A 501,949-nucleotide genomic window follows, 5' to 3' on the forward strand; every position below is an offset into this window, starting at 1 on the left:
GCCCGGGTTTTCTTACAGTGAAGTGTGTTTGGGGCCCGCATTTGGGGCCATCCTGGTGGTGCGAGATATGTTTGTCCCATTGGTGTTCTTGGTGAGCTGTGCCTGGGAGGTCAACACGTGGGCCTGTCCTGGGCTAGGGGAGGCTCGCCTGGCCACCTGGGCATCCTCGTCCTTCAGCATCGCTATCAGAACACAGCACACTTGACCCGGCCCTCCTGACCCAGCTCTGGCCCCATGGACATCCTGGGACCCAGGAGGGCAGGAGCGGCAGTTCTGGAAGGACAGTAGGGGGTGGGAGCCGTGCTGGATCCTTGCAAGGGCACAGGGGTTGCAGTCTTGACCTTCCTGTCTTCTTGCTCCACACCCTGCACATCACTTCAGGGCCAGCGTGTGACGGGTCATGACGGTCAAGTAGGGTGCCGCAGGAGGCTCATGGTGTCGCTTGACTGCTCTCCACCTCTGCTTTTTCTAGTGTCTTTGAAGGAAGCCTGCCCTGCTCCAGTGTCACTGTTTTTTTTTTTTTTTTTGAGGAAGATTAGCACTGAGCTAACTGCTGCCAATCCTCCTCTTTTTGCTGAGGAAGACTGGCCCTGAGCTAACATCCATGCCCATCTTCCTCTACTTTATATGTGGGACACCTACCACAGCATGGCGTTTGCCAAGCGGTGCCATGTCCACACCCAGGATCCAAACCGGTGAACCCCAGGCCGCCGAGTAGCGGAACGTGCGCACTTAACTGCTGTGCCACCGGGCCGGCCCCCAGTGTCACTGTTTTTACCCTGGCTTCTCCACGCAGACTAATGTTAACCTGTGACTGGAAAAGCAGTGACATGTAGTAGACGAGGTCACTAAAGCCATGAGCCCAGGCACTCCCCACAACCTGGTATGTGTTGGGCCTAAGATGCGGGCTCGAGAATCCTGTGAGGGTAGGAGGTCGAGGGAGGGGCTCCATTTCATCTGTCTTCTCGTCTCACCCTACTAATAAACAGGCCTAATTTTAGATGAAGTGTCAGCATTAGGAATCAAGCTGGGACTTGTAGCAGGTTCCCAGCTCTGGGATTTGGTCTGGCAGCAGGAGGGGATGGGCCACGTGGACGCTGGGGCCAGGGGAGTGTGCCTCCGCAGTGCAGTCTGGCTCTGGGCACCACATGAGCACCCCCAGGCCTATGGCAGAGACCAGGCAGGGACCCTCCTGCGCCTCTGCCTCCCACTCTGCCCAAGCACAGTCACTGCTGGCCCCAAACCCCAGGGGGCTTCACGGGCAGTGGGGTCTGGCTGTCCCAGATGCCCAGCCCGGCCAGAGGGAGCAGGACCTCTCTGGCCGGCAAGAAAACGTGGCCAGCGTGAAGGGCCTTGTGTGTTTAGTGAGAGACTTGAGCTGTGAAAGGGCTGTTGAGGAGTTTGAAAGGCGTCGCAGGCGTTTAGGTCCCGTTGCTTCCTTTCATTTTCTCCTCTTGGCTTGAAGTTCCCTGTATGTGAAATGACTAGAAGTTCATGGGTATTTATTTTCCTGGCTAAGATGAGCCCCGCTTGGCCGCCTGTGGGCCCACGTCTCTCAGGGCCGTCAGCTCCCAGGGCGGCCACCTGTCTGTCGTGCCTTACCTCTGGGGACCAGGACTGCAGCCTGTGTTTTACGCCGAAGACGCTGCCTCGATTCTCCCCACATGCGTCTTTCTTTCAGAGAAGTCCGTTGTGCCTTCTGCCCGGCTGCTGACACTAATCGTGTTGGGGGAGTCTTGGAACGTCTTCCCTCTGTGCGGAGTTCTGTGAATATGATGGGTTCACATATGAAGAAGAGACTTTGATCGGGGGAGTATATTGATTTGCTACACATGAAATGGGAGTTAAAAAAATCCAAAGACTCTGTAATGAATTGTAAAGACTTAATGATTTGTATTGTATAATGAACTAAATCTCTGTAATTTTGTACCATGTATGCCTTTCCGTCATATGACCAGCAGCTTCTAAATAAAACCAGATGATTTCTTGCCTACGTCTGAAGTCAGTCTTGCTGCTTTCCCCTCCCCACTCTGCTGCAGAAGTGTTTGGCCTCAGTCTAGATTGTCCCACAGGGCAAGGGCTGGCCTGGTTCTGAGTGAGTGAGGTGGGCTTTTCAAGATAGAGGCTTCTAGACTAAGAGGGAGGTTCAGGGGAGCAGCAGGTCCCCCGAGCATACCTGCCCAGCCCTGCGCTCTTTGTGACTTGTACTAGAGAACTGGGGAGGCCCTGTTAGTCCCATGGCCAGTTTTATACTCCTTAGTTGAGACTTCTTACATGAGCCAAAAACCAATAGAAATTTTCTGATCGCCCTAGACCCAAGATCATTGGAGCTTCCAGGCTAACAGGGAGACAGTTGGCCTGGGGTGAAAGGGTGGATGACTTCTCTGGAGCAAGGCTGTCCCAGCTCTAAGGCCATGGCTCCACTGTCGATCTTGACCTGCATGACTGGCCCCACGCCAGAACCCCCGACTGGGGAGTGGAGGACTTCTGCACAGATAGGTTGACCCTCGAAGGTTCTGCAACAAGGTGTTTACAGGAGGAGGATTATAGCTGTGGATGCTGACAGGGCCCGTCACATCCCTGCAGGCTGTGGGGCTCGATGTTATTTGTTGGGCCCTGCTTGCCCATGAGGCCAACATCCTCAAGATGTGGTGCCCAGCTGTGGTCCAGCACAGGTTCGCAACAGCACTGGGGATGGGGGGCCCAGGCCCCCTGACCTGGGAAGATAAGCAGGCCTCCTCATGGTCACAGCAGACAGCCCAGCTCCAGTGAGGGAGGCAGGCAGCCGAGTGCGCTGTGTCCACAAGGGCGCTGACTCGCTGGTGGCCCTGCGTAAAGCTGTTTTCTTCCCTGTGTCAGTGAATCACTCAGCCTTCGTCTGATAGAAGGTGCACTTACCAATGCAGGGCCGCAGCCACTCAGAGGGCTGATTGGAGGTGGCCATCAGTCAGAGCACATCTTAGCAGGACTTGTTTATATTCATAAGTGCCGAAGAGTTGTTCTCAGAGATAAGCACTGCCAAATCATGACAGAAATTTGGCAGCCAGGAGCTGCCCTGCTCTGAGGCGGGAGTCTGAATGTAGAATCGATCTAGCAGCCTCTAGGACACGTCTCATTTCTCGAGCTGCTGCTTACTCTCTTGCAACTCAATGAGATCTTTGTCTGCGTGAAGCTGTGGGGTTTTTACGGTTGCTCAGATCCCAAAATGGGCTCTAGTGGCTCCATCACATTTAGTTCGCTCACTCATTGAGTCAGTGCACATTTGTGTACCTGTCCTGGCTGGGCCTGGTGTGGCGTACACTGCAGACTAGCAGTCCTGATGAGCCACACAATCAGGCGGATCTGGAGCGCGGGGTGCCCGCAGGAGGGGCCCCGGAGGCTTTAGGGGTTGAGGAGCTTCAGGCAAGTGTGTTTGGGAGCCTCAGAGGAGATGAAGGCGGAGGGGGCAGTGTTGCTGGGCAGGCCGGGAAGACTTCTAGGCGGGGCGTGAAGGATGGAACCAGAAAGAGCAATTTTGGCCCAAATAGAGGAGCATGGGCACGGTCCTCGGTATCCCACCCCCCATCTCCTGCCCATCTCCACTCGGCGACTTAGACAGGGTTTAGGGGCAGCTTCAAATTTTGCATAGTCTTCCCTAATTATGTACAATGAGGAGGGGAAAACAGACCATTTACTTCTCAGGTTTTCTCTGAGAACGGGAAAGTCAATCGACCTGAATCTTCTGAGAAGGGAGTTAGGCACCTTGTCCTAGAGTCCTGCTTAAGAATTTGATCCCAAGGATTAGATGACTTAGAGAAACACAAATAATGAAGCTTCGGTGTTCTTTCATTTTGTTTTTCACTGCTAAAGGTGAAGCCCCAAGAAACATGGCTTTTTTAAGAAAATGAGGTAGATGTGGCCTGGAGTGGGAGAGTGAAGGTGCGTGGAGTTTCCACAGTGGTCCTAGTGGTAGAGAAGCTGCCAGGATGTGGCAAGATGGTGGGAGGTGAGAAGGAAAGCTGGTGCCCGCAGTTAAGGGGACCACTGGGTGGGCAAGCTCTCTGGGGTCTAAGAGAATCGGGGGCAGCCCCGAGACAGAGTGCAGGTGGGAATCAGAGTGGATGCATTCTGGGGCTCTCCTGAGCCTGGCACCCCTCTCCGCCATGCACTGGTTCACTGTCACATTGACCCTGTTCAAGGGTCCTCAGTCTCTGGGCACACTAGTCCTTTTTAAAGGACAAAGGGACTGATGTTCAAAACAGAACACACCCCCTCTTTGTGAGTGTCAGGGCACTTCCCAAACGATTGTCCTTACCCAAAGAAATCCGGCCAGTCTTTGTTCAGTTATACATTTTATTCTCTAATAGGTACAATACTAAAATAAACACAAATTAAAAAAAAGTTTTATTAAAACAAAACTGTACAAAAAAGCAGTATACTACATTTTAATTACAGAACAGTCTACTGTCCAAAAGGCACTAATCCAGAATAGGAGATACAATGATACAGGACCCATTTGAACTATTTTAATCAATACGATAGAGCACTTGTTTCTTTGACCATTTACATCTAGAAACAAGGGCTTTTTGCTACAGTCATTACACATTGTTATAAAGATGAGTCCCACAGGTGAAGGTGCAGTATCGCTCTCCCTAGAGAAGGTTCACGTCAAGAGGGGCTGCCTTGGGGCTGAGAGGTGGGTGGGCTTCGGGGCGAGGCCGGGCTGCCAGTGGAAGGGCCCTGCCATGGGCACGTGGAGCAGTCTTCCAGCCTGGCCTCTCAGATGGTTGGTTTCTGGCCATTACTGGCAGCCACTTTACCCCCCTCTTGTGTGTTAGCACCGGGAAAGTGGGTTCTGAGATGCTTCAGGGACCTCGGGCTGGAGGCCTGGGTGATCCGACACCAGCAGCTCAGCAGAGGGGAGGCATTTTGGTAACCTGATCTGACAAAGGCAGCAACTACTCGGAAGAGGGACATGGAGCCCAGGGACAGCCAAGGAGCGAGCGGGGGGCACTCCATACAGCCAGGCAGGGCCCCCTGCTGCTTTCTGGGCAAACTGCTGGCCCAGAGATGAGAGGTCCTGTTCCTCACTTCAGAGAGGTGCTGCGTCCTCTCCCGGTGGAGAGTCTGTGTTAGAGAGATCTGACAATCTTTTGTTTTGGAAGCTGATTTCTAGAAGTGGGATTTTACTTCCCAGAGGCCATGTCCTCCCTCAGTCCCGCCTCAGGACCATGAGTGGCTCCTGGGCAGTACAGGGCGGAGCTTTGTCCGCGTGTCCATGTTTGGCGGCCCAGACAACTCTCTAAACCCCAGATTTCGTTCTCTAATGGACTCTGGACCTAAGGAAGAGAGATACTGCAGCTTTCCAAACAGTGTCATACACATATAAGACGAAGACAGGCATCTGATGTTAACAAAAATAAGTAACAAAGAAATAGGATTAAACCAAATCTCTTCTCACAGCATTCTATACTACATCCTCCTTCTGCTTAGCAGAAAATTGTACGTACACAAAAATACAAATACACAATTTTGTAGAACAGTCTGATTTTAATATATTTATATATATTTATATTTATACGAGTGGCAGGTTAGTTCATTATATAGAGCTTTTTGCACTTTTGGCTCATATGCAACAAGGCTTATAAATTCAGCTTTAGCTTTCATTCAGGTTTTATAGCTTTTGAACAATTGTTTTCACATTTAAAGCAGCATCCAATTTGCACTAGGAGTTTGTGGTGATCACAGGAAAGGGGGTCAGGAGTTTACTGACGGGAAAGGCAGGGCCAGGGCAGATATACATTCCAGTGTGTGTGGCGATGTCAGAAGGACTGCTATGGGACGGAGGTGACCATGATGACCCCTTGAGGTAGACTGAACACCTTACAGCAGACTCAGACACAGGTGCGACTCCCCTCAGGGACACATGGTGCACAAGATGGGGGACAGGGGCCAGGAGACGCCAAAGGGAAACACAAAGACTAAGACACACGACGGCCAAGGCAGGGAGGGCGCTCTGCCCCAAACCCACGTGGGAGGGATCCCACACAGCCTGTCGCAGATACTTGAGTATTTGGTGGATGCTAAAGACTTTTAGGCAGTCCCAAGGCATCTGGTCCCTGGTATCTATCAGATTACGACTGTTGAACTCGCTTTCCAATTTATAACTTGCTGTGCCAGCGAGTTCCCACCCCTATGGTGAACAGTGAGACGAAGCTGCACATGGTTCCGTGGTGGGATTATTGCCCAGCACGCTGCGCCTGCTGGAGGTTCAAGTCCAGTGAAGAGAAAAGCTGGGCCTCTTCCTGTCTCTAACTGTACTGCACGGCTGCTCCCTAGTCCGCTGCACTCTCGCTTACATTCATCTCTTCAGTTACACCCGGGGTAACTGACAAGCTCTTGGTAGAACCTGTAGGAAAGAGCATCTGGAGATTGGAGTGACAGTGCGCTGCCCGAGTCCAGGCTGGCGTAACACGCTCCAGAAAAGCCTGACTTTGATCATCACCATGGCAGTGTTCTCCCCTCATCACTTTCATCAACCCGCCTCCCTTCTCTATCCAAGTCAGAAGACTTATTCTGGCAAATTTGCCCATACGTGTTAAATGTGAATGCCCAGCTTGGGTTATTACACTGTCTGAACAAAAATGCTGGATTATTAATGAAAATAAAGTGCCTGGGTATGGATTGTTCCATTTTGCAAAACCTTCTAATGCACCAGCAAATCATCTGAGCACTGCTTAGTGCTGTGACACAAACAGAGTGCGGTCACAGAATAATCCACTGTACACCCACCACGTAAGGAAGGCCCCAAATTCAGGTCAGACTTAAATTACTTTAAAAAAGAAGCAAACAAATAATCTCACACTCATTTTCAAAGACGCACGTTCGATCTTGCTTCACTCCCTATGGATGATGGCCTTTCTGAGTCCTTGTGAGCAGACACCCTGATCCCACAACTCGAGGAAGAGAGGAAGAGGAGGCAGCCGGGGTTCCAGTGACTAATGACGGCAAATGGATGGTCAGTTCTTAACTATGATTATCCGACTCGGCCCTCTTGGACCTGCATGTACTTTCCAGCTGCTGACAAAGACAGATGGAATTCTGCTCTGAGGCTGTCTTGCTCTCCTGTCTTCTTCACTCAGTAGCTAGACTTCGCTAAGCAGGCTCCATAACATTCTCTGTGAACCAAGACCATAACCCCATCACCAGAAAGACCCCAAGAAAAGCAGCACAGGGGAGTGACCAAGCCAGCCTGCCAGGGCAATGACCATCTTGCCCCATGTGCTTGTCCTTGCAGCTGTTCTGCCTGCAGAACTCGGGGACCCTGGAGAGGGGCAGCCAACCACGCCTGCCCCTGAGGGCTAAGTGCAGAGTGGGGAGAGGAAGGGGGCGGGGCACAGGCTGACTCTCTGGCAGGTTCCAGAGGTCTGTAACTTGCTTAGGCACTTAAAAAACATAAATGGAAATTTATGCTTGGAAGGTACTGCATACCCAACGTGACCATGGCCATGGAAGGGGGGAGCCCATGGGGAATCAGAGAAGGCTGTGGGCTCTTCCAGGGGAGGCAACTATGATGTTCTTGGCATCTTCTGGCAGGGACAGCGTCCCACCTTGCAGCCTGGGTGAATCTCAAGAAACGGGCTGGGCCCAGCAGAGGCCTTTCTCTTTCCGGGTTCTGCAGACCAGGAATGGATGGGGCCGAGAGCAGGTGTGGGGAAAGTCGGGATGGCCTGCTCTAGACTCACAGCGACAGGACTAGGGGGAGGGGCAGGCTGTGCGGACTTGCTTTCTACTATCAGTGTGAGGAAAAGCTACTAGGAAAAGAAGAGGCCCTTCTGAGAGGAGTGTTGTGGCAGAAGCAGTGAGCAATAAAGAGAAGCCTCGCCAGAGCTGCCAATGCTTGAAAAGAGCAGCTCTCCCTGTGCCCTGCCCCCAGTAACTTTGGTTTAGGTTTCATGGTGCCCATTTTCAGAGATGCATGATTAAGGGGTTCACTGCTTCTAACATATTGAAATGTGGTTTTCAAGGCAAATAATAACTAACAATAATGCTCTTGAAAGGAGCCCACAGCTGAGCTCTCTCACCTTCATTCAACCCACCCTACTAATTATGTACTGCCCCCCCCCCCCCACCATGAATGTGGCATAGAATTAAGAGTTCAACGTAATATCGCTACAGTGGCTGCTGTTTACATTAATACAGCACTAATGTCGTCCTGTTTCCCATTTAATACCTTCAATGAATGATGAAGTGGAAAAATGACCCTCACAAGTTTATGCTGGGCTCTTCGTTCCAGTAAAACAGAAAAAGGGAGAGGTTTCTGTGCTCAAAGAAAGCCAGAAAACAACACTGAGATTAAGATTTGATTGAAAGTGATGGGCAGGTGAAAAAGTTATAGAGGCAACACAAGTTCTGTGACTCATCTTGGCCATGCGTACTGGTAAGGAGAGATGGTCACGTGCTCCTTCCTAGGGAGGAGTTAATGTCTCCATTCTGAAATTTCAATGGCACTCAATCGCCACTAGAGATGTGAAATCTGGGTCAATACCCAAATGAAGGCACACATACCTTCTTCCCTTCACAATAAGGGTGGGGTTTCCGGTGGGGAATGGATAATCAAAAACCCCATTACCCAACTAATGAAACAAGGTGCCTATTTCAGGGGCTCTCAATCCTAAGTAGTCAACCTGGTGGACCTTCTCACGGGGCCATGCCACCTGGAGCCTTGCTCCTGGGGTGGCTTCCACTCTCGGCCTCAGGGACGCCTAGAACATGACAGAGCAGATCAGAAGAGACAGTGACAGAGCTGGCCCTTGGAGAACCACTTACTTTTGAGAAGAAAAGAGCTAGAGAGGGAGGGAGGGAGGAACAGAATTTTAGTTAGTTGAGTCCTCAGGTCATCTTGGAGCGCATTTCCCTGACAACGGTCACTGAGCTGCCACTTGAACTCTGAGGCAGCTGGCCCCTTTGCTGGATTGTGGGTATTAGAAAGCTCTTATGCTGAGCCAAAATCTGGATCTGTCTCCATGCCACTGCTGCTTGCTGGCCACTTAAGGCTCATGAGGAGCCACAGAGAGCCCAGGGCAGACACTCACACAGTAGCAGAATTCCAGAGCCTCCACTCTCCACAAGTTCTGGCCTGACACCACTGCCTCTCATGACCGTGGTGGAAGGAACTGCAGAATGAGGTGGAATGGCTTAGCAAAACACTTCTAAACACAAGCTGGATGCATACAAGTAACAGGCACTAAGAATATACTAGAAGAGCTGGACAGAGAGAAAACAGGAAGCATGAGAGATTTTAATATGCTCCACTTCAACTAACTGGAACTAAACCCAAGGAGTGCTAGTAAATTCTAGTTCCTTTCAGAACTCAGACGGCAAGACAGCCATAACATTCTTCCCAGTGAAAGGCAAGACCTTCACATTTGCCTCCCAGAGATGGGGGGCTTGAAACAAGCATCACGGCTGCTGAGCCTCAGAGCATTTCTCTCACCATCACTAACCAAGGAGAAAAGCCAAGGGGAAGGGATGTTGCGGTGTCTAGCTCATCATGGTAACACTGGCCCAGTGTCAGAGGGAATTAAGTGCAGAGAAAGATAAGGGCAATGCAAGTGTGCCAGTGGGGATTACCCAGCACTATCCCATGAGAAAACAGAACAGGTTAAATGCAGTGATTTCCCTCACAGCAGTGCCGGGCAGACTCTGTGGCCCATTCTCCAATTAACATCCGACTAAGATGAAAGAAGTGACTGGAGATTTTACTTGACTCCATTAAGGTAGTTCTGCTCAGAGTAGGGCCTGTGAATCTTCAAGAATAAACGAGACAGTAAAAATACTCAGCACAGTGCCTGGCACACAGTACACACTCAATAAATGTCAGCTGCTATTATCATGAAGTTCGAATGCTCCGGAGGTCTGAATGTCGATCTCTTGTAGTAGTATGATTATTTAGAATGAAATCTTTACTCTAGTTTCTTGTAAGAATAACTTATTTCTGGTGTTTTCTTCCAAAAAACACATATTTCATGGGTAAGCACTGCCTATATTTTCACCGATTTTGGTGAGCTTTCTTTTCTGTTTCTTTTTAGCAGGGGATGCTGGTGATAAAGGAATATATGACATAGGGCTTTTTAAATCACCAAACTGGCCTCTGGAAACATCTGGGAAGGGAAAAGTCTTGCTAACTCCAGTTCTTTTTAAGTAGCACCATCCCTTAAGCAGCACATCTAATACTTTGATCCCTAAAATAGAAGACTGTGTTAGAGGGTTTTAACTGCAATGATAATTCTATTTTCTCTGAATGTAAGGAGATAATCAGAATGTTCTGCTGGCTGTTTTAATGCATATCTCACAAATCAGAGAATTATTCTCATCCAGTCAAGTTCTCAGAATCACTAATCTTAAGACAACTTCTCAATTCTCATGGAGATAGTTATCTTTCAGCAGCTGGGAAGAAAAGGAACAGGATACTCTCCTTTGGGGGGGGGGGCATAAAAATCCACAATCATTCCAACTGTCAGAACATGGATAGGATTCCACAGGAAAGTCGCAATGACTGCACATGTATCCTGCAAGCAGGAGTGCAGGGATGGGGGGCTGAAAGTTACCTTCAGATCTTACAAGAAGAGAACCACTGAGTAAAAACCTTTTATGGCATTATTTTCCCTGATCTAGCCCAACTACTGTACATTTGATTGTAGGTATTTTGAAAGGAACAAAAATAAAAGAACCCTAAGGTAGAACCTTTCCCCAAATTCTCTATGTGTATGTTTTGGGGTAGAGAGAACAGTTACAAAGCAGCAGGCTACTGCAGCATTTTCATGGAACTGAAGTTTAACTAGCATTTGGGTTAGGATTCCTTCTGATATGTGAAGAGGGAAAAAGATTTGTATGAGGGTAAGCAGCAAAACAGGAGCATAAGCAAGAGCTGTGTTTTCTTTAGTGGCTACTAACCAATCCTGAGTGTCCAGGCCTGAAGAAAGAAAGGGCTCCCAGGCAAGGCTCACCAGCACAGCTAGGAGCCTTACATGAATGAAGCAGCTTGTGAAGGGCCCTCGGCACTATGCTGGGTGCTGGTATTCATGCAGACTCATTCCTGATCACATAACTGAAGAAAGACTTATGTAAGTGATCAGAAAAACAAAATGAAGCATATTCTAGAGAAAGACTAGATAGTGACACAGCAGCTCCCATCCAGTTTAAGGCCTCTGGGGGAGAACAGTGGACTGCACCGTCAGGGGACCACGTGAGGTGTCAAGACCATATGATGCTCAATGGGACATAGTGGATGGAAAACAAAGGAAGAGAAATGAGAAGGAGAGAACATGGATTTGGAAGGGCTAGGGAGGCAATCCCACTGACACAGCAGAACGATGGGGAGAACTCAGGATAACAAAAGGCTGCTGACATGGGGAAGTCGGTAATTGCCATGTAAGTGATGTGAGAAAACCAGGGAGAAACTCACATGTGTCCTTTTGCTCCAGTAACTTTAGGACATTGCAAATATCAGTATTTCAATTATGCCCATGGCTGTTTAAAGCCCAAATGTATGTTTATTTATGGGTTAGTGTCATGTTGTCTGTTCTAGATCATATGCTTCAATAAGGAAAACTCTACTTAACTAATGTGTAAGTTCCTGTTTGATAAATACTTTCTGATGGTGATGGTAATAAAAATATCAAGTAACCAAGGAAAAACGTAAAATTCTAGGGAGCTCATTAAGCAGTAAACGTCCTCAAGTCGGGCCAACACAATACTCCAGCTGGCTAGCAAGTGGGACAGGGGAATGTGGAGGCCTTGTCAGTGGCTGACTCAGTTTGGGATTCTCACTGTAGTTTCTGCCAAAGCTGGAGCAGGTTGAAATTGGATATGAGAGAGGTTTCAACTAATTTAGAAGTCAAATGGGGAGCAATAATCAAAGGCTTCCATTTTGAAGCTGAAATAACTCCAAATCCTTCCCTTTCACTTAGGAGGGGACATGAACACCATGTCATTATTTCAGTTTACTGAGTTGCTGTTCCAAATGTTCTTGGGAGCATTAGTGCTAAAAGGGAACAGGGAATGGGAGATCTGCCATTTTCAATCACATAAAGGACAGAAATCCTTTTAATTATGACCATGCCAATCTACATCTTGCTAAAACAGTTAATTACATGTCAGGAGGACATTCAGTCATTCAGAACAATTGTCGTTATATTTTTATATATTCATTCTATGCCACCCCCCTCAATTACCATGGTTACAGTTTGAAAGGATTCAGGCAAACCTTCATTTGATCACAGCACACCAATGTGAATCTGAGAGTTAATTATGGCTGTATAGAGTCACTTTTATTTAAAAGAGAGAGAAAATGAAAATGGAGTTAAGGGAGCCGGCATCACAAGATGTCTGAAGTGCCAGCCAAGCTGTGTGCACACACCCCTCCTCAGAGTAGCATGTGGCAGCCACAGTGCCAGCACATACCTGACTGCTGCCCCGACATGGGCTGCACTGTGGAGCTCAGACACCTGCCAGAGGACAAGATACTGCTGTCCAGACTGGGGCAAATCAACCCCAAAACTTGACAAATAAAAGGGACGTCAGGAGAGAAAGGCACAGCCCCCTGCAGATGTATCCTTCTGTTTGTTGTTAGGGAGGTAGCTAATGAGATAAGGGGTGTGAAACGTGTGTGGTAAACTGTCAGTAGTGTAAAAAAGCTAGTTACATTTCACTTGAATGGAATCAGCTAGATTTAGTTCTGCTCATTGCTTGGCCCAAGTGTCATATGATGAATGCTAAAAATGAAGATGAGGGATACACACATTTGTAATCTCAAGGCGAGGATGTCCCAAGGACATGCTCGAGGTCCTTGGGTGCAGCCAAATTTTCCCTCTCTTCTCTCCTGTATTTCTTCCTCTCTTGATTACAAAAGCAAACCAGTGTTATAGGAAACTGGATTTCTCACATTGTTAGCTTTCTTTTTGCTGCTGTTTCTCATCACCACCAGGAAAGAATAATGAAGCTGATATGGAAACTTCTCAATTTATAAACTTCCAGCTTTTGAATGTACATAGATATGAACAAAATTGCACTTCAGAAATCAGTGAGTCAAGCATCAGCCCTCTAAGATGGCAAGAGCAGTAGCTTATCACTTTTAGCTTATAAATAAAGAGAATTAAGAACAGCCTTTCTGAACATAACCTGTTTGTGAGAGAAGTTTCTGTAATCGGAAAATGGACTTGTAGGCTTGATGTATTTAAAAAGCCTCTCCCACCACCTTAGTATGGTAGTTCTCTTGAGAGTGGTAAGGAAATCTTTCCTCTTAAGTGACAGTCATGTTTTAAAAGGAAGAGCATAAGGAGGAGACTGCAGTACAGAAAAAGAAAGGGCCTCTGCTTTGTATCACACTACCATTAGGGAAATTCCTACTGGATAACCTGGCCATTCATAGTTGCCTCCCGGGGAAAACCTTCCATTCTCATTATGGTGCAATACCTTTAAACTGGATAATTTAGGTATTACTAGGTAATATAAATTAGATAATATGGAAATTAAGAAACAGTAAGAGGGTTTTCAGGGCATGCAGCTCAGTTTGCCAAATTCAATATGGCTGACAATTGATCCCCAAATCCTGAGTAAACATCCTTGCTATTTAGAGAGCGCACAAAAAGGAATGTTTTATGTCATTCCTACCCCTGCCCCACTGATCCCCCCACCCCACACCTATGCCCCAAAGATACCACCAGCAGGAGCTGGTCAACATGCCCAACTTTCACTTGGGAAATCTTGAAAAACAAATCCGGCTCAGTAAAGCTATAAATGGATTTGGCTGGTCTAAATGCAGCCCCAATGAATACAGTAGTAAAACATTACTAATAATCATAACAACAAAATGACAAAATCTATCATCTCTCTGACATAAGATTTAAATCACAGACAGAGATTAACACACAAAATCAACGCACAATGTCAAGGGTCAGGACTGTTCAATGTGGAGTGCTACCAAGCACAAAGTCATCAATAACAAGAAAAATTATTGCCTAAGAATCTCTTGAGACTCATTGAGGAAAAAATACTCTGGTTGTTATCTGAAAAAAAGACAAAAGCAATTTTTAAAAGGCAGAGCCATGAGTTACATGGGAAGACTGCTTCTAACCAAACCCTTCTGAAGACCAAAGAGAGAGTAAGGACTTGAAATTCACATTTTTAGGACAGGGATGAGGGATCATTTATGAAACAGGGATTATTTCCACTGTTGTGGGCAGAGATGTGTAGCTGGTCAGTGGAATATGTAGCTGGTCCAAAAAGATGGGCTGCAAGACAGGAAGGAGTGTTTGTGTGAAGAGGTGGACCACACCCACCTACTGTGCCTGCTGTCAAAGATAAAAACATTCCAGCAAAGAAGTCAGCTCAAGATGAGGCCTTGGTGTTGGAGCCCAGGGGAAAATGGAAGAGGAGTTGTTCACAGACGAGAGGATGTGACTGGAGATTCCTGATCAAATGAGTTATTTACACTTGGTGCCTGATGGCTGGAATCCAAGAGGGAAGTTTGTAAAGCCAGAGGCCAAACAGGGAGAACTGAAACAACTGTATTAGTGAGCTCTTCATGAGTTGTCCCCTTTGAGGTAAAAATATATCTGGATATCTGGCCCCAAGAGAGATACTGCTGATCACTGGACTGCCTGCCACCATCAATCTACCAGGAGCTGGAGGACTGAACTGGCACACTTCAATACTGATGAGCTGCTGCTTCCGCACACATGTCTTTGTAGCTGGTCACCTCTACTGAGCTAGAGTAAAAGGTACTTTAAAGGGGTCTTCCTGTTCCAGCATCTTCTTCCTGTGAAGGAACATGGCACTGTCTGGGGAGAGGCTGTCCCACCAAATGACAAAGGTGTGGGAACTGTACAGACTCCATAGGTAGGTGGAAGGTAACCACACTTACCAACTACTTAAAGGATCAAGACTGTGAAGCACACTGTCATAAGGGGTACTTCAACATTACAAGCTTTACTGAAATAAACCAAGATGTCTATTTGGTACTGACTGGCACTGGAAGGTCTCAGAAAAGAGTGTACTGTATTGCCCTGCCTGGCCTTCATCTGATATCAGGGTTATCAACAGACTGACAGAAATCTCATTAGGATGGTCCATCTTTAAAAGGTCCCTTTGTAAGGCTATTTCAAGGAGGGTAGGAAGTTTACCCATGCGACCATAGTAGTTCAACAAAAATGTCTTAAAAAAATAACAGACAAGTTACATGAACTGCTGGCAAGATTCCTCCACCCCACACTTTTAGTCTTCCTCACCCAGGAAGGAGCAGCCCCTGAAATAGTCCTCTGGGGCCTGAACAAAGTACAGCATGAAGTGAGAGAAGAGGGACGGAACAGCAAAAAAGCACAAAATGGGATTTTTTAAACGAGCCTGGCTATTTTCCCTTCAGGAAGAGAGCAGTTTAGGATTTCTATTTTAACACCATCTTTCAAACATGAAAAAGTTTAAGAAAAAAATTTAATATGCGAAGATATTACAAATTAGACAGTGGCAACTCCATATGCCATTGTAAGAACTAAGGTAGCCCGGGCAAGATAGCGAAATAGAACCTGGTGACAAACAAAACACCAATGGTAAATTTAAATGTAGGCTCCAAAGAACTAAAATTTTACTCTTGGTGAAAAAGCAAAGTTCTATGTAAGGCAGTGGGTCTTAAGAGTAGGCCAGCAGTCTTCTTTAATTACAGGAAGAATTCTGGGTGAAAGATCCCTGCCTCCTGTTCCTGCTGAACTCAATACAATGTTCTCATACATTGGTAGATACGTTCTTTCACTTTTTCCAGATTGCCAGATAGGGCCTGGTACTGCCTTCATGGACACTCACTCTCCTTTATTTTCTGAAGCTTTTTTCCTTCCTTAAAGGTCTTAAAACAATGAAACCTTTTAGCTCTTCTCTAGCAATTACTGTATTTCTTTAGAAACTGCAGCTGTCTTAACAGTTTGAGTCTGTTTCTTTAAAATAAAAGACCAGCAAGAACAAATGATACTAGTAATGATAGCATCATAAAGAAGCTATCAATTATAATAATCTTCTTACAATAAATCATGGATGCAGCTTGTCAGACAGTGTATTTTTCTCTCTCCTTTTCTTTCTGATTCAACCGAGAATAAGCAGAAAAAATTCCATCAAAATGGAAAGATACAATATGTTATATTTCTCCTAAGTAATATAAAAGGAAAGAAAAATAACACAATCTTCCTAATTGAAATAAAAAGTCAAACACACCAAGGAAGAAAATGACCGGGGGGATCATTCCTGAGAATAACAAATGCTACTCTTGAATTTGTTGGTTCAAGTAATAGAGTAAAACAGAAAAGACTACTCCATTTTACTTCAACTCTTGGAAGCTGGAAAAAGTATATACATTTTCCCCCTGCAATCCATGGACAAGAGCAGGCCCAGGTCCTGCCTATCGCTCTTTAAAGTCACAGACCCATATAAGGTAGCATTGTCATGCCTTCTCAAAGGCTTCCTCACACTGATGTAAGCAGGATTAACAGATAAGGAGATGATCTCGTCAGCATGCGCCTTAAGTGGAGTTAGACCAGCTAAAAACTGGAGGATATTCAATATCTCGCTAATGAGAAAGGGAAAAACAAAGAAGGTCAGTAAGTCTCACTCTCTCTCAGTGGTTTTAAGTTGAATACATTTGCTGGGGGAGGAGGGGTAGGGCGAAAAGGAAATGGCACCTTCCTTCTATCTTAGAAATCATTTTCAGGTAATGGACAAAAAGACCGAAGCCCTGCTTAACAGCCAGCCCCGTATTCCCCTTTAAACAAGGCTTCATTGTACGTAGAAAGAAGAGACGGAATGAGGCAGAAAATATACAGCAGTTGTGCCTCTCTCAGACGCACCCTATGCTGCTACATTGAAGGCTGTTTCTTCTTACCCACAGTGACAGTGTGTCATTTAATCGGGATGCCAAGAGATCATTTTCATACAAGGCCAGCAGATGCAATTTCCTTTGATGCATGAATAGTTCATCATTTTGCTACTAGATGACAAGGTGATCACAGGGTGACTTTATAACGCAAGTTCACTGTTTGGTATTTTGAATTCTCAAAATGAAAAAAAGATTTATCAAATATAAATATCTTTAAAAAGTAACAAAAGTGCTACATATGTGATCAAGGAAAAAAATTCCATTAGTTACTGCTGCTTAAAGTAGATTAAACTTTACAAATATTACCACATCCATTATCAATATGGCTTCCAATTATTAAATAAATTGCCTGTAGCAATACAGCTTTTCACACCTCTACAAGGACAGAGTAAAGAGAACACCAAAGCAGTCACATCCCGTTGTATCTCGCGGACCCACCACACAAATGGCAGATGTCCCCTGCTTATTTCTGCTCCTGTTTAGGAAAGTATTTGCATTTGTGATAGTCAGTCAGCATAATCCCACTGTAACATCCTCTATCAACCTCTCATATTGAGGGGGCTTCAGTTAATGGATAGAAAGATTGGAAGTTCAGTCACTCATTTTTGACCTTAGCTCCATCCTTGAAAGACTTTTTTGGTAGCAGGGAAAGGGGACACAGACAGGAGGCAAAGCAGCTTCCGTGATGACCTCCAGCACTTTTCCAGGCAGGCACGTACTGTGCCACGTAACATATAGTGGTTCTGAGAACTGGACTTAACATCCATTAGACATTCAGCTCATGTTTTTTTCCAATGCTCTCAAGCTGGGTTGTTTTTTTTCTTTAATGACTTTCGTTTTTGTCTTTTTTTTTGTCTGTTTTACTCATGGTCCCAAAGGCAGAAGGCAGTATTTTATCTACGAAGACACACAGCTTGTGAGAGGAAAGGATGCCTGTGTCAGGCATGTTAACATCAACCAAAATCTGAGATCGAGTTTACCCACTGACATTCTTAGCACAGCACCCAAAGAAGTATAATCTAGCCACAGTGTGACTATTGTGAGGCACGGCTTATTGCAGCTGGAAATCAATTATTCCCACTCTGAGGTGGGGATTCTAGTGTTCCTTTTACTCTGCGGATACTCCCCACATGGTGTCTGTCAATCCTGGGCCACACTACCTCAGCTTGCATCCTGTCAGTCTTGGGGAAGGAAAAGGAGTACAGACTAGTGTTACAGGAATCTAAAGGTACCCAAGGTTTTACACGTAGCCTAGTATTTGAGAACCAAGGGCTATCTAAATACCTGGAAGCACTTTCTTGGAATGCTAAGACAGAGCAGCAAGATTTTCTAGCCTCAGGGGCTGGGAGAGGGAAGTTTGGTTGGTTGGTTGGTTATTATTTACTGGGAATTAATACTGAGAGAGTATATGCAAAGGCTGAGGGCACCATGCCATCTTCACAGAACAAGACCCTAACGGCTAACTGACATACAAGAAACTGCAAGTTATACTGTAAGAACACATGTTAAGGACCGAGGAAAGTCTGCTAAGGTGCTACGTCTAAACTAAGTTAACTTCTTGTGTTCAACCCTCCCTGATCAGTCGTCATCCAGGGCCTCTGTCTTGATTTCGTTGGCTCCTTGTCGGGCCAATGCCAAGATAGTGTGGTTGACTGCTGCCATTTCCACAGCTAATGAGATGGGGTCTTGGTGGTCACTATGGCTAGTGCTGTCATCCTAGATGTGCAGAAATAAGAAACAAATGTTATTAGTGGATTGGTAAAATTCTCGTGCTCACAGAAAGGCATGCTGGGGCAAGGGAAGGCAGAACATCCATGGGAGGAAAGAGTGGGGGAGGGGCATATGACAGAGTAGAGGTGAAATGTATTTAAGTAGACACTGAATGGATATAGGTCCAGAGACTTCCAGTTGACATTTTTATGATTCAACAAACAAAAAGCACTAAAAATGTTTTCTTGCTGAGAATTTTATTCCTTCTATCAGAAAGAATGCTGGTGATGATAATCAAACCTGGATCATTCCAGGTTTGCAACAAATATAGCACTAGTCATTGAAGGACATAAATTCTGGATTGATACTCTTACAAAGGGATTTTCAGAATTCATGGTATCTCTCTTCTGAACAGAGAAAACTAGACAAAACTACAGATACCAACATCTTACAGATAAAAATGCATTTTTCTAAAAAAAACCCCCCAAACTCTCAATTCAACAGGACATAAGTGTAACTGCCGGAAATGGCTATGGGAGAACACGTGTGGCCCTCTCCTGCTGTAAGTCAGCTGGGCGAGGAAGGGGCAGGTGTCTTATTTAGAGGGAGTGTGAAGCTCTCCTTCCACACACAGCTCGAAGTGTTAAAACAATAAAGCTGTGAAGGAAACTGGCATTGCCGGATGTTCGTCAGGCAGTGAAGATGGTGTTACAAATAAGGGGTAAGTTTCTCACCTGTCACATCTTCAAGGGAACTCTGCATCAAAAAGCTTTGGAAAGGGTAAGTCCCTTCGGAAAAAAAAGGATGGGACGTGCTGCCCTTAGGGCATCTGGAAAAAAAGATGGAAATGATCCATCTACATTGCTGGATTGAAAAATAACAGGAATGTTTCCAATTAGAAAGACTTACAGAACATTCTGTCGAGCAAAGGTTTCCTGCTGGGGTCTAGGAGAAGAGACCATATATTCTCTTCATATTCCAAATGGAAATGAATTTTAAACCCCTTAAAAATTTTAATGAAATCTGTCAACGGATAGGTGGAGGGGAAAGTTCCCACATTCTTAGTTACTGAATTATTCCATCCAGTGGCTACAATTAAATATATTTTTTCCCCCAAGCAATGAAGAGTAAGTCAGGGTGAGGTGAGAAGGCATGCATTTATGAGAGGATGTGTGTGTCAATGTGCCAGAGACTCTGGAAGAACCATCTTGGCACAAGGGTTCCCACTGCAATGGGGCCATAGTGGGTGGGACCTTCCACTGTTTGCTGCACCGGTACATGTTTAGGCATGGATCACAGCTACCCAGTAGCCCCTAGTATTTCTCAAACATTGAGTGTGTGTGTGGTGAATGGTGTAACTTGCTTGTTTGGATCAGATCCTCCTCTCTTCTTCTACCTTCTCTGCTTCTCTGCCTCCCTCTGAACTTCTTCCCTCCTCCTCCTCCCCATTGCGTACTTGCCAAGTATCCTGTTGTATGACAATAAATCCATGTGGGTGAATAACGATTTCTCACAAATTCAGCAGGACAACTGAATCTTACCACATTCCTTTCAAATTACAGGAAAATCTAACTAAACACACGAGCAGAGCGGAGGGACATTAGATCGCCTCCCCTCCCCCACCCAGACAAAACACACCACAAAAGTGAGTTGTCATACTATCCCACCTGCTCTGTAACCAAGAACCTCTGCTCAGCTGCTCACCTGCTCTGAGTAGTCATTTCCGTCGACGTCATCACTGTTGGAATGGCCTCCTGGACTCTGTACATCTATCCCATGACTCTCCAGGATTGCTGCTTCTTCGAAAAAAGCAAATAGATCCCTAAATTATCTGTTACATTATCATAATGGCCTAAATACTGAATTAATTTTTGTGTTGAGGAAATTCAAATGTAATTAAATAAGAACCTAGATGGCTTTACGTTTTGTTTCTTTTAAATTGCAGATGGATGGAATTCAGCTGCACCATTCTGAAGCCCCTGCTGTAGGCAAGCTATGTTTGAGAAGTCGACTGCTAGGTGCTTCATAAATACTTACCAACTAGTTAAACAGCCCTCCTGTCTTGGGGTTCTATAAAGCATTTGAGAATTGTACTGATGAAGAGGGAGTAAGTTTATACATGAAATACACTTTTAGAAGCTCAAAACCCACCTCAGTTCACATTTCTTAAATGCTTTTTTTTAAGTCTCTTTTTGCTCTGTTTTCTATTAAGACTCTTTCAATCCCATTCCATTAGTCAGATGTTTCTTAATATCTAAGTCATAGCCCAGTGATACCATAAGCTTGGGGTATCACACTCCCTTTTCCAAGACCCTACAAGTATCTTTAATGTGCACCACAGGAGCCATTGCTCGGGGGCCAGGTCGAGTTCTAGATTCTACAGCGTTAAGAACACTGAGTTTCAGAAATAACAATACTATTATTATTATAATACAATTAGTGTAGATAACACTAACTATGAGTTATTAAAAATACAATGAAGAAAAACATAAGGGCAATTCTTGTTAGGCTTAAAAGCTAGGATCATTTAGACCCGCAGTTCTAAACTGAAGTCACTCCTAAAATAAACATAATATCCGTAACTACTTCAAAAAAGAAAGCAGCCTCTCTGATACATTACCGATATTGGCTCTCCGCTTGATCTCCTTCCGTCTGTTAGCAAACCAATTATATACTTTCAGAGACGTAACACGTTCCAGATCTGACAGTTTTTTGCCTGTGAAAGCATGCGATAAAATTTAGAGATCTATATCTGAGACCAAAAGGGAAATACTTTTGTTTTTTAAAAGTTCTTTTGATTGCATTTACTGTCAGAATAGCAGATACAGGGAGAATTGTTTTGTTTTGTTTTTTATCATTACCTAGTACTATGTACGCAAATTAATATTGAACAAACACATAAATAAATACACAAATAGCAACTATTTACATAAAAGGCTTCAATTCAGAATGCCACATAATATTAAATACATTATTAAAGAATTCCACAAAGTCAGTCTGCTAGGGTTCAAAGTTCACATGACAGTACATGAAGGCTTCATTTAATTAGCTTCATTCTAGATGAATATGTTATTCTTCATCACGTTTCCAAACAGCTGAAGTTTACTTACATCTTTAACGTCTTACATTAACTAGATTCCTGCTGTCTTAAGACAGAGGATATTGTCCATGTTTTCTTGAAGACTGAAGGTCACTCTGACCAGCCATTATTGTAACTATGCTGGAACACACAGCACAATTCAGGTTGCATTTTAGATTTATTATCTTCTTTGCTGTCAAATATGACTTCTCATGAATAGTACTATGCTTACCAACAAGGACCCACCCGTACCTTTCCCTCCTCCCCGGTTCTTTTCTGTTTCGCTTTTAATCCACAGTGGATGGAGAAATCAGAAAACGGGTTAAGGCCTTGATGATAGAGGGGTAAAGTGTTTTCCGGGGCGAGTTTGAGCTCCTGCACAGCTTTAGAGCTGGGACTTTGGCTTGTGTGAAATAAGGGTATAGATATTATTGGAGCCGAGTTGGTAGAGTCTAGAATGCTAGAAGTCTGGCTTCTAAGAATCCCTGGCTAAGGGAGAATAAATACAGTTTAACTATTTCAAAACATTGATAGATTTGTGTATAGCCTTTAAGGCATTCAAATTAACTAGCCAAATGAAGATCAACAGCATCATCTTAACTGAGAATGGTTTTTGGTAACAAAAACTATAAAACGTGGAATAATATTTTAGCACATAGAAGAAAAGACACATGTTTAAAGTGTTTAAGTGGCTCTGTTGACTTGCATAGGAACAACAAGACTTCAGAAAGAGATTACCCTAAAATTTTCCTAGCTAAACAGAAGTCATCCCAATGTGGGAAGGAGATAGAAGCCAACTCCAAAAAGAATTCTTTCTTCAAACAAGAATACAGAATTACACAATTTACAACAATTATATATACATATAAAAAACCTAACAATATTTTCATTAACAAGCCTTGCTTAAATATTCCAAACTTTAAAATTATTTTGGAATTGATATATTTATGCTATATTTTTGGAAAAAGAAATCTCTATAATATTTAAAAGAACAATTTCAAGGTCTCCTATCCCAAGCAGGAACACTCCTTGGAAACTTTCCCATGTGAAGATTTGATTTGGAGTACCATAATCACATCCCTAAGAAGTAGTGTTTGAACAGGTCAGGGCGGTGACTGTCCACAGGAGGATGGTGCAGATGGAGCTGAGAGCATCCTATAGGGATGAGTCGGAAGAGATTTAAAGTCCTAAATGATGATGTGAAGCCAAGAGCTCCACCACAGAGCAAAGCGGTGCTTGCTGCCTTACCTGGCTTCTGTATAACTGCATTGCAAGCATTTGCAATTTCTTCTCTCTTTGCTTCATCTGGGTATTGGTTCTCATTGAAGTAACTGCAGAGGCAACCGATGAAGACACAAAGTTTGTACATTTTAAAACGTGCTCTCATTAAAACACTAGCACACTGAAAAATATGTTCTTATTTAGGATGTAACATTTGAGTGTCTAGTCCAGACTGTCCAATGGAATTTTCTGTGAGGATGGAAACGGTCTGTCTGTACTGTCCAATAGGGTAGCCACTACTCACGTGTGGCTGCTGAGCACTTTGAAATGAGGCTGATGTGACTGAGAAAGTGAATTTTTAATTTGCTTTAATTTTAGCACATTTATTTTTATTTTATTTTTTTCTGCCTTTTTCTCCCCAAGTCCCCCCACTACATAGTTGTATATTTTAATTGCGGGTCCTTCTAGTTGTGGCATGTGGGACGCCACCTCAGTGTGGCCTGACGAGTGGTGCCATGTCTGCGCCCAGGATCCGAACCAGCGAAACCCTGGGCCGCTGAAGCAGAGCATGCGAACTTAACCACTTGGCCATGGGGCCAGCCCCTAATTTTAGCACATTTAACTTTAAATAGTTACATGCATCTAGTGGCTACTATATTGGATAACACAGGCCTAGCCACTGCTATGCGTCATTAAAAGATGTCCTTGATCTAAGTTACTTGTGATATGTATGGCTGGTTGAAATCACAGGGTTCTGTTACTGAGGCACTGATAACAACAGGACTTTTTTTGTGTGTCATACTGTTTGTAGTAGCAAAAACTGGAAATTACCCAATTGTCCAACAACAGGAGAATGGCAGAACAAATTATGGTACATGTGTATTTATACACAGCTATTTAAAAATGACTAAGAAAAAAATAAGTTAGAGCTACGTCCATTGATCTGGAGAGATGTTTATGACATACTCCTAAGTGGGAAAAACAATCTGCAGAATAATGTGCATGTGAAAATACCATTATGCAATTTGAAAAATTCCTTTCTATGTGTACATAAATTTTCATGGATAAAAGCTGGACGAGAACACATCAGGCTGTAAATATTGATTACTTGATTGTTGGGGAAGAGGGTTAGTGGGAGGAGATTTAAATATTTCTTAAATATTTTTGCCTTTTTCCAAAGCATATATTACTTCTGTAAAATAATACTTAAATAAATTAGGTTTACTGAACCCATCTCTAGCATTATCAGATCCGGAAGACTGCATGTGGAAACAGAATGCTTACTAGTGCTACTTTTTCTGTCATCTATGAGTTTAAAAAAAGAAAAAGAAAATTTTTGTGCTTTGAGCCTGGAAACTTAAGATCAGGAAATACCCCTTGTCAAATTCTAGTACCTCCCCTTTCTTCAGAGGGTTCCCTTCCCCTAGAATGCAGCTTTCCTATTCCCTCACCCACCTGTCTGCATTGGTAGAAATGCCATCCTACTGGGAATAAACACTGGAGGCCCCTATCCCTTCTTGTAAGCCTTCAAACCCAACTTCTGACATCACCACTCCTCTTCCCCTCAGCCCATTCCATGGAGAACATCCTTCACTGCAGTCACAACTCATAGCAGCTGCCATCACCAAATAGTCTTTCCTTTTCTAAAACAAAAGTAACAGAACTATGTCATCCCAGTCTTATCAACTACTATCCCCCACAATGGTCTCCTGTTTTATTCCATGATTTAAGCATCTCTTCCCACATGAGTTTCTGCTATCATTTTTAGGGCTCCAGTGTTCATATTGAGGATTTTTCCAAATCACTGTCCCCATAACTGCTCCACTTCCACATTCCTATTGACATTTATCTTCTGTTATTTACTTGAGCAAAGACACTCTGGATTAGTTCCATGTACCAGCAGCACCAGCATCACCTGGGAGTTTGTCAGAATGGCAGAATCCCAGACCCCACCTCAGACTAAATCAGAATCTGAGTTTTACAAGATCTCCCGGTGATCCAAATGCACATTAACGTTTGAGAAGCACTGGATTAGTTCATTCATTCATTTAAAATTCAGCAACAAAGACAACAAAAGCAAGATTATGTGCTTGCACTATGGGTAAAGAAGAGAATTAGATAGTTTCTGACTTCAAGGAGTTTATAATCTACTGGAGAGAGAGACATATAAATCAATATACTTGTGGTAAAATTCCATAGGCTGTCTGGGCAGAGTAGTGTGGGAGAACAGATGAAGGTGTGCTCCGTACTGTTTGCAGGAGCCTGGAAAGACTTAGCAGAGCAAGTGGCATTTAATTAGGTCTTAAAGATGGGCAGGAGTTTGCAAGGCAGAAGAAAGGCGGAAGAGCATTTCATGCAAAGGGAGCAGCATGTGCAAAGGCAAAAGGTAGATAAAAGCCTTGAGGATTCTGGGCACAGAGAAGAGTTCAGTGTGGTAAGAATATGGGCCTCACAAGAAGAAATAAGATATTAGCCTGGAAAAGTAGGATGGGGTCAGCTTGTGATGAGCTTTGTCTGTTCTGTTAAGTAGTAAAGACTTCATCCTGAAATAGAGGTTTTCAAGCCACACAGAGAGACTCTGATCTGTGTTTTAGAAAGATAATACTTCTTTAAGACGCAATCCCCAGAATTCCATAATCTTAAAGTCTGAAATTCCCCCATCAACTTTCTACTGACCTACTCCTTCTCTTCAAATTAATTTATTCTTTACTTTCTTTATATTTTAATCTTGAATCTTTTTAAAACCACCTCCCTAACTTAAAAAAAAAAAATCTGTTTATCTATTACTCTTCTTCTGGCCTCAACTCTCATTTCTTAGCCTGAACTCCATGGCGAGCCAAATAAACACCATCCCTTAGGAGAAACTGAGATTATTTAGCTTTTCTGTCCTTCCACCATACCTGTCCAGCCAATCTCCTACCCTGCAGAGAAAGTACCTTCCATGTGTTTTCTTCCATCTTTTTCTCAGGGTACCAACTGTTCCTGGACAAAGTCATAAGATAGGGCCAATTGGTTTCTTTATAAGTCTGTGCTTTTCAGCCTTAGCTGAGCCCCTCATTTCTTTTTCAAAGATTTTATTTTTCCTTTTTCTCCCCAAAGCGTCCCAGTACATAGTTGTATATTTTTAGTTGTGGGTCCTTCTAGTTGTGGTATGTGGGACGCTGCCTCAGCATGGCTTGGTAAGCGATGCCATGTCCACACCCAGGATCCAAACTGGCAAAACCCTGGGCCGCCAAAGCAAAGTGCACGAACTTAACCACTTGGCCATGGGGCCGGCCCCTGGGCCCTTCATTTCTGACGGGAATTCTTTTAGTCCTTTCTAACCAACCATCTTTAATATTCCATCTTTCATGCTCCACTCACCTGAAACCTTTTCTCTCTTAAGTCCCAAGCCCTCAAACCCACCACTGTCATTCTTTTTGCAGATGACCTTGCCTCCTCTTTTACCAAGATGGAGATTATTTAATGAGTTTGCTTAATGTTTTTAGCTTCTCAACTTTTAAACTTCTCTGAGTCATTGCTCATTCATTTCTTCCTCTTCAAGATCCACTTCTCCATTTGTATCTTTGATCTCACCTGCCTTCTTTCATTTTCTAAACTGTTTCCTTTCTTTTTTGCATACCCCATCTTTTCACTGTACCCACGCAAATACTCTATTTCACTGATTTTTATAATGCACATTTCTCCATTATTATAATCTCTAAAATCAGGATACATCTTGTAATTGGTGGTCTGAAAATCAACTGGCAATATTTTTCCCCCCTCACTGGTACATAAAATAAAACCGTGTCTTACAATCAAAGCCTTCTTAGATCTTATGGAATACAGTAGTTGCTAAGACCTACAGGTCCTGTTTCAGCAACAGCTCTATGGTCACTACACCTCATTGCATTAATTCTTCTTCCAAATTATTGCAACGCTTGTGACTGATACTCTATCCTCTCTAATGTCTGATTAATATTCCTAATGCATATTTCTAGTCATGCCACTATTCTGTTCAAAGATTTGTAAAGATATTACAGAGGTGTTCAGAGTTCTCCCCAAAACTACCTTTGCATCTTTATCTGCTGCTACTCCCATATATGCATGCTACAGTCTAGGAAAATGGAATAACTCTGTAAACTCACCACATCTCTGTGCCTTTCTCCTGCCAGTATATCTGCTTTTTGCCTTTCCCCCAACCCAAACCTTGTCTGTCTTTTAGGATATAGTTCAAATGTTACCTCCTGGCCAAAGGTAAATATTTTCCTCCCTCCCAAAATCCTACATCACTTCATCTGTTCCTCTCTTACACCTTTTTCATCTTGTATTATAGTTATCACTGCATACAGCTCTCCTACTACAATGAAAGCAAACTGAGGTTAAAGTGCAAATCTGATTCATCCTATTTGCACTCCTCATTGATGATAGTGTTGACAAGAAAATAACGATGAACAAAGTCACCACCAACCCAGTATAGGGACTTCCAAAAGAAATGAGTTATCACTGTAAATATACGGTTAGTAATCAGGGATATAGAGTTATTGCAACAGGGTCTCGAAGGATACATACTAAACTGTTACAAATGATGATTATCTCTTGGAAGCAAGAATGCTGGAGTGGGCAAAAGACAGGGAAATATTGGTGGTAATTAAGATCAATTTTCACAGGTGACATCACCAAGATGGTGATATAGGGTGTTCCTGACTTCACTCTCCCTCACAAGAAGAATAACCAACGAGACGACACCACTGATACAACCCTAGAACATGGGAGACTGAACCACCCGCCTGCACGTCAGAGATCAAGACAGACTGCATTAGAGGGGAAGAGAAGAGGCTACATGTTGACCACCTTGCCCCTCCCCCAGGCCAGCACAGCAAAACACAAAGAGATCTCCCCTGAGCCTCCAGTAGGAAAAGAGAACCCAATGGGGACAACTAACCCACCCTCCCAGCACTGTGGGTCACTTTGTGGGAGCCCCTCCTCTGATCTTGCACCACGGGGACTGCAGGTGTATCTGCAGGGCTCAGTCACTGAGAATCTGACTATGATCGATGGAGAAGGGTGGTGGGGCTTGCAACAAGCAGCACAGGGATCTCAGCAGACTGAGTTCATACCTGTAGTGCTCAAGTAGTAGTCTCAACCAGCAGCTTTGTTCATCTGAAGAACCAATTTGGGGGCGCATTCTGACCAGGGAACTCGGCGGGGTGCAGATCTGCCTGATTTGGATCCTGAAATGAGGCGTTTTCCCAGCCTTACCTGGTTTGCCACACCCAGGCAAGAAGCCGAGTCACAGCCCTACCAGCTGTGGAGTGTACCTTGCAAAGACCTGTCTGACTAGAAGGGCTGGTAACTCCTGGAAGCTGTGTGGCCCAGTGGTACTTGAGCCAAGAGGTGGGTGGGCAGAGTTGATCACCCCCAGAGCAAAGCCAGTATCAGATACAGAAGCTTCCACTGCTATGCACAGGCAGAGATGGAAAAAGTCATTTCAAGCAAATGGTAACCAAAAAAAAAAAAAAGCAGGAGTAGCTGTACTTATATCAGACGAACAGACATTTTAAACTAAAAATGGTAAAAAGAGATAAAGAATGTCATTACATAATGATAAAGGAGTCAGTTCATCAAAAAGATATAACAACTGCAAATGTTTATACTGCCAACATCTGGGTACCTAAAGCACTAAATATATAAAGCAAAAACTAACAGAGCTAAAAGAAATAAACAGTAATGCAGTAAAAGTTAGGGACTTTAATATCCCATATTCAACAACGGATAGTTCATCCACACAGTGACTCAATAAGGAAACAGCAGATTTGAACAACACTATAGACCAAATGGACCTAACAGACATATATAGAACATTCTATCCAACAATAGCAGAACACATATTCTTCTCAAGTGCTCATGAAACATTTTCTAGGATAGACCATATGTTAGGCCGCAAAACAAGTCGTAGTAAATTCAAGAAGACTGAAAAGATACCAAGTATCTTCTCTGACCACAACAGCATGAAACTAGAAATCAATAACAAGAGGAAAATTCATGAACACATGGAAATTAAACAACACTCTCTTCAACAACCAATGCATCAATGAAACAATTAAAGGGGAAATAAAAAGGTTTCTTAAGACAAATGAAAATGGAAATGCAACACACCAAAATTTATGGGATGCAGCAAAAACAGTCTAAGAGGGAAGTTCATAGCAATAAACACCTACATTAAGAAGCAAGAATGATCCCAAATAAACCACCTAACTCTCCACCTTAAGGAACTAGAAAAAGATGAACAAACCAAGCCCAAAGTTGGCATATGAAAGGAAATAAAAAGATTAGAGCAGAAATAGAGAACCAAAAAAAAAAAAAAAAAAAGAAAAGAAAAGAAAAAGAGAAAGAAAAGATTAACCAAACTAAGACTTGATTCTTTGAAAAGATAAACTAAATTGACAAACTCTTAGCTAGACTAACCAAGGAAAAAAGAGAGAGGACCCAAACCAACAAAATTATGAATGGAAAAAAGAAACATTACAATGGATACCACAGAAATACAAAGGATCATAAGAGGATACTACGAATAACTATACACCAACAAACTAGGCAACCTAGAAGACATGAAAAAATTCTTAGAAACATACAACTTACCGAGACTGAATCAAAAAGAAATAGAAAATCTGAATACACCAAATACTAGTAAGGAGATTGAATCACTAATCAAATATCTCCCATCAAAGAAAAGACCAGGACCAGATGGCTTCACTGGTGAATTTTACCAAATATTTTAAGAAGAATTTCTTCCAAAAAATTCAAGAGGAGGGGACACTCCCAAACTCATCTTATGAGGCCAGCATTATCCTGATGCCAAAACCAAAAAAGGATACTACTAGAAAAGAAAACTACAGGCCAATATCCCTGACGAATACAGATGCAAAAATTCTCAAGAAAATACTAGTAAACCAAATTCGGCAGTACATTAAAAGAATTATTAACCATGATCAAGTGGAATTTATCCCTCGGATGCAAGGATGGTTCAACATATGCAAATCAATCAATGTGATGCATCACATTAATAGAATGAAAGAACAGATTTTTTTTTGAGGAAGATTACCCCTCAAATTTCAATTTTAATTTTTATGTTTGAGGAAGATTAGCCCTGAGCTAACAACTGCTGCCAATCTTCCTCTTTTTTTTTTTTTTTTTGCTGAGGAAGACTGGCCCTGAGCTAACATCCATGCCCATCTTCCTTTACTTTATATGTGGGACACTTACCACACCATGGCTTTCCAAGCAGTGCCATGTCTGCACCCAGGATCTGAACTGGCAAACCCTGGGCCACTGAAGCAGAACGTGCGCAATTAACCACTGCACCACCAAGCCGGCCCCGAAAGAACAGAATTATATGATCTTCTCAATAGATGGAGAAAAAACATTTGACAAAATCCAACATCAATTCATGATAAAAACTGTTTAATGAATTAGGCACAGAAGGAACATATATCAACATAATAAGGGCCATATGTGACAGGCCCACATCTAACATCATACTCAATGGTGAAAGGTTGAAAGCTTTTCCTCTAAGATCAGGAGCAAGACAAGCACGCCCACTCTCACCACTCTTATTCAACATAGTACTGGAAGTCCTCGCTAGAGCAATCAGGCAAGAAAAAGAAATGAAAGGTATCTGAACTGGAAAGGAAGAAGTAAAATTGTCTCTATTTGCAGATGACATGATTTTATATATAGAAAATCCTAAAGATTCAGACAAAAAAACTATTAGATCTAATCAATGAATTCAATAAATTTGCAGGACACAAAATCAACATACAAAAATCACTAGTGTTTCTATATACCAACAATGAATTTTCTGCAAAAGAAATCAATCTCATGTACAATAATATCAAAAACAATACAATATTCAGGAATAAATTTAACCAAGGAGGTGAAAGATCTCTACACTGAAAACTGTAAGACATTGATGAAAGAAATTGAAGAAGACACAAATAAATGGAAAGGTATTCCATATTCATGGATTGGGAGAATTTATATTGTTAAAATGTCAATCCTACCAAAAGCCATCTATAGATTCAATGCAATCTCTATCAAGATTCCAATGGCATTTTTCTTTTACAGAAGTAGAAAAAACACTCCTAAAATTTACATGGAACCACAAAATACCCTGAACAGCTGAAGAAATAGTGAAAAAGAAGAACATGGCAGGAAGCATCACAGTCCCTGATTTCAAGCTATACTATAAAGCTATAGTAATCAAAACAATGGGGCCGGCCCGGTTGCACAGTGGTTAGGTCCGAGTGTTCTGCTTTGGTGGTCCAGAGTTCTCAGGTTCAGATCCTGGGCATGGACCTAGCACCACTTATCAGGCCATGCTGTGGCAGCATCCCACATAAAATAGAGTGAGATGGCACAGATGTTAGCTCAGGGCCAATCTTCCTCAAGGAAAAAGAGGAAGATTGGTAACAGATGTTAGCTCAGGGCCAACAGGTACAGGAAAAGATGTTCAACATCACTAGTCATTAGGGAAATGCAAGTCAAAACCACAATGAGATATCACTTCATGCTTGTTAAAACGGCCATCATCAAAAAGACAAAGAGATAACAAATGCTCGTGTGGCTATGGAAAAGAAGAACTCTTGTGCACTATTTGTGGGACTGTAAATCAGTACTGCCACTATGGAAAATAGTATGGAGAATCCTCAAAAAATTAAAAATAGAACTACCATATGATCCAGCAATTCTACTTCTGGTAACATATCCAGAGGAAGTAAAAATACTAGCTCAAAAAGATATCTGCACCCCCTTGTTCACAGCAGCATTATTTATAATAGCCAAGACATGGAAACAACCCGTGTGTCCACTGATGGGTGAATGGATAAAGAAGCTGTGGTATATATATACAATGGAATACTCTTCAGCCATAAAAAACGAGGAAATTCTACCACTTGCAACAACATAGGTGGACCTTGAAGGCATTATGCTAAGTGAAATATGTCAGACAGAGAAAGGCAAATACTGTATGATCTCACTTATATGTGGAATCTAAAAAAAAAAAACAAACAGAGCCAGCCCAGTAGCGCAGTGGTTAAGGTTGTACGTTCTGCTTCAGTGGCCCAGGGTTCGCTGATTCAGATCCCAGGTGCAGACCTACACACTGCTTGTCAAGCCATCCTGTGGCAGGTGTCCCACATATAAAGTAGAGGAAGATGGGCAGGGATGTTAGCTCAGGGCCACTCTTCCTCAGCAAAAAGAGGAGAATTGGCAGTAGATGTTAGCTCAGGGCTAATCTTCCTCAAAAACAAACAAACAAACGCCCCCAAAGTCAAAGAAAAAGCGATCAGACATGTGGTTACCAGAGACAGAAGGTGCAGGGAGGGGAAACTGGGGGAAGGTAGCCAAAAGGTACAAATTTCTAGTTAAAAGATAAGTACTAGGATATAATGTACAACATGATGACTATAGTTAACACTGCTGTACGATATACAGGAAGGTTGTTAAGAGAGTAAATCCTAAGAGTTCTCATCAGAAGGAGAAAATTTTTTTCTTTTCTTTTTTTTTATGGTATCTATATGAGATGATGGATGTTAGGTGCACCTAGTGCAATAATCATTTCACAATATATGTAAATCAAACTATCATGCTGTATGCCTTAAACTTATACAGTGATGTATGTCAATTATTTCTCAATAAAACTGGAAAGAAAAGATTGGTTTTCACATTCTGCTTTATATACTTCTGTGTTGAATTTCTGAAACAAACATACGCTATTTTTATAAATTTCTTTTTTAATAAAAGAACTTTGTGAAAACATTGAAACAATTAAAAACAAGTTTAATGATTAATACAACTCTACAAAATTTATGGTTGGAAAGTGTACTTGGATCACCTAGAAAATATCAGGATTGTGATTGCTATTCTAGTGACTAACTGAATAAAGCTATAGTATTTGGGGAAGCTAAATTAGAATTTTTGGTTATTCATAGCATATATGACGAGTTAAAAAGTTTTAAAACTCATTTGTAATCTGTATTTTTAGGATCTAACTCTGTAAAGTAAAGAAGATAAGAGTAAAAATAAATCAGTAACTTCTTCTAAATCAAAGGCTCAAGAACATAAAAATTCATCCACTATAGTTTTAAATCTTTAAGCCTGGCAATTCTTTCTTTTCTGTTAAAGATCTATTTTTTTCTTTTTAAAGATTGGCACCTGAGCTAGCGACCGTTGCCAAGCTTTTTTTTTTTCTTCTTCCCAAAGCCTCCCAGAACATAGTTGTATATTCTAGTTGTGAGTGCTCTGGTTGTGTCATGTGGGACACAGCCTCAGCATGGCCTGATGAGTGGTGCCATGTCCCCGCCAGGGATCCAAACCTATGAAAACCCAGGCCGCCAAAGCAGAATGTGCGAACTTAACCACTCAGCCACAGGATTGACCCTGAAGACATTATTTTCATAATTAAAAAATGCAGGTCTAGGGCTTAGTCCCATGACAGAGTGGTTAAAGTTCTGCGCACTCTGCTTTGGTGGCCTGGGGTTCACTGGTTCAGATCCCGGATGCAGACTTACAAACTGCTTATCAAGCCATGCTGTGGCGGGCGTCTCACATATAAAATAGAGGAAGACGGGCATGAATGTTAGCTGAGGGCCAATCTTTCTCAGCAAAAAGAGGAGCATTGGCAGCACATGTTAGCTCAGGGCTAATTTTCCTCAAAAAAAACCCCCAAAAACAAAAAACTAATTAATTCAAGATAAATAGTATACCTAAACTGACAAAATGATATATTTTAAGGTACCTCATAGTAAATATTTAAGTTTAAAATGTAATAATTAAAAATTTTAATTTCAATGGTCTTAAAGCTTTTTTTGTGGAGGGGAACAGACCAATAATATTGATGTAAAGTGGAAGACTTTTTAGGAAAGACAAAGGCAGGCATGGAAATAAAATATTCAAAAAATATGTATTACATGAGTATGAATAAGGCAGTATACTTAAAGAGGAGATGTAAGCTCAAAATATAGGCCTCGATAGAACATGTGGTTCAGTTGAAGAAGAAGATATGAACAAGTCAAAACAATAGAAGGAGTCAAAACAACAGTTAAAACAGTAACATAACTGCAACAGAGCAGAATATATCTAGCTGCTAATTAAGTAGATAAAGGATGTGCTAAATAAATTCAGGATAGAGAGATATCTCTATGGACTAGGTTGATCTGGGAAAGCTCAGTGAATTGGGCGGGCTTCTGAAAAACACACAAATTTCAAGCATTGGAGAAGAAAGGGCAAAGTTAACAGTAAAGACAAAGATACAAAGGCATAATAACCTAAGATGTGCTTGGAAAACAGAAGACAATGAATGAGTAATGCAATCTGATTAGACTATAGGGGTTATGTATAGGGTGATCATATATTTTGGTTTGCTGCTGTTATCTGGGATTATTAACAGATTTCACCACCTCCCCCCCAAAGTATCCTACTTTGGACAGAAAATTATATAGTCACCTTAGGACCACATCACGTTATAGTCAAGTGTTGCTTAATGACAGAAATGTGTTCTGAGAAATGCGTTGTTTTGATTTCGTTGTTGTGCAAATTGTAGAGTGTACTTACATAAACTTAGGTGGTATAGCCTACTACACATCTAGGCTATATGGTATTAATCTTACGGGACTACCATCACATATGTGGTCCATTATTGACCAAAATGTAGTTATGTGGCACATGACTGTGTTGACCTATCTGAATTTAATGTCAACTAAAATCCTCTAAGTCGTTTTCACATGTGCTCTGTGAAAGAGGACATGGCAATTGCTCAGCAAAAAAGGAAGCATAAAAGAAGACAATAACTACAGTTTCTATCTAGTTACTCACAAGAGGAGCTATCTAAGCCCAAGGAGTTTGCTTGGCAAGTAAAAGACACTCAATAAGTAACTGCTTGATTAATAGATGGTTGAATAAATGAATACATGAAGAAATAAATGAATGAAAGAAGGAAATAAAGGTGAAAACATAGAAAATAGTGGTTTCAGTTAAGGCTTTTAGTGAAACCAAGAATATCTCTTTCAGGAGAAAACCAGTTGGGATCTCACCATATTGTACACTACCTTGTCTAGGTACATTCAGGGGTTTTAGACTAAGACATAGCTAAATACAGTTACATTAGTATAGTGTTTATTTTTGAACTATATATAACCAACGACTATTAAAGAAGTTGGGAAATAGGTCTAATGACTTTGATTTTGGACATAATTAATTAAGCATTCATTTAATCACCCAAAAGTATTGATTGAGTCCTAGCTTATACCAGGCAATTGGCTAAATAGTGGCAAAGATGAACCAGACAAAGCTTCCCAGTGCATTCCCAGTTCACTGGGAGATGTATTTATATAACAAAACACATTATAAAATATTGTAAAATGGACTATATTAGTGATATGAAAATAATATACAGGAGCAGAGAGAAATCAACATTTATGCAGGGTCTTTAAGAAAGAGCAGAGAGCGGGTAAAGTGAAATAATATGAGGCAGAGGAAGCAACACGTACAAAGAAAGGGACTCATGCAAGAGCTTAAAATGTTCTGAGAATGGGAAGGAGTTCAGTGTGGCTGGAATATGCTGTACATGAGATGGTGTAGTTGGGGATCAAAGTGAAGAAAAACATTGGGTTCATATTTTAAAGGATATGACAGAGATTGCAGTTAACTTCTTAGGCAACTGGGAGTGAAGGTTTTTAAACAGGAGTATTATATGATCAAAATTACTTTTGTAGGGCAATATCCCTGGTGATACTAGAGGCAGAAGCCAGTTAGGCAGCTGTGGCAATAGCTGAGGAAAGGGTCTGAAGTAGGTTCAGGCATGGAAATAGAAAGGAAACGTGAGATTCAAGAGACATTTCAGAATGCTAATAAAAATTCAACACAGCCTAACTTCTCAGGTTTAGGCACTCCCGACCCCACTAAAAAAGATAGCCTTAGGACTAGTATACACTAATTGTTATTCACCTTCAAGCATTTTAACCTTTAGATTATTTAGAAAGAATAGATATTTCTACAGTTATCAGGTGGATAAGTTGTAGGAGAACTTGGCTCTAAGACTGTAAAAGGGACCTGTTTCTGAACTGGAATTGTGGAGTTCGAAATATACTTCTATCCCATATAAGAATCTTTATAGCTCTAGACATTTTCTAAGACAAAAAAGGGAAAGCAATGTAAACAGAAATCTACAGACAGCAATAAAAAAGTGATAAAATAAATCCTAAGGGCACTCCACTTTTATAGACAAAGGACATTGTCAGTTGAGTTATCAGTAAATGTCTTCACTGAGAGAAATCAACAATCATTTTGCCAGATAACGACAGCAAAAAATTAAACTGAAAAGTGGCAAAATAATTTACATGAGATGAGAAACCATAAGCTAGTAACAAATGGAAATGTCCTTGAAGCACTTTCATTTCAATAACACCGAAGTCTATAAAAATTGCAGCCAGAAAATTCCTCCTTTTGTGTCTGGGTGAGCGTATAGAGAAGATGGAGACCGAGTCTCTAAGCAAGGGATAATGCTATGTAAATGAACAGTTGTTGTTTTTGTCCTGTGCCCTTATGTAATTCTCTCTCCTGAAGAGATGTTTAAATCTCACCATTTTAGTAATTCAAAATAAGGTTTCAGGATTGTCAGACACTGCCCACTATCTACAATCGAGTGTGCATTTCTTCATCACTAAGTAAAATTACTGGGCAGTGGGCAGGAAAGAGAATAACATTAAACTAAAACACTTTGGAATCTGATTGTCCCATTTCCTATTTGAGACCATCTATGTGTTAAATGATCATCAGCAACAAACAAAATAATTAAAAAATTTTGTTCTACTTTTTTTTTGGTTTGTTTTTAAATAAGAGAGTGAAGGCAGAGAAGAAAGAAATGGGGAAACCTCCTCTAAGTACCACAACTATCTTTTGTTAATCCATAAAGGCCTGAGGAATACTACCCTCAGATCACTTACAGACAAGGATAGTGATTTTCTATATTTTATCCAAAGATGCCAAAGCCCTCTGATACTAATCATACCTTAAAATACCCCTGAGAAGCAATCAGGGGCCAGAGAGAAACAAAAGGAACAGAGCTAGAAATCAGCTATGCCTATGACTCTTCATTTAATGTGGACTTTCAGACAATTAGGGACCTTGAAAGATTATTCACTGATCAACCTCCTCACTTGAGAAATGGGGACAATGACAAAGTCACAGATGAGAAACTTCCCCAGATTTAGGATCAGAGCCAAGCCTCTTGACTTCCAGGCCCATGCTCTTTCCACTACTACTTGTTAAGGAAGTTGCTGAGTGTAGTGGGTTGAAAATTCATGTCCACCAGGAACCTCAGAAAGGGATCTTATTTGGAAATTTACATCTTTGCAGATGTAAACATGGTAAGGATCGAGATGAGGTCACACTGGCCCTAAATTCAGTGAGAGTGCCCTTATAAGAAACAGAAAAGAACAGAAACACAGAGAAGACAACGTGGAAATGGAAGCACACATTGGTGTGATATATCCGCAAGTCAAGGAATGCCAAGGATTGCTGGCAACTGCCAGAAGCCAGAAGAGAGGTGTGGGAGGGTTTCTCCCTTAGGGCCTCCCGAGGGAATCGACTCTGCTGACACCCTGATTTCAGATTCTGGCTCTAGAACTGTGAGAGAATACACTGTTGTTTTAAGTCACCCAGTTTGTGGAAATTTATGTCAGCCCTAGGATACGAATACGCTGGGTAAATCAAGTCAGTACAAAAAGAATGGGATGGTCTTAAGAGATAAGGTGATTCAACTATCATATCTTGTTATACTTTATTTCAGTATAGAAATACATCTAGAAAGTAGATTGGAATAAGCAGCTATTTCTGTAAGTAAGTAGTCTGTCAGCTGAATGAGGCATTCTCTTCTCTAGAAAGTCTAGTCAAATACTAAAAAATTCTAACTTTCATTATTTTTCCTTTTGTAATCTAAGTTGGACTGCTACCCTTCTTCTTCTTTTTTTTTTTTTTAAACTACCTCCTGTAAGGATTTTGGGAGGTTTTTTGTTTTTTGGTGAGGAAGATTGACCCTGAGCTAACATCTGCTGCAATCTTCCTCTTTTTTTTCCTCTTCTCCCCAAAGCTCCAATATAGCTGTATATCCTAGTCGTAAGTCTTTCTAGTTCTTCTATGTGAGATGCTGCCACAGCATGGCCTGATGAGCAGTGTGTAGGTTCACACCCAGGATCCAAACCCGCAAACCTCAGGCCATGGAAGCAGAGTGTACGAACTTAACCACTTGAACACAGGGCTGGCCCCATAGACTACTACCCTTCTTGTGATGCTTAACATTGTCCTTCATTTGAACAGTTTTCATAATAAGCCCCATTTCAAATCTGTATTGAAATTTTTTAGGTTGGTTAATACTTGATAACAAATGGGACTAAGAGATTGCCATATCTTCATTTGTAACTTCAGCAATTAGTGCACTGTTGATCTTTTTAAATCTTGGAACACCAAGTCAAGATAAACATTTCTGTAATACAACAGAAAGTATTGATATTAAAAAATCTGGGACCAGCCCCGTGGCCAAGTGGTTAAGTTCACAGCGGCCCAGGGTTTTGCCGGTTCGAATCCTGGGCGTGGACATGGCACCGCTCATCAAGCCATGCTGAAGCAGCATCCCACATGCCACAACTAGAGGGACCCACAACTAAAACTATACAACTATGTACCAGAGGCTTTGGGGAGAAAAAGGATAAAAAAATCTTTGGAAAAAAAATCTGCTAAGAGATGAATAATAAAAAAGTACAGTAAAATGTTAACGGTAGAATCTAGGTGGTAATTGTAAAATTCAACTTTACCGTATGCTTGAAAATTTTCACAATAAAATATTGTGAAAATGATAACTGGTACATTAATAATAAAATGATAAAATGCTAGCAGCATCCCCATTAAATCAGAAACAAGGCAATAGAGCCCACTATCCACAATACAATTTCTTTTTTTTTTTGAGGAAGATTAGTCTTGAGCTAACATCTGTGCCCATCCTCCTCTGCTTTATATGTGGGATGCCTGCCACAACATGGCATGCCAAGCGGTGCCATGTCCACACCCAGGATCCAAACCGGTGAACCCTAGGTCGCTGAAGCAGAACGCGTGCACTTCACCACTGCACCACCCGGCTGGCCCCCAATACAATTTCTTCTCTTGCTACAATTTAACATTTTTCTGAAAGTCTTAGTCAGTACAATAAGACATGAAACAGAATTAAAGAATAAATTGGGAAGGAGAGCCATAAAATTATCACTTGCATAATGGTGAAATCAATAAATTCTACCTCCTAGGGTTGCTGTGAGGAAAAAAATAATTATCATTTGCATATTATACTATACCAAGAAAACCAAGGGATAAATTGAAAATGTTTCAGAAATAATCAATCAGATGGTTTGGGTACTAAATAGACAATCAAAAATATCAAAACTTTCAAGTATCGGTAATAACCAGTTTAACAACTTAATAGAAATTAAATAAATTGTAAGAGAAAAACGTCACCTATTCATGAGAGCAAGAAAAATGAGGATTAAGGGGCTGGCCCTGTGGCCAAGTGGTTAAGTTCGCACGCTCCGCTGCAGGCGGCCCAGTGTTTCGTCGGTTCGAATCCTGGGTGTGGACATGGCACTGCTCATCGGGCCACGCTGAGGCAGCGTCCCACATGCCACGACTAGAAGGACCCACAACGAAGAATGTACAACTATGTACTGGGGGACTTTGGGGAGAAAAAGGAAAAAAATAAAATCTTTAAAAAAAAAAAAAATGAGGATTAAAAATAAAAGCACCTAAAGAAAAATATAGAAACCATATATCAAAAAATTTTACTCAATTTGCAGATGGGTATAAAAAAGATATAAGAAATGGAGAGGCATATAACACATTCCTAGATAAGAATGAAGAATATGACAGTGTCATTTCTCCCCAAATGAATTTTTAGGTTTAATGCACTTCAATCAAATAAAAACACACACATTTTTGGGGCCAGCCCAGTGGTGTAGTAGTTAGGTTCATGTGCTCTGCTTTGGCGGCCTGGAGTTTACAGGTTCAGATCCTGGGATGCAGACCATGCTGTGGCGGCATCCCACATAAAATAGAGGAAGATTGGCACAGATGTTAGCTCAGTGACAACCCTCCTCAAGCAAAAAGAGGAAGACTGGCAACAGATGTTAGCACAGGGCCAATCTTCCTCACAAAAACAAACAAAAAAACCCATTTTTTTCTTCTCTCTTTTTCTCTCAGTGGGAGTGGTATGAGTGAACAATATGATTTTAATGGTCATTTAGAAAAAGAGATTAAAATGGTTAAGATCATTTTGAAAATAAGTAGTAATGAATGGGCCTCATCTTGTCAAATATTATGAAATTATAAATTAATCAAAACTGTGGTTCAAGAACTGATGATGAGATTAATAGAACAAACAAATACAATAACTTTAAGTGCAAGAAAGAAAGTATCTTAAATCTAAGGAGGAAGGGAAAATTGGCTAGCTGGGAAATAAGACCAAATTAGATCCTCACCTTATGAACCCAATATATTAAGGTTAAATATAAAAACGATAACCATAAAAAAAAACACTAGAAGAAAACATCTGAATGAGGAAGCATAACTAATCAAGGCAGTCACACAAGAATAAAGCACTGGGTTTATGTACATTCAAATGAAAAGTAAAATAAATTTCAAATAAATGCAGAAAGCGTTAATGATTTCATTCTCTAAAAAGTTAATATACGAGTTAATAAGAAAATATGAATATACAATAGAAAAATGGGTAAATGAAAAGAACAAACACCAGAAGATGAAATATGAATGATTAATAAACTTATAAAAATGTTCAGCCTCAGTAGTAATCAGAGAAGTTTAAATGTACACAAAAATAAAACACTGCTTTTCACCTACCAAAGAGGCAAAACAAAGCAGATTTTCACTCATTAAAAAGACGATGACAGTACACATGGAAGGCAGGCTGTGGTGCCAGGAGCAGTGTACACTCAAGGCCACTATGATGTGGATGTGGATAAATTCAGCTTTTTGGAGGAAGGTAGTGGGAATCTGGCCAAACCTATCATTATTCTTACGACAAAAGGTAAGTACAAGTGTGTTCACGTCAGTACTATTTAACAGGGCAAAATTGGGAAGAATTTAAATGTCTAATAAATTAATACTGGTTATATAAATTATGGTATAGCCATTTGAAGAAGAAGGAGCCATTAAAAAAAATCATGCTTTCAAAGAGTATTTAATGACATGGGAAAATGTCAGTGAAAAAAAGCAGGTTACAAAATCATTGGTGAGTTATTCTAATTATGTTTAAAATAGATAGATAGAGGGAAACACTAAATGTAAATGTACCAAAGTATTTCCAGTAGTTATGTATGAATGGAAATGTTAATTTCTTCTTTATACATCACATTTTCTAAATAGTTTATGTTTACCATTAAGATTTTCTCATAAAAAAATGCTGCCCCAAATAAAAATAAATTGGGTTACATAATATTACAAAAATCTACCTCTGACTAATTTTATAACTGCTTTTCAAAATACTTTTCTCTCTTTCAACATCCCTGTATCTATCTACAAACAGGCAACATAATCAATTATGAAGTTAGGACCTGAACTAGATACAGTTGTCAACCTAACTGTCTAACTGTAGAGGACTGCGTAATAAATTATAGTATATTCTTAAAACGGATTTAGTCATTAAAAATCATGTTTTCAAAGAGCGCATTTGCTATTGTTAGAGCTGTCCAGTCAATTTTCACTCCAAGCAACTCAGTGTACATCAGAACACAATCCTGCCCAGTCTTTTGGCACCATCCTCTCACCTTTCAGTGCTATATCAGACAATGCTCCATTGCTATTTGTAGGAGAGGAAGACATTTCCTCTACCCACTGTGGGTTCTTCTGGCCAGAGAAGGAATTAAATTCACATGAGACAGAATAACAGGAGAAAATTAAAGAAAGCTTTATAACATGTAGACATGGGAGAGGCTCAGGCAAACTGAGAAACTCACCAAAATGGCTGAAGCCACCACATTAAATATCATCCTCAGCTAAAGACAAAGGAGGATGTTGGGGGTGAGGGGAGGCAGTTACAGGAGGTTACCAGATCATGCAGATTTAAGTCCTTGCCTTAGACATTGATTTATCAAGTGTTTCTAGAGATAAGGTCATCCACCCTTCTTCCTGGTACAGAGAGGGAGACACCTTTACAGATGGAGATTTCCTTTACAATGTAAATGTCTCTTAACAAAGGGTAAGTAAATTCTACTTTTCAGAGTTGCTTTCCTGTTTACAGTTTATTAAAAGTAACCAGCCCCAAATAATCCTCATGCCAAAGAGACATATCTTGGGGTGGCCAATTCCAGTCCCCCACATATTCATAGAGTTTTCATGGCCAATTTTTTTGGAAGTGGGCGGCCAAGTCCTTCTTCCTAGTCTGTCTTAGTCTGGAAGCTCTGCTGAAACCTGTCCACTATGGGTGACCCTGCTGGTTTGAAATACCAGTGGCATAGCTTTTAGCATCAGAGCAACACAGTCGCCACAGTATGACAACCAACAGACAGGTGGTGTGGTTCCCTGACAGGAAAACAAATCCAAACTGTAGCAGTGTGAGTGCCGAATCTTAGCCATTAGATCACTAGGGCTGGCTAAAGAGCATATAAATGATATTACATATAAAACTATATATATGGTATAACCTTCTTTTGTTTAAAAAGATATATAGATATATATAACACACAAAAATGACTGAAAAGAAACACACCGAAATGCTCTGGATGGTGGTGGTAAGGGGTACTTTAATATTCTTCTTTATATTTTCTTGCATTTCCCCATATTTTCTATAATAAGTATGCACTAATTTTGTAATTAAAAAAGCATTATTTGAAAATAAAGTTTGCTATCTCAAAGCATGAGCAAGATAAAATTGCATAAGATTGTTTTTAAATAATATATTTTCCTTAGTTATCTTAACGTCTTTTGGCAACAAATTTATACTTTAAAAGTTTGTTTTGGGGGCTGGCCTGGTGGCATAGTGGTTAGGTTTGCGCGCTCCACTTCAGACGCCTAGAGTTCACAGGTTCAGATCCCAGGCCTGTGCACTGCTCATCAGGCCATGCTGTGGCAGCGTCCCACATGCAAAGTAGAGGAGGATTGGCACAGATGTTAGCTCAGGGCTGATCTTCCTCACACACACACACAGCAAGTTTGTTTTGCAAAGACACTATAGTACAACAAACAAAATATGTTCTACACTAATGTATTTTTTATAAATAAGAGTTCATTTTTAATTCTACAGATTTAATAAAGGTTCTCTTCAAATCAGGCTTTTGGAAGCTTCATGTGACTATAAGAGAAAGCTAAAATATAAATGAATCCTTTTATAGAAGATGATGTACGTTTGTTTTCATGGCTTTGCAGCTTCTTAAAGTTTTAGAATAGAAAAGCCTGGGAAAAGAGAAGACTTTTAAGTGGAAAAATTAGTATTGGCTTATGAACAGATTTAAGGATTCAAATATGAGAAGTTGAATTTTGGAATCTTAATTCATAAATGCAATAGAATCCCCTAACATAACTCATTGCACATGGATTTAGATATACTACAGAGTAGATCCTGACAAAGAATCAAAGAACTTTAAGACGGAAGGAAATATTACAAAAGTCACCCTCATTATTTTGCATATCAGGAGCCAGAGAGGAGACCTGATCTGCTCAAGGTCACACAACCTAGAACTCAGGTTTCCTGACTCAGTTCATTGGCTCAAAGGCCACAGGAATGGTCATTATGCAGCTACGAAATGGCATTGTTTCAGACATCCTTTAAGATGCAAAGAATCATCTAAACTAAACTTCTTTGGTAAATTTCACAAGAGTTCTCAGAAGCAAAGATGTGACAGCATCATTAAGAAACCTATAACAGCCCCAGGACCACAACTACATCTCACCTAGGGGCTTTTTCCTCTGGGGAAAGGAAATCTAATTGCTCCAGAGACGACCATAACACTGACCTACCTTTTTTCCCTTGGGAGAACAACATAATACACATTTAAACTCTATGTATAGAGTGGAGTCAATCTATTGTGGAAGAATTAGTAGTACCTCCTCAGACACTAGTGATGAGGATCAAGGCTGCCCCAGGGAGAAAAGCCCAAGGCTCCTGCCCTACATACCAATCTATATCAGGAAGTCCTGTCCTGATCCGATCTGATTCTTGTCTAAAGTTATAGGACCACTCAGTAACCAGACCTCACCCTCACTGATACCATTTTAATGACTTTTTTACATAATCTTTCCTTTGTCTTGTAAAGTGATAACTCACACACCTATGCCTTAAATTTAGCCCTACCCTCAACCCATGCCTGCAGCTCTTCACTGCCCATGGGTCCTGTCCCCATGCTACTCCATGCTATTCTCTGAATAAAGGAGCACTACTGCCAGACCTTGAGAGTCCAAGAAATCTTTCTTTCGACTCCTCAGTTCGCCGAGCCTGCATCACTAGCGCACACACAAAAAGCTCCCAAGTCCTTACTGGGATAGTGAGATGCCTGTCTTTACCACTTTAAAAAAGGAAAATCCATACCTGACAGAATTATGGATACCACGTATGAAATGTGCCTTAACATAAAATTTTCATCTCCCAAGGTCCTTTATTGCAAAGATTCTATGCTTAAATATTTAACTTACTTGCTGCACGCTAATTGCCACTAGACTCTACTTATTATTTAATAAACAAGTTTCCAAGGTAACAATGAATTTAGGAGCTGAGTTTCTAGCACACTTTATCCTATCACTAAGCCTTAAAAACAACACAGGATTATCACTTGTCCAGTAGCATGCAGCCCTAAATGAAGTCCTACTATAGTAGAGATTTGGTGTGACTTCTATTACTACGTGACAATTGTAGAACAAAGATATGTAACATCTTTTAGTCACAAGTCTTTTTATGAAGGCCATGAAAAGAAGAATGGAAACAATTTTCTGGAGCTGTCGGGCAAAAACAGTGAGACTAACAACCTCAATGAAAAACAACTGAGAATGGCATTTCTCTTCAACATGTCTCTTGACTGAATACCACTGAATTCACTAAATGTTTGTTCAACCCTCCATTTTATTTTAATAAGGAAGAAAAAGAACATGCACAAGAGGGCAGTGTTTGGTTTTACTGGTCCATGGATTTACTAGTTTCCTAATGAAACTTTAACTGTGAGTGATAATAATGTGAAGTTCATACCAGTGGAAACTGTGGTACCTGGAGAGTGAACCACGTCTACCAGATAGCACACTGTCAAGGCATGGAAGCTGGTGTGCCCCTTGCTGCATTTACTTCACCTCTGGCTGGGTAGCAGCTGTATCTTCCTCTTTCTATGCTGTCAGCCTTTCCTGGTAGGATGTAGGTTTACAAAACAGATTTGTAAGGTGATCAGGAATTGTTAAGTTTTCTAACAGTTGGTATACAAGTTGTCCTGAGGCAGGGAGCCTATCTTTAAATATAACCACTGAATTATAAACTGAGTTATAAACTGGCCACTTACCAGTCTGACACTACTGAACAACAATTTACTATAATGTGAAGATCAACAGAACAGGATTGGTAAAACAAATCCAGTGTCTCCTGCATGGTTTTTCTTATGATCAATACTATGGTTCTGAAAAAAGACTAGCTCTTGCTAAAAGGATATAGTCTGTATCTAAAATGAGAACTTTCCTCCCAGGGGGAGGTCTCAACAAATAGCAAGTCAACTAGAGACAAGAGTATAGCTTCTTCAGAGAATCAGAGGTGCATTTGGTTGGGGATTATCCTGATATCTCCTTGAAGAGAGAGAAACACGATACCTTGTGCTAAGGGGTACTTACTACTTTTTCTTAAACCTAGCTTTTTGCTTTCTGCTTCTTGGGTTTGTTGATGTTTTTTAGTGGCAGTCAATCAAACTACCCAGGATATAGATAAATGACTCTGTAATTGCCTTAAGAAAAGCCAAATTAATTCTGATAACATTTGACAAAAAACATGCTACTTACATTAATATTGTCAGAGCTGAAAGGTTATCTTACCAATTGTATACAAGTTAAATAAATTATTCACAGTGACTCTAAAGAGGAAATTTGGGGTATAGTTATGTTGTGAGGAAGGTATTTTGATGACAAACTAAGGTTTCTATTCCCAGAAAGATGAACTTATAGGATAGTTTCAAAATGGTTAGAACTATAAGTTGGTCTGGGCTTTTAGTGGATGACATGTCAAAGTAGGGACCAATAAAATAGAATATTTGGATGAGGCACTATTATGATTGGTATTTCTATGGTACACAAGTTTTCAAAGTATAAAGACCATTTTTAGATGTTTTCTATCACTGAAATTACACAGTCCATTCAGGCTTCCTCAACCAAAAGGCAGCTAAAACAGAAGTAAAGTATTTACCCACAAGTTCATATTCTACTAATTCGAGATCTTCAAATGTCAAACACATATGCAAACCTTGGCACATGCTGTGAATGTTTAGTCTATCAATAATGATTTCCTAATGCACTAGTATAAGGGCCAGGGTCACATTTGTCTTGTTAATTACTGTATCCCCCTGTATCTATCACAATGATTGGTACAAAGTAAAAGCTCAATAAATATTCATTGAGTTTAAAAAAGAAACAGCTCACTAGTTTTCTGTGAAGATTTTTCAGTAAGTCCATAAGTTGGTCTGCATCAGTATTAATGTTTATATGATGTTTATAATTCTGCTTCTGAGATGAATCATATCTTTACTGGTGACTCATTATGTACAACACCAATATTTACGAAACTATACTTCACTTCTTTGTAAACTGTGGCCACAGAACAGTATGAGAAACATGGGGTCTTTTGCCCTGCTTAATTGGCTCAGGAACTAGAGAAATGAGGGGTCTTTAGTTTGTTTGTATAAAATGAAACTGCTGACAAATCTTCTATACAAGAATGGAGAGAATTTTTAATCTGCTTCATAAACAGTGTGATAAATTCTCTTTTGGCTATTTCTATTTGACCAAAAAGGAACCAGGAAGTATAATTTGCCAACTTTAAAATGCATTTAAGGATAGTTCATCTTACTGGCTATGAGAAATGGATTGGGATAACTTTACCTGTCAATAAGTGGGAAAGTTTTGTTGTTTTTTTCCTCAAATAGTCTAATGGATTGAAATGAGGTCATGTTCAGGCTCCTGCTGTCTTTATAGACAAATGTTAAGAACTTCCTTCTATTTGCAGAGATACAGGAGGTGTAGTTCATTATGTTCTACCAGAGTCATTCCATCGGAGTATGAAAGTGGATGAACTCTTTAAAACTCAACTTCTAGCATCTATTAAGTCCAAAATTTATAGTGTATTCCTTCAACATTTTCTATCCTAGAACAGCAGTGACATCAGAAGACAGAGAAAGGAAGACCAGCTTGCCAGGGGTTGCAATGATGGCAAGACAACCTAAGGGAGGGCAGAGTGCGTCAATTTTAACTCCTCATTCATTATAGACCAGAACAAACATTAGATTTTACAGGACACATTCTACCCCCACAAAGTGATTTTTGTGGGAAGAAAAATGGTACAATGATCAGACTAAGGAAAAATGACACTGAAGCATTTGAAAGTCATTTTTATGCTGTTTTTGAGTCATTTTGATTGGATCACGTTAAATCATCAAATTATCATTTATCATTGAATAGAACTGACGGTCTTACAACTTTAACAAAATTAGAAAATCTGTATTACTCTACCCCACACTGTGAGTCTAATATGTCTGGCAGGGTAGGTAGAGGGATAGCATTTTCTGATTTTGCTAAAGTCGTAGGGTCTTCTTAAATAGTCAGTTTAATCAAGTTCAAGCAACACATACCGATGTCAGAGTTTACGCATAGCACTGTGCTAGCCTACAGGCCAGCTGAGTATAATCAAACCCTAGCCTGTAGGAGCACATAAACTACACCACGGAAGTACCAGGTAAAATCTACTCAACAGATGGTGAAATAATTCATTCCACTAAAGATATGGCTCAAATTTCTTCCTGACAACGCACTGCTATAACAGATGTCAGTAGGAAAACTGAATTTTATAATTTTATAGTAATCTACCTTTAATACAAGTCAGCAGGGAAAAAATGGATCAAAAGATTTTTTTAAATATTGAAAATGACTACAATTTCAACATATTTCCTTGAACACATAGAAAAGGAAATATTATTTAGGCTTTTGTCTTTAAAAAGGAAGGCTGAGAAGATTTTCCAAAATACTTTCAATTTTTTTAATTCCCAGAATGTTTCACAAATATTAGGCACAAAATCCACCCCACCCTCAAAATAATTTGAGTCCCTGTCATAAAAGAGCTATTATTGATGCTTTATATGTAGGAGGAAAGCAGCGCAAACAACCTAGAAAATGTATTAAGAGATTTTTTTTCAATTATTAGAACAACCATCCTTGGGCATGAATGCAAATACAATTGCTTTCAGAAAGACAAATGTTGCAACTGTGGCAATACAAGGGTTTTGCATAATCTGGATGCACCTACTTCCCCAGCCTCATTTTCTGCCTGCTTGACGATACACTCCAGGTACTTAATTTTTCATGCCTCTGTGTCTTTGCATATACTGCTTCCATTGCCAAGAATGCCTTTCTTCCTCTTTCCAACCCATCAAAACCATACTGCTCTATAGGATCCTCAAATGTCACCTCACACCACACTATGTCCTACAGTTATCGGTAGCTATCTCTTTTGCGAGTTTTTTTAACCTGACTCCTCCACTAGACTGAGACCTATTGGAGTAAAACCTTCTTTTCAGAAAATTCACATTTGAAGAAATCCAGAATCCTTTTTAAAAGTTCTTATTTGTTTAATATTTTTGTACTGACTAGTAGGAGGAGAGATATATTTATTAAACACCTACTTTGTGTGACATATACCACGCTTAGTACTTTACATGCATTGTCATGCAGTATTAAATCACAGCACTCCTACAACATAGGTATGATCATAGTCATTTTATAGCAAGGATATATATAGTTGGTGAGTTAAGACAGTTGGAACTGGAACCCTAGTCTTTCTAAGCCAAAAATCTGTGTTCTTAACTACTATATTCTCAGAAACAAACAAAAAGACAAAAAGTAACATAGAAATGGACAAAAATGTAGGGCAAATCATTTATTTAGAAGTTTTATTACCTCTCCCAATCTTTACCTTCATACGTTTATGACTTTTTACATTATTGTAATAATGCAATTTTTCTTCTATTGCTTAACATTATTTCACTCATATTTTTCTTCAAATTTACAGAGGCCACATCCTGACATTCCACTTAATAGATTCATCATTATTGATTTAGCTGTTTGCTTACAAGCTGTCATAGTTAAATGTAAAAACGTTGAAAAAAAAATTCACTGAATATCCTATTGAAACAAAATTACTATCTTGGTCAGACACATAGCCTCTTTGGTCTTAGATGTGAAGAACATATTTTCTTCAGCTAATCCATTTAATTCAGCAGCAACATAACAAAGAAGAAAATGAGATGTAAGTTTCTTTGCAATTGCTAAGTACTAAAGTTTTACTCTTAGAGATAAAATAGAAACACAGGAGAAGCAAATTTAAGCAAAGAGAACATTTTTAGTTTTCTTATTTTATAAGGAAGCAGTTCTCACTAGACTGAGAAAAGGTAGGTGAACGATGATTTCTTTGCGTTTTCAAGTTGTATACTCTTAAGGTATTTCATTACTATAATATTTAAACATAGAAATTGAGGGACCAGAACACAAGTTGATTGCCAAATAAGGTACTGAGATCGATTATGTGAATATACATAAATATAGTCCTAGATAACTGGTCTTCTGATAGAACTTACTTATCATGGAAGTGATTTTGTTCTTTGAAGTCAGTCTATTCATTTTGTTATCCTAAGCAGCAATTATTTTCCAAAGATTTAATTCTATAGTGGGAAGTATTTTCCTATCAAAAGTCAGAGGAAACAAAAGTCTAAGAGGAAACAAAAGCTCCACACAAATCAAGAAATTATTTAGAATCTTTTTTTTTCTTTTGAGGTATATTAGCCCTGAGCTAACTGCTGTCAATCTTTCTCTTTTTGCTGAGGAAGACTGCCCCTGAGCTAACATCTGTGCCCATCTTCCTCTACTTTATACGTGGGACGCCTACCACAGCATGGCGTGCCAAGCGGTGCCACGTCTGCACCCGGGATCCGGACCGGCGAACTCCAGGCCGCCAAGAAGCGGAACGTGCGAAGTTAACCGCTGCGCCAGGGGCTAGCCTCTATGAAAGCATTTATAAGCATTTCTGCTCCAGTGTTTTTCCGGCGAGGTGCAATCTTACTGAAATGAGCAGGGTCCCTTACTCCATGAGTTTCTGCATAGTTTGAATGATACCAAATAATATTGAGACACTACACAAAATAATACAGAAGGATACCACTAAGGAAGGAATAGGTGATTTTTTTTCCACTTTACAAAGTAACAGGATTCTCTTCAAGAGATAGAGGGATTTTTTTTAAAAAAAGGGAAAAATCTTAGTAGGCAAACTTATTTATCCATTTTTATGGTAATTAATTAAGAAAGTCAAACTATATAAAGCAAAATGAGAAAAAGAATTAAAATGTGGTTTTATGAAATGGGAGCTGAAGTGGAGAAGACTTCCTGTGTAAAAATTTTTTAAAACACACTGTGGTAATTAAAGGTAATACAAGAATAATGGGAAGTGGTGCCATGAAAATAGGGCAGGTTAATATCATTTGGAGGTTACTGTAGAAGAACACAGAAGATCTTCCAGAACACTTCAAGTTTGAATCTATGTGATTCTTTTGTCTTTATTTTATTTACACAAACAAAAGTGTATACCATAAATCATAATATCATCGTAATTTAGCATATTTCAGAGTCAGAAGATTAGGAAAGAAATGTTCCCTGCAGATCAGGGTTTTGATGACTAGCAAAACACTAGCAAGCTTCCATTGCAGCTGTCTGAACCACACCCAGTCTGCAGTTAAATATAGAATTTAGCTTCTGGAACTATTGGTCTTCTTAACCTTCACAGTTCAAGTATTCACCAAAAAAATTAAAAGTATAAAGGAGAAAGGAAAGAGACTGAAACCCAAATCCAAATACTAATAAACTGTCCTGGGAAGAATTCCAAAATGCAGTAAATACCAAGAGAATTAAATTACAGAAACCTCAAGCAACATTCTAGAAATACACTTTACAAACCAATTTGTCTCTTCTCTGCTGATTCTCCCAGGACGTAGAATACATTTCTATAAAATGCATTGTGTACTAGACCCATGGCTCTAATTCAGATTATATATTCAGACACATCAAGTTAACAGGAGTGGCACCAAATTTAGAGCTATGATTTAATTTTGGTTTGTTATAGTATTGTGGTCGTGATGCTATTTTTGTTCATGAAGAGGCACTTTTATCCTAAAAAACTATTTTTAGATGCTTAAATTTGGGGGGAGGAGACAGTCTCAAGCTGAAATTTTTAATACTAATTCTTTGCCTGTTGGGGAGAATACTTTGGGTTAAATTTTTAAAGCTGTTTTAGAGACAAAGGTTAAAAAAATAACAAAAAATGTTTTCCTTATAATTTCAAGGGTTGTGGGCTTTAGTAATAATTTTGTTTTCTATTGTTCAGTGCAGATGAACATAAAAAGAATCTAAGAGGAACAAAAAGCATATTACAGGCATATTGTTTCCATAAAAAAATAAAACATAATAATTTTAATTATAAACACACACAGAGGTACTCATTTTGTCTTCATTTTCTTTGACACATCCAGATACAGACTCATCATTCAGCTACTTTGATGATAAATAACAGTAATAAGTAATCTATAGACATAAATCTGGCTCCAGAGCTGGTACTCTTCTTAACCATTATATTCTATTACTTCTACCTGTCACAGCTATGTACTCTTAAATTTACTCCCGTATCTAGTCAAAGCCTTTTCCAAGTTGTTGCTTCTCTTTCTGTCTTGCTCGGTTGGGCTGAAAAACCTATATGAGAAGATTTGAAGGTTTCTTCTATCTTTCTCCCCTGAGACCAAAATAGGTGCAACAGCCAGGTCACTCTCCTTTGTGTCCTGCTCATCTATCTAACACTCCAGAGACACATATGTGTCTAAAGCTAAAAGAATACCCAGCCCAAATCCCTGAAAGGTTAAAAAGGAAAGAGTATATTAGAAGCCTTGTTTCTGGGCCATAAGGCCTCCAAAACTTTGGATCATAAACTCTAAAGACTTTGCAGGTCTACTAGGTTCATCATCCCTTTTTACTCCTTTCACCTTAAAATGTATCCATTCTCTCCATCCCTAGCACTTTGCCTCATTCCTAGTGAAGTACCTTGCTGAAGGAATGAACAAAGGGACAGTTCGGTTTGCTGAATAAAGTCACATTTGAGTCTTACATTATTTGCACATGCAGATATTTCAGACATACGATACAGATGTTTTTTCCCCTTGAGAATATGTAAACTACTTGAGGTAAGCCTAGCTCAGTGCTAGCACACAGCAGATACTCTATAAATAAATGACTGAATAAATAAATACTAGTCAATTATCTAATTCTATTTTATCCATTAAAAACTAGTCAGGTTCTCTTTAAACAGTAACAAAATTTTTTTTAATTATGGAAAATTTCACACCTACACAAATATAATAAACCTATGAATCCCCATGTACCTGTTATCTAGCTTCAACAATTACCAATCATTTTGTCATTCTTATTTCATCTTTCCCCCATTACAATCTCCATATGCTCTTAAGCAAATGAAAGGTTGCAACGCACATTAATCTAGTGGCCTCAGACTTCAGAGTTAACAAAGGCCAAGCCCGTATGTTAAAAACAATCAGTGTACATCCAAATAAAAATAACATTCCTCTTCGTTAATAAGGAGAACTCAAACCTATGGTTAGCATTGTCTAAGGGTCTATATGTGGCTGGGCTACTTATTAGGTTTGTGGCCCTGGGAAGTTATTCAACTTCTTAGAGCCTTAATTGCTTCACTAGAAAAAGGAGAAACCAGGACTGCAATAAAGATTAAATGTGGAGGGTAAATATATGTGAAGCTCCTAATAGCACAATGAATAAATATTTCTTTTTTAAAACAGCTTTATTGAGATATAATTCACATACCAAAAAATTCACTCATTTAAAGTCTACAATTCAATAGTTTTTAGTGTATTCATAGAGTTGTGTGAGCACCATCACAATCAATTTTAGAAATTTTCATCACCCCGAAAGAAACCCAACACTCCTCAGCCTTCTCCCCCACGGCCCCCCTCCCACCCCCCGCCCAATACCTCTATCCTCCCCAGCTCTAGGCAACTACATATCTACTTTCTGTTTCCATAGATTTGCCTATTCCGGATATTTCATATACATGCAATCATATAATATTGTCCTTTGTGACAACAAATGTTTCTGAAACTGGATATTTAAAAAGTCAAATACGTGGTATATACAATGTACTGAGGTCAGAGAAGTGGAAAAGGGCAAATAAGGTAAAAAAAAAAAAAAATATATATATATATATATATATATATATATATATAAAATGAGTATCCACTGTAAGCCAGAAACTAAGATACACGCTAGGGAATATTACTGAAGTGCTTTGAAGGTGGTAAGAGCTAGGAAAACAGAGTATGTGTTTGTTACGTGCTACCAAGTGGGTAGTTTGTGGAATTCTCCTCTAGGGCTTCACTTTCCTCATTAAAACAGGAAGTAAGGTCATCATGAACATGAGGATGGGGAGTTTGCAGAGAGAACAAAGTGTGAAATAATTGTTTAGAAGGGTGGGAAAGAATGAACCAGGAAGGTACAGTATGATTGTCTGGCAGAATTAAAGACTCACTTGAAGTTTATGGTCATGAATTTAAAATAAGATCAGTCAGCAGAGTTTTAAGTTTTTCTCCAGCCATATTTAGCTGCAAAAACCCAGATACAGTATAAGCAAAAATGCAGAAACAGAAGAGATAGCTTGAACAAGGATTCATTCATACCTGTGGCTTTAACTGTACCTAATATATTGATGACTCCTAAATCTCCATTCCTAGTGCCACTAAAATCTCCTAACACAGAAATCTCAAAATGAATTCACAGTGAAGCTATAAGTGGAAGGAACTTAGATGGAAAAAGAACACTGTTCAACACTGGTTATGAGGAAGACATTCTACTATGTGCTTTACATATATTGTCTCACAACCCTTCTCATACTGACCATCTCCATTTTACAGAAAGCCAAAATTCCCCAAGGTTAACATAAGGTGAAACTAGGACTAAACTGTTGAGTCTGTATGACTCTGAAGCTCATCCACTTTTTACTCTATCATAATACTTAACTCTTCTTTTTATAAATATGGCAAATGGGGTTAAGAGATGGTAAATGATTTGCCCCAAGTCAAACTATTTTCTAATGGTACAGGTACTGTCACCATCACCAAGCTCTCTTTTACACTTCATGCTCTGTCATCTCTATGTTGAATCTACAACTAGGTTAGGTTGTTTTTTCCTCAAATTTTCTCTCATATCTATTACTTTCTATCCATCTTCTGTCCCTTTGCTCTGACATTATAGTTTGGACCCCCATCCTCTCATGCATAGATTACTCTAACAGCCTCCTAGCTAGCCTCCATCCGTCCCTCCTCCAATCCAGTTACATATGGGTCAGTCATTTCCTTTCTCTGAGGCTCTTCTTTATAAGCTGTAAATAATAAAGTAACTACAGTACAGAATTGTGAAGATCAAATAAGATCAATCATATGAAATACTTATCAATAAGATCAATAATTATACACAAACTGTAAAATCCTACTCAAATGTAAGCTGTTACTGCCTTAAGATGTATGAGGGCAATTTAACCAGGGAAGTGAAAGACCTATACAATGAAAACTACAAGACTTTCCTGAAGGAAACTGATGACGACATAAAGAGATGGAAAGACATTCCATGCCCGTGGATTGTAAGAATAAACATAGTTAAAGTGTCCATACCACCTAAAGCAATCTACAGATTCAACACCATCCCAATCAGAATCCTAATGACATTCTTTACAGAAATAGAACAAAGAATCCTAAAATTCATATGGGGCAACATTAGAGCCCAAATTGCTAAAGCAATCCTGAGAAAAAAGAACAAAGCAGGAGGCATCACAATCCCTGACTTCAAAACATACTACAAAGCTATCACAATAAAAACAGCATGGTACTGGTACAAAAACAGGTGCACAGATCAATGGAACAGAATTGAAAGCCAAGAAATAAAACCACACATCTATGGACAGCTAATCTTCGACAAAGGAGTTGAGGGCATACAATGGAGGAAAGAAGGTCTCTTCAACAAATGGTGCTGGGATAACTGGACACCCACATGTAAAAGAATGAAAATTGACCATTCTTTTTCACCATTCACAAAAATAAATTCAAAATGGATCAAAGACCTAAAGGTAAGACCTGAAACCATAAGGCTTCTAGAAGAAAATATAGGCAGTACACTCTTTGACATCAGTATCAAAAGGATCTTTTTGGACACCATGTCTTCTCAGAAAAGGGAAACAAGAGAAAGAATAAACAAATGGGACTTCATCAGACTAAAGAGCTTCTTCAAAATAAGGGAAAACAGGATTGAAACAAAAAAACAACCAACCAACTGGGAAAAAATATTTGCAAGTCATATATCTGACATAGGGTTAATCTCCATAATATATGAAGAACTCACACAACTCAACAACAAAAAATCAAACAACCTAATCAAAAAATGGGCAGGGGACACGAACAGACATTTCTCCAGAAGATGGATGGCCAATAGGCACATGAAAAGATGCTCATCATCACTGATCATCAGGGAAATGCAAGTCAAAACTACACTAAGATATCATCTTACGCCGTTAGAATGGCAAAAATATCCAAAACAAAAAGTAACAAATGTTGGAGAGGTTGTGGGGAAAAGGGAACCCTCACACACTGCTGGTGGGAATGCAAACTGGTGCAGCCACTATGGAAAACAGTATGGCGATTTCTCAAAAAATTAAAAATAGAAATACCATATGACCCAGCCATCCCACTACTGGGTATCTATCCTAAGAACTTGAAGTCAGCAATTCAACAAGTCCCATGCACCCCTATGTTCACTGCAGCATTATTTACAATAGCCAAGACGTGGAAGCAACCTAAGTGCCCATCGACTGAGGATTGGATAAAGAAGAAATGGTATATATATACAATGGAATACTACTCAGCCATAAAAAAGGATAAAATTGTCCCATTCACAACAACATGGAGGGACCTTGAGGGTATTATGTTAAGTGAAATAAGCCAGATAGAGAAAGACAATCTCTGTATGACTCCACTCATATGTGGAAGTTAAACATGTAGACAAAGAGAACAGATTAGTGGTTACCAGGGGAAAAGGGGCATGGGGGGTGGGCACAAAGTGTGAAGTGGTGCACCTACAACATGACTGACAATAAAGCACAACTGAAATTTCACAAGGTTGTAAACTATCATAATCTTAATAAAAATTTAAAAAAACCCAAGATTTATGAGGGCAGATACTACAACTTACATTTATTTCCCCTTAGCCCTAGGCATCTGGTATGTGTTTAGATTCATATTTGATTGGCTAATTTCTTGCCCATCTTCCATACTCCCACTAATATTATCTAATAGACCAATCTGATCAGGTTTAATTTCCTTTATGATAAAGCTTGAATGCCAAAGCTATAGTATAATTAAGCACGGTACTTATTTAATTAGTCAGTGCTGGTGGTCTAGTGGATAAGATTTAGCACTTTCACTGCTGCAGCCCATGGTTCATTTCCTGGTCAAGGAACCACATGCCCATTCTGCATGTTGCTGTGATGCTGAAAGCTATTCCACCAGTATTCAAATACCAACTGGGTCACCCATGGTGGACAGGTTTCAGCAGAGCTTCCAGACTAAGAAAGACTAGAAAGAAGGACCTGGACACCACTTCTGAAAAAAATGACCAGGAAAATTCTATGAACAGCGGTGAAGCATTGTCTGATACAGTGCCAGAAGATGAGAGGATGGCGCAAAAAGACCAGGCAGGGTTCAGCTCTGCTGTACACAGGGGAGCTAGGAGTTGGAATTGATTTGAGGGCCCTAAGAACAACATTTACTTAATTATAGCATGCATAGTATGACTAGGTCCTGCATATTCAAAATAGACATGCCCCTGATGAAAAACCCTATGGTCTGCCACATCCCTCTCCATAAGAGCATTTATTCCTCAGTTCTATAATTGCTTATATGCTAGTGCCCCCCCTAAAGTTTATGAGGGAATATATTTCCTGGTAACTAAGGAATTGATGAAAGAATAGTTCTATATAAAAGAATTCTAGCTGATTAATACAAAAGTAGTGGAAAAAACTGGAATACAACCATTTTGCAGCCCCTTATGAAAAAAGTGACTAGAAAAAAATCATCAATGGATGCCAAAACACTGGTATTCAATTCTGGCTGTACTTCAGAATGACTTGGGAACTCTTCAAATATCCCTCTGCCTAGGTCCCACACCCAGAGATTATGATTCAGCTGGTCATTGGTAAAGTCTCATTGATATTTTTAAAAGCTCCTATGTGATCCTAACATGCAGCCAAGGTTAAGAATCACTGCCCTAAAATTATTTGGTAGATGGGGAACTTTCTAAGAAGTGGATCAGGATGCTAACACTAGACCCATTGATTAATCTTACAGTTACTAAAAATGGGACAATCACACATTATATGCCTCTATATATGATGTAACAGGAAGAACAAAGCACCAGTTATGTGCCAAAAGAAGTGAACCAGAATCTAATCAGCACTCTAGATCTAACTCCAGTCTACAGAAAATATGGGGTGGTCATGTCACATACTATGAAGATGTAACTGGCCAAATCTACAATGTATGAAATTCAATAGGACAAATACCTTGGTCTCATCAACAAACAGTATGAAAAAGTGTGTGTGTGTGTGTGTGTGTGTGTGTGTGTGTGTGTGTGTGTAAAGAACTGTTACAAATTAAGAGACTCAAGAGACATATCCATCAAATGCAGTGTGTAACAATACATGTTTGATGAACAGGTGAATGCATCAATAAATGAATGTTAATTAGAGAAAAAAGACCAATCATTTTAAATGCTGAATTATTAAAACTTGTACTTTGAAAAGCAGGGCTAGGTGTGGAAAACGCTGCAGAAGCATAATAATTTTGATATGTGAATTAGTAAATTATTTATGTCTCTGTCATAGTCGGATAGGAAATCTTCTAAAATATTTCAGTGGATTTAGGTTTGGTTTTAAATTTCTATTTGCGTTTGCCTTAAGATTTTGAGTAAAGAGAAAAGCAAAAACAAGTCACTATGAGGCTAATATAACCATTATTTTTTCTATTGGGAATGAGATATAGTTGTTCTATATCAGAGCTGTCCAGTAAAATTTTCTGTGATGACAGAAATGTTCCATATCCGTGATGTCTAAAACCATAGTCGGTAGCTATACATGACTACTGGGCAGTTGAAAAGTGGCTAGCGGGACTGAGGAACTGAATTTTAAATTTTACTTAATTTTAAATAATTTAAATTCAAACAGCCACATGTGGCCACCATATCAGACAGTGCAGTTCTAGATGACTACACCTCTCCTCTCTACCTCCTCCCTACCTCTACCTCTACATTTCCTCCTCTCCTTTCGACCTAATTAACTCTCACCACATCCCCTATTATAAGATCTCACAGCACCATGTACCTTTCATACACGTATTACAGTTGCAATTTAGCCTTGATTTGTGTGATTATTTGATTAATGTCTGTCTCTCCAACCTGATTATAAACTCCAAGAGGGCAGGAACTATTTATGTCCACCATTGTATTGTTGGGGCCTACTACAGTGACACTCAAATACTTGTTAAGTAAATGTTATAATTAGATAACACTGTGTAGTTGAGTTTTTGTGATATATGACGATTTTTCATTTCTCATGGTTCCACATGATTTGATCCAAAATTTAGATCCTCTTTTAACACACATATAATATATATATATACAAAAATACACAGAACTGTACCATGAACCCCCAGATAAACATCACCAAGCTACAGAAATCATCAACTTACTGATACCACCCTTGTTTTATCCACATCCTTGCCCCTGCCTTTCTGTCATCTGTTATTTTGAAGTAAATCCCAGACATCACATCACTTCATCACATTATTATGCATTCAGTAAATATTTATAAAAGACAAGAACTCTAATTTTTTTTTCTTAAAGATTGGCACCTGAGCTAACATCTGTTGTCAATCTTCTTTTTTTTCCCTTCTTCCGCCAAAACTCCCCAGGACATAGTTATATATTCTAGCTGTAGGTCCTTCTGGTTGTGCTATGTGGGGTGCCGCTTCAGCACGGCCTGATGAGCGGTGCCACATCCGCACCCAGAATCCGAACAGGCAAAACCTGGGCTGCCAAAGCAGAACATGCAAACTTAACCACTAGGCCATGGGGCCAGCCCCAAGAACTCTAATTTTTATAAATGTAACACCATTTACATATAAGCAACCATTATCATAACTGAAACAAGAATCATCATTTATCCAGTGTTCACATTTCCTTAACTTGCTAATAGATTTTTTTGCAACACTTAAAGAAACTGAATTATTACTCTCTCAAATCATGGATTTTGTTGATTTGAATCCCCATGGTATTGTTTAACAGAACTTTTGTTCTGCATTTCCTATAAACTTGGAGCTGGATCTAGAGGCTTGATTTGATTCAGCTTCCATTTTGTTGGAAAAGCGTATGCTACAGGTGGTGGTGTGTACATCCTCCAAAAGGTACATAATGCCTGATGTCTGTCTTTTGGGGATGTTGGTAGCTATTAATGACCATTGTCAGATCCAGTGTTTCATTAGGAGTTTGCAAAATGATGATATTCTATTTGTATTATTCTTTTTTCATTTATTAGCTGCAATCCTCCACCAGAGAAAAACTTTTTGGTTAATCAGAGATAATGTTCATATGTGAAAGGCAGGTTAAATGCTCAGTTCTTCCTTTTACTACTTTCAAATATTTAGTTGGTTCTCTAACATTCTCCAGGTGTGACCAATAATTTTCTTGAGTATCATTATTACACATGGATTTTTAATAAGTTTGAGGTGCTTCAATCTATCACAATTGGTATTATTACTGATGTTCAAACTGTCCCCTTCTTTGGACAGTGGGAGCCTCTTCAAGTGAGCTTCTGAGTCCTTTTGATATCACTCACATACCTGTAATGCTTTTACAAGATGCCCAGTCTCATCATGTATATTTCCTGTCCTACACCTAGAATCAGACATTTCTCAAAGGGGTGTTAATGGTATTTATGACCACAACCAGGGCCCCAGGCATGCTAATTTCTACTAGGTTGATCATTATCTATAGGCCTTTTGAGTAGGTAGAGGTGGGAAGACCAACCACCCCCCCCTTTTTTCAAGAGAAAATATAACAAATTCATATTATTATTTATAATTCAAATTCAAGATTACAGGATTTTCCCATCAAAATTATAGCTGGCTTCTTAGCAGAAATTCACAAGCTGATCCTAAAATTCATATGGAAATGTAAGGGACTCAGAATAGCTAAAACAATCTTGAAAAAGAAGAAAGCGGAGAATTCATGCCTCCAGATCTCAAAATTTACTACAATGCGACAGTAATCATGACAGTGTGGTATGTCATAAGGATAGACATATAGATCAATAGAACAGAACTGAGAGTCCAGAAATGCACCCTCACATTTATAGTCAATTGATTTTTGATGAGGGTGCCAAGACTAATCAATGGGATAAGAAGGGTTTTTTTCAACAGCACTAGGACAACTAGATATCCACATGCAAAAGAATGTTGTTGGGTCCCTACTTCAAATCATATACAAAAATTGGCTCAAAATGGATCAAAGATCTACATGTAAGAGTTAAAAGTATAAAACTCTTAGACAAAACACAGGAATAAATCTTGGTGACTTTGATTTAGGCAAAGCCTTCTTAGATGAGACAATAAAAGCACAAACAGATGAAAAACTAAAACGAACTTCATCAAAATTAAACTTGTGTGCTACAAAGGTCATCATCAAGATGTGAAAAGACCACCCATAACATGGGAGAAAGTATTTGCAAACCATACACGTGATAAGAGACTTATACCTAAAACACATAAAGAAATCTTACAATTCAATATAAAAAGACAATCCAATTTAAAAAATGGGCAAAGGATCTGGACAGACATTTCTGCAAAGAAGATATACAAATAGCGAATAAGTATATGAAAAGATACTCAACATCATTGGTCAGGGAAATGCAAACCAAGACCACAATGAGATTCTACTTCACACTAGGAGACAGATAACAAGTGTTGGTTAGTTACTGGAACCATCATACAGTGCTGGGTGGATGTAAAATGTTGCATCAGCTTTGGAAAACAGTCTGGCAGTTCCTCAAAAGGTTGAACACAGTTACCATATGACCCAGTAATTCCACTAGTACACAAATTTTGTTCATGGCAGCATTATTCATAATAGCTAAAAACTGGAAACAACCTCAAATGTCCATCAGCTGATGAACGAATAAATATAATATGGCATATCCATACAAAGGAATATTATTTAGCAATAAAAAGGAATGAAATACTGGTATATGCTACAATATGGATAGACGTTGAAAACATTATGCTAAGAGAAAGACGTGAGTCACAAAAGGTCAGATGTTGTATGAATCCATTCATATGAAATGTCCAGAACAGGCAAATCTGTATATAAAAGTAGATTAATGGTTATCTAGGGTTGGAGGGAGATGAGGGCAAAAAAGGGGTAACTGCTACATGGTGCAAGGGTTTTGGAGGAAAAGACAATGTTCCAAAATTGGTAAAATGGTAAAATTGATTGTGGTGATGGTTGCATAACTGTAAATACACTAAAAAGCACTGAATTGTACACTTTAAATAGGTAAATTGTATCTCAGTAAGGTTGTTATTAAAAGAACAAATTCAAGATAAATTTCTATCTTTATGTACACCCATAAACAAGATTATAGTGTTTTACTTAATTTCTTTTCATTTTATGTTTATATCTCTTTTACACTGAAAACCTTGGTTCCTAATAACATTAATATGATTACTTGTTTTATCTATATCTATATCTGTATCTATACAAATAAAAATAGTACCTGAAAACAATATTAATTTCACCAAATTTAGTAAAAATAGTGTAAGATTTCTTTTGTAGTTCTTTTTATTCCTAAGCAGGATCCCACCAGGGAAGCATAGTGAAAATATTGTGTTATAAAGCTATTTGATATAGTTCCCAAGAATTTAAGTCACAACTTATACACAATAGGTTTGTTTCATTTTAGTTATTTTTTAAGGATCACCTCTCCCCCCACTTCAATTTAATTTTGTTTTATAAGTGCATAAAAATTTACATGGATACAATGTCAAAACAAGGTACGGATATTGAGAAGTCTGCTTCTATCCTCGGCCCCTCCAATCTGTTTTATTCTGTTCTCCTATTGGTAACCATTTATTTATTTTATGGTTTACTCTTTCATTTTAAAACAAGTTACAAGCAAAGACATAAATTACAGCTACTATATATAATTGACTCTGCCTTTTTTTTTTAACATTATATCCTGGAGATCACTGTATACAGAAGTGAAGTATTCATTCCAAAAGTTACAAACATGCAAATAAGTCTTCCAAAATATTTAATAGTAATAGTCCAGAAGGTCACAATATGATTTTCATTCTGTGAAAATGAAGATTTATTCCTTTTTTCAGCTGCATAGCACTCCATTGTGTGAGCCTGAACATTCAACATATGGATGTACTATAATTTATTGACCCAGTTCACTACCAATAGATACATCAGTTATATTCGTATTTTGATATTATCACAAACAGGGCTGTTATCTTTTCATATTTTTGCCAGTGTACCTTTGGGATAATTTTCTAGAAGTGGGAATGTTGAGTCAAAGGGCAAACTCATAGGTAGTTTTCCCTGATGTTGTCAAATTCCTCCCCATGGAAATTATTCTATGTTGCATTCTCACAAGCAACATATGAGACTGCTCATTTCTCTACAGCTGAATCAAAAGAAAATGTTGTGGAACTTTTGGATTTTTGCCAATGTAATAGGAGAAGAATGGTAACTGTAATTTTAATTTTAATTTCTCTTACTATGAGTTAAATTGAACATTGTTTCATATGCTTAATGGCCATTTGCATTGTTTTTCTGTTGATCTCTTTAGTCCATTTCTCGATAGAGTTGTTGGTCTTCTCTTTTAAAAGTTCTTTTTATATCAGGGATAATAAGTGGCAAATACTTTTCCCCATTTTTCTTCTGTTTTTTACTTTGCTCACAATTTTTTCTCATCAAGGCTTTTTTTTAATTTATGTAATCATATTTGTCAATCCTTTCCCTTATTGCTTTTGGATTTTAGTCATAGTTGGGGAAAATTTCACCATTTCCAGGAAATGGAGGAATCACCCATGTTTTCTTCTATTATTCATATGGATTCACTTTTTTGATTCACTTGAAATTTATCTTGGTGTATGGTGTGAAGAAAGGAATAATTTTTGATTTATACTAATATATTTGAGTAAGGCTAGTAGTTTGCTGGCTTTATAGTCTGTGCATATATATTTATTCACACCATCAGTCTAGGAAAAAACATCATGCATTGCTCTGAGGCTAGGGAATTTTATATTCTATGTTACAAAATAAAAAGTTCCATTTTCAGAGAATGAAATTATACCGTGACCTTCTGTACTATTGCTATTAAATACTTTGAAAGGCTTTTTGCATTTTTGCAACTATTGGAATAAATCATATACTTTCTTACTCGTTGTGACAGGTAAGATAAAATTAAACCAAAGATAACCAATTTCTGGATTAAAGACAATTAATTTTTTTTTTTTTGAGGAAGATTAGCCCTGAGCTAACTACTGCCAGTCCTCCTCTTTTTGCTGAGGAAGCCTGGCTCTGAGCTAACATCCGTGCCCATCTTCCTCTAGTTTATACGTGGGACGCCTACCACAGCATGGCTGCCAAGCAGTGCCATGTCTGCACCCGGGATCCGAACCAGCGAACCCCGGGCCGCCGAGAAGCGGAACGTGCGCACTTAACCGCTGCGCCACCGGGCCGGCCCCTAAAGACAATTAATATTAAGGTTAAAAAGTAAAAATTAAGATTAAATGAGAGCCTTACACAAGGTAAGTGATCAATATCTTTTTAACTGAAATTTAATCAGTGTGATTCTGTGGCTAGTTCTTAATACCCTGGAGAAAAAGAGAAAGAATTGCAAACCCTTCCAGGTTAAGTTTTGAAAATGCGTTAGGGTTATCACCTATCATTATTAATGTTATCAATTTTAAATTAATCCTTCTCCACACTGACACTATGTGATACATGTATACTGGTATTTTCACGAAAAAAATTAAATGGCTGAGTCAGTAGCACAATTAGAACTTACACCAACAAGAAACCAATACCAAAGCTTATTTTGTAACCCAGAGGAAAATGTACGATAGTACAAATAATTTAAGTTAGATATTATTTAATTCACATCTGTTACATGGTAAGTTCTGAAGAAATTTCTTTAAATAATCAAAATTTCTAAATGAGAAAAACAGAGCAGACTGTAAATGTCAGATCTTTAGGATAATAAAGTCTCTTTCACTTTTTTTTTTTTTTTGAGGAAGATCAGCCCTGAGCTAACTGCTGCCAATCCTCCTCTTTTTGCTGAGGAAGACTGGCCCTGAGCCAACATCTGTGCCCATCTTCCTCTATTTTGTATGTGGGACGCCTGCCACAGTATGCCTTGACAAACAGTGCTATGTCCTCACCCAGGATCCAAATTGGTGAACCCCGGGCCGCCAAAGCGGAACTTGCGAACTTAACCACTGCGCCACCGGGCCAGCCCAAATCTCTTTCACTTTAACCACTCAAGCATATAAGGAATTGTTATTCAATAAATGGCCTCTACTCTTATCTATATTAAAGAGAGTGAGGAAAGAAACAGACGATAACATCAATAGACAAGCTATAGTCTCATTTTGGCTACAGGATCACACCCTCCCCTTAAGCAAATCTTTTCATTTCAACTTGATCACAAGAACAAAAACATGGCTTTAACTTCAACATTTTAAATCATCCTTCAGGTAGTGATGTTAACGAGTTGAGAAATAATCAGGAAATAGGCAGAAAGAGAGACGGAAAAGTCCTAGATGACATTTAATTCACATTGGCTATTGAAGAATTTCATTTTATAGATAAGGAAGTTACAGCTGAGAGTTTGTGACCTGAACAAAGTTACCCGGCTGGTTGATGGAAAAGCCAAAACCAGGTTTCAGGTCTTCTGACTCTGAGTCAAATGTTCTTTTCAGTATGCCAATTGTCTGGTCAGATTAGATAACTGAAGAAAAAAGAATGTGAAGCTGGCTCAATGTAAATATGTATTCTAGATCAGCTTAGAAGTTAAACCTAGTTTTAAACATTCAATTCCATTCTTTTCTATTATTTAAATTACTGAGAACACTCAATATGAAACTTCAATTGTTTTTACCTCTGCCTAATATATTCTTTTTCTCTATATTTAATCTGAGGAAACAAGTACTTTTTTAATGGAAAATTATTATCTTATTGCATATAAAACTCCATCAAAATAAAATTCTATAAACATTACTCATAGGTAGGAGACTAAAATGATAATTCTATTACAGGACCCACCTTAAATACACTCAACATTCCATAATCATTTTAATTAATTTATGCCATTTCAGATGGGAAAACTGAAGCTAAGCAAGAATTCAAGTTTAAAAAGTACTGAGTACCTACTATGGATCAGGTAAAGGTGCTAGAGTCAGAGAATAAATTACCAAAATCAAAGTCAAAAACAAGTGTTTCTAACCTTTGGGACTAAGCTCATTTAGGCCATACTTCTTATTGAAGAAAGTTAAATCTCAGTGGCCTCCTATACAATTATTCAATATTTTTGATGAAAATAAGACTTCAAAGAGATTTTCCAAAATATAATACAAAGATCTAAACTCAAAATTCTCAAGTTTCTTAAATTACTGAGGACATCATTAAATTATATTGATAGATGCTAACTCCAGTTTCATGAATTCTCAATGGTAAGATCATCTTATTTCAACAATACACCATTTATAATACTCCAAAATACTTTTAGAGATAGAACTCGGATCCCAAATTACTTGTTTGAAATGAAAACTTTCCAAATCTATCCAAAGATTCTCTCTTTCCTAAATTTGGGAGATTGCCCACAGGAAAAGGAGACATGTACCTTTCCATGACAGCTAGGCACTCCTTTCTCCAGGTAAATCGACTCCCTCGTCGTAATCGGAAGGTGCCAGATGTGGCTGAGACTGGGGGAGGTGTTTGTCTCCATTCCGGGTCCTCTATTGGAATGGGGGCTGGTCTCATACTTAGTGTAGCCCCTGGAAAAAAACAAGACATTTTAGCAAATATCTCTCAATTTATTAAAACCAGTATGACAAATAAATTATGAAATCAACAATAAACTTTTGCCCCCCATTGAAATTTGTAAGCCAAATACATTTGATATCTATATTTTTAAAAAATTGTTTGACCAAAATAAAAATCCAAAGAGACAAAAGCTCTTCCTTAAAAAGTCTATCACTGGGGGGGCCAGCCAGTGGCTGAGTGGTTAAGTTCGTGCGCTCTGCTTCGGAAGCCCAGGGTTTCACTGGTTCAGGTCCTGGGCGTGGACATGGCACCGCTCATCAAGCCATGCTGAGGCAGCATCCCACATGCCACAACAAGGACTCACAACTAAACATATACAACTATGTACTGGGGGTGCTTTGGGGAGAAAAAGGAAAAATAAAATCTTTAAAAAAAAAGTTCATCATTGGGGCTGGGCTGGTGGCACACCAGTTAAGTTAACACGTACTGCTTTGGTGGCCCGGGGCTCACCGGTTTGGATCCTGGGTTCGGTCCTACGCACTGCTTGGCAAGCCATGCTGTCACAAGTGTCCCACATATAAAGTAGAGGAAGATGGGCATGGATGTTAGCTCACAGCCAGTCTTCCCCAGCAAAATGAGGAGGATTGGCAGCAGATGTTAGCTCAAGGCTAATCTTCCTCAAAAAAACAAAAAAAAGAGGGGGGCTGGCCCCGTGGCTGAGTGGTTAAGTTCCCGCGGTCCGCTGCAGGTGGCCCAGTGTTTCGTTGGTTCGAATCCTGGGCGCGGACATGGCACTGCTCATCAGGGCACGCTGAGGCAGCGTCCCACATGCCACAACTAGAAGGACCCACAACGAAGAATATATAACTATGTACTGGGGGGCTTTGGGGAGAAAAAGGAAAAAAAATTAAAAAATCTTAAAAAAAAAAGTCCATCATTATTTTAGAATGTTATTTTTCTTTTAGTGTCATTTGTCTTTTATCTTTGTTTATGTCATGTTTTTGAAACAAAGCCCAAAACCTCTCTCTTTAGGGGAGTAGGGAAGTATGGTCTTTGGCCCAGTGACAACTTAACAGTATCTTCCTCTAAAAAAGTTCTTCTTGAAATTCTTATTTGAGTGTTTTAATCATCTTGAACAATACACCTTATATGATTAGAACCTTTCATTACCATTCTAAGGACTTTTTGTTGTTGAGAAAATGGAGCCTTAAAAGAATGTATATAGGTAGATGAATTAAAATAACCCTAATTGTTGTAAATGCTTAAAAAAAAGTCAAATAGAGCATCAAAGAAAATAACACGATATCTGATATGCTTTTAGTCTGCTAACTAAATCAGATCTCCATAGGTCTACTACCTGTTAATGCCAAACTATTTTCTGTAACCTTTGAACATAATAAAATCAATGAAAAAAATGTATAATTGAGATATTTTACAAATTCACACTAGCCTTTTCTCATATAACCTAAACTGGTGATGATGCTGTATTCATCCATTCACCATTTATCAAACCCTTTTCACATGGCTTGCTCTAGGCTAGAAGCTATGAATAAAACCAGGAAAGTAACATTGTCTCGGACCTCCACAGACTTATTTCAGAGAATTTAAATATAGCTTGGTATGCTTTCATAGAGTTCAGTTCCTGGCTCCCCATTGTTCTTCCATTTTTTACAGTGTTAAATGTGTCTTCCCAAAGCATAATTATGATCATATATATCACTCTGCTGACAAAAACCTTCAAAGAGTTCCCTTTGCCTATGGAATAAAATCCGAATTCAATATAGCCCTAGAAAGACAGCTTAGAACTTCTCTGAATTATGTATAATAATGCACACATTAAAAAATTATATTGTTTCTTGGGGCCAGCCCGGTGGTGCAGCAGTTAAGTTCACATGTTCTGCTTCAGCAGCCTGGGGTTCGCTGGTTCTGATCCTGGCTTCAGACATAGGTACCGCTTGTCCAGCCATGCTGTGGCAGGCGTCCCACATATAAAGTAGAGGAAAATGGGCACGGATGTGAGCTCAGGGCCACTCTTCCTCAGCAAAAAGAGGAGGATTGGCAGCAGATGTTAGCTCAGGGCTAATCTTCCTCAAAAATAAAATAAATAAATTTTAAAAATATATATATTCTTTCTTCATAAAAGGAATCATATTTTATTTACTGTACCTTGCAATTAATACCATAGGTAGTGTTTCTACTTCTGCACATACAGATCAATTTGTAGATCTCCCTTTAATGGCTGTATCTTTATATGCATTCTCTTATACAGTTGCCCAATATTTTAACCAATCCTGATTTTCGTCTCCAAACCTGTTGCCTTTCAGTGTTTCCTATCTGAGTAAATGCCATCTCTATTTTTCAAATTTTTCAGCTCAAAAACTTCAGATTCATCCTTAACTTCTGTTTCTCCCACATACTATATAACCAATTCACAGGCAAATCCCGTCAATTTTATCTTCAAAATATATCTAGAATCAGACCAATTTGTATTACCTTCACTGCTACCACTTTAGAACAAGCCAGTCTCATCTCTCCTAAGCATAACTTTCTGGGATAGGTTCCAAAGACAGACCTTCACAGTAAGTCACACCTCCTGGTAATCATGTCCTTGAATCTGGGCCGGTCCTGTGACATATTTTGACAACAGAAAATGGAAATAATTCTAGGCTAGGTAATAAGAAGCTTTGCAACTTCTGCCTACATCTCCTAAGATGCTCACTCTGGGGGAAGCCAGCTGCCATGTCAGACGTATGACTAACCTGAAACCACAATGTTGAAAGGAAGCTTTCCTGGAAGTAGACTGTCAAGCCACAGTGACTGCAGCACTGGCTGACAGCTCGACTACAACCTCGTGAAACTCTGAGCCAAAACCATCCTGATTCCTGACCCACAGAAATTGTGAGATAATAAGTGTTTGTTGTTTTCAGCAGCTAAGTTGTGGGTAATTCGTTGCATAATAATATAGAACTAATGTAAGATATCACAACCATCTCCAGTTGTTTATTTCCTCATGTTCCCCAATGCACTGAGTATTTTAAGTATTACTAATTATTCACATTTATAAATTTGGCAGGCAAAAACATTCCCTTTAATACAGAGATTTCATTATTAGTAAGAATGAGCATCTTTTCCTGTTTACTGACCATTATATATATCTTTTCTTGTGAATTTATATATTTTGCCCTTTTTTCTTTTGAGTTATTAATTTTATTGGTGTGTAGAAACCACAGTAATTGCTAGTTATATAGATCGCAACTATTTTTTTTCCAGTTTGTCATTCATCTTTATTTATGGTGTGCTTTGTGATCTTAATCTTTATGCAGTCAAATCTGTCAATCTGTTCTTTCACAGTCGATGTGTTTTGTATCATTCAGAATATTTTTATAGCTTCCATTTTTGTTTAAACACTTAACAGATATATGATTTCCTGTTGTGTGTGATCTAAAGTAAATATTTAACGTCTTCCTCAAACGGACGAGTGTGCCATCATACAATACTTTAGAGATTCATGGCTTAAAATGTGTGGCATGGGGCTGGCCCCATGGCTGAGTGGTTAAAATTTCACATGCACCGCTTCAGTGGCCCTGGTTTGTGGGTTAGGATCCCAGGCACGGAACTACTCCACTCACCAGCCATACTGTGAAGGCATCACACATACAAAATAGAGGAAGACTGGCACAGATGTTAGCTCAGGGCTAATCTTCCTCAAGCCAGGAAAACAAAAAAAAAGAAGTGTGGCAAACTATGGCCTGCAGCCATAGTTTAAATAATGTTTTATTGGAACACAGCCACACTCATTCATTTACACATTGCCTCTTTTTTGCTCTACAATGGCAGCGTTGAGTAGTGTGACAGAGACCACAGGGCCTGCAAAGCTTTAAATATTTACTATCAAACCCTTTACAGGAAGTTTGCTGACCCCTGGTTTAAAAAATTCCTGGCCTACACACTGTGAAACTCTAAACTGAAACCCTTCTTTAGACAGTTTAAGAAAGAAGATTCCATTCTGTCAAAATAACTTGGGAATTAGGCCTGGGCCTAATTCAAAGCTAAAGTTTAGGCTAAAGAAGGAACTATTGGGTTGGAGGGTTTCAAAGTCTTTGTTTTGGTACTTTTCTGAATGCAAGCAAGAATTACAGCATAACAAGGGTTCTGGAATCTGCCTAAGTTAGACTATACAAATTTTGTTCTTCAGCCATGATAAAAGGTCCAAAACAGAGCCTAACTGCTATCATGGCTGATCAAAAGAGAGGTAGAAGCAGACTGGGTAAAGCTCTAGGTCCTCCTCTCCTTTGGCAAAAGGATAGAGAGTTTCAGGGTTTCATTGGGTAGAGGATGGGGAACAGGTCAGTGAATTCCAACTAGTAGGCCGTATCTATAACCATAGCATGCTTTCTTAGTTAAGCCAAATGATAAATGGGAAGAAATAAAACGAAGAATATAAAGAATCCTAACTCAATCATGAGGTTGAAGGAAATAAACCAACTGATAACAGGGGTTCTTTCTTGGTATTGGGGTTTATTGGTAATGTAATCACGCTTCTTTATAATATTTTGTTTTCTCCAGATTTTCGATAAAAAAGATATTAAGATGAAATAAAATTGGTTAGGAAGGAAAAGAAAGGGGGGAGAGAAGGAGGGAAAAAAAGAAAAGAGAGAAGTAAGTATTGGTCTGGTTACTTTAAAAGAAATCGAAGCAATATATGCACAGAAGGTGAAAACCCTGAATAATTTCAAACTTGTAAACATTTAATTTGAAACATAATATCACATTACTTTTGAGGGTTTTTTTTCTTGCTCCTTTTTCAAAGTAGCAGTATTTAAAAATAGCACAAGAAACACTCTGGAAACACTCCAATAAACACAGATTTGTTCTAGAAACCTTAGTTCATCTTGCTTTGGTTGAAACAGATGGAGAGCAATGAATAACCCAAGAATGGGTTCAAAATTACTGCCTTCAACAGAAAAATACAAAGATACTAGAATGTAGGAACAACGTATATAAGACTTGAAACCCCAGTGAAGTAAAAAATAGTAGTTCTGGGTTGGCTAAAGAACTCAGTTTTTTTTTTTCCTTACAGGAAATGTGTTGCCTATTTTCTTTACAGGAAGGTTTTTCCCATTATATCTGGGCTCCCATTAAGACAAAATTTTGGGGATTAAATGTTGTAAAGGTGAAATACATATAAAGTGCTTTGCCCAGTGCCAGATGCATGGCAAGTATACAATAAACGTTAGCGAACAACAACAAAAAGACAAAATTTTGCACACTTATCTAGCAAGTCTAAACCTAAGGGAAAAAAAAAAACCTCGTCCTAATTTACTGATAGATTTTAAAACTTTGGTAAAGGTTCACTTTGTACATATGATAATTTTTTTGCTTATCAGGGTTACGTCTTCCAGGTGAGCCTTTGCCAATCAGCTAATAAAAGAATGACTACAAGCCAGTCATTACTACTTCATTCACAGAAACTAGCTTCTCCAAAAGTAATTTCTCATCTTCCCTCATGTCACACATGATTTCCCTGAGGCTCTGACACTCTGCAACAGTGAATGAAGAAGGCATTATTTCTCATCTCCAAATTTACTTCATGGGCTTGCTGCATAAGCCTCTTGGCAAACTTTATTTAATTGTTTAATTTAGAAATACGCAGAATCAGTGCCATGAGCCAAAAGGAACTCAGCAAACCCTGTCTGCTATAGCAATGTTTAAATTAGACAAGGGAAAAGATTGTTGAGCTTAATTTGATTAAATAAAGGGGCTTTTGATGTCAACCATGCTGAATTTAGTATTCACTTCTTTAAAAAAAAAATAGGCATTTTCTTGTAAATCTTTTCATAAGAAACAAGATAAAAGGTATTTGATCAGTTTCCATCAGCCTATTTTATTCATATACCTTGGCAGGTTTTGGGTTATGCTGGGAAATTCTGATGATGGCTCTGTTTATCAGAGAACTACACTATATCTATATCTATTAGATTACCAGTAAAAATAACCTAAACATCCACTCTATTATTTTTCTTGCTGAGTCCACTTAAAGAGAGACGGAAAAGAAAACCCATATCCAAATGGATCCAGAGTGAAGAGGTTGAAAAAGAGAATTTCAATCAAAGTATATGGAGAGAAGTGATCTGAGTCCAGGAATAGAGGCACAGGATGTACAAACATTTTGATTGTTTTCTAAATGCTTAAATTTAGAGAAAAGGCATTTTTTCACTTCGCAATTTTCCTTAATTTTTCATTTTTGCTCAGAATATATGCAAAACGATGGTACGATTTACATTTCTTCTGATAAGCTGTTTGTCCTGGACAGAGAAAAATTTATAAAATAAAAGAACTGATGGGGCCAGCCCCACGGTTAAGTGGTTAAGTTCTTGCACTCCACTTCAGGAGCCTAGGATTTCACAGGTTCAGATCCTGGGCGTGGACATGGCACCGCTCATCAAGCCATGCTGAGGCGTTGTCCTACACAGCACAACCAGAGACACTCACAACTAGAATACGCAACTATGTACTGGGGGGCTTTGGGGAGAAGAATTAAAAAGGAAGAAGATTAGCAAAGGTTGTTAGCTCAGGCGCCAATCTTTAAAAAAAAAAAAAAAGAGTTTACGTTCGCAAAAGCAGGTGTAGACTGTGTGAACCTAGGCTCTTCAGTTTTTAGTATCTTGAAAGCTGTTAACAAGGCAGGTTAATTTCTTTTTTGCCTCCCTCCTTCCCTTCCTTCTCTACTTTCTTCCTCGTTCTCTCCCTCCTTTACATTACACTTTATATGTATTTTTCAAAGGTATACTATAAGTACATGGTACAAAATTTACAAAGACACGAAAGGTCATATAGTTAACAGTCTCCCTGCCACCCCTGTACTCCCAGTCTCTTAGTCCCACACCACAGAGTCATTTGGGTCAGCTCCTAATATAGCCTTCCAAAGATGTTCTGTTTATATAAGCATATACGTGTGTGTGGGTGTGTGTATGTATTCCCCCTATATAAATGGCAATATACTATATCCACTGTTTTGTACCTTACTTTATTCACTTATGAATTTGATACTACCACATATAAATTCAATTCATATAAAACAGCTTAAAAAAAAGCTATATAGCCTCCATAGAATTCCACTGTACAGCTATACTACAATTTATTTAACCAGCTCTCTACTGAGGGACATTTAAGTGGATTCCAGCCATCTCTGCAATGACTTGCAAAGAAGATTCTAATGTACTATAAGAAACAGTGGATAAGCTGTTCTTAGATGCTAATGTAATTTTAGTTTATCTTATCCATACCTATTAGTAGTTCCAAAGTGTCCATGGAATAAGAAAAAACAATATAATTCTTTAGCTAAAATCAAAGGATAAAAGTCAGCAAAATAAAAACTGCACATATCTAGAAAGAAATCTGTACAATATTAGCTCTATTAATAAAGGTGAAAATGCAAAGAAAAACTTTAAAAAATTAAATTTCAATTGCTATCATCCAATTACTGTTGATGCAACAAAAACTACCAATTGACAATTATGAACCTATCCTCTTCTCTTCAGCTAACTAAATTATGTCTTACAGAAAACTTAACTAGAACAAACCGGGAATCAGTATAGATTTGGTTTTCAAATAAAAAAATAGAAAGTCCTGGGCTGGCCCTATGGCATAGTGGTTAAGTCTGGAATGCTCCACTTTGGCGGCCCAGGTTCTTGGGTTCGGATCCTGGGCGCAGACCATCACCACTTGTCAAGCCATGCTGTGGCGCCGACCCACATACAAAACAGAGGGAGAGTTGCACAGATGTTAGCTCAGGGCTAATCTTCCTCAAGGAAAAAAAAAACAGAGGAAGATTGGCAACAGATGTTAGCTCAGAGCAAATCTTCCTCATCAAAAAATTTAATTAATTAATTAAACAAAATAAAAATAAACATTAAAAAATTAGAAAATCCTTACAAGCAGGACACTTGGTATGTAACTTCATTGAAAAGCAAACATATAATTAGGAGAACTTATTCTTAAAAGGAGGTACTACCTCCTTAAAGAAAACAGTTCCTAATCAATAGCTGAATGAATGCTGTTAGTCCTTTCCCATTTTTCTGTTTCACTGCCCTAGTTCCACCTTCCTCCAGCTTCCTGATGATGAGTGAACCTAGCCCTGGTTCTAAGAGAAATTAACAAATATTAATTTAATATTTAAGAAATGTTTAATATTTAAACAATCTTTAATATTTAAAAAATAACATTAAAAACAGAAATAATTTTTTAAAAAACAGCTTCAGAAGAACACTATATCACCCCAGTACTAAAACAGGATTCCAATAGTAGTAGTATTCCATAGTCGGCAGTGCTATCAGGTCAGTTACAAGAATGTTTCTGCAGCCTGAGAGATGGACCTTAGTTCTCCTTCCTGTTTCTAGTGAATTCATTTTCCTGGTATCCTAGTCCCTGCCTGGGACTGGAGCCCAGCCCTGAAATTCCAGGGTGGGAATTCAGCCTCACCAACTGTAATCAGATTATATGTCAAGGCATCGTGCTAATTGTCAAATCCAAGCGACAAAAATCCCTTCTCTTAGGGAGGCTGATTGCCTGACACAAGTTGACTAGTGTTTGTCCTCCAAATTTTTCACTGCTCTGCCCTATACATTTTGGAACATCTTGATAATCCCCCTGATGCTCCCCTCGGTAGCCAATTGCTGGATGTAAACAGGCTTATGAAACCCCTGGGCACAGTTGCTTATTTACCTAGCCAAACCCTTGCTATCAACCGAAGCTGCTCTATTAAGCAGACCAAGTGCCAAATTTTTGTCCCTCTCCATCTGATTTGCTCTGCTATGAATCATGGGAGAAATGATGTCTTTGGAAAGATTGCTTAGAGCTGAGTTTGAAGTGTTGCTTCAACCATGATATATTCTAAGGCTGTGTCATCTGATATGGTAACCACTAGCCACATGTGGCTATTGAGTACTTGAAACGTGGCTGATTGGAAATTATATGTGCTTTAAGTGTAAAATACACATTGGATTTCAAAAAGGGAGGGAGGGAGCAAGGAGGGAAGGAAGGAAGAAACCTCAATAATTATTAAAAGCATTGATTAAATGTTGAACTGTTAATATGTATTTGTTAAATAAAATATATTATTAAAATTAATTTTAACTATTTCTTCTTACATTTTAAATGCGGCTACTAGATAATGTAAAATTACATATATCATTCATATTATATTTCTACTGAACTGTGTTGCTTCAGAACATTTAACTAATGGCAGCAACAGAGTCTTATTTTGAGAAGTTTGCTTATATATGGAGATATCATTAGAAAAATATCTAAAAATGAAAGTTCTTCCTGGCAGAAAAAATGCCAGCTGATAAATGTTGAAGGAATGCTTGATTAGATTATCACCATTTTGCAATCTTCATTGGAATAACTGATTTAGGTAGTCATCAATGGATGCTAAGACCACTGGCAAAGGTTATTGTAGAAGAGGATATTCATCCAGTGGCAAAATGATGTCCTACAGATTATTTAGAAACTGCAAAGATAAGATCTGGTGGTCACTACCTTAACAAATGACAAAACTTAGCATATGAATAGCACTACAACCTGACATTTCATGCCTCTTGATATGTGGTAATATGAGCTGAAGCTTACCTACAAAGCATAAGCCCAATGCTTTGAGAAAAGTTTCAAACATAACAGCAACAATAAAAGAATTTTATAGTGAAAATATGTACTCCTACCATCTAATATTTTATGTACTTTATCACATATCTACCGATCTCCCTATTCATTTTATTTTGATGCATTTCAAAGTAAATTGCAGCCATTAGTATATGCCCTCCCTAAATAATCAATGAAGTATTCTTGCCAAAAATGTTTAACCTCAATCTAATCAAGCTTCTAATCCTAGCTTCCAGTTTACAGGAGATACAGGGGCTAGAGAGGAATAAGTGAACTGACACTAAGAGGAGACAGAAAAATCCAGAATGTGGAACATTCTGTAAGATCAGATGGTTAAAAAAAGTTTGTCATTTTCATGTTTGAGTGACTAGATTTAAGAGTCTAAAGAGACATAACAACAAATTCCAATTTGTCAACCCAAACCAGATACTACTTAATAAAAAAAAAGCTACAAAAGACATTCTCGCAACAACTAGAGAAATGCAAATATGGACTGGATATTAGATGATATGGAATCACTGTTAATTTTCTTAAATATGTTAATAGGGACTGTGGTTATGTAGGCAATTACCATTTTTTTCCAGGAGATGAATGCTGAAGAGAGAGTGAATATGTGTGTGCATGTATACATATACATATATATATATTTTAAAATTTATTCATTTATTTATATAGGGATTAAAGAAAATACAGTAAAATGTTAACAATTATTGTATCTAAGAATAGGGTAAACAGGTGTTCACTGTGCTGGTCGTTCAAGTTTTCTGTACATCTTAAATATTTCAAAATAGAAATTAGGGGGCAGGGTAGATAAAAAAAAATTCATTGCAGAGAGGTCTGCTCTGTTTTGTGCCTTTCAGATTGAGAATACAATCTCTGAAAAAAAAATCTCATCACAGACACACACACACACAAATATGTCTTTATTTACATTCTTTATTTCCATCTAAGAGCCAATGATACTATTATTAAGAGTCAATATGCAATATTCCAATTGGTTATTTAGTCTGTAAGCAAAGACTTTAATACTGTAGTATTACAGAAGACAGCTCAATCACAAGGTTAAACTTGGGATCAGGCTCACTGTCACCAGTCTGTGTACCGTGTAGATTGAGACAGTCTGTCACACAACTTCAGATTCTACTTTATATACCACTTGTTTGCAATAGATCTTGTCTATGCCTGGCAACTTCAGACACAAAGGTTTTTTGTGATCTTTTTCCTTAAGATTTCATTCTACTTTCCAAGCTATTGTTGCTCCTGAAGTCATCAGAGCAACTCTACCCTAAAGTCCAAAGACACATTCATCACCCAGGTAATTAGAATTAAAACCAGAAAATCATTAGCAGAGATCATTGGATATGGTATAGCAAGAACTAAATAAAAGCATTAAATTTATATTACTAAAACAAGATTTTATTAAATTAATTATTTTTTTTTAGGAAAATCAGCCCTGAGCTAACATCTGCCGCCAATCCTCCTCTTTTGCTGAGGAAGACTGACCCTGAGCTAATATCCGTCCCATCTTCCTCTATTTTATATGTGGGACGCCTGCCACAGCATGGCTAGACGAGCAGTGCGTAGGTCCACACCCAGGATCTGAACCAGCAAAGCCTACATTGCGAACCTAACCAACGAGCCACCAGGCTGGCCCCAAGATTTCAACAAAAACAAAACTAAAAATACTAGATATGGAATCTTATGTGTATACCTATAGTTGATGAAAAGAAAGTCAGCCACTGACAATCGTGATCTTTCTTTCAAACCATGGTTTGAAATCACATATAACCCAGAAACAAAGAGGCACCTTGAGGGAAGGAATGAAAATGACTAGATAATTTCAGACACTAAACTAAAAATTGGTACAATCAGCTTTTAGGTTTTACAATTAAGAGTGTTCTTTGGCCTAAAGGAACAACAATAAAAGTATGAAATTACCTTAGTGAAGACAAGTCAGCACATGGATTCAATAAAGTAATTAATTACATTTGTCTTGTTTCAGATGCAAAAAAAAAAAAAAAGAATATTTACCAGGGTTTGTCTTCTCCAGTTGATACCATCGGTAAAATGCTCTTTTCTTCTGTTCACTCAGGTCTGATCCCTGCTGCAACAGCCAGTGAGAGATCCGGCTCTGACTGATACCTACGCAGAAAGAGAAATAGCTGTTGTGGGTATTGAAACTACAGGGAAGTTAATGAGGGCTCTGTTGGTTCTAGGTTACTGGGTGCTTTATTCTCGGTGTTGCTCTATAAGGAAGCTGCAACTTGAGCAAACTGTTTAATACTGGGCTTCTTTGTATAGGCTGACTACACTGGCTAGGATATATTCAGAAACGATCCATTGAAGGTCAAAATATTTTATTAACCAAGACTTGAAAGTGGTCTCTAACATTAATCTCTAAATCAGGTCCACGAATATGAGATAAACGAAGAGATTCCTAAGTAATAGTTATTTTTCAGAAGTTGATTAGATTTGTGCTCCTTCAACCACCACCATGTCCACCTCAATCCTGGTTTAGAATATTAGAACCTTATCAGATATTGAGAAGAAGAAGAAAAAAAAAAATTCAAGCCAGCAAGTTTTGCTATTCATTACTGAAACTGATAAAAAGACTAAGGTCATTGAAAATACTCTCTCAATAAGCCTTATTTGTTAATTCATTTAGGCATTTTCACACTTGTCACCATTAGTACTGATAACTAAGAACTTGAAGACTTTTAAAATAACGCTGCAATATGACCTCTTAGAAATCTCAAGAGGTAAAGATGTTCTTATAACACACAGACTTATCAAAAACTTGAACAGATTATAAAGCAGTACACTTCAGCTATTACTAAGTAGTTCTTGACAGCAATGAATTAGAAATGTGAAAAACCTCCACACGTGAAAGTAAAAAAGCATGTCTAATACATACTAGTCTGAGAATCACATGCTCCTTCAGGTCATTATAGTTATTCTAAAAATAAATAATTGAACATACAACTGGCAAAAGCAAAGAATAACAGGAAAGATAAAACTGTTTTACCTGCCCATAAGGTACTTCGCAAAAGACCATTCCACTATCATAGAGGGTTAACAGTATCTAAACTCTTCCAAGGAATTACTTACGGTAACTGGGTAGTACTGATACCCCTGTGCCAACACCTATTTAAAGCTATAATGCACAATTAAGAGTGGTTATCATAAAGTGATCACAACTGTAACATGAGAAGAACCAGGAGGTCTGATGCTCACATTTAACTCGTTAAGAGCAAGCCCCTTTTAAAAACCTATGTTAGGGGCTGGCCTGGTGGTGCAGCAGTTAAGTTCACATGTTCTGCTTCGGCAGCCTGGGGTTCGCCGGTTCAGATCCTGGGTGCAGACATGGCACTGCTTGGCAAGCCATGCTGTGGCAGGCGTCCCACACATAAAGTAGAGGAAGATGGGCATGGATGTTAGCTCAGGGTCAGTCTTCCTCAGCAAAAAGAGGAGGACTGGTGGCAGATGTTAGCTCAGGGCTAATCTTCCTCAAAACAAAACCAAACCTATGTTATAAGAAAATTTGAGGAAATAGGGGAGGGGAGTTTTGTTAAAAGAAAGGTTGGGCTGTGAAGCAAGGTTCTCTGATTGGAAACACCTTTCACTTTCAAAGCGTGAAATTCAAACAGTTTTCCAAAACCTAAATGATTACATTCTCAAGTAATTCTCAAGTAAAACAACAGTTTTACAATGGATTAAATGTGTATTTGATACAGGTGACAGCAGCTAGCACTTTAGGTTTGTACTAAGAGAACACAAATTATTCTGGATAATTAAACTGCCTGTGTTTGGCAATGCTGTCACCAGAAGTCCAGTTTCAGACACTATACCATTTTACACACTACTTTTAAACAAGGCTGAAGAAAATAACCATTTACCACGATGAAATCAAAACTGATTTTCATGTGAACAAAATGAAACTATTTTTTATAGATTCTTCATATCTATATCTTGGTACTATACTGCTCAAACACAGAAGGAATTTGAGGAAAATCTGTTAAGAAAAAAAAAGAATGTATCAGTTCTGTTATTCTGAATAGTAAGTCTTCCTCACACAGTCAGATCACACAGAAAACAAACCACAGAGCCCACGAGGTAACAGAGCTATCTAGGTTCTGACTGTGCTCCAGTGGGGGAAGAGGGCAAAAGCCCAACAAAAGGAGATTAGTTAAATTATAGTTTATTCACATAATAAAATACTGGGCAGACTTTTAAAATTAATGTTCTAAAACAGCCATCAAAAGCAAACAACAACAAAAAACCCAAACCAAGCAAACGAAAAGCCATCAATACCAAGTGTTGGCAAGGACACAGAGTATTTGGAAATCTCCTACTGCTGATGGAAGCGTAAAATGTCAGGGCCACACTGGGAAACAACAGGGCAGTATTTACTAAAGCTGAATATACTCATACCATATGACCTAGCAATTTCTTTCCTTGGTATGTAGCTCACAGAAATGCGTACATTCTCAATAGAAACATGTTAAAAAGACATGTGCAAGAAGGCTTACACGAGCATTATCCATGAGAGTCCTCAATTTGAAACAACTCAGATATCCATCAACAGGAGAATGCATAAGTTCTGACATTTATGCATTCTATTATAGACTACTAGATCAAACAGAAAAAAGGATAAACCACTGCTATATGTAACCACATGGATAAATCTCCCCAAAATAATGTTGGCCAAAAAAAAGTCAGACACACAGAGAAAAAAGCCACACATTGGGGCCGGCCCAGTGGCACAGCGGTTAAGTTCGCACATTCCACTTCTGGGCGGCCCAGGGTTCGCCGGTTTGGATCCCAGGTGTGGACATGGCACCACTTGGCAAATGCCATGCTCTGGTAGGTGTCCCACATATAAAGTAGAGGAAGATGGGCACGGATGTTAGCTCAGGGCCCGTCTTCCTCAGCAAAAAGAGGAGGATTGGCAGCTGTTCGCTCAGGGCTAATCTTCCCCCCAAAAAAGAAAAAAAAAAAGCCACACACAACTGTATGACTCAATTTACATAAAGTTAACAAACAGACACAACTTATCTACACAGATGGCCATCAGAAGAGTGGTTAGCTACAGTTAGGAGACAGGAGGTTAATTAATGGGAGGCAGTGTGAGGGAGGCTTATATAGTGACCAGCACTGTTCTTCATCTTAATCTGGATGGTGGTTATATGTTCATCTTCACTTTGTAAAAGTCATTAACCTGGATACTTTTCTTTGTATATGTTATATTTCAATTAAAAAAAAGTTTCCCCCAAAAAGTTTTCAAAATTCTATGTCGTGTTTAAAAGAATAAATGGATATATATCAATATGGAATGATGCCCACGATACAAATTAAAAAGCATACAGTTTTAAGAATATATACATCTTTACATAATCCACGTTCCAATTTGTATAGTAATAAAAGCTTATATATAAAGACACACAATATGAATTTAGTGGCAGATGCTTCCTACACTGTATACCTCTAGATTGTTTAATCTTCCTACAAATATGTATTAATTTATTTTATTTTTAGTCTTTCCCTATAAACACTACATACTTTATTGGTTGTTTCATAAACACAGTAATTAAGTTAAACAACAAAGAAATGCAAAAAGAAGTTAATTTCAGCCTTCTTTCACCAATTCCACTCTGAGGTAAGCAATGTTAATTGTTGAAATATGTTCTTTCACAATTTTCTCTATGCATAATTACCAATTTAACAAAACAAAGGAAGAGAAGTTATAAAGAATATCCTCCTATCTAGTCTTTTGTGTGAGGAGGAAATAAATGAAGAACTTCTTCCCTGTAAATTTAATCTCAGTTTTTATACAATAAATATAGAAAACAAAGTAATAAAGCAGGTAGTTTTTCTAGAAGAGGCAGTATAAAAATTAAATATGTACAATAACACATTTTACAATGGTTTTTCTTAGTTAGCAGCTTACTGACAGGTAAGGTTCCCTTAACTCATTCTTCTGGGGCTGGTCCATGCCTTTGGAACTTCAGTTGAGCTAGGTGTCAAACGGCCCTGCAGCTTCTCTCTACTGTTGGCTTTGGTGCTTCTTGAGAGAAAATTTCCCTTACTCCCCTCTTACTTCCCAAAGCTGAAAAAAATGTCATTCTCCACAAGTTTTAGCTCCTCAAAACCTCTTTTCTACCTTTCACAAGGCAGAAGAGAAGAAAAATTTACATATAACCTTCATACATTAAGGGACTAAAACAAACCCTAATTAATTTCTTTCCATTAAGAAAGTGATCACATTGCACTGAAAGGATAAAAAAACCTTTTTGCAAGCCCCTTTCACATTCTTTTCTGGGCTTCACTTCTATTAGGCTCCTTCCACTTCCTCGAACGCCATGCTCCCTTCCACTAGAGGGCTCTCCACCACAACCCATTCTTGTGGAAGTCCCTAACACTACTACAAATTTAAATGTTTCCTCTTCCTTCCAATTCCTGTAGAGTGTGACACTACTGACTACTCATAGCATCTTCGTCCTCGGAATGTTGGATACAACTCTCCAACACAACTTTTCAGTCCGCTTCAGGGATTGCTTTGCTAGCTGCTTACATCTAAGTGTCTCCAGGGTTCCATCTTTAAGCATTTCTCTCACTCTATACACTCTTCCTTTAGTCATCTCAACTATCAACAACCATGATTTAAAATACCTAAATGCCAATGACTTCCACAGCATCAGACTGTTCTTACAAACTATCTGCTAGATAGCTTCATGAGAATTTCCCACAGGTCTTCAACATAGAAAATTTAATTCGCTATCTGCTTCCTTTAAATCTGCTCTTCTTTCTGTGCCCCCATCTCAACTTTATCTTTCACTCTACTCTTTTCTCCAACTCTCACATGCTTACAAAATCCAATCACTTTCTGTCTTCTAAAATTCTCTTCATGTTCTCTCCAATCCTCATTCCTGCAGTTTGGAATCTCAGCCTCTTTTACCTGGACAACTGAAATAACTTTGATGAAAAGAACAAGCCACCTAAGATCCACAAAGTACAAAATCCTCATGATCAGATCCTTTCTAATTAGAAGATCATGTCATAGTTGAAAAAGTGAAACATGCTTCTTCAAAGCAATTTTCTACTTGAGAACTGCAGTCATCTCTACTATTCACCTTCCACAGTGCAACCAGAGTTAGGTCTCAAAATTTTTAAGTTAAAACACATGCATGCATTCTCCATAAAAATAATTAACAAAGAATTCAGAGGAAAAACAGTCCTTCCTCCTCAACCCCTCTATTCCCTATCCTAGAGGTATCCTTGTTTATTTGGTGTGAATCCTTCCAGACTCTTTCCTATGCATTTAATACATAAACATGTGCATATGTATACATACACATAATTTGTTTTTTTTAAAAAAACACACATTTGGAGTTATTCTATACATAACAAGTAACATGTTTCTCACATGCCATCTTGAAATTTTCTCATATGTTACATTATGAATCTTTATCATTCTAATGGCCACATGGTATTCTACACTATAAATATACCCTAATCCTCTTAAACACTTACCTATTATTGGACATTTCAGTTGTTGCTAATGTTTTACTATTATAAATAATGATAGAATAAATATTCTAAGCATATTTTTGTGCATATGAATAAGTATTTTGGGGCCAATTCACAGGAATGGAATTTTTGATTTGTAGGCTATGAGCAGCATTTAAGTTTGTAATAGACTATCAGATTGTCCCCCAAAGAAGGTTGCACCCAATTTTATACATAATCAATAGTGATGAGAATGTTTCTTATTATAAAAGTTATTTTGAAAGTCTGGTTTTCTTTTTGTAAACATAGTACATGCTTATTATAAGAAAGAATTCTAAGCAATTCAGAGGAAAGTAGAAAAAGAAAGAGGAAAGCTAATAAAAAAAAAATCCAAATTCTTACCACTCAGAAATAACTACTCTTTACAAGATCTCTCCAAGCATATCTACATATGAATCTACATAGAATAGGCAGAAATAATTACTAAACTGACATCATACTATAGACAAAATTTTTAAATTAAAAATATAAAATTTAGTTTTATTTGATTTTAACACAAGAAAAATATAATAAACTAGAATGAAAATAAAGATCTACTCAAGTTTAGTAAATGAATCTACAGGGAAAATGAGGTTCCTAAAAGAGTGCACTAACGCAAGGAAAAAGGATTATACAAATACATTAGGAGGTTGGAAGCATTATATTCTAACTTGTGGGCTGTAATGGCTCCTGGCTTAAAAAGCTGAGGAAATTAGCAGGCTGTGGGAGCTAACTGTGGGATCCTCTTGGTCTTCCTACATTTGTGTAATTCCCCCAACATTGCTTCAGGGTTGGTCTGTGCAACCAACAGAATACGGCACAAATGATAGTCTATGACTTCTGATGCTAGGTCATGAAAGACATTACAGCTTCTGCCTTGCTCTCTCTCTGAGAGAGTTGGTTCTGAGGAGAACTAGCTGCCATGTTGTGAGACCACTCAACCAGATCTATGGAGAAATCCATGTGGCAAAGAACTGAGACATTCTACTAACAGCTATGCAAGTGAACTATCTTGGAAGTGAGTCCTCTAGCCTTAGTTAAGCCTCCTGATGACTGAAACCTCCTAGACACCCTGAACCAAAGTGACCTGTCTAAGCTGTTCCTGGACTCCCGACCATAGAAACTTAAGTGAGATAATAAAGAGATTTAGGTTTCAAGTAGCTAAAGTCTGACGTATATTTTTGCAGCAATAAATAACTAATATACATACATATACTATACTTTCCCCATCTTCCTTCCCAGCCTTTATATCTAATTCCTGATATTTGTAAGATATTTTTGCATAGTCAACATTTACCTTCCGTTCTGGATTCGTAATTCCCATAGTTGTTTACTCATAGTTCTAGATTTAACAGGATTAAAGATTTACCATTCAGTTTCCACATTTTTTGATTCCTAAGTTCTATAGTTTTGTCTTTGTTTTTAACTGAGGCATATTTTACATCAGTGAAGTGCACTGCTCTTAAATGTGTAGTTCAATAAGTTTTGACATATGTATACACATGTGACCATCACTCAAATCAAGATATAGATTATTTTCATGCTCCCTAAAAGGTTCCTCTTGTCCCCTTTCCAGTTAATGCCTAAATTCTGTATGTTCAATTTAATTTTGGGTTGGTAAGATTTTTTCCATCAAGCAGTTTTCATCATTACAGGTTTATTGGTGCCATATTCCTTAGTCCTTGTATGCCTATATGTTTGTCTTCCATGTTTACACTTTGAGAAGAACTCTACAAGGGGAATTTTTGGGCTTACACATTCCTTCAAAATCTCTTAAATTAGAGTGGTGTCAGTGGGAATGACAGAGTAACGACCTCTGAAAAGCCAGTCCTCCATAAAAGCAATGAGAGCAAAAGTTGCTTTACCATAAAAGCACTGGCAAAAATGGTCAGAATCAACATTTTCAGAGCTCTGGAAATTAACCAAAGGCTTGCAATAATCCACGGAGTGCTTATTCAAGAAAATATGCTGCATTTTAGTAAGAACAGCTATATGACACTTTGACTTGACCCATACTCATTCTCATCATCCCAGCATTATAACAGACTTGAAAACTAATATTCCTGCAATCACAGTGAAAACCAGGAGTGGCCTACTAGCCACTGGAGAGGGTAGAACAGGTCTGGAGTTCCCTAAACACCATTCTAAGAGAACTATTCCTATTTAACCTGTCTGGCAATTCCCTGGACACTCTCATTTGCAAGGCTTGTCCTCATTCAGTGTGAAAAGCCTCTTCCCAGGATGAGGAGAAGGAAGGGAGGTAGTTTGTTGACAATAATCAATGGCAATCATTTAACATTGCAGGTGCCTGAGGTGATAACAGTAGGGACAAACAAAGAACTGACCAAAATATTTAAAAAGCTGAGGAATGAGATACCAATGAGGGTTTCTGAAAAGTTTTGACATATTTCTAGGAATCCAGAAGGCCAGGTGCATGCGCAGGTCTGTGCATGTGCCTAGGTCTATGTGCATGACCAAGACAATGTGCATGTACAGGAAAGACCAGTGAAAGCCCTAAGCTCTCACCTCTGGGTGGCTTTGAGACATGGCACAAAGAGAAAGTGAAGGCTAAAGAAGAAGTATAAATTGCCCGCTTGAGCGTTAAAGGCATGCCCCAAAACACAGACAGAGCCCCTCAAGAAAGCTGGGAAACTTATTGGTTCCAGGCTTTTAAGGAAATCTCTGTCCAATAATTAACTGACCACTAAGCTAAAAAGAGACTTCAGTAGCCACACACCACAAAGAATACTGACTCAACAGGATTAGTTCAGGAAAGTCACTAAACAAACCAAGAGCAACAACAACAAAAAGCAATAGCAAGAAATCTAGGAGTGGGGAAGAATCTAATTTCCAGAGTTTCCACATTATATCATTTAAACTATCCAGTTTAAAAAATGAAACTTGTGAACCATGCAAAGAAACAAGAAAGTATGACACATACATAGTAAAAGAAGCAGTCAATAAGAAAAGTCTTTGAAGAAACCCAGATGCTGGACTTCTAGACAAAAACTTAAAGCAGCTGTTTTAAAGATAACCAAAGAATTAAAGAAAACACATCTAAAGAACTAAAAGAAAGTATGAGAAAAATGCCTCTCCAAACAGAATATCAATAAAGAGACAGGAATTATAAGAAAGAATTAAATAAAAATTACGGAGTTGAATTGTACAATAAGCAAAATGAAAACTTCACCAGAGGCCCGGCCCCGTGGCCGAGTGGTTAAGTTTGCATGCTCCTCTTCAGCAGCCCAGGGTTTCACCGGTTCAAATTGTGGGCACAGACATGGCACCGCTCATCAAGCCATGCTGAGGCAGCATCCCACATGCCACAACTAGAAGGACCCACAACTAAAAATACACAACTATGTACCGGGGAGCTATGGGAAGAAAAAGGAAAAATAAAATCTTTAAAAAAAACAAAAACAAAAAACTTCACTAAAGGAGCTCAACATCAAATGTGAACTGGCAGAAGAAATCATCAGTTAACTTGAAGACATGTCAATTGAAATAATCTATTAGGAGAAATAGAAAGAGAGTCCCAGAAGGAACAGAAAGAAAAGTGAAGAAAGAATACTCAAAAAAATAATGGCAAAACAATACCCAAATTTGATGAAAAATATTAATCTACCCATTCAAGAAGCTCAATTTTCTTCAAGCAGGGTAAATGCTGAGAAAGTCACACCTAGAAACACGATAAACTGTGGAAAACCAAAGACAAAGAGAACATTTGAAAGCTGCAAGAGAGAAGTGACTCATTATGTATAAGGGATGCTCAGTAAGACTAACAGCTGATTTCTCATCAGAAACCATGAAGTTAGGAGGCAGTAAGATGATATATTCAAAGTGCTGGGGCGGGGGGAGAGCATCAGACAAGAACTCTATATCCAGCAGAGCTATCCTTCCAAAATCAAGAAGATATTAAGACACTACCACATGAACAAAACCAGAGAGAATCTGATGCCAGCAGACCTGCTCTACAAGAAATACTAAAGAGAGTTTCTTTGGTTGAATGAAAGGACACTAAATAGTAATTTAAATACACATGAAGAAATAAAGAGCACCAGTAAAAGTAACTACATAAGCAAATATAAAAGACAGTATAAATGTATTTTTTGCTGTGACTCCTTTTATCTCTATTTGATTTAAAAGAAAACTGAATAAGGGAATAATTATAAATCTAAGTTGACTGGGCACATAATGTATAAGCATGTAATTTGTATGACAATAATGACACAAAGGAGGGGGTCAGAAATAAAGCTATAAAGGAGTAAAGTTTTTCTATACAATTGGAATTAAGTTGGTATTAATCTGAACTAGACTGTTATAAATTAAGATGTTAATGGTAATCCCCAGGGCAACCACTAAAGCAATAACTCAAAAAAATATAATAAAAGGAATGACAAGGAATTTAAACTGGTACACTAGAAAATATCTATTTAACATAAAGGAAGGAAGTAATTGAGCAATAGGGGAACAAAACAGACACGAGACAGAAAACAAATGACAAAATGGCAGATGTAAATTCTGCTTCATCATAATTATATTACATTTAAGTGGATTAAACATTCCAATAAGAAGACAGAGATTGGCAGAATGGATTAGAAAAAACACAATTCAACTCTATGCTGTCTAACCTATCTATGAGAGATACATTTTAGATTCAAAGATACAAATATGTTGAAAGTAAAAGAATGGAAAAAGATATACCATGTTAACAGTAACCAAATGAAAAGGAGTGGCTATACTAATGTTAGACAAAATAGACTTAAAGACAAAATTTGTTATGCAAGATAAAAGAAGGCCACTTTATAATGATAAATACAATGATATTTGATATAATGATAATTCATGAGGAAGACATAATAAAAAACATATATATATGCGTCAAACAACAGAGCCCCAAAATACGTAAGACAAAAATTGATAGACCTGAAGGGAGAAATAGACAATTCAACAACAATAATTAGAGACTTCAATAAGAGAACAACTAGACAGAAGATCAACAAGGAAACAGAAGACTTGAACAACATTATAAACCAACTAAACCTAACAAACATCTATAGAACATTCTATGCAACAACAGCAGAATATACATTCTTCTCAAGAGTACGTGGAACATTCTCCAGGATATACCATATGTTAGGCCATAAAACAAGTCTCAATAATTTTTAAATCATACAAAGTATGTTCTTCAAACACAATGGAATTAAATTAGAAATCAGTAACAGAAAAACAAAATTGGGAAATTCACAAATACGTGAAAACTAAACTACACAGTCCTAACCAATGAGTTAAAGGAGAAATCACAAGGGAAATTAAAAAATACTTTGAGATGATAAAAAAAAAACACATACATATACGAAAACATCTGAGATAAAGCAAAGGAAGTGCTTAGAGGAAAATTTATTGTTACAAATGCCTATTAAAAAAGATCTCAAATCAATAATCTAGCCTTCCACCTTAAAAATTAGAAAAAAAGAGCAAACTAAATCCAAGACAAGCAGAAGTATAATATATGAATGGAGAAATAAATGAAACAGAAAATAGAAAGTTAATAGAGAAAATCAACAAAATAATAAATTGGTTCTTTGAATAGGTCAACACAATTGAGAAACTTTTAGGTAGATTGACAGAGCAAACTGAGAGAAGACTCAATTACTGAAATCAGGAATGAGAGAGAGAACATTACTACTGACTTTACAGAAATAAAAAAGATTATAAGGGAATTCTATGAACTGTATGCCAACAAATTATATAACCTAGATGAAATGGACAAATTCCTAGAACAACCTATTGAATGTGATTCAAGAAGAAACAGGAAATTGGAATAGATCTGTATCAGGTAAAGATACTGAATTAGTAGTCAAAAATCTCCCCACAGAGGCTGGCCCTGTGGCCAAGTGGTAAGTTCATGCGCTCCGCTGCAGGCAGCCCAGTGTTTCGTTGGTTCGAATCCTGGGCGTGGACATGGCACTGCTCATCAAGCCACGCTGAGGCAGCGTCCCACGTGCCACAACTAGAAGGACCCACAACGAAGGATATACAACTATGTACCTGGGAGCTTTGGGGAAAAAAAGGAAAAAATAAAATCTAAAAAAAAAAAAAAACTCCCCACAAAGTAAAGTCAGATGGCTTCACTGGTAGCTTCTACCAAGTGTTTCAAAAATATTTAACACCAATTCCTCACAAACTCTTCCAAAAAAACAGACAAGGAGAAAACACTTCCCAACTCATCTTATGAGGCCAGTATTACCTTGATATCAAAACCAGACAAAGACATTGCAGAAAAAGAAAACTAGAGATCAATATCCTTTATGAATATAGATGTAAAAATCTCAACAAAATACTAGCAAACTGAATCCAAAAACATATAAAAAAATTTATACACCATGACCAAGTGGGATTTATCTCAGGAAAGCAAGGTTCATTCAACGCGTGAAAAATCAATCAATGTAATACACCATATTGAAAAATGACAAAGCTCCTGGAACTATTTGAATAGATACAGAAAAAGTAATTTGACAAAATCCAACATCCTTTCATGAAATGGAACACTCAACAAACTAGGAATAGAAGCAAACTTCCTCACCTTGATAGAGGACCAACTATGAAACACCCATAGCTGATAGCACCCTTAGCAGTTAAAGACTGAGAGCTTTGCCAGTGAGATCGGGAACAACACAATGATGTTTGCTCTTACAACTTCTATTCAACATAGTACTGGAGGTTCTAGCCAGGACAATAATGCAAAATAAAGAAAGAAAAGGCATCCAGATTGGAAAGGAAGAAGTCAAACTACTTCTATTTGCAGCTGACATGATCTTCTATATAGAAAATCTGAAGGAATCCAAATGAGCACGCATGCACACACACATACACACACAACTATTAGAATAAATGTGTCCACCAATGTCGCAGGATACAAGATCAACATACAAAATTAAATTTTATTTTTACCCACTAGCAATGAACAATCCACAAATGAAATTTAGAAAGCAATTACACTTACAATAGTGTCAAAAAGTATAAAATATTTAGGAATAAATCTAACAAAAGTAGTGCAAGACTTGTACAACAAAAAATACAAAACATTGTTTAAAGAAATTGAAGAATAGTTAAATAAATGAAAGATATCTCGTATTTATGGACTGGAAGACAATCTTCTTAAAATGACAATACTCTCCAAACTGATCTACAGATTCAATGTAATCCCTATTAAAATTCCGGCTGGCTTTTTTGCATAAATTGACAAAGTGATCCTAAAATTCCTACGGAAATGTAAGGAACCCAGAATAGCCAAAACAATCTTTTTTTTTTTTTTTTGAGGAAGATTAGCCCTGAGCTAACTACTGCCAGTCCTCCTCTTTTTGCTGACGAAGCCTGGCCTTGAGCTAACATCCATGCTCACCTTCCTCTACTCTATATGTGGGACACCTACCACAGCATGGTGTGCCAAGCAGTGCCATGTCTGCACCCGGGATCGGAACCGGCAAACCCTGGGCCGCCAAGAAGTGGAATGTGTGAACTTAACCACTGCGCCACCGGGCCAGCCCCCCAAAACAATCTTTAAAGAGAAGAATAAAGTTGGAGGATTCACACTTCCAAATTTCAAAACTTACTGTCAGACTATGGTAATCAAGACTGTGTGGTACTGGCATAAGAATAGACATATAGACCAATGGAATAAAATTAAGAATCAAGAAATAAACCCATACATTTATGCAATGGATTTTTTTACAAGAATGACAAGAAAATTCAATAGGGAAGGTATAGTCTTTTCAACAAACGGTGCTGGAACAAGCAGATATCCACATACAAAAAGAAAAAAGATGTTGGATTCCTACCCCACACTACATACAAAAATTATCTAAAAAATGAATCAGAGACCTAAATGTAAGAGGTAACATTATAAAACTCTTAGAAGAAAACATAGATGTAAATCTGCGTGACCTTGAATTAGGCAATAGTTTCCTAACTATGACACCCAAAGCAACAACAACAACGAAATAGACTTCATCAAAATTAAAATCTTCTGTGCTTGAAATGTAAGTAACAAGAACGTTAAACTATTTGTAAACCCTATATATGACAAGGGACTGGTATCTAGAATATATAAAGAACTCTTACAATTCAATGTAAAAAGACAAAAACTTAATTTAAAAAAATGGGCAAAAGGTTTGACTAGACATTTCTCCAAGAAGATATGCAAATAGCAAAAAAGCACATGAAAAGAGGCTTGAACATCACTAGTCATTAAGGAAATACAAATCAAAACCACAAGATACCACTTTACAACCACTAGGATGGCTATAATTAAAAAAAATTAATAATAACAAGTGTCCATGAAGATATGAAGCAATTGGATCCCTCATACATTTGTGGTGGGTTTGTAAAAAAAGTTTGACAAGTCCTCAAATCTTAAACTAGAATTATCATATAACCCACAATTCCATTCCTAGGTATAATCGAAGAATATTTGTCTACACAAACACTTGTATATGAATGTTCATAGCAGCATTACACACAATAGCCAAAAAGTGGAAATAATCCAGATGTCCGTCAACTGATGAACACATAAATGTGGTTTTATCCATACAAGGGAATATCGTTCAGCTATTAAAAGGAATGAAGTGCTCATACATGCTACAATGTGGACGAACCTTGAAAACATTATGCTAAAAGCAGGCAGATGCAACAGTTCAAATAGTGTATGAGTTTTATGAAATGTCCAGAAATATGTTTATACGTAAATCTACAGAGACAGAAAGTAAGTGAGTACCTGCCAGGAGCTGGGGGAATGAGGAGCTGGGAAATGACTGTTTATTAGTATGAGGTTTCTATGGTAAATTGCATCTATACAGGAATATTCCCACTATTCTTGTTGCCTCATTCCTCCAGAACTGTTACCCTTAAACCAAAGATCACGATCAATCATTCATAACTAAGACACTATCAGGGACACTTCTTTCCTTCTCCAGGATGGAGAAGGTATGTGTTAGTGCCCATCAATCCAAGCAGGATGTCCATAAATGTTTATACCCCATTTCACCAAATCTATGACTGACTACAAGATACATCATTATGTTATGTACCAATAAAAGAATAAAACTGCCAAAAATAAAACAAACCCAGTGATAATACTATTTACTGATATACTGATATGGGATAACATCCAAGTTAGAAAAACTTAGTGCAGAATAGTGTATATAGTATACCACCTGTTTGGCAAAAGAGGAGAAAAAGACTATAGATATACTTATTTGCTTATAAATGCATAAAATATCTGTGCAGAAACTGATAACATTACTCTCTTCTGGGAAGGGGACTATGGCCGAGAGACAGAGACAGGAGAGAAATTTAGCACTGTTTACCCTTACATACTTCTAAAGTTTGAAACACATGAATATATTTTTAATATAAAAAGTAAATCTAAATATTTTTATTTTTTTATTTTTAGTTTAATTATTAGGCTTTTACTTCAACAATAAGAATACACAGAAAAACTTTAAATTCTACTGTAGGAAACTAATTCTATTCAGAAGATATTTTAGAATAATTTTTACATTTATTCCCTCCCTTCTTTTTAAAACTGCTTTGAGATATAATTCACATACCACACAATTCACCCATTTAAGAACAATTCGATGGTTTTTAGTATATTCAAAGAGTTGTGCACCCATCATCACAATTGATTTCCCTTCCTTTTGAATAATAAAATGAGGATACTAGACAGAATCCTGGCAAGGTCGGTAGGTAGAGAGCTATAGGGCAGAGAAGAAAGATCTTGCCACAAAGGGAGCTGGACTTTCTCCTTCTCACTTCCTAACTCTGCTCAGGATGTTAGCTATAATAATATAAAAAACATTTTTTTTAGGCAATTTTGTGCATGTCAAACTTTGGAAGGCTAGTCATGGTGAAGGAAGTTTACTATGCTAACGTCAAAATGAAATTTAGATAGCTTTTTTTTTTTTTAGATGGAAAAGGAAGGAGTATTTTAATAGCTTTTCCTATAATTGTGGATGTTCTGGATACTACACTAAAACTTGACAAGTGATATATTCTTTAAAGGTTAGCTGCGATGTTGAATCTGAAATCAACTCACTAAACTTTTTCAGACTCTGTTACGTTAAAATCCACTGATCTATCTTGAACTATTTTTTTATTGTGTTAGTTTTAGGACCACAGCATAATGATTTGATATACATATATATTGTAAAATGATACCACAATAAGTTTGGTTAACATCCATCATCATACATAGCTCCTTTTTTTGGGTGATGAGTACTTTTAAGATTTACTCTTAGCATCTTTCAAATAGGTCACACAGTATTGTTAACTATAGTCACCATGCTGTACATTACAGTCCCAGAACTTATTTATCTCATAAGTGCAAGTTTGAACCTTTTGACCCTCTTCACCCATTTTGCCCACCCCCCACCTCTGGCAACCATTAATCTGTTCTCTGTATCTATGAGTTTGGGTTTTTTTTAGATTCCACATATAAATGATATCATACAGTATTTGCTTTTCTCTGTCTGACTTATTTCACCTAGCATAATGCCCTCAAGGTCCATCCATGTTGTCACAAATGGTAGAATTTCCTTTTTTTTTAATGGCTATATATATATATAGCACATTTTCTTTATCCACTCATACATCAATAGACACTTAAGCTATTTTCAAGTCTTGGCTATGGTAAATATGCTGAAATGAACATGGGGGTGCCATATATTTTTAGAAGTGGTCAAAGGCTAGAAGCATTATGGTTAACATATTTAGTGTCAGGAAGCTCAGCTTCATAAAAGTCAATCTGGAAAGGGATGAAGGGGAAATAATTGCTGGCTGAACATTAAGCAGTATAATAGTTAATAATGATAATAATAAAAAACTTCTACGGCAATTACTATGTACCAGAAACTTGACATAAACTAACTCATTTAATCTACTCAAGAACCCTGTTAGGTATGTATTATTATTATTCTCACTTTCCAAAAGAGGAAAATGAGGCTTAAAACATCCAGTAACTTGCCCAAAGTTACATAACTAATAAGTGACAGAAATTGTATTTTGATGGGGCCAGCTGGTGGCGCAGTGGTGAAGTGCACACATTCCGCTTCAGCGGCCTGGGGTTTGCCAGTTCGGATCCTGGGTGCGGACATGGCACTGCTGGGCACACCATGCTGTGGTCGGCGTCCCACATATAAAGTAGAGGAGGATAGGCACGATGATACCTCAGGGCCAGTCTTTCTCAGCAAAAAGAGGAGGATTGGCAGCAGTTAGCTCAGGGCTAATCTTCCTCAAAAAAACAAAAACAACAAAAAAAAGAAATTGTATTTTGAAGCCTCAAAGTCATGCTCTTGACCACTCCACTATACTGCCTCTATAGACTGAAATGCTATGTCAAGAACACTAGCATTGCAACAAGACAAACATAATTAGCCGTGTGACTGTGGGCAAATGATTGAATCTCCTTTAGCCTCAGTTTTCTCATCTGTAACTGAAGAAGTTAACACCTGCCTCTCAAATATATAAAACAGTTAGCACAGCATCTAGCACTTGTTAAGTGTTGAAATAAATTATAGCTAAACATAACAATCCTCCAAAAAGAGAGGTTTAGCTAACATGTGCACAGTAGTAAAAAACAGAGCCCCTGGTTATCTACAACTCACTGAAAGGGCTATATGCTTTCCTGGTAGGTATTTAGCACAATGATAAAGCTGAGTTAAAGTGAAAAAGGCATGGGCAACAATGGTTTATGAGATATTGTTCTCACTAAATATTATTATGTGTGATGATTATTTTAACACAAAGCACTCAAACATTTAGAAGACACTCTTTATGTCCTAGAAAAATTAAGGCAAACTGGTAAGAAATGTCCTTCAAAAAATATTTAGCAATGGAAAGGCTTAGGCACAGCAGACAATCTTTATGTGTAAAATAGTCAAAGGAGAAAAAAACCCCACGTTTATGAAAGTAGCATATTCTAGTTCTTTAAAGTCTCAAAACATTAAACAAAGACGCATTAACAATGTTTCTAAAAATCCTTTCCTATGTTTCTCATCGAGAACAATAACAAGCCTGGGGCAATGTTATACTGGACATGTACATTAGAAATCAATGTGTTCAAAACCAAGATAGTGTCCACAGATCTGCTTGGAAATGGGTTTAGAGAGGAGTCATTCAATATTTTTAAAACTACTACAGGAAGCAAAATCTCATTGCTTAAGTGAGTGAAAACAATGTTGTTTACTCAGGCACTCTAGGGCACAAGGAAGGGCTATTGCTGTATCTAAAGCAAACTCAATTTGGTTTGTAGTTTATAATCGTACTATTTCAGGCAAATTGCAAGAGAAAAGTATTTCTGCCAAGGGTAAAATCAGGTAGAAAAATATTGGCAACCTTTGAGGTATTAAGGGCCCAATAATCTCTGCAATTCTATATTCTATTCTGCTGACTTCAGTATAGGATACAAACCCTACAGGTTTAGATCTAGGTAAGTCAGTCATGACTAGGTGTAAGATATTCACTATAATAAAAAAAAAAAGCACAGTCTCAAAATAAAGATATTGAAGGAAGAAATAATACCAATTTTACAACAATTCTTCTAGAAATAGAAGAGAAGGGAACACTTCCCAACTTGTCTTATGAGGCCACATTATCACAATAACAAAACTAGACAGGATATTACAAGAACAGAAAAAACAAAACAAACCTAGAACAATACCCCTCATGAACAGAGATGTAACAATTCTTAACAAAATATCAGCAAATTGAATCAAACAAATCAGTGGAGTTTTCCCAGAATGCAAGGTTGGTTAAACATTTGAAAATCAATCAATGTAATTCATCATATTAACAAGACTAAAAAAGGAAAACCAGGTGGTCCATCTCAATAGATACAGAAAAAGCATTTGACAAAGTATAACATCCATTCATGATAAAAATTCTCAGAAACTAGAAACAGAAGAAAACTTCCCTTGAAGGGCATCTTGATAAAGGGCATCTATGAAAAATCTACAGCTAAGATCATCCTTAATGGTGAAAGACTGAAGGCTTGCTCCTCAGGATTGGGAAAAGGCAAGGATGTCTGCTCTCATCACTATATTCAACAATTAACTAGTGGTTCTAGTCAGTGCAATACAGCAAGAAAAAGAAATAAAAGACATACCTATTGAAAAGGAAGAAGTAGAATTCTCTCTATTCACAGATCACATGATTGTCCATGTAGAAAATCCTAAGAATTTACCAAAAAAAGCTACTAGAACAAATAAATGAATTTATCAAGGTTACAGAATAGAAGGTCAATATACCAAAATCAATTATTCTATGACACAAGAAACAAACAACTGAAAATTGAAATTAAAGACAGTATCAATAGTACCAAAAAAATAATATTTAGAGATGAATTTAAGAAAATGTGTGTAAGACTTGTACACTGAAAACTACTAATAGTTTTGAGAGAAAATAAAGAAGACTTAAACCAATGAAGAGATATACCATGTTCATGGATGGGAATATTCAATATGATTAAGATGTCAATTCCTAATGTTAGATTGACCTATATATTCAACACAATCTCAATCACAATCTCACTAAAAATATGTTTTGTAAAACTTGACAAGCTAATTTTAAAACATGTACGGAAATGCAAAAGACCTAGAATATTGACAGTGATCTTTAAAAAGAAAAACAATTAGGAGGAATTACACTTTCTGATGTGGAGACTTATTATAAGTCTACAATAACTTACAGTCTTGAATTGGTATAAGGATAGACATAAAGATAACTGGAACACAACAGAGAACCCAGAAATAGTCCCACATGAACACATTCAATTGATTTTTGACAAAGCTGCCAATATAATTGAATGGGAAAAGACTAGTCTCTTGACTACAGCTGACCATTTCAACGAATGATGCTCCAACAATTGGACATCCGTATGGAAAAAGAATATGTCTTGACCCTTACTTCACACATATACAAAAACTAACTTGAATTGGTCAGAGACTGAAATGTATGAGCTGAAATTATAAAACTTTTAGGAGAAAACATAAGAATATCCTTGAGACTTCATTTAGGTACATTTTCTTATGAAACAAAGAGCATGAATCATAAAGGAAAAAACTGATAAATCTAACTTCATCAACATTGGAAACATTTGCTCTTTGAAAGACAATATCAAGAAAAAGAAAATGTAAGCCTCACACTAGGCTATCTGTATATTCACATATTTAATGACTTATACCCAGAATATACATAGAACTCTTGTAATCAATAACAAGGCAAACTACCTGATTAAAAAACAATGGGCAAAAGATCTGATAGACATTTCACCTAAGAAGATAGGTGATGCTCAACATAATTAGTCACTAGAAAAATGCAAAATAAAGCTAGAGTGTGATTCCATTACATATGCAGTAGAACGGCTAAACTTAAAGAGAAGCACAAATACTAAGCATTGAAGAGAATGCAAAGCAGCTGGAAATCTCATATATTGCTGGTGGGAATGCAAAATGGTATAGCCACTTTGGAAAACAGGCAGTTTCTTAAGAAGTTAAACATACACTAAACAATTACCCCACAATTCCATTACTATGTATGAGAAATGTAAATACATATCCACACAAAAACTTACAGACAAATATTCATAGCAGCTTAATTCATAATAGCCAAAACCTGGAAACAACTCAAGTTGTCCATCAACTGATGAACGGATAAAGGAATTTTGTTATATCCATTCAATGGACCAGTATCCAGCATTTAAAAGTTACAAACTACTAATTACATGTAACAACATTAATGAATCTCAAAAGTATCCTGTTAAGTCAGACACAAAAAGGGTGGTATTGTATGATTCTGGTCACATGACATTCTAGAAAACACAAAACTATATTGATAGAATGCAGATCAGTGGTTGCCAGGGACCTGCAGTGGGGAGAGGCATTTGACTGCAAAGAGGCATGAGAGAACTCACTGAAGTACTGAAAATGTTCCATATCTTGATTTTGGTAATGACTATAAATTTGGTGCAACTCAGAGAACTCTACTCTTAAGCAAATTTTATCTCAATAAAGGTGATTAAAAACAAATAAAAAAATACATCTCCTCCGCATACCTGAAGTTTATTTTGTGAGGATCAAATGATATAGTCAAATTTAGCTGAAGTCAACATATGCTGATATTAAAAGCTTTCTTTAAGGTCATAAGAAATTCAATAATGGTTTCAAGATTTTATAGGTCTCTCAGATATTAAGGTCCTCAAGCTTAGTTAGTTTAGTCAGTTCAAGCTTCAGTTTCTTACCTAACTAAGTTAATAACCACACAATACTAAATCTAATACATCTTCCTGACAGAACAAATTATTTTCAGCAACTGATGCCAAATTCTTTGATTTAAGATCTATCCCTGAGTAAACTTCAGGAGTTAACTGGCTCATTCCTTAATGCATAAAAGAGCATATCTACAGTTTACAAAAAATGGTATTTACTCCCTTCAGAGCTACCTTCTGCAGGAAGTTATTTATAATATTGCCTAATGACTCACAGAGACTATAGCTAAACCTTAGGTTTTGCTATTTTATCAGACACCTTCTGACTTTCTTACTAGGGTATTACTTCTTTCTGTCATTTATCTCTGCTGATTTTTCTTTAATGTAAGAAAAGTTAACTTATGTTAGGTAAGAAATGTTTCATAAAACTGTTAAAGGAATATTACACCTTAAGTAAAGACTTTTCTCCACAATCTTAGGAAACAAGAATTAGGGAGAAACACGAATGAAAATTACCAAGGGGGGAGAAAACCACTACTGTGCCTAACCTTTTAAGGTCACTTTTGTCAAAGCTTATGGTGAAAAAAGATTTTTTAAACATAGTTTCTACTTTAAATATGGGTGGAAGAGGTAACTTATTTTATAATTTAAAACCAACCTTCATAACTTTAACACTAAAAATGTACAGCCCTATACAGTTCATTTGAGATGATGAAATCTCTGGTAGGACAACGAATTTCAAGAATTGTAGAAAACTGACTTTTTAACAACAAAAAGTATCCTCTGAAATTATTTTCACTCCAAGTTTTCACTTAGCTATCACCAAAGTGAGAAAATGTGAGTATTCAGATAGAGGCTGGACTTTTTCCTATGGAAAAAAAAGTAATCCTATATGTTGTGTTTACAAGAAAATAGTTTGCCAACAAATTGCAGAAGATGGAAGAAAATGAGATAAAAAGTAAGAATTTTTTGACCCACAGGACATTTGTTCTTATTCTCCAGAGGCTGCAGGACAAGAAAAAAATCCTAAAATATACTCTGCAAAACCACTTATATTGTTGGTAACTAAAGTCCATTCAAAGATTTGAAAAGAAGTTTTCTCCTAACAGAAACAAAAACTCTAAACCTTTTCAATTTGGAGACAGAAATTAAATCTCACATGTAGAAATCTACCCATTCTATAGACACATAATAGCCTTCAAACTGGAGATCTACATAAAACTAGTAAAATTCATTAGGTAGAAATTAATAAAATCTTGTTAAATGAGCATGATAATTATATTTGGTTGTATTATAATACAACGATTCCATAGTCTGTGATTTACACCCTACCAACATTGCTTTTCTAACGTAGATATAAACTGTACTTGTTTATAGTAACTTTATTCATAATTGCCAAAACTTAGAAACCAAGATGTTCTTCAGTAGCTGAATGGAAAAATAAACTGGGATATCCAGACAATGGTATATTATTTAGCACTAAAAACAAATGAGCGGGGGGCTAACTCGGTGGTGTAGTAGTTAAGTTTGCATGCTCTGCTTTGGCAGCCTGGGGTTCATGGGCTTGGATCTCGGGCACAGACCTATACACTGCTCATCAAGCCATGCTGTGGTGGCTTCCCACATACAAAACAGAGGAAGATCGGCATGGATGTTAGCTCAGGGACTATCTTATTCAAGCAAAAAGAGGAAGATTGGGAAGAGATGTTAGCTCAGGGACAATTTTCCTCACCAAAAAACAAATGAGCTATCAAGCCATGAAAAGACATTAAGAAACACTAAATGCATATTATTAAATGAAAGAAGCCAACCTGAAAAGGCTATAATACTGTATGATGACATTCTAGAAGAGGCAAAACTATGGAGACCGTAAGAAGATCAGTGGTAGCCAAGGCTTGGGGCGAGGGGGTAGATGTACAGGTGGGATACAGAGGACTTTTAGGCAGTGAAAACTATAATATCATCTTATGATACTGAAACAATGGATACTTGCCATTATACATTTTTCAAAACCCCATGGAATGTACAAAGCCATTTATACCTAATGTAAACTATGGACTCTGAGTGATAATGATGTGTCAACATAGGTTTATAACAAATGTACCACTCTGGTGCTAGATGCTGATAGCAGGGGAGGCTGTGCGTGTGGTGGGGGGAGGGGAGAGCAGGAAGTATATGGGAAATCTCTGTACTTTCTGCTCACTTTTGCTGTGAACCTAAAACTTCTCTAAAAAATGAAAGCTATTTTTCGGGACTGGCCCCGTGGCCGAGTGGTTAAGTTCGCGCGCTCCGCTGCAGGCGGCCCAGTGTTTCGTTGGTTCGAATCCTGGGCGCGGACATGGCACTGCTCATCAAACCACGCTGAGGCAGCGTCCCACATGCCACAACTAGAAGGACCCACAACGAAGAATATACAACTATGTACCAGGGGGCTTTGGGGAGAAAGAGGAAAAAAATAAAATCTTTTAAAAAAAAAAAAAATGAAAGCTATTTTTAAAACAGGTATATTGACACTTTAGTTGATTTCTAATATCTGGTCTGAAGTTCTCTGTTTAGGGAGAGGATCAATATACACCTACTTTTGTAAAGAAATTACTACAATTAAATTGAATATGTAGTTATTTCTATCCTTCATTTTAAAGATAAATAAAACAAGGGAAGTGATTTGAGTATAGTTGAAACATTCCTAAAACTGGTTCAGAGCTTTCCTTTTTACAGGAATTCTTACATTTTGGGAATGATAGTCACTAGATACAGGTAAGATACACACTTGTTAAATGTACTTAGTTTAAAAACAGAACAGAATTTGACAAGTAGAAAAAATACTAAGAAAATATTGACCAAAGCCCATCATCTTATAAATAAGGAAACTGAGGCTCAGAGAAGCTCCATGATTTGTCCTGGGTCACAAGGCTATGTAATGACAGAAAGAAAAGAACTTTGGTATTCTAAAGCTTCATGGTTGCTTTTCTATTATACTACTATTATTCAAGAAAACAAAATTTTGACAAATTTCTTAAAATTCAGAAATGCTAATTTTTTCCTTCTTTTATTTATTTATTTTTAAGTGGACATAAATCCAATTAGTATATTTCTTCTCCTGAAAAGCACTCACTCAAGCTCTTGCCCATTTACTCATTTATTCTGCCCTCCTAATTTTTCCCAGAGATCATTTATAAAGAAAATCATATCTTAAGAACTCTAACAGCCAAAAAAAAAATGTTTTACCCTGAAAGTGAATATAAAATACATATGTTTACTACGAAATCAAAGGCTATGCTCCCCACCCCACCATTGTTAGGGAGAATTTAGAATCTTGCTCGACCTCTTACAGAGGTAAAAATTCACCCTTGGTAGGAGCAGCTGTGACTCTGTGAAAGAAGCTACAAATAACATGCTGGGAAATTCAGCAGGCACTGTTATTATATCCTGTTTATACTGTCATTTTTCCTATCATTAGGACATCATTTATACAGACCCCACCCATGAACTTCTTGTTTATCTTATTATAGAAATCCTCTGAATCTATAAAAAGAAACCCGTATTTGTTTCTGGAACAAGCATATGTGTTATAATTTTGTACCTCACTACACTTTTTTATTCAGCATTTTCTTTTGTTATACACCATTCATTCTCATTTTTATCTCAAGGCTGATTTATTTCATTATTTCACATATTGGAGTTGAACTTAACTGACTTTAAGTGACTCCTTTATGAGACAGAGATTCCGGAGCACCACATCCTAAACTTTACTTTGGGGTAGATTTCATCAGGTAGATAGCCTTTAAGATACACTTCACTAATTTGTTTAAAGACAGAAAAATGTGCCTATATACTGATCAGGCACCCTAGTGAGTGAGCCCTGGATGCCTAGAAGGCTTCCTACTCAGGCTACTCTATCCCAGGTGGGCTAATTATGATGGCCAAGCTTTATATTGGTTCTAACTCACTATTCTCTAGCTGGATCTCTTTTCTAAAATGAAAAGCCCTGCGCCTGAGTTTAGCTTGATGGCTAGATGGTCTGGGTGAAAATGTAACATGATAATACATGACAAATACATGAATTCAGTAAGTTAGCCAATGCGACAATGAACTAATCTGGTTATAAATCATCCTCATTTCCCTGCTTTATGTAAGTAACTGAATTAAAGCAAATGAAAGAAAAATGCAAGTTCCTTAAGGGTAGAAATTCAGGCAGCATTTGTTGAGCAAATAAATAATTATTTCTGGAGAGGGAACATCACTATACAAAGTCATACAGGATAAATGTTCACATGCATAGCTTGTGTTAGCTTCACCAATACTCCCTTTACCCTACAGGACAGCACTACAAAGCGGCTAGGTAAACACGAAATCCTCAGAGAGCACGCATAATGGTAGACTCTTTGAGGATGTGTAAGAAAGACTGCTGCTTTTAAAGAACATTACTCTAAAATGCATAACTGAAATGAGTTTTATTACCTTAGGGTAGTGAAGTTAATTAATTTCAGAAGAAAGAGAGGTCTATATGGGCTAAAGTGATCAAAGAAGTCAGAATGAGGACAATAACTGAGGTAATCTTGATAAAAAGGAATTTACAAAAGGCTGAGGTGAGGAGGTAAAAGGCATCCTAGGTACAACCAACGATTTGCGAGGATCCAAGTGAGCAGAATTCTGGAAACAGCGAGTAGTTGAATTCAGCTAGTGAGTATACTAAACAGACTATGGCAATAAAAAGAAGGTTGGAGTCAGATTATAAGAAGTTTCATTTTTCAGACAATGGAGAATTATCAAAGATATACGAACATGGGAAAATGAACCCAAGCTTTTGGACTAAGAATGAAGAGGAGGAAGAACACGTTGGGGTGAGACTGAAATGGGGAAAGAAGTTTTTAACAGTCCCAATCCTATGATTACAGTAGCAAAAGAAAGGTCCATGTGACATAACAGAAAATAAACGTGGAAAATATTTTTAACTCTTGTTTCCACAGACAGGAGATGGCATCATGATAACTATGACTGAGTGGGACAATGTTAAACAACGCCAATCCATTGAAGTTAGTGTCAGGAAAGCTTACCAGTCTCCTAGAATAGTACTTCTCAAACTCAGATCACTTGGGGATCTGGCTAAAATGTAAATTCTGATTCAGCAGGTTTAGGGTAGTACTCTCTATCTTTACATTTCTAACATTTCCCAATACTGCTGTTTGATGGACTACATTTTGAGTAGCAAGATTCTAAAACATCTTTCAGTTTCCCTTTCCAAATGGGCAATATTTGATATACTATATTTAACCTATCATAGTATACCTAAATATGCCTAAGAAATTCCTTTTAAAGGTAATTTATTATAATTTGCATCAATGTCAGATGGGTTTCAAAAGCTACGGTTTTAAAAGTCCACGATGATTCAAGATTCATGGTATTCAAGATACTCAGAAATATTTTCACCTGGACAAAATCAACTTTATAATGCTGCTCTATAACACTACAATTTTGTCATTTTTTTCAGGCTGGTGAACTAGAAGATACTACTGCTTCAAATCTTGGGGGCTGAAGTAAAAGCCCTGAAAGACAAGACTCCATCTTTCAAAGAGTACATCAGAAGTTTTGGTAAAATCCAATTAATCTGCCCTTAAGTGCCCTTATCACCATACCTTAATCCTTGAAGATAAAGGTAACAATTTATTTTAAATATCTTATTGAAAAACACCTGAGGATTACAAAAATTAAATTCAAACACCATCCTTGTGTTCAAGATTTCTATAGGACATGCCTTTAATTATAGTCTTTTACCATGAACAGGGGTGTCATTTATAAAAATACATTACTAGTGTTATATATTACACACACACGTATTAAGATTGGCTGACCTTAGATTCTTGGGATGAAATTTAAGACTTCTGAAATCTCAAGTTTCATTTTTAACCAAATTAAAGGTCAATAACAACCTTTTAGGTAAATTAGCTTCCATGTGTACCAATGTCTAGAGAACAGAAGTAATATTGTAAAATTGGAAGATACTGTCGAAGACCAGATCCAACAATTTCATTGCAGAGGTAAGCAACTGAGGCACAGAGGCTAAAAAGCCCAGAGTCACATAGATGCTAGTGCATGTTAAAAAAAGAAGGGGGAGGAACAAATTAATTTTCATATCTATGACTGTACAACGTACAATGACGTATAAACTGAAACATGTTGAAAGAGTTTCTGGTTCCTCTAATGACTAATGCATTGTTGATTTTATTAAGGTCTTATAAATCATTGATATCCAAGAAAGGAAGACTACATACTAACAAAGAAAAGACATGCTTCCCCACAATTTAAGAACTTCATAAAAAATGCAATCTGAATAGAGAATGACACATATACACCACGCACTGGGGATAGGGCTGTGGTGGGGTGGGTAATGGGATGGGGTATAAAGAACAAAGATAAGACTGGTAACTCTTATCTTCTCAGTAACGGTTTGAGGAAAGCTTTCACATATAGAAAACCAGGTTAAAAAAAAACATCTTCTTTTACTCTTATGAATCACTTTTTAATTGGTAAAATCTGGAATTAGATTTGGAGGATTGCAAAGCTTTTAAAAATACGAACTATAGATAGCAGTTGGATGTGCATGTGTCATAAGCTCTGTCACAATTAAAAGAAAACCAGAGAACCCTTTTTTAGCCATAAAATAATGAATTTTGTGCTTATTACAAATGCTATAAAATTTATTAGCACAAGTAAAAGAAAAATCACTGGAGAAGTTCCATGATATCAGAGACAATGGGTTTTAAATCACAGGCATACATTATTATGCCTAAGTTGACAGATCTGCACTGCAATGCAGAAATGCAAGCAATATTCCAACATCTGCACCAGAAGGCAGAGACTAGACATGATTCTAGAATAAAGGGCTCTTCAGCTCTTACCTGTTACCTGTGCAACAACTGCTTGGGAAATCCTCCGATTGGCAAGAAAGGCTTTGATTTCCTCTTTTATCACACTGCTGTCCCTCCTAACAAAAACAGAAGACAAGACCAACAATGTATGTTGAAGGTAGAAATCCTCATCTTTGCTAAGAAAGGTGAAGCAAAGAGGTGGGGAGAACATAGAAAGAAAGGACACAAAAATAAAGGTAAACAGACCAAGCTTGTGTGAAAACATGAAATTAAAACAAAGCAAGAAACACCAAATATTCAAGTCCTAAAACATCACACCACCAGACAGACACTTTAGTGAATGCCACAGTAGATATAAGTCTCATACCAGAGGATGGTTAATCGCATGCTGTGTATAATTCACATTAGGAACAAGGCTGCCATATGGTATATACAAAGTTTCATTACTGGGAATGAATATATCTTACACAGACAGAAATCCTAGAAAAATAAAAAGCAACAACAGCGACAAAAATAAGTTGTGAGCAGATTTTGGTTTGCATGTTAACTATGCAACTGCATAAGCAATGTTCAGTTCATTTTAAAACCTTTGTTAAAGGAATAGAAATCATCAACATTCTCACAACTGCTAAAATATTAGCCATTTTAAGAAAGGTTCTGCCTTTTAATTTGTCTTCTTCTTCCTGTATAAATCAAAACAATTTTAAGTGAGATGCGTTGAATATAAAATTTAACATAAAAAGGTACTTATTAATTTCCTATTACATGTAACACAAAATACTTTAAACTATATTCTGTGTCCTTGGGATTATACATTATAGACCTAATTTTTCCTCCACTATGATGCTTCATAAATTTTCACTTATTTAAAAACTCAACAGATTCTCAAGACTCGACATTCACTAGAATGACAATGAATGGCAAGATTCCACCAGAATAAACAGAAAACTTAAGTAAAAATTATACTCAAGCCCTTAAAACTGACCAATTTCTCTTTGAATGGTTTACGTCCAAAAGGATTACATAAATAGAGCATTGATTTTTTGTTCAAGCTCAAAAGTAACGCAGAATAGTGGTAATTTATAATGTAACACAGGGGTCAGCAACCCTTGGCCCACAGGCTAAATCTGGCTTCCAACCTGTTTTTATACAACCTATGAACTAAGAATGGTTTTCACAGATGAACATTTACAGTCAATTTGATAACAGGGAACACTAACTTAACATGAAGTAAACAAAATATTATCTCCCCCGCCCTGAAAATTCTATTCTTCTCATTAGTAGGCCTCTATTTTAAAAATTATATATAATTTTATTATTCTGTATTGAATTTTGTCAACAAAGTCTAAAACGTTTACCACCCAGCCCTTTACAGAAAAAGTTTACTGGCCCCTGATCTGAGAGAAAGGGATCGCGAAATCTTTACAAATCGTTTTGTGAATGAACTACAAACTCCTTACAGGAGCTCAATTCTCTCTATAGATTATTTCGATCAAAGAAAGAAAAGTTTCCTATCCAAAAAGAACCAGCTGTGATTTAACTTAGAGCAGATATTTTACCCCTTGATGAGGAGGGGCCATACATGCTATTGGTAGATTTCATGCTCCCTTTTAGGAATAGAAAAGAGATGAGAAGTGAAAGAAGAGACAGCTTCCAATCTGGAGCTCTACAGTATCTTCTTAATCTACTGCTTGGAAATCCTACTCAAAAAGATTCCTAAAGGAAGAAAATAGTCAGCTGCCTAATCCAAAACTTAAAATTTCTCATATTGATCTAGATTCTGATCTAGATACTGACTAAATTCCTTCCAAAATGCTTGTTTACATTTGAAATATTTCTTTGAAAAATATGCATTCTCATTTTATTTTTAAAATTGTGTATCTGAAAGAAAAGGCACAAACACATTTTAAAGTCAAACAAAATAATAAACTGCTGAGTAAAATACAGGTAATGCAGACCAAACAGCTCGCAAATATTCATCAATACTTAGTTGAACAAGAGAGAACTTCAGCAGTATCTACTTCAATTGGCTTATGTAAATAAAACAACAAAGTCATTTAGTTTCTGATACAGCTGCAAAATTAATCTGAAAAAATTTAAATAAAGCATTGCATTTCAATTTATAGAATGTCCTTCTAGGAAACTGAAAACTAACTTGAAGAGAATTTTTTTAAGGCTAAATAAAAAATGATGTGCTTTCGTCAAGAAAATGATTAAATGGTATTTTCTTGACTACTGATTTAAATTGGAATTTAAATTAACTTATTTTAAATCAAATTCACCTGGAGTAGACGCCAAATCATAAAGAGGGGATAACAGTCAATTATCCCAATAGGAAATATCCAGTTTGTGAATTATTCACAGTCTTGCAGTATAACATTATCAAGGACTGCAGCAAGACAAAAAGAACCCCCAAAAGTCTGCAAAATAGCAGCAATTCAGTGACCCTCTCATAGCCTGTATTTTTAGATATGTGGCAAGTTTTTAAGTACCCACCATGAATTAAAAGAAAAATAGGGGCCGGCTCCATGGCCGAGTGGTTAAGTTTGCGCGCTCCGCTGCGGCGGCCCAGGGTTCGGATCCTGGGCGCGGACATGGCACCGCTCGTCAGGCCACGTTGAGGTGGCGTCCCACAACCCACAACTAGAAGGACATGCAACTAAGATATACAACTGCGTACAGGGGGGGGTTGGGCAGATAACGCAGAAAAAAAAAAAAAAAGACTGGCAACAGTTGTTAGCCCAGGTGCCGGTGCTTTAAAAAAAAAAAGGAAGATTGGCAACAGTTGTTAGCCCAGGTGCCAATCTTTAAAAAGAAAAAAAAACACATACCTCTTTACTCAACACTTTACCAGAGAGAAGCTTTTCCAAATTGAATAAAAGCCTAAGACTTAAAAGATAAGGGTGTGCTTGGGAAAGTCACTTAATAAAGCTGGACCTTAGTTTCATCATCTGGTAAAATGAGAACATTAACACCTCCGTAATAAGGCTTTTAAAATTTCTCTCCAAGCAGTGAAATTAAATTTAAATAAATTTAATATTAAATGTGTGTGTATAACATATAAAACAAAAAATTCTTCAATGTAAAAATTTCTTAACCTGTAAAAGCATTACATAAATGACTATTATTTTATAAAACCCCAGAAAGAATCTCAGGAAAAGAAGAAAAGAATGATCTGCTATAACTATACAAGATTGAAATTAACATCTGTATCAGGTACTTCCAGGCAACATAAAAGATTTCTATAGTGAATTTAGACACAAGCAGTGATATGTCATTTAGTTGGTTTCTCTAGGTATTTTCAAAATAGCAACAGCATTCAACTTTCGCTGTGTCCAATTCTCTTACGTATTTCAAAGACTTCCATTCTACTGAGTTAACTTTGTTCTTTAAACTTTCACATGTTCCCCCTTATTGACCTCTTCAGTGACCGGCCTCTGCTACTGTCCCAGCCTTGTAGCCTGTGAAATCACCCGTTTCTTGGTGTGAAAACTCCTTCATTTTACACCAAATCTAATTCTCTCATCTTCTTACTTTCTCTCTTCATCTGAAATCTGACATCCTCTTTAAAGAGAATGAATTCCTTTTTCCTGCCTTCTTTTATAAAATCTCACATCCATAATTTCTACTCCTCAAGTCTTATGGAGTTAAAGTGAAGCATAGGCTGACTTTCTTTGACTCCATAGCTGACTTCCAAGATAAGCTACCACTCTATTTGCATCTAACCACTTAAAGTCCATGTGATCTCCTCCTACTGCCTTTTCCAAATCACAGCCATGCTGGATTCATCCATCTATCTGGGTGACTTCCACATGAGGATAAAATTCTTCCTTTCCGCCCTCCACTGCCCTTATTTTTATAACTTACTAAACTTTCCATTTTTATCTACAGACCTTTCTTAATATCTGGATGAATTAATCAGTAATGCCTCTTTGTGGAATCAGTCTTTTTCAAGACACAATTTAATTGTTATCTATTCAGAGAAGTTCTCCCTTCTTTAGCTTCTTTTTAGCTCACAGAGTTAAAAAAGATCTTTTCTTCCAATAGCTAACTTTACCATTTCAATTATACTACTCACATGCTAATACATTACATGTTATTCTGTATTACAGTTGTTCCTGATCTGGTCTTGTCTCTCCTACTAGCCTGTGAAGTCCTTTAGCACAAAGATTGTGTCTTATTCATCATGGGGATTGCGTATAATAGAGCTTAATTTGTTCAATGAATGAACAAATCTGTAGTTGAAAGATAAAAGGTTGTAAAATGGAAAACCTGATCTAGATAATTTATAAAACAGCTCTAAATTCTTAATCTCAAATATGTTTAAGCTTCCCAAATCAGAATGGAAAACAGTTATTTATGCCAGCTTGAAATAGCAATGCTTCCTTTTCTGGAACACAGGATATTAAAGACTACATGTTTAAAAGTGGTATGTTTTTAAGATCTTCTGTATTCTCTTGGTTGATATACACTCCACATTCTTTAGGACCTCTTAAAGGTAGCCATCTCAAAGACTTCCAGTGATAGAGTAATGCCTACTAAGACTATTTCACAGGTGGAAAAATATAATTATATACAAATTCTTTCAATTTCTTCTAATTTTTTCAATAAAAACTTTCTCCCTTCAATATCTACCCATGAAGATAAAGCATAATTTAAAAATTTAAAGGATAACTTTAAAAGAAAAGCTACTCTATATGTATAAACAACATAACAATATTTTGACCTATAGAACATAAATACCTTCCTATACAAGTAAATAACCCATTGTTAGGCATATACATAACCAACTCAGAAGAAAGTCTCAGAATCTTGTATAAAATACTAACTAACATACTCATAAAATTTAGTACATGGGTAGTTAAGAATAACATCTTTAATATACAGCATTGTTTACTAATTCTGATAAGCCTAATTTCAACTGTTATTTTACAATATATACACAATAGAAGAGGTACTTTAATAGATGTATGCTATTAGCAGATGTACATATATACCTATATATAAATATATATATTAATAGATGTATTTAAAAAATATTAACATGTAAAATGAGTCTTCATTCCAGCTCTTGGCTTTAAAGTCCTTCCTAAAATATTATATTCAATAATTTGTTGAGAATTCACATTCTAGTTTCCCTTTCTCTTTTTTACCCTGATCAATTAAAAAATGGAAAAAGTAGCAGTTTCTTTCTGACTCTTTCTTAAGTTGATCAGGTGTATAGTTATAACCTAATCAAGTTCAACCAAAACAAACAAACAAACAAAACGAAACAATAAAACAGCACCAAAACTCTCCTTTGTGTACCTTGAAATTGTTAGGAGTTAAGATTGTGGACTCAGTGGGTTATAAGATTTGAAAAATATATCTTATGGTTGAGTGGTTAGGGAATGTGACCATGCAAGAGGTGAATTACATATGATATACATAGAAAAGGAGGCAAGAAGGCATTCAGGTACCCATTTTCCCCAACTAGAGATCACCAAATCCAACCCACTATAATATCATCATAGTGTTCAGTGATCAGCAAGGGCAGGATAGCCCTGTGTGAACATAGGATACTCAGAAAGATCCACTGCTCAAGAATTTCTCTGACAATCTACCAAATAAAAATTCATTTGGTTAGTAAGTGATTGATTTGAAGTGGCAAACATCATGTTGGGGGGAAAGGATAAGCCCATTAAGGCATTCACACTTTGTGTTGAGTTACATTAACCACCATTCCTAAAATCTTATTGAAATTTACAGACATGAAAAATTTATTTACAGAGGCAACAGATAGCAGCAACATATTGGTAATAAAGACACGGGTTAGAATTCAAGCTCTGTGACTTAATATTTAAGTTTTCTTGGGCCAATTATTTAATTTTTGTGAATCTCAATTTCTCTGCTCCACCTCACATACAGCATGGCTGTAATGATTAAAAGTGAGAACAGTCATGCAATAAACTTCTCCCTCCGACCCAAGGATTGTTGCTATCTGCAACTTGAGAAAAACGAGAGGTGTGCATAGAGGAGTAGTGCAGGTGTGGCTGAGGGCACAGCCAGAAGATTCAATGAGACCCCAAGATGATTAGAGGACACCAAGATAGCAGTTCTAAGAAAGAAGCAAAGAAAAGGAAGAAGATAAAATGTCCTAACTATATAACAGGTGGCAATATGTAAATCACTGATAACAATGTACAAACATGTATCTATTTAACAGAGAAACTTGAATGTGTGCAAGAAACTTGAATGTGTCTAACTGTGGGATTTAACTACAAATCCTAATCATTGCTAAATAGGTTTTCTCTTTAAGAACACAGTTGAAGTATATCATTATGACAACCTAAGAGTTAATAGTCAAGTTTTCAGACCCTGGCCAATCTTCCAGGCCTTTGTTAAAAAGAAAGTTTTCCCAGACTTCCTGTTAGTCTAACACATGTTTGGGAATTAACTGTTATATTAAAAGTCATATCGAAACTGATTAATGGCAGCAACAACAAAAAGACAGGCAAGCATCCTCAGAAATAAATTTTTGTTTATATCCTCTCTACTCAAGATAATTAAAAGCTCATCTTATTATATTTTAATGACTGAATTCTATGACTGAAGTAACTTCTATTTGCCCAAATGGTTCTCGCTCTTAAACATGTTAAATTCGAAAGGAACATCTGAACTTTGGCCAGCTGCTTTAACAAGTGAAAATGAATTCAAAGCCAAATTGATCTCTTTATTTTTAAGTTTTAAAAGGTTAAATAATAGGGTCTTGTGGCTGCTCTATGAAACTATTCATCACAGGAATTACATTGGAATCTAGATACAATAGCCCATTTAGCCTACAGTTCTATATAAGGCAGTTCTACCCTAAAAATAGTTGCAGGACAGTTTGTTTAAAAGATTTTTCACCATTGCGTACTATAGGATAGACCTTATGACGATATTAAGTTACCATTATATTATCTTCAAGTTTTAAAATCTTTAAGAAGAAATATAACTCATAATTATAGGTTTTAATTCTATTTCTGACAAATTCCTGCTACAGTTTCTTTCATTATCTACTGTAACTAATCTATCTGTAGTCTCTCCTCCTACTACAGTAGTGATAATTACTGAAAACAATGCTTTTATCATCTCTCTTTCCTACAGACCGTAAAAACTCCTTAATTCCAACCAAATTAAACATAAATTATTTGTATGGAACTCAGATCTTTCAAGACCTATACTGTCTAATAATACACTATTCTTACTACGAGAGTCTAGCCCATCTGCAATCTTTATAAGACTAAACATGCCTTGCCTTTTCCACCTTTTAATATTCCCTTAACTTTAAGTAGAGTTCCTATATTCCAAAACAGAGCCTATCCTTTAAGGTTTAGCTCAAATTTATCCAGTCACTTAACATACTAAGCCCCTACCATGTGCCAAGGACAGTTGTAGATCCTGGAGACACAGCAATCAAAACACATGGTTGCTGCCCTCAGAGTGTCCCAGGTCCAGTGTCAAGCCTTTCCTAAGGACCTCTGTTGAAAGTGGACTTCTTCTTTTCTCTGTGTTTTAAACTGTAAGTGCTTACACTTATCTTGTAATAGATAACATTTAAAAAATAATATATATATATATATATATAGCATCTATTGCTAAAATTAGAACTTTAGCTTCTTAGGGGTAGAAACCATGTCTATTTTCCTTCCTAAGAACACTACTTTTTCTATAATAGTTGCTCAAAATTATTTTGTTGATTGGTATGATGGAGGGAAAAATTAACAGTGTACACAATCTGTATCATGATGAAATCATCTTATCCCTAAGAAAGATACTTACAATAGATTTAAAGATTAGAACATATCTGTTAACAACTCAGAAAATTCAGACGTTAGCAATTAGACCCACAAAGAGAAGGCAAACCTTTGCTTTGACAGAGAAAATGGAAAAGGCTTATCAAGCAGCAAAGAGAAAGGGCTGAAGTAAAGAAGAGAAAATTTGAATTAAAAACATAAAATTAGAAATTTTTTTCTTTCATCTCCAAAGAGGTGAGGGAGAAATCACAGTTCTTATAGATAAGTAGCTGAAATATAGCTTATTACTCAAAACCAATCTAAGAATATAGACATTTTGGGGACTCTGAATAAGCAAAGCAACTAACCTCATTAATTCCTCTACTTTATCATCTACATCTAGGTCCTCTTCTGAGGCTTCAAAACTGTATGACCTCTGACCCATGCTGTTTGCATGGTAGCGAGTTGGTGACATCTTTCCATTGGATGTAGATAATCGCTCATTATTCTCCCTCCCATTTTGATTGGTAGTGCAAGGCTGTGGGGAGGTATCATAACTGTTGCTAGGTGATGGGGACATTCCGGAATGCTGTGTCTGTGTGGAAGCTGTAGCTGTAGAGGAAGATGCTGGAACATTGTTGGTACTATTCCCATATGAACTTCCTCCATAGCTGGACCTTCTTCCAAACTTGTCACTATGCTCTTGATCAAGACGGTCCAAAGTTTCCAAGGCATGAAGAATTTCATGTTTAGTCATTCCAGTACGTCGAAGGCGCTGAAGCAGATCTATCTGCTCTATGGTAAATCTGGGTTCATCTGTATAGTGAGACATGGTTTCCAGCAAACTAAAAAGAAAGATTAAAAAAATTTCCTTTATTTACCACATCTACCAAACAACATATCATTACAGACAATGCTCAGAAGATGATGTAACACTTGTACATCAACTTCTTTACTAAAAATGATTAAGACATTATTATTATATTATAATAACAATAATAATTATTACTCCATGCTCGAATGTTTTTGTCATGGCAATGGGCTGGTACAGATATTGACTTTATTAGCAGACTGACATTTGATACAACATAAAATCTAATTTCATATGGCAGACAATTTACATTTTCCTCATTCTGGTAAATATCTGAACCAAAATTTCAGTTAGAGCAATAATACCAAAATGACAGATTAGATTGCATACAGTCTTAAGCCTAGGCTCACAGGTATTTTTTCCATCTCACATTTATTACTCTACATTAGAGTATTAATGGAAAGTTGCTGAAAAAATAGTTTGTATTATCTTGTTTTACTAAATATCAGCAAAATTGACCTAGGAGCTCTATAACTTCATTTAGTGTAAACAAACGATTTGGTAAGCTAAGCTCAAGCAAATACTAATAATCAGCAAAAATATTTAATAGAAAAGTAAGAGAGGTACATAAAAAACCTGAGTAAGTACCATTTTACCCACCACTTAGGAATTTTGTATTTCATCTCTATAATGCATTGTCAAATACTTATCCTGAGAAATGGATCTTTTGCGTTTGCAGCCAAACTGAACTATTCATTTTTCTTAGGAAATTCCTTCTACATTATGTTTCCTTTAACACAAGATACTGTAGCACACCAGAAAATGTCCAGAGTCAATAACAATATTAAGTTTAAAAGAGTTGTCAAATATCATAAAAATTCTCACTAAAATTCCTTTTTTATAAAATCTGATTTTCCTATTTAAGATTTTTTAAAGTGGTAATTTTCCTATTTTTATTTTTATAGCTTTAGTGCCAAATGGGATGCATGGCATGCAGTAGGCTCTCAATAATTATTTGCTGATGGAAATAAAGGAATTTTCTCATCCTTTACAGGTAAACATCTGCTCTGGGCTAGTTCCCCTAAGCTGTTGGAGACTGGTTTCTTCATCCCTCTATACTAAAAATTTATTGAATATTTACTTCTAGGCAGGTATTGGGGAAGAGTTTCATATAATGTAATCTCATCTAATCCTCACAACTCTCTGTGGTAAGTTTTTAACAATTTTATATTGATTGATTTGTTGAGGAAACTAAGGCTCAGAGTGGTTTTATACCTTGCAAAGAGTCTGATTAAGAAGTAGAAAAAGAGGGACCGACCCGGTGGTCTAGTGGTTAAATTTGGGCACTCCGCTTTGGCGGCCCAGGTTCGGTCTCCAGGCATGGACCTGCACCACTCGTCAGCAGCCATTTTGCAGCAGCGATCCACATAGAAAATGGAGGAAGACAGGCACAGATGTTAGCTCAGGGCAAATCTTTCTCAAGCAAAAAAAGAGGAAGATTGGCAACAGGTGTTAGCTCAGGGTGACTCTTCCTCAGCAAAGAAAAAAAAAAAGAAACAGAAAAAAAGATTCAAAGATCTTACTGACTCCAAAAGCATACATCATTTTGCTTTCCAATACATGGCAAGGCTTACTGGAATGATATGATTTGGGACATAGGCATTTTTTACTCTTTTAGGTCTCCAGTTAAAATCACTTAAAAAGCCAGCCTGGTGGCACAGCAGTTAAGTGCACCCATTCCACTTCGGTGGCCTGGGGTTCGCCGGTTGGGATTCCGGGTGCGGACATGGCACGTGCTCGGCAAGCCGTGCTGTGGTAGGCATCCCACGTATAAAGTAGAGGAAGATGGGCACGGATGTTAGCTCGGGCCAGTCTTCCTCAGCAAAAAGAGGAAGGTTGCAGCACATGTTACCTCAGTGCTAATCTTCCTCAAAAAAAAAAAAAATCACTTAAAAACCACTCTATTGATGGACTGGGTACTCTAGTAATACTATTTTATATGTAAAATGTTTGCTCTATCTAGAATTTATAGTTACTTACTGAGTGTGAAAGGATTTGAGCTTTATTTTTTCCCAAATGGATAGCTGGTTGTCCAATATACTATACTGAGTAATATGTCTCTTTGATCTGAAATGCCACATTTATCATATATGTACAAAATTTCCACATAAACTTGTACCACCTTTGGACTCTCTATTCTACCACTGATTGTTTTGTCTTTCAAATACTTTAAAAAATAAGCCGGCAGACATCTAGAATTTTTATGTGAAATTGCTCTAGTTTTACAGACAGGCTCAATAAAAATAAAAACAAACACATTTTTTGGACAAAATAACATGTTGCAGTCCATTTGAGCCCATGGGCCACAGTATCTGCTTTATACATATACATATTATCTTCTGCTTGTTTAGAATATTCATTTGTGTAAGCTATCCATCATACAAGTCGTATTTTCAGGATTATTACATTGTCTTGATTGCCAAGTTTTTTCATTCCTAAATTTTATAATGAAAACTTTTAACCATACATAAAAGTTGAAAGAAATTTACAGTGTGAATACCCATATCCTAACCACCTAGATTTTACCATTAACATTTTACTTGCTTTACAACATATCTATCCATCCATCTCGCTATTCATCTTTTTTTTTTTTTTTTTGAGGAAGATAGCCCTGCACTAATATCTGCTGCCAATCATCCTGTTTTTGCTGAGGAAGAGCTAACATCTGTGCCCATCTTCCTCTACTTTATATGTGAGATGCCTGCCACAGTACGACTTGACAAGCAGTGCATAGGTCCACACCCAGGATCCGAACTGGCAAACCCTGGGCCGCTGAAGTAAAATGTGTGAACTTAACCGCTGCACCACCAGGCTGGCCCCTATTCATCTTATTTTTTGATGCATTTCAAAATCAGTTACAGACATCTGTATACTTCCTCCTTAATACTTCCACATGCATGTCATTAACTAGAGTTCAGTATTTGTTCAGGTTTTTTCTTTTGAGGTAAAATTTACATAAAAGAAAATACCCAAATCTTGTGTTTACCATTCCATGAGTTTTGAAGTGCATGCACAGTGAAACGCAAAGCCCTATGAAGATACAGAATATTACCGTCACTCCAGGAAGTTCCCTCATGCCCCTTCCTGGTCAATCCTGTCCCTTCCCTCAGAGGCAACCACTGCTCAGATGTTTTTCCCACCACAGGTTAGTTTTGCCTGTTCTAGAATTTCATAGAAATGGAATTTCTATGTACTCTTTTGTGTAAGGCTTCTTTCACTCAGCAGAAAGTTTTTGAGATTCATTATGATGTTGTATCAGCAGTTTGTTCCTTTTTACTGCAGAGCAGTACTTCACTGTAGGAATATTTTAGACACTTGGACTGTTTCCAATTATTAGCTATTCCAAATTATTTGGCTATTAAAATTGTACTACACTAATTTTCTTGTTAGCTTAATATACCCCCATTTTATTTATATATATATATAAATATAATATTTTTTTTTTCCTGAGGAAGATTAGCCCTGAGCTAACATCTGCTGCCAATCCTCTTCGCTTTGCTGAGGAAGATTGGCCCTGAGCTAACATCTGTGCCCATCTTCCTCTATTTTATATGTGGGATGCCTGCCAGAGCATTGCTTGATAAGCAGTATGTAGGTTCACTCCCAGGATCCAAACTGGTGAACCCCGGGCCACCAAAGCGGAGCGCACCAACTTAACCACTACGCCACCAGGCCACTCCTCCACCTTACCTTTTTTTTTTTTTTTTTTTTTTTTGGTGAGGACGATTGGCCCTGAGCTAACATCTGTTGCCAATCTGCCTCCTTTTGCTTGAGGAAGATTGTCACTGAGTTAACATCTGTGCCAATCTTCCTCTACTTTGTATGTGGGATGTGGCCACAGTATGGCTTGATAAGTAGTGTGTAGGTCCACCCCCGGGATCTGAACCCATAAACCCTGGGCCACTAAAGCAGAGCACGCATATTCTTTCCCCTTGAAAATGAAGTAGACCTGTCCACTGCTCACTTCCTTCTTTATGCTTTCAAAATACTTCATAAACTGACTTTACTTTAGATATGAGACTCCAAGAACTGTTTCATTATATGGACACAAAAAAACAACAATCATGATATTTTCCTATCCTATTTATATCAGAGCAGATAGTAATTTGTATATAACTCTTCAAAACTCTCTCTGTAGGGGGTAGCACTCTGTACATTGGCATAAAACTAAAATAAATTATATGAATATAAGAATATAAATAGATGAAGAAACATATCTATCCTAAAGCTTGTAGTAGAACTCTCACAACTAAAGAGTCCACAGTACCTAAAACAATGTAATATTTCATGTCGTTTCAGATTCACTGATGATGGGAACCACTTTTATTCCAAAAGTCATAAAAGGAGATAATAGAAGGCACCTATTATTTTGTCTGCCTAGAAAGTCTCATTGTTTCCCACCACTCGTCCTTGGGGCTGCCACTAATAATACTCTACCTCCTGGCCAACGGGGTGGGCACAAAAGGAATCTAAGCCTTGCCCTCCTCAAAATATTCAAGTTAGACTAATGGGAAGATGGAGGTCACTGTAACTGCGCTGAGTTGTGGGAAGATGTTAATCTGGGTACACTCCTCACCATGTTGAAGAAGCTAGTTTGTAGGAGAAAACAGCAGATGTATCAAGTACTGCAGAGCAAAGGAGAAAGCTCTGCAGTGTTCATATCCCTCGTTCTAGCAATTCCTAAGCTCCTGCTACAACCTTGCTTTTCTTGTTGTATTGTTATTTAACAGCATAAATTTTCCTTTATGCTTCACTTTGTTTAAATTAGATGTCTGTGCCTTGCACCGAGAGGTCCCTAATAAAAGATATACCTAAAGTAAAAACATCTACAATTGCTAGAATGAAATGTATAATCATTATAGAGTAGATTGATAATGGCATAAGGAGCAGGATCAAATCATGCATATGACACTGAAGGTACAATATTTTACTGAGAAAATGCCAAGATTAGAAGCTTTCTTGGATATTGAGAATAATATTCCAATGTGCATTAACATAAACAAAGGCATACATTCTGTCATTTCCAAATTTTATTTCTCATAATTTACCTAGTTTAAGCACATAATCATGAAATTATGGCAGTATGTGACCTACAAAGGTCATCTAAGTCCATGATACCAGCAATTCTTTTATAACAGAAAGAGATAACATGTAAGAACTGAATTAATTTTCTCATGCAGCAAAGGACTGTTCACAGGATAAGGAACATCTTTCACTTTAAATTACTAATCTGAATGCAGACTCAGGCCAACAATTGAAAGTGATGTGAGAAGAATTTTGACACAGCAATAACACAATGTTTAAAGCATAAAAGAACAATTAAATTCAGGAATTATGACTCAGTTCATAAACTGATGTTTTAAAAGACCATGCTATTGGACCATAATAGTAAGCCTATTTTACAATAAATTGTATCCCTACTTGCATATGTACTAAACCCATCTTGGATAAGGCATGAGGTCCAGAACATTCTTTCTTAAACTAAATTCTACAAACACATAGAGCAAAGAAGGTTAAAGAATGTATAAACGATTACTCTTGAAATCACATGCACAAAAATGACATTACTATCTTACTTGCAAAGCGTGAACAGTTAAAAAGATTTTATTGGATAACACAGCATTTTCTTCAGCTTGATTCTGCTGTCTTTATCTTTTTGTCTAGAATGACTAAGCAAAGTACGGCCTAGCCATAAGTTAGTTTTGTTTTGCATACATGATATTTACTGCAAGATGATTTAACACATTCTATAGTCAATCATAATATTCATCAACTAAAGATGTACTCAGGCCCTTCTTACTATTTATGGCACATTACCCTCTTTCACAATTATTATTATCATCATAGAAGTGGCGGTCTTAAAGTAAGAAAATGACAAGAAGTGAGAATAAGTAAAGAAATGAAGATTTACTGGGAACTGAGCTTGACAGTATAATAAAATGATTCTATAATTCAAACCAATAGGAGAACAGACTAAAGCAAAAGAATAGAGGCTATGACAATAGATAACAATATAAAAATGTTCTTCTCATAATAAAAATACTGCTAGAAAAATAAGATTTATATTCCAATGTGCCAATCACATTTTAATGGTTATCTTTAAATTACGACTGATTAAGACTGAGATTTAATTGCAGCCACCTTATACATGTTTAGAAAAAAAATCCAAGTAAAAATATGTAAATCTATAGAGGGAGATATAAATTAGGTGTGGAATCAGAGAATTGGAGACCACTTAGATAAAAATCATTCTTTCAACTGACATTTATTGAGTGCCCCCTGTTGTCAGACCATGTACAAGGCAGAGAAGACACAACAAGCAACAAATCAGCAAAAATTCCTGGCCTCATGATGCTTACACTCTACTGACTATTGAGAACAGCCATTAGCAAATAAATCATAAAAAGAAAAAAAAGGGAAATTAAGGCTGAAAGTGATGAAGTGCCATGACTTTGAGTTCACATCACTTGAGACTATTCCAGAGCCTTTTTGATATATGACAGAGTCAATAAGGAGGAAAAAACTGAACGAAAACCTAAATAATAAGGAAAATCTATCTTAATGTCTACTTACTGCATTATAGAACTGTCAACTAAAATGGAAGGAATTTGTTTATTTATTTGTGAGGAAGATTGGCCCTGAGCTAACATCTGTTGCCAATCTTCCTCTTTTCACTTGAGGAAGATGGTTCCTGAGCTAATCTGTGCCAATCTTCCTCTACTTTGTATTTGGGACACTACCACAGCATGGCTTGATGAGTAGTGTCTAGGTCCATGGCTGGGATCCAAACCTGTGAACCCTGGGCCACCAAAGCGGAGCATATGAACTTCATCACCATGCCACCAGACCGGCCCCAAATGGAAGGAATTTAATCGAAACACAGACTGTACCAAATTTTAGAACATACTTATGCTAAAGGAACTCTGCATTAGACTCTAAAGATGCACTTAATAAGCTAATAGATTCTCTAATATCTGAAATTCCGACAATACTTTTTTTCAAAGGTCTATTTAATATGAACTAGTGGTTAGTTCATATCCTAGCACAAAAAAACTCTCAACATGATACCACCATCTCAATTTGTATGTTTTGCCCAACTCCAAAGAAAGACTACCAACCACATTAGTTAACAGCCTTGACTACATTATTATGCCCAGTAGGTAAAGTAAAATGGCTAAGGTGCTTAGAAGTTTGCACACAAAAAGCATTATTAAGGTAAAATGCTTTCAGTATTTTGCCTGTCATAAGGAATCTAACACGAGCTCTCCTGAATGGTTAGCCATGTATTTCACAAGTTTCTAGGCTATTAAGCAGTTTAAAATAAGTAGAGTAATTTTACGTTCAACCGAAAATCAGTGTCAGACTTCAAAGTTGAAAAGAGAAATGGTCAAAGAGAAAGCTGATAGATTTGAAAGTTCATTCCTTATCACATGATTATGAAAAAACTCTTTCAACTCTACAAATGTCTGCTGTCATTTTGAGATCATAATCATAATGATTTCTTAACTTTATTAAAACAATTCAGAAGATAAAAATTAAGCAAAGGACTAGATACTTACACCACTGGAAAGGAACTGAGCATACTTTACATGAGGTTAAGCAATATCCTTTCTAGAGATGATCAGCGTTATTTACCATTCTGTAGAATAAAGAAGGAAAATTTAGAAATATTTATTAATCAAGTGTTGAATAGTGTTGAATAGAAATTTTAATTAAATAACTTAAGGATATTAATAATTAACATCAGCTGATCATGTTTTAAAAAATTATTTTGCAATTTTGAAATGAAACATCATTTTGAAGCAAAATTTTAAAAATAGAAAAATACTATATTGAGAGCTTTCAAAATTATTCTCTTGGAAAAAGTAATGAAAATCATACCCTGATGTTCAATCTGTCAATAGACACCACCCAGGGAAACATTAAAAAATGTAATGGTAGACATATAGTATAGTGATATTCAAGATAGCTTTATGATAATAATATCAGTGCATTTACATAGAAACCTATGGATAAAAAACACACCTCAGCATGATTGCAGCTAAAGGTCTTAACTGTAGGGTAAATTCTCAGGTGCAGTTCCAAGTATGTTACTTATTTTACTGCCAGCCAATCTTGAGTGACTTAATTTCTCCAAGCCTCAATCGCCGTTATCAAACAAGGTTAATAGATAACTACTTCAAAGGGCTACAAGAAGTTAAAACATTTTTTAAGTGGTGAAGGACTTCACAAACTGTCAAGCAGCAGGGGCTATTACTACCAATTTAAAAGAGAGATGACCATCCACGGTGCATTTAGATTACTGAACACAGTGTAAGTTAATGGAGTCAGTCAGTCCAGTATTTCTATCTTCTGATTAGCATTCTACTGCTTTATTCACCACTCAGACACTTTGACCACTTTCAATTCAGACATAGATCTTAACAAAAAATGCAATCTACTTTTCATGGTTTAGGAGCTAAAGATCACATAACTGAATGAACTTATTAGCAGTTTCAAACCACAATCTATAGAAGCAATATTTCCATTAACTCAAAGTTAAGATTACAAATTAGACAAAAGTTAAAAATGTTGATGTCAAAAACTCTCACATTAAAATACCCATTCAGCAATGAATTATATTAAGCAAAACCAAAATGTCTAACAGTGACTAATGATATATGTGAAATGTACAGGGTAAAGTCAGAAATCATTCATATTTGCATATCCTAAATTGTAGTTTTAATGAAGCTCCTGTTGTCGTTAATTTTCTTGCTGACTTAAGAAATACCTGTCCCAAAAAAGTAGATATAAAGTACAAAGAAAATCTACTGAAAACCCTGTTGATTCCATTTCCTAGGCAAAATAGCAATACCAAGCCACAAAACTATTGGTCAATACACATTTTTCACTCTTGCTCAAATTTAGTTAAAATATACTAACTATCTACTTGCCCTGGCATAGGCATAAGGTCATAATATGAGTAAGATACAGTCCTAATAGTGTAGGAGCTTATTAAACTGTGGGGGAGAGTGAAATAAAAATCTCACACACACAAACACCTCTCTAATAAAAGGCATAATGTGAAAAGACTAAAAATACAAAGTTTTGAGAGTAACAATTTAGAAATTAACCTAGGTTACAGAGAACTGGGAAGACTTTGAGTGAGATCTCAGCTGTTATCTGAAGATTAGAGTAAGATTTTCACCAAACCAAGGTGTGAAGGGAGGTGAGAATCAGCAGAGGAAAGAGTCCAGGAAAGGAACAGTTAAAGAAGATTATGAGGTATGTTTAGGGAATAAGTAGACCTGTGCTGCTGGCCTTTAACATGTATGTATGAGAAGCAGATAAACTAGAAAGGGAGGACTTCCACAATCTACGGAGGGCTGGTAAACGCCTTGGAGCAATCCTGACCCACATTCTGTAAGTATGAGGACCATGCTACAACTGAATCAGACAATCTAGGAAGTAAATCACCAAAGACCCTCATTTCACAGATGAGAAAACTGAGATTAAATCACTGACACAGACATATGTAACTGCAAATCACTGAATTTATGTTATTTATATTTCAGATATAAATGGGCTTAAAATAGTCGATAAAAACAAACTATTCTAAGGGCAGAAGACCAAACAAACAAGGTGCTATAAAAATTCTCTCCTCTCAGGTTCAATGGCACAGAGCCCTCCTGGCATAGAAGACAGATGCTTCTTTTTAATTGACATTTCTTTTTTAATGTTTTAAAAAAGTTTAAGGACTAAATAAAAATGTGTATTAAAATCACATTCATTAGAGAAGCTATCATCAAAAAACCAGAAAATAGCAAGTATTGGCAAGGATGTGGAGAAAATGAAATCTTTGTGTATTGCTGGTAAATGTAAAATAGTAGAGGTGTTATGGAAAACAGTATGGTGGTTCCTCAAAAAAATGAAACATAGAATTACTATGAGATCCAACAATTCCACTTCTGAGTATATACTCAAAAGAAGTGAAAGCAAGGACTCGAAAAGATATTTGTAAACCCATGTTCATAGGAGCATTAGTCACAATTTTCAAAAGGTGGAAACAAACTATCAATAGATGAATAGATTAAAAAGATGTAGTATATACATATAATGAAATATTATTCAGCCTTTAAAAGGAAGAAAAAATTCTGACATAATAACATGGATGAACCTTGAAGACATTACACTAAGCGAAATAAGTCAGTCACAAAAGGTCAAATATTGTATAATTCCACTTATATGAGGTACTTAGAGTTGTCAAATTCAAAGAGAGAGAAAATCAAATGGTGCTTGAAAGGGGCTGGAGGAGGGGGAACGGGGAGTTACTGTTTAACAGTATGGAGTTTCAGTTTGGGAAAATGAAAAAGTTCTGGAGATGGATGGCAGTGAAGTTGTACAATGTATATGTACTTAATGCCATTGAACTGTATGCTTAAAAATGGTTAAAATGGTAAATTTTATATTATGTATGTTTTACCACAATAAAAAAAGAGAGCATTATAACAATAGAAAATGTATATTAAATGGTATTAGGGATAAAACGCCACAGATGCTGGATCACATTCAAGCTCCCGGCTATAAAAGCAAGTAACCTATAAAAGATATGGGATCAGCTCCTCACTGGACTCCTCATCTGTTATACTTTAAAAAAACAAAAGAGAAAGTTGAATAACATTCATAAATGACAGTGAGAAAAGAATTTTGTATTAACAAAGCTTATATTTTGGTATATTAAAAAAATTGAAAATATGCAAGAATTTAGAGAGTGTATTTTCTCAGGTCCCCAAAATGAGTAAAATAATTGAGAAAGAGTTCTAACTAAGAAAAAATAAACCAGAATAGAGATGTGGTAACAGGGAAGATGAAAAGAGTAATATTATAAGCAATGAAACTTTCAGTTTATATTACATAATACACAGGTAATAACCGAATGCCTAGGAATGTACAACTTATATGATAAATAAGGACTCTTTAAACAAAAGGACTAGATCACAAAAGAATTTTAATGGATTTCTACAGAAGATGTGCTAAGTTATTTATTCAAAGTAAAAGAGTTGTAGGCAGGTTAGATGGAAGTAAGGAGACGTAAAAGTACTCTCGAGATCTGACCGGGAAGGAGAGGATAAGTGGAAAAAGACAGAGAGGCGTAAAATAAAAGTACTCTAAAGGTCTCATCTTTTCAAGGTCAAGGAGACATCAGGGGAAAAAATGAGCATCTTTCTGGAGAAAACAGTATTTTGTTTTCAGGTAACTGCAGGGAAATATGTATCAGCCAAGGTATAATTTTAAGGTCAAAAGTACTTAGATAAAGAGAAAGATTATACAACTAGAAAATATACATAGTTTATGACCAAGATATGCTGTATATACCAAATTACATAGCAAGTAATAAAGCAATGCTTTTTAGAATTTTAATAATTTTATTTTTAAAAATACAAATGGGGTTGGCTTGGTGACATATTGGTTAAGTTCATGCACTCTGCTTCAGTGGCCCAGGGTTCGCAGGTTCGGATCCTGGGCGTGGACCTACCCACAGCTCCTCTAGCCATGTTGTGGTGGTGTCCCACATACAAAAAGAAAATAGAGGAAGACTGCCACAAATGTTAGCTCAGGAAGAACCCTCCTCAAGCAAAAGAAAGAGGAAGATTAGCAACAAATGTTAGCTCAGGGCCAGTCTTCCTCACACAAAAAAAATAAAAATAAAAAATACAAATATACTGGGGCCAGCCCCATGTCCTAGTGGCTAAGTTCGGCATGCTCCACTTCAGTGGCCTTGGGTTGGTTCTCAGGTGTGGACCTACATCACTTTCCAGTGGCCATGCTGTGGCAGAGATCCACATACAAAATGGGAAGATTAGCACAGACGTCAGCTCAGGGCAAATCTTCAAGCAAAAAGAGGAAGATTGGTGATGGATGTTAGCTCAGGGCGAATCTTCCTCAGCAAAAACAAAAACAAAAACAAATATACTGAGTTATTTCAGTATATCTTTTACAATGGATAACTACAGTTGGAAAGAAGAAAAAATCAGAAATTTAACTACATTATCAATAATTATGATTTTTTTTCCTGAGGAAGATTCGCCCTGAGCTAACATCTGGTGCCAATGTTCCTCTTTTTTTTTCTTGAGGAAGATTATCCCTGAGCTAACATTTGTGCCAGTCTTCCTCTATTTTGTATAGGGGTCACTGCCACAGCATGGCTTGATGAGTGGTGTAGGTCCACGCCTGGGATCAGAACCTGCAAACCCAGGCCACCAAAGTGGAGCAGGTCAAACTTAACCACTACAACACGGGGCTGCCCCAGTAAACATAATTTTTTAAAGATACAAAAGATACCTTGTAACCCTCTAACAAAGACCAGATGTTTTTTCCTATGTCCAGTACCATGATCCATCATAAACATGGTCATAATGAAAGTTTTAACTAATTTCAGAGATATATAATCTAAAAAATTAAGAAAAATGTACAAACATACTTTTAAACTACAAGGTGATTTTAGATAATCTTTGGATCAAAGAGGAAATCAAAAGGGAAATTATGATCTACATAGTAAGCTATAAGAAAAAAACAGAATGATAATTAAAACCCAATTGACCCAGCAAAATTTGTATTCGGGACTAAGCTCATGGCCTTAAAGTCTTTCAATATTTTTAAAAGGCAAGGGGGGGGGGGGGGGAACTCAATAGATAAGAAAATAGAAAAATAACAAAATATGTCAAAATAAACTAAGAAGAGGAACTAAGAGATAGTGTTTGGTATTAATATAAAGTAAAGATGTTAGAGAAAGGATAAATAAGTCTAAAAGCTAGCTCTTTGAAAGATAATCACTCAAGAGTTTTTAATAAGGGAGTGAAAAAGAAAAAGACCGAGAGTGAAAACTCACAAGATTCAGAATGAAAAGAGAAATACAACCATAAGTATAGGAGAGAACTAAGAAAACAAAACTAAGACAACACAGATGTAATTTCATGGCAATTCATTTGAAAACCTAAAAAGACAAGAATGATTTCCCATTAAAATAACAAATATCCAAAATTGACCCAAGAGAAATGAATCCTTGAGTAAAACCAAATACCATAAATTAAAGGTAATTAAAAATCTACTATAGAAAAAGGCATCAAGACCAGATGGGTTCTCAGCAGATTCTTAATCTTTAAAAAAATATAATTTTAATAACATTAGACCATAGACAAATACAGAAAGTGTTCCAATTCATTTTATGAAGTCAGAATAACTCAATGTTAAATCTAATAATGGTAGTACACGAAACATATCATAAACCAATTTCATTTAAAAGTTAAATGTAAAAATTCTAAATAAAAACAATCAAATTAGACAATAGAGTCTAGCCACGTATCAAAAACTATATACATAATTCATTGCAGAAATGCGAGTGGTTCTTTTTTAGAAATCAACCTAATTCAATATATCAACAAACTAAGGAGAAAAAAATCATATGATTATATCAACAGATGTTGAAAAAGAATTTGGTAAAATTCAGCAGCCATTTATAATAAAAGCTCTATGGAAAAGAATAGGAAAAAATTAAACATTTTTGGGGAAAAAGAACAACAGCAAGTTTCCTAAATAGCAAAATACTAAAACCATTTCAAATAAAATTAAGATGGTATCCACACACAATAAATATATATATATATATTTATAGTACATATGTATGTGTCTATACGTATATATCTATATCAAGAACTTGTTTCAGGGCCGGCCCTGTGGCCGAGTGGTTAAGTCTGCGTGCTCTGCTTTGGCGGCCCAGGGTTTCACCACTTTGAATCCTGGGCACAGACATGGCACCACTCATCAGGCCATGCTGAGGCAGCATCTCAAATGCCACAAGTGGAAGGATCCACAACTAAAACTATACAACTACGGACCAGGGGGGTTTGGGGGGAAAAAAGGAAAAATAAAATCTTTAAAAAAAAAAAGAACTTGTTTCTATATGGAAATTTGAAGATCTGTGGAAGACTGGTTACTTTGAGCATAGGGTGGGAAATGGACAGATTAGGGAAAGGGTGGAAAGGAGATGGTTCACAGAAAATTTTTATTATTTTAACCATATGAATGTTATTACTCATTCAATAAATCAAATGAATAAAATTAGGAATTAGAGCAGGAAGTACTCTAAACCTTTTATAATTTAACACTGACTTGAAGATGACAGCAAACTAATATGACAGGAAAATAAATTAGGGCATAAATATTAGGATGGAAAAGAAAAATGCATTTTTGCTAACGGTCTGATAGAATACAGGCATACCTCGGACATACTATAGGTTCAGTTCCAGACCACCACAATAAAGCAAATATTGCAATAAAGCAAGTCACATGAGTTTTTTTGTTTCCCAGTGCATATAAAAGTTATGTTTACACTATACTGAAGTCTATTAAGTGTGCAATAGCATTATGTCTAAAAAAACAACGTACGTACCTTAATTTAAAAATACTTTATTGCTAAAAAATGCTAACCATCATCTGAGCCTTCAGCGAGTTGTAATCTTTTTGCTGGTGGAGGGTCTTGTAAAAACGTAATATCTGCGAAGCGCAATAAAGCGAAGTGCAATAAAACGAGGTATGCCTGTACCTAGAAAACACAAGCAATTCTAGTAAAAAATAACCCTGAAATTAATAAAATAAATTATAAAGGAGAGCTATGATAAATACACTTAAAGTTAAAAATTTTCACTAGTTTAGCAAGAAACACCTAGAAAAGCAACAGGAAAAATATTTCATTCACAGTAATAACTTGTCCTCAATATTTATAAATAACTGTATTGAGAAATAAGCCCAAAATATTTTTTTATTTAAAAATAAGATCTTAAGTTATAAAGGAGAAAATCTAAGAGCCACCAAGAAAATTGAACAAAAGGAGAAAACCATAAGTGAACTTCACTAACCACATATCAGAATATATTCAAAAGACACTTCAGAAGTCCCCCCTTATCCACAGTTTCACTTTCAGTGGTTTCAGTTACCCTTGGTCAACCAAAGTTCCAGAATATTAAATGGAAAATTCCAGAAATAAAATATTCATAAGTTTTAAATTGCCCTCCATTCTGAGCAGCATGATGAAAGCTGGTGCCGGCTAGATCCGTCCAGCCCTGGCCTGTTCCATAATCATCCCTTTGTCCAGTAGCCATACTGTATGTGCTATCTGTGAGTCACTTAGTAGCTGTCTCCATATCAGATTGACTGTAAGGGAATCGCAGTGCTTTTGTCCAAGTAACCCTTATTTTACTTAATAATGGCCCCAAAGCACAGGAGTAGCGATGCTGGCAATTTGGATATGCTGGCAATTTGGATACGTCAAAGAGAAGCTGTAAAATCCTCCTCTTAAGTGAAGAGGTGATAGTTCTCGACTGAATGAGGAAAGAAAAAAATCCTATTTGAAGTTGCTAAGATCTATGATAACTTTTATTACAGTACATTATCATTGTTCTATTTTATTATTAGATATTGTTGTTAATGTCTTACTGTGCCTAAGTTATAAATTAAACTTTATCATAGGTATGTATGTATAGAAAAAACATAGCATATTTGATTTCGGTACTACCCAAGGTTTCATGCATATCTGTTGGGGGTCTTGGAACATATCCTGCAGATAAAGAGGGACTACTGTAATCAAACCAATATGGCACTGGCATAGGAATAAACACATACAGGTGGAACAGAATAAAGAACTTAAATATAGATACCAACACATATGAGAAAATGTACAAGTCAAAGGTTGAACTTTATTTCAGCAGGAAAGGGTATTTTTTAAACAATTATCACAATACTGGGGGTTATCATCTAGCAAAAACAAAAACTAGATCTTTATCTTACATTATATATAAAAAATAAACTCCAGGTGAAATACAGGCAAATGTAAAAAATTAATCACAGCAATACATTCTACAACAAAATTTAGAAGACATGATAGGTCTTCTAAACATCCTTAACAGCAGAAATTTTAAAAGAAAAGATGTCAGTTTAAAATTTCGTATGATGAAAAAACCATAAACTAAGCAATTAAATCAGAAAAAAATATCTGACATGTAGAGAAAGAGCAGATCTAATTTGCCAAGTTTACAAAAAATAGTCAAACTTACTAGAAGTCAGAGAAATAACAATTAGTTTAACAATGAGCTATCACTTTAGGAAAAATTTAAAAGATTGATACTTTCTCCTCAAAAGGGTACTGTCATATTTCACTGGTCTAAATGTGAATTATGACATCCTTCTGGAAAAAAATCTAGCAACATATATTAAAATTTAAAGTACTTACACCTTTACTGGCAGTCCTACTACTGGGAATCTATCATAGAGAAATAAAAGTAATCATACATAATATGTACAAGGATGTTTATTGTCACTAATTTTCCAACTTCTTGTCTCTATAAACAGAGTCGTTTCAATCAACACAGGAATGGCTGAATAAATTACAATATACTTTGACCAATTAACACAATGCAATCATTAAAAGAATAAATTAAAGTTTTATCAGGTAACTTGGTGAGATTTGCACATTGCAGTGCTGAGTAGAAAAAGCAAAATGCAATCAAATGAGTATAACACGATCAGGTTTAAAAAGAAAAACTACAATTAAAAACAATCCCTTTATTAAAATGTGCGTCTCATGTCAGTGTGTATATCTACATATATACATACGTACATACAGATATCTAAGAACATGACCATGGAGAAAAAAAAGGTAGTCAACAGGTAATGGAATTGGGGTAAAGAATGTGTGTGTGTGTATAGAACATGGGTCAGGAAGGATAAATGCATATATGCAATAGATATACGCATACACATTTATGCAATAAAATTGTAAAAATTTCTACTATCAGAAATGGACTCAATTATCAAAGGATTAGGGTTGTTAAAATTCTACACAAAGTCAGGTTAAGCAATAAAGAAGTCTACTGTTAGCATTGTTGACCCTTGAAGAAAAAGATAACCCAGAAAATTCATTAGGAATAAGAACCCGTAGATGCTGTGTTACCCACAGGTGGGAAGAAGGCTTTTTGTTACCCTAGTTTCTCCCTTTAATATAAAAAGTAGTAACTACGTAAGGTAAAGGAAAAGGTGAATTTCAAAAGACACAACAAAAGGTAAGTCTGCCTCCCATCCCAAACTCTTTTTGTCTTCCATCCAAACACAATTCACAGTTTCTTCATACATCTTTGCACACGTGAGTATAACTTTGGGATAAATTCCCAGTAGTGGAATTGCTATGACAGAGCATATACATCTTAAATTATGATAGATAGATTTTGTCAAATTGCCTCTCATAGAGACACCAATTGACCCTCCCACCTTCAGAAAATACTTAATTGTGAATCCAGTACATCAGTGGTGATTTACAATTGAATTTACATTATGCAGTTCGGCATGTATCTGTTTTACTCAGTAACAGTAAACACAAAAATGGCAGAATATTTAAATCAAGGAAGAAGGAAATAAGAAACAAAGAGTTTAAGGCTTAGGAAGAAAACAAAGCATAAGAGAGAGTAAAGAGCTTAGTTACAGCACAGGCAGCAAGCAAGTCATCAAAGGGAGAGGTGACAGGGGACACTGCAAACACCAGTTAGTGAGACCCTTAGGCCCAGATTTGGATACCAAAAGAGACTTCTCAGAAGTTTGAAACAGCCATTACACAGCCCCTTTTACTGCTCTTTTAGCACTTCACACAGAACCCAGTGTTATCCACCTAAAATACCTATTTAAAACAAAACAAAAAACGTGTTAAAGTACAGAGGTACAGAAGCCTCACAATCCCTTAAATTAGATGCTTTCAATTTACGGAGGAGGAAATGCACCTTCTTCCTGAGTAGATAAACATCTAAAACACACACACACATAAATACATAAACAAACATAATACATGAAGGTAAAAAAGGTCTTAAAACTCCACCAGAACAAATAAAAAGTGAACATCCCTTCCTTTTAGCTCTCAGTCTTTTTTTTTTAAAGTATAGTTGATATACAATATTACACTAGTTTCAGGTGCACAACAAGGTGATTCAACATTTATATACACTACAAAATGATCAACACGGCAAGTCTAGTAACCATCTGTCACCATACAAAGTTACTATGATATTAATGACTATATTCCCTATACTGTACATCACATTCCTATGACTTATTTATTTTATAACCAGAAGTTTGTGCCTCTTATTAGCTCTCAGTCCTTCTGTCCAAAGATAAATACTAAGTTTCCTGTGAATCCTTATGAAGATAAAAGTTAAGAAATAAATATACATAGACCTGCATATATCTAACATACAATTCTTTTTTTATAACGTTGGATTTTAAAAACTTTTTACTATGAAAATTTGCAAACATATAAAGGCAGAGTAATAGATGCTTAAATACCCATTACCCAGCTTGAATAATTAACAACCGCCCACTCTGCTTCCTGGTTCCAATGGATATTTTCAAGCAAATTCCAGACATTTTATCATTTTAACATACAATTCTTAGTAAGCTTCAATATCTGGTTTCCAAATCCAGAGTAGATTAGATATAGAAACTTAGAAAGTGGTTGGGAAGATATAAAAAGGCTTTACCACCAAAAAATGATAGCTGTCTGAAAAGAATGAAATAAAATAAATTAAAACAACTATTTAATTATAGATATATACACATTAACAACACCGACTCATTAAAAGTTAAAGTCATGTTTAGGATCTTTGTTTTAAAAAGGCAGGAAAGTATGTGATACATTTGTTTTTAAAAGGTTAAAAGAAAAGTTTACATTTTAGGAAGTTAATCAGAAGGTGTCTCACTTATGTCAAACATTTCTTCAACAACGCCTGATAAATCAGGCCTTACCACATTTAGTTGTGATTTGAGAGGCACATAGAGAGCTTTGCTGTGAAGAATGGTTGATGACATGTGGGAAAAACAGAACCACAGATATTAGGAATTAAAAACTCATCTAGATTAGAATACTAATCTCTCAAATAACATCTTTCATTATCTTAAAACTGTAAATAAAACTACTACCACTATTTAATGAATACTTCCCTGGGCCAGATACTCTCTGGGTTAAATGCTTTACACATACAAAGTCATTTAATCTCACAATCCCCTGAGGTAGGTAATTAAGACAAGACACTACTTGCCCTAGGTCAATCAGCTAATGGACTTCCCTTTTCTTATTAGAACTGTAGTTGAAGTACTTACTTAGGCCTCACCTTTCTCCTATACATAAGATTAGGGATATCATTTTCTATCATTTCTCTGGAGCAAATGTGTAACTATGATAGGTATCATGCAGCAAGTTGAGCAACAGATATACCACTAAAATATTTAATGATGTTTATATTGTTTTACCCATTATGATTCATGATTAAAGGTAAGTACATCATATACCATGGAGATTTTACTCCAAAACAATTATTACATATATGACTTATCAAATCTTTAAAGACGTATAGATATTCATGTAGCTTTTCCTACATTTCCAGTGACAGGGAAGTTTAATGGAGTTTTCCTGAGAAAGATCTTCCTTTTATAGATTCTCAAACTGTTTCTTGTAACTTCAACCTACTAGTATGGCTGAATCAATAAAGACTAAATTTCCTCTTTTCTCTTCCACAAGACAGCCTTTTAAATATCTGCAAGATCTGTGCAAAGAGTCTCCATGCTAAATATTCCCAGCCTTGACTCCAGTTTGACATGGTTTCCTCCTCTGTCATTATCCTGACTGTCTTTTCTCAAAAAGCAGTTCCCAAACTCAACAGGATACTTCTGTAGAGAGTCTACCAGAGCAGGATACAGGAAACTATGAGTTCTCCTGTCCTGGACGTAAAATTATATTATTTTCTCCCACTACTCCAAAGTTCTTTTTTCTGTGTATTAAATTTGCAGAAAAAAGCCTTTTGCACGCTCATTCAAGAAGCAGTGATTAAACATCTATGATGTAACTAAACCAGGCTTCCCTTTTCCCCAGGCTTCCCTTCTCTAAACTCAGCAATTGTTTTAAATGCAAAAGTTTCGTTTTTTGCTTTCTTTTTTCTTCTAAGCAAATATTACTATTTAACATATATTTATTTTATTTGTCTATTATCTGTGTCACTATTGTCTATATCTGTATCCCCTCCTAAAGTAGTATCTGCAACATAACAGGCACTATAGTATTTGTTGAACTAACTCATGAATAGATACAAGAGGGTGGAACATTCATATTCTTTATGGCTTCTGTAAAGGAGTCTCTAAGCTACTATATTTCACTGCTAGATGATCTTGATGCTTTACCAGTAAATACAATTAATCAGAAGAACCACATGACTGCCACATACCCTCTAGAATTTACTATGGTAGTCTAATAATGGTAATTATAGGTTTTGATCACTATAAGATATGTGGTGGTTTTTGATGTTACTCTCAAAATGTTCCCTACTTTTCTTTCATTCTAAAATAATTATATAACCTGAAAATAAAAATACACATGCCCCTATTAATAACAGCAGGTCACTGGTAAACTCTATTGAACTATGCTATGAAATGTTAGGGAATACTTATCCTTAGGTCAGAGACTGAGCTACCATCTCTGCCTATATATGTGTACTCGACTCAAATGTACTTGACTACAACCACGGGCACCTTTTATCATAGTCACTTTAGATGCCACTTCCCTGTGGCTTCATTATTTCTGAAAGAGTTGTAGTTGTACATACTCTGTGGTTTTCACATTTTTTGATTCATTTTAATTCAAAACATCTATGAAGCAGCTATTGTTTATACTATATTATAGCATTCCCTACTATGGAAGTCTCAGGGTGCTCTACTCCCACGGGGTTGTCACTATTAAGTTACATGTGACCCAACTCCATTCTGATTGAATTACAGTACAAAAATGTACCAGGCAACACTTTCTATGTCAGTTTAGGACAGTTGTTCTCAAACTGTTACGTATCAGAATCACCTGGATGTCTTTTAGAAGCATAGAGAAGGGGTCCAAGAATATTTTTAAACAGCTCCTGAGGTAATTCTACTTGGAAACTACTGGTTTAGAAGACAAGAAAGAACTCTCATAATGCAATGCCATATCTCGTGTCAAATACAATGTCTAGGCATAAAGACAATTTGAGCATAATGTCACTCAAAGCATCTTCTATTATTTCCCATACCAACATTCCAAGCTGACTACTTAAACAAAACAAATTTAATTAGTTATTTATAATTAAGGTAAATTTGACAGCACTTAAGATATACGTACTTCAAGGGAATTCATATAATAGACATTGATCAAAGCAACTCATAAATATTCCAAAACTAGCCTCTCTAACCTCTATTCATCTTACATAGTAAGTACTTGCCCCAGCCAAGCAATTCTCTTAGCCCTTCTGAAATGGAATGCTTTCCTCTCCCTTTCCTTTCTACCAGCCTCAGTGACTCTATTAGTTTTTTTTGGTGAGGAAGATTGGCCCTGAGCTAACACCTGTTGCCAATCCTCCTCTTTTTGCTTGAGGAAGATCAGCCCTGAACTAACATCTGGGCCGATCTTCCTCTATTTTGTATGTGGCTCGCAGCCACAGCATGCCTTTGATGAGTGGTGTAGGTCACTGCCTGGGATCCAAACCCATGAACTCCAGGGCTGCCGAACTTAACCACTATGTCACTGGACTGGCCCAGTGACTCTTATGTACAGCAAACATCCTTTTAAAAACTCTCTGCTAGAAAAGTACCATCAATATATTTCTGTTACACTATATTATAATGTGTACAACAAATCTTTCTCTCTCTCCTAGAATGTGAGTTTCTTAGGAGAAAGCATTGTTTCTGATCAACTGTTGGAGTTCTAGCTCCTATCAATGTGGTAGCAACGTTGTAAGCAGTAAATAAATCCTTGCTTAGTGAAGAAATGAAAGAAAATGCCTATTTTCAAGCCTCATTCAAATAAGATAATTTTAAGGGTTCCAATTCTAAAAATTAACACCAAAAGATTCTGTTACTAAATTTAAAAGTAATGTAATTGGAACATTTTCTAAGACAACTGATCAGCATGTATTAAGTACGTACTATAAGACAAATGCTGTGCAAGTGCTAAGGACAGAAAAAAATGGGCTTGGCTCTTGATAGTCAGGTAATACGAGTGTTTCCAGGACCAAAAAGATATCCTGTCATTGGTTTATGATCTACATCCACAGTGCCCTTGGAGCCAATCTCTGTAAGGACTGATGACACCCTTCAGGTAGCTAAAAATACTAGACTGAGAATTCAGGAGTTCAACAACTCCATGTTGCTTAACCCATGACAGTTCTCCAGAGTTCACTACAACAGGAAAACTTACAATTTGAATGGCAGAGTCTCCTATCATCATTATAAAGATTTTAAAAGTCTGTGTGACTAGCATTCAAAAAAGGAACTATCCCAGACTAAAACAAACACAAAAAAAATTCCTATTGGCATACATCCAGAATATTTTGATGTTAAAATATAACAGTTTACTCACAGAACCAATCTACATGCCCTGATCTATTGCGCAAACATCCAGCATATTTTGATGTTAAAATATAACAGTTTACTCAGAGAACCAATCTACATGCCCTGATCTATTGCTCAAACATACATATGGCTTCGAAGCCTCTCTACTCTTTTCCATGCAGAGTATATAATACACTGATAAACAATTATCAGAGCAAAAACTTGTGGTTCTGCATGTCTGGAAGATCCAATATTTTCTTCCTCATTTTGCATTTCCTCTATCCCAGCAGTTTCCCAACGTTTAATAAATGAAATAATTATAGAATTGGAGTACGATTTCTTTAAGTTAGACTAAGGTGAGTCATAAAATCTTACATTAAATTAGAATTGAAATTAACAATGTATTCCAATCATCTCAGTTTACAGATGAAAAAAAAATCTGGTAATACAAACAAGAAACCATGACTCCCAGGTTAGTGCTTATACTAATTTACCAATAAATAAAAGCAAAAATTCCAGTCAGTCATTCAGAAACTTGGGGTCTATTTAAATGCATGTCATTTGAAGGTTTTGTTAAGAGTTCAGAGTTGTTATAAATGTGCAAACAGACACTGTCCATAATTGGCCCTAGGCAAGTATTTCCTGCTGCAGAGAAATAAAATTTAACATATTTCAGGAAATGTCATCTTAAGAAAAACCACACAATGAGATAATTGTTTGGTATCCACTTTCCCTATAGGCACTTCTTTTTATGCTTCAGTCCTGCAGGACCTTGCATTCATTCATTTATGCTTTCCACAAATATTTACTGAGCACATATTATTAGGCACCAGGAAATAGAGCAAAATCCCTGTTCACATAAAGCTTACATTCTTGTGGTGAAGATAAGCAAATTAAAAAAAAAAGTCAAACATACAATATTTAGATCATGATAAGTACAGCAGAGAAAAACATAGCTGGGAAATAATTTAGGGATTGTGGGTGGTAGGGTTACAATTTTAAATAGGGTGCTCACGGAAAGCCTCAGTGAGAAAGTTAAATCAGAGTAGAGATTTGAGCACAACCAGAAGGACCTACAACTAGTATATACAACTATGTACCAGGGGGCTTTGGGGAGGAGAAGACAAAAAATTTAAAAAAAGAAGATTGGCAACAGATGTTAGCTCAAGTGCCAATCTTTAAAAAAAAAAAAACAAAAAGACTTGAATGAAGTTAGGAAGCAAGCCATGTAGATATAGAGGAGAGAACATTCAATATCAAGACCTTGAGGCAGAAACTGTCTATCACGTTCAAAGAATAGCACTGAGGATAATGTGGCTAGAGTTACAAGAGCAAAGGGTAACATTTTAAAATACGAAATCAGAGAAGCAGGGGCTACTGGAAGGGCCAGATCAAAAAGGAACCCACAGCTGAAAATTTCTATTAAAAAATGCTAAATATTATCTTAGCTAGATAGGGATTAAATCAACAGCTTCACTAGGGATGACCTAACTTTACAGGAAACTTAGAATGAGTTGCTAATGGTAGAATTTCTAATAATATCAATAGGTTAGTAGAGATATTATTTTTGGACATTCCCAGCATCCATTAAATTGTACCTCAGAAAGCATCATCAACTACTCTTAGGACTAGCTTTGAAGCATCCTCTTGTCAATTTACTAGGAGGTGAGTGCTATAAATAAGATAAGAAGGCAGAGGATGAGGGAATTCATACACTCTCCATTCCAAGAGAAGTGGAGAAATGTTTTACCTCCCATATCTCAGGAGGATATGCTAATATATAATTCAAAATAAGCAGATAACCAATCAGATAATGTTTTACAACTAAAAGTTGAAGTCAAACAAATTCCAGGAAGCCAACTCACATTGTACTCCAATACCGATAATACTGTAACCAACCCCAGGACAACAGTTTCTTTTATTTTCCACCTTCCCCACAGTCTACAATAGTTATTTTAGGGCATCACATTTTGTATTGCCTGACTGAACAGACATAAAAAGCATCTCAAGTCATGAGAAAAGGCTTTCCTCCTGAGTTGGGGAGCACACAGCTTTCTCACACTCCTGTCTTTAAAAATCTGGGGCTGCAACTAACCATCTCATTTTCTCCATTTCTTTTGTTTCTCTCTGTTTCCCATGACCTGGCCATTCCCAGTAAGATCACATATTCTACTCCAGAATCATAACTTTATCTGCTAGTCTCCATATACTTCAGATCCCTTATTCTGAATTATTTTCCTCAGATATCTACTGACAAGCTCATGAGTTCTGAAACTACAATGATAATTATAAAAGTATAATGCACCACACAAATATACACTATTAATACTTTAAATTATTTATTATATGCTACCATATACAACTGGCCCTCAAAAAGCACCCTCTGGGGGCTAGTCCGGTGGTGCAGTGGTTAAGTTTGCACATTCCCCTTTGGTGTGCCGGGGTTCACTGGTTAAGATCCCAGGCGCAAACCTGCACATTGCTTGTCAGGCTGTGCTGTGGCAGGCGTCCCACATATAAAGTAGAGGAAGATGTGCATGGATGTCAGCTCAGGGCCAGTCTTCCTCAGCAAAAGAGGAGGATTGGCAGCAGATGTTAGCTCAGGGCTAATCTTCCTCAAAAAAAAAAAAAAAAAAGCAGCCTCTGTACTATAGTTTTATACCTAATTATAGGTGGTAAGACTTTTTCAATTTTTGGAAGAATTTCCAGATTCAAATCAGCTTTAAATCATTTATATTACGTCTAACCAGCACTAAAAATGTGCTAAGTCTGTATGCCATGCTCTTTATTACTTATTTCATATGAGTTAATATACAAGAAAAATAAAGACTTAAAAATACCTATCAAGCACATTCATATTACAGATAATCCCTATGAAAGGCAGAAAATAATGCAGTCTTAAAATTCTGAGCTTATACTTTAAGCCATATCCCCAAATACTAAGTATTAGATAATGTCAACATAAAATTGATAGGTTGTCGTTTTAAACTGAAATTTATAGCTGTTAAAATCCACTCTGCTTATGGTGAACTAAAACAAAACCAAGTATATGCTAAACCAAGTGGTGTCAATTACCCTTCTTAGCAGGTTCTTTTATCTGAGACCTTCTCTATCTTACGTGAGACCTCTTTCTGCTGTGTTAAAGCCACAGTCTCCAATTGCTCTCCATTCTTATTCTTGTCACACATAGTTTAAAAAGTAATCTTTCTAAAATGTAAAACTGGGAGTAGGACAGAATAATACAAAGAATAAGAGACTTAAAGCAAGACTGTTTTGTGTTCAAAATCTCAGGTTCTACTACTTGTTAGTAGTTTGTTAGCCTTTTGATCTTGTACAAATGTCTTAATCTTGCTGAGCCCGGGTTTCCTCCTCTGTGAATTGTGGACAATGACATCTACCTAAAGGGGTCACTATGAGGACTAAATAAGATAGAATAATAATGTTCCTAAGTAGGCACTCAGAAATGTTAGCTCCCTAGCCCTCTTGTAAGCTTGAACTACCAATCTTTGCAGAAGGTTATCACATCCTAGAGGAAAACTGATTTAAGGAGAATATCAGAAAAACAATGTAATGGCTGATATTGAGAATAACTGCTTTCTCGTAGACAGTTTATTTGGATAACTAAACTACGATGAGAAAGTAGTTTTGTGAGTATGCAGAAATCCAAAGGTAGGCAGAAAGCTCTTAGCCAAGAACTGCTTGGACAAGGCTTGCTTTCCCTAGTAACTGCAAGGACTCATTATCTCAAGTTTTTTACCAAAATTCAGATTTTTATAGTGCCTCCAACTAACCTTTTAATTACTCTAATTATAAATAAATGACTTCAACTATTTGAGAAAAAGCATCAAAGGCAGTAGTTTCTAATCATCTTAAAGGAAGTACTTTTTATCTCCCAAAAGCTGTGTCATCACCTTTGATGGATTGGGGAGGGAGCCATGGAAGTCTGACAACCTAGAGGAGGTTAAGAGGGTGAGCACAAGGAAAGTGACATGAAATAAGGACAATGGATGAAATGGCATGGTATCTTTTTCCATCTGGCTCTCTGAACTGGTTTTGAGCCCAGAAGGAGTAAAAGAGTAAATCGAAAAGATAAGAAACCTTTTCAAGAGACACTGTGAAACTGTGAGCGCAAACTGCTGCTTTGGAATTGGGGGGCGGGGGAGGGTGTGGGGGTGGAGGCAGCTCTCTAATTCAGCCCTGCACCTCCTGGGTACCTGGAAGACTGGCAGTTCTGAAAGCTCTAAAGACAGCAGTCCTGGCACTGCTAATAACCCTCAGAGAAGGCCTAGTAGCAGCGGCAATGATAAGGCCTGACACTGGGGTGGCTTGGGGGATGGACTTCCCAAGGAGACTGTAAGAAAAGAATATTCACTTGTTTCTGAATACATGTTACATTCCACTCAATGACTCCCAGAAATACTTAAGGAACTCTGAGGAGGGCTGGGGGCTTGTGTGAGCAGGAGGGAACTAAAAGCTATACTCCATCTCTAGATAGGTGATGAAGCCTAGAAACAATCATGCTACAAAAATATAAAAGTATTATGTAGAAGAGTGAAAGAACAGAAAACAATACTCTGGCAAGAGAGTCAAGAGGAAAGTCTTACCGGATTTTTTTTTTTTTTTTAAACAGGCTATTGCTCACTGAACAGGAAGTAGAAGAGAAAAAACATGAGAATGGCTGGAAAGAGGTTACTCAAGGCTCTGCTGGGAACCAACACACTTAGTTATGCAGTACCTACTTTCCAAAGTGGAATCTTTCAACTGCTTTAAAATGTTTCTTTTCTAAGGCATTGAAAGCAATGAGATCATGTTCTTGATTAAGTGCCAGGTTTTTTTCCCCTGCAACCCAGAATGTTGAAGTTAAAAAGAAGAAAAATTAGAGGAATGAAAAAGGGTGACAGTAGGAAGAATTGGGAACAGAAAACAGGGAGGTGGTGAACATAAATATATTTTATCAGGCTAGTGGTAGAAAATTATGGAATAACCAAATACACAGTTTGTTTTAAAAGTTAAGCATATCTTGCCCTATTCCAAAAATACAACCAATATCAATTCAATTTATTTAACTCGTGTTTTCCTATTCTGTTTTTCCAGAGTTAAAGTAACATACATAATCCCTTTATGTCTCACAGCACTAGTATTAAGTAATTATAAACACATAAATAAGCCATTTGTGAAAGATGGGGTTTGTACTAATACCACAGAGCTTGCTGGACCACAAAAAGGAATCTGGAGGCTAGTCTTAGACAATTTTGGTCCATATGTTTTCAAAGTGGAAATAAATGATATTCACTACCCTAAACAATGGATAGTAAGGGACAGAATACCTAAAATAAGCAAGAAGTCAAATGTACAAGAACTAGAGGTTAAACTCCATCTCGAAATGCAACTCCTCTGGTTTATAGGATAAATAACAAAACACAGTCCATGTATTATACTTTGTATCCATGACAATGCCTTCCACTTACATCACTAGCTATTTAACGTAACTTTATATTTAAATAGCACTTTATACTTTTTCAAAGTATACTTACATTTCTCATGTGATGTTCACAATACCCTGTGAGGTATGTATGGCAGATTTTCATTCAGTTTCAGATACCAAAGCAGACACAGAAAGGTTGAGAAAACTTACAAATCAGTTGTAAACCAGGGATAGAACGTAAGGGTCCAGACCATCTGGTCCAATGTTTGTCAAAGTAACGTTTGTGGGCTATCACTCATCTATCCACTCAATGCTTATTAAGTGACAACTCTGTTCCAGGAACCATAGGCAATAAGCATATACAGGCAACAGGAACATACAGAGAACACACATAGTTTCCACCCTCATGGAGCTTACAGTTTAGTGAGTCATCATTTAAATAATTATACAAATACATGGCAAAGCTTCACTTGTGGTGAGCGCTATGATGGGGTACTCAGTGCTGTGAGAATATATAATATGGGAGAGTTGACCCAGGAAAGGACTCACTAGGAATTAATGATAGGCTAGCAAAGGATTCTCTCAGGAATTAATGATAAAGCTCAGATCTGAAGGATAGGCATCATACAAAGAAAGAAAACACTAATTCTAAGCAAAGGCAACATCACGTGCAAAAGGCCGAAAGTACAAGCGGCTGTGTAAAATGCAAGAGATTGAAGGAAGAGCAGTGTATTTGAAGCAGAAGGCCTGACCCCCAACTTGGAAAGGTGAGATCAGGATTCCCCATGTGATCTTAGACATATCAAGGTTTGAGTGACTACTGCTCTAATCTTATTATTGTTTTATGATATCTTGATGTTTCACTCGGGAATAGAGGGTGGACTGAAAAGAAAGCAAAAATAAGGGAACTATGTCCACTAAAAAGTTGCCAAATTATCTGAATTCCAGGGGGTGATATCACTCTTAATTTAGGGCATTAAAGAGAGAATTTATAAAGGTGATAACATTTGCCCTAGGCTTTTAGAGGTGTATTAAATTTCCATACATAGAGGATAAAGAGGCTACTATAGATAAAGAAATGAAGAGACTGAAAAGATACCTCTTGCTGCTCCATAGGAGTGTGACTATTTTATTTTAATGTAGCCTTTCCTAAGTGGTACTTCAGAAATATCATGCCCATAATATCGTAAAGTTGCAGAAGTCTTGTAGCTTACAAAGCTTTAATTTTATACTCACAACAAATCTATTAGGTTCAAGGGCACACATTAATTCTTTCAATTTTGCAGATAAAGAAAGCCAGCTGAATGAGGTTGACTTGTGTGCAAGGTCACATTTCAGTACTGCTCTTTCCTTTTAATATTATAGATTCCTGATCACCAGGATGTGGACGAGCTATCAAAGTTTCTTACCTGAAATATGGGGACTAGGCCTGGGATACTAGACACATAAGAATTCTATCCTAATTTGAGGCAATAGCCAGTTATCCTACCTTTAATTAAATGAAGGTAATATTAATAGGCAGGTGGCCTTTTCAGACAGTGAGAGAGGGAGAGGAAATGACAGAGAGATAGAAACTCAAATGAGGCACCCTCGATGAGACCTAATTATCTGAGGAATAAAAAGCTCAACTGTGGATAAGGGGCAGGCAGAGAAGGAGGACCAAACAAAACAAAGTAGTGCAATATTCTAAGGGACAAAAACGAACATGTAAGGGGAGACATGCTTCATCTTCAAACAGAACTTTCTAATCTTTTACAGTGATTTTTCAACTTTTCCCAGGAGTTGCCTTCAAGAAAACACCTAATGAGGGGCCTGCCCTGTGGCGCAGCGGTTAAGTGCGCACGTTCCGCTTTAGCTGCCCGGGGTTCGCCAATTCGGATCCCGGGTGCGAACATGGCACCACTCGTCAAGCCATGCTGTGGCAGGCGTCCCACATATAAAGTAGAGGAAGATGGGCAGGGATGTGAGCTCAGGGCCAGTCTTCCTCAGCAGAAAGAGGAAGACTGGCAGCTAATGTTAGCTCAGGGCTGATCTTCCTCAAAAAAAAAAAAGAAAACTCCTAATGATCATACTTTGAAAATCTATGCTGTTCTTTATCTTTATAAAATAAACACATTTATTCATCTTTTCCTTTTGCAACACATGGAGGTGTAAACGATGCAAATAATAGTCTTACTTCTATTAATAAATATTAAGTCTCTACTTTGTCCAAAATATTATGGAAGATACAAAGGTAAGGTCTCTAGTCTCAAAGGTGTATATTTTGGCAACACCAGAAGATACAATCACTAGATGATATTCAAGAAAATGTGTTGGGCTTTACTCTATTTTCATAAACAGATAGGATTTTCTTTTTCTACAGAACAGAAAATTTCAAAGCCATGAATAAGAAGATTCCATGCCACATTGAAACTGATCCTTCAAAGAACTGGGTGGAAGGCATGAATAAGAAGATTCCATGTCACACTGAGACCAATCCAAGGAACTGGGTGCCTTTGGCTTATGAATCTATCTGGCCTATAGCAAGTACTCTATAAAAGTCCTAACATACATATAGGAATAATTTTCCTTAAAGTTGGCATAAAGTTGGCAAGAACAGAGGTTAGGAATAATTGTTAACTGCTAATGAGAAGAAAATTTTGACAAGCATGCATAACAGGGATAATTCAGCCCTGAAGTAACATCTGCCGCCAATCCTCTTTTTGCTGAGGAAGATTGGCCCTGAGCTAATATCCATGCCCATCTTCTGCTATTTTATACGTGGGACACCTGCCACTGCATGGTTTGATGAGCAGTGCACAGGTTCACACCAGGGATCCAAACTGGCAAACCCCAGGCTGCCCAAGTGGAGTGCGTGAACTTAACCGCTACGCCACCGGCCAGCCCCATAAACAGTGATAACTCAAAACCACAATGCAAAGAACTTAGGCTATCTGTATAAAAATTCTGACATCCACTTCAAAATCTCCAGAACCAGTTTATAAATCTCTTTCCACCTCAGCTATACCATTCTCACTGACAATCTTATACACTTCCTCCTCTTCATCTCTCTCACTCTGTCCCAGTGAGATAGTCTGGGTGACTGAAAAGACGGTGGGCTAACAACTGAAAAAAGGAATCCAGAAGGAAGAAAACAGTGTTTTCTCTTCTTTTGATCTCTTCAATACTACTGTCTCATCTACCTTAATATAAAACTAAGAACAATATTGTACCTTAAAAGTAGAATGACGGTAATGTTTTCTATTTTTCTTGCCCCTAAATCCCTTAATTTGGCTTTTTTGGAAAGTGGCCTTAGTTGCTGTTACTTTTTAACCCTCTGGTTCAGTGGTCCTTGATAGAAAAAAGGTTCTTAACCTCTGTAACATAGAAAGTTTAAATTTATAATGGATGAGTCATAGATCAGTCCCTACAATCTAACTTTCAGATATTAAAAAACTCATTTTCTTTGTGCCACAGACAAGTGGATTTGTGAAGCAATAGAGTTTGTCTCATTTGACATGAAATCATTCTCTTTTTAGCTCAAAGTGCCTAATACGTTCTTAGGAACCACTTAACTATCTTTCATTTCTCACAGTGGATAATTACCTGTTTTAAAGTACAGCTGGATCTCACTACACTAAAAAAGTATACGGAGGAAGTATTCAGGCAAAAAGTACATTAATGACCAATTAGTTATATTATTATTACAGTCTAAATATATAACACATAGTATACATTTATAATGTTATATCTAGTCATATAACAATAAACGATATGATTGTTACTTATCCCTACATCTCTAGAGAATTTTTTTCAATTGTTCATGAAAGTAATGCTGGTAAAAAGGATTGGCTTGGCATAAAGCTATAGGACACAGGCAACAGCAGTGTGAGCACTTCTCCTCTCAAAAGAAAATGAAAAAATAAATGTGACTACACCCACTTTGGATTTCCATGGTCAACAAGGATCAGAAGGATAAAGTGAAGTTTATAGATCTGTTTATACAGCTATTGAAACATTTAAAAATTTTAGACTCCCCTTAAGAGAGAATGATAGTTGATTATGTGAAAAAGAGAGGTCCTTTCTTACTTACCATTTTTCAAGGGGAGGAATTAAATATCAACTATATATAGTAACAGTAATAATGATGATCATACATTAAATAAGAATAGCAATAACACTCTATGCATTTTTTTCATATCTGTTTTTTTATTTGACAACCATGGTAATCCTACATAATAGACATAATATTACCATTTCACACACACACACACACACACAAAAACCAAGGATCAGAGAACATAACAAAACACTAAGTTATTTAGTAAACTGTATCTTTTTGACAAATGCCAGAGTTAGGATTACACAAAAGAAGTTCCTGATTTGGGCCAGCCTGGTGGTGTAGTGGTTAAGTTCATGCACTCTGCTATAGCAGCCCAGGCAGCTCAGGGTTCGCAAATTCAGATACTGAGCATGGACCCATGGCACAACATCAAGCCATGCTGTGGCAGCATCCTACATACAAAAAATAGAGGAAGACTGGCACAGATGTTAGCTCTGGGACAATCTTCCTCAAGCAAGAAGAGGAAGAATGGCAACAGATGTTAGCTCAGGACCAATCTTCCTCAGCAAAAAAGAAAAGAAACTCCCAACTGTATACTTAGCACTCTTTCTTCCACACTATATTGGAGTGATGGATTGCAAAATTAGCACAAATTATACCCTTCTCAGGATGCATGGCTGTTTGTAAGGTGACCTTATTGTTCTTTAATCATGTCTTTCAAAGAAAGAAAGTTTTAAATTTTGATGAAGTAAAATTTATCAATATTCACTCTCTTTTCACTCATGCTTTTTGGGTCTTCTCTAAGAAACACGGCCTTAGCAAAGTCACATTTTCTTCTATGTTTCTTCTAGAAATTTTATAATGAGTTTCAGCTCTTGGGCTTAGGACTCTAATCCATTCAAATTAATGTCTGAATATGGTATGAGATAAGGATCAAGCTTCCCCAACCCCCTCCATCCCACCCCATATGGATACACAATTCCTCTAGCACCATTTGCTCAATGAATTGCCTTGGCATCTTTGTCAAAAATCAATTGACCATTATTGTGTGGGTGTACAAAGACTCTGTTCTGTTCAACTGATCTATCCTTAAGCTAATACCACACTGTCCTGATTACTATATCTTTATTTTAAGTTTTAAAATCAAATAGTGTTAATTCTTCCATTTTCATTTTTTTTTAATGTTATTGTAGGTCTTCTGAATTTCCATGGAAATTACAGACAGTTTATTAAGGTCTATAAAAAATCTTCCTAAGGTTTTGATTGAGATTGTGTTGAAGCTATAGATCAATTTGGGGAGAAGAGAAACTTTGAAATTACTGAGTCTTCTGATCCATAAACATAGTATACACCTCCGTCTATTTAGGCCTTCTTTAATTTATACCAGCAGTGTTTTCGGGGTTTTTTTTTTTTACAAGATTTTATTTTTCCTTCTTCTCCCCAAAGCCCCCTGGTACATAGTTGTATATTTTTAGTTGTGGGTCCTTCTAGTTGTGGCACATGGGACACTGTCTTAGCATGGCTTGATGAGCACTGCTAGGTTCATGCCCAGGATCCAAACCGGCGAAGCCCTGGGCCACCAAAGCAGAGCCCACGAACTTAACCACTCAGACACAGGGCCAGCCCCCTCAGCAGTGTTTTGTGGTTCTCAGTATCAGGTCTTGTTCAGATTTATTTATTCTTAAGTATTTCAATTTTTGAAGTTACTGTAAATGGCACTGTTATTCAACTTCCACTTTTCACTTGTTCATTACTAGTACCAGATAAGGGTATACAGAATAATGATTTCTGTATATTGACCATATACCCTGTGATTTTGCTAAACTGACTTAATAGTTCTAAGGGCTTTAAAAAAAAATAGATTCTTTAGGATTTTCTATAAACACAACCAGGTTGTCTATGAATAAAGACAGTTTTGTTTATTTCTTTTCCAGTCTATATGCCTTTTGTTTATTTTCCTACCCTACTGCACTAGCTAGGAGCTCCAGTACACTGATGAATAGAAGTGGTAAGGACAAAAGTTCTCGCTTTGCTCCCAATCATAGGAGGAAAGTATTCAGTCTCTCACCATTGAGTATGGTGTTAGTTTTAGGTTTTTGATAGATACCCTTTATCAGTTCAAGGAAGTCCTTTTTTATTCTTAGTTTGCTGAGTTTTGGTTTTTTGTTTTTCAATCATGAATGGTGTTCTTCTGCATCTACTGAAATGATCATAGTTTTTCTATTTTAATCTGTTAATGTGATGAATCACATTGATTGATTTTAGAATGTTCAACCAACCTTACATTTTTTGATATTACACTAGTCATGATATATTAACTTTTCATTATATTGTTGGATTCAATTTGTTATTTTATGATTTCCTAATATTTTAATAAGAATTTCTGCATATGCTCCTGAGGGATACTGGTTTACAGATTTCTTTTCCTGTCATGTCTTTGTATCGGTATCAGAGTAATACTGGCTTCATAAAATGAGTTGAGAAGTGTTCCTCTTCTTTTCTATTTTCTGAAAGAGCTTATGTGGAACTGGCATTATTTCTTCCTTAAAAGTTTAGGAGAGGGGCTGGCCCAGTGGCGCAGTGGTTAAGTTCGCACATTCTGCTTCTTGGTGGCCCGGGGTTTGCTGGTTCAGGTCCCGGGTGCAGACATGGCACTGCTTGGCACGCCATGCTGTGGTAGGCGTCCCACATATAAAGTGGAAGAAGATGGGCACGGATGTTAGCTCAGGGCCAGTCTTCCTCAGCAAAAAGAGGAGGATTGGCAGTAGTTAGCTCAGGGCTAATCTTCCTCAAAAAAAACAAAAACAAAACCCTGCAGTGGCTTCCCAGTGTACACAGAATAAAATCTAAATTCTGAATGATGATCTACACTGCTGTATAAGATTTGGCCTCTGCCTTTCACTCCCCACATCCTAGGACACACCTGCCTTCTTTTTGATACTTGAAAAGGAGACTACAAAACTCTATGTAGTGGCTTTCTTCCTAGACCATATGAACTAACAGCTACTTGCAAGCTGGGTTCAGGGACAGCGTGCTTTCATTTTATGCAAGTGAGAGCCCTTCTCTACAGCCTATATTGCAATGTTTGAAAAGTCTTAATGAAGATGTTCCTAAAGAACTACAAGCAAGAGAGTTTCACCACTGTGTTCTTTCACTGAATGAATGTTATAGATATTCTGTCATGGCTGTAGTGAAACTTATGAAAAGACATACGAAGATATTCCTAAATAGCTACTTGCAAGCCGGGTTCAGCAAGAGCGTGCTTTCATTGTATGTGAGTGAGAGCCCTTCTCTACAGCCTATACTGCAATTTTTGAAAAGCAACAGAATAATTATGCCACATTAGGCAAAATAGTCACTCAAGCATTTTGGTATTTTAAAATACTACCTTGTCTTGATATAGAGGAGGCATCTGCAAATCAAGGTCAGATAAAGGTGGGCGCACTGTTACTGTTAGTTGATGAATCACTATCAGGATGAGGAGGGGTCAGAGGGCTATTGTGGCTTTCTGGTTTGGTTCTTGACTGTCAACTGCTACATTTCAGGGCTCTCTTTCAACTCTGATTGGCAATATGAATCCCAAGTGCTTTGGGATTATTGAACAAGACCAAATGAGTAATAAACGAAAGAAAAAAAAACAGATTAGCTATAGGTCAAAGTGCTAAATTTTCAGTCAGAGTGAAAGAGTTAACTTTGTTACATTTACAGACTATTGCTATAATGTTAGATATATGAATGTTAGGAAACTCATCTACACATTACTCTTAAACTGATCTGTGCATGGACATATATTCTGTAATTTTGAATGGTCTTTCCAATCATGTATAAACTCATTTCACATGAAAATGACATTGCTGATAATAAGCTCATTTAAAAATCACTAAATTCTGAATTTCCTTCAATAATATCCAATCTTTCAATCAACAATAGTGAAGAGAGACAGATCACAATAATCAGAGAGATCACAATTATACACCATGTTTTTTAGATAAGAAGATGTAGCTTCATTAGATAATGTCAACTAGCTTAGCTATTTTTTTAAAAAACAAAAAACTTCCTGGTACATTTCTTATTTAAAAACCAGAGTCTAAATTACTAGTCATTGGGTCTCAAAAGCAAAGCAACCGTTTCAACACTTTTAGGTTGTCTTAGAAGAAAGCTCCTAAGAATACATCAAATCAAAGGGTCTCCAGGAAATCCACCTGATTAAAAAACAGGTAGATTTATTTTTTGTTATTGTTGTTTATTTATTAAGATAAGAGGTGAGTGATATATTCAAAGGGCACTTTCTTCAAAGAAAGACAGCAGCAGGAATTAGCATTAATTCTGGGGGAGCTCTCCAATACTACTGGGAAAGAAGAGGAGCCATTCTATTTCCTGGGTCAAGAAGCCTAAGTGATTTTGGCTCCTCAGGAAGGATTTCCACCTGTGCCCACAGGGAACACTAGGAACATCTCTACTGTATTACGGAGAGAGAGACAGACGGACTCTGTAACGAGAGGTGTTCCATCCTCATGGGGACATACTGAATGTGACAACAATATACAGGTAAAAAATCACTGAAAAACTCTGCTATAAAGATGACACATTTGAAAAGTTTTACTGTGTAACTTTTATTTTGTTTTTTGAGGAAGATTATCCCTGAGCTAACTACTGTCAATCCTCCTCTTTTTGCTGAGGAAGACTGGCCCTGAGCTAACATCCGTGCCCACCTTCCTCTACTTTATATGTGGGACGCCTACCACAGCATGGCATGCCAAGCGGTGCCATGTCTGCACCCAGGATCTGAACCAGCGACCCCCAGGCCACCAAGAAGCGGAACGTGCGAACTTAACCACTGTGCCACCAGGCCGGCCCCACTGTGTAAGTTTTATAACACTATGTACCGAATATGATAACATTTCTAGGTATGGGGAAATTTCATGCTGCAACCTGAAATGATTTTTGAGAATATCTAGATGTCTGGAATGTGACATCCTGGACTTATGAGCTCTACGTAAGCTCATAGGACAGCAAAGCAGCTGTATTTCTTTCCTATATCTTAAGACAGTACTAATCATAAAGCGTAATTAAATATTATTTAATGACCAAATAAGTGTATGTATAAAATTTCACATAATTATATAATTTTTGGTACACAGGTTAGCAGTTGGATGCAGAATGGCATCCAGGTGCACAGGAATTCAGTAAATGAAACTTACTACTTTGGACACAAAAATGTGACAATCACTTATATGCAAATATATGAAATTACTTAAGTGAAAAAAGGAAAAAAAGGATAGTATGAGTAGCTAAGCCAAATATCATTACCCAGGATTCAACTCTCAGTAAGAAAATTCAATACTGAACTTATCATTTCAAGTCTTTCCTGTGATCTCATCAACAATTATTTACAGTAAATTGTATTTAACTGAAATAATCAGGGATGGGTCCTTGCTAAATATTCTGGTTGCTTGAGAATTAACTTTAAAGCAACAATATTGCATGGTAGCAATACTGTATCACTGACAATCTTTCTGAAGTATGTCAATATACTTTCATTCAATAAGGATATTGTAATCTAGGGGCCAGCCCAATGGCATAGCAGTTAAGTTTGTGTACTCAGCTTTGGTGGCGTGGGGTTCACCGGGGATCCTGGGCAGGAACGTAGTTAATGCTCATCAAGCCATGCTGTGGTGGCATCCCACATAGAAGAACTTACAACTAGAATATACAACTATGTACCAGGGCTTTGGGGAGGAAAAAAAAAATTTTAAAAAAATAGAATATTGTAATCTAGATCTTTGGAATATTTAGGTACTTGGTATTGTGCATATCTTCAGAAAAAAGTAAAATCTGTATCAATTCCTGTATACTCCTTGAAAGTTCTTCGTCTCAGTTTCCTTCTACTTTCCCCACAATTCCTAGTTTATCTGATTTTTCTTCTGTTTTCTGCTTTATGCTCACCTACTAAATTTCTTTTTGTCACCTCAGTGCTTACCATCTTAGTTCTCTCTCTCTGTTGCATCCTTCCTTCCTTTCCTGCCTCTGGTTTCCCTCTTTTTTGCCATTTTCAGAAACTTAGTTTGCACATCAATCACAGAGAACTAGCTAGATCCTCTCAAGGGATCACCTAACACACAATTAAAAACTTCTGGTCTCCACATCTTGCCCACTATGGCCCTGCCATTTAAAATAATACTGCTTATTTGGAGCTTTTAATTACTTGGGACCCAGCTGGGGATTCACTCCACTTTTTCTATCAGAGTTTCTCATGACTCAACTCAAACCAATTTCCTGAAGCAATTCATGAAACCAGTTAATATGATCGACAAAACTTGTATGTTATTATTTTTCACTAGCAAAAAGAGAAATTCGTATTTTAGACACATATGTCAGATTCAAAGATTTTCATTTCTAAAAAGTTGTTAACTTCTGAGAATAAACAGTTCTCCAGTATCTGGCAAGCATTCAACACACATGATTTTTCTTGACTTTCATTTAAATCTGCAATGCCATGAAAACACAAATTTGATGGTCACTGTTATTTCTTCTATTAGTGTCACCTTGGTTATGGCTCTTTCAAGTAATTAAAAGCACGATTATAAAAGAATGTGGTGCTATCTTCATCCTGGCCAAATCTTAATGTAATGAGCAATATGGGACCACTTAAAGTGTAATACATCCACACAATGCAATACGTTGCAAATGTAAGAAAGAATGAGGAAGTTCTCTACATACTGATATGAAAAAATTTCCATTATATAATTGTCAAATTAGATGATGAAAAGCATACATACATCAATGTGCTACCCTCACTGAAAAAGGAAGTAAAAATAAGCATATATATTTACATAGAGAAATTCCAGAAGGATATACAACAATCTAAAAACAGTGTAGGGGCCGTCCCCGTGGCCGAGTGGTTTAAGTTCGCACGCTTCGCTGCAGGTGTCCCAGTGTTTCATCGGTTCAAATCCTGGGCGTGGGACATGGCACCACTCATCAAGCCACGCTGAGATGGCGTCCCACATGCCACAACTAGAAGGACTCACAACTAAGAATATACAACTATGTACCGGGGGGCTTTGAGGAGAAAAAGGAAAAAAAATAAAATCTTTAAAAAAATAAAATAAAATAAAATGAAATAAAAACAGTGTTAACATAAGAAGTGGTGTAGGAGGAAACTTGGTGAGTGAGGGACAAATAGAGACCTTCCAACTGTCACTATATAACTTCTTACATTTGTTAACTTTGAACTATATAGAATATATTAGGTATTGAAAAATAATCTAACTAGCCTTAAATCTCCTCACCTGAAATGAAATTACAAATTAATATCAAGTTCAACGGAAAGAATCACTCTTAGTTAAAATATCATGCTGAAAATCAATGTACTAACAAAAAACAAACAAAAAAGGGGGTTCGGGAGAAAGGGTAACCAAATATTTCCTAAATGGATTTCTGGTGACTCTCTCAATACCATATTTTATCATAATCATAAATCATTTGCCAATAATTTATATTCAAACTTCCCAGCTAGGTGCTGGATGACATGTTCCCTACCTTCAAAACTTTTACAACATAATTGTCAAGATAATTAAGATACAGTTAAAAACAAACAAACAATAATTTAAGGGAGACTATCCTAATGCCAAATGAGTGGCACAAACAATACATGTTCCAAATGATTCAAATAAGTGAATGATCACTGAGACTCAAATAAATGAAGACTTCATAAAGAACTCAGGAATTAGATAAATGGAAAGAAAGGGAGAAGAGCATTACAGGCGAGTGGAATTGCTATAACAAAAATGCCAACAGAGAAAAAAACAAAAAGTACGCTCAAGGATACCGACTAGACCAGTTTGACTGAAACACGAGGCTGGGTGAAGGTAACAGTGAGAGAAAAGGAGGAAGTCTAATAAATATACTAATACTTGATATTTGTACAATATTTCACTTTATTATCCCATCTGATCAATCACCAAAACAACCATATGAGAAAGGGTGGATTGTAGAGGGCACCTGAGTATCAGGTTATAAATAGATAGCAGCAGTATCTAAGATGGTCTACTCCATTCATCAGAGAAGAAAGAAACTGGAGACAGGGAGACTTGTTATGAAAGTTAAGACATAAGTTAATAAGGATCCAGGTTAAAGTGATAGCAGTGGGAACAGAAAGGAAGAAATTTATAAGACGATGGTGATAACCATGGAAGAAGGTAAAAAGGCTACTAGGGATTAGACCTAAATTATCAGGAGAATGATGGGCGAGGAACTGTTTTTAGTAATAAAGAGTCTGGTTTCAGAAATATGTGAGCTTGAAGCAACAGCAGCACATCCAGTTTCTAGAGTCTCTAACACACATTCCGATGAGAGTGTTCTAATTCCACCACCACCTAGCCAAGTGAGACATGTTTCTCTGCCATTAGGCCCAGAGCCTGCGATCCTCAAAAAGATTGCTGATATGGGAGGGATGAATAGAGAGTGACTGCCTCATGGGTATGGGGTCTCCTTTGGGAATGATGGAAATGTTTTGGAACTACATAGGGGTGATAGCTGTACAACATCGTAAACACACTCAATGCCACTGAATTGTACACTTTAAAATGATTAATTTGTCATGTACATTTCACTTCAATTAAAAAAAAAGACAGCTGAAACTAAGACCACAACGCCTTTCATCATGTTGTTAAAAGTCTATCCCCAGAATACTCTGTACTTTCCCACCAATTCACTCTATCTATGCCTCTCCACCTTCCAACCCATTCCAACGTGCCTCTGACGTCGTCTTCAGCAATAACCAGTAAATTTTATCTTTCCACTTTTCTCTGATTGCATCTCTTACTTTAAAACAAAGCTGGCTCTCCCCTGAATACAATCCTTACAGCCCATTCACCTGGAGGCTACTTTTGTGTGTGTATTTTCTTTTTGTTGTTTTTTTCCTCACATGGCAGTTACCTTAGGGCCAGGGGAGGAAAATGGGTTCCCCCGTCCCAATGTAACCTCCAGAAATTACTCTTCTACCATCATATTAAAAAACAAATAAACAAAACAACCCATTTCTTTGATGCTCAGGCCCCCTCAGCTATATTACCATCTCTCCCCTCCTTACTGCTGTCATTTCTTAACCTCTCAGTCATTCTCTCCTCATCTACCTAAGTCTTTGGCACCCAGCTTACAGCCTCCTACCCCTAATCCTTTTTCTGTTTTGTTGTTTTTTTTGTTTTGTTTTTCGGTGGGTGTTTTGTCCCTAAGCCTTGTCATCATCCTAGATAACTCTCAGATCCAACTTAACTACTTTCCTAACAGTGTGCCCTCAGCTCACCTCCAGTGATACTCTCCACACTACCTGAGCCATCCATTGCCAAGGTAAAACCTTGGACCCTAATCATCATTCAAACTGCTCTTCCACCAAAATTATTAACTCAGATATCCTATTATTATCCACTTTCTCCATGTATGACTGCATCTGAGCAGTTAAGTAACAACTAGAGTAAGTCCTCCAAAGGGCAAGTTGGTTTCATTACTAACTCATCATTACTGATCACAAAGGAGCCCTCCACGTAATCGAACAAGCCTACATTTCTCTAGTTAACGCATTCTTCCACACTCCACCACGCTATTGCAAATCTTCTCCATTTTCCTTGATTCTCTGACCAACACTCTTCTCTCTTGCTGTGAGATGATGACCTTTTCTCCAACTTTAGAGAAAATAACTACCAGGCAAGAACTTCAACATCTTTCCAATATGAAATGCAAAAACATACCCACAAAACTGCATCCATCCTATTATTTCTTCCTATCTCTTAAAAACAGTGGAATATCCTTCTTCCTATCTCAAGCTAACCCTACACTCCCTATCTCATTTCCTTCATTCATTCATTTAACATTCAACAAATACTTATGGAAGGCCTACTAAGTGCCAGGCACTGTTCTCCACATGGGAGACACAGTGAACAGACAAAAATTCTTGCCCTCCCAGAGCTTACCTGTTAGGACTTGGGGGAGGATAGAAACATTATACAATAAACATAGACAATACATGACATATGTATGTATCACATGACATACGACAACATAGAATGTTAGAAAATAAATGCTGTGAGAGGAAAAAAAGCACAGTAGGAAGAATCAAGAGTGTGTGAGGCAGGGGACAGCAGTATTTCACTGTAAAATGGGTAGTCAGGTGCACCTCACCCTATCTCAGATCGCTCCTCCGAGTTCCAGACATAAATGTCCAACAGCACACGGAAACTCAAACAGGTCCAAAGGGAATGCATGCATGTTCCCCACTCCCCAATCTTCCCATCCTAAACAAATAAGCCAAATAAAAACAACTGTCCTATTTCAGTATAGCAGTCCCCACCTTAGCCACAGTTTCGCTTTCCATGGTTTCAGTTACTAAATGGAAAATTACAGAAATAAACAATTAGTAAGTTTTAAATTGCTTGCCATTCTGAGTAGGGTTATGAAATCTCGAGTTATCCTGCTCCATCCTGCCGGGGACATGACTCAACCCTTTGTCCAGTGAATCCACTCAGTATATGCTACCCACCCATTAGTCACTTAGTAGCCATCTCAGTTATCAGATCAACTGTCGTGGTATTGCAATGCTTGTGTTCAAGGAACCCTTATTTTACTTAATAATGACCCCAAAGCGCAAGAGTAGTGATGCTGGCAATTTGGATATGCCAAAGAAAAGCTGTAAACTGCTTCCTTTAAGCAAAAAGGTGAAAGTTCTTCATTTAACAAGGGAAGAAAAAAAACTGTATGCTGAGGTTTCTAAGATCTACAGTAACCTGTGAACTTGTGAAGAAGAAAAAAGAAATGTGTGCCAGTTTTGCTGTTGCACCTCAAATACGTATGTAGAGGAAAAAAACATAGTATATATAGGGTTCGGTTACTATCCATGGTTTCAGGCATCCCCTAGGGAGCTTGGAAAGTATCCATCACAGATAAGGGGAGACTACTGTAAATGGTAATACCCTCCATGATGGCTGTAAAAGTCAGAACCTGAAGTTATCGTTGACACTCTACACTCTCTCACTCCCCTATTCAAAGTCTTGTCAATTTAATCGCCTAAATATTTCTGGAATTTGTCACTTATCTCCACCAACTGCCATCCTAATAACCACCACTATCATCCAAGTGAAGGCTTCCAGTACCTTTATTTGATCAGTCCATATTCATCCTGCCTCATTTCCTTTCCCACAATCATTCTTTACAGAGCAACCAGAGTAAGATTTTTCAAAACATACCCTTCAGCTTGCTTAAAACACTTGCTCTTAGGATAAAGACCAATTTCCTTAAGACATGTTACAAAAGACCATGGGTCATCTGACCCCATCCTACCCTTCTAGCCTCACTTTGTAATACACCCATCAGATTTTCTTTTTGCCTCTAATCATACTGGCTGATCCTTATTCTTATCAAACTCCAAGCTACAAGGTTTCTGCTTCAAATGATTTTCTCTCCTCCTATAGAATGGTTAACTTCTACTCATCCTTCAGATCTCAGCTCAAGGGAAGTCTTCAGTGACTTCCCAGACTATATCAAACTGTTACGCATAGTACTATGCAACTCTTCTTTATAGTTGTTTATGATAGTAGTAGTTCTTTACAGTAGTTGTTTCAGTAGCAATTTCATATTTCTCGTATGGGTTATCTGATTAAAGACTGTCTCTGCCTCGTAAAAATTGCTATTAAAAAATTAAAATGGAGTGAATTCATATTTACAATGTCTACTCCAGTAGATGAAGAATTAAACTGAATGCCTCTTAAACTAGATGTGAAATAAGTCATGCTAGAAGCATTATAATTTTATGACAGAGGTATTCTCTCAAACTCAAAGGTAAAATTCAAACATCAGAAATTTAATATATTCAATCCATCAACTTTTTAAATGAATGTGTATGTATCTGTGGGGATGGGGTAGGTAGATGTGTAAAATCACCAATAAAATCACAAAATTCTTTCATATTTAAATATAAATTCTTAGGCCAGCCTTGTGGTGCACATTCTGTTTTGGCTGCCCAGGGTTCGCCGGTTCAGATCCCGAGTGTGGACATGGTACTGCTTGGCAAGCCATGCTGTGGTAGGCATCCCACATATAAAGTAGAGGAAGATTGGCATGGATGTTAACTCAGGGCTAATCTTCCTCAATAAAAAAATAAATAAATACAAATTCTTTAAGGGTTTCACCAAATTTTTTAGGAGGCAAGTAACAAATTCAGATTCATTTTATTACAACCAAATAAATCAATATCAAAAAACTAAAGGTGATGAAATGTTTATACTTTATTTGAGCAAATAACCATTTTTACTATCTGCAAGCTAGCATTTAACTGCTTCCAACCTTTCATTTATCATACATAAGATGAAAGTAGTAGATTCAAGGCCACCAAAAATAACAGTTGAGAGAAAAGCCTTTAGCTACATGTAGCTTACTTTTAAAATTATATTTATGTTAAAAATATGGAAAAATTGACTTTATAAGGATCAAAGGCAAAGATTTCTTTGAAATAAAAGATGCCTCTCATTAAAAAGACAAAAAAAGAGGCAACATAACGAGGAAGAAATAGTATAGATGACTTCTGTAAAACAATGAGAGAAATTTTCACAAAGGATTGTTAGGATTATAGGTGCTTTTAGTCAAACCTTCAAGGCTGAGTCAATATTTCTGACCAGGTCAAGGTGCTTTACCTAAAGTACTTTACTAAGAAACACATGAAATTTTCACCTATAGAATTCCACATGCTTTCAAAGTATTTTTCCCATCACCACCACATAGATGAAAGCAGGCAATAAATATACTGTTTGCCAATAAAGAAGCAAATGAAAGGATTAAACAGTACACAGCTCTAGTTTAAAAAAGAACAAAACTAGGATTAAGAACAACCTGGAGGGAAAAAGTCTTCTCTGCAAACCAGTTCAAACAAATATAAATTCTGGCTTATTCTGTCTTCTAGGTATTACTCAAGGGCTCAGTTCTTAGTTACTGATACCAAACACCTGACACACTCTGCGGCTATTAAGAACACATAAACAAATGAGCATGGCTGTGTTCCATCAAAACTTTATTTGTGGACAACGACATTTTCACATGTTACAAAATATTATCTTCTGTTGACTTTTCTCAACTATTAAAACTTTTAAATTTCAAAATTTAAAATCATTATTAGCTTGTGGGCTACACAAAAACAGTTGGTAAACCAGATTTGGCCTGTGGGCTGTAGTCTATCAACTCATGTTCTAGAAGAAAAATCACTAATAGGGCAGATGATCTGTTGTCTTATTTACACGTGATCCATGACTTCACTGAACTTCACTTTCTTCAACTATCAAAAAAAGGAACATCATAAACAAAAATTATCTTAAAATGGATCAACTATCTAAATGTACAAGTGCTAAAACTACAAAACTCTTAGAGGAAAACATACGGGAAAATCTTTATGACATTGGATTTGGCAAGGATTTCTTGGGTATGACACCAAAAGCACAGGCAACAAAAGAAAACAATAGGTAAACTGAACTTCAACAAAATTAAAAACTTCTGTGTAGGATACTATCACAAGAATGAAATGGGAAAATATACTTGCAAATCAAATATCTGATAAGGGATTAATATGCAGAACATATATAAAGAACTCCTAAAACTCAATGACAAAAAAACAAACAAACAAATATAAAAATGGGCAAAGGACTCGCACAGATATTTCTCCCAAGAAGATATATAAACGACCAACAAGCGCATGAAAAGATGCTCAATAATATTAGTCATTAGGGAAATACAAATCAAAACCACAAGATACCACTTTCTACCCACTACCATGTCTAGAATTTTTTAAAAATGAAAAATAAGTGTTAATGAAGATGTGGAGAAATTGGAACCCTTCTACATTGTTAGTGGGAACGTAAAATGGCACAGTCACTGTGTAATCAGTTTGGTGGTTCCTCAAGAAGTTAAACATAGAATTACCAAACAACCCAGAAATTTGACTGCTAGGTTCAAACTCAAAAGAACTGAAAACGGGTGTTCAAACAAAAATTCGTAAATAAATGTTCATACTAGCATTATTCATAACAGACAAAAGGAAAAACAACCCAAATGTTTATCAACTGATGAATGGATAAACAAAATGTGGCATACCCATATAATGAAATATCATTCAGCTATGAAAAGGAATGAAATATTGATTCATGCTACAACATGGATGAACCTTGAAAACATGCTAAGTGAAATACGCCAGACAAAAAAGGCCATATAGTGTACGATTCCATCTATATGAAATGTCCAGAACAGGCAAATCCATGGAGACTGACAGTAGATCAGTCCTCGCCAGGGGCTAAGGGGAACGGAGAATTGAGAGTGACTACTTAACAGGTACAGGGTTTCCTTCTGAAGCGATGAAAAAGTTCTGGAATGAGACAGTGGTGATGGTTGCACAACATTGTGAATGTACTTCATGTGACTGAATTATATGCATTAAAATGGTGAAAATGGTCAATTTTATGTTATGTGTATTTACCAGAATTAAAAAAAAAACAATAAGAACAAGAAAGGGATAATGCTTGCCTACCTACAAGCCTTTATACACGATTACTCCATATGTAAAACGAGATTGGGTGCACAGCATCACTTTATAGACTATAAATTATTATTATTCCAGAAAAGTGCAGTTGCTACTGAAACACACTCTGTATAAATGAGATTTCATAGTGGTAGGTGATAGAATCTATTAGCAGTAATATATTGTCACTCCTCTTCAAACACAACTTTATGGGTTCAAAGTCTCCATCATAGATTAAGAACAATTTAAGAAAAAAACTGAAGGACTAATGCCTGATGAGTTCTTAACCAGAGGTCTGAGAACTGCTTGAAATTACATGAAAATTGTGTGTGTGTCTGTGTCTACGTATAGAATTCATAATTTGTAGATTTCAATGGTACCCAGGTTAACAACTACTGATAAGCCACAGATTCCTTTAAACAAAAGAATGATTTGTCTGATTTCCCAAAGCATAGATTTGCCTTTGCATAGATAAAGTGCTTGAAAAAAGCAGAACTCAGACATAAAGCCCACCAAAGTAATGCTCTATTATTTCAAGGCTAAGATTAGTTCCAGCCTCTTCCCTGAAGCTTTTTTTGAAGACTTTAGTTCATAATTATTTCTCTTCTCTTTTACTCCTCTTCTAAGTATTCCCTTTATGCTTAGCTTCTTATGTACCTCTCATTTGTTGATTTAGTTGCAATTCAACACTTTGGTATATATTGCCTAGATCACTAGCAGTTTTGTGGAGGTCTTCTCTACCTCCACAAATGGTAAGCTACCTAAAGATAGAGGTTTGCTTTTTACTTATTTAGTAGTCCTAGAATACAAAAGATAATACATTATTTTATTTTTATAAGCTCCATATATGTCTTTTAAAATTAACTATAAGCATGTTTTATTTATTATGGTACATGCTCTCTATATCAAATGAGGTATATATCTTTGAGTAATTGTGCAGTTATAACACTGAATAATGAATGAAACATATCCAGTTATCAAAGTCATCATTAAAGTAACTCCTAACCATGTTGCTTCATTTGGTCAACCAGATTTACTAATGCTTCACTGCATTATTAGTATTATCTGTGAATGCCTATTTTACCCACAGGTAGAGAAATATAATAAAATCTTTCCAGAACCTTTACAGGTTTCCTTTATACAGCAGTATTCACCGTGTGACAAACTAAGAATGAAAGGTCATAATCCACCATTGCAACATCAAATGATGACAAAGGAACTATGGAAATATATTTGGTTTAAATATGATCTAAATGTTTACAAAATGTTCATTGTAAAGGTTTTTTTTGTCATCACAATGTTATAGGCATTCAGAACCACTTGTTATAAATTAAATTAGAATCCACAGTTTTCTTCTACGTTTAGTTTATCTAAGACTAAGTTATTCTTTAACTCAGGATAGGAAGTGAAATAAAATAAATCTCCACTTAAGTTAACGATTTCATCTACCTTAGGTTCTCCACCATTATTTCATCCACTCATTATTTTATAGAACTTCCAGTTTCTCAAAAGATAGATGAAGCCTTTTCTGAGACTCTCTTCTCAAAAATCAAAGCAGAGTTAAGCTTTCCTTCTCTTTTCTTATCCCACCTTGGGCATATTTCCATTATGGCAATAATCACGCTGCTTACTTCATTTACATTCCTCTCTCCTTCATCTGACAGTAAACCTTAAAAGGTTGGGACTGTGTTTCATTCATATTATTTTTTTCTAAAACCTAAGCACAGTCTCTAGCATTCTAAGTGCTCACTAAATGTTTGTTCATTGATTTCTTTGAAGAAATATTTGAGTGTGAGGGCAGTATTGATAAGTGAATACATGCTTATGTAGAATCACTAAAGATAATCTAACCATACAATATCTTCACAGTTACATCTTTTCCATTACGTCAGCACAAAACAGTGATGAGATAAATTTCAAGAAGTGCCAAAATAACTTAGTCCCTTACACATATTTCAAGTACAAAGGAAGGATGTACTTAGACCATCCTCTCTCTCTAGAAAAGAGAGCCTAAATTAAAATTTCACTGGAGTCAAGGTCATCTACTATCTATAAAAAAGTAACTACCAACCTTTGATTATAACATCACTATGTCATTTAAAGGGTACATAAAAATGGTATATGGTACACAATATAATTATAAAAATATTAAATTATTTCCAACACTCTTATTTTGTATCAATCCTTTACTGTTTTGCTTAGAAAGGAAATTCCTGTCATGAGCTATAAAAACAAGAGAAAAATGATTCTTCAAAAAGCGACTATAGAGGTTGCTAATTGCTTGTTCAAAATCTTTTTTCCTTTATTCCTTACTAACAAAACTCTGATGTTGTTCGTGGTGGCAATGGGAGTCACGAGACACCCTTGATAGTAGAAGTGGCCATATAATGTAGTTCTGGACTATGAGATGGATGTAGAAAGAGCTTGTCAAGTCAAAATAGGAGAAAAAAGTCCAAACAAACGTAACTACGACAGTTAACATAGGAAATAGGCCGTTTACAGCTAGTAGAGATTTCACAGGCTTTGTTCTAATTTTTTTAAATTAATAAACAAAATCACTTATTTTCTGACAAAATGCAGGTATTAGTCAACACAGTAATTGATAACACTAACAGAGCCCTAAGTATTTAACAGATACTAAATCCATGTGCTTTTACACTAAGTAACTCATTTATTTTTATTTATTTATTTATTTTTTAAAGATTGGCACCTGAGCTAACAACCATTGCCAATCTTTTTTTTTTCCCCTACTTTTTATCTTTCTCCCCAAATCCCTCCAGTATACAGTTGTATATTTTAGTTGTGGGTCCTTCTAGGTGTGGCATGTGGGACGCCACCTCACCATGGCCTGATGAGCAGTGCCATGTTCGCGCCCAGGATCTGAACCAGGGAAATCCTGGGCCGCCGCAGCGGAGCACGCTAACTTAACCACTCGGCCACGGGGCTGGCCCCACCGAGTAACTCATTTAATCCAACACTAAGAGGCAGGTGACAGTATTAACTTGTTAAAGATCACACAGCCTGTTAAGTAGCAGTTCCAGAATTTAAACTCAGATAACTTAATTCCAGAGTCTATCCTGTTAACCACTGTGCTCTGCTACTTATGTTCCAAACATGACAATACATGTATGTATATATGTATGGGTGTGAATAAATATGTATAACTAAATGTGTGTATATCACATCAGCTAATGTTGAATTTGAACACAAAAAATTCTCATAATAATGAAATTGATAATATATTCAAATTTTAAGCAGATATTGCATAGGGTTTTAATTTATCAGTAAATATGAAAGGCTTATTAGTTAGGTATGACCAAATCTGTCTTTGTCACAACTGTATTCCAAGCACCACCACAGTGCTTTGTTCATAGTAGGAACTTAATAGAGATTTGATGAATTACTGAATAAACAATATAAATAAAAGGGTAACATACAGATTTGAAACTAGAGCTATTGTCAAGTTTTCCTGGCTAATGTTAAATCCTGAAAGAAATATTTTTAAAATGCTATATTTGTTCAACTAAACATAACTGTTTATTCATAAGCCAATTTTGTATGCAATACATCTCTAAGCCTAGCTATTGAAAAAACACTTTGCTTGTTCTTTACAATATTTAACATTTGAAAGACCTTTTTGACTAGGGTTTTCATTTTTATATTAAGGTAATGTTACCTTTCACCTAAATAAAATTCACATTTACAGTTACCTTTGAACTTTAAAAAAGATAACCAAAGACAATTTTTCTAACAGTGATCTTTGAGTATTCATTTTACAAAAGAATTTAAAATGAGTTTTTTTTAGCTTTACCTGTTCTCCTTTAGGGCACCTGCAACAAAATTTGGTATATAAAAATTCAAATTATTTACTACCTTTCAAGGACATGATTTTGGTTGAAATAAAATTAAACAGGTGTGTGTATTACTTTGACACCCAGAATTATAAACAGGTCATTCACACTGTGGATATCCTACATCATTCTTTTGCATCTATCCACTACCAGGATTAGTCCTCCACCATAAAAAGAAACTTGGCTATGACAGGAACATTGAACATTGACAACATTGTGTCTGTCACTTCTTTGTTGGTACACTGGCTAAGAAAAATAACTTTCTTATATTTCAATTTACTTAATTTTTCAATTTAGAATTGACAATATAAAGAAATGCTTTAAAAGTTGCTACAATGTTTGGATAATGTCTTCAAAAGAAGCTCCTGCTGTTTAAAACTGGATTATGACTTCAGGAGTCTTCACTGAATTCAGGCACTTAAAATGACTTTGTAACATATCATAAACAGCATCAGCAGATCTTTTTTTAGTTATTTGTTATGTATCTGGGAACTCACGTCCCAGAAAATGACTGTTTCTGAACCACCTTGATTCTACTACTTTTAGACACTTAATACTAAGTTAAAGATTGGAAGCATTTAAGCTTGGTCTGCTGGTGGTAAAAGGATGTTTATACACTCAAATGAAGCACAAACACTTCATCAGTTATGGTTTTTTCATAATGATAGAGAGGACATCACTAGAAACCCTAGAGAGATTAAAAGAATAAAGTAAAAACAACTCTATGTCCAGAAATTCAGCAACTTAGATAAGATAGACCAACTCCTTGAATATATACACTACTAAAAGAAATAACCTGAGGGGCTGGCCCCGTGGCCGAGTGGTTAAGTTCGCGCGCTCCGCTGCAGGCGGCCCAGTGTTTCGTCAGTTCGAATCCTGGGCGCGGACATGGCACTGCTCGTCAGACCACGCTGAGGCAGCGTCCCACATGCCACAACTAGAAGAACCCACAACAAAGAATACACAACTATGTACCGGGGGGCTTTGGGGAGAAAAAGGAAAAAATAAAATCTTTAAAAAAAAAAAAAAAAAAAAAGAAATAACCTGAATAGTCCAACAGCTATTAAAGAAATTGAGCTCAGAGTTTAACAATACCCCGACAGAGAAAACTCCAGGCCTGGCTGGTTTCACTGACTGCAGGTGACCAACTTGAGGAAATGGAGAGAGGCAACGTTAAGATAAGGCAGAAACTTTAAAACCGTGTTGTTGGGGCCAGCCCAGTGGCACAGTGGTTAAGTTCCCACGTTCCGCTTCTCAGTGGCCCGGGGTTCGCCGGTTCAGATCCCGGATGCGGACATGGCACCACTGGCAAGCCATGCTGTGGTAGGCGTCCCACATACAACGTAGAGGAAGATGGTCATGGATGTTAGCTCAGGGCCAGTCTTCCTCAGCAAAAAGAGGAGGATTGGCAGTAGTTAGCTCAGGGCTAATCTTCCTCAAAAAAAAAAAAAACATGTCTACTACAGGAGACACCAGTCATGTGTTGTTACTGAGTCCTTGAAGTGGTGGTTAATCCCAAGTGAGAGGTGTTCTAAGTGTAGAATATATAATGATTTTAAAGACTTAGCATGAAAAAGAATGTAAAATATCTCATTAATAATTTTTGTACTGATTACATGTTGAAATGGCAGTATTTTGGACATACAGAGTTAAATGAAAGATATTATTAAAATTGTCATCTGTTTTTTCTTACTTCTTTAAACATAGTTACTAGAATGTTTAAATTTAAAAATGTGACTCGTATTCTATTTCTTTCGGACAGAGCTGCTCTAGGAAATTGAGAATGCAAAGACAAACACCACAACACCAAAAAAGATTCTTGATGACAACCTGGAGTCTCTGGATCAACTCTTGCCCAAAGTCTGCCCTGACTGGATTTTTCAGACACATAAATGAATAAACTCCTTCTATAATTTAAGTTAGCTTCTGTAGATCTTGTAATTTTGCAACTTAAAAGTATCCTAACTCATACGCTAATCCAGCAGTATTTCTTCTATTGCCACTTTTAAGTAAAAATATGTTCCGTAGAAATTTTCTTTGTAGTTCTTTCAGTCTATTTGTATGTTTATAATGCACTCACTGGCTTTTATAAAGCACTTCATTTCCATTATAGCTATTTGAAGTATAACATTGTTTTCAAATAAAGTAGAATAAATTCTAAGCAAATAATTAGGTTCTTACTGAAATAAGAATAGACAAAAAAGAAATTCTTACTGAAATGAAAACCCCATATTCATTTATTAATTCAAACACTACTGATCACTTTCTAGGGATATCGAACAGGTTTCACTACTACACCACCTGTCATGGCTGTCTCTAGTGCTGTGGTTCAAAGGGTGCTAGGCTGAACTTGATACAGATGTTTGGCATGATAAAGGAGAGGAGTGAAGGCATGTGCTCAGATATTTGCCTTCCCTGCAAAACAGTGTCTTTCCACCAAGTGGGAAAAGATGATTTTCATCAGAATTAATTTTTTAAACTTTTAATTAATGTTAAATTTCCCATTGATCATTCTTTAGTAGGTAGGTTACATATTTGATCCCACAATTACAATTTCATCTTAAGTTCCTAAACATAGATTTTACCAAATAAGTTCCAATATTTTTCTAATATCCACTTCAACAATATAGGTTTATAAAATTCTAGGTATTTTTAAACAGATTAATCTATGTGTAGGACTTTAAACTCACCTATCTCAAGTGGTTCTACTGATTTACAAGAAGGCTTTCTCTCTTTAAATAAAGAGTCTCTTATTCATTTAACATATAGTTATTGAACATTTACTATGGGTCAAGCACTATGCTGGGACCTATGAAGGAATGCGGGGTGGGTGTGCATGTGTATCTCTAAGCATGGTTCTTGCCCCTATACAGTTTGTAGTCCAAGAAAGACAAATGAGTACAATAAATTGTAATGACTATTGTTATAGGGAAAGTACAGAGTATTCCAGATGCAAGTAAGAGAACGACCTAACATAATCTAGGGAATTATATTAAAATTGAAACATGAAGAATTAGTTGGTATTGCCAGGTTGAAGAGTGGGAAAATGGGACAGTAAAATAGAAGTGGGAGGGAAAAGTGTCCTACTTAAATGGCATGTGGGATAACTGAGGCAAGAAGTTTGCCCAACTGAGAAACTGAAAGAAGTTCAGTATAGCTGGAATATCAAATGCAAGAAGAAAAGTAAAAATAAAAAATTCTAGAGATAAGTGGGTGCAAATATGTTGCAGAGCCTTATAATGCATACCAAATAGCTTAGACTTGATCCTAAGGGCAAGGGTTTATCATTGAAAGATTTAGGGAGTAACACTATCCATCTGACTATCCTGTGGGAAAGAGGGCAAGACCAGCACCAGGGAGTGTTATTAGAAGGTTTTACAGTAATCGTTCTAGGCTATCATTGACCATGGCTTGGATCAGGGTGACTACAGGATGAAGTGAGAGAACTGGTGAATTTGGGGAGATATTTCTAGTAAATAGAATTCTAGAAAATGTGGCAGGAAGGAGATAGAAGAGTCAGGGATAATCTCCGGGGTTCTGGCTTGAAGAGATATTTGATTTGGTGGTGTCATTTCAAGCAATAAGCAATACTAGAAGAAGAGAAAACTTGAATGTGTTTCTAAAAGAAAAAACTTTTAGAAATGTTGATTTTGAGATCCCTTTGAGACATCCAAGAACAAATGGCTAGTTGGATATAAAGTGCTCTCTGGAGCTCAAATGAGAGGTCTGGGCTAATCTATCAAGTGGTAACCGAGGCTATGGGAATATATGAGCTTGCCTAGGAAGTGTGTACTGATAGAAAATAGGGCCTGTAGCAGACCTTTGAGGAACTTGAAGAATTTACAGAGCAAGAGAAAGCCTCCAAGGGATTAAGAAGAAAAGCCAAAAGACAGAGTTATCAAAGACGTCAAGGCATAAAGTGTTTCAAAAAAGGAGGCATGATCATTGATAAAAACTGTTGAGATATCAACTGGAAGACTGAAATTTATCCATGGATTTTAGTTACACTGTGGAAAACAGTTTTGGAGATTAGTGAGAGTATACACCAGATTCTACTGAATTGAGGAGTCCATGAAAGGTCAGGAAACAGAGGTGAGAGCAGTCAATATTGTCTGAAGAGAAGAGCTATATATGGCTGAACTGGGACGGGAAAGTGAGATTGAGGGAGCTTTTGTTTTCTTTTTCTTTTTAAGATGGGAAACACTTGAGTGTCTTGAAGTAGGAGTTCTCTCATTAAGAAGTTTGAAATGACTGGGGGCTGGCCCCGTGACCAAGTGGTTAAGTTCACCCGCTCTGCCTTGGCAGCCCAGGGTTTCTCCAGTTCGGATCCTGGGCGCAGACGTGGCACCACTCATCAGGCCATGCTGGGGTGGCATCCCACATGCCACAACCAGACAGACCCACAACTAAAAATATACACAACTATGTACTGGGGAGCTTTGGGGAGAACAAGGAAAAATAAAATCTTTAAAAAAAAATCACACCTCAATAAAACTGTGGTTTTAAGTTCCTATGTCTTATTTTTTGGTTTTCATAGGAGGCTACTCAGCATTCTAGTAGGTCAGTTACCTGTATATTGTTTCAGGAGCAGTACTTGCTGTAAAAAAGAGCTTCCTAGCCAGGAATGATTCCTAATACACAGCTTTGGGACATTTATATATTCCAGAACAGTAGTTCTCAAACTGTGGTCTGCAGACTAACACCTATCTATCTGCACTGTCACTGTATGACCAGTCATTACCATGACTAGGTAATTACAGAAGTTGAGAATACAGTCAGCCCTTTGTATCCGCGTGTGGGTTCCGCATCTGTGGATGAAAGGCCTACCATGGTTGAGTCTGTGCTAAACATGCATAAACTTTCTTCTCTTGTCATTATTCTCTAAACAATACAGTATAACAACTATTTACATAGCATTTACATTCTATGAGGTATTATAAGCAATCTAGAGATGATTTAAAGAATACAGGAGGATGTGTGTAGGTTATATACAAATACTATACCATGTCATATAAGAGACTTGAGCATCCATGAATTTTGATATCCATGGCAGGGGGGAAGTCGTCCTGACACCAATCCCCCGTGGATACTAAGGGATGACTGTATGTGTTTAGAAAGGTCAATAGTAATTTGACAAAGTAATACTGTATCTACTGAATCTGATAATAAAATATTTGCACTTTTATCCTATATTTCTTTGGTTACATTTTTTTAATTTAATTTTTCTAGTCATTCATTTTTACCGCATTTTACAGAAGAATCAGTCAGCCAATGATTAGAAACTTAAAAAACAATGTGTTGCCACTGATAGCTTGAGGAAGCTATTCACAGGGCTTTTCCACTATTCTACAATTGACCATGATACCCAGAAGTGTAGGTCAAACTAATTTTTTAAAAACATGTTTCCAATGCTCCCACTACTGTGGTAGTGTATTTATCAATGCCAAATTTTAAGGTCTTCTGCATAACCCAGATTTTAATAGATGTTCATCTAGTTTTCTGTTTTTATAAATATATTTTCAAGTTTATAATTAAAAGACAACAATTCTAACTATATATACTTACTTAATGTCATTCTTCTTCCCTGTCAACTAAAAAAACAGGTTTAAATTTGAAGAAAAATAAAGCTAGTCTTTGAACTCAGATAAACTATGGTCCAAGGAAAGGTCCTGTAAATCAAAACAAGGCAAGCAAATTCTATTCTCATTTTAAAATAAAAGCACAAACCAAACCAAACAGCATGTTCATCTGGAAAAATGATATTTAAATCAGTATAAAACAATATCTACCCATTATACAACATGATGTCCCAAATGTGTGTCAATGAATTAAATCAGGCAATACAATGACCAAGCAAACATATATTACTCAATAGATCTCTAGAAGAGGAGCTTCATAATGTAAGAGTCAGCAAATGCCTGAAGACTCAGGATAAAGGTAGAAGAGAAGCTGCGTAAGACCCCAGAGAGATGTGGGCAGCCTTTAGGCCTCCTAAAACACACAGTCAGGTGCAGAGGCATATAACAAATCAATGACTGCACAAATCATTTTTACACTACCTAGATGAGACTGTTTAGATAATGTGTACTATACAATAAAGTAATAATGAACACAGAAGAGAGAGAAACTGAACCTAGATCTGTCTATAAAAAGAAAGTTATTCAAATCTCCTAAGTGTCCAACACAAATTCACAGAATTTGAGCACAAGGACTTGGAAAGCTTCAGTTGCCCTTGGTAACAAATAGGGCAGTGGAGAAAGTGTGAAACAAGGAGGTAAGTGACCTGAGGTTCTACCCTGGCAATAAAACTTCAGACAAGAACAGCTTTCTCCCCTTATTTCCTTATTGAACAAAAGGGATAAACCAGATTATTTCTGGTCCCTTCCTTTCAAGTATTCTACAGCTTAATGCAAAACTGCCAGGGACTAATTGCCCCAAGAAACTCAAGGGTGGGTTCGGAAGCATTTAACTATTTAAGAGATGCGATCACCAACCACCCTGAACCAGACCAAGCCTTACCGCAAGAGCAGGCCTATGACCTCTGCTTCATTTTTAATGCTAAGATCTCTTTCTGGAAGGAGCTTAGGCCTTATTATTACCAAAAGCTGCAGTGTATGTGGAAGCATGTTTTACCCACTTCTCCCTTTCGAATAATCATTTCCCACCCGAAATAAAAGGCCCCTGCTTCCCTTTGTTCGGGGACATCACAACTTTGGAAACGATTCCACGTGCCTCCTATTTGCTGCAAATATACCTACTTTGTGTTACAACTACTTCTCGTGGAGAGTCTAATTTAACTCGTCAGGAGGAACTCTGCCAGGAGGGAAACCCACTTTTGGTTCAGTAACAAAATGTCATCACCACACACATGCAATAAACTACTTTAAAATGTTTACTGTGCCTCTTCTAACTTGAACCCTACATATATGGTTCATTTAGAAAATAATCTTTCTTTAAAAGAAATTCATTTTCCCCAAAAAAATCCCACTTAATTATTTTTCAAATAATTCTGATAACATTTAAAATACATTTGACTTAAAATTTACTATCTTGATCAGTTTGGAATTATTAGTTTGATAATCCATTCAAAACTATCATTTTCAAAAAGTTTTTCCTAAAAATCTCTACTTATGGGGGGCTGGCCCCGTGGCCGAGTGGTTAAGTTCGCGCGCTCCGCTGCAGGCGGCCCAGTGTTTCGTTGGTTCGAATCCTGGGCGCGGACATGGCACTGCTCATCAAACCACGCTGAGGCAGCGTCCCACATGCCACAACTAGAAGGACCCACAACGAAGAATATACAACTATGTACTGGGGGGCTTTGGGGAGAAAAAGGAAAATAATAAACTCTTAAAAAAAAAAAAAAAATCTCTACTTATGCCACTATGCTTGAAAAAGGAAAAGAAATGGATATGCAACGTTCAAGAAGTTAAGATACTGGGTATTTTATAAATGTAATACATTTTATAAATGTCATGTAAGAAAACTACATAAATATACAGATAACTTTTATACAGTGAATTTTGTTTTTATGTAAGCTTGAAGGGAAGGAACGATTATTTTTAAAACTCTCATTAACTAAGAGTTAACCCAAGTCATGCTGGTTTAAGTAATCTCATCCTCCTACAGTCTCTCTAGATAAAGATCATGATCATTAGCAGAAAGTAGAGGGAAAAAGAGCTAACATTTTCCCACAACAACTATAAAAATAGTAAATAACAACTTTAACAATCTATGCTAATTCAGCTTCATCATCTAGCTCTAAGAAGATTAACCATCTTTCAGGTCGTATTTCCCAGTGGGTGTTGGTTACTATATAATTCATCTGGATACCTAAAATGCCAGTTTCTGGATTTCTCTGATTAATCTCTGATTAAATTCTAAATAACACCATTTTTATTAGGCAACTAGCTTGTGCAAGTTCACGTAGCCAAAATTATGCAGATATTCTGAAAATTCACATAATCAAAGCTGAAAAAGTATGCTAGTAATACAAAGACTGGAAATGATACCAGCTCAACACAAAGTTGACATAAGGGAAGCCATAATGTAGAAAAGAAACCATACCGTAACCTTGAATGACCTCTGATTAACTAAGCCAGACATGCTCTGTAGATTTTATGGCTCCTCCCAGCTGCTATAAATTGATAACTTTGTTCTTCTGAGTTCCTTAGGAATGCGATGACCCCTAGGCAGAGAGTCTATGCTGACAGCCATCAACAAGGACAACTGAAAGATCAGGGTAAAAGGTGATGACACCTCCCCCTCCATCTCTGATACATATCCGGTAAAACAAAAGACTATCAGGAACTAAGACCAGATGTCTGCCCCCACCCAGAGATCAGATGGATGCCCCCATCTCGAGACCAGATGCCTCCCCAATCTGGAGACCAGCCCCCTGTATACCTGGCCTGTAGTCCTTGTTCTGTAAGATGGTTCTTTCAGATGTTAGTCTGCCATCCTACCCCTTGCTAGCAAGCTGTAATAAAGTCCTTCCTCTGCTATCACCTTGCCTCTTGACTACTGGAATGTCTTGCTGTGGGCAGACAACCCCCCATGGGCATTAACAGAAATGTGTTAGAATCAAGTTTTTAATTAACTAGTGAAAACTGAGATGCTGAGTTTCAGTATTTTAAAGAAGTATAAGAAATGTTTTGGTAAAAGGCACGAGACTGGCTGCTGAGTTTTAATATGCAAAGGTCCAGATGAAAGTAATCCAGAAACACAGAGGCCAATCATGGAAGTTAGTCTGCTTAAAACAGAGAGTTGTGGGGCCGGCCCCATGGCCGCGTTGTTAAGTTCGCGTGCTCCGCTGCAGCGGCCCAGGGTTTCACCGTTTCGAATCCTGGGTACGGACATGGCACTGCTCATCAGGCCACGTTGAGGCAGCATCCCACAGGCCACAATTAGAAGGACCTGCAACTAAGATATACAACTATGTACTGGGAGAATTTGGGGAGATAAAGCAGAAAAAAAAAAAAAGACTGGCAACAGTTGTTAGCTCAGGTGCCAATCTTTAAAAAAAAAAATGAAGAGCACAAAATGGCTTAAAGAGAAAAGAGAGTTGTTAAATAGGATAGGGCCAGCTGGTAGTAGTCTTTGAAGCACAAAAAAATATGATTAAATATATTGCATTAGAGAGACTGGAACCTAGCAAAATAATTTAATAACTTTAGTAACAGATAGAAAGGGCTTCCTGATTATCCCAAACACCCAAAGATTGCTAAAATCCTATCACCAAAGCATGTAAATCAAGAGTAAAGACCATTATTCTCTTTCAAAGGCCACCACTGGCATCCCCCCTGTCCTTTCTCCTCCATGATATCCTCACAAATCCTACCAATTTGGAGCAAGACAAAATTCAATTGTAATATAACTATCTTATGTTTATAGAGTTTTTTAAATCTGTTTTTGCTGTGTGTGTGTATGTTTGGCTTGTTCATTTATTTAAGAAATAATTTTCAATGAACTTATTTTGAGGATAACACTTTTAAATAACAAAAAAATTCTTCAGTTCCTTATTGCTCATATAGAAGTTCTTAGCCAACCCCACTCAACCAATCATCACAATCAACTGATGCCTTCTAGTTTCTTCTCCTAAAACTGACATGAGATGCTATAGGCTACTATCTGATACTGTGTGCCAACCAAGAGTAGGTTGGTTTGTTCCCTCACTGGTGTATCAGTTGTTCTTGCAATTGTGGAATTTAGTTATATATTATCTAAACCAACAAAATATTAGTATGATGAATTGTTTCTATGAAAATCAAGTTGAGGGCCAGCCTCATGGCCAAGTGGTTAAGTTTGTGCGCTCCACATCGGCGGCCTGGGGTTCACTGGTTTGGATCCTGGGTAGGGACCTATGCACTGCTCATCAAGCCATGGTGTGGTGGCATCCCACAGAGAGGAACAGAATGACCTAAAACTAGGATGTACAACTATGTACTGGGGCTTTGGAGAGGGAAAAAAAAGAAGACTGGCAATAGATGTTAGCTCAGGGCCAATCTCCTCATCAAAAAAAATAAAACAAAATTATGCTGAAAAATAGATGGAATATTTTGATATAATAGATGATTTACTTTAAAAAAGAAAATGCTATTGAATTGGGTATGAATGAGACTACTGTAAAAGACTTGGGGAAAATAATAAAATATTAAGACAACAGATTAATAATTATCTTTAAGGTCTCTCTTCAATTTAAAGAAATCAAAACTTTAAATCACAAATAATAGATTACAGATATGGTGTATGCCTAGAAATATGATGCAGAGTGCCAATCTGTAGATTCACACACCAAGAAAAGGTCTTGGCCCTAGATCAGGGTTTGCTGACCCCCAGCACAACAGACATTTTGGACTGGAGAATTCTGTTTTTGGGGGCCAGCAGTACTGTCCTGTAAATTGAAATATGTTTAGCAACATCCCTGGCTTCTCTAATATTCACTAGATGGTAACAGCAGCACCCCATCCAGTTGTCACAATCAAAAATGTCTCCAAACATTGCCAAATTTACCCACAGGGTAAAATCATCCCAAGTGAAAACCACTGTCCTGTATCAAACAGTTGATGAATACATGTATCTTTATATATTTTCATTAAAGTAAAATGTTTAACTAATCAGTTTTTAATGATTTTTACTATAACCAATTTTTGTGATTAATTGATCAACTATTAGCTCACATTAAGTCATTTATGATGGCTTTTCTATACTTAACAGGAAGAAAGAAAAAAACAATCCTTGAACTGGTAAAGTGCCAAATAAGATAGCTTTACTTTATAAGTGATGATATTTCCATTTCTTCCAATCTTTTCTGTGATCAAGACTGAAGCACAGAATTACTGAATAGGTCAGAGCAAGGGGAGGAGAACAAAAAAGCAGCAAAGGGAAAAAAAGAAATTTAAGAAACAATTTCCAGATGGTTGGAAGAGCAGCATAAGGAGAAAGCTTATTATCGCATGACTACGTAGTCCTATTTACTGCAACATTTACTGAAGGTCCATCCAACACCAGTCAAGAGAGGTTCCTATGTGTAAACTCCAGAAAGCTTAAATGTCGACTGTTGGGTGAATGGCTATAGCAAATTATGATTCACTCCTTTATGATGTTCAAAAGAAAAGGTGAGAGCCAGCCATGATGGCCTAATGGTTAAAGTTCAGCGTGCTCTGTTTTTTCAGCAGCCTGGGTTTGGTTCCCGGGTGTGGAACCACACCACTCATCTGTCAGTAGCCATGCTGTGGTGGTGACTCACATAGAAGAACTAGAAGGACTTACAACTAGAATATACAACTATGTACTGGGGCTTTTGGGAGGGGAAAAAAAAAAGAGAAAGATTGGCAACAGATGTTAGCTCAGGGTTAATCTTTCACAGCAAAAATTAAATTAAAAACATGGCATGGAGGCCAATCCTGTAGCCAAGTGGTTAAGTTCCCATGCTCTGCTTCAGCGGCCCGGGGTTTCACTGGTTTGGATCCTGGACATGGACATGGCACCAGTCATCAGGCCATGCTGAGGTGGCATCCCACGTAGCACAACCAGAGGCACTCACAATTAGAATATACAACTATGTACTGGGGGGCTTTGGGGAGAAGGAAAAAAAGGAAGATTGGCAAAAGATGTTAGCTCAGGTGCCAATCTTTAAAAATAAAAAGTGGCTTGATGAAAAAAAAATAAGGTGAGCGTTTATGTACTCACACCATTATATATTGTTAAATAAAAATATAAGTTGGAGTATGATACAATTATATAAGTAGCCATTTGGGAATATGATTTGTACATGCAAAGAAAAAGATCTGACAGTAAACCAAATTATTAAGAGCATTTATCCTTTGTGGGTTGTATTTTCCATAACTGCCACAACAATATTACCTTCATACATGCTCTTCTAGAACCTTGTCACTCCTCCTATCAACAGGTAGAGTCAGAATCTGTGTTCCCTGCTCTTGAACCTGGGAAGGCCAGCACAACTGCCTCAATAAAGAGAATGCAGAAGAAGTAACACTGTGTGGATCCAAGGCAAGATGATAAACAGTGATATGTCTGGCTTTCTTTCTCTTTTGGGACACCGTCTTTGGAGCCCTGAGGTACCATCTAAGAAGTCTAGCTATCCTGAAGCCACCATACTGGAGAGTCCACACAGAGACAGAGAGAGGTGCCTAAGAAGCCACAATCATCCCAGCCTTCAGCTGTTTGAGTTCTCCCAACATGGGCATCAGATATGAGTGAACTAGCCTTTAGAAAACTCCAGATGAGAGATCCCAAGTGAGAATCACTTAACTGAGCCAACCCCCAGAACTCCCAGAGAGAATAATAAAATGATTATGTTGTTTTAAGCTACTAAGTTTTGGGGTAGTTTGTTACAAGCAATAGACAGAACACTGAGGTAGAATGTATTGGGAAGAGGAGGGGGCAGCTACACTTGTTAGTTTATATATACTTCTTTATTGCTTGGATTCTTTCCTACATAATGACTTTATAATCGCAATTTTTAAGTCCCTAGATCTCCTGCTGTCCTGGTAAAAAGAGGGAAAAACTGAGTTTATCCAGAGAAGACAGTGAATCTAAAATTCCTACCTGTCATCTACTCTGACTTTTCTTAACCACTGTCATTGGTACTAGCATTCTATAGGCAAAAGTATTTGACAGAGAAACTTAGACACAGCAATCTATCTGGTGTTAATTACTATTTTGAGGGTGGATGAGAAAAATTACTGAAACAAAAATAACTCAGAGTCAAGTTCTCTTTGTGATCCTATCAAAACCAAACTGTGAGCTTCCTAATCTCTAGGCCTACATCTTACTCACATAATATGTAATCAATATTGGTTGATAAACAAGAAGTAATAAATAAACTATGAAAATTAAAGGGGGGGGGGAATGCAGAGAAGGCTAAGCCAATAGGACACTCAAGGACCTGATACTTCAACCAGGAGTCCAATTCAGACACATGAAATAAAAACTGAAATACTTAAAATATGATGTACCTTACAAAGTAAATACAAAAAAATTATATATACTAGTAACTGAATGCATAAGTGCAGCTTATATATGAAGTAAATGACTGGTCCAAGTGAAACACAATTCACTGAAAAATGTCTCCTCAGAGAAGGCTTTAAATGGGTTTGATTAAGGTTTTAAGTGGCAAGATAAGGATGTACAAACACATTAAGTAGGGAAAGCAGCAAATACCAAGAAATAAAGGCTGAAAACATACAGCAAGAAGAAAGGTAATTTACTTGAATGGAACAGAGAAAACATCTTTAGGAATAAGAAAATAGGATGCTAGTAAGGGAGGAAAGAAAATGTTAGAGAACCTGTAAAAAGCACAGTGATTAAAAACTGAAATATAACACAATTTGAACTGAGGTACAGTAACTTCTTGAATGACTTGATGAAAAGCGTTTGATGAAAATTATCCTAACAGCACTGTGCACAATGGAATTGAGTAGGGAAGAGGCAGGAAGGCCAGTTTTACTGCTGCAATCATCTCAGCAAGAAGTGATAAGGATGGCAACTATAAATGTAAAAAGGAAGAGAATGATCCAAGAGATGTGATGGTGAAAGAATCAGCAGAACACTGCTGGTGAATTAAGTAGGGGAGAAGGGAGAGAAGTAGGAACAGTAAAGTACTAAAAGGGTGATTTAAAGGTTTTAAATCTAGGAACTCCAAGGACAGAGATAAATTTTAACAAGAAAGGAAAAGGATGATGGAAGAAAGAAGACTGGGATAGAAAAAATTTTAACTAAGAGGAAACAGGCATTTGCATGAAATGGAACTAAGGCCTACAAAAGAATAACTGAGAAAAAAACAAATCAACCAATAAAAAATTACTTAGCTAGGGGCCGGCCCGGTGACACAGTGGTTAAGTTTACACATTCCGCTTCGGCAGCCCGGGGTTCACCGGTTCAGATCCCAGGTGTGGACCTACGCACTGCTTGGCAAGCCATGCTGTGGCAGGCATCCCACATATAAAAGTAGAGGAAGGAGGACATCACCAAGATGGTGGAGTGAGTAGTCTTCTTTGTCTCTCTCCCTTCGAATCTACAACTAATTGGACATTCATCGCTTAACAAAGGATATCCATACAGCGTCTCAGGATGCCTGCGAGACCCATGCTACTATACATCGGAAGGCGGACGGACCTCCCCCTGCGAGGAGGTGGAGATAGGTGAAAACTCTCCAACCCCCGAACAGCCTAGTACCTGCAAGCGGCTTTCTTCCAGTGGACTCCCCCATAGCATCGCCACACACCAAGGGCAGGAGTGTGCACACACTGGAGGAGCAACGGTGGAAACAGGTGACTACAGCCCTACCTAAGCCCCCCGCGATTACACCTAAGCCCAGGGGGAAACTCCAGGGTCCCGCACCAGCGGCAGGGAAAGCTTCTACTCGCCATTAGCGGAGAGGCCCCACCCAGCATTCAGAACGCTGGGAGGGTCCCTAAGAGGAGGACCCCGGGCATAGCAGCAGCCCACCAGCTGCTGCCGGACTCACAGACTCCAGCTATCCCCTAGACAGGGCAAGCGGCTCTCAGAGATCCCGTGGGAGTGGTCTGGGGCTGGGTGGAGTTCCAGCGGCCCGGCTCCACGGCCCAGGGGGAAACTCTACAGTCTCACAGCAGCCTCAGCGAAAGCCTCTGCAAAGCACTAGTAGAGAGGCCCCACTCAGCAATCACAAGGCTGGAAGGCCCTGGGGCACAAGTAGCATAGCTAGGTGAGCTAACCACAGACTGCAAAAGATACCCATAGCTCTGCTGTGACCTATAGTGGACAAGTGAGATTTTGTAGGCTCCAACAGTGACAGAGCTGCAAATATGGGTGATCCTGCTCCCGGCGGCTGGGAAAGCCCATAACACCGCTGCAGACCCTAAGGAGGGAGCACGTCTAGGTGGTCTGCAACAGTAGGCACCAGCAGCCTGAAGCCCCCTTGCGACTGCCCCCACAGCTGAAGAGGGACCCCACAGGACCACTGTGACTACGAGGAGGGGCCCAGGTCCAGTTAGCAACAGCTGACAGGGTTCCTGGTTGTTGCAGTCTAAATAGCTGCTCCCCCCCAACACCAGTAGAAACCAGTGGAAGCAGTAACTAAACTCTATTTCTATGCGGAGGCACAAATCTATGCCATCAAGCAGTATGAAAAAATATATTAAATCTCCAGAACAGAAGGAAAACGACAAATACCCAGAAAACAATCGCAAAGACAATGAAATCTATGACCTAAATGACGATGACTTCAAAACAGCCATTATTAAAAAACTCAATGAGTTAAAAGAGAATACAGATAGACAACTCAACGAATTCAGGAGCTATGTCACAAAAGAGCTTGATACTATAAAGAAGAACCAAACAGAAATACTGGAAATGAAGAACACAATGGAGGAGATTAAGAAAAATCTGGACTCTCTGAACAGTAGGGCCGATAATATGGAGGAAGGAATTAGCAATTTGGAGGATAGGAATATAGAAATGCTGCAGGCAGAGGAGGAGAGAGAACTAAGACTAAAAAGAAATGCAGAAACTCTCCGAGAATTATCCGACTCAATTAGGGGATGCAACATGAGGATTATAGGTATACCAGAGGGAGAAGAGAAGGAGAAGGGGGCAGAAAGCCTGTTCAAAGAAATAATGGCTGAGAACTTCCCAAACCTGGGGAGAGAGATGGAACTTCATGGGACAGAAGCCAATAGATCTCCAAACTTTATCAGTGTAAGAAGACCAACCCCAAGGCATATAGTAGTGAAGCTAGCAAAAGTCAACGACAAAGAGAAAATACTAAGGGCAGCCAGGCAGAAGAAAATAACCTACAAAGGAACCCCTATAAGGCTATCAGCAGATTTCTCAGCAGAAACTTTACCAGCTAGAAGAGAGTGGAATGATATATTCAAAACTCTGAAGGACAAAAACCTGCAGCCAAGAATACTCTACCCAGCGAAAATATCCTTCAAATACGATGGAGAAATAAAAAAACTTTCCCAGATAAACAAAAGTTAAGGGAGTTCATTGCCACAACACCTCCTCTTCAAGAAATGCTCAGGAAAACCCTCATACCTGAAAAATCAAAAAAAGGAAAGGAGTTACAAAACCAAGGGCAAAGGAGATAAGTAGAAGGACAATAACAGAAAGTAGCAGCTCTCCATCAGAACAGGTTAGCAAAAGTTAAATAAAACATTAAAGATAAAAGGAAGGGAAACACGAAGAATAAATATAACCCTGTCATTTTAACCACAAACTCACAACACAAGAAAGAAGAGGGAAAAAAAAAAAATCTGACAACAACAACCTAAAAGGGGAAGAGAAAAGGAATGGAACATTTTAATTCAAGGAAATAAGAGGCTACCAGAAAATGGACTATCTCATCTATGAGATGTTTTATAGAAACCACCTGGTAACCACTAAACAAATAACAAGAATAAAGACACAAATTACAAAGAAGAAACCCAATACAGAAATTTACATACCTGAATTAGTAATCCAAAAATCATGGGATGAGAAACAGAGGAAATGCAAGAGAACTGGAAAACAAGAGATAAAATGGCAGTGGGAGGCCCACACATTTCAGTAATCACTCTAAATGTAAATGGATTGAACTCTCCAATCAAAAGACACAGAGTGGCAGGATGGATCAAAGAACAAGACCCAACAATATGCTGCCTCCAGGAAACATACCTCAGCCCCAAAGACAAACAGAGACTCAGAGTGAAGGGATGGAAGACAATACTCCAAGCTAATAATGAACAAAGGAAAGCAGGTGTCGCTATACTAATATCAGACAAAGGAGACATTAAAGCAAAACAGATAACGAAAAACAAAGAGGGGCAGCATATAATGATAAAAGGGACACTCCACCAAGATGACATAACACTTATAAATATATATGCACCCAAGACAGGAGCACCAAAATTTGTAAAGCAACTCTTAACAGAACTAAAAGGAGACATCAACAACAATACAATAATAGTAGGGGACCTCAACACCCCATTAACACCAGTGGATAGATCATCCAGACAGAAAACCAACAAGGAAATTATAGAATTAAATGAAAAATTAGACCAGATGGACTTAATACATATATATAGAACACTTCATCTAAAAACAGCAGGTTATACATTCTTCTCAAGTGCGCATGGAACATTCTCAAGAATAGACCAAACAAAGCAAGTATCAATAAACTCAAGAGGGTTGAAATAATATAAAGCATCTCTTCTGATCACAATGCTATGAAACTAGAAATCAACTATAAGAATAAAGCTGGGAAAGGGGCAAAAATGTGGAGACTAAACAATATGCTACTGAAGAAACAATGGATTATTGAAGAAATTAAAGAAGAAATCAAATATTACCTGGAGACAAATGAAAATGAAAACATGCCATACCAACTCATTTGGGATGCAGCAAAAGCAGTCTTAAGAGGGAAATTCATTGCAATACAGGCTCACCTTAATAAACAAGAAAAATCTCACATATGCAACCTCAAACAACACCTAACAGACTTAGAAAAAGAAGAACAAAGCCCAAAGTCAGTAGAAGGAGGGAAATAATAAAAATTAGAGCAGAAATAAACGATACTGAAATAAAAAAGACAGTAGAAAGGATCAATGAAACAAAGAGTTGGTTCTTCGAAAAAATTAAAATCGACAAACCCTTAGCCAGACTCACTAAGAAAAAAAGAGAGAAGTCTCACATAAATAAAATTAGGAATGAGAGAGAAGAAATCACAATGGATACCAAAGAACTACAAGGGATCATAAGAGAATACTATGAAAAACTATATGGCAACAAATTGAACAACTTAGAAGAAATGGATAAATTCCTAGACTCTTACAACCTCCCCAAACTGAATCAGGAAGAAATAGAGAATCTGAATAGACCAATCACAAGTAAAGAAATAGAAACAGTAATCAAAAACCTCCCCAAAAATAAGAGTCCAGGACCACGCGGCTTCTCTGGAGAATTCTACCAAACATTCAAAGATTTAATACCTATCCTTCTCAAACTATTCCAGAAAATTGAGGAAGATGGAGCACTCCCTAACATATTCTATGAAGCCAACATCACTCTGATCCCCAAACCTGAGAAGGACAACACAAAGAAGGAAAACTACAGGCCAATATCACTGATGAACATAGATGCAAAAATCCTCAACAAAATTCTGGAAAACCAAATACAGCAATACATCAAAAAGATTATACACTACGATCAAGCGGGATTTATACCAGGGACACAGGGATGGTTCAACATCCGCAAGTCAATCAACGTGATACACTATGTTAACAAAATGAGAAACAAAAACCACATGATCTTCTCAATAGATGCAGAGAAAGCATTCGACAAGATCCAACATCCATTTATGATAAAAACCCAAAATGGGTATGGAAGGAAAGTATCTCAACATAATAAAGGCCGTATATGACAAACCCACAGCCAACATCATACTCAACGGACAAAAACTGAAAGCCATCCCTCTGAGAACAGGAACAAGACAAGGGTGCTCACTTTCACCACTCCTATTCAACATAGTACTGGAGGTGTTGGCCAGAGCAATTCGGCAGGAAAAAGAAATAAAAGGAATCCAAATAGGCAATGAAGAAGTAAAACTCTCGCTGTTTGCAGACGACATGATCTTATATATAGAAAACCCCAAAGAATCCATAGAAAAACTATTAGAAACAATCAACAGCTACAGCAAAGTTGCAGGGTATAAAATCAACATACGTAAATCAGTAGCATTTCTATACACTAACAATGAACTAACAGAAAAAGAACTCAAGAACTCAATCCCATTCACAATCGCAACAAAAAGAATAAAATACCTTGGGATAAATTTAACCAAGGAAGTGAAAGATCTATACAACGAAAACTACAAGACTTTTTTAAAAGAAATTGATGACGACATAAAGAGATGGAAAGACATTCCATGTACATGGATTGGAAGAATAAACATAGTTAAAATGTCCATACTACCTAAAGCAATCTACAGATTCAACGCTATCCCAGTCAGAATCCCAATGTCATTCTTCACAGAAATTGAACAAAGAATCCTAAAATTCATATGGGGCAAGAAAAGACCCCGAATTGCTAAAGCAATCCTGAGAAAAAAGAACAAAGCAGGAGGCATCACAATCCCTGACTTCAAAACATACTACAAAGCTACAGTAATCAAAACAGCATGGTACTGGTACAAAAACAGGTGCACAGATCAATGGAACAGAATTGAAAGCTCAGAAATAAAACCACACATCTATGGACAGCTAATCTTCGACAAAGGAGCTGAGGGACTACAATGGAGAAAAGAAAGTCTCTTCAACAAATGGTGCTGGGATAACTGGACACCCACATGTAAAAGAATGAAAATTGACCATTCTTTTTCACCATTCACAAACATAAACTCAAAATGGATCAAAGACCTAAAGATTAGGCCTGAAACAATAAGCCTTCTAGAAGAGAATATAGGCAGTACACTCTTTGACATCAGTTTCAAAAGAATCTTTTCGGACACCATAACTCCTCAGACGAGGGAAACAATGAAAGAATAAACAAATGGGACTTCATCAGATTAAAGAGCTTCTTCAAGGCAAGGGAAAACAGGATTGAAACAAAAAAACAGCCCACTAATTGGGAAAAAATATTTACAAGTTACTTATCCGACAAAGGGTTAATCTCCATAATATATAAAGAACTCACACAGCTCAACAACAAAAAATCAAACAACCTGATCAAAAAATGGGCAGGGGACATGAACAGACATTTCTCCAAAGAAGAAATAAGGATGGCCAATAGACACATGAAAAGGTGCTCATCATCACTAATCATCAGGGAAACGCAAATCAAAACTACACTAAGATATCACCTTACACCTGTTAGAATGGCAAAAATATCCAAAACCAAGAGTGACAAATGTTGGAGAGGTTGTGGAGAAAAAGGAACCCTCATACACTGTAGGTGGGAATGCAAACTGGTGCAGCCACTATGGAAAACAGTACGGAGATTTCTCAAAAAGTTAAAAATAGAAATAACTTATGACCCAGCCATCCCACTACTGGGTATCTATCCTAAGAACCTGAAATCAGCAATTCCGAGAGTCCCGTGCACCCCTATGTTCATCGCAGCGTTATTTACAATAGCCAAGACGTGGAACCAACCTAAGTGCCCAGCAACTGATGATTGGATAAAGAAGATATGGTAATATATATACAATGGAATACTACTCAGCCATAAAAAAGGACAAAACCGTCCCATTCACAACAACATGGATGGACTTTGAGGGTATTATGTTAAGTAAAATAAGCCAGACAGAGAAAGACGAACTCTGTATGACTCCACTCACAGGTGGAAGTTAACATATAGACAAGGAGAACTGATCGGTGGTTACCAGAGGAAAGGTGGGGGTGGGAGAAGGGCACAAAGGGTGAAGTGGTGTACCTACAACATGACTAACAATAATGTACAACTGAAATTTCACAAGGTCGTAAACTATCATAATCTTAATAAAAAAAAAAGTAGAGGAAGATGGGCACAGATGTTAGTTCAGGGCCAGTCTTCCTCAGCAAAAAGAGGAGAACTGGCAGCAGATGTTAGCTCAGGGCTAAACTTCCTCAAAAAAAAGTTAGCTGGAAGGGATTACTTGCAAGATATGAGAATTCTAATGATTTAGGAGGGGAGTAAATACCTTAGAAACACAAGCAGAGGCCAACTAATAATAAGATAATAAGGTGTGCCTTAATCTGTGCAAAGCACTTTAGAAATATTGCCTAATACGCTCACAACAATCCTATGATATGGGTACTATTATTTATCTCCAATTTATAGACAGAGAAACTGAGACACAGCAAGGTTTACACAAAGGTACAGAGTAAATTGTCGAGGTCAGATTTGCACGTAGCTAGACAGTCTGGCTTCCAAGTCCGTGCTGTCAATCAGCTCAATATTTTAGGATTAACTAAGACTCTGAGAAGAATTATGACAGACCGAAAGAAAAGGTGAAGAATTAATTTGTGAGGGCAAAATTTCAAAAGATGGTTGATATACCGAAGCTCATATGGTGAAAAAAAAAAAAACAAAACTTGCTTAATAGATCCAGAAAACTAGAATAAAGGAGAACTTACTGACAAAAGGGGCAGGGAGGACTGCCTTAAGAGTTGGTACGTAAACATAGAAAAGTTTAAGAAAACGAACTGATGATATAACCATAAAAGACTAGGTGTTCGGTGCACAATACTAATCATTAAATATAACATCTAGAAAAACAGCCATGCTTAACGAAAACATATCCCATGGCACAATTTAGTGGCACTAGCAATTATAGAGGATGGACAGTCAGGTTTAACATAAGGCAGGCACATGTTAGGGAGGAAACATTCCAAGTTACAAACAGGTAGTTAAGATTACCAAGCACACTATCATAGAACCAAGCACATAGTAGGTTCTCAATAGGTATAATCCTATGCCTATGCATTTTCCAAATGTTCTGAGGACTACATTATTAGAATTACCTGGTATGCTTCTGAAGGACACATATTTCTGGGCCCATCTAAGATTCTAGGATTTTGGGGGATGGAGTTCAGGAAACTAAAAATGTAATACTTTTTCCAGGCAATTCTTTTGCACAATAGTTGAGATGCACTGCCTTCCTCTGCTGGAGCTGAGTGTTAGAACTCTATGACTGCCCAACCGTGTATCTCTCCTGTGGCTTTGTAATCTCGACTCAGATCTTCTAGGTTCTTTTGTTGCCTATGCTTCACTTGTGCTCATTTCTAAAATCTCAGTCTTGGTTTGGTAACATAATCAAGTCTTGGCTTTGGCATCTTTAGCCCTGAAATCCATATCAACTCCAATACCAAGAGAAAAAAAACCTTCTGGTTCCTTTCCCTGACATCACGGAGCTTCTACTGAATATAACACATAGTGTTGACTGGACACTGGACTGACCCAATACGTCAATTCTTATGTTGCCAAATCTGTATTGAAAGAGATGTTCACTACCACAGACTCACCCTCTGAATTTCTGTTTATTGTCTCTAAAATAAGAAGGCACAAATGTCCTGTCTTTGTCCTGATTTGCCACAAACATCTATCAAGGATGAAAGATATTTTCTAAGAGAATAGTTGTCACTATATAGACAGTGTCTGTGAGAATGTTCCAGTTTCCAGAATAGCAAAGGAGTGAGTTCTTCTAAGATGTCTCTTGACACCAACAATAGGAGAAATGGTGGCCAAAAGGTTGTCTACTTGATATGAGGCAGAAATGAAAAAAGAGCCTCTCTATTCGGCCTGGGATGCTCCTTGATAGCAGCAACTAGGATCCTGAAAGAATGGCTTCTGGGTACTTTCACGCTTTAGGAGATCTATAACTCAAATTGTAGAGACAGAACATCCACATCTCTAGTGTTACCTATGTTCTCTTTCCTTAATCCTGGCTAATGCTATAGTCCTACTTTGTCATCTTTCTGGTTTGCCTGAGGTGACTAAGATAAAAAGCTAACAGTAGGAGACTTTTGCCATTTCCTGCAAATTACTTGATCCTTGAAGAAAAGGATTAAATCCAATTCATCTTTGTATCCCACAGAGTACCTAAACATGCACTGATAGACTTGACATGCTTAACTGAGTGTCCTCTTCAACTCCTACAAGAGAATCCTCTTCATGCAGAGCACCCAAAAGCATAACCTTATACAAAAGGTAACTTCTCCCTGTGTCCTACCCCCTACAGGGTCATGGAATAGGGAAAGTCATATAAGTTATGGTCCTGCAATACATTCAGATTTCTCTCTTGCCAACTGAACTAAAAGAAACACACTGCCACAACTAAGAGTGACGCTTTAAGAGAAAAGAAAGAGCAGTTCAAGTGAGCACCATGGCAAACCAAATCCACTGGCAAGTCAAAGTTATGGAGAAGCAGAAACTAGGAAAAACTATAGCAAAGCAAATAGAAGTAGAAGAGAGAAGAGAGAAAGGTCGATGAAGCAGATACAGAAAGAAGGCAAGACAAGAAACCATACATCCCCAGAACGAAAGGCAGAGAGACTAGCTTCTCAGATTCTTGACAGTTCTCCCATTTGCACAAGGTCTAGTTGTTCTTTATCAACCCACAATAGCTGGATCCCTACAACAACCTCTCTCTGAAGCCAAATAATGCCTAATTAAAGCACTATTTTTTTTTAAGAAGGTACACCAAGATAAATAAAAAGCTGTCAACAGATAAGTCCAAAGAGAAAAAAAAAAACTGTACCAGGAAGAAAGTAAAATCTCAGGTAGCCAAAAAGTTCTCTAAACACGAATCTGACTTATCAGGAAATACCACCAATATTTATCATATTCTTGTCAATGAAACAAATTAAAATTGAATTGATGTTTTCAAAGCAAATTGTCAGTGTTGATTAAAAAAAGTCTCAAACCCAGAGGAGACAAAAACTACATGATACATATTTTCTGTTAACATATTTGAAAATATTTTGTTAGCCTGTTTAAAGCAGACCTTTGTTGTTTGATGTCTGTAATAATCAGGAGTATGTTGGATTAATAGCCTTATCTTTGAAGACAGGCTTTATAACTCATACAGCTGATAAAGGGGAGGCAAAGGCCAGCCCTGTAACTAGCCTTTAACCTAATGGTCCTTTCTTGTACCTAGTCTAACAATTATATCTAGAACCCCTTTTTCCTCTCTGAAAACAGTTTCTGAAGAGAGTTACCTTACAACAAATCCAAAATAAAATTATGACATGAGCTCACAATCAATCTGACAAGTTTGCTTCAACATTGTCAGAGACCAAACTGTCAGAATAATACTAATTTTGGTTATCTAATACAGATTCTAGCATACTTCCTCTCTGGCAAGAAATATATCACTTAAGCCTTGAATTCATTTAAATCTTAGACATTTCACTTACAGAAATTTCCAATGTTATTGTTAACTTTTACTAAAAAAGTTTAATAGCTACTAACACTATAAACCTTCAATTAAGTACAGCTTGCCAATTTTTAAATTCTCCTAACAAGAAAGTTTAATTGGACTTTTCCATAAAAACTTTCAAGATGTGCCAAAAGAATTTCTGAACTCTAAAAAAGGCAAAAAAGTGAAATTACTGATCCAATATTGATATCTTTCTCCTTAGTTATATTGATAATAGAATTTATGAATAAGGAGGGAATTATTCAATCTCTATGGTAACAGAATAGTTCTATATCGTGACTACAGTGGTGGTTACAGAATCCACACATGTGATAAAATGGTATAGAACTATACATACACACTGTACCACTGTTAATTTCCTGGTTTTTAATATTGTACTAAAGTTATGAAAGATGCAACCATTGGGGAAACTGGGTGAAAGGGACAGGGCCCTCTCTACTATTTTTGCAACTTCCTGTGAATCTATAATTATTTCAAAATTAAAAGTAAATAAATAAGCAAACAACTTAATAGTTTAATTAATGATAACGAAACTACCATATATAAAAAAATTAACCTAAATACCTTGTTTAGCAGACTAGAAAACTGAGACCTACCCAGGTAATACACACAAACTTACACAGTCAATAACAGGGTGAAGGCACTTAGTTGACATACTGTTAACTAAGACATTCTATTCCAGAAAATGGAACTTAAGGGGCCCGCCCCGTGGCCCACTGGTTAAGTTTACGCGCTCCGCTTCAGCGGCCCAGGGTTTCACCAGTCCAGATCCTGGGGCGCACATGGCACCGCTCATCAGGCCACATTGAGGCAGCATCCCACATAGCACAACCAGAGGCATTCACAACTAGAATCCACAACTATGTACCAGGTGGCTTTGGGGAAGAGAATAAAAGAAAAAAAGAAAAAAAAAGGAACTTAAAATTGAAGTAACTAATAACTTGTGCTCATTAAATAACGCTTATTTTAGGGAAGAAGACCAGGTCGGTTGATGCCTGTGTTGCACTGAAATATAAGCAATATATTTTTTAAAAATTATTATACTTTATCTAAAGGAAGGAATTTTTTTTGAGGGAAAAAAAATCTCAAAGAAATTTATAGTTAACCTTAGATCTACCACCTTCAGAGGAAAATGACAATTTATTGAAAAGCATGATACAGTATTCCAAATTAATAAGATCATGCCATTTTTCCAGAGAGGTCTTCCTCAGACAATAGAGTGTACAACTACTCTTGTCCTGAGTGGTTCTGAACTGCTGCTATGTAAAACTAAACATAGGTTATCTTTGAGTCCACAAAATGGAATTTCAACCAAATAAAGATAATATTCAGAATAGCTACTTTCAAGTTCTCCAAAATGAACAACTATGTTCCACGATGGAGAAGACTGGCTAAACCAGTGGTTGCAAACTATAGTCATAATATAGCCTCCTACAAAAATTACATTCTTAAGTGTGGACTGATACCTTAGCTATCACTCTGCTACCTCTATACAATAGTTTTAGGTAAGATTTATCCTGGTGAGGCTCAGTTTGGTAAAAACAAGGAACTCTTTTTCTTCCTAGGGAGAAACGAGACACAGATATAAATCACCATATGGAAAACCAACTAAAGCAGTAGAAATAAACTAGCCACCCAATCTCAAGTATAAACATCAGTATGTAAATAAAATAGACATTTGTCTAAAGTGGCTTTCAGATCATATAATACAACTATTCAATTGTCCCAATAGTAATGTAAAAAAACCACATTACCTGAAATGGAGCAAGAATTCTGACTTGAGGAAAAAAAGTGAAAGAAACTACGCAAAGTTACTAAGTCTTTAACGAAGTTAGGTGAGAAGATAAGAAAAGTCATATTAGCAAGTGAAATCTAGGTTAGAAACCTAAAAATGTATTAACAGGGCTAGGAAAGTGAAATTTTAAATTACATACTGAATTAGGCAATAATCTATTATTACTTTTTATTTTGGGAGAAAAAAATAGAAGCCAGAACAACAGAATATACTATCATTCTCTATACAGCAATACTCTTTGAAGTTCACAATTAATTCTTTACTTTTTTTTTTTTAAGACTGGCACCTGAGCTAACATCAGGTGCCAATCTTCTTCTTCTTCTTCTTCTTCTCCCCAAAGCCCCCCAGTACATAGTTGTATATTCTAGTTGCGAGCGCCTCTGGCTGTGCTACGTGGGCCGCTGCCTCCGCATGATCTGATGAGTGGTGCCATGTCCATGCCCAGGATCTGAACGGGTCAAACCCTGGGCCACCGAAGTGGAGTGTACGAACTTAACCACTAGCCACGGGGCTGGCCCCAATTCTTTACTTTTCAAGACACTTCTACCAACTATAACCCTCATACAGTAATACCCAGCCCCCCCATCTATGCTAAAGAGTGCTTGTTTGGCCTACTAGTAGTTTGGCATGCCTAAGGTATAGGGTCTGGGATTGGTAATAATAAAATATAAGGCAAGAACCAGAACATAAAATATCTGACATAATATAATTATAATAGTTCACGTTTATTATATGTTAGAAGCATTCTAAGGACTTAACAGCATCCTAAGGGCTCACAATAATCCTATGAAGGATTGGAGCTGGCCTGGTGGCGCAGCAGTTAAGTTCGCACATTCCGCTTCTTGGCGGCCCGGGGTTCGTCCGGTTCGGATCCCAGGTGCGGCCAGGGCACCGCTTGGCATGCCATGCTGTGGCAGGCATCCCACATATAAAGTAGAGGAAGATGGGCACGGATGTGAGCTCAGGGCCAGGCTTCCTCAGTAAAAAGAGGAGGACTGGCAGTAGTTAGCTCAGAGCTAATCTTCCTCAAAAAAAAACAAAAAAAATCCTATGAAGGATTATTTATTCCCATTCTATAGATGAGGAAATTGAGACGCAGACAGATTAAATGACTTGCCCAAGGCGCTTACCTAGTAAGTGGCAGAGTCAGGATTTGGACACAGGTAGAATGACAGTTTCGATTTATCTGAAAGGCTAGGGACCACTGAAGACTACTGACAAAGTATGGCTGACAATGAAATTCTCATTTTATTTTAGCAAGATCTCTAGGGTAAGAGTGAGTAATGACTAAGGAAAAAACTGAAAGCAGGAAGATTTGTTAAGATTTGGCAAGAGAAAAATGATGAAGGCCTGAATAAAGGGAATAGGAACAGAATGAAAAGAAGTGAATAGATAGACACAAAGTACGTAAAATCAACCTAACTTCATGACTGGATGGGAGAGTGTGGATGATTCCAAGTCTTGACTGAATAGGCCCAACCCGACAGCTTCACATTTTAATCATACTACTACTTAAACAAAATCTGAAAGCAGATAGCTTAAGTGTTGTTATCCTCATTTCAGCAACAGCCTCAGCATTTGACTTTCCCCTCTTTGAAAAACGTGACTACATACATTAAAACTACTGTCGCTTGGCAACTCCACACTAATTGTTTAATATGCATACAGTAAAGAGAGCTATTAAAATGTTTTTTGATAAACCACATGCAGACCCTCAAAGAATGTAAGATGGACAGAGAAGCTACAGAGAATATGCGGAATTTAGTAAACATTCTTGTCATAATCGTCGCTCCAATAGACTACAATCACTTTATCACTGAAAAGGAGGGATCTGTGGACACCTGTTTTTAAATTCAAAAAAGGTAAAATAACTCATAACTTCAAAGCTAAATCAACCATTGTTCTTTTTTCTCCTTTTGTTTGTAACAGTAAAAAACACAAAAACACTATCCTTACAGCCCAAGTCAAGGATTTGTAAAATGCTGCATTAGAATTACAATAACCACTGGAAAAACTTACTGTAACATCAACCCTAGTACCACTGTAGGGGTAAAACTATGCTAAAGCCAGAGCCTTCCAGTAACTAAATGCTCTTGGAAAATGTCCAAGACAATGTTATAGTAAATATCCAACTTGTTTCATCTAAGATCAAGAAAAACAAGTTATCTGAGGCACCAGATTATGGTTAAGTAGACTCTAACTGAAAGTTTTACATCAAATAATCACTTGGAAAAATCTTTACTCTGTACTTATGATGGGCTCTAAGACCAGTAAGGGTCATCTGGGGGGACAGCTGCACCTAGGAATCTCAGTCTCCTATTACTCAATATTATTTTGAGAAAAATTTCAATACCAATAGCTTCCATTTTGAGAGAAACAGATTTTGGCACAATCTGTTAAAATAACAGTGTAAAATGTGATGGTGGTTCTCTGGTTTCTAGTTTGAGCCACTGTTGAGAGTTTCCTCCTATTTGTGGCTCAGATTTCTTTTTTACAGGTTGTATGTTTCACAGATACTTACCAATTTCAGATATAAACAAACATAAAGGCACTTTCTATGTGAGTGCACATGTAAATGTACATATATGACACTCTAGACAATCTGTGATTTCTACTTATAACAACTTTTTTATAAGTTAAAGTTCTAGTAAATTGAGAAGTAAAAGCCAACAGTTAACAGAAAAACCTAGCAAAATAGCAAAGAGAGCTATAAAATTAATTCTGGAAGCCAAAAAACCTAAATAAGCAGGTTCATAAAACAAACAAACCCAACACATTTTCATTCAGCACTTATAAGTTTATCTACAATGTTCAAGTTTTTAAAAAGTTGAGTGGTACGCCAACTTTAATTTATGAAAAATGACATCCTATGATAAATTTCTAATTCCCGGGAGAAATAATTCAAGATTAAAAATCTGAATATAAACATAATAGAAGGAAGAGCTGCAAAGAAATGAACAGAAAAAGTAAACATGGTTTTACAGGAAACAGGGAAGCTGTCTGAAACATTAAAAGTGGAATGGACTGAATATAATACACAAAAGACCCAAAATGAACAAATGAAGCATAAATATTCCCAATGTGTTCAACATCTACTGAAACAAGCAATTCCATTCCACTCAATACTTGACACAAAAATTGCCATCAATTGGTTACTTCTATTTTTTTTTTTTAAAGATTTTATTTTTTTCCTTTTTCTCCCCAAAGCCCCCGGTACATAGTTGTATATTCTTCGTTGTGGGTTCTTCTAGTTGTGGTATGTGGGATGCTGCCTCAGCGTGGTTTGATGAGCAGTGCCATGTCCGCGCCCAGGATTCGAACCAACGAAACACTGGGCCGCCTGCAGCGGAGCGAGCAAACTTAACCACTCGGCCACGGGGCCAGCCCTGGTTACTTCCATTTTTTTAAATGATGAAACAATGAGAGATTTGTTCCAATATATTTTATAACTTACCAATACTGAGCTATTAAGTTTCTATTAGTGATGCTTCAACTAAGGATTTGCGCTAAGACGACTAAATCTGTTTGTACAGCAGTGTAAGTGAAGCCTCACCAAAGACATTCAACATAAAGCTGACCCCTAAAGGCTCCTTGATGCACACTTTGCAACCACGGTACTCACTATACGCAGTACACTAAACTAGCAACAGATTGGTTAAAAACTGCTTGGATTTTCAACTTCTCATAATAAAGGAATCATTTTTAGAAGCAATCATATTAAAATAAATGTCTTTCACAGTTACAGGATGAAATTTTAAGCTGGACAGGCACCAGTGCCCTGATTTTCTACTTTTTTTGTAAACCATATGACGTCCACATGCTGTGAATGTTTTATGCTTTAACCTGCAGCGAAGGTTTTACATCATTTTAATGCTCAGTGCTTAAAATGCAACAGAATCACCCTCAAAGAATGCAAGGAATACATTTCGTTTACTTTTAATGATTTCAACCAGACTACTAGTCAGAAAAAGTTTAATGGAAGCTTTTTTCAGTAAGTAACTTTGCATTTCCACAGAAGAAACAAACAAAAAAATCTGAGTTAAGGGTGGGTGAGGGAAGGGTTGGTGGGTTTCCAACTTGTAACAGAATTTTAGTTTTTTATTTCTCAAATAAGTATTGAACACTTTAAAACTCTCTAGGTCTAACAGAATATCTTTCAGCAAAAAAACCCCCACTCTATTCCACAGTTACATAGGATTCTTCTCTAGTTTTTGCAGAGTAATGTTTCAAGTCAACATAGAAGGTTAAAACAAATAATTGTGGAAATCCTAGTCTACAACAAACTAAAGGCTCAGCTTTGTACCAACATATTCTATATTCTAAATTTGAAATTTAGAAGACAACAATTTTTTTTTAATCAGGTCAATCTAAATATATATGCTACCTCATGCTTATAGTCAGCTTGTCTGAGTGATTGACCAACTACAGAAATTTCAAATCAAAGGTTATAAAACATATCATAAAATTACACACTGTATCTACATGACTTTCAATTTTCATGGAATCCAAGGTCCTTTACTGATAGGTTCAAGAATTGATAAGTTTGGAGCCAAATATGTAAATACATTAAATTCTCAATAGTTGAAAGAGATATTATGCCACTTTCTTCAGTTATTTAAAGTCCATTACGCTACAAAACTGTCACAGAAAAAGGGTTATTGAAAAACATATTTCAGAATGAAGAAAGTACAAAATACATGATCTTAAATTCTCCTGGTGTAATATTATTAAATATTAAAGACTGTGAGAAACAAGAGATGTTGCAATCCTGTTCCCCTTATAACTTTAACTGAAACTTGAGAAAAAAAACAGAATTCAGATTTCCCAAACTTGACCTTATAAACATAATTCAACTAGATCTAATAACTTAGTTATGCAATTTCAAAATAAGTTTAATGCAAAGCACTGCAATCCTGATTCGTGATAATTACCTGAGACATACATGCAAAATAAAAATAAATGCAAATCCTTTTCATCCAGCGATGGATTTTATAGTAAAACCACAAAAAATGCAACCATATTAGCACAAACTAAATAAACAGGCACAGGAGGCATATGTCCATCCAGGAAGAGAAATCTACCACGCCAAGAAAGAAAGGAAGAACTGAAGGAAGGGAGAAGGGAAGAAAGGAAGGAAGGTAGGGAGGGAAGGCAGAGGTTTCTATACCTGCAGGATCACGGAGAAATAAACTAGTGACATCAATCTACCCAATATGATACATAAGGCTTTTTAAAGCTTTAGGGCAAATAAAAACAGCAATCACTTTATACTATTCAACTTTACATAGTATAGTATCTTTACCGCCAACGGCATTCTCCTCTACACTCACCCAGTGCTCCCTCACTCTTCCATTCCAGCTTTCAGACGAGACAGAACAGGGTGGGGTAGAAGAAAAATACAAGATGCGCCTTTCAGCTACTCCCCCGCCCCAATATTTTCCCACAGTTTTTCCTACTACGAAAATAAGTCGCCCTATCTCAACATACACAACAGTCATTCTGTCTTTAGTAGACACACTGAGACACATACACATGTCAGCACTCCAGACCCCTGCCGTACGCCCCCGAATCTTAAGTAATGTTTAATCTATTTAACACGAGACATCGAGATACCTCTACCTACTGTTTCGGGGTGAGGGTGGGTGGAAGACGTCTTTCAAAGTAGCCCCAATAGTGTAACCAAGACACGGTTCCGGAATAAAATATTAAGAACACTTTTCCTTTCCCCCCTATCTACCGACTTAAGGATGCAAAAATCCATCTCCACACCACCTCATCCCTACCATTCTCCTGCCCAGAGTTTGGGGTGGAGATCTGTCCGGGGCGGGGGCGGGGCAGAGGAGTGTGAGCGGGCAGTGGGACACAGACGAGTTGCTCACCCCGGCTACCCCGCACCACCGTCGCCAGCCCAAAGGTCCGGCACCCGGACCTCAAGCACACTTCTCTGCCCAGGCCCAGTTAAAAGCTGTGACTCCAGCTATCTAACTTCCTATCTACAGACATTTATTCAAAACTAACACATCACACAAGTACACGTCACACAGTTTAGCACACAGTTATACACCCCAAACAAACCCACACACCTCAAATTCACCTCACAGTTTCCCAAACTCCAAACAGGAGACCCCACCTCCAGGAGTCAAACCTTTCGCCCATAGTGGAGGAAACCAGGAGAAAAGAGTTGGGGAGCAGCCGACGCCTTTCAATTACCGCCCCCCACAAACTGCCCCACCCCAGACCCTCCGTCCGTGTTACTCACTAGGACGACCCCCGCTTCCTCCCTCCTCTCAATCGGGCCGCTTAAGAGACCCATCCCCAGCCCACTCACTTTCTCCCAAAAACCCCTCCAAAAAAAAAAAAGTGAAGAGAAAGAAGCGAGGAAAGAGATTTGAGGTAGTCCGGCTTCAAAACCGCTCGACTCACCTCAGAATCCTTGCTGAGTTCTCTCCGCCCGGCACAGCCCCCTCCCCAACGTCCCAGTACGAAGGGCTGAGGTAGGGAGGAGGGGAAAACGGGAGGGGGAGGGGTGTCTTCCGCGTGGGGCGCCCGTCGGGAGGGGCCTGGGGAGGGGTTGAGGCCGGCGCAGGAAGAGGAGAAGGGGGAGGGGAGGCCCCTATCTCCCAGTCTCCCCCTGAAAACCTCCCTTGTCTCAATCACATCAGACTGACTGTCTTTGTCTGGCTGACAACCGCCATATTGATATCAACAGCCCCGTTCCCACCTGCTGCAGCCGGGCGGCCCTGGGAGTTGTAGTTCCTGCCTCCCTTGAGTAAAAGCGCGAGAGTCGGCGTCCAGAGACCCCAGAGAACTACAGCTCCCGATAAGTCCCGCGCCCATCCGCCTTCCCACAGGGAGGAGGAGAAAGGGGCGCCAGAGCTGTGGGAACTACACATCCCAGAATACCATGGGTCCCAGGCTCAGAAGGGGGACATGATATCATGCTGGGGTGGAGAGGGAGGATGAATTTGCGGGGGGGAAGAATTTGAGCTGACGGAGGCGGCCTTTAGAGAGGAAAGAGAGGAAAAGGAACGATGACCACAGGTCCCATGATGCTTGCAGACATGACTACACTTCCCATGATGCCCCGGGAAGGGGGCGTAGGGAGGAAAGACTGCATGTCCCACGATGCTCTCGGCGGGCCGGTGGCAGAGATTGAACCGGAAGACGCTTTCTGGGTATGAGGGAGTCGAGTGACTGGTGTTGAACAACCAAAAGTCCAATATGAAACTGGTAAGTCTCTGCTCCTAGGTTAGAGGGCAAAGGTATTGCTATATCCTTTTGGACTTCGTCGTTTTCACTTTGAGAAGGGAACCGTCGTGGAGGAGAGGTGGCAGTTAGGAAACTATAAAGTGGGGTGGACTGAGGAAAGCTGCTATTTGTTGTTGAGGTTTGAATCCCACCTCCCACTGCACCCTGCACACAATTGCCAGGAGATCTGATTCATCCTTTGGCGCATCCGTTTGGTTAGCTAAGAGGCTGACTGTCAATTTCTTCACCTACGAACTAAGGTTGGACTTGAACTATGTTTGACTTGTGTGTTTCTCAGCTGCCACGTGAGTGTTAGAATAAGTTCTTTCCGCGCGATTGGCACTTGATTAGCGTTTCTCTCTACCGTTGTTGACAAGGCTTACGTTAAATATGAGCAGAGACTAGAAAATAATTTAGCAGAGACTTATCACTTATTAAATTTTCTTCTGTAGACTCCTAAACGCCCTTGGAATTCAGAGAAGGAGCTCAGGGTGTGATCTTGGAGGATTTGAGCCTTAAACCCTGTGTAAGATTGGGGGAGAGGAAGTCTAGGGCTGTAGGGAGTGCATGAGCCAAGGATAGATGGAGCATACTATATGCGTGCAGAGGTCTTTGCATCACAAAATTCAAAGACTTGGCTTATAGAAAAGCTTCTCCAACCTTTATTTTGAGTCATTTTACTCTCGTGCACACAGATATAACTAGTTTATTCCAACTGTGTGGGATTAGTAATAGTATAATTCAGAGAGTAGAAAAGCAGGTGTGAGATGCTATTTCTCAACCTTTTAAAATCTGTGTTCCTGTAGCCACATATTGTCAAGCTTTACTTCCTGTAATGTGTCTGTGTGTGTGTGCGCGCGTGCTGAGGAAGATTGGCTCTGAACTAGTATCTGTGCCAGTCTTCCTCTGTATTGTATGTGGGAAACTGCCACAGCATGGCTGAGGAGTGGTGTGTAGCTCCACACCCGGGATCCAACATGGGAACCCCAGGCTGCTGAAGCAGAGTGCACAAACTTAAGCACTAGCCACCTGGTTGGCCCCATAGTTCCTGTAATTTTTATACAAAAACAAAAGGTTTATTTTCTTAGTTATTTGAATATGCTTTTCCAGAGCACACATACATGCTACAAGCATATACTCTGCAAAGTGTCAGCTGTTTTCTGCAAAGTCAGAGAAAGTATTAAAAGTAAATTCAACTCCAAAACTGTCCCCATTTAAAGCAGTTTATGTAAGGGATAGGGTACAGATCAGTAAACCTTGAGAATGTCAGTTTGATTCTAGGTCAGAATGCAAAACATTTAAGAATGCAGAGTTGAAAATCACTGCCCTTGCCCTAAAGAAGCATGCAATCTAATGCAGAAGATAGAAAAGTAAGCCAAAATTATAATTTGCTGTTTTCATGGTAAAAGAAAGGCATGTTCAGGGTTTAGGGGATTGAGGATGATGACTGGGGGGTGGGAGGAGTCAGAGACAGCTTCCTGGAAAGGGACTGTTGAACTGTTAAGACGGAGGAGTAGACTAGGGCCATTCATGAAGAGGGTTCAGCTTAGAGAAGCAGAAGAGCTTGGCTTGGAACACCGACCATAGGTCCTCAATAAAGGATAAGTTAGGGACCCACCCGGTGGCATAGCGGTTAATTTCCCATGTTCTGCTTCGGAGGCCAAGGGTTCCCGGTTGGAATCCCGGGTGTGGACATGGCACCGCTTGGCAAAAGCCATGCTGTGGTAGGCGTCCCACATGTAAAGTAGAGGAAGACAGGCACAGATGTTAGCTCAGGGCCAGTCTTCCTCAGCAAAAAGAGGAGGAGTGGCAGCAGATGTTAGCTCAGGGCTAATTTTCCTCAAAAAAAAAAAAAAAGATGTTATATTTGGTGTGCTACGTGAGAAGGTAGGCAAGTGAGTGACAGTGTTTTTCATAACAGCTCATTTGCTGAGGGTATCAGAGAGCCAGGGCTTACTTTACATATACTTTGGTTTGCTCATAAAATCCTCCTGTGTAATTTATTTAGAGATGTGAAAACATAGAAGGGAAAAAAGTAGAAACTTATTTTTTCCTTTAAGAAGCAAAAGATGCCTCAGAGGAAGAGGAAGTGTTCTATCTATACTCCCTCCCTCCTTACTTTCAATCTATGTATTACATGCTAAAACTCATTTAGTAGGTGATAGATGATATATAATGCAGAATTTCTATCATCATAGCAAAGTGGTTTCAAAAACACTGACACTCAATAAGTCAGACTTCTTTTGTGTCTCATGCCTCCCATAGAGTTGGAATAAATCCTCCCATGGCCTAAAATTTTTAACTTTGTGTACTGTTTCAGGAATATGTAGTAAGCCATGTTTTACGTTTATAGTCATGAAACGCAGAAATAAATTGGTTTTTAGCACTTTTTTTTTGAAGATTTTATTTTTCCTTTTTCTCCCCAAAGCCCCCTGGTACATAGTTGTGTATTTCTAGTTGTGGGTCCTTCTAGTTGTGGCATGTGGGACGCCTCCTCAGTATGGCCTGATGAGCGCTGCCATGTCCGTGCCCAGGATCTGAACCAGTGAAACCCTGGGCTGCCGAAGCAGAGCGCAGGAACTTAACCACTCTGCCACAGGGCTGGCCCCTGCACATTCTTGTTTTTGAGATTGTAACTTCCTAAAATACCCTTCCCATGTACAATCTGTGACCATATCTTATTGATTCTACTTCTGTTCTTGAACAGATCTGTTTCTCTCCAGTCCCACTAATACTGCCTTTGTAGGGGCTCTTTTCATGTGACGCTTGGAATTCAACAAGACCTTCTGACTGGTCTCCCTGCATTCAGAGACCCTCTCCAATGCATTCTCTACTGTGCATCCCAGAAGTTGTTTAAAACTGCAGAGTTTCATAAAATCCTCAGTAGCTTCTTTTGCCCTTAGGATAAAGTCTTAGAATTCTTAACTTGGCTTACTTGGTCCTGCAGAATGTGGCCCTGCCCCCCTCTGCAGGCTCATGTCTAGCCTTCATCTCCCTTGCTCTCTTTGTTCCAGTTATATTGCACATCTTCCACTACCTTGAACTCACCCTGCTCTCTTTTGCTTTTAGGACTTTTTAAAAATATGTTCCATTGCCTGCAACATTTTTTTGCCTGCCTATTTCTTCATATATTTCAGATTTCTCTCTTCAAATAGCACTTCTTCAAAGTCTCCTTGAATTAGGTGACCCTGTTATATGCTTCCATGGCATACTTCCTTTTTGTAGCCCTTGTAATTAATGGTTTCATGTCTGTTGTCCCTCCTGTAGACTCTCTATTCCTAGGGCCTGACATATAGTGTGATGCCACTAAAGAGTAGTCAAATAAATAATTGCTGAAGGATTATCAAAATCTGTGAATATCATTGAGAATCGATTAAGGGGTGAATTAAAACATTACACTAGGGGCCTGCCCGGTGGTGCAGTGGTTAAGTTCGCATGTTCTGCTTTAGGAGCCTGGGGTTCGCCAGTTCAGATCCCAAGCGCAGCCCTACGTACTGCTTATCAAGCCATGCTGTGACAGGCGTCCCGCATATAAAATAGAGGAAGATGGGTATGGATGTTAGCTCAGGGCCAGTCTTCCTCAGCAAGAAAAAAAAAAAAAGAGGATTAGCAGCAGATGTTAGCTCAGAGCTAATCTTCCTCAAAAAAAAAAATTACAATAAGCCATAACCATTGGAATAAAAAGGAATGATTGCTATCTTTTAGGGAGCAATTTCTGTGTGCCAGGCACTATGCTAGGTACTTGCTATTTAGTGTCTCACTTAATCCTTTGATCTAGGTGATGGTATTCCCACTACAGATAGAAAATTTGAACCTCAGGGAGGTGAAGTGGCTCAAAGTTACACAGATGAAAAAAAGTGGTAGAGCCAAGGCCTGAACCCAAGATTCCTTCCTTAAGAGTCTGCAGGGACTCCAGCACCTCGCACAGGGCCTGGCGTATGCCAGGTTATCTCTCAAATAGATGAAGATTAAAGTGAATAAAATAGTAAGAAGCAGTTCAAGAGTGCAGCGTGTATCATACTTCCTATAGATAGTTCCAGAGATAGAGAGAATCCCTAGTTTATTCAGTCAACAAAGATTTATTATGCAATCGCAGTGTACCCTTGGCATTCAAAGTTTTAGTACTTTCCATTTTAACTATTAGGTTTGACCCCTGAGATCGATGACAAGGAATTATTTGTAATTTTACTGAGGCTCCAATTTGAATGTGACTTTAAGATTAATGCTAATCTTTAGTGAATGAACCTGATTGCCTCACAGTCTGTGGCTCTCTGCAGTTATTGTTGCTCTCTTGTTAAAAGTCTGAAAGAAAGGTCGTAAAATGCTTGTTATGCTATACTTTTTGAATTTGATAGAGGAAATTATGTGCTGTAGTTGTATTTACAAATTTAAGAACTCAAGAAGGCCATGAGGCTATTCTTCAGTAGTCTATGCTTCTTTGTACAAAATGCTGTTTCATTACTATGGCTTTTGGGAGAAGGCTCAAACTTTTAACTCACCACTTCTCCTAGGAAAACAGATGGAGCAAAGAAAGGGATTCATGGACTTCTTGTGAAGGACAAGTAAAACACAAAGTGGAATTGTAGATGATGTAGAAGATCTTTGCTTGAAAGGGACAAATCCTGCCCCAAGGTCAATTTAATAAATCATTCCAAAGGGGTGTGGTTAATCCTCACCTTGGATCTGAGAGTGATGGATTTTTTCAATCTACAGAATTGTAGGATCCTTTTGGCTTCTTAGAATTTGGATCAAGAACAGAAAATCTCTTGCTATAAATTACAAACATTCACAATTTTTCCAGTGCTTAATTCACCTATTGCAGTGCGATTGTTAAAATGTCAGCCTGATTTCACTTTTTTCTGTTTCTCTTTGCTTGTTGATTAGAGTGCCCTCGTGTGTCTTTATGATGTAATACCAGTTAAAGCTTTGTAAAGGTCATGTTTTATCACCACCTCAGTGTGATAGGCTTTTTTTCCCTTTTGAACAGTTTCCTCATGCTCTGAAAAGAGATGTGTGACGTAAGGCTAGGTCACATATCTTGTTCTGCAGCGTTCCAAGGTAAAAATGGATATTGTACTTTTGAGCATTTCAAAGTCCTAATTGTTACCCTGAAGATTAAATCTTTTATACTTACCAAGGCAAAAAAAGTATATCAATGTTAGATTTTTTTTTGGTAATAGTCTTTGAATTGGGAAAAAAAGAATACATATACACATATATATTTATCTCACACAATACAAGCATGACAGCACGTTGCTGTTGCTTATAACTGCAGTAGCACACTTCTTTTGTGACGGGTTTGTTCTGAGGACTCAAATCCCTCTGCCATTTGCTCTGATAATCAGCAAAGTATACTTGACAAGCAAGGGCCAAGAGTGCAGCATGGCTGTGGAACTCAGTAAAACCTAGCATTCCAAATGGAAAATTTGCTCCTGGCTTGCAAAATGCCAGGAGAGATCCAGGCATAAACTGCCCCTCAGATCTTCATCAGCATTCATTTACTCATTCAACAAATCTTCCTGAACACCTACCTCGTCTGTGCTAGGCATTGCTCACAGTACTTGTAAATTGCAGTGAACAAAATAGATTTACTCCCTGCCTTTATGGAACATGAAGTCTAGCAGGCTTACTGTGCAGTTTAAACAATATTACAGTGAACTTCCTGATGTGGAGATGTTCTTGGGCACTGACTCAAGTATTTTTTTAATGTCATGGTCAAAAAATGTACAGTCATACATCACTTAACAACAGGGATATGTTCTGAGAGATGCATTGTTAGATAATTTCATCATTGTGCGAACATCATGGAGTGTACTTACACAAACCTAGGTGGTATAGCCTACTACAAACATAGGCTATGTGGTACTAATCTTACGGGACCACCATTGTTTATGCGGTCTGTTGTTGACCAAAAAGCATCGTTACACAGCACATGACTAGTTGTGTCCAAGAATATGCCTTCTTAAAATTTTAACAGGTATGGCCAACTTGCCCACTAGTTTACCCTTCTACCAGTAGTGTGTGAGAATTCACTTCCCCACCCTTGCCAACAATACCATCTGTTTCTTTACTCTTACTATGTGTCTTACTAATGTAACTTTCTTCTGTCATCAATCCTCACACCCTCTTAACTCTTAGACTTCAGCCATATTTCGTAAAACATCCTTACGGTAGTGATATATGGATGTGGGAAGATGTACCAGAAAAAACAAATTTCAGAATAAAAAGTGGTGTCGTAAGAATCTTTCAAAGGAATTTTTTAAAGAATTTAAAGCTTTGTTAAAGAATTTAAAGCTTTGAAAATGCTGATGCACAGGTATAGTAATTAAGATGACAGTATTATGGGATCAAGCAGATTAGAGAGGCCACTGGGCCAACTGTGCATAAATGGCAGAGGAGATCCCTCATGCCCCCCAGAAAAGGGATGACCAGTGAGATGAAGCTAAGAGCTGATGTGCCAGGAAGGGCTAAGGAAGAGGCAGGTGCCAGAATTTGCAGAGATCTTGAGAAAAGGCAAGAATGTGAACAGAAAGGATGAAGGGGAATAGGAAAGACTGTAGGAGAAAGGCGTCAGCTTGAAAGCCCCAAGGCGCTCAGTGATCAAGACTGAGAACTGTGTGGTGGGAACTTTACTGTGAGAAAAACAGCAAGTTTAAATTGTCCCTGATTGACCATATATCTGAAGGAAATGCCTTAAAGGTCTGAAACATTTAAATTTATTGTAAGCACAACTAAATGAACTTTAGCTCTCCCAAGGATAGATAATCAGATAGATGATGTTCAAGAAAGCAATTCTTTAACAGGAATTGCAAAACTAACACCCTTTTTGCCCTTAAGGTACAGTTTATTTTTCATCACTCATGTTTATGGAGGGGTGGAGGGAGCTGAATAATAAAAGGTCTTGCATAATCCATTCCTCAGATTTATGACCTCAGCAGAGATTCTCTTTTCCTAAATACAGTATTTCTCCATTTTTCTATTCCAGTAAAATAGAGGAAGGCATAATTAGATGTTCTAATTTAATGTCTTCCTTCCCATATTTTTTCCACATGTGGAAATATAGGTAAACAAGCAGTAGTATTAATGATGTAAAGGATATTATTATTATAATGGTTATCTTTAATGCTTTTTAAACAGCTTTATTGAGGTCTAATTTACATACCACAAAATTCACACATTTAAGGGGTGCAATGCAATGACTTTTAGTGAATTTACAGAGTTGTACAACAATCACCAGAATTTAGTTTTAGAATATTTCTGTCACTCCAGAAAAGATCCCTTGTGCCCATTAGCAGTCAATCCCTATTACTACCTCCAGGCTCAGGCAACACTAATCTACTTTCTGTGTCTTGTAGATTTGCCCTTTCTGGTCATTTCATGTACGTTGGTTTATGCAGTATGTGATCTTTTGTATCTGAGTTCTTTCACTTAGCATAATGCTTTTGAGGTTCATCCATGTTGTAGCATGTAGTTGTCAATAATATTCCACTCCATGAATATACCACATTTTGTTTATCCATGTACCAGTTGATAGACATTTGGATAGTTTCTACTTTGGAGCTGTTACTATTGTGTGAACATAAGTTTTTATTTCTAATATCTCCATGTTTTCATTTCTTTCTCTTGCATGATTGCACTGACTAGAACCTTCAGTACAGTATTGAATAGAAGTGTGAACAGACATCCTTGCCCGTCTTTTCCCCCTTCTGATCTTAGGGGGAAAGCATTCAGTCTTTCATTACTGAATATGATGTGAGCTATAGGTTTTTCGTAGATGCCCTTTATCAAGTTGAGGATGTTCCCTTCTATCCCTAGTCTGTTGAGCTTTTTTATCATGAATGGATCTTGGAGTTTATCAAATGCTTTTCCTTTGGGTATCAAGGTGATAATATGGTTTTTGACCTTTATTATATTAATATGGCATATTACCTTAATTGAATTTTGAATGTTAAATCAATCTTGCATTCCAGGGATAATTCTCACTTAGTCATGATATATAATCGTTTATATGTGTTGCTCAATTTGGCTTGCTAATATTTTGTTGAGGATTTTTGCATGTATATTCACAGGAGATATTGGTCTGTAGTTTTCTTGTGATATCTTTGTCTGGCTTTGGTATCAGAGTAATATCGTTCTCATGGAATGAGCTGGGAAATACCCCCTCCTCTATCTTCTGGAAGAGTGTGTGAAAAATTGGTATTGTTTCTTCTGTAAATGTTTGATAGAATTCATAAATGAAGTCATCTGAGCCTGAGCTTTTCTTTGTGGAAAGATTTTTAATTGACTAATTGAATTTCTTTACTTGCTGTAGGTCGCTTCAGATTTTCTATTTGTGCATTACATTTTTTTTTTAAATTGCAGTAAAATACACACAACGTAAAATTTGCTATTTTGGGCCGGCCCAGTGGCACAGTGGTTAAGTGTACACGTTCCGCTTCGGGTTCGCCGGTTCAGATCCCTGGGGCGGACATGGCACCGCTTGGCACACCATGCTGTGGTAGGCGTCCCACATATAAAGTAGAGGAAGATGAGCACGGATGTTAGCTCAGGGCCAGTCTTCCTCAGCAAAAAGAGGAGGATTGGCAGATGTTAGCTCAGGGCTAATCCTCCTCAAAAAAAAAAAAAATTTACTATTTTAACCATTTTTAAGTGTACAGTTCAGTGGCATTAAGTTCATTCACATTGTTGTGTAACCATCGCCACATCCATCTCCAGAAGTCACTTAGCATAGTATCTTCAGGGTTCATCCATGTTGTAGCATGTCAGAATTTCCATCCTTTTTTTTTTTTTAAGATTTTATTTTTCCTTTTTCTCCTCAAAGCTCCCCGGTACATAGTTCTGTATTTTTACTTGTGGGTCCTTCTAGTTGTGGCATATGGGATGCCGCCTCAGCATGGCCTGTTGAGCGGTGCCACGTCTGTACCCAGGATCCTAAGTGGCAAAACCCTGGGCTGCCGAAGTGGAGCGCGTGAACTTAACCACTCGGCCATGGGGCAGGACCCTCCATCCTTTTTTTTAAAAGATTGGCACCTGAGCTGACATCTGTTGCTGATCTTTTTTCAGTGCTCCTTTCAAATATTTTAAAAAATATTTTTTTCTAACAGACACTTTGTATTTTCATTATCTAAAGGATAAGTTTAGAAATATGGCTGTTAGGCTGGAAGGTATAGTTCCATCACCCCCACCTACATCCCTCCCAACTGTTTTGAAAATCATTTTTTTCTTCCTCTTCTCCTCAAAGTGCCCCAGTACATAGTTGTGGATTCGAGTTGTGGGTGTGGTTGTGCTATTTGGGATGGCACCTCAGCGTGGCCTGATGAGCGGTGCCATGTGTCGTTATACTTTTTTCATTATGTGTAAACTGTGGAACTTCTTTTCCTTTGTTTATAAAATCATCTGTATTTTGGGGCCGGCCCAGTGGCACAGCGGTTAAGTGCACACGTTCTGCTTCTCAGCGGCCCGGGGTTCACCAGTTTGGATCCCAGGTGCGGACATGGCACCACTTGGCAAAAGAAAAAAAATCATCTGTATTTCCATTTCCTCCTCAACTCTCTTCTATCCCACTTGATCTATTAATATTATGGTACTAAACGATTTTACCTTATGCAGCTGTAGAGTGTATTTAATATCTTGTAGTACTCATTCCCGGTCGCTGCTCTTCACTTCAGAATTTTCCAGACTGTTCTCAAACATTTATTTTTTCATATAAAATTTAGAATTATTAGTTCCCAGTAAAATGCTTTTTATATTTTTATTGGAATCAGATTAAATTTACAAAATTTAAGGAGAGAGTTGACATTTCTTTCAACATATCATTGAGTCTATCTCAGAATAAGAATTGTCTTTTCCTTTATTTCCTTTTTTTAAACATATCTTTATCTTTTTGACTGTTACTGTAATTGGAATCTTTTCCTATATAGTTTACTTATAAGGAGGGTATTTTTTTTGTATTCTCTATAAAGACCCCTGTCAGATTTTCTTATTTTAATTTTTAGTAGTTTTTCTACTTGATTCTCTTGGGCTTTCCAGGTGTATAGCTTTGCAGATTATTTTTTTATTTTTGTTTTATTTATTTATTTTTTTTTTTGAGGAAGATTAGCCCTGAGCTAACTACTGCCAATCCTCCTCTTTTTGCTGAGGAAGACTGCCCTGAGCTAACATTCGTGCCCATCTTCCTCTACTTTGTATGTGGGACGCCTACCACACCATGGCTTTTGCCAAGAGGTGCCATGTCGGCACCCAGGATCCGAACCGGCAAACCCTGGGCCGCTGAGAAGCAGAACGTGCACACTTAGCCGCTGCGCCACCGCACCGGCCCTGCAGATTATTTTTCTAAACCTGAGTTTTTTTTCTGTGGTGTACTTACGTTGGCTTATACTTCCAGAATAGTTTGGAATAAGAGTGGTGGTGGTCGGCATCTCTGTTCTGTTTCTGACTTGAGTGGACATGCTGCTGGAACTCAACATGTTACTGTTATATTGACTTTGGGCTTGAAATTTTTGTATATTTTAATTTACATGCTATAGCTACCTGCTTTCTTGCTCTAAAATTTTTTAGTCACTAATAAAGTGAGATTCTTTCACATAGCCCAACACTAAGTTTTTTTCAAAGGGGAAGGTCTATTTGTGTTGTGTTGTTTGTTCTAGGCAGTTAATTATACCTTGCAAGCCATTTCCAGACTTTCAAGAAAACAATGGTTTTTATAACTTAAAGTCTTAGATGGTGCATAGCAGGTTTATAGAAGTAAAAGACTTCTATGACCTTAAAAGAAAATTGCAGGGTTTCTGTGGAAAACAGAACAGCCAGAAATAGTTTCTCTCTCTGTACTTAGAAGACAGGCCTGATAAAGGCAAGAGATGTAAACAAATCAGTCTGTTAAAATAAACATAATTACCACACCAAAAAAATCTCCGTAGAAACAAAAAGGGGTTGAGAGCCCTAGGCAGTGGCTTATTTATTTTAAGCTGTATTCGATTCAAGCTATGTACATCCAATAGGAAGAAACTGTTGATGAACGACTATATCATAGTTAAAACTAACAGATAGGAGAAGGAATAGCACACATCCATTGTTTGGCTATACAATCCAAAAGTGTTACTAAATACCTATCTTGTACAAAACCTCCTCAGTCTTGTGGGACATACTAAAGATGAATAAGACATAGATCCTACTTATCAGTAACTCACTGTTTAACACACCGTAGGTACAGTATGCTGTGTACACTATTTATGTATGTGACTGAGTTTGTGTAATTTTAGTGATAAACCATGATAAAGGCAATAGTGAAGTATGTAAGATTAGGATTATGAAAGATAAATTCCAACCAGAGAATCAAAGTTTCCTAGAGAAATAAAATCTAAGCTGGCTTTGAAAAGTGCCTTGGCTGACAAATATGTCAGTGGAGGAGCATTGTGTCTCAATCCAGGAAGAAGGAACAGTTAAATTAAAAAGGATTTGTATTATGTTGAGTGTTCTTACATCGCGCGCACACACACACTTACAAAATAATAATAACAGTAAAGGGAGTGAGAAGAAAGTTTTGAGTTGTAGTGGATGTGTTTGTGGCCTTGATGGTGGTGATGGTTTCATGGGTGTGTACTTATCCCCAAACTCATCAAGTTATATACATTAAATAGAAACAGCTTTTTACGTATCAATCATACCTCAATAAAGTGGTTTAAAAAAAGATTTGGAGATTGGCAAAAACGTCCAAAACCAAGAACGACAAATGTTGGAGAGGTTGTGGAGAAAGAGGAACCCTCATACACTGTTGGTGGGAATGCAAACTGGTACAGCCACTATGGAAAACAGTATGGAGATTTCTCAAAAAGTTAAAAATAGAAATACCCTATGACCCAGCCATCCCATTACTGGGTATCTATCCTAAGAACCTGATATCAGATATCTCAAGAGTCCGTTGCACCCCTATGTTCATCGCAGCATTATTTACAATAGCCAAGACGTGGAACCAGCCTACATGCCCAGAAACTGATGATTGGATAAAGAAGATGTGGTATATATACACAATGGAATACTACTCAGCCATAAAAAAAGACGAAATTGGCCCATTCACAACAACGTGGATGGACCTCGAGGGCATTATGTTAAGCGAAATAAGTCAGTCAGAGAAAGACGAACTCTATATGACTCCACTCATAGGTGGAAATTAGTATATTGAGAAGGAGATCTGATCGGTGGTTACCAGGGAAAAGGGGGGGTGGGGGGAGGGTACGGAGGGGGAAGTGGTGTACCCACAACATGACTAACAAAAATGTACAACTGAAATCTCACAAGGTTGTAATCTATCATAACATTAATTAAAAAAAAAAATAAAAAAAAAATAAAAAAAAAAAAGATTTGGAAGGGAGATGTTCACTTTCCCCAAAAATGTGCATGTACACATTATGTATTTTTCGTTTTATAGTGCTCTCTAGTAGTGTGTGCAAAAATGGACACATTTCTGTCCTCTTACATCTTCCTAATTCGTTACTTCAGAATATCAACATTTTCATTATGTATGTTATTAACATCTGAAAGATTTGTGCGTGTCACTGGAGCACTAGATCACTGCAGTTGGGGCCAGGGGTGGCCTTGTTGAGTGTATTAGGAGTGAAAGTTAAAAAGGTAGACTGAAGCCACAGAGGTGGACTTTGAATGCAAGACTTAGTGGTTTGGACAGTAACAGAATAAGGATATGTTTTTAAGAAAAAGTTTCAAGGAAATTTAGCAATTTATTCTTTTTTTTTTTTTTTTTTTGAGGAAGATTAGCCCTGGGCTAACATCTGCTGCCAACCCTCCTCTTTTTGCTGAGGAAGACTGGCCCTGAGCTAACATCCGTGCCCATCTTCCTCTACTTTATATGTGGGACACCTACCACACCGTGGCGTGCCAAGCGGTGTCATGTCCGCACCCAGGATCCGAACCGGCACACCCCGGGCCACCAAAGCAGAACATGCGAACTTAACTGCTGTGCCACCAGGCCGGCCCCAAAGTTTAGCGATTTAAAGGAAGAATTTTTAAACACCTGGAGCCTTTTAAATTCATCCTTTTGGAAATCTAGGACAGAGGAGTTATAAGAACTGTCTTTTACACACTTAAGAAAAACTTTGGAATGCGAAATCAAGTATGATTTATTGCAGTTACAGAAAATATTTTTGAAAAGTGAAATATAATCAAAACAAGAAGCATTAGGGAGCTTAGCAAATGCATCAAAGCAAATGCAAAGTCAGAATTACCTACTTAGGACAAGATTTTTCTAAGCACTGTACGAGGACTTCATAAGCTGTAACAGAACTCATAAATACATCAGAAGGTGAAAGGGTTTGTAGAATCAGTGGAACCTGTTGATGGGCGCCATGTGAAAAGAATGCCCAGATGGGAAAAGGCGAGAGAGAGACAGTGAATTCCTTGACTTTTATCTTTATTAAGAAAGAGTTGGGGGAGTCTCATTCCTGCAGAACCCAGAAATGCATAGAATATTCTCAGTCACATCAACAGGTTGAATATAGATAATTCAGTAGAAAGTGTAATACCATTCTCCGGGTATTTTTCGGGGAGGCAGGGGAGATATAATTTTCATTCAAGAAAACTAGCATAAATTTCAAATGTGCATACAGTTTGATGAGTTCTTATCAAGTTATGCATCCATGTATGTTCTCATTTGTGTCGGGTTTCTTTAACTCAACATATTGTTGGCCTGAAAGTTTCCAGGGATGAAATTGTTGACTTAACTATGTCACCCATCTATAAATAGCAACTCAGCAGAGGACTGGCCAACTGCCTGTGGGATTACCATCTCTGTGTAAGGTTCTTGAGAGGACCTTAGAAATTCAGCCTGGGAAAACCTATTTCTGGGCTGCAGGAGCTGCTGCGATTCAGTGGGAGGCTGCTGGGCAAAGGCAACATGGTTTCTTTTAAAAAGAAATCAGTCTCACTAAACTGTTAGAGTTCTTCAGAGGGACTAAATAAAAGAAAACTTGTTTCTTTGCTTGAATTTTTAAAATGCTTTTCTCAAAATAAATGTGTAAAAGATTTTTTTTCAGAACATAATTGAAAGATATAAAGAAGAAAACAAAAATCCCCTGTAGTCTCACCACCTGGAATGATCACTGTTAACATTTTGGTGTGTAATCTGCTATGGTGGATGCGTGCACTGATAGCCTTTTGTGTCAGTCACTCTTAAACTGTAAATCTGTTAGGATTAGATTCAGCTCTGAGTGATGGGAAGCCTGAAGTAACCATGGCTTAAATAAGATAGATGTTTGTTTCTCTCTTATATAAATGAGGTCCAGTGATAATTAGTCCAGGGCTGATAATGACAGGTCCATGTCGTTAGAGACCCAGGCTCTCTTGCTAGCTTGCTGCCCCACCATCTTCAATATGCGGCTTACTCTTTGTGATCTGGTATGACTTTACCAGCTCAGGCCATCATAGCCTTTTTCTAGCCAGCAGGAAGGAGGAAGGAGCCAAGAAAGACATGCCTCCTCCCTTTGATAGTTTCTCAAAGTTGCACACATCCTTTGATTTATGTCTTCTTAGGCAGAATTTAGTTGTATGGCTACATCTAGTTGCAAGAGAGACTAGGAAATGGTCTTTATTCCAGGTGGCCATAATTCTACCTGAAATTTAGAGTTCTCCTATAAAAGGACAAAGGGGAATACAGATGATGAGACAACTGTCTCTGCACAAGCCTTTCCGTTTTGAGTATCTGTATGGCTTATTTTGGTTATTTTTATATTAGTACATTGTGTGGATGTATTCTACTGTCGAACATTTCGGTTTCCATTCCCTGCCATCCAACACGATGCTGATGAGAACACTTTTATTTATAATTGTTCCACCCATCTGGTTATTTGCATAGTGTAAATTCCTTAAGTAGAATTGAGAGGTCACAGACAACAGTAGTCCTCCCATATTCTCGGGGGAATATTTTCCAAGACCCCCAGTGGACGCCTGAAACCTCGGATAGTACCGAACCCTATACATACTATGTTTTTTCCTATATATACATGCCCATGGTAAAGTTTAATTTATAAATTAGGCACAGTAAGAGATTAACAACAACTAATAATAAAATAGAACAATTATAACAATATACTGTAATACAAGTTACCATAGATTTTAGCAACCTCAGCATACAATTTTTTTTTCCCTTAAATTGAGAACTTCCACCTTTTCACTTAAAGGAAGCACTTTATAGCTTCTTTTTGGCATATCTGAACTGCCAGCATCGCTACTCTTTCACTTTGGGGTCATCGTTAAGTAAAATAAGGGTTACTTAAACACAAGCACTGCGACACTGATACCACAGTTGATCTGATAAGCAAGGCAGCTACTAAGTGGCTAAGGGGTGGGTAGCTTATACAGTGTGGTTATACAGTGTGGTTACGCTGGACAAAGGGATGATTCATGTCCTTGGCGGGATGGAGCAGGAGGGCAAGAGATTTCATCATGCTACTCAGAACGGCACACACTTTAAAACTTAAGAATTGTTTATATCTGGAATTTTCCATTTAATATTTTTGGACTTCGGTTGTACAAGGATAACTGATGCCTCAGAAAGCTAAACTGCTAATAAAGGGGGACTAGTTGATATATACACATTTTAAATTTTGATTCAATATTGCTCTTCAGAATCTCTTTCATTTTCGCCCACTGAGAATAAATGAAAGTTTCCATTTCCCCATATCCTCATGATTAGCATCTTTATTCTGTGCCAGTGTGTGGACAGAGCCTTTTCTCTCAGGGTGGTTTTAATTTGCACTTGTATTACTTGTGGATGGTTGAACATCTCTGCATTTGTTTGTTTGTGGGTTTTTTGGGGCCCTTTGTGATGTTTTGTGAATTGCCTGTTTGTGTTTTTTGCTCATTTTTCTGTTGGAATCTTTGTCTTTTTCTTACTCATTTATTAGAGTTCTTTATATATAAAGGATATCAGTTCTTTATCTTGATTTTATAAATGGTTTTTTCCAGTGTATCTTTTGCCTTGTTCACAGTAATTTCTGCCATACCAAAGTTTTTAGTATAAATAGTTAAATCTATTATTATTTTCTTCTAGGATCATGGCTTTAGGATGGTGCTTTAAAAGTCCTGTCTTACTCCAAGATTGTATCAAATATTTCCCTAAAGTTTTAGAATTTCTCTGCTCACATTCCATACGAAGATTTTCAAAGAAGTATTTTATCATGGACCACAGCAAACTGAAAATCAAAATCAAACTATTTCCTCCCGGAAGTGTGGGTCTCCCTGCTGCCATTTCTATAGGACCAGTATTAACTAGTAAAAAAATGCCTCTTCCTTCTCCCCAAAGGACCTAGACCTTGGAGACAAATGAAAGCTCTCTCCTCTACTGACCCCTGACTTGTTACCGGTGTGTCTAGTAAGAAGTTTTTCTGTTGAAAAGCCTTTTCTAGATCCCAAAACATTGCTGATAGCCTGGTTTTTGTCCTGAGTTGAATGCATGTGAAAAACCCAGCGTGAAGGCCTCCATAAATAGTTGCTGTTTTTAGATACTTCTTCACTTAATCAGTAGCTGTTTGTAAATCCATTTCTTTGAAAATCTGAAGTGACTAAAAGGGGTGTAAGGTTTTCGCCTGATCCACCCAGAAGCATATTCATTCAAAGGTTGATTTAGGATAGTCTCCACGCTGATATGCATTATTTTGGGCATCTCCCCCCTAAATAGAACAGTCTTAGCAACATTGAAAGTCTGTTCAGTTGGGTAACACCCCTTCCTGATTATCTCCCCAAGTGCCCCAGGAAACTCCCTGATAACATGGTATCTGCTCTCTTCTTGAGGGTTAACTCTGATGTCCAGATTTGTCTGTACCATAAACATTGAACCAGTGTATATGTATGTGGCTTGAAAAAAAAGGCACACAATGTTTTTAACCTGCCTAGAATAAACTCACTTCCTCTTGAATAGTTCTCCTTGTTGGTGTGATCCTCTTAGCCACTTTTACCATTTTCTCAACCTTTTTTCTTCTTTCTTGCTCACTGTCATTGCTGCAAACTTTTGGTAATTTGTATAAATTCCGTTGTCCTTAAACTGCCTCTACTGTTAAATAATTCATCCCATAAATGATACTTATCATTTCCACACCTCTTTCTCCTTTTAAAGTCATCTTTATCTTTATCCATCATAATCGTGTATTGCTTTTTACCAGCACTTTTATCACCCTTACTGCTTTTGTTCTTGTAGGACATATCAGGTTAATAATGTTCATTAAACACCTGAAAACCAATCCCCAAAAAAACCAAGCGCTGTAGAACAAAAGTGAAAAACAGTGCGTAGGTCAATGGTACATCACCTGTAGTGCAGTTTCTTTTTGGTGGTGGTGGGGCACAGCTTTTGCTCTGGAGCGTGGATGTATTCATAGTTTCTGTGAAAGGTTAGTTTAGAGTAGTACTTATGATTTTAATTTATCGTTATCATTAACTATTTCTACTCTCATCTCTATCTCCCATATTCCTTCTTTCCTTTCCACCAAATACCGTTACCTCTTTCCTCTCAACCTCTTTTAAAACTTTATTGCCAATAGAAACCTCTGTGGTAATTACTCTTTATTCCAGAAATGAAAAAAAGTTTTTCTGATAAAAAAAAAAAATCTGGTTAATGTTTTAAGAAAGAGGAAGTCAAGAGTACAGAAGTATCTAAAGTAGAAGGTGAAAGTTCCAATATGGTCAACTACCTCTCCCTACAGTAACCACTTTTGCCATTTTAGTATGTGTTTCCAGTCTTTTTGTTTTTTTAATTAAAAAAATATATTTATGTCAATGTGTATATTGACATAAATGAGGTCATATACATGCCTCTGTGAGCTTTTTTTCTCATCAACTATAATTACTTTTTAACATTTTTAAAGTTCTAGTGCCAGACAGTGAACAATGTTTGTTCCCAAGCCAACCCCTACCTATTTTCCCTCGCTTACCCTTAGTGTTTACTGTCAACATTCCCACCCTTCCTGAGCTGCTGTTGTGTGTAGGGGGGATGGGGTGGGGGCAGGGCAGTGCTTTTTATGACCACACTCTACTCATTTACTCATTTTCTCGGAAAGCCAAGTCAGAAGACAGGATAAGCACGAGGGAGCAGCCATAAGTGTCAGTTACCCAGCTGTGTGTGATATCTAGCTGCACTTCCTCCAGAAAGTGGCTTCTCTGTGTTCACCGTGCATGCTACAAATTTTCTGCTCAAGTGGAAAATTATCCCTCTATTTTATCCAGCTGTGTAGTCAGTTTGACAGTGAGTATGATTGGCATATTTAACAGCTCTCCTGCAAGATAGAATCAAGATACAAAGTGGAAGAAAGTAAAAGATGACCAAATAAAATTGAAATGTATTTGTAGAAGTCTCGGTGTGTTGGAAGGCCTGGCCCAAAATTCTTAGCAGGAGTAATGGTTCCAAATGAGGTGAATTGGGTTTAAGGGGAGCCAATTTAACTCAGGATGGTGTGGTATAAGACAGGGTTCCCAACAGTGCATGCTCTCCCCTTTCACTGCCACACTGAGAATCTTACACGCCCTGGTGGACGTCGAGTGTTTCCTCGGGAGCTACAGTATGGATGGCAGTGAATGTGAATACTCAGGGCTGTCTGTGCAGAGGAATGTTCACAAGCCTGGAAGAGCTAGGTTCCTCATTTTTAACGGAGGTATTTGGACTAGATGATCTTAGAATTCCTTCCAGCTTATGAATTGTATAGTTTCTTGCATTTTCAGAAAGTCAATTGTTAAAGAATACAGTGGCACGGATATGTCTTGATGACAGGATATATAAAAGACAAAGGACTTTTGGTTGATGCAGTGAAATGTTGGAATAATGAGAAACAATGTTTTTGTGTTAAAAGAGAACTTAGAAATAACCTACTTAAGTCTCGTTTGTCAGATGAAGAAATTTGAGACCCAAAGGATTTAGAGATTCCTTTGGACTAATACTAACATAGAGGCAAAGTTAGAACTAATACTTTATGCCTACGTTAAAGGAGATGTTGGAGGCTGTGGTGTACTGCCTTGCAATAAAATCTAACTCTGGTTTATTTAAGCTGAAAATAAATTTCCACTTTGGAAAACACTTTGGTAGGTTCTGATAAAGTTAAACATATATAACCCAGCAGTCCCATTCTTTTTTCTTTAAAAAAAGATTGGCACCTGAGCTAACATCCATTGTGCCAACGTTTTTTTTTCTTCTTCTTCTTCTTCTTCTCCCTAAACGCCCCCAGTACGTAGTTGTATGTTTTAGTTGTAGGTCCTTCTAGTTGTGCTATGTGGGACACCACCTCAGCATGGCTTGATGAGAGACACTAGATCCATGCCCAGGATCTGAACTGTCAAAACTCTGGGCCGCAGAAGCAGAGCTTGCGAACTTAACCACTCAGCCAAGCGGCCCGCCCCAGCAGTCCCATTCTTAAATATTTACCCAAGGGAAATGAAATTATATGCCCCTACAAAAACCTGTATGTGAAAGTTTCTAGCAGCTATATTCATAGTCATCAAAAACTGCAAACAACCCAAATGTCCATCAGCTTGTGAATGGATAAGCAAATTATGGTACAGCCATACAATGAGATACCTCTTAGCAATAAAAAGGATTGAATACATTCAGCAGCACAGATTAATCTCAAAAGCATTATGCTAGTAGTGTAAGAGATTTCCAATTGCTCTACATCCTTGCCAGCACTGGCAGTCTTTAATTTTGACCCTTTTAGTAAGAGTGTGGTGGTATCTTGTTGTGGTTTTAATTTGTATTTCTCTAAGACTAATGTTTAGCACCTTTTCATTTGCCATCCAAATGCCTTCTTCAAGGAGTGCCTCTTCAAATATTTAACCCATTTTTATTGTGTTGTTTGTGCTCTTATTAAGTTGTAAGAATTCTTTTTTATTTTCTGTATTCAAGTTCTTTATCAGATGTATATTTTGCAAATATTTTTTCCCATTTTCTCTCTCTCTCTTTTTTTTTTGCTGAAGAAGATTTGCCCTGAGCTAATATCCATGCTATTCTTCCTCTGTTTTTCAGTATGTGGGCTGCCAGCACAGCATGGCCACTAACAGAGCAGTGTGGGTCCGCGCCTGAGAACACATTGCCATTGCCATGTCAGTAGTTTTAAGTCATGTTCACTTTACATTGGGACAAGTATGATATTAAAATGAAAATTATGAACTATTATCACTACTGAACACATTTCCTTGAAAATTAACAAGTATACCAGCAAATGCTATATTAATACTAAAATAGTTATCCATTATGATCTTCTCTTAGTTTTATTTTTATACCTTAAGACTTTCGTCATAAGGAAAATAGCACTACAAATTTTGACAATAGTAGGAAAAGTATAGTTACATAATTCTGATGTCAGCGGAAGTGTCTGATAACAATACAGAAAAGACACTCTTGCCCTCATTACTAACATTAAATAGATGTTAGTTTCCCTCTTTTTTTTGGATCAAATCCTCTTCCCCTCCCCTGCTTTTTTTTTTTTTAGCTGAGGAATATTAGCCTTTAGCTAACATCTGTTACCAATCTTTTTTGCTTGAGGAAGATTAGCCCTGAGCTAACATCTGTGCCAGTCTTCCTCTGTTTTATATGTGGGTCGTCACCACAGCATGGCTGATGAGTGGCGTAGGTCTGCGCCCAGGATCCAAACCCCCCAAACTTGGGCCACTGAAGCAAAGCGCACCAAACTAAACCACTAGGCCACTGGGCTGGCCCCTCTCCCCTACTTTTTAGAGATGTAAGTTATGTCTAAAGCTAAGTTCACCAGCATTCACTTTTCCTCCCTCTTCAGAAGTTACTGTTTTCCTCAAGTTGATGCGTATCATACCCGTGTATGCTTTTATTAGTTTAGTATATATGTTAAGGTATATATATATTCAGCATTATTAGGTATTGCCAAATTTTTCTGCAGAGTAGTTGTACCAATTTATACTCCATTTATTGGCCTGGCCCAGTGGCGCAGCAGTTAAGTGCACACGTTCCACTTCTCGGCGGCCCAGGGTTCTCTGGTTTGGATCCCAGGTGCGGACATGGCACCGCTTGGCACACTGTGCTGTGGTAGGCGTCCCACATATAATGTAGAGGAAGATGGGCATGGATGTGAGCTCAGGGCCAGTCTTCCTCAGCAAAAAGAGGAGGACTGGCGGTAGTTAGCTCAGGGCTAATCTTCCTCGGAAAAAAAAATATATGTATACTCCATTTTTACTGCATTCTCTCCAATACTTAATATCATCAGTCTTGTTTAATTTTAGTCAATCTAAGGTTTGCTCATTATTGTCTTATTTTGCATTTCCCTGATTCTAGTGATAGTGAGCTTCTTTTTGTATCTTCATTTATTGACCATTCTTCTTTTTTTTTAATCTTTTTGTTGTTATCGATTTGTATGAGTTTTTTATCCTGAATAGGTTATGAATGCTTTTCTCTTATAATTTGTTCTTTTTGTCTCTTAAATTCTCCACTGCCCCAGGGTGATAAGATATTATCCTTTTTTTGTTTTACTTTTCACTAAAAGTTTTAAAGTTTTTATCTTCATATCTTAAGCATTTAAGTCATCTGGAATTAATTTTTGTGTGTAATGCAAAGTAATTTTTTCCAAATAGGTTGCAAACTCTCCCAGCACTATGTATGGTAATGCTACTTTTATTGTATGTCAAGATCCTAGATATGTGTGTGCCTTCTTTCTGGACTGTTTATTCTTATTCCTTTGGTTCATTCACCATCCCAGTGTGACATCCAGTTGTTACTTACATTATAGTAAGTTATAATATTGGAAAGTTTAAATCCTCTCTAACTATCATTCTTTAATATTTTCTTAGCTAGTCTTAGCCCTTGACTCTTCCAAAGGATTAACTTCTATTAAAAAAAAACGATTAGTGAGAATTGCTATTTTTTGTAACAGTTTATTTTCCTTTCCAGTTAACATTATCTTTAAGTAGAGTTTTATGATTTTTTTGGTATAGACTTTACACTTCTTTTTTATTTATTTTTTATTTATTTATTTTTTTTTGAGGAAGATCAGCCCTGAGCTAACTGCTGCCAATCCTCCTCTTTTTGCTGAGGAAAACTGGCCCTGAGCTAACATCCATGCCCATCTTCCTCTACTTAATATTATGGGATGCCTAATGGAGCATGGCTTGTCATGCGGTGCCATGTCCGCACCCAGGATCCAAACCAGCAAACCCTGGGCTGCCGAAGCAGAATGTGTGCACTTAACTGCTGCGCCACCGGGCTGGCCCCTCTTTTTTTATTTTTATTCTATGATACTTTTAATTTTTTGCTGTATAAATGATATTCTAATTTTTAGTTCTTATTATTTTTGCTAGTTGTTCCTTGCTGACATTTAAGAACTCAGTTAATTTTTGTACATTGATTTTTGTATCCAGCAACCTTGATGCATACAACTCTTATTAGTTGTAATAGTTTGTCTTCAGAATGCTTTCTAATCATATCTCTATGAACAATGACAGTTTTATTTCTCCATTTCTAATCATTTTATCTTATTTTTCTTGTCTTATTGCATTATATAGCATTTCCAGTGTAGTGTTGAATTTAAGCAGTCATAGTGGGTATCCTTGTTTTGTTCTTGACTTTAAGGTAAGTGTTTTTCATGCTTCATCATTAACTGTGATGTCGGATCTGGTTAGGAACTCTTTATCAGATTAAAGATTAAAGAAATACCCTTCCATTTATAGTTTGCTAAGAGTGTTTGCCTTGAATCGTTGTTCATTGTTTTCAAATACATTTTCTGAATCTGTTGAGATTTGTTTTCCCCTATATTAATTTATGTGTGAATTATACTAATATGTTTTCTAATGTTGTACCAGCAAGCAAAACCATTACACAAAAATCAATTTGCTTAGGGGCTGGCCCCGTGGCCGAGTGGTTAAGTTCACGCACTCCACTGCAGGCGGCCCAGTGTTTCATTGGTTCGAATCCTGGGCGCGGACATGGCACTGCTCATCAAACCACGCTGAGGCAGCATCCCACATGCCACAACTAGAAGGACCCACAATGAAGAGTATACAACTATGTACCAGGGGGCTTTGGGGAGAAAAAGGAAAAAAAATAAAATTTAAATTAAAAAAAAATCAGTTTGCTTAAAGCGTTTTTTTTAATGTTGTATTTGAATCAGAAACAGCAAAAGTCACTTCTTTATTCCTCTGCCAGGGAGAAAAGCAAACTGAATCTTTTTTCTTTTTGTTCATAGATCTCCACAGAGGATATATGAGTTGGTTAAATAGAGAAGGGAGAAAAAGAGGAAAAGCCTGGTGATGTCATTTACATCTTATTTCATTAACACTGTTGCCTATAAAAAACAACTCCTTCACAGTGGTATGCAACTCTCCCAAACAAGATTAAAGAACTTTTAGACATCAAACTAAAGGTTATAGGTTACATTACAGATATTTAAAGGCAGTTTCAGCTGTAAAACTACTTTATTGTGAGAGAATCCTATCACCTTTTTTTTGAATGGAATGGAAAACCCAACAAAAGAAAATTGCTATTTATGATGGATTACAGGCCAGTTTCATAATTTAATCTGCTAGGGACCTATTCAATCTACATTCTTATCAACTCAAAGTGTGGCCTTTTAGAGCACATCATCTCTGCAATTTTTTTTTTTTTTTGGTCTCTGACAATTCCTTTCTGTAGCATGGCATGCAACGGTGGTTAAGTGTACTCTCTCTGGATCTCAATGTCCTGGGTTCAAGTTCTGCCACAGCCCTTACAGCTTTGAACTATGTGCAAGCTTCGTAATCTCTGTGCCTCATTTTCTTCATTTGTAAGATGGGAATATAATTCCTACCTGATGGTGTTCTTGGGAAAATTAAAGGAGTTAAATGTAAAATTCTTGTAATGTGCCTGATGCCTAATAAACACCGTATCGTAATAGCTATGTATATTATAATTATTTTAAACAAGACTAGGTGAAAGGAGACCATATATGATGTTGTAGTCCATGGTTCTTTCTGGAAAAGATAGACTTATTCCCCAAAGCCAATTCACTAAAATTCAATCTGCCTAGTGACCAAATTACCGAGTTTACCAAATGTACTAATTTGCCTAATTCTTGTGGTATTTTTTCTTTATGAAGTTTACAGTAATTCATGTTGGTTTTGAAGATTTCTGAGAGGTTAAGTTGGCTGGTTGTCATTTTGTCTTCATAGCAACTTTTTAAAATATTGGATTTGCTGAAACCTGAGGTTATAATGTGAGTCTTCTTAGTAATAGACGTAATATTCAGAAACACATATTTCAAAATCAGTTACCAGAAATTCCCAAGAGCTGTGTACCATGCTGAAAGGAGTGCTAGAAGAATATTATTCACTTGCTCATGAGGTCGGTAAGGAAGAGTGTCTCTGAAAGGAGCTTGGGCCAGTACTTTGAGAGTGTTGAAAGTCGGATTTGTATGCTCCCCTATATAGGATAGATATTCAAGCTGAGACATCAACATAAAACTTGATCTTAAGGTGGTGATATTTCTTGACAACCTGCCCCAACCTGTTCTGCATAGAATTCCCACAGATGGAGCCCCACCAAAGATGGACTTACCATCCAGAATTTTAAAACAACAGTAATGAAATTGACCATGAGTTAGAATCGGCAGGCATAGCAAGACTCTCAGGCACTTCAGACAGTTGTACAATCTGATGGAGATTCTAAAATTAATATGTTAAAGTGACTAAAGACATATATGAAGATATCAAACCTATGAAAAAAACGAGACGATATTTTTCTAAAAAAAGAAAACTAGAAATAAAAAACAGCCATTGAAAAGAAAATTTCAGTACTTGAAATATGCTATCTAAATATGCTATCTAAAGAAAGAATTAGCAAACTAAGAGCTGAGGAAAGTATCTAGAATGCAGTATATAGAGCAAAAAATTAAAATATGAAAGGATAACATAGTCAGGGAGATGGAGAGTAAAATGAAACATGACAAATACATTTAATAGACATTCCACTAGGAGAAACTAGAAGGAGGGAGAGAGAGAATATTCAAAATGATAATGGCTGACAGTTTTTTGAACAGTTGTGAAAGATGAGTCCTTATATGTTAGAAGCATAAACCAAAAAAACCGAAAAGTCGTATCTATGTACATCTCAATGAAAGATCAGAACCCAATGGCAAAGAGAAGCTTTTAATAACAACCTATAATGGAACACCAGTTAGACTGGCAGCAGATTTCTCATCAGCAATAATAGATGCCAGAAGACACTTGGATTAATATCTTTAGTGTTCTGAGGCAGTTTGCTGCCATATAATTCCACCACCATCACTGTTGAGGAGTAAAGTCAAAATTAAGAAACTTACAGACCAATCGTGACTAAGAGTTTACCTTTTGAACACCGTCTCTGAAGGTGGTGTACTAAAGAATGTATTTCAGGAAGAAAGGAATTGAACCCAAAAGGAAGAAATGGACTACAAGGATTGATGAGCAAAGAAGTTGGTTAAAATGTTGGTAAATCATTATTAACTGTGAAAATAGTGTAAAATAGTTCATTGACTCTGCATTACTATTGTTAAGACACATCTTTCTTTTATTTGCATAGCACTGAGAAAAAAACATTGAGCGTTAAACTATGGTACAGTACTTTAGTGATGGGACTGATCAGTACACTAATCTGTCCCACTAACTTCTCTTTCCTTTGAAATTTCTTTCATCTAGTCTGAGGAATGTGGCAATTGCGTTTGTGTGCATTGCTTTGAATGTGATATGGAATCCTATTGTACATAACTTGATTACAAAACATAAACACATGAGACAATGATTCACCAAAGGAAAAAGTGGTGTAGCTATATTATTTTGAAATAAATCTAGAAATAGATTTTGAGACAGAGAACATTACATAATGATTAGAAAACTGTTCATTAGTAAAGATCCTGACCCTCGTGTCCCTAGCCATGTAGCCTCAAAATGTATGAAGCAAAATTTGACAGAATTACAAGAGAAATTGGCAACTTCTTCTCTCCTAAGTCTTAAGTAGGTAAGGGTATAGGAGATTTAAATAACTCAACATACTCTGTATGCAACAATTAGGTGATATATTTTCAATTTTCGTGGACACTAGATCATTTTTTAAAAATCAACTGTTTACAGTGTACGTGGTCACAAAGCAAGTTTCAGTAAATATCCAAAAATTAATGTCAAAATTCTATTCTCTGACCACAATAAAATTAAGAAATCAATAACCAAGAGGTGATCATTACCACCTGTATATTTGGCAGTTGAACCAAACACACGCACACACACCACACAACACACTCATACTTCTGAGTAGTTTGTGTCGCAAAGAAGAAATCACAGTGAAAATTACGTAGTATTTAGAAATGGATAAGTTGAAAACACAATATAAACTTGTAAAATGCATTGAGAGCATCATTTAGAGGACTCTTTGTAGCCTGAATGCCTCTTTAAATCAGCTACACATCCAACTGCAGAAATTTTAAAAATCATAACAGATAAAGCTTAAAATAGAACAATAGAACTGAGAACAGAAATTAAACAGAAATTGGAAAGCAAAGATATATTTATGTTAATAATAATTGAATAGTTGGTTATGAACTAAAGGAATAAAATATTTTAAACTGTAAAGGGAAAAAAATTAAATTAATAGAAAAGAAAGCAGTGCATTGCTTCTCAGAGAAATGTTATTGTATAGTAAAAATGTCACATTCCTTAAATAAATATATATATTAAATGTAGTCTCCATTTACATCCTTGGAAAAATGTTTTTTTAAGAATTGAAGTCTAGTCGCTCTAAATTATTTGAAAGCATTACAAAGTATAAACTTTACACCATTGGGGGTGAAAATAAAAAACATAACCAAAAAAGACCAGTGGACAAAATCCACTGTGGATAAGAGATCAATGTAGGACTATTTGCGCAAACGGTATTTTCAGAGATCAGATATGTTTGTCACCATAATAGCTATACTGCAGAAGTGTGTCAGTATCAAAAGGAAAGCAGCAAAGAAAAGTAAAATATGGGTAGTTGTTAAACCTAAGTAATGGGAGTTTATTATGGTAATTTTGCTTTTATGTTTGAAATTTTCCATAATAAAATTTTTTTAATGAAAGTAGCAGAATGGGAAAGATATGTACTAATTATAACTGATAAAATTTTTATCCAAAAAATATAAAGAATGCTTATATATGTTAAACATGTAACTTCTGAAACCAGATTCCATTCATTCAGTGGAAAAAAGAGATCAGCAGGCACACGAGAAAATATAGATGGTAAATCATCACACAGAAAAAGCCTGCAGCTTTGTTAAGTAGAAATAAGATTAACATGAAAGCATTACTATGTGCTTGTTAAGCTAGGAAAAAAATTTTTAAACCTGTTGGCTAGAACATTCACTTCTGTACTTGCTAGTGAGTCTAACTTCCTGGAAGGCAAACGCTATAGCAATAGACAATATTTGTAAAATTGTTCATTCGCTTTACCTAGTCTTGTGAGACACAAATGTCTAAGACGTTAGTGAATGCTACTGTAGAATAGAATTTCTTCCCTAAAATGCTGTAAACGATTGCCCCCAAATTTAGGTGGCCTCTTCAGCCCCTCAATGATTTTATAACTATAACAAATTAACAGTGAGCGCATGCCATGTGTCAGGGGCTGTATCCATTCATTTAGTCCTCACAACTTTGGAGGCTAGCTTCTATTACCACATCTTACAGATAAGGAAACTGAGTTTTTGTGAAGTTAAGTAACTTTTCCCAAATCACACATTAATAATGAGCATAACCAGAATTTGAGGCCAGGCAGTCTTACTTCAAACCCCTTGCTTTAAATCATTTCTTCAAACTGAGTTTCAAAATTAAAGCTATTTATCAAGTAGTTGACTTTCCTGTTTAGGACCATTTGGTTGCTGCCAGATAGCTACTACTAATATTACTGCTGCATTTTGGTATAGATTCTAGATTGTTTTAATCATAATGCTGATGGGAATAAGCGGTGAAACAGATCTGATACATTACTGACGACACTGTAAATAGGTACAACCTTTTTTGGAAAGCATTTTGGCAGCATATTTCAAGAGCTATAAAATGCTCGTATTTTTTGACCTATTTAATGCCACTTCTGGGAATCCTCTAAAGAAATAGTCCAATGTGGAAAAAGCCTTAAGCACTAAAGTGATCAACATAGCCATGTTTGTAATAGAGCCCCTGGAAGCAACCCTTCACCAGTAAGGGAATGATTAAACGAGCGATGGTGCGTTTACTTAGGCAGCCAATAAAATGAAGTATAATGCAACATAGACAAAGAAAACATAGTCATGCGTTTTAAAAGCAGCATACAGAGTGGTATGTGCGCTAAAATTACAGCTTTTACAAATTATGCAAAAAGAATAGAAAAATGATTGTGGGTCATATTTTCTTTCTGCTATTTTTTGAATGTTTTGTAATATAGATTTATTTCTAATTTTAAAATTAAAATCACGTTATTATTTAGTGTTTTCATACCCCTCACTAGATTATAATCTGCTTGCCGATTGCAGGCAGCATGTTAGAAACATCCAAAGAGCGACCCTGGGGACAGGCAAACTTCAGGAACCTTGCAGGTGCCTCATTTGCTAGTTGTGTGAACCTCAACCAGTCACTCCGTGCCTCAACAGACAATTAACTCACAAAGTGAGTGGTGCAATTTGGGAAGCCTGAGCGGGATCTTTGGAGACAGGGGACCTTGCTATGTGTCTGGCTTTTCTCAGACAAGCCTCTCAAACTGTATGAAGCTCAATTTCCTCATCCATGAACATGGAGCTAGTAAGATCAAGGTCTGCCACTCTTACATGATGCTCTGAAACCATTTCTTCCATTCAGTTATGGCCCTTATAAAGCGTCCCTCACCTTTATCCTTGGATGACAGGAGCAAATGTAAATTCTTTCAGCTAACTTCTTTGGCCTGAAATCTTTTGAGTAGCAGCTTTTACACGTCCATCTTCTGTCTTCTGGTGTAACTTGTTATCCATAGTTTAGAGTTAAAGACAAAGGTAAAGATTTTGTCATTCAGTGTGGCTGGCTAGATTTTCGGTTTTGTTTTAATCATATGTTTTTTCTAACTATAAAAATGTAGTAAATGCTCATTGTCATACATTTGAAAAATATAGAAAGCTGAAAGAAGTAAATTACATCATAATCTTTCCACCCAGAAATAGCCATTATGTACATTTCTCTTTTTTTAAGTTTTTCTTCTGAATATCTGATTTGTTTTAAAGGAGAAATATAGGAAATCTCTTATTAGAACATTTGTTTGGGGTAGGTTTAACATGATGCTTTCTATTCGTTTGAGATAGTTTATCTTTAAGAAATAATTCTTAGATGGGGACCAAGCTAGCAATAGGGAGCCGGATGGAGGACGGGGTAGGAATATCTCTGCCTTAATTGGTAGGAAGATTTCTTCGGTATTTCTGATACCTATCAAAGAATGAACTTATGTAAAGTATAATTACCCAAATCATGCTTCCTGGACTTTTGTAGGACAATTACAATTTTAATAATTTGTGCAGTTTTCATCATAAGTAACCTTGTACCCATTCAGACCGTGAGTTATTTTGTTTGTTTGTTTGCTGATGAAGATTTGCCCTGAGCTAATATCTGTTGCCAGTCTTCCTCTATTCTTTGTATTCAGCTGCTGCCACAGCGTGGCCGCTGATGAGTGGTGTAGGTCTGCACCTGGTAGTCCACCCCAGTCTGCCAAAGTGGAGTGCGCCAAACAACTAGGCCACCGAGGCTGGCCCAGACCATGAGTCTTGAATTTTGGTTAGGAAAATAGAATCCTCATACGTAAATTTGGAATAAAGAAGCAGCTTGCAAAATACCCAGTTTCTTGGCTCTTGGCCTTATCATTTTTAGAACATGCTGTTTTAAAAAATCATCAGTCCCTGTAATGTCCTCTGGAAAAAAGTAGGAAATTTATTCAGTGACAGAACCTACAGTGCAACAAATACCTGAAAAGACAGCCCGAGCTACCATGGCCGTGTGGAGCCAGGCATTGATGTCGCATTACCCTGAGTTGTACTGGACCTGTCCTTAAATCAGAAAGAAACAATGTACTTGCTGAGGGATTCAGAACATTGATCCCTCTATTTTCTGGGCTTTGCTGTTCACAGGAAGCTTCTACAAAATGACTTTAAGTGGGAGAAAAGCTCTTTTCCCTCTTCTTTCATTTCTTTTCTTCAAAACAGCAATAGAATTATGAAAGGTGACAGGATACATCCCATATAAATAATTTTCAGTGTAACATATCTGTCATCCCCACAATACTGAGGACGACATGAGCAATGTTCGAGGTCAGTGTATTGTCTTGCCTCATCACTCTCCTTTTAATGCGCCATTGTGGCTTGTGCCCCTTTGACTTCTGAGGCCCGCTGCTGCAGACAAGAGATTCTTGATTGGTGGGGAGTACGTGTCCCTCACTCCTGCTTTGTATTGCACATCAGGGAAGCCACTTGTCCTTTTGAGTCATTTCTTCTGACAAGGCTGAGCCATAACCCCTTCCAATGTTTGTTGTTAACCCTTCCCAACCATTTCATCTTTGAGGAAAGTCACTTGACTCGTTTATAGGAAGAGAAAACCTAACCTATAGCACAGTTTGAGGATCCAGCTTAGAATTTCATTCACTTCCACAGCTTTGGGCAGTACTTGGGTATGATGGGATAGTGGAAATATGCAAGAGTCATGTGAGAGTGGAGCAGACAACTATAGCCCGGAACACTTCTATTTCGAATAACTTTGGCCTCTCCAAAACTGTGCTCACCTAATAAATAACTTGGTACCCTACAAAAAATTGGGTATGACATGAAATTTGGAGTATTTTAACTGCTGGGTTAAGTGGTATCCAGAGCTATAAAAGGGAGGAAGTCACGTAGAATGTTAGCTCAATTTATATGCTGCTCTTATCAGAGAAGACGATCAGTTTTACTTAATTCATTGTACTTTTTAGGCTTTTTCTGCAATTGATTATTGATAAAAATGATTTAATTTTTTTTAGTATTGCCTGTCGGGGCACCCAACCTTACCATGCAATGTGCTCAAATTCAAATCAACCACCATTATGTTGGACTGTGGACTGGACATGACTTCCACCCTCAATTTCCTTCCTTTGCCACTTGTTCAAAGGTACGTGCTGATGCATCTGTGACAAAATGAGCTTTTGTTTGCTGAAAAACGGTATTCATTAGCATAAAGATTACTGGTACCTTGTGTGTTGTCCTAAGTTTACTTTATTCCCTTAAAAATGTTCTTCATCAAAATAATTTCCTTTGGCTAGGTTGATGGAAAGTGTTGTATTGATTTATTGATTGACTTCTTTATTATAACTTCTTGTGAGCTTCTGTAAAATGTTCCTGCAACTGCTCAGTGCAAGTGAGGTCATATATATTTCATCTTTCTTGCTAATTCATATGAGAGCTGATAAATGGTCAACTGATGAGCCCAAGAATTCAATTTTAGAATCATTTAACTGCCTTTGCAGGGACTTGACATCATAGAGCCCACCATTTCTCTTTGATAGGTATCTATGCATTATTTTCATACTAGTCAGCTGTAGATATTATAGACTCATATATGAAGCCAAAGTCCGTGTCTTAAAGCAGTTAGATCACCCCAGGCCTACAATCAGACTGTTTACTGTTATTAAGACCTCGTCTAGGAAATTGGTTTTCCCAGCTTGCTGTTATTTAGAAGCAGCAATTTATAAGAGAGTGGGTGAATTTTAGAAGCAAATATACTCCCAACAGCAAAAAGTGATAACCACGTGCAAGAGGGGAGACAGAAAAGCTATTTAAAGTAGATTTAAGAGCTTGAAAGTGTAGCAAGCTAGGTAAACCAACTAATGTATTTCTTTCACTGCTGAAAACATCACTGTGTGTGATGGTTTTTCATAATGATAACCCTGTGAACCATCTAGAAAAAGTATAATTAAAAATCAACCATTGAGGAGCCAGCCCCACGGCCAAGTGGTTAAGTTCGTGTGCTCCACTTCAGCGGCCCGGGATTTGCCAGTTCAGATCCTGGACATGGACCTAGCACCACTCATCAAGCCATGCTGAGGCAGCGTCCCACATAGCACAACCAGAAGGACCTACAACTAGAATATAGAACTATGTACTGGGGGACTTTGGGGAGAAGTAGAAGAAAAAAGAAAAAAAAAAAGATTGGTAACAGATGTTAGCTCAGGTGCCAATCTTTAAAAAAAAAATCAACCATTGATTTTTTTCTGAGATAAAGGATACAATAAGGTGATGGGGATAAAGTCAGAGATAATTGCAGCTTATATTTTATGCAAAGCTAATAAAATTCAGTTGTAATCACACCCAGCACCTAGAAATAGATTTACCATCCATATATATATATTTACAAGTAACTGTAGGCATTGTATGTGTTTCTCTACAAAAATGACTGACAGGGTGTTTCTTATTAGAATAGCCTGATATTATTGTCTGTTTCCCCCCAAAGATTAAAACGTTCATTCTTTGGTGTTTATTAAGAATCTGCACTGCACTGGATCCAGGGATACAGACATGAACAAGAAAGCTTCCCCTTCCTCGTGGAGTTCACAGTCTGTTAGGGGAGAGAGAATTACACAGTTGAAGATTTCGTTATACTTGTGTTGAGAAAACAGCTGTATACTTGTGGTAATTGCTAAAAAAAATAAAATACAAGGTACTATGAGGGTTTCTAAAAGATGGCCTACTTGGCTCTGCGAGGTCATGAATTATCTAGGTGTTCGAACCTGACTTGGGCAGACAGTCCTAGCTACGTGTTTTCCCTTTCCTGCTCATTCTTGTCTTTACCTGATTCTCTGTTCTCACAGCCCTGGCTCAGCCTTGGAATCCACTTCCACTCTCTCTTGCCTTTGTCATTGTTTTTCTCTCAGAGGGAGGTTATAGTAGTGGGATGATATATACTAGTGGGCCCATATAGTTCGTTACAAAGTGTCGTCTTTTGCTCAGGCCAGAAACCTTGAAGATAGACTCTGTTGAAATAGTATCCCCAGTGCCTCCTGTCCCCTAATCCTGCTTTATTTTTCTTCATAGCACTTATCGTTAGATTATATATAATATTTCTTTATATATTGTCTGTCTTCGCCACTAAGGGATGTTTTATAAGGGCAGGGATTTTTTTGTTCTCCATTGTATCCCCAGTGCCTAAGATAGTTCTTGGCATGTAGTAGCTGCATGTAGCTTGGCGTGTAGTAAATAATTGTCATGTGAATGAATCCCTTTATCTTCTCTGGACTCTAACCTTTCTTACCTTCTCAGAGTCATTGCATTATTAGTTGTAATCTTTCCTCTATCTCAAACCTTTCCATCTTGACTCACTGCTTCCCAAATTATACTCAGTCGCTTCTAACTTAAAAAATTTTTTTTTTACCTTCTCTGAACTCCGCTTTCCCCTTCAGCATTCCTAATTCCCTCCAATCTGTGCTTGCCCACACCACCCACCAGAACACCTCTCACCAAAGTCACAAATGACTTCCATCTCATTAGCTGTGATGCATATTTGTCAGTCCCAACCCTACTTCGATCATCATGCATCCTTCAGCAGCACTTGCCACCATGATCATGCTTTCCTGGTTTTCCTCTTACTTCTCTGACTCTTCGTCTTCCGTTTACTTTGGAGATTCATCTTCCTCTAATGGCCTTCACATATCAGAATTCTTCAGTATCCAGTGCTTGGCCTTCAGAGTCTCCACCAAGGAAATTTAATAAATGCTCAGGGCTTCAATAACCATCCAAACAATAACTTACTAATGTGTATCTTCAGTTAATTTTCTTCTGAGTTCTGGATTCACATATCCAAAATGCCTACTGAGTTTCTCTCTTTGGATGTGCCTTTGAAGGCACTTCAGAACTCATCGTGCCTCAAGCTGAGTTCATGAGTAGACTTGGTGCAGAAGAGGAGCGCAGACCCTCCCAGAACTGGTTTTCCCCCAAGTACCCTATCTTAGTGAATGGCATCCTGTTATAAAAGCCATAAAATTGAGAGTTAACTTCGTCATGCCCCTCTTCCCTGCTTCCCACATTCAGTCTTTTATTAAGCCCTGTCGTTTTTACCTTCTCAATGCCTCTAGAATCCTGTCACTTCAGTGCTGTATTCATCATCATCTTTTACAGGTATTACTGCTAAAGCCTCCTAACCAGTTTCTTCAATTCTGATCTTGCCCCTGTCTGAATCCAGGGTCATTTTTTGTATAACTTTTTATTTTAAAATCACTTCAGGGGCTGTCCCAGTGATGTAGTGGTTAAGTTTGCATGCTCTGCTTCAGTGGCCCAGCGTCCACTGGTTTGGATCCCGGGCGCGGACCTAGCACGACTTATCAAGCCATGCTGTGGCAGGCGTCCCACATATAAAGTAGAGGAAGATGGGCACAGATGTTAGCTCAGGGCCAATCTTCCTCAGCAAAAAGAGGAGGATTGGCAGCAGGTGTTAGCTAGGGCTAATCTTCCTTAAAAAAGAAAAAGTCACTTCAGATTTATAGAAAAATTGCAAGAATAGTACAAACAACTTCCAGTTACCCTTACCAGTAGTTAACATTTTATCACATTTGCTTTATTATTTTCTCTTTACATGTATGCATATAATTTTTTTCTGACCCGTTTGAAAGATACAGACATCATACTCCTGTACCATCAAAATACTTGAGTGTTTACTTTCTAACAATAAGGACATTGTCTTACATAACCACAGTACAATAATCAAAATCAGGAAGCTTACATTAATACTATACTTGTATCTAAGGTGCATGCTTTATTCATATTGCCAAAGTTACACCAATTCATATTTCACTATAATGCCTTTTAAAGCAAAAAAGAAAAATAACGATACTGGTCCAGGATCCATTCCAGATCACACGTTGCATTTAGTTGTCATGTCTTTAGTCTCCTTTAATCTGGAAGAGTTTCTTAGTCTGTCTGTCTTTTGTGACCTTGTCATTTTTGGAGTACAGGCTGATTATTTTATGTAACATCTTTCAATTTGGGTTTGTTGGATGTTTCCTCATGATCAGGTTGGGGGTTTTTTGGTAGGAATACCGCACAAATGATTGTATGTATTATCAGAAGCCACAGGATGTCAATTTTCTCCAAAATCATCTTTTAGAAGTACAAGTCTTATCTTGTCTCTTATCTGTTTAAAACCTTTCAGTGGTTTTTCATTGCTCTTAGGATAAATACCAAGTTCATCTTGGTGTATTAGACATTATGCCTACCCTTCTAGTATCTTGCTCTTTGTTTCCTTTCAGTTTCGAAGAAATCTTATCTCCTGCTTGGGAGCAGTCACACGAATTATTTCTTCAGCCACGAAGGCTCTTCTCCCCCTCCCACATCCTACTTTCCTTAGCCTGCTTTGCAGGAGCTTCTCTCTCAGATCATGTATCACTCCAGTTTCTATATAGGAAGCAAATAGAGATGACATTCTAGTTGGATGAGGGGGAGAGAGTATATGGAACTCTTACTGAAATTTCGTTTGAATAAACTTTTATGTAAGATGTCTAAGCCAGAGACTAGTGAGAAGGACTGGAAGAAAGTACTGGGCCTTGTCACTGTCTTCTTTCTTTATTCCCTCTAAACCCTGCCCCTTGAGCTTTCCCTTGACTCTACTGCTGTCCAGGTCTCCACTCAATCATCATAGACCGGAGAAGTCTTTTTTTTTTTTTCACTGAGGAAGATTCACCCTGAGCTAACATCTGTGCCGATCTTCCTCTATTTTGTATGTGGGTCGCCGCCACAGCATAGCCGCTGACAAGTGGTGTAGGTCCACACCTGGGAACCAAACCCAGGCCACCGAAGCAGAGCACACCGAACTTAGGCCACGGCGCCCACCCCCTTGGTACTTTGTACTATACTGCTTCATCATTTTTAACATCTTGTTCTCTGTTTGTGTGCCTGCTTGATGTATCTGTCTTCCCTACCTCCTTAGGAGGAGAGATGTGTTTTGCTCACAGTCATATCATCAGCACCTGAGTACTTGACACGTAAATAAAATTCATTAATGAATGAGTAAGGATGAGTTCCTCGTTCTCCTACAATACTACACCAAATGATGAGTCTGTTCCCTGTTCCCTCTTTCTGGAAAGACCTCCTCCATCTTTACTCATAAATCCTCTTGCCTGCTTTCCACACCACCGCACAGTGTGTAGTGTCAAAAGTGTCCTTTCTGTGTGTAAACCCATAACACCTTCTGCTTACCTCTGTCATAGGTTTTATTCTATTCTGTTTTAATTGATGTTCATTATCTCCTTATACTAGAATGCAAACTAAAATGCAAGGATTATTTTATTTACTGTCATATCCTATTCTTTGCATACTTTGCTCAAAGTAAGCTTTTACAAATATTAATATTATTATTATTATTATTATTATTCTGTGAGGAGGTAGCATCCATTGCCAGTCTTCCTCTTTTTGCTTGAGGAAGATTGTCCCTGTGCTAACATCTATGCCCATCTTCTTCTGCCTTGTATGTGGGATGCCACCACAGCATGGATTGATGAGTGGTGCATAGGTCCATGCCCAAGATGTGAACCTGCAAACCCTGGGCCACTGAAGTGGAGTGCACAAATTTAACTGCTACACCACCAGGCCAGCTTCTATAAATATTTTTTGCATGAATGAATGTGGTTATGTCTCTTTCATTATTATTGTTGTTATTAATATTTTTTGTGGAAGATTAGCCCTGAGGTAACGCATGCCACAAATCCTCCTCCTTTTGCTGAGGAAGATCAGCCCTGAGCTAACATCTGTGCCCATCTTCCTCTACTTTATATGTGGAATGCCTGCCACAGCATGGCTTGATAAACAGGGCATGGGTCCACACCCGGGATCTGAACCGGGAAACCCCAGGCCACTGAAGCAGAGTGCGCAAACTTGACCACTATAACAGCAGGCCAGCCCCTCATTATTATTTTCTGATTATAAAAGTAATACATTTCAAACTAGGAAACTGGAAAAATTAAAAGTATAAAGAGAAAATGAATATCCTGTTCATTCTACCTTTCACAGTTTTTTCTAGGTGGTAGATTACTTTTAAATGCCTTAGGTTATTTATTTATTTATTTATATATGGGAATATTTTACCTATTTTTTAAAGAAAATAAATACTAAAAAAACAGATCTTGTATACATATGTTTTTTCTTGACTATAACATTTTTAATGGCATCCTTTTTTTTCTAAGAAATTATTGTTAAATAGTGGATGTAAAGATATGTTCCTCTATAATCATAATTCTTCTAATATCATCACCTCCCATATTTTATTAAAGTAGGTGTCTGTGGAGAGACTTATGTTTCCTTGTTTAAAAAACTTACACAAATTTCATAATCGTTAATAGCAAAGTAGTAAGTCCCTTCCCCTTTGGTAGTTTAAAGTTTACTAACTCTTTGTTGCTTAGTCATTAACTCATTGGAAGTCAGTAACCAATCATTTTCATCTCTGTAGTCAGCATTCCTTTGCCATTTGGTTACACATTTCCGTCGCCCTTCATCTTTGGCACTGTTGTTATAGCATGGTCATGCTGTGCTTTGAGCGTTCAGTCCCATCTACTTAGCAATTTCTCATATCCAAAATAACTATGGGTATTTCATAGAAGGCTTTGATGTTATAAAAAAAATGTTTAGCAGAAGTTAAAACCACAATACCTGAAATTTTTACTTTTTAAAAAAACAATTATTCTCTGATAAAGCAGTACACCATTTCTAATCATTTGTTGAGGACAACTAACTGCATCAGTCATCTGTAATTTGAAGGCTGATTTGTGTGTGTCTGAAGGGGAACACACAGATGCATGTCCTTTGATCAGTTCTCTTTGTAAAGGGAAGCGGATATTTACACCCTCAGTTAGAGAGTTAGCGTGCATGAAATGAGAACAGAATTCACATTGTCTTGTCATTACACTTTTTTTTAGAATTTTTGATTTTATTTATTATTATTATTTTTTTTTTTTTGCTGAGGAAGATTTCACCCTGAGCTAACATCTGTTGCCAAGTTTCCTCTTTTTTTGTGTGAGGAAGATTAACCCTGAGCTAACATCTAATGCCACTCTTTCTCTATTTTGTACATGGGTCCCCACCAGAGCATGGCTGATAAGTGGTGTAGGTCTGTACCTGGGATCCAAACCTGCGAACCTGGGCCACCAAAGTGGACTGTGCCAAACTTAACCACTATGCCGCGGGGCCAGCCCTCAGAATGCTTGGTTTTTTAATCTGATCTGATAGTAAATTTATTTTTCAGGAAGTAAGAAGTCTATAAGTGAAGACATATATGTGACTATGAAATGAGATAGGAATTAAACAGCTAACTATTAATAGCATGTTTTTCTGAGAGTTTAGAACAGAAAAATCCCAGAGTTAAAAAAAAAAGTTTATTTGGTATTACTTATACCAAGCAAATTTGATTCTCCTTGTAAAGTAAATTTCATTCTCAAGTATGAAATCCAAAATTCTCACTTTTTTATTAGTAAAGGCAGAATGTAAACAGGAGAATCTAGGCAAAGATACGGTATGTGGGACTCTGTTGTACCTATATTCTTACAGCTTTTCTGTAAGTTTGGAATTATGTCAAAATTAAAATTACTTCAAAAATTCTCACTTTTTTTCTAAAATTAGATGCATGTATATTTATTAAGGTTTTTAACCTTTCCTAGAAGATTGACAAATATTCACAAAATAAATTTGTGTTTCTGTTTCACTTTTGTACCTGTCACCTAATTACAAAGTCAGAATTTGATAAAATTATTTTGGGAAGAGGATAAGGGACTATACATTAATTTGCTTTCCGATTGGAGTCTTTTAATCGCACCCCCATACTTTGCCCTTAATTTTTACTTCACAGACTAATTTTGTGGTGAAGTGCTAAAATCCTTTTGCTCTCCAACTTGTTCTCCTCATGTGCTTTTTTTCACACATCACCTTGGTCATTAAGTTTTTCTTTTTACCAGTATTTTTTTTCTCCTGAGTTATTTGCATTTTCAGCCTCCAGTATAATTCTTCTGGTCAACTAATAGCACACAGTTAAATCCTAGGATTACCAGAAGTGAATGATTTCTGAATCTAGACTTTTATATTGTCACATATATGTGAAATTAACCTCACCTTCTAGAAATTATTCACTTAAATATGGTGTCATTTTGTAACACTCAGGAAAACTAGCTTCATTTTCCAGAATTGGAACCTCAAGCCATGGGTGACAAGTGACTAATCCATTTATAAGCAGTGAATCTGGAATACAGACTTGCCTAGAGTTCAGGTATTTTTATTTGCGGAATTCTGGCTGATAGACAGCTCAGTGTTCTTGTCAGAGCACCTGACCCCTCTGAGTCTGTTTTCTCATTCATAATATAGTGCTCGCAGTCACCCTCCCTCGGGCTTGTTGTCAAACAAGCAAGGTGAAGTTGAGGGCAGTAATTGGAAAACTGTAAAATGCCATAGTGTCTCATCTTTCTTTTTTCCCTTTATTATTCTGCATAGCATTTTTAAAATTTTCCCAATTTAGTGCTAAATTATTTGGCTTTTTAATGTTCCATTGCCACATAGTTCTTAAGCTTGATACAACATGGTTATTTTTCATCTTTTTGATTGGTGTTTTGGATGAGCATTGCTGCCAGTAATTTCCAACTGTTTTTAAACTTATGCAGACAGTACAGTCATCATGAAATAACTGAGGATTATAATCTATTTAGGGTAATTTAATCTTTTGTTTTGCAGTCCCAGGCTGTCTAATCTTCCTGGCTGGTCCCTAAAGGATGGAAATGCTTTCTTGGACAAGGTAATGATTAACTGAAGTGTATCTACACCAGTGGAAAGCCTTCTTGTCATACCGGAGACACCTGTGGGGGACTGGAATTGGCCACCCCAAGATATGTCTCTTTGGCATGAGGATTATTTTGGGCTGGTTACTTTTAAAAACTGCAGACAGAAAAGAAACTCTGAAAAGTAGAATTTACTTACCCTTTGTTAAGAGACATTTACATTGTAAAGGAAATCGTCTGTAAAGGTGTCTCCCTCTCTGTAACAGGAAGAAGGGGGGATGAGCTTATCTCTGGAAACTCTTATCAATGTGGAAGGCAAGGACTCAAGTCTGCATAATAACCTGAGTCTTGTTTACTGTACTTGTGTGGTAATCTCCCATAATCAACTCCCCCACCCCCAACATCCTCCTTTGTCTTTACCTGAGTGTGGGATTTAAGGTGGTGGCTTCAGCCATTTTGGCGAGTTGCTCAGGTTGCCTGAGCATCTCCCATGTATACATGTTATAAAGCTTTGTTTAATTTTCTCCTGTTATTCTGTCTCGTGAATTTAATTTGTTCTCCGGCCAGAAGAACCCAGAATGGGTAGAGGACATGTCTTCCTCTCCTACACAGCCTATAGTAATGTGACTGATGGATTCGTTTTTTTCCCCATGTATTCTCCCTGAAAAATCCCAAGATCAATGTAGGATCTTCAGTACTTGGTGATGATTGTTTTTAGAGCCTTTTAGGGAATCTCAGTGATCAGACACTGGTCCAGTTTTCGCATGTGTAAAAAATCTAAGAACTTCTGCTGCAAATACATTTTATGATCGCAAAAAAAAACCTGTTATTTTTAGAAATTGCAATGGGAGTTTCGAAGGTGATGCTTATTAGTGAATTCCATCCAGCTCTTTTCATTTTGAGGCTGCACTGACTCTATGATGGAAGGAGTAAACTTTTTTTTTTTTACTAACTTTAAAATCATCACATATGTGAGTGTTAAAGTGCTTCTGTCAGGGGTCAGATCAGGAAGGGCTTTGTGGAAAGTTTGGGTCTTATTCTTTGGATGATGAGAGGCCACAGAAGGTTGCAGGAGGGCAATGTCATCTTGCCCTCTGATCAGGTCATTTTGGCCACAGTGTGGAGAATGGACTGAGGAGCTGGATGTTTAACTTCCTGGGCAGTGTGTTCTTGGGGGAGTGGGAGGGAAGCGTGTTCTCAGGTAAATTTGAGTAGAGGACCTTCCAGACTCATCTGTGATTCCAGCCTTTTCTGGTAGTCTAGAATGGACAATCTTATAGGTTGTGAAAAAAGAACACAGTTCTAGGAATCTAGTATTTAAGGTGTTACTGTGACTTTAATCACTGACTAACTAGACCTAAAATAAGTGGCTTCAATTATTTTTTTTTCAAAGCTATTAAATTTTTGACCTTAGATTATCTTCATGGTAATTCGTTCCTCACATCAGTATTTAGACAGTTAACTTATAAATGAGAGACCAAAGGTACAAAAAATGTTAAAACTATAATCTAGTCAAATTTTATATTAAAAAAAATCGTAGGTAAAGGAAGGTTAAAAACTGTAAAGCTCACCCATGTCTTTCTTAGTCCGATAAATCATTTTTCCTCTCCCAAGTTTCACAGTTAAAAGACTGAATAAGTTTAAAGATCCTTAAAATGATTCATCTGAATAAGGCATTTCCTTCTTGTAATAGATACTGTTAAATAAAGAGGTGCTCTTTTACGGAATTAATTCCTGTAACTGCACCCCAACCTCAAGTGCAAGCCAAATGCATAATTTGAAACCAGATTTCCCACATAGCTAACTGTAAAATTATGTGACGTTCGGGAACCTGTGCACCTGATTTCAGCCTGACTTTCCTTCTGGCTGTAAATCATTGTTCCCTGAGAAGGGCTCAGAAGCATCCCATTACCGGTGCATTGTGAGCAAAATGACTTGCGTGTGTATGTGGGAGCATTTCATTATAAGGGAGTGGTGAATAAAATAGCGACATTGTAAGTGCGCGGAATGGCAAATATGCTTCTCCAGGCGAGGAAGAGGGAAAGCCTCAGAGGAGGCTTTGTCCTGTGAGGTAGACATGCCCTGATAGGTAGCATTTGGGGAACTAAGGCTATTTAGCCAGTTTAGGACCAGGCAGAGCTTTGAAATTTCCCGTGATTTGTCTTTAATCATTTTTAACCTCATCCTAAGGAAGTTGGGAGTCTTCTCCCATTAAACATAATTGCTCATTTGCTTTGAGCTGGCAGGTAGATTGTAATTAAGAACTGTTTTCAGTCTCTTCTTGGCTCAGCCTTTCGCTGGTTAACTGTACTGACGTAAGAAGAAGAACCAAAATTTACAGTGGGAGGCAAGAGGGGGGAGTATTCTGTCAGGGTTTTATGAGACTTGTACAAGTTCAAAAGGAAAATAATATATAGTAACTACTGTATTTTCAGATAAGATTGAGAGTAAAACCATTCAGGCTCTGATATCTAAATATACATAGATATGAATCCACAGACATAGATATTCAATGACTAATGAAAACATGATGGAACAAAACTCTAACAGTATTTTTCTCTTTCTGGAAAGAGCAAACTATGAACCAAGTTCTGTGTTTTACTGATTTTGTTATAAAGTCATAGCTTTAACTTTGTTAGAGCAAAAAATCCTCCAGAGATTTCAGTTTAAAGTGTCAGTGACGGGGGCCGGCCTGGTGGTGCAGCAGTTAAGTTCACACGTTCCACTTCTGCAGCCCGGGGTTCACCGGTTCGGATCCTGTGTGCAGACGTATGCATTGCTTGTCAAGCCGTGCTGTGGCAGGCATCCCACATATAAAGTAGAGGAAGATGGGCACGGATGTTAGCTCAGGGCCTGTCTTCCTCAGCAAAAAGAGGAGGACTGGTGGCAGATGTTAGCTCAAGGCTAATCTTCCTCAAAAGAATAAGTAAATAAAATTTAAAAAAATAAATTAAAGTGTCATTGAGGGAAGACAACAACTCTAGTGGCCTCTAGAGGCATTGTAGCAAACCCTATTGGTGGCCCGCTCATATCTCTTCAGTGTGCCCTGTCATAACTGCAGCTGCCAATACCTGTATGGCTTGGCCTGAGAGCTTCTTCCTGAAGCTGCACAGAATGCAGGAGTTACTATATTAATATCCCAGGTCCCTTGGCCCTGGGTAAAATAACTCCAAGGTGTATGTTTTATACCATTTCTCAGAGCTTTCCCATGGGAGTAAGTCCCAGTTGCCCACAGTGGTATGTAACTCAATAACATGGCCATTATCAGCCACCTTCCTTTCCCTTTATCACTTTCCCATCCTCCTGCTGTTTTTTTCAGCACCTCCCATAAAAGCTTGCACCCACCTTTTCTCAGGGTCTGTTTGTGAGGGAATCCGAACTAAGACAGGCATATTAAATATGGTAGGTCATGGGTGGAGTGAGGAGTTGTACTATATTCTTTCTTTATTAGTATACTTTTTCTTTTGAATGAATGCATTTGCTTTATAATCCCAAATAAATTGTGTGCTCTTCAAGAACAAAGATGTATTCGCGGAGGTGGTGGTGGTTCTTTAAGCTCTAGCCTCTGCTCTTCATCTCCCTCCTCATTTGTCCCTTGCCCCTTGACTCTTGGTAGGAGGAGAAAGAGGTTCTGAGTCCCAGTCTAGGGCCAAGACTCCTAACCTGATTGCATAGCAAAGTCACTGGAGGTGCTTGTTATAAATCCAGGTTCTACAGCCTCATCCCTAGAGTTTCTGACCCTTTAGGGCTTTGGTAGGGCCTAGGAATTTTCACTTCCATCAGTATTCGCAAATCATTCTGGTGTTGCTGGTATGGACTACGTAACCATTATCTGGAAAGCATTGGATCGTGAGTTACGGAAGCAGCATGTGTCTACGCATGGCGTCCATGAAGAGTCATCAAGAAATGTGCATTCAAGTCCTGAGTCAGCCACAAACCAGTGTTTTTTATCCTGGAAAGACACTTAGCCTCCCTGAGCCTAAACAGGGAAGAGTTGGCCTAAATAACCCAGCTTCCCTCCAGCTCTAGTGGTGTGTGATTCTTCATGGAAAGTTTGGTCTGGGACTGAAATTTCTTTGGTGCTGTGTCTGTTGGATATCTCTTCCAAGAGTTTTTTCATTTCATCTCTTTTAGGAGCTAAAGGAGTGCTCGGGTCATGTATTTGTAGATTCTGTGCCTGAATTCTGCTTGCCAGAGGTAAGATTAAAATGAATCTTATAGAAACAAAGCATATGTCGTCATCTCTCAAAGTGAAGTCAAGAAATAATTTTAAGGGGCTTAGCTTTTCTGTTTTCAAATGGAAATGAATCTGTTGTTTCAGGTACATTGTTATGCAGCTAAAATATGATCATTTAGGAGCTCTTTATATTGTCTGTAAATCATTTAAGTCACTCTCTTCTTCCTGTTCCTAGCTCTTTCTGTAATCTCTACTGACACTTGTACTAGGGTGTAGTTTTGAGCAAGGTAAAGAAATAACTCACGCCTTTCAGTTTTGTCATATAATGCCTGTGTTAGATTAGCCATACTTTTCCTAGTCTTGCTTACAGTAGGTAACTGGGAATTGCTGTTATTCAACCAGTGCAGTCAACTGTAAAAATTCTTGTTGACTTGAAATGCCATATTGAATATTGCTTGAAATTTATGGATTCTGAACCCAGTCATGAATGTCTTTTGCTTACATGTTATTATCACAGTGAGACTTGTAAGAATTTGGGGCCAGTTTCATCGTTTTAAAGGAAATGAAGCTCAGTTTCCCTTAGTTTTAAGGGAACCTAATCTCAGCTGGCAGGCCTAATACTCACAGTGGCCTACATGGAGATCTCAGCAGAAGATAAAGTGTAGGAAGCTAGTAGTTAGTCAGGGTTCCTGAGGAAATCGGTGAGCAGCTACCCTCCTGTTCTCTCCATGTGCCCAGTAGATTACGGTGCCTACAGAAAATACTTTCACATTTAAGTGCCGAAGAGAAAAGGAAATTTAGATTGCTGTTTCCCTTATTTTTGTCTTCTCTTTCCATTTCAACACTTTCTTTGATACCCTTTTTTCTCTCTTTGTATGTATATGTGCCCTTTTAGGGTACCAGAGCAAAAGAGAGGAAGGAAGAGAAAGAAGGACTTGGTAATCGAAGGTGGCAGATAAGGGAGAAAGTTGAGATAAAGTACTCAGAACAAGGGTGAAGGTAGAGAGTTACCAAGATTCCGGAGCTCTGCCTAACTGCTACTAAAATCTTTTTGTCATCTTCATGTGTCATTTAGGAATTGGTGGGGCAGTTCCCCATCTGTTCAAAGATTCTTAATCCCAGATGCTGCATTTATTTTCAGTTACTACATATGGCACTGACTGCAGCAACCTTCAGTTTATGGACAGTGATGTAGAATTTATGATTTGGTGTTCTGGTGACTTTCTGACTCGCTCCATAGAGTACTAAACTTTGAAATTAGACAGTTTCTATTTCACAGTTCACCTTTTGCCAAGCTAAAGGATTGTTGGATTCTAGAACCATGTAAGGTTTTTCAACTTGTGTCATAATTTGTAGTTTATGTCAAGTTAGTAGTAGTCGCTATTCTAAGTAATAGAGTGAGGGCATCGTATGATGGGGAGAAAATAGGAGAATCGGAAAATTAGTAGAGAGGTACTTTCTGCAGTCCAGTCTTGGCTGACTTGTGGGTGAGCCAGACAGACCTAATCCCAGTCCTCGTAGAATTTATAATCTAGTGCAACTACCTTAAATATCTTTGTGTGAGGTGTAGGACAGTATAACCAATAAATTATGGTTGTTTTGACTCAATTCATGGTGTGCAGAACCCAAGTGTCTGAATACAACAAGTTTAAAATTAAAATAATCTGTATTGGATTTCATTGAGTGAAAGTATGTGAATAAATATATAAATATGAGTATATATATGTGGTTTGGATGGTAGCTTTATTTCTGAGAGGAAAAATGTTTATGTAAACACTCTTGATATATATATAAACAGATATATATTTTTTTTTCTTCTAGCTGTTCTTACGAAATTTCTCATCATTGTAGACTCTATGCGCTTATTCTTATATGTTGAAGAGAAATTTCAAATAGCCTCACCTAGTTTCTGTATGTGAGAGGGAAGGTGGAGGGATGCTTTTGAGCTTTATTGATGCTTCAGCTGTCATTCCCTTGTTTTCTTCTGGATCTGTCACTCTAATTCCTTATTTGTTTAAAAATGGTTCTAGAGAGGTAGTGGGGAATAGGACCAGCAGAATGTTACATGACCCCTCATTATGAGGACCATGTATTGGAGCTACAGTGCACAACATGGAGTTAAAGGTGGTGTAAATTGGATATTATTGTCGTTAGGCATTTTATTCACACAGATTGCCATTGCCATGGCAGTGAGTGGCTTCTGACCTCTAATCGGCATGCTCCTCTCAGAAGCTGATTATGCCTTGGCAGCGTTAGTAAATTAACTTATTTTGTATGTAAAGTTCTTCAGCCAGAAAATACCACAGCCAGAATGGCACACTGTCCCTATCATTTGCAAAGAGGACATAGACATCTTTGTTACTTCTCTGTGGGGGACATATTAGCTCAACGACTCATTCTCCTGAAACGCTTCCGTGACTTACTCCATGCTGTCGTTAGTGCACCATGCAGTTTCCCAGGGGTAACTTCCATGAGGGAGAACTCACTGACTGAATGATGTCTCTGAACCATGGTGTCTCACTTTTCCCCACAGAGGGTGCTGCTTATAATGATGCATTCCTCCAACAACAGTGCACCAAGGCCTGTCACGTACTGGCTGCCACAGCTAGGAGGGGACAGAGATGAGTCACACAGGATTCTTAACCTCAGGGACATGTAACCTTTGAGGGACAAGGTGATACTTTGAGGTGCCACTGTACAGAATGATAACTGCCGTAAGAGACATAGACACAAAGTACCTTGGGAATCCTGAGGAAGAAGTGGGTTCTTTCATCTGGGCAAATCAGGAAAGCTTAGTAGAAGAAGAGACTTTAGCCTTAAAAGAAAGGTAGGACTTAAATTTATGGGGAAAACTTTCCCTTCTACTAAAAGAGTTTTCATAAAATTTACTAAACATGGGTAGCATTTTCCCTCATGTGCCAGCCTATCTTTTCCCTTTTCACATGACCTTTATAATGGAATAAAGGGTAGATTTAGGGTTTAGATTAGGGTAGAATATGAGAGTATAATTTCCTTTTATGACTCTGCCACTACATTTTTTGGGGCTCCGTATCCAGCACAAGTCTTCAAAAGTTACCTCCAAAAAAAAGATGCCTCCCACATTTGGCTTTTGAAGAGCTGGTTTCTGTTTGCTGCACTCTCCTTTCCCAGTAACCCATAGCAGCGACGCATTGCCTTCTGGTTCCACTTGCAGCTTGTATTGTGCTCTCTCTGCTTCGTGTTACCTGGTTCACTTGCAAGGCAACAGCTGCTGAAGTGTCCTGTTGTCATTTGTCCTCATGTCTGACTCAGAACTCTGTTTTGGTAAAATCAGAGCACTGCTGGTGGACTGGCTACATTCTTGGTGTTCGCCATCCTGTCCTGCTATTTAATGTCAATATGAGGAAATATCCCAAAATGAGAAAATAGAAGTGTTGCAGGAAAGGCATCATTATTCTCTGGTACAAAGACTATTTCTCTGCATCCTGACAACATCATTTTTCAGTCACATCATGTTGATCTATGTGCCCTAAACAGATATGTATCATTCCCTCCCTCTTCTTTGCAGACCGAGCTAATAGATCTGTCTACGGTAGATGTGATCCTCATCTCTAACTATCACTGCATGATGGCACTGCCCTACATCACTGAGCACACCGGATTCACAGGCACGGTGTATGCCACAGAGCCCACCGTTCAGATCGGCAGGTGAGCACATTTATTCTCATCCCATTAGGATGTGGCTGAAGAACTACGTTCAGTGGTACCTATATAATAGAGTTGTGCCAAGACTGATTGCTATTTCTTTCTGAGCAGCTGACCCAAAGAATAGGCATGATTAGACAACTCTAGATAAAACAAATATTCACTGGAATTGCCTACAGATTGATGCTGTGAGAATTCCTCATTAGTCTTTTCTTTTGCCTTTTTTTTTTTTTTACAAAAACTAGAAGAAGGAGTTCATAGAGACAACTCCTCTATGTAGATGATACTAATTAGGGGAGGTAACATTTAGTAAGATGCCACAAAGATGCAATGCAAAGAGCTTCAGGAGAAAAGAACAGCATATTTAAGAAAAAAAGTAGAAATTTTATTACTTTGCTTTCAAAATTTCCCCCCCTTTTGTGGTTTAGTGCAGACTGTAAATGGACACAGCTTGTAGAAAACAGAATAAGTAATTAGATGTTTAAGTTGTCTGTACTGTTGACAGAGTACAACTCAGGACTCCAAGGAGTAAAATTCTCAGAGCCTTCCTTTGACTTGGAATGTCCCGCTGTCTCTTCCTCTGCGCCTTCCAAGCTGTCGTGATCCAGTTGGTTACTGCAAGTAACTGAAGCATAGTTAGAAAAAAATTATGTGAAGAAAATTACTCCAGAAAACAGAATTGTGTTGAAGCAAATTAACAAGTATGGTATAAGGTGAAACTGTCTAGACCCAAAATATGAGATCTAGATGTCGAATATAGACTCTGAGCTTTGGGTTCTAGTGTCTTGCAGAAGTCCAACAAGATAGAATTACTAGAAGTGAAACAAAATTGGTCTTTGTTTTTGTGTCAAATCACATTACCTGCAGTGTATCCAGAAAAACATAAGGGATCTGAGGAAGAGACATTATAGAAAAGTAAAACACTCAAGATGATGGATCAGGGACCAGCCCTGTGTCCTAGGGGTTAAGTTCAATGTGCTTCACTTTTGTGGCCCATGTTTGGTTCCCAGGCATGGAGCTTCACCACTTGTTGGTGGCCATGCTGTGGCAGTGACCCACATACAAAATAGAGGAAGATTGGCATAGATGTTAGCTCAGGACAAATCTTCCTCAAGCAAAAAGAGGAAGATTAGCAACAGATGTTAGCTCAGGGCAAATCTTCCTCAGCAAAGAAAAAAAGGATGATGGATCAGTTTCAATGGGAGAATAAGCTGAAAACATTAGACTCTAGTCTGAAAAAGTTAAAGTGTAAAGATGGGCACGCCAGACTGGTCTCCTGAAAGCGACAGCCAGAACGATAATGAGCCTGGATCCCAGATCTTCGAATGCTGGAACTAGTACTGCTCCTTCAACATGAAAGGAGGAGATGGTATTAGGAATAAATAAATAAATAAATGGAAATGAAATGAAGTTTTGTTCAGCATTAAAATGCTAATAAATTTATTGCTTGCCATATCTATATTTTGATTGGGAGAGGATTTAGGTCAATATGGATCATCTATACTGGGTTATAAAGGGGGATTCAAAAATGTTGAAAATCTGTTTCTAGCTTTTTGGTCATCCTCTAGCTGTTCAGGATTCTAACAGTTCTCTGTACCATGTCTTCCTCAGAGCTTGTGGATCATTGATCTACTTGAGTGAGGCATTTCTTAGATCCCCTCGCTTGTGACTCGGTGGTAATCCATCTGGTGATCTGCAGAGTCTGTCCTTTTACAGGTCCTTGATAGGTTTTTAGGATTAGTTCTTAGAGTATTCTTCCACATGGAATTTTGTCAATTCCTAAAACAGTGTCACGAAAACTTATTTTACCAGTTTGAAACGTACATTTAATATCGTCATTAAAAAAAAACAATCCTACCCCCATCCCAGCTGCCACCAAAATCAGGTACTTCACAGTCATTTAACTTTTTCTCTTTTTGTATTTTTAGTTACATAAAGGCAGAGATCTTAAAAGAGAGAGTTAAACCATAGGCTTATATATTTCAGTGTTTAGAGACAAGAAATGTGCCGGACTTGTTTTAAAGGTGAATTAAATCATTTACATTCAGAATTTTGAGCATGGAAATTCAATGAGAAGGCTAGGCCTTTGTTCTGCCTTATGTGAAATGGTGCCCAAGTTTATGTGCAACGGAGAGAAAGGTGATTGGGCAGCGGAAGGTGGGCAAGCCTATTTCTCTTGGCTACAGTGTGTGGTATTTTTCTGTTCCTCTCATGAGCGTTCTTCACTTTTTTTGTTTAAATCCAGGCTTCTCATGGAAGAGCTGGTGAATTTCATTGAGAGAGTGCCCAAGGCTCAGTCTGCCTCCTTGTGGAAGAACAAGGATATTCAGCGGTGAGCGATAGGCCCTTCTGTTCTCTTCACAGTAGAGCCTGAGGTTTTGCAAAACAGTCTCATTTGTTTTCTTATTTTATGCTTAAACATTTACACTGTTAGAACTAAAGATTCTCTTTTCCCTATTTTATGAAAGGGCTATGTTTGATTCAACCAACATATTTTGAGAGAAAGCCATGCCATGTGCAAGGTACTGTGCTGGGCCCAGGGGTTTTTACTAATTAGTAAAACAATTGGCTCTGTCTTTGAGGTGCTCATGAGTAAATGAGAAATCAGACAAACAGGTAAATTACAATCTTGGATGGCATGTATTATAAGAGTGCTTGATCACAGTGCCATAGGCACTCAGAAAATGAAGAACTCTTTCTGCTTAGGGAAGCTGAGGAGGACATTCCTTAGCAGATGACAATTCAGGTGGGTCTTGGAGGAAGAAAAGGACTTTCCAGATAGAAAAGGTCGGGAAGTGGGGTCCAGGCACAGCATCGTAGCATATAGTATATGCAGGGAACAGTGAGAAATTCAGGGTGAATTAGAATGGGTAGAGTCAAGAGGTGAAAAAGAAAACTAGAGAGGTAAGGTGGAACAAGATAGTGAAGAATCTAACATGTAAAGTTTGAATTTTATATTATTCTGAGTGGGACATCCGTCAGTGGAGGTTTATAAGGAGGAAAATAATGTGATCACATATTTGTTTTGGAAAAGTAACTCTGGGGTGCAGCGTGGAAGATGGATGGGAGTGCAGAGATGGGGGCAGGAAGACCAGGTAAGACTTTCAGAAACCTCGGGGAGAGAACAAAGGCCTGAAGTAAGGCAGTAGCAATGAGCATGAAGAGTCTAATGTAAAAGAAATTTCTGAGATAGAATTGAAAAGAATTGGTAAGAATTGTGAAAGAGGCTGTGAAGTTGTAGTTAAGAAGGTAGAAGAAGAGCTGAGAGGAAGCCAAGGGAAAAAGGAAGTTTCCCAACCCCCAGGCTTGTCAGTGGTGTCCGATGCTGCATAAATATCATCATGGAGATGAGGCCTCCGGCTATGGAAATCCCAGAGGTTAGTTTCAGTAGAGCACTGGGATCAGAAACCAGATTATAAGAGGTGAAGTGGGTAGAAATATAACAGAGGAGGCAAGGAGACGGCTTGATTCTCCTTCCATGCTCTCGTATTTAATTGGCAGCAGAGGACACCAGTCAGTCTGATACCGCAGTTTCTCTAACCCAGCTGCTGCCATCCCCTCCAGGCACCACAGTCGTCCCAGCCTTCCAGGCCTGGCATCCAGAGTCCAGAGTCAAAACTCGTCTTGTGCCTTCTTAAGTGGCGCATCTTCCACACACTCCTACCCAATCCACTCTTTGCCAGCTACCTTGCCACTGAGTTCTCTTTCCCTCTAGGTCAGTGATTTGTTAGCCATCTGGTTATCTAAACTTTAGACTGTCTTATTTTTTTGTGGCTATTGTTTCTACAAGAATATGTACATATAGCAAAGAGAATATGCTTTTATACTGTAACTGTTTCAGAGTTTGAGCATGTGGGTCTCCTCTATGCCTTCCTTTGTATACATGTTATTTGTTTAATTTACGTAGCGCTTTGTGTGTGCCAGACACTATTCTCAATGTTTTAATTCATTTACTTCTTTAACGTTATCATTTTACAGAAGAGAAAACAGGCACAAATAGGTTAAGTAACTTGCTCAAGGTCAGCCAACTAGTGAGCGGCAGGATCTGGATTCAAACTTAGGCAGTTGGGCTGGTCTAGTCCAGAGTCCGTGCTCTTAACCACTGTGCTGGGCCGCCTCTTGTTGTGTGCGTGTGAGCCCCTCTCAAGTGAGGGGAGGAGGAAGTATGTTTAACTGCACGTTTTCTCCTGTGTTTTATGGATCTTCTTTATGTCTCTGTTTCCTTCACTGGGGATGTGGTGTCTGTGTGGCTTCACGTTAGGAAACATTTTCTGGATACACACTCGTCTGAGTGTTCTGTGTGTACATGAATGGCGTCCTTGATCTCACTGCTCTACCACTTAGTACAGGGTCCCCTCCCCTCCTCACTTGCATTCTTGTTCTCAGCTCCCTTTCCTCCTGCCCATTGCTGTACCTCCTTCCCCTTTTCTTTCTGTCTCCCATGTGCCCACTGGACCACATGGATCCAGTTCTCTGAGAGTATCTCCCTCCTTAGAAACCTCAGGACTTTGTTTTCTTTGCCTGTGGAACACGTATGCCCTGGGTTCCTTTACTTCCTCCTTTTAAGTTTACACCCTTTATAATATTCTGCCACAAATAATTTTGGCACACCAGAAATGATGTTCAAAGGTCACTGCTTCCTGACTCTCAAACCCTGGGCCAAGTCTTAGGAAATTCCACGTCCGTATTTTGCCTTTTCTTCGTGACCTTGGGTAGAGTTCTTGGCAGTTTTCCTTTAGCCTCCCATTCTGTGTAAAACACAACAAGATAACTAGCTCACAAAAGAAATGCCATTGTACACTAGGGAGAAAGATGAGGAACTTGAAGGAACAGAGGGCTAGGGAGGGGCTGAAAAAGTTATTTCGTAAGATACTTAGGAAATCTCCCTTTTTTAAAAAAAAAAAGTGCTAGTTGAAATAAAACCTCGAATTTGCTATCTCACCCTGGTGGGCAAAAATCAGAAACCATTGAAAGCACTTGGTAGAGGAGCAAGGAGAATAATTTGGAAAGACAGTATTTCATTATTTCCTGCATCGTGACCATATTTCTGATCCTGGTCAAGTATTTTGTTTTGCCTTTTGAGTGTGAGCTGAGCCATAGTTACTGATAAAGACAAGGATCTAATTATTGGAAAGAATATGCTGAGGTGTTAGACAAACCAAGAAAGCTGTGTCCTCTTTTTCTCCTGGATAAACTCATCATAAATATTAGAAGCAGTAGAAGGATTTGAAGAGTTCTTCTGAAATAGTCCCCTAGAATCTCAGCTTGGGCCGGAATACTGAAAGTGCTTCATTAGGGCAACATTTATGCTGAAGGATTAACGTCACATTTTAATTTCTCCTTCTCACAAGCCAGTTCTTATCTAGTGTCCCAAAGTACTGTGACTTACTGTGTTGAGAAACACTTTTTTGCTGTCTGCTACACTGACATTTTCCCCAAGTGATATGGACTGTGTCTTCTCTTTATTTTTTCGTTCTTTTCCTTTTTTGCCTTTAATTCCTGCATTCTCCTTCTTCATTTCCTTTAAAGTAGGGGTCACAAACTCAGATGCCTCCAGAGATGGAAAAGATAAGGAGTGAGGTGGACTGCCAGGAACGGTGGATCTGTGACCACACCGCTCTAAAGGGGCAGCTGACACTCAGCTTCAGCAGATTGTGGCCATATGGGAATGTGAGCCTGTCGCTGCCAAATCTTCCTTTTCTTAAGAGGCTCAAAAATCTGGATGTTCTAAATGTGATTTTTTTTTTAATCTTTTTAAAATGTTGGCTCACACATTAAAATAAAATCCTGTAGGATCCAAGCAAAATACCTCAGTGAGTTGGATTTGAGCCTCAGGCCCCCAATTTTTCACTTATATTTAAACTTTACACAGTCAGTCTCTTCCTTAAGTGCTTGGAATTAATGCATCTTAGTAGCTTAAGTTACTAATAAGCCCATCAACTAAAGAAAACAGTAAATGAAAATCTTTCCAACTCATTGGTCAAAGGAATCTGACAAATTCCCTTAAATCATTTGAAGTTAGTTTGAATCGGCATTTGATTTAGTATCAGAATATATAGCAAAATAATGATTATTCTTGCTTGTTGGCAGCTGTCTGACTCCCCGCCTCAGTTGACACTGCTCCTTGAGATTTATATAGAAGTTAGCTATCCTTCTTCCTCATTTTGACGCTGCAGTTTGCTCTTCTTGAAAAAGAGATTTTGAAGGATAGGAAAAGGAGAATCTCTTGCAATATAATTTTTGCGTCTCTGACTTTCCCACACTCACTTCAAAGTTTAGTTTCTTAACGGGAAAATTTAAAGCAGAATATTCCACTTAAGAAACTAACTCAGGGGGCTGGCCCCGTGGCCGAGTGGTTAAGTCTGTGCGCTCCGCTGCAGGCGGCCCAGTGTTTCGTTGGTTCGAATCCTGGGCGCGGACATGGCACCGCTCATCAAACCACGCTGAGGCAGCGTCCCACATGCCACAACTAGAAGGACCCACAACGAAGAATATACAACTATGTACTGGGGGGCTTTGGGGAGAAAAAGGAAAAAAATAAAATCTTTAAAAAAAAAAAAAAAAAGAAACTAACTCAGCCTCCAGTATTTTTTGTAGGAAGGCAGCATTTTTTTAATAAGACTAGAAATCTACAATTATAATTAAGGATAAATCATTACAAGATATTGTCATAATCCTCTCACAAGCATTAAGGAATTATTGCATTGATATATTCCTCACTGAAATGTTATGGCAATTTTCGGTACTCAGAGCTTAAAAGGTGGGTTCATACCTTATAGAAGACTTTTTTTTAAAAAAAGTCGTATTGTGGTTGAAGTTCTTCTACTCTGACACTCCTTGGGTATTTATAGAGGAATTTATCAGGTCTAACTATGTAAAATAGGAGGAAAATTAAAGTTATAGGTTTGGATAAATAGACTGGTGTTTGAATTTCAGATCTGCTTCTTAGTAGCTGCAGAAATTTGTTTCTTCTAGGCTCTGTTTCCTCATTTATAAAACAGTAATATTATTAGCAACTTCACAGGATTGCTGTGAGGACTAAATGAGTAATGGGAGTGAAGTCCTTAAAACGGCGCCAGGCACACAGTAAGTGCTCAGTGAACACTGGCGTCCTTTTCCCCTTTAATGATATGCTAGGCTCACGTAACCCCCTTTCAGTAACCAGGACCCATCTGCCTTCCCCAGCCGAATTCTCCTCAGACGCTGCCCTTGCTGATGAAAGCAAGGTTGTATAGTAGAAGGAAAACTGTTGTCTCGTCCCACTGTTGCTTCTAGTTGGTTAGCACTGTCATTCAGGTTCTGGGAATCAATCTCCTTTTCTGTAAAATAAGAGAATTGAATTAAATTATCTGTAAGTTTACTTATGTTATAGTTTTTAAAGATGTCCAAGGGAGAGTCTCCTTAAACATATCCTGCAGAGTGGCAGTACTTTGATGGAGTCATCACAGCTTGTGCTTCAGCTTTGCAATTCCAGAAACTGAATCATTTCATTTCACTCAGTGTAGATTTGCATCTCAGGGACTGATTCCGGCTAACCAGACTCCTAGGATACTGACTGACAAACAAAAATTCCATTTAATTACTTTATATTGAGACATCTGCCCAGCTCCAGAACTAGAATGGTTCATCTATCTAGGACACTCTGTTCTGCTTGGCAAGCCCACTTAAGAAATCAAATTATAGATAAGAGTTTTTTTCATGAGGATAGAATTAAAGCAAAGATAGTTTAGGTACTCTCGAGAATTGTTCTAACGTGCTTTGGTATCCTAAGCTATTGCCTTTGTACTTTTTAGAGATAAATTGATCTAATACATAAATCAAGAATTATAATCTAGTTTCTGGTTAATATTGAGAAATGCTTGGTTTTCAGGCTCCACTGTTGGTAAAGTCTAAATAGATCAGCACTCTGCTAACACATCTCACCTCCACCCTACCCACGTGTACGGTGAGCACAGTTTGCTATAATGAGAGGAAAAGAAGTTTTCTGAGGGTCAGCCTGGTGGTGTAGTGGTTGAGTTCATGCTTTCCACTTCAACGGCCTGGGGTTCACAGCTTCAGATCCCAGGCATGGACCTGCATATTGCTTGTTAAGCCATGCTGTGGTGGCATCCAACATACAAAATAGAGGAAGATTGGCATAGATGTTGGCTCAGCAACAATCTTCCCCAAGCAAAAAGAGGAACGTTGGCAATTGATATTAGCTCAAGGCCAATCTTCCTCACCAAAAAACAAAACAAAACTTTTCTGCTTCTTATAGTCTATATTCTCTTCTTATATTTGTCTTATTCATCCATTCATTCATCAAACACTTAGAAAAAGCCTAACCAATGTTTTATTTATAAGCTTTTAAGTGGTCCCTATAGACTTAAAGTCTTACTCTTTAAGAAAAACACATGATCTTGTGCTACTTGTTATGCTGGGAGGATGCAAGAAGAGACAGCAAAGCTCTGGCATGATGTCAAAGCATTGGGAAAAAAGTTTATTAAGCATTCAAGTGTGATAAGAACAAAACAAAACAATTAAATCTTTTAGAAAGGACTTATGAAACATTTAGACTGTGAGAACTTGACTTTGATAAATTAGAAAGCCAGAAAAAACAGAACTAGTTCCCAGTGGGCTATCTTATCCGACTTATCCTAAATCAGCCAATAATCCTAATGGCTTTGAGTGGCTCTATAAATGCCTTTCTATAATTATGGCCTCAAGTAAACATAAGGAGAGTTTTAGGGAAAGCTAAGTTAGACAAGATGTTAGGAGATAGAAGGAAATAATGACAAAGTAACTACGTATCTGGAAAGAGTCAGAAACAGAGTTAGCAAAAGGAATTTATGGGTATAAATTTGGAGTTCAGAGGACTTCAGATTTATTTGTTGATTAACTACCAAGTGCCTGGCATTATGATAACTTTGTAGAAAAGTGTCCCCAAAAGTTTAAGACATACTGCGTGTACTCAAGGAGCTTGTCAAGCAAAGATTATGTACTAAGTGGCAAATCTTAGGCTGGGCTTGGCAGGTTAAGTAGAGTTTGAATGAGGGAAGAGATTATTCCTATATAAAGGAACACTATGGGCAAAAACATGGCAACATGGATTGTTTGAGAGGTGACCAACTTGGTTAAAATCAGCCAAGGCACAGCAGGAAGGAGAGAGAAGAATTGACAGTTAACATTGTACAAAAGAATAGTGAAACTTGGTTCTTTGAAAAAGCCAACAATACATTTGACTAATTCCTAGTCTAAATCTTTTGTCTAACTAATAGAAAATTTATCGAAATTGCTTATTTGTGAAAATATAGTCACCAAACCTATATGAAAAAGGGAACCGCTAGACATGTCCAGATAGAGAAATGAGAAATTATTAAATAGTTTTAGATCTGAAAGATGTAGCTAGTACATAAGGTGCCAGAATAAGATACACAAAGAATTTAAGCATAAGGGTGAGAAGGGAATTAATGTGCACTGAATATCATATGTATATATATTTTTTTAACTTTTTTTTTTTTTTGCTGAGGAAGGCTAACCCTGAGCTAACATCTGTTGCCAGTCTTCCTCTTTTTTTGCTTGAGGAAGATTAGCCCTGAGCTAACATCTGTGACGATCTTCCTCTGTTTTATATGTGGGATGCTGCCACAGCATGGCTGATGAATGGTGTAGGTCTGTGCCTGGGATCTGAACCAGCAAACCTGGGTTGCCAAAGCATAGTAGGCCAAACTTAACCATTACACCAGGGGGCCGGCCTCGTATGTGTATTTTTTTTAAAAAACTGATACTTATATATTTTATTACTCTTTTGCTATAATCCTCACAACAGTTTGTGAGGGAAGTATTTTTATCCTTAGTTTAGAAACATGGAGGGAAAAAGGTTAAGTAAATTGCTCCATATTGCAGCTAAAAGAAGTAAACATCAAGTTAAATGTGACATGAAGAGCAGCCTTCTATGAAAGTTCTGAAAATTAGAGTTTGTAAAAATATCATTGAGGAGACCTGAGAAAAGCCCAAACTTAGGTAAGGTATTAAAACACTCCCACTATACTAGAACATGGCCCAGAAAACTTCGTAGTTTATTAATAACCATGGGTTATTAATACCACAGTCTCCAGTTATCTGAAGCCTCACTGAGAAGGATCCCCTTCTTGGCTTACTCACGTGGTTATTGGCAGGATTCAGTTCCTCAGGGGCATTGGACTGAAGCTCTCTTAGGGCCCCCTGCCCCATGGGCCTCTCCACAGAGCATCTCACAACATGGCAGCTGGTTTCATCAGAGCGAACAAGCAGGCGGGCAAGAGAGAAAGTGTGGGCAAGATGGAAGTCACAGTCTTTTGTAACCGAATCTTGGAAGTGACATCCTGTCACTTTTGTCGTGTTCTCTTCACTAGAAGCAAGCCATTAGGTCCAGCACACACTCGGGGAGGGGATCACACAAAGGGGTGAAGACGGGCAGCAGGGGTCCTTGGGAGCCATGTCAGAAGCTGCCTGCCACAAAACCCTGAACTGAGCAGGCCACACTCGAGCCCAGAGTCGCTGGGACCTGCGTAGCCTTCCTCTTCTGTTTCGCTCTTTGGTTCCTTCCTGACACTTTCACCACCTGGCCCGCTGTCGTAGAAGCCATGTCTACCCAAGTTTACTGGTGCGCTTGAGATAGGCCTCATTAGCCATTGACCTGCTGGTTCTTACCTTTCCTGGGGTAAAAAGTGAACAGACATTTTCCCTTTTGAGGGTCTTTTATGTTGGGCACTGTGCTCAGTGCTGAGGATACAAAAATGAAAAAGATACTACTGTGTGAATAATATGTAATGACATAAAAAGACATTATTGTTTTTGTTATTGTGATTGTTTAACAAGACTCATATCCACCTTCCAACAGTACTCTACTGAACTGGTTATCAAAAATCATCATGAATGTTTCTATATAAACAAATGCTTTCTTAAGTTTCTCTGGAACACAAGTTTATGATTAGTATGCTTTTTACTCTGAAAAGGAGGACAGGAAAAGATCCAAGCTGAGATATACCTGAATTTTTCACAAGTCTTTTGTTTTGCTTAAGGTAATTTGTTCCCCGCCTGAAACACTCCAGCAGCTTCTCTAGAAATAGGTTCTGAATTGTTGAGGACAAAAGTAGTAAATATTTCACATCTTCAGTCTTCTGTCTTTCCTTTACCAAGGGCTCAGAGCATTTGCTAGCTTACTCTGGAGGCTAGATGTATGATTGTTTAATCACCAGCAGAGAATGGAAACGTTAAAGTAACCAGATGCCTTGTTTTGAAAAAGACTATTCCAGATTTTAATCTGCTTAATTTTTGCAAGACATTGTCCTAGATGGGAAGGGGAGAGTGTGCTGGGAAGGGCCATCGAGGGAATAAAGTAAAGCCCAGTGTTGTTTGGGTAATGGCAATACTGGCCATTACCAAAGGATGGGGAAGGAAGCATGCAGTAACGAAAGGAGTTCTAATCTGGTCTTGTGTATGAGTTTTTAGCTCAGCCTCTAAGAGAGGTGACTCAGTGCAGGGCCTTGGCAAAGCTGAGGATACTGTAAAATAAATTCAGCTGGGCTGAGAGATGTGGTTGGGCTGCAAGTGTTATTTATCATCCTCCCCACTCTCTAGCCACTCCTGTGATAGCCTTCCAGCTCTGGCGTAAAGTTAAGCAACTCTTCTGTTCCTACTCAGCCCAAAGCGAGAAGTCTTTACTTTTTATGAAGGGCAGCCCTAGGAGCCGTGTCCTCTCTGATCAGGAAGAATTTAAAGAAGGCGCTAAAGCAGAGGAGTAGCTCGGATTCTTCCTTGGGACCCTCTAGAGCAGTGCCTTGACCACTCAAGTGCGGAGTCATTGCTCCTCATTGAAGTAAATCACCCTGGGTTGAAGTCCACTGCAATGTTGAAAAATGCATGTGCTCCTGGGGCTGTGATGGCTGTGTGTGTTGGGGAGGGTTGGAGACAGTCTTTACTCAGCATCTGTTCTGTGCCAGACACATGCATTGTATCATTTACCCCTCGTGAGGGTGATATTCTCCCTGTCTTACAAATGAGGAAACTAGGGCCCAGAGGCCAGTAGGTAACAGGTGAAGAGGTCTGTTTTTTCCATTTTGTCACAGTGCCTCTGAGAGAAACCTCTCCTTCCTCAAAGTGGTTGGCAGACAGTTACAAGGATGTGAAAGGAGAAGAGAAGCAGTGGCTTGGGCCCCTGCCAGTAGCTTCATCCAAAGGTAGCTTCTGTACCACTGTACCACTTCCTTGTCTCTGATGCTCGGGGTCAGGCCTCTTCCCAAGGAGCACATAAGAGTACACACCTGGCCTAGCCTCAAGCACACAGAGTACACACCTGGCCTAGACTGGAGCACGAAGAGTATGCATCTGGCCTAGACTTGGGAAAAAGTGACAAATGGTCCAGGTTTCACAACAGGAGTAAGTAGGTATTGTCCGTACAAAATATGAAAAAGACAATGGAGGAGGTTACAGTCTTGAGGGAGCCTGGCACTGAGTAGCCATTTATGGCTCAGCATACAGATTATAGGCTGAGGAAGGACCCAGGTAGAGAAGGGCCTTATGAAGTCATGCTGAGAGCGTTAGATTTTATCCTGAAATGTACTGTGAGCCATTGAAGTTGGGGAGGAGAGAGGGTGTGTGTGTGTGTGTGTAGATTTGCATTTTTAATATATCATTTAGGCCCTTCTGTGAGGGAAGGCAAGTCTGCAGGCAAGGATGACTCATGGCTTTTGACATCTCTTATTACCTTGTGCTGTTGTAAAATTTTCTTAGACTTAAGCTCCTTGTGAGCAGAGGCCTTTATGTTGTGCCTGTTAATCCCTTGCAGGACTTAAATGCTATGGCCAGGGTTAAGTAAATATTGACTAGATATTGTAAAACCTAAAGCAATCCAATATACTTAGGACGGATGAGTAAAATAAGAAAATCTTCGTGTGTCTGTTTATGCAGAAGCATTATTGAAATTTTGTTGCTGGAGAAACAAAAGTAAAGAGAATTGGGACAACGTGGTCTATGTACTGTTTTGTCTAAATCTCTATTGTGTGTTTACATTATCATGACTGTATAAATGCAATTCACTGGCCATATAATGTTGTTAGGACTATTTTTTCTTTCATGCACAACTTTTTGTTTTCCCTTGAATTAGTATCCTGTTTGCTTATTTGTTTAGTTTTCTATGTACCTATTCATAATTTATCTCTAACCTCTCCCCCATTTGTATAAGTCTCTCCTCAGTATGTTCAAACTCGGTAGGTATTCCAACAATTTTATCTTCTTGAACACTCCTCTCCCAGAGCCCTCTCTCTTCCCCTGGTCTGACTTCAGCTGCTCTCGGGCCTGCTGCACAGCTGTCAGTTTAGGATTTTCACCGCCGTTATCCTGAAGATTTCTTCACATCTTATTTCTGTTAGAAGCTCTGTTTTCTGGGTCTCCCTTTTTCTTGTTACGCCTTTGTTTTGCAGGGCACATCCTTGAGCAACATCCTGAGAAAGCATGCATGGGGGGTAAATTTTCTGAGACCTTGCATGTGTAAAACACTTTTGTTCTAACCTCACACTCTAATTGATAGAAATCCAGCTAAGGTGTAATTTTCTCTTAGAAGTTTGAAAGCATTGCTGTGTTTTCCTCTAGCTTTCAGAATGCTGTTGATAGTCCAGTGCTATTCTGAGTCTAGATCTTTGATATGTATCCTGTTTATTCCTCTCTGGAAACCTTTAGAATCTTCTCTTTGTTCCTTAGGTCGTGATGTGCCTTCCAAAGGACCGTTTTCATTCATGTGCTAAGTACTTAGTGGACCCTTTCAATCTGGAACAGAGGTGGCAATGAGGGCCAAGGCCCTGTTTTATGGGCCACATCTGGCCTGCTGCTGTTTTTTATAAATAAAGTTTTACTGACATGCAGCCACACTCATTCATTTACATGTCGTCTGTGATGTTACACGGCTAAGTTGAATAATGTGACAGACTGTATATGGTCTGCAAAACTGAAAATATCTCTCCCTTTTCTAATCTTCTTCAAAAAATATTGTGTATTTTTGTTGGATTTATTCTTCACCATTTTATAATTATCTTGCTATTGTAACCATTTTTAATATTAGAATTTTTCTGATTGTTGTTTATGTATCAAATGCAGTTGAATTTGTAATTACCAGTCTTCCTAAATATCTTTATCAATTCTAATAACAATATATTTAGTTTTGTCACCACAGGAAATCATGTCTGTAAGTAATAACAGTTTTATTTTTCCACTTTAATCCTTGGGTCATCTGTATATATACATATATATGTTTTCTAGCTTTGTGAGTCTGAATGAGACCTGCAATATAATACTGCCTAGACGTAGTAAAAGCAGTAATCGTGTGTTCTCCCCAGTTCCAAGAGGATATGCTTTCCACTTTATCATTCAAGAATGTTTCCAAATGTTGTATTATAATCATCAAATTTGATAAGAGACTAGACTTAATTCTTACAGTTACTCAAAAGAAAGGACAATCATGCAATGTGATAGAGGTGTTAATTATTGCTACAATGGCAATCATACCACAATATATAATGTATCAAGTTAACATATTGTATGCTTTAAATTTACACGATGTTATATGTCTGATTTTTTTTAATTAAAAAGATTGTTTCCAGCAGTTTTTTTATTGTAGCCACTCTATATATGATTATAGAATTTCCAAATATTTCATAACTTGGTGGCTGAATGCCTGTGAATTTATTAAACACTTTTCCTGCAATAACAACAAAAAAGTCTGTGTCCTTTTATAGAAAATGTTTGCTGACCCCTCACCCCCCCTGCCCAATATAGAAAAATCAAGAAAAAAAAAAAGAAACTCCTTCACTTTTTAATTTCCTCTTCCTTTTTGGTGTTCTCCTTTTATAGAACTCTTGTTATTTAGATGTTAAACCTCCTGGACTGGCACTCAAATTTTTTCTCTCCTCTTTGGGGTTTTTTTGTTCTTTTGTCTGGAAAATTCTCTTAACTTTATCTCCCAGCCTATCTATGAGTTTTTCATTTCTGGTATCATATTTCTTATTTTGGCATAAATATTTCTATTAAATTAAGCTTTTTTATTGTAATATGAAACACAAATACCAAAAACACAGAAGACTAATACATAGTTAGTAAATTATTATAAAGCAACCAACCTTATAACCACCACCCAGGTGAAAAAACAGAAAATTTCCAGTAAATCAAAAGGCCCTCTCTGTGCCCCAATCTAATCACAACCCACTCTGAAACATATGCATCATGGATTTCAAGCCATGCAATACTGTCTTTTTTCCAACTCAGATTGTCTCATCTTTGGACAGTGAAAGTCTCTTCCTGTTGTCCGCTGTGTCCTTTATTATGGCATTTGTAGTCTTTGATTGTTTCCTTGCTATCTAGTGTAGCAGGATGTTTAAGACTCTTTCTACATTCCCTGCAAATCTGGAATCACCCATTCCTCCAAGAAACTCTGGATTCTTTTAGTGGGAAATGGAATTTTAAGTTCCCATTCTGCTTGTTAGCAATGCTCATTACTACTTATTGGTCATTGTTTCTAGACCTTTTTGGAGGACAGAGCATATATATTCCTTCTATTTTTTTTTATACTTTTACTATATCTATATAATCGGAACATGGCCATTACATCCTACCCTCTCTCCATTTTAATGTTCACTTGGCCTTACTTCTGCAAGTAACTTATATATTTAATGTTCACTACCAGCCAATCTATTGATATTTCTAGAGTCATTTTGGTTTTCTAAAACTCATTCTTCAGGAGATATGTCAAGATGGGGTCACGAGAACAATTTTCCCTGAGTTCTTGCAGGTTAATAATTGTTTATCTGTGCTCTGACCTTCAAAGTCAGTTTTGCTAGATGTATAATCCTTGACTTGGATTTTCTTTCTTTGGATGTCTTAAATATGTTACTCTATTTTCTCCTAGTAAAACAGCATTACTGTTAAAAATTCTGATATAATATTTTTTCCCTTGTAAGTCACTTGCTCTTTTTTCCTAGATGCCCAAAAGTTTATTTTTCTGTTTTCTTTATACTTTCCCAGAATATATCTGGTGTTAGTTCTTCTGGGTCAGTATTCCCAGGTGTGTAGAATATTCTTTTCATTTCTTCATTTTTCTTTTAGTGTTTAGTTTTTTCTTCCTATAGTTTTCTTGCAGCATTACCTATTGTGTTTATCCACTCTTGTATTAGTTTATTCTTCATTTCTGAAAATTTTTTTTAAATTTCTAATTCTTTTTTTTTTAAAGATTTTATTTTTCTTTTTCTCCCTAAAGCCCCCCTGGTACATAGTTGTATATTTTTAGTTGTGGGTCCTTCTAGTCGTGGCATGTGGGATGCTGCCTCAGCATGGCTTGATGAGGGGTGCCATGTCCGCACCCAGGATCTGAACCAGCGAAACCCTGGGCCGCCGAAGCAGAGTGCACGAACTTAAACACTCAGCCACAGGGCCGGCCCCTAAATTTCTAATTCTTTACTGAGTTTTCACCTCATTTTTAAGCTTTTCTAATTTTTCTTTTAGGTAGTTATTCATGTCTTGTATAATTTTTAAATGTTTGTAGCTTATTTTGAATCTTCAGTATGTTCTTGACATGCTTTCATTGTCTATGTGCTGTCATATTTTTGTTTCCAAGAGCTGTTTTATACTCATTTAATGCTCCTCTTTTTTAGTATAAGCTGCTTCTCATTTCTTAGATATATTTATCTCTCTAAGGATAGTAATGACAGTATTTTTTACAGTTTTATTCTGCCACCCTAATTTATTTTTTCTCCTCCTCCTCCTTCCATTTGTTTTGATTTCATTTTAGAGACTTTTCTCAAATGTATGTCAATCCTTGGTTATTGGCTCATGTTTAAGAGTTGGACGTTAAAAAACTGATTACAAAGTCCTTGAGCCATGAGTAGTTCTTGTTGAAGTGTAGACTTTACTATAACCTAATCTGATTGGGCTGTTTCATCATGAGACCCCGTGTTTGGTATCTTTTAGTTGATTTTTTTCTTTAGTGCTGACCAAACTGTTCAGAGAAGGTTCTTTCACTCTCCTGTCCTGGAGGATATAAGCCTGACTGATAGTATCCTGGAAGACATATGAGGAGAAGAAAATTTTTACTGTCAGTGTATAAACTTTTGCTTAAGAAAGCTGCCTCTAGTTGTGGATGGTCTAGTCCAAACTCATTTTTCCTCTCTCCAGAGAATAACTTCTGGTGCCATGCCTGGGAGGGGAAGGGGTAAGCACTGAGCTATAGGGACTAGGTGAGGAGAACTGGAAGGTTCTGCTTCTTAATCAGTTTTTTCAACAGATCCTCTTGTTTTTAGGTCCACCTTCAACCTAACTTCCAGACATACCTGTTGTTTATAATTGCTAAGCATTTTGTGGATTCTGCAGTATAATTAAGTTACCTCAACTTTCTTGGGTCTGCTAAGTCGTTTATCATTTGTCTTTCTACTTTCCACTTACTAAAATACTGTTGCTATTATCTCTTCTCTCATTCTCTTTGTCCTGAGGGTGTGTGTGTGTGAAGCCCTTTACGATAGTTCACTGGTATTTCAGGAGAGAGAGTAGAGCTCATGCACACTTTTAATTCACCAAAAGTTCCTTGACCTCTATTGTACAGAGTCTCAGGGAAGTCACTCTTCGGGTCTTTTCTTGATTCTGTTAGAGCAAATGATAAAATGTTTTTCTATTGACAAATTTTTGTTTGTTTGTTTTAAGGGATACTACTGATGCTGGTCTGAAATGTCACAGATGATGTTTTATTTTCCCCTTTAATCCATGCCTCATCCGTGTTTAACCCAATCCTTTTCTGTAGCTGAAAAGGGCCATGAGTAAAGTTTATTTCATTTATCATTTGGTAAACAGGGAAGAGAATTTGAAATGTCATATGGAAATGCTCTGTATTAAGATGTATATGGTAAGCCCTAGAACAACCACTAAGGAAAGAACTTTTAAAAAAAATAGTGAAAAATCATGAAAGAAAATTAAAAGGCTTCATCAGAAAATATTCACTTAGTGCCCAAAAGAAGGTAGTAAAGGAGGAACAGAGGGAAAAAAAGACATGACATACAGAAAACAAAAATTAAATTGGTAATTGTAATCCAACTATATCAGTAATAATATTAAATGTTAATGGATTAGCCAACTCAATCAAATGGCAGAGATTATCAGACTTGATTTTAAAAATATATACATATCCAGCTATCTGCTGGATAAACAGAATAGAGAGTAAAAAAAAAAGAAAATCAATGAAACCAAAAGTTGGTTCTTTGAAAAGATCAACAAAACTGACAAACCTTTAACTGGAGTGACCAAGAAAGAAAGAGAGCATACTCAAATTACTAGAGTCAGAAATACAAAAGGGGCCAGTACTACCAACCTTACAGAATAAAAATGATTATAAAGGAATTCTGTGAAAAATTACATGCCAATAAATTGGACAACTTAGATAAAATGGACAAATTGCTTGAAAGGAATCCTCTGTAACGTAAAGAATTGGCATTGTGATGCATTTACAGGCTGCTGCCTTCTCCTCTCAAGGATGCAGTGGAAGTATCAACCTGGAGAAGATGCTATACAATGCAAGAGGTGAACTCTGCCCTTAGCAAAATCCAGCTGGTGGGATATTCTCAGAAAATTGTGAGTATTAATATGGTTTTAAATAATTTCCTGAATGCTTTTGATTCATATCGTTATTCATTGGAAAGACCTTTTAGTTCCCTTTTTTAAGCCATTCAGTCACTAAGAATTTTGAACAAGGTGAAAAGACAGAGCATCTGCCATTCTCCCCATTCCTCCCAGGTTGCTGTTAGTGCTCTTTCCTAACCCTCATGTTCCTGTCACTCGCTAGCATTAGATTGGCCAGCATGTAACGAGTGAGGAAAAAGGCATCTCATCCTATTCACATTAGAACAGTGGACACTAATTTACAGATTTTGGACAAGTGAACTAGGAAACAGAGAGCGTAAAAGAGATTAAGAAGCAATTTAGCAAGTATAACTTTTGAGCTCTTACCTGATAATGGTAAGGGTGCCCATTTTTGTTAACTTGTGCCCAGAGCCACTCAGTACAGAATGACCAAGAGATTAACACCTAACCTGAAAAGAAAAACAGAAAACCCAAGTATTTGTCTCTTTGGTCTATTTGGTAATGTATCATCTCTGCCTTTTAATGAGGGAGGCCTGGGTGTCTGGTGACATGTGGATGGGCTGAAACTTTCACAAAGGTGACAAGTAAAGACTGTAAGGATTAGTTTTGTGTGTACCTTGTGGTCTCTATTGTCTTTCTGTTTTACTTTAAACTTTCTGATTTACTTTAAAACAGTCTCTGTTTCTAAGTGGAGAAGAATATTTCTGTTGTTTCTCCTCCAAACTTGTTTGGTATGACTGCATCACTGACAGCTCAGCACACATTCTTGCTGTGGTTCTCTTCCAGGAGCTCTTTGGTGCAGTCCAGGTGACTCCTCTCAGCTCTGGCTATGCCCTTGGAAGTTCCAACTGGATTATCCAGTCCCATTACGAGAAAGTATCTTATGTCTCTGGATCCTCCTTGCTTACCACACACCCCCAGGTAATTCTAAATTCTCTTTTAACAACTCAGCTTTTTAATTATTTAACATAAATTCAAAATGGATCCAGAGTACCATCAGCTGTTTTTAAATCTTCCTCATTTTGGTTTCTACATATATTCTTTTTTTAAATTTTATTTTATTGTGGTAAGTAAACTTTAAAATGAGATCTACCCTCTTAATAAATTTTTAACTGTACATTATTCTTAACTATAAGTACAACATTGTACAGCAGATCTCTAGAGTTTATTCATATTGTTTAACTGAAACTTTATGTTTTACAGACACTCTATCAAAGTTAGATTATTTGTATCCCAAGATTTAGGATTGCAAGTTCCTCTGTAAGATCCTGCTGCCTTTAGGGTCACCTCCAGGATTCTGAGATTTCCCAATACTTCCAGTAACCGTAGCCTGATGTGGAACAGAGATGGTCACGCATTTACTCAGCAGATACTAATTACTTAATATTTACTAACAGCTTACTATGTGTCAAGCACTCTTCTAGGTGTAAGAGATTCAATGGTGACCCACACGCAAAGTCCCTGCTCATGGATCTATGCTCAGTTGATATATGGAGAGAGGATGGTGTGCAGAAAATAAGTGAGCAAAGTAATTTCAGATTGTGATACAAGTACTGAAAACAACAAAGCAGGATTATGTATAGAGTGTGGAGACTAGTTCAAATTGGATGGTCAGAGAAAGCTTCGGGGGGAGATCTCATTGGAACTGAGACCTGAAGAAATGAGCCTTGTAAAGCTGTGAGGGCAAAGCACTACAGGGACATGGCAGATGAAGGCCACCTGAAGCGAGAACAAGCTGGGCATGTCTGCAGAGCAGAGAAGACCATTGTGATTGCCGCATACGCAGCGTAGTTAGCAGAGATGTCCAAGAGATTAGCAGAGGCCAGGTCATGTAGGACTGTAGACCATGATGAGGAATTTGGATTTTATTTTAATGTGTAGAGGGAAGCTACTGGAAAGTTTCAAGTTAGTCATTCCTTAACAGTCTTGTGGGCAAGAAGCTAAGCACATAAACATTGTTATAAATATATTATTTATTCTAGTTTAGGTATTTGTAAAGAATTTGTTGTTCATTTCATAAATCCTGGTTCTTTCCATGTTTGTACAGGAGAGCAGGAGAGATTAGATAGTTAGCTGATAGATAGATGTATAGATAGATAGATAACTTGGGGCAGCCCGTATCCCATTTTAGTGTGGGAAAAGAATGACTGCTGTAAATCTAGAACAATAGATGCTTCCGAGCTGCCACTCTGCATTGTTTTTTTCATGCCTTCTTTTATAATCAAGTTTCATTTCAAGGTCTGGAGGGGACAAGTTGCTATTTTTTCCTATAGCTAGCAGAATTCTGGGCCTTTCCCGCTTACTAAAATCAGAAGCCTATCAGTGTCATCTTGATCTGCTTCATTGAATCAAAATTTTTTATTGGCAGCTTCTATCATTCCTGATATATTCTTCCATAAAAGAGAGAAAGATTGCTTGGCTTCCAGCTCTTCCGATTTGTCCTGCTTAGATCAAAGCCTTTACAGTACTATTGATATAATTTCCAGTAAATTATTCTTACAAGGTCCATAAATTTAAAGGGAAAATAAGGTCTTGAAAGTAATGAGCAACATACCTAAGTAATTAATTTTAATTTCTAGCTGGCAACCAGTATTGTATGTAAAGAAGAAAATAAATTAGATTTTCTGTTACCCAGATAATTGGATTCTGTATTGAATTAGCAGCGATAAGAAAAGTGGTTTGAAAAGACTTGATAGTCTACTTCAGAGGTCAGCCAACTATGGCACATGGACCAAATCTGGCCCCTCACCTCTTTTTGTAAATTATGTTTTGTTGGAATACAGCCACACCCATTTGTTTATGGATTATTTACACGTGCTTACACGTGATTACGGCAGTGATAATTTAAAGTTAAATTCTACAGAAAATGGCAACCACTAGTCTACTTGAGTGGAACCCTCACTAGCGAGGAAGAATATAGCAGGCTGCTGTAGTGATCAGAGAATCATAGGGGCATGAGGCTTTGGATTAAATCTGAGGCAGTAAGAATGGAAAGGTAAGTTAAAGAAAACATTGGCACATCTTTAATTCAACAAACATTTGAATGCCCACTGTCTCAGGGAACGAAAAATAAAAGTTAGAGATTTCATGCCTGGATGACATTGAGAATGGTGATAATGACATTAGTCAGTTGACGAGGAGGAGTTGACAGGGCGGTCATGGTTTTCAGAAGGAGGTAGAGAGTGTGATGAATAGGAATTTGAGAGAACATTGGATGATGGAAATACAGAGCTGGTACTTGGGTGTGAAGGCAAGCCTGGAGACAAATTGGAGAGTCATCAGACTTTTTAAAGTATATAAATAAAGGGCTGAAGGTGAGAGACTAAGCTCTGGGAAACATTTACCAATAAACAGTAGAAGAAAGAAAAATGGTCTTGAATAAGAATATTTGGAGAGTTACAGGAGAATTGAGCCAAAAAAAAGTACAGCATCCCGTGGAAGAGGAAGAGAACTAGCCTTTACTGAGCACAAGATCTCTGTATTAATTTTTTTTAATTGATCTGATATTTAGCAAGCATGCTGAATTCTCATATTAATTCCAATATTTATTGATAATAATATTATCTGCAAAGAAGTAACAATTTTGTCATTTCTCTTCCAATCCTTATATCCTTTATTTCTTTTTCCCACCTTATAACTAAGCTCTGTAGCCCCATGTTAAACAGAAGTGATATCCTTGTCTTGTACCAGATTTTAAAGGGAATGCTTTTGTAGTTTCTTCGTTAAATATCATGCTTACAATTTGTTTTTATTTATCAAGTTAAGGAGTTTCTCCTCTATTTCTAATTTTCTGATTTTTAAAGATTAGATATAGATGTTGTACCTTATCAAATTCTTTTTATGAGTCTGTGAGATAATCGTGTGATTGCTTTCTTTATACCATTAATGTAGTGAATTGTAATGTTAGCTTTTCTCACATTTAACCATCCTTGCATTCCTGGGATAGATCTTATTTGATCACAATTTATTCTTTTTAAAATACCCTCCTGGAATCAGTTGGTCAGTATTTTATTGAATTTTATAATCTGTATTCATAAGTGAAAAATAGAGTTATACCTTATCTTCTTGTACTGTCTTCATTTGTTTGGAATCCAGGTACATTAGTCTCATAAGATGATTTGGGCATCTTATGCCTTATGCCTATTTCCCTAATGCCAGAAATATACAAGATAGGGATTGTTTTTTTTTAAAAGTTAAATTCCCCATAAAACTGTCTTGGCCTGGGATTACCATTTTAATTTTTTTTCATGGTTGTTGAACTATATTTTCTGGGTCGAAATTGTGCCAATTTTGGCAGAAATTTGTCCATTTTGCCTAGTTTTTCAAAGTCATACACATGGAATTATTTATATTACCCTTTCATTTGTTTAAACTTTTTTGCTTAATTGTATTTTAATTCTAAATTTTATTCCTTTTTATCACCTCTCTTTTTTTCTTGATCCGACTCACCAGAGGTTTGTCTACATTGCTGATTTTCTTCAGAGAAAAAGATTTTCCTTTCAGTGGTTTTTGTTGTATTTCCATTCTCTGTTCTGCCCTTTATTATTTCCTTCCTTGGGTTTACTCTTTTGTGTTTGTTTTAATGCTTACCTCATTTATTTTAGTCTTTCTTTGCATTTCAATAGGTATATTTAAAGCTATTAGTTTCTCTCTTATGTTATTTAACTGTTAAATTTTTGATAGGAAGTGCTTTTTCATTTATCTTGAAGTATATCATAATTGCCTTCGTAATATTCCTGATTTATCTAACCAAAGGTTATTTTCTAGTACTTTTGTTTGTTTCTAGTACATCCAGTATGGTTAGATTTAGGGTTAGATAAGACTTTGGTCACATCCTACTTATGTTTCAGGATTCTAATTTTTTTTGCATTTTGATAAGAGAAGACTGATTCATTGAAATTTGTTTAGGCTTACTTTGAGACACAAGTCTCTTTTTGTAAATGTTCTATGTGTGCTGGAAAAGACTGTATTCACTTTTGAATGAAAATTTTTCTATTTTTTATTATTCATTTGAGTTTATTGTGTTATTCAAGTTTTCATATCTTTGCTTAGTTGCCAGTTTCTGAAAAGGGTATGTTATTTGTTGTTTTATCTATTTCTGCCTATAGTTTCACCAGTTATTGCTTTTTATATTTTTAAGCTGTATGCTCACTGGTAAATGTGTTCATGATCATTGTGTTTTGTTGATCAGTTATTCCTTTTATTAGGATGTTGTTTGCTTTTTGCCCCTGTCAAAACTGCATTAGAAGCCAGACTTTTCCCCCTCCATATTTGCCTGCTGTTCTCTTCCATCTGTTTCTTTTCACTCTCTCTGTGTCCTTTTCTGGTGAATCCCTGTAGACAACATAGTAAAGGACTGTTTCTTTTTTAATCTAAAGAGTCTGTTTTGATTGGTGAGCCTATTTATGTTTTCTTGCAATTACTGTTGTATTTGGGGCTTATTTTGCCATCTTATTTCATGTTTTTTAGTTTACTTCATTCTTTTCCCCATCCTTTCTTGCCTTCTTTTAGAAAGCTAAATTTCTTTCTGCAAGTTTGAACATATATATTGTATTTTTATTCCTCTGGTTTGTCCCTTTGTTTATTTTTCCTGTGAGTATCTTAACCTTATTAATATCTATATCTTTCCCTCCAGAGCCACACCTTCCTCTTGTCTCTCCCATCTTTTTCCTCTTCCTTCCTCCCACTTTCCTCCCTGCTCACCTTGTTGATACTGTCTAGAATTTGTTCTGGGTTATTTAGAATATACGTAGGGTAGTGAATATATTGCTTATTTAGATAACAGTGAGCTTTATTGAGTTCCCCCCCCCCCCCCACCATCCTATATATCTCATAATCCTCCTAGATTTACTGTTCTTCCAGGAGTACTTGAGAAATTTTCACCAAGAGGGTCTTCAAATGGTAAACCTTATGAGGCCTTGAATTACTAAGAATATCTTTAATTTCTCCTCACATTTAAATGATAGTTTGGATAGATATAAAATTAAAGGAAAAGAGCTCTGAACCATAAAGCTTTGAAAATGTTACTTTGTTTTCCACTTCTACCCTTGTTGCAGTTAAGAACTGCGAAGCCCCGTCAGATTTGTGTTCCTTTATGGAATCTGCTTTTAGAATTTTAACTTTATCTTCAGTGTTCTTAAATTTTACTGTGATGTGTCTTAAATGTGTAGTTTTTCATAATACTCTGTAAGATCTTTCAATTTCCTTTAACACAGAAAAATTCTTAATCATTTTTTAAATTATTTATTCCTTCTGATTGATTTTTTTTTCTCCTTATGGAACTTTTAGTATATAGATGTTGACACTTCTATGTTTTCTATATCTGTTTTCTTTTATATTTCCGATCTCCTTCTTGAAGCCTCCTGAAAAAATTCCTCAGCTTGATCTTCCAGCTCATGAATTCATTGTTTGGCTATATCCGTACTGCTCTTCAACCTATGTATTGAATTCTTTATTTCAATGACTATATTTTCGGACACAGTATTTCCAAATATTTCTCTGCATAATCACTTTTGTTTTACTTACTTATTTTTATTTTATTTGTATGTGGACTTTTAAAAATGCATATTCTACTACTCGATCTGGTTTATTAATTCTCCATGTGGGACAGGATTTTACTTAACTATGTTTAATCGATGTTGCATACCTCAGTGGTCTTGGTTTATTTCCCTGTCAGCTCTTACTACTTGACCCTCAGGGAAATCCTCTTGTACCTGTGCTCTAAACACTGTTTTTTTTCCCCCAGAATTTGTCTCCCTAATTTGTTACCACTTAGCCTTGTAGCATGAGGGAACAAGCAAGGGCTGTTAGGTCAGCCTGCAACTTCTGTGAGTGATCAGTCCACTGTTCTGGTATTTTCTTCCTCACAGTATGTTGGAGAAGGCCACAATCTGCCAACGACAGCCTAGAGGAGAGAAAAAAGGACAGAGTCCTTTTCCTAACCTCTACTCATCCTGCAGTGCCCAGGCCTCTATGGTTCTTGCTTGCCATTTTGTTCCCGTTCCGGGACTCATAGTTTCCCTGGGAATTTATTGTAGTTTTTCAGTTGCCCTTATTTCTAGGCTGTCCCTCAGTTTAGATTCTAGATGAGAGCCAGCAACTGTGTTCACTCTCTATCTTATCAAGAAACATAGTGAAGGTTTTGTTTTGTTTTAAAATAATATTAGTTCTCTATATTTCTGATTAAAACATTAATTTGTACTTATTGTAGTGATTTTGGAAAATACTAAAATCTCAGAGAAAAAAATAAAAATTTGTAATAATCCTAATATTAAGAGAGAACTATTTTCAGCCTGCTTTACTGCTCTTTCTGATTAACTATTTAATGAACTTGCCTTGGGTTATTAGTATTCCACCACATGATGTTTGATATCTGCTTAGCATTCGATCCTATGGATGTACAATGAACTATTTAGCTATTTCTCACTGTTAGACATTTAAACTATTTTAAGTTAAAAAAACTTTTTTTCGAAAAAAATGTCTACTCCAAACAGATGTGCAGTCTTCCCAAAAAGAGAGCATAAGACCCAGTTTAAAAACAATAACACTAATGAGCAAAACGAGCAATGACCATTGGATAGATCCCCAAAGTGCATTAGCAGCAACTAGTGAGCACTTTTGGTTATTGGGGCCAAAGGCTTTCTGGCCTTTGAAATCAAATTAATGCATTTGCTTGTGGGTTGTGAACCTATATTTAAACACCAATTTTTCTCTGATGGTAGTTTGAAAAGGCAACTTAATACTCATTATTTCAATAACTTCCTGGCAGTTCTACCTGACTTCAGAAGTGGGACTTGAGTTTTAGACGTGAAAATCACCAGCACAATAGAGCAAAAGCTATGTGTACCTGGACATGGGGAGCTACGGAATTTTTGGTTAGTTTTCAAAACTGATCTAGTACAGGACACTGATACTCATGCAAGGCTAAGATTTGAAGTATGGAAAATTGTAGTGTGTGGTAGATATTTTTTATTGTTGTTACTCTTAGTAGTGGGTTTGGGTTTGGTTTGCTTATTGTTTTGATTTTTTCCCATCCTTCTCCTGACCACAAAAAGGACCTAGAAAGGGGTCTGTCCCCCACATCAGCCCTCATGGCCTTGAAGATTCTCCTACACCCTTGGTCTCTGGCCTGGAGCAAATTTGGAAGACCAAGCTCAGCCAGTAAACAAGCTATTTCCTTCCCCTTTAACCTTTGGCCTTGAGGGTAAGATAAGTGGTCTTCTGGTTTGCAAGGCTGGTGGTGGTTATGAGGGAGAATGAGAGGAGAGAGGTTTTGAAAGCAAGGGCTCCATATGGGAGCGTCTGCCTTAGAGCAGTGCTTCTTAACATTTTGTGGGTCATGGACCCAAAAGCCTGATGGCGAGAATCTAATGAGAACTGTTAAAAAATGTCTGCACAGCTACACAGGATTTTGCACTGATGCTCTGGAGACTGAGTTTAAAGAGTCCTCAGAAGCCCACTGTTAATTATCAGGTTAAGAATCTCTCACTTAGAACTTTGGGAAGAATTTTTTTTTAAGAAATAAAATTAATTTTTTAAAATTAATTGAAAATTTCTATCCAGTCAATTCCCTGAAACTTATGATGTTCACAATGGGAATTCTTTCTTGCCAAAGAGATTGGTAGCTGGCCTGAGAGAAGGTCTCCTTTTGGCACACACTTCCAGTGTTTTCTCTGCTTCCCCATACTGATCCTTCTCCCTTTCGAGTTCGGGGGGCCTCCTATTGGTTTCTTTTCTGGAGGTCTTAAAGACTTTGGCAGTAATAAGTGTAGAGTCCTCTCTTAAATCTAAAGAAAACATCTCAAATTTGGATTCCTTGAATCAGATTTTTAGAGCTAAGGCATTTCTTAGGCAGGTTTGTTTTGCTCTGTTTTGTTTTCAACATTTTTCTCTTCCCTCTAAATTCCCCAGATGTTTTGTTGTTTATGCAGTGCTTTGATCTGAATGCTCTACGGTAAAAGGTTTTTTTAATGTATTTTATTTTATTGTAATAAATCTGTGACTTGCTCAAATCTGCATGTAGATGTGCATGTCATCATTTTTCAGCCACTCTTTAGTCTTCTGATGTAAAATTAGTTTCCTTCAAGAAATCCCTGGGAAATGGCTATAGGCTGCTGCTTCTCCCTCCAGGCCTGGCCTCGTGGGATCTTACAGTCGGGTCAGTCTTTGGGAATTTTCTGGGAGTGTCTGTCTTTCTCTCCTGAAGAACTGGGGGATTAAAGCCACCTGCTCACCTTCATACACAAGGCAGAGCTGGATATGTGGAGTCAACAGAAAGACATTTTCTTGCATCCACAAAACTCAGGCTTCGATACATCAGGTTGAGGATTCCTTTGCTCCCCTGGTCACCTAGCTCCTATGGAACACCTGCGTTTCAGTGCTCCCCTCTCTTCTTCTGTGAGGCATCAGAGCCCAGTACGTCACAACCAGGCCTGGGCCGAGTGCTGACCCTTTCACTCAAGAAGGGGCAGCATGAAAATTATCACTTCACTTCTCTGGGCCTCAGTTCATCTGTGGAGACCAGGTGACTGATGTTCCCCAGCATCATATCTCTGTACAGCTTTCCCTGGGATATGTCCAGGAGGGCCCACTCTTCCTGGGTAAAGGACACAGACACGTCCCCAAAACGTTACTTAAGAGAAATGTCCAGGACAAGCCATAGCACACGGCTCCCTCCTCAGGGCCACAGACAGGAAACCTTTTCCTCCCCATGGATGCAGCCACAAGGTATCCCAAAGCCACAGCAGCACCTCCTCAGCTTGGTCCTGAGGAAATGAAGCTGTTGCCCTCATTTTGGACGTGGTGCCAACCAGTTGAGATTAAACCTAACATATTTGGGGGTGGGGACAGCAGGGAAGCTGAGCTGCGAGTGGTTCGTGATCGGTTTGTAGAATTGGGCTCAGTAAGCAGATCCCATGAAGCAAGGAGGGAAGAGACTGGACAACTGGCTGGACTCCTGTCTGTTTCTCTCCACACTTGCTGTTTTGCTTCTTATCTGGCAGCACAGCTTCTCTCTGCAGAGTATTTCCTTCTCCCAAAAATAACATACACTACTTACATGCATTCATGTATTTGTTTATTCATTCCTTCCCTCACTGAGTCAGTGGTATTTCCTAAATCCCTACTTTCGACAGTGGAATGTCCTAGGCTGTAAGGGGAACATGGATGAGTAGGTACTACATTTACAGAAGTTATAGTGATGGAGGAAGATGGGTACATACAGGACTTTGTTCCTGCAAGTGATCAATTCTGTCAGATCAGAAATCCACTGTGAAGTGCTGTGGGACTCAGAACAAGGATCACAGACTTCCCACTGGGGCTTAGGGGAGCTCATGGAAGAGTGGGCTCTGACTGTCTCATCGCCTGACTACTGTGTTCTCTTTCTCTTAGCAGTGATGAGATTTCTCCTATTCACCTTGTTCAACTCAATTGTACAGCTGGCTTTTTGCCTCTTTCACCTCACGGATCTGGTTTCACATCTCTAGTTCAACAGTGATCAGTTTCTGGCCAAACTTTTACTTTTTCTATTCTCCACAGCATCTCACAGCTGCAGTTGACACTGTTCATCAGTCTCTTGTTGAAATTCCTTTTAGTCTCGGCTTCTGGAACAAGCTTGTTGTTGTTGTTGTTGTTGTTTTCCTCTTCTTGTTCTACTTGATCTTTTGCCGTATTATAGGGCGGGAGTGCTGTCAGTTGTCTCTCCCGAGCTCCTCGTTCTCACAGGTAGGGAAGCTCTTCACTGCATTATGTCCTGCTCTTTTGTTTGCTCCTCTCCCCGTTGAATTTATGGTGTTTCTCCAGCCTCAGTCCTAGGCCCACTCCTCGTTCCTCACTCTAAATAAGCTGACATTCCTATTAACTCCTTAGATGAAGACACCTAGAAAATCTCCATATACTTCATAGTCCACTGTTTATCTTTTACTCTCAGAATAAATCTGTCTTGCTACTCCCAAAATGCTTGCAGCTTGCCAACACTGAACTTATTACTGCGCCTTTATTCTTTTAAATCATTGCAGATTCAGATTTGGGAGCCATTTAAAGTCTTGCTTTCTTCATTATCCTGTGTATCCACTCCATTCCCAAATCTCTATTAATTGTTTTCTATGAAGTTGCGTAGATCTGCTTCTTCCGTCTCCTCAACTGCCATGAAATTTTTTTTCTCCTTATGTCTGGGCTGTTACAGAGGCCTTCAAAGTGTTCCTTCCGTGTTTGGCCTCACCCCCTCCTTCAGCTGTCATCTGTAATCATTGTTCCCAAATGTCATTTTCCTGCTTCAGGGTCTTGGCTCTTCATTGCTCACCCTCTCAGTCTTCATGATTCTGGTTTTTTGCCCCTTTACCAGTGATACTTTCTCTCTTTTTACTAATCTCTGTTGTCAGCTCCGAAGTAGACTTTGCTTCCTAGCGAGTAAATTCATTTGGCGTCTACAGGTCACCTTCTCCTGCCCTTTGCCCTCCCCAGCCTTCCTCCCACAGTTGACATCTTATTCTCACCTTCCTGACTTCTAGGGCGTTATTTTCCATCATGGAATGCTCTCACATTTCCTACCAGAACATGTTCTTGTCATGTTTTCATTTATTCAGCAAATCTTTATTTAGTACTTGCTGTGTGCCAAGCATTCTACTAGGAATTAGGATACAAAATCCTGCCCTCAGGGAGCTTCCTAGTCTGTGGGAAACACAGATGAGTAAAGGGATGATTAGGATTCCATGGGATTAGTGCTGGGATGGAAAGTATGGGAGGCCATGGGGGCACATGTACGAGGAACATCTTGGTGTGGGGGAGGGAAGCAGTGTCACAGAGGCATTCCAAAGGTGGTGACCTGGGTTTGTCTTAAATTGAGTCTTAAGTTTCTTAGTGAAAGAAAGAAAACTAGAACCAAAACTTAATCTGCCAAAAAACCATGCGCAAGTAACCTCACCTGGCCTGGTGCAGCTCTGAAGTCTGCGTTCCACTGGGCATATACATAAACTCAGCGCAAACTCTTGAAATTTGTGTTGTTCTCTATGGCTTCTTCAATAATCCCCTTTTTTGATTATACATACTTGTTTTCAATTAGATTGTAAGCTTCTGGGGCCTAGAGACTGGCTCTCCTTTTTCTCATGCTGTGTGCAAAATGTCCAATGAAAATCAACCAGCAATGTGACCAACAAAATGGCCACAGCATCCTTGGGCTTAAGGTTTTTCCAAATTCTATTCCACAAGCTTGATTGTGACTGTCAGTTTTGTAAGGTATTTTTATTTGATTCTTGGACACAATGGAATTTTCTGTTTTTGTGTGTTCAAGCAAAATGTTCCCACTTGAAGCACTCAGTGAGTGGCCATTGACGCCAGTAATATATACATTTGCCCTTTGGTGGTGAAATGGAGATGTTGGTGGTGTCAGCTTGGTTTGGAGAGTGTCACTAAAAGCCTTTTAAGCCTGCTTCTTTACAGTAACCCTGGGAATGAACAAGAAATGTCTCCGAGTTATAGGGCTAAAATTACAAACATCTAGTCTGACCTGATCATGAAGTATCTCGTAACTTCCAACTCGGTGGTATCATATTGTAGTGCTGCCTTTGTTATTTATTAAGGGCATTTAATTTTCAAGAGAAGGCAATGGTAATTGCTGAGGTTCAGAGATAATATTGTTTTCAGGGCCAGTGTTTGCTCCCTATTATATATTATCATTTAGCTCAGTAGTTCTTAACCTTTTGGGGGTCGTGGCCCCATAGGACAACCCGATTAAATCTATGAACAATGTGCATAGGCACACAGAATTGTATATACCATTTCAGGGGGTTCCTAGGCCCTCTGAATTCTCCCATTTCCCATCAACCCTGTGAATCATTAGTGGCTTGTTATAATAATATCCTAATAACATTGTTGTCATTTTAAGCTAAATATGCTACCCAACAAAGCTTCATCCCTTTTGTCACTGTTCCGGTTTCGTTCTGTTTCGTGCATACACACAGTGAACATTCCCAGGCTCATTACACATCTGCCACCGTAAACCACTACACTTCACTGCCCCTTCCTTCTTCTTGTGGAAACAAAAAATATGTATATATTTGATGGAGAAGTGCAAATAGATAGATGGGTTCTGCCCAAGCAGAGGGAAAGCTCTTATATGCATTGGTGTGTGTCTGCAAATAGGAATTAGAAGCTATTCAATGTAATTTTCACAACTGTACTTTTTCTGTATCCACAGTAAAGGCATGTTTTTCAGGTTATAAAGCAGCTTATATAACCACAATCATGTTATGTAAAAAGTAACAAATCCCATATATCCATGCTTGTATAAAATGCTAAAGGAAAATACATCAAAAAGCACATATACTCAGAGATAACAATACAGACAGTGGGTCTTTACTGTGCTCCTATTTGGAATTTTATTTCTTTATTGGGAAATCTGGGTGGAACAGAGAAAGGAGGGATAAGGCTTCTCCGTAAATCATGTTTTTTGCTTTTTTCTTCTAATGTCCCAGTAAGTATATCAAATGAAACGGAGGAAAAGGTGTGTTACAAAATGAAAACATTTGTGAGTTCTCCAGCATCTCAATCCATGGCCCTTCATTTTTGTTTCCAGTTTGAATCTCAATTTATTTAGAAATGGTAGCATTTTTTTGAAATGCTCTGACAACAATCAAAATTAAATTCAAATTTTTCTGGGTAAAAATAAAAACACAACATGCTAAGGATCATGTAATAGTGCACCATAGGACTTCATAGTTCACAAGAAGATCGTGTGTGTTTGCTCATGAGACTCATAGAAATCCTCAAAGAAATATGCCCATTTACAAGAAACCTAACTTGGAGCCTTGGCTGGGGTCACATGGCTAGTCCTGGAATTGGAGGAGGCTTTGTGTCTCTGTTGCCTAAGCCAGTGTTCTGCCTGGCTCCTCTGCCACTGAGCCTTAGGGGAAATCACCTTGACTCTGCGAGTCCCAACTTCTGTATTTTCACATTTATTTCATAGACTTTGCAGAGTTGTTTTGAGAATCAAATTTTGCTGTGCAGTGGTTCTCAAGTCGTCATCCCCACGCCAACATGAAGAGCATCTCCTGGGAGCTTGTTAGAAATGCACACTCTCAGGCCTACCTTAGACTTGAATCAGAAACTCTGGGGGTGGGCCCAGCAATCCATGTTTTAGCAAACCTTCCAGGTGATTCTGATGCACCCTGAAGATTGAGAACTACCAATGATGTGAGGTAGCATTCTGAAAGGAGCAAAGCATTATAGAAATATGCTTTTTTTCATTGAAGTAAAATTTATATATAGTGAAACTCAAAAATCTTAAATGCATAATTCTATGAATTTTGAGATCATGTGCTCACCACCCCATTCAAGACAGAACTTTTTCATCACTGCATAAAGTACCCTCGTGCCTCTGCCCGTCACTCCCCATTCCTCTTGGGCAACACTGTTCACTGACAGACTTTTCATTAGAGGAGGTAAGAGGACTTGATGATGAGTAGGAGATAGAAAGAGTGATGTCTCTATTCTCTTTCTCCTTTACTACTTGTAGGTGACATTCCTTTTTAAATTACTAAGCATAACTCTCTATGCTTTTTTAGCCCATGGACCAAGCTTCTCTCAAAAACAGCGATGTTCTCGTTCTGACAGGCCTTACCCAGATTCCCACTGCAAACCCAGATGGCATGGTGGGAGAGTTCTGCAGCAACCTGGGTATGTATGCAGCTCACATCTTAACTTGGATGATATGTTTTAAATTTATTTTTTGATACCTTGCGTCTGTGGTATTTTTCCCCCTTCCCTTCACATTCAGAGCCTCTGATGCCTCCTTTTTAAGGCCTTTTCCCCCATTTACTCCTACACTTTCTGTTCATCCTTCAAAACCTACTCTGGTCAACAAAAGCAATTCTTAAGCAACTTAAATCTGAAGGTGCAGTAAGAATTGTTGTTATGACGGTAAATTTGAATTTTTACCACTTTATACAACAAATACTCAATATTCTCTCACTTGATTTATACAGAAAATTCTTGTTTAATCTCCTTGCCTTTAGGTGAGATTTGGTGGCCGAGCAAGGGTACTTAGAGGGTGGCAGTTGTCAAAGAAGGTTAGAATCACATCTTTGCTTTGCAAATAATAGCACAGAAAAGACTGTATACTTTGAATTCACAACAGTGATACCCTGAAGAGCTGTATTTTTCCCCCAGTAATAATTGGTTGATGTTATTTTTTTCTTCTTTTGAGGGAAGACTAAATTCAGAGACTTGTGGGGTGTTTCCTACCTGGAAGAAATTTATTTTTCTTTGGATGTAATTGTCAATAAAAATCTAAAAATCCTGCCTTTCTTTTAGAATCGTGTAGGTTGGTTACTGTCTTAGTTTGGGCCGCTATAACAAAATACCATAAACTGGGTGGCTTAAACGACAGACATTTATTCTCACAGTTCAGGAGGCTGACAAGTCTGAGATGAGCTTGTCCAGGTGAGGACCCTCTTCCTGGCTTAGAAATGGCCGCCTTCTTGTTGTATCCTCACACAGCGGAGAGAAGCAGCTCTGCTGTCTCTTCCCCTTCTTCTGAGGGCGCTAATCCCGTCATGGGGCTCCACCTTCATCTAAACCTAACTACCTCCCAAAGGCCCCATCTCCTGATACCATCACATAGGGAGTTAGGGCTTCAACATGTAAATTTGGGGGGGAACGCAAACATTCAGTTGAGAACGGTTACCAAACAGGAGTTAGTGAGCTCAGACCCTGCACCCCTGGCAAGCGTAAGTGACATTACCTCTGCTCTGGGGAAGAGAAACAGTCGTCGTCTTACGTTTACACAGAAAGCACTCTCCTTTGAAATTTCACTTGGCCATGCCAATAGTCATCAGCTTTTTTTGTTCTTTGCTGTTATTAAGCCCAAGGTAATTTATTCTTACCCTGGAAAAATTATTGGACTAGTCTCAAATAGAATCTTTTGTTTGTATGTTTGTTTATAATCTAGAATCTTAGACTCAAAGGACTTTAGGTCTGAAAGGGACCTCACATCTAAGCCACTGTTTCTCAAACTGAGGTCCACTAACTACTTGCCTCAAGATCAGCGAGGCCACTTATTAAAAGTGGAAATTTGAGGGCCTTACCACAGACCTAGTAAGTCAGACTCTGGAGAGGGGAGAGGCCCAGAAGCAAAGCTGTGTTTTCAGCACGCTCCCTGGCAATTTTCACTCAAACTAAAGCTTGAAACCCACTCATGTAGTTCATTCCTCTCATATAACCAGTAAAGCAGCTGAGGCCAGCCAGGTTGCAGAGGCTTACCTGAGGTCCGGTAGCTTGTGGCGAAGGCAGGACTAGCGCCAGACCTCGTGAGCCCTCACCACTGGTTTTGTCTTTTTCCACAGTACTGCGCTCTGGTGATAGTGAGTCAGCCGGTACTCGAAGTATGATACCAAGCAGTGGGCTCCCTCTGCCTGCCGAGATCTGAGCCAGTTAATCACAAGTTAGAGGTCAAGAAAGGAAGTTTAATTAGATTAGCCAGCAAAGTGGAAGACGGGTGACTAATGTCTCAAAAACCCATCTTCAAGGATTGCAGAATCTTGGGGCAGTTGTATGGGGAAAACGGGCAGTAAGGAGGGGGTTTTCTTCAGCGTGACAGACTCCAGGGTCTTTTATTGTTCCATTCTTCTATCCGCTGTGATGGATACCTTGTAGGTGTGTTTCCTGCCTATGGTCAGTCTGTTCTGGAGAGAAACTCATAGAACAAAGTTTTAAATTATCAAGCTATCGGGGAGTACATACGTAAGTATGAAACCTTAAATTAGGAGAGCATCTGAATTTTTCAGAGTATGTGCAGAGCAGTCAGTAGTCACACAGAGGAGGGGCTGAAGCATAACAAGATGGCCTCACTTATGCTCACTTACAGTACAGCATCTAGGTGAACCTGGATGTCAGAGTTTGGAACAGAGGAGGATAAAAGGCATTAGAGATTTCAAGTTGTGTACCCAAAAGCTGCTTGTTTCAGTTTGTTTCAAAAACCATACAAAAAATAAACTTGAGGGGGCACTTAGATTTTTTTTTATAAGCCAGTTATAACTTCTAATATGACTAAACTTATATTTGTAATTCGTTTGATAATTTATTTTGAGTATTTAAAATATGGAGGATTTTCTTACAGACAAAACTTTAATGAAAGAAAATGCCGCTAAACTGAGTCAAATGGAAAAACTTGGCCAGGCCTGGCCCCGTGGCTGAGTGGTTAAGTTCTAGTGTTCCACTTAGGTGGCCCAGGGTTTCACTGGTTTGGATCCTGGGCACAGACATGGCACCACTCATCAAGCCATGCTGAGGTGGCGTCCCACATAGCACAACCAGAAGGACCTACAACTAGAATATACAACTATCTACTGCAGGGCTTTGGAGAGAAGAGGAAGAGAAAATAAAAAGAAAGATTGGCAACAAATGTTAGCTCAGATGCCGATCTTAAAAAAACTTGGCCTGTTTCCTTATAGGTCATTCAGCAATGGTCAGAGACTTCACAGAGACAGATCCAGCAAAGTTTTGAGCAGGAACTAAAAGGAGAAGGAGCTTAGAGGGTCTGTCCTGACCCTGGCTGCCATTGGTAACCTTTGAAACCCACACCCTTAATGGCACACCCTATTCCCAGGAACTGAGACATCAATTAAAAACTCAGCCGATTGTCAGCCTCTGGATTCTCCCACTCTGATGCTGTTGTTCAAAAGAAGCAGGTGAAGTGAACAGTACAAACAGAAGTAGGGAAATGAAAGAAATCCAAATATTATTTTAAAAGTTCCACTCTACCTTTATAAAACTGTTCTTTTGATACTCTTGTTTTCCTTCTGGCTTCAACTTTTCTAGCGCTGACAGTCCGGAATGGAGGGAACGTGTTGGTCCCCTGCTACCCTTCTGGAGTGATCTACGACCTCTTGGAATGCCTGTATCAATACATCGACTCGGCCGGCCTCTCCAACATCCCTTTCTACTTCATCTCCCCGGTGGCTAACAGTTCACTTGAGTTTTCTCAGATTTTTGCTGAGTGGTATGTCTGTGTTTTTCTCTACAACTTCTGTCTGATTCAGCACATTCAAGCAGTTAGAATAGAAATGATCCTGTTTTTTTCTGACATTACTATGAAACTTTCATTTTGTTGTTTTTCTGTGTCTGTGAGATGAAGATTGTATTAATGAAAGCCAAATCAGTTATATTGCTAGAGTTGAGAAGAATAGTTATGAAGGAGGAAAGGAGGAAAGATAAAGACTTAACTTAGCTAGCACTTTCAAAATCAGTAACAAAAATGTTTACATTTATCTTCTCACATGCTGTCCTCTCTGCCTGTTACAAAGCGAAGTTGTATTCTAAAAGCTAAACAAATTTTAAAGCACAAGCTCACATTGTCTAACGTTTATAATACCAAATCTGATAGGAAAAACTATATTATTTTTCTCGTTTCAATGGCATGATATTTGACGAAATTGTTTTATCATAGCAGGAAATTGTTTGATCAAATCCTAGGGCGGGTAAATTATTGCACAATATGAAGTCCGTGAACCTTTTAAGGATTATTTAGGTGCATGTTTGACTCTAACTCACCTGGCCAAAGAAAGGGAGGGACGGGGGAAAGAGACTAACTTTTACAGTAGACCTAATCAAGCCTTAGAATGGGGCCGGCGCACACCCGTATAGGGTGTGTTTAATCCCTTTCCGTGGTGTGGGAGCCTAATGGACACAACATTCTACTAAGTTTCCAATTAGGATGTAAAGGGAATTTGTACATCATTCTGTCATAACATATCCCATATGTTGCCCCCCCCCGCACACTTTTTTAAGGACATTTTTTCCTCCCCTTTGAATTGTGGTCAAGATTTTTTTTTTCTGTACAATCATGAGTCGCTTAACAATGGGGACACATTCGGACAAATGCATGATTAGGCAATTTCGTCATTGTGTGAACATCATAGAGTGTATTTACACAAGCCCAGATGATATAGCCTACCACACACCTAAGCCGTATGGTACTAATCTTATGGGACCACCATCGTGTATGTGGTCCGTCGTTGACCAAAACATCGTTATGCACATAATTGTATTTAGACTCAGACAGGCTTGTCCATCCCATGTGCATATTATTTATGTTTGTCTGTAGGACTGTCACTTTTATTGGTACCCACTGAATTTTATCCTTTGCATTGGGTCTTTTCCCCCCCCAACATAGGAAAGTAATCTTGAATAATTAGTAGTCCACCTTAAGTATAATGTGCACATTTAATCAGCATGTTCTGAGTTTCTTCATCCAGATCCTCAGTAAGAATATTGAGAAAGCAAATTCCCAGGGCCGGCCCTGTGGGCCCCTGTGGATGGTGTCCTAGCTTGTGTGTGCTCTTCAAGTCCACTCTTCACCCATTACACACTATTCTTATCGTCAGAATATCTGATCGGATAGAATTCAGGACTGCTAAAATGAGAGTGGGTTGTTTTGGTGTTTCCATTATTTGATATCTGTTAGTTTCTAATATATGTATAATACATGTTTACTGTGAAAAAAATAAAACTTACAGAAAACAGTAAGAAAACTGAACCCATAAGCCCACTATCCAGAAATGATGTCACTGTCAGCATTCTAATGATTTCTTCTTTCCATGTAGGGATCATACTGAATATTTAATTTTGGATCCTGCTTTTAAAAATGTTAATGTGAGATTAGAGCATTATGAAATCTTTGAGAATATAACTTTTGCATGACTGCATTATTACATCATTTGTACATTATTTGTATATGGTGTAATTTATTTAACTGTTATCTTATTATTGGACGGACAGGCTTTTCCCAATTTTTCTCCTTTTAGCAATCTTCGATTAATATCATTCTTTGTATATATGACTACAGCTTTTGCTTTAGGTAATTACTGAAAGTGGAATTACTGGAACAAAGGGTATAAATATGTTTTAATGTTCATTATACAAATCTAGATTGCTTTCCAGAAAGATCTTTATGTCTTCTGTAAATTGTTCCCTTTTTGCCCATTTACTTATTAGAAGTGTTATACTTTTCTTGTCTATTTGAACCCAGCTCTGTTGTATTTCTGCAGACATTTTTTCCCATTTTGGTACTTTTGAATTTTGTCTTTGATTTTGTTTTTTAAAAAATTGTTGCATTGGAATAATTTTAGGTTTACAGAAAAGTTACAGAGATGCCACAGAGAGCTCCCATATACTTCCACTTAGTTTCCCCAGTGTTAACATCTTACGTGGCCATATGTGAATGTCAAAACTAAGAAATGAACGTCAGCACGTTGTTAGCTGAGCTCTAGTCTCATTCAGACTGCGCTAGCTCTTCTCCTAATGTGTTTCCTATTCCAGGATCCAGTCCAGGATACTACATTGCAGTTAGGTTTTTGATTTTTTTGACAAGTATTTTAGTTTTATATATTGATGCTAATTAATGTAGCATAATATACTTTGCAACAATCTAAATAACTTTTAAATTATATTATAACTTTTAAATTATATTTGTCTCTCCACCTGAGTTTGAAATAAAGACAGTACTAGTGTCTGTTTAGATACTGTAAAGTAACCCTCCATAAATATCTTCCATATTTACATCTTCCTCCAAAATGGATATAAAGTGATGTGTTTTAAATCAAGGTTAGAGAAAACTAAGAGCAGGAAATATTAGATAATACATTGTATTAATGAAGTAAATATAAAATCCTGAACTACTCCCCCAAAAGTAGTATCTGTTAGAATTGTCGAAATGGTTTAATGCTATTTTAGTAGAATTCTTAGAAGTAAGCTCTAATAATCATGCATCACTATGTATTTTTTTCCGACTTTTTTCGGCAGGGTGAGGAAGACTGGCTCTGAGCTAACATCTGTGCCAGTCTTCCTCTATTTTGCATGTGGTATGCCTCCATAGCATGGCTTGATGAGCAGCATGTAGGTCTGCACCCAGGATCTGAACCTGTGAACCTCGAATCTGTGGGCCACCGAAACAGAGCGCGTGCACTTAACTATGCCACCGGCCCGGCACCTATTTTTCCAACTTTTAAAAATGTCAAACCTACAGAACCCGCATGTACCTTGATTTGTCAGTTGTTAACTTTTTGCCACATTTGCTTTATCCAGACATCTCCATATTTTAAATGTCATATCTAGCTAGGAAAAAACATAGACTACCTAAGACATCCACAGAGTCTAGATTGAGACAGGTAGTTGCTCTCCAGTTGAGTTACCAGTGCTGCTTAGTGGGCGTGCAAAACAGAAAGTTATGTCTCTGAGGAAGGGCTATCACTTTCTCCTCAAAATTGATCGCAGCTAATGCAATATGGTAGCCTGGATTGGATCCTGGAACAGAAAAAGGACCTTAGTGGAAAAACTGGTGAAATCCAACTAAAGTCTGAAATTTAATCAGTTGTAATGTACTTATGTTAGTTTCTTAGTATCACGGCTATATAAGATGTTAACATTAGGGGACACTGGCTGAAGGGTACACAGGAACTCTGTACTGTCTTTGCAACTTTTCTGTAAACCTAAAATTACTCCAAAATAACAAGATTATTTTTTAAGAAAAAAAGGAATTGAGGAGTTTTAAAGGTTAAAAAAAATGCTCACAAGAGACTTAAATCCTGAATACTCTGTAGATGCTGGTTTTTATTCACAGTGAGATTCTCTGGCAGGAAAATCTTAATAAACTTTAGGATTTAGTATTTGTACTGCTACCACTAGGTGGCAGCAAGTGACCACGTGTGCCCTGCCTAACATGCTGGTTGTTCTTCCTCTTTAAAAGGCTTTGTCACAACAAACAGACTAAGGTGTATCTCCCAGAACCACCTTTTCCCCATGCAGAGGTAAGAAAATGGAATTATTGGGTCAGAGCAAGAAAGAAAGGTTGATAAATGGATGTGGTTGGAGATAGCAGGTCATCAGATAAAAAAATTCCTTACGTAAATTCACATAGCCCTTTGTTTCCCAGGTGAGATGACAGTGAAGTACTCTAACTCAACATTTGTTACTTTCTCTTATTAACACATTATATTACCAGTGCGTTTGTACAGTTCATGACCTACCGCTGTTCCATTGACTGCTGAGCGGTTTTATCTACTATCTACTACTAACTCTTCTGCATAACAGATTTATTCATTGCCAAGGTCTTCTTTCCAGTTAGTTGTGTTGATCATAGAGGTCAATTTTAATGATGAAAATAATAACATTTCAGTTTAGAAAATAGAGTCAAAGGTACAAACTTCTAGTTATAAAATAAATCATAGAGATATAATGTATTGCCTATTTGAAAGTTGCTAAGAGACTAGATCTTAAAAGTTCTTATCACAAGAAAAATAAATTTTGTAACTGTGTAGTGAGAGACGTTAACTAGACTTATTGTGGTGATCATTTTGCAGTATATACAAATATCGAATCATGCAATACACCTGAAACTATATAATGTTATATGTCAATTATGCTTCAATTTAAAACAAGAGAAAAATCCCCCTTCCCTCACAGAACTGATGAGTGTTTTTATATAGCCACATACCCAGTTTTGTTTGCATTGTTTTTTGCACCAAACAGTGTATCGTGGACATTTTTCTGTGTGCCTCATATCATTATATTGCTGCCTAATATTCCATAGCTATCATATGAACATATTATGGTATTTTTGACCATTCTCTTACTATCAGACAATTGCATTAGTCTGAATTTTTTGTTATATTAAAACCAAAAAAAGGATGTTTAAATTCGCATAACCACTTGAGGAAACTGGCAGTAGCTGCTAAAGCTGAACATATAACATACTCTCTGCCTCAGCAGTATTGTTCCTGAAGTCTGCACCAAACAGAAATGTGTAGGTATGTCACCAAAAGACTCGCACAAAAATCTTCAGAGCATTCTTGGTAATGGTGCTGAAGTGTGCCCAAATGCCCATGACAGTTTAATGGATATCGTGGTATATTCGCACCATGGAATACCATACATCAATGAGAACAGGAACTCTGATTGCATGCAACAGTGTAGATAAATTTCACAAATATAACGTGAGTGAAAGAAGCCAGATAAGAGAGTAGATATGGTGTGATTTTATTTATATAAAAGTTCAAAAACACACAAAACTAGTCTGTGGTATTGGAAGCCAGGATAGTGATTATCCTGGAGGTAGGGGTGGGGGCAGTAGTAATTGGAAGGGGACAAAGGGGGATTTCTGAGGAGCTGGCAGTGCTGTTACTTGATGTGTATATAGGAATATGGAAGTGTTTATTAAAATGTCACCAAGCTAGGGATTTCTGTGCTGATACATATGTCTAGGATTTGGTTGATTTATTTGTTTTACAGTTAACTATTTGACTCATAGAGTAAATTGCAACAAATGTACTGCTAATTATTTTAAATTTGACTGCTGTTTTCTTAATCCAAAGGACAGGTCTTTTATGAACCACAATGTCAAGTGGAATGCTTTGAGAAAGTTGTTTTTTCAGTCCTCACGCTCTGTTGCAGCAGCCAAGGTTTTTGCAAGCTCTGTCATTGCCACAGTGAAATTCAGACTAGAAATGTAATAATGTCACAGAAGTAAGTGCAGCAAAACATATTTTGTGGTGGACTTTGCCACTGAAAGTCTCTTTTCCTCTCCCCTAGTAACAATTAGGCTTTCTTTAGAACTTCTTTTCTAAGAGCCGTACCGCATTCTTACGGTAACACACATATGCCATGGATGACCTTTGTCCCATTTACAGTTAGGAATGTGAAAAGACCGCAGTTGTATAATCAGGGTTCCTGAACTGCACTTGTCAAGATTAGGGCATTATGGAGTTGACGCTTGGTATTGTGACCAGTTCCCATGAGAAAATACGGTTCTGCCCTTAGAACTGATGAAAAATTACTTTAGGGAATTCCTCTCCTACAGCTTCATTGCCTATACAGTTTGAACCTTACATCAGTGCAGAGGTAATTCTGGATGGTCAAGTGTCATAAGTCAGGTGGAGAGGTAGGTCCAATTGGCAGAAAGAGAGAGGACCTTATCTTAGTTTCTATGCATTGATCAGGAGAACTGCAGGAACTGTAGGTAATGCCTAAAAAGTGACTTCAGTTGTGTGCAGAGACCTGCTGCTCTTCTTAGAACCCCATTCATCTCCCTGACATCTGTGCATACAGTAGCCTTAGCCTTTGAGACAGCTGCTCACCCATTTAACTGGGGCAAGTGATGATTTGGGCCAGATAGATTATAAAAGAAGGTCAGTTTATTTGTATATAACTTGGAAGGAAAGTGGGAAGTCAATGTTTGTTCCATCTTTACTATTCATATCCCATCTAAGCATGTGACACCTGATTAAGATCTCCAGAGTAGTATTTGCAATGTTGCTAATAAAAACAGTCTTCCTGAATTAAAGATTAAATGTTCAAAGTGAAGAGTTTGGCTTGCATTTGGGGACTGCCCTATTCTGGCTCCATTCTCACTATTTGGGTGACTTGAGTTGGACTTGGAGTTGTTGACTGGGCTCCCTCGTATTATGAGTTACTTCAGGATTGAGCCATATCACACACTGTTTCTTTATCCATCAAACAGCATCTCAGGGCAATACTCCCTTTGGCCTAGTTGTATTTGGGGTCTCCGAAGTCTGGATGTTTGTCGCCTGACCTTTTGGTGCTAGAGTGGGAAGGTGAGGGCGGGGCCAAGGCAGCAGGCAGAACTTGTGAGCAGTGTCAGAAAATGCCCTCAGTGGTTGTGACTGTATGTGATGTTGCCTTGGGTCGGGCCTGAGGCTGAGAGAGTATTATCAAGTGTTCTGCTGGAAGGAGACCTTTTTGGTTCAAAACAAACACTTTTGAGAGGCATGAGGCTGTGCATGGCCTGCTTCTTACTACAGCTCTCTGTCATGAGGGCATCACAGTTCCCAAATTTCTGAAAGCCAGTTTGTTCTCTGTCTTTACTAAGTTGCCACAGTAACTGAACACAGCTACACCTTCTTAAGAGGAGGTCTTGTGCTAGTAAACCATTTTTCTTGTGTGAGGTGTTTATTGTTGACAGAACCTGGTGATTCACACATTTCGGCAAAGTTACTTATACCTCAAACAAGGACCGATACTAGAGATTTCTGGGGCCCGGGCTCAGAGTGTCAGGAAGCTATAAAGAAAGAGTTAAACGAAATCAGGCCCTGACAACCTGAAGAAAAGTTTCCATTAAGTGTGTTAACATGTCACCAAAGGGCCCATCTGTTGAGTAAGTCACATTGTAGGTAAAAAATCGGGATCTTTGTCTAATTTTAGTAAGATTTGTCTGTATTTTTAATTTCGTTCTGCTCCCCCTCCCGTGCTGTGATCCTCCTTCCGCCTAGGCGGGCTCACATCTCTTTGTGTGCTTTTCACATGTGTTCTAGCTCATTCAGACCAACAAGCTGAGGCACTACCCCAGCATCCATGGAGACTTCAGCAACGACTTCAGGCAGCCGTGTGTGGTGTTCACCGGGCACCCTTCCCTCCGGTTTGGGGACGTGGTTCATTTCATGGAGCTCTGGGGAAAATCTAGTCTCAACACTGTCATATTCACAGGTATGTAAACACACAAACAGAACCCTGCCCCTTCCACCGGGACCTTCCCCGAATGCACTGACCAGGTGGAGACCCAGGGAAGAATCTGACAGGAAGGCATGAATGTGAACCCTCTTCTATCGTAAATACCAAAGGATAAAGAAACCACAAGGTTAAGAGAGGAAAGCAAAATGTGCCGTGAGACAACTGAGTACTGGAGAAAGCTTTTACAGCTGATCCTGTAGCTTTCCCTGAGGCGGGTCTCTGCCGAGCTGCTTTGGACAGGGTTTGCAAGCTCTTGCAAGAACCGCGGTGATGCTAGTACCGGTCTTGTTCACCCCCTTCAGGAATTATTTACTGAGATGGATCTTTCTCCTTCGGTTGTAGTTTACTCTGGCTTGCAGCTTTTCTTCTGGACATGAACCCCTCAGAGTAAAACAGATCCTTTAAGGAGGTTAAGGAGGGGTTTTACTGAATCACTGTATTATTTTATCAATTTAAGGTCTTCATTCAGCCTTGGGGTTTGGCAACCTTATGGGCAATGAAGTGGAAAACCTTGATCTAAAATCTGGTCCAATTTCCTGTAACCTAAGTGAAGTTACTCACCTCTCTGAGCCTCACTTTCCTCATGGGAAAGTGGGATAATTAACGGCTCCTCCTTGGACAGCTCTGTGCATTTAGCGACATAAGAAAGCACTTCGTACAGTGCCTGGCACATAAAGGCTATTGAGAAAGTATCAGTTAACTTCTTAGAGTTGTCTAATTACTTTTAAGACTCAAGGAAAGGAGTAGAGCCTAGTTATGCCCAAAGTTCAGGGTCAGGAACACTGGGGCCTTTCCCTCTGCTCAGCCTGCTTGTGAGGAGTACCGGCGCCCTCCAGCCAGAGGCCACCAGGAACAACCAGCGGTGGAACAAAGTTGGGTTTATTGACTCAGTGCAGTGAGGGAGAACGCACACCATGGGGAAGCGTGAGGCACCTCAGAGCAGGTTAGAAAGAACTTCTTGTGGATTTGGGCTCCTGCTTGGTGATTTTGAGGTGGGTCCACAGATATGGGACGTTGCTCTGGATCGAGAACGGGCAGGGAGCAAGAATAGGTCTATGAGTGGGTAGCTTTTTTTTCTTTTTCTTTTTTTTTTGCTAAGCAATATTCACCCTAAGCTGACATCCACTGCCATCTTCCTCTTTTTTTTGTCAGCCACCACCACAGCATGGCCACTGACAGACAAGTGGTGTAGGTAGCCTGAGAACTGAACCCAGGCTGCCGAAGTGGAGTACACCAAATTAAACCACTAGGCCACTGGGCCTTTGGGTATCTTTATCATTCTTATCTAGAAGGCAGGAAGAACAGAGCCAGGATAGGGTAATGTTTGCTTGTTTTGTGGTTTGGACAGTGTTGTGGTTTTGTGTTCAGGCATGATTACAGAGGGGCTTGTTTTAGTCTTGATCCATCATGGTCAGTGAGTGTCCTTATCTGATGTTGGTGTTCTGGGAAATTGTTTACATCCAACAGGAGAACACCATGGCCTAGCCATGAGCACCAGGCCAGCTCTTACTAACACCAAGGCCTAGAACAAAGTGCCAGGAGAGCTCAGAAAAGCATCTGTCAGGGGCTGCTCTTCTCTTTCCCAGGCCCCCTTTTGGGCAAAAGCAGAGGAAATTCGGCCACAAGACAATGCATGATACCCAGAACCTCACCATTGCCAAGTTTTGCTAAGCAGGAGATCGTCCAGAGAACATTGCCTGTAGTAGGACTAAGGGTGATCTCTCCTGTTCTTTCTGAGATGTTGACTCTGATGTGACAGTGGGCCCAGTATTTACATAGGTACAGTAACAAGTGTTCGCTATGACATAAATTTTCCTTTAGCCAGCTAAGAAGAAATTGGGGGCTGTGTAATTGTCCATGGACAGATCTGGGTAATGAATTTAAATTTAAACTGGTTTATTGGGCTTCCAGAGCACAAGTCGTGTCATTTATGATGTCTGCTAGTGTCAGAGGTACGTTTGGGACCACTTTTTCCAATTGTATTACAACAGCTGTGAGAACTATGGCTCTCACAGGACACGTACAAAAGGAGTCAGTTAGCCCTCCCAGGCGGCTCGGGCTGGCCTCACTTGGGGGCTTCTGGGTGTTCTTCTTAGGGAAACAGGATCCACTGGAGGGGTGGTAATTTAAAAATCTGGAAGTTCTCTCAGTGATCCTGAAGACACCGGATAAGTTAGTGTGACAGGTGAGTGTCAGCCTGAGGGCTGTGAGAAGCTGGTGACCACGTGAGGGCACAGACCGTGCTGGGAGTCTAAGTATTGTTTTCTACACCAGCAGTGAGCCAGCTCTTTTGGCTCAAGGTGGGCAGCATCCTCCAGTGGAGAAAACAATCCCAGCCAAGTAGGCCCCAGTGAGGGCTCTTGAGAGAACAGACCGGCCGTCACGGCGAGGATGGTTCCCGATCGTGATGCGCTCGGCTTTGCTGAGAGGAGTATAACAGTCTCAGCAGAAGCATTTTGTTGACATGGGCTCAAGGTCCTTTTCTTTCTTCTCGGTGCATGCTGTCACACAGGTGACACGTGATTTGCCTCATACCGGGTGTTAACGTTGAGCGCTTGATTCGAGTGTCTCCCCCAGCTTTCTCCACACTGACAGAAGCCACTGTCTTTGTATTGAATCAGTATCTTGTGGGGGGGGACACTTTGAGACTATGTACATATCCAATCTTCCCCAAATTTTTATCTAATGTTTTTAGCATCTATTGATAATTCTGGTCTAAATAAAGTATTACTGTGACAGTTGCCAAATGGCGATACATTTTCTTAATTTCATCATTTCTTTTACATTTCTTATTGGTTAGTATTTTGTTGCAAAGAAGAGCTTCCCCTTCTCCCTCATTTATTTACATATCCAATCTCATCCTTCTCTCTATGTTAAACCTCGAGCTCACATCCAGACCTCCAACTCCACATCCATCCTTAGCATTCATTCCAGCCTCTCCCTGTCCTTACTGTAACTAACTCATCTCTCCAACGATAGGGAACCTGGCTCCCGTCACCCTCAGTGCACTCACTCACTGGCTCACCCTCCCAGCCCTGCCAGCCATCTGCTTGGCCTTGACCACACCAGCCACCACCTCGCTTGGCAGCTCTCTGTTGCCGACATTTTAAATTTTCTTTTTTGTGCTCTCCTTAGAACCTGACTTCTCATACCTGGAAGCTCTGGCTCCCTACCAGCCCTTGGCCATGAAATGCATATACTGCCCCATTGATACACGACTGAATTTCATCCAGGTGTCAAAGCTGCTTAAAGAAGTACAGGTAAGAAGGGAAACGCTCGTGTCTTCCATGGTCCTGTCCCCTCTGCGTGTTTGTGTGTCTGTGGTGCGAGGGGGGTATCTAGCTTCATTTCTTGTCCTTACTTCTCAAGCATCTGCAGAGTACTGGGACGTGTGCTGGTTACCCTTTAGTCTTCAAAGTAGTGAAAGAAGTTTCCATTCTAAAGAAATCAAAAGTGGAAGGAAAAGAAAGCATAAACAGTCTATTATTTTTGATGAGGACCATCTGTGTCCAATTAAAAGCAAATTGCCCCACCACCACCCCCAAAAAAAGTCATTCTAGAAATATATTCATCAAGCTGAAAGACAGTTGAACTTAGCTGACACATGTATTGGGCCCTTGTTGCACGTGTGGGTTAGTCCCACAAACTGTCGTTTTGCCTTTTGTTAGAGATTTGTTTGGGTTTGCTTTTGTTTGTTAGTTTATTTTTCATTTTGCATTTTCTGCCATAGATAACGGGAAGATGCACTTGGGGTAAAGTGGTAGGAAAAGGAAGCATGTCTGCACAGAAGGAGAATGTGGAGGGAACGCAGGCAATAAAAACCACTGCCCTGGGCGCATTACCACTCGGGTGGCGTGTGTTGTGGCACTCAGGGGTGGGGGAGGCTGATGGGAATTGGCAAGGAAGAAGCTGAGCACAGGCCCGAGGAAGAGTTTGATTTCCCATCCCCTCAGTGTTTCCAGGACCTTACGTGAGCGCCGAGGTGCCCTACGCTTCTTGTCTCTTCACCTAGCCGTTTAGCGTGGGGTGATTAGCTCCCTTCATTTCTTGGCCTGGATCAGAAGTTCGCTTCCTCTTCACACAACCTTTGACCTCAGGATGAGAGGTGCTGACACAGAACTCTAAGGAAGGGTCACTAGAAACAGAGAAAGCTGGAGAACCTCAGGACTGCAGCGATAGTGGATTGTGGGGCTCACGTGCTTGCTGGCCCTGCGAAGAAAGAATGTGGGTTTTTTCTAGACACGATTAGAGCAGTTAACCAACTGTCGGCCTAGTGGGGTGATCTGATACCCCACTGTGTACACATCAACATGCTGAAAGAGACCATTAAGAGCTTCTTGTTTTCATTACTAATAACTTCACACCTCAGTCCCTACACCCGCAGTATACTCCTCAGGCCCCTCGCTTGTGTGCTAATATTGGAAACTGGAGGCCACCTGGTCCCCACTATAGGAGAGGAAAACCTGGGGGACGTCTTCAGGCTGTGACTGCAGCGTGGGATGGCTTTGAGACAGTTATAAGATACTAGCCAGGCCAGGAAGAAGAACAAAGGCAGTTTGCAGAAGAGAGGAATTAGCCCTAAAGAACAAGTGCTGTTGGAATTGCTTCCAGGGACTCGAGGCTTGCTCCAAACTCAAGAGCAGTGACAATACAATGACCCTGTGGGCTGCCAGGAGCAGTGTGCAATTGGATGGTGTTTGTCGAAAGTAGACATTGGTTTACTAATTTTTTTCTCTGAAGATAACAAAAAGCGACTTTTTGCAAAAACAATTCTGTCTGATTCAGTCTGTCATACACACTTGAGTATGTGACCTAACCACCACCCACTGTAACACCAGTGGACCTGCAGAGAGATAGATACCAGAAAAAACCCAACCCCAGAACACCAAACTAGCACAAAACGTCAGTTCCTGCTAATCAGCCAGTAGCTGTAGCAGTCGATGATGGTGTGGCAAGACGACTGTGCCCTCAGGGGGCTTAGAGACCAGTGGGGAGTAGACCCCCAGAAGTCACCATCAAAGCAACTTAAATATACTGAAAAAATAAAAACAAATGCAAACTGAGGCAGTAAATCCCTTGCTCGTCAACATGGCTGGCAGTTGAGGGGTTTGTCCTGAAATTTTTATTCTTCTTTCTCCCACTGCGCTCATCTCTGCTCCCACTGGTTACTTGGATTTGAAAGGATGAGAGTTCAAAATGGCCTGAACGTGGTGAGCCTGAGCGTCCATGAAGATAAAGTTAGATAAGGAATGGGCTGCCTTTGGAAGAGGCTCCTCTCGTGTCTTCCTTCTCCCTTCACCCTGTCCCTGTCCTCTTGGCTCCTCAGCCCCTCCACGTGGTCTGTCCTGAGCAGTACACCCAGCCACCTCCAGCGCAGTCCCACAGGATGGACCTGATGATTGACTGCCAGCCGCCTGCCATGTCCTATCGGCGGGCCGAGGTCCTCGCCTTGCCCTTCAAGCGTCTGTTTGAAAAGATTGAAATCATGCCCGAGGTGAGCCATTCTCTTTCTCATGGGTAAACTTGGGTTTTCCACTTGAGTCTCTGGAAGAAGACCGTCTCAGAGGTGGCTTTCTTTTGGGTTTGTGTCAAATATGGATGAACCAAAGAACACAGACCCTTAAGCAAGTAACTGGGAAGGCAGGTGGGGTTTTCAGAGCCTTCTCATTTTTCAAGTAATGAAGTAATAGCTGTTAACATCAGGACTGCTGGACTGCTGCCTCTATTAACACGTAGTGTGTGGTACAGGAGGCCACGGCCTTGGAGAACAGAAATGCTGATGCTCTGTCCATAACCACTTTAGGGTTGTGGATTTTCTCATCCTTCCTGGACCTCATTTATGAGCAAGGGTCAAGTTTCACCAAATTCAGAGATAGATGGAAGAGATAAGAGTAACCAAAACTAAGGAATGTTAAACTGGATTACTATTAGTATGCGTATTGTACGTGTGGACAGTTGGGGCATATTGTGCATGAGTGACTGGTCAGCGGGTAAGGCAGCAAGAGTCAGATGGCCCAGCTCCCACAGTGACAGCATAGAAAACTCTGCAGGAAGCTACTTCTGGCTTCCTTTTGCCTCTTAATACAGCTTGAACATGTCCTCAAACTTTTTGGTCTCAAGACTTCTTGAAAATTAGAATTCCAAAGAACTTTTGTTTATGTGGGTTATATCTTTTGATATTTGCTATATTAGAAAGTAAAACTAAGACATTTTAAAAATATTTATTGGGGCTGGCCCCACGGACTAGTAGTTAAGTTTGGCATGTCTCATTCTGCGGCCCAGGTTCACTTCCCAGGTGCAGACCTACACCACTCATCAGCAGCAATGCTGTGGTGGCATCCTACACACAAAATAGAGGAAGACTGGCACAGATGTTAGCTCAGGGTGAATCTTCCTCAGCAAAAGAAAAAAAGATATATTAATTCATTTTTAAATAACAATATAAACTTGTTAGATGTTAACATAACTAAAATATCTTTTATGAAAAATGTTTCTAAAATAAAGAAGATAATGAGAAGAGGGGCCCTGTTTTATATTTGCAAATCTCTTTAATATCTGCCTGTGGAAGACAGCTAGACTCTCCTGTCTCCTTTTGCTTTCAGTCTGTTGTGATAATACATGTCATGTAGCCTCTAGAAAATTCCAGTGAACATTCGTGAGAGGATGAAAGTGAAAAGGGAAAAGGCAGATTATTAGGACAATCGTGGTGACCTCGATGTCCCTGCCCTGCACTGAGAGCCAGCGCTCCCGACAGCCTCTTGTGTGCTTAAGGCCCCTGACTTCTCTGCTTCTATTTTTATGGCTCTACCGTAAGATTCACTTTTCAATAAAAGTATATTTATTCATTGTAGAAAATTGGGAAAATAGAAAAAAAGGGATAAAGACAACAAAATCAGTCCTATTCCTAATATCAGAGATAACTGCTGTTCAGATTTTTGTGTGTTTGCCTGGTCTGCACGGTGTCTGAAGTTGGTCATACCTCATCTACTGTCTTAGTCTTGTAACAGTAAATAATTACATGATTAAAGATATTTTAAAAGCATCTTAATGGCTGTATAATGCTCTGTCATAAATGTATCATAATTTAACTGTCCCTTTATTGGTGGACATTATTTCTGCTTTTCTATATTATAAACGACACTTTCAGAAACATTCTTTTACGTAAATCTTTGTCCCTGTGTAGAATGTAGAGACGGAATTAAAGTGCCATCTGGTTTTCCTAGGAAATGCACGTGGCAGATGAAAGGGTTAAAATCTGTTGCTGTCCTTTAGATTCTGCTGCTCTAAAGGATGCTTACTTCTCCCCCGGATGAAAGTATGTCCCCTGCAGCTTCCTTATACATCCTCCTCCTTTGTCCTCATAAGTGCAAAGAGGGAGATCTGATATGTCGGTCTCCGTGGGCCTGTTCTAATAGGAAAATGCTGTTTCCGTGGTGGCGAGTGGCTGCCTCCTCCCAGGGCTGTCTGGGCTGAGTTGTGGTTGTTGTAGGCTCTGGGTAGACTTCCCTGTAGCAGGGCTGCCGCTTCAGAGGGTCTCCTTAGAAACTGAATTCATTCACAGGACCGCCCAGGGAGAGACGCTCACCTGCTTGCCTCCCGTAATGCCATCCCCAGACCTCCCAAGCCAATTCTTTGACTTTAAAGTTCTGCCAGGAACCTGACCTGTGATGGGAATAATTGCAGTGAAGGAAGGAAAAGAATATTTATGGATGGGCATTGCCAGGAGACTGGAGCATACTGACATCTCCTCAGTGGGAACATTCCATGCTTATTCCATGTGTTTTCTTATTCGTGAATCAGTCTTCACATTCCATTTACCAGTCCTTTTAAATATCCTGAGCTGCTTCCTCCACCCATTTGTTATTGATCTTCATGTTTCGTAAATGGTTTCTTACATGTTTATTTACTTTTGTTTTTATGTAAAGGAGGCTTGGGTAGGTCGAGGTCTACATGTGTGTAAGAACAAGAGTCAACTAAACCCGAGTGTTAGGCTCCTCTTGAGATCACGCGTCACTGCCAGTAGCTGGGGGGGGGGGCCGGGGGGGGGCGGGCTCTGAAGTTGCACAGGAGAGAGGGTGCGCTTCAGCTCGGGTGTTAGGGAGAAGGATGGCCCCCAGGGAAAAGCTCTGTATCCCCTTGTTGGGAAAAGCCAGGCTCCCAGGAATTAGAGAGCTCATTCAATCCAAATGCTGCCTTCCTTGTCCGTCCTTCCTGACACTATCACCTGGAGAGGCGATGAGGATGAAGGCAGAGGCTGCATGAAAAGTCAGCACTTGGTATGTATTCTGAGTAAGGAGAAGCCCTAAGAGGTTTCTGAGAGCTACTATAAAAGAGTGTTCGAGTCGTCTGGAAGCCATCTGAGAGATGGGGATGAGGTTGTGTTGGTTCCGATGACGAGCCGTGGCAGGGTGTTGGCATTTCATCATTTGGGGATTGACTTGCAAAAGGGGTCAGCAGAGGGGTCAGCACCCTGGGGTCCCAGCATGCGCTGACACGTGCCTGTGCTGGATGCCTCTGCCGGAGAGTCTGGGGAGGCTCCAGGAAAAGCCCCCAGGAGACACTGTATCTCAGAACTCAGGATCAGATTAGCTCTCTTCCTCTCCTCAGCCCAGTTCACCCGCCACCACCCCCTTTTCCTCTCTGTCTTCTCTTACCTCCTTTCTTTATTGAGATTGAGATAGACAGATATATATATTTATGTATGTGATACATTTTTGATTAAAAATTATTTAATTTTAAATTCAATTTTTTTTTATTTTAAATTTATTTTAATTTATTTTAAAAAGACGGTAAAAGTTCTTTTTTCCTTAAAGTGATTTGGTCATTGTAAACTGTAATGATGTAAATAAAAATTCAAAAGAAAATAAAATGAACAAGGGTCATCACTAAAGGCTCAGCTTCATGACACTTGACGATGTGCCTTCTCACCTGGCTGGCGGCGCTGTGCGGTGCCTCGGGCGTCAGCTGAGCCCTGGGCATCACCGTCCATCCCTGCGCTCCACATGGAGGGTGGAGCTGCGCCCGGTGTGGCCTCCGAACCCTAACTTTGGATAGCATGGCTGCAGCACTCCCTCCCCCAGATTTGGAGTGTGTCTGGCTGAAACCTCCCTCTCTGCCTGCAGCTCGCAGACTCGCTGGTGCCCATGGAGATTAAGCCTGGCATTTCCTTGGCAACCGTCTCGGCTGTGCTGCACACCAAAGATAACAAGCACGTTCTTCAGGTATCGCAGGGGAGGAAGGGCTGGGCTGAAGCCGGGAGGAGCCTCTGGGGCCTGTGCAGACGGGCAACCCCGCCCCAGACCCAGCATTCCAACCAGCCCCCAGGACGCTGCTTCCCAAACCAGCAAAAATTAGAGACCAGACTACTTCAGGGATTAGACTTGAAACAAAGAGGGCACTGCGTATAATTCTTCACTACTTCCTCCGCTGGCCACAGGCCTCGGAGGGATAAAAAGGAAGAGAAACTATTAGTCGTAGAGATGAGGCCACACATCATCCTGAGTGCTGTTCACAGCTCTGTGTCGGCATCACTTCGGGGCTCCTGTGAGCACATCGTTAACACTTACCGAGCACCCTGCAGTGCGCTCGGTAGGTGCTGGGGGAGACTTCAAAAGAGCAGGGGCAGCCCCTTCCCGAACGAGGCCTGGAAATATGGAAATATAACAAGGCCTGGAAATACAAATCGCAGCTGCATGAAGCGGTCAGGGCCCGAGGGCCTGGGCACCTGGAAACCGACTCCGTGCTGGGCAGATGGCGCCTTTGCCCAGCGCTTCGTGCCTCCCAGTCGTGGTGAGCTTGCTGCCCGTGCTGTAGCTGTCTGGGCACTCGGCTCAGTCCCCCTTAGAAAGACTCCTTTCAGATTCGGACTTGGCTGCCTTTGTACCCTGCATCATCTGCTGAGAGCTGCTGCTTAAAGGGGGCTGGACGCCGGGCTGGGTCCTTCACAGGCGTTGTCTTGTTTAATCCTCACAAAATTCTCTTCTTATCACCATTTTATAGGCAGTTTCTCTGACCTTCATTTTCTTGAAGGTTCCAGAGCCAGAAGGAGTGTCCTTCACCACTCTGCTAATGCTAGCCCTGCAAGTGCCAGAAGTTTATTATTATAAGAATTTACTTAGAAAATATTGAATTGAATCGATTAAAAATTAAAATGGATCTTGAGAAAGGGAAGATACCTTTGCCAAATAAGATGTTGATGCCGTGTGGATCGTTTAGCATCAGCTTGTTTGTGCTGTGAACTCCCGATGCCCCCCCCCCCCCCCCCCCCACTGATAGAGACCCTGAAGGCAAATGCCTGCTGACTTTTACACCACGGATGACACAGGCCAGGCCCTGGGGCCTCCGTCAGGGAGGATAGATTCCCTCAGGCTCTCGTGTGGCCTGCACTGACCTCTGCTCTCCAGGTTCTGGATGACATCCATGTTCTCCTCCTGCTCTAGCCCCCGCCCAGGCCGGCCCCACCCACAAGTGGTAAGAAGAGAAAGCGGGCGAGCGAGGACATTCCAGACTGCAAAGTTTTGAAGCCTTTGCTGAGCGGCTCCATCCCGGTGGAGCAGTTTGTGCAGACCCTGGAGAAGGTGAGCGCAGTAAGTTTGCAGTCTCAGCTGCGTGGGAGCCATCCTTTCTGCTGCCCACTGTGGCCCCTGCTTCAAGGGATGTACGTTGCTGCTTTCTGCTTAGTCTCCACTGTCTCAGCCACTGTCCCTGAAGCATCTGCTTGGTCCAGGGTCACGCAGGGACAGAACCAGGGGAGAGTCAGAGTCGAGAAAGACATGCCCTCCTCCTCATGCATCTCCCAGGTACTTCTCTGGCAGCCCCTGCCTTCCCATCAAGGCCCAGAAGCTAGATGACCACCTCACTGAACCCCAATTCTTGTGAGAACTAGAGCTGGGAAAGGCCTTTCTTCAGAAACGTAGCTGTGACAGATTGGGCAGGGTGGGAAAGGCCAGGATGGAAAAGGGTCTGCCCTCTCTAGAGAGCGCCTCACCTTTCTGCAAGAAGACCCCTTGCTGTCAGAGAGCCAGCATGGCCATGTCTCAGAAGAGGAGAGTCTCAGGGCTGAGTGTCAAGACTGGGGGCAGTGTGGGCAGAGGGCATCAGTGTCGCCAGATCCCTGGGAATCCGAGAAGCACAACCAACAATTCCCAGATGGGGTGGGAGGAGAGAGAGGAAGTGGGCAGGGATCTTGGAGGACACTGGTCCTTCCCCGTCTCAACACCTGTCCCACACCCGTGTCCCTGAGGACTGCTCCTCCCAAGAAATAGATTTCTTGACTACAATTAAAAGGAAAAAAATTTAACCTTGCAGGTTTTTGTGATTTTGGCTTCAGTGCACATGACTTCATAGATCACTGTTTCAGCATTAGAATTATAGAATCCTTGATAGAAAGAAGAAGAAATTGGCTAAGGATAATAATAGTCACGCTGCTTCTTGCAAGAAGAACTGCAGCTAACTCAGATAATTCCAGAAAGAGATATTTTCTTCTGCTAAACTATTAGTTACTGCCTTTTGTCCAAGCTAAATAATTCAGTTGCTGAGTTCTTTCAAATCTTAAAGGCTGTCCCTTTATTAGGATTTGTTTTCTCCATTAGTCGTTTAATTTTCCCTGAAGGAAGGGCTTCAGCCAAGTTGCGCGGCTCTCCTAGCCCCTGGTACCGTGGAATGCTCCGTGGGAATTAACGTGGGGTACCCCACGTGATGTAAGCATGTCAGTAACTGCCTCCTCGTGAGCTTGCAGTGCCCCTGGCCCCTGTTGACAGGACGCAAGTTTTAAAACTTGAAACAACTTGCTTTCCCAGAAAGACCTTTACTTAGTTGTGCCTGGCTCATCCGGAATTGACCCCTAGGACTTGACCCTGACTATTCCCCTCTGCCATTTCTGCCTCATTGCCTTCTCCAGGAGGAATGTCAGTACCTTCCCCAAACTACACATGAGCTTTCTAGAACTAAGTGTGGCGCATCTCCTTAGATCATGTTCTTTACCTGTCTTGTGTCCCTTTCAGGCAAAGCAGTCTTCTTTCCACTTCTTTTCTTCTTTCTCAACTTTATGTCTGATGTGTAAGAAAATTCCATAATTTGCCTTAGAGATAGCTGGAGAAGTATTTGCCATGCTGCCTTATCTCCTTCTCCCTTCAGAGGGATTTGCCAAATCCAGGGTCAGTGGTATCTTGCTATGAGGAATGGCATTTTTCTGGGACAGGATGGAGCTTTTTCGCCAGGGATCACGGGCATGGTAAGGAGGCTGGTGATAGAACAGACCAGCATCCCAGACTCCTGAACCCAGGTGCTTGGATGTGCTCCTCAACTCACGAAAGCTTAAGCAGGTTGTAGAAATTCTGTCGTGTTTTGCATAAGATTTTGCATGTTTGGGGGCTTCTTTTAAAGTCTATGAAACTATGGATTCTATTGTTATAGTAGGTCCTGTGATTAGTCTGAAGGATTGTATTGAGGAGTGTAAAAAATGCCAGTTTCTAGAATGTTCAGTTTAGCCAAGTCTAGGAAGTGTCATTTTTAGAACTCAGTTGCTGAAGTATCCTCCTGCCTTTCAGTCAGCCCCTTGCTTTTCAGACTGCCCATCATCCTCCTTTCTCTTGTCTTTTGGAGCAGCATGGCTTCAGTGATGTTAAGGTGGAAGACACAGCCAAGGGCCATATCGTCCTGCTACAGGAGGCTGAGACCCTCATCCAGATTGAGGAAGATTCAACCCACATCATTTGTGATAATGACGAGATGCTCAGGGTGCGGCTTCGGGACCTTGTCCTCAAATTTCTACAGAAGTTCTAAAGGGAACATCCAAGCCGTTTCCACTTCCCTGAAATCCTACAGTCCCTCACCACGGCCGCCCAGCAGGAGCCAAGTGACGAGGCCATAAAAGTTTGGCCATGTCTTTGTGGTGTTCCCTGACTTAAGGAATAAAGAAGTGGCTCTTGAAGGACATTATCAGAAGTTACAGCCAGAATCTCCTGATATGGATTCCTAGAACTGTTTTAGGCAAGAACTTTCCTTTTAAACTTTAGACTCATTTTCTTCCCAATCCTGGCTCTCTTGGGTAAGCAGGACGGTAACGCAATGAGCTGAGGAGTGGCATATGGGTGACAGAAGCGGCTTTCCAGGAGGTTCATGGTGGAAGGGGAAGTAGAAAGATGACTGACTTGTCTTATGTGGCCTGTGTTTGATTTTCGTGATTTCACAGGGCTCGGGCAAGGGAACTAGCCTTTGATTTTATTTCCTTGTCTACAGTGCTACACCTGATAAGAAAAATGGTCCCAAAAATTACTGAAGTGAACTCATCTATCTGTATTTTATATTGTGAGCCCGTTTTGTTAATAAAACTTATTTTTTATAGAAGTATCTGTGCTCTGTTGAACGTACAATTTATAAGTTGATTTAATATGTGAAAAAATATGAAAATATGTAGAACAGGATAAACTTAGAAAACACCATGGCAAATTTTAGTTTGGTGTATGCATTAAATCATTTAATCCAGCATTGTTTACAAAACTCAGGAATATTTTTCTTAAATTGTATGAAAAGGTGCTTAATTTTATCGGAGCTGTGTCTAAATGGAAAACACCAACACAGATTGACAACACCAGCCCTTAACCTGGGGAAGGGCCCTGGCAAGGAGCTCAGGATCCACTAGTTGATCTTTGCCTGTCGCTGCCTTTCCCACAGATTCTCAGGATTCTTTGCATTAAGCTGAGCATTAATCTCAGATGCCCACAGACCCACTAGTAATAGCACGCTACTACATTTGAAATAATGCTGTTTCTGAATTGTTTAAAACAGATATTTACCAGATTACATCTAATCTAAAATAGCATCAGTTGTAACACACATGCTAGTTTTGCAAGTATTAAAATAGAGGGTGGGGCTATGAATCTCAGAACTGCTCAGCTTTGGAAGTAGGCCCAGCTCAGCTGCTGTTCTTACAGTCTGTTTAGACTGGTTGAAATTCAGTCAGGAGTCAGTCCTCCAACTGGGCTGGCAGCTAAGTGTCACAAAGGCATTGAGTGACCCAGGTCTATACAGAAAATACTGTAGAACTACTGGCTCAGGTTTTCTGGAGAGGTGATTGTCTCTTCTCTCTCTGGAAGGGATATATCAACGAGAAAGAGTTCTTTAGAGGAAGAAAAAGCAACTTCATTTTTGCTATCTCCAACTTTGCCAAACTAGGGCACAAGAATGCTTAAACACGTCTCTGTTTTCCAAGGTACAGGTCATTCCAATCAAGGGGCCTAGGATGTGTCTACAGAGTAAACTGTAGGCGCCTACAACCATGGGAGAGGGTTAACACTGCAGGAGACTGACGTGCCATGGCTATGAAAATTTTTATTTTTTAGGAGGAAAGTTTATTTTTAGGAGGAAGAGAATTATAAATATGCATCATATGTAGGCATACTTCCTAATAAAACTCTGGCGAGAACTGAAGCTCTATAAAATAGAGCTCAAAAGAAATCAAAGTGGTTATTTTACTTATATGTCCTAACAGTGACAGGTCCAGAAATGACTTGGATTGGACCAAGTCTGATTTCTGTTAAAGGGCTTGATCAGAGAGCCCAAGGCAGTGATCCCTTCAGAGGTGGTTACTAAAGAGACAAACTGTGTAAATGCAAATGAGCCAATAAACTGACGGGCAGAGAATAATGTAGAAATTATGAAGGTTTTAATCAAGTCATCGCCACCTACTTAGTGGCAGAAGCCAGAGGCAGGAAGAGGCAAAGAATCATTTGTTAGAGCAAAAAGAAAATCTAGAGCTGGCCCTTTGAGTCTGAGGAGAGAGCAGTGGCGAATCACTCTAGCTAGAGTTCAGCTATTTGGGTAGCAAACCAGGTTGGTGTGTAGAAGACCCAGAAGAAATGGCAGAACCTGCCTTTGAGTGCTGCGATTATATCTGAGGGTGGCGCTGTTGGACATGTGGCCCAGTAACTGTCAATGCCAACCTGGTAAAGAGACCGCCATCTAGGAAAATTTCTACTCAAGCCCAACAAAACCCTAATGATTAAATAGTAATTGAAAAACCATTAAAAATAGTGAGGAGGAACCTGATTGTATTATTTATTTTAATCTTTCTAAGAAGCGGTATGTCTGTTATTGTGTGACAAATTACCTCAAAACTTAGTGGCTTAAAACAACAAAAAGCAAAAAGAAGAAAAAGGGGGGGCCGGCCCCGTAGCCGAGTGGTTAAGTTCACGTGCTCCGCTTCGGTGGCCCAGGGTTTCACCAGTTCGAATGCTGGGCGCAGACACGACAACGCTCATCAGGCCATGTTGAGACGGCTTGCCACATGCCACAACTAGAAGGACCCACAACTATAATATACAACTATGTACTGGGGGGGTTTGGGGAGGAAAAGCAAAAAAAAAAAAAAAAACAACAAACATTTATCTCACCATTTCTATGGGTCAGAAATCTGGTGTGGCTTAGCTGGGTGCTCCTGGCTCAAGGTCATCATCTCTCCACAAGGCTACAATCAAGGTGTTGGATGAGGAAACTGAGATACAGAGGTTAAGTAATTTTCACAGAAACGCAGAGCCAGTAAGTGGCTTCTGCCTTACCATCATGTCCTATGCGAGTATCAGGGATCAGGAGCTGGCCAGGAAGGGCAGACATGCTTGTTAGTCCATTTCTGTTCAAGTAAAGGTAACAGCCACACCTCTCCATGATCCCTGAAGAGCTTAAGCTTTTGGCCCTCACAGTTGTTCTATGAAGGCAGGAGTCGACTTTTCCAAACTACAATGAAGTATCACCAGAAAGAAGAGTGAAGAAACCTCCAAAGCTATATGATAATATATTCATATGAGCCAAGCAAATGGGTGAGCAGGAAAAGGAGCACTTCTTTTCTCTGGCTCTGAGTCCAGTTTTTCCCCTACAGCCGTGAGGAGAGTTGAATGCTATCTCATTGTTTCATACCACACTGTGGGAAGGTGGAAAACATCTGATGTTCTCAAATTCACTGCAGTGGAACTATGGGTAAATAATATTACTCTTCTTTGAACCTAGAATGAGGTGGAAATAACCAACTGCAATTCTGGAGGAATCGTAGGCAGTGTAGAACTGAGCCAAAAATGTCTAATCTTGCAGGAGGCTAGGGCCAACATTGATCATAAGCTTATTCTCTGAAGATTAAGTACCACAGTTTCCACTGCTTCTTAGTAGCCTGTAATAGGTTTTAATCACATCATAAAAACATTATTTTACCATCTATAGATTCAATGCAATCCTTATCAAAATTCCAATGGCATTTTTCACAGAAATAGAAAAACAACCCTAAAATTCATGTGGAACCACAAAAACCCTGAATAGCAAAAGCAATCCTGAGAAAGAACAAAGCTTGAGGCATCACTAAAACAATAGTAATCAAAACAGTATGGCACTGTCATAAAACAGGCACACGGACCAATGGAGCAGACTCAAGCCCAGAAATAAACCCACACGTATACGATCAATCAATATTTGACAAGGGAGCCAAGAATACTCACTGGGCAAAGGATAGTCTTTTCAATAAATGATGTTGGGAAACTGCATAACCACATGCAGAAGAATGAAATTGGACCCTATCTTATACCACTCATAAAAATTAAAAAGGTTTAAAGACTTTAATGTAAGACCCAAAACTATAAAACTACCAGAAGAAAACATAGGGAAAAAACCTCTTTCACATTGGCCTTTGCAACAATTTTTTTTTCCAAGTAATTTTATTGGGATTATAATGGTTTATAACATTGTATAGTTTTGGGTGTACATTATTGTTTATCAATTCCTGAATACACTTCATCATGCTCACTTCCAGTAGTCTAATTTTTATCCATTGCCATACACATGTGCCCCTTTGTCCCTTTTGCCCAACCCCCAACCCCCTTCCCCTCCAGTAACCACTAATCTGTTCTCTTTATCCATGTATTTGTTATGTTGGACATGTGAGTGAAATCATGCAGTATTTGTCTTTCTTTGTCTGGCTTATTTCGCTTAACATCATACCCTCAAGGTCCATCCATGTTGTTTGGCAACAATTTTTTGGATATGACACCAAAAGCACAAGCAAGAAAAAAGCAAAACTGAGTATGTGGGACTATATCAAACTAAAAAGTTTCAGCACAGCAAAGGAAACCATCAACAAAATGAAAAAGTTTACCAAATGGGAGAAAATATTTGCAAACCATCTATCTGAGAAGGGCTTAATATCCAAAATAGATAAAGAACTCATACAACTCAATAGCAAAAAATGTCTAATTAAAAAATGAGCGAAACAGAAATAAAACCACAAGTTTTATGGACAGCTAATCTTCAACAAAAGAGCTAAGAACCTACAATGGAAAAAGGAAAGTCCCTTCAATAAATGGTGTTGGGAAAACTGGACAGCCACATGTAAAAGAATGAAAGTAGACCATTATCTTTCACCATACACAAAAATTAACTCAAAATGGATCAAAGACTTGAATGTAAGACGTGAAGCCATAAAACCCCTAGAAGAAAATATAGGCAGTGCACTGTTTGACATCGGTCTTAGAAGGATCTTTTCAAATACCATGTCTACTCAGGCAAGGGAAACAGAAAAAAAACACATGGGACTACATCAGACTAAAGAACTTCTGCAAGGCTAAGGAAACCAGGAAGAAAATGAAAGACAACCCACCAATTGGGAGAAAATATTTGCAAATCATATATCCGACAAGGGGTTAATCTCCAAAATGTATAAAGAACTCATACAACTCAACAACAAAAAATCAAACAAACCAATCAAAAAATGGGCAGAGGATATGAACAGAAATTTTTCCCAAGAAGATATACAGATGGCCAACAGGCAGATGAAAAGATATTCAACATCACTAACTTAGGACAATGCAAACCAGAACCACAGTGAGTTATCACCTTATACCTGTTAGAATGGCTATAATTACCAGGACAAAAAAAAACAAATTTTGGAGAGATCATGTAGAAAAGGGAACCCTCATACACTGCTAGTGGGTATACGAACTGGTGCAGCCACTATGGAAAACAGTATGGAGATTTCCCACAAAATTAAAAATAGAAATACCATACAACTCAACTATTCCACTACTGGATATTTATCCAAAGAATTTGAAATTAATGATTCAAAGAGACTTATGCACCCTTATGTTCACTGCAGCAGTATTCACAATAGCCAAGATGTGAAAGCAACCTAAGCGCCCATCAACTGATGAAAAGATAAAGATGATGTGGTGTGTATATATATGTGTGTGTGTGTGTGTGTACAATGGAATATGGCTCAGTCATAAAAAAAGACAAAATCATCCCATTTGTAACAACATGGATGGAACTTGAGGGTATTACGTTAAGCAAAATAAGCCAGAGAGAGACAAACAACATATGATTTCACTCATATGTGGAGGATAAACACGTGGACTAAGAGAACAGATTAGTGGTTACCAGAGAGGAAAGGGGTTGGGGGGTGGGCATAACAGTAAAGGGGCACATATATATATGGTTACTGACAAATAATAATGTACAACTGAAATTTCACAATTATAAACTATTATGACCTCAATAAAATAAAATAATAATTTTTTTAACTGGGCAAAGGACTTGAATAGACATTTTTCCAAAGAAGACATACAAATGGCCAACAAGTACATGAAAAGGTGCTCAGCATCACTAATCATCAAGGAAAGGCAAAGCAAAACCACAGTGAGATATCACCTAATACCTGTTAGAATGGCTTTATCAAAAAGATCAAGGATGTGGAGAAAAGGGAAGCCCTGTGCACTGCTGGTAGGAATGTAAATTGGTGCAGTCACTATGGAAACAGTATGGAGGTTCCTCAAAAAATTAAAAATAGAACTACCATATGATCCAGCTCTCCTACTTCTGAGTATATATCCCAGGGAAATGAAATCATTATCTGGAAGAGATATCTGCATCCGCTGTGTTCATTGCAGCATTATTCACAATAGCCAAGACATGGAAACAACCTAAGTGTCCATCGATGGATGAGTGGATGAAGAAAATGTGGGATATGCATGCACACAATGGAATATTATTCAGCCATGAAAAAGAAGGAAATCCTGCCTTTTCCAACAAAATGGATGGACCTCTGAGGGCATTATGCTAAGTGAAATAAGTCAGCCAGAGAAAGACAAATACTGTATGATCTCACTTATATGTAGAATCTACAATAGCCAAACTCAAAGAAATAGAGTAGAAATGGTGGTTGCCATGGGCTGGGAGGTGGGGGAAATGAGGAGATGTTGGTCAAAGTGTATAAACTTCCACCTTTAAGACTAATATGTTCTGGGGATCTAATGTATAGTATGGTGACTATAATTAACAATACTGTATTATATACTTGAAAGTTAAGAGAGTAGATCTTAAAAGTTAGCACCAGAAAAATGGTAATTATGTGAGGGGATGGAGTTGTTAACTAACCTTATTGTAGTAATCATTTCTCAATATATATGTATATGTATATTAAACTTAAGCACTTTTTGAGTCATAGGACCACAGGTCTTTGAAAGGTGTTTCGCCCACATCTTGTTATTAGGCATGTAGAATATTTCTTGTTTCTCTTATGTTGTTATCTGAGGCCACTGAAAAAAACAGAGATGTAGCCTCTGCATAATAATGCTTGTGTTGGCAGCATTTATCCTTTCCCCTCCTCTACAATAAACCATACTAATAATTCCTAACCCATTTATAAGTCTTCCTGACATACAAGCATGAAATCGATTACAAACAAAAGGTAATTTTAATTTGCATAATATACAATAAATTTAGGGTTACTAAACACATTATCAACTAAAAGTTTGCTAAGATTTTTTTAGATTATGTAATATAAATTTTTAATCTAATAACTAATTACAGTGTTCACAATACTTTGAAAATAAGGAACTTTGATTTTACCAAGTCTTTTCCAATCATCAATAGGCCCTTCCAATCATCAATGAGCATCTATTTTACTTTTTCTTTTTTAAAGATTTTATTGATTTTTTCTCCTTCCCAAAGCCCCCCGGTACATAGTTGTATATTCTTCGTTGTGGGTCCTTCTAGTTGTGGCATGTGGGACGCTGCCTCAACGTGGTTTGATGAGCAGTATCATGTCCACACCCAGGATTTGAACCAACGAAACACTGGGCCACCTGCAGCGGAGCGCGTGAACTTAACCACTCGGCCATGGGGCCAGCCCCTATTTTACTTTTTTAAAGATTTTATTTTTCCTTTTTTCTCACCAAAGCTCCCCGGTACATAGTTCTGTATTTTCAGTTGTGGGTCTTTCTAGTTGTGACATGTGGGATGCCGCCTCAGCGTGGCTTGATGAGTGGTGCTATGTCCGTCAGGATCCGAACCGACGAAACCCCAGGCCGCAAAAGCGGAGCACACGAACTTAACCGCTCGGCCACGGGGCCGGCCCCCTGTGAGCATTTATTATCTGTTACATTCTATGCATTGTGCTGTCTCTGATGACTTTAGCTCACTAGAAAAACAGACAAAATACAAGTTTCTCCTGAACTTCTCACAAGTACGGAGGAGCAAATTTCCAGGCCCATGAGCAAAAGATTATTTATATAGAAAATCCTAAGAAATCTACAAAACAACTATTAAAATTAATAAGTGAAATCAGCGAGATTGCAGAATACAAGATTAATATACGAAAATCAACTATTTTATATACTAGTAATAAATTATTTAGAAAATGAACTTTAAAAATAGCAATCCACTCGTAATAGTGTGAAAAAGCATACTTAGGAATAAATTTGTGAAAAGATGTGTAAGATCTCTACACAAAAAGTCTCAAAACCTTCCTGATAGAAATTAAAGATCTGAATACATGGAAAGATACAACATGTTCATGGATTAGAGACTCAATATTATTAATATTTTAATTCTACCCATTGATCTACAGATTCAGTACAATCCCATCAGAATGTCAGTGGATAACAACAAAAACAAACCCAATTTTAAAAATGGGCAAAGGATTTGAGTAGACATTTCTCTATTCAATATTCTCTATTTCTGTATTCTGTAAGAATATATACAAATGGTCAATAAGCACATGAAAAGATACTGAACATCATTAGTCATTAGGAAAATGCAAATCAAACCCACATGAGGTACCCCTTCACACCTCCTAGGATGGCTTTAATAAAAAAAAATTTAGTTAAAAAGCAAAACAAAATAACAAGCGTTAACAAGAATGCAGAGAAACTGGAACCCTCGTGCATTGCTGGTGGGAATATAAAATGGTGGTGCTGCTGTGGAAGACACTTTGGCAGTTCCCCAAAAAGTTAAACAATGAGTTACCATATGATCCAGCAATTCTCCTTGTAGGTATTTACCCAAAAGAACTGAAAGCAGGGACTCAAGCTGATATCTGTACACCCATGTTCGGAGCAGCATTATTCACAGCGGCCAAAAGGTGGAAGTAACCCAAGCATTCGACAGGTGAGTAGATAAATAAAATATGATATAATATACATACACACAAATATTATCCAGCCATAAAAAGGAAATTCTGATATATGCTACAACATGGGTGAACCTTGAAAACATGCTAAGCAAAATAAGCCAGATATGAAAGACTCAATACTGTATGATTGCATTTATATGAATGTCCAGGATAGACAAACCTATAGAGAGAAAATACAGGTTCTCAGGGGCTGAAGGGAGTCGGTAATGGGGAGTTATTGTTTAATGGGTACAGACTTTCTGTTTGGGAAGATGAAAAAGTTCTGGAAATAGCTAGTGGTGATGGTTACACATTGTGATTGTACTTAATGCCACTGAATTGTACACTTAAAATGGCTAAAATGGTCATTTTTAAGTTATGTATATTTTACCAGAATTTTTAAATTCCAACAAGTTTTCTAAAAGAAATTGACAAACTAATTCTAAAAGTTATATGGAGAAATACAAAGTACCTGTAATACCCAAAGTAATCTTGAGAAAAACAAGTTGGAGGACTTATAGTACTTCATTTGAAGATTAACTAGAAAGCTACATCAGTCCAGACAGTATGGTACTAGCAACAAGGATTGACAAATCAGCATAACAGAAAAGAGAGCTCAGAAATACCCACGCTTACACAGTCGTTACATTTTCAACGAAGACCCCAAAGCAGTTCAATGGAGAAAAGAAAGTCTTTTTAACAAATGGTGCTGGAATGACTAGATATTCATATGTAAAAAAAGAATTAGAAACTTGACCGCTACCACACACAAATAGCAATGTGAGATGGAGCCTAGACCCAAGTGTAAAAGCTAACGCCATAAAACTTCCAGTGGAAAACATAAGAGAATGTCTTCATGATTTGGGGTATGCACAGGTTTCTTGAGCCACAAAAAGCAGTAACAAAAAAAGAAAAGGTTATAAATTAGACCTCATCGAAATTAAAAGCTTCTGCTCATCAAAAGATACCATAAAGAAAATGGAAAGGCAAGCCACAAGTTGGGAAGAATATTTGCAAAACATAGATTTAACAATGGACTAGTATCCGGGGTAAAGAATTCCTGTAACTCAACAATACAAAGACAGATAGTACATCCAGACAATGGAATCTTATTCAGCAATAAAAAGAAATGAGCTATCAAACCACGAAAAGATGGAGGAACCTTAAATGCACATTGCTAAGTGAAAGAAGCCACTCTGTAAAGGCTCCATACTGTATGATTCCAACTCTACAACATTCTAGGAAAGGCAGAACTACAGAGACAGTAAAGAGGTGGGGGGTTGTCGGGAGATCGGGAGGGAGGGATGAATAGATGGAGTGCAGAGGATTTTTAGGAAAGTGAAACTGTTCTGTAGAATACTATTAATAGTGGATACATGTCATCATACTTTTGTCAAAACCCACAGACTATACTGCACAAAGAATGAACTCTAAAACAAGCTATGACTTTAGTTACTATGTCAGTACTGGCTTATCGGTTGTAACAAACGTACCCCACTAATGCAAGATGTTAATAGGGAAAATGGGGGAGAAGGAAGTCTGTGCTTTCTGTTCTATTTTTCTGTCAACATAAAACTACTCAAAAAAATAAAGTCTATTAAAAATGTGTTTTAAAAAAAAAAAAGACAAACCAAATTTTTTTAAGTGGGCAAAGATTTGTCCAGATATTTCACGAAGGAAATATATATAAATGGTGTAAGTACATGAAAAGTGCTTAACGTCATTAGTCATCAGGGAAATGCAAACTGAAACCACAAGATATCATTACTCACTCACCAGAATGGCTAAAATTAAAAAGACTGACTACACCATATATTGGTGAGGATATGGACCAACTGGAAATCTCCAAGTTATTGGTGGGAGTACAAAATGGGTACAATCACTTTGGAAAAAGTCTGGCAGTTTCTTATAAAACTAAACATGTATATACCTACCTTATCACACAACAATCCCACTCCTAGGTATTTACTCAAGAGGGAAACAAAGCCACAAAAAGACTTGCACAGGAATGTTCATAGCAGTTTTGAGTAATAAATAATAGCCAAAAACTGGAAGCAGCCCAAGTGCCTATCCATAGAACGGACAGATGTTGTTACTCAAGGGGACGCTACTCAGCAATCAAAGAAATGACTAATACATGCAACATTGGATGAATCTCAAAAACGCTATGCTGAGTTTCTAGAAGACTTGCACAAAAGAGTAAAAATTATGTGACACCATGTAAATGAAATTCTAGAATAGGGAAAACTAATCCAAGGTGGGAAAAAAATCAGAATATTGGTTCTATCTGTGGGGTGGTGGTGGAGATGGACTAGGAAGGAACATGAAGGAACTCTCTGAGTTTGATAGTAATGTTCTGTATCTTGAGAGGTGGGTGGGTTACACAGGTGTATGCATTTGTCAAAACTCTAGAATGTACATTTCAGATTTGTGCATTTCAGCATGTAAATTTAGTATGTAGATTTTACATTAAACACGTAGAAACTAATATTGACCTCCAGTTAATGATGTGTATGTTTATGTATTTAGAAGGAAGTGTATTGATGTCAGTAATTTACTTAGATAATGCACCAAAAATAGGATGAATAATGAGATGGATAAAGGGATGAAAAATGGATAGAAGGATGCATATATAGATAACTATAAAGCAAGTATAGTGAAATGGTTGCTAGGTGTACATGTTTATACTATAAAAATTATTTAAATTTTCCTATAATTTGAAATTTTTCATAATGAAATATTGGGACCGATAGTTTAAATAAATAGAATGAAAACACTTTAAATTCTAACATGACAACTCTACAATATGACCAGGATTTGTACTCTTTCCCAAATATGAAGACAAACGGAGAAAGGTCAGTTTGCCTAATTAAAACACATCCAGAAACAGGTGAAACTAAACAGCAAACCAAACCTGGCCCTTTGGCAAGGTGAAGATCTCTTCTAGAATCTATTCTGTCTTTAATTCTTGGCATGCTCTCTTATTCCCTTTGTCAATGAAGATTTAAATAATAAAAGCAGTGAATCTAAGACTTCTCAACCATTGTGTGCTAGGCTTCCTTAAACTATCCAGTAATACCACCTTAAACGTATTTCAAAAGCACTATGGTACGAGGAGAAGAGCCAAGATGGCGCCGTGAGTAGTCCTCTTTGTCTCTCGCCCTTCGAGTCTACAATTATTTGGACACTTATCGCTTGACAAAGGATATCCAGACAGCATCTCAGGACGTCTGAGACACACACGCGACTATACATCGGAAGGCGGATGGACTTTCCTCCGGGAGGAGGTGGAAATAGGTGAGGGCTCTCCGACCCCGACGGGCAGCCTGGTACCCGCAAGCGGCTTTCTTCCAACAGACGCCCCCAGAGGATCCACGCACGTCTAGGGCAGGAGCGAGAACACAACAGAGGAGCGACGCTGGAAACAGGTGACCAGAAACCTACCTAAACCCCCTGCAATTACTCCTAAACGCAGAGGGAAACTTTGGAGTTGCACACCTGAGCCCGCGGGGAGAGTCTCTCCCCGCCATGGGCGGGGGGATCCAGACTGGTGCTCGGGGCGCCCGGAGGGTCCCAGAGAGAGACACGGAGGGCACGGAGATCTCCCAGCTGCCGTTGCCCGCCCCGTGGGGCTAGGGATTGCCGGAGGTCTCGGAGAGGACCGGGGCTGGGGGAATTTTCAAAAGGCCGGTCCTGCGACCCAGAGGGGAAGCGCCGGAGCTCCGCCCGGGCAGCAGACAAAACTCTCTGCCTGCCGTTAGCAGAGGGGCCACGCTGAGCATTCACGGCTCCGGGAGAGGCCGGGAGAGAAGCCCTGAGGGCGGGGCGACCTCCAGCTGCCGTTGCCCACCCCGTGAGGCTAGGGATTGCTGGAGATCTCAGGACTGGGGCTGGAGAGAGTTCCAGAGACCCAGCTTAGTAGCCTAGGGGGAAACCCTACAGGCTCACAGCACCCTTAGGGAAAGCCTCTGCACAGCACCAGTAGAAGGCACCCAGCCGCCAGCCACAAGGCTGGAAGACCCCAGGGCAAAAGCAGCATAGCTAGGTGTACTAACCACAGACTGTAGAAGATGCCAATAGCTATCCTGCGACCTATAGAGGACAAGTGAGATTTGGTGGGTGCCGACAGCAACGGAGCGACAAATATAAGTGATCCCACCCCTGGCTGCTGGAAAAGCCCATAACACTGTTGTAGACCCCAAGGAGAGAGCACATCTAGGTGGGCTGCAACAGTAGGCACCTGCAGCCTGAAGCCCCCCTGTGACGGCCCCCACGGCAGAGGAGGGAATCCAAAGGGCCACTGTGGCTACGAAGAGGGGCCCAGGCCCAGTTAGCAACTACGGACAGGATTCCTGGTTGGTGAAATATAAACAGCTGCTCCTCCCTCCACAGCAGCTGAAACAAGTGAAAGGAGCAACTAAACTCTATTTCCATGCGGAGGCACAAATCAACAACATCAAGCAATATGAAAAAATACATTAAATCTCCAGAACAGAAAGAAAGCAACAAATACACAGAAAACAATCCCAAAGAAAATGAGATGTATAACCTAAATGATGATGACTTCAAAACAGCCATCATTAAGATTCTCAATGAGTTAAGAGAGAATTCTGACCGACAACTCAACGAGTTCAGGAGCTATGTTACAAAAGAGTTTGATACGATAAAGAAGAACCAAACAGAAATATTGGAAATGAAGAACACAATAGAGGAGATTAAGAAAAATCTAGATGCTCTGAACAGTAGGGCCGATAATATGGAGGAAAGAATTAGCAATTTGGAAGATGGCAATATAGAATTGTTGCAGGCAGAGGAGGAGAGAGAAGCAAGACTTAAAAGAAATGAAGAAACTCTCCGAGAATTATCAGACACAATTAGGAGATGCAACGTAAGGATTATAGGTATACCAGAGGGAGAAGAGAAGGAGAAAGGGGCAGAAAACCTATTCAAAGAAATAATGGCCGAGAACTTCCCAAATCTGGTGAGGGAGATGGATCTTCAGGTGACAGAAGCCAATAGATCTCCAAACTTTATCAATGCAAGAAGACCAACTCCACAGCATATAGTAGTGAAGCTAGCAAAAGTCAACGAAAAGGAGAAAATATTAAGGACAGCCAGGCAAAAGAAACTAACCTACAAAGGAACTCCCATCAGGCTATCAGCAGATTTCTCAGCAGAAACTTTACAGGCTAGAAGAGAGTGGAATGATATATTCAAAAATCTGAAGGACAAAAATCTACAGCCGAGAATTCTCTACCCAGCGAAAATATCCTTCAAATACGATGGAGAAATAAAAACTTTCCCAGATAAACAAAAATTAAGGGAGTTCATTGCCACAAAACCTCCTCTTCAGGAAATCCTTAGGAAAACCCTCATTCCTGAAAAATCCAAAAAAGGAAAGGGGCTACAAAACCAAGAGCAGAGGAGATAAGTAGAAGGACAACAAGAGAGAGTAGCAGCTCTACATCAGAACAGATTAAACCATGGGACGAGAAACAAAGGAAACTGAAAAAAACCGGAAAACAAGACACAAAATGGGAGTGGTAGGCCCCCACGTCTCAATAATCACTCTAAATGTAAATGGATTGAACTCCCCAATCAAAAGACACAGAGTGGCAGGATGGATCAAAGAACAAGATCCAACAATATGCTGCCTCCAGGAAACACACCTCAGCCCCAAAGACAAACACAGACTCAGAGTGAAGGGATGGAGAACAATACTCCAAGCTAATAATGAACAAAAGAAAGCAGGTGTCGCTATACTAATATCAGACAAGGTAGATTTCAAAGCAAAACAGATAAAGAAAGATAAAGAGGGACAGTATATAATGATAAAAGGGACTCTCCACCAAGAAGACATAACACTTATAAATATATACGCACCCAACACAGGAGCACCAAAATTTGTAAAGCAACTCTTAATAGAACTAAAAGAAGACATCAACAACAATACAATAATAGTAGGGGACCTCAACACACCATTAACACCAATGGACAGAACATCCAGACAGAAAATCAACAAGAAAATAATAGAATTAAATGAAAAATTAGACCAGATGGACTTAATAGATATATATAGAACACTTCATCCAAAAACAGCAGGTTACACATTCTTCTCAAGTGCACATGGAACATTCTCAAGGATTGACCATATTTTGGGAACCAAAGCAAACATCAATAAATACAAGAGAGTTGAAATAATATCAAGCATCTTTTCTGATCATAACGCTATTAAACTAGAAATCAACTACAAGAAAAAAGCAGAGAAAGGTGCAAAAATGTGGAGACTAAACAACACGCTTCTCAACAAACAATGGATCATTGAAGAAATTAAAGAAGAAATCAAATATTATCTGGAGACAAATGAAAATGAGAACACGACATACCAAATCATTTGGGATGCAGCAAAAGCAGTCCTAAGAGGGAAATTCATCGCAATACAGGCTCACCTCACTAAACAAGAAAAAGCTCACGTAAGCAACCTCAAACGACACCTAACAGAACTAGAAAAAGAAGAACAAACAAAACCCAGAGTCAGTAGAAGGAGGGAAATAATAAAAATAAGAGCAGAAATAAACGATATTGAAACAAAAAAGACAATAGAAAGGATCAATGAAACAAAGAGTTGGTTCTTCGAAAGAATTAACAAAATTGACAAACCCCTAGCCAGACTCACCAAGAAAAGAAGAGAGAAAGCGCAAATTAACAAAATCAGGAATGACAGAGGAGAAATCACAACAGATACCAATGAAATACAAGAGATCATAAGAGAATACTATGAAAAACTATATGCCAACAAATTGAACAACTTGGAAGAAATGGACAAATTCCTAGACTCATACAATCTCCCCAAACTGAATCAGGAAGAAATGGAGAATCTGAATAGACCAATCACAAGTAAGGAAATAGAAACGGTAATCAAAAACCTCCCCAAAAACAAGAGTCCAGGACCAGACGGCTTCTCTGGAGAATTCTACCAAACATTCAAAGAAGACTTAATACCTATTCTCCTCAAACTGTTCCAGAAAATTGAGAAAGATGGAGAACTCCCTAACACATTCTATGAAGCCAACATCACTCTGATCCCCAAACCTGACAAGGACAACACAAAGAAGGAGAACTACAGGCCGATATCACTGATGAACATAGATGCAAAAATCCTCAACAAAATTTTGGCAAACCGATTACAGCAATACATCAAAAAGATTATACACCATGATCAAGTGGGATTTATACCAGGGACACAGGGATGGTTCAACATCCGCAAGTCAATCAACGTGATACACTACATCAACAAAATGAAAAACAAAAACCACATGATCATCTCAATAGACGCAGAGAAAGCATTCGACAAGATCCAACACCCATTTATGATAAAAACCCTCAGTAAAATGGGTATAGAAGGAAAGTACCTCAACATAATAAAGGCCATATATGATAGACCCACAGCCAACATCATACTCAATGGACAAAAGCTGAAAGCCATCCCTCTGAGGACAGGAACAAGACAAGGGTGCCCACTTTCACCACTCCTATTCAACATAGTACTGGAGGTGCTGGCCAGAGCAATTCGGCAGGAAAAAAAAATAAAAGGAATTCAAATAGGTAACGAAGAAGTAAAACTCGCGCTGTTTGCAGACGACATGATCTTATACATAGAAAACCCCAAAGAATCCACAGAAAAACTATTAGAAATAATCAACAACTACAGCAAAGTAGCAGGGTATAAAATTAACATGCATAAATCAGTAGCATTTCTATACACTAACAATAAACTAACAGAAAAAGAACTCAAGAACTCTATCCCATTCACCATCGCAACGAAAAGAATAAAATACCTTGGGATAAACTTAACCAAGGAAGTGAAGGATCTATACAATGAAAACTACAAGACTTTCTTGAAAGAAATTGACGATGACATAAAGAGATGGAAAGACATTCCTTGCACATGGATTGGAAGAATAAACATAGTTAAAATGTCCATACTACCTAAAGCAATATACAGATTCAATGCTATCCCAATCAGAATCCCCAGAACATTCTTCACAGAAATTGAACAAACAATCCTAAAATTCATATGGGGGAACAAAAGACCACGAATTGCTAAAGCAATCTTGAGCAAGAAAAACAAAGCCGGCGGAATCACAATCCCCGATTTCAAAACATACTACAAAGCTACAATGATCAAAACAGCATGGTACTGGTACAAAAACAGGTCCACAGATCAATGGAACAGAATTGAAAGCCCAGAGATAAAACCACACATCTATGGACAGCTAATCTTCGACAAAGGAGCAGAGGGCCTACAATGGAGAAAAGAAAGTCTCTTCAACAAATGGTGCTGGGAAAACTGGACAGCCACATGCAAAAGATTGAAAATCGACCATTCTTTTTCACCACACACCAAAATAAACTCAAAATGGATCAAAGACCTAAAGATTAGGCCTGAGACAATAAGTCTTTTGGAAGAGAATATAGGCAGTACACTCTTTGACATCAGTTTCAAAAGAATCTTTTCGGACACTGTAACTCCTCAGTTGAGGGAAACAATAGAAAGAATAAACAAATGGGACTTCATCAGACTAAAGAGCTTCTTCAAGGCAAGGGAAAACAGAATTGAAACAAAAAAACAGCTCACTAATTGGGAAAAAATATTTACAAGCCACTTATCCGACAAAGGGTTAATCTCCATAATATACAAAGAACTCACACTGCTTAACAACAAAAAAACAAACAACCCGATCAAAAAATGGGCAGAAGACATGAACAGACATTTCTCAAAAGAAGAAATAAGGATGGCCAATAGACACATGAAAAGGTGCTCATCATCACTAATCATCAGGGAAATGCAAATCAAAACTACACTAAGATATCACCTTACCCCCGTTAGATTGGCAAAAACATCCAAAACCAAGAACGACAAATGTTGGAGAGGTTGTGGAGAAAGAGGAACCCTCATACACTGTTGGTGGGAATGCAAACTGGTACAGCCACTATGGAAAACAGTATGGAGATTTCTCAAAAAGTTAAAAATAGAAATACCCTATGACCCAGCCATCCCATTACTGGGTATCTACCCTAAGAACCTGATATCAGATATCTCAAGAGTCCGTTGCACCCCTATGTTCATCGCAGCATTATTTACAATAGCCAAGACGTGGAACCAGCCTACATGCCCAGAAACTGATGATTGGATAAAGAAGATGTGGTATATATACACAATGGAATACTACTCAGCCATAAAAAAAGACGAAATTGGCCCATTCACAACAATGTGGATGGACCTCGAGGGCATTATGTTAAGCGAAATAAGTCAGTCAGAGAAAGACGAACTCTATATGACTCCACTCATAGGTGGAAATTAGTATATTGAGAAGGAGATCCGATCGGGGGTTACCAGGGAAAAGGGGGGGTGGGGGGAGGGTAAGGAGGGGGAAGAGGTGTACCCACAACATGACTAACAAAAATGTACAACTGAAATTTCACAAGCTTGTAATCCATCATAACATTAATAAAAAAAAAAAAAAAAAAAAAGTTAAAAAAAAAAAAAAAAAAAAGAATCACAAGAGAGCTTGCTTCCCCTCTCTGCTCTCCATCATATGAGGATACAATGAGAAGTCGGTAGTCTGCAAACAGAAGAGGCTCCTCACCAGAATCTGACCATGCTGGCACCCTGATCTTGGACTTCTCAGCCTCCAAAACTCTGAGAAATAAATTTCTGTTGTTTATAAACCAAAAAAAAAAAAAAAAAAAAAAACACTCAAACTATGAAAACCGTCTGTTGTGCCTGTGGACTGCAAACTCAAAAAAGACAGAGGCTGGTGTACCTTACTTTTTTCCCACTATGTATTAAGCACCTGCTTCATAGTAGTGCCTTTGCAAGCATTGTTGAATAAAACTCTGTTACGTGATAAATTGCCATGTTCAATTTGTTCTCTTAAAAGTTAAAACTCAGCAAATTTGGTACTCCATTTAAAAAAAGGAATATTTAAATTGGATGAGTTATATATTCGTTTCTTTCATGGGAACAATGCATGAGGATAACTGGTTAACAAATAAAACATTACAATATACCATTAAAAAAAAAAAAAAAAAAGCACTATGGTACTGATCGAGTTGGCTTGTTGCCAACTGTGGTTTCTATGTGACCTTCTTTAGTTCTTCTGTCAAATCATTCATTCATCAAAAAACTATTCAGCACTTACTATGTGCTCTGTTCTCAAGAGGCATAGAATCTGATGTGGGAAGCAGTTATAAACCATTAGAGCGCAAGGTCAGGTCAAAAACAGGTCAGGCTGCTACACCAGGAGATGGGGGTCGGGGGCGCTAAGCAGCGACTTCTGAGAAGGGACGGTTTCCTGAAAGCTGTGCCTCCACTGAGTCTTGAACAATGAGTTGGCATTAAAACAAACAGAATGCAGACGGAGCCACCAAGAAGTTTACAGTATGTTACCCCAATAATAGTTGCTATCTATTGTGTGCAAAACAGCAGACTCTTCACATTTATATGTTAATTTCCAACATAACTTTAAGATGTGGGCACAATTTTGCCTTTTTTTTTTTTAAAGATTTTATTTTTTTCCTTTTTCTCCCCAAAGCCCCCCAGTACATAGTTGTATATTCTTCATTGTGGGTCCTTCTAGTTGTGGCATGTGGGATGCTGCCTCAGCGTGGTTTGATGAGCAGTGCCATGTCCGCGCCCAGGATTCGAACCACCAAAACCCTGGGCCGCCTGCAGCGGAGCGCGAGAACTTAACCACTCGCCACGGGGTCAGCCCCACAGTTTTGCCATTTTATAGATGAGATTAAAGTTTAGATAACTTGCTCCCCACCAGTTTAATGGGCAACCCAGGATTTGAACCATGTAGTTTATTCCAGCGCCCATACCCTTAACTGCAACATTATCCTTCTTAACCACATTGTTGTAAATATTGTGGAACCTTCAATTTCAGTGGCAGTATTAACTACTAACACTGACCATTTTGGCCTACCTTGTTACGTCCAAGCCCGAACGAACAGGAATGGAACCTAAGTAGACGTGTTATCCCTGTGTATAGTAAGACACCCATTTCTACAGCCTCCTGCAACGTCCTCAAGTCTCTGCAGTCCCAGGACAAACTGTAACAAGGAGATGGATGCTTGCAAGAATAGGGGCTTGGCAGCCAAAGCTCCAGACCCACATGGGCATTCCCCCCTGTATGACGGTCTTCTCGCCCCCTCACCTGCCAAAAACCTACCTGATCAATTGTCACACTACTTTAGGATTAACACTGACTTTTAGGTCCCATGCATCCTAAAGACTGTCAGTGTGAACTAGACCCCCAACTGCAGAGCCCAGGAGAGGAGCACTCCCAACTCAGCTTTTCTCTGGCTTCGCAGCCTCTTTCCTCTCTCCATCCATCTCCAATGCCTGTGACTCGGTGCTGTCTCCCTGCGGATGGCTCTGATCCTGTTGCCAAGCAGAAGTCTAGGACCACAGACACCAAAAGGATTGGGCTGCGACAGCTAAGAAGCATCAACTATTTTTTCTTTTGTTTCCTTTGTCTGGCAAGACATGCTATTCGAAAAGATGCTGCTAAAACTGATGTCGAAGAGCACATACTGCCTATGTTTTCTTCTAGAAGTTTTACGGTTTCACGTCTTACATTCTTTAGTCCACTTTGAGTTAATTTTTGTGCATGGTGTAAGATAATAGTCTACTTTCATTCTTTTGCACGTGGCTGTCCAGTTTTCCCAACACTATTTATTGAAGAGACTTTCCTTTCTTCATTGTATGTTCTTGGCTCCCTTGTCAAAGATTAGCTGTCCACAGATGTGTGCGTTTACAAATGGGACTACAGATGGGACCAAAAAACTTCTGCACAGCAAACGAAATCATCAACAAAATGAAAAGACAACCTAAAAACTGGGAGAAGATATTTTGCAAATCATATATCTGATAAGGGGTTAATATCCAAAATATATAAGGAACTCATACATCTCAACATCAAAGAAACAACCAATTTGAAAATGGGCAAAAGATCTGAACAGACATTTTTCCAAAGAAGACACACATATGGCCAACAGGCACATGAAAAGATGTTCAACATCGTCAATTATTAGGGAAATGCAAATCAAAACTACAATGAGATACCACCTCACGCACATCAGAATGGCTATAATTAACGAGACAGGAAATAAGTGTTGGAGAGGATGGGGAGAAAACAGAACCCTCATACACTGCTGGTGGGAATGTAAACTGGTGTAGACACTATGGAAAATACTATGGAGATTTCTCAAAAAATTAAGAATAGAACTACCATATGATCCAGCTATTCCACTGCTGGGTATTTATCCAAAGAACATGAAAACACAAATACGTAAAGATACGTGCACCCCTATGTTCATCGCAGCATTATTCACAATAGCCAAGACTTGGAAGCAACCTAGGTGCCCATTCAAGGGAGGAATGGATAAAGATGTGGTATTTATACACAATGGAACACAACTCAGCTATAAAAAAGATGAAAGCTTGCCATTTGTGACAACATGGATGGACCTTCAGGGTATTATGCTAAACGAAATAAGCCAGAGAAAGTCAAATACCATCTGATCTCACTCCTAAGTAGAAGATAAAAACAACAAACAATCGCAGAGACAGAGATTGGATTAGTGGTTACCAGAGGGGAAGGGAGGTGGGGAGTGCAAAAGGGGTGACAGGGCACATGTGTGTGGTGACTGTAATTAGACTTTGGGTGGTGAACATGATGTAATCTACACAGAAATTGAAATATGACGACGTACACCTGAAACTTATATAATGTTATAAACCAATGTTACCACAATAAAAAAAACGAAAAATTAAAAAAAACAAAGGAAAAATGGTATTAATAAACAAAAAAACAACAAAACTAAAAGCAGCATCAACTGCACACAAGTGCTTTTAGTGCCTCCTTGTGGAGCAGCAGAATAACCTCTAGCCCAGCTCGTTCTCAACAAGCCCTCTCCTCTGGGCTGGGGACACAGCACACAAGCTCCCCAGCACCATACCACACATACTTTTCAAAAATACCACGAAAAAATAAAGGTGGCATAAATGTGCCACGTGCCACATCTCACTCAAATCAGTTAAATGACACCAGAGTTCTTCTATGTAACCAAATGACTAATCCCAGAAATGGGTGCAGGCAAGGCTGCCCGTGCCTGTGCACGCCACCAGCATGACTTAGGCTGAGGCACGCAGGCTGCTCCAGGGCCAAGCCACATAGCCCAGTCTTATGCTGGGAGAGTCCCAAATGGCCGTGCAGTGGTGGTTCCCTGCCCTGGACTCAGGCAGGCATCTTCTCTCAGGTCACTCTTCTGTCCCTGCAGAGGAAAATCATGAAAGACCCCAAGCTGCTTGAGTTAAAGTCTCCATTTATTTTTTTTTACAAAAATCCAACGTAAGACCATTGTGCTCATGACTGGTAAAGGGGTGGGGCGGATGGATATGGCATGGATATCAAAGAGCGCCCCCCTTCAGAATCTCACTTCAAACCAGGAGCCCCCTGAACACACCGCAGGCAGCCCTTGTAGACTCCCCGGCTCCACGCAGACAGGGCCCGCGGCCTGCGCCCCGACGTGAGGCACAGTCCACAGCAGACGGAGAGCACTGCCGGGGCGCAGACGCCCAGACGGCCTGCCGAGCACCTTGGGGAGGCTCTCACGAGGCGGATGCCCCTCACGGTGAAGAGCAAACTGGCTAGAGGAGAACAAGGAAGTCCTGGGCCCTGGGAGCAAGACCAGGCAACAAGGCGTTACTGTGGACAGCCAAGGAAACCCACGGGGGGCTGCAGAGCTGTCCTCCCGTTCCAGGCGAGTCACAGGTAGGTGGGAGAGAGGACATCTGGGATTCCCAAGGCGACTGATCAACACAGAGACACGTTAAGCACAGAGCTGGGCCTCTCCCTACGCCACCTTGCAGAAAGCAGCAGCCATCTCCAGGAGCGCCTAACCAAGCAACAGGCAAGAAGACCATCCTTTAAGCCACTGGTGGCCAGTGTGCCTGCCCCCCAGCCTGCTGCGTGGGGTCCTTTGAGTTCGTGTCTGGTTCCGGTCCACACAGCGCTCTCCTTGTTTAAAGCTCTGAGGTCATAACCCTCCCTGCCGTACACTTGGATGGTACCCATCACCTCAGACCGTTCAGCACTCCTGGATCTAGCACAGCACTCAGGGACCCAACCACCTGGCTCCACTAAAGGGGGTCCTAACAGACTGCTCCTTTCTCACCAGGTCCCACTGAAAGTCAGCTTACGAGTTCCTCACATTAAAATAAACAAGATAAAAATAGCAGCCACATATATAGCTCAAAACACCACACTCTTTGGCTCCCCAGAGGGAAGAAGGCTACTGCTAAAAAGAATAAGGTCAGGAGACAAGAAAAGAGGGTAAGAAAGTTAGGATGCAGGGAGTCTGCACCCCTTTGCTGGGTTACTGAAACGTATAACTCAATTTCCTAGGTAGCTGCCTCAGCAGGAGGGCTACAAGAAGATGCCAGTGGGACCCTCTGCACGACACGAGTCGTAGGAGCAGCACTGCTCCTGCCTGCTGATGCAGAGCAGTCCCGCAGGTCAAGCCAGCCCCACAGTCGGGTGGTATCTCCAGGACAGAGCCTGGCTTCAAAATGATACTTGCTGAGAACCCAGTTGGTACAGGCAGGTCAGAGAAGAACGTGCCCCCAAGAAATAGAAGCACAGGATGTCAAGGTCTGGGGAGGACAGAACTCGCTTAAGGCGTGTGCATGACCAGCACAGACCTGAGCATTTGTTCAGATGTGGGAAACCACCTATAGCCAACCTCACTGGAAGAAAGTGGGGTCCAGAAAAATGGTAGAAGTCATGGGCTAAATCCCTGCCAAACGCCACTAACACCCTCTTCAGCTCCCCTACTGCCACCTCCACCAAGAAAAATGAGCCTATTTCCTTTTTAGCCCAGGCAATAGAAATTTAAACCAGAAGAGGAAAGTGGTAACGTAGAGTGTGAATGCCTGTTAAATTTCAGGCTAGATGTGAACTTAACAAATCATATTCTCCCATTGTTCTGGCACATACCAAGCCTCAGGGCGTCCTGGAACCAACCTGGCATTAGGGATCCAAAAACTATAGGTAACACAGGATGCAGGTTCAGACTAAGGTGGAGGGGAAGGTGAATTTCACCAAAGTATTTATCCCAAGGCAGGTGCCTTGCGGTAAGACTTCCCGGCCAGCCGGGTGGGGATCCACACAGGATGCTTGCTCGTTCTAGGCCAGAGAGCAGGCCAACCTGCAAACCACTGCAGACCACACCTGGAAGTGGAGCCTGACAGTTTTCTGTTCTCTTATACAACAAAGAAGCTTCAGGAAAACCTGAAGCCAAAGCACATGTTTTTCAAAAGGAGGGCTGGACAAAAAGCCGTAAGGGAGTGCTGTCCTCAGGTCTCGTTCCTTCCTCATTCCTCTTTCAAACGGGAGAGAACAGAAGAGCAGGGTCAAGTACTGGGACAGCATGATCTGATGAGGAGGGCTCACAAACCACCACATCCAGCACAGGCAAGCTTGGCTGTTCCCAAAGGTGCAGTCCTCCCCCGGGACTCAAGTGAGAGGGGAACATGAGTTACAGATGGCTGGTTGGCAACAGGAAGTGGGAAGGAACAAACCAACAGGTCTTATCTCGTCGAAGGCCCCACAAGAGAGCCAAGCCGGGCCCTTTTTGTTTCTGCACACAGATGCCCCTGGGGAGAACGGAGATGATCTTCAAGGATGAGCCAGATACCCTAAGGCCAGGATCCATCTCTACCAAAATACAGAACACCAGGAGCCTTGGCGCGTCCCTCACTTTGTGAGACAGACAGAAATTTCAAACTCCCTCCCGAAATATATATATATATATATATATGTATACGTATGTGAGTGTGTGTGTGTGTATATATATATATATATACATATATATATATATATATACACACATATATATAAATAAGCCTTGCATGGCAAATCTGAAACTTTATCTTTTTAAATAACAATAGTTCTTACTGAATTTAAAAACCACAAACCAGCTGTCCTGGGCTTATGAACTGCGTGAGTGACTCTCCAGAGTCCCCATGGTCCTCAGTGTAAGCTATCAGTCAGTGCCCTGTGTAGGGAACCCTGGTGTCCTCCAACCAGGGTTCCAGGCCCAGTGTGGCTGACTTCAAGAGAGAGGCAGCTATTTCCTTTTCACTCTTCCTGCCACTTCTCCCAGCAGAGGGTCTGGGCTGCCCACCCAGCAAATGTCCCTGAGGTCCTTCAATGTCTAGGAACCTTAGGATCCATCTCCCTCATTCTGCTCATCCTCTCCCCACAAACTGGAATGCCCCTAGATGAACTTGAAGCACTTGGTCTTGTCGTGGGGCAGGCGGGTCTTGAAGAGCACAGAGTCCACCCTGAATTGGGTGTACAGTAGGGGCATATAGCCATACACCTTGACAAAAAAGTTGATACATTTGTGCCGCTCGTGAAAGTGGGAATCATCATGTGACAGGGCCTGAGGGCATCCTGGGCATCGGAAAGTCCACCGTGAGGTCACCTGGGAAGAGGGAAGAAAGCACAGAGTGAGAATCACAGATGCTAATACTGACAGAAACTCTGCAGCTTAACTAAGCCGACACCTCCGTTGCCCCGGTGAAGACGCTGATACCACCTTCGCTCAAAGACTGACTCAGGAGCCAGAGCCCAGCACTCTCTCCCAGCCATGCACGGATCTACATCATTAATAAGGGGGCTCTTTCCAAATGGCTTGTACTTAACAGCTATCCAAAACCTTAAAATGCTTAGTGTTCCCTGTCTCAGGAACTTTAAATCTACTATTTATTTTGGTTGCACAGCAAGATATAGGTATAAAGTTGTTCATTTCATCAGTTTTTAAGAGCAAAATACTAGAAAATGACCCATCTAAAGGGGACTAGTTAGGGGCCGGCCCGTGGCCGAGTGGTTAAGTTTGGCATGCTCTGGTTCAGCAGCCCAGGTTTGGTTCCCAGACATGGACCTACACCACTCGTTGGCAGCCGTGCTATGGCAGTGACCCACATATAAAATAGAGGAAGACTGGCACAGATGTTAGCTCGGGGACAATATTCCTCAAGCAAAAAGAAGAAGATTGGCAACAGATGTTAGCTCAGGCTGACTCTTCCTCAAGCAAAGAGGAAGACTGGCAACAGATTTTCACTCAGAGCTAATCTTCCTCAGCAACAAAAAAAAAAGGTGGGAGGCACTAGTTAAACAATTATAAAATACTACACATCCATTAAAAATGGTGGTTAAGGGGCCAGCCCCATGGTTGAGTGGTTAAGTTCACACTCTGTGCTTCGGCAACCCAGGGTTTAACCAGTTCGGATCCGGGGCACGGATGTGGCACTGCTCATCAAGCCATGCTGAGGTGGCATCCCACATACCCTAACTAGAAGGACCCACAACTAAAAATACACAACTATGTACCAGGGGGCTTTGGGGAGAAAAAGGAAAAATAAAATCTTAAAAAAAAAAAATGGTGTTTAAGAAAATTATATTTAAAGACATGGGAAAGTGGTCATATTATAGTTTAGTAGTTATTATTGTGAAATGTCAAGCAATTAGAAAAGTATGAAGAATAATAGCTTCACCATCAACAATGTGGCAGACCAAATAACATTAAAAACTTCCTTAGCACAGAATACCTGAAAACGCAGGGTAAAATATATAAACCATCTCTTTAAATATATGGCTGAGCTTGTAATGAAAGAAATGAAATGAGATGTAATGAAAGAAATGAAATCCTCAGAGGCCAAAATAATGAAAAAGCCAGAATCCAGGGAGAGAGCCAGGAGCTTTGGTTTTCATCGGGCTGGGGAGGGAAGAGCCGCGAAACCAGATCGGAGACTTTGTGAAAGGCTGGGAGCAAACGGAAGGCTGCATGGGCTGGAGGCAGCCGCACCGAGAGAGATGGTAAAGAAATGTTTTCTTCTCGGTCTTGGTTCTAAGGGAAGGAGGAAACATCACCTCTGAGAATCTATAACCACAAGCTGGCCCTCACACGTGTGAGGCTAGAATTTATGTTACTCATGTGTCCTGAGAAGCCCCCAGGTGCTAACTTAGCTTAAACAGGTCTCAGGTAGGTCCTGACCCAGGCAAACAGAAGAAGCAAATGCAAATCCCCTCGTGTGTAGATTCAGGCCTCAAAGAAGTGCCATAAGGAAAACCCCACAGAATATGATCTCACAATCAAAAGTCACCAGAAAGGGAAGGAGCCACGTGAGGGAGAACCCGCAGAAACCACAGAATCAGACCCCAAAACATGGCAAAATAGCAGGACTATCAGATAATGATTCTAACAGTCAATGTGTGTAATACGTACAATGGAATTCAGAAAGATTAGAGTTTGATGGAAGGAAGAAGGGACTATCAAAAAAGTCCTAGCAGATATGAAAAAGAACCAAATAGAACAAAGAAATGAAAAATACATGAATTAATTAAATCAGACACACAATAGATGAGTGTGAAGAGAAAATGAGTGATGAAAAATATACTAAAATTAGTACCCAGAATGGAAAACAGTGACAAAAAGCTTTAAAAATATATGAAAGCAAGATTAAGAGACATGGAGAAGAGATACTGTATGATTCCGTTTATATAAAGTTCAAAACAGACAAAATTGATCCTGGAACAGAAAAAAGATATTGAGTTCCTGTCATTCTCCCAGCGGAACTCTCCTTCCTGCTCTCAGACCTGCAGCTTCTGCCTCCTGGAACCCAGGTCCTCTTCGCCCTGCCCTGCCACGGTGGAGGTGGTGTGGAAGAACCTCGTGTTCTGAGAACACTGCCTGCTCACTCTCATCAGCGCCCTCCTGAGAACACTGCCTGCTCACTCTCATCAGCGCCCTCCTGAGAACACTGCCTGCTCACTCTCATCAGCGCCCTCTGCCTCTGGCATTTCTGCTGTGTGTATGCTGCAGGCTGGGAGGTTTAGGCTCAGGGAAGTTAGAGCTCTGGGCCAGGAGAGAGCAGATCCAGAAAGCTGGGAGGAACTGTACAAACTGGGCCAGGACAGCAGAACAGGACCGTCGCAGCAGTGACCACGGCAGAACAGACACACCTCCCCCTCCCATACCCTGCCCTGTCTCCTCCCGCGCTGGGTACTAACTGCAGCTGGGAGTCTGTCACCTGCTGTGCCCAGTGCTGTTCGAGCTCACTTGTGGAAGATGTTTTGTATCTACCCCTGTTCACTGAAGACCAAACACCAGCTTGGAGGGAGCTCGCACGTCTTGTTCCTCTACCTCTCCAGTTAGTAGGAATTGGGATACGGGAATTGCAGGACATAGTAGTAGTCTAAGGTTTTTAGGTTCTTGCCACAGAGGAACCATCTCTAAGCTCTCCAGGGTCCAGTGGTCGCTGCCAGGTCTTGAGGCTTTGTAGAGAGCACTTCCCTCTTACAGGCCCATCAGGGAAGCAGAACACCTGCTGTGTCTGGCCTCATTCCAGGGGTTTGGCCTGTGTCTTAGGCATGGACGACTCCTGCTCTAGCCAGCCTATCTGCCCTAGAGTCATGGAAGGTGTCCCAAGAATATGGGAACTAGGAGTGACCACCCCCAGGCTTGAGGGCACACAGTTTTCTCACATATGGCTCTTTGTCATATCTTTTTTTTTTTTAAAGATTGGCACCTGAGTTAACAACTGTTGCCAATCTTCCTTTTTTTCTTCTGCTTTTTCTCCCCTAATCCCCCCAGTGCATAGTTATATATCTTAGTTGTGAGTCCTTCTAGTTGTGGCATGTGGGACGCCGCCTCAAGGTGGCCTGATGAGTGGTGCCATGTCCATGCCCAGGATCCAAACTGTGGAAACCCTGGGCCGCCACAGTGGAGCATGCAAACTTAACCACTTGGCCACGGGGCCGGCCCCATGTCATATCTTGTATTATTCTGCTACACAATCATTCTAGTTAAAAAAAAAAAAAAAAAAAGCACTGAGCAAAATAAGGAAATCTGAATAAACAATGGACTTCAATAAGATAAACTATCAATACTGGTTCATCAACAACAGGGGAGAGGCCGGGCCCATGGCCGAGTGGTTAAGTTCGTGCGTTCCTCTTTGGCCACCCAGGGTTTCGCCAGTTCGGATCCTGGGTGCGGACATGGCACCACTCATCAGGCCATGCTGAGGCGGTGTCCCACATGCCACAACTAGAAGGACCCACAACTAAAATATACAACTATGTACCAGAGGGCTTTGGGGAGAAAAAGGAAAAAATAGAATCTTAAAAAAAAAAAAAAAAAAACCAGGGGAAACAGTAGAGGGGTATACGGGAATCTTGTACTATCTTCACAATTTTTCTGTAAATCTACATCTATTTTAGTATGAAAAATTTATTTTAAAAGTAAGTCATAGTGTTTAGGGATGCGTACTTAGGTGAAAAAAGTATGAAGAACCCTTAGTTGAAATCCCATTTCAAGAGGTGAAAGACCATTAGAGGGATGAAGGGACTGGATGAGTTCCCTAAAGCTGCTGTAACAAAGTACCCCAACTCAGTGACTTAAAAAAACGAATTTATTCTCTCATAGTTGTGGAGGCTAGAAGTCTGAAATCAAGGTGTCAGCAGGTCCGTCCTCCCTCTGAAGACTCTAGGGAACAATCTGTCCCAAGCCTTCCTCTTAGCCTCTGGTGTTGCCAGCAACCCTTGGCGTCCCTTGGCTTGCAGACACGTCACTCCAGTCTCCGCCTCTGTCATCACGTGGTAGTGTTCTCCCCTAGTGTTTCTGCATCTGTCTCGCTTCTCCTCTCATAAGGACATTAGTCATACTGGACTGAGAGCCCATCCTACTCCGGTATGACTTCATCTTAACTTGATTCTATCTGCAAAGACCCTATTTCCAAATAAGGTCACATTCACAAGTACCAGGTTTTAGGAATTGAACATATCTTTTTAGGGGACAAAATTCAACCCATGACAGTCTGCTCTCTCGCCTCCAAAATTTTATCTCCTTCCTCCATGCAAAATACATTCATATCAACATCTCCAAAAGTCTTAACCCATTCCAGGATCAACAGCTAAGTCCAAAATCTCATCTAAATATAATTAACTCAGAAAGTCCCAAATCTCTTCTAAATCATCTAAACTAGATATGGGTAAGACTGGATATGGTCCATCCTGGGATAAAATTCCTCTTCATCTGTGGACACGTGAAACCTAAAGAACAAGATTAGCTACTTCAAAAATACAATGGTGGGACAGGCATATGACAGACATTCCCATTTTAAAAAGGAGAAATAGGAAAGTAAAAAGGCGTCATGCGTCCCAAACGAGTCAGAGACCCAACAGGGGAAATCCCATTAGATTTCAAGGCCTGAGCGAAATCCTCTGTGACTGATGATCTGTCATCCTAGACTGCAGAGGTGGGGGAAGCAGCCCTGAGGAGATGGCATCACCCTCTGGAACCAAAGAGTGGTTCTGCTCCTGGGACCAAACCCTTTGGACCATTGATGACAGAAGTCCCACTGGCCTCCGAGCCACTCTCAAAGCCTCTCCTTTCACTTATCCCAGCCAACATATTACAGCCAAGTAGCTCTATTGGCCCACATCCTGCCTGTAGAATCCCAGAAGTTTGACAGTCTCCCTTCATTTCATCCTGTCTGTCCTCTTCAGTTCAAGCTCGCCATGTTTCTGAGTTCAGGAGGCTAGAAGTCAGAAATCAAGGTGCTGGCAGGGCACTGCTCTCTCTGAAGCACCAGAGATCACTGGGGCACGGACACCAGTACCACAGATCACTGGGGCACGGATGCCAGCACCGCAGATCACTGTGGCACGGATACCAGCACCGCAGATCACTGGGACACGGACGCCAGCACCGCAGATCACTGGGGCACGGACGCCAGCACCACAGATCACTGGGGGACGGATGCCAGCACCACAGATCACTGGGGCACAGATACAGCACTGCACATCACTGGGGCACGGATACAGCACTGCACATCACTGGGGCATGGATACAGCACTGCACATCACTGGGGCACGGATGGAACTGATGTGCAATGAAAACTGGGTATGAGAGAAAAATGAAATCAGGACCCTATCTCACACCAAACACAAAAATCACTTCCAGAAGGGTTAATGATTTAAATACAAAAGAGCAAAACCTAGAACTTTTAGAAGAGTATGGAGGAGAGCATCTTTAAGACCTGGGGCAGTGAATATTAACGAACAACTACAAGCATCAACACTGACTAGGCTCACAAACAGATTATTGAGTTTTCAAAAAGCTAAATGCAGAGGAATGCTGTAAGTTTGATTTCACTTATATAAAGTTTAAAAAAGCAATCATTTAGGGATTAAATACATATATGTTAAAACCATTCTTTTAAAGGGGGGAACGGAAGGGAATTTTTAAAACAAAATCCAGGATCGCAATTAGCAATAAAGGGAAGATGCAAGATGGGATTATGGAGGTGCACATACAATGGGTGGATATCGAAAATGTTAAACTTCATTATTCTGAGTATCATTTTTATTGCAGGGTGTTTGATTAAGGACGGTATACATTAAAGAACTATATATGGCTACACATATATAAAGAAAGTACTTATAGATACATATATGAAACACTTGCTACTAGTGGTTTAAAATATGTGAATGAAATATTATGTTTTTTAAAAAGGTAAAAATATAACATGCAAACCTATCAGTTTTGTCAAATATTAACATTTTGCCCTATTTGTTTCAGACTACATATTTTTCTTCTTCTTTTTTTTTTAAAGAAAAAAAACGTTACAAATAGAGTTGATGCCTTGTGTCACCCTCCGTCCTTCCATTCCTCCCCTGCTAGGTCACGGGGTACATGCACCTGCAATTATACCACTAATACCAAACTTTCTTCAAAACCCATGTACCATAGTGTACACCCACCCGCACTGCATTATAGCTGCAATTTCTACACATCCTAACACTTAGTACTATCACCCTTTCATTTCTGCTCATTTGATGGGTATAAACTGTACCCAATTGCTTTAATTTACATTTTCCTGATTATTACAGAAGTTCAGCAACTTTCTACCCGTTTATCAGTCATTCGGGTTTCCACTTTATTACACTGCTTTTTTATATACTTTACTAATCTGCTGAGTTGTCTTTTTTTCTCACCTGGAAATTCTTTATTCTGGGTATTAAGTCTTTGTTATTTATAGGCAATGTAAATATCCCAGTCTGTGGCTTGTTTTTCCATATACAGAGTTTTCTTGAAAAATTTTTTAATTTTAGTGTATTCAAACCAATCTTTCCCTCTATATTTTGCACTTTTTGTTTCTTAATATATTTCTCTTTGGCTATAATCACAAAAATACTTCTGTAATTTTGTTTTTATTAGAAGATTTAAAGCTTGCTATTCACATTTGGCTCATTAATCCATCTGGAATTGACTTTGTGTGTAGTGCGAGATGCATTTCTTTCTCACAGAGATAACCAATTATCCCAGCGCTCACTCGTAAACACCGCCTTTATCATATATCAAGTTTCCATATGTGCACAGGGCTGTGTCTGGACTTGACTTTGTATCATTGGTTTGCCAAGCCCTGTGCCAATATCACATTGTCTTAATTATGTATTTTATCACCATATCATGATTTCTGACAAGGCAAGTCCACATCTTCTTCACTAGTGTCTTGGCTATTCTGGTCCTTTGCCTTTCGATAAAAATTTGAGGATCTGTTTATCAAGCTCCACACCAAACCAAATTAAGCATCCTAAAAGGATTTTGATTAGAGTTACATTGAAATTCTAGATTTGGGGAGAACTAGCATCCTGCTGATACAGTCTCCTCTTCCATGAATACAGATATGATCTCTATCTCCATTTACTTAGTGGGTAACCTTGTCTTATTACTAACTTGAGTGGGAATTTCTAAAGTTTCATCATTAAGCTTAATGTTTGCTGTAGTATTCATGTCTCAATAAATTCTGGAAAACTCACATTTTTTTCAAAATTGCCTCTCCCTCATTCTCTTTATTCTTCCCTTCTTGGTTTTGTGTTGGACCTTTTTATATCTTCCATGTCTCTTAATCTCTCTTTCTTATTTTCCATCTCTTCCTATCTTTGTAATACTTCCTCAGAAATTTCTTCAGATTTATCTTCTAGGTTATTAATTTTCTCTTCAGCTATGTTTAATCTTTTCATCCCATTCATGGACATTTTCATTTTAATAACTATAATTTTCATTTCCAGTAGTTCTATTTGCATCTTTCAAATCTGCTTGTTCTTTTTTCTTAGTAATTTGTTGGGGCTTTTTTGTTTTCAATTCTTTAGTTTTTATATTTGGTCATTTTAAACCTACTTATTTTACAGTCTATCCAGTTGTTTTATTATCTGGAATTCTTAGAGAACCAACCTTACTATTTGTCATGTCTTTTAATTTTTCCTCATTTTGTTTCCTCATGTGACTGGTAATTTTGGATTTCAAGCTCATCTTCAATAAAGCTTTATCTGTGGGCATCCTATGTGGCTGGAGGTGAAGGAATGTCTCTTTATAGCAGTTTTTGGTCTTATTCTGTCAAATAGTCAAAGGATATCAATTGCTAGGGCCAATTTTCATATAGCGTGAGTCCCCAAGCCCATGGAGGTTCAGACTATTTTAAAATTCTCAATCTATGCTTTTCCCCCCTACCCTCCAGAATCCAGGTTAAAATAAACAAGTTGCCTGGGGCAATAATGGTAGGAGATCTCAGCTCTAATTCTCTGCCACTTTAAAAGGCCCAAAGGTTCTTCACTTTTTTTCAGTATGAGTGATAACACCCAAGCCTCTGGAAGACTAAGTTAACAGCACCCTACCCAGGGTAGCCACAGTGACACCTCTCACATGCTTGCCACTCTTTTAGTTACTCCTTCCTTTCCAGCAATTCTTTTACTTCTTTATAAGCCCAACTACACAATGAACAAAAATGTTTGTTACATGCAGTGAAGGGGTTTTTAGGTTATCCAGGCCACAATATTGCCAGAACCAGAAAATTTACTGTCAGGTGTTTGAAAAGCAAACTACAAAAAATATATATATTTAAAAAAAATAAAAATAAAAAAGCCATGACCACAGGTAGGGAACCAGAGAACCAAAAGAAATATGCCAAAAGGCTTGAATAATTTTTATTTATTTTTCAATATGTCTATCTTTTCCCAAATAATTTTAAAATTATTATTACTATTATAAATTGAGGTAAAAAATTTAAATTGAATGGCCCAACCTATAATTTATAGCTAAAGAGTAAGCATCACATATAGCCAATATAGCCATTCCGATGGGTTCTGCCCAGGTCTCCACAACTGAAACTGAGGCAGGAGTACAGGCCAGTGCTCAAAGGAACAGCTCACCTCAGAGCCAAACCCTGAGGGAGTCAGGATGTCCACAGTCCCCTTCGAAGGACACCACTGGTCTCCTCGCTTCCTCTCACTCACTGGCAGTTCTCCTAGAACTCTTCTGGCTCACACTTAACAATGAATTACTACTTGCCCCACCAGCTCTCACTGAAACAGGAGATGGTTGTCGAGAATTCAGAGAAGGATATTATCAAGAAGCATCTATGTCCAGTATTCTCCTTTGTCCCCCCGTGCCTAAAAATCTTCCTCCTCATCCTAGATGCCAGCATCCAACCTCAGGGGAAAGCTCCTTAACCTGCAAATGACTCCATTTGGTACTAAAAGTTATTTTATACTGATGTTTTCACTGAAGCAGTGATTCCCAATTTTTTTTTTTCTTTTTGAGGAAGATCAGCCCTGAGCTAACATCTGCTGCCAATCCCCCTCTTTTTGCTGAGGAAGACTGGCCCTGAGCTAACATCCGTGCCCATCTTCCTCTACTTTCTATGTGGGATGCCTACCACAGCATGGCTTGTCATATGCGGTGCCATGTCCGCAGCCAGGATCCGAGCCAGCAAACCCCAGGCTGCCAAGAAGCGGAATGTGCGAACTTAACCGCTGTGCCCCGAGGCTGGCCCCGAGAGCTTTCACTTGTATGAACCTGCAATGATGCTGTAAAGGGTGATAGAACTGGTCTTTTTGTGTGCTTAGTATGAAATTGGTCAAATCTATTCAGCAACTCAAAGACAAAAACAGATTTCTAGAATTCTGAGAGTACTTTTGTTTTTGTTTTTGAGTAAATACCTTACATAGTACTTACTTATGTGCCAGGCACTATTCTTAGAGCTTTATATGCATTAACTAAAAAATTCTTGAATTTTTTGTGCCATGGACACCCCCTGCTCTGGATTGGCAGTCTGGTGAAATCTGTGGACTCCTCCTCAGGCTGTTTTTAAATGCATAAAACAAAATACATGAGATTACAAAGGAAACAAATTACACTGAAGTAGAGTAATGTATGTGCTCTTTTATTAATCGATTAAGTAACAAGATTTAGGGGAAAGTTACTAACTACTATAATTTCAAAGCAGTGATAAACATAAATAATACTTTGAGATGTGGCAACAAATGTAATGTGATAGGAAAATATCTGTGACTTCTATTGGTGACAAATCACAGTTACTGCAAATACTCTTATGAACTGTAGCCTGTTTCATAACTAATGGCAATGCTAAATTCCATTAAGATACTAGTAAAAATTAAAGATGCAACATTTTTCCCATCCAAGTTCCAAACCCTCTGAATTCTATCTATTCTATTAGGAGTGAAGAGGCCCTGTATTAACAACTCACTTAACCCTAAGCCCATCCTATTTGGTTCGTGGTATCATTATCCGCATTTTAGAGATGAGGACTCTGAGGTATGGTGAGTTACATACTGCACCACTGAAAAATAAGTGAATCAAATATGCATGCACCCCCAGTCCTATAAGTAGTGGGACCCTCACCTTGATGGGGGGTTTCCGAGTGATGTGGGAGACAAGGAAGTTCATGGCAATGTCCTCACAGTTGATGTATTCATCCACCATATCCCGGATGGCCTGGGGCATCACGTAAGAATACAGGTAGGCATAATACTGTCAGGGGTAGAAAAACAATCACATATTCTGTTAGAGGCCACAGTTCCTTCTGGCTTTTAGCAAAAATATGCATGGATCTAGGGGTTGTTAGGAAATTGGGGGGAGGGGGCGGAGGTTGGGTGTGGCAATCACTGGGAAGCACTACTGGCATTTAGGGAGTTGGGGCCAGGGATGTTAAACATCCTGCATGGCAGATCTTCTGCAATGAAGAATTATCCCATCCAAATTGCCATTATCGCCCCTTTGAGAATCAGAATTTCATTTCATCTCCTTGGTACCTCAGTGATTTTGCAACAATATAAAGATTTGCCAAATTAGTTCAGACACTGGTTCATCTGAACAACATTCTATCTCTGACAATGGCAATAAGGGACAACTGAGGGGAAAGCTTGGTGATCTTCTAAGACCTCAGTAAGTCACTGAGCCATGAAACATCCAGTTCTTCAGTGCCTCACTTAAGGATTCTAGAATCTGAGCACTTCTTACCATCACCACTAGCTACCCCTTGCTCTAAGCCACCATCATCTCTTGCCTGGATTATTTGTATAGTCTCTTAAGATAGTCTCTCTGCTGCCATATTTTCTTCCCTACAGTCCATTTTCAGCACAGCAGAGTGATCATGTTAAAACACAAGTCCAACTGAGCATGTCACTCCTTTACTCCAAACCACTCAATGGCTCCCTACTTCACTCAGAGGGGAAAAAAGCCTAAGTTCTTACGGTGTCCTGCCAGGGCCACAAAGTGGTGTGCTGAAGCTGGCTCACACCTGCTATGAATGTCAACTACTAAATTTTCAGTAATTTTCTGAGACTATGTAGGAATTTTGTGAGCTTGTTATGAAAAACAGTCATTATTAAAAATAGAATTACATAAACTTTAATGAGTTATATTAAAAACCAATAAATATCTCAAGCTCATGACTTCTTAATTAGTTTGTTACAGATTATCATTGTTTATGGCATTTTACTGTTAACTTCAGATTATTCATGTCTGTCATATGTGTATAGTGAAAATACTACATATAATAGTGTGCAATTACCCATCTCTTCCCAACTACATGTACAGTGACTCATGTCAATAACTTGAAATCAGTCACAGTAAGAATATTTATACTGCAGAAATAGGCAAATGCTATAAAACAGGACACACGTTAACTGGGATGTGTTGCAATATGCAGCTGATGAATGAAGAGAAGAGGTGAGGTGCCCAATAAAAATGACTTATATATTTTATTACCTTAAATAGTAGAATCTATGTAGTAAAATAATAATCATAGAATTTTTATAGCACACAGTGGTTCGCTGGTTATCTTGTGGCAAAGTACTTAAGAGATAGTGAACTTAAAAGATGAATTATATGTTTTTTCTTTTACAAAAAGGTGATTAAAGTTTGTTGACTCTTTAAATGGTCAGTGGCTATCATCAGTATGCTAATGAGAATATATTTATTAATTAAATATAATCCATATCTTCATCAAGGGAAAAATACCATAACAAGAAGGAAGAACAGCCTTTAAAAAATATAGAGAAAGCATTATGAAAACAAATTTTCAGAAGTATTTCCACCACTTTGTGATTTTGATGCCAAAATCATTTATGAAAATCCATAAAAACTTTCATATCTATACATTTTTAAAAACAGAAAAATCTGTTTAAAATTCTTCTAAATGAAAAGTTTCAATGAATTTAGAACCTACTCTAAAACATGAAAATGTAACACCTTCTCATTAGTTTGCTAAAAAAATTGAATGGCATCATAGAAGATGAAAATTCTAATCCAACTGCAACAAAATGTTACCAAACTGGTGGATGAGTAACATGGCACAGTAAGCACAGCAATAAGGCATTTCTTCCAAGGACAGTGATTAGAACCAAGTATTATAAATATGCTTAATTTAGAAATTGACCTGACTTGCCATAACTCAGTGTCAAATCAAGATTTTAAAAACAGTAAAGTATATTCAATCATATTGCTTTCACTAAAATGTAAGTTTAATGAGAATATTATTTTCAAACTTTATTTCATTTTTATCTCAACCTTATAAAAATTCCTATACATACATTAGTACACACATATATATGATCTATAAGTAAATATAAATATTTGTGAGATATAGGTTCAAAAATTTTTATTTATAGGCAGTTATAATCAAAAACCTTGACTGCTCTAGATTAGGGATGACCAACTTAATTGTTTTCAAGGACCAAACAAGTAGGTAAATAAAAAAGTGACATTTTAAAGGAATGAGCATAAAAAATAGTCGTCGGACCAATAAGCGCACACATGCCCATCTACAGGGAGCAGTGGCTGCGCAGCTCCAGCCAGTTGGTACTAGGCAGGAATGCTGCCCCAGGACAACCTGATCTTTGTTTTCATTGAGGTCCAGATCTTTTTGTAAAATCCTCTGATTTTTAAAACCTGGCAGTGTACTAGATAGCACTGGGAGGCTAAACACACATTTCTGTAAGCCACAGAGGGCTTGAGAGCTGCTAGTTTGTAACCTTTGCTCTAGATTTTCAAACAGAAAAAATCTAAGTTTTATTAAGTAAATTAAATTATTCACTACTTGAAAGGAAAGAGATCTGACTATTGTAACTTTTAAAAAACAATCAGAGAATTTGAGAAGGCAGACTTTTCAGAAGACAAGTAAAGTCTCAAGGTGTGAAGAGACACTGCTAAAATCAGTGGCTCTTTCTCAGAGAAGCAGTGTGAAAATAAATGGCTCCTAGTTAGGTATGTTGCTTAGCCAGATGCTCTCTAATTCTACTTGCAATCCCTACCCCAGCCAACGCCCACTCAAGTTTGGAAAATAAGCACAAGGGCAAGGGTCAAGAATGGGATGAGTATACCAGTCTCACACATTAAGTTTCAAAAAGGCAAAAAAAATGCTGACGGTTTAATGACTTCTTAGGCTGGTTCAAAATGTCCCTAGTAAGATGACTTTCAAGGTTCTATTTGAGGTCACTTACAAACGCCACCGTCTAAGATATGGAATATATGAGGGACAAGAGATTTGAGGGAGTTGGGGGAGAGATGATGGGCTTTTAGGGGAAAAGTTCAGTTTGAAGTATCTGAGGGACATACAGAGGATGTCCTGAAAACAATTAAATACACATCGAGTACAGATTTCAGGGAAACACCTACGCTGGAATAGAGATACAGAAATCACCAGCTTGTAGGTGCAAAGAAAAGCCACAAGATCTTGAGAGTGTGAGAGAACGTCTAGGGAAAACACAAAGAAGAGCACTAGATGGAAGCTGGAAGCCTGGGTGTTTCAACATTAAGGGGAAAGACAGTGTGGTGAAGGGGTCTTCCACGAGGGTAATGAAGTCGCCTGGAAAGACAAAAGGCCTACAGTGGAGATCAGGAAGAGGGGCCAGGTGCCAAGGTCTTTGATTACCATGAGGGAATGATTAGAAGGTGACAGATGGCAGCAACAAGACAGATGGCAGGAGCCTCAAATGAGATTTTATCTGACAGTTGAGAAGTAATTGAGAAGTTGAGAAGTAAATGTCTAGACATGTCATTGGTAAGCAATGAAAATGGTTCTCTACATCTTCCCTGATCCAAAGTATAAATCTGGGAAAATTAGTAGCCTCAATCATTGTCCCTGGAAGAAATACAGAAACAAGCTAAAGGGAAGCATGGTGCTCAGAGAAAGTCAGGTTTCAATCATGTCAAGGAGATAGAGGAGGTCTTTTGTGAAGCAGGGGGTGTAGGCAATTTGGCCATCTCAGAATAGGGATTAGGGGTTCTTCAGAGCCCAGAGGAAGGACTTGGGAGGGAAGGCACTACCCAATGAAAATATAATGTGAGTCACACACGTCATTTTAAGTTTTCTAGTAGCCACATTTTTAAAAAGTAAAAAGAAACAGTAAAGTTAATTAGTAATATATTTTATTTAACCCAGTGTATCCAAAATAATTGCATTATAGCATACAATCACTAAAAAAAGTTGAGATAGTTTACATTCTTTCTTTCGTGCTATGTTTTCAAAACCTGGTGTGTACTTCACACTTACAGCACATCTCAATACTGACCAGTCATCTTTCAAGTACTCAACAGCTACATGTGGCCAGTTGCTACTTTATAGAACAGACGAGCTATAAAGGGAAGATGAGTCAGAAGCAAAAAAACAGAAGAGCTTAGCAATAACATGAAAGGAGCAACAACGGGAGGGGTTTGCATTTTGGATATTCAATGACAATTGAGATGTCAGGCATGGTGAAAGTTACAAGCTCTAAGGAATCAAACAGAACTTGAAGAACTACAATAGATATGGTGGGGCTTGGGATAGTGGTGGTTAGCCTCAGTCAGAAGAATGCCAGGTTCAGCCTTCTGTTGGCCAGGCTACATATGGGATGAGAATGTTGAAACCAGATGGTATTTTAGCCCAGTGCTCTCAGTTTTACAGAGGGAAAGCCAATGTCCAGAAAGATGAACGGATTTTTCTAATGGCCTAGGTGCAATTGTACAGGCAGCCTCCTCATCCTGATTTTTTATTCTAGAGTTGCTCTAAGCATCATGATTACTATCTTTAAAAACAGAAATAACTTACTTCTGGCATAGCAGGAACATATAAAAAGCATTAGCAGAGCTAACTTTAGGACAGCATTTCACTACCACACAAAGCTTAACTCTTACCAAGTTCATGCCATTCTTAGCAAGCTTTTTCTTACCTTGTGAAAGAAGGCAGCACCTGTCAGCACCATGGACAGCTCACAGGAGTAGTTGGAGTTGTAGAGCCAGGACTGATGAGGGATGTCCCATGCATGGTAACGGCCAGGGAAACCCACAATGCGGTCCCGTGCTTCTCTCCACACCCTCAAAAACACATGTATATGCACACATTTGAGTACAAAGCTCAAAGATTAGCAGAAATGTTTAAATTTATTATTTAAATGTTTAAATTAATTATTGCCTCTAGCTTGCAGGCTCTGGCCCTTGGGCTGTTACTTCATTTTCCTTTTTTTAATTTTAAATACAAAATCCATTACAACGCACACAGGATAAAAACAAATAAACAGTGTCACATATAGGTTCCTCAATAAGCCCCTGCTTATTGCTCCTCTAATTTCTGGCAGCTGCATCTCTCCAGCCCTTACAGAAAGAACAACCTGGAGTAACATGGGAAGGAGCTAAGTCAGGGGTCTCCAAAGTGGGGTATGCACAGCAATCTGCTAAGAAGCAGGAGGAAGATATCAATTTTTATTTCTATTTACTTTTAATCTTAATTTCTTTTAAAAAGTTTTGTTTTTAGTAAGCGTGATATATTAGTACAGTGGGACTTGGATATAATTTATGTATGTTGCATACTTTTCTTTTACTGAGAGGTACACCATCAAAAAAAGCTTAGAGACCACTGGTCTCAACACAGAAGACTGTCACCTGGAGTACAGCAGACTTAACTCCTGATCTGCACAGAGCTGAGGGATAAACCTGCACCATGAAAAGAATGGGTCTGCAGGACCACATACAAATTGAAGATTTCATAAATTCAAAAAACAAACTGAGAATTTAATGTGTCACCAGAGTAAACTTTCATATCATCCCCAAATTTATAAGTAAGGTAGAACAAATAAAATCAGTTACCCAGCTTCACAGGCTAAAGTCACAGAGCTGACAGCACTTATGCTCCACGAACCCTACAGCCCTGAAGAAGTACTTCAGGAGGTCCGTAAACAATGAACCATCACTTCCCCACCCCACCTCACCCCCAAATGGAGATTCAAACTGCCTGAGAAACTCTCTCATCACTTACATGGAACTTTAATTTGTAAAACACATAAGATTTCACTTCAAAAGAGTTCCTCTCCTATTAAGTTTGAAAGCAACAACTCTAGTCCAATAGATGAGAAACCACAACTTCTATCACAACATAAGTCTTCTAGATGGGCTTTCTGATACTTCCCACCCAAATCCCTACTTCTATCCTAATTGATCTCCTAAAATTGACTCCAAATTACTAAACTAAAAAGGTCTAAGATGTTTCCATAATATATCTGACACTTACAAGATGTTAAGAATTGATAATAAATACCACTGGCCTATCCAATTTTTATATCACTACTCCTGAAAATACTCTCTCTTCAAATGCCTATTGCTCCTACTAGTCCTGAAATAGCAGAAGAAAGAATGAGAAACTGAGTATTGCAGTTATCTGATCTGCCTGATTAAGTCAATATAAGGCAGAGTCTCATTTGCTACATGATATCAAAAGGTAACATATCTAATTTGTTAAAGGTTGTCAACTAAGAGATGGTCGACTGGTTGATGGGTGTTAATTATCTACTAAATAATAAGGAAGAAAATCAATGTGGAAGCACAGATACAAGATAAACTCAACTTACAGAAAGGCTTAAATAAATTCTTGGGACGATGCATCAAGAGTTTTAGATAGTAGGGTTTCAATGGATATTTGAAAGTTAGGCATTTAAAAATATCAATTATAAACAATGCTACCAATTTACATATAAAAGTGTGGCACATAATCAGTTCCTTAACATTATATTCCAACTTACGCTGCAATAAATATTTTTAACCTATGTGCCGTATCATAGATCATGCTTTGGCATACCTTAACTTTAATGAATTATTCTTTAAACGTGTTAATGTTCTAATTACCTACACATTATGTTAGGAAAAAAGTTCCAAAGGTAATTTTATAGCTCAAACTTAAAAACAAAGAAAATTCACTGGATAATTTCAACTTCGCAAACAACTAAAGACAAATTTAAAACTAACGAAATCAAGACACTATTCCACTGAAGAATTTGAATCATGAGTAATAGTCTTCTGTTAACATTTCAAATTTAAATACTATTACCTTTGAAATAAGTGCATCAGTTCAACCTTCTCACGGTATGAACTTTGGCACATCATTTACCACATCATTTCCACATTAGCAGAGTCAGTTAAATAAAAAAATAAAAATAAAAAAACTATTGACAGCCCAAATACTATGTATTTTAAATAAAGATGACATATTTTTGTGCAAGTCTGTGCAACTCAAAACAATTTTTTAATGAGTTACCTGAATGAAGCAAAAGGTCATGTTACTATTCATGTTTAATTTTAAACTGATTTTCTGATCTGCAAAACTTAGGCAGAATGGTTTTGAATAAAGATCAGTAAATATTGAAAATATTACAGTACATTAAAGTAATATGGACTTTATCATACAAAGAGACATTCCTATCCTTGTTGATTATACTTCCATGTTTTTTCCTCTGGTTTGTTAAGAAGCAGAGGATTTGAAACACAATAGGAAAACAAAGTGTAAAATCAACTAATAATCAAAGAATGTATAAAAAATATAAAGTGAGAATTTGCTCCCTATCTAAAACAAGTTTCTTTTCCAAATCCCATGTTTCTTAAATTACAACAATATGTAAGCATTTTCCTCCTCTCCAAAATAAAATATTAAGGAACCTACACCAAACCATGGTAAAGGAAAAAGGTATTTCTTAGCTCCCTTTGAAAAGGAAAACTCATAAAGCAGAGCCATGAAGTGTAGAAAAACAGATCAACATCAGATCCAGTGGTGGCATTCAAAAGTTCTGGTCTAAGATAACAGACATAATAACAGACCAAAAAAAGGATACAGGACAAGAAACCCACCTTCCAGTCCACAATCCCACACCTCCTCTTAAACTTACACTATCTCCTTTTCTTTTTTCAAAATAAAGTTTGGGATATAAGTCACATAGCATAAAATTCACTCATTTAAAAATGTACTATTCATTGAATTTTAGTGTATTCATAGAGCTGTGCAACCATTACCACTACCTAATTTCAGAACATTTTCATCACCTCAAAGGAAACCCCATAGCCGTTAATAGTCGTTCCCCATTCCCCTCTCTCCCCAGCCCATGACAACCACTAATCTACTTTCTGTCTGCATGGATTTGCCTATTGTGGACATTTCACATAAAGAAATTCATACGATATGTGGATTTTGTGACTGGATTCTTTCACTTAGCCCATTTTCAAGGTTCATCCATGTTGTAGCATGTATCACTACTACATTCCTTTTATTGCCAAATAATATTCCATTGTATAGATAGATCACATTTTGTCTATCCATTCATCAGTTGATGGACATTTGGGTTGTTCACACTTTTTATTTCTTTGATAACTGATTTGTGTGTGTGTGGCAAAATATATGTAACAAAATTTACAATTTTAGGGGCCAGCCGGGTGGCACTAGAGGTTAAGTTCGCACGTTCTGCTTTGGCGGCCCAGGGTTCACCAGTTTGGATCCAGGGTGCAGCCTATGCACTGCTTGTCAAGCCATGCTGTAGCAGGCGTCCCACATACAAAGTAGAGGAAGACGGGCACAGATGTTAGCTCAGGGCCACTCTTCCTCAGCAAAAAGAGGAAAATTGGTGGCAGAAGTTAGCTCAGGGCTGATCTTCCTCAAAAAAAAAAATTACAATTTTAACCATTTTTAAGTGTACAGTTCAGTGGCAACAAGTACATTTACATTGTTGTGCAACCATTACCACCATTCATCTCCAGAACTGTTTCATCTTCCCAAACTGAAAATCTGTACCCATTAACCACTAACTCCCCATTCCTGCCTTCCTCCCGCCCCTGGTAACCACCACTCTACCTTCCATCTCTATGAATTTGACACTCTTGATAGCTCATTAAGTAGAATTATATATTTATCGTTTTCAGTTGTTTATACTTGTTGACTATTATAAATAATGCTGCTATAAACATTCATGCACTGCTTTCCGTATGCACATATGTTTTCAATTCTCTTAGGTCCTCTTTATCAGTCCCTTAAGAATATATCTGCCTCTTTCTTTGCTGCATCAGCTGAAGTTAGCCAAGATCCATGTTATCCTTTGCCACAGGGAGGAATCTTGTTATATCTGCCCTTTCCTTTTGAAACTAAGTCTGTTTCATTCCCACTCAGGTGAAATAAACAAATTGAGGAGATTAATGAGAGAAGGCTTTTAGAGCAAAGGATGCCCAAACAAATGAGAAATGAGGGCCATAAAAGGTTAGGATGTGCAGCCAGAGATAATGCGCCAGTTCCATAACCAGAAGCTAAACCTCAAATTTCCAATGACTGTTAAGAGAGATTTTAAAAGCCTTCCCATTATTCCTTCACCACTTGGAAATCTGTTGACAAATGGAAAGGTCAAGTCTTCCTAAATCAAGAGCCATAAAAGACAGCAAATGCCAAGTATCTTAATAAGCTTCAAACTCATTAAAGCAAGACCCCTCATCTAAATCATTCTTGGGGATCTAGAGGTGATCGGCAATTCTCCCGTTATCATCCCATGACTCTGGGCACAGCTTCCAGGCCTTTAGCATGCTCTAGACTGCATCATGCTGTATCAGAAATACACCGCCTCCTGCCCAGGGTCCCCCATAACTATAAACAATGACAACTGTAATGGCAAAAGATCATTTCTGGAATCATCACATGGCTTTCTTCCTTTCATAAAAATAAGTAGAGGGAGCTGGCTATTTATTATCATGTACAAAAAAGGAAGATATTCCAGTTCAGCAAGATTTTTATCACAGCTAACAACAGACTCTTGCCTCAATAATATAGTAGGAGGACGTCAAAGAAAATGTGAGAGGTTGGGTGGGAGAGAGGAAAAACAGATGTTCTAATTTGTCAGGAATAGATCAAATCATTTCTTTATAGATGGATTTAAGACAAATGCAGCAATAAAATTGCTGCTCCTTTCATCTGAGCCTCTCCACTTATCAACATAAACCAAAGTAAGCTTGAAAGCTAGGCAGGACACGTCAGGCTTTCAGTGAATGGAACAAAAGCACAGAGAAAAAGAGTTCTCCATCCTGGATCCATACTTAATTCGAACAAGATCTCCAAGGAAATCTAGTGCTTCTCAAACTATCTGTGGTAAAGAACTAATTTTCCCCCAATTTATTGTGGATTAATCTTTTTGTAAAATACAATAAAAATGAATTGCATGGTTTCTTGAATATGATACCAAAAGCACAAGTAAGCAAAGAAAATATATATAAATTGGACTTCATCAAAATGAAAAACTTTTGTGTTTCAAAGGATATCATCAACAAAGTTAAAAGACAACCCACAGAATGGGAGAAAATACTTGCAAATCAAATCTCTGATAAGGGACTTCTATCTGGAATATATAAAGAACTCCTAGAACTCAATAATAAAAAGACAAATAACCCAAATAACAATGGTCAAAGGACTTAAATAAACATTTCTCCAAAGAAGACATACAAATGATCACTAAGTACATGAAAAGATGCTCAACATCATTAGTCATTAGGGAAATGCAAATCAAAACTATATTGAAATAACACTTCACATAGAGTAGGATGGCTATTAAAAAAAACAGAAAATAAGTATTGACAGGATGTGGAGAAACTGGAACCCTTAGACACTGCTGGTGACACTATAAAATGGTGCAGCCACCTTGGAAAACAGTCTAGCCACTCCTCAAAATGTTAAACAAAGAGTTACCATATGATCCAACAATTCCACTCCAAGGTATATATCCAAGAGAAAGAAAATGTTCATACAAAAACTTGTACATGAATGCTCATAGCATCATTATTCACAATAGCCAAGAAGTAGAAATGACCCAAATGTCCATCAATGGATAAATGGATAAACAAAATGTGTATATCCATACGAAATGGATCAAGTACTGACACTTGCTACAAGATGAATGAACCTTAAAAACACTATGTTAAGCGAAAGAAATCAGTTACAAAAGGGCACATATGATACAAATTTTATATGAAATGTCCACAATAGGCAAATTTATAGAGACACAAAGTAGATTAATGATTGCCTAGAGCTTGGAGGGGTTGTAGGGAAATGGGGAGTGACTGCTAATGGGGACAGGGTTTCCTTTGGTGGTAATGAAAATTTCTAAAATAGATTGTGGTGATAGCTGTACAACTGTAAATATACTAAAAACCGTTGAATATGGTTGAAGTATACCACTTAAACGAGTGAAGTGCAAGATGTATGAATGAATGAATTGCAAGAATTGCATCAAAAAATGAACTGCAAGAAAAATGATCACACACTTGGATGTCACAGTAAATGTCAAATTGCTTTAAAAGCTGCTAAATGCTTACTTTCAATTTTTGTAATTACCTCACTGTGGACAGATAACAAACTGCCCATGGGCTAGCATACCAGCCCATCACACACTTTGAGTAGCCCTGATGTTCTCGATTCTCTTATCTATAATGTTCTCTCGACTGAGATATTTAAGCTCCAACTAAGAAATACTAAGATTCAGGAAAAGAGTATAGTTTAGAGGTTGAGTGGAAGTTTTAGATCATGCAAACCTGCATTTGAATTCCAGCTCTGCCAGCTACTTTCCAGCTTCATGGTTTTGTTCTCTTGGATCTCAATTTACTCCTATATACAATTTACATCATCACATTTTACGAGGCTGAATGAGACAAACCAAAGTGCTCAGCAAGTGTCAGGCACACAGTATGGGTTCAACAAATGTCCTGCATTAGCATCATCATAACCACCTCTTCCTCCTCCCACTCCTTCTCCTCTTGGATCTTTGCTTCCAACCCCATCTTTCTCCAAATCTTTCAGGCCCTAAGGTTCTGGTACTGTTCCACTGCCCCAACACACCGCAACATTTTGCTTCTGATTGCCTGGGAGTTATTCTCCATTCCTCTAAACACAAAAACCTCAAGTTTCCTTTAGGAAACTACCCCTTGCCTTCACTCTCAGTCCAAGTGGTCTGCGGTTGGAGGGTGATCTACTCGCAGCTCCAGGGGCAGGTAACCCCAGTCTAGCCAATCACAGAATGCCATCTCCTCGGGCACAGAGGAGAGCCTGTATGAGCACAAAGGCAACACAGAGGAAAGCAGAATCTAGAGATGAAGAGAAACAGAGCTCTCCAACATCAACTAAGACCCTGGATCCAGCTATATCTTAAAAGTTAGCTCTTACTACCTCTCAGGATTTCTCGGTTACTATCAGCCAAGAATAGTAATTTAATTTTGCTGCCTAATCCAGGTTTCAGTTGGTTTTCTGTCGTTTGCAAACTAAATTGTTTCTTGATTGAAAATCAGCTCCTCACCGAAACCCAAACATGATTTCATCATGGCGGAGGTGAGCATCATCATCAATAGACAGGATGGCCTCTGTCTCAATTTCATTCCAGGGTAAGAATCGATTGTTCAAACTGTTCTTTTCAGTACGGACCACCTGTAAGGAGGAAGGAGAAACACTAACGATCAGTGCTGCATTATAGAACGCAAAACCAAAACTGCCTTTAGGTCAAAGGAGACTGTAGTTAAATTTACTGAATAATTCTGCCTGGTTACATATCACTTGTAAAATCCAGCACATGCCTTTCAGGAATAAAAACTGCCTTATAATTCAGCAAATATATAAGGATTTCACATTTTAAACTTTATTCATTTGCTAACTAATTTTCTTGTGAAAGAAGCTAACGCTGAGGATTATTTTACATATGTGATAAACACAGTCTAGGGAAATTAAAAGTAACTTTCCCAGGAGAACACAAGGTGGCAGAGTAGAACTGAGAGTCGCAGCTCTGGTCCCCAGTCAGCTCGCAAACGTTAAAACCAAACCGGCAAATCCCTTGAGTCTAGGTCACTTCTGACTCCCAATTTTAACGCCCTTTTTTGGTATTAAAAAAAAAAGTAGTCCATCCAGTTGAGGTTAATTATTTCACTTTTGCAATTCCTACCTGCAGCACTGACTACACATATAAAAGCTTTTTCTTTCAAAGTATACCCAATTTAGTACCAACAGCTTCTGTGTCCACAACAAATCCCAAGACAAAGAATCTCTATCCAAAGTGACCCATATACACAAAGCAATAGTTTCTTCATAAAACAAAGATTAGTGCCCAAAAAGAACTACATTACAATAAAAATATTTATTTAAACCATGTCTCAGATAAGAATAGTTTACTACAATGTAGGTAGTAGCTTTGTTACTCACCTTGCCCCCTAATGCTCAGATAAACAGGGTGACCATACTTGGTACTTTGATAGCTCATTTGATTTGTATAGTATCTATATCTAATTAATCCAACTAACAAGGAGCCATCATTTTATTCTCAAAAACCAGAAACAGAGAGAACTTCTAGAGGAATCATCTTTTTAGAAAGCCAGGAAGGGTCATCTCACTTTCAACAGAACGTTTTAGTTGTACTGAGGACGACCTCTACCTAGCATGATGAATGCAATTATATCCGGGGCCTAAGTTTATGAATGGTTTCACTCCCATGACTCATGAGTACTGCCTCTTCCTCTTAAAAAAGTCTTTCTCCTAATCTTCTACCAAAATTATTCTCCCCCTGGAGACCCAGGTCAGATGCCTCCTTTCACTACCCTCCTTGTCAAAATTAATCACTTCTTCTATGTTCTGAAACAGAATCCTCATACCTCAATTAATTCATCCCAGCACACTAAGAATCCAATTAGTTCAGAGTTAGAAGAGCCTTGGAGATCATATGGTCCAACTCTCACTTTATACACGGACAACTGGCAACAGCAGAGCTAGACTCTAACTCGTACCTTCTAATTCCAAATCAGTCTTTTTCTGCTAAACTTACATTAAACTTATAAATCTAATCAAACCAAAGCCCCACAGAAAATGCATTATTAAATGGTGTACACCATCAAGAGAGAAAAATGCTGCCAAATAAGAGCATAAGAAATAGTTTATCACTTAGAACGTTTACTTAAAGAGCTTTTAAAGACTTCACCTCAGCCCCAGAGGAGTTCCTCCCAAGTCAAGACAAGGAAGGATCTGGAACAGATTTGCTACTACAGAGAAGAGATGTCAGAGTCAAGCAACAGACACAGAAATCCATCTTGCCCTGCAGCATGTTTGACCAGTACAAAAATCCCTGAGCTTGTAGCCTAGGTCTCCCAACGTCAGATTGAGCAGTGACAGAGCAAAGGCACTCAGGCCTGGGTCAGGGAAAACAGAGAAGGAAGGAGGGGGAGACAGCCAAGTACTCACCATACTAGCTGCGGACTCCATCCCCAGGGAGTAGGAGAGTGGCCAGAAGCAGAAGAAGCCAAATGCCAACCTCAGCAGTGGCAAAAAGCCATCTATCTTAAGACATACCCAATTTCAAATATATTAAAATGTAAAATAATGTCCACCTTAGAATCAACGGGATAGTAGCTGTTCAGTCAAATGCCCCCAACAAACTACTCTCAGATCATTCATTTGACTTTCTGAACACACTTCGCATTCACTTAAAACAGAACTGCAACTCTGCCAGTTCAGATGAACAAAGCTGCCCTTCAACTCTGGCAGTGAATCCACACATCTTACAATCTAGTAGCAAATCCACATAGCTTACAATGAATAAAAAAATAATAGAAAAATCCAAGTCTTGAATATTCTATTGTAGATTAACAATTTTGTGGGTTCATCACCAGGATTATCTACAGCAAAATTAGTAATCCAGGATCACAGCACAGAGCTTTAGTACTCAAAGTGTGATCCCAAGACCAGCAGCCAGGGCCTCACCTGGGACTCTTACAAATGCAGAACTGCAAGCCTACCCCAAACCTACCAAGTCAGAACCTGCGCGCTCACAAGATCCCCAGGTGATTCCTATGGACACTGAATTTCGAGAAGCACTAGAACAGAGGAAAAAGCATGGATTTGTAGTCAACCAGACAAGCCTGAGTTCAAATTCCAATTCCATCACGTACAAGAGGTGTGAACGTAAGTAGGCAACCTCTTTGCTAAATCAACACAGCACCAAGTTGTGTGGAAAAACTGAAGTTGTTTATTAGCCAAACTTAATCCTATAAACAACTGAATGCTTAATCTAAAAATAACAAACGAGGAAAACTAAAATGATCATGATTTGATACCTAGAGCTTATCCGAAATTTTTGATACAATTTACAAAGTAAATCAAATCAAAAGGACCTACTTGTCCTTTGGAAGACTCAGAGCTGAAGGCCGAACATCAGCTGTGTTTTGGCCTAGATTTCACATCCAGTTTTTTGAGCAAGTTTAAAAAGCCCATTAAGAGGCAAGTCCATTAAGAACAATTATTAGAGATTCCAGAAATACAGTGTGCGTACTACCTCTCCTCATCCTGGCACAACTCCTCTCAGGATGACAGCAAGATTTTCAGGATTAGGGAACTGAAGCAACAGCCGTCCGAATAAAAGAAAAGTTTTGCAGGATTCACAGAAACACAACATCAAGTACTGCAACAGCTTATCTGTGGCTGGCTCACAAACAACCGTAGCCAGTAAGTCTGCCTGAAGAATTTAGAGCAGCAGCTCTCAATTAGGAGTGATCTTGCCCCCCAAGGGACATTTGACAATGTCTGTGGACATTTTCAGTTGTCACAATTAGGGGGGTGGGTGAGCTACTTGCATCCAGTGGACAGAGTCCAGGGATGCTGCTCAATCCTAACAATGCACAGGACAGCCCCTACAACAAAGAAGTGTCCAGTCCAAAATGTCACTGGTGCCACTGTTGAGACACCTGATTTAGAGTCAACCACAGGAGAGAGTAAAGCAAACTTTAGAATAAATGTAGTTCGTTATTCAAGGACTTTTTCCTCATAACCAAAAAGAGATTTCTGTCCTTATAAATTTTGCAAATACAAACTAAAATTAAGTGGGGTGGGGGAGGGGGTTGGCCTGGTGGCACAGCGGTTAAGCGTGCATGTTCCGCTTTGGCAGCCTGGGGTTCGCTGATTCGGATCCCAGGTGCAGACATGGCATTGCTTGGCACGCCATGCTGTGGTAGGCATCCCACATATAAAGTGGAGGAAGATGGGCACAGATGTTAGCTCAGCGCCAGTCTTCCTCAGCAAAAAGAGGAGGATTGGCAGTAGATGTTAGCTCAGGGCTAACCTTCCTCAAAAAAAAAATTAAAATTTTTAAAATAAAAAATAAAATTAAACGGGGGGGGGAAGGGAGCTTTCTTCTAACTGGTTTGCTTCAAAGCTATAGCGCTTAATGGCTAGACAAAAGCTGAGCAAACCAATGTTGATCCATTCTGGCACCAAAATCAGAAGGACCAAAGGACTCAAATATTTGTAATGCAGACATGCAGATCATCACTGGCCTCTAAGAGTCTGAAGAATAGGAGATCAACCATGAAAGAAATGAGTCAACCAGAAGTAGTATGTCATCTTTAGGAAATATTCTCATTTTTGTTATGTTTTGTTTAAAACCAGGCTCCCTCCTTCCTTAACATTGGCCATTTTTTCATGCCTTATGATTACACCTTAATAACTTGTGAACATGAGGACTGACTTTCAAGTTAATGATTTTAATTACTGATATGACACTGACCAGAATGTAGAGCACAGTGCCTGGCATACAGTAGATGTTCAACAAATGTTTCATAAATGAACAAACCAATGAGTAGGAAACAGGATCTAATTTAGCCCTGTCCATTCTATTTTCAGAATATGGAATAAAAGACAAGAAGTTCATATATTAAAATTAGAAACATTTGATACACTGAAACCTCTTAGTATTTAATTTAATTTTCCATAGAAAAAATTCATCAACCTACAACAATCAAGTCAGGAGCAAAGCTCACTAAACATTCATTTTTCTTGTTTCACGTACAATGCTCCTTGATGATGCTTCACTCACTCTTCTGTTCATCATTCAGTTCATCTGTTTATCATTCATAAAAGCCTTGACTTTCTCTCATTGCACCTGGTTTCTCATCACAGTGGAACAGTACAGCAGGCATGGCCTAAAACGCTACCATATGCAAATATATGCAAGTGTATGCATGATCAAAAACTAATTAGCAACTTCAGTTAACATTCAACTTGGTTCCAGAGGAATTCTGGAGTTTATGAATGATAAAAGAACTACTACTTCTTCTAGTATGTTAACAAGGCATTTGTCTTCTAAATCCAGGCAGAACTAGCAAATCCACATGAATCAGCAAAGTATCAATTCACAACATAAATATTTAACTAGCCATCATGATAAGTTTGATTCCCAATTGATAGTTCGCAAATATCTCTTAATATCTAAGGGATCGAAATGTAAGTAGTTATTGCCATTAACAAGAAACAATGAAACAATTTAGTAAGAGATAGTTGCTCAAGTGAAGCAGAATAATGAATGTGGATTCAAATGGAAGAACTACCTAAATATGGAATCTTTCAGCAGCTCATGACTAGCCATAGGCAGGTCTTTGAAGTTGGTAGGCAAGAAAAATAGGATATGAAGAGATTAAGTGAATTAAACCAAGTCACAAAGTAGACTAAGAATAGAGAACACAAAAAGGTAGAACATCCCTGAGAAGTATAAAATTAGAAAATGTATGTGGAAAATATAAAGCGCCATACAACTACATAATGCCACTTACTAAATTCAGCAATTTAAATACACTTATAATGTTGTCCTTTTTCTCTTTAAGATCAACGTTTGCCCAGCCATCCCCAACAGTCTGCAGTCTCCAACAATACACACATGCACAAGGCACTTCTGTAACAAATCCACTTCTGAGAATGAACCTTATGTCAAGCCTCATACAGGCAATAAAGGTAAACAGCAACTACCTTTTATCCTCCACCCTGCCCTTTCCTCTAACTTAAAAAGGTAACCCATCATAGAGCTTGGGAATCAAGAAAATGAGGCCGAAAAGGAAGCACACAGTCATGTGTACATACTTGTGAGGACCACGTGAAATAAAGCTTGAGGTGATTGGGTGGAGAGGTGATCAAGAGAAGAGAGGACAACTGAAACAGAAGGAACATTTAAACTTCTTGATTTTTCAAGAGACTCATTCAATAAACACTAAGTGGTAGGGGCAAAAAAGTCAGGAAATGAAAAGAATGAAGGGAATAGAACAAGAAGGTAACACAGTGAATTGATTTTCTGTTTATAACTTTAAATTTGGGTCTAATGCAGTATAAAAAATAGTAATATGTTTTAGGTTATAAGATAAGTCTGTTCTAACTTATAAGAAAAAAAGTTACCAATGATCCTTGTGAAACTGAAGGCAAAATAGCATAGGTTAGAGGTTCACCATCAAATGAGAGAATGCATGTAAAGAGCATGACACAGTGCCTACCTAGCCCATAGAAAACGCTCAAAATGGTTAGCAATTATTATAACATGAGATTAGTACAACTTCGTCCTATTTTAATTTGTAAATATTTATATATAAATATATATATAACCTGTGCCTTTCCAAGAAATTTAGATTTTGATTTGATAAAACAGAAAAATATACAATCAACTATGGTCAAAAGTCCTAACACTTATGTTCTAATTTAGGTATTAATTAGTCATTCTCTCAGTTTCAGATTCCTTACTTTGAATTAGTAAAAAGAGTACATATAAACTAAGAGGGGGAGACATTACCTAAAGAACTGATTTGCTGCAATTAGTAAGTCATTTATGCAATGTCACTTTTCAGCAATTCCTTTGTACATCTATAATTTTTGCTATTAATTTCTGATTTCTGATAGCTTTGTTTCACATAATTCTCCTTCACTGCCATGCAGCCCATTCTCAGAGAAAAAGATAACTATAGTTATAGCCACAAAGTTATTAGGTAAAATAATGTCAAATTAAAAAAAAACCCACCCAGATACACTAATACCCTGTGAAGTCTACCAAACTTTGTACAATCTTGGACCTAGAGAAACTGGACAAGTTTTTTCCTGTTAGCTTCTCTCAGAAATCACAATTTTAGGAAATTATCATCTGATAATTCAAGTAATATTTTTAAAAGTAGAGTGAACATAGATAAAAAATAAAGAGTATCAACTTTCTAAGGAATAAGGCTTTAGAATTATCTCTACTCCTGCTTGAGGTCCAGCCACAAGTAAAGCCTTTAACAGCCTGATAGGCAGAGGCCCAAGCCCGAATATTAATGACGCTGAGTTTACTACACAGCCAGTTTCTCTTCCAGTCTTCTTTCTTTTTTCCCTTACTAGACTGCTGGGGAAACAGTATTCAAATAACTACCCTGGCATGACATTAAGTTCCAAAAACAGAACTCTCCTTGTTCAATTCTAACATCAAGGGCTGGGAGGGAGGGAAAAGGGCAGTGAAAAATAATCTTGTATCTCTCTAGTTTTCATTTGGAAAAAATGGTGCATTCTGGCCTTGCCACTTCCACAGAGAACCTGGAGTCTTCTAGGGAGTGTGGTATGCTTATCTCTGAATTCAGCATCTCCACCACTACTGCCCTGGTCCAAGCTACGAACACTCCTCACATAGGCTAGTATAATAGCTTTTTAACTGTTTCTGCTCTTTTCCCCAGAGTCACACACGTATCATATCACTCCCTGCTGAAAACTCTCCAATGGCAACCTAACACACTTAAAATAAAATCTAGAATCCTTACCATGGCCTAAAGTGCTAGCTTCTGCCTTCTCCAACCTCCTTTCAAACTCTCCCCTCAATTACTCCATGCTAGATACACTGAGTATTCTTGCCAGATCTTAAACAGGACAAGCTTCTTGCACTTGCCGTTCTCTGTACAGTCCTCCAGAATTTACATGGCCCATTCTCTCACTTCATTCAAGCTTCTGCTCAAATGTTACCTCTTCAAAGAAGCCTTCTCAGGCAGTCTGTGTAAATTAGCTATACCCTTTATAGAGAAGAGAAAAGTCAAGAATTGAGGGACTAGCTGTCACAAGACTATCTGAGAAATGAGTGAGTCTATAGTGCGAAGATGCACAATGTGTTGAGTGAGCAAGACTACACTGTTAACTGAAAGATATCCCTTTCATAACCAGCCCAAGTTCTAAAATTCCAAAAGAACAGATTTTGACGTTCTCATTTCCACAGAATGCTCCAAGAAGGACACTCTATTTGATGTGTTAACTGGCCAGAGTAAAGTAAATAACTCAAACCAATATTTTAAGTGGGACTATGTATCAAAAAGAGATCACTTGGAGGTTTCTGCCTCCAGGATGGCTGAATAAGCTCCTACCAGACCCAGTACTCCTGTAGATGATAACTATAAACTCCAGACAAAAATACCAAAAAAGCAATTGCCTGAAGGCACAACAAACTATGGAGCAGAGCTGAAATTTAGGAATGAAATACCAACACGGGGAGAATCACTGTTGCTTTTATTCTGGGAGTAGGCCAGAGTCAGTATCATGCAGGAGAGCTTAAACTTGCACGCAACATCCAAGTCTTTCTGGCCTGAAGCATAAGAGGAAAGAGTATGGGGCAACCACAGCCCAAGGAAAGAAAGAAGATTCCAGAAAGGAGACAGCCAGATAGAGGGAGCTCTAAGTTCTGTGTACAAACTGCCCAGTCTCTGACCAACCCCTAAGCCATGCATGCTTGGTGCTGTTTCTAAGCAGACCAGCTGAAGATTAAAGGACTGAACTCCCATTTGAGTTGCCATTCAAGAGACAGACCTTACAGTTTGAGTCTAACCAAATTAATTGTCTGCTCAAACTAAAATATCACTTTTCAGAGAAATGAAACAAAATCCAGTCTTCACAACATAACACTCACAATGTGTAGGGTTTAATACAAAATTGTTTAATGTACAAAGAACCAGAAAAACATGACCCAGTCCTCAAGAAAAAGGAAAATCAATGAAAACAAATCCCAAAATGACCCACATGTTAGAATTAGCAAAGATGTTAAAGTAGCTACCATAAAGCAGCACAAAGTGGCCATGCTAAAGTAGCCAGCATACTTCATATGTTAAATGAAGTAAAGTATCCTCAGAACGGAAAAATAAAGACAGCAATAGCAGAGAAACAGAAACTATTATTTTAAAAAACATGGAAATTGAGGAACTGGAAAATACAATATCTGAAATTTAAAATTGACTGGATAAGCTTAAGAGTAGACACAAAAGTCAGTGAACTGGATGACAGATCAAAAAAAATTACCAAAACTGAGGAAGATAAAAAAATACTTAAAAAAAATGAACAGAGCTACTGAGAACTGTGGGACAATATGAAAAAGTGTATGACACATATATTGGAGTCCCCAAAGTAGAGGAGGGAAAGAATGGGGCATAAAAAATATCTGAATAATCAATGAAAATTTCCAAAAATATGATGAAAAACATAAACTGATAGATTCAAAAAGCTTAGTGAACCATAATCAGAATATAAATCAAAAGAAAACCAACGCAAGACATATCATAGCCAAACTTCTGAAAACCAAATATAAAGAAAAATTCTTGAAAGCAGCCAGAGAAAAACAACACTTTACATACACGGAAACAAAAATTTGAAAAACTACTGACATATCGTCAGAAACAACGGAGGCCTGGAAGCAGTGGAACATCTTGAAAGTGCATGAAAGTGGGGGTCCCCAAGGTATAATGGAGTTTTTCAAAAGACCAGCCTTCAAATCCCTTGGCACAATACTACTGTACATTTGACTTCCATTAGATATTCTTTGTTGTTACCCTTCAGGAGCTAAGGAATCTGACTCAACTGTTTACAAAACAGGCAACAGACAGACAATCTCTGTATGACTCCACTCATACGTGTAAGTTAAACATGTAGACAAAGAGAACAGATTAGTGGTTACCAGGGGAAAGGGGGAGTGGGGGGTGGGCACAAAGGCTGAAGGGATGCACGTACAACATGACTGACAAACAGTAATATACAACTGAAATTTTACAAGGTTGTAAACTATCATAATCTTAATAAAAAGTAAAAAAAAAACAAAGGCAACAGACAGACAGCAGTTGCCCACTATCACCACCTCTGTTCAGCAGTCCCACACCATTCAGATGAGAGATCCACTTCAACTGGTGGCATTTGTTCCATCTCTGGGCAGAGTCCTGTCACCTTGCCCAGGCCCTATTCAATTTAAACTGAAATTCTCTTTACATAAAGCATTTGAGGAAGGAATGTCCAAGAATGGTGGTAGTGAAGATCACATTTACTCTAAGCCAGATCTGACGTAGTTCCCCTTTGTTATGTAAATAGTAGAAAAGAATGAGAAATTTTAATACATATATCCCAGTAGGTACTCCTAATACAATCTCTCTCTACTTAAACACTTAGGGTTCAACAGATTTCACAGCTTACAAATATGTGGCATATATGCCTATGGTTAGATGGGAACCTGAGCATAAGAGAAGCACAAAGCGCACAGCATTTTCTGAAATGGCGTGCAGGTTCCTGGGTTGATTCATTTAGCCAATATGCTGATTTCATTTTCCCTGAAGGACTGGAATCTGAGAGACTGCCTGGGAACCACCCTCCCCCTGCTAATTTTATAAAGACCTGTTAACTATAATGTAATGGATAGGGTAAGTCTGCATCCTAGGTGGAAAAACCACTCTGAGATGTCTCATAATGCTGCCATTTTTCCACAGGGGAGACAGCTGCCAGTCTCTCTCAAGCCTGATACCTGGGCATGTTGGCTCTATGCCTAATAGGTCCGTAATTCAACTGCTGCCCAAAAAACCTGCATAAATAGAAAGCATAGTCAAAATATTTAGAGAATGGAGTGAAATTCTCCAGCTTGAAACTGTTTCCTCTTTTTCAGAAGAACTAGAAAAAACCTGTATCACTAATATGAGCAAGCTATTCAGAATGGCCTCCCATTTGGAAAGTTTCTGGCATTTTCCAACAAGGCATTGTATTATTGCAACGAGCTACCCAGTAATCAAAGAGGACTACTTATTTCCCACCAGAGTTAAAAGAAAGGATTAGTTCTGGTAAGTTCTCTGAAGAATTTCAGTTATTGTTAATAAAGGTGGCATCAGCTTCTCTACATCCCTACCAAATTCAAAGAAAACTCAGGAAAAACAGAAAACAAAGGCTGCTTTATGATTCTATTTGAGCAGCATCTACCTTTCACAGAATAAATGCTTTTTAAAACAATTTCAATGACATTCAAAAAGTTGTAATTGAGAAAGAAAAAAAGTGAAATTTAAATTGGGAAGGTCTATAAACAAATCTCCCCACTTTTCTTAATATACAAGATAAATTCTAAGATCAAATTTTTTGCAACCCTACACAGTCTTTGAATAGCTTCAGATTACAAATTCAACTAAATAAAATATAAGAAAAGATTAGAGCAGTAATAAGCAACTAGCAACAGTAATAAGAAAGAAAATTTAAAACAAAGATTTTTACAGGAGAAGGTAAGTAGTAAGAGCTGTGACACAAAGGGAAATTATGTAGCAGATACAAGAGCCTTTATCAGAGAAGTGTGTGAAAGCTGTCCGTAACAGGCAGAATATCTACACTGCCTTCCATCTCCTTTGACATGAAGGGATAAGAAAGAATCAACTATTGGGCACCTTTCTAGATTCCTTACTTGTATTATCTTAGACTTCTCTTTAATCCCGAAGTCGAAGAAGTTAAGTAATTTATCAAAGATCAGAAAATGACTATTTATTCACAGGTCTGCGTCACTCCCAAACACATACTTTTCTATCATACCATGCTGCTGCTCAGAAAATATTTCTCATGAATTAGTTCCTCAATGAAATAATTTTGTTTAAAACTGGTCTAGCCCAAGTATTCCCCTTCCAGAAAAATTCTTCCTTAAAACTATGCTAATTTTCTTAAGCAACGCATGGCCCATCAGATCTTGCCCTTCTTTGCTACCTTTTTCTGTAAAGTACCTGTGCTGCAGGGTAAGTGGTTGGCAGTTTGCTTAAGACTTGCTCTAAGGCCTCATATTTAAGAGAAATGGGTAATCTCATAGATTGCCAAATTTAGATCAGAAAGTGGATAAACAAAGTATTCAGAACTAAAGCCCTATCTTGCATATTTGGCTATTATTTTTCCTGGAAAATATAGCATCCTAACCATGACAGATGGAGTAAAGAACAAGAAAGAACCTGCAAGAGACTATAAAAAGAGGTTCAGGATCTCCAACTCCCAAATATCAAACCCTGACTTCAGTGTTCCAAAAGACTTCTATGATATCCCGGTAAAGGAATGACAGAGGTCTCCCTCAATCTTTGGGAGGTGATTAAAACTGCAGCCTCTAGAATCAGGTATAGTATAGCTCAGCTCCTCCATTACTAATCATGACCTTGGGCAAAATAATTAACCTCTCTGGGGCCAGCCCAGTGGCGTAGCAGTTAGGTTTGTGTGCTCCTCTTTGGCGGCCCAGGGTTCACCAGTTCAGATCCCGGGTGTGGACCTATGTACCACTTATCAAGCCATGCTGTGGCAGGTGTCCCACATATAAAATAGAGGAAGATAGACACAGATGTTAGGTCAGGGCCAATCTTCCTCAAAACAAAACAAACAAGCAAACAAAAAATAAGTAACCTCTTTAAGCCTGGTTCCATAGATATAAAAAGAAAAAAAATCATAATAATGATATAAGTTCTATAAATGCTAAATTACAGTGTCTAGATTGTAAGTGCTTCTTAAATGTTAGCTTTTCATCATCATTATCACCATCAACATCTTTATTATGACACAGAAGAAGTCTATAGGGTAACTGAAGGGGTTTTATAAACTTTCTGGGGCCAGCATCACTTTCAGTTTTGGAGAGTCTCAGAAGATTTAGGAAGTAAGCAGCAGAGATGGAAGTGGCAAAGCCTGAAAGAACTGAAAAAGAAACAAGCAGAAACTTCATAGGGAAAGAATCTGTATAGGTTAAAAAAAAACTATGTGCGTACATATACACATACACATATATATATGGAAAAGGGATTCAGAGTGAAACAGTATCTCATGCAACAAAACTCATTTTTCTATTACCATGATGGGGACGCCAATGTCAGGCCACAGAAGGTCCTCTGATGGTAGCTTGGGAGAATTCCACACCACCACCACCTTATTCAGGTAAGGGAGGCCATTCAATCTCTCTAAAGAGTTCATAAGCACTTCCTCCCGCTCATAAGTCAACATCACTACTGTGAACTGTTCTCGTGGAACATTGCCTCCAAGTGCTGCCTGAAACTCCTTGCCAGAACCCCCAGCTCCACCACCAATAGGCCGAAATCCAGTCCCTGAACCCAAGAATTTGGCCTCTGAGGGCAACACAGGGTCAAAGGGTGTGTGGGGGAAAAGATGGAAAGGCCCTGGAGCAGAGTTCCAGCTGCGGTAAAAGTCAGTGACAGTCAAAGTAAAGTTGCGGAGGTATTTTGGTGAGGCATAAGGTGGCTCCGTTTCTACTGGCCCCAGGTCCAGGTCCCCATTGTCAGCCATGTTGGGATCAGTTCCAGCCGCCTTGCCTGAACGATGGGGGATCTCAGCTGCTGCCTCTTCCCGGATGGGAGCGGCTGGGATCTGTATGCGAGTCCTAATCATAGCCAGCACAGTATTAAAAATACTGTCAGCAGTCGAGAAGTAAGTCTCCCAGAGAAATCGGCCTTGCCGCCTCATAGCCAGTAGGTCACTATCTGAGAGACTTCGTAACAGGAAGTGAACCTCTGTAACACGTGGCTTGGGCACCACCAAGGCTGCCTCATTCCACTGCAGCATGTCCTGGTAAGGAAGCTGTACTTGCTCCCCCAGCACAACTGGGACAGCACCAACTTCCAAGGCTTCAAAGAGCCGTGTTGCACACCCAGATGAAATAACCAAGTGAGGGTCCCCAGGAGTGATAATGAGGGCAAAGGTAGAAAGCTTCAGTAATTCTAAGCGGTCCTCCCGCTCCCCACACAGTGCCCACTCAGTAGGCAGACTGGGTTTTGGCTGGTTTTTGCAGGTAAATTCTACCAGGACCTGATCTAGCTTGCTATCTTGTACAGCCTTTAGGGTAGCAATGATACGATCGTCATAGTCAGCTGGAGGGTCACCCTCCATTTCTTCTTCAAAGGAGCGGGCCTCCTGAAGGCTGGATCTCAGTGATTCAATCTTCTCACCCTGAAAGGTGAAGAGATATTTCCGCTTAACTGGCACCTGTGGTGGGATTTCCATGAAGTTGGGCTCGGACATGGCATGGACTAGTGGCGATACTACCAAGTCAAAGCCAGGTCTGTACTGGGCAGCATAGAAAGTGGACTGGGCCACCATGGCACGGCCTGTGCTGACATTATATAGTAAATTCTGTGTATCTGACTTCCGTGACAGATTAATGATAACATGGTTGTGTCCATCTGTCCGCCAATATGGTAGAGAATACAACTGCTTCTCAAGTTCAGCAGGCCGCAGCACTACTGGCTCCTGCATTTCTCCCACTAATATCACATAAAGGCAGGCAATGTCTGCATTTTCTGTAACATAAACGTTGGCTCGTGCTGTAGCCTGAAAAGCTTGCTTGACCAAGGGATCCAGGTAGCTGCCAAAGGCAAACTGGTCACTGTCATAAACATAGACTGGAAAACCAGAGGTGAGAGGGCAACGAGAATAATCAAAACAATTGTGCAGCCGGCAACCCCGCAGGACCTTTGGGGGAGGAAGGCCAGCATCATCCTTCTCTGGGAGCAATCGGATGGGCAGAGAAAGTTTGGGCTGATTTTGGGCCATCAGCTCTTTGTAAGAATGCTCAGTCTGGCTAATGACATTCTTAAGCTGAAGCAGGTCCTGCTTGGCATTCTCAATACTCTTCTTACAGGCTTCGATCTTCAGATTCAGCTTGGCAATTTCACTGTTGAGCTCTTGCCGCTTGGCTTCCAGCTGCAAGAGCTCTTCACTTACAGACTCACGGATTCGGCAAAGATCCAGCACGTGCTTTACTTCGCATAGCTCATTACCAGCCCGTGGGCCAAAAATCCGCTTGCCTGCCTCATCAGCCTCATCCAGAGTGGTGAGATAATAGTGAGCAATGAGGGGGAAGAAAACCAGAATGATGAAGAGTGTAAAACTGAGCCACGTGAGTCGGATACGGTTGGACCACCGTAACATACAGGTTTGACCTCCATTCCCCACTCCCCCATTCCGCAACATGGTATAGCCCGTCATGAGTTCCTTTGTGGCTCTTGCCCCCTCTGATCACGTTGGGTCACTCGCCATAACCATGAGTTTCAATTAGACAAAACTCAATCTCTTTTCACTCAGAAGTTTCCGTAAGAGTCAGTGTGCTCCCTGCACAAGGCACCAAATAGAATGGAAATTTCATTTTCCTCAGCTGTAATTGAAATGGTCTCTGACTCTATTCCAGCAGATTTTGAGTTCTGGTTGTTGACCGAAGAACACATCCTTAATCTTTATTAAACGATAAAAGGTACCACACTGTTGATGAGATGAAAGGGAAGAGGTCCCTGATGATGACACCCAGGAAAAATACCCTGGAATTAGACAGACTTTTTCAACTGCCATAGCTCTTGTTCCTTGGTTTTGCTGACCAACAAATATGCATAGTTACTATTCACAGTTCTAAAGTAGCTATTTAGAACACAAATGAGTGCCAGCCTCTTAACGATGTCATTGCCAACAATCAGGCCTGCAAGAGAAAGAGAACCATGTCAGTCTTGAAGAGATTATGTTTCACAACTTTGCCCTCCCCCAGTACATTTCTAGAAAAAACTTAAATCTTATAAGATGGAACAATGGTTGGAACATTGATGTGTGTCTCACAGAATATTTTAAGTTCAATGTAGGTTTTGTTTGGTATGGATATTTTACTTGTGGTTAATAAGAAATGGATGAGGATAAGTGTCCAAAAACAGCTTCAGTTTTTACACACACACACCTTCTTCCTATTTAAGTGGATACAGAGCAGCATTAGAGCCCTACAAAATGATGATCAACTACATTCAACAGAGGGCAAAGATGTTTGCAACAATCTGTATTCCAGACTTAGGCATCATCTTTAGATGAAAAGAAACACCTTCCTATCCAGTCTTGGTAGCTATGTTCATTCCTGACATGAAAGTCTCCTTTTGAAGCACTTAAAAAAAAAACGAAAAAGACTCTGTGAGCAGCTCAATTTGTTATATTCAGTGTTGAAAAGAGCTGAAGAGAACTCTTTTGATTTTTACCCAGTAGTAGATGCAGTAATCCAGAGACAAAACGTATTTTCCAGTTTGCTTCTCATTTATCTTCTGTTAGCAGACATCATGCACTCCTTCTTAAAATATAAATAGTAACTTGTTCTTTTAGAGAGAACACTATACTTAGAAATGAGGGGCATTATTTCCTATCCTTTGGAGACAGATTTGCTATTAGACGCTATGCCTCAGCGTCCTAATCTTCCAAAACAAAGATAAGTGTATGGAGATGATAATAAATTTTGTTGCTATGAAAATAAAGGGTAGAGGATGTGAGGGTATTTTAGGCTAATAAATCTTGAGACGACATTCCCAGTCCTGTTCTTAGGAAACTTTACTATCACAGGCTACAAAAGCTTTTCACTTGCTTTCACCTAAAACTCAGCATACCCAGAACTGAATTCATAATATCCTGTGCCAAAGAGTACTCTCAATTTCTTTCAGTAATTTCTTCCAGAAGGTATTTACCATACTCTTAACATGTCTAAGACATGCTTAGTGAGAGAATCTGTAACGTAAAATAATCCTTGACCTCATGGAATTTCCTTTAGCCTAAGAGATAAGATAGAAACACACAGCAAGGGTACTACTACCAGGCAGTATAAAACGAGTAGTGCTTCACAGATGCTCCCTCCCTAGTGGAACCTTTGTTAAAGATGTATAATTGTTAAAGGTTTGATAGAGTCTGCTCTCCCTTTAAATAAAAATAAAAAGTTGATAGTGTTACAAAAAGGCTTGAGCAATTAGAGCAAGAGATAAGGACAACAAAAACCAAAAAATATTGATCATGCAAAAACCTAAATTTAGACGAGCTAAACTTTGATAATTAACCTAACCAAACATCCCAAAGAATGTAGGTCAATATTTCTAAAACATTATCCTTTTAACTCAAGCGTTAAAATCTTTTTGTTTTCAAAAGAATATTCTCTGTACTTTTGATCAAATCGTTAAGAAAGAAAGAATGGAGTGGAGGGAAAAAAAGAAGGCATAATCAAGGCAATTCAGCTGACTCATTCCCTCCTTACCGTAAGTTTCAGGATCCTTCCTTTCTCTGATTAATGTAGCATTACACGATTTCTTGAAACAGTGAACTTCGGGGCTTGCTCTCCTGATAGAAAACAGAAAAGAGGCATGCTAATAGAAAAATACTCGAAACCCTTTAAAGGTGCTATTAAAGAATTTATTTATTGTTCACTAGGAAAAAGCTCCTCTTATGCACATAAGGTGATGATAGAATTTAATGTCCAAACACAGACACTCTTTTAAGTGAAAAGGGGTAGTATTAATAAATACACTGGGACAATAGGCATACACTCAAAGGCACCCTTGAAGGCAAACCATCCAGATATATGGCTACCTATTTATATGCTCTAAGAGGCAATAAACCAAAACACGAAAACTTAGGAAAGTCCTTAACTTTCAGAAGTATATTCTGAGATATTTAGAGAGGAAATGATTTATTTGGAATTTGCTTAAAAATAAACACGATGAGGGTGGTGAGCAGTGTCTGGAGGTATAGATGAAAGATTAGCCACAAGCTAACTGCTGCTGACACTGAATCATGGGGATACATGAGGGTTTATTATACTATGTTCTCTGCTTTTATGTATGTTTGAAACTTTTCTTATTAAAAATATATTACAGAGTCTAGCCCTCTATCACCACTCTTATTTAACATAGTACTGGAGGTCCTGGCCAGAGCAATCAGGCAAGAAAAAGGAATAAAAGGAATCCAAATAGGGAGGAAAGAAGTGAAACTCTCGCTGTTTGCAGACGATATGATCTTATATATAGAAAACCCCAAAGAATCCATTGGAAAACTCTTAGAAGTAATCAACAACTACAGCAAAGTTGCAAGGTATAAAATCAATTTGCATAAATCAGTAGCATTTCTATATTCTAATAACAAACTAACAGAAAAAGAACTCAAGAACACAATACCATTCACAATCACAACAAAAAGAATAAAATACCTCGAGGTAAATTTAACTAAGGAAGTGAAGGACCTATATAATGAAAATTACAAGGCCTTTCTGAGAGAATTGGATGACGACATAAGGAGATGGAAAGACATTCCATGTACATGGATTGGAAGAATAAACATAGTTAAAATGTTCGTTCTACCTAAAGCAATCTACAGATTCAACACTATCCCAATCAGAATCCCAATGACATTCTTTACAGAATTAGAACAAAGAATCCTAAAAAGGGGTAACAAAAGACCCCGAACTGCTAAAGCAATCCTGAAAAAAAAAAAAAAGAACAAAACGGGAGGCATCACAATCCCTGACTTCAAAACTTACTACAAAGCTACAGTAATCAAAACAGCATGGTACTGTACAAAAACAGGTGCACAGATCAATGTTACTAAATCTAATAGTAACAAATGTTGAGAGGTTGTAGAGAGAATGGAACCCTCAACCACTGCTGGTGGGAATGCAACTGGTGCAGCCACTATGGAAAACAGTATGGAGATTCCTCAAAAAATTAACAATAGAACTACCATACGATCCAGCCATTCCACTACTGGGTATCTATCCAAAGAGCTTGAAGTCAGCAATCCCAAAAGCCCTATGCACCCCAATGTTCACTGCAGCATTATTTACAATAGCCATGCACCTACAACACGAATGACAAACATTAATGTACAACTGAAATCACACAAGATTGTAACCTATCATTAACTCAATAAAAATATATATATATATATATTACACAGAGTCTAAACAAAATGCTTTTAAAAAGTCATCTGGAGGGGCTGGCCCCGTGGCCGAGTGGTGAAGTTCGCGCACTCCACTGCAGGCGGCCCAGTGTTTTGTTAGTTTGAATCCTGGGCGCGGACATGGCACTGCTCATCAAACCACACTGAGGCAGTGTCCCACATGCCACAAGTAGAAGGACCCACAACGAAGAATATACAACTGTGTACTGGGGGGCTTTGGGGAGAAAAAGGAAAAAATAAAATCTTTAAAAAAAAAAAGTCATCTGGAGACTGACTATACTTAATCTAATATTGCTAGTGCTACCAACTTATATATGAGCAGAGCTGGGAATAGAAACAAATGTTCTTATGGAAACCAATAATTCAACAATGAGTCAGAAAAATTTGTCCCCATCAATTCCATCTCTTTTACTGGAATAAGGCAAAATTATCATCCATGTCCACCAGCAAGAACTTTCTTTCCTAAACAGTTAATTAAATTACTTCAAGCACAAAAACAAAAGAAAGAAAAGAAAACCCTCAGAATCTCTTCTGTCATTCTCTGTAAAATGATAACAAAGGCACTAGGATCTAGAAATAAATGCCTCTCAAACATCAATAAGGAGCAATCTCCCGAAATTTTTACTCCCAATACAATACACATGCCTTATTCTCAGTCATCTGCCACAGCATTGAATGCCTAACTTGTCAGCCTGCCCCTACAATGCATTCTACGCACAGAAACCAGACTCATCTTCTTAAAACATGAATTAGACCATGTCTCTCCCCTCCTTAAAAATGTTCAATGGCTTCCCATTGTACTGCCAGGCCCTTCAGAACTAGCTCCTGACCACCTTTCCTAATTTCATTTGCCATTACTATTCCACTTGTTCACTCAACTTTAGCTACACTAGCCTCCTCTCAACTCCTCAACTATGCCAGGCTCTTTACTGGCTCAGAACCTTTATATTTGCTGTTGAGTCTCAAATGCTGATCCTCAGGCTTTTCTCTGAGCGACTCTTTCTCAAGCTTCAGATATTAACTTTCACGACATTCCCATTTAAAGTAGCCTTTCTTACCCCCTGACACTCCCTGGCACTGACCTATTGATTTCCTTCATAATATCTTTTCATTTATTTATTTCTTACTTACCTTCCCCACCAAAACCTAATCTTTGAGGATAGGAACCTTGTCTGGTTGGATCACTGCTACTTCACCAGTACTCGGCATAGCGTCTGGCACACTGTTTAAGTGCTCTATAAATATCTGTTAAATAAGTGTTATTATATCACTGATCACTTCCTCATTGTACAAATTCTCAGCTTTTCCCTTGATTTCCAATGAAATCATGCTTTCTGGTATTCCATCTATTTCCCTGACTTATTCTCCCATTCTACTTTGTTGGCGCCCAGTCTTCCCCATCCCTCATATAGAAAATGCTCCCTAAGGCTTTCAACATAATCTAGTAACGGATCCATCAACTTAAATGGCTTCAACCCCCAAAGCTACTTGTCCAACTCTAGCCTTTCTGCTTTGCACTAGTAGATCAGTATTGCCAACTCCCTAGAGGATTACCTCTCCTAGGGTATATCATGGTGACTTCATGATTCCAAATATCTTTCCAATAACTGTCAGTTCTGCCCATAATACTACATTCACCCAATCTTACAAACTAGAAACAGTGTGATATACAGGAAAGAGTACAGACCTCAGCGCCAGCTAGACCTGGATCAAACCAGCTTTATAAGCTATTAGATTGTCACCTAACCATTCTGAGCCACAGTTTTTTCATCAGTATAAAGGTAACAGCACTCATGTTCAGGATTGTTACAAAAATTAGAGATAGCTAATAAAAAATACCCTGCACAGTATCTGGCATATAGCAGGCTATTAGCTACAAGTCTTAGAGTTATTTTTAATTCCTCTAACTGCTTACATCCACATCTGATGTCCTGCCAAACTGTATCCATTCTTTTCAACAATAATAGTAATTATGGTAATAATACATTTATAATAATAATAATTTACAATAATGTTTGTATGTATCCCTTCCTTTTATTCCACTGCCTTCACCCCAGTACTGGACCATAACAAACCAAAATGCCTAATCTCAAATTCCCCATCAATTTATCCTGTGTATTACTTTAAATTAATATCTTTCATTTCATCTAATAGTGCTTCAGTTTGAATAATTTCAATTGATCTGTCGTTGAGTTCGCCAAACCATTCTTTTGCTGTATCTAGTCTACTGTTAATTCCATCCAATAAATTCTTAGTTTCAGGCGCTATATTTTTCAGTTCTAGAATGTCTATTAGGCCTTTTTAAGAGATTCCATTTCTCTATTGAAATTTCTCACCTATTCACTTTTTCTATCTTTTCCTCTATTTTCTTCAGCATATTTATATGAATTAAATTCCTTATTTGCTAATTCCAACATCTGGGGCCACGTGTGAATTTGACTCTATTTTTTTCTCTTGATCATGGGTCATATTTATTTGCTTCTTTGCAATCTTATAACTTTTTATTGTGTGCTGGACATTGTGTTGAAAAGAACCACAGACACTGGAGTAAACATAGTCTTCCCAAGAGATAGTATATTTTTTCTGTCAGGCAGAGTGAATATAATTATGTAGAGACCTTCACTATCTCTATAAATACTTATTGCCTTAAAGTTTACTCTGGTTGATATTAATATCAGTCATTCAGCTTTTTAAAAAAGTTTTATCATGGTAAAATATATACAAAATTTGCCATCTTAACCATTTTCAGGAGTACAACTCAATAACATTAATTACACTCACTATGTTGTACAACCATCATCACTATCTATTTCCAAAACTTTTTCATCATCCCAAGAAGAAACTCTGTAACCATCATACAGTAACTCTCCGTTTCCCTCCCCACCCAGTCCCTGGAAACCTCTAATTTACTTTCTGTCTCTCTGAATTTGCCTATTCTAAATCTTCATATAAGTAGAATCACATAACATTTTTCCTTACGTGACTGGCTTATTTTTAACGTTTCAAGGTCCACCTATGTTGTAGCATGTACCAGAACTTCATTCGTTTTTACAGTTGAATAATACTCCATTGTAGGTATATACCACCATTTTGTTTATCCATTCATCTGTTGATGGACACTTGGTTGTTTCCACCTTTTCAGCCACTCAGCTCTTAGTTAATATTTGCTTACTTTAACTTTTTCCATTCTCTTTCTAGCAAAGTTTCCATGTCTTTGTTGTTTTACATACCTCTCATAAACGTGTAAGAACAAGATTTTGTTTTTTTAATAAAAATCCAATATAACAATCTTTGCCTCTAAACTACAGTGTTTGATCCACTTACACTTACTGTGATACAATAAAATTTATTTCTAACAATCTTTAGTACTTTTTATCATTTTTTTCCTATGCTCCTCACCCCTTTCCTGACTTCTGTTTAGCTGATCAAGTTTTTTATTCCTTTTTTTTTTAACCCTCTACCAGTCTGGAAGTTATATATTCAATTTATCTTCTTCAGTAGTTATCCGTAAAATGTAACGTGCATCTTTGACTTAAGTCAAAAGTTTAACATTACCTCTAGTATTTCTTCCCTATTCTCAATTAATAAAAGATCTTTACCTCTGATTACCTATCTCTGACTTTTATGTCATTATTGACTGACATCCTGATTACAAAGACTGATGATTATGGACTTTCTGAGAACAGAATCAATAGTCAACCAATTTTTAGCCAAGACTAGCTCTCTGCCTCTATCTCCAATTAAAATTCTTTATAATACAATGTCCCTTCTTTGGCTTTAAAAGTTCCTGACTTTTATACTCCCTAGTGGGACACTATTTGGGTTTCTACCTGAATCTGTGCTCCCAAATTGCAATTCTTTGATCCCAAATAAACGCCTGCCTCTTAAACTGGTTTCTGTTTTTGCAAGTTGACATATGACATCAGAAAGCGGGACTTGAGGCGCTCTTTATCTTCGTGGACTAGTGTCCCCTGGAAATGGGTTTGGTACCAACACGAGTCCCCTTGTGTGCTCACCACTTCCACGGATGGCTGCACTGACTCCTCCAATTGTGAATACTCTCTGGTTCTGACCTCCTTCCCTTTCGGTTGAGGTCATTGCCTTTCTTTGGGATTCTGGGGCAATAGCCCCATCTGGGATGGACTGACCAGGAGACAAGTGTCTCCAAGCCAGCTCACAGCTATTGCCGTCTGGAAGGGTTTCTCTGTTTGAGCTGGGTCACAGCAGCTCATGGCTGTTGCCGTCTAGAAGGGTTTATTCCCTATCTGGTGAGTACTCAAATTCTGTCTTTTCTGTCACTTGTCCAAATAGCTGTAGCCAGTGGGTCAGAAGCATAGCTAACAACCTGGGGCTTGCAAATGGTGTCTCTTTGTCCAGCCATGCTTAAGCATGGAAATTGAGAAGTTCCTCTCTCGGGAATTCAACTGGGTTTATATTTAAGAACTATAGTCCTTCCTCTTGTAAATTTTTGTCCCGGTGGACTGATAATACAAAAGATGATTTAAAATTACAGTGGCTGGGGCCGGCCCCATGGCCAAGCAGTTAAGTTTGCATGGTCCACTTCAGCAGCACAGAGTTTGCCAGCCAGATCCTGGGCATGGACCTACACACAGCTCATCAAGCCATGCTGTGGCAGCATCCCATGTAGAAGAACTAGAATGACTTACAACTAGGATACACAACTACATACTGAGACTTTGGGGAGGAAAAAAAAGAGAGAAAGATTGGCAGCAGATGTTGGCTCAAGGCCAATCTTCCTCAATTAAAAAAAAAAGGAAAATTACAGTGGCCACTTTGGGGCTCCTTTGAACTTCCAAAACTTGTCTTTTCGTGCACTAGACTTGAGAACCACAGACCTGACAAATTGAATGTATCTTTAATTACTAAAGAACCAAGCATGCCACCTTCCAGCACACCTGCTTAAAAACCATGGTCCAGAAAGCTGCAAATATTTACAAACAGCAAAATCTTGCTAAGCTTGTTTTGTGTCCTGAGAGCTTGGCTTCCTAACCGTCAGGCTGAGGGCTCTAAAATACGGTCAGATAGAAATGTCAGTTACACCCCATTCGCACAGAAATGGGAGTTAAACTCCATTTGCAACTAGGGTCTTACCAAACTGCCAGCCCTCAGGAGAAATTACACTGACTATAGAAGGAACACTCCAATTAGATAAGGTCATTTAAGAAATACACTTAAAAGCAAAAGCTTCAAAATTCCAAAATAGCCTATTGAAAGTTTTGTTACAAAAGGCTAATGAAAAATTAAGATGTAAGAGGTACCTAAAAGAAAAGACTATACAAATGTCCATTACGTGAATGGCTTTACAGACACCCCCAGATCTACTACCTTTGAAGGAGGGCCCCATATGGGCCCCTCCATGTGTTAAATAGACTCTGAGAGATTTTCTGGTAAACGGCTACATTATTCCATTAAGCAGTCAAGGGGAAACTAAAATTAAAATTAATGGAGTTGTTTAATATTGCCAGAAATATTTACTGTTTGCCTGGAATGAAACCTGACAAGATATCTGAAAGGATTTAGAAACTTGGCCAAATTGGAAGCGAATAGTCAGAGCCTGGTAGAAATTTTTTTTAGGCTTCCTCAAGCTAAAATAAAGTTATGTACCCAGAGAGAAAGAAACAAATGAAGGATAATGTAATTAAAAGGGTATGTCGGTCCTTGATAAGCAAGTAACCTCCTGTTTATCTCAAAAAGCTTGTAGCCTCTCCAGGAACTGTTATGTAGACCACCCTTGATTCCTAAGACTGAAGGGAAAAAGCAGGGAGGGGGCAGCTTTTGGAGATGCAGACTGCTATGGAAGCACTCCTGCCCAAAACTCTAAGGAAAATTTTAAAACGAGACTGTAATCTCTGTTTGCATCCGTCTGTACGTTTATACGTGTGTCTATATCTGTATGTTATAAATATGTGATATTTTTCTACCTCCAGATGCTATTATCAAGAGTAGTTTATAAGAGAGGTCTATTTAATTGGCTTAAAAACAAACAAGCCCTATATAAATGGAGTATACTCTCAAAAATATAACTAGCCAAATGAATTTCAGAATCACATGATCTAGGAAAATGTTCAGTATTAAAGCTAACTTAAGTTTGCTGGTTTAATTAAAATAGGCATATCTTTAGAGTTATTATTAAAAATAAAACTTTTGTTCTACCTAGGTTTACCAAAAGTCAAACAAATTCATGTTATCTCTGTTACAAAAGTTGGCAGCAAAAAAATTGATGACTGATTTTGTCTAACATCTCACGAAGTTTTTGTAGGTAATCTAAACATAATTATTGGGAACAAATAAACTCAATAGATGTAAGTAAAATAAAAGGGTTTTAGGTGAACTTTCTAACAATAATTCTGTGTTAACTTAAAAATAACTTCAAATCTTTTGGTAACTTGAAACCTTAGAGTTCTGCTAACTTAAATTAAATGACAGAAATTTATTGAGTATCTAATTTCCAAATAAGGTAAAATAATAGACATTAATTACTAAATAGGTTTATCTACTTTTAGCTTCTTATTACAGAAAAACAAAAGATGCTTAGGTCTATTAGTAAACATGTCTTTTGTCACACTAAAAAATTTATGCTACCAAAAAAATGTATGTTTTCAGTAAAAGAAGGTATAAAAAATGGAGATATTTTTGTTAAGAAAGTAAATTTGTCGTAAAATTTGTCATGGAAAAGCAGAAAGGACAAATTCTGAATGTAAGAAAGCTACAGAAGATTTGTGGAGGAGGAACCCTGAGAAAAAGAGTTTTGTGTATCATCAAGCTGGCTAAGATTGGAATGAATTTAATTAAGTAAATGAATTTTTTAATATCAAAAAGATTCACGGAAAGGACTCTGAACTTACTCTAGAATTCAGTTTCTGATAAACTTTCAGATCATAAAACTGAACCGGGTGAGAAATTATAGAACTCTAACGGAGAGACTGATGGCTTCATAAAGCTGCTAACAAAAGATCAAGAACAACTATTAGTTATGTGGGACTACATGAACTGAGGCAGATGCTCTAATGTTTTGTTTTTCCAGATTTAAAGACATCTTTTCTCTTAAGATATCAGCAATTTGGTAAGATATAGCTTTGTAAACAAAGAGGAAACATTTACTTTTTCTCCCTACCTTATCCCTCCAGAATTCAGAAATTCAGCAAGTATTCTTATTTTCACTTGTATAAATAATTGGGCCAAGTTTTCAATATAAACAAATAAGCTTTATTGTGATTATCTTAGCTAAAAAAAAAAAAAGTTGAGGGTAATTGTAGAGAGAAAAAATATGCTGGCACCTTCACAGATAGAGATTCTAGTACTGTCAATTGTCTTTGAGCTTTTGTTATAACCTGTAGACTGGACTCCCCTGGCCTAAGGGACTGCCTTTGGTCTCACCGACTGTTCCCAGCATCCTCGTTGGAAAACATAAACTCACTCCACATGAGACAGTCACTAGCAGATCAATGTCTATTTGTACACAATCTTCTGCTGATCCCCTTGTTGTCTCATGCTAGTATGACCAGCTACTCTAAGTCTCGAATGTCTTATATTCAAGCCTATCATCAACAGGCTAAAGAAGATTTCTTGGATTCCAATTTAAAGGATTCTGTTGGTCACAGTCCAGAGTCTGGTGACTGGGTATTCTGGAAGCATCATCGGAGGAAGACAGCTCTTGAGCTCCAATGGAAAAGACCTTACCAAGTGTTCCAAACCATTGACACTGCTGCAAAACTACAGGGCATTTAACCCCTCACAGCTAAATAAGGCTCCACCTGACATCAGGTCCTGCACAAATGCTGGAGGCCTCCAAACCGACTACAAAGAGAAGCAGTCAACGTCGAGGCAGACAGCTTTCCCAAGATGGCTGGACCTGGCCTGTACAACTTTTACTGTTGCTTCTCACCTCACTTTTTCCCTCTTTCTTGGAAAAGTAATACTCTTGTCTGCATCTCTTAATCTATTACAAAAAGGGGAAATCTTTCTGTTGGGTTTCTCATCAGAAGCCTCATTCTGTACGAATTTAGAGAACTCTTTCGTACATTCAATTACCAATCTCTCCACCACTTCTCCCCTAATTCCTTGTGTTAAGCGTCTAGAACTTCTTATCTAACCAATCAAACCTCCAGAGGTAACACTTGTAGCTGTTGTAAATACCTCTTGTTGTACTTGGGTAAACACCTCTGGTAAGGTAACAGCAGAACTAGACCGACCTTGAGCACTAGCTGAATGGTTAACTGCAGTGCCATGGACACCCCATAGTTCTTTGATCTCTTTAGCTGGCTACCCCCAAGAATTGCTTCCTGGTTCAGATCTATTCTCAAATTTGAACTTGGCATTTTGTTTATTTTATAGGAATTCTCACTGTTGTACAACTTTGTCTCCTCTGCATGGCTGAATGTTATAAAAACATCACTCAGTGCTTTAAAATTATTGCTAAGGCTTATGAGACTTCATCTGAGAAACTTGGAGGAACTACAATGTTTGTCCTTAAAGGAACTTGATGGTAAGGCTTTTCTCTGCTCTGGCAGTCTTCTTGCTCAAATGTGGCCTAAGCCTCCTAAGGAAAACACTTTCCCTCCTGCATGGGACATGATATACTGGGAGTGAGCCTTCCTGGTGACGTGGGACCAATGATACTTGGATGCCTAACCAGCAATGCTTTCCAACAGTCAATTAGCAATGCTTTCAAATGGTTGATCAGCGATGCTTTCAAAGAAAGGTCTCAAACAAAAGGGGAAAATGTCAAAATCGACTTCAGTGGAGTCATTTTAAAATGGAATCAGAGGGGGCCAGCCCAGTGGCGCAGCAGTTAGGTTCACACATTCCGCTTCGCTAGCCCCAGGGTTCACCAGTTCAGATCCCAGGTACAGACCTACACACCGCTTATCAAGCCATGCTGTGGCAGGCATCTTACATATAAAGCAGAGGAAGATGGGCATGGATGTTAGTCCAGGGCCAATCTTCCTCATCAAAAAAGAGGAGGATTGGCAGCAGATGTTAGCTGAGGGCTAATCATCCTCAAAAAAAATGGAGTCGGAAATGACCTTCCAGAATAACAACCTTGCTGTCTTGAACCTTGGACTGAGTCAAACCTTTGGACTGGGCCAAAACAGCAATTGTCTTACAAGCAATTGTTTGAGAAATTGACAGGAGAATAGATATCCTGATGACAAAGGCTGAGTACTGTACACTTTCTGACAATAGAATCAACAGTCAATGTTTAGCCAAGACTAGCTCTCTGCCTCTGAGTCCAATTAAAACTCTTAGTAATAGAACCTCCCTTCTTTGCCTTTAAAAGCCCCTGATTTTTACTCCCAACCAGGACACTATTTGGGTTTCTACCTGAATCTGTGCTCCCGAATTGCAATTCTTTGATCCCACATAAACACTTGCCTCTTAAACTGGTTTCTGTTTTTGTAGGTTGACATTTGAAATCCCTCTACAGAACACTACATTATTCTGGGTACCAGGTCAGTGCTCAATAGATAATGACACTAGTGAAAGTCTTTGTTTACATTTTCATTCTCAATCAAGTTTGAGATTTAGAGCCTATATAGTCTTGGTTTAAGGAAAATAAAACACTGTAAAATAAAAGGAGAGAACTTCACAGCTGGGAGGAGGCTTGAAGGCCATCTGGACTTGCCGCCAGACTATCTGGCTCAAAACTCAGCGCAGCTTTGAGAATTTAGGAATGTTACATAATTTCCTCCATAAAGTGATGCTGAAAATCCCTACCTATCTCCCAGGCTATTGTGGGGATTAAATGAGACATTATAGATTAAAAAATTTGTGGGACACAGCTAAAGCAGTGCTGAGAGGAAAATTTATGCATGAAATGCTTACATTAGAAAAGAAGGAAAGTCTCCAAACCAATAACCTAAGCTCCTACTTCAAGAACCTAGAAAAATAACAAAATAAACCCAAAGTAAGCAGAGGAAAAAAAAAAAAAAACCTAAAGAGTAGGAATCAATGAAACCTAAAACAGAACAACAGAATAGAAAAGGCAATAACACAGAGGTTTGTCAAGAATTTTGGCAAGACTGACAAAGAAAAAAGAGAAAAGATATAAATTACCAAGATCAGGAATAAAACAGGGGATCTCACTACAGTCCCTGCAGGCATCAAAAAGATAATAAGGTAAGACTATGAACAACTCTGCACACATAAATTTGACGATTTAGATGAAATGGACCAATTCCTTAAAAAACACAACTCACTCAATATGAAATAGACAGTCATGCAACAATTAAATAAATCAACTTCATAATTTTAGAACTCCCAAAAAAGAAATCTCCAGCCCCGGATGCTTTCACTGGAGAATTCTACTAAATGTTTAAAGAATAAACACTTATTCTACAAAATCTCTTTCAGAGAAGGGAACACTTCCCAGTTCATTTTATAAACCTAGCATTAGCCTGATACCAAAACCAGACAAAGATAGCCCCCAAAAGAAAACTACAAATATCTCTTATGAAAATAGGCACAAAAATGCTTAAAAAGATATTAGGGAACAGAATTCCGTAACATATAAAAAATATTAAATTACGTTGCATTTAAGAAGAGAAGTATTGATTTAAGTACGGAAGTGTTATTTTAATATAGTTAACCTTATCCAGAAGCATGAAAATTCTCTCCATTTGTTTACACCTTCCTTTATGTCTCCTATCAAAGTGTTTTCTCATTCTCACCTCCCCCCATATCCCATATTAAGTTAATTTGTATTTTATATTTTTTACTTGTCCATTCTCCTGGTTCTCCATCCCAACAGCTCTTTCTCTGGTTCCTTTCACTACTCCTTACATACAGTTGCTCCTCATGGGTTTGTCATTTATCTTCTCTCTTTCTGTCTTTACTTACTAGAGCTTGCCAATTAGCTTCAATTAGCCCCTCAACTGGATGACTCTCAAATTTACTTCTCTAACCTTGACTCCTCTCCTGATATCTCTTTTCTAATGGTCAGCAACATAGACATCCACACCTTAATGTTCTAATGGCAGCAAGGGTACATCTCCCATGAGGAGAAGGAGGTTACAGTAGTAAGTGTCTTACGCCAGCAAAGAAGGAAAAAAATTTCAAAATACTTGTATACAGCTAGAGATTTATCATTCAGATCATGGCCAATGCCTTACTTTTTATTTTTACTCTTTCCCTAATCAAAAATTTTGCTGATAAATAGAAGTATCTGATAGGTAGAAAATGCTGATAAGTAGAATTCCTGATCTCACTCACTGGAGGGCTTGAAACAAGCTGTGTTCCTGGAAAGCTGAAATGGTAAAAAAACTCAATCCAAAAGTCTAAGAGGTAGCTGAGAAGTTAGCTGGGGCACAGAGTTCCGATTCAGAATTCTGCATGTCCTTATAGGCCCCATCCATCTTCTCATTCCTGTACCTCAACATAGCAACGCCCTCTACTATCTCCTCTTCTTTGCAGTGTCTTATCTTCTAACATTCCTTCTCACAATGGCAAACTCTTTAATTATCAGCAGGCACCTTACCTGTGATCAGGACCTTGCTTTCAAGAGTTTGTTGATATAACCACCATCCTACTGACTCAACTTTTCTTCTTTTAAAACTAAAACACTCTGATATTGAAACTTCTTATTATGGATTTGGGATATCTCTCTGTTTATTTTGGTCTTCTTTAATGCCTGTCAATAAAGTTGTATAATTTTCTTCATACCAAAAAAACCCCCACAAAAACTGAACTAAAGGGAGAAAGCAAGCAGAAGGGAATAGCCGGTTCCCTTTGGGCTGCTATTGTGCATTACATTTGAAAGGTATGAAAGGAGAATGGGGCAAGTGACAGAGAAGCCAGACATGTTCCAGACATTCCCAAATGAAACCTTCAACTGACTTTAATATTTTAAATAACTATAATTATTTAAATTATGTTTAATTTTAATTATTTTATTATTTTAATAAATAATTTAATAATTTTTAATTATTTAAATTAAAAAATAGCTAACATTTATTGAATGTTTACTGTGTGCCGGGTTAAACCTATTATGTTGCTTAAATACTTACCTTCACAACAATCCTATGAAATAGGTACGACTATTATTCCCATTTGTTCATGAGGAAACCAAAGTAGAGAGGTTAAGTAATTTGCCCAACTGTCATCCATACTGACTAAATCTTGGATTGAAATCAAAGCAACTCTAACTCGAAGGCCCACACTCTCAATGTCTTAACCATTATGGTAAACTGCCTGCAATATTAACTCAAGGAACACAGTGCACACACATATCATGCATAAATTATTTTTAAATTATCCATATTACTATTGCTTACCATAACTATGGATAATGATTTATTATAATTAAAATACACGGTAACACTACTGTGAAAATAATTAAAGGAAACTTCATTTAAATTGGAGTCAAGAAGCCCTGAGAGGGCAGCTCTCACACACTACCACTCATTGCCATCTGCAGACCCTAAAGTGGAAGAGACCTACCTTTCATCCCCAAGAGAAAGAAGCCTGCTTTACTACCCCAGCAGAAAGAAGGAAGATTTTCTCCTCACCCAGCAACAGCCCAGCCAATGAGAAACCACCACATTCAACCACTGAGAAGTTTGAACTCTAGCTCTCCTCCAATGCACTCCTATTTAAAAGAGCCTCTCCCGACTTCCTCCTTTCCTCTATAAAAGCAACCCTCTCTCCTTTGTCCTCTGGAGTTGCCTATGGTTCACCACAGTTTGCATTTACTGAATTGCAATTCCTCTGATATTCCTAAATAAACTCATTTTGATGGTGAAATAACTGGCTAGTGAAATAACGGTCCTGTGGCATAGTTGTTAAGTTCAGCACACTCCACTTTAGCAGCCCGAGTTTGCAGGTTCAGATCCCAGGTGCAGACCCACACCACTTGTCAGCCATGCAGTGGCAGTGACCCACATATAAAGTGGAGGAAGACTGGCACAGATGTTAGCTCAAGACTAATCTTCCTCAGCAAAACAAAAAGGCGGGGTGGGGGGGGGGGGAGTGCCCATCAAGAAGGCAGATTCCATTACAACCCAGATGCAAGTTCAACAGAACTGTCTGGACATTATTGCTGTTATTACCATCACCACAGGCCCTTCAAATCAGGTAAAGATAGTTCGGTACAGGAAATCATTTCAGTAAGGTTGTTGAAAGCAATATTCAGAGGTTCTGTTTTACTTTTAAATACTAACAACCCAAAAGAACATAATTTCCTGATTTCCTGCGATGACAAACAGCCCGTTATGGCAAGGTAGCACCAAGTTCAAAACTCAGGAAGTATATTAATAAGCACTAAAACAAGTTTCCCAATACTATCACCATTGTTAAGATTTTTTGTCTTTAAAATATCTTTATTTTACTTCATACATGATTAATCATTTAATTAGATATAAAAATCTAAGTTAAAAATAATTTTCCCGGGGCCAGCCCAGCAGCACAGTGGTTAAGGTCACACGTTCTGCTTCGGCGGCCCAGGGTTCACCGGTTCAGATCCCAGGTGCAGACATGGAACCACTCATCAAGCCATGCTGTGGCAGACATCCAATATATAAAGTAGAGGAAGATGGGCATGGATGTTAGCTCAGGGCCAGTCTTCCTCAGCAAAAAGAGGAGGATTGGCAGCAGATGTTAGCTCAGGGCTGATCTTCCTCAAACAAACAAACAAACAAATAATAATAATAATTTTCCCTTAGGATTTTGAAGGCATTGCTCCACTGTTAAGATTCTAACTTCTGAGGCCAGCTCTGTGGCCAAATGGTTAAGTTTGTGTGCTCTGCTTTGGCGGCCCATGGTTTCTCTGGTTCAGATCTTGGGTGCAGACCCAGCACCGCTCATCAGGCTATGCTGAGACAGCATCCCACACGCCACAACTAAAAGGACCCACAACTAAAATATACAACTATGTAATGGGGGGCTTTGGGGAGGGAGGGAGGAAGAAAAAGAAGGAGCCAGAAAGGGCAGACTTGGTAGCTTATCCAAAAAAAAGCTACTAATGAGTAATAGTTGGCCACTGCCTTATTTAAAAAAATATATATATATATCTCCAATAAAATCTAACTTGGAAAAAAAAAATGGGGGCTTGCCTGGTGACATAGTGCTTAAGTTCGCGTGCTCCACTTGGGTGGCCTGGGGTTCATGAGTTTGGATCCCAGGCACGGACCTACACACCACTCGTCAAGCTATGCTGTGGCGGCATCCCACATACAAAATAGAGGAAGACTGGCAACAGATGTTAGCTCAGGGCCAATATTCCTCACCAAAAAAAAAAAAGAAAAAAAAGATTCTGACTTCTCTCTTCAATTGTTCAAAATAACTAAAGGCACTTTCCAGGGAAGGTCACTAGATAAAGAATGACTTGTAAGAACTGAATGTGGACAAATCATGAGTTAGAGTAGATCAAGGCCCTGTGTCTTCCACATTACAACCATCACAGTAGCGCATTTACTACATAACCTTAACCTGGGTGTAAAGTAAGGGAAATAGAAAGTTGTGAACAATTAAAAACCAAAATCAGATGAGAAAAACTGGTTGCAAGCTGACATACTGAGTTGAGTCAAGATTATGATACAATTGCAGAGAACCACAGAGTTGAGCCACCCTTATCAGAGGGCTTTTAAAAAGTGAAAAACAAGTATTCTTTGGGCTCAAGAGCAGATTTCTAAGTCCAAAGGTATTCCACAAACGCCACTAGTAGACAAATTGCAAGATACACAAAAGGAACTCATCAATAAGTAATAAGCATTCCCTCCGCTGCTCAACTCATATAGGTATTAATAAGTACACTAAGATTCTTGACTAACCCAGGTCACCTGTACAGTCAGCAATAAACCTGAATCTAGAAGTCTCAACTCCTAGGATAAGTCCTCGACTTGAAAATTATGCCATTTCCAATACCTGCTTCCCTTCCCACCAGTTTGATAACATCCTACAAATCAAAACCATGTTGTCTTACCAGTTTTTAAGTAGGGTTACAAATCCGATTCACAACCCTACCGAGAATTTTGTCAAATTATAAACCCAGGCCCACCCAACATTAACTGAGTAAGAATTCCCAAGTATGGGGCCCAGGCTCCTGCAGTTTGACACGGCTCCTAGGTGATTTTAACACAGAATATATAACTCTAACTCAAAACCTTTGGTCTAACAAAGAACTGATGACAATCCCCATTCAGACTGATGACATCTGAATCAACATAATTACAGACAACTAGGACAAACAGCAATACAGCTTATTCACGTAGGAAATCTACAGACTACATCTTACACGTTTCGAAGACATGGGGAGTAGGGGAGATTTTCACTTGTTTTAACTACACTTAGTTACATTTGCAATGGAGTCTAGATAAAGAACGTTACACATATTATCTCACTTCATCCTCCATCAACCATCTGGGAGTGGGTATTGTTATTTCCTCTTTACAGAGAAACAAGTGTGAATTACTGAGGTTAGGTAACTTGTTCAAGGCCATATAGCAAGCAAGTTGAGGAGCCCAGATACAAATCCAGCTTTGTCTGACATGTACTCTGTTACTCTCATATTTACTATTTGTTTACCTAAAAGACTCATTTTTGTCTTCCTTCAATTTACAATAAGCACGTATTACTTTTGTAATTAAAAAAATATTATCTTGCTGCACTCACTTTAAAGTACACCACACTAGATTTTTCAATAAATAACACGACAATTAGCTTTGGAAAAAATAAAGTCAGATTCCTGTATGACAAACCAAATCCAGAAATACGTCCCAGATGGATTCAAGAGATAATTGTAATAAATGAAACCACAAAAAGAACAAAAGGAAAACATACATATAATTTCATCTTGAGATAAGTACAGCCATTTTTATAGGAATCCAAGAAAAAGCAGAATCCATAAAAGTTCAACTACAGAAGAATCAAAGGCTTCTACATATTTACAAGAAAAAAAAGTTTAGATTCAATGAAAAGACTGGGGGGAAGCATCTACAACATGACATTACTTTAACAAAAGTAAAGGCAATATAACAGCGGTCAACAGACAGTTACACAAAAAGGAAGTTACACACACAGAAAGTTACACAAAAACAAGGCCCAAATGATAAACATTTTTAAATGTTTAATCATCCTAGCAATCAAAATAATGTACATTTAAAACAGGATACAGTGACACTTTCCACCAATAAATCAGCAAAGGATTATAAAATTATAAGAACTGGTGCTAACCAGCATCAAGGGTGACATCCCCAGAGTCTGCTGCTGGCAGTGAAAATTGGCACACCTTTCTGGAGCACAACTTGGCAGTAAGTAATAAAAGTCCTAAAATTGTGCCTACCCTTTGACCCTACAATTCCAATTTCAGAAATTACTCTTAAGAAAGAACCATGAATGAGAAAAAAAGATTTAACTTCAAGAATGTTCACACTAAAACATTACAAAGTGTACCACTTAATACATTACATCTCTGTACTATGCTGGCAGCTACAGTGTGACAGGTACTCTTATATTGTATTAGTAGGAAGGTAAACTGAAAAGTAATTTCCCATTTTAACAAAAGACTTTAAAATGTTCACATCCTTGACTCAGCAATTTCACTTTCTAGGAATGTATTCTATGTAAACAAAGATTTGTATTACAAAGATATAATCGCCACAGCATTCTTTATAATAGCAAAAAAAAAATTATAAATTAAATGTCTAAGATTAGGAGCAAGGTGAAATAGTATGATAAATCCATGTCATTAATATGACTATCATGCTGTCAATAAGCTTTTCAATCATTTTAAATAAAAAGGGAAAATGATCACAGTATAATGTTAAGTTGCAAAATACAGATTCCACTGTATGGGGGCGAGGGGGAATAAGGTCTTCAGACGGATTCTGCTAAAGTATCTTCCTGGAAAAGTCAACTTGATGGTGCCTAGAATGGAAACTAATTTCTCTACGGTTTTGATTTCTCAAGAAAATACGTTTATTTTAAGGTACAGAGGCACAGAAGTGCTCTCATTTGTGCCCTAGGGCTCCCTAGGAAAACTGAAGTAAAAGTCTCTAAGCCATACATAATAATCAGCTTTATGACCCGGGCATCCTACTTCACCCTTCATGAGTGAATTCAACTTGAGACTTCAGTTTTGCGGTCCCTTTGTCATCACCAGCTTTCTGATCCATCAGGTCTCCTAACTTCACAATTCCTGTCCTTCTTGACTCATGTGCTCCTTATCCTTTTTTAACTCATAAATTAAAGGGTTAAAGTAGATGACCTCAAAGATCCTTTTAGATTCTAGGACCCCAATGACTTACAACTGCCCTGCACACAGAAAGCACATACATACTCATTTTATTGGGAGAGAGAATATTACCAACATATCAATTCAAGGCAGAAAGGCTATCCCCAAGACCTGATGTTTCACTTTCAAGATTCAAGCATAATGCTCTCTTTTAAGGCCCCTCCTTAATTTTCCATTGAATCCATTAGTAATAGTTAGGGTCCTCATCAATTATTTTCTCCATTCTAAGCCACAGTGCTTTTATAGTTTACAGCTCTACTTCAGAAATAAAGAAAAGAAGTCACGCTGAGAAGAGTAAGGCAAGGTTGGGAAAAAACCCAGGATACAAAAAGATTTTATTAATCTGGAATATCTAAGCAGATGAAATTTAAGAGAGACAAAGGCAAAGTTCAGCACTTAGATCCCAAAACTACATGGAAATGATTTAGTTTAGTGATAGCATGCACACACACACACACACACAGTTATGATTTCAGCTGATTATAATTTCACTGAGTCAGGAATATACGACTGTTTAGAAAAGAAAACTACCACCTTGTTTTCCTGTTGTTTTTTTTTTTTTTTAAAGATTTTATGTTTCCTTTTTCTCCCCAAAGCTCCCCAGTACATAGTTGTATATTCTTCGTTGTGGGTCCTTCTAGTTGTGGCATGTGGGACACTGCCTCAGCGTGGTTTGATGAGCAGTGCCATGTCCGCGCCCAGGATTCGAACCAACGAAACACTGGGCCACCTGCAGCGGAGCGCGCGAACTTAACCACTCAGCCACGGGGCCAGCCCCTTTCCTGTTGTTTTTTTAACAAAGTATAGTGTCAAACACGAAGGAGTAAAAGTTGCTCTCTGTACTCTCTCAGACAACACCGTATATTGAGTACTGAATGCTGTGCTCAGTGCCACACTTTAAGAGGGACATTAACAAAGTAAAGGGAAGGCAGAGGACTAAGAAGTTGGTGAGGAGATTTGAAACTGCCAAATAAACATCTGTAGGAAACGAGAATACTGAGCCTGTGGAAGGGAAGACCTAGGAAAAGTACGGCAATCTCGATGACTACAGAGGCCTTGCAGAATGAAGCAAATCAGTGAAGCGGGCAGGTAGAGACTTTCGCAAGACAGAGAGTGCATTTACCATCTAAGGGAGATCGCTGCCATCAGAAACGTGAGCTCTGTATCTATCACTGAATCCTCTAATTTTTTCTCAAGAAAAGCCAGAAATACAGATTTTTATGTGAAATCTTCCCTTTTCTAAAAGTTGGCTCCTAATTTAAGTTTTTGTGTAAGTTGGGCAGCCAAACGATATGTACACGGGCCTTAGCTGATCCATGCGCACCAGTCTGCAACTCATGTCTTGGGGAAACATGACGGCTAGCTTCCAGCATCTGAAGAACTGTCATAGGGACTAGGAATATACTTGTTCTATACGGCCCTAAAGGGTGAAAATCACAGAGAGGCAAACTGCAGCTCAAAAAGGAAAAGCCTCCTAAAAACTAGTCTACAAATTTGAATGGGCTGCCCAGGGAGGGTCACTGCAAGTATCCAAATGGGCACGGGTCAGTAAATATCATTGGCCAGTTCAAGAATTCCGCCTCTTACTATATCTAGCCTTGGTCAAAAAACCAAGCCTCCCCAACTCAGTTTTCTTTCCTACCTTCCTTCACCCTCAAAAAAAGGAATATTGAGGGCCCAGCCCCATGGCCAAGTTTGGCATGGTCTGCTTCAGCGCCGGCGTTAACCAATTCAGATCCCAGGTGTGGACCTGTCCCACTCATCAAGCCATGCTGTGGCAGCATCCCACATACAAAAATAGAGGAAGACTGGCACAGATGTTAACTCAGGGCTAACCTTCCTCAAGCAAAAAAAAAAAGAGGAAGATTGGCAATGGATGTTAGCTCAGGGCAAATCTTCCTCACCAAAAAACCCAAAAAAGGAATACTGAGGCCGGCCTCAGTGCGCTCTGCTTCGGTGGCTCAGGTTGGTATCCTGGGTGTGGACCTACACACCGCTCATCAAGCCATGCTGTGGTGGTGACGCATGTACAAAATAGAGGAAGACTGGTACAGATGTTAGCTCACGGCAAATTTTCCTCAAAAAAAACAAATAAAGGAATATTGTAACATTTAGCCTCCTATCTCCCAGAGTAACTGTAAAGATCAAAATCTATGTGAGAAAAAAATATATGAAAGTACTATATGACGGCAAAGAACTATAGTAACTTAAGACATTACTGTAATCTACCATCATAATGCATTTATGTATGTCTTATCTCTCTTATTTTACAGGCTAAGGGCATAATCCCAATCTAATTCATTTTTTATTCCTCTCTCAGTGAATCAAATATTTGTTGAAAAAATGCTTAAAAGGAAGTTGGAGAAGAGGGTTAAAATAATGACAATATAAGAGGATAGGATAACAGAGAAAACAGTCAACAAAGTAAACATCCAGGATGTTAATCATTACTATCACTGACCAGTCTAAAAGGTATTGGCACAGTGAAACGGAGGAATATACAAAAGTACTGACGTGTGCAAGGGGGTGAGCCTTAGAGCAGGCCCTGGCAAACTACAGCCAGCTTCGTATTTTCTAAATAAAGTCACATTGGAACACAGCCCTGCTCATTCAGTTATGGACTGTATGTATGTCTTAATGTATGTACATATTGTATATATATTATGTACATGCTGCTTTCAACCTGCAATAGCAGAGCTAAATAGTTGCAAAGCTTAAAATCGTTACCGTTTTGCCCTTTACAAAAAACTGTGCCTACTTTTTTTTTTAAGAATGTAGTTGGCATAGCTTTTTTATTTTATTTAATTTTATTTTATTTTTTGAGGAAAATTAGCCCTGAGCTAACTGCTGCTAATCCTCCTCTTTTTGCTGAGGAAGATTGGCCCTGAGCTAACATCTGTGCCCATCTTTCTCGACTTTATATGTGAGACACCTGCCATAGCATGGCTTGCCAAGCAGTGCATAGATCCACACCCAGGATTCAAACTGGTGAACCCCGCCCCACCTAAGTAGAACGTGTGAACTTAACCGCTGTGCCACCAGGCCGGCCCCTTGCCTACTTTTCTATAAAAGTGCTCTCACGTTACAAACCACAGAGCTGGCTGAATGCTGAGACCTAGTTCATCTACCTACGGCTCTATCCCTGGGATTCTAATGGGTCATTTTGGTGCATGTGATTAAAATCATACATTGAACATTATAGCCTAAGTGTATGGGAGGTAAATATGTCACTAAATGGAGTCTCCATATTCCTCTTATCTACTCAAGATCACAAAATTTTTAATCCTGCTTCTTTCTACCTAGTAACTTCACCAAAGAGATCTGAAAAATTCCAAGTATACAAAGTGTGTGGGACTGGTTCAGGCAGGAAAAGCTAACGCTTATAGTGAGCTTACCTCTGACCATCCTGAGTTCTCAAACTCAGTCTGCCTGAGCTCCACTATGTTCATGGAACCTACCAATATCTGAAAAATCCTTTCTTTCCTCTTACTTAGTTACCTTATCATTACAGGTTTTCAAAAGAAACAGTGAAAATTAAGAGGAAACAAAAATAAAATGGAAATAAATACGCTAACAGTTTTCTGAGCTAAACTTAATATCCAGCAGAAATTAGTGCAGTTTTAGGACTTGATGAAAGGTTCACACTCCTCACCTCTCTCTGAAGGAACTATACGCAAAGACATTCAAACCTCTACCAAAGTCGATCTGGAGGAATCTTCATTTTTCTCCTAATATCTGACTCTACTTCTACTTCCAGCAATACTTCCAACCCTCCTCCAACACACACCACTGCCACCGACGTCATTCCTGCACCACCCTCCAGTGACTTTTCACACAACAGCTGGCCTAATGCCGGAGGAAAAGGGCATGTCCTTATCTAGTCCCCAGACATTCTTCTGATGACTTCAAACCATCCTTTGAACCTTCCCCTCTCTCCTAGAAGTCCACTTCTCAGGCTTAACCTTGCTCCTGACTCATTTCTCTCTAACCTGTTCATTTAAAGTCATCTTACTCATAGGTTAAAACTCTGCGGCCTAATCATTAAGAGATTCCAACTACAGAGCAAAAAGTTAATGCCAGTTTTTTCCTCCTAGAAAAGCAAGGGGTGGGGGAATGAAGACACATGCTTAGTATGTGTGCCCCTTGAGGGCACTGACCATATCTTCAGGTATTAAATAAATAATGTTTCAAGCCTTCTGAAGATCCACAACTCTGATTTTCTTTCAGAAAGCATTTTAGCTGGTTTCTCTTATATTTATGAGTACTTTTGACTCCTCAGGCTCCCCACAGGCAGAAGATCAGGAAATTCCCACAGAATAGGCTATTTTTAACACACCATTAGAGTTGAAGAAGATGGTTTTCCTTTCATTGCAAAATATTTAAAAGTCTCCCTGCTAAAGAAGTTAAGAACGCCTAGCTTCACTCAAGACTATCGAGGCCCCACAGGTTACTACCCCAGTCACTCCTGAAACAGTTATAATACCTGTATCCAGGGGCCAGCCCGTGGCTGGTGGTTAAGTTCCCAAGCTCCCTTCTGGTGGCCCCAGGTTTTGCTGGTTCGGATCCTGGGCGTGGACCTAGCAGGCTCATCAGGCCATGCTGAGACAGCATCCCACACAGCACAACCAGAAGGACCTACAACTAGAATATACATCTATGTACTGGGGGGACTTTGGGGAGAAGAAGAAGAAGGGGAAAAAAAAGATTGGCAACAGACGTTAGCTCAGGTGCCAATCTTTAAGAAAATAAAATAAAATTACTGTATCCAGAGTGCAAGAGTAATTGAGTAAAGCAGGGGGAAATGCGGACAGCCTAGTGACTGTAACACACACAGATTTTTAAAAGCGGAGAAAAGATGAGGAGCCCAGCCTTCAAAAGTGAAGCTACGTAAACTGGAGGAAGAACAGGACAAAGTCAGGAGAAGAAATGCTAAAAATGCCTCAAGTAAATCACATATGGGGGGAAAAAAATGGACATGTGTTGTCCTGCGTTTCCTCCTCCTCCTCCTCCAAAGGTGCTGAACCAAAAGAACTTAGAAATTTTGAAAAGGCAAAAGAACCAAAAAAAAGTCCAGGTTGGGGGGCGGAATCCACCAAATTCAAGTCTTCTGAGAGCCACAGATACCTAAAAAGGAACTAAACCACGGGCTCAGTGTGGAGAAGAGAGAAATACTCTCCGCAGCCAGTCAGCCCTGCCTGATTTCCAAAGGGCTCCAGATTGGTTCCGGTCGGGTCACTAGGCTAAGGTTTCAGCGGGGCAGACATGCCCTTGGCAGCCCGTCTCCTGCCCTAGCAGCGCTAGGCCCATCGCTACAGAGCCTGGGCGCCAGAGCCGCACATGCAGCGAGCAGCGGCACCTGGACCCTCGGACAGGAAGTGGCCGCTCCGGCTGTGGGCTCATCATGAAAGGAGGGGAGCCTGGGGAGAGAGCCGAGGAAGAGCAGCTGCAAGAGCCTGTCTGAAGGCAGCGCCGAGCAGATGTGGAGTGCGTGTCGGGGAAAACGGGAGGGGGCAGTCCGGGGCTGCCCCTGCGTCCAGAGAAGATGCTCGACACACGCAGCCGGACCAACTCAAGGGGCAAGGGAAGAGTGGAGGGTTTTAGGGCGCAGACCAGGCTGCACAGCTGAAGCCGAGCTCCCAGAAAAAGGAGTGAAGGTGGGTGCGAGGCACCCCAAACTGGGGCCACGGGGGCGTGTGAGGGTGGAGAGGCCGTGTTTAGAGCCCCACGGAGACCCGTTAACCCTCCTCGCTGGAGGCTAAGGCCCTGGAAATCTCTCCCCAAGCCCCCGAGACGTCCGGGAGGCCTGCTCCGCGGCTGCACGCCCGCGCCCGCTGGGCAGCAGCTCCCCGCGAGCTCCCGCGGCCCCGGCACGGCCGGACCCGTCCCGCCCGCCCGTTGCCGGCGCGTGGGGCGAGCCCGGGATCCCTACCGCGAGCGCCTTCCGGGCCGCCGCGCCGGCTGCTCGGGGCTCCCGCCGCCGCCAGCAGTCCTACCAGCTTCCAGCTCAGGGACGAGCCGCTGCCGCCTGCGCGAACCCCGGCTCCCCGAGCGCCGCTCTCGCCGCCTGCCGCCCGCCTTCCAGGCCGCGCCGGATCCTCCGCTCCCCCTGCCGGCGGGCAGCCATTTCCGACAAGCGACTGCGGAACTTGCCGAAGGGCGCCGGGCCGGAAATGGCCGAACCACGGCGCTCGGGAGCGGGGGGGGGGGCTGGCGGGACGCCAGACGTCCGAGGCTTTCCGGACGGCTCCCGAGGGGCCGCCGACCGCGGGCTCCGCCGCCGGGCTCGCCAGGCTCCGGGAGCTGCGGCGCCGCCGGGGATTGTGGGAACGGCGGGCGGGGGCGACGGCGAGCGGGGCGGCGGGAGGAGCGGCCGCGGCGGCCGCCTGCTCCCTCCGCCCGCCTCCTCCGGGGCCGCTCCCCCTCAGCGGGACCTCTTGAGGGGACGTCGAGGACGCTCCCCGCGGGTCTGCGCCTCCGCCGCGAAATCCAAGGCTGAACAGAAGCCCGTCCGCGAAGGGAAGGCCTCCCTAGACGCGCCCACCGGGCTGCAGCCGGGCTCTGGCCTTCCGAAACCCTGTGACAACGAGGAGGCAGAGGCCGGCGGCAGGAATGCTTACGGGAGACATCCCGGGGCTTTGCAAAAACAAAGGCTTAATCCAGTGGTGTGGCACGATCAACCAAAACTAGGAGGAACAAGGAAAACCGTTTGAAATACTTAAGAGCCAACCCCTGGGAACCTAAAAGTGCACTTATTCTACAGTCCCAAGAGACGTGACTACTTCCACACTTAACAGTCAGGCCAGACTTTTTGGATAACTGAAACCATGGGGGTGGGCGAAGGAACTCTTCATCCTAAAAGGCACAGCTGATCATTATTGTTAGGAATGAGTTAAACACATTATTTAAAATCTAGAAGTGTAATTTAAGATGAAGTTTGCTTCAGCGTATTTTTTTTACACGTTTTTAATCCCCAAAGGGCAGGGGTCCTAATCAGGGAACCGAAAACACAACAGGACCTGGAGCAGCGGGGGAGGGCCGGGGGCTGGCTCCTATCCCTGCGCTTGGGTGGTCTCATCCTTCAGAGGAACTGCACCCCCGAGCCGGCTCCACGGCTGCCCTCCCGCATCCACACGCCCTTCCTGGTGGACCCAGGCCCACGCTCTGGCTAGGAGGCCGCCACAGCACTGAAGATCGATTAGTTTCCCTCAGGGGACAGTTTGGGCTAAGGATTCCGTTTGCAAAACAAAACTTTAAAAAACCTAGCAACCTGGTTTTTCAGAGCACACTCTTCATCACTCCAAACCCATCAGCCCCTCCTCTTTGTGAACTTGCTTTTTCTTTTCTCTTTCCTGACATCTCCCCACTCTCCTCTCTCCTACTTTCCCCTCACACCTCACTCTTAGCTCTCCTTTCCCTTTATTACTATGAACAGACCTAAACGTTCAAAATCTTATCACCATCATATATGTGCAAAAACAACCGCTTTCTAACTTTTACCAATTTCGTTGAGCAAAGTAAGAGAGAGGGAAGCAAATTTTTAAAAATCAAAAACATTCCAAGAAATGAAAATGGGGGAAACTGTTGCCCAAATATCATGAATAGCCTACAGTTATCCTCTTTTTTTTTTTAAGTTCATCTTCTTGGCTCTCCTCCAGAGGTCTGTGGCAGCAGGCAGAAATCTGGCAGTGTGGGAGGAGACAACAGACGCCCAGAAGCAGCAGTAAGAATTACCAGGTGTTGGTTCACCTCCACACTGACAAGAGAGGACCTGCTACCTGGAGGACTCAGCTTAAGTGTCTTCTTATACATCTGAGCGACTTAACACATTGCTGCCCCTAACGTCGATTTATTTGATTGTAACGATAGTCAAGCTTTAGGAAGAAAAAGGATTGCCAACCAAAATTTGGCATACCCCTGACTTCACTGCTCACCACCCTCCTCCTTTGAATCTTGTAAGCCTGTCTGCTTCTCTGTCTTCCTGTCAACTGGTCTAGCTCAGTCTCCTCTTCTGGCTCCTGTTCCTTCTCTTCACTCCTAAGAAGTCTTCACTGCAAAGATATGACTTGGGCTACTTTCTTTTTCCTCTCCAGACTCTCTTCCTTGCCATTTCAATCAGCTTGTTTGCATCCTCTCCACCTCTAAGCAGATCCCTCACTGCGGCACTCCAGTCCCTGTTTTCCAACTGCACTCCAGACATTATCACATCGTCATCATCCTATTAATACATACTTTATGAATACTTAATTGCCAGGCAATAAGCTAAACCCTTTATAGGCATTGTCTCATTTTACTTCTTACAGGGAGGTATCAGCTTATAGAAAGAGAAGTAAGACACGAAGAGGATAAATAGAGTGCCCAAGATCACAGAGTGAGGTGCAAGTACAGAGGGAACTCCAAGTCTTCAAACTTCAAAGCCAATCTGGTTGTCTCACCAGGACCTTAAACTTAATATATCCCACACTGAACTCATCTTTATCCCTTCCTCCTTTGCTCTCCTCAAATGTCCTTATTTAGAATAGTGTTACCTTTATCTTTCCTAACACAGAAACTCAAAACTTAGCACCCTCCTTGACTTCTCTCTTTAGCCCACATTAAATCCTTTCCAAGACTTAAAGCCTTTACCTGTAGGATCTCCACCATCCCTCCTCTGCAGTCCCACACCTACTTCCCGGGTCCGGGGCCTCATTACTCCTCTCCTGGACTATCACCTTAATACAGGAGTCCCCCCTTACCAGTGGGGATTCGTTCCAAGATCCCCAGTGGATGCCTGAAACTGCAGATAGTACCGAACCCTACATACACTATGGTTTTTCCTATACACGCATACTTATGAAAAAATCTAATTTATAAATGAGGCACAGTAAGAGATTAGCAACAATAACAAATAATAAAATAGTATAACACTATACTGTAATAAAAGCTACCATAGATCTTAGCAACTTCAGCAAACGATTTTTTTTCTTTCCTTATTAAGTCAAGAACTTTCACTTTTTCACTTAAGGGAAGCACTTTACAGCTTCTCTTTGGCATATCCGAACTGCCAGCGTCACTACTCTTACGCTTTGGGGACATTAGTAAAATAAAGGTTACTTGAACACAAGCACTGCAATACTGCAACAGTCCATCTGATAACTGGATGGCTACTGAGTGACTAACAGGTGAGTAGCATATACAGCGTGGATACGCTGGACAAAGGGATGATTCACAATCCTGGCAGGATGGAGCAGGATGGTGCGAGATTTCATCATGCTACTCAGAACAGCACACAATTTAAAACTTATGAATTGTTTATTTCTGGAATTTTCCATTAAATATTTTCAGACCGTGGTTGACCACAGGTAACTGAAACTGTGAAAAGTGAAACCACAGATAAGGGGGGACTGCCATACTGCAACTTGTGGCTTGGAAAATACAATGACATTCACAGTAGCTCTCCTCAAGAAAGCAAGCCAGGGCAACAAGATACAGTGAAGCTAGCCTTCACTGATCTCTCCAGATTGTGACCTTTTACAGCACTTATTGTCTCTACTTCGCATTTTGGCACTTAATCGAAATACTTTCGCGTTGTTATTTAATAGTTATATATGTAGATCTTTATCTGATTCAAGAAAGCAGAGAAGAGCAGAAACCAATGCCTTTGGTACCAAACAGTAGGAGCAGCGGGCTGCTCTCTAGAGCACAGAGGGACTCAGCAGTGCCCAGTCTCTTTTTTCCTGGTTCCAAATTTTAAATTCCCAGAAAAAAGACATGATTGGCCTGGATTGGGTTCCGTGTCCACCCCTCGATCAATCAGCTTTGGCCAAGCAGCAGGTCAGCCTTGGAGCCTCTCCTGTAAATAGGGCTTGTTCCCAGAAAAGAAGGAGGCATACGCTATTCATTCATTTGTTTGTTCATTCATTCCATCAACGGATAGTTGAGCACCTATCAAAATATATGCAAAATGTTTAAAACATGACCCTGCCCACATACCATGAAAGTCACAACATAAAAAGATAAGAAATCAGGGCCAGCCCAGTGACACAGCGGTTAAGTTTGCATGCTCCACTTCAGTGGCCTGGGGTTCGCCAGTTCGGATCCTGGGCACAGACCTACATACGGCTTATCAAGCCAAGCTGTGGCAGGTGTCACACATATAAAATAGACGAAGATGGGCACAGATATTAGCTCAGGGCCAATCATGCTCAGCACCAAAAAAAAATAGAGGATTGGCAGCAGATGTTAGCTCAGAGCTAATCTTCCTCAAAAAAGACAAAAAAAAAAAAGATAAATTACCAGATAAAAAGCATAACAATATTCACTCATTAGAGACCATCAATTCAATTAAATGGAATAGAAGATAATTCACCACACCATGTATAAGCCTCTCATGGTAAAAGTAATCAGTAGCAATGCGTACATGTGCAACAAGTGCACAGCAGCACCATTAGGAAGAGACAAAAACAGAAAACTACCCAAATGTCTATCAGCAGTAGACTAGATACACAAAGTATATGTATTCACCCAATGGAATCCTTTACAGCAATGAGAATGAATGCTGTACAAATATGCACAATATTGATGACTCTCACAAACAATGTTAAGTAAAAGAAACCAGACATGAAAAAGTATATAAGGTATGATTCCATTTACATACAGTATACAAACAGGCAAAATAAATCTGCCCTTAAAGAATGGTGACTAGAGGGGAGCAAAAGGGGCTACGTGGGTGCTGGTAATGCTGTCTCCTGAGCTGAGTACTGGTCACACAGGTACGTTCAGTTTGTCAAAATTCATCAACCTGTACACTTACCGTGTATGTCCTTTTCTATATGCATATTATGCTTCCATAAAAAGGTTTTTAAAATAAGTAATTAATGGTCAAAGCTAGGAGCCTTTAATCACCCTTGAACATTGTCACTATGATTATCCTAGAGTTGCCAATTATTGCCACTCCCACCTCCACCACTACACCACCTTCTTAGAGACCATAAGCCATCATCAGCTTTTGGAAAGAGCCACCATTCTTACCACATGGCCTCCAGCCCAAGCTGAGTGGACTTCCTCTCACCTGGAACCTTGGGAGCAGGACACTGTGAAGCTGAGTCAGGTGATGGAGAGTGCTTCATCTAATAAGTTGTATGGATCTGGGGGAAAGAATTTCTGGACATGTGCATAGTGATAAGCTGAGAAAGCTGGTCCGTAGAAAACAGAGCCAACCCACAGAAGGAAGCAAACAAACCTGCTGGAGATGGAAGGAGAAGACGCCTCAGAGGCTGCACACTTTCCAGCTCTGGAACGCATGTGTCCCAGCTGTCACTAGGTATCCATGAGATTGCTCATGTAGCCTTATTAATAAAAAAAGAAAAGCTTACTTACTTAAGCTGGGGTGAATAGGTTTCTGTTTGTGGCATGTATTATCTCATTTCATTCTTATAATAGCCCTACCCAGTAAGTACCGTTATGACTCTCATTTCACAGAGGAGAAAAGTGAATCCCAGAGAGGTTAAGTAACTTGCCCGAATCACACGCCTGGTAAGTGGTGGTGCTAGGCTTTGGACTGAAGCAGACTGGCTGCAAAGCCTGAAATCTTAACAACTATACTACACTGTAGTGCAAGAGAAATGCTGAAAATGGCAATGTGCATTGTGTGTTGCATTAATGGATTTAACAAAGACGTCTGATTCTGCCAAATGAGTTCAAATGTAGAATGATACAAAAGATTAAAAGATTGGCTGTCTAAAAAAGTTGATAACCACTTCTTTCTTTCAAAAGGGAACTACAATTTGAGTTGTAGATGTTAGAAAAATATAAAATGCATATAATGTGACAAATTACACTAAGCAAGATTGTGCTCTTATACCAGGAAATTGCTTACATTACAGATTTCAGCAAGATACTCTCTTGGGGGTCCCCACTGATTACCTACTTTTCCCAAAATGTTACTATCTGGGAGAAGAGCGTTTTAGTCCCATGGAAAGAGAAACTAATGATAAAAGTTACTTCAAGTCTTGGGGAGGGAGGTGCCAGTGGTCATATTCCATGATGACAGCTGCCAGACCCACAATCCACTCAGCAAGGCTTCTAGATCAGTCACAACCAAGCCATTGTTGTCCCCCAGCAACCTTCAAAAGGTATGACTCAGGAATTATCAGTAAGTTAAGTCACATGAGAACTTGTTGTATCTGTAATGCTTTGATTTTAAAAGAAAGTGCTGACAGCCACTATTCAAGATCTTTTCTATATATAAATGATTGAGCAATTTTGTGGCTTATAATTAGAACAATGCATGACGATTTCTAGATTGTAGTCCCAAGGTTACTCTTCTCTTTGGTCCATCAATGCCAAAAAGACAAAAGGTCATCTTCTAAGGCTCCACGAATAGCACTCATTAGCTTGATAAATGGCTCACTCAGAAAGTCCTGACTTTGGTGTTACCTTTTAAAAGAGGCTGTTTTTAATCTAGCAAAAGGTGGGACAGTTTGGGTGGTCTGCAGATAATTTGTAGTAAGAACGCTGAGTTAACATCAGCTCCAAAACAAAGCACAGACTTTTGTCAAAAAGGGATTTATTGGGGCCAACCCAGTGGCCTGGTGGTTAAGTTTGGCACCCTCCACTTCAGTGGAAGAGGTGTGGTTCCTGGGCACAGACCTACACCACTCGTCAGCAGCCCTGCTATGGTGGTAACCCATATACAAAATCGGGGAAGACTGGCACAGATGTTAGCTCAGGGCAAATCTTCCTCAGCAAAAAAACAGGATTTGTTAACTCATTATCTCATGTCATAGTACTCCCTACCTTGCCGTGTGGCTGTGAAAAATAAATTTTGTACTAGTTTCACATCAGGAAGCTTAGCCTGATTCAAACCTGTTTCTACATAAGACACCTAATCTACTTTGACCAACTAAGATTCCAAAAATTAGCTATTGTCCCTACAATATAATCTATCTGTCTCTGTCTCTAAGGTCCCTTCTTCCTTGAAGGGCCCTCTCTCCTGTAAGTTTTTATTCTCTGCCCACCACCCATGTCAGCACAGCTTTGCAGAGGCAGTCATGTTTGATGATCTTAGATATCAAAATACCGTCAAAATTTCCTAAGCTTGTTCCTGGACGTTCCAAATAATGATACAAATGTTCCCGAAGGCAAACACAGAGGCACCTAATGACATTTACCCTCAATTCTTCCAGCGCACAGCAAAAATGTGCTCAGTTAGACACAACATGCCACAACATGGCATGTCTGACGGTTTGAAGAACTTGGCATAATGAGAGCTATAGCCAGAGAAAAGAAGAAAAATTAGGTGGAACGTTGATGGCTGAGTTCCAATGTCACATTTATATGTAGCTCTATGACTCCAGAATTGTCCTTATAGCAAAAAAGTTATCCATAGATTCAAAAAATCAACTGCTCACTACTGTCACTTAAAAATGCCTCATGTAAACAAGGCATTTCAGGGAAAATGTCATAGAAGTACTTAAAGAACACCAATTAACTTCTTAGTTAACCAATTTGGCTGTAAAATCAAAACTGAAAGAGCAGTTTCCAAAAGTAATTGCACTAAAAACTTTAAAAATATATATAACTTGTTAATAACATATAGAGTTTATGTATTAAAAAAAAGAACCACTAGTGTCTACCAATTAGATTTTCAAAAGGAAAATGTGTAGGTTTTAAGTCAATTCATGAAGGTTTGCAACAAGATTTTATTGACGAGAAAGTTTTTCTCTGTATTCCTAAATATTGCTCAAGAATAATTCTCAACCGAAATTGTGAGAGCATAATTCTAGTGGGACCCAGTCAATCCCAGAACAAAATAATCATTGATCCCTTCTCCAACCCAAGCTTTCAGCCTCACAAAGACTATGCCAAGGTCAAAAATGGGATCAAATGAAAATGGGACATTTCTACAAATCCATCAATTCTAGGGGCCAAAACTAAGAATCCAAAGCTTATGTCTAACAGATAGTGTTGGATATTTTATTGTCATGTAGAAAGGGACATGCATTATTATATCATGTAGGTTATGAAGAAAAGCATATCTCAAAAGTGAAATGATGGGGGCCGGCCCGGTGGTGCAGCGGTTAAGTGCACACATTCCACTTCGGCGGCCCAGGGTTTGCCAGTTCAGATCCTGGGTGCAGACATGGCACTGCTTGGCAAGCCATGCTGTGGTAGGCATCCCACATATAAAGTAGAGGAAGATGGGCACGGATGTTAGCTCAGGGCCAGTCTTCCTCAGCAAAAAGAGGAGGATTGGCGGCAGATGTTAGTTAGCTCAGGGCTAATCTTCCTCAAAAAAAATAATAAAGTGAAATGATGATTATTTAGAAAAAAGATAGTTGACATAAATGATGCAAATAATCCAAAAATATGTTAACTATATGTGGAATATATTAACTAAATATGAAAGTTCTTTAAAAGTTCAAATACCGCTATGCATTTGTATTACTTTTATGTACATTTAAGTCTGCTCAATAATGCAAATATGCAAAATAATGATGCTTAATATTTATATTTTATTTCATATTTATTTCACTTAAATAATAAACATCTAAATATTAGTAGGAACACAAATAACAAAAAAAAATCCACAAAAACTGATCAATTATTTGCCAACCCTGTGGCTTCCTTCTAGCTCATGACCATAATTTTATAAAATTGCTATCTTTATGTATCAATCATTTAAATTTCTTCTTTTTTCACTTACTTTGACTGGACTATTTTGTTTTCCACATGATTCTCATAGTCATCTCTAAAGGTACTAGGTCATTCCATGTCTGTCTCAGTGGTTCCTGAACAACTCTTTGTGGACCAAGATAGGACGAAGTTTTCATCAGTCCACAGTTAAATGAGAAAAGCAAAGACAGGCTAGTGAGTTTTTTATAAAGGCAAATTTATTCAATTGAAATGACTGTCTTTTAAGACTATCTCCTTCCCCCTTTCTTGTGTTAAAATATGTTTTTGTGAAATGATGATGATGATAAATGGCTTTTTCTTTATTTTCCGTAGTTGACAAAATACCGAAACATCCCTATTTTGCCCCCACCACACACACCAGTTATTTTTTACTTTACTGGTCTATTAAATCCAAAATTCAGCTAACTACCAGTCTGTCTAACTACACCCCTTCATGGCATTTTAAAGTACAAGCCCAGACAGACACACACACACTCAAAAAATGTTTTTGGAAAGACTCCTATGGTAGTGAGCCTCCAAAATGTCCCCAGTGATCCCTGCCGCCAGGTATCCACACTCTTGTGCGCTCCCCCTCCCACACTGTACCAGGGTTGGTCTGTGTGACCAACAGAACCCAGCAAAGTGATGGTATGTCAATCTTGAGATTAAGTTAGACAAGGCATTTGCTTTCATCTTGGCTGCTCTCTCTTTCTTCAATCACTCTGGAAGAAGCTAGCGGCCGTCATGAGCAACAACACTATAGAGAGGCCCACTGCAGAGAGGTGAGGAACTGAGGCTTCCTGCCAACAGCCACATGAATGAGACTGGGAGCAGATCCTCCAGCCCCAGTCCTGACATCAGACGACTGCAGCCTCCTGTAGACCCTGAGCCAGAACCACCCAGCTAAGCCACCCTGAATTCCTGAGCCACAGAACCTGGGAGATAATAAACAGTGTTTTAAATGACTGCCTTTGAGGTAATTTGTTAGGGAGCAAGAGATAACTAATGCAACTCCTGTATCCATTTTCAGCAGCAAGGTGAACAACTCTCTAGCACAATAGTGCAATGCAGAAACTGCTCAACATGTATTTGTGCACATATTGGGAGAGAGAAAGGATCAGCAAGGACTGTGATCTCCATTACTCTGGCGTTAGTTTACTTACTCTGACTTTTTCCTTCTCTGTTGCTTTTTCTACTTTTCTCATACTGACCAGAATACTCAGTAAACCGAATAATCCATCTCTAGCAAGGACCAATTCTACAAGTTTGTAGGCTGAGTTAAATGAATCATTTTATGTAAACATGGTATTTTATGATATTTTAGAAATCTGGTAAATTTGTATTGACAGAATGCCTCACCTCAGCTGTGCAAATCTTTACTAGACCCACCCCTACCTCAACAAAGGAACGTATCTCATGTTCACTGAGAAAACAGAAGCAACAGACATGAGCTTGTCTAAGTTCCCTCTTCCTACCTTTAAACCTATCTGTAAGTACTGGGGTGAAAAATTATTATTTTAGCAGCTGATGCCAGAGTTCCTCTTAGGGACAGAAAATGCCTCCTTGAGGAAACTACCTTGATATGACACTTAAAGTATGGAAGAAGAAAGCTTGACTTACAATAAAACTGTGAAACAAAGAGGGAGCTAAACAAATCTACACTAAAAAAATAAATAAATAAAAAATAAAAGACCAAGAAAGAGAACAGAGGAAATGGGAGGGGAGTGAGGAGAGATGGGGCTCAAATAACAGCGTGGGAGGTTAAAGCTCGGGGAGAGAGTTCCAGTGATTCAGGAGCTGAAAGCATGTTTAAAATAGAAATATCTACTATTGGACATTACATAGTTTGTGTTGCTAAGAATATAAAACCTCCTAAGCCTTCAGTAATATCTGACACATGCACAAATGCCTTCTGTGAGTGATTTGGGGAAAAATGAAGGAAACAAGATGGGAGGAGGGGACAGGTCTGAGTTCTACAACTGGGTCAGCCTGGAACTAAGGAATAAGAACATGGGAACTGAGTTACAGGTGAGATGAAGAATTTAGTGGAAGCAGAAACTCAAAAGCCAAAGAAACCATAAAATGAGCTCCCAGGATTAACAGAAATCTTGGAGTAGGCATTGAACTTCCTAATGGATGTAGAATGGAAACTAAAGCCAATTGTACTTAAATCTCAAAAAGGAATGCTACCTTAGTTGATATCTGAGTACGTATTCACAGATTCTTTTCTCATCTCTTCGGGCCTTTGACAAAGATATGTCCAAAACTCAACACTCTATTTTTTAAAGTAACCTAATGTACCCTTCCTTTACACCTTGCTCCATCAATCATCCTCTTTGCTACATATAGTCAATACCCTCCCCGCTACAGGGAGTTCCCCGCCTCTGCTTTTACAGGCTCAGGCCCCAAACTACCACCATCTTACAACATCAGCTTTGATGGTGAACTCAGAGAGGTTTTGATTTTGAATCCTTCTTCTACCATTTATTAGTGTTCTAACTTTGGGCATATTACTTAACCTCTCTACACTCTCTCAGCTACAATTTCCTCATCAGAAAATGGGGATAATATTAGCACTCACCTCATAGGAGTACTGTAAGGATTATCCTGGATAATGAGTGTAAATTGTTAGCCCAGTGCCTGGTAAACAGTAAGCCCTCATAACGTTCACTGCTATCATCATTATCATTCATTAAAATTCCTAAAAAAGTAATCTCTACTCTGTGTACAACTCCTCTACAACCATGTACTGTTTAATCCCAAGAAGGCTGGCCCCTGCCAACCTCCTGACATTGCTTTCATTAAGGTACCCAGTGACTTCCTCATTCATGAATCCCAGTGAATCTTCTCAGGCCTCCTTTTGAAATTCTTCTCCGTACTTGGTAGTCCTGGTTGCTCACCTTCTTGAAATGGTCCAATCTTGGCTTCTCCTGACATTGCTCTCTCACCACACTTTCTTTTTTCTCCACCACCCTTTAGGTAGTAGAGTGCCCAGGATTCCACCCTGAGCCATCTTCTGTTCTCATTCAGCACTCACCAGAGAATGCATTCATGACTTCGGCAGCCAAATCTCCGTCTCTAACCTAGACCTTTCTTCTGAGCTCTTGAGCCAAAACTGCCTGCTGGGTCTCTTACTCTAGGTTTTTTACAAACCCAGCCATCCAAACCACATTTATGGAGACTGTTAACAAAATCATTATTTTCACTACTTTCCCAGTTCTTTCCCTTTCCTAGTGATCATTTTCATCATTAACACCAGCTATTATCCTTCCATGTCTCCCTCGCCCACAGTGTTCAACTGGCTACCAAGGCTTGACAATGCTTCCTTCCCCCAGAATCCTATGGCTCCTCTCAGTCCTGCTACATCCCTCCTGACCCCACTGTAGTTGAGAGGGGGCTTTCAAGTCACATAGGCCTGAGTTCAAATATTAACTATGTCACAAACTCACAATGTCTGTTCTTGGCCAAGTTACTTAACCTCTCTGACCTCAGGCTTTTGTGATAATTAAATGAGATACTATATGCAAACTGGCCAGCTGGTAGTAGGAACTCAGCAAACATTCTCCTTCATCTCCTTCCTTCAGGTCTTCATCGTCACCTGGTATACTGCGAAAGCCACCTACAGTTGGTCTCTCTTGCCCTTTCTCAGACTTAATTTTTCTAGAAAATAAATCTGATGTTATCATCTTCTTACTTAAAAATCTTCAATATTTTCGGGGCCGGCCCCATAAGTGGTTAAGTTCGTGAGCTCCACTTCGGTGGCCCAGGGTTTTGCCAGTTTGGATCCTGGGCACGGACATGGCACCACTCATCGGGCCACACTGAGGCAGCGTCCCACATGCCACAACTAGAAGGACCCACAACTAAAAATACACAACTATGTACCAGGAGGCTTTGGGAGAAAAAGGAAAAATAAAATCTTTAAAAAAAAAAAATCTTCAATATTTTCTTTTTTCCTATGGAACAAAGTCCAAATTCTTTAACATGATAAGTTCCAACTGCCTTTCTGGTCCCTTCTCCCTCAGCTCAGTTAATCTAAAAAACTGGCCATTCAGCAGCTACGTCATGTACATACTGGCTGACATCTCTGTACCTACTGATCCCTCTGTTTGTAATTCCCTTCTCATGCCCAAGTTCTTTTGTCCAAGCTTCTTCATCCCTCTCAAGACCTTCTTTAAAAGCTGTCACTTATAGAACAACAGAAGCTCAGGCAACGAAAGCACAAATAAGATCAAAAGGTTCTGCATAGCAAAGGAAACAATAAAATGAAAAGGCAACCTAAGGATTAAAAGAAAATATTTGCAAATCATCTATCTGATAAGGGGTTGATATCCAAAATATATTTAAAAAACTCCTGCAACTCAGTAGCAAAACAAACAAAAAGAATAGCCCAATTAAAAAATGGGAAAGGCCAGCCCCAGTGGCCTAGTGGTTAAGTGGAGTGGTTAATGCTCCACTTCAGCAGCCCAGGTTCAGTTCCCAGGTGCAGACCTAAACCACTCGTCAGTGGCCATGCTGTGGCAGCAGCTCACATTCAAAATAGAGGAAGATTAGCCACAGATGTTAGCTCAGGGTGAATCTTCCTCAGCAAAAAAAAAAAAAAGAGAGAGAGAGAGAGAGAAAAGACTTGAATAGACATTTTTCCAAAGTTGACATACAAATTGTCAACATGTACATGAAAAGATACTCACCATCATGAATCACCAGGAAATACAAATCAAAACCACAAAGAAATGTCACCTCACACCTGTTAGGATGGCTATTGTCAAAAAGACAAGAGGGGCCGGCCCGTGGCCAAGTGGTTAAGTTTGCGCACTCCACTTTGGCAGCCTAGGGTTTCCCCGGTTTGGATCCTGGGCGTGGACATGGCACTGCTCATCAGGCCATGTTGAGGCAGCATCCCACACACTACAACTAGAATGACCCACAACTAAAAATATACAACTAAGTACTGGGGGGATTTGGGGAGAAAAAACAGAAGAAAAAAAAAGATTGGCAACAGTTGTTAGCTCAGGTGCTAATCTTTAAAAGAAAAAAAAAGACAAAAAGACGAGATAAGTGTTGCCAAGGATGTGGAGAAAAGGGAACCCTTATGCAATGTTGGTGGGAATGTAAATCGGTTCAGCCCTTATGGAAAACAGTATGAACATTCCTCAAAAAATTAAAAATAGAGCTACTATATGATCCAGCACCCCCTATTCTGGATATCCACCCAAAGGAAATGAAATCAGTACCTCAAAGAGAGATCTGTACTCCCATGTTCATGGCAGCAGTATTCACAACAGCCAAGACATGGAAACAATCTAATTGTCCACTGACAGGTGAATGGAAAAAGAAATTCAAAGAAATCTGAATATTATTCAGCCTTAATAAAGGAGATGCTGCCATTTGTGACAAAATGGATGAACTCGGAGGACATTATTATGTGAAATAAGCCAGATGCAAAAAGAAAAAGAAAACTGTATGATCTCACTTATATATGGGGAAGCTAAAAAAGTTGAATACATAGAAGCAGAGAGTTGAATGGAGGTTACCAGGGGCTATGAGCTTAAACCTCAGAACCCCATAACCAGGGGCCACGAGGTGAGGGAAATGGGGACACGTTGATCAAAGGTACACAGCTGCAGTTATGTAGGATCTGTAAGTCTAGAGATTTAATGCACAGCATGATGACCGTAGTTAATAGTACTGCATTGAACACTGGAAACTCACCAAGAGGTTAGATTTGAAGTACTCTCACCATAAAAAAAGAAAAAAATAGCAACTATTTTTGGGTGAGAAAATGGATATGTTAATTAGCTTGACTGTAGTATCATTTCACTATATATATCAAATCATCATGTTGTACACCTTAAATATATACCATTTTTATTTAAAAAAATTAAAACCTTTTTTAAAAGCTGTCACTTAAAGGGTAACACATATTCTTAACTGGTTCAGACTTTTAAAAAACTATTCTACACACATAAACACACATAAAGGAAGAGAAAGAGGAAAAGAGAATGATAAAACAAATGTGGATGTGGCAAAATGTTAAAAATTGGCGCATCTGGGTAAGAATCATTTTGAACTTACAAAAAAGTTACAAAACTATTTAATTCTGGCTTTCTGTAAGTTTGAAATCATTTCAAAAGAAAAAGAAACCGTGAGGCAATCTAATCATGAGGTAACAACCAAACAAACCCAAGTTGAGGAATATTTTACCAAACAACTGGCCTATATTCTTTTTTTTAATGGAAATCATTCTCTTTTTTTAAAAAAAAAAGATTTTATTTTTCCTTTTTCTCCCCACAGCCCTCCAGTACGTAGTTGTACATTTTTTAGATGTGGGTCTGTCTAGTTGTGGCACGTGGGGTGCCGCCTCAGCGTGGCCCGATGAGCGGTGCCACGTCCGCGCCCAGGATCCGAACCAGCAAAACCCTGGGCCGCTGCAGCGGAGCACGCAAACTCAACCATTCAGCCATGGGGCCAGCCCCTGGTCTATATTCTAAAAATGTCAATGTCATAAAAAAAAGAAACGAAGTTAGGAGGGAGAGAAAGAGGCAGAGGGAAGAAGGGAGAGGGTACAAGGGAGGGAAGGAAGGGGTAAGAAGGAGGGTGGGAGGGAGGGAGGGAGGGAGGGAGGGGCAGGCTGAGGAAATGATCAACATTAAAGGAGACTAAAGAAACATGACAACTAAATGTAATGTGTAACCCTGGGTTGGATGTTAGATTGGAAAAAAATTGCTATAAAATACACTATTGGAACAAGTGGTGAAATTTGAAAATGGACTCTTCATTGTATAATAGCATTATAACACTATTAAATTTCCTGAATTTAAAAATTGCACTGTGGTTATGTAAGAGAATATCTTTGTTCTTAAGAGATACCTCCTGAGGTATTTAAGGGCAAAGGACGATGATGTCTGCAACTTTAAAATGTTTCAGCAAAATAATAACAATAATTGTGTGTGTGTGTTTGTGTGCACAGAGAGAGAGAGAGACAGAAAGAGAGAGAGAGACACACAGAGAGACAGAGACAGAGAGAGACAGGGACAGAGAGAGAACAAATATAGCAAAATGTTAACAACTGGTGAATCTGAGTTAATGTTTACCATTCTTGAAACATTTTTCCCACTCTCTCAGATAGAATTAGTGCTGCCTCTTCTAAGCTGCTGTAAATATTTTTATTTTTACCCTAAAAGGCTCAGAGTTGGTTGTAATTTTTATTTAAGAATTTGTCTTATTCTATTAGATTGAGAGCTTCTTGAGGCAGGGACTTAAATTGCCTTTTGGGATTGAATAATGGGAATATTCTAATTCAGGGCAATTTTATGTTGCTAGCATGGTATTATTGGAGTGCTTTGATGCTACAGTTTAGGCTCACGGCAAAACATGGCTGGATGTTCTCGAGATGAGAACTAGAATAGAAAATGAACCTTTGGTTTGGTGCATAGTATAGTGCTGGAGTTAATGTAATCAATGTACCATTCTGTCCCTTTATGGAACTTCCTGCAGGCAAAGCTGGAAAGCCCACCACTAGTCCCCAGCAGATACACAAAGGTGCTGTATGTATGAGGGAGAAGTCGCATGAAAGGTGGAGCCAAACTGCCCTTGATGGCTGGAATACAACCCCCTATATTTCTATCTTATCACTTCCAACACGTTATCTCAGGAGGACAGCCCCATCCTTGGTTGGCCAGAGGTCTGATTATAAAACCCAAGGGCTAAGAAATCAAACAGTTGGAGGATGTGGGAGAAATCACGCTCTTCCCATCTCCTCATGCTTGCTTTGATCATGAACATAGGAAACCTTCCCTCTCCACAGCACTGAGGAGATAGTTTCCATCCTTCTCTCTGGCCTCTTCCCTTACTTACTCCTCCTCAAGGAAGAGAAAAATTACGTATGTTTGATGAGACTAGGTACAGGGTCATTACACACCCACTGCCCAGGCTCCTTTTGCATTTTTCTCTCAGCGAAGTCTGCCCCAGACCATACGCATTCTTCTCTCCTTCATGCAGTTTCCAGCGACTTTGCTATGTCAAAAGGGAAACGTCAGTTCATGGAGGAAGAAATGAGAAGCTGTCTCAGCCTCAGGTCCAAGCTACATTCTCCGGACCAGCTTTAGCCACAAGAAAGATATTTTAATCCCAGTCTGTGTCCTCTAACTGTATCATCTAGTTCAGGACTCAGAAAAGAAAGGTACATGAAGGGCCCCCTGAGAACCCCAACAGTATTTCACTAATCTTTGGATCTCAGTGCCTCTCACAGTGCTTTTCTATGACAAACCCTCAATACATTTTGGTTGGTTTAAATTCAAATAGTGTGACACACACACAGGCACAGAGCTGCTCACAGCTATCACTGGGGTGACGGTTTTTTTTTAATCATACAAAGCGATTTTTGAAGCTTTTCTAGTTTGGCTGAGGGCTCTGAGGCTGCAAGGAAGCAGGCAGGCTTTAGTTAGCAGAGGAGAGAAAGCTGCGTCTTTATGCTTCGAGGTGACTGCAATACCCGGGAGTGATGTCCCAGGGGAGCTGTCAAACAGCTTGACAGCAATTCTAGCAAGAAGGTGGTAGAAACACAATTTTAGCAATAACGATCAAACATGGTTTGAAATTTTCCTTTATCTTGAAATGCCTTGTGTTGCTGAAAGTCTATTCATTACTGATCATTCATCTGTAGCAAGTCATCTCTTTATGCATCGGAACACGGAAGTGACAGCACTGGGAGGGTTTTGGCAGAGAGACAAAGGCTCCTAGGCACAGTGGGAGAGTCAAAACGGTAAAGGTAAACAGCATTTGGAAGGAGGCAGGAGATAAAAAAATAAAAGAGAAAAAAGGGAAGCTACAAGAAAATCATCTTACTCAAAGGGGCTTTGGTTTTTCAAGTGGACACCACAGCCCTTTAACATTTTTACTGTTACTATCTCCGGTGCCTCCATCTTCTTTTTGTACCATTCCTCATCTTGTCCATGAATTTCCTTCATTAATCATCCCCTTCTCTCTGGGATGTCCAGCTTCTCCCTGTCTCAGCTACCTCCTTCACCTTGACCTTTAGAGATGCCCAAGGTTCTTACATTCCCAGAAACTTCAAACTGCCCTCCAATGACCTCTCTCTTGCCTTCTCCTCCCAGCCTATTCCAGTGCCTCTCAAAGTGTGGCCTGTGGAAGGCAGCATCAGCACCGCATGGGAGCGCATTTGAAATGCAATTCTCAGGCCCACCCCAGACCTACTGAATCAGAATCTCTGTGGGTGGGAGTCCAAGAATCTGTGCTTTAACACCCTCCAGGTGATTCTGAGGCACACTTGAGTTTGAGAAGCACTGCCCATAGTCATGCTCTGCTTCCTCACCACTTTGGGTTGTCTTCCTGTGTTCCTCATTTTGATTCCCTGAGGCTGTGTCCTGAGCCTCTTCTTTATTCACACTGTATCCCTTCTCTAAGTAATCTCAGCCACCCAAAGGTCAGTTGGTTATCTGTTTGTTTAAACATAGGTATGCACAAATTTGAGAATCATTCCATCCCTGGCTACTCTGAGCTCTGAATGTCTACTTGCTTTCTGGACCTTTCTGCCAAAAAGTTGCACGGTTTTCTAAACTCATATGTTTAAAATGAACCCAATATCTCCTCCAACTCCTTCTTTACAGCTATTTTAACAATCTGGGTTGTAGGGTAGCACTGCCACCCACCTAGTCACTTTCAACTCAGTGTCTTTCTTCCTTCCACCCACTCTTGGTCAGTCTTCAAGGATGGACAGGTCTGTGTCCACCACTGTCCTGGTGTGGGGCCTGTCAGCTCTCATCTTTCCTAATCAGTTCATCCTTCATGCTGCCACCTCATCACCTCCTTAGTTAAATCTCTTTAGTTAAAGCCCTTTAACCTGGCCTCACCTCCAAATGAATACTCCATCCACTGTCCTCCCCATAAACACACAACTGATATTTCAGTAAGGTCGAATTACCTCCAGTCCTTGGAACGGCCCGTGCTGCTTCTCAATTTTGTATCTTGCCACATACTAGTGCCTCATTCTGCTATGCCCTTCCTTCTACATACCTACCCATACCAGCTTGTCTTCCTGGCAAACTTCTGTTCATCCTCCAAAACCTCACTCAGACGTCAATTCCTCTATAAAGTCTTCCACTGTCCTCCAAGAATTTATCGTCTAGTAAGGAAACTAACAAGCAGGCAGATAATTTTAACAGTGTACTCAACTCTATGACAGGGAGAAGCTTAGGGAGTTACGTAGGGAACATCTAATTCAGTTTCAGGGTAATCTTATCGTGTCTTAGGTAGTGTATGCAGAGTCTTTGGATCTGCAAGGAAAAATTATCACATATATTTTTAAAGAATATCACAATATCGAATTGTTGATACTATTGCCAGTAACAAGTATGTGTGTCCTTGGGTAAGTCTCCCTTCCTCTACTTAACTCTGAGAAGGGAAAATGTGAAAAGAATTCTCTCCGCGTGATTTTCTTCATGGCAGCCACATGCAGGTCAGCAGGGGCCCCTCTGCAGGCTTTCCTTTTGAACGGAGCTGAGGAGGCAGTAAGTCTTTTGGTTGCTGACAGTCACAATAATTGAGCTCAACCACAGTTCGCATTTCAGGAGCTTCTTTAACCTAATCTTCAGAAGCTTTGTCAGCAGACAGAGAGGTGAGACAATGCTAACAGGCACAACCACAATAGCAAATTTACCTGCATAAGTCTCTTCTCCCTCCTCCACGGCGCACCATTTGGACCACAGGAAGTATAACTTGTGTTTCAACCCTTCAGCAACCTACGTTTGCCTGTCCTCCACTTTTCAAAGAAGAACATTAGCTCTGATCTTCTTTAATACCCTACTAAAGGACATCGAGGTATGACAAATTCTGTTTGTGGTTGATCCTGCCTTCTTCAAACTGATGACCAATAAAAATACATAAAAGGACTTATGACTAAATGGAGCGAGGCTTGTATTGAGCATCCAGTGATGGAAACATCTGCCGAGAGGAAAGGTGCTATCTGTACAGTTCTCAAGCTCTCTGGGATTATGATTTGTTGCCTTTCTAGCTTTTTGTTCAATTTCAAGATCTAGACATCACCAACAAGCAACTTAACTGCAAATATACTGGACCAGCGGATCTCAAATTTGAGTATGCCTCAGAATCACCCGGAAGGCTTGTTCTAATGCAGATTTCTGGGTTCCACCCCTAGAGTTTCTGATTCAGTAGGTTTGGGGTGGGACAGGAGATTTTCTAGTTCTAACAAATTCCCAGATGATGCTGATGCTGCTCATCCAGGCACTACACTTTGAGAACCAGCAAAATCAAGAGTATAACTGCTATACCTGGCAATCTTTACCACCAAGAGAGACTAATCTGATCTGTCCTAAGAAAACCATATTGTAAGGAAAGCAAATAATCATTACAGTTACACTTTTCAACACTCTCCACCTCCTCCATGCTACTTAATGGAGGAAAATATCGGCAGGGCATATAAAAGAAAGTGTTGGAAAAGCAGGGGGAGCACAGGCTCTAGCCCTCTAATTCCGTTCTCCTCTGAAACATAACTGCAGCAAAGGAGGATACACGTCACAGACAATAAGGAAATCATTTCCGTAACCCCCATTCTCCTGGGGTTCCCTTCTCCTCACAGAAGTGCCAGTGGAAAGAAGAATTTTAGTAAGTATGACTTTTATCCTAGTTCAGTGACTGATGTGTTAACATCCAGTGAGTTTGAGTAGAGTCTAACCAACATTAAAGCAGTTGTACTGTGAGGAAAAGTATTAAGGATTTGCTCTCATGCTATTCTCTTCTCCTTCACATTTCCGAAAGTTGAAAGGACTAGCCGAATACTGTAACCGCAGGCCCTCCAGGACCAGTTCAACTGACCCCATCTTTTACCAACAGAGTGATTAAGAATTGCCTTTCAGAAAACCTGCAAAGTCACATAGCTAGAGCATGCACAAGAGAAGAAACTTTGACTTAAATGACAGCAGAACCAAAGATTCTTCTTCCCACAGAACCCAAAGACCAAGACACAACTGGAACTTGAAAGTCAGACTCTTACCAGAAGCAAGGGGTCCCTCGTTCAGGAAGATCCCGTGTTAAAATTCCTTCCCCACTCACCATGTATGTTTAGAACCCCATCATAAATGTTTAGAACCCTGTCATAAATGTTCAAAATCTTACCATAAATGCTTGAGGCCCACTAAGCAAAACCTGTCCCACCAGTGTTTCCACGTGCCAGCCTGTTCTCCCTCTTAAATTTTGTCCCAAATCCTGAATCAAGGAGATGGATCCGACGGCACACGCCCCCGTCTCCCTGCAGATCCATCTCAGAGAATAAAGCTGATCTCTCTCCCAAAGGCTGATGCCGTAGTTACCTGGTTTATGTGCATTGGGCAGAGAACCCCAATTTTGTCCAGTAACAATACCAAAATCATACAGAGTCCTGAGGAGGCACTTGTGATGGTTAATTTTATGTGTCAACTTGACTGTGCCAGGGGCCACAGGGCCCAGGCATCTGGTCAAACGTGATTCTGGATGTGTCCTTGAGGGTCTTGCAGGATGAGATTAATATTTGAATCAGGAGACTGAGTAAAACAGATGGACCTCCCTACTGTGGATGGGCCTCAGTTGAAGGCCTGAATAGGTCAAAAAGGCTGGGGAAGAGGGAATTCTTTCTGCCTGACTGCCTTGAGCTGGGACATGGGTCTTTTTCCTGCCTTTGCACTCGAACTGAAACATTGGCTCTTTTTGGATCTCAGCCCTGCCGGCTTTTGGACTAGAACCACACCATCAACTCTTCTGGGTCCCTGACTTGCTGACTGCATATGGTGGGACTTCTCAGCCTCCAGGATTACGTGAGCTAATTCCCTATGATAAATCTCTTTGTGTGTATGTATGTATGTATATGTTTTCATTTATTTAGTTATCTCCTATTGTTCCTGTTTCTCTGGAGCATCCTAATACAGTAATGAACAAAAATGTCTTTCTAAATCACCTGTTTTCTGCTTTTATTTCTTTTTTTTTAAAGATTGGCACTTGAGCTAATGTGTGCTAATCTTCTCTCTTTTTTTTCTTCTTCTTCCCAAAGCCCCGCAGTACATAGTTGTATACCGTAGTTGAGAGTGCCTCTGGCTGTGCTATGTGGGATGCAGCCATAGCATAGCCTGAGGAGTAGTGCCCCGTCCGTGCCCAGGATCCAAACCGGTGAAACCCTGGGCCGCTGAAGCAGAGCGTATGACCTTAACCACTCGGCTATGGGGCCGGCCTTTGCTTTTATTTCTACTTCATTAAAAATCAGCATTATTCCTAGCAACTTCTACCAAAGCACCTTTGAAGGAAGTCTGCAACCTGACATTTCAGTCGAGGTGATTCAGATTCAGTGACTCACTGATGATTTCAGCCCTGTTGTGCTGTCCGCCCTGGAAGTGAAGCCAAGGTTGAGATTTACTGGAAAGGGAACACACGCTCATTTAGACACCCATTGTAATACCCTAGGTAATGTTGACTTTCCTCTGTTATTATCTGAGGTTAGAGATGATATGGAAAGCAGAAACAACACTTGCAGTTTCCATAATTTGCAAGGATCCTGTCCCATTTCTGCCCTTTGTCTTGAATCTTCTATGTGTTCTAGTACAAAAATGACAGGGTATTCTCCAATCCATTTCCCCCTAATTTTGTACAATACACACCTCTTCTCAAAATTCTGGAAGCTTTTAGAGCTACTTTTGAAAGTAAAGAGGCTATGGAGGACATATCAATTAATCTAATAAGAGAAATAGCATTTTGCAGGACATGGTGACTTGAAGAGAAGCATTTGATAGGCACGAACGAGCAGACAATCTGTATAACATTAACAGTCCACTTCACTTAAAGTACTGATATAGGTAACTACTGTAATAATTATGCCATAAAAAAAAAGAATGTTCCAATGGCCTTGATGCGCAATGCTATTCGAATAAAGTTAGGATGCTTTTCTTACAGTTAGTGCAGTGCAAGTTGAAGGAACCCCAGAACACCATCCAGAGTAAGAGAGCTGCCACAGAGGGCCTCAGGGGTTCTGCTTCTACCAGAGAAGGAGAGCTACTCTGCAGATTACCGGTACTTAGTAGATATCTGACAATCTGCCAGGCCCAGGTAAATTCGTACATTAGTCATGATATAGGGAATACTGTGGCGGAAAGCTTGAGGAGATCCAGATGATGTGAGCCTGGTTCAAAATAATACTAATATTAACAGTATCTTCCATTCAGTGAGCAATGATAATTACGTTAACAGTTAACAACTCTAGGAAGAAGATATTTTTAAGTGACCAAAGTCATACAGCTAATAAGTAGCAGAGCTGGGATCTCACCCCAAGTGCTTCTGATTCCAAAGTACATGCTCTTAACCACAATTCACTTCTGCCTTCCAAAGTGTTAGAAATGACTAATCTTTAAGGAAAATCAACAAATAAAAATAAACAGACAAAAAGAGATATCACATTAGGCCTGGACTATCAGTCCAATTAGGATGGTAGCCACTTGGCCAGGATGCCAAGAATCCCAGTATCAAACAGAAATATTCTCAGTACCTTGTATATAGAATGAGGGGCTGACAAGAATCCCTTCTTTGACCAAACTTTGGTCTGGCTCCTCTGAGCTCTCTTCTCAACTAGGCCACGTCCTGGGCCTACCATCCTTGGCCTACTTAAGCCCAGTTCAGCAAGAATCCTGTCAAGCCAGTTTAGCAAGGATCCCACAACCCTTGGTATCTAACCAAGTTCCTCTTAGTAATTTTCCATCCATTGATGCCCCTCATCCTGTGCATGGGCTACAAACCCCCAGGTACCTCTGTCATATTAAAAATTGAGTTCAGTCTCTCACCCCTATTGCAACAGTCTTGACCCCTATTGCATTAGCCTTGAATAAAGTCTTCCTTGCCCATTTAACTTGTCCGGTGCAATTTGGCTTTGACAGGGCATGGGTAAACACTGGAAGAACTCTGTCAGTACAACCAAATTCTCTCATCCTTGTAGCCCCAGACGACCTGGTAATGAGTCAACAAACCTACCATTACAGGGCGCTCCCAAGTCCAGCTTGTCAGGAGAATTGTCCAGAAAGCTTGAGTGACAGAACCTTTCTGCAAACTAATGAGATACGCCAGAGAGTGGGACAGGGGAAGGGGAGGACCAGGCTACAATTTTAAGAAAGAAAAGAGCCTTCCAGTTTAAACTGGTGAACTGAGTACAAGATCCCTCTTCTCTCCCATCCAAGGCCCCAGTGAAATGCTGAAAAAGATATTTTGAGAAAATGAAATAATAACAGCAGTACAAAAATAAGAAGGGCGGCCATCAGCAGACCAGAAATCTTGAGAAGTCCTAGAGGGCAGAAGGCATTAGAATGGGATTGACAAAGAGCGAACTAAGGAAACTATAGCTCATACACTTCAGGGAAACATGGATTTGAAAAGAAGTTCCATGGAAGCTTCAAACGGGGCGGTGACAGGTAGAAAGGGCAGAAGTGCACCACGATCATTAGGGTAATTCCTCAACGAACAGCACTCTGAGCAGCCCGGAAAGTTGGGCCCTCCAGTGTTCTCCACCTAAACAAATTCAGCTTTTGCCCTCCAGCTAAAACATGGAACACCCATCTAGAAAAGAAATAAAAAGAGTGCTTGGCAATTTATGTATGATTACCGGGAGTTGGGGGCGGGAATCCAATAGAAGGATCTATCAGAATGTACACAGGCAAAGACTAAATTTGTGACCTGGAGTAAAGGAGAACTTTCAGAATAAAGAGCAAATAGATTAAAATATAGAAATATAACAGAAAAGATAAGTCTGACGGATGAGAGACTCAGGTACTCCAATATTCCTTTAACAGGAATTCCAAAAGGAGATAGAAGAATAAGGAAGGCAAGGAAATCATTGAAAATATTAGAGAACATGTCCCTGAGCTGAAGAGACCCACGTCTTTGGACTCAAAGGGCCCAATGACTGCTGTGCAGGCAACTAACAAAGACCCAACTATGTTATATCCTTGTGAAATTTCAGACTTCAAGAAATTTTGAAAGTTTCCAGTGAGGGGCAAAAATGTATATTAAGAGGCATAGAATTAAACTGACATCAAACTTCACCAACAATACTGGTCACTAGAAAAGGAGGAAGCAGTATTTTCAAGCTCCTGAGAGAAAGAATATTTGAACTCTGAATTCTACAGTTAAAGAATCATTCCACATACAATATTCAGACCTATAGAAACTGAAACAGTTCACAACACTCAGCCTATCGGAAAAAAATTACTTCAGGTGTTTGCTTACACAAACGAAAAAAATCCGAGAGAAATCTGTGTGGGTTACACGAAACCATGGCAGGCGCTTTGTGAGTGAGATGCTCCGCGTTCTTCTGCTGATCATTTGCCCTTTCTTTCCACCCTGCTGCTGGCTGAGCCACCAGTCACCAAACCCCAACTCAGACTCTGGGCTTATTCCTTTCTTTCTCACTCCAACCCTACTCAGACCTTTGCTCTTTTTGTCATACTTTTGGTGCTGCTGTACTATAAAATCCTAGTTAGACAGAGGCTTTCTGGAAGATTGAACTTTTCTTGCTAATGCCTTAAAATCTCTGACAGTCTTTCAGTGTTTATTATGTTAAAAATAGTTTTGAATACATTAGTCTTCTCTTTTGCCAGAGTAAACGATACAGTGAACAAAATTCCAGTTGTTCCTCAACTTGGGATCTTGTATTACCGTGGAAGCAGTCGCCATTCCCCATAATCACAAATGTTTGCCCTGAAACCCAGAAAAACAATCAAGAGACATGTTTATCAGGATCACAGCCACTTAATGGCACAGTGTGGGTTAGAACTCTCATACTGTGACTCCCAGTGCTATTGATGAAATTGTGTGTCCCCACCCCCCCCATTGATATGTTGAAGCTCTAACCCCCAATGTGACCGTATTTGGAGACAGGGCTTTTAGGAGGTAAATAACGTTAAATGAGGTCATAAAAGTGGGGTCCTAATCTGATAGGACTGGTGGCCTTATAAGAAGAGAAAGAGAGCAAAAGAGATCTGTCTTCACATACACACCCAGGAAGGGCCAAGGGAGCATGCAATGAGAAGTCGGCTGCCTACAAGCCAGGAGGAGAGCTCTTACCAGAACCTAACCATGCTAGCTCCTGACCTTGAACTTCCAGCCTCCAGAACTGTGAGAATAAATTTCTGTTGTTTAAACCACCTCAGCAGACTGCTGTAGACTGAATGTTTGTGTCCCCCAAAAATTCACATGTTGCAACCTAATCCCTAATGTGACAGCATTAGGAGGTGGCGCCTTTGGGAGGCGATTAGTTGTGAGAGTGAAGCCCTCATGAATGAGATTAGCACTCTTATGAAAAAGACCCCAGAAAGATCTCTCACCCTCTTCTTCTGTGAGGTTACAGCATCAGTGAGGAAGCAGGCTCTCACCAGACACTGAATCTGCCATTGCCTTGATCTTGGACTTCCCAGCCTCCAGAACTGTAAGGACTAAATGTCTGCTGTTTAGAAGCTACCTCGTCTATGGTATCCGTCACAGCAGCCTGAACAGACTGAGACACTCAGCCAAATCCTGTTTCACATCTCGTCGCTCATTCTCTAATTGATTGTTTACCAAGCTCATCTTTATCAATATTGTCACAGATGAAGAAGGTGTTGAATATCAGAACTCAGTCTGTATAGCTCCTTCTACAAAATAAAAATTCATATTTCAGTATGAAAGCCCCATCAGCTTACTTATTTGGCTTCTCCCTCTTTTGCAAGCATCCCTAAAAGAGGCCATATTCATAGATTTAGAACAGAGTTATGGAATTGACTCTTTTTCTTCTTCTTTTTTCAAGCAACTATATTCCCACCAAATTTTACTAAACTGTTCTCTAGCTTCATGGTGAGGTGCCTGTTTTTCCATCACTCAACAGAACATCTGCTACAATTTTATTTTATTTTTTATTGAGATATAACTGACATATGACATTGTATTCATTTTAGGTGTGTATCTATCCTAATTTTAAATGTCAAACTTATCCTTCTGAAAATATCCCTGGCTTAAACAAGTGTATATATATATATGCTATTAAGGGTAATTTTACTTTTTACTGAGTATCAGCTTTGAGAATCTGTTTAAGTGGACAAGGAACCACACTTTGCTGGCAGTGCTAAGATAGAAGACCAAGCTAACACCAGGTCAGGACCCACTTGTATTTTATTTATTTATTATTTATTTTGAGCAAGGTTAGCCCTGAGCTAACATCTGCCAATCCTCCTCTTTTTGCTGAGGAAGACTGGCCCTGAGCTAACATTCATGCCCATCTTCCTCTACTTTATATGTGGGATACCCAGCACAGAATGTCTTGCCAAGGTGCCATGTCTGCACTCGGGCCGCCGAAGTGGAATGTGCACACTTAACCACTGTGCCCCAGGGCCAGCCCGCACCTCCCACCCTCCCCCTCCCCAACTTCTATTTTAAAAGGATAAGGAGACAGTAGTTTGTTCTCATTTATTTTCTTCCTCTTTTCCCAGCAGTCTATTCTCTTCAAAACTCCTATCCATGGAGCAGCAAATTCCTGTGTCTGCTCTGTTAAGTTTGGGGAGAATCTAGAGCTCAAGTGAGCAGCTTGTAACAGCAGTCTCCTCGGCCTGCTACAGAGAGGAAAAAGAGAGAACCACAGCCTCTGTCCGAAATGTGGTCCACCGGGAGGATTGAGAAGGCAACCCTGTAAAGCAGAAGAGATTAGGGGTTTCAACGAACAGTGGTCTTCAGATGGAGGTATAGAAACACTGTCTACGTGGTACGAGGCACCAGCAGTGTGAGGGAATCCATCTCCAGGTACTCAACAACGGAACATAAACTCAACAGTGTATCTGCCTGAGACCTTGCCTGTGATACAGGGGCAAATTCTTCCTTTCCCCAGCAGAACTTCTTCCACCTTACAGAAGAGCCCACCTCTGCGCCCTCCTAGTCTGACTACGGCACGTTTCCCTGGGCGCCAGACAGAGAGAGGACTGGAAATACCGGTGTCAGTGCTGAGGCGACAAACGACTGTGAGGACTCAGTAACACGTGCTCTTTCAAGTCAGGGGGTTTCTGACTCTTTGTCTTCAACAAAACTGCAGCGGACCTAGTAGAGGAGCAAACTGACAGAGCGTTAAAAACAATTTTTGAGGCTAACTCAGGAGAGGATTGTTGGCTCGGAATGAGTTCAAAGAACTAACTGGGAGTGTGTCACAGAAGTCTTTCCATTCCTATCTTTATATATAACAAGAGTCCTGTGCACTTTCATTGAGACAGAGAAGTGATGCTGAACCGTGACTCGTTCTCGCAGGGAGTGATAACCAAACCCAGATACACAAACTAATTGTGGTAAAAAGCCCAGCTCTCTCAGTAAGGGGTATATGTCCACTAAAATGTAACTTCGTATTTAGTAATTATTTATTAGTTTGAAATATATATTGTTGTTTTGACCAAGTGTATTACTAATAATTATAATAACTCATCAGAAGAAATTATTCAATGGTCATAGGACTTAAGGTCACAGGAAATTAAAATATTAACATCAATTTATATATATTTTTTGTTGCAGTATAACAGGATGACTAGTAAAAGATTTTTAAGCATAAAAATATACTTGAAAAAAAGTCCATGTGGGAAGTGGAATGGAAATTCAAATTCAGGCAAAAGAAGGAATGAAATAAAATTCCTGATGTTTAAAGGAGAGCTTGTTCCTGGATTGTTTTAATGGATGATGGTGGGTATCAAACACTATTAGATTCCTCTGTATACATTTAAAAGAAGAATGTAACACTTTTGAGCGCGTATGTCACACACATACATATATATGCATATATCTGAATCTATATATATGTTCATGTTAAGGCTCTATAGTTTAGCATCTATTATTTATATATATATTATTTATATATTGATATTTTATATCATATACTATAAATGTATTATTTACATAATATATGCACACAAAATATACATATATAATTGATATACTATAAATCGTTAAATATAAATTTACATATACATATATGTAAATATAAATTTACATATAAATATAAATTTACATATGCATATATTCCTATACATGTTCTATACACATATGTACTATACGTATATGTGTATTTACACACACCTCAATATGCATATATATTCATTTTAAGGCTTTATATTTTATTTATTTATTTATTTATTTTTTCTTTTGAGGAAGATTAGCCCTGAGCTAACTACTGCCAATCCTCCTCTTTTTGCTGAGGAAGACTGGCCCTGAGCTAACATCCGTGCCCATCTTCCTCTACTTTATATGTGGGTCACCTACCACAGCATGGCATTTGCCAAGTGGTGTCATGTCTGCACCCGGAATCCAAACCGGCAAACCCTGGGCCACAGAGAGGAGGAACGTGTGAACTTAACCGCTGCGCCACTGGGCCAGCCCCAAGGCTTTATATTTAGATGTGTATATTTTAATATAAATACACAATACATATACACGCATACATACAGATATGCATGTCTATATTTATGCTAAGACTTTATACCATATAGAAATACACACACATATTATGCATATAAATATATAGCTTATACATATATAATAAAGCCTCAAAATGAATACACTTTGTGGTGAGACTACACAATTATATACAATTACCAAAATTCATCAAATTGCACACTTTAAATTGACAGATTTTATTGTATATAAACAAATCAAACCAATAAAGAGAAGAAAACCCTCCTCATTAAAATAGAAAGAGGAAAACAAATAGGAATAGAGGGATATTTCCTTAGTATGACTGATAAATAAATATCTTATGTGTGTGTATAAGGGCTTCACACACACACACACATATATACACATACCTATGTGTACAGATAGGTTCAACAATTATTTTTTTTAAATCTGCCTTCAAAAGGCACATGAACTTGGGGCTGGCCCCATGGCCGAGCGGTTAAGTTCGCGCGCTCCGCTGCAGGCGGCCCAGTGTTTCGTTGGTTCGAATCCTGGGCGCGGACATGCCACTGCTCATCAAGCCACGCTGAGGCGGCGTCCCACATGCCGCAACTGGCAGGACCCACAGCGGAGAATATACAACTATGTACCTGGGGGCTTTGGGAAGAAAAAGGAAAAAATAAAATCTTTAAAAAAAAAAAAAAAAGGCACATGAACTTTTCTTTTCTTTTTTGGTGAGGAAGACTGGCCCTGAGCCAACATCTGTTGCCAATCTTCCTCTTTTTTCTTTCCTCCCCAAAGCCTCAGTATACAGTTGTATATCCTAGTTGTAGGTTCTTCTAGTTCTTCTATGGGATGCCATCTCAGCATGGCTTGATGAGCGGTGCGTAGGTCCGCACCCAGGATCCAAAACGGCAAACCCCAGGCCGCCAAAGTGGAGCGGGCGAACTTAACCACTATGCCACTGAGCCAGCCCCAACAATTATTTTTTTTAATGTCAATATTGACAATATATTGTAAAAAATATCCTTTATAACTATTTAAAATTAAAATGAAAATTTAGATATAGACTGTAAATGTGTGAGGGGGCATGTAATTTTACAAAATTCCCCTGGAGGATATGCAAGCCAAAAAATTTGAAGCCCACTGGACACCATTACAGGATAACACAGATGGGTGAATCCAATATAGTAGAAACTGAAAGAACAAAGGAACCACTAGTACATGTTTGCTACTACGATATGGGCAAACTATATCACATGACGTAATGTTTACATATGTGGTAGCTATAACTAGTTTAAAAGCAGCTCTTTGTTCTCCTGCTTCTTGGGGGCAGGCACTGGCACACGTTGAGGAAAAGAAGTGACAGGACTGGCATGTAAATAGACTTGCTGAGGTGTCCCCGGATTGAATCTGGTCAAATGACACTCGGATCGGGATAGAAGCCCACCCACACGCAAGCAAGTGAATCTGCTGGAGGCCCAGGTCACAAGGCCTCAGCGGAGGATCCGCGCCTTTAATACCTGTAACAAGGCCTCATGATAACCTCACTTTGTGGGGAGAAATCAGTTCAGGGAAACTCTAACAAAGCATAGGAATCTTTTTATCATCAAGGTTTAATTGGTTTATTCTCCCAAATTCCACTGGCAACAAATTTATTGTGCTCCTAGGGTGCCGTGCTATATTATTTATAAATGCAGACAATTCGAAAGCAGTAAAATGCTTGGCCCTGGCTCTCAATAAACTTGCTCTCTAATTGGGAGGACAGCATCCCAATTAAAATAACTGAAGACTAATTCAAAGCAACATGTAAGAAATTCATAACAACCTCACAAGAGGAACAAGTACCCTCACACTGTCCCGGTGGACGTACGCATTGGTACAAACTTCTGTGGAAGGAATTCGGGGACAGAGATCAAAATCACAACTACTTCTGGGAATTCACCCTTCAGCCATACTTAAGATATAACACATTTACAAAGTTACTCATTGCAGTATTATTCAAAACAACAAAAGATTACAAAGAACTCAAATACCGTTCCATAGAGGACTGACGAAATAAATTATGCTGCATATATACAATGGAATGTTTTGAAGGTATAAAAACGCATGAGAAAGTTTTCAATGCACAGATATTTTTTTAAGTCACCAAGATATATTAATTGGAGGGGAAAAAAACCAGCAAGGTGTAGAAAATGTGTTTATGATGCATCCTTTTATTTACAAAGAGGGAAAAACAAGAACACAGAATATATTTGTATTGCTTTAATATTCATAAGTAAACTCTAGAAGCATACACACAAAAACTAAAAGTGGATGAGCTGCGGTGAGTTGTGGGAGGGTGAAAACAGGATGGAAGCAGCCGGGGCAGGAGGGAGACTTTTGCTGTATAAAACACATAAATATATTTTCCACTATGGGAATGTCTTCCTATTCAAAACAATTAAGAAAAGAATAATGAAAAACATCCCCCGCGGAGGCCTAGCACAATGAGAAGCTGGTTTCTGCGGGACTGGCTCCTCCTCGTCCTGTCTCAGGCATGGACGCAAGGTTTGCCCAGCCCTGGGAACAGTAGGGACAATGAACGAGAGTGGAGAGCAGAGTTTCTGCACTGGCAGCACTGGGCTGTTTCTGCCGGTGACCTCATGTCCGAGGGCTTCTGAGCCACCCCCTGCAGGTGCCTGTCCTTCACCAGAGCCCGGAGCCCATTCCTCCCCGCCTCCCCTGGTGCCAGGATGCTCATGACCAACCATCCTCACCAGTTGCCAGAATCCTTAAGCAGCTGGCTTTCATGTTTATGACGGGAGGGCAAAAGAGGGAGGGCAGGGTTGATTAAGGAAACTTCTATTCAGGGAGGAGTGAAGTCCAGGAGGTCAAAGAGTCGGGGACAGATGCCTGGCCCGCTGCCAAGTCAAGCTTGGAAAATACTCCCCCAAAATACCACTGTGACATCTGCCCAAATGTGAACACTGCTGGCTTGAAGTTGTGTAATCATGGGTGATTTTTTTCTGGTCTTTATGCTACGATGTGCTTTCCAATTTTTTTTTTAATGAGTATAGATTATTCTTAAAAATCAAAAAAAAAATTGCATACAATGTGAAATATATATATATTAAAAACCAAACCAAACTACTCTTCTTATGTAGTCCAGAAACTCTGAAAGATAAAGAAAGGAAGCTCAGATGGGCAGCATAAGAACTTTACAGCTATAAACAATAAAAATAAGAATAATATAATTTTTAAAAATTTCCTATAATGCTGAGGATGTCACCTGGTCTGAGCTACGTTCCTAGTCAGGCTGGGCAGAGTGGAACTGCCCATGGGTCCAGGGCAGGAAAGGACAGTCATTACAGAGATGCCTGCATTATTGTATGCTCTCTAGCTGGCGCATCCCCACTCTCTTCCTCTCACTGGGTTTGAAACTTGATATTTAGCACTCAAACTTCTTTCCTCCCTCTACTCTCTAAACCCAAATGATAATGATGGTTCTATTCATCTTCTCAGAAACTTAAAAAATATATTTTGAAATGTGGCCAATTTTTGTCTCAGCTCCTTAGTAATCTTAGGAAAAGTAAACTAATACTCAAATTACCTGAGTAGGTTGGGGCGTAGTTGAGGCCAACAAAGTTTCTCACCGTTTAACAGTTTTATTTAACGGAAAGGCAGTAAAGCCAGATGCAAAACTGAGCCCCTCAATGCTCGAAAAGAATATAGTGGACCTTGATATTTGCAACGGATTTATCCTAAAATCTTCCCGAATCCCGGACTTGGGAACAGAACCACCACACAAAATTTCCCCCTTTATCGGTCAGGGCTCTTTTGATGGTAAATGATAGAAACTCACACGACAGAAAGTGGAGTGTATTGGAAGGCAGAATTCAAGGAATGACTGAACCACCAAATCTAGGAAAACACAGGCGTGCAGTAGGCTTCCAAAAAACAGGACCCAGGGACACAAACACCACCAGGACCCTGTGCATCTCTCATTTATGCTTCTCGCTGCAAGCCATTCTCATTGCCTTCTCCAATGACAGGAAATACGGCCACTGAGAGGTCAAAAATTACCACTGGCAAGGAGTTCCTCAAGCTCTTTCTGGTTGTAAATTCAAAAATCCTGAGAAGTCCTTGATTGGCCAGGGAAGGTCAGGTGTCTACCCTGGACCAATCAGCTGTCAGCATGGCAGTTCCTTCTAGAACTACATGGCTGAAGTGAAGAAGAAGCAGTTCTCAGAACACAGCGGGTGCTGGACAGCCCAAAATAAACAAACAGACAGACAGAGGTCTCCTATACTCCAGTAAAAAGGAATAATGTAAAACTGAAAAATGTAAATGATATTTCAGACCCTTATGGGAGTCATTATTTATGCACAAAGCTGCAGTGAGATGAAGAGGCTGGGCCTCTGCCTGGGAGCTCTCGGAAGCCAAGAGCTTCTGTCCTATACAGCAGCCTCACAGCACACACAATTCAAGATCATTCTACCTTAGCAAAATTCAAACTGTCATGTGTCATGGCCTTCTGATTGCTCACAGATGGTAAATTATAAATGACAAGGGTCTAGAATGCCTCAGAGAAAAGCATTTCTAATGGCAGGTGCTTCTCTGAAATGAATAGATTCATTATATAAAAAGGCAGAATGGTTCTCAATGAGCCTGCATCCTGACTCATCTTGACACCACCTGCTCCTCCCCACCTACTCAATGACCAACGAACTCCTGTTGTTTCTACATCAGTGGCAACTCTCCAATTAGTCCCTTCCCCTCCAACTACCACTGTCCTGCTTCAAGTCCCCATTATGACCAGATTGGATCATTTGGTAAATAGTAGAGAGAGAAATATGATGCCTAGGCCCTGGTTTGCCAAATCCCTATTGAGAATGAATGATCTTCAGTCCCCAAGTATAAGACTAACAAAGACAAGAGCTTGGGTTTGGGAACCAATAGCTCTGGTTTGAATCCAGCCCCGTCTCTTACTCTCTGCATGACATGGCAAGTTACTCAACCCCTCTGAGGCTGATTTTCCTATAAAATAGGCATAATAATATTTTTTCATGAAGACTTATTGTGAAGACTAAATCAGGCAACAGATTTTAAAGTGCCCAGAACTCTGAGGGAATAGTCAACACATACTGCTAACATGAGAGGCCTGTGGTAACACCACAAAGGCCAAAACCAAACATAAATGGGGTGCAGAGGGCCAGAAGACTAAATGTGTCCCCTCTTTCCATCTTGCTTTGGCTTCCAAAGAGAGATCTGCCATTTTGCCCTCTGAGCCTGAAAGGTTTGACTAAATAACAGTCCTCTGTTTTCCTTGTTAAGCACTGTTTTGATACGGAACCATTACCTGAAGGAAAAGGTTTGAGGTCTTTCTTTCTTGGGACTGGGTGTAGCCAGACTCTGTGTTCAAGAAGACAGAAAAGTTTGAGAATGCTAATTCCCCAAATGTTTTAGTAAAATTTGAGTAACTTAAGTAATCTTCACATATCGTTGAACTTAAATGATGGGGGGTAGGAGTGTGTTGTATGTGCCGGCAAATTTGATTGTATGAAGGATTATGACTAAATTCGGGTATGAGAAAGAAGACAGGGCTTCAGAAAGTCAAACACCTGAAGTATTTTGTCCCATATTATCATGTATAGATTATAATATGAATATGATGACAAGACGGAATTAGAGAAGATTCTGCAATATTGAACATGGATTCAGCAATAAAATCTTCTTGAATTTTTTTTTAAGTCAAATTCAGTATAGGGTAAACTAATTTCATTGTCACTTACTGAGCATGATGAGGTCAACAAAATCTCCTGAGAATCTGTAAGCTAGACAGTTTCTTTTTTTCATTATTCAAGGATCCTAAAAGATCATGGCTAGGGAAACCAATTCTGATACTAAAAGTAAATACTATGTTGCTTTCTCCCTTTACAAGTAAAATTTATATGACTCAGAAAAAACCTCTTAAACTGTATTCTAGAGACATGCTACTATCTTCCTAGGGAGTATCAGCAAACATCCAATTTCAAATGCAATCAGCGAAAAAAATATAAACCACTGCTGAAAGAAATTGAAGAAGATCTAAATAAATGGAAAGACATCCTGTGTTCATGGGTGGGAAGATTTAATATTGTGAAGATGACAACACTACCCAAAGCGATATGCAGATTCAAGGCAATCTCTATCAAAATCCCAAGGGTGTTTTTTGCAGAAATGGAAAAACCTATCCTAAAATTTATATGGAATTTCAAGGGACCCAGAATAGTCAAAATAATCTTGAAAAAGAAGAACAAAGTTGGAGGACTCATATTGCCTGATTTCAAAACTTATTACAAGGTTACTGTAATCAACACTGTGGTACTGGCATAAGAATAGACATACAGATTAATGGAAGAAATTTAGAGCCCAGAAATAAACCCCCACATCTGTGGTCAATCAATTTCAATAAGGCGTCAAGACCACTCAATAGGGAAAGAACAGTCTCTTCAACACACAGTGCTGGGAAAACTGAATATCCACATGCAAAAGAGTGAAGTTTTACCTTTACTTCATATAAAAATTAACTCAAAAATGAATCAAAGACCTAAATTTAAGAGCTAAAATTATAAAACTCTTAGAAGAAAACATAGGGGCAAATCTGTATGACTTTGGATTTGGCAATGATTTCTTTTTCTTTTTTTTTAAAGATTTTTTATTTTTTCCTTTTTCTCCCCAAAGCCCCCCCAGGTACATAGTTGTATATTCTTCGTTGTGGGTCCTTCTAGTTGTGGCATGTGGGACGCTGCCTCAGCGTGGTTTGATGAGCAGTGCCATGTCCGCGCCCAGGATTCGAACCAACGAAACACTGGGGCACCTGCAGCGGAGTGCGCGAACTTAACCACTTGGCCACGGTGCCAGCCCCGGCAATGATTTCTTAAACATGACAACATAAGGCTCACGCAATTTTTACAAGAAAAAAGAGGTAAACTGGACTTCATGAAAATTATAGACTTCTGTGCATCAAAGCACACTATCAAGAGAAGGAAAAGACAACCTACAGAATGGGAGAAAATATTTGCAAATCATATATTCAATAAGGGTTTACTATCCAGAATACATAAAGCTAAAACTCAACAACACAAAAATAAATTTAAACACACAAACCCAATTTAAAAATGGGCAGAGGGAGAGATTAAGGGGAAGGAAGGATAAAGAAGCAGGGCACAGAGGATTTTTAGGGCAGTGAAACTATTCCATATGCTACTATAAAGGCGGATGCATGGCATTGTACATTTGTCAAAACCCACAGAATGTACACCAAGAATGAACTCTAATGAAAACTACGGACTTTGGGTGATGATGATGTGTTAATACAGGTTCATCAATTGTAACACAAGTACCACTTTGGTGGGGGATGCTGATAGTAGGGGAGGATATGCATGGAGGGGGCAAGGGGTATATGGAAACTCTCTGTTTTTTCCACTCAATTTTGCTATGAACTTAAAACTTCTCTAAAAAATAATAAAGGGGACGGGGGGAGAACAAAGGACTTGAAATGACACTTCTCCAAAGAAGATATACAAAAGGCCAAGAAGCACATGAAAAGATGCTCAACATCTTTAGTCATTAGAGAAATGCCAACCAAAACCACAATGAGATACTACTTCAAACCCACTAGGATGGCTCCAATTAAACAATGGAAAACAATATGTGTTGAAGAGGATGTAGAGAAATTGGAACCCTCATAGGTGGTGGGAATGTAAGGTGGTGCAGCTGCTGAGGAAAATAGTCTGGCAATTCCTCAAGAAGTTAAACACAGAATTACCATATGACCCAATAATTCCACTTCTAGGTAAATACCCTAAAGAACTGAAAACAGGGACTCAAAAAGATATCTGTACACAATGTTCATTGCACCATTATCCACAATAGCCAAAAGGGGGAAACAGCCCAAATGTCCTACATGGGATGAATGGATAAACAAAATGTATATACATACAATGGAATGGAATATTATTCAGCCATAAAAAGGAATAAAGTTCTGATACACGTGACAACATGAATGAACCTTGAAGACATGATGCTAAGAGAAAGAAGCCAGACACCAAAGGATAATATTGTATGATTCCACTGATATAAAATATCTAAAAGGGGCAAATTCATAGAGACAGAAAGTAGAATGGTAGTTGCCAGGGAATGGAGGGAGGGTGGGAGGGGAATTCCTGCATAATGGTTACTGAGTTTTATGATAGTAGTGATGCCTGCACAGCATTATGAATGTAATTAATACCACTGAGCTGTACACTTAAAAATGGTTAAATGGCAACTTTTATGTTATATATATTTTATCACAATAATTTTTAAAAGCAAAAAAAAGTGATCTGTGCAAACTGACTTGTAAACATAGAGATTAGAAACTGTTGTGAAAGTTTATTAGGAAGGATAAGGCTATACCGTCTAGCGCAAACCGAGGCAGGGGGGTCTAGACAAGGCGTAGGAAAGTACTCAAGATCAAGTATCTATTAGCATTTTTTAAAGATACTAGATAAGCTGATTCTAAAATCCATATGGAAGAACAAAAAACTAAGAATAACAAAAAAGAATTTTGAAAAAAGACAGACAAGGGAGGCCAACTCTCCCTATGAGATATCAAGACACAGAATAAATTATAGTATTTAGACAGTGTGATATGAGCCTGGGAATAGATAGCTAAATCAATCAACCAAAGAAGCCCCAAGACAAAGCCCTGACTGTATGGAAACTTAGTGTCAGACAAACAACAAATCAGTGGAGAAAAAATAGAATATATGATAAAGGCACTGGCCAAATTGATTACCTATGTGGAAGAAAAAAAATAGATCCTTACCTTATACCCATCACAGAATAAATTCTAGATAGATTACATGCTTAATGTGAAAATCAAAACTTTAAACAATTTTAGAAAGAAAATATTAAAAAATAAGGATTAGTAACCAGAATACACAATGAATTATTTCAACTAATAAGAAAAATGACAAACACCACAACAGACAAAAATGCAAAGACTATGAACAGATAATTCAACAAAGAGGAGACCCAAATGGCCAATAAACATATGAAAAGATGCTCAACCTTATTATTGATCAGGAAAATACAGTTATGAAACACCATTTCTCATGCATCAGACTGGCAACAAATTTTAAAAGTCAGACAACAGTAAGCATGATCAAGGCAGTGGAGAAGCGGAAGCTGTCACACACACCATCAATTGGTACAACCATTGTGGAGAGAAATTTCAATGACCCAGCAATTGCAGCTCTGGATAAACATCCTAGAGAAACTCCTGCATGCGGGTAGAAGGACACAGGAACAAGAAGGTGCCTCAGACATCACGTGTGAGGGTGTTTATCTATGCATGTATATGTACAAGTGACAGGATGAAAGCATGTACTGTAGTGAGAATTCAGGACAACGGTGCCTCTGGAAGGGAGGGAAGGAAGAGAGTGAAACCGGGGAGAGGTACACAGGGGGTTTCAGCTACATCTATTACTTTTTTATTTAAAAAGAAAGAATCTAGAGCAAAAGGCAAAACGGTAAGATTTGACAAAGCTAAGTAGTAGGTACATGATGTTCTTTATACTGTTCTGAATACTCGAAATATTTCATAATAATTTAAAAATTCTACCAATATTTATTCAGCATGACTTTGGAGGACATGAACATTCCAGACAGTTGGGCAATTGCACAACAGCAGAGGAGGAAGGATATTTAGAGCTGGAGAAGTCGCATCTTTCCTAAAGAGTCCATTCCAGGCAATGAAGACGATGCAACACCGTGAGATGTATACAGGAGGCATCAACTCTTTGTTTCCTTCCCCTTAGCCTGGTAGGATGACCAGCATCAAGGGAATCCCACTGGGAATCTCCCTGCTCCCCATCTCTGCGGGCTATCTCAAGGTTGCCCCTGACTTCTCCCTCTTATTGTGACCTCTTCTACACACTGAGGAGACTCAGCTGCAATTCCAAGTTGAATCACAGAAACACTCTAAGCAGAGCTGTCATTTATTCCTTCTCTGATCATTTCCTGCAGAGATAATTAAGTATTTTAATACAAAATGAGGAAAACTCAAATTTCTTTCCCTCAGAGTTTCTACTGCAGAGCAAAAAGTGTTGGCAAGAATGTCAAGAAAGAACCATAAGCAAAACTGACAGCTCACCAAGGGAAGGTAGGCAGGTGTGGTGCTTAACCGTGAGCTTTAGTGTCAGACAACCTGGGTTTGAATACCAGTTTTTCCACTTATTTGCCGACTTAATTTATATAACCTCTCCAGGGTTCGGTTTCCATAACATCAAGGAACAACAATAATCCCTCACAGCATTTATGAGAAAATATTGTATATGAAAATCACTCACACAATGGCTGGCACATAATGCGTTAATAGTAATAATGATAACAGTAATCCTTATTATCAATAATCACCAATTGGACTACATTGTATTTAATTTTTGCATCTGAGAGAATGTAAGCTCCACAAGAACAGGGGAGTCTGTAACCCAGGCACCTAGAACACCATCTGGCCCATAGTAAGCACTCAGTAAATGTTTGCTGATTGAATGAAGGTGAATCTCAGTATTTGGCATGCCAGGTACTTAGTTACTATTTATCGACAGTTTACTATGTGCTGGGTGTTACACATTTTGTGTCTCACTTAACCCTTACAACAAAAATGTATTATACTATTCATTTTATAAATGAGGAAACTGAGGCCCAGAAAAATTAACTTACTTCCCTAAGCTCACGGAATTAAATGAGAGGGCCAGGATCTGAATCCAGGTTGTCAGTTTTCAACTATTTGTTGAATTAGCTGGTAAGTAATGACTCAGAATTAATTGACAATTTAGTGAATATTCACAGTAGTTAGGGTGAGAGTGATGAGTTACCCTGGGGGTCTGAGTGAATTATTACTAATTATACAACAAAGGAATTGCTGTTTATTTAGTACTTATTAAGTGTACCCATGGTTCTGTGGCAGAGATCAGCCGTGTTCCAGTCCAGGAGTGGAGCCCACGGATACCTTTAATACCTCTGCTGGGGTACAATGAGGAGGGAGTTCTCCACATTTTACAGAGGAGTGGACAAAAAGCTAAAATGTCCCCAGGTTATAGAGAGAATTTGTAAATAAACTGGAAATAAAACCCAAGTCACCTGTTCTCGTCTCACGAGACTCCAACTTTACACAGCTATGGATTTGGAATCCACTGTATCTAGGAAAAAAGTGATATCAAAGCAAGAAAGTAAAAGAAATGTTTTCCTTTTCATAAGACCTCAACTACTAACATAGTCATCTATTTATAATCAATTACTTCTGAAAGAAAAAACATAAAATAATGACATTAATAGAAACTATTTTGTTTGGAGTAGTTTTTAATTTAAAAATAACTTCATAGAAGCTTATTGTAGAAAAGTTTAAAACACAGATGAGAAAAAAAGTTCATTACCACCATATAATCTTTGTGTATATCCTCCTAGTCACTTTTGCATACTTTTATTTTAGAAAAATGAGATGAAACTGTACACAATTTTGAGCTTATGTTTTCCAATTAATAAACTGTAGCTATCCTTATATGTCAGTAAATACATTATTTTTAACTGAGGAATTCCATTGTATTTATATATTTAGTTCCCATGGTTGAAAAGTCAAGTTGTTTCTATTTCTTCCCCACTATAAACAAGGCTGAGAGGAACACGTTAGAGCTAAATCTTTTTGCATGTGTTTAATTATTTCCATAGGACAGACTTCCAGAAGTAGATTTGCTGGGACAAAGGGTTGCACTTGGAATTTTTTAATTTGAGCACAAACATCTGTTTTAAATATATTTTTAACTTGTCTTTCACTTCATGTTTAGTTTCCTTTTTAGTATCCAAAACTACGACAAATACATGGCAAGCCCCCAATAGAGAACAGTTGATTGAGCATCTCATATGTTCCCTTTCTCTCTCTACTTTTCAGGAGAAACAATCTCCATGAGTGAAGAATTAGGAAGGAGTAAAGATGACAACAAAACAAAAATATTGACCCAAAGTGAGAAAGACGAGTTGGCCCCACTAATAGCTAAGGAAATAAAATTCTGTCATCAGAGGCACAGGCGGAACATTGCATTAGGCACGATGGTAAGATTTAGAAAAAATGAAATACGTGCGTCCGGTCCCAGCCCTTGAGGAGCTTAAAATTCAATTCAAAAGCAAAATTCTAACTACATGAAAAGATCCAAAGCATAGAACAAGTCCACACACAAAAGGCAGAAGGATAGGTAATTCAGGGAACTGAAGTAATTAGTCAAAGCAAGGAATCATAATGAAAGGATACATTGAACAGTTTATTTTAAATTAAACACTTGAAGAACATTTATGCACAATTTCTGAATGAACACTCAAGGAATTTTCTTTCAGAATATGTCCATTAATTGGAGTTTCATAATGCTTTAGTCAACTGGTTCCACTTTTGGTTTCCTTAAAATTTCTCTAAATTGTTTATAAATTAAATGTTTTAATTTAAAAATTAAAATTGAAATAAAATTTAACTAAAAATTTTCCCCAGTATTTGATTTGTCATCCATACCCAATTCTATTATAATTATTTTTAGACAGTTACTCTTACCCAGTCTTTTCCAAACCTCAGCTTGGTTTTTATAGAAGCAATTCTCTTTTCAAGTTCCTATTTCATATGGACATCAGTCAGGCCCACAGAGGGAATGGAGAAGAGGCGCTCATACAAAGAGCAAAACAGAAGTCGGTACTTCCTTTACACAACATGAGTGCTCCTCAGATCCAATCCAGATGGCATCGACTTAATAATGACCCTTCTGAGGAGCAACGGTGGAACAACTGAATCAAATGTGTAACTTCCGGTTCTCTGTGGGCAGTGTGTTGGAGAGCCAAGGGCAGGCAACATCAACCCTACATGGGAGGAGAGAGCTCCAGAGGACACCGAGGCATCTATGGACCAGGGAGTGATTTTCATCCTGAAAAACTCTTAGAATCTATTGAGATGTACAGGATCAGTAAGTACATTTTAAAAAGTAAAACATGGGAGGCTATAGGCCGTAAGATTCCTTTGAATTAATATAAAAATCATACTACACTAGTCTGTTAAAATGCTGCTATCACGGTGAGGAGGACGCCGCTCTGGACTGAAAGTCATGAGCTCTGAGTTCTAGCCCAATTATGCAACCACAAATAGCTCTATGGTTTGTGCAAGTCACAGAGTCCCTCTGAGCTCCCTCTTCCTAAGCTGTCAAATGAAGTGAAGTAGCACCAGGTGATTACTAAGATCCTCTTCAATTCTAAAACTCTAAACTACTCTTTAAGGCGGACCAATAGCATATAAGAAAGAAAAGCAGGAGACATCGTATTTTAGATGTTCCAGTAGCTTATTGAATTAATCTAGAAGAGAAGTGAAAAATCTCCTAATACAATCAGATCTCATTTTATTTTAGAATTCAACAAATATTTATTGAGTGTCCACTCTGTGATGCTGGGGATATTTCACGAAACAAGGGAAATACCTGCTTTCATGGACCTTATAGTCTGCTAAGGGATAGGGACAATTTAACAAGCAATTACAATAAAGTGTGATAATTGCAAAGATAAAAAAAGTAGAATGTTCTAATAGAAAGAGTACGTACGTAACGCAGTATGGCAGGCTTTTTTCAATACAGTTATATCTAATGGGAGACCTGAAAGGATAAGTAGAGGTTCATTAGAAGAGAGCTCAGGGGGACCTGGTCCCAGTGGAGGCAGCACTATAGGAAAAGGTGCAGAGCTGGGAGAGAGTTGGATAATCTGGCATCTGTGGCTGAACTGCCTAGGAGAAGAGATGAAGCGAAAAGAGAAGCAGGAGCTGCATCACGCAAGGCCTTACAGAACATAACAAGCTTTGCCTATAGCTTCCTGCCAATGGGGGTCATCAAAGACTTGTGTAGGCAAGTGATAGGATGAGATTAACATTTTCCAAAGATCACCCTGGCTGTGACGTGAAGAACAGACTGGAGGGCAGCAAGACCCGAGGCCGAAAATCACTGGGGGGGGCTGTTGCAGGCATCTAGACCAAAGATGCTGACCTGGCAGCAGGGATGCGGAGATAGTTAGAAGTGGGGACAGGATGTGGTGATTAAGCAGATGTGGGGGAAGAGGAGTCAAAAATGATTCTTACACTTCCAGCTTAACAAATTGGATAGAAATTTTTCCATTGTGTTTGCTAAGAGGATTGGATATAAGCCTGGAGTTGCTGGCAGGCATTTTGCCATCATTTGGAAACAGGCTGCCTGAGAATGGAGCCAACACAGAGGAAAACAAAGCTAAGAGATAGAGAGAGCGAGGCTGTCTGTGACGTCCTTCTTTTATGTCTCTGGACCAGCTATCCCAGATCTACCACTGGACTTTTCAGGCACAGGAATCAATGCACGCCTTCATTGCGTTTTTGTTGGCGGTTTGGTTGGTTGGTTGTTTAGTTCAATCTGAGTTGGGGTTTTGTCACTTGGAACCAAAGAATCCTGGGAAGAACAGGGACAACGGGGGTAGACAGACCAAGGTAGAAGTACCATCGAAGAAGTGACACAGGAAGACAAGCCCAAGAAGAAAGTAAGAGGAAAAAGAGGAACCCGGGCAAGAACAGGGCCAACAGAAGAGACGTTTTCAAGGAGAAGCACGCGGTCAGTAAAGTCAAATGCTATTGAGAGATAAGTAAGACAAGGACTAAGACACACACATTGGGTTTAGCAAAAAGGCAGTAGCTGGTAGCCTTTGTGAGCACAGTTTCAGTGGAGTGATGGGAGTACAAGCCAGACTGAAGGGAGCCAAGGAGTTGAGGTGAGAAGAGAAAAAAATTCTAAATCAAGAAGCTGAGTTATGAAGGGGAGGGTTACCAGAGGGAGATGTTTTCAGACGGAGGAGAGAGAGACAGACTGTGAAAAGGCTGATCAGAAGGATGCAGGGAGAGGGAATAGTCAATTGAGAGAGGTCCCTGAGGGGGGGAGGGGAAGGTCCAGAGCACAGGCCAAGACACAGATTTAAAGGTTGGCCCTAATTCAAGGGAAGGATACCTCTTCAGCTGGAACTGGACAGAGAGAGAGAGGACACACGCAGAATTAACTAGACGTGTTAGCGTGGCAGCAGGAACTCGATGGCATTACAGTCTGACAACCTCTGTCTCTCCATAAAGTAGCAGGCAGGGTCCTTTGCTGAGGGTGACGAGAACCCGGGGCGGGGGTGGGGGGGGGGGGGGGGGTTAAGGGGGAGGGGGGGGGGGGGGGAGGGGGGGGGGGGGTGGAGATTTAAGGAGAATGGAGGCCATTTGAAAACTTGCTGTGCAGAATAGGAGACAGAGACTAGGAAAACACAGAAGAATTGACTGGAAGCTATGAAGGCCCACCATCATCAGACTGACGTCATTCCACAGTTTTACCAAAATCTGGTAAATCGAAGAAACGATGGAATCTGAAAGTAAATGTTTGATTATAGTGAGACAACAGATTTGAAAGGTCTCTTTTATAAATAAAAAGATGTTAGTACTGGGATATTTTTCATTACTGATCTAAAAGAGGAAGTTTTAAGTTTGCTGAGATGACACTGGCTTTCCTGCATAGTAAACTGCGATAAACTGTTTATCTGATGGAGATAAACCATGGGAAGATCTCACGAAATGGTGTGACGGAGCCCAAAGTGGCCAATAAGATTCAGCAGGCTAGAATATGATAATGAATCTGGGTTTAAAAAACAACCTCAAACTGTGCTTGTAAAATAAAGATTTTGAGATCTCAGTGACCGCCCAAATAAGTGATCAAAGTTACCGGCAACAATTCTCTTAAAAGCACATAGAACCCTCGGTATGAGCAAATACTAAACACCACAAGGCTATCAGATGAGGTCCTTCCCAGTGTCAAGACTCTTAAGTTTCAGTTGAGTGTGATAAGAGTTTGTGAGACATCTGTATTTGAAGGACCTCATCTACGGGCTACAGGAGACATCTATATTTTCAAGCTCTAGCCTTATATTTAGTTTCATCATCAACAAAGTTTTTGGACCATCTTGTCTCAGCCCTTCCTGAATCATCTTCTTTGAATTACAACGTAGTCTTGTGACATCTATCTTCAGAGAGGTATGATACAAATACTCTGTTTCAGTAGTGCTTTTTGTCTTTTAGAGTCAGGGGTCTTTCCTCCTGACTTATTCAATATTCTTCATAAAGGAAAAACAAACGAAAACAAAAAGGCAGGAATTTTGCCACCCAAGGTCTTCGTTGCCTGGGTCATTTCTTACCTGTCACTTCCAGGTTCTTGAGCTGGAAAGTTCATTACTTCTGGCCCTTCCGAGCATTCTGATTCTCCATCTCAGCCTTCACACATTTAGGTGATCGTGTCCCAGAAGCAAGGTGACATGCTAAGATTACAAAATTACCCCTAACCTTGAGGATTCATAGACTTAGTGAACAATGCCAAAACAGAGCGACAGGTGCTGTGACAGGAGTTAGAAGGGGCAAAAAGGCGGACGTGATCATCTCTTCCAGAATGAGCAGAGTCAGGAAGCCTCACCACGGAGGTGGCATTTGAATAGAGTCTTGAAGGATGAGGATTTCTCCAGGCAGTGAAGGTGCGCAAGGGTGGGAAGCAGAGGGAACAGTAGAGTATAAAAAAGCATGAGAGGTGGAACAGGCTTACCTCTGGGGGCGGTAAGTTGCTTTCCTGAGTGGAGCACAGGGTGTAGGCAGAGGTTGGAAGATGAACCCAGACAAGTCAGAAGGGACCAGACCAGACATTGTATAGCTTAAGAGCAGTTAAGAAGTTTGAACTTCATCTTGGCCCAGGTGTAAATCAATCATTTTTTCCCTTGGCTTAGCTTAGATAAGATTAGAATTTTTGAAAGAGAATTTTTGCTAAAACACAAAGGGAAAAGCAAACAAATACAAAACGAAAAGCAAACATACTAAAGTATAAAAATGAACAGTGCACAGATGCCAGATTTCTTAGCCTGCTTCATTACATCTTAGCCCCAGACTGGCTTAGCTTGTAGACAGATGGTCCAGCCCAAGCTCTCTTTCTCTCTTCAACCCGTCCAAGTTGGCCCTGGAAGAGCCTACCACACCCTCGATCCACTGACCCAAACACGAGGCCAGTGGGATTTTTGATCCTTCTAAATCCCATTTCTTAATATTCACCCCTGGGCAGTCTTGCCTATAGAGAGGTAGGCTGAGTTTCTATTCTGTAGCTGTCCTGGCCCCTGGAGGTTTTATTCTAGATCAGGGGTCAGCAAACACTCTGTAAAGGGCCATGTAGGAAATATTTTTGAGGCTTTGCGGGCCGTAGGTATTTCTACCACAACCACTCAACTCTGCTGTTGTGTCATGAAAGCAGCTATAGACAACACGCGAACAAAAGGACATAGGTGCCTTCCAATAAAACTTTATTTATGGACACTAAAATTTGAATCATTTTCACATGTCATGAAATATTATTATTCTTTTGATTTTTGCAACCATTTAAAATAGGTAAAAACCATTCTTAGCTCACCGACTGTAGAAAAACAGACAGTGGGCCACATCTGGCCAGTGGACTCTTCTAACCACCATTCTAGGCACTAATTCCCAGGGCAAAGATGGCCTCTTTCACTTTTACCTAAACAGTTTATTATTATGACTGATACTAATAATACTTACAGATATCACACGTAGAGCACCTACTAGGTGCCAGGTAGTAGGTACCACAGACAGTTGTTTTAAAGAATAAACAAAACAATGCATGTAAAACCCTTAATATAATGCTTCATCTGAGCTAAGCATCAATAATTGTTAGCTACTATTAGTATTTATTTTTGTTTACACATCTTATCTCTGATCGGTAAAAGGACTCATACAAGGTAGATATTAATATCCCACTGAGGATCAGAAAAATTAAGTAATTTGTGAAATCACATAGCTAGTAAGTAGCAGAGCTAGGATTTGAATCCAATTTATCTGATTTCAAAGTCCGTGGCCTTTCCACTACATCACAACCTCCTGTTTGGTTTATCGGAAGCATATCCTCCAGCTGCTTGTTAACTGCTGGTCTCCCCACCAGCAACGGGCATTATCGTCCCCAGAGTCTGCCATCTTGTGTCAAGAGTAGCACAGGACTTATTCTAGTCTTGCTTCAAAGCTTAAATGTCTGTTGGACCACTTAGCTCTTATTTCTTGCCAAGAGATCCTCTACCCCATGAGAACAGTAAGGATGACCGAGCTCAATGGACAATTAGGCCTTTTCCGGCTCAGCTGTCCAATTCTGCCCACTTCTCCAGCTTTTTCTGATGACTCATCCTTAGGTAACTTCCGAAAATGGCTCTCCCAGAATCTTAACAACACAGCATTCTAACAGAAAAATACTTCACACGTTCAGTCATAACTCCAGATAGTTTCCACCAAAGGTAAGAATAGTGTCATTGCATGAAAACCATTCATCTGCATGACGTTCTCAGAGTTGTCCTTAAAATGTTACTGAAGATGTTGTCCACTGCTTCAAAATTGCACTCAAGATAGCCCACGTGCTAAGTCCTTCCTTGAATTTAGTTCCAGAAAAACAAAGTCTTCTCTATAGTTGAATCTGTACATGTTATCTTGCCAGAATAAGAAAATGATATAACCCAACTTGCTTCCTCTTCTATCGTGGCTTCCAAGAAACATAAAGCCAAATTCCATGCCAAAACGTCTCATCTCAGGATGCCTAGTGGATCTATTTCTGCTTCACGGCTATGACCACTTTTATGTTTTACAATTTTAAAAATAGCTAGGATGCCCTGTGTGTCTCCTATATGCCAGGCCCCATGCCTTTCCTCACAGGCCCCTCCTTCTTAAGTGGTTGCAAATCTGGTGCTTGTTTTACTAAACCACCCTAGTACCGTATTTTTTAAATTACGTTTTACCTTGAATCCTACACCTCAGGTCTCCTGGAAGGGGGCAGGTCCAAATATTGGATTTAAAAAAAAGGGCTCTATTTACATTTATGCACATATTTGTCAAGAGCCAACCTGGCTCTATCTTTACAGGCCACGGGATGGGGACATCATTCCATGAAAACTGGGGGTTTTCAGATTGCACTGTTTTCCACATCTCTCTCTCGCTTTGTACGTCTGCTTGTCTCCGTGTGTCACTCTTTTTGTCTGTCTTTCAGGGTTTCTGCTGCAGATATCACTCTGATCCTCCATTGCAGGCATTAAGAACTGCAGGCGGTCCCCACACTCGCTCTGTGCCAGGGGCAAGTTACATGAGCATGACTCCAATCCTTCTGCAGCTGCAGCCCCTAGACATGTGTCCTAATGAGAATCCGTTAGCTCTGGGTGGCTTCCTCATTGGAACTGCAACTCTCTTTGGTATCTGGCACCCTCCCACTGCACCCCGTATCACTTCCCCTCCAGCTCTACCTGTTCCCCTACCGACCTCTCCAGGAGCCAACGGAGGCGGATGTAACTCAGGAGTTTATGTCCAAGGGTGACTGGCAGAGCATCTAGAATAAAGCTGGCAGACAGCTAGCTGTTACTAGACAGAAAAAGTGTAAAGTGGAGAGGATATCTGGCACAACATAGGCCCTCACATATTTGATAATGAATGATTGAACAAATTCCAACTTCTCACCACTTTCTCATCTTGTTACCCAGACAAAGCCAGCAATCGAACACCAAATTCTAAGCACGTGAATCTCTTCAGTAATTGTAATCCTACAAATTTGCTGCTGCAAGGCTAATAAACATGGAAACTTGGTTTCTCTTTCTGCTTAAAAAGAAAAGGCCAGAGCACACCTCTGTCTGTCAGCTCAAAGAGGTTCCGTGTCAGTGCCAGGCACCACTGGTTGGCAGAGACCAGTTTTTGCTTCGAATTCTCCCTTTGCCTGAACTTGCTCAGTGACCCTGGGCAAGTCACTTGATAACTCTGGGCCTCACTGTTCTCATCTGCAGGTGGAGGCTGAACTAAACAGTTTCTGTGGTACCTTCCAGCTTTATACTTCTGTGATGTGTCCTCTAGGAATCCAGCCAGCATTCTTTTCTTGGGCTGGGTTTTATGAGATGTCCGTTTTAATTTTTGATTTGCATTTCCTAGTCTTCCTTATCATTAATTTATCACAGGGTCCCAGACTTTGGTTAGCTGATCACAATGTGATGCTCAATGGGACTTTTTTTGACGGTAAAATACACACAACATAAAATTTACCATTTTAGCCATTTTTAAATGTACAGTTCAGAGGCATTAAGCACATTTACATTGTTACACAACCATCACCACCATCCATCTCCAGAACACTTTTCATCTTCCCAAACTGAAACTCTGTACCTGTTAAACAACAACTCCCCACCCCTCCTTCCCCCAGGCCCTGGCAACCCCCATCCTACTTTCTGTCTCTATGAATTTGACTACCGTAAGTGAAATCTAACAGTATTTGTCCTTTTGTGACTGGCTTATTTCACTTAGCACAACGTCCTCAAGGTTCATCCATGCTGTAGCATATGTCTGAATTTCCTTCCTTTTTAAGGCTGAGCAATATTCTATTGAATGTATACACCACATTTTGTTTATCCGTCCATCCATCCATCAATGGACACTTGGGTTGTTTCCACCTTTTGGCTATCGTGAATAAGGCTGTGATGAACATGGGTGTACAGATACCTGTTTGAGACCTTCCTTTCACTCCTTTTGGGTATACACCCAGAAATGGAATTGCTGGATCACATGATAATTCATGTTTAATATTTAAAGGAATCATCACACTGATTTGTTCAATAGGACTCTTAAATGCAGAGACAGAACTGCTTAAGAAGTGAGGCATTGTGGTCTTATTGCCATGCTGACTCCTGAGAAGTGTTTCCAGGGCGTAGATTTGCCTAGAAGGGTTGTCTTGCTTCATTCTCTAGAAGAGCAGGACCCACCTACCGTTCACAACGAGTTCTGCACTAGACACTGGACCTGGGGCTGACCCTGACCCTGCCTCAGTATCAACTTCTGTAAAGTGGGCTCATAATACCTAATCTGAAGGATTTTTATAGGGTTAGAGGTAATGCACACAAAGCACAGGCAAGCACTTACAAAACGAAGATGGGACTCTTACCCTACTAACGGCAAAGGCTGGTTATGACAATCACAGAAAACAATGTATGAGAAAGCGGAAGTTGGTGAGGCCTTCCACAAATGCTAAGCCCTCATCATTTCTTTCCTAATCACTGCTCCAGCCTTCTACCAGTTCTTCCTGCCTCTTGGCCTCTTAAGTCCGTCCTTCACTCAGGCTTCAGAGTGAGCTGCCTAAAGCAGATACGACCCTGTCAATCTCCCGCTAAAGTTTTCAGTGGCTCCCCTCCCCTTACAAGGTCTTCTTATGATCTGACCCCTGCCTCTCTCTTCAGTCTCACCTCTTATCTTTCGGGCCCTCATATCTTGACACTTACCTCTATGGTTTTGCTAACGCTTGTCCCTCTTCCTCCAGCAATCTTTCCCTACTCCTGGCTAAAAGTCAGTCATCCTTTATTGCTAATTTCAGGCACTAACTTTTCCAGAAGGCCTTACCCAACCAACTCCACCAAAATGGAATAGGAACCCACAGCATCAGGAGCAGAAATCTATCACCATAACAAACAAACGTTGTATTATGATTATCTGTGCATTGATTTCCCCAACTAGATCAGCTTCGTAAAGTCAGGGATTCAATTATTCTCCTTTGTATTTCCAATCTTAGCACCATGCTAGGATGTTTATTGAACAAATATCTGATATAAATAGGGTGGGTTTTTTATTATTGGAAAGTTAGGATAGTTCACATATGATTAGCTCTCTCGAGTTAATCAGAACAGCTTCCATAGTCTCATATTACATGACTATATTAGAATAATTAGTATCATTATATAATGAAGAATTTTTTAAAAAATTGGCACCACAAAGATGGGAGGTAAAGGGGAAATATTTTGACGTACTTTCTCTATCCCTTTCTCCCTCCAAAATAAGTGGTGTGTGTTTAAATTGAGCTGCTGGGGTCTTCATGGTTCTTGCGAGAGATGCTCTCGCTTCCTCATTGTCTGAGAAATATCCTGGCCCCTATTCATATGGTCCTGCTGACGCAGCCCCCAGCACGAGATCATCCCTGCAGCTATTTTTCACTAGGAGTGGGGGAAAGCAAGGAGTCCAGTCTTGCACTTAGTAGGTGCTTGATAAATATCTGCCCAAGAAATGAGTAAATTACGAGCTGCTTGTTTGCACTAGCTCTTGTAAACTCCAGTCTGTGGCTAGAAGTCAATTTGTTAGTCTACCTCCTTCAGAAGCAAGAACTGAGCCAGCTGTGCCGTTTTTTGAAGTAATAAGGCCATCGGAAGGTTGTAAAAGCAATGCGCCAACTGTTTAGATTAACCTAAAGTGCATATATTTACAGTTGATGTGGGAAACACTCAATCAGCTTATTTTTAGTGAGCCCATGAATTGGTATTTCAGTTTCTTTATGTGGGTGTTAGTGTCTTTCCACATGAATCTCTTGAGGCTACGGGCTTACTGGTGCTTGCTGTCTACTGTGCAAAGTTATCTTTAACACAGCCTTAAATGGCTCCTTTTAAGCTTCAAATGGTGCCTTCTAGTTCTTGTGGATGTTGGTGACTATTAATGACTTACTAGATTTTGGTTTTATCTTTTGGGTTTATCGCCACTCACCAAGGACCTCATGATGGGAATCACTGATGTATACTAGCTAAGACAATTTTCTGTTCTTCCTTTGAATCTTCTAAAGATTTGTATCCTTTTACTCACAAATACACAAAGCTTTTAAATGAATATTAATATTAGATGGAACATACGATTAGTTTCTGAATAGAACATATTATACATAAGGAGTAATTCATAATTTCATATTTTGATAGAGAACTGACACTTCTGGAGGAAAGTACCCAGAGACAGGGTTAAGGACCATTAAGAATTTCTGCTTAGGGGCCGGCCCCGTGTCTGAGTGCTTAAGTTCTCACGCTCCGCTTGGGAGGCCCGAGGTTTCACTGGTTGGGATCCTGGCTGCAGACATGGCACTGCTCTTCAAGCCATGCTGAGGCAGCATACCACATGCCACAACTAGAAGGACCCACAACTAAAAATACACAACTATGTACCGGGGGGCTTTGGGGAGAAAAAGGAAAAAATAAAATCTTAAAAAAAAAAGAATTTCTGCTTAACAAAGATTTAGAATCCTAACAATTCTTAGACTGACTTCTTTCCTTGGGCATAGGGCAGGTGACAACAGTTTGAAAAAAATTTCTTATTTTTGATTGTTATCTCAAATCAAGAGGTGTGTCTAGCAAAAAAAGAATCCGCGTTCATTGATAGCATTTTCCATTTGAAAGGAACAACAGAGACAATTTAATTGTCCAACCTTCTCTTCTTAGAGGCAGAAATGTTCTAGAAGCAAGCTTGCGTGATTTCCCATCATCTGCCTTTTACTATCAGCTAATTTATTAAGTAGGATCATGTTGCTGAAGAATATATCTTTTAGCTAGTTTTGCCAGTTTTAATTTCTATTACTAAGCAGTAAACTAAACTGCTTGGATTTCACAAGTAAAATCAATGAATTGATATTTATTGGAATAGACATAATATTGGGTGAAAGTTTAAAGGAAAACATATCTTTCAAAATATCATTGATTTTACACTGGGGATAGGGACCAGAGGATTCAAGTGCTTCTCTGAGTCTTTAGAAGTGGGCAAAGGTGGAGTCACCCTAGAATTGTAGCTGGGGCTTTCAGGTCGGCATTATTGGAGGTTGGCATTATTACCAAGGGGAGAAATAGGGTAAGAGAAAGTGAGCCCGAATGGCTGGAGCCATGCAGTGTGACCCAGAAACAGGCTGGGGAGCACAGACACCGACAGTCTTAAGCTATCCCAGGCGCCCTATATTCCAGTGCTTTATATCTGCCCAACTTTACTTTTTGAAAAGCTTTGTGGGATCCCCAAACTAGAGTCAGCTGTACTGTAAGGCGCTCCGGGCTGTGGCAGCAGCGACTGTTGGGAAGCAGGGTCCTCGAGAGTAGTGCTGGTATGCTGTGTTTTGGGGTCTATTAGAACTTGAGGGCACCCATTGGCTTAGATCACAGGATACTCACCTCCTGATAGGGTGGCGGAGGCGCGGCACGTGACAGACGCCGCTCACTAAGTACCCGAAACAGCGGGGGCGCGAGACCCTCCCCCCCCCCCACTATGAAAGAGACCCCTACGGTCATCTAATTTTTCCTGAGTTCCCACACATGCACACATCGCAAGAAACCCAGCCCACACCCATCCAAGTTCTCACACATTCTAACCCCACCCCAGAGTTTGCGTCCATACACAAGACACAGGGATGAACCAAGGGCTTGAAATTACCCCCCACAAACTCCCCCAGTCAGGCTTCCAAAACCCAGCAGTCTGGAGGGACAGGGAGAAAGGGACGCAGACAAAAGTGTTTTGAAATAGATGCCTCCGAGCACAGCTGGTTGCTCCATCTCTAAATTTTGGCAGCTTAAGACTTCTGTTTGCACAACTAAGAAAAGACTTCACTCCCCACAAAGGGATGTCCGGAAGAGCCCCCTTACCTCGCACAGCGCCAGGTTGAGAGGACTCCGAGGCTCGGGAGGGCGCGCCGCGAGCCGGGGCGGCGGCCCGCAGGAGGCACCGGGCGGGGACAGCGGCGGCGGCTGCAGCCCCGCCCCCAGCCGCCCCGCAAACCCCGGGGCTCGGCGCAGCAGCCGCAGCTCGGTCACCTCCCGGCGTGCGGACTCAGACCCGCTGCATTGTGGGAAGTCAGCCCGAAGCCGAGCCGAGGCTGACCCCTGGTGGGCGCGGATCCAGAGCGAGCCCTGAGCCCCGCGGTGGGGGCGCGGCGGGACCCGCCCGAGGGGCAGCCCGGCCCGGCCCGCCGCTTGGGGCCAGCCCCGCGAGCTAGCGTGCGCTGCATATCGCTCACATCTCAGGAAAATATAAAAATAAGCAGATGCCTTCAAAGTGCCTGGGGCTACCTGCCTAGCCGTGACATAAGTGAAAAACTAAAGCAACGTTAAGACTAGGGAAAGCTTTTCAAACTAGGGGAAATAATTTTAAAATTATAAAACTAAATGACGTCAAGATGATGGAGAAGCCTGCACACTCAGTTTTTATTTCTGGTGAAACCACAGATGGGCTCAATCTGTCTGGAGAATACTGGAATGGAGTAATATGTCACAGGAACCAGGAAACTGTGTCATCCAGGAGTTTCTGTTCTGGGTATATACCTCAAGGAAGTATTCAAATGTAGTAAAAAAAAAAGTAAATTATACAAAAATATTCATAGTGAAAAATTAGAAAATAACAAATGGTGAATAATACGTGAGAGGCACAAAATAATATGTAGCTATTTAAATAAGCATAGGAACATTATCACTGTGTAGAAATATTTTTATCAGATAATGTTAAATGAAAAACGTAGAACACAAGAAAGCACACGGCCAGTCATCCCAACTATGTGAACATACGTGTGTTGACAAATGCAAAAAGAAACTTCGGAGCCATGAAAATAGAGTTTAATGTGTCTTACGGTTTTTTATTTGTCTTAAGTAACTTTTAAATATTTCTAAGTTATTGGGACTATAGTAGTTCTAAATTTAGATAGCACTGCAGTATTTCATTTCCCCTCCCCCCCTCTAAGTAATAAAAAAAGTTACCTAAAACGAAAAATTCTGAGGCTTTAGTGAACCATGACAGTTTTGCTTGTCTGCAAATCCTGGTGAATTTACAAGAAAAGTAAATTCATGGTCGAGTGTACTGTCTGCTAAAACCTGTAACAAAGTACTACAGACTGGGGCCGTAAACAACAGAAATGCATTGTCTCACAGTTCTGGAGGCTGGCAGTCTGAGACGGAGGTGCAGGCAGGGTTGGTGCCGTCCCAGAACTGAGGGAAGGACCTGCTCCAGTGGGTCTCTGGGTTTGTAGATGGCCATCTTCACGTTCTCGTGGCGTTCTCCCTGCAATGCTGCCTGTGTCCACATTTCCTGCTTTTATAAGGACGCCAGTCATATTGGATTAGGGGCCACCTACTCCAGTATGACCCCATCTTAACTTCTACATCTGCAATGGCCCTATTTCCAAATGAGGTCACATTCTGAGGTACTGGGGGTTAGGACTTCAACTATGAATTTTGTGGGGAGACGCAATTCAACCCACGACAGGGAGCAGGAGCTTGAGGTTCAGAGTGTAATCTTAGGAAAATTACATCCACCTAATGACAAAAGCAAAAGCAACAATGTATGCAATCTCAAATGTATCAAAGCCCTAACACCATAACACAGTAAAACCAAGTTGGTTACATCTTTCTCCTTTCTGCCCTTCAACACCTTTCAGCCCTTCCAGTTGAAACTAGGAGTGTCAGTGAGACACCATTCATTGAGAATCGTAGAGAGTGTGACTGATGTGTCCGGCTCCCACAGGAGGTGCTTGGAGAAGACTGTCCAAATGCCTGGGAGGGGGGCGGCATCGCTTGCATTCGAACCTCAGGACCATGGGCAGAGGACGTGGGTTGAGAATTACAGGAAGCTGGATCCCCATCGTGGAAGGGCACACACGCTCCCTCCTGCTGAAGAGCTCTGATTTAGTTCAAGAGGCCAATAGAGCCATCTCAGCCTGGGGAGGGTACCCTACAAGGTGGAACCCAGTCTTGCTGAACTGAGCCAGCCTCTCCCAATTAGCCCTACCACATGGGTGGGATGCGAAGCTTTAGATTTTCAGGAGCCCTGCCTCCTGCCTTCTGAGGTGATGGGACCCAGATCCCTGAAAGAAATGAAACCCTGCCTAACACTTCATCAGTTTTTTTCTTTTTCTTCTGAAAGAACCAGAAGCCCAGTCAGTGGTGTACTGACGAAAAGGACAACTGGCTCTCCAGAAAGAAAAGCTCTGATTTGTGATGTTTGCAGATTTCTGTGCTGTAAATACTCCCACCACGGCTGATTTCAAGCTACCAACATGAGGTCCGTGAACACAGAGGTGGGGCCCCAGCACACCCTGTAATCGGCTTAACAGAGTCTCAGAGTCGGGAGGCTGCCAGTGGGGAGCCGGATCCGAGAGCATCCCAGTGAGCAGCCGACGGAGAGGCATCCCTTTTGGATTAGGAGCACAGTCTCCAACTGGGCCACAGTGCTGGTGGGGAGGCATGGGCAGTGGGGTGGCCCAGTAAGAAGCAGGGTCTACACACAGCCTCCAGAGCAGTGGGGCTGGGGAATGGACAGGGAGACCAAAGACAGCAGGAGGAAGTGCATTATTTCAGAGCTGAGAGAGGCTCACCCCGTCTGGGTAAGAGAAGTAGGACAGGCAGCTTCAGAGTACAAGTGAGCAATCAGAATCTTCTCAGACCAAGGGCTTAGTGGTTAAGTTGGCATGCTCTGCTTCGGTGGTCCAGGTTTGTTTCCTGGGTGCAGACCTATACCACTTGTCTGTCAGTGGTCAGGTTGTGGCAGCGGCTCACATACAAAAAGAGGAAGATTGGCAGTGGACATTAGCTTAGGGCAAATCTTCCTCAGCAAATAAAAAAAAAAAAAGGAATTTTCTCAGACTGAAGGGAAACACCCATCTTTTGTTTCCCTTATTAGGGCATTCTCCCTGAGAGGACCTTGCCAGGAAGAGAGACATTAGGTTAGAGCGTCCAGGGCTCACTCAGGTGATTCTCATCACTGAGCTAAATGCCACCTGGGCTTTCTCCCAGTTTCAGGACTTGGTATCAGCCCCCTGGAGGACACACCTGTTAGAGCAGGTAAAGCTTGTGTGAAGGCAGGAAACAAAACCAAGAGAACCGGGTGGGTCTCCTGTCACTTAAACTGGATCTTAGGGGCCCTGTATATGCTGCTGGTTGGTGGTGTCCCTGGGCTACGGCTTATTATTTCTTGCCTAGCCTAACCCAGCAGTGTTCTAACTCGTCCCTCTGCTTGCAATATTGTTCTTGTGCGATACATCCCCACACTTGCTGGAGTGAGTTTCCTCATGGGCAAACCAGATCATACATAGGTTCCTTCCTGCTTGAAAATTCTTCCCTGGGTTGAGTCGAGTTCCCTCTCTTTTGCACGGGACATGAGGCTTTTCCTGATCAGACGTCTGCTCATCTCTCCAGCCTTATCTGCTGCCCCGCTCCTGGTGACTTCTCTTTGGCTAGGTTGCCATTCCCAAACAAGCTGGGTTGGCCTGATTCTAGGCCTTCATACGTGTTTTTCCTCTTAGTTTTCACTCTGTGCCTAGTTCCATGGGTCTATTTCCATGCCAGGCATCTTGAAGCACGTCTGTAGTTTTATTATGAAACCCACGAGGTTTTTTTTCTTTTTACTTTTTATTGTGGCAAAATATATATAAAATAAAACTTGCCATTTGAAATTTTTTTTTTTTTTTGAGGAAGATCAGCCCTGAGCTAACATCTGCCAATCCTCCTCTTTTTGTTGAGGAAGACTAGCCCTGAGCTCACATCCATGCCCATGTTCCTCTACTTTATATGTGGGATGCCTGCTACAGCATGGCTTGATGAGTGGTGCCATGTCCACACCCTGGATCCTAACCATTGAACCCCGGGACCCTGAAGCAGAGCATGCACACTTAACTGCTGTGCCACCGGGCCGGCCCCGATTTTAACCATTTTTAAGTGTAGAATTTAGTGGCATTAATTACATTCATAATGTTGTGCAACCATCACCACTATTTCCGTAATTTTTCATCACCCTCAACAGAAACTGTACCTATTAAGCAATAAGTCCCCACTCCCCCTTCACCCAACCCCTACTAATATCTAATCTACTTTCTGTCTCTGTGAATTTGCCTATTCTAGATATTTTACATAAATGAAATCATACAACATTTATCCTTTTGTGTCTGGCTTCTCCCACTTGGCGTAATATTTTCAAGGTTCATCCATGTTGTAGCAGGTGTCAGAATACCATTCCTTTTCATGGCCGAATAATAGTCCGTTGTATGGATATACCACATTTGTTTATCCATTCATCTGTTGATAGACACTTGGGTTGTTTCCACCTTTGGGCTATTGTGAATAATTCTGTTCTACACGCTGGCATATACTTCACGTGTTTTCCCCTCCACATGGTAAGATCTTATTTCTATTATAGACACGGCTAACTTCTACATATCTTACAGAACCCTTTATAAATGGAAAATGGTGGAATAGGTGCCCAAACCCAGACCTCCTGACTGTGTCCAGGGACGTTTCCACTTTGCCCCACTGAATTACAGGCTTTCCCGGATGGGCTGTCATAATGAAAGTGGGACGACTGAAGGCAGCAGAGCCTGAAGAGTTTAGTCTGGAGGCCCCAGCAATCCTGGAGTTGGAGATAGGGCCTGGCCCAAGGGTGGTAAAAATGGGTCCTCATTTGATACTCAAAAATGTCCACATGTAGCCAGTCTCAGAAAGTAATAATGTGTGTAGATTGCTGTGGGGTGTGTGTATATGAATTGATTGATGGGAGAAGAGTGGAAAAGAACGAGAGGTAAATAGGTAGAAGAGAGATTAGAGTATGTGATCATTTGAATACCCAGCAGAATTTTAGTCAAGCTACCAAATCACTACAATAATAATAAATTTGGTCCAATAAAGACAAAGTGGAACAGTGGCATGCTAGCATGCAACTTTATTCATATGCTGTTACATGAACATAAGTAATATAGCATAATGAATACAAACAAGGATATTCAATTGAGCATTTATTAAATGCCATGATCTAGCCTGAATTTGATCAAACCCAGCTCATTGCTGTTAATCTGCCCCCTAAGAAATAGTCACAGAAACCCTTTTTGACTTTTCTCTCCCCTGCCCCAAAGCCTTGAGGCCTCATACTGAATTTTGTCAGCATTTACTGGAAAGTTATAAGACATTCCAATTCATACACTCAGAAGTCCCTTTATGACCCCAGTCATGGGCCATCCCCAAGCAAAATTAGGCAGTAAACAGGTAGCATTTTCCTTCTGTGTCTTTTCCTTCCTAGCACCAGGTGTTAGCAGGTATGAATCATTAAGGGCGGAATTTTAGGCATGGGCAGGAAAGAAACTTTTTGGATGTGGCAGCCTGGCTGGCACTCTTCAAATCATGCCATCAAGACACTCCACACACGCAGCTTGGCTGAAAGGCCTGGCCTGCCAGGACAGATCCGCTCAGGACTGACACTGACAGGAAGTGGGCGTTGAGAGAATGTCCTGCTTCCTGGCGTTGAGCAGAACTGGACATAATGTGCTACCTTGATGCTTTCTGAGCAAGAAGAGTTTGAGATAAGAAAAGAGGATGTGGCAAAAAGAAACCTTGAGGAGTAATCTGGAAATCAGTTTTGTCTTCCCCTCAATTTCCTCAGCCTAATAAGAGAAGCCATGGCAAGTTCTGTGATAGACTGTGAAGAGCCGCTAGGTATTGTGGGCACTAGGTTGTTCTGGGAGCCCTCGGGCATCCCAGCCTCTGCTTCGGCAGCCCAGGGTTCACAGGTTTGGATCCCAAGAGTGGACCTAGCACCACTTGTCAAGCCACACTGTGGTGGCATCCCACATAAAATAGAGGAAGATGGGCACGGATGTTAGCTCAACGACAATCTTCCTCAAGCCAAAAAAAGAATATTGGCAACAGATGTTAGCTCAGGGCCAATCTTCCTCACACAAAAAAGAGGACAGAATAAAGCATTCAGGCAATTTCAGCCTTGTGCAAAAATCTCGAAGAGCGCAAGATTTGCCTTTTACATCTGACTACCTCTCCTTTCTTTCTCTGGGGCTTCCATCCTCCCCTCTCAGCTACTGACTCTTAATCTCTTACAACTTCCTCATTTCCTTCCACATAAAATTATCTTTACCTGTTTATTGAAAGGATCTTGCATACTAATTCTTACTAAGGTATGAATGACTGAAAATAACTTACTATACTGCCTTTTGTGAGATTAGTTACATTTTCCACAGTAATAATTTTATCAGTGATAAATTTGATGTAGTACTTAAAAAAATTCCAGAGATGGAGAAAGATATACCATGTTGACACTAATCAGAGTAGCTATTGTTACTTTCAGGCGAAATGGACTTCAGAGCAAAAAAATTATCAGGGATAAAGAGGGGCATTGCATTATGATAAAGGGGTCAATTCTTCAAGAAGACATAGTAATCCTTAACGTATATGCACCCAGCAACAGAATGTCAAAGTACCTGAGGCAAAAATGGATAGAACTGCAAGGAGAAATAGATGAATTATATTATATTTATTATATATTATAAATAATTTTATCATTTATATATCTATAATTTATTATTTATAATTTTATTATATATAATAAATATAATATATAATATAATAAATAATATATACTATTTATTATGAATTATATTATAGTTGGACACTTCAACAGCCCTCTGTCAGAAATGGACAGATCCGTCAGGCAGAAAGTCAGTAAGGCTATAGCCGAACTCAAAACCACCACCAGTTGACTGGATACAACTGACATCTATCGACTACTTCATTCAACAACAACAGAATACTTCTCAAGCTCACATGGAACATGCACCAAGATGGACCACATTCTTAACCAAAACACACTTCAACAAATTTTAAAAGATAGAAACTATACAAAGTGTGCTCTCAAAACACAATGGAATTAAAGTAGAAATCAATAACAAAGAGGAAATTCTAAAATATTTGGAGATTAAACAACACACTTCGAAATAACACACAGGTCAAAGAAGTCTCAAGAGAAATTTAAAAATATTGTCAACTAAGTGAAAAATGAAAATGCAACTTACCAAAATCTGTAGGATGCAGTGAAAGCAGTGCATCACGGGAAATTTATAGCATTGAATACATATATTAGAAAAGAAGAAAGATCTAAAACCAGTAATCTAAGCTTCCACCTTAGGAAACTCAAAAAGAAGAGCAAACTAAATCCAAAGTAAGCAGAAGAAAAGAAATAACAAAAATTAGGATATAAATCAATAAAATTGAAAACAGGGAATCAATAAAGAAAACCAACAAAACCAAAAGCTGATTCTTTGAAAAGATCAGTAAAATGGATAAACCTCTGGCCAGGCTAACCAAGGACAAAAGACAGAAGATACAAATTACTAATATCAGAAATGAAAGATCCATGTACATTAAAAATACATAACATAGTATATAAATACATTAAAGACATAAATACTGATCCCCTGGACATTACAAGGATAATAATAATTCTATGCCCACAAGTTTGATACCTTAGATGAAATGGATCAATTCTTTGAAAGACACAAATCTTTCTACCAAACTCTTTCTTCCAAAACTCACACAAGGAGAAATTTACAATCTGAATAGGCCTTTATCTATTAAAGAAAATAAATCAATAATTCAACAAACATTTAAGGAAGAAATGATATCGATTCCCTACCATTTCTTCCAGAAAATAGAGGCAAAGGGAATACTTCCTAATTCGTTCTATGAAGACAGCATTATCCTAATATCAAAACCAGACAAAGACATTACAAGAAAAGAAAACTACAAACCAATATCTCTCATGAACATAGATGCAAAAATTCTTAAATTTACTAGCAAATTGAATCCAACAATGTAGAAAAAGAATTATACACCATGACCAAGTGGGATTTATCCTGAGTTGCGAGGCTAGTTTAACATTAAAAAATCAATTAATGTAATCCAGCATATCAACAGGCTAAAGAAGAAAAATCATACGATCATACAAATAGATGCAGAAAAAGTACTTGACAAAATGCAGCACCCATTCATGATTAAAAAAAAATTCATGTTGGATCTTTTATAAAAAAATTAATAAAATAATAAAATTTCCTGGGTAAATAATTGGTCAAGAATACTGAGAGAGAAGACTCGCCTTGCTAGAGTTTTAAAACACGTTATAAATGGACAACTATCAAATGGGTTTAACATGAGATTAAAACCCCAAGGTAACTCTCACTGAAGATAGGTTTTGACCGGCGCTGCTTTTCCTTTCTGCCATCAGAACGCTATTCAGGACCCAGGCAGAAAGAAAGGCATTAAGAAACAGCCCTTTGACCTTTGCTGTTGGCAAAGTCTAAAGGAAATGATGATCCTGGAATGCCAGGCCTCTGCTCTCACAAGGGAGGCAAGATGACGGGGTCTGGGGTGACAGTGGCAGGCTTCTGCAGCTGGAAGTGAACAGAATCACTTCTGTATTTAATCCTGCGTCTCTTTGACATTCCCCTGGTAAACTTGGTCTTCAAAGCACGAGGATTTAGAAAATGACAAGTATTTTCCAGAGATAAAGAAAGAAAAGAAGAAATCAAGAGCTGTAAACAAGGGGAACAAAGAAGCTATGACAGTATCCTTTATATTTCTAAGTGGCCTTTCACTTCTGGGTGTCAGGGTGACAAATCCCTTTGTGCCAGAGCCTCCAAATGCAGGGTCATTATCCTCTCTTGCCAGGAAAGGGTGGAAATCGTACTCTGGCTAAGGCATTTCAGTTACTGTATGATTCAAAACTCTAGCTTAGGAAACAAAAATTAAACACATTTAAATGCATTTAGAATCTAGAATATTAGAGCTAGATGAGACTACAGAAATCAGCTTTTTCATGTCCCATTTAATAAATGAAAAAACCCCAGCCCAGAGAGGTTAAAAGACTGGCACAAGGACACACAATAAGGATAGGCAATCGAGGATAACAGAATCAGGGAGATTGATTCCCAAACTCGAAGAAGTCATTTCTCCAGCCTCAGCTTGTTTCTTCATCTGTAAAATAGGGCTAATAAGAATCATTTCACAGGATTGGTGTGGAAATTCAGATAGATAACCAGCAACGTACCCGGCATAGTTCTTGCCACATAAAAGTGCTCAGTAATTATTTTCCTTCCTTTTGGTTTCCAGTTTCAGAGCCAATACTCAATGCTGGGCTCTGGAATCACAGTTCATTCCTCTTTCCTCTGGTCTGAATGACACCAAAGGTCGTGAGCTTGCAGGCAGCAGGCCGAGCTGGAGATGGAAGAAATCACTGGCTGTGCTGTAGTGGCTCTGTGGTTCTGCTCCCCAGTATGGGAGACGCTGAACTGGACTTAATTTCTGCCTCCACCACTGATAAGCTATGCATGGAAACCTAGTCCACCGGTAGTTCAATTTCTCCATCTGAGAAATAGTGCAAAGATCATTAAAAATGGATATTATCTGGTATTTTGGAAGTCTACCTAAATGTTAAATTCAGTGAACTTTTCTTAAAATGTGTTTATGTCTACATTTGCTGCAAGAACCAGAAGAATATATATATATGTATGTAGGTATATGTGCAGGTGTGTCTCAGACTGGGGGTGGGGGAGGGCAATGATAATGCATGGGAAGGTGGTGCTGTTCTAAATGTAAAAGTGAGCAGGGTCAGTAAGGACTTCGGTCAGCTCAGGTCCTCACATTTGCAGAGAGAAGGAGCCAACAGGCCTAGGAAAGGTGGCTGCATGATCTCGGGAGGGTGGAGGTTGCAGGGATTTGGAACGAGAAAAAAAGTTGGCAGAGGAAGCCAGAGGCAGTAGCAATTTAACGAAGAGCATTAGGGAATTCGTCCTGCTGCCCCTTGGCTCCTCACATCTACGTTTCCAGCCCTGACCTCTGCGCGGAAATCGAGACTAACACTTGATTGGTTTCACAGGCATCTCAAATGAACTTGCTCAAAAAAAGAACTCTTGATTCTACCCTCCCCCCATGCAAATCTGCTCCTCTTTCAGGCAGCCCCATCTCAGAAAACGGCAACATGATGGCTCAGCTGCTTAAGGCAAACATCCAGCTTCTGGAATCTGCGTCCACCACGCACCCACATCCACTCTCTTCTCTCCATCTCTAACCGCTACGACTCCACCCACCATCAGATCCAAGCCACCATCAGTTTTTGTGCTATCAGTGCTGTATCAACCTGCCTGGCCTCCCTGATTCCAAGCTTGCCCCTCTTCACAAAACCACCTGGGCGACCTTTAAAAGATATATGCCAGATAAAATTATCCTTCTGCTTAAAGCTTTCTAACGATTTCCCACTGCACTTAGAATAAATTCCAAAGTCCTTCCTCTGAGTCACATGACCTGGCCCCAGGCTACCGTTCAGAACTCGTCTCAGACCCACTCTCTCTGTTCACTCCCTGTGCTCTGGACAATCGGGCCTTGTTTGTGTTCCTCAGATAGGCCAAACTTGGCCCTGCCATAGGGCCTTTGCACCAGCCGTGCTTCTGCCTGGAATGCACTTCCCTCCTGTCTCTGCGTGGTGGGCTCCTTCAGAACTCAGCCTCATGTCACCACAGGATGGTCACATAACGGGATTTCAGGGGGTGTTTATTTTTGGTTCTTTCTTCAGGAAAATGACTTTACTCATTTTTAAAGGCAAATGGCATAGTTCTGAATGACTTGAACCTCTTGTAAAAGCTTTATCTTTTCCATTTTTTTCCTCTTTGGTGATTAGCAAGAGAATATTCAATACAGAAGAGCCAGCTAAAAAGAGTCGCAGTGTCCTCTCTGCCACCTTCATGTGCCTTGACCTCAACATCCCATAGCCAAGTCTTCTTCACCCCATGTGCGGGAGCCCTGTCTGCACCCTCTTTTTTCTTCCCTCTGTTTTTTCAATTTTACGATCTTCCATCAGTTTATTCCTTCTGTCCCTCTTCCCACCCTCTGGCAGCTTACTGGGTCTTCTAAAAACCACAGATAAGAATCTCTCTGGAGGATTCTTCTCTGTCCAAGACACTTTGCATTAAAGTAACCAGGGGTTTGGTACCTACTAAAGCTAAACCTACCCTCTGACTCAGTAATCCCACTCCTGGGTGTAGACAGTAGAGAAATGAGTGTCTGTGTTCACCAAGACAGGTACAAGAATGTCCACAGCAGCTTTATTCATAATAACCAAAAGCTCAAAACAACCAAATGCCCATCAACAACAAAACGGATATATTCACAATATCCAAAAATATGCTGCAATGAAATACAGCAGAGAAAACGAATGACTTATTGCTATATACACACTGTGTGTGGATGAACCTCAGACAACGATGAGAAAAAGAAGCCAAACACAAATATCCATTTACTTATCTATCTATCTCTCCATGCATATAAATCAAGCAGGCAAAGCTAATTTATACCGATAGAGACTGGAAAAGTGGTTACCTTTGGGGGTTACTGATGGGGAGGAATCCAGAAACATCCTGTATCTTAATCTGGTTTGTGGTTACATGGCCCTAACATATTTGTAAAAAACTGTCATCATGTGGGATCAACCGAAGTGCCCATCAAGGGAAGAATGGATAAAGAAGATGTGGTATATATAAGAGAATACTACTCAGCCATAAAAAAAGACAAAATTGTGCCATTTGCGACAACATGCATGGACCTTGAGGGTATTATATTGAGCAAAATAAGTCAGACAGAGAAAGACAAACACCGTATGAGTTCACTCATATGTGGAAGGTAAAAAAACAAACACATAGATAAGGTGAACAGATTGGTGGTTACCGGAGGAGAAGGGGGTGGGGGAAGGGCAAAAGGGGTAAAAGGGCACGTATGTATGGTGATGGATAAAAACTGGACCGTTGGTGGCGAACATGACGCAGTCTATACAGAAACTGAAATATAGTGATGTCCACCTGAAATTTACACAATGCTGTAAGCCAAGAGGACCTCAATAAAAAATTTACGAAAAAAAGAAAAAATTCTCACGGTTAGTGCACTTTATGTAAGTTATACCTCAATTAAAAGAAAATATATTACAATTAAAAAAAATAAAGTAACCTATGTATGATCACAAATTCCAAAACAGAAAACAAGCTGTGCTCTATCTTTCTTCCCTATGTTCGAATTTAGCTGCCTGCTTTTGCATTTGCGCCAGGACGGCATCTGACGGGTGCCGTCAGCATACGACGTGGGGGAATGCGCGGAGCAAGCAGACGGCACGGCAGACGGAAGCACGCTCACCTTGTGAGAGGAATCGACCTGGACTTTCCTTCTGCAGTTGCCTCAGCTGTGGATACGGCAGATGAGCATATGCTTCGAGAAAGATGGTGGAATGAGCAGTTTCTCTCTGATTGTTCTGATTTCACCCTCACGCTCCACGTCACAGTCAGGAAAAACTCTCTCAAAGCACCAACAACACCCATGCTCTAATTTCTACGCATTTAATGCGCTTTGGGTAGGTGGTAGGGTACCCTTCACGCCTCTCTTCTCTCCCTCTTCCTCTTCCTCACCTATTTTATCCTCTTTTCCTCACACCATTCCCCATGCCTCCTTTCCCTATATCCTTTCTTATCTTCCTTCTTTTTCTTTCCCCACCGTTCTCCCTATCTCTTCCCAATCCTCCCACTCATTTCTCTCCTCTAGAATGTGGAAGAAAGATCTTACAATTTTCTACAGCATTCTGAATTATTTGTTTTTTAATAGGGAATTTGGGAAAAGCTACATTTTGTTTTACAGAACACCCTTCCCGTTAATTTAGACTCATGTGTACATTATTACATGGAAATTTGATTTTTAAACTACCTAGCTGTCGCTCTAAAAGTTAAAAAAACAAAGCCTGTTGCAAGCGTAGCGTGGTGGGCTTGCTGTTTTCTCCTCAGGAAAACAATTTCCAGCAACACTGTTATTAAGTACTGAAAAGATTTACTCAAAGTAAAAGTCACATAAAATTTCTAAATGACCTCAGTTTGTAGACACAGCAACTTACAAAACGCCTCCTGGTAGTTATGGCGATTTGCATAAGCAGTTATGGGCGATTTGTTTCATTCATACCGTACGACCCGCAGAGAGAGGAGTGGGCGGGGGCGGGGGCGGGGGCGGGGGCGGGGGGTGGAGGGAGGAGGGAGGCCTCCCGGGGGGAGGGCGATGCTGGAGACGAGGCGGGTGTGGGACGCAGGTGGAGCCAGGGCTGGACTGGGTTACTTGCGGAGGCTGCGGCTCTCCCGGCCTTCAGCCCCGCAGTCTTCGCCGGGTCGACATCGGGAAGGGAGGGAAGCGCCCCAGGCGTTTGGGCGTTCGGGCTGCAGGGAGGAAGGGAGGGCGCCCTCTGGTGGCAGCTGCTCAGCGTCCCCTCTGCCGTCCTGAAGGCACCAGCTCCACCCTCGCCCGCCACCTCAGCAAACCAAACCCCTGCGTGCCCCTGCCCCTGCCCCGCACTCCCGAAGGCCGCCTAGTAGGCAGGGGTTATGACTCTACCCGACCCCCAGCAGCCCATCGACTGTTTCTTAGAGCTATTTCCTCCACCTTCCCCAAGACAAGCGCTGAAGATAACACGTTCTCTAGCTCATTACGTTTCCAGTAAGGGAAGGGAGCACTCTGTAGAGACTCATGTCTGGGCAACTACAACTGGGCCCGCCCTCGACTGAGTTATCGTGGGACCAGTTAGAAAATCCACAGTACGAATACGGAAAAATCATGTCGTTTAACCTGATTCTCAGTTCCCAAATCTTCCAAATTAGGGATGACAATACCTACCACTCAGGGCTGTTTTGAGGGATAAATGAGACACAGTGCCAGGCATAGAGTAGGTGCTCAGTAAATGTTGGTTCCTTCCCACTCCCATCCCACTCCATCACATCCCATATCCCTTAAAAAAGATGAGTTGGTAAGTTTATTTCCTCCGGGCTGCTTGGCGTGCGATCAAGATGGACTGCCTCCACCAGGCAGGGCCATCTTGGTTCTGGCCTGATGGAGTAATGACATATCCTATCAGGTTTGTGACATTTTGGTGCAGCTGCTTTGATGTAGGAGAATTAAGATATGGCCTAAAACACCATCGTTGTTTTTTACCTTAAGAAACATTAGCAAATAATGTGAGAAACGGACATCCTCCCTCCTTGCCTGAAACTCCCATTGATGACTTCCATCTGCCATCCCCAGATGGATGTCAGTTCTGCACATTGTAACAAAACAGACAGACAAGCAAACAACAGCAGTTTTACATTTGGACACTGCTGAATTGTGTCACAAAGCCCCTAAGTCAAACAGCAACATCAAATCAGTTGCAAAAATGGGTAGCCACCGAAGTGTTCTGCTTTATTACAATCATATTCAGAACACGACAGAGTGGTCGCTACTTCAGAAAATGAGAATCCTGCGTAGGGTGTATTTTAAAATTATCTTACCTGCTCTTCAAGAAGAGCGGTCATGTTCCAAGACAGGTCCTTTTATTCTGCTGAGCTTTTGATGGTTCTGGCTGAGCAAAGTTGGGCGTGGAGCTAAGCTCACCCACTATGGCCAGAAAGCATTTTACAGATTTTTTTTTTTTACCCCAACCCTTATTATTTATACAGTACAATCATAACACATTTCACAAAACAATAGTTATTTTTACCATGCACGCATTCATATTTTCTATTCTATTTCATTTAAAAGAAAATCTGCTTGTGACCCTCTAAGTTGGTTCTACCACCCACTAGTGGGTTACAACATAGACTGAAAAACAGCGGGCTAGGACGCTGAATTACCCTGTAAAATAGAAAAAAATTAATGCGGGAGGAAAAGCATGTGAAGAAGAGAGAGAGGAAATGGAAGAGACAGAACTGTGAGGACGATGTCAAGACAGAGCACTAAGGGGGTAAAATGACCAGGAGCCAGCAGCCTGGCTGAGGGACTTTTAAAAAACAGACATTTCTTTTTCTTCTCTCCAGCTTTCTTCAGATATAAGTGACATATAATGTTGTGTAAGTTTAACGTGCACAACAGGATGATTTGATACATGTATGTATTCTGAAATGATCAACACATCCTTCATCTCATGTGGTTACCTTTTTTTTTTGTGGTGAGAACTTTTAAGATTTACTCTCGTAGCAACTTTCAAATAAACAATACCCTATTGTTAACTAGTCACCATGCTGTACATTACTCATCTTAAAATTGGAAGTTTGTACCCTTTGATCACTTTCACCCATCTTCCTCCCTCCCCTGCCCCTGGCAACCACCAGTCCGCTCTCAAAAACAGAAACTTCTGACATCTGTTTTGAAGCTGTTTGACTTTAAGCACTGTGACCATGCCCTGCTTCAGAACATTCCGTTAAGTCTGTTCCTCACACAAATGACTTCTGTAAGTAGGTTTTAGGTGGAAACGGAGAGAAAGGCTGAATCTCATTTTTGAGTGATATAGTGCAGAACACAGACAGCATTGACAGGGTGAGGATGAGGCCCAAAAGCTAACCTAATGGTGGAGGCAGGGCTCAGAGTCAGGAAATCACAGAAATGAGGGCATTTCTGGACTTCCCCCTGGGGCTCTCTACGAATTCAAACCAATCTCACTTGGATCTTAAGGGCAGGGTCATGCCAGGATTTTGGGGCCAAAGATCCCACATCCCAAGTTGTCAGGAGCAGTTTCATACCTCAAATAGAATCTCTGTCAAAGAAAGAGAGATGGATTAGAAAGGCAGAGGAAAGTATGTGAGGCTGGAGAGGCCCAGGAAAAGAGAAGGAAGGACTAGTGGTCAGTAGACTCAGGAGCCCTTATCTGGGAAAAGGAGTGAAGGGTTGAAATCGAGACTGGGTGAGAGTGTCATGGGAGGAAGAGTGAATGTGGGATGGAGAGGGTAGGAGAGGGGTAGGGAAGACGTGAAGGTTAAGAGAAATCTAAGGAGAGGTGGATGTGACTAGGGGAGAAGAAGGGGGAGAGTGTTTGGGGTCAGAGACTTGAAGGAGAAAACGCTATACGCCTGCCCGTGCAGAAGGAAGATGGTTGGGTACAGATGCACATCACCCAAGTGCCATCCTCCGACTGGACGTCTTTGCCTCTGTGAGCTGCCCCTGGGGATAATTTCTGCCTGGGATGATAATCCCTTCATCAGGAGGTGGTTGTGGGGAGTAAGTAACATTTCTGTTGCTCTGTGTGCCCTTATTTCCTTGACTATAAAATTTGGAAGCGAAGCTCTGGAGCATTGAGCTGATGCTCCATAAAGTACGTCTCAAATGAATTTGTGAATTGGGAATTTGTGAAGCTTTTGGAATACATTTCTCTTGAATTGCGAATTACAATCCTAGTGCAAAGCAAAATACGGACATTTAATACTGAAATACTAATGTTTCAGTGTTGGGAGAGGCTGTGTGATGTAGTGTTTAAGATCATAGATTTTGGAGCCAGATTGCATACATCAAATGCTAGCTCTACCAATCCTAGCTGTGTAACCTTGGGAAATTGGCTAAATCTTCCTCTACTTGCCTCATCTGTAATATGGAGATAGTAGAATTGTGAGGATTAAGTGAGTTAATATGTGCCGAGTATTTAGAACAGTGCTTAGCACATATTCCATATATTGTTTTTTAAAATTTCAGAATTTATACAATTAAATATTGGTGGAACAAAACTTTAATACATTTCAAGTTAAAAAATTATAAACCCACAAGACCATAAAGTAGAATATGTATATTTATAAGTGGTATTTTATTTTAAAATAATGAAAATAATTAATCATGAAAAATTGAACATGAAATAACATAATTTCAGGTTTAAAAAAAGTGAAACATTAAAAAACAAGATACTCCAATAGTATTATTGGTCACTTATGAGTATATTTTGTGCAAATTTTCCCAGTTGCTAAAAAAGCATTTTATAACTCTACATTACTTGAGAGAAGAGGAAGAAAACAACAGTTATAAGCTATTTCCAAATATTTCCCTCTGAATCCATCTTCAGTTACACAATATTTTGTTAGGTTTTATAACTTCAAAAAAATCTTTTAGGACAACTTTTTTTAAAATATATTTTTTATTGAGTTAATGATAGGTTACAATCTTGTGAAATTTCAGTTGTACATCAACGTTTGCCATTCTTGTTGTAGGTGCACCGCTTCACCCTTTGTGCGCACCCCCCACCCCACCTTTCCCCTGGTATCCACTAAACTGTTCTTAGTCCACATTTTTAAATTCCTCATATGAGTGGAGTCATACGCAGATTATCCTTCTATAGCTGGCTTATTTCACTTAACATAATTCCCTCAAGGTCCATCCATGTTATTGCAAATGGAATGATTTTGTTCTGTTTTGCAGCTGAGTAGTATTCCATTGTATATATGTACCACATCTTCTTTATCCATTCGTCTGTAGATGGGCACTAAGGTTGCTTCCATGTCTTGGCTATTGTAAATAATGCTGCAATGAACATTGGGGTACATAGGGCTTTTGGGATTGCTGACTTCAAGCTCTTTGGATAATTACCCAGTAGTGGAATGGCTGGATAGTATGGTAGTTCTATTTTTAATTTTTTGAGGACTCTCCATACTGTTTTCCATAGTGGCTGCACCAGTTTGCATTCCTACCAGCAGTGTATGAGGGTTCCTTTTTCCCCACAACCTCTCCAACATTTGTTACTATTAGTTTTAGATATTTTTGTCATTCTAATGGGTGTAAGGTGATATCTTAGTGTAGTTTTGATTTGCATTTCCCTGATGATCAGCGATGATGAGCATCTTTTCATGTGCCTATTGGCTATCCATATATCTTCTTTGGAGAAATGTCTGTTCATGTCTCCAGCCCATTTTTTGATTGGGTTGTTTGATTTTTTGTTGTTGAGTTGTGAGAGTTCTTTATATATTACGGATATTAAGCCTTTGTCAGATATATGACTTGCAAATATTTTTTCCCAGTTAGTGGGTTGTTTTTTTGTTTCAATCCTGTTTTTATTTGCCTTGAAGAAGCTCTTTAGTCTGATGAAGTCCCATTTGTTTATTCTTTCTATTGTTTCCCTTCTCTGAGAAGGCATGGTGTCCGAAAAGATCCTTTTAATACTGATGTAGGACAACTTCTTTGTGCTCTTTTTTCAGGGACTGCAATCATTTTGTTGAGTGTGTTATAGAGTTTGTCTGGATTGTTTTTATCTTCTTCACTTTTGTCATGTATAGTTGGAGATTTTGACACAAAGTTATCTATGTCAGTTTCACTACTGTCATGTTCATATTCTGTTTGTTCAAAAGTCTTTGAAAACTAAGGCTTTATTCTTGCAAGAGATTCTTCATCAATAATTTTTCTTTCTCTTCTTGAACATTATAGAGGCATAAAAGAACACTTCCCAGATGAGTACACATTTACTCCATTTGAAAATTAATGTAGTGTTTAACTTTCTAAATACATTTCAAGATGTAAATGTTTCAGATTTAAAAAATACCGTGATGACAGCGTTATGCCAAAAAAAAAAAAACCTGGAATATTAATATAGCAAACATCAAAACACCAAAATGTGGGATTGCAATCCATACTCTTTTTTTTCAATTATTTTGTTGAGGTCATATTGGTTTATAACATTGTGTAATTTCAGATGTACATTATTACATATCAGTTTCTGTATAGACTGCATCGTGCTCACCACCAATAGTTTAATTTCATCTGTCACTATGCATATGTGCACATTTACCCCTTTCACTGACTCTCCCACCCCCTTCCCTTCTGGTAACCACTGATCTGTTCTCTTTGTCCATGTGTTTATTTATCTTCCACTTATGAATGAAATCATGCAGTATTTGTTTTTCTCTGTCTGGCTTATTTCGTTTAATATAATACCCTCAGGGTCCATCCATGTTGTTGCAAATGGGACGATTTTGTCATTCTTTATGGCTGAGTAGTATTCCATTGTGTATATATACCACATCTTCTTTATCCATTTACCCATAGAAGGGCACTTGGGTTGCCTCCATGTCTTGGCTATTGTGAATAAGGCTGCAATGAACATAAAGGTGCATAAATCTCTTTCAATTGTTGATTTCATGTTCTTTGGATAAATTCCTGGCAGTGGAGTAGCTGGACTGTGTGGTAGTTCTCTTTTTAACTTTCTGAGAAATTTCCGTACTGTTTTCCATAGTGGCTGCACCAGTTTGCATTCCCACCAGCAGTGTATGAGGGTTCCCTTTTCTCCACATCATCTCCAACATTTGTTGTTTTTTGTGTTGGTAATTATAGCCATTCTGACAGATGTAAGGTGCTATCTCATTGTAGTATTGATTTGCATTTCCATAATGATTAGTGATGTTGAGCATCTTTTCATGTGCCTGTTGGCCATCTGTATATCTTCTTTGGAAAATGTCTATTCATATCCTCTGTGCCTTTTTTTTTTTTTTGGTGATGAAGATTGCTCTTGAGATAACATCTTTTGCAAATCTTCCTCCTTTTGCTTGAGGAAGATTATCACTGAGCTAACATCTGTGCCAATCTCCCTCTGTTTTGTATATGGGACACCACCACAGCATGGCTTGATGAACGGTGTATAGGTCCATGCCTGGGATCCAAACCAGTGAACCCTGGGCCACCAAGGGGGAGCAGGTGAACTTAACCACTATGCCACTGGGCTGGCCCCTCCTCTGCCCATTTTTTGACTAGGTTGTTTGTTTTTTGTTGTTGAGTTGTATGAGTCCTTTATATATTTTGGAAATTAATCCCTTGTCAGGTATATGATTTGCAAATATTTTCTCACAGTTCGTGGGTTGTCTTTTCATTTTGTTCATGGTTTCCTTTGCCTTGCAGAAGTTTTTAGTCTGACGTAGTCCCAATTGTTTATTTTTTCCTCTGCTTCCTGTGCCTGAGTAGACATGGTATTCAAGAAGATGATGCTAAGACTGATGTCAAAGAGCATACTGTCTGTATTTTCTTCTAGGGGTTTTATGGTTTTAGATCTTACATTCAAGTCTTTAAAATCCATTTTGAGTTGATTTTTGTGCATGGTGTAAGACAATGGTCTACTTTCATTCTTTTGCATGTGGCTGTCCAGTTTTCCCAACACCATTATTGAAGAGACTTTCCTTTCTCCATTGTATGTTCTTGGCTTCTTTGTCAAAGATTAGCTGTCTATAGATGTGTGGTTTTATTTCTGGGCTCTCAGTTCTGTTCCATTGATTTGTGTGTCTGCTTTTGTGCCAGTACCATGCTGTTTTGATTTCTATAGCTTTGTAGTATATTTGAAGTCAGGGATTGTGATGCCTCCAGTTTTGTTCTTTTTTCTCAGGATTGCTTTGGCTATTAGAGGATCTCTTGTTGTTCCATATAAAGGATTCTTTCTCTTTCCATGAAGAATGTCATTGGGCTTCTGATAGAGATTGCATCGAATCTGTAGATTGCTTTAGGTAATATGGACATTTTAACTATGTTTATTCTTTCAATCCATGAACAGGGAATATCTTTCCATTTCTTTGTCTTCTTTGATTTCTTTCAATAATGTCTTATGGTTTTCAATGTATAGGTCTTTCAACTCATTGTTTAAATTTATTCCTAGATATTTTATTCTTTTTGTTGCGATTATAAATGGGATTGTATTCTTCACTTCTCTTTCTTCTAGTTCATTATTAGGGTATAGAAATGCAACTGATTTTTGTAAGTTGATTTTGTACCCTGCAACTTTGCTATAATTGTTGATTATTTCTAATAGTTTTCTGGTAGATTCTTTAGGGTTTTCTATATGCAGAATCTTGTCATCCACAAACAGTGAGAGTTTCACTTCTTCCTTTCCAATTTAGATACCTTCTATTTCTTTTTCTTGCCTAATTGCTGTGGCCAAAACCTCCAGTACTAGGTTGAATAGGAGAGGTGAGAGTGGGCACCCTTGTCTTGTTCCTGTTTTCAGAGGGATGACTTTCGGTTTTTCACTGTTGAGAATGATGTTAGCTGTGGGTTTGTTATATATGGCCTTTACTGTATTGAGGTACTTTTGTTCTATATCCATTTTGTTGAGAGTTTTTATCATAAATGGATGTTGGGTCTTGCGAAATGCTTTCTCTGCATCTACTGAGATGATCATGTGGTTTTTATTTCTCATTTTGTTAATGTGGTATATCATGTTGATTGATTTACAGGTGTTTAACCATCCCTGGGATAAATCCCACTTGATCATGGTGTATGAACCTCTTAATGTATTGCTGTATTCAGTTTGCCAATGTTTTGTTGAGAATTTTTACATCTATGCACATTGGCAATATTGGCATGTAATTTTCCTTCTTTGTGTTGTCTTTGTCTGGTTTTGGTATCAGGGTAATGTTGGCCTCATAGAATGAGTTCGGAAATGTTCTGTCTTCTTCAATTTTTTGGAACAGTTTGAGAAGGATAGGTATTAAATCTTCTTTGAATGTTTGGTAGAATTCTCCAGAGAAGCCATCTGGTCCTGGACTTTTATTTTTTGGTACTGTTTTGATTACTGTTTCAATCTCTTTACTTGTAATTGGTGTATTCAGATTCTCTATTTCTTATTGATTCAGTTTGGGAACATTGTATGATTCTAAGAATTTATCCATTTCTTCTAGGTTATCCAATTTGTTAGCATATAGTTTTTCATAGTATTCTCTTATAATCCTTTGTAGTTCTGTGATATCTGTTGTAATTTCTCCTCTTTCATTTCTAATTTTACTTATTTGAGCCTTCTCTCTCTTTTTCTTAGTGAGCGCTGGCTAAGGGTGTGTCAATTTTGTTTATCTTCTCAAAGAACCAGCTCTTAGTTTCATGGATCCTTTCTACTGTTTTTTTAGTCTATTTCATTTATTTCTGTTCTAATTGTTAGTATTTCCCTCCTTCTGAGTTTGGGCTTTGTTTGTTCTTCTTTTTCTAATTCTGTTAGGTGTAGTTTAAGATTATGTATTTGAGAGTTTGCTTGTTTGTTGAGCTCGGCCTGTATTGCTATAAATTGCCCTCTTAGAACAGCTTTCACTACATCCCATAAGAGTTGGTTTGTTGTATTATCATTTGTCTCCAGGTATTTTTTGATTTCTCCTTTGATTTATTCATTGATCCAATGGTTGTTCAGTAGCATGTTGCTTAGTTTCCACATATTTGCGGTTTCCCAGCTTTTTTCTTGTAGTTGATTTCTAGTTTCATAGCACTGTGGTCAGAAAAGATTCTTGATATGACTTAAATCTTCTTAAATGTATTGAAGCTTGCCTTGTTTTCAAACTTCTAGTCTATCTTTGAGAATGTTCCATGTGCACTTGAGAAGAATGTGTATTCTGCAGTTTTTGGATGGAATGTTCTATACCTATCTATTAAGTCCATGTGATCTAGAGCTTCATTTAAGGCCACTCTTTCCTTGTTGACTTTCTGTCTGGATGATCTGTCCATTGAGGTAAATGGGGTGTCAAGACCCCCTACTATTATTTGTGTTGCTGTCAATTTCTCCCTTTAGATCTGTTAGTAGCTGCTTTATATACTTTGGTGCTTCTGTGTTAGATGCATATATATTCATAAATGTTATGTCCTCTTGGTGAAATGTGCCTTTTATCAGTATATACTGCCCCTCTTTGTCTCTCATTGTCTTTTTTATCTTGAAGTCTGCTTTGTCTGATATAAGTATGGCAACACCTGCTTTCTTTTGCCATTTTCCTGGAGTATTATCTTCCATCCCTTTATTCGGAGCCTGTTTGTCTTTAGAGCCAAGATGTGTTCCCCGGAGAGAGTCTATTGTTGGCCCTTGTTTTTTAATCCATCCCTCCACTCTGTGTCTTTTGATTGGAGAATTCAATCTATTTACATTTAGAGTGATTATTGACATATGAGGGCTTAATACTGCTATTTTATCTCTTCATTTCTGGTTGTTCTATATAGCCATTGTTTCTCTTCCCATGTACTTCTTTTTTTTTAATTATAAACTTTTTTATTGTGGTAAAATATACATGACATAAGATTTTAACCATTTGTAAACGTACAGTTCGGTGGCATTAAGTTCATTCATAGTGTTGTGCAGCGATCACCACTATCCATCTCCAGAAGTTTTTCGTTGTCCTATAATAAAACACAAACTTTTTAAAAGAACAAAAAGCTTACATAGTAGAACTTGTGGGATTTATCTAAAACAATATGCAGAGGATCTATAACCCTCAATGAATTTACTCAAAAGAAAAGAAGGTTAAAAAAATTAAGCTCTCAACTCAAGGAGCTAGAAAAAATAAATTAAAAAAAAAACCCAAAGAAAGTAGAAAGAAAAAAATTGATAAAAATAAAAATCAAAAATTAAGGAACTAAACAAAAAAAAAGTAGTATAGTTGATCCACAAAAACAAAAGCTGATTTGTTTGTTTTTTCTGAAAAGTTCACATCTTGGGAAATCTGCATGCTGAATATTACAAAATACTGATGACAGAAATCAAAGATGACCTAAATAAATGGAGAGACTTCTCATGTTCATGGATTAAAAGACTCAACACAGTAAAGGTGTCTATAAGTTTAATGCAATTCCTGTAAAAATCCCAGCAAAGTTTTTAATAAATGTAGACAAGCTTATTCTAAAATTTATATGGAAAGGAACAGTCCCTAGAATAGCTAAAACTATCTTGACAAGGAAAATAAAGTGGGAGAAATTACTTTACTTGATAGTAACTCCTAGAGTATAGCTACAATAACCCATACATTGTGGTATTTGTGGAAGGATAGATACATAGACCAATGGAAGAGAATAGAGAACCCAGAAATAGGCTCATTCAAATATGTTCAAGTGATTTTTTTTGCTTAATTAATTAATTAATTAATTAATTTATTATTGTGGTAACATTGGTTTATAACTTTATGTAAATTTCAGGCATATGTCATTATATTTTTATTTCTTTGTAGATTACATCATGTTCACCACCCAAAGACTAATTACAATCCGTCACCACACACGCATGCTTACAGACTCCTTTTACCCACCCACCTCCCCCCTTCCTCTCTGGTAACCATCAATCCATTCTCTGTTGCTATGTGTTTGTTTGTTGTTGTTTTTATCTTCTACTTATGAGTGAGATCATATGGTATTTGACTCTCTCCCTCTGACTTATTTCACTTAGCGTAATACCCTCAAGGTCCATCCATGTTGTCACAAATGGCCTGATTTCATCATTTCTTATGGCTGAGTAGTAGTCAATTGTGCATAGATACCACATCTTCTTTATCCATTCGTTGCTCGATGGGCACCTAGGTTGCGTCCAAGTCTTGGCTATTGTGAATAATGCTGCAATGAACATAGGGGTGTATGTATCTTTATGCATTCATGTTTTCATGTTCTCTGGACACATACCCAGCAGTGGAATAACTGGATCATATGGTAGTTCTATTCCCAATTTTTTGAGGAATCTCCATACTGTTTTCCATAGTGGCTGCACAAGTTTGCACTTCCACCAGTAGTATATGAGTGTTCCTTTCTCTCCACATCCTCTCCAACACTTGTTGTTTCCTATCTTGTTAATTATAGCCATTCTGAAGGGAGTGAGGTGATATCCCATTGTAGTTTTGATTTGCATTTCCCTGATAGTTAGTGACATTGAACATCTTTTCATGGGCCTGTTGGCCATCTGTATGTCTTCTTTGCAGAAATGTCCATTCAGATCTTTTGCCCATTTTTAGTTGGGTTTTTAGTTTTTTTGTTGTTGAGATGTATGAGTTCCTTGTATATTTTGGATATTAACTCATTGTCAGGTATATGCTTTGCAAATATCTTCTCCCAGTTGTTAGGTTGTCTTTTCATTTTGTTGATGGTTTCCTTTGCTGTGTAGAAGGTTTTTAGTTTGATGAACTGTCATCTGTTTATTTTTTCTGTTGTTTCCCTTGCCCAGTCAGACATGGTACTTGAAAACATGCTGCTAAGACCAATGTCAAAGAGCATACTGCCTATGTTTTCTTCTAGAAGTTTCATAGTTTCAGGTCTTACATTCATGTCTATAATCCATTTTGAGTTGATTTTCGTGTATGGTGTAAGATAATGGTCTACCTTCATTCTTTTTGGTGTGGCTGTCCAGTTTTCCCAGCATCATTTATTGAAGAGACTTTCCTTTCTTCATTGCATGTTCTGGGCTCCCTTGTTGAAAATCAGCTGTCCATAGATGTGTGGTTTTATTTCTGTGTTCTCAGTTCTGTTCCATTGATCTGTGTGTCTGCTTTTGTGCCAGTACCATGCTGTTTTGGTTACTATAGCTTTGCAGCACACTTTGAAATCAGAGAGCGTGATACCTCCAGCTTTGTTCTTTCTTCTCAGGATTCCTTTGGCTCCTTAGGGTCTTTTGTTGTTTCATATAAATTTTAGGATTCCTTGTTCTATTTCTGTGAAAAATGTTGTTGGAACTTTGATAGGGATTGCATTGAATCAGTAGATTGCTTTAGGAAGTATGGACATTTTATCTATGTTAATTCTTCCAGTCCAAGAACATGAAATATCTTTTCATTTCTTTGTGGCTTCTTCAATTTCTTTCAACTCTTCTCTTGTATTTCTAACTGCCATTTCAGTTTGGTGGTTTTCTCAGTTTCTCTTTATTTATGATTTGTAGCTCTATTCTGATTCTTTGTTTAGTGGTTACCATGAGTTTTGTATAAAAGATCTCATAGATGAGATGGTCCATTTTCTGATAGCCTCTTATCTCCATTAGCCTAAACAGGTTCCATCCCTCTCTTCTTCCCCTTCTGAGTTACTATTGTCACAAATTATTCTTTTTTGTGTTGTTAGTTTGTGACTAATGAAATGTTTATAGTTACTTTTGATGCTTTCCTTCTCTTTATTTTTTATGTTGTAATTAAGTATTTGCTAACCTGTTCTGATAGAGAGCTACAATTTTCTGATTTTGTCTGTCTAATTATCTCCTTGCGCAAAGCTTTGTGAGCCTTTGCCTTTTTGTTTCAAGTAGGAGTGCTGCTTTCATCAGTTCTTGTAAGGAAAGTCTAGTGGTGATGAACTCCCTCAGCTTTTGTTTATCTGGGAAAGTTTTTCTTTCTCCACTGTATCTGAAGGATAGCTTCACTGCATAGAGTATTCTTGGCTGAAAATTTTTGTTTTTCAGTATTTTGAATATATCATTCCATTCTCTCCTAGCCTGTAAGGGTTCTGCTGAAAGCCTGATGGGCATTCCTCTGTAGGTTATTTTCTTCTGCCTTGCTGCCCTTAGTATTTTTTCTTTGTCATTGATTTTTGCCAGTTTTAATATTATATGCCTTGGAGAAGGGCTTTTTGCCTTGATGTAATTAGGAGTTCTATTGTCTTAATGTACTTATAAATCCAGTTCCTTCCCAGGTTTGGGAACCTCTCAGCTATTATTTCTTTGAACAAGCTCTCTGGTCCTTTCTCCCTTTCTTCTCCCTCTGGAATACCTATAATATTTATATTGCTTTTCTTAATTCAGTAGGATATTTCTCAGAGAATTTTTTCATTAAAAAAATCTTAGTTCTGTCTCCTCCTCTATTTGTAGCATTTCTATATTTCTGTCCTCTAATTCACTAATTCTGTCCTCCATAACATCAACTCTATTTTTTATGGTTTCTAGTTTATTTTTTATCTCACTAATTGTGTTCTTTATATCCAGAACTTCCTTTTGGTCTTTTTATTTTAGAGTTTCAATCTCTTTGGTGAAGTATTCTTTCTGCTCATTAATTTTATTCCAGAGCTCATTGAACTGTGTTTCTGAATTTTCTTCTAACTCATTGAGTTTATGGCAACTACTTTGAATTCTCTGTCATTTAGATTGTAAATTTCTGTGGTTTCAGGATTGGTTTCTGGAGACTTGTCGTTTTCCTTCTGCCCTGAAGTGTTACTGTAGTTCTTCATGGTGATTGATGAATTGATCCTTTGCCAGTGAATTTGTGGTAGTATCAGGTTGCCAATTCCACCAGATACCACTAGGGAGAGCACGAGCTGTGTTTTCAGATCCAGCCCCATCTGCTGGAAGTTGTGTGGGTAGGGCTACTCTGTGCACAGGCTGGCTGCAGCTACTCTGCAGGTTGCACTCACATAGGCAGGGCCTCTGTGCTGGGCACCACAGGCTGGGTCTCTGTGCTCAGCAGGGGATTGGCAGAGCTGCTGCACACTAGGCAAGAGGACACCTACATGAAATCTGAGCCGTGACTCAGTGGGTCCCGTGTGGTGCTGTGCTCCATGGGCAGGGGCACCTTCTGAGTGGGTGGGGTGCCTTCCTGCCTGTGCTGTTGGTGGTTGCCTTCGTGGGAACTGAGCCACCACCACTCAGTGTGGAGTATTCCCACTGGCAGGGCTGCTGCAGCATGGTGGGCTCTCCCACAGGCTGGGCTGCAACTCTGGAAGCATTCATGCAGGCTGGGCTCTCCCCGCCTCCTCTTATAGTCACACTGACTCACACTGTGTGAGGATCTGCGACCTGGCTTGCTTGTCACCAGGGAGGGGGAAGGGTCTGCTCACCTGGTTCCACTGCTTCCTGGGGATCCAGTCTACCCACCTTCAGATGTATAGCTGTGTGGATCTCTCAGGAATCCTGTTGTGCTGTGCAGGGGATCCTACGGTTAATGAATGTCCATTTAGTTGTAACTTGCAGGGGAGAGACTAAGAGAACAACTCACTCCAATGTGATGCTTGGCATCATCTTTGTTGATTTTTTTCCTCCAGTTTTTAGGTATGTGCCTGGCCTGGTCAAATCCTTGTTTATCAAAGGCTTTGCCATATTCAACATTACTTTCATCAACTTTATGTAAACATATCACCTAACAGGAAACAAAGAGAGAGGAACAACCTGCAATCCTTACTCTTGAACGTCAAAGATCTGCTCTCATTGTTTAGGAAATCAAGGGGAGTCTCATATTGCTCAGATGACATAGTGTCAGACCTTCCTTGTTTCCTCTGCCTCTCTTCAGCCACCTGTCTGACAGCCCAGCAAGCTGCTGAAAATGAATCCCGTTCATGGACTCAAATTCCACTAGGTTTCCTGCCTTTTGGCTTACCTTCCTCCTCCACGCAGCATGCAATCTAAAACTATGACACTAGAGGGAGCAATTATGCTCCAGACGTCTAACTAGACCAAGGTGGGAGGAAAAATCAGTTGTCACAGATAAGTTAAAAAGTAGCCAACAATTACCCGTCATGAAGATTTTTTTAGAGAAAAATATAAAATATCCAAGTCTGTGGTTCTTAAAATTAGGAACATAATTAGGGAACCTAAACCTTTATTTACTGAACACATGACAATTGTTAGTATTCAGTTTTGTATTGTGACCAGTTTTCAGAAAAAAAAAAAAAAAAAGAAAGAAAGATAGCACTAGGCAAGAAACCAAAAACAGAAGGATAAAGAGAGAAGGAATGAGAGGAGAGGTGGAAAAGACATTGGCAGGGGAAGAATGGCAATAACAGCGCAATAGTCAAAGTCCTAAGTGGGGAGAGGGAGGGTCAGAAAGGAGAAAAAGGGGACAAGGTCTAGAATAATGGTTGTTAACTTTTTTCTCATCACAGTCCACTTTGAGAATATGAGCAACTGTGAGCCTTTTCCCACAATAGACATATGTGTATATATTCAAGGGGGTCCATGAACCACAGGTTAAGGATTCCTGATCTAAACAGGGCTCCAGAGAAGCGAAAGCAAAAAGACAGAGGCAGAAAGACGGAGAGATGGATAGAAAGAGCCTCAAGGAAAGAGAGCAGGCAGTAGAGAGATTTCCGCCTCCTCTGGCACACTGAGCCTGACCCCATGCTTAATTTTGAGAGCGGGCACTCCTCAGTGCTGTTTAATCTCCTCATCTCATCTTCTCTCTCCTTCAGATCTACTCCCCTTGTTAAAGGGGAGCACTATGGCCTTAAGACTTATTGACATGAGCCATCCTAGAGGGACATCAGAAGGAAGCCCACACTCCTGAGCAAGGTTATCTTAGCAAGTCGTTCACCTCTCAAGGCCCCTGTTTCTCATTCGTACAATGAAGGGATTCACATAGATGAAATCGGACATGTTTAAATCCACACAGTGTTAGCTCGGAAGTGGTCCAGGGGTCAGTAGGAGTCCTAGGTGACATGGGTAGACAGCAGGAGAAAAAGCTGCCAGAAAGACAAGTTAAGAGTTCTCTCCCCTCCTGTACCTGTGGGCTACACAAACAGGAGCAAGAAGGAAGGGAGGAAGGAATGTCCCTTTTTGCACCTGTGTACAGCGTGGTCTCATGATTGAAGAAGGTCGCTGATATATTGAAATCCTCAACCTCAAGTGTCTACATCCGACCTTTGCCCTTTCCTTGGTGTGGCAGCTGGGGATGGCCCAGGAAAGCATTTTGGAGTTGAGCTCCATAAATTCCAACTTGTCTTCCAACTTAACATCTAACTCCAAATGTATACGCTTGGCCCTAGGGTTTTCATTCTAGAGTTCTTACCAAGAGATGAAGAGCTATGAGAAAAAGGTACTGTAGGGGGTTTGAAGCAGGGGTAATATGAGAAATGAAGTTTCTGGATTAGGTCAGCCTCTTTACAGGAATAGGGACTCGTGACATCATATTCTTAGCCTCATGTTGTTTTCTTAGGGGTTATATTTGCTAAGCATCTGCGGGTTGGGGGGCAGGAATTGCTCAAAAGAACAAAGGTTTTGTTTTGGATGACTTGGAGCACACAATAGCCCCATTCAAGGGATCAAGGTGGGCCGGGAAGGGGTAATGGATTGAGGAAGAAAGGAATAGATCACGTGTGAACATTCTGTGCCAAACAGCTTCCGCAAGCTTCCTTCAAGCTAATCTGACCCTTTTCAATGAGAAGTGTGAACTAAATTGTTGCTTTGATGATCTTTCCACTTTTTTCCACTGAGGTGAACATGGAAGCCATATGGCGTTCATTCATTTGCAATCCTACAAGAGAAGGCTCTGGGCCAAAAAGGAATAATGAGCTGCTCCTCTCCAGTCAGTCAACAGTGATGCTCATTAGGAAAGCTGATTCAAAACGGCCTGCCACTCCCCTAGAGTTGTAGTTCGCCCACTAGGCTGGCTGGCAGGTGTCTGCATACTTCCCACTTGCCTACCCCGTGGCACAGGCAAGCTGCTGCAGAGGAAGGGATTCTGGGGCAAAGGGGAAGGGAAAGAAATCTAGAGAAGTATTGAACACCACTCATCATCCCCTGATTATCTGCCCATCTGTGATGCAAAGGATTTGCTTGTTACCTAGGGGATTCAAGCATCCATGATGTGGAGAAATGTTTTTCAAAGCGTGGTCCTTGGGCCACAGGCATCAGAATCATGTGTGCTCTTAAATTCAGATTCCTGGGTCCTATGCCAGACCTATTGAATCTAAATCTCTGAGGAGTGGGCCTGAGAAGTTGTTGTTTCATAATTTTCTCCCTTCCTTCCCCTAGATGATTTTTATGCAAAGCAGAATTTGAGAATCTCTGTTCTACTAGGACGAGCTGTTCTCTGAGACTCAGGGGAAGGCGGTTCCTAGTCCTGGCTTTCCTCCAAGCGGACCGGGCCTCAGTTTTATCATCTCTTGGGTTGGATCAGGGGTCAGCAAACTATGGCCCTTGAACCAAATCTGGCCCACTGCCTGTTTTTATAAATTAAGTTTTATTGGAAAACAGCTCCACCCACTTATTTCTGTGTAGTCTCTGGCTGCTTTTGTGCTACGACGGCATAGCTGAGTGGTTGTGACAGAGACTTTTGCAATTAGACAGACTAAAATACTTACTGTCTGGCCCTTTACAGGAAAAATTTGCCTGTCCCCGGGTTAGATGATTTCTAAAGACTTTTCTGGCCCAGGGATTCTTTAAAAGAAACTGAATTGCCCCCCTCCATAAACATATTGTTTCTGTATCAATAACTTCTTTTATCTTAGAAAAGGCTAGGGAAGGTGAGGGAAGCCAGAGATGGAAGAGGAGGAAGACAACCCTTGGAGACCGAGAGCTAGCTGATTAGTATCACTGAAAAGACGAACAAAAGGGGGATTCCAGAGAAGGCAGAGCTCCTTGCTCAGAGTTTGACTGTTTTTTAAAGCTGGTCAAGGGTAGCCTGGTCTAAAGCTGTGAAGTAGATGAAATTGGTTTTGATGACAACAACCTTTGGTGCACCCTCATTCAAAGCATTTTCCTTGGAGTTTACACCCCCAGGTTAAACCATTACATTTCTTTCTACTTTACAAAATTTCCTAAGTTTGTCTCAGGCATTCAGAAATAAAGATGCTAGTCTATAAATGAATCCATGCTGATAAGCTAATGAATGAGAGAAAAAAAAGCAAAGGATATTTTAGCTGCATCTCTTCGTTAGCTAATGGTTAGACTCCAAACTATTAATAACTCTAGGTTACCTTGTCTCCAGGGACCGTCTCCTAGAGCTCCACCTTAGCCACCTACTCCCACAGACATAACCTGGAGTTCTTGTCCATTATGTCTCAGTCCCACCCTAAACAGCTTTTCTCCCTCACCACTTGACCAAAAGCATTTCTTTGAAACCAACTTCCAGTTGCTAAATCAATAGCCATTTCTCAGTCCTCATCTGATTTGACTTAGCAGCAGTTGACAATAGGGAGAATTGATCATGCAATCTCCCTTGAAGAACTTTCTTCGCTTGCCTTCCAGGACAACACACTGCCTACCTTTATGGCCACTCCTTGATCCCTCTTGCTAGTTTCCTCTCGTCTTCCCAACTGTTAAATGTCAGAGCTTCCCAGGTCCTTGGACCTCTTCTTTATCTATACTCACTCTTTATGTGGTCTCAGCCGGTCTCATGGCTTTAAATATCATCTGCATGCTGATGTGTCCCAAATTTATGTCCCTAGCTCAGACCTCTCCCCTGAACTTCAGACTGGTATCCAACTGCTTACTTAAGATCTCCACTTAGATACCTGGTAGGCATCTCACACTCAGCACATCCAAAAACTGACCTCCTGATATTCTTCTAAAACCAGCTTTTCCTGAAGTCTCCATTTCACTTAAGGGCAGTTCCATTCTTCCAGTTTTACAGGCCAAAAATTTTGATCATCCCTGACTCCTTTTTCTTCATACTCCACATCCAGTTTTCCAGCAAATTCTGTCAGTTTCTACCATCAAAAGGTATCCGGAATCAGGCAGCTTCTCAGCATCTCCGCTGACACCATCACCTCTTTCTTGGATTATTGCAAGGCAGTTCTAACTGGTTTCCTTGCTTTTGCCCTGTGTTCCTCGTAGTCTATTTTCCTGATAGCATCCAGAGTGGTCCAGTTAAAATAGAAGTCAACTGGAGCCAAGGAAGCAGCTGAAGCTGGCAAGCCCTCCAGTGCTGTGGCCAAGGGTATTGTCAGGAGCAAGGAGATGACTGGCAATTTGAGAGACTGATTATATACAAAGGAATGAGTAAATGATTGAGGATAATCAGAGCCATGTTTCTCACTGCGAGAAAAAGGAATGACAACTACGAGAAGTGAAGGCTAGAATGAACTGTGTGGTGTTGGAGGCCATGTTTTAGATAGGTAGACAGACAGACAGACAGATAGATAGATAGATAGATAGATAGATAGATAGATAGAATAGAAAACTGGTTAATATAAAATAGATATTGATAGGTGTTTGTGTGTTTATGTATCATACATTTCCTAGCCCTGTCCACTGAGAGAGCATATAAGCAACGATACCCCATTAGCAATGAATAAACCAAGTGCCTATAACTTGGTTTCTAAGCCATTCCCCATGAAAAGAAAGGAGGGCTCTCTGGAGAAAAGACTGACTCCAGGGCTGGTGCAATGAAAGTTCAAGATGGGCTTGGGAAATGTTGTGCCAGAGAGTAAGGAAGGGCTCAAAAATGATGGGAATATGGCAAAAGGAAACAGGAACTATCCGGAACTGGCCAAATCTGGGATAATTTAAGCATCAATATGGAAATGATAGTAATGGATTATAGTCCATTGACTAAAATAAGAATTTTTGAGTCTCTATTGGTATAAACAAATAAATTGGTAAGAAGAAAAAGCTCTTCTTACAGTAAAAGCCAACTAATGAAAGTACAGGAATGATGTAATTAGTAAAATCATGGTTTGGTAATCATCATAGTAATACTTTACTCCCATTTATTCAGGCAAAACTCATCAAAGGATGTGGGTAAAAAAGCAAGTGGGTAAAAATTTGTTGAGGAACAGAATATATATGTGGACTCAAAGTATTTGCTTACAATTTGAATGGGTTTTATGGATTAGACGGTAGTACTGTATCAATGTCAATTTCCCGGTAGTGATTGCTGTACTGTAATGTGTATAGGAGAATGTGCTTATCTTTTAGGATATACACTCTGAGGTGTGTGGAAGTGATGGTCATCTTGTCTGCACTTTCAACAAGTTTAGAAAATAATAATAATTATTATCTATCCAGAAAGAATAGTAAAGCAAATGTAAAATGTTAATTGGGCAAAAATAGGTGAAGGATATATGGGAATTGTGACTTTTCTGTAAGTTTGAAATATTTGCAAATAAAAATAACTATATATGCATATATATGTTTATGTATATATATGTATATATGTATGTACATGTATATTTTTTTATTGAGTTTATAATAGCTTACATCAATGTGAGATTTCAGTTGTACATTATTTCTTGACTGTCACCACATAGGTTCTCCCTTTCACCACCTGTGCCCACCCTTCACCTCTCTTCCCCTGGTAACCACTGAACTGTTTTCTTTGTCCATGTGTTTGTTCATATTCCACATATGAGTGAAATCATCTGGTGTTTGTCTTTCTCAGTCTGGCTTATTTTGCTTAGCATAATTCCATCTGGGTCCTTCCATGTTGTTGCAAATGGCATGAATTTGTCTTTTTTATGACTGAGTAATATTCCATTCACTATATATACCACATCTTTTTTTTAAGATTGACACCTGAGCTAACAACTGTTGCCAAACTTTTTTTTTACTTTTTATTAAGATTATGATAGTTTACATGCCAATTTTTTTTCTTTTTATCCCCAAATCCCCCCAGTACATAGTTGTGTATTTTTAGTTGCAGGGCCTTCTAGTTGTGGCATGTGGGATGCTGCCTCACCATGACCTGATGAGCGGTGCCATGTCCGTGCCCCAGATCCAAATTGGTGAAACCCTGGGCCGCTGAAGCAGAGCGTGTGAACTTAACCATTCAGCCACAGGGCTGGCCGCACATCTTCTTTATCCAATCATCAGTAGATGGGCACTTGGATTGTTTCCATGTCTTGGCTATTGTGAATAGTGCTGCAATGAACATAGGGGTGCATATGTTACCCTGGATTGTTGATTTCAAGTTGTTTGGGTAGATACCCAGTAGTGGGATAGCTGGGTCATATGGTAGTTCTATTTTTCATTTTTTGAGGAATCTCCATACTGTTTTCTATAGTGGCTGCACCAGTTTGCATTCCCACCAGCAATTTATGAGGGTTCCCTTTTCTCCACACCCTCTCTAACATTTGCTATTTTTAGTCTTAGTGATTATAGCCATTTTAACAAGCATAAGGTGGTATCATAGTATAGTTTTGATCAGCATTTCCCTGATGATTAGTGATGCTGAATATCTTTTCATGTGTTTATTGGCTATCTTTATATCTTCTTTGGAAAAATATCTGTTCATATCCTCTGCCCATCTTTTGACTGGGCTGTTTGTTTTTTTTGTTGTTCAGTTGTGTGAGTTCCTCATATATCATGGAGATTAACCCCTTGTCAGATACATGATTTGCAAATATTTTCTCTCAATTGATGAGTTGTCTCTTTGTTTTGATTCTAGTTTCTTTTGCCTTGCAGAAGCTCTTTAGTCTGATGAAGTCCCAATTGTTTATTTTTTCTTTTGTTTCCCTTGTCTGAGAAGGGACATCTTTTAAGTTCAATGTCAAAGAGATATTATCTTCCCGGAGTTTTATGGTTTCAGGATTTATCTTGAAGTCTTTGATCCACTTTGAGTTTATTTTTGTGTGGGGCATGAGATAACGGTCTACCTTCATTCTTTTGCATGGGGCCGTCAAGTTTTCCCAACACCGTTTATTGAAGAGACTATCTTTTCCCCATTGTGTGTTCTTGGCACCTTTGTCAAAGATTAGCTATCCATAGATGTGCAGTTTTATTTCTGGGCTTTCAGTTCTGTTCCATTGATCTGTGTGCCTGTTTTTGTACCAGTACCATGCCATTTTGATCACTATGGCATTGTAGTACATTTTGAAGTCAGGGATTGTGATACCTCCAGCTTTGTTCTTTTTTCTCAGGATTGCCTTAGCAATCCAGGGTCTTCGGTTGCCCCATATGAATTTTAGGATTCTTTGTTCTATTTCCATGTAGAATGTCATTGGGATTCTGATTGGCATTGCATTGAATCTGTAGATTGCTTTGGGTTGTATGGACATTTTAACTAAGTTTATTCATCGAATCCACGTGCATGGAATCTCTTTCCATCTCTTTATGTCATTATCTATTTCTTTCAGTAATGTCTTATAGTTTACATTGTGTAAGTCCTTCAGCTCCTTGGTTAAATTTATTCCTAGGTACTTTACTGTTTTAGTTGCCATTGTAAATGGAATTGTATTCTTGAGTTCTCTTTCTGTAAGTTCGTTATCAGAGTATAGAAAAGTAACTGATTTTTGTAAGTTGATTTTGTACCCTGCAACTTTACTGTAGTTGTTCATTATTTCTATTAGTTTTCCGATGGATTCTTTGGGGTTTTCTATATGTAGGATCATGTCGTCTGCAAACAGCGAGAGTTTCACTTCTTCACTCCCTATTTGAATTCCTTTTATTCCTTTCTCTTGCTAATTACTCTGGCCAAACCCTCCAGTACTATGTTGAGTAAGAGTGGTGATAGTGGGCATCCTTGTCTTGTTGCTGTTCTCAGGGGGATGGCATTCAGTTTTTGCCCATTGAGTATGATATTGGCTGTGGGTTTGTCATGGCCTTCATTATGTTGAGGTAATTTCCTTCTATCTCCATTTTGTTAAGAGTTTTTATCATAAATGGCTGTTGGATCTTGTCAGATGCTTTCTCTGCAACTATTGAGATGATCGTGTGGGTTTTTTCCCTCAATATGTTGGTGTGGTGTATCACGTTGATTGATTTGCAGACGTTGAACCATCCCTGTGTCCCAGGCATAAATCTGACTTGATCATGATGTATGATCCTTTTGATGTATTGCTGAATTCGGGTTGCCAAAATTTTGTTGAGAATTTTTGCATCTATGTTCATCAGCGATATTGGGCTGTAGTTTTCCTTTTTTGTGTTGTCCTTGTCAGGCTTTGGAATCAGAGTGATGTTGGCCTCATAGAGTGTGTTAGGAAGTGTTCCATCCTCCTTAATTTTTTGGAATAGCTTGAGAAGGATAGGTATTAAATTCTCTCTGAAAGTTTAGTAGAATTCCCCAGGAAAGCCATCTGGTCCTGGGATTTTATTCTTTGAGATGCTTTTGATTACTGTTTCAATCTCTTTCCTTGTGATTGGTCTATTCAGATTGTCTGTTTCTTCTTGATTCAGCCATGGGAGGTTGTAAGAGTCTAAGAATTTATGCATTTCCTCTAGATTATCCATTTTGTTGGCATATAGTTTTTTGTAGTATTCTCTTATAATCTGTTGTATTTCTGTGGTGTCTGTTGTTATTTCTCCTCTTTCATTCCTAATTTTGTTTATCTGAGCTTTCTCTCTCTTTTTCTTTGTAAGTCTGGCTAGAGGTTTGTCAATTTTATTTATCTTCTCAAAGAACTAGCTCTTTGTTTCACTGATCTTTTCTACTGCCTTTTTTGTTTCAATAGCATTTATGTCTGCTCTGATTTTTATTATTTCTCTCCTTCTGCTGACCTTGGACTTTGTTTGTTCTTCTTTTTCTAATTCAGTTAGGCATAATTTGAGATTGCTTATTTGGGATTTTTTTTGTTTGTTAAGGAGTGCCTGTGTTGCGATGAATTTCTCTCTTAATACAGCTTTTGCTGCATCCCGTATGAGTTGGTATGATATGTTATCATTTTCATTTGTCTCCAGATATTTTTTCATTTCTCCTTTAATTTCTTCAATGATCCATTTCTTGCTCAATAGCATGTTGTTTAGTCTCCACATCTTTGTCTCTTTATCAGCTTTTTTCTTTTAATTAATTTCTAGCTTTATAGCATTGGGATCAGAAAAGATGCTTGTTATTATTTTAATTTTCTTAAATTTATTGAGGCTTGCCTTCTTTCCCAACATATATTCTATCCTTGAGAATGCTCTGTGTGCACTTGAGAAGAATGTGTATTCTGCTTTTTTTTGGATGGAGTGTTCTATATATGTCTATTAAATGCAACTGGTTTAACTTTTCATTTAATTCCACTGTTTCCTTGTTGATTTTCTGTCTGGATGATCTAAGCATTGATGTGAGTGGAGTGTTGAGGTCCCCTACTATTATTATGTTATTATTAATATCTTCTTTTAGGTTTGTGATAGTTTCTTTATGAACTTTGCTGCTCCTATGTTGGGTGCATAGATTTTTATAAGCGTTATTTCTTCTTGATGGAGTGTCCCTTTGATCATTACATACTTCCCCTCTTTGTCTCTCTCTACCTGTCTTATCTTGAAGTCTGCTTTGTCTGATGTAAGTATTGTGACCCCTTCTTTCTTTTGTTTGCTATTAGCTTGGAGTATCGTCTTCCATCTCTTCACTCTGAGCCTGTGTTTGTCATTGGAGCTGTGTTTCCTGGTGGCAGCAAATTGTTGGGTCTTGTTCTTTAATCCGTCTCGCCACTCTGTGTCTTTTTATTGAAGAATTCAATCCACTTATGTTTAGGGTGATTATTGATGTATGAGGGCTTAATGCTGTCATTTTATCACTCATTTTCCAGTTTTCCTGCATTTCCTTTGTTTCTCGTCCTGTATGTTTTGGTGTACCCATTGAATTATGTAGTTTTTTATGATGTGTTTCTTTGTTTTTTCCTTATTTATTACTTGTGTCTCTCCTCTGCTTTTTTGTTTAGTGGTTACCCTGAGGTTTGTATTCAGAATCTCGTGTATAAGATGGTCCATTTTCTGATGGCCTCTTATTTCCTTAGTCTAAACCGATGCAGTCCCTTTCCTCCTCCCCTCCTAAGTTGTTTTTCTCACATCTTATTCTATCTTGTGTTGTGAGTTTGTGGTTAAAATGACAGGATTATCTTTGTTTTTGATGTTTTCCTTCCCTTTAGCTTAATGCTATACTTGAGTATTTGCTATCCTATTCTGGTTCTATCTACCTATTTATCACCTTACTCTGTGTTTTGTGACCCCTTTCTCCTCCCCCCCCCCAACTTTTTTTTCAGGTATGAGGGCCTTCTTGAGGATTTCCTGTTGAGGGGGGTTGTCTCATGGCTATGAAGTCTCTTAGTTTTTGTTTGTCTGGGAAAGTTTTTATTTCTCCATCATATCTGAAGGATATTTTTGCTGGGTAGAGTATTCTTGGCTGAAAATTTTTGTCTTTTGAAGATCTGAATATGTCATTTCATTCTCTCCTACCTTGTAAGGTTTCTGCAGAGAAATCTGGTAGTGGTTCCCTTGCATGTTATTTTCTTCTGCTTTGCTGCCCTTAGTATTCTTTCTTTGTCATTCATTTTTGCCAGTTTTACTACTATATGCCCTGCAGTGGGTTGTTTTACATTGATAAATCTAGAAGATCTGGAAGCCTCTTCCACACAGATTTCTTTCTCTTTCCCTAGGTTCAGGAAGTTCTCTGCCATTATTTCTTTGAACATGCTTTCTGTTCCATTCTCCTCTTCTCCTTCGTGAATATCCATAATTCTTATGTCACATTTTGTAATTGAGTTGGATGTTTCTTGGAGACTTTCTTCATTTCTTTTTAGTCTCAGTTCTCTCTCCTCCTCTGTCTGGAGCATTTCAACATGTATGAAGATAGCTTCAGTTATGCTGATACACTCCTCTATGTTGTCCACTTGAGTGTTCAAGGAATCCATATTTTGTTTTATCTCTTCCATTGTGTCTTTCATGTCTAATGTTTCTGATTGATCCTTCTTTATAGTTTCAATCTCTTTTGTGAATTTGTTGAATTGTTTCTCTATATTCTCTTTTACCTCGTTGAGTTTTTTATGATAGCTGTTTTCAATTCATTGTCATTTACATTACATATTTCTGTGTCCTCAGGACTGAATTCTGGGTACTTGTCATTTTCTCTCTAGTCTGGAAATTTGATATAGTGTTTGATGTTGCTAGAGGTAGGTCTGATCTTACATATCGTTTGGTTGCAGTTACTGCCTATCACCACTGGGTGGTGGTCAAGAGCTGCATAATCTGAGCCCTCTGCCTTCAGCCAATATCCCAGGCAGTGGAGCAGGCATGGCGTTGGTGGGGTGAGGGGTACTTTCTCCTGTGTGCTATCTGGGCTTTCTCTCTGCTCCCACTATCTGGTCTCTTGGGGTGTTGACTTGATGAGGTCAACCCCCCTCCATGAAAGCTTTTGCCCAAGTAGAAGGCTGCCTTCTAGGCTGCAAGGGCCGTCGGAATCCTTGATGTTCCCGCTTATGAATGTCCCCTCCCTCGTTCTTTCCCTCACGGAGCCTCCCACAGTTGCTGATCACAGTCTTTAGGGGAGGGAGCAAAGTTCTCTCTTACCCCATTCCTGCTCCTCTGAGGGGGGGCTCCAGCCTCTCCATCCTCCGTGGTACGGCTGCGTGTCTCTCCGAGGTTTTTGCGTTGTGTTAGGATATCCTCTGTTGGAGTATGGATGCCCCTTTTCATTGTGTGTTGGAGGGGAGAGAGTCCCAGGCAAGTTCACTCCGCCATGCTCCTGACGTCACTCCCATGTATATGTTTTTAAAGAATAAATTATAAAGGAGAATATGACAGTGACTCTCAAACAGATATAAGGTGAGCAAATACCTAAGATTTTATTCAACTCATTAATTAATGAGGGAATCACTAGATTTTACAGCCATCTTTCCTATCCTTTGATGATTTTTGCCTGAATAAGTGGGAGTAGAGTATTACTATGATGAGTTCCAAATGGTGATTATGTGAATTCCATGATTTCTTCTACTTTCATTGGTTGACTTCTATTATAGGGAAAAGTTTTCTCTTCTCTTCCATTTGTTTATTTTTCTTTCCCTCTCAGTTTTACTGAGATACAATTGACATATAACTTTTTGTTAGTTTTAGATGTACAACATAGTGATTTGATATATGTGTGTGATATTGTGATTTATAATAAGAAATGTATATTTGTTCTTTGTCCCTCTTTCTGACACAGAGTTCCCAAACCCTTGGAATTTCTTATGTGTTGGGAGCAATGAAGGGGTCTTTTTTTATGCGAATGAGGTAACTTTTGGGAGAACCAACCATGTGATTGGAGAGTTGGAACTTTCAGTCCCATTCCCCAACTTCCTGGGAGGGGAGAGAGGCTGGAGGTTGAGAGCAATTGCCAATGGTCAGTTGTTTAATTAATCATACCTATGTAATGAAGCCTCCATTAAAAAAAAAAAGGAGAGGGTTTGGAGAACTTCTGGGTTGGTGAACAGATGGAGGTGCTGGTGGAGTGGCGTGCCCAGAGAGGGCATGGAAGCTCCACACCCCAACATGCACAGGAATTGATCATCAGGAACAAAAGTATACATATTGAGAAAGGATCCTCCCAATAAGTTTAGTCAACATCCGTCACCTCACATAGTTACAATTTTTTTCTTGTAATGAGAACTTTTGAGATTTATTGTCTTAGAAACTTTGAAATATGCAATATAGTATTGTTAACTATAGTCACAACGCTGTACATTCCACCCCCAGAATTTCCATTTATTTATATTTAATGAATAGTGACTCAAGTTTTCAGTGATGACTTTGTAAGCATTGACTCCACAAAGTCCATCTGTTTTTTTCTTAGCTTTATCAAAGTATAATTTTCCCTCAAGAAATCACCTGCTTAGTGTGTAATTCAATGATTTATAGTTAAGTCATAGAGTTGTGCAACCATCACCACAATATAGTTTTAGAGCATTTCTATTATGGCCAAAAAATTTCTCATGCCCATTTGTAGTAACTCCCCATTTTCATCCTCAATACTGGGCAACTGCTAATCTACTTTCCATCTCTATAGATTTGTCATTTATGGACATTTCATATAAATGGAATCATACAAAATGTAGTCTTTTGCATCTGGCTTCTTTCACTTAACATAATATCTATATTATGTTATAATATATATGAGTAGTTCCTTCTTTTTTATTACTCAATAGAATCTCATTGTACAGATATGCCACATTTTGTTTACCCATTCACCAGTTGATGGGCATTTGGATTGTTTCCATTTTTTGGCTATTGTGAATAATGTTCCTATAAACATTCACGTGCAAGTCTTTGTGTGGACTTATGGCTTCATTTCTCCTGTGCAAACACCCAGGGGTGAAATTGCTGGGCTGTATGATAAATTTATGTTTATCTTTTTAAGAAACTGCCAAACTGTTCTCCAAAGTGTATGTACCATTTCATATTCCTACCAGCAGTGTGTGACGTTTCCAGTTTCTCCACAGCTACACCAACATTTGGTATTATCTGTCCTTTTGAGTAAGACCATTTTGCTGGGGTGTGGTTTACTTTGTAGTTTAATTTGAATTTCCCTAACAAATAATGACATTGAGCTTCTTTTTATGTGTTTATTAGCCAAGTGTATATTTTCTTTGGGGAAATATCTATTCAAATCTTTTGCTTTTTCAAAAATGGAGTTGTTTGTTTTCTTGTTACTGACTTGTGAGAACTCTTTATATGTTCTCTATACAAGCCCTTTATATGATTTTCGAATACTCTCTCCCTGTCTGTGGCTTGTCTTTTTATTTTCTTAGCAACTGAAGTTTTTAGTTGTGGCAAGGCCAATTTATCAATTTTTCCTTTATGGCTTGGGCTTTTGGTGTCATATCTAAGAACACTTTGCCCTATCTAAGGTCATGAAGAGTTACTCCTATGTTTTCTACTAGAAGCTTTTAAGTTTTTGCTCTTACATATTGATAGACACTGTATTTTAGCAGAATTGTTTGCCTATATTATGAGGTTAGGGTTTAACTTTACTTTTTCACATGTGGATATCTCCTTGTCCCAACATGGTTTTTGAAAAAACTCTTCTTTCCCCTCTTGAATTGACTTGGGACCACTGTTGAAAATTGATCAACCATAAATTAAGGATTTTTTTCTGGACTCTCAATTCTGTTCCATTGCTATCTGCCTATCTCTGTGGCATATAAATAAACAAAATAAAAATAAATAATACCATATGGTCTTGTTTATTGTGGCTTTATAAGTTTTGAGATTCAGCAGTGTAGGTCCTTCAACTTTATTCTTCTTTTCAAAATTGTTTTGGTTATTCTTAATCCATTAGATTTCCATATCAATTTTAGGATCTACTTGTCAAGTTTTACAAAAATACCTGCTGAAGTTTTGACAGGGATTACATTAAATTTATAGATCAATTTGGAAAAATTTTTATCTTGATAACACTGAGTCTTCCAAACCATGAAGATGGAAGGTCTATTTAGATCTTCAATTTCTTTCAGCAATGTTTTGTAGTTTTCAGTGTACAAGTTTCACATTTCTTTTGTTAAATTTATTTATAGTCATTCTTTTTTTTTTTTTTGAGGGAGATTAGCCATGAGCTAACATCTGTGTCCATCTTCTTCATAAAAAGATGGTCTTATGTGTGGTACGCCTGCCACAGCATGACTTGATAAGTGATGCATAGGTCCATGCCTGGGATTTGAACCACAGAACCTTGGGCTGCCAAAGCAGAGCAGGTAAACCTTACCACTATGCCAGTGAGCCAGCCCTGTATTTCATTCTTTTTGATGCTATTGTGAATGGACTTTTAAAATTTTTATTTGCAAATTGTTCATTGCAAGTATATTAAGGACATCAATGATTTTTATATTGTTCTTGTATTCTGCGACATTGTTAAATTCATTTATTAATTCTAGTAGGTTTTTTGAGTATGAATTCTTTGGGATTTTCTATGTACGGTATTGTCATATGCAGATAAAGACAGTTTTATTTCTTTCTTTCCAATCTGAATCCATTCAGCCATTTTTTCGCCTTTTGCATTGGCTACAACCCTGTACAGTATTGAATAGAAGAGGCAATAATGGACATCTTTGCCTTACTTCCAATCTTAAGGGAAAACCATTCAGTCTTTTATGATTAAGTATGATGTTAGCTGTGAGTTTTTCATAAATGTTCCTTATCAAATTGAGGAAGTTCTCTTCTATTCTTAGTTTAATAAGAGTTTCTATCATGAATGGGTGTTGGACTTTGTCAAGTGCTTTTTCCATATTGAGATGCTCATGTGGTTTTTGTCCTTCATTCTATAATGTTACATTCATTGACATTTCAGATGTTAAACCAACTTTGCATTCTTGGGATAAATACCACTCAGCAATGGTGTATAATTCTTTTATATGTTGCTGGATTCAGTTTGCTAATATTCTATTAAAGATTTTTGCATCTATGTTCATGAGGTATATTGGTATATACTTTCATTTTCTTGATGTCTTTGTATGGTTTTGATATCAGGGTAATAGAATGAGTTTGGAATTGATCTCTCCAAATTGATTTGTTTTCATTTTCATTCATTACAAAATATTTCTGATTCCCTTGTGATTTCTTTTTGACTCATGAGTTTTGTAGAAGTGCATTATTTAATATAAAAATATTTTGAGTTATTCAAGATTTCTTTCTGTTGTTGATTTCTTATGTAATTCTGCTGTGTTGTGAGAAAATACTTTGTATTATTTCAGTCCTTTTACGTTAATTGAGACTTGTTTTATGGTGTAGCACTGGAGTTGGCAAACTACGGCCCACGAGTCAAATCTGGTCTGCCACCTGTTTGGTAAATAAACTTTTATTGGAACACAGCCATGACCACTTATCTATGTATTATCTCTGACTACTTTTGTGCTACAAGGATAAAGCTGCCCAGTTGCAGCAGAGACTGCACGGACCACAAAGCAAAAAAATAGTTATTATCTGGTCATTTATAGAAAGTCTCTGCCTATCCTTGCCCATAACATATCGTTCATCTAATAGAATGTCCCATGTGCCCTTGGAAAGAATGTGTGTTCTGCAATATGTCGGACACATATTCTGTACGTGTCAGTTAGGCTGAAGTGGTTGATAGTCTTCTATACTTACCGATTTTATGCCTAGTTGTTCTACCAATTACTGAGAAAAAACTCAAACTATTACTGTTGAATTATCTACTTCCCCTTTCAGTTCTTTCAGTTTCATGTACTTTGAGGCTCTGTTATTCAGTGTGTATGCATTTATAATTGTTACATTTTCCTAATGTACGGACACTTTTATTATTATAAAATGTCCCTCTTTGATGAACACGTCTGATATTAGGATAGCCACTATTGCTCTTTTATGGTTATTGTTTGCATGGCATATCTTTTTCCATCTTTTTACTTTCAACCTATTTGAGTCTTTGAATCTAAGTTGCACCTCTTGGAGACAGCATGTAGTATAATATTGCTTCTTTAGTCATGCTGTCAATTGCTAGCTTTCGAGGGGGTGTTTATCACATTCGTGCTAAACGTAGTTATTGCTGTGGTTGGATTTGCATTTGCTACTTTGCTACTTGCTTATGCCTCCTGTTCTTGTTCCACTATTCCTGCTTTACTTCCTTCTATTGTGTTAAATAAAAAAACTTCTAGTATAACATGCTAATTCTTCTCCTGACTTTTTGCTATATATTTTAAAAGCTATTTTCTTTACAGATATTCTTACTCGAGGGATTATAATATGCATTATCAAAACTACTTCAAACTAGGGGCTGGCCCCGTGGCCGAGCGGTTAAGTTCGCGCGCTCCGCTGCAGGCGGCCCAGTGTTTCGTTGGTTCGAATCCTGGGCGCGGACATGGCACTGCTCATCAAACCACGCTGAGGCAGCGTCCCACATGCCACAACTAGAAGAATATACAACTACGTACCGGGGGGCTTTGGGGAGAAAAATGAAAAATAAAATCTTTAAAAAAAAAAAACTACTTCAAACTAGGGCCAGCCCCAGTGACCTAGTGGTTAAGTTTGGCATGCTCCACTTTGGCAGCCTGGGTTCAATTCCCGGGCGCAGACATACACTGCTCGTCTGTCAATGGCCATGCTGTGGCGGCAGTTCACATGCAAAACAGAGGAATACTGTCAACGCCCTGTTAGCTCAGGGGGAATCTTCCCCAGGAAAAAGAATAAGACTGGCAACAGATGTTAGCTCAGGGTGACTCTCCCTCAGGAAAAAAGAACTACTTCAAATTAGTACTAACAATACTAATAAAGTATAGAACGTTTGTTCCAATACAGCTCCATTCCCTTCCCCCTGCTCCGTGTCATTATCGCCATATATATGTTGTCATATTGTCATATATGCATAATATATAATATATACATGTTATAAACCCAACAATGAGCCTTATAATTATTACTTTATATATGTCTTTTAAATAAGAGAAAAAACATTTATAGAATCCTTTATATTAACTGACTTATTTACCATTTATCCACTTCTTCCTGTGTACTTGAGTTGCTACCTGACATTATTTCCTTTTGGCCTAAAAGACTTCCCATAGTATGCTTTAGAAGGCAGGTATGTAAGCAACAAATTCTCTGTTTTTGTTTTCGTTTCATAATGACTGTATTTCATTTTCATTCTTTTTTTTAAAGATTGGCCCTGAGCTAACATCTGTTGCCAATCTTTTTTTTTCTTCTTTTCCCCAAAGCCCCCAAGTAAGTAGTTGCATATTCTAGTTGTAGGTCCTTCTAGTTCTGCTATGTGGGACGCTGCCTCAGCATGGCCTGATGAGTGGTGCTAGGTCCGCACCCAGGATCTGAACCGGCAAAACCCTGGGCCACTGAAGCAGAGCATGTGAACTTAACCACTCGGCCACAGGGCCAGACCCTCACTTTCATTTTTTAAAACAGGTTTATTGAAAAATGATTTACATACTATAAAATTCACCAATTTTATGGGTACACTTTAATGCTTTTTAGTAAATTTACAGAGTTGTAGAATGATATCACAACTCAATTTTAGAATACGTCCATCACTCCAAAACAATCCCTCATGTGCATTTGCCATCTCTGTTCTCACTCTCAGTCTACCTTCATGCTATGTCCTGTCTATATATTTACCTTTTCTGGACCTCATATGAACAGAAAAATACAATATGTAGTCTTTGGCGTACGGTTTCTTCCGCTTAGCAAAATGTTTTTTGAAGCTCAGCCATGATTTAACATGTATCAGGAGTTTGTTCCTTTTTAAAAATTAGCTTTATTGAGGTATAGTTTACATACCATAAAATTCACCTGTTTTAAATGGGCAATTAAATGACTTTTAGTAAATGTACAGAATTGTGCAATCATCACACAATCCAGTTTTAGAACATTTTAATCACCCTAAAGGGATAACGTGTGCCCATTTGGAGCCAATCTTTTTTATTTATTTATTTATTTATTTATTTATTTATTTATTTATTTTTCCTTTTTCTCCCCAAAGCCCCCCGGTACATAGTTGTATATTCTTCGTTGTGGGTCCTTCTAGTTGTGGCATGTGGGACGCTGCCTCAGCGTGGTTTGATGAGCAGTGTCATGTCCGCGCCCAGGATTCGAACCAACGAAACACTGGGCCGCCTGCAGCGGAGCGCGCGAACTTAACCACTCGGCCACGGGGCCAGCCCCAATTTGGAGTCAATCTTCATTCCCTCTGCCAGCAGTGGACAACCACTAATCCACTTTCTGTCTTTATAAATTTGCCTTTTGTTGTTTATTTCACTTAGCATGATGCTTGCGAGGTTCATCTATATTGTAGCATTTAGTAGTAGTTTATTCTTCTGTGTGGCTGAATAGTATCCCATTGTAAGGATATACCACACGTTTATCTATTCACCAGTTGATGGACAATTGGATTGGTTTCATTTTTTGGTTATTATGAATAATGCTGCTATGAACGTTCAGTTACAAGCATTTATGTGGAAATATGTTTTCATTTTTCGTGTACAAACATCTATGAGTAGAATTACTGAGTTGTATGATAAACTTATGTTTAACTTTTTAAGAAACTGCCAAACTGTTTTCCAATGTGGCTTCACTATTTGTCATTCCCACTTCACCTTCAGTATTGAAGGATGATTTTTCTTGCTTTAAAATTCTTGGTTTTCTGTCCTTTGACCTACATTTTTTCAGACAAGAACTCAGCTGTTAATCATGTTGCTCCCCTTGTATGCATCCATCTTGTTGCTTAAAAAATTTTTTCTTCATCTTTACATTTCACAATTTAACTGTGATGTATCTAGGCATGGATCTCGTTGAAAGTGTCCTACTGGGGTTCATTGAGTTTCTTGGATGTGTAGAGTAATGTTTGTCATCAAATTTGAGAAGTTTTGGCCATAATTTCTTCAATTATTTTTTCTGCCCTTTTCTCTCTGCTTCTTCTGCGACTCCCATTATACATATTCTGGTGTCTCAGAGGTGCTCACACATGCTTGATGCTGTCCCACAGATTTATGAGGTTCTCTTCATTATTCTCCAACTTTCGTCTCTCTGTTCTTTAAATTGTTTAATTTCTATTGATCTATTTTTGAGTTCACTAATTCTTTCTCCTATCACCTTGAAACTTTTGTTGAACCTCTGTAGTGAATTTTTCATTTTAGTTATTTTACCTTTTAACTCCTGAATTTCCATTTGGTTCTTTTTATGGTTTCTATCTCCTTCCTTAATGAGAATCTCTATTTGTTGATGCATTGTTGTCATACTTTCCTTTAATTTTAAAAAGTAGTTTTAGTTCTTTGAACATGTCTATAATTGATGCGTTGAACTTTTGCCTGCCAAGTTAAACATTTAGGGACTCTTTAGACTGTTTTTATTGATTGATTTTCTTTCTGAATATGCACCCCACTTTCCTGTATCTTTGCAGAATTTTTTGTTGAAAAATGGACATTTTAGGTAGTATACTATAGCAACTCTGAATTCTAATCTAATGTTGTTGTCAAACTGGTTTTTGTTTGTTTCTTCCTTTCTTTGTTTAATAACTTGCCTGGGCTGTGTAGCCTGCAGTGTGTGGCCACTGATGTCCGTGTTCATTTTCCTCCTTGTTTTTATTTTAAAGTCTGGCTTCTTAGGAGTTACCCTTGTGTCTGTGTAGCTTAGTCAGCCAGTGGTTGGTAGAAGTTGTGCTCAAACACTTTGAGCAAGTAAGGCTTCTAATCTACGTCTATAGATCTGCGTGTGAATAGGAGGCTATATGCAAAGTTCAGGATCTTTACAAGTCAGCCTTGGCTTTTACTTTCCCCTGAGCCCTTTTGCATGGCCTCCATATGCACACAGCCTCAAAGTCAGCTGGGAGAGTGAAGCTAGTGTGTACTCTCTCTGATCCCTGGTGCAATGTGCATAACCTTAGCCAGGAATATGACTAACCCAACCACGACTACGTCTGAAGCTAGAAGTTTTGGCGCCTCCTGCTCCCTTGTCACTGAGGTAGTCACTTCCACAGACAACATCACAGGGAGCAGATGTTGCTCACCATTCCTTATGAGTGAGCCATCTTCTATGTCACAGGCCTGCCGTACCCTTTCAGAACCTCCATGCTGACTGGGCTGGGGGTAGAAATGGGAGTAGCCCTAGGCGAGACTGTCACAGACTCTCACTGCTCTTACCCAAAATCCAGTGGTGGTTTTCAAGCAAAAATGCTTCTCAGATCACTGTTTGTCTTTGCTCAATTTCCAGAGTGCTGAAATGGTTGTTTTCGTCAAGCTTTATAGTTTCTCTTTGGGCAGAGGATTTCCTAACCTCCTCACTCAGTTATAGCCAGCAGTCCTTGTGGATCTTTTCTATTGTATATTTGTTTTCTAGATCATTAACTTCTATTCTCATATTTAAAAAAAAAATTCTTTCCTTTCCTTTCTTTGTTTATATTCTGCTATTTTTTCTTGCTTCATACAGCATTAATCTGGAGTCTTTTTTTCTCTTCTAACATAAACATTTCTGAGTTACAGTTTCAGCTCCAACTTATAAAGGGCTTAGAAGGGCTTAGAAGTTCTCATTCTTACAACAAGAAGAAGCTGGACAAACTGAAAATCAGCAACTTTTCTGGGTCTCATGAGAAAACTGAGATCACAGGGCAAATAGTCACCCCCAAATCTGGAGACACAAGTGCATCCAGAGACACTCAGGTCAGTTCTGTTTCCCTGGAGCAGAAGATGTGGAGCTGTGCACTGGAAGGAACACTTAAATGGTAATTTTGAAAAATCGCTGGAGGCTGAGTATGCTAGTGTGAGGGTGAGAAACTCCTGGGAGCTGCAATGTTAGGGGGAATCCCACAGCTTTATAAGCGTTACCTCCAGAAACCCCACCAGGTTCTCACAGTGAATAGTTGAGGAAGACAATCTCATGGCTCTGGCAAAGGATGGGGAAGAGTAATCATTGTGAATTACGCCCAAGCTTTCTCTGTAACAAAGCCTTACTCTCCAGGAGAAAAGCCAGTGGCTTATCCCAGCTGGGGAAGGGTAATGCCTCCTATTCCGTGCTCCCCCAGCCTTCCTGTCTCATTTGAGGGCAAATAAAACATTCTCAACACGGATCAGGTCTTGAAGAAAATAGACTGAGAACACTGCGGCCAGGAAAGAGAGTAAGGCATTGGGGGGGGAGGGGGGCGGAAGTTCTATCACTGGATAAACATTGTGAAAGCCACAGCCCTGAGACAGAGGCCCACCAAGGACTGAGACGTAACCAGAGGATTATGGGATGCTCCCTCTCCTCACACTTTACCACCACACCAGCAGGAATCCAGTATTATAACAAAAGATTATAACTGAAAGAGCAGCAAAAGACAGACTCTCTTTGAGGAGGAGTACTTAGGAAAGCCTAAAGTCAAGATCAAGGTGGAGACAAAAACAAAGACACTAGAATTTGAAAACTTTGGCGCTCGTATCTACAGCAAACACTAAACATAGGCAGATTAAACCTTAAACGCACTGCTGACTCCTAGGCAGACAAACAAAATCCTCACACTGAAGACCGATTTACCTCAATTCCTATTACCTGCTACAACATGTTGGGCATTCAACATAAAATTACAAGGCATACTAAAAGGCAAGTGAAAACACAGTCTGAATGTACAAAGAAATCATTAGAACCAGATTCAGAATGATACAGACGTTAGATTGTCAGGCAGGAAATTTAAATGTTAAGAGCTCCACTGGAAAATTAGACTTCATGAAAAAACAGATGAGTAATGTAAGCAGAGAGAGAGAAACTCTAAGAAAGAATTGCAAATAAATAAAGAACACTGTAAAAGAAGTGACAAACGCCTTCGATGGGCTCATCAGTAGATTCAACACGGGCAAGGAAAGACACAGTGAGTTTGAAGACAGGTTAAGAGAAACTTCCCAAACTGGAAAAAAAAAAAAAAGGAAGAACAGAAAATTCAAGAACTGTGGTACAATATCAAAAGGTGTAACATATGTGAATTGGAATATCAGAAGGAGAAGAGAGAACAGAGAAGGAATATTTGAAGTAAAAACAACCAAGGACTTTCCAAAATTAATGACAGACTTCAAACTACAAATCCAGAAAGCTCAGAGAATGCCAAACAGGCTAAATACCCCCAAAACTCACACATAGCCATAGCATATTCAAACTGCAGAAAAGCAAAGCAAAGAGAAAACTGTGAAAGAAGCCAGAGGGGCAAAAAATAAAAACCTCTTAAGTATAAAGTAACAAGAATAAGAACTTACAGCGGACTTCTCATTAGAAATCATGCAAGCAAGATGAGTGCAGAGTGAAATACTTAACGTGTTGAAAGAGAAGAAGCCTCAACCTAGAATTTTACACCCAGTGAAACTGTCTTTCAAAAATGAAGGAGAAATAAAGACTTTTTCAGGAGAACGAAATCTGGGAAAATTTATCACCTGAAGATCTGCCTTGCAATAAATGTTAAAAGAAGTTATTAGAAGGAAATGATATAGGTCAGAAACTTGGATTGATATAAAGAAAAGAAGACCATTGGAGACGGAAAAAATGAAAGTAAAATGAAATATTTTATTTTTCTTATTCTTAATTCTTCTAAAACTGTGGGAGGCAATAATAGCTACAATGTATTGGTGATTATAAACTTTTCAGAATGTAAATTTACCTCCAAGAACTACTTTGACTACATTCTACAAGTTTCAATGTTAGTGTCTGCATTTTCATTCAGTTCTAATTTTCCAATGTCCATTATAATGTTTCCTTTGAATTAAAAGTTGTTTAAATGGGTGTTTTAAAATTTTCAAATTTATGGACAAGGTTTTTTTTTATGTTTTTGTTAATCACAGAGAATGTGGTCTATATTATACCAGTTCTTTGAAACTTGGAGGTTGACACATGGTATATATATATATATATATATATATATATATACCTATGAGTCCTTGAAAAGAGTGTATATTCTCCAGGTGATGGATGCCATGTTATATATGTGTCCATTGATCAAGTCTGTTAATTGTACTGTTTAAATATTTTGTACCAGTATTCATTTTTTATTTGGTTTAACTATCAGTTGCTGGAAGTGTTGTGTTAAAATGACCTACTAAGATGTTAGATTTGTTAGTTTTTTTCTTGCCGTTTGTCAATTTTTGCTTTACATATTTTGGGATCATATTAGTAGGTACCTACCCATTTTAAACAGTTTTATCTTCCTAGTGGAATGAATCATTTTATTATTGTGTAGTAACATTTTATCTCTAAAATTTGTATCTGCATTAAAGACTTTGATATTATTATAGCTCATTTTATTTTGGTTACTATAGTTGATTCTCATTATTTGTAGTAGTTACATTCTATGTAGTTGCCACTAACACTGAGTTACCAAATACTGAAACATTGCTCCCAGAGGAAATAAAGATTTAGGTTCCTATGAACACACATTTTCATCAACTGATCAATATATAATCTTGTTTTGTTTGTGTTTCTGTTTGAAGACACCTTATTTAATGTATGTTGTTGATTCATTAACAGTGAACTCAGGGCTGACAGCACTGTCATTCACACCTGAAAGAAGCTTCCCTGACATATGTATTTTTTGTATAAGGCACATCACAGCCTTCTTGTACTTAGAAACATGAGACAGCACTTCAGAACTACTCTTGGGGACCATTTGAAATGGGAATTCACCAACAAAACCCACAAAAATGTGAAAAATGTGGCAGTAAATAGACCACAAAAAGGACACTTTTTACAGTATGAGAGCTGAAACAGTAAGGCAGAATGCACCTTGTTTGACTTCAGCTGGGACTGTGCTCATTGGGCAACAAATTTTTGCTGCTTTGTGCATGCCCACAAATTACTGTGAAAGTGCTGCAAGTATTGATTTTGGGGTTACAAACAAATTTTAGTGAGTAGGAAAATTAGTAAACATGGAATCATGAATAATGATCAACTGAATTTGCTAATGTACTTTTCCATCCTTTGATTTTTACGTCTTTTATAACTGAATTCTGTTTTTGATATGTTTTAACAACTTTGTACTTTAACGAATTTAGTACATTAACATTTCTTAGTGTCCTACTTTTACTGTCCCCCCTCCCCACTGCCAATTTCTTGCTGTCTTTTGGATTGACTGAGACTTCCCCCACCTCTGCTCCATGTTTCTCATCTCATGTTCTCCCATCCCCACCTCCACTACTAGTTTGAATACTACCGGAGCTTTGAATGAGTTAACTGGAGTCCTCTCCTAACTCATACGTTATTGCTATCAAGTACTTTAGCTCTATCATTTGTTTTCAATAATCTCACAAATAATTATTTAGTATTGTTAATATTTCCGTAGATTTACTGATACGTTTCCCAATACCCTTGTTTATCAATCTTCCTTGCATCTTAGATCTTCTGTACATGCGTATGTTCTTTTTGCTTTAGAAATATCCCTCAGAATTGCCTTTAATAGGGGTTTCCTGGTTGGTAAGCTCTATCAGATTTTCTTTGCTTGAGAATGTCTTCGTTTTACATTCATTCTTCATTTTCGTATCCTTTTGTTTTGAAATAATTTCAAACTTACGGAAAATTTGCAAGAATTGCAAAAAAGAACTCCTATATACCTTTTACTCAGGTTCCCCAATTGTTAACACTTTACCAAAAATACTTCATTTTTCTTTTCTCTTTCAATTTGGAATAATTTGAGATTAAGTTGCAAACCTTATGCCTCATTCCCCCCGAATACTTTAGTGTGTATTTCCTCCATTCTCCTACACAATTTCCTACATTCTCCTACACAACCACAGTACAATCACCCAAATCAGGAAATTAGCATTGATTCATCACTATCCTCTAATCTTCAGACCTCATTCCTGTTTAATCAGTTATTGCAACAATACCCTTCAGAATTATGTCTATGTCGAATTATGTCTATGAAGAAGAACAATACCCTTTAATTCAGAATTATGTGTTGCATTTAGTTGTCACATGTCTTTAGTTGCCTTCAGTCTGGAGTAGTTCCTTAGTTGTTTTTGATTATCATGACCTTGACCCTTTGGAAGATTACAGACTGGATATTTTGTAGCATGTCCCTCAATTTGGGTTTGTCTGTATGCCTCCCTCTTGCCCAGTGTGGATGCCATTCTTAGGGCCTGACACACCACGCTGGGCTGCTCCCTCATCACCCTGGCAGAGCTCTGACATTCCACACCAGGATGCTATTCAACCTCATAGGGACACCCCCCCACCCACCCACTCAAGTTCTAACATCCCCCTCTGGGCCTCTATGACCCCTTCTAGTCACCAGCGTGGACTGTCATGTCTTTTAATCTCCTTTATCCTGGAACTGTTTCTTAGAATTGTCTTTTATTCATGACTTGACATCTTTAAGGAATACAGGCTGGTTATTTTGTCGAATGTCCCTTATCTTGGGTGTGTATGGTATTTCCTCATGATTAAATTCAGATTATGCATTTTGGCAGGAATACCACAGAAGTGATATTGTGTCCTCAATGTATCATATCAAGAAACACATAATGTTAAGTTATTCCACGACTAGGCATGTTAACTTTGATCACTTGGTTAAGGTGGTGTCCTCCAGGTTTTTCTCCTATAATTCTTCTTCTGCTGTAATTAAGAAGTAATTTGTGGGGATGATACTTTGAGACTACATATGTACCCTATTTATGATCAAACTTTTGCTCACTATTTTTAGCATCCATTGATAAATCTTACTTGAATTAATTAGTACCCATGACGGTGTCAAATGGTGATTTTTCTAACTCCATAATTCCTTCTATATCTGTTAATTGCATTCTATTGTCTTTATGTATGTGTGCACATACACATGCATTATATTTATATCTGCTTTGACTTATATATTCTTATTTTATTCAGTGGTTTATAATTCGTTACTATCGTTAGTTAGTTGATGCTCAGATTTAGCCAAAATGGCCAGTATCCTTTTGACATTGTCCTCATCATTTTGAACACTTACTTATATTCTGGCACAATATTTCCAGACTCATCTTATACTTTTTCTGTTTCAGCCTTGAGATCATCAATTTCTCTAACTCACCTCGTCTCCTTTTAGTAGTGAATGGTACTTAGAAACCAAGATCTGGTTACTAGGTGTGCTCATCACTAAGACCATGAGTTTATACAATATACAGGCTTTATTATTCTCCCTTCTCACATTTTTAACTTCCTTCTCCAATAATGAGAAACATGGCTCTCACTAGTCTCAATATATTTACTTACTTGCTCAATTCTAGAATATACAGACATTAGTTTCAGAATTGCGTATTCCAATATCTTAGTGTGTTTCTGTCTATTTCTCCTTGCATCTTCTGTAGCGTCTATTTTATACAGATGGTTGCTATGTTATTTGGTGCACAGAATTCGCAACTGTTATATCTCTATTATAAATTGTGGCTCTTAGCATTAAAACATGTCTTTTGTCACATTTAATGCTTTTTGGCTTGAATTCTACTTTTTCTGATACCAGGATTGCAACTCTTGCTTTCTTATTATTTCTCTTTGCCTAGAATAACTTTGTCTATCCTTTATTTTTAGCCTTTCTTAATTTTTTTTTAGATGTCTCTTATATACAGCATATAGTTGGGCCTTGCTTTGTGAACCCAATTGAAAACTTTTTTTGTAATAGGTGAGCTAAGCCCATACACATTGATATGACTCATATGTCTAGTTTCAACTCTGTCATACTGTTCTGTTATAGTTATTACATGCATTATGTTATATTTGCTGTGTTTTCTGTGCTCTTTTGTTAAATTTCTTTTGGTATTTAAGAAGGTTTATTCAAGCAGTCACTGTTTAAAAATACCTTTTAAAATCTTCTTGTCTCTTGTCTTCTTGTTTAACTTTTTACCATCTGGGATGTCAGATTTTAATGATATCTTTTGATTCCCACCAATTGCCTGTACAACAATCAGTGGATGTATTTTACATCCTCTTTCACTCTTCTTTCCCCTCTCTTTTTAAAAATTTTTTTAATTATAATAAAGTACACATAACATAAAATTTACCATCTTAACCATTTTGAAGTCTAGCGTTCAGTAGTGTTAAGTGTATTCACATTGTTGTGCAACCAATCTCCACAACTCTTTTCATCTTACAAAACTGAAACTCTGTATCCTTTAACAACAATTCTCCATTCCTCCTTCTTCACAGCCCCTGGCAATCACCGTTCCACATTCTATTACTATAAATTTGACTACTCTAGGTACCTCATATAAGTGAAATCATACAGTGTTTGTCTTTTTGTGACTGGCTTATTTCACTTAGCATGAAGTCTTCAAGGTTCACTCACATAGCATGTGTCAGGATTTTCTTGCTTTTTTAAAGGCTGTATAATATTCCATTGTATGTATGTACCACATTTTGTTTATCCATTATTTTATCATGGACAGTTGGGTTGCTTTCATCTTTTTGTTGTTGTGAATAATGCTGTTGTGAACATGGGTATACAAATATCTCTTAAAGACCTTGCTTTCAATTCTCTTGAGTATATGCCCAGAAGTGGGATTGCTAGGTCATGTGGTAATTCTATTTTTAATTTTTAATTGTTTTCCATAGCAGGTACACAATTTTACATTCTCACCAACAGTGTACAAGGATTCCAATTTCTCCACATCTTCACAAACACTTGCTATTTTCTATGTGTTTAATAGTAGCCATCCTAATGGATGTGATGTGGTATCTCAATGTGGTTTTGAATTGCATTTCCCTAATGACTAGTAATCCCTTCCCATTTTAAAATTGCATTACTTCTAATTCATGAGTACATATAACATTTATAGATTCTTCTTCATACCCACTGTAGTTTTAATCTTAGATCTAAATTAAATATACTAGATGCTCAACATCAGCCTTTTTGCCAAAGCTTCCCCAGTCTTTTTTGGTTGAATGAAGCTTAACTTCTATTAGACTTGTCAATAAGGTCTCTTGCGGACAATATTCCCTCAGTTCTTACAGGTTTAAAGCTTTTTTCTACAGCCTTGATACTTGAAAAACAGCTTGGCTGGACATAAAATTTTCTTTTCTTAAAAATGATGCTCTATGTTTGTCTTGCTTTGTATGTTGCTTTTGAGAAGTTTAATGTCAGGCTGATTCTCTTGCCATTTTAAGTTATTTGACCTTCTTTTCTTCTCTAGTCTCTGATGATTTTTTCTATATCTTCAAAGACTAAAATACAGAGAGGTTGGTAAAAGGATACAAACTTTCAGTTATAAGATGAATCAGGTCTGAGGATCTAATGTAAAACATGGTGACAATAGTTGATAAAACTGTATTG

At 39.0% G+C, this 501,949-nt stretch overlaps 3 protein-coding genes across 16 annotated transcripts; 1 reads left to right on the plus strand and 2 right to left on the minus strand.

The window, feature by feature from the left end:
* Nucleotides 1-4,324: 4,324 nt before the first annotated feature.
* On the minus strand, nucleotides 4,325-197,078 carry HMBOX1 (homeobox containing 1). Of its 10 annotated transcripts, none has more exons than XM_046657405.1 (12): nucleotides 196,807-197,078; nucleotides 128,830-128,982; nucleotides 121,961-122,040; nucleotides 113,899-114,375; nucleotides 105,804-105,889; nucleotides 78,126-78,236; nucleotides 66,292-66,445; nucleotides 22,935-23,017; nucleotides 21,228-21,323; nucleotides 20,312-20,400; nucleotides 20,004-20,075; nucleotides 4,325-18,613 (listed from the first exon to the last, which is right to left on the minus strand). In XM_046657405.1, the coding sequence occupies exons 3-12, from the start codon at nucleotides 121,981-121,983 to the stop codon at nucleotides 18,476-18,478; spliced, it is 1,329 nt and encodes a 442-aa protein (XP_046513361.1). In that variant the 5' UTR covers nucleotides 121,984-122,040; nucleotides 128,830-128,982; nucleotides 196,807-197,078; the 3' UTR covers nucleotides 4,325-18,475. The 10 variants fall into 10 exon arrangements, with proteins under 10 accessions (XP_046513361.1, XP_046513360.1, XP_046513359.1 ...); XM_046657404.1 differs by having other exon boundaries at nucleotides 20,312-20,403; XM_046657403.1 differs by having other exon boundaries at nucleotides 20,312-20,406.
* A 314-nt stretch (nucleotides 197,079-197,392) lies between these two features.
* INTS9 (integrator complex subunit 9) lies at nucleotides 197,393-302,720 on the plus strand. Of its 2 annotated transcripts, XM_046657227.1 has the most exons (17): nucleotides 197,393-197,613; nucleotides 228,617-228,744; nucleotides 237,327-237,387; nucleotides 241,505-241,567; nucleotides 245,095-245,234; nucleotides 247,477-247,563; nucleotides 263,732-263,852; nucleotides 264,648-264,782; nucleotides 278,420-278,531; nucleotides 281,673-281,853; nucleotides 285,598-285,658; nucleotides 289,178-289,349; nucleotides 292,509-292,633; nucleotides 294,700-294,867; nucleotides 298,496-298,594; nucleotides 299,813-299,950; nucleotides 301,980-302,720. In XM_046657227.1, the coding sequence occupies exons 1-17, from the start codon at nucleotides 197,605-197,607 to the stop codon at nucleotides 302,154-302,156; spliced, it is 1,977 nt and encodes a 658-aa protein (XP_046513183.1). In that variant the 5' UTR covers nucleotides 197,393-197,604; the 3' UTR covers nucleotides 302,157-302,720. The 2 variants fall into 2 exon arrangements, with proteins under 2 accessions (XP_046513183.1, XP_046513185.1); XM_046657229.1 differs by lacking the exon at nucleotides 228,617-228,744.
* A 21,455-nt stretch (nucleotides 302,721-324,175) lies between these two features.
* Nucleotides 324,176-445,313, minus strand: EXTL3 (exostosin like glycosyltransferase 3). Of its 4 annotated transcripts, none has more exons than XM_046656177.1 (7): nucleotides 445,230-445,313; nucleotides 366,648-366,730; nucleotides 362,447-365,075; nucleotides 349,854-349,981; nucleotides 342,450-342,594; nucleotides 337,639-337,767; nucleotides 324,176-327,357 (listed from the first exon to the last, which is right to left on the minus strand). In XM_046656177.1, the coding sequence occupies exons 3-7, from the start codon at nucleotides 364,592-364,594 to the stop codon at nucleotides 327,148-327,150; spliced, it is 2,760 nt and encodes a 919-aa protein (XP_046512133.1). In that variant the 5' UTR covers nucleotides 364,595-365,075; nucleotides 366,648-366,730; nucleotides 445,230-445,313; the 3' UTR covers nucleotides 324,176-327,147. The 4 variants fall into 4 exon arrangements, with proteins under 4 accessions (XP_046512133.1, XP_046512132.1, XP_046512131.1 ...); XM_046656176.1 differs by lacking the exon at nucleotides 445,230-445,313 and adding an exon at nucleotides 391,586-391,712; XM_046656175.1 differs by lacking the exon at nucleotides 445,230-445,313 and adding an exon at nucleotides 391,522-391,654.
* Between the last annotated feature and the right edge of the window lie 56,636 nt (nucleotides 445,314-501,949).

This window comes from Equus quagga, chromosome 3, assembly GCF_021613505.1.
Source record: "Equus quagga isolate Etosha38 chromosome 3, UCLA_HA_Equagga_1.0, whole genome shotgun sequence".
Classification (NCBI taxonomy): Eukaryota; Metazoa; Chordata; class Mammalia; order Perissodactyla; family Equidae; genus Equus; species Equus quagga.

What these genes read in the sequence shown, in the direction of transcription:
- HMBOX1 (XM_046657403.1), bottom strand. Translation starts at nt 121,983, where the DNA reads ATGCTCAGTTCCTTTCCAGTGGT. An exon ending in TGCCTAGCTGTCATGGAAAG is followed by an intron (nt 23,018 to 66,291) that starts GTACATGTCTCC and finishes TTGCCTCTGCAG; the next exon opens with TTACTTCAATGAGAACCAAT. An exon ending in CAAGCGGAGAGCCAATATCG is followed by an intron (nt 20,407 to 21,227) that starts GTAATGTATCAG and finishes CTTTTTTCGAAG; the next exon opens with AAGCAGCAATCCTGGAGAGT.
- INTS9 (XM_046657227.1), top strand. An exon ending in TGCTTACCACACACCCCCAG is followed by an intron (nt 264,783 to 278,419) that starts GTAATTCTAAAT and finishes ATGCTTTTTTAG; the next exon opens with CCCATGGACCAAGCTTCTCT. An exon ending in CAACACTGTCATATTCACAG is followed by an intron (nt 289,350 to 292,508) that starts GTATGTAAACAC and finishes TGCTCTCCTTAG; the next exon opens with AACCTGACTTCTCATACCTG.
- EXTL3 (XM_046656177.1), bottom strand. Translation starts at nt 364,594, where the DNA reads ATGACGGGCTATACCATGTTGCGGAATGGGGGAGTGGGGAATGGAGGT. An exon ending in GAAATCATGTTTGGGTTTCG is followed by an intron (nt 342,595 to 349,853) that starts GTGAGGAGCTGA and finishes TGTGTTTTTGAG; the next exon opens with GGTGTGGAGAGAAGCACGGG. An exon ending in CTCGGAAACCCCCCATCAAG is followed by an intron (nt 327,358 to 337,638) that starts GTGAGGGTCCCA and finishes CCCTCTTCCCAG; the next exon opens with GTGACCTCACGGTGGACTTT.